General features: G+C 44.7%; 1 protein-coding gene across 1 annotated transcript; it reads right to left on the reverse strand.

The window, feature by feature from the left end:
- Positions 1 to 546,142: 546,142 nt before the first annotated feature.
- Positions 546,143 to 550,100, reverse strand: CEBPB (CCAAT enhancer binding protein beta). The gene has a single exon (XM_085619151.1). It carries the CDS (start codon positions 549,238 to 549,240, stop codon positions 548,353 to 548,355), a length of 888 nt encoding a protein of 295 aa, XP_085475277.1. The 5' UTR covers positions 549,241 to 550,100; the 3' UTR covers positions 546,143 to 548,352.
- Between the last annotated feature and the right edge of the window lie 26,616 nt (positions 550,101 to 576,716).

Genomic DNA, 576,716 nt, shown 5'->3' on the forward strand with positions numbered 1-576,716 from the left:
CCACGTTGAGACTATTCCAGTTATACTCTCAATTGCCATATGCTTGTGCTGACTTTCAGCACTTCCTGTTGCCACAACCGCTGGTTGCCTCCTTGATCTACGCTGAGACCCCTTCTGTTACATTCTTTAATGCCATGCACGAGCGCTGATGTACAGGATAACTGCTTGCGTCAACCATTGCTTCATTAGTACTTGCACGGGCGCTGATGTACAGGATTACTGATTGCGTCAACCATTGCTTCATTAGTACTTTATCATCCTTGGTATAAGCACACTCATTTTCCGGTTTGTGTGACCACTACAGCAAACTTCCGCCCTCGTGTGATTGGGTGTTATTTCTATTTTTTACATGCTGATGTATACCATGAGACATCCCACCACATGGGTTCTCCAACTTATATTGAGTGCACTTGACGCTTATTGACCTGATGTATCTGTTGTTTGTTTGTTTTTTTATCTACCTTCCTCCCTTTAGGACACTAGCATTTAGTGCCTTCCTACCCTGGCCCCATTTTCTCCACAGCCTAATAGGGTGAGTTTATGCTAGATTGTTTTCAATATTCAAAGCAACCATGCTGGGTGGAACTGTGGAGAAGGTTTTCAATTGAGATTCTGCTGTTTGCCTTTATAAAGTTCTATCAATATCTGCTCACAATCGACGCATGCCACGGTTTTATGTCTGACACCACTTGCTGTCTCAAGTAAACCTGATGCCTCGAATTGTTTTTAATGTCAATGGTTTTAATTTTGTGTGTGTTTTTTTCACAGGTTGTGTGTACTTGGTATACACGGTACAACACGTTTTTAGGGTGCTGTATGTGTGGCCACCACTGACACCTCTTTGAGGCTGTGGCCACCACCAAAAAGGTGCAGGTAGCCGTATATATTGGTCCTGAAGAATTGCCATTTAATATAACCCTAGGCAAGAAACATGTTGACCTCTTTTTAGCACATATTACTCACACACCTAATGGTGAGAGATGTGCGGATTGTTTTTAATCAGGGTGTTGACCACACTTTATTAAAATTGTTTGAAGTGGATCACCTCCCCTGTTTTAGTACACTTACCCCTCACTTCACTAGCACCTACACCATTCATCATAATTAACTGCTTTCCCCACACACCTCACTCATCGGCGTTTGGAAATAAAGATCTCCGACAGGAAGGCCCCCTCGGGGTGCCTGATCGGGCATTGCACTGCCGGCCCGATAAGGAGTAAAGACCCGGTGATGAAGCAAGACACCCGCTTGTTGGGTGTGTGAGGGTCTTCTTTTCCAGAAGGAGTACCTTTTACTCCGTTCAAATCAGATTGTTTGCACACCATCACCTTGGGACCTAGTGATTCTAACACTCACTGCGCTAATATTAGGAACTGCATACCTCTTTGTTAACATTGATTGTTGGGCATGTATGCTGGACCTGCAATAATATTAAGCTAGTTTATTATTGTAAAAGCCCCTCCCTTCCCTTTTTCTTGTTTGAGACAAATGGATTAGGCCCATCTTCCAACGGATGAACATCAGTAGATGCATAGAGGCATTGTGGGCCCTAAGAACTAACACCTCAGAATTGGTTGTAATTGGGGTAGCAAAGTACTTAGGGTGGGCTTGGGTTATTAGAGCCAGACACTCTTAATTATCCTGGTTTTTCAATTTTAACATTGGGTTTTACTCCACTTTATACTGCGTCTTTAAATACTGTTTAATTCTTTCTTAAATCGTGCATTGCTATGCACTAATATGGTGTTTTAAATAATTTGCATGTATGATTGATTGATCTTAATATCTTTTTATGCAATTGTCTTTTATGATATAACAATCGAAATAAAGACGTATGAAACCTGAAACTAAAAAGTGTACATTTATTCAAAGATGTAAGCTACCTTTGTGAATCAGGCCCTCAGTGCCTTTACCATCACTTTGGCCAACACTCACAGTAACCTCCAGAGCCTGTAGGCTAATGCCACTGGCTCTTGGAACCCCCATGTCAGCCCACGGCCCCTAAGCCAATGCCACTGGCTCTTGGGATCCCTTTGTCCCCCCACACTGGCCCTAAGGACCCTCCAAACCTCTCCTTTGCCAGCTATAAAAGCTAATTTTACCACAGCAGCTGTACCCCATTTTACAGTCACTTGCTGTCCATCTCAGGACGCTTGTTTCTGGTCCAGGGAAGACTTGGCTTGGCAGTTCAGGCTGGACTATTCCCATGAGGAACAGGGTCAAGACTGATTTGCATATGACTAGGTCTGAACTGGGGTGGCGCAGTGAGCTAAAGAACGATGATGGATTCAATCCAGATCTCTGAGTGGGGGTTAGCATCTGAAAAGTTTCAGCGCTTTGTGCATCATCTCCTTGTGTTTTCCTTGTTCTTCATAAGTCGGCAGGGTATGCCCAGACATCGGTTACTTGCTCACTATGCCTCTGGATTCAAGCTAGCCTTGCTGGAGAGGGGTGTTACCCCAAAACCGGTCCCAGGATGCTTGTTTCTGATCAAGGGAAGACCTGGCTTGGCAGTTCAGGCCTTGACTGTTCCCATGAGGAACAGGGCCATGACTGATTTGATTATAGCTGCGCCTGAACTGGGGTGGCGAAGTGAGCTAAAGAAGGATGATTCAACCCAGATATGTGACTGGGGTGAGTGTCTGAAAAGTTTCATTGCTCTATCTATCTTCTCCTTGTGTTTGCTTAGTTCACCCTAAGTTGGCAGGTAATGCCCAGACGTGGGTCCCTTGCTCACTTTGCCACTGGATCCAAACTAGCCTGGTTGATGAGGGGTGTTACCACGAAACCAGTCCAAGGATGCTTGTTTTTGATCCAGGAAAGACCCAGGTTAGCAGTTCGGGCCCTGACTGTTCCCATGAGGAATAGGGTCAAGACTGATTTGCATATGGCTGGGTATGAACTGGGGTGGCGAAGTGAGCTAAAGAACGATGATTGATTAAACCCAGATCTGTGACTGGGGGTGAGTGTCTGAAAAGTTTCAGCGCTCCCTCCATAATCTCCTTGTGCGTGCTTTGTTAGCCCTAAGTTGGCAGGCTATTCCCAGACGTGGGTCCTTTGCTCACTTTGCCACTGGATTCAAGCTAGCCTGGCTGATGAGGGGGTGTTACCCCGAAAACAGTCCCAGGAAGTTTGTTTCCAGTCCAGGAAAGACCTGGATTGGCAGTTCGACTGGCCTGTTCCCATGAGGAACAGGGTCAAGACTGATTTGCATATGGCTGGGTCTGAACTGCTAAAAAACAATGATGGATTCAACCCAGATCTGTAAAGGGGAGTGAGTGTCTGAAACGTTTCAGTGCCCCATCCATCATCTCCTTGTGTTTGCTTTCTCCGTCAGAGAGTGTCAGACTGTTTTTGCAACTGCATATTCAGTTTGAACTTCAGTCAATATCAAAAGTCACCCAGCCCTCTCTTTCCTTTTTACAAGCCTGCAGCTGGCACTCAAATAATCAGGCACCTTTGTTTTGTTAGCACTAAGAGTCTCTATGCCAGTCTTCAGTCCGCCTCACACATTGTTACATTTCAGCAGCACAGCTTCAAGCCCTCTGAGCACCTCAGGTGAATCTCTGAAACAATCTGCTGCACTCTTTGGACCATTCTTAGCTGGACCTCGCAGTCACTTAGCTAGCCCTTGATTCCTTGTGCCTTCAGCTCCCTGTTAGCTGACTTAATTTTATTTATTTATTTTATTTTTTATTTTAGAGTGTTTTATAAAGCGCGCACATGACCAATGGGTATCAGAGCATTGTACATAGGGTTGAAATAGCAAGATGAAAGGTATTGACAGATAAATTAAATTAAAGAGTCACAATGAGCTGCTGCAACATATAGCACAATTATACAACAGTCGGTCCATTAATGTTCCATTAGTCTTCATTGTTCTAGCAACTTCGTGGTGGGTTTTTGCTGCTGCTCTGAAACTCTTCAGATCCAGGTACCCTGAGGAGCAGACCCTTTGAGGGTTCTCCTGTAAACGACATATCTATGATCTATCTAAAAGTTGCTGTCCTTGATACCATCCTTGTGTCCTAGGACTTCGAAGACTATGCAAGGAATCTATTTATTAGTATCTTTTTTACCTCTTTTTTTAACAAGAGGGTCGATGGGTTAGAGCGTATCTTGGGTGGTAAGGAGTTCCAGATCCTTGGGGCTCCCCAGAGAAGGATCGTGTGTAAGTTTTTTGTTTTCGGAATCTAGGAGGTTCAAGCCTCCAAGGGGAGAGGAGTTGGCCTAAAGGCTAGGACGGTCGACCTCGAATCTGGTAAACTGGGTTCGAGTCTCGGCAATGATGCTTAACATCCTGTGATTCTGGCAAATTACTGAAACTCCCTGTGCCTAACAAAAATGAATGTGTATTCATGTAATGCAACTGGTGCTATGTAAAGCCCTCTGATACCCGATTCGGGTCAAGCTCGCACTATATAAAACTCTGTAAAAAAAAAAAGCCTGAGGGAGTTACCAGATCTTCGGTAGTGGCTGCCACCGGAGATTCTAATCTTTTCTGCCAGGTAACTTGGTTCTTTGAAATGTAATGCTTTGTGTGTGAGGCAGGCAATTTTCAGTTGAGTTCTTGCCTCAAGGGGAAGCAAGTTTGGATACCTCAGCGTTGGGATGATGTGGTTGAAGTGGCTAGTTCCTGTTACCAGTCTTGCTGCCACATTAAAAGTTGTTTTGTGTGGAGCCATTTTCGCTTTGGGTAGCCCTGACAGGGTCGCCGAGCCGAATTCTAGTCTGGAGACCACCAGTGCTTGTACTGCTTGTTTGAAGTCTGAATGTGGTAGAAACGATTTCAATGTCTTCAGTGTTCTGAGTTGGAATGTCGTACTGCGTGTGGTCGCACTGATGTGAGCTTTCATATTTAGATTCTTGTCCAGTGTTATTACAAATATTTCGTATGGTCAATGATGGTAGGTTTGCAATTGAGTGCGTCTAGGTGCTCAAGCCAATCTTGGATGAGTGAGGAGCTGTTTTGTGGGGAGAAAAGAAGGAATTCGGTTTTCAGAGAGTTCAGCTTGAGGTTGTTTTGAGAGAGCGAGGACTGGGTTTTGACTAAAGTGTTGTTTAGTTGAATGACGTCGTCTGTGGAGGACAACTTTAAGTATAGTTGTGTGTAGGGGTGGGCGGAATTTGCGAAATTCACTTTCGCAAATTATCGCGAAAATGTTAAAAATCTCCGCAAACACGCGAAAATATTGCGAAGATGCTGAAGTTTTTTTCCCGCCCGTGTGCGGTATTTTCTGCGTGGTTGCGGCTCGCCAACTTACCCATGCGGTTGCTCGCGGGCACGGCCATCTTGTTTTCACTTGTCTCGCGGTGCATGATCGCGAGAAGAAAGACGTGATCGCGCGACGGATGACGTTACTGCGGACGCGAACTGTCGCGAGACAGCGCAAATGGCTACCAACAATCCAACATCTCGTGGAGAACGCGACCGGATCGGGAAAACTTGTCGGCAAACGCGGGGATTCAGGTAAGGCGATCGCGCGCACGCGAGAATGTATTATTTTACAGTGCGAGCAAGCAAAAAATTTCCGGTAAAATGCGGATTGCGGAAATTTGGACATTTTCGCGCGGAACGCGGAAATATCAAATTATTGCTATTTCCGCGAGCGGAACGGAATTTTAGCCCAGGCCTAGTTGTGTGTCGTCTGCATACATGTGGTATGCAATGTTCGATTGGTTGAGAATTTCAGTTAGTGGTTCCATATGTGGGTTACAGAGTGTAGGGAGATGGCTGACTCCACACCTCATTGGTGAGGAGTCAGAGAGTGAGTTGCCAAGTTAAGTTTGATGCGTAGTGAGCGATTTTGTAGGAAGGAAGCAAACCAAGCAAGCACTTTCCCAGATAGCCCCATTCTTCTTTTTGGTACTATTTGTAGGGTATTGTGGTAGACCATGTCAAACGCCGATGAGAGGTCTAGGAGGATGAGTAAACACGAGTCGTTGTTGTCTATCATCTTCATGGTGTCATCCATTATATTTTATACTTATTCCCTGCCTGCTGTTTTAGAGCACAATTTTGTCAGCTTGCACTCCCCACTGTCTTCCTTGACCCCAGCTGCCCTGCATCTTAAGAATATGTGGAGCTCTTGCCAGCTCTCACAGACCACAGAACCTCTCTGTTGCCCCTCAATGAGCATATAACCCCTATTCTGGCACTTACAACCCCACAATTGTCTTGGTAATATGCCATTTGGCTTTTTTATTGGCAATAGCACACACACTTTTTTGCATGATTTCTGCTGGTCTTACAGCCCTTTCAACCTTTTCTTCAGCCTTAACACTCCTCTATCCACATTCAGATTCTTCAGCCAGCTTCCTCTGCAAGACAAGGGTCTTGCAAACTGCTTTATCATGTTTGAAACTGTCTGTCCACTCTTCAACTTGCCCTCAGAGCTATTCATACCTCTCTTCTTATGTTCAGGCCACCTTAGCTAGCCTTGATTCTCAGTACTAATAGAGCTGACAATCTGAGCCCTTTGCTAATCAGAATTCCTCTGTTGGTCTTCTGAGTCCATCTACCTGTGGCTTCCTGAACTTCCTCTTGCCCTCATCATAACTTTATTCTGATCATGAGTTCCCATTTGCTGACCACAGCACCCCTTTGACACCTTAGTTAGGCATTAACCATTTTTCCTGACTTCTTTCCTCATTACACAAACCCATTCTGTCATACTTCACAGGAACAATAGTTTTCACCCATTTATCTTTAGACCCCCCTGTCAAGTTTCAGTTCCATTTCAACAAAATTCCCCTCAGACTACTGTGTCACCATCACATAGCATCTACTGTCACTCGAAACTCCTTTTCCATCCCTCAGAATTCTTCTTATGTTGGCTTTAAGGGCCCATCTTCTGGCTGGCAACTGCACTATGCTATGTGTGCTAGTCCTGGCCCTTAAGCCTCTTCACATGCTGTAATGTTTGAGCCAATAATACCATCAGTGCCTTAAGGGGGCTTGAAATGGTATACCTGTAGGAAGGGACAACCTAAGAAGCATGACTAAGAAATCTTTTCAAGAGGAATATTCCTATATGTGGCCTAGAATTACACAGGCCCCCTCCTGCTGGTTTTCTTCCTTCTACTCTTGTTTTTCTATGCATCCTGGTGTTGTTCCTCCTCGTGGTACTGTTCCAAGCCCCCCTCTTCCACGTTGCTTAATGCTTCTAGTCCTCTGTTTACTCCTGCTCCCCCAGCACTGGTTATCCAGGTACTGGCTTCCTGGATTATGTGCTTCTTATCCTTCCTGTCACAGGTCTTCCTGGCAATGCTCCTATCTTTTACGTCTTGGTCGCTGCCCTTCCTTGTCCTCATGGCCTGGTTCTCCTTGTCCTGGCCTTACCAATCCTACTCACTGTGGTCCTGTTGGTCTGCTGGGTCCATCTTCACATGCCCCTTCTAGTCCTCGTCCTCCTGGCCTGACACGTCTAGTCCTTCTTGTTCGGGTCATCCTGCTCCTCCTGTTCCTCTTTGTACTGCGTCCACTGGCCCTAGTCCTCCTTACTTGGGCCCTATTGGGCCTGGTCATCTTGGTTATAGTTAGGACCTCTTGGTCCTCAAGTGTTGGGGGTTGTTCTGGTCCACTTGAGCCTTGACACCCTGGTCCTGCTACTCCAGGTCCTGGTATTCTGGCCCCAGCTGGTACTCCTGATTCTTATCCCCTTCATTTTAGTCTAGCCATTGTTTCCCTGGTCCTGATCCTTCTATTCCAGCTAATCCTCTTTACCATGCTCTTGCTGTCCCTAGTCTTGTATGGTCCTTCTCCATCTGGTCATGATATTCCTTTTGCTTCTGGGGATCCTTGTTTGAGTTTTTGTATGCCTAGTTTGTCTGGCCCTCCAGGTACTTCCAAGCCCCCTTTATTTCTGACCCTTCCTGGTTCTGTTCCTTTCTGCTCCTCTTGAATATGTTTCCTTTGTCCTTGTCTTCCTGATCATTCTAAGCCCTGTACATCGAATTCCTGCTATAGCGGTCCTGGTGCTACCAGTCCTATTGGGTCATCTGGCCTCTAATGTCCCAGTCCTCCTGAGCCTGATGGTCAGACTTCTTGTACTCCAGGCTGGTGTGGGTCATTCTGATTCTTCTGTGCCTGATCCTTGTCTTTTTGGTCATTTTGGTATTACACCCATTGGTCCTGGCCCCTTTGGTTCTGGTTCTTTTTGTTCAAATCTTCTTGAGTCTCGGCATTTTGGCCCTTGGCTTCTTCACCATCCAGATCCAGTCCCTTTGGTCCTCTTGGCTCTATTTGTCCTGATGCTCCTCATTCTCCGCACCCAGTTGCTGCTACCATAGGTCCTGGTCATTGTGTTCGACTTTGTATTGCGGGTCCTCGACCAGAGACCCTTTTTCCCTAGTACTTCTAGCAATGTCCTTGTTTCCCTTGGTATTGGTGCTTCATGTTCTCCTTTCTCTAGTCATGATTCTCTTGGTTCTGGTCCTCCTGGCAGCTTCAGTCGTGGCTCCTGTTGTTGTCCTTGCTTATTCTGGTCCATTAATCCCATTAGACATAGTCTTGGCCTTGATCTTCCTAGTCATCCTCGATCTAGTCCTGACCCTTCCTACTGCTACTTGTCCCCATGGTTCTACACTAATATGTGATGGTCCTCCTTGATCTTGTCCTCCTGGACCTGGCCATCTAGAGCCTCATCCTATCTGTAATCTAGATCCTAGTCCGCAAGCCAGGTCCTCCTGGCTGTGGTCATCCTGGTCACAATCTCCCTTATCCTCATGTTTCTTTTCCACCCCACCCTCGTCTTCCTGCCCATGTTACACCAGGTCCAGGGTCTCTGTACCCTGATTTTCCTGGTCCTCTTGGTATTGGCTCCGCTGACCCTCCCCCCCCCCCCCCCCCCATGTCAGGCACTCTTAGGCCTTGTCTAGCTGGCTGTAATTATAAGGGTTCCTTGTTTGGTCCTGCTCCTCCTATTCTTGTTATTCTTAGTCCTTGTCCTAATGATGATGATTCTACTAGGCATAGCTCTCCGGGATCGGATCCTCCTAGCCATTCTAGTGTTGATCTTCTTGGTCCTCCTGGACCTGTCACTACTTGTTTTTGTCATCTTGTATTGATCATACTAAACCTTGTCTTCTGCCCATCCTGAATTCTCCTGGTTCTGTTCCTTCCTGATCCTCTTGGTACTAGTAACCATGTCTGCAACCTCCTCAATCTTCTACTACTGGTACTGCAGGTCCTGGTCCTCACCATCTTCGCCCATCTGGCCTCTCATGTACACTTCTCTCAGGGCTGGCCTTCCTCGTCCTTTCCTTTGGTCTTTCTAGCTCTGCTACTTGTCTCCTTGATCCCTCTTTCATTGCTTCCTCTAGTCCTGGACCTCTTTTACCTGGCATTCCAGGTTCAGGTCACCCAGAGCATGGTAATTTTGTTACAGATACTCCCGGTCATTCTTATCCATACCCTTTGGTCTTTCTGGCTCTGGTTAACCTTGTTCCATCTGATCCGTTTCATGCTAGTCCTGCTACCAGTTCTGGTTGATCTGCTACAATTGATACAATTGTTACTGTGAATCTTGGTCCCCTAGGTCTTGTCATCATTGCTCCCCTGGCAATCTTGATCATTTTAGTTAATCTAGTTCTCATTTCTCTGGTCATGTTCAGTTTGGCCCTGGACCTAATGGTGCCATTGGTTCTAGTCCGCCAGCTCCTTGTACTGATTGTACTGCCATAATTAGTCCTGGCCCACAACTGATTATCCTGCCCATACCTAGTTCTAATGGTCTAGGACCTTCTGTCCATGCTAACCTTACTCCTTCCTGGCGGTCCTGGACATTCTAGTGATCATCCCCACGTACTCCTACCCCTGGTCCCCTGGTCCCTTGGATCCTGCTGCTCCAGTTTCATAGGCTCTCAATCCTGGCCTTCAACTGATTATCTTGCTTATACCTTGATCCTTCTTATCCTAATTCTGATGCCTAGGCCTGCGGTCCTGTTTCCTTGATTTACCCAGTCCCCTGGTTTGTCTGTTCCTAATCCTTCTGATCATGGTCCTCATGCCTCATGGAGTCCTGGCCATCCTACTTCATCCTATCCTCTTAGTCCTTCTGGTCCACCTTTGTATTGTCCCTCTGACATTGGTTCCCTGAGTTCTGGATCTGCTGATAGTGGCCTCTATTGTCTGGTGTTCCTGGTCCTTGTTATTCTGGCCTGGTCTTTCTAGCCAACCTGGTCTAACCCTCATGAAACTTCATATCCTTGTTCGACTGGGCCAGGTCCTTCTGGCCTTCCTATTCCTCCAGGTCTTGCTTATCCAGGGACTCCTGGTTCTGTGAACCCTAGCCCTTTCTGGATGTAGTCTTCCCCATCATGATCCTTCAGCTCCTGGCCCCCTGAAACTCCTTAATCTAATCTCTATGATTCTAGTCCTCCGGCACAGAGGCTACTTGTCTCTCAGTGTTTCCTGTTTGCTGTTGCTTGTTGTCTGCTGCTCAGTTGCCATGGCTGAAATGCTAAATAAGCACAACCCGCTTCCATTGGAAGTCCACGAGTCCAGTCCTCAAAAATCATCAAAAGGAGTCTTGCACATTAAAAAGATTTATACACTTGAGTAAAGAAAGAATTATTTTAATTGTTTATCAACATAATGCAATTTTTCTAAAAAATGTTTTTTTAAATCTCTAAACAATTTAGCTTCATTCATGCACTTACTTTTATAAATTCAATTATACAGTTGGCATACACTTGGGGTATATTCACAAGAACGTGTGATAACTACCGCAAGAGTAGCGTAACGCAACTTTCAATATCGCAGCACATCACAGGAAAATAACCCCATGACAATGTGGGATTCACAACAAGGCGGTACCATGCGATAGTCTGCCGAAACCGCGGACAATGTCTGCGATGAAACCAGCTCGATGGAGTTAACAACACAAACCACAACACCAAAAAACCTGCGATGGGCCAAAGCGCGATGAGGAAATCAGCGATAAGCAGCGCCAGGCATGCAACACACACCTGGCGGGTGGCAAAAATCTCCATAAAAGCAGAAAAAAACACACACACACAAACTGACCTACACCCAAGCGAACAGGATCATAGTCAAGGAGGTGATGGAACACCCTCAACAACTCTTCGTCACCTCCAAAGTGTCACTGGGCACTAAACCGCAATATGGCGGGACATCGTCAACAAGGTGAATGCCGTCGGAGAGCACAAGCGGAAAATGGACGAGGTCAAGAGGCGATGGAACGACATCAAGCGGAAGACCAAGGAGAAACTCTCCGCCAACCAGAAGGCAGCAACGCAGACCAGATGTGAGGGCCAGAGCCACAGCTGGAGCAGGATGACATGGATGAGCTGGTGTTGACAGTCATTAGTGTGGAGACTGTGGCTGGAGTCAGGGGACCGGACACTGCTCGAGAGGACACAACACAACCGCAACAGGGTGAGTGACCACCAGGTACGGGGATGGGTGGAGATGGGCACAATGGCACACATGCACAATCAAGCAGAGCACAGTACACACTCACAATGACTCTGGGTCATCGCCCAGATCTACAGACTGTCACAATGTAAAATGCCATGCTGTCAGAATGTCAACCTGTACCATGCGTCTACACACATGTGGACACATTGTAATATTGTAATACACCCTCTCCCCTTCACATCGCAGGGGCACCGTCAACACCTCCTGCAGAGCAGTCCCAGCCACTCTTCATGGATGACGAGTAGGACAACGCCTGCATCGACATCCAAACCATCCAAGACATCATTGACCTCATCTGCCACTCACCTCCAGCCTCAGGGCAGCTCAGCTACATCGATGAGACCCGACTCACCACCCAAACCACCCAGCAGGAGGCACCCACAGCCCCAGTACCCTCCCAAGACCTCCGGGAACAACACATGGCCTTCCAACGCCGTGTGCTGGAGTGACAGATGGAGACGGCTGAGCAGGTGTGGGTGGGCTTCGGCATCATGGCTGCCAAACTGGATGCCATCCTTGGGTGTCTATATCCGCCCCATGGTCTCCTACGAGCCCTGACTGACATTGCTGGAGTCATGACATGGAGAGAAGAACACCTGTCCGCTCAGAGTGGCTCCAGCGATGCCAGCCATGAGCTGGCACACATACAGAGGCTCATGGAGGACATGGTGCGGATGGAGGCGGAAAGGATGGCAGCCACTGCTGCACATCATCGAAATGTAGCTGGGATCTATCATGACCTACTGACCTCCACCATGGCATTGCTGCCGCAAGGCATGGCGCAGATGAATGCTGCTGCCCCCACACCATCCACATCCCCGCACCCTGATGTGTCAGGGGCACACAGTGCGACCGCCGGATCCACTCAGGTCCCTGATGTGTCAGTGGCACCCACAGGTGGGACCAGGCACACACCCGGGGACGAGGACATGGATGGGACTGTGGTCAGAAGGACCAGGCACTAGTATTCATTACCGCCACCTGGCCTGTTTCTGCTTGGTTCCGCACATGGCCTCATGACCTTACACTGACCCACAATACAGTCTGATGCACTCACCTTGGACCACGACATGGACTGCCACTTCCGGATTGGTGACCAGTGACACGGCGACCAGGCTGCGGATTGTACCCTTCCCTTCAGCAGGACTTGTCATTTATGGATGGATTCTGGCTGGCCCTCCACGGGCCCATATTGTGTAGTGTGCTGGGCATTACCCTGAACCGCTCCAGCTGCATAACAGCACTGGATGTGCAATAAACATCCATTTACGCACTGCTGTGTCACGTCTTTCAGCAGTAATGTATGCATGTGTGGATGGATGTAGGGGCAGTGATGACCCTTGCGTCAATGATGCTCATCCTGTGGGATGCCAGTCAGAGGGTGCGACATTGCATTTTGTGTACTGGGTCCCATGGACACTACAACAGGGACACAGGCATCACTCACTTCCATGTCCAGACATGTACTGAACCACACCCAGAGCCCACGTGTCATTGTGGCAAGCCCTGCACTGGTCGGCGTACTGCAGGCCAGACCACACCACTTACGCTCAGAGGGGAGCACACATAGCTACCTGTCGCAGGCGTACTCGCTGGTGGTGTGCAGGTCACTAGTCTAGTTGTCAGCATGTCACAGCCACTCCCTGAGGGCAGGTTTGCGTGCATACCACACCCATCCGGCACAGACGTCACAGGCCATGTGACTCAGCCAACAAAAGGGGCAGACAACGTCACATTCTCCTCTGACCATGGCGACTGGATGAGGGACGCCATGGTTCACAATCATGAAGAGCCCAAGAGTTTTATTGCGCACAGGGTTAGTGGCGACCCAGGCCTGCGTATGGCATGGGCTGACCACCACGTGGCGCTGACTGGGGTTGCACAGGGTTAGTCGCACCGGGCGCATTGCGGCAGGCACAGGCACCCCACCACGCGACGGTGACTTTGGGTGCACTGAGTCAGTTGCACCGTAAGCTGCTGGGCGGGTGGGCACCCTGCAATGATGCCCTGTCCCGGCAGTCCAGGCAACTCAGGTTTCGTGTGCCCTGCTGGACCGCAGTGTAGGCCAGAGGCAGCGCGGGCCTACCGCCTCGTGGCCTCGCTTCCGGGTCACAGACTTTGTGGCACCCATTGGGCTGGTCGTGTGTGCAAAAGACACACAATTGATAATGCTGAACAAATCAAAACTGAGCGGGTGTGCAGCCTGCAATGTTATCGGGTGCACTGGTATGTCGTCTGCCATGGAGTATTCATGACCCAGCACCGAACGTGAGACCTGTTGGCCTGCGTAGCGTGACTGCATGGTGTGGGAGGTGCCATGTTCGCGGGCCCCGGGCTTGTGGCTTGTGGCTTGCAGCGGCACGTGGTGGGACATCCAGTCTACACGCCGGTAGCGGAAGGTGAGCAGTGAGGCCAGGGTGTGCATAGGCGAGCATGCTCCGTGGGCGGCGGGTGCCTTTGTGATACCTCTGCCTGGGTGTGCATGGGCGGGCAGGCGCTGCTGTCTTGTGCAAGTGTGTGTACTGTGCCAGTCATGTATCTGGACTTTGTTTCAGATGACGGCTCTGACTCAGATGTGTGTCCTGGTGAACTGCTCTACACGTGGTTGGAGACACACCGGTGGCAGCAGGTGAGCAGTGTGGCCTGGGTGCACAGGGGCGGCTCTCTCTCTTTCTCTCTTTCTCTTTCTTATTCTCTCTCTCTCTCTCTCCCTCTCTTCTTCTCTCTCCATCTCTCTCTCCCTCTCTCATCTCTCTCTCTCTCTCTCTCTCTCTATCTCTCCCTCTCTTCACTCTCTCTCTCTCCTTCGCTCTCTCTCTGTCCTTTGATGTGCGCAGGACACACCTTCTCATCATGTTTTTTGACTTGCAGGCTGTGACCTACGGACGGTCCCGCAGGGAGCAGCCATGTGTCTTCATTTAATTTCGGTGTTCATGTTATTAAAGTTTTATTTGTTTCTTCGAAAGAGAATGTGTGATGCTCATTTCTGTGACGACACATGCATTTCAACTGTTGTGATTGTGCGACAACATGCAGAATATATTGTACATGTTTTTGTGTAGCTGATGTGGCATGTCTATGTTAGGGAGAGGGGCCAGGGAGGGGCGGTCCAGGGGTTGGTGTAGGTGGGTGTTGTGGCCCTCTTGGGTGTATGGGCCGCATGATGTGTGGCTCTATGGCATCTGTTGCCCTTCCGATGTGGCCCTGGGCTGGTCTCCCTTTTGTGGTGCTGGCTGCCGTCCGACTTAACACCAGGTCAGAGCAGGTGTAGATTTCCTGGTGCTGACGCGCCTTATCGCCGGTTTATTGTTTTTATCGCCGGTCTGTATGGTCGTTGAGAATGTTGAGGTGTGGTGTGGTCGCGGCTTTTGGCATGGGACCGCCTACTCTGCATCTTATTAGCGATAGTTGTGGTGAACCTCTGTGGTGATGTTTTTTGCGGCTGCTATTGCAGGTAAATTGGTGCTGTGGGCTGTTAGCACCAGCTTGTGAATGGGGAGGTAAATTTATCGCCACTTTGGCTGCGATAAAGTGCCGATGAATCGGCGATAAATCCTTGTGAATATGCCTCTTAGTCTCAAACGTTTAACACACTTACCAGCACCTACAATTTAAACTCAACACCACATTGCCATTTCCTGGAGTACCAGCTTGTTCGTGTCCAGCAAAATTAAGGCCTCCTTTGCAGACCTGTTTACTTACACCTCTATCATGATGCACTATTTGGAGCATGTAAATCTTCCATGTCTTGTTTGAGCTAACAATCTACACTTAAGGCCCGATTCCAATCTCGCTAGGCAAGCCCTCCATACGACTCTGATCTAGAGGGCTTTCCGAGCGAGACGTGCTCCGGGAGTCCGAACGAGTGAGTACGATGCTGCCGTATGCTTACGGACTCGGTTCGCTGGGACTCCTATTGAACTCAATGGGAGACCATGTACAGATGGGTAAATAGGCTCCCAGAACAGAAAATGGGTGGGTGGGGAAAAGTGTACACCCTGTGGGGGGCACACGATGGTGCCCACCACAGGATTGGAGAGACCCATGGGCACACCCCCATAGCAGATTCGGAGAGCCCTGGGTGTAGGGGGTCCTTACTGTCCCCCGAAGAATGCTTCCAATAGCCGTTTTGTCTCGCTGAGACCGAGGCGAAGCGGCTGTCCAAATCGTGCATCGTACTCGCTCGGGATTCGGCGCCATAGTGCGGCACGACTCGGCTACGAACGAGTCGTACTGACAGGTTTGGGTCCCGGAAATGATTCGGTCGGCGCATACACGATCTTTGCATCGTACTTGGTCGTTCGTACCTGCGTACGATTCAGTCGTAAACAAGAGCTAAGAATCGAATCTGGAAAACCAAATCCAAATCGGAGGCCTTCCGAACGCCATCGGAATAGGGCCCTTAGAATCGAAATCAGGGAATTCATAATCTGTGTACCAAATGACCATTTTCCTATAGAAATACAAGCCCTGTTGGGGTATATCATATAATCCTATTTCCTTAGTCAATGTTGATGCAAACATTATGCCAAACTGTTGGTCATGCTTCCCCTTTCTTCATTAGTCTATGCACTATGTATGGAGCTCCTAAAGGCGATGTCCCACATCCGAGAGTATATTTCCTATTATAAATGAGAAAATAATGTATTATAGTTATAGCTTCCACAACATAGAAACTTGTACTGTTAACCTGCTCAGGCTACACCTTTGGTTGAAGCAGTTGTGAAAGATATTGGTCATCATGTACATTATTAATGAAATGCCGATAAGCTACATATCCTTTTGGGGGTTTGAGAATACAGCTGAAGGATGCTGTGGCAACAGAGAGAGTTGCATTCTGAAGGTTACTTTTATGCAGAAGTAACAGATTTCCCTGTTGCTAAATCACAATTCCCTCCTCACAGTGAAATAACCTCCCTACCTCACTAATGAACTATGGTAACATCATCAAAATGACGTTCCACCATACATTTTTATATATTTTCCAAGCTCTCTCAATACATATGCCTGCTACATTCTTTAAACCACTGGATGCCGCTATGTACAGTTTTATCTGCTGCAATAATTAGCACATAAGGGCTAACTGTTTTCTTCAGCCTCCATTGATGAGAGGGAAGAGGATGCTCCTGAATGTTTCACTTGATCTTCAGGCAGCAATTGGTAAAAGCATATCTGCATTATACGCATTGTACCTTCTTTGTAACCTCGAAAGGAGATCCTGACAAATTCAAGAAGAATGGTTTTAAATACTATTATAATTTCCTCTTTTTTTTTGCTGGTGTCTTGAAAAGTTTGCAGATACCTCCTTTTCGTGAGGCCTTGTCTATCTAGCACAGCCTGTTCTCTGGCATCTATTGTGGAGTGTAAAATTTGCAAGGAAGCATCTCTATGCAACTGCAACTACTTTCTGGTTTGGTGGTACCAAAATGTAAACATTTTCACAATTATCAAAAGAATTTGGCATACCTGGTAAGGAATTGTTCAAGAATGTACCGATAAGAAATGAATTAGCTATCTAAATGTGTATATGCACTCCAGAATTCTCCACATAATACCACTCAGTTTCTCAGAGCCTGAAATCCATCTGGGGATGGGGGAGTGCCCAGGATAGCACCCAGTAAGCTGATCAGAGGGAACTATGAAGGGGGAATTGCATTACCGGATATGCTGAAGTATTACTGGGCCACACAACTAGCCATGATAAATGACTGGATATTCATGCAGCTGGATGAGCCAGCGGTCAGGATAGACAGGCATGAGATGTGGGAGAGAGGCTATATGGCGGCACTCTATAGACAAAGCGTAGTGGCAGCCTTGCCGGTGCACATCAAATGTGGCCATAGTGTAGAGGGAAGCTGCAAACGGGAATGGAACGGGAAGCATGACAGACGAACTAGACACCCCTATGGGAAAGCAACTTCCTGCCTGTTGTTGGAACAGTCTCTCTCCTAACACTTTAAAAAAGTTTTTAAAAGAGTTTACACTCTTGGCATTGTAAATGACATTGCCTTTTATTTATCTGTTTAAAAACAACACATGAATAAAAGGCATTGTCATTTGCAATGCCAATAGCTCGAACTCTTGTAAATGCCAGACCTATTGCATTCCAAATTCTTCTTTGGATATGTAAGGAGACATCCTGCTACATTTGGTCACTGTGGTCACTCCGGACCTCTACACATATAACCCCAGAAAATAAACCTTACTCTGTATCTGATTTGCACTCTGTACCCTTTGATTCCTTATTCAAACTTCAGCTATACAAATCATTCTATGACTTGTTCTATACCTCAGCAAATGCTGCCAAGTGGAGAGACGGGAAAAGAGAACAGACCTTACATTTTTTCATTGATGGGATTGGAGTTAAAATATTGAAGTTAGAATGTCAACCTGAATTTATTTTAATTCCACAATGTCATTGTACAGACATATCGTAGTTAAAGTAAGTTGATGTGAACTTAACAGTAGTAATCTGTAGTTCCCTAAACTTCCATAACGGCTTACCTCGATCATATGTTTGTAGTCAATACTTTTGAGTTGATAGATGTGTAAGTCAATATTCTTGACAATCATATTGTGCCATTGGTACCGATCGATTGCGTATGTTTGTTTCCCGCACATAGAATTTGGAAATATTGTCAGAATAACTTCAAATGTCGGACACAGATTTTGGACTAGAAGCCCACACCAAATGCCTGAAATGTTCTTGTTTGTTTCCAGTCCAGCCGGTTGTGGCAAGGTGTTGGCATTGTTCACATTCTGTCAATGTTCCAACAATGCCTTATGTGTTTTTTGCTAATTGTTCTTCTGTATTTCTTCTGCTCTGCCTGGACTTCTTGCTGTTCTCTTATCCCCTTTACTATCCTTCCCTCTCTTGGCACTGCTCATAAACAACTTCTCTCCTGGTCTTTCTCCCTCTACTTCCATTCTTTCATCATCTTTAACAACTAAACACTTTTCTTGCTGTCCCACTCTAGAACATTTACCCTTACTTACCCTTTCCAAGCGCCTTTGCCCTTCCATGCCAGGTCTCTCTGTCCCCATCTTTTCCCCTTAATTTCCTGTTTTAAATCAATTTCTGCCTGTATATTCTTTCACTAATAGTTCTGAAATGAAACTCCTTTGTACTAATGTAACTTACTTTCACATTTTGAATCCTGACTTGTGTATTATTTCTGTTTTGACACAGTATGTTGGATGAAAAGTATACTTTTCTTGTTCTCTTTTTTGTGACGATTGATTATTCTGGTTCTTTGTAATGGGTATTTGTTTCTCTATAGTTAGTTCTACGTACAGCGATGACAACTTTATCCCTTGTAGGGCAGCACTCTTTAAACATGCAAACTTAATTAACTAAAATAAAAACATACATCGCAAACTGGTGTATTTAAACATGGCTCTAGAGTATAAAGCAGCAATCTGGCACTGGATAATAATATACAGTATGATGTGTGTTTAAAATAAAAAATAATAACACGTCAGGAGGCGTTTTATGGAAAAAGAGAGAAAAACACAGAAAATAGACATTTGTCATTTCAACCAACGAGAGCTCTCATCCAAAAATAATGCTACAATACATGAAATTTGATACAGTTTAGATGTTTTCTCTCAATTCAAGTCTATACAACCTAATTATTTGACACAAACTTGTTACTTTCAACAAAAACTTAACTAATGAGCAGGCGGCAGGATCTTCTTCTAAAGGAAGCCACAGATGTGTTTTGAGGAGACTATATAGTTAATAATGCATTACAGAGTTAATTATTCTCCTAAAATCCAGCTTGAGTTGCCAATACTGTAAATGAGGTTATGCTTTGCAGAAATGTGCAATTGTACTTTGTGAATAAAATGGTTTCTGGGCCTACTACAGCCATGAAACTTAGCAAGCATAATCAAAGCTAAAATACTTCTAATCAATAAGAGACTACATCCAAGATCCGTACAGCTTCCCCATCATTTTTTCTTTAAGTATTTTTTCTTTAAGTATTTACAACTGACAATTTACAATTGAGGGAATATATCCAGTCGGGATGTCAAACTACTCACCCACGCCTACAAATCCCTCAACAACTTCGGGCACAAATACCTCAATGAGAGAGTATCCTTCTACGTACCCAAGAGGGACATCCGCTCCTCCGAACTTGCCCTGGCAGAGGTCCCATGCATCTGCAGGAAAAGAACTGGGGGAAGAGCTTTCTCCTACATTGCGACCAAGACCTGGAACGATCTACCTGTGAACATCAGACGCGCCTCGACCCTGCACATGTTCAGAAAGGACCTCAAGACCTGGCTCTTCGACTGATTCGGAGCTGCAGCCCCCCCCCCCCCAAGCGCCTTGAGACCCTCACGTGTGAGTAGTGCACTATATAAACCCCTGATTGATTGATTGATTGATTGATTGATTGATTGATTGAATATTCGCTCAACATGGAAGGCTCAGAGCTTACGTCGTATTATTAGAAATCAAGCAGGAAAGTATCGATCTGTATGGTCTACTAAGGCCTTTCTCTATATGTCATGGATTACACTATGTTATTGGCAGCAAAGTGAAGTCAGCTGGTCTCATCTGAGATCCTAATCTCCAAGATCCAGACGGAGTTAGAGACACTGGATAATTGCGTACACTCTATTACTTTAAAGCTAAAACAGCTGCAGACAATCTGCTTTTTGTATTACACTCAGGAAGAAATCTCTAGATGAGGAGTGACGACTGTCTCAGATAAAACCAGATGCCCTAAGTGTAACTCTCCAGCTGCGGATATTGTACATATGTCCAGTTTTTTTAAAGAATTTTGGGCTGGGGTGATTACGTTTATGTCTTTTAGCTTAGGAAATCAAGTTTTATTATCTACTAAAGATATAATGCTGGGAGTTAAATTTGAGAATGAGGGAGGTATCCAGTGCCCAATTACGATAATGTTAGTCTGTGCCCAGCTATGTATTGCAAGGCCATGGGTCTCTGTGACTCCCCCAAAAGCAGTTGCATGGTGTGCCCTCATCCATCAGATCTTTGAGTCTGAATTAGCCTTGGCTAAAGTCAGAGGTCCTTCCTCGCTGAAAAAGTTTGATAAGATCTGGATTAATCTCAGTTGGGATTTCTCAAGCATTAACAGTGAATACTTCTATCTCTCCAGCTGTAGATTAGGCTTGCAATCTTATATGACTACGGATTCTTTTACTGGTTTTTGTCTGTTTCTCCTTTCCTTTTTTGTTCTTATATGAATATTGTGATTATTGTATTTTGAACAAGTCTGACTTCAAAATAATACAAAAATGAAGAAAAAAAAAACGAAACTACATCCATATTTGATTAAACAAAATATTAGTACACATAGAGATAAGCAGATTTATATCTGTTAAAAAAAAAATAACAAGTACATAAGAATATATTATTATGTCTTGACCTTGTGCCAAGTTTCATTATGGGCTTGATTATATTACACCAACTGAATAGTTGCGTTGGTGGTGGATAAATTGGTGTGGTAATCTTTTGTATTTCATATAATGTCTAATGTCATATTAGTTATAGTACTTTTTCTCTTTGCTTGTTCACGTTCATGTTTGTATTCTATTTCCATCTAATAAAAAAGTGAAAAATTTCCATTCTGAAGGATTTATATTATGTATGAGGATGGGTTGTGGTTTTAACTCACATGCGGTTCTTCTGGCTAGAGATTGCTTGAGCTGGTCCTTTCACTTCCCTTTTCTCCTGCTTCGTGTCTATTCCTGGTCTTGAGTCATTCCTCTTCTACAATCTCAAACATGCTTACTCATGTAGTCAAAACAAAGTCATCTAAATTCGATCTCAGTTTCTTCAAGTAGATACAAAGTCATGCATTTGACCGTCTAGTGTTCATCAGAATATACACAGGAAATTGAAGGTGAAACACTGTAGGTTATGTCACTGGGGAAGGGCATGCAATAATCGACAGTGACAAATGGTATGGACCTTAAAAACAAAAGAATTACATATATGTAGCACTCCCCAGTCCGCAACTTAGGTAAATTTTTCGGGCCTTCTTTATGAGTCCTTGCTACAGTTTTGCACTTCCGTTGTGTCACTTTTTGTGACGCATCGGCGGCGTAAAACATGCCTCCTGTTGCGCCCTATTTACAAAGTGACGCATCTAAGCAGATGCTTCACTTTGTAAACCCCTGCGCTACATTATACCTGCGTCAGGTATAATGTATGCAGGGTGGGTGTTCCCACGTAAGTAAGCCTCATAGAAGTGACGCAGTGAAATCTACGAGATTTCAATGCGCCACTTCTAGGGTGCAAATACGTCAATATCTTACGCCTGCCTCACAGCAGGCCCTTTCACATGGGTCTTGCCCCATGTGAACGGACATATTGCTGGAGTTGAGTCACTTTTGTGACACACTCCAGCAATGCGTCACTTTTGCGCCTACAGATACGTTAGAAATACTGACGTATCTGTAACTCCTTGCGACATGATGCGTCATACAGTAAATATGACGCATCCATCATGCTGCAAGGAGGGCGCACTGAGAAGTGACGCATCACTGCTTTCACACAGCGATGTGTCACTTCTCATAAATGAGGCCCTTCCTGTCCAGCTTATTTCCTATCACAGTTTTGATGAATGAAGTATGTCGATACCTTTATTAGTGGTACAGACCTACAATGTTGCAGGGATTCTGCTCATGCACAGAACTATGCGCAGGAAACCAGGACCTCAGTGAATTGTGGTGTACCAAAAACTCACCTCATTACTCAGAACCCCTATCCGACTAACATCAGTGTCTCATTCATTCTCCGTATCATCTTGAAGCTACCAATGGTTAGACAACCCAGAACAAGCGACTTAGAGTACTCTCAGGAATGGTGGGAATCAGAAACACCTTTTCGTTATTATTCTCATATCAGTCCACAACAAGAGTAATCAGAGACATGGTAAAGTTTAAAATGTTTATTTTCAACTACGTGCCCTAAGGAGAAGTACTTTGGCTAACACAAGCAGACAAATTATTAAAAACAAAACCATCAGCATTGTTACAATACCATAGAAAATGAAGGGAGAAATCATATTACAAATGATAGTAGAATAAAGCCACCCTCCCCTCGCTAGTAAGCTAGTTTTATGAAACTAATAGAAGGTCTCTAGGCTTGAATGGGGAACCCCATACCGTAAATATCAGCTTAGGTGAATCACATCACAGGATCAGCTCTGCTCTGTGTCTGAAAAAGGTTGTCTCCAAAGTGTCTGGATCATGCATGCAAATGCAAATATTAAAGGCACCCGAGTTTCAGATATTTGCAGCTGTGTGTGTATTATGGCTAGAGCGTGGGACGATCAACCTGAATTCAAAAGCATACATTGTTATTTGACCTTGACGGCTTCTGCACAGTGTTCAGACTAAGGTCGCGGTGCACGTCTAGGGATGTGAACAACAGACCGTTCTCATGTGAAGAAAAAGCAAGCAAGCAGTTCTTCTTGTAATAACAGCTACCTTCAGTGTCGCGTGCAAAAGCAGCAAAAGTGGCAAGATGGCGTTTTACATCTAAGCCGCTTATGCTAACATAGCAATGTGTGTACATGGAACTCCGTCTCCACTACAACAACACCATACAAAGTCAAGATAAACTTTATTTGACTTTAAAACATCTTCATCCTAGGAAGTTGTCCAGTAGGACGGGTCGCAACTATAGTGGTTCCATGAGCTACAACTGTGTTTCCACATCCTGGATCATTCTCTGTTCTGACACCAGAGTTATCAAATTGTTCTTGTTTCTGAGCCTAGACTCAATAGCCCTGATATGGCAGCTGAAGTTGGGAGACAGATTTGGTTTTTGACACCTTAGTTGTGCAGTAGGTGTCTGGTACCAGAGTGTGATGGCCATCTTCGGGTCAAGCATGGTGGATTTCCTAACCCCACTGTAGTGGTAACTCTGTTTAGAGCTTGTTTTGGTAAGTCAAGTAAGTGGATGTTTACCCTCCACTTTCACGTTCCCACAGGCGGAGACCAATCAATACCACTGTGGTAATTGCAAACTGGGGAACGTACAGTCCTATCCCTACCAGTGTGGTTTCATTGACGTTAAACAGGAATCAGGACAGCAATTGTAGGTGGTAAGATAACATGGCACCCTTAATAAATGTGTGACTACAGGGGCATGTCACTGTCAATTCCTGAACTATTATGGCTATAAGAACATAGGGCACTATCAGATGCAAAAAGGTTTTCCAGACTAAGTAAGTCTGCATGTTTTACCATTATTCCCACAATTTAACTGGACTGGTAGGGCTAGGACTGTACAAAAGAAGCGCTCAGAGTAATCTGTTGTCCTGGTGAAAGCTGTGGACGCTCAGAGGCCTTAGATAATGACTGAAACATGTTGCTAAATGTTGGAATGTATTAAGAATTATATTTATAGGCATGCACATACTAATTTGTAATCATACCTGGGACATTCAAAATAAAGGGCTACTGGAGTAGCCCTTAGGTATAGTTATTTCTGAATTCCATAACTGCCAAGTTATTATCATGCTTATGTGTGACATTTCCATATTTTCAGTTTGCATATATGTGACACTGATATTCCTTTTGTGCAACACTTTGTGTGACACTTTATTATGGGTATAACTAAGCTATCATTTCCATGTACAAAGGGAATTGCAACTTTAGGGTCCAGAAACGACCTTAAAGCAGGGTAGAATGTCTGCTTCTACATTGATTGTATAGTTTTCCCTTATTTTCTTTGTTACAGTGTACAAATTAGGAAGGTAAAGTAGACCAGTGGGTAAATTAGCTGCTGCTGAGATCGTGTGCATACTTAAATGTACTCAGTCAGAATCCAGGACCATGGACATTGTGAGAGCTCATTTGATAGGAGTCATCAGTGAATTTCCCCAAAAGTGTAGGAAATGACCACAAGATTGCTTACTGTTTGCGTAGAACGTTGACTACTGAAGAAACAAAAAATAAATAAAAACACTACAGTGTACTAGGGTGTTCTCTCTCTTAGTGGCAAGCTGATTGTGCTGCTCTAGCTTGCACAATCACATCATGGAGGCTGTTAGATGAACCTCACCCTTCGGGCACTGGCCACGATGAGCTTTGAGATGAGACAAACTAATATCTCCATAATAAAATGGATCCATATCTGCTAGCAAAACACTTTTAGGAGTTACTAAATTTGAAAACATGATTTATTTACGTAATGTTATGAGAAGCCATCCTTAAAAATGAAGTAGTATTTAAAAATACAGCAATTGAGACCTCTCGAAGGCTGACTCAAGATCCATTCAGGGTGAGTATGGGTTTTTGGGTGGCAAGGGCATTTTTAGGGTTTAGGGTTGTCATAGGTTTATTGGTAGCAAGGGAATTTTTAGGGTTTAGGATGGGTAAATAGATTTTGAGTGGAGGGGCATTTTTATTGTTTAGGGTGGGTATGGGTTTTTGGGTGGGAAGTGATTTGTTTAGGGTGGGTATGGTATTACGGTTTGAGGGTTGTTAAGGGTACAAAAGATATATATATTGTTTTATTATTAAATATAAATTATACTCTATGTAACAAAAAGTATGTTTTTTAAATACATATATATATTTATGTGTATATGTAAAAATATATACTCACATACACACTTATATGTATGTGTGTATAAAAATACACACATATATATATATATATATTGTTTGTTTTCAGTGCGAGAGTGGAAAAGGAAGGTGGCGAACATGAAAATGGGACAGGGTAGAGAGTTCCTGACCCCCTAGCCTTGGTCAGGGGGTCCCTGAAGGACCCCGAAGGCAGAAAAAAACATGAAATTTTTTTTTTTAAATTGCAGGGGTGCGCGCACCGTGCGCGCACGGTGAAAAACCATAAAAAAAAAACATTTTAATACGTAGTTTATTGAAAAATAAATATATACAAAAAATTATAATACATACATAACTTAGCATTTAAAAAACCGTACAAATTCACTGAAAAAACCATAGGTTTCACACACGTTATAGTTAGGAATTAGCATTTAAAAAACCTTGCAAATTCACTTAAAAAAACATAGGTTTCACACATGTTATAGTTAGGTGGATATTTCACTCGTAAAAAACCAATGAAATTCCCCCGTTATATTAGTTGAGATAACTATAACTCGCGCGACCGCCACTCTATCACAAGGATGATGTCATCAGTGATGTCATGAGTGATGCCACTGAGCATGTCATGAGTGATGTAATATGTGACGTCATGAGCAGAGGATTGCGGGCGCGCGAGTTATAGCTATCTCAACTAACTATAACGGGGGAATTTCATTGTTTTTTTACGAGTGAAATATCCACCTAACTATAACATGTGTGAAACCTATGGTTTTTTAAGTGAATATATATATGTGTGTGTGTACGTTTTTCTATGGAGCCTTGAACCTTGGTCACAGGATATTTTTTCTCTCAAGGACAAATGATCCCGTGATCAAGGTTCGAGGCTCCAACCGAAACATGTTGGGCATGGCTACTGCCTCGTTCACTAAATAAAACAACTGTATCAAGAGATCCGGATTGAGTGCGTTTTTCAAAAAACTTCTGGGAACAGAGGTACCTTGTTGCGATATTGACCAGCTGCCCTGCAGGAAAAGGGACGCCACACCCCCTTGAGAAGCGCTGGAGTTCTAACAAAGGGCGTTGGAGGAGAGATGTTTTATATATATATATATTCACAGAAAAAACCATAGGTTTCAGGCACGTTATAGTTAGGAATTAGCATTTAAAAAACCTCAGAAATTCACTGAAAAAACCATAGGTTTCAGGGGTGTTATAGTTAGCTGGACTTTTCACTTGTACAAAACCATTTAAATTCCCCCGTTATAGTTAGTTCAGCTAACTATAACTCGCGCGCCCGCAATGCACTGCTGATGACGTCACATATTACATCACTCATGACATGGTCAGTGACATCACTCATGACATCACTGATGACATCTCAAATGACATCACTGATGACATCACTGATGACATCATCCTTGTGATGGAGTGGCAGACCTCCTCTCACCCTAATATAACCTTTGATACACACATTCAAAAATAGAGACTACAATGGTCTATTACATTGCCACAGCCTCTCTTGCAAGTCCTGTATTGTTGGTTTGTTGCCCCTGTCCCCCTTTCCACTGCCCTCCATAGTCTGTTGTGCTGCCACGGCCCTTTCTGCCTGCTCAGTGTGGTTAAATTGTTGCCTTTGCACCCTCCTACCTGCCTTCAATTTTCAGAGTCCGTGCCCCTGGCCTCTGCCTCTCAACAGTATCCTAATGAACAACTAGATTGCTAACATTCTATATTTATTACAAAAGTGTGGAACGCCTGACGTCATCTTGATGTAATCAAAACTGCAATACCTAGAGCATTTCCTTTAGAAATTACATATATGAGAGCGTCTTATTGGCATCAAAATTATGGTTAGTGCTCTAAAAGACTAAAATAAGGACATATTTTCTGAGTTTTCAAATAGCGACAAAGCACTTTTAAATTATTTGTTATCTTTATGTTTTTTTATCCAGTTGACCAGTTGATTAAATGTTGCACTTAGGGGAGAGGATGTGGTGTTACTTCCAGAACTGCAGACTTTGCAACTGGGGAACCAGGTTGGAGTTTCTGCTTCAGCTCGACATTCTGTGATTCTGGTCAAATCACTTAGTCTCCCCATGTCTACAACCAAAATGAATTTGTTCTTGTGTGATGTAACCAATGCTCATGTAAAGCACTCCAATACCTGACAAGTCTGCACTATATAACACTGCAAAAACACAAAGTAATAAGTGTTTTGCACACTTCTGTTATTGGGCTATATTTGGGCTACATCTGGGTGATTTTGGGCTACATTTGGGCTCTTTTGTCTCCGGTGGCCATCTTGGGAGATTGATTTGTTATGAAGTTTCCTAATTTCCTCATGTACTGCAGTCTCCTCAGTAGGAAATGCTTTCAGTTTTTTACTTTGATTCCATCATGAAGGTATTCAGATATGTCACACATTTGCCATAAATTCTGAAAGTTGGCACTCTAGTTGCTCATTAGATCACTGTAGTAAAACTACTGTTCACCATGGAAGTCTGCTCCTGGTATTAAAAGTGCATGATTCAGTCTGCATGTCAGAATTTTTTAATGAAATAGAAGAGGATTTGAGAAGTCACTCAAAATGTGCCCTCATTTTCTTTCTGCAGCATTAATCATAATTTCTATGGCAAAATGAACCCCCTCATTGTGTTCCTTTTTAAATTAAATGTTTTAAGTGTTACCAGTTTATTCCAATCAAGATGGCTTCAGGTGTGCCATACTTTTGTCATAATGAAGACAGTAAGCGCTCTAGTTGTTTTTAAGAACACTCTGGGACATTCTGTCATTGGGCTATACTTGGGCTACATCTGGGTGATATTTGGGCTACATTTGGGCACTTTTGTCTCTGGTGGCCATCTTGGGAGACTTATTTGTTATGAAGTTTCCTAATTTTCTCATTTACTGCAGTCTCCTCAGTAGGAAATACTTTCCGTTTTTTACTTTGATTCCATCAAGAAGGCATTCAGATGTGTCACACATTTGCCATAAATTCAGAATGTTAGCACTCTTTTTGCTCATTAGATCACTGTAGTAAAGCTACTGCTCACCAGGGAAAACTGCTGCTGGTATTGAAAGTGCATGTTTCAGTCTGCATGTCAGAACTTTTTAATGAAATAAAAGAAGATTTCAGAAGTCAAAATGTGCCCTAGTTTTTCTTTCTGCAGCACTAATCATACTTGTTATGGAAAAATGAACCCCCTCATTTTGTTCCTTTTTAAATTAAATGTTTTAAGAGTTACCACTTTAATCCAAGCAAAATGGCTTCAGGTGTGCCATACGTTTATCATAAGTAGGACTGTTAGCGCTCTAGTTGTTCTTTGGAACACTCTGGGAAGCTGCAGTAGAACACAAAGGAATCAACTGACAGTCTCTGCCACGGGGCGCATTTGCACAGTGGTGAAGGGAGGGGGTGGGGCCTGAGTTCACATGTGTGCAAACACGCCCTCTGGCGCGTTTTAAGTTAGAGAATTAATTCCTCCTCAATCCTGTGGGTCCCTGTGGGCCAACTAGCCCACCAGGTACCTCCAGTATGCACTAAGAGGCTGCGTTGCAGACAGGTGTTCAGAGGCCACGCCCCTTTTTACAGCACTCTGCAAATCAGCTCCGTGGCGCTTACTGGAGGTACCTGGTGGGTTAGTTGGCCCCCAGGGACCCTCAGTATTGACAAGGAATTAATTCCCCAACTTAAACTGCACCACAGGGTGTGTTTGCACACATGTGAACTCAGGCCCCACCCCCTCCCGTCACCACTGTGCAAACGCGCCCCGTGGCACATTTTAAGTTGGGGGATTAACTCCCCTTGAATACTGAGGGTCCCTGGGTTGCAACTAGCCCACCAGCTACCTCCAGTAAGCGCAACAGAGCTGCGTTGCAGAGAGGTGTAAAAAGGAGCGTGGCCTCAGAACACCTCTCTGCAACGCAGCTCCCTGGCGCATACTGGAGGTATCTGGTGGGCTAGTTGGCCCCCAGGGACCCCCAGTATTCAAGGGGAATTAGTTCCCCCTCTACAAACGCGCCAGGGGGCGCGTTTGCAGAGTGGTGCAATGAGGGGGTGTAGCCTCCGTCCGCGATCCCGTTTTTTAAAAATGTTTTTCTTTTTTTTAGCCCCCCTTCTTTTTCTAATTTTTTGGCCATGGGGACCCCATCCCCCAGGGCCTGCCCCCAATTTATTTTACAAAACTGTAAAAATCGGGAAAGGGGCCGCGTGGCCCCCCTCCCGAGGCCATAATCTGCCCCGGGGACCCCATCCCCCGAGGCATGGGCCTTTTTTAATTTATTTTTTTATTTGGAGGGGGGCTGCCTTGCCCCCCTCCTGTGGCCACTTATGGCCCCGGGGCCGGACCTTTTTCATTTTAAAAAGAAAAAAATCATTTTCGCATTTTGCGCATTTGTTTTTTAGGTTTCTTGTGCCTCGGTTCTACCGAGGCACAGGATGGCTGCCAACACTTCCTGATTTAGAGTGTTGACAGCCAATTAGAATACAGCTCGTGCACGGCAGGGTGCGCGCTGGGTGCTCTTACGGTACGCGGATCCTCCAAGGCCATAGATATATATGTACTTTTAAATGTCATTTTCTCAGGAACTACTGAACGGATTTACACCATTTAAGCAAAGGGCACGAGTCTGAACTGAGGACTGCCTCTTTGCCAAATTTGGCGTAATTCGGTTCAGCAGTTCGGGCTGTAGCTGCGGCTAAAAGTTCTATGGGAAATTGCATGGGGAAAACACGTTTCAGGATAGGAGTGGATTGGAGCTGGCCAAAAGTTTTGAAAATTTCGTGAAGATTTGTCAATTGACGCCAAAGTTATTGGGAATAGAATGCTGCGGATTTCCTATGGAAAATAGGTCCTAACTATAACTACCTACTGGCGACCGCCAGTAGGTAATATATATATAGATAGATAGATAGATAGATAGATAGATAGATAGATAGATAGATAGATAGATAGATAGATAGATAGATAGATAGATAGACAGATAGACAGACAGACAGACAGACAGACAGACAGACAGACAGATAGATAGATAGACAGACAGACAGATAGATAGATAGATAGATAGATAGATAGATAGATAGATAGATAGATAGATAGATAGATAGATAGATAGATAGATAGATAGATAGATAGATAGATAGATAGATAGATAGATAGATAGATAGATAGATAGATAGATAGATAGATAGATAGATAGATAGATAGATAGATAGATAGATAGATAGATATATTTAAAACCGCATATGTCTTTACCATGCATGGCTTTTCAAAGAAAATGTAAGTATTTTATTCTTACCTGCTAAATACTTACTTTTTCATTCTAAAAGCATTCATGGGAAAGGCATACGTATGATAAAGGTATATGCATGGTAAAGGCATGTGTTGTAAAGGCATGCATGTTAAAAACGCGATAGTTGTAATGACCACATTGTCAAGGCATGCGTTCTAATGGCATGCGGCTTACTTTTATACAAACTGAAAAGAAATATCTAAGTGCTCCCTCCACTGAGGTTAGGCCCATCTTGGTTTATGATGACCAGGATGAGAACCGATGCTGACGCATGCCACTAGTAGTGAGGGTGAGGGTCTACATAGCAAAATAATAATTAGAAAATTGGAATGTTGGGAGCTCTGTTGAAGACAAGGAAGTGGCTCAGGGCTTATAGTGGTTGGTATACGACTTCTGCTCCAACATTCTAATGATTGTCTTTCAGTTGCTCCCTTTTTAATTTAAAACATTCTACCCTCAGTTGGTGGAATGTTCTAATAGCCATATAGCCCTTCTTCCTTGGGCTATACTGTTGTCAAAAGCCCTCTCCCTCAGTATAAACCGTCACTTGTGGCTCAGGCCTATAACTCGGTTAGAGAACTTTAACAACTGGTGTAGACTTTGGCAGTGGACCGTAATACATGCAAGAGTTCCAACATTATACTCGAGTCTGATCCAAGTATATATTAAATTAATGTACATTCAGAAGAGAGCAATTCAAGTTAACACTATAGCTTACAATTTGCTGTTCTCTAGTACTTTACTGAACATTGCTAAGTGTGCATCGATGCATATTCATGAGCAATACATAATCAAATAGGTGCTTGCCTTGGCTGTTAACTAATTATACTGTTTCTGGTTTGAAACCATTTCAAGAAAAGGCTTTCCATGTTATCTATTACCATTTTCCTAATTTGTAAAACGGTCAGTTTAATAGAGGGAAATAGTCAAATATGCCAAAGAAATAGGGTGCACCACCAGTTTCCTTCTTATTTCTGCAGCGTTCAATGGTATACACTTTGTAACACTGTAGATAGAATTTTACCTCATGTTGTTTCTCAATCTGTCCGTCATTAACACCAGGAAATGGAAACATTGCTTAGTAAAACAAACAGTAAACAAAAATAAATACACAATTTCTAAAGACAATAAACAGTGTTCCTGTGTGTCCTTAAATGGAAGAGCACAGTAGTTATATTTAATCAGATTAAAAACTCAGATTAAAACAATTTTTAAAGACTGAAAACACTTTAAATACATAAAAACCAACCATGGTATGTTACAGTTTGAATAACTACTTCTACAATTGTATTTAAGTTCAGTTTAATTTTATAGCAAATGTATAAATGTTCGTCATACACAAGTGAAAAATAATTATAAAAGTGATTTGTTGCAGGTATAGACAACATAATCTAAAAACATAGTCAATGTAATACACCGCAAAACACAATAAAAATGACAATTTGAAATTAAAAAATTTCAAATTCCAGTATTAAGACAGCAATCCTTAATCTGCAAGAGTAAAATATACCTTTAAGCTCAACTGCATTTCATCAAGATATGGTATGAAAAATCCAGAAATATAACAATGCTTGTACATATTTCGTTAGATGGCCCGCCCCAGCACTAAGCATACTTCCTTCGCCCTTTGGACTGTAGTTAATAATAAAGTCCTTCTTTAAGTAGGATTTGTTACAACAAATAAATATTTACATCAAATCTCTCCAGTCCCGTGCCCCCACAGCTCACCTAAACTATGAATAGTAGATGATTCTCATCTATTACACAATCTGTGTTTTGCTTTTTTGCTGTACTCTCATGCTCATATTATTCAATTTCAATGTGACTTCAGGTAACTAAATACTAAGAGGCCGATTACGATGCAGCTCGGAAGGCTCCGACCGACGGTCAGAGCCTTCCAAGCCGCATCGTAATGGGATCCTCGGTTTACTTTCCGACTGCCTCATTATGATGGAGGAGGTTGGAAAGTAAACCGGCCGTTCATTCCCGCTGGCTTCCGATTGGCCAGGAGATCCTGTCTGCCAGTCGGAAGCCAGCCCGTAATCTCAAGGGCGGGCCTTTCCGCCCTTGAGATTACAATGCACGGTTTCCTATATGGTTTCCATGCTGGCCTGTCCGACATGGAAACCATGTCGGAAAGCGTGTTTAGTGGCCCCCAGCAGTGCCCTCTTTGGTGAACAGCTTCCGGTTGGAGGCCGAGGGGGCACCGAAGGTGCCCTCCTGTTGATCCCTGCACCTTGTGGCAGGCCCCTTGAGGGGTCTGCCACGGGGTGCAGGGATGAACTGCACCTCCCATTTCACTATGGGAGAATGCATTACGGCCGGTTGCTCCACATTGTGAAATGTAGGAATGTGACCGAACAGTGTTCGGTCGCATCCTAATGAGGCGGTCGGGACTGCCGACCGGGTGGCGGTCGGTCCCTGGACCGAGTCGGTGTCAGGCAGAAGGAATTCCGCCCAACATCGAAATAAGGCCCTAAGACTTTCAACCAATTATACTCAAGAAGTTTAGCATAATCTTCTGCACTATTTACAGTTACAATATTTTCACAAACTAATTTCTTGAAGACAGTCTTTGTAATAGATCTGTCTGCCCATAACCCTATAACAATTTATTTTGTTCAAGGTTTTACCAAACGTAGAGATTGATGAGCATCATTACTCAATTCATCACGAATTTGTGACTTGATTGGAAATATTCCTACTAGCTTTACTTCTTTCAGATCATAATAGTAAATTATTTCTGTCATATTAATTGATTTTAATTTGGCAGTATAACTGAACTCAAATTTTATTGTGGCATGTGGTGTTTCTTTTCTGAGACCTTGAAATTGTTCTCAATGCATTTATCAAATTAATTTTCATTGTTAGCAGATACAAACGATGTAGGGGATGAGGGCCACCAATGACGGTTGCAGTCATAATCCCTCTCTCCATGGGCAAATTACAATATGAAATCAATCCTACCCTTTGGAAATGCGGGTAGAGGGTCAGGAGTGAATCAAATTCTCTTTTCCTTAGGCAAGAGCAGGGCGTTAAGAGTGTCACGCAGTACCAGGGAAGATATAACTTGCTGTTGTATTAATGTAATATTGCCACCCTTGGACAATGAGAATAGCATATAGAACTCCCACCAGAACTTAGACACAGCAAGGGAGGAAACAGAAGAGAACAACATGCCCTTTGCAAAGGTGCATGTTGAACATACAGATGGGTGGGAACAAGAGAATTCTCTTTGAGCACTCACCAAGAAGGATTATGCTTTACACCCCAATCACAGGTCAAGTGTGTTTCTACAGTCTTTGCACCAATCGCGGGAGCAAGTGAGTGAACAGCCTTTTCTTTTTGGTTCTCTCTGGTCTCTGATAGAGGCCAGAAAGAGATTTGCATAAGTGTGTGGGAACAAAGGCCACCCACTTATTTATGCATAGTGCAACCTCGAATCACCCCCTATTTGGCTTCTTTTTTCATAGCAATGTTCATGAATATTGGATGTTTTTGTTATGATTTTCTTTATTACAAATAGGGGCCTTTACTCTCATGAAAACAACTTGTTACACAATAGTAACTATTTTAAGTGGTGCAAAAAAGGATTTTCATGGTAAACAATTGTACGTATTTTTTTCACTGCTTGGATTTGCGATTATTTAAATGTCTGTAATCAAATGCGATCAAAACAAGACGGGTGCCTCTAAAAATGTTTCAGCAAATCATATTCTGTAATATTGGGGATCTCATGAAAATTCTGCCAATCAGAATGCTTCTTTCTAGTTTTAAAAATGTTCCTGGCTGATGTTCACAAACATTACAAGAAATATACATAACCAGAACAGACTCAGTTGGCACTTTGCTTTTTGCTTTGAACAAAAAAGTCTGAATGAAAATAAAAGAAACCAAGAAAAGGTATCAAATTGGATGCAACCATAATGGTCTTGCTAAATTTTGAGTATGTTTATTCAGCTGTTTTTTAACTCATGGTTAAAATTGCCTATGGGGATATGCTTCTTACACTCAAAAAGGACATGTTCTTTGAATAGACAGTGGTGAGCTGCTACTTTATTGTTAACCTGAACCCTAGACTTTAGGCTTACAAAACTGAAGGGCAGATTTGCAAGAAACTGACGCATCTCTGCGTTGGAGCAGAGATGCGTCAGTTTCCCTGCACCAGCTTGCAAAACCCTTGCGCAACCATGGATCCGTCGTATTTACAATACGGAGCACCATGGCGCAAGGCTTGACAGATGCGATGCGTCAGAAATTCTGATGCATCTGTTGGTGCAAAAGTCACGCATCGCTGGAGTTGTGTCGCAAGCACAACGCAACTCCAGCAATGCATGGGAAGGCCTATACTTACTGTGCTACGGCACTCCTTACGCCTGCTCCAAGCCTGCTCCAACCAGGCGTAAGGTTTTGGCGCAGTGTAGATCTCACTGCGTCACTTTTACGAGGCTTTTTTGCGTGGGAACGCCCACCTTGCATACATTATACCTGACGCTGGTATAATTTGGCACAGGGCTTTACAACGTGATGCATCTCCCTAGATGCGTCAGGTTGTAAATGGGCTGCAAAGTGGCACATTGTTTACGCCGCCGCTGAGTCACAAAAAGTGACGCAACGGTGACGCAAAAAGGACGTAAGGGGCTTGTAAATCTGCCCCTGAGTATATATCAGCATAAATATTCTCCTTGGGGACCCATATTTGAGTTTAATGTTTGCTCTAGTCCTCACTTTATTATTGGGTGATCCTTGGTGTACAAAGATCCTTAACTGGAAAGGTGCAATTACTTACTTTGTAGACTAAATATATATATATATATATATATATATATATATATATATATATATATATATATATATATATATATATATATATATATATATATATATATATATATATATCAAAGAAACTCCTACTCCCTCGAGAACAGGTAGAGGCCACACCAGGGGTAACGTTGGAAGATCTTTAATTGTTTACAGCTTGTGCATAATGCATTTCGGCCATACGGCCTTCCTCAGATGCTGCTGCTTTGCAAGCGGTAACTCCACCCCCACCTTTCATTGTCCAAAGTCACTGCCATTGGCGGAAATCCGCTGACCCACGGTCACATGTGTGCAACTCCACTGTAGTTCTGCCACAACTACAGCTCCCAGAATGCTGTAGGCTCTGGTGAGTGTTGCTGGGCAGTGGCTGAATAAATTAACCCCATGAATGTAGGTTTAATCTTGAATCGGTGCGGAATGTTCAAATCATGAGTCTTGCAAATAAAACAGAATTGCCGATCCTCCTCTGGTCCCCTTTAGCGCTCCAGCCTCGTTGCACGTTTGCCGTCCGGACCATGAATCGGAATTACAATGAACCCGTCTCCGTGTCAATGACAAGCTGCATCTCGCAGAAGTCCAGGGTTCGGGCATGTACTTCGGGGCGGGCCGGAGTCAATTCAATCCCTTGAAAACAAAACACAAACTGCAAGCAGCGGATGCCAGTAATGTCTCCAGCCTCTTGTCGGAACGGGGCCTCTCACGCGTCTCTGGCTGACGCGAAAACATCAAAGAAACTCCTACTCCCTCGAGAACAGGTAGAGGCCACACCAGGGGTAACGTTGGAAGATCTTTAATTGTTTACAGCTTGTGCATAATGCATTTCGGCCATACGGCCTTCCTCAGATGCTGCTGCTTTGCAAGCGGTAACTCCACCCCCACCTTTCATTGTCCAAAGTCACTGCCATTGGCGGAAATCCGCTGACCCACGGTCACATGTGTGCAACTCCACTGTAGTTCTGCCACAACTACAGCTCCCAGAATGCTGTAGGCTCTGGTGAGTGTTGCTGGGCAGTGGCTGAATAAATTAACCCCATGAATGTAGGTTTAATCTTGAATCGGTGCGGAATGTTCAAATCATGAGTCTTGCAAATAAAACAGAATTGCCGATCCTCCTCTGGTCCCCTTTAGCGCTCCAGCCTTGTTGCACGTTTGCCGTCCGGACCATGAATCGGAATTACAATGAACCCGTCTCCGTGTCAATGACAAGCTGCATCTCGCAGAAGTCCAGGGTTCGGGCATGTACTTGGGGGCGGGCCGGAGTCAATTCAATCCCTTGAAAACAAAACACAAACTGCAAGCAGCGGATGCCAGTAATGTCTCCAGCCTCTTGTCGGAACGGGGCCTCTCACGCGTCTCTGGCTGACGCGAAAACATCAAAGAAACTCCTACTCCCTCGAGAACAGGTAGAGGCCACACCAGGGGTAACGTTGGAAGATCTTTAATTGTTTACAGCTTGTGCATAATGCATTTCGGCCATACGGCCTTCCTCAGATGCTGCTGCTTTGCAAGCGGTAACTCCACCCCCACCTTTCATTGTCCAAAGTCACTGCCATTGGCGGAAATCCGCTGACCCACGGTCACATGTGTGCAACTCCACTGTAGTTCTGCCACAACTACAGCTCCCAGAATGCTGTAGGCTCTGGTGAGTGTTGCTGGGCAGTGGCTGAATAAATTAACCCCATGAATGTAGGTTTAATCTTGAATCGGTGCGGAATGTTCAAATCATGAGTCTTGCAAATAAAACAGAATTGCCGATCCTCCTCTGGTCCCCTTTAGCGCTCCAGCCTCGTTGCACGTTTGCCGTCCGGACCATGTATCGGAATTACAATGAACCCGTCTCCGTGTCAATGACAAGCTGCATCTCGCAGAAGTCCAGGGTTCGGGCATGTACTTCGGGGCGGGCCGGAGTCAATTCAATCCCTTGAAAACAAAACACAAACTGCAAGCAGCGGATGCCAGTAATGTCTCCAGCCTCTTGTCGGAACGGGGCCTCTCACGCGTCTCTGGCTGACGCGAAAACATCAAAGAAACTCCTACTCCCTCGAGAACAAGTAGAGGCCACACCAGGGGTAACGTTGGAAGATCTTTAATTGTTTACAGCTTGTGCATAATGCATTTCGGCCATACGGCCTTCCTCAGATGCTGCTGCTTTGCAAGCGGTAACTCCACCCCCACCTTTCATTGTCCAAAGTCACTGCCATTGGCGGAAATCCGCTGACCCACGGTCACATGTGTGCAACTCCACTGTAGTTCTGCCACAACTACAGCTCCCAGAATGCTGTAGGCTCTGGTGAGTGTTGCTGGGCAGTGGCTGAATAAATTAACCCCATGAATGTAGGTTAAATCTTGAATCGGTGCGGAATGTTCAAATCATGAGTCTTGCAAATAAAACAGAATTGCCGATCCTCCTCTGGTCCCCTTTAGCGCTCCAGCCTCGTTGCACGTTTGCCGTCCGGACCATGAATCGGAATTACAATGAACCCGTCTCCGTGTCAATGACAAGCTGCATCTCGCAGAAGTCCAGGGTTCGGGCATGTACTTCGGGGCGGGCCGGAGTCAATTCAATCCCTTGAAAACAAAACACAAACTGCAAGCAGCGGATGCCAGTAATGTCTCCAGCCTCTTGTCGGAACGGGGCCTCTCACGCGTCTCTGGCTGACGCGAAAACATCAAAGAAACTCCTACTCCCTCGAGAACAGGTAGAGGCCACACCAGGGGTAACGTTGGAAGATCTTTAATTGTTTACAGCTTGTGCATAATGCATTTAGGCCATACGGCCTTCCTCAGATGCTGCTGCTTTGCAAGCGGTAACTCCACCCCCACCTTTCATTGTCCAAAGTCACTGCCATTGGCGGAAATCCGCTGACCCACGGTCACATGTGTGCAACTCCACTGTAGTTCTGCCACAACTACAGCTCCCAGAATGCTGTAGGCTCTGGTGAGTGTTGCTGGGCAGTGGCTGAATAAATTAACCCCATGAATGTAGGTTATATATATTCACTGAAAAAACCATAGGTTTCAGAGACGTTATAGTTAGAAATTAGCATTTAAAAAAGCTTTGAAATTCACTGAAAAAACCATAGGTTTCAGAGAGGTTATAGTTAGAAATTAGCATTTAAAAAACCTTAGAAATTCACAGAAAAAACCATAGGTTTCAGGGGTGCTATAGTTAGCTGGGCATTTCATTCGTACAAAACCATAGAAATTCCTCCGCTATAATTAGTTCTGCTAACTATAACTCGCACTGCTGATGATGTCACATATTACATCATTCATGACATGGTCAGTGACATCACTGATGACATCACTGATGACATCTCAAATGACATCACTGATGACATCACTGCTGACATCATCCAGTGAATGTGGTTTAGTTTGAAATTTAAATATGTATTATATATATATACCAATCTGTATTGAAGATTGAGTGGATATATAACTGTCTGGATTGAGGATTTAGTAGCTGTCTGACTGTTTAAGTGAGTAATTAAAAGTGTCTCACTTAAAACATGGATTAGTAACCAAACTATGTGAATGTGTGCATCACTGTCTCTGTTGTTGTATAACATGCTGCATCAGTTGGTCACTAATTTTTTTGTACTGATCTTCTACAGTTTTTTAACTGTTTATTTATAAATATTTTATTCATTAAATAACATTACATATTTTTCTGTAGATTGCAAAAACAAATAACAAATAATATTAAACTGAAATATTGTTTAATTTTTTGTTTTATTTTGTTATTTTAATATATTTATATTATTGTCTTTTTTTAACAAAAAATCCCAAATTTTTTTCGGAGTTGCGCACCCAAAGCATACGCGGGTGCGCGGATTCTAGCCACCATTTTAGAGATGTCGTGAAGGATCCGCGTACGGTGTGCGACGGCTGCTTGTTTTTCAGTTACATCATATACATTTAATATTACGTGATGTGCGCGATTGGTATGCGACCAGTCCACGACTCCTGCTCCCGCGCAATCACAACACATGCGCATTACAGTACACGATGCTTGCGCGGTGGCGGTTCCCGCGTGACGTCATATACGTGCTGGGGCACGCTGGGTGCGCGACTCCCGCAAAATCTTTTTATGTACTAAAATGATATGTATGTGTGTAATATATATTATAGGGCAAGAGACTATCTAAGATATTCATTAAAATAATATTATTATTTTTAAATATATTTTCGCGAAGTCGCGTCAGGTGCGTGCTTCGTGAGCGCAGAGTGCGCGGATCCCATGTGACCTCAAAAAAAAAGATTTCATTGGTTCATAACATTTCCCACTGTAACTATTGAAGGACCCCACCCATTTTAATCATTCTTGTTGGAGCATCTTTAGAGAGACATCTCTTTTCCTACGAGAACCATTTTGCTTGATTTTTTTGGTGTTTTTCAAAAAATATAAAACAAAATGGCATCTGGACAGCAGCAGCAGCTGGAGGAAGTATGTTCTGAAGAAGAATTCTTGCAGGAGGCAGCACGTCCACAGAGGCCGGAATCTGTTTGTGGAAATTATTCACTTTTCCACCTGGAGAAAGGAAATGCGAGAAAGGTGACGTGCAAAATTTGTGACCGAATCCTGTCAAGAGGCAGTGAAAAAAAATACTCTTGTGGCACTGCTTCTATGTACAAGCATCTCCGGAACACACATCCTCTCAATCTTGCTCGGGAGAAAATGAGGCGAGCTGCTTTGAACCCCTCACTTGCTGTGGCAAGTACATATGTAGTGTCCTCAGGAACACCTGCAATGGACATTAGGCCAGAATTCGCCTTTCTCGAGCAACACTGAGTGAAGTGTAAGAAACTTATATGCTTCGATGAGCAGTCGGTGGGTGCAGTTTGTGCTGCACAATGATGGAGCGCAAAAACCCTGGTAACAGGGAAAACAAACCCGTACCGGTATCCTCCCTGCGTCAGACCCGACGTCACACTAACTCATTCACACGTGCAGTCATTGGTGGGGCCCATAACACCAACACTCACACTAACCATTTACCGGTCTGCACGCAGCAGGAGGGATGAGCGGTTCAAGCACTCAACATGTGAGGGGAACACCTTATAACCCGTAGGGATAGAAAAGTTATTTTACAAAATGTACATTAACACCCCTTCCACCTACAGATCTCAATCCTAAACATCAAGGCACTCCTCCCACATGGTCAATGGACCATTTAGTTGGATTGGTAGATGGTGATTTAGAACCAGCTAAAACACATTCAAGATTTAGATCTTACCTTTCTCAATAAACCACAAACTCATTTCTTGTTAATCAATATCTGTTTATCTAAAATTTCTTGATGAGTTAAGTTTGCATTTGCAAAGTTTGTATCAAATTTCAAGTAAATCGCAGAACATCATATTTACCTAATCTGGCTATTCGGAGTCCTCTAATTCATTGGCTCATATTTGCAGTCAGTCATCCAAAAGCTAACCAAAGTTCAAAGTTCTTTGCTCAGCACGCTACAGTCCCAGAGATCGGAAAAGGACCAGAGACGTGCAAGCACCTATCATTGTCCATAGACTTAAGAAGGGTTTGCAGTCATCAAAGGGTCGAACGGCATCCGGACCCTCTAAGATTCAGGAAAAACAACGGAGATCCCTCTCTATTCTACCACATATTTTTATAATAAAATGAAGCAAAGATGATACAAATTAAATATTTTAGGTCAGTCGTGATTGGCTGGTTGTGATCGTCCGATGCTAGGGTTTGGGATCTTAGTACAGTTCGAGGGGTGAGGTCATCAAGTTCATAGTAAAAGTCAGTCTGTTCCAGTTTACTGTAAAGTCAATTGTTTTCAGTCTTGGCAATTTTCCCACTGTGCCCTTGCTTGGGTACATGATGAGCACAGTTCATGATGGGGTCTGGAAGACTTTTGTCGCTTCTGCACAGTTCACTCCGTGCCTCAAGGGACAGCGGCCACTTCATCGTGTAGCATTAGCGGCCATCTTGTTTTAGGCCCAAACGCCAACTTAAGCGAAACAAACACAAAAGAGTAATTAATGCATAGAAATAATAAATCTAATGTTAACCCCTTACTAATCCCTCTATGTGCTTGTATTTATCTAGCATATAGCAACATTTAAAGCAATTATATTCACCCTTTTGGTCCTCCTCCTGGGCAACATTACAAGACATTACAAAAGCAACATATATCATGCAGTATTCTGATTACTAAATATACTACTGTTAATATGCGTACGGATTTTAGTCATAAAGGTTATTTAGCCATGCAATATGCAATCCCACGTGTAATTTGGTTATTAGTAATGTTGGTTTAATATACATGCAAACTCATTTAATAATATTATAATTAATAGATTATTCAATTAGTATTTTCATGCAGAATGAGGGAGGTATACAAAATGTTGTACTATCCGCTCCATCAATCCCCCCTTTGGTGATTTTATCACCACACCATTAAAATTTTGTATCAATTTGTCAAGAAAGTGAAATGAATTCTTTTAGATTAATTCACAATTCTGTTTCCCCAATTTCTTCTCTTCTTGCTGTTCTATACATGCTGTCTTTCATTTCTTCTAATTCTACTTCTTCAAACTCTCTCTCTTGTTTCTTATTCTGTCTTCTTTTAAAATGTTCTCTTTTTAACTTTTTCTGTATTTTCTTTCTTTTATAACATAAACATCCTAGTCTTAAAATTAATACTATAAAAATCACACAGGTTAATGGAAATAAGATCCTACCTATAAAAGTACCACCTAAGTTTAACAGGAAATCTTTAATAGAAGAACGTTTCTTCCCAATCTTTTCCCAAACACTTTCAACCTCCAGTGGTGTAATTTCCTCATGCAATTCAGTTATATTTTTAATGTAGATTTTCAGATCTTTACTTTCATCATGAATGTAAGTGCAACAATGTTGAACTTTCAGCATTCCACAGACTCCACCCTCTTTTGCCAATAATATATCAAGGGCAAGTCAATTTTGCATTACCATAGCACGCATGGCAACCATTTCCGTATTTACCAATAAAAATCCTCCAGCAGTGCTTGTTGGCAAGCGATCCACTACTGTTGATAGTTTTCTAATTTTGTGTGCATTCAGAGATATTCCCACTGCTGGTATTAATGCTCCAAAAATGTCTCCTACAATTTCTGACCAAGATTCTCTCTTTCTACGTGTTAGTAGACTACCTAACTTATGTACACCATCTTCTCCTCTTCCCATGTGGAATATCTTTGGGAAAACCAGACCGACATAACATGTGCCATACCAATGGTCTGGCAACCGATAATATGCCTTGTTCCCGCAGATAAAATATAACCCAGGAAAAACTGGATCATTTCCTCCTTTAAATCCCCATCCACCCATGATTCGGTATGTATCATGGCACTCACTGTTACCTACAAAGTAATTATCATAAGCAGTTTGATTTCTTCTAATGCACAACTTTCCTTTCTGAGGCCAATCTAAAGCCATAGTTGGACTAGCTTCTCCCTTCAAGTGTTTTTCCATTTCAACTGTCTTTTCCTCCTTTCTCTCAGATGCTTTCTTTTGCATTTTCAATCTCCTTTCTTCGACCATATCCAAGAACGTCTTTTCTTCTCTCTTTAAACTACAAGTCAAATTATTCCTAAATATGTATTCTAATGTTAGTTCCCTAGTTTCTAAGAAAAATTCACCTAACACCTTTGCAGGCTTTACCTTATTCAATTTGTTAATTGCAGGTACTTGTGAAAATATGTTATCTACATCTGAAAAATAATATTCTAATTTCCCTATTTTGTAAAACAGACTAGCTCACTCCCTCTGATACAGATGCAGGTAGCTGCATACAAACGTAGCAATCCCTCACATCCATTGTCTTTACATATTCGTACAAAAGTTTCAAAAACACATTGTTAGAGAAGTCATTTATAGACCTGTCTTTATGTAGATAATTTCTATCTATTTTAGTCGGATATACTTTCTGAATCTTTTCTATATTAGTTTTATTTTCACTATGTCCTTCTATTGTGTCTATGGTAATCTTAAATGAAATCATCAAAGCTAATACACTCCATAGAAGCATTAGTAATCCTGCACAACAACAACACATTTTAAACCATCGTTTTAAAAATAAACATTTAGCTTTTTCTACTTTCTGTGTTTGCCATTTCGCAAAATGATCAGTGTCTTTTGACTTAGCCTCTTCTACTTCACAACTAGTTTTGTCTAACCCAAGGCTCTAAGCACCTACTTGGCTCTATCAGTTATGTATTTTCCTATATTCTATTTTCTTTCCATTAGCAGTACTTTCGTCTTGTTCAGTTTGGCATTTGATCGTCTTTCACTTATCTCTCATAATCTTGATACAGAACTTCCTGAACACCCATCTCTTCTCCAATATCGGACAAGATAACTCTCAGGATTTCCGATTTTTCCTCAACTACTTCCGGTACAGTCACCTCTGGATTTTCTTGGCCTCTTCTTTTATTTCAGGCAGGGCCACATATGACCATTCTGGCGACTTATACTTCTGGTTGGGCTTTCTTGTTCTTTTGTTTTCGTCTGCTGTAGTTATTTTCGATTTTTCTTGACTTGATACTTCATTCACCTGCTCTGCTCTTGGTGAATTCACTCGTGTCAGTCAATATCTTAACCTTTTTATCTTGTTTGGCCAGATTTCATCTCTTGCTGGTCTTTTCGATTTATTTCCTTTATCATTCTTTTCAGCTCTCCATGCTCTTTTTCTCAAGACTCGACCTTCTGGTACTCCTTCATCACTTTCCTCTGATTCTGTTTCAACTTGCTTTTTGCTTTCAGCTGTTCTTCTTTCCACCACTTCTTTTATTTTCCCTACTTCTGTCCCTCCTCGTGGTTCTTGCACACAATCTTCCTGCTGACTAACTGTCCCTTCCTCTAACTGGATGTTGGAATTCCCTACAACTCCTCGGGGGTCGTCCGCAAGAATCTTTCCCTCTCTTTCTGTATCTGGCACCTGTTCATCTACTTTTGTTATTTCAGGTGGAATTTCTCTCAGTTTTCCATCAGGAACTTCCTTATCAACAATTTCTTTGATTGTCTCTTCACTGCTTTTCTCTTTTCTCCAATGTACCTGTGCTTGTTCAGTCTCTGAGTCTGAGCTGGTATCAGAAATCTGTAATTTTCTTCTCAAGGGAATATTTTCTGGGGGCAACGATCAAACTTGGTTCTGATTCCCCCCCTTTCAGGATTTTCTCTTGTTCTTGTTTCTTCAGCATCCGATTCAGAACTAGTCTCTGACTCTTCAAAATATTCTCCTTCTTTGATATCCACTGGATTTGGGATTCTCAATGTGTGACTAGCATGAATCCAGTTCTTGATTCCAGCACACTTCACAGCTTTTGTTGTAGTCAAAATCACTTGTCGTGGTTTTCCCCAATGTGGGACCAGACAGTTCCTTCTTCTGTGTACTTTAATTCTCACCCAGTCTCCTGGGCTCAGATCATGAGCTTGCTTCTTTTCAAGGGTGGTGGCATCCGATCCTTCCTGATGAAACACAGAATGAACTGCGTCAGCCAGCCCCTTACAGTAATCCAACACCAAGTCATCAGATATAGGCAACAGCTTGTTGACTGGTATAAATACATGGCACATTGCTCTTCCCATGATAATTTCATGAGATCTCTAACCTGTGTTCCTATCTGGAATAGATCTAATAGTCATGAGTACCAGAGGCAAGACATCAGGCCATTTCAAACCTGTGGCTAAACACATTTTTCCCAATCGGTTTTTAATGGTGCCATTCATTTGTTCCACCACACCAGAAGCCTCTGGGTGATAGGCACAATGTAGTTTCTGTTGTACATTCAATGCTTCACAAATCAACTTCATGATCTTATTATGGAAATGCTTTCCTCTATCTGATTCAATTGTAACTGGGACCCCAAATCTAGGAATGAATACCCTCAAAAGCAGTTTTGCTACTGTAATTCCATCACTCCTTCTTGTGGGATATGCTTCTACCCACCTAGAAAACAAGCAGACCATTACTAGAACATACCTCAACCTGTTACAGGGAGGCATTTCAATGAAATCAATCTGCATTCTGGTGAAAGGCCCTCCTTCTCGACCTATCGTTCCTAGACTTACCACTGTTTTCCTTCCAGGATTGAACTGCTGACATATAAGGCATCTTTGACAAAGGTTCTCAGCTGCAAGTCAAAATTTTGCATTGTACCACGTTTGCTTGAAGGACCGAATCATCGCGTCTCTTCATATGTGTCCCTGTCCATGATACATCCGTGCCATGGCAGACACCATGCTATCGAGCATGACTGGTCTTCCATCTCAATAAACCCACACATGATCTGTTTCTCTTGGTGCACATCCTGCTTTTACCCACTGTCTCATCTCCTCATCTCCTGCTTCTTCCTGCAATTGCCTCACTTCTTCCCAAGTACCCATAATGTTAGTAAACACTTCACAACGGTCAATTGCTTAGGCAGCTGTATCGCCTCAAGCAACTTCCCAACCACTTCAGCATTCTTTATAGGAGTTCCACTTGAAGTCAGAAATCCTCTCTGCAGCCATATCTGGCCGAAATCATGCACAACACCAAAACCATACTGACTATCAGTCATCACAGTCACTCTCACATTCTTTCCCAACATGCATGCTCTAGTTAAGGCTACAAGTTCAACAACCTGGGCTGATTTTACTCCCTTCAGGTAAGATGCTTCCATTACTGCTGCAACTGTGCATACTGCATATGCTGCACTCAGATTTCGTTCCTCTGTTCTCAAGCATGACCCATCTGCAAACATCACAAAGTTACTCTCAGACAAAGGTACATCCTTTAGTTCAGGACGGGGTTTGGTACAGAAATCCAATACATCCAAACAATCATGATCCACTTCGTCCCTGACTTCAACATTCTCAGCATCAGGCAATAGCGTTGAAGGATTCACATTCAGGCATCTCACAAGGTTCACATTCGTTGCACCTAATATGACCTTCTCATACTTAGTCAGCCGACTATGGGCCATATGTAGGGAGCATCACATTTACCGATTCATAAATACCGAATTTTACCGATTCGGTATTTATGAATCGGTAAATGTGATGTAGGTAATCATTCGGTAAATTTTACCGAATCGGAAAAATTTGGTAATTATGAATCGGTATTTACCGATTCGGTAATGAGGCATACCTTCCCATTGATTCCTATGGGCCTGGAGGCCCATAGGAATCAATGGGAAGGTATGCCTCATTACCGATTCGGTAAATACCGATTCGGTAATGGGGGGAGCATATTCAAGGGTGGCAGGGTGTCACATTGACACCCTGTTGCACCCCTGAATCTTGCATGTGTGCACATGTGGCGTTATTCGTTATTTATCACCAACCTGTATTTGGTGGTAAATAATGAATTTATAATACTAATTTCCACTCTTTAGAGTGCTCCCTACATCTGATTTCAGGATTCGGTATTTACCGAATCGGTATTTTACCGATTTCTTAATTTCCGATTCGGTAAATACCGAATCCAGAAATCAGCCCCCTACATCGCAAATGCCTAAATACCGGTCGGTAACGTGTCTCATTTGCTACTTCCTCTAGTCTCTCGTGTAGACTCTTTGCTCTCCAAGTTATACTTCTTCACAAAAAGAGTAATTCTTCATCCTGATAGATTTTAAATTTTTCTGTGGGGATAGTTCCTACTATTAATTTTCCCAAACCATCCTTAGTTTGGCCACATCTATAGATTGGGATTCTCTGTCTTTTCTCTGTAAGATCCCTAACCATTCACTTAACTCTTCTGGAGTAGGACCTACTGTTTATCCTCATTACCTCGTTCTGAGTCTCTTGGGGTTTCTGATATGGAATCTGTAGTCATTATCAGTCTTTCAACTAAACCTGGATTTGCTGTCAAATTTTTAGGCGTACTCTGTTCTGATGTACTTACTGTTTGTCTCCATGGGTTATCTTCTGAATTTATCCTTGGCCTCTCTGTCTGTTTATTACTGTTATAAGGGACCATTAAACAATGTTCATTATCCTTTTGTTTCTCAAAAAAAGGCATTACTGGACCTATGGTTACGGGAACAGTCACGTCTTCTAAGTTTTTAGTCAATTCCTTTTTGGTTAACTCTAAAGTGGTTTTTGCTAATTCTGCTGAATTTTCACTACTTACCTTACTATCCTGTTTTCTCTCTATTTCTCTGAAATAATTATTTCTCCCTATCTCCTGGGGTACTGGTTCAGTCTTAATGTTTCGCAAAGTCTCTCTCATTGAGGTACTTGGTGTTAACATGTCAGAATCTGGTTGATACAGGAGTGGATTTTTATAAAACATGTCGTCAAGAACATCATCCTCCGATTCATTCACTCCATACCCTCCCGATTCTATATTATGTCTCTTTTCTGTACATTTTCTTCCACTAACTTCTTCAGCATGTCTCACAGGAAACAAACCATCAGTCATATTTGCACTTCGCCATCTCCTCATTCTGTCATCATGATTCTCTTGTCCATGTTTTCTACCAAACATGTACCTATACCTTCCGCCACTCCTCTGTCTTTCTCTGTCATGCATCTCATCTTCCCATTCCGTCAATGCTTCAAACTGTGTTGGTCAAGGTCTCGGTTCTAGATTCATCATTCTCTCTCTCAAATTTCTCAAAACCGCTAAATTAAATGAACCATGTTCTGGAAATGCCAAAACTCAATCATCTTTTGTATACTTTGCCCAATTATCCAACCAAATACAAGTATGATATCCGTATTTCGCAACCATAAAGGATGCGGGCGATTTTGGTGGAGGAAGCAACTGTCCCTCTCTAGTCTTAATCGGTTTGTCTTTTTTAAATAAACTCTTTATTTTTCCAAACCAGGACTTTTTCTCCTTTTCTGGTGGTCGTAATACATCATTTTGTCTTTCGTGTATCGCTAATTTTTTCCCTACGACTATTCTATTGTCTTATCCAATCGTAGCGCGACTCACAATAACGCACCAATCAGGAGCGTCTATGTCACTTCTGTAATTCTCTAATCCCAGCGCGACTCACACTAACGCACCAATCCGGAGCGTCTACGTTACCCTGTAATTCTCCACTCCTAGCGTGGCGTACACTAACGCACCAATCAAGGGCGTTTACGTATCTTACTGACTAACCAATCCCAGCGCAGTCTTTCTGACGTCAGCTTTTCTCGCTGTCGCAGCTCCTGCTCTTGCTGACCCCTCCTTTACAAAATTTATCGGTAAATTTTTACTTACGTTCTTCTGACTTACAAATCTGTTAGCAACGACATAAAAAAGCCACCATTATCTGTTTCGCTAACCAAGAATAGTCAATGACCTTTCTTACAAGAATTCCGTCTTTCCCGAGAGCAGCGCTTACCTCTGCCCTACTACGGAATCGTTACTTGATAAAGTAGCACATCCCTCTACTTCACCCTTCTAGCAAGCATCAGCTAACCGTTTCTCCAGAATTAAGACACCTAGTTGGAGACCCAATGCTCCTGAGAAATAAAACCAGAGTTTCACAATTAACCTGAATGCTATTTCATTCACGCACTTTCATACGGAAAATGTAATTCATTCACACAGAATTCTGTCTTTCCCGAGAACAGCGAACAGTCTGTCCTACTACAGAATTATGACATACGTTAATAAAGTAGCACTTCCCTCTACTTTATCCTTCTAGCAAGCTTAGAGAACACCTATTACCTTTCCAGTGATAAGCGTAATCAGAGTGCCTTTTGGACTCCTGGTACTGAAGACCAAAATTTCACCGGTGACCTTCGCTACCATACACTTCTCTCATACAGAAAATATCTCTAATGGCAACACACAACGATGTTACCGAATCGAACCCAGACAATGCGTCGTGCAACTCCAATCGTCACACGTTTTCCCCGTGTACCTACAGGGCAACAACAATTCAGTTTTTCCCGAGAGCAGCGCTTACCTCTGCTCTACTACAGAACCATTACAAACTTCCGACTTCCTACATGACCAGAAGCCGTCAAACAACATAGAACTCGACGCGACTCAACATTGATTATTAATACATGAACCAATACTTTCCCACAATCAATAATCAATTAGCTATTTACAAGCAATAATCACCAAACCAAAACAATAAAAACCATAACTCTGCTACCAGAAAAACTGATGGAGCGCAAAAACCCTGGTAACAGGGAAAATAAACCCGTACCGGTATCCTCCCTGCGTCAGACCCAACGTCACACTAACTCATCCACACATGCAGTCATTGGTGGCGCCCATAACACCAACACTCACACTAACCATTTACCGGTCTGCACTTAGCAGGAGGGATGAGCATTTCAAGCGCTCGACATGTGCGGGGAACACCATATAACCTATAGGGAAAGAAAAGTTATTTTACAAAATGTACATTAACACCCCTTCCATCTACAGATCTCAATCCTAAACATCAAGGCACTCCTCCGACATGGTCAATGGACCATTTAGTTGGATTGGTTGATGGTGATTTAGAGCCAGCTAAAACACATTCAAGATTTAGATCTTACCTTTCTCAATAAACCACAAACTCATTTCTTGTTAATCAATATCTGTTTATCTAAAATTTCTTAATGAGTTAAGTTTGCATTTGCAAAGTTTGTATCAAATTTCAAGTAAATTGCAGAACATTATATTTACCTAATCTGGCTATTCGGAGTCCTCTAATTCATTGGCTCATATTTGCAGTCAGTCATCCGAAAGTTAACCAAAGTTCAAAGTTTTTTGCTCAGCACGCTACAGTCCCAAAGATCGGAAAAGGACCAGAGACGTGCAAGCATCTATCATTGTCCATAGACTTAAGAAGGGTTTGCAGTCATCAAATGGTCGAACGGCATCCGGACCCTCTAAGATTCAGGAAAAACAACGGAGATCCCTCTCTATTCTACCACGTATTTTTATAATGAAATGAAGCAAAGATGATACAAATTTAAATATTTTAGGTCAGTCGTGATTGTCTGGTTGTGATCGTCCGATGCTAGGGTTTGGGATCTTAGTACAGTTCGATGGGTGAGGTCATCAAGTTCATAGTAAAAGTCAGTCTGTTCCAGTTTACTGTAAAGTCAATTGTTTTCAGTCTTGGCCGTTTTCCCACTGTGTCCTTGCTTGGGTACATGATGAGCACAGTTCACGACGGGGTCTGGAAGACTTTAGTCGCTTCTGCGCAGTTCACTCCGTGCCTCATGGGACAGCGGCCACTTCGTCGTGTAGCGTTAGCGGCCATCTTGTTTTAGGCCCAAACGCCAACTTAAGGGAAACAAACACAAAAGAGTAATTAATGCATAGAAATAATAAATCTAATGTTAACCCCTTACTAATCCCTCTATGTGCTTGTATTTATCTAGCATATAGCAACATTTAAAGCAATTATATTCACCCTTTTGGTCCTCCTCCTGGGCAACATTACAAGACATTACAAAAGCAACATATATCATGCAGTATTCTCATTACTGCATATACTACTGTTAATATGCGTACTGATTTTAGCATTAAGGTTATTTAGCCATGCAATATGCAATCCCATGTGTAATTTGGTTATTAGTAATGTTGGTTTAATATACCTGCAAACTCATTTAATAATATTATAATTAATAGATTATTCAAGTAGTATTTTCATGCAGAATGGGGGAGGTATACAAAATGTTGTACTACCCGCTCCATCAACAACGCAACCATCGTTGTTAATTTTTTTGTTTTTGGAATGATAAGTAATTCCAAATGTTTCCTGTTTTATTTGGTTTTTTTTATAGTTTTTTGAAAAAAACACCATAAAAATACACAATTGGAAAAAAAAAAAGAAATACAAAAGAAAAAAGAAGAAAAAAAGTTCTTATCAGAACTACCTTATCTGGTTAAAGAAAGAACTATAATTGCAACGTAATGTGTGAGTAATTTCAGTGCTGCAAAGAGAGTGCATGCTAAATTTATTAGTGCTTAGTTATTGGCAGAGTGATAGGATACGTAGGTAGTGCTGGATGGTTGAATGGAGAAGTGTATGGGACAGACAGAAGGATTCCTAGACTGCATAGGTACTAACTGAGTATTTAAAAGACTGTATCAAAGCTATGTAGCTGATTAGAGGTCTGAATGCATAGTGCACAGAATATTGTTGCTGTACTAGTATTGGTCTGTCTATGGTTTCGAGAATGGTAATCTCTATTTTAGAGTGTGAGGAGGTGCATCAGATGATCACGTAGATGATGTCATCAGTGATGTCATTTTAGATGTCATCAGTGATGTCACTGACCATGTCATGAGTGTTGTAATATGTTACGTCATCAGCAGTGCATTACTTTACCCCAAAAAGCTGGTGGCCATATTGGCCTGGTCACAATGTGAACATTCAGGAACTGATACAATAAAGAAAAGAAAACAAGTGTTAATATGCACACCATGTCATTTCAGCATATCTTGCCCTGTGACCGCCATACCTGTATGTTCGTCAACGTGACTTATTCATAATAAACATACATAGAATTGCAAACATCAACATAAACAATGGACTACACATTACTTTAACCCCTTCAGCGCTGGGCGAATTCCGCCGCGGTGCTGAAGGGTTCGAGCGCGGGCGGGCTCATGACGGAACGGTTCCGTCATGAGCACAGCTCAACCGTGGCTCATGACGGAACCGTTCCGTCATGAGCATGGAAGGGGTTAAAGTGAAAGGCTATCGGTCATATTAATCTGGGCATGTTGTGTATTATAATGGTTCTTACATGAAAGAAAAGGAAAAAAAGGGGTGTTAATATACACACACTAGCCCTAAATAAAGTTCTAGCGATTATAGTTCCATTCCATTCACAGCTCATTTGAGATGTCATGAGTGATGTCATGAGTGATGTAACTGACCATGTCATGAATGATGTAATGTCTGAGGTCATCAGCGGTACATTGCTGGGGCATAAGTTATAGTTAGCTCAGGTAACTATAACTGCTGAATTTCACTGGTTGTGTATGAGTGAAATCTGAGTCTAACTATACCGTCCCTGTAATCTTTGTTTTTTTCAGCAAATTTCTAGGTTTTTTTAACGTTAAGTAAGATGCATATCACAATGGATGGTGGGGGTTTGGAAGCAGGGCCTGGCATTGTGCTGCCCCCACCCAAGCTTGCTGCTCCTGCCTTCCCTCCTCCTAGCCATCCATTGTCCAAGTCCATGTCCCTGCTCCCTTATTACAGCCCTGTGTGGCCGTTGTTCTGCCACTGGCCTTCCCGCCTTCTCTGAACAGTTAGCTTGCTGCCCCATCCACCTCCTCCCTATCCTCTGTTGTCTGAATCCATAGACTAGCCTCCTCCCTCCTGCCATGCATGGTCTGATGTGCTGCCACTACCCTTCATTTAGCATGATGTACCAGTCCACTCCTCCTGCCCTCCATTGCCCAATTCTATGCCCCATCAATGACCTCCTGCTTAGCCTCTGTGCTTAGCTCGCTGCCCCTATTCTCCATCCCCCTGCCCTCCAATGTCTTTGTGCATGCCCCTGCTCCATCCTTTTTGCCCACCATGTTCCATGGACCTGCCATTCCTATCTACTCTGAGTGTTCAGTTGAGCTGCCACTCCCCTCCCACCTGCCTAGCATTGTCAGATAACTGTAACCGGTCCCTGCCACCTCCACCCTGCCTGTCCACATTCCATGCCCCTATCCCCTTCCTACTGTCCTCCATGGTCCATTTTATTGCCACACCCTTCTGCCCTCCCTGGTCTGTTGTGCTGTAACTACTCCTCCTGCCTGTCCCGCGTGGTCTGTTGTGAGGCCCCTTCCCCTGAACTCTCTTGTCTGTGCCCAGGTCCTGACCCTCCCTTCTATCCTCCATGGTCCTTTGTGCATGCCCCTGCGCCCTCCTTCTTGCCGATCATAGCCATTGTGTTGCCACTAACCCTCCCGCTTGCCATGCATGGTCTTCTGTGCTGCCAAGGCCCCTCCCACCTGCCCTGTGTGGTCAACTAGCTGCCCCTGACCCCCTCCCACCTTCCCTCCATGGTCTGTGTGTATGCCATCATAGTCTCACTGATGCTCTACATGGTGTATCTTGCTTCTAGTGCCCATCCGGCCTGTCCTCCATGGTCATCTTGCTGCTCCTGCCCTGCCCCCTTGCCCCCAGCCCTCTGTTTCCATGTGCAGACCCTTATTCCCTCCCTCCTGGCTTGTCTGTTCCATTGTAATGCCCCTGATCCGTCCCTCCTGCCCTTTATGGTCTGTTATACTGCAGCTTTCTCTCCTGTCTGTCCATTATGGTCAGCTAGCTACCATTGCCTCTTTCCCTCTGTTCTCTGTTGTCCATGTGCATGGTCCTGTCCCCTCCCTATTGCTTTCTATGGGTTGTTATGCTGCACTCCCTTCCCGCATGCCCTGTGTGGTGTATAGTGCTGCTGCAAACTAAGCCTGGGCAAAGCACTACGCTACGCTTGCGTAGTCTGCGAAGTTTGCGCTACTTCGCACTACGCGAATTGCACATAGCACAGTGCAAACACGCGTAGCGTAGCGTTGCGTAGTGCAGCGGTCATTCTTTGCTTGCTCGCGGTCCTCAACGTCAAATTGGCGACCGCAAGCAAGCAAAATGACATCCCGTGAGACTTTTTCCTCGTTCGCGATCAGCAACATGAAGTTGGCGATCGTGAGCGTGGAAAATAAACCTCCCGACGGGATTCTCAACGCGGGGAGGTCAGGTTTCTCATTGCGAGTGGTCGCCTATGCTTGCGACTGCTTGGGATGAGAAACTAGCAGTCCACGTTGAGAAAGCTGCCGCTCAAGTAAAAATCTTCTCGAGCGGCAGAAAACGACAGCTCGCACTATGCAAGATGCCGTTTTCAATGATTGCACAGTGCCGGATGCTTGTCCGCAATGTGCAATCATTGAAAACTTCATCTTGCACAGTGCGAACAGGGTACTACGCAGTTCGCGAAGTGCTACGCGTAGCTCGCGTTGTGCGAAGTGCACTTTGCGTAGCTACGCGTAGCGCTACTTCTCGAACTACGCCAAGGGTTACTGCAAACCCTGATGCCTGCCCTGTAGGGTCAGTTTGGTGCACCTCTCCATGTCCCTGCTGTCCTCTGTTATCTGAGTCCATGTCCCTACCCCAATTCCTCCTGCCTTCCATGATCCAATGTACCATACTTGCTAACATTTTGCACTTGGTAAGAGGGAGATTTTGAAAAAAAAACTGGGGTATTGATTTTCTCCTTTGACTTACATTGAAAAACAGGAGATTGTAGACAGGAGACAGATCAAATAAACCCCATTTAGGCTTAAAAACATTGGACGTTTCCTGGCTGAAACGGGTCTGTTGGCATGTATGGTTGTGCTACCACTGACTCTTCCGTCTGCCCACAATGGTCTATTATATTGCCACAGCCTCTCTTGCCAGTCCTGTATTGTTGGTTTGTTGCCCCTGCCCCCCTTTCCACTGCCCTCCATAGTCTGTTGTGCTGCCACTGCCCTTCCTGCCTGCCCAGTGTGGTCAAACTGTTGCCTCTGCACCCTCCTACCTGCCTTCAATTTTCAGAGTCCGTGCCCCTGGCCTCTGCCTCTCAACAGTATCCTAATGAACAACTAGATTGCTAACATTCTATATTTATTACAAAAGTGTGGAACGCCTGACGTCATCTTGATGTAATCAAAACTGTAATACCTAGAGCATTTCCTTTAGAAATTACATATATGAGAGGGTCTTATTTGTATCAAAATTATGGTTAGTGCTCTAAAAAACAAAAATGAGGACATATTTTCTGAGTTTTCAAATAGCGACAAAGCTCTTTTGAATTATTTGTTATCTTTATGTTTTTTATCCAGTTGACCACTTGATTAAATGTTGCACTTAGGAGAGAGGATATGGTGTTACTTCCAGAGCTGCAGACTTTGCAACTGGGGTTGGAGTTTCTGCTTTAGCTCGACATTCTGTGATTCTGGTCAAATCACTTAATCTCCCCATGTCTACAATCAAAATTAATTTGTTCTTGTGTGATGTAACCAATGCTCATGTAAAGCACTCTAATACCTGACATGTCTGCACTATATAAAACTGCAAACAAACAAAAAATAAAAAGTGTTTTGCACACTTCTGTCATTGGGCTACATGTGGGCTACATCTGGGTGATACTTGTGCTACATTTGGGCTCTTTTGTCTCTGGTGGCCATCTTTGTAGATTTATTTGTTATGAAGTTTCCTAATTTCCTCAGTTACTGCAGTCTCCTCAGTAGGAAATAGCTTTCAGTTTTTTACTTTGGTTCCATCAAGAAGGCATTCAGATGTGTCACACATTTGTCATAAATTCTGAATGTTAGCACTCTAGTTGCTCATTAGATCACTGTAGTAAAGCTACTGCACACCAGGGAAGTCTTCTGCTGGTATACAAAGTGCATGTTTCAGTCTGCATGTCAGAATTTTTTTATGAAATAGAAGAGGATTTGAGAAGTCAAAATGTGCCCTAATTTTTCTTTCTGCAGCACTAATCATAATTTCTATGGCAAAATGAACCCCCTCATTTTGTTCCTTTGCAAATTAAATGTTTTAAGTGTTACCACTTTATTCCAATCAAGATGGCCTCAGGTGTGCCATACTTTTGTCATAAGTAAGACTGTTAGCGCTCTAGTTGTTCTTTAGAACACTCTGGGAGATTCTGTCGTTGGGCTATACTTGGGCTACATCTGGGTGATATTTGGGCTACATTTGGGCTCTTTTGTCTCTGGTGGCCATATTGGGAGATTTATTTGTTATGAAGTTTCCTAATTTCCTCATTTACTACAGTCTCCTCAGTAGGAAATACTTTCAGTTTTTTACTTTGATTCCATCAAGAAGGCATTCAGATGTGTCACACATATCACAGAATGTTGAGCTGAAGCAGAAACTCCAACCTGGTTCCCCAGTTGCAAAGTCTGCAGCTCTGGAAGTAACACCACATCCTCTCCCCTAAGTGCAACATTTAATCAAGTGGTCAACTGGATAGAAAAACATAAAGATTACAAATAATTTAAAAGTTCTTTGTCGCTATTTGAAAACTCAGAAAATATGTTCTCATTTTAGTTTTTTAGAGCACCAACCATAATTTTGATGCAAATAAGACCCTCTCATATATGTAATTTCTAAAGTAAATGCTCTAGGTATTACAGTTTTGATTACATCAAGATGACGGCAGGCGTTCCACACTTTTGTAATAAATATAGAATGTTAGCAATCTAGTTGTTCATTGGGATACTGTTGAGAGGCAGAGGCCAGGGGCACGGACTCTGAAAATTGAAGGCAGGTAGGAGAGTGCAGAGGCAGCAATTTGACCACACTGGGCAGGCAGGAAGGGCAGTGGCAGCACAACAGACTATGGAGGGTAGAGGAAAGGGGGGCAGGGGCAACAAACCAACAATACAGGACTGGCAAGAGAGGCTGTGGCAATATAATAGACCATTGTGGGCAGAAGGAAGAGGCAGTGGTAGTACAACCATCCATTCCAACAGACCCGTTTCAGCCAGGAAACGTCCAATCCTTTTAAGCTCAAATGGGCTTTATTTGATCTGTCTCCTGTCTACAATCTCCTATTTTTCAATGTAACTCACAGGGGAAAATCAATACCCCAGTTTTTTTTCAAAATCTCCCTCTTACCAAGTTCAAAATGTTCGCAAGTATGGTGGTACATTGGATCATGGTAGGCAGGAGGAATTGGGGTAGGGAGATGGATTCGGATAACAGAGGACAGGAGGGGCATGGAGAGGTGCACCAAACTGACCCTACAGGGCAGGCATCAGGGTTTGCAGCAGCACAATACACCACACAGGGCATGCGGGACGGGAGTGCAGCACAACAATCCATAGAAAGCAATAGGGAGGGGACAGGACCATGCACATGGACACAGAGAACAGAGGAGAAAGAGGCAATGGTAGCTAGCTGACCATAATGGACAGACAGGAGAGAAAGCTGCAGCATAACATACCATAAAGGGCAGGAGGGACGGATCAGGGGCATTACATTGGAACGGACAAGCCAGGAGGGAGGGAATAGGAGTCTGCACATGGAAACAGAGGGCTGGGGGCAAGGGGGCAGGGCAGGAGCAGCAAGATGACCATGGAGGTCAGGCAGGATGGGCACTAGAAACAAGACACACCATGGAGAGCAACAGTGAGACTATGATGGCATACACACAGACCATGGAGGGAAGGTGGGAGGGGTCAGGGGCAGCTAGCTGACCACACAGGGAAGGTGGGAGGGGCCATGGCAGCGCAGAAGACCATGCATGGCAAGCAGGAGGGTTAGTGGCAGCACAGTGGCTATGATGGGCAAGAAGGAGGGTGCAGGGGCATGCACAAAGGACCATGGAGGATAGAAGGGAGGGTCAGGACCTGGGCACAGACAAGAGAGTTCAGGGGAAGGGGCCTCACAACAGACCGCGACGGGCAGGCAGGAGGAGCAGTTGCAGCACAACAGACCAGGGAGGGCAGAAGGGTGTGGCAGTAAAATGGACCATGGAGGACAGGTGGAAGGGGATAGGGGCATGGAATGTGGACAGGCAGGGTGGAGGTGGCAGGGACAGATTACAGTCATCTGACAATGCTAGGCAGGTGGGAGGGGAGTGGCAGCTCAACAGAACACTCAGAGTAGATAGGAGTGGCAGGTCCATGGAACATGGTGGGCAAAAAGGATGGAGCAGGGGCATGCACAAAGACATCGGAGGTCAGGGGGAAGGAGAATAGGGGCAGCAAGCTAAGCACAGAGGCTAAGCAGGAGGTCAATGATGGGCCATAGAATTGGGCAATGGAGTGCAGGAGGAGTGGACTGGTACATCATGCTAAATGGAGGGCAGTGGCAGCACATCAGACCATGCATGGCAGGAGGGAGGAGATTAGTCCATGGATTCAGACAACAGAGGATAGGGAGGAGGTGGATGGGGCAGCAAGCTAACAGTTCAGAGAAGGTGGGTATTAGGGACTTTATTGTTTTTAAAATGTGTGTCTGTGCGAACTACCTAAAATATGAACAAGTATGCAGCATAATCTCACTTTTATTCAGGAAGAAGAGGACGTTTGTGACTGTGACTCTGGGCTCACTTGGCAGAAACACCGCCTGACCCTCCACCCCCATCGCAAAATGTAATGCCCGTGAAAAGGGTAGGTGGACGCAGTGTTATATAGAACATAGTCCTGAGAGCACGATTGAAAATGAAAACTAGATATAGTATATGGTATAAACTATGCACCAAAAAGTGTGATATAAGATGAACCGGGGCAAGAACTATAATATGCAATACATTGTGCGCAATGACAGATTCATTGGAGAGCGCGAGATAGCACAGGCACTAGCGCGTGCTATGCGATATGCTCCTTGGAGTGTAATGTGCACATGGCAGTGTTGTGTAACCTAACTAGTCTCTAAAGTTGTAATATAAAATATGTGCTGGGGAGTGTAACGTTGCATATGCACAGATATGGATCCCAGATTGTAATATGTATGGCATAGCGCTGTGCGTTATAACATAGGCATCGAGGAAGGCACGTTAGATGGGGCAATATAACCCGTGCGAAGGCAAGTGTGGCATGACATATTCACGGGGTGGTGTTACAGTGCACATGGGCTAGAGAGTGTCTTTGCATACGCACTAGCTGGTGGAATACAACACAGAGGTGTGTGGCACGCGGCGGGCACTGGTGGGTGTAACACAGCATTGGACTCAGCCAGGAGCACGCTGTGACTCTCAAGTGAGGTTCGTCTCAGTTCCAGAGAGTAAAATAAAAAGTATTACACATCCGGCGGTGGATGTGTGTTTTATTAACTGTGAGGGGGGTTTCTTGCATGGTTTGGTCGAATTTTTGTCGAATCCCCTTTGAATGGCTTGGTGTGCTTGTGTATTAAATGTGCCCGTCAATAGCTACCCATGTTTGTATAAACAAACAACAAGGGTGTCTACTTGGAGAGTACCCACCGGCGGGGGCGCCGGGATTAGGCACGGTAGGGTGTCAGACACGTCAGAGCTTCACTAGCGGTGTAAATACATTCCACGTGGATTTATTGTATGCATAGTCGCATTTTAATGAATATCACGCAAATCGTCATGGTGATAGGTACATACAGTTTGTCCAGCATGTCCTAGGTGTTTCTATAAATATATATTTTTTTAAAATAATAAAAAACAAAGGCCGGCCCTGGGGTATGGGGTCCCCGGGGCCATAAGTGGCCTGAGGAGGGGGGCAACGCAGCCCCATCCTAAAGAATTTAAATTAAAAAAAGGCTATGACCCGGGGGTTGGGGTCCCCGGGGCCGATTAAGGCCTTGGGAGGGCCAAATAAATTTTTTTCAACAAAAAAAATTAGGGTGCAGGCCCTGGGGATGGGGTCCCCAGGGCCAATAAATTAGAAAAAGAAGGGGGGCCACACAGCCCTCCTTCTTAAAAAAATAAAATAAATAAAAGACCGACATTGCGCCGGAGGCCACGCCCCCTCCTTGCAGCACTCTGCAAACGCGCCCCCTGGCCAGTTGTAAGTTGGGGAATTAATTCCCCTTCAATACTGAGGGTCCCTGAGGGCCAACTAGCCGAACAGGTATCTCCAGTATGCGCCAAGGAGCTGCGTTGCAGACAGGTGTTCTGAGGCCACGCCCCTTTTTACACCTCTATGCAACGCAGCTCTGTGGCGCTTACTGGCGGTACCTAGTGGGCTAGTTTGTCTCTAGGGACCCTTAGTATTCAAGGGGACTTAATCTCTCAACTTAGAATGGCCACAGGGCGCGTTTACAGAGTGGTGAAGGGAGGGCACGGGGCCTGAGGTGACTAGTGCAAACACGCCCTGCGGCGCGTTTTAAGTTGGGGAAATAATTCCCTTTCAATCCCGAGGGACCCTGGGGGCCAACTAACCCACCAGGTGCTTCCAGTAAGCGCCACTGCTCTGCGTTGTAGAGAGGTGGTGCAGGCCGTGCCCCTTTTTACACCTCTCTGCAATGGCGCTTACTGGACGTACCTAGTGGGCTATTTTGCCCCTAGGGCCCCTCAGGATTCAAGGGGACTTAATCTCCCAACTTAAAACGGCCACAGGGTGTGTTTACACAGTGGGGAAGGGAGGGGACGGGGCCTGAGGTGACGTGTGCAAACACGCCCTATGGCGCGTTTTAAATTGGGGAAATAATTCCCCTTCAATCCTGAGGGCCCCTGGGGGCTAACTAGCCCACCAGGTGCTTCCAGTAAGCGCCACTGAGCTGCATTGCAGAGAGGTGGTCCAGGCCGTGCCACTTTTTACACCTCTCTGCAACGCAGCTCTGTGGCGCTTACTGGAGGTACCTAGTGGGCTAGTTGGACCCTAGGGACTCTCAGGATTCAAATGAACTTAATCTCCTAACTAAAAATGGTCACAGGGCGTGTTTACACAGTGGTGAAGGGAGGGGACGGGGCCTGAGTTAACGTGTACAAACATGCCCTGTGGCGCGTTTTAAGTTGGGGAAATAATTCCCCTTCAATCGTGAGGGACCCTGGGGGCCAACTAGCCCACCAGGTGCTTCCAGTAAGCGCCACTGCACTGCGTTGCAGAGAGGTGGTCTAGGCCGTGCCCCTTTTTACATCTCTCTGCAACGCAGCTCTTTGACGCTTACTGGAGGTACCTAGTGGTCTAGTTGGACCCTAAGGACCCTCAGGATTCAAGGGGACTTAATCTCCCAACTTAAAACGGCCACAGGGCGTTTTTACACAGTGGGGAAGGGAGGGAACGGGGCCTGAGGTGATGTGTGCAAACATGCCCTGTTGCGCGTTTTAAGAGGTAGTTTTAATCCCCTGCCCTATTATATACTAGGGGCTTACAGAGGAGATCATGCTAATCACAGGGAGATCCCAACGCATAGTGTTCCCTAGTGTATGTAGGTGTTTTCACTTTATTCTGAGTGTCTTTTAACATAGCACTGGCTCTAGGACTGGTTAGTCAGACTCAGTTACCACCAGTATCCGTCTGAAAAAGTTGAGTGTACAGGATGATTTTGCAACAAGGCTTCTTTCTGCTCTTCTGTTTGTTCTTTCATCTCAAATGACATCACTGATGACATCACTGATGACATCATCCTTGTGATAGAGTGGCAGACCTCCTTTCCCCCTAATATAACCTTTGATACACAGATTCAAAAATAGAAACAATGGACATACCAATACCAGTTACAACAACCTATTCAGTAATTCTAAGATCCACATACACATCCACTCATTCACCAACAGTTCTATACAGTCACTCATACATGTACTCACTCATCATATGTACTCATACACCTATACATCCTGTTACACAACGCCACTCATCCATAGAGTTACTCACACACATAGTCACTCATGCTAATAAAGAATCAAACATCCATTTACTTGCATATACAGTTATACATACACCACCACACTTACTTCTACAGAAACGTACACATACTCAGTCTTTTAAACAATCACTTATAGAAACACATACTTATTCATACAGGAACTCTTCCATTCTCTCACTCTCACATATACTCACTTTTATACACCAATAGTCACATATACTAGTTTAAAACATATGTAGTTACTCATAAAGACACTATTCACTCACTAACACACCCATGCACACACTCATCCACCCATACAGTCCTGCACACATGCTGTCTTCAACACATACAAACAGTGAGTCACTCATTCATGCACCTATGCACTACGTAATACCCCCCACCAAACCATACAGACACTCAGACACTCATACTGATACTCAAAAAAACAACTAATAACCTATATAAACACTCATGTAGCTACTCACCAACCCATGATGCCACTTATACACAAAGTGAGAGACTGATACAGATATTTACATATTTAAACATTACTCACTAAGCCATGTATTGACTAAGATACACTTAATCAGTCAGTTATACAATCAATTTTTCAAAAACAAATCATCCATTTAGACACTTATATACCCATTTATTCTTCCATCGACCTTGAGATATACATATATAAAACATATGTAATTTTCAGAAAAACACACATTCACTGGATGATGTCATCAGTGATGTCATCAGTGATGTCATTTGAGATGTCATCAGTGATGTCATCAGTGATGTCACTGACCATGTCATGAGTGATGTAATAAGTGACGTCATCAGCAGTGCATTGCGGGCGCGCGAGTTATAGTTAGCTGAACTAACTATAACGGGGGAATTTCAATGGTTTTGTACGAGTGTAAAGTCCAGCTAACTATAACGCCCCTGAAACCTATGGGTTCTTCAGTGAATTTCTAAGGTTTTTTAAATGCTAATTCCTAACTATAACGTGCCTGAAACCTATGGTTTTTTCAGTGAATATATATATATATATATATATATATATATATATATATATATATATTACCTACTGGCGGTCGCCAGTAGGTAGTTATAGTTAGGACCCCTTTTCCATAGGAAAACCTCAACATTCTATTTTGAATAACTTTGGCGCCGGTCGACGAATCCTCGCGAATTTTTCAAAATAGGTGGGGCGCTACGCTCCGCTCCTACCCTGAAAGTCTCGGGGGGATTCGTCAAGCGGGGGCTGAGATAAAAGGGGGGTCCCAAAACGCGTTTTCCCCATGCATTTTTCCATAGGACCTTTAGACAGGGCTACAGCCCGAACGGCTGAACAGAATTACTAGAAATTTGGCAGAGAGGTAGTCCTCAGGTCAAGGAAGTGCCTTTTGTAGGTTTGGTGTAAATCTGTTCAGTAGATTCTGAGAAAATAGCCTTTAAATCAATATATAAATATCTAAGCGCGCTCCGTGCGCGCTGGGTGCGCGCACCTCGCCGTGCGCGAGCGCAATTCTGATTGGTTGTTAGATCTTAGTAAACATTCGAATCGGTGGAAATCAGGAAGCGGCGGCCGCCATTTTGTCTATCGCATAAAGAGGGGGTGATAAACAAAGGGGGAGAACTTGAAAAGGGGGCAGAGTGGGTAGAAATAGACCCAGTAGGCATTGTAAGGGGGTCAAAGTAGGACCTTGTAGGGCAAAAAAAAAGATTAATATTTTGTTAAAAAATATCGCCGAGTGCGCGCACCCAGCGCGCACCCGGAAAAAAACTTAATAAAACAAATTAAAAAAAAAACGCATTTAAGTGTTTAGACATGAAGTATATTTGCGCACGTAAATAACGTACGCCGGAATTCATAAAAAACTTACGAAATAGTACTAGTAGCGCGCTCAGAGCGCGCACCCCAAGAATTTATAAAAAAAAAAAAAAAAAAGTAGACATAAATAATTTAAAAAATTTAAAAAAAAAAAAATATCCTAATTGAATTTTTTTTAAAAATAATTTATAAAAAAATACAGATAATATATAAATGAATATATAGTAATTTTATTTTAATAAAAAAAAATATCTTTAATTAAAAATACATAACTTAGAATATAAAAAACCATACAAATTCACTGAAAAAACCAAAGGTTTCAAAAACGTTATAGTTAGGGATTAGCATTTAAAAAACCTTGCAAATTCACTGAAAAAACCATAGGTTTCACACACGTTATAGTTAGGAATTAGCATTTAAAAAACCTTGCAAATTCAATGAAAAAACCAAAGGTTTCACACATGTTATAGTTAGCTGGACATTTCACTCGTAAAAAACCAATGAAATTCCCCCGTTATAGTTAGTTCAGCTAACTATAACTCGCGCGCCCGCAATGCACTGCTGATGACGTCACATATTACATCACTCATGACATGGTCAGTGACATCACTCATGACATCACTGATGACATCTCAAATGACATCACTGATGACATCACTGATGACATCATCCTTGTGATAGAGTGACAGACCACCTCTTCCCCTAATATAACCTTTGATACAAACACTTAAAAAAAGAGAAATTTTAATTTTAAAAACAATGGACATACCAATACCGGTTAAAACAACCTATACAGTAATTCTAAGATCCACATACACATCCACTCATTCACCAACAGCCCTATACAGTCACTCATACATGTACTCACTCATCATATGTACTCATACACCTATACACCCTGTTACACAATGCCACTCATCCATAGAGTTACTCACACACAGTCACTCATGCTAATAAAGAATCAAACATCCATTTACTTGCATATACAGTTATACACACACCACCACACTTACTTCTACGGAAACTTACACATACTTAGTCTTTTAAACAATCACTTAACGAAACACATACTTATTAATACAGGAACTCTTTCAATCTCTCACTCTCACATATACTCGCTTATATACACCAATAGTCACATATACTACTTTAAAACATATGTAGTTACTCATAGAGACACTATTGAGACAGTCATTCACTCACTAACACACCCATGCACACACTCATGCACCCATAGAGTCCTGCACACATGCTGTCTTCAACACATACAAAGACTGAGTCATTCATTCATGCACCTATGCACTACGTAATACCCCCCACGAACCATGCAGACACTCAGACTGATACTCAAAAACCAACTAATAACCTATATAGACACCCATGTAGCTACTCACCAACCCATGCAGCCACTTATACACAAAGTGAGAGACTGATACAGATATTTACATATTTAAACATTACTCACTAAGCCATGAATTCACTATGATACACTTAATCAGTCAGTTACACAATCAATTTTTCAAAAACAAATCATCCATTTAGACACTTATATACCCATTTATTCTTCCATCGACCTTGAGATATACATATATAAAACATATTTAATTTTCAGAAAAACACACATTCACTGGATGATGTCATCAGTGATGTCATTTGAGATGTCATCAGTGATGTCATGAGTGATGTCACTGACCATGTCATGAGTGATGTAATATGTGACGTCATCAGCAGTGCATTGCGGGCGCGCGAGTTATAGTTAGCTGAACTAACTATAACGGGGGAATTTCATTGGTTTTTTACGAGTGAAATGTCCAGCTAACTATAACATGTGTGAAACCTTTGGTTTTTTCATTGAATATATATATATATATATATATATATATATGTTATGTTATGTTACATACATTTGTAATGCGCACTGCTGCCCCAGCAAAGGGGCGTCCAGGCGCACGGCAGGTAAAAATGCAACACCACAAGCAACACAACAGAAAAGAGGAAAGAGAATTTATTAAAACAAAAAGGTTTTTAAGGCCTTGCGAAAAACTAAAAGATCATCTAGCAGGCGCAACTCTACAGGAAGGGAGTTCCAGAGCTCGGCTGCTCTGACCCGGAAAGAACGGCCACCAACCCGACACAGCCTGTATCGGGGAATCACAGTGAGTGATATATATAATCATTCTGCTTTCTAAGAAGTATAAACCTACATCTCCAACTGCATATATGCCTTAATTTGGATGTTCAAGAGTTAAAGGCAATTGTAAATCTTCACAAAAGGTTCTGCAAAGAGCAATGCCAGAATTAGCGCTATTGCGATCACCTTGTACTTGGAATTCTAACATTGTCATTATATTCAATATGTCCATCCAAAATGCTTAGAAATAACACCAATACTCCATAAAATTCACACTTGGGATAAGTACTGCATACTATGCACATAAGATCTGGAGAGCAGGTTATTGTGGCATTTAATACTTTGTGTGGATGAATGAGTTTGCCTATGAATTCAATTAGCCCATTTATAGAGCCCATTGAAAGGATATAGAGGGTCACTCACTTACAGTGTGGTGAAGCAGAAGCATTGCCATTAAGTGCAGCGCTCCTGCCCTTCCAAATTTGTGGTTCCAAATTATATTTAGAGTCAGCAAATCCCTGAGTTTATGCTGGCGAAGCCTTCACTGGTTCCTCTATGGCACATCCCTGACATGAAAGTTATTTCACCACAGAGCCACCAGGTTGTTGTGTTGGTGTGCCACCCTTTTCTGCTGAGGATCACTATATGATTCACAGCGGTGCCGGTGAGGCAAATCATTCAGTGGCCTCTCTGCGCAGGGAGAAAGCTCACTGGATGGCAGGTCATTATTTTTTATTTTTCTCATAAAACATATAACTTTAGCAAGTGGACACTTCAAACATGGCACCCACTCAATAAAGCAACAGTGTACTTAGCATACCCACCACAGTCAGAGCTGAGGTGATGGTGCAGAAATCCCTGCAAGACTGGCAGTGATCTCTAAAGTTAGAGGGAGATCCACCACCAAGGAGTAAAAGCTACAGGTTCCCATTACCTAATATGTCTGCATGCTTCCTGCTATTCTCTATATCACTGCCCGAGGTTCGAGGTGGTGGTTGGGTTTCCCCTTTTGATCTTGTAAGTACATTCTCTAAATCAGGTTCATAGGTTTGTATCCAAGTCAGCAACTGGTCATAATGCCTAACAATGTAAAGACAGATTGGCAAATTTACAAATATTTTACACAACACAGCGAAGTAAGACACCATGCTGTGTTGTGTTGCATGACAGTGAGAGGGCAGGAATGCACCATATTTAACATTATATGGCACATTCTTGTCCTCTACTTGTGCTGGTGCACTATGTGCTGCCTAGAACCAACACATGCACCCTTGCACCATTTTGAAAGAGAGTCTGTGTTATAGGCAGGATAGTTTTTTGTAGGAAGGAAGAACTTCCTGCACAAAAACAATCATCTGAGGCATTTTCCTCATTCTATCTGTGCTGTAGAACTAAGAAAAATAACCATATTTCTCCTTGCTACACCTCCCCTTGGAAAGAGTACCATTTAGATGCATTCCTAGGCCCACTCATGGTAACTCTGGAAATGCACCAAAATCCATGGGTGGATGAGTGGGAATATCGAATCTTCAACCATGGAGCGCTGACCTGGGGCAGAGTAAAGCAAGGCAGCGACAAAAACTGCCTTGCGTTACCCCACATTTACCGGGCCACACAGTGCCACGCAAGGTTTTGTTTCCTCCTGCGTCCACTTGTGTGGCGCAAGGGTGCTGCAAAACCTTTGATAAATCTGCCCCGGAGTGTCTTCTTCGTCCTGTCTTTTAGTCTATAAGCATGATTGGCAGTTTGTAAGGAGTTCATGCTTTTCCAGTGTTTAAAGAGGCACCGGGCAGCATATTCAATTAAGGTATTGTGGTAGCATTTGTTCAATGTTATCAGGAATTGCTCTCAAATTGCCTGCACAGCCCAGAAGCAGACTTAAGACTGCTAAACAATTGACGTCTTTTTGTGAAATATCAAATTCATTTTATCTATCTTTCTTTTTACACTAAAGTGAGCCCACTGGAATTGACAGTGAATTACATCATCTGCTGCACTGTTCCAAAACACAGTCATTGGCTCAAAATCTGTGTGAAACCTTATCTTGTCTTGTTGAATGCTTAGTAATATACTGGCAGTGGGAAGGACAGATAACTATTTGCCTCTTTTACATATGATATCATTGGTAGTCTACTCACTCTAACAACCTATGAAAACAAAGGTGATACATTGAATATATATATACATGCTAGGCTCTTCTTGTGTTTATAAGCTGCTAATCATGACACCACATTTTTCTACTCAGAGTCCATTGTCCAAACTTAATTGATAATCTCTCCACAGATCATTCATTTGCTTCAGGTACACGACAGCCTTTCTCTATGTCACATTTGGTCCCCTATGACTTTCCGACTGCTCAACCATAGTCCCTGCCTTCATTAAGACCGAGGGAAGTGAAAGCTTGATGTGCTAATTGTGGTCGCTGGCGTTAAATCCATCCAACTACAGAAAGTACTGGCTATTCACTGCATTATCTATTATCCAATTTCAATTGCTGACCACAATTTTTCTGTACTTATTAACTATGCAAAAGATAGTTGGTCCTTTTTAGGTCGAGTCTATACAGAGCTTGTGCTGTAGGCAATCTGTTGTAGGTACTTTGTGGAGGTCTGACTCCTCCCATGCTTTGGATAGGCTTTTGTGTATCTTCTTAAAAAATCATAGCCTGCAAATGGCCAATGCTGGGTGTATGTCCCACCTTTCTTCAAAAGTTCACTCCCACTGAGTATTGCCGCAGGAGCGAGCTGGACGCACACTTTGCTCCGGTAGCAAACTTGCTAGCGGGAAACCGAGATGGGGCCAGAAGAGGGGACATCTGCCTCGTCACGCTGCAGCCCCCCGCTGTCTGAAATGATTCCCACACATAGGAAAAGCACCTCTCTCTCCGACCGTGTAGTAATTCACCTTTTCTTCTATGTGACCAGAGGCTGTTTCACCATAAATGGAGCTGCTTAGTCCTGTACAGTGCTGTGTGCAAGCCCCTGAGATGAAGAGAAGCTTGGAGGAGGCGGGAGAGCGCACACAGTGCGGTGCGCGAGAGAGGGAGTGTGGTGATGTCTGAGTGCAGGCACCAGAAGCCGCCTGGAGTTAATGCGGCCAAAAGCCCTTCTCTCTGACTTAGCATGCCTGCAAAGGTCTTGTTGAATGGACAAAGTGCAGCTGTCTGCCATCTCCATTTAGATGGGCTGGGGGGGTGCCCAGCTCCCTGGAGAGTAAAGTGCCCAATCATATGTTCCTAAGGCCGCCCCTGTTGTTGGCTGCCCTGGGGTCACCACTGGCTGACCTCAACGCTCTGAAGATCAATCTTAAACTAAATAAAACTGCAAAAAATAAAACACATAAAGAAAAGCACAGATTCTGTATGCAAACGTTATTCTACGAAACCCACAACTTTACAGTCAAATGCCAGGTTGGCGTAACAAGGCATCCTGGTCTTGAATTCACCCCACACTTTTCATCTCACTCTTTTGGGTTCTTCTTCATTCTTGCTTTCTCCCTTTGCTGCTGTTTTCTTGTCCTAAACTCCCTTTTCATCCTTTCTCTTCCATGCTCTGGGCCAAGTCTGATGTAGAAAAATTAATTATTCCTGGTACCCAAAATGAGTGCTGGTGCTTAGCACCTGTCCGCACTAGCACAAATCAAGCACTGGTTGCCAAATACGAAGGCTGCTTAGTCTTGATTTCATCTTTTGCCATGTTCTTCTTTCACCCTACACTTCCTGTCTCTTTATTTAAACTCTGGCAGGATCATTTTCATCCCTACTTCCTCCTTTGTCACAGTTTTCCTGTCTTTATTTTCAACCTTCTTTCTCGCTTTTCTTCCCTTCTCGCTCTAGCTCAAAATCGGATTCAAAAACATGGAAAATAAATTCTGTTCTCTAAAATGACTGCTGTTGTCCACCACTTGCAACAACCACCACAAATTAAGCACTGTTTTATGCTGTAAGTGTTGCTAATCTGCTTGAGCACAGTGAAGGCTTGAACCAACTTCTCTTTGCTTTTGCTTAATTTTAGGGAGTGGCATGGCTTCTATTTCTAGTTGGGCTGCGGCATTCCTTGTACATGTGGCTAGATGCTTTCGAGCTGCAACAGTTATTTGAGAGGCATCTGTCTGCATGGATGCATACTTATTTCTTTATGTTGTTGCACAGTGCGTTGCACAATCGGCATATGTTGGTGATACTCTTATCACATAATTTCAGAGACCATCTCTGATAGGTGCAGCCCAAGCATTGACCTTTGACTCCATTTCTAGCACTCATCAGGATTCTATGCTTTTCACAATAGTGTGGACTGGAGTTTTTTCTGCAGTGTTCAGAATGAGACATATGACCACGATCTCGACATTGTAATTTTGTTTGAGTGGGTACTCTGGTAGGTCTGGTTAGAAGATGTCTTATAGTGCCAGGTGTGGGTCTGGGTCTTAAGTTATCTTACTAAATGAATGAGATTTCAGACCTTTACTGAGGCAGAAAGAATGAATAACCTTATTCTGAAACACATAGAGTTCCTGATGATATGACCACGGATGGAGAAAGCTCTCTTACCTCTGAATTTGACCTTACATAGAAGAGCTTCACTTCACTCTCGCGACAGCAGCTGGAGGTGTAAGCCTGATTCTGTCCGCTGCTAAAGGAGAAGTCATATTATTGACACATTTAAACATTAATGTGTCCAACTTGAAACATACTACCACAGAAAGCCGGAGAATACATCTTCTGACATGGGACATGTTTTTTCTGTTTGTCAAATAGAATATAGATGCTAAAAATATTGCATGGACAGAATATCATGTCAAAAATATAGAGGGTCAAAATATCGAGAAGGTAAGTGCAAATAGGTAAGATATAGATTACTATTCTCAACTCCTTATCTACATACCTTGAAGATATATGTTGTCACATTACATATATGTGGAGTAATATATTGTAAAACTTTGCTTACCAATAGGAACTTACTGTCACAATATTTCTGTCCTCAATATTCTTTTAAGTTTAAAAGAGAGACTTTATTATTTAAATAATACAACAAGGTATACACAATCATCAAAATTGCAATGTACTTATTGACTATTAATAATAAAAGTTTAAAAAAACAACAATTATTTGCATACATGAAAAAGGTTATAACAACTAAAGATCAAAGGGAAATGATGTAATAATATATCTATAGATAATAATAAAGAAAACAGGGAGCTTAATATATATATATTTTTTTAAATAATCAACATGTTGAAAAGTAATGGCTGTGATGTAAACTTAGAAAAGAAGAGAAAGATACAAATAAACATTCTGCAAATACAACAGTTCATGGTGGGTTGGAGACTTCTTCCAAGAATGGGTGGTGGAGGGTGGATTTTCTAGCAGAAGCATCTAAGAAAATGGTTATAGGGGACCATATAAGTTCTCTTTTAATAAGTGAAGATAAAGGGAAGACATATGCACGATCAAGTCGATGGTTGTAGCAAACACTATACTACCAAACCTGAAAAGAAAGTTGTGTGGACTGCTTCCAGTTTTTTGTTATTTGCAGGAAAGCAAATGCTATTAGTAAATCCACAATGGCTGTGTTACATGTAAGGGTTAGCCAATGTTTAGAAAGTGTGCCTAGAAAAATGCTTAAAGGTGAAAAAGGAAACTGAGTGTGGAAAATTGTATTAATTTGAGACCATACTTTCATCAAAAACTGATGAGTGCAAGGGCAAGAAAAAAACATGTGAAATAGATCTGCGTTTGAACTATTACATTTAGCAATTTGGGGTGATTATAGAGAAGTTGGAGTAAACATAAGTTGATTATATAAAAAGAAAAACGTTTGAGTTCTTTTTTTTATTTTTATTTATTTATTAAAGTTCCACATGTACATAAATACATATCCGAAGAAGACATACAATACAATTAGCTTTTTCAGCAGCAGTGGTCCAAGAGAAAACAAAGAAAATATTACTCAGAGAGATAATCTGATAACGGTTGCCAAATGGCCTTGCCCAGTTTCTTCTTACGCATTTTTTTCAACAAATACATACTAATTTCTAAATTATAGATATTAAATAATTTAGCTCGCCATAAATAAAAACTTGGTGCCTCTGGTTGTAGCCAGGCAGTAGCAATAGAGAGTCGCGTTATAGCCGCAATAATGAACAGAAAGTAGCGAAATTTACAAAAAGGCTGACCAATAGATGAAGCACCATCGATTCCTAATAAAATCATACTTGAAGAAACTATGATTGATTTCCCTAGAATGTGAGACAAAAAGCTTTCGATTTGATTAAAAAAGGAGCGTAAGGAAGGGCAGGAAAAGAAGATATGGACTATATCAGCATTACAAGCTTGACACCGAAAGCATTCCCCAGACCTTGAAGCTTATGAAGAGTTACCCCATTTCATAATAACCGCAGGTGTGTAATATAAGTTAAACAAAGTTTTAAAGTGCTGAGTTTTTAAAGAAGCAGAATAAAAAATCTTATGAGCCAGATCGATAGAATCTTCGATATGAATAGAGGGCGAGGAGAGCCAAGTCCTCCACTTCTCATTAGTTTTATCGAGGTCATCTGACCTAGAATCCAGTAATATCTGATAGATAGAACCTATTCGTAGTTGCACTCTTAACAGCATCAATAATACGGATGGGAACAAGATGAGAAGTATATTTCTGAAGAAAATCCCGAATCTTTAGAAATTAAAAAAATTGGGTGTTGGCTAGATCAAATTTATTTTTAAGTTCATCAAAAGAACAATAATCGCCATCTAAGGAAACAAAAGCCCCTAATTGAGTGATCCCTTTAGAATGCCATTGGCGCGCTATAGAGTCAAAGAAAATTGGAGGTAACAAATGAGGTGCAACAAGAGGAGTATAAACTGTGTACTTAGAAATGTGGAGCATCTTGATAAGACTTTTCCAAACAGAAAAAGCAGAAGCAATAATTTTAAAGCGAGTACGTTTATAATAGCTGCCATCGACCTTAGTTAGCAAGCAATTCTTAGCACAGCAACCTAGAGCCATCTGATATATAGTAGGGGCTTCTGAGGAATTACTAGCTTCTTCACCTGTTATAAGGATACGCATCTTCAGAAGTAGGCATGAGATTTGGTATAGCCCGAAGTCTGGGATAGCCCAACCACCGCGAGCAAGAGGTAACGTGATCAGGCGGGAGGCTCTGCGGATCTTGCCAGGAGCCCACAGATATTTTTCACAAAGTGACTGAAGCTGCCGAATCTGTGGTTTTTGGACTAACAGAGGAACAGCGCGAAAAAAATAGAGTACTCTTGGTAAGATAACCATTTTTAGCAGATTAGATCGGCCTACGAGAGTAAGGTGGAGACTCTGCCAAGAATCCAGAGTGGACTTAGTTTTATCCAAAATATCATTCCAATTGGATGAAATCATATAATTTAAATTGGATTTAATCTTGATTCCAAGGTACACCACTTCCTCCACTACCCTGGGATCGCTTGCTGTAGCCGGATTTGCACAAAGACATTGAGTTTTGGCAGAGTTTAACTTATAGCCTGAATATCTACCAAAAGAATTAGCAAGCTGTTCAATGACCGGCAGGGCAGTGTCGAGGTTAGAGGTGACCACAGTAATATCATCCGCATAAGCGAAAACAATATAAGGCTGATTCTGAACAATAAAAGGGGGAATCTGCATATTTAATTCCAACATCTTCACAAAAGGATTGATATAAAAAGCAAAAAGAAGGGGAGAACAGGGACAGCCCTGACGGGTCCCCCTACAGATCTGAACCACCTCCGATTTAATTCCCATTGCGCAAATCTTCACAGTAGGAGCTTGATAGAAAACCCGAAGTTCACGGAGAAAACCATTCCCAAACCCCATGCGCGTCATTATCTCCCAAAGAAAGTTCCATGCAACCCGGTCAAAAGCCTTCTCGGCGTCGAGCAGGACGAGGCCCAGAGATCTGGACTCCACCTGCGCAACGTCGAGAAGAGCAACAACCCGGCTAACAAGGTCAACCGTACCCCGACCAGGAACAAACCCATGTTGCTGTGATGAGACTAGACCTGCAACAAATGGGGCCATTCGATTAGCAAGGAGTTTGGCATACAGCTTGCCATCACAATTAACCAGGGAGATGGGGCGGTAGGATCCGGGCTGATCAGGGGGCTTCCCGTTTTTAGGGAATATAACAATATGCGCATCATCCCAGGATTGAGGTGGGGATCCCTGCCTAGCCTCCTCAAAGGTCTTCAACATATCCTCTCGGAGTTCGTGAAAAAATGCCTTATAAACCTCCACAGGGAGAGTGTCTGGGCCAGCGGCCTTACCTGAAGGCATTTTAAATAATGCCAGACCAATTTCCTCAGAACTAAAAGGCATGTCCATTTCCTCTACTACAGACTGATCTAATGCAGGAAGCCCCAGATCCATAGGAAGATCCCCAACATTCGGTTGACTATATAATTCAGAATAAAACAGGTGAAACACCTTCATAATAGTCTGAGGATCATAAACCAATGAACCCTGAGCGTCTTGCATAGCTTTAATCTTTGAGACCTGGCTTTTGGCGCGTATTCTTTGAGCCAAGAATCTGCCTGAGGATTCACCAAACTCATAAAGCTGTCTCCGATAGAGATGATGTTTGAGAGCTATCTCCTGGGCCCATATGAGATTAATATTGGTTTTGCACTGGGCAAGCCTAGTTAGAGTTTCTTTGGTATCTGCTGCTGCTCGAAGCTGGGCAGCAAGGTCGAGTTCAGCATTCCGAAGAAGAGAGAAAAGCTCTGACATTTTGTGTTTGAGTGATTTTTGAGCAAATAATCCATAACTGAGGACTTCACCACGGAAACAAGCCTTAAAAGTATCCCATACACAGGCCGGAGAGGCAGAGCCACGATTGGAAAAAAAGAAATTGTGGATTCACTTTTTCATATGATCTACGAAAAGAGGATCATATAGCAAACGAAAAGGTCTTAATACCTCTCGAAATAGCAATATTATAAACGGAAATAACTAAAGGAGCATGGTCAGACATTAATCTAGGATAAATATGAGTTTGAGTGTTATGAGCCCAGAACCTGGGTACAAAAAAATAATCTAAACGAAATAGTTTGCTATGAGGTGAAGAAAAAAAAGTATACCCAGGATCCTGTGGGTATATTATATTCCAAACATCTGCCAGCCCGTGGTCATTTATTAAATTACATAGGGCTCGAAAAACTTTAGGTTTGCGACTCGTATAATCTTACAAGGGGGAACAAGCCCAGTCACCAGGTAGGTGAATGTTCAAATCACCACACAAAATTAGTGGGGTAGGCCACAGAGCAAGTTCCCCATTTAGGTAATTAAAAATATCGGGTTCATCCGCATTGGAACCATAAACCGTACAGAGAGTAAATTTAGTCTCTCCCACTAAACATTCGAGAATAGCCCACCGACCATAGTTATCCACCAAAGATCGCCCTGGAAGGACTAAAGAGGGTCTAGCTAAGATAGCCACCCCTCGCGTCGTATCAGCTTGTTTAGAGAAAGCAAGAATAGTATATCCCAAGTCCGCTAATCTCTGACCGTGGGTCAAGGAGATATGAGTCTCCTGCAAGCAGATGATATTTGGGTTAATAATTTTAAGTTCCGCCTGAATCTTCTTGCGTTTGTCATACTTATTAAGGCCACAGACATTGTATGTGACTATTCTTATCCCCTTACTAGCCATAGGCAAAAATGAAATTAGTTATCTCTGAGTAGAAACCTCTCCATGAGAAAAAGCTGAAACAAGGCAATAAAGAAAGCTGAAAATCTGAAAAAAGTACAGTGGAACACTTTTTTATTAAAGACCCCCTCCCCACCTACCCCCACCCCACACATCCTTCCCTCGAACACCCACCCCACGCACCCTCCCTTACCGGAGGCAATGAGACCTAAGCCTCTGTGATGGGAAGCTGGAGACGCTCCCTGTGGTGCCCCCCCAACCCGTCCATATCTTAGCAAAAAAAGAAAGAAACAAAAAAGAGGGAAGCATTATGGGAAGGACCTATTTATATACCCAACTGATGCAGCTGCTAACTCAGGGGCCAGGCTTAAGAGAGTGTAAATACTCTTTAGCCTGAATTTCAGAAAGAAAAAACTTACTCTGACCCTGATACACAATTTTGAGCTTTGCAGGGTTAAGAAGGAATGCTTGACCCCCCTTAGCTTGGAAGAGAGGTATCAGTTGACGGAGCTGCCACCTCCGAACAACTGTCTCATGGCAAAAATCAGGCCTAACAAAAAAATTAAACCCCTTGGCAGATCTCTTCTGGTTAGGTCTAGCGAGGTCATAAACTGCTTCCCGTGCCAGAAAATTATTTATAGAAATTAAAATAGCACGGGAGTGAGGAGTCTCTAGTCCTGGACGGACAGCTTGTGGTTTACTGTGGAAAGGAAAGCGATGGGCTCTCTGAATCTCGACCGCCCAATCCCAGTGAGTGAGTTCAGGAAAGGCTTCACCAAAGAGTTGAATAACAAATTGTCTCGTATCGGCCCCTTCCGCACCTTCCGGAATGCCAAAGACCCTTAGGTTATTGCGTCTTAGGCGGTTTTCCAACTCAGTTAACTTCCATGAGACATCATCTTTTTGACTCTTTAAATCATTGACCACTCCTTTCTGAGTTGCCACTTCGTCCTCAAGAACCGAAATACGAGATTCAGTCTCCCCTACTCTAGTGCTGATCTCAGAGCATGTCTTATTTATGCGCCTGATTGCGTTTTGAAGCTTGCAGCAGGCCCCCTGCATTCTAGCATTCTCAAGTCTGGACTCAGCCCTGTGAGAAAGCATTGTATCATAAATTATTTCAAGAGTAATCGGCTTATCAAGATCAGCAGCGCCAGCCACGGCTGAGGGCCCTTCACAACCGACATGGCCAACTGTAGGTGGATGCGTAGTTGAAAACGAGTAGTCCCAGGCCAGATTCTCCAGCGGAGGGTCAGAGATAATATCAGTTAACGTGGAAGTTTCGGACAGGACCTGTGAGCAGGAAGGCTTAGTTTTCCGAACTGTGCCATCGAGTGGAGGCATGTCCCTATAGCCATCCGTCGGACAGTCATCAATCTCTCCCTGGCTAATAGATCCAGCGTCAAACTCTGCCCAGTCTCCGCCAGTAACATCATCGTCCTCTGAAGTAGATGACCCATCGGAGAGAGAGAAGAATTTGTCCAGCACATCGTTGTCGTGGGTGAGCTCAGCCCCTCCTATAGCCTTGATCTTAACCACTGAATCCCTCCCACTGGTAAGCAGAGGCTCGATCTCAAGAGTATCACATACGCCAGTCTTATCGGTAGGAGGAGGATTAACTGGAATAGTAGGGACTACAAGTCCCATAATGCACCCTGCCGGTTGGCTAACGATCTTATGCTCAGAAGCTGTGATGTCCCGGGGGTTTTGGACTCCCCCACACTCTTGGCCCAAGGAGTCGCTCGGCTGGGAGCTGAGGGGGGGCTCATTACTAACGTCTTTTAATATATTTTGTTTCTGGGAGCGTTTAGTAAACAAAGGGGCAGTGGCCTTGACAGGAGCAGGTGCAGTAGCAGAGGCAGGAGGCGTCTTACCTGCAGATGTCTTTACTGAATCCTGCTGCCCATTTGCGGTAGGAGGGTTCTGGATCTTCAAAAAACCACCGGAGTTTCCTGGAGTTACCGTGCCGGTAACAGGCTGTACGCCGTGGGGCTTGTTGCTCCTAGCAGAGGACTTGTTGATCGATTTAGATGGCATCTCTTCACAAGCCCTCTTGGAGCCGCCAAACGCCGCAATAGCAGGAGCGGTAGAAGGGTTGCGATCAAACAAGCGAAAAACGCTGAAAGTTCCAAAAAATCGGCTACCTCCATACAGAGCCCGCCAGGAAGCAGCTGCCAGCCAAATCATCGTCGGGAAACCGCAGAGATCATCATTTCTTTAAGCGTAAGTAAACGGGCACACAAGCCTCTCGCGCCGGGGTTTCAGAACTGCGAGCCTTTCGGTGACGGCATCAGTGGGGGAGCACCAGCGGGAGGGAGAGTTAAACCAGCTTACTCGGCCGAGGAACGGCCGCCATCATGCCTATGAGTTCTAATAGCCAATCTTGAGGTCTTATGAATTTTTAACCATAATTTATCTCAAAATGCAGTGGACCACGAAGTATTAAAAGTCTTGTTCCCACTGTAATTCAATATTGGTCTTATTTCTATGTTCTGGTGGCTTATTAAGAAACTTGTAAATAGATGAGGCACTTGGTTGGGCACTTAAAATAGGAAGAATATTACAACTAAATAGTAAATGTGGCAGAATCGAAGATAGTGTGGTCAAAGAGGAAGACACAATTTGAACCAAAGTCCTAAATTTGTTAGAGTAGGACTTTGGTAGATTACAAATTGATTGTGCTTGAAGAAAGTTAAGAAAAGTTCCATTCGTATAACGTTGATAAACTCAAAGCAGGCCCTTATCCCGTCTTCCAGGATATAGATTTATTATTAATTTTTATAAGGCAATTATGCCAGATGGAAGAGTTAAGTAATCGATCAGTGTCTGAGAGGTGTGAAATGAGCATAGATTGAAAAGTTTATGGGCAATTTTATGAATAGGTGAAGATGAAAAATGTGTTTTATGAGTAAAAGTAAGAGATTCTTGGAGTGAAAAAGGTGAGAGAAAAGAGAGTTCAAATTTTTCCCACAATGGAGATGAATCCAAGACTGACTGATTCACGCGGTTACAGACCTGCTAGTGGTTGCTTGGTGCTCTGGAAGACTCCTGTCACAACGTTGCCGTGAGTGGAACGGCTGTTCTGTCCTCTGCAGCGCCGTGAGGTGAACGACATACTCCCACTCTGAGAACTACATTACCCAGAAGTCCCGGTATCGCGCACAGTACCAGGGTCATAGAGACGGCGCCTGGAGCCCTTTTCTCGTCTCGGTTTGAGGCCATATTGGCTAACGTTGCTAAAAATGTTATTGACACTATGAACATGTGTGTTGCGGATCTGAGGAGAAAATGTGACCGTTTGAACTCTATGATTGACTCATTTAGATCTAATGCAAAATGTATTTTACAGGATAATGTGCGGTTAAACTCATCTTTGTGCCCCTGTCCTAAGGCTGATCTCGTTGATGTAGTTCCTCAAGGGAATTGTTATTTGGGACATCAGCCAACATCTTTGGTTAAGCCAAATCTCAAGGTTGCAGTTAGTCAATTAGAATCTAATGTTCGAGGTGCTGGTGAAGGTCTTTTATTAACTGGTGACAAGAATTGTATTGACCGTGCTGTGGGTAGCAGGAATGACACATGTAATAGGATTGTAGAGCAGCAGGGGAAAATACCGTGTCCTAACACATGCATAATTAATCTACCGCCAGAGGCTACTCCTTTGGTTGCAGTTCTAGTTGGGGTCTCACCTTTATCAGCTGATGATACTGAATCTACAGCGGCTTTATTGCGAAAGACTAAGCATTGGTGCGAGCATCACTCTTCTGGCTCCGCTGGGATTTCCGCCAATATTATCATGGCCAGATGAGTTGGATGGGTGGGTAATGGCCCCAAATGTGTCTCTGGGGACTGTATTATAGTCAATTTTAATAACCAGAAAATAGCCGGCAGAATGTTTTGGAATGCAACTGATCCCTTTGGTGGGGATATTAGAGCTGTTCCCTTGGGGTTTTTCTATCCCCCCCCCTAGGAGACCGCATGATCACATTAGCCTTCCTCAATTGGGCCGGTTTGTTCCCCATGATTGCGCTAGTAGACCATTCAATGGTAGGGATGGTAAAGCAGAAATATTACCAGTAAAAAAGCCATCTTTATTACCCACACCCAGGGATAAAGGGCCGTTGGCCTCTAATAGATTTTTTCCCCTTACCCTGATGGATCAGAATGATTGACCACTGGGGTCAGGGGTGCCCAGAGTAGACTCGATTCCTACGGCCCAAGAACTAGTTGATAGTAGAGTAGATTCCAGCCCAAGCTGCAAAATCATTACCTGGAACATCGCTGGCCTTAATTCCAAAAGAGATGATCCTTTATGGCTGAATGCTATAAAACAATATGATATAATCGCCCTCCAAGAAACATGGGATAAGGGGGACGGTTTTTGGATAGATGGGTATAGATCTTTTTCCCTACCGGCATGCCCATCGATGGCTGGTAGAGCTAAGGGCGGATTGATGTTCCTTCTATCCCATAATCTAAAAGGCTCGTTAAGAAGAATAGAGGTCGATTCTGCCAACTTATTGATATTAGAAGTAAGCCGTCCAAACAATTTTAAATTGTTACTTATTAATTTTTATAATTCAAGTGATAGTGAAGTAATCAATCAGCATTTGAATAAATTGAACTTTTTTTTAGTTGATTATAGGAGAAATCAATCCACATTTTATCATATATTACTCTTAGGTGATTTTAATATACATTTATGTGACCATTATTGTTATATCTCTGACCACTTGGTTCATACTAATTCAGAGACCCCTCATTTTGAGCACTCCTCTCGGGGTGCTGCCCTGGAGAGCTTCCTGGCTGAAACTGATCTTATTGAACGCTCTTTTGTAAATTTTGCTGATCGTTATCATACATTTAAGAATAGCGAGACTATCATTGATTATATTTTTCTGTCTCCTAATCTGCTTGACAAGGTAATTTATTATAATGCTATATTTTCACCTTTTATCGATCATAATCCTGTCCTACTGGAATTGGCTTACAACTGTGGGATTTTAGGAAATGGAGGGGGAACACTAGGTCCTAACAACATGGTAACCCGTGATCAAGATAGGAGGCTCAAGTGGACCAAAGTGTTACCTACCACATTTTTTTATGATTTATGCATGAATACCAGGGATCTCATAACATTATGTAACGATCCTACATATCCGGAGGTCATTACACTGGGGGCTTTTGTGGGTATCTGCTCTCAGATTGCTGCAGATCTGATTACTAAGTCTAAAGGGAAAGTCCAATCGAAAGAAAAATGGTTCGATGAAAATTGCTCGCAAGCGCATCGTGCCTTAATTCTAGCCCTGAAAACTTCTCCACAAGATAGGCCCTTGATAGTGAGTCGAAGGAAACTTTATAAGCTAGCGATCCATAGGCGGAAGCCAGAAATTATATCAGAAACCTGGGATGCCCTTCTATCTGTCAACATCTTAAAAGATAGTGCCAAGTTTTGGTCCATTGTTAATACTCCACTTTTTTCAGATCTGGATAACAACTGCCAGTATAATAATGTTACAGAAACCCAATGGTTGACCCACTTTGAAGGGATTTATGGCTCTGACGATTCTTGTGACTCCTTGTCTAATAACTTTTCTCAGCAAGGTTTACTCCCTCTTACTTTTGAAGTCGAGGATATAGAAAAAGCCATAAAAAATACCTCAAGCAATAAAGCGCCTGGCCCAGATCATGTCCCAGCTGATATCTATAAGCATAATCCCAGTTTCTGGGCAAAGATTCTGGTTAATGTCTTTAATGCTGTGGCCTTGATCGGGCCTCCTGCATCATGGTGTCACTCAACAATTATACCGGTTTTTAAAAAGGGTCAGCGGAGTGAACCAAGGTGCTATAGACCCATATCCTTCATTGACTCGGTCGTCAAAGTATTAGGTAAAGTCATATTAGGTAAGATCACAGATTGGGCTGATGAAAATAAAATTATAAGTAACCTACAATATGGCTTCCGTAAAGGCCGAGGTACCATGGATCAATGCTTGAACCTTTTCCTGTTAATAGGAAAATATACTATGGCGGAGGAGGGCACGCTGAAGCTGGCATTTATGGACCTGACTTCAGCTTTCGACCTGGTTAACAGGTCGAAACTGTGGACTATTTTGTTAGAAATGGGTCTGGATCCGGCTTTGGTTTATTTTTTAGTAGATCTCCACCGTGATCTTACTGCGTCAATCAGGTTGTCCCAGGACGGTAGGTGCTCTAAATCTTTTAAATCCAGGAGAGGGGTACGACAGGGGTGCATCATGGCACCCCTGCTTTTTACCTTATACATTAATGCCCTGGATAAAACTCTGGTTAAAGCGAGCTTGGACATTCCGCGTGTAGGTGATACTTTAATTCCAGTTCTCCTATACGCGGATGACGCTGTACTACTGGCTAGAACGACGGTAGGTTTACAGCGTCTCTTAGACGCATTCGGAGATTTTATGTTGTCCCTGGATTTGGTTGTAAATATTGGTAAATCGCATGTATTGTCTACAGGTCGTAGAGCTACAAAACCAAAATCTTTTTATTGTAATGGAGGTCTAGTGTCTTCTGTCCCCTCTTTTACTTATTTAGGGGTAGTTTTTGATGAAAGGAGTACTTGGGCCCCACAGCAAAAATCGAAAAAGAATGCAGTAATCAGATCAACTTCTGCTGTATTAGGCTTTGTTAAACGTCTGGGGGCAAGACCAATGGAGGCCATTATTAAAATATACAAATCTAAGTGTCTGGCCACAGCAGGATACGGTTCCGCTATTTGGGGTTACAAACCCCAGTTAGAACTACAGATAGCGGAAAACAGATTTTTGCGGAATCTCCTCTCAGTACCGCAATCTACCCCTAATTTTTCCTTACATCAGGAACTGGGGTTGGGTTTTTTATCTGACACTCTGAGCTTGGCGCCGTTACTTTGCTGGCTCAGAGTGTGGCTTAATCCGGAGTTAACCCTGAATCAAGAGATACTCCGGGATTGTGCTAAGTTGGATAAAGTGAGTAATATTAAGTGGCTAGTTTATGTCGAATCCATGCTCTCTAAATTAGGTCGTCAGGAACTACATGATCACCCAGAAAATATTAGGAAGGATGATCTGAAATGGGTTAAAAATAATTTCATAAAAATGATGATGGCAGAAAGGGAAGGGAATGAGTTGCAAAAACCTTTAGTTAGGGCTCATTCTCTAATAAAAACAACATTGTTAATAGAACCCTATCTGCTAATAGTTACTAAACCGTTTCATCGTTGGCTCCTGACCAGATTTCGATTTAATTTGATACATCTGTCCTTGGGGGACTTTGTGAGGTGGTCTAAACCTGAGGAAGCAGGATTATGTTCCTGTGATAATTACTCTATCCAAGATACCCTACATTTCTTACTGTTTTGTAAACATTACACTGCTATTCGGAAGAAGTTTTTGGTTCCCTTACTTCGTAAGAGGGGCTTCTTACAGGCCAAACCTGCCTTACTTTATTTACAAATGCTAACCAACACGTGGGAAATTTTTAACATTGCTTCTTTTTTAGTGGCCGCAGTCAGGCTGAGGGGAAGAATTATAGTCAGTTGACATTTTTGATATCTATATTAGATAGAATATATAGCGATCTCTGGTCCCCTATGTATTTTTGCGATTTGTTTTAATTCCTATTGATCAATTTGATCAATGACTTAGTTAAGTAACTTTCAAAATTTGATGGACTCTGACGGTTCGGTATTCTATCAGACCATGTTTTTGTATGCACTTTAGCTTTGAGGGTTATGAAATAATTTTTATGAATGTATTTATGATGAGCATAATATTGTTATTTATTGTATTTGTATTTGTTTATGAATGTAAATGTTGTCTTGTACTTTTATGATTTTAACTAATCGATTAAAGTGGATTGATTGATTGACTGATTCAAACGTTTAGAAATTTGTTTATGGAGGAAGGCATTATGATAAGATTGGAAATCAGGGAAGTTTACACCACCAAACGATTTATTGTGTTTAAGAATGACTAGGGACATACATTGTTTCTTTTTATTCCATAAAAAGGTAGATAAAAGGAGAAAATATGAGGGAATATTAAAAGGAATAGCAAAAATAGTATAGAAGACAACAGGAGCAAGCATCATTTTGATAGTGTTGAGTCTGCCCCACCAAGATAGGAATAAAGGATGCCATTTAGAAACGGAATTAGATAGCGTGGAAAGTACTTGAGTCATATTTCATGATAATGTCTGATTTATAGAAGGAGCAAACCATAGCCCTTAATATTAAATTAAAACATAAAACATTTAGAGGAAGGATTTCGCATTTATTATGATTTAATTTATAACCACAAAGTAAAGGAAAAGTATTAACTTCTGCAATTAAAGCTGGGATAGAATATTCTATCTTAGATAAATATAATAAATCATCATCTGCATAGGCACTCATTTTAATATGAGTTTTACCAAGTTAAAAACCGAAAATATTTGGATTTTGTTTAATTTTTGCAAGAAAAGATTCAAATGCAAGGATGAAGAGTAGCGGAGATAGAGGACTACCCAGATAGACACCTCTGTGTAAAAGGGTGGAGTGGGAAATAGAACCATTAGCAAAAATAAAAGCTTTGGTCGATGTTTATAAAAAAGAAATATAAGAAATAAATTTAAGTCCAAAGGCAAACCAGGAAAGCGTGTGAAAAATAAAAGACCAATCCATGAGGTCAAATGCTTTTTCTGCATCTAGAGAGATAGCCACCAGTGATGGGAATATTTGTTAGATTTATGTAATATGTTAAAGAAAATTCTAGTATTATCAGAGATAGTCCTACCCTTGATGAAGCCAGATTGTTTTTTGGAAATAATGAAAGGTAAAAACGGTTCTAATCGAAGTGCAATTATTTTCGCAAATAATTTATAATCGGAGTTGACTAAAGAGATAGGTCTGTCATTTTTACAAAAATGGGGATCCTTGCCCTCCTTAGGGATCAGACTAATAAGAGCCTCCTGAAAGGTAGCACTGCTAGCTTTAGATGAAATACAATACATAAATAAAGAGTGGAGATGTGGAGAGATTTAGAAAACTGAGAGTAAAATTCGATAGAAAGACCATCTGGTCCTGGTGCCTTTTTTGTTTTGATGAGCTTTAATGCATGAGAGATATCTTTTACCGAAATATCCTCCTCCAATGATGAGAAATCAATATCGGCAGGAAATTGTTTTTGTAATGAAGCAAGGTCACTTTGAATGTCAATAGAGTTCAGAATTATTTCAGGAGTATAAAGGGAAGTATAATATTTCTTGAATTCCTCTAAAATATCCAATTTTTTAACCATTGGGGATGAGTTAGAATTTAAAATATAGTCAATATTCATGTGATCTTTTTTGATTTTAAGGTATGAAGCAAGAATTTTGTCTGCTCTCTTTGGACCTCTAAGAAGGTAGGAGTTAGCGTTTTCTGTAGATAATTTGTTGTCTTTAAATATTTCTACAATAAGATTTTTCAGATCAGATTTAGAATTAGTAGTAGTATAGAGTGACTCTAATAATTTAATCTTTTTAAGAATATCAAGTGCTTTCTGGGAGTTGCATCTTTTCTTTTTAGCAACTTAGGATATGATAAAGTCTCTGGCTGAAGCTTTAAAAGAATCCCACATGAGAGGAAAAGAGAGCACAAAGGATATGTTGCGATTAAAGAATTCAGTTATGAAAGTTTCAAAAGAAGTGGTAAAAGTCTGGTCAATTAATTAAGAAGTATTGAAACACCACCTTTTATTGGTCATAGTAATAGGGAGTAACTCTAAATCTACATTTAGAGGGGCATGGCTAGAAATCAATATAGAGCCAATCTCAGCCTGTAATTTGTGTTGCGGTAGTGATTTGGATAAAAATAAATAATCTATATGTGATTGAGAGAGGTGAGTAGGTGAGAAAAAGTATGTTCATGTAATTGTGGGTTACATAGACTCCACGAATCAACACGAGATCTATGAGTAATTAATGTGGTAAAGTGTTGATGCATAGGGGAAGTGACAAAAGGAGCCTTGGTGGAGTGATCGATCTAACGGTCAACAACTAAATTACAATCGCCACCAAAAATAACATAATGTGTAGAAATAGACATTAATAAGGTAGATATGTGCGGCCAAAAATTACAGTCAGGTTTAGTGGGAGCATACATGCTAAACAAGGAAATAGGTATATTGTTAACCTAAAGATGGACCATCAACCAACGTCCCTCATCATCTGAATTCTAGGATACATGGGATACCTTAAGTTTTTTATGACATAAGATCAATACCCCATTCCTTTTACCCCTACCTGGGGAGGAAAAAATGTTCCCTACCTATTGGCATTTAAGCTTTAAAACTTCTGAAGCAACTATATGAGATCCATGCAAAAATACAACATCTGATTTAAGGTTAGCTAAGTGGGTTAGAACTCTTTGCCTTTTAATAGGTGTTCCCAAACCTTTAATATTTCAGGAAACAACCTGCAGCTGCATTTATCAGAAGATACAAGAGAGAGTAGATAAAATCACAGCATAAGTAATAGAAATACTTGTAATTAATAGAACGACAAAAAGTAAAATGTTCAAGTAGAAAAAAGATACGATAATAAATTAAAGATGTGAGAAAGAGAGGGGAGAAAAGACAGAAAAGAAGGAAAAGAGTGATAGAAGAAAAAGGAAGAGAGGAAATAGAAACAATAATTAAAAAGAACAATGAAACATACCAAAGACTCAAAAATTAATGGAGGGAGTTGAGGCCACAAAGAGAAGATGGGACGGCCAGTCAAAAGACTCTGCAAGAAACCATGAGGTGGGAAATATTCCAGACGAGTCATACAACACTGGGCGAAAAACAGAGAAACAGCACCTGATAGGAAGAGACATCAGGAGAAAAGAAAGACAATTATTATAGACAACAAAATGATACAAAGAACATTATAAAGTTGCAATTACCATAATAAAAGAAAATTGTTATCAAGTAGAAGAGGATTTTGCAAACTCCATGGATTATTCTTTACAGCTGTTGAGGAAACGTTGAAGTAGAACTGGGTCTTTGCATGTGGTTGTTTTATTCTTGTAAGTTACTTTCAAAAGGCAAGGATGGATTAAATCAAATCTGGCATTCAAGTCTCGCAATGCTGATCGCATGGCTAGGCAGCATTTCTGCCTGTCTGCTGTGACTTTTGCATAGTCTTGTGAGAAGAATAACTGGGAACCTTGTCAGGATATGCGACGTTTGAATTTTACTGCCTGTAAAACTTTCAGCAAATCAGTGTACTCTAGAAAGTAAAATATCACGCCTCTTGGTTTGCGCTGGGACGATAAAGTATGAGGAATGTGACCAAGCCTGTGTGCTCTTTGCATATTTTAATGCGGGGATGCAGGAATCTCAAGGACCGCCAGAAGGAAGGTTTGAAATAAGGAGATGGGATTGGAGTCTGCTTTTTGAGGTTTTCCACCTGCTGTTGAAGTTGTGAGATTTCTGCTTTCATAGGATGAATCTGTTGAGAGGATGCTTGTAGATATTCTACTTGACGCTCTATTTAATTGATTTTACTGTCTAGGGTAGCCATTTATCTTCCTAGCCTTGTAAAGGTATGTTTGTTTCTTCCTTATAGGGCGTAAGAGCCCGTATCCCGTCCAGGAGTTACTCCAGAGATGCTGATGGTGGAGATTTAGCAGGCGAGTGAGGATCTTTTTTAACTTGCTTAGTGGATGACAGCACAGAAGAAGACATTAGCTTAGAAGTATTCTTTCCATTTGATAAATGGGAATGAGCAGAAGGAGCAGAAGTAAACGCAGGTGTACTGGTTGATAAGTCCATAAGAGAGGGCAATGTTACCTGCTACGAGTCCTCCGTGTTACTTTGTCGTACAGAAAAAGGTTTTGACGTCGACAATGCAGTGGATTTAGGACATAGAGTAGAAGCAGGTGCTGAGGTAGCACCTTCAACAGAATTGGTTGTACACATAGACATAAATAACACAGCAAAAGAAGCGCAGTTTGTGAGGAAAAACTTAGTGAAATTTGCGCCAAACAGGTCAACTGGAGAGTAGAATTGAGATAGTATATCCAGCTGTATTTATGGCAAATCTTGTGAGTAGAAAGTGCTCAAAAGTTATTATAATATGATAGTAAGATTTATTTCCAGCGATAACAATGCAGTCACATACCCATTATAGAAAAACTCCGCATTTGGTGTGGGATATAAAGTTAGGCGCCAAGAAACAGTCCAGAAGCATATTTTTCTATATTTTCCACTCAAGAAGATGTAAATTACAGGTGTTTATAGAACCAGCACCTTGAGGAGAATTGCAGGAAAAATAAAATGGCGGCCAGAATCCAGTCACGGAGACGCGCCGCCAACTTCAAAGAAGAATGCGCGGTATCCAGTTCTTACCGTGGGTAGTCATAGTCAATAAGCTTTATTCGATTTATCAATAAATCATAAAAGCATACAAATACAATTTATGCAGACAATTTAAGAACAGTTTTCATATGAACAAAGTTACAAAAATGGATAAAACATTTCTCCAAAAGTTAAAATCTACAGCAGTCATTTGGATGAGGGGCCTCGTTTTACACTAATCTGTCAATATTAACATGTGTTAGTTAACTGATTGAGTTTCTAAATTTCATCACTGACATTAAGAAGCGAGAAACAGCAAAGATGACATCCACATCTTCTAAAAGCAAAAATTTTAAATATGCAGGTTTACATGTTCTTATCCCCCAGCGTTTAAGTAAGGGTAGAAGAAATAATTTCCTCGGGCTGGTATACAGATTACAAAAGAACATGATGTGAATGTTACTTTGTGTTGAATGGTCGTCGCATGGACATATTAATTTCAATGAGGCCCAGTCATTCTGTTTCGGCAAAGTGACCAAGCGGAAGAAAATCCCTAGGCGCAGCCTAGTTAAAAGCATGCAAGCATAGGGTGCTTTTTCAATCCCAAGGTAAGATTGTAGGCCTTCAGTAGGGGTGATTTGCTGATAGCTCAGGGTTGTGCCTTTAAGTTTCTCAGTGTCCCATCTAGCACTCTCCAAGTGTATAGATAATAGTTTTTTAAGGGCCGGTCTAGTCAAGGTTTGTAGGGTCTCTGGTTCGTCGTAAAATTCAGAGTGTCCAATGTTAGAAAACATCGTTTGTACGTATCGCAGCCACTTGACTTTTGCTACACCGTCCAAAGCCATGCAGTCTTTTATGAGATTTCTATTCAATTTGCACTCCTCTGTGGTCCAAATCTTATGCCAGAGCAAACAAGGTGATATTTTTATGATGTCGCTAAGGTATTTGACGCCGGTCTCAATGTGAGTCATAAAAGTCGACGTGGTTTTGGACACACCTAGTAAGTAACAGATGAAAATATTCTCGCAAGTTTGTAATGAGGACACATTCTCGAAACCCCAGAGACCTGCGCCATATGTGGCCGTAGCTATACACTTTGCCAGGTAGATCTGTAACATTTCTTGAATGGGTTTACCCCCAATTTTGGCTGCAAAGGTTCTTAAAGCACCTATGGCACGGCTAAAGGCGAGTTTCCTAGCTGACACTGCGTGTTTCCACCTTCCCCACCTGTCAAACACAATGCCCAAATAGCAAAAAGTGTCTGTGATGGCAATCTTTTGCTGATCTAAATATATTGAGCATGATGGTCTGTTGTTCTTTTGGGAGCAGGGCATGGAGAAAGTTTTGGAAATGTTCACCTTTAAATTTCTTTTACCCATGTAGGATGAAAATTAATTTACTGCTCTCTGCAAACCTACTTTTGTCCTAGACATAATTGCCGCGTCATCGGCATATAAAAGAATGGGTACAGGCCTACCATTAACAGCCGGATAATCGCTTGACAGAGTTATTAAGCTTTCAGCGATAGAGTTTATGTAAAATGTGAAAAGCAAGGGCGCAAGTATGCAGCCTTGCCTCACCCCTCTGTTTATGGCAAATTTTTGTGAACATTGCCCCTGGGTCCCAAATCTTACTCTGGCCCCCGCTTCTCTATATAGTTCTTTGATAAATGTGAGGATAGCTGAGTCCACCCCGATGTCTTCCAGTGTCGACCAGAGCATCGCATGGTCCACGCAATCGAATGCGGAGCTGAGGTCGACAAAGGTAACAAATAGGTCCCCTTTTTTGGCCTGCGTATATTTAGAGACTAATAGGGACAAGTTTAGGGATTGCTCCAATGTCCCTAGTCCCTTTCGGAACCCATATTGGAACTCCGAGATAACCTTCTTCTCTTCTTCCCAGTGTTGTATCCTCTTAAGGACAATCCTGCCAGCAACTTTCATGAGTCCGTCCAATAGCGATATTGGACGGTAACAAGCCGGGTCGTCCCTATTCCCTTTTTTAAATATGGGGACTACGATTGCGTCCGACCAGGTGGTAATAAAACCGCATTTATTTCCCATATTTAATACATTGGTTAACAAGGGAACCCAGAAGTCCGGTTCTGATTTATAGAGATCCACTGGGGTGTGGTCAGGGCCGGGGGCTTTACCTAAAGGACTTTCTCTAAGGGCATCTTCCACTTCTAGTGTGGTAAATACCAGTTCAATAGGGTAAGGAGGTGCTGGGGAGACAGTTAGGCGGTTATCCTGAATTATGCTATCTGGGGGTGAATTCACCTTGCATGGGTTCGGGGCATTACCCTGTGTGTTGTTGGAATAAAGATTACCATAATGTTCTACCCAGAGCTCAGCCGTTATAGCCACTTCTACAGAATTATCTCTGTCTTTTGAGTTATAAACAGATCTTATGACTTTCCAGAAGGCATTGCTGTCCTTATTCCTGGCGGCTTCCCCCAAAGCTTCCCAGGCCTCCTGCTTCAGTTTCGCCCTCCGCTGTTTAATTTCCAGCTTATAATCGTATCTCGCTTGACGAATTTGAACTCTATCTTTTGGGTCGGCAGACAAAGCTTTCTTTAAGATTTTCAGTGTAGGTGTACATCTAGAGTCAAACCACCCACGAGTATGCCTCCCCTTGTCTTTGCAGTTCCTAGTCAGTGCATTTTTTATATGGCGCTGAATGTTAGAAAAAGCAACCATGATGCTCTTTGGGTCAGTATCTTCCTCTAAGCAGGCAAGTATGTCCGTGGAGCAAGAGGATAGGAAGTTTTGAAAGAAGGATGTTGGGTTCATTTTCTCCCATTTAATTACATACCCATTGGTCTTAGATAGGGTAACCTCAAATGGATATAGAACCCTACTAGGTTCCTTTACTTTGCCCTCCATGAGATTTACCCCGAAGGTGATGGGATAATGATCGCTCATGGGGTCATCCCCCGTTTCCCAGAAGGTTATAAAGTCAGGATAGGTGGGTGATATCAAGGCAAAATCGATTGTGGATTTACAACCTCTTCCATTGTACGTTGGGGCAAAGGGAACCGGGGGGGAGCATGACTGGGTAATAAAGGTGAGGTCAAAGGTAAATATGACATTGTTAAGAAGAGACCCCATGTTGGTGTGGGAGAAGTGCAGAGGACCGTCCTCCCCGAGATCTGACAGGCCGCACAAACCTAGCTCAGAAGACGGACAGACGGAACAATTGAAGTCACCCACCCACAACATTATGTGATCCCCCGAACCTTGATCTCTCAGTTTGTGAATATGATGGATCATAATATTCAAATTTGATTCCACCTCACTAATTGGCAAATTATTATAAAAATTCACAAGAATCACCTTTTGCGAAGTGCCCCATTTAAGTAGTATGATTTGGAAGTACTGATTGGATTGGAAATCGCAAACTTTTACATCCCCTACGTTAGATATGTATGTGCACAAGCCCCCCTTGTTGCGACCCTGGGCTGATGGCACAGCTGGGGAATGGAAGGTTCGGTAGCCCAACATGTGCACTTCCTCTATAAGCCAGGTTTCTTGTAGGCATAGGATGCCATACTTCTGCACAATCTCCAGCCAAGGTTTGTGGGTGATCTTACTACCGAGGCCTGCAACATTCCAAGAAAGGAGAGAGTGCATTGGGTTTCTAGTTTCCTGTGGATGTCGCCCTGCATTCCCCGTTGTGCCTATCCGAACTTGCAGGTGTGCAAGGTCTGCCTGTAGTTTGACCTGTGCAGTAAGAGGGTGCTGTTCAGGGGGGTTTAGGTCTATCCCAATGTGGCTTGGAACTTGGGGTATGGGCATTAATTTTTCACTCGAGACAGTTTCCGTTAGGGGATTTTGGGCATTGGTAAGGATTGGAGCGACACTAATTCCCAGTCAATCCACCTGATCCAGACATTCAAACCTGTTCATAGTGGGTGCTCCTTCCCACCAGTTGTCAAAGGGTTGCCAACCATCCCCATGTCCTTTCCATCTACGATTGTGGGCTATTGACCAAGCCCCAGGTGGCTCAACAGTCTGTTTTGGAGGATAGAAAAAGGTGAGGGGTCTGGTGACAATAGATTGGTCAGTATCCTGTGAATCCCATATAGTGATATGCTGGGCTGTATGAGGGTCTGCAAATGAGACCACTATGCAGTCTCCAGGGATGGATTTATGGGTACGACCCACCCATGGCACTCTCCTAACCATTAGAACCCTAGTCCTAACAGTATTGGGGAGCTGTCTATTGATGTTGAGCCAGTGAATCACCTTATTCTTTAGGGACCACTGGGTCTCCATAGAAAGCGGTTCAAGTGGTGGTACACCAGCCAGTATGACGACGTAGGGCCCGGCGTCAGGAGGAAGATCAATGTAGCCCCCACGAAAGTTCTGGCGGCCATGGTACTGGTTGGTTATGCGCGCAGTAGGGGGGATATTAGTCTTATTGGGCTTGTGGGCGGCCTTAGGGATAGGGTTGGGTACGGTCTGGTTCTCGGGGCCTTTTGCCACTGGTATTGGGATTTTTGGTATTAGGGGAAAGGGAACGATTGGCTTAGAGCGGGGTTTGGGTATTGGGGTTGGCTTTGATGGGGGTAGGGACAAGACCGGAGGTGGCATTTCAGGGGCAAGGGAACTAACGTTAGTTTCTGGAGCCGGGTGAATACCATCGTCATTCTCCTGAGCAGTACTCTCAGCAATATGAGGATAAGTTGCTTCCAGTTGTTTTAGGCTAAGGGTGGCCAGGGAGACTAAGGTCTTATCCATCTCGAGGAGATTATTCTCGATACGAGAGAGTCTGAGTTCCAGAGGTGACAGTAATTGTTTTAATGTACCCCAGACTATCTTAAGAAAATCTTCGTCATCACCCCCCTTGTCTCTATCCCTCCCTGGCTCACTTTGCCCTCCCTCTTTGGGTTTCTCACCATATGTGGGGAGAGGCCCTTGAATAGGGTCAAGGACTACGTTAAGATTGCTGTGTTCCTGTCCCCCCCTATTAGATGGTTAACCAATTTGGCGCTCGTATGGTCTCCCCAGTGGTGGGTAGTGTTCGCCTATTATTAAAGAACTGCAATTTTTTCTTTTTTGCGGGCATAAGCAGATCTTGCATTGTTTTTCTTTTTTAGAGTTGGGCCATCTTTGTTTTTATTTTTTGCTACTGGGGGAGAAAGGTCAGGGGGGTCAGGGCTATCCGACAAGACACTGGCAGTTCCAGGTCCAGTGGGCACGATTCCCTCGAAAGTTTTGGGGGGCGCAGTAGTTAAGGTGGGTATAGACTCTAATGGAAGGGAAAGAGGTGGGGGAGCATGGTGAACATCGGCATGGATTATCAGTGGGGGAGGGCAAGAAGCATGTTGTGGAGATGCAGCAGACGCGATTTTCCCTAGGGAAGATTTTTTAGAGTTAGCAAAGGTCTGGGAAAGCCTACGTGCCGCGTCAAGCTCAACTGACACCCTCTTCTGCATTTTAGTGATTTCAGCATCAATTGCTAGATTAGTCTTAACAAGGAAATCATCCAATGTCCCGCTGGGCTTACTCAGCCCCATTGCAGTTTTACTGCGACTGCCCCGTGTACTCATGATATATTTGAATTGCAGTACCCACAATGTACTTACTGGTGGAAAAGGGACGAGTCAGATAACAAAAACCAAGGGGGGTGGGCCAGGCCAGTCCTCTATGTCCTCGAACGGCCTCAAACGGCCCGCTCTTTGCCCGGTCTTCGCCCCGGCCCTTGCCCCGCGCGCGTCCCGCGTGCGCGTGGCTTTGGCAGATTATCAAGGGGAGTGACAGGAGGGGGCAGGAAGAGGACCAGCTGCGGCCGATCAGCGCCGCTCAGCAGGCTGGTCCTCGCAGTCCCGCCTCTGAGCTTGTGTGTTGCGAGGTGGTTGCAGTAGACGCGTTGGTGCTCCTATGCACAACAGGGGACCAAAAAAACCAGGACCCTGAAACAGTCTTGAGCCTGCGAGCGGCTCCCGCGGAGCGGGGGCCGCGAGGCGGTGAGTTAGCAGCTGGAAAAGAACAGGCAACCGGGACAGCACTCCCAACACAGCCAAAGGACGAACCCAAGCAGCACAGTCTCCGTGAGGTTTTAAACAGGTGGAGGGGGCGGGAAGAGGACCAGCTGCGGCCGATCAGCGCCGCTCAGCAGGCTGGTCCTCGCAGTCCCGCCTCTGAGCTTGTGTGTTGCGAGGTGGTTGCAGTAGACGCGTTGGTGCTCCTATGCACAACAGGGGACCAAAAAAACCAGGACCCTGACACAGTCTTGAGCCTGCGAGCGGCTCCCGCGGAGCGGGGGCCGCGAGGCGGTGAGTTAGCAGCTGGAAAAGAACAGGCAACCGGGACAGCACTCCCAACACAGCCAAAGGACGAACCGTGGGTAATGGAAGACATCATGAGAGGGAGAGAGAGTTCGCGAAAAGAACTCTTAGGTGCAGGAGAGTGCAGGGACGCTACCATCAGCCAAGAAAGCGATCCCTCTCGGGTTCCGATGCTGAGCTCAATCAGTCCGCCGTCATCCTCTTCGACGTCAAGCCACGCCCCCTCCGTCCTCGATATTCTTGACACAATATTTTGTCTACTGATATTTTGGAAACGATATTCTGTCAAACACAATTTTTTCTTCATGGCTGCTTTAACTATAGTGGTCGCGCGTATTTATTTATTTAATTCACAGCACGGTCTGCTTTCACTATAGCGGCAACGCTTATTTATTTATTTAGTTTACAGCATGTTCCGCTTTCAGTTTAGCCATCGCGATACAGAACCTTTCTTTCTTTTTTTGGGTGAAAGCACCCCATACCGCGCTTTCACTTTAATGTTGGCCTCGCTCTTTCTTTAGATGCTGCTCACTGTAACCTGAATACGGCGAGCAGCGTCTAAAGAAAGGGGCACGGCCACCATTAAAGTGGTCTCGCATTTGTAAGAGTTTGAGCTATCGGCATTATAAATAACAATGCCTGTTATATTTGTGTTGGTTTTAAAAACACATAACTAAAAAGCATTGTCGTTTACAAAGCCAATATCTTAAATTCGCGAAATGCGAGACCTATTGCATTGAAAATGCTTGTTGAATTCAGTTGGTCCAAAAGCTTTGTCCAGGGATCTGTCTGAAAAGGGAGTTTATAACCCAATAGTCCAATATCGGCTACAATTTACAGATTACTAAACATATTAATGTAGTTTGCTGCTAACTGGTAAGTTCCTGTGTCGCCCATGTGGCTGCTGTTAAGGTGAATTAGATCGCAGTGCCGCAAAGCATAGTAGATAACTCGCCTTTCGTGAGGACATGACATGAAGACAATGCAGAGGAGTAACAGTACTTCTACTGCTGCTTATGAACCTCCTTTAGGGTAGAGGGTACCTCCTTTGGGCTACATGTGACATCATAGATACTCATCTGTCAGTCCAAGCTTTATTAGGAGGACCACTCTGAAGGCACTGGGCAATGGACGGTGCTAGTTAATCCCCGTTTACAGGCCAGAGGGGCTTACGATCATAAGCTTTAACATGAAAAAGTGATTGAAAGATGAGGTTACTGGTCGTTATTTGCGGCCAACTGAAAATAGAATCACATTGCAGTGCGAGCATTAATATCTGCATTAATATCTGCATGAACACTCGAAATAGACAGGAAATCAAACCCAACCTCATACGAATCAAACAAGTCTGGTGGCGCCAGCTGCAATAATCCTTTTTCGTGCCTCCCCCCATGGCCTACTCCTCAGATTCCCTCACTACCACCCCGCAAAAGGGTCCCTCCTCTCCCGTAGCCCTTGTTTCGCATGCATTTTTTTTTTTTAAGCGCTAGTAAAGGTTGGTTTTACTAATCCAATCAGCTATCCACTTTAAATAATGATCTGTTATTTGCAGCAGCCTTATTAACCCTCTGCGCTACTTTATGGTGAGTCAACATTAACACTAGACAAAACTCCAATCTCCCTCTCTAGCGTGACATTTTTATTGCTGCCTGAAATCTGGACGCATATGGAACTCTGCGTCAGCTGCTTTTAAATTGTAGGTTATTGCTAAACACAGTGCCTCCACCTGAGCTCAGTGCCACCCCTCCAGGCCAGCGCCCAGTGCGGCCGCACCAGACGCACTGCCCTAAAGCAGGCCCGGAAACTCCTGTGCCTCCCTGCTTACTAACATCACAGGCAGCGGGCCATTTTCCTTTGAGAGCAAAAGTCAACTGCTGGCTAAAGTTAACTGAGAATTTTCTTCTCGATAATATGGGAGTTTTTTTCTCACTTTGTTGCTGATGAGGTTTCCTCTCAAGAGCGCAGCCCTTTACGATCTGCTCCTGAGGCGCCAAGCTGGTTAGTCATGTAGATGTCACTTTCCACTTTCTGTTCAACATGGTTTCAGTTACATTTCTCCTGACCCCAGAAATGTGTTCAGCTTTTCTTTGCAGCAAGTTCCGGTTTTGTTTCACGTTCTTTTCACGCGCACGTTGGGTTCCATTTAGCGCTGTTTATACATAATTACTGCATGAGAACGATAAAACTTGTTATCAATTGAGAAAAAGTCACCTTCCCCAAAGTCCATGCACTCCTAACTGTTCTGTGCCACTATAGAGACGGGAGAGGAGACCGAGGGGACCGACAGGGGCTAAAACAATTCCTTTTTTCGAGTTTTCCTTTAAGTACCGAACATTGTGAAAAGAAACCATTTTTCCAAGATGCTCGTGAAAAAGAAAACTGCAAAAGGAAACTACTAGCATATTAACTTTAAATTGACTTTTTTTTCTAATTTAAGTTTATATGGACCCCATCTACCACACTAAAATATAAAAACATATAACACACAACACGTGCTACAATTTGTCAACATTAAGATAAACCAACACTAAATATAATTTAGCATTTAACCAAAGCACTCGTAGTTGGTATATCATTTACATCTGAGCTGATTTTATTTTACTTGGTGCTTAACAAATGCTTTTAAGTTTTATTGTACGTTCAAGAGGATATACATACTTGGCTCACTATATCTCACTTGAAATTAATTGGCCCCATTGGGAAATGATCCCTGACGTCTATGTGTATTTGGAATTTGTCTGATTTTACTATTGTACTCGAAGGCAATTTTAAATTGTGCACAATGAAGTTTTCAGTTGACCAATTATAGAATGTAAAAGCATCTATATAGCTTCTAAGACGTCCTGATTAGCCAGCCCAAAATATATATATATATATATATATATATTCACTGAAAAAAAAACATAGGTTTCAGAGACGTTATAGTTAGAAATTAGCATTTAAAAAACCTTAGAAATTCACAGAAAAAAACATAGGTTTCAGGGGTGTTAGAGTTAGCTGGCCATTTCACTCGTACAAAACCATAGAAATTCCTCCGTTATAGTTAGTTCTGCTAACTATAACTCGCGCGCCCGCAATGCACTGCTGATGATGTCACATATTGCATCATTCATGACATGGTCAGTGACATCCCTGATGACATATGCTCTAGAGCCAGAGAACCAGGTCAGCAGAGCTGCTTTAGAGCCATAGAACCAGGTCAGCAGAGCTGCTCTGGAGACAGATAACCAGGTCAACAGAGCTGATTTAGAGGGAGAGAACCAGGTCAGCAGAGCTGCTTTAGAGCCAGAGAACCAGGTCAGCAGAGCTGCTCTAGAGCCAGAGAACCAGGTCAGCAGAGCTGCTTTAGAGCCAAAGAACCAGGTCTGCAGAGCTGCTTTAGAGCCAGAGAACCAGGTCAGCAGAGCTGCTCTAGAGCCTAAGAACCAGGTCAGGAGAGCTGCTCTAGAGCCATAGAACCAGGTCAGCAGAGCTGCTGTAGAGCCAGAGAAACCAGGTCAGTAGAGCTGCTTTAGAGCATGAGAACCAGGCCAGCAGAGCTGCTTTAGAGCCAAGGGACCAGGTCAGCAGAGCTGCTCTAGAGCCAGAGAACCAGGTCAGCAGAGCTGCTCTAGAGCCTAAGAACCACTTCAACAGAGCTCCTCTGGAACCAGAGACCCAGGTCAGCAGAGCTGCTTTAGAGCCAGAGAACCAGGCCAGCAGAGCTGTTGTAGAGCCAGAGAACCAAGTCAGCAGAGCTGCTCTAGAGCCTAAGAACTAGGTCAGCAGAGCAGCGCTAGAGCCAGAGAACCAGGTCAGCAGAGCTGCTGTAGAGCCAGAGAAACCAGATCAGCAGAGCTGCTTTAGAGGGAGAGAACCAGGTCAGCAGAGCTGCTTTAGAGCCAGAGAACCAGGCCAGCAGAGCTGCTTTAGAGCTAGAGAATCAGGTCAGCAGAGCTGCTTTAGTGCCAGAGAACCAGGTCAGCAGAGCTTCTCTAGAGCCAGCGAACCAAGTCAGCAGAGCTCCTTTAGAGCCATAGAACCAGGTCAGCAGAGCTGCTCTAGAGTCTAAGAACCAGGTGAGCAGAGCTGCTCTAGAGCCAGAGAACCAGGTCAGCAGAGCTGCTGTAGAGCCAGAGAAACCAGGTCAGCAGAGCTGCTTTAGAGGGAGAGAACCAGGTCAGCAGAGCTGCTTTAGAACCAGAGAACCAGGCCAGCAGAGCTGTTTTAGAGCCAGAGAATCAGGTCAGCAGAGCTGCTTTAGAGCCTGAGAATCAGGTCAGCAGAGCTGCTCTAGAGCCAGAGAACCAAGTCAGCAGATCTGCTTTAGAGCCATCAAACCAGGTAAGCAGAGCTGCTTTAGAGCCAGAGAACCAGGTCAGCAGAGCTGCTCTAGAGCCTAAGAACCAGGTAGGCAGAGCTGCTCTAGAGCCTAAGAACCAGGTAGGCAGAGCTGCTCTAGAGCCAGAGAACCAGGTCAGCAGAGCTGCTCTAGAGCCTAAGAACCAGGTAGGCAGAGCTGCTCTAGAGCCAGAGAACCAGGTCAGCAGAGCTGCTTTAGAGCCAGAGAAACCAGGTCAGTAGAGCTGCTTTAGAGGGAGAGGACCAGGTCAGCAGAGCTGCTCTAGAGGGAGAGAACCAGGTCAGCAGAGCTGCTCTAGAGCCTAAGAACTAGGTCAGCAGAGCAGCTCTAGAGCCAGAGAACCAGGTCAGCAGAGCTGCTGTAGAGCCAGAGAAACCAGATCAGCAGAGCTGCTTTAGAGGGAGAGAACCAGGTCAGCAGAGCTGCTTTAGAGCCAGAGAACCAGGCCAGCAGAGCTGCTTTAGAGCTAGAGAACCAGGTCAGCAGAGCTGCTTTAGAGCCAGAGAACCAGGTCAGCAGAGCTGCTCCAGAGTCAAAGAACCAGGTCAGCAGAGCTGCTCTAGAGCCAGAGAACCAGGTCAGCAGAGCTGCTGTAGAGCCAGAGAAACCAGGTCAGCAGAGCTGCTTTAGAGGGAGAGAACCAGGCCAGCAGAGCTGCTTTAGAACCAGAGAACCAGGCCAGCAGAGCTGTTTTAGAGCCAGAGAATCAGGTCAGCAGAGCTGCTTTAGAGCCTGAGAACCAGGTCAACAGAGCTGCTCTAGAGCCAGAGAACCAAGTCAGCAAATCTGCTTTAGAGCCATCAAACCAGGTAAGCAGAGCTGCTTTAGAGCCAGAGAACCAGGTCAGCCGAGCTGCTCTAGAGCCTTAGAACCAGGTAGGCAGAGCTGCTCTAGAGCCAGAGAACCAGGTCAGCAGAGCTGCTCTAGAGCCAGAGAAACCAGGTCAGTAGAGCTGCTTTAGAGGGAGAGGGCCAGGTCAGCAGAGCTGCTCTAGAGGGAGAGAACCAGGTCAGCAGAGCTGCTCTAGAGCTAGGGAACCATCTCAGCAGAACTGCTTTAGAGCCATAGAACCGGGTCAGCAGAGCTGCTTTAGAGCCAGAGAACCAGGTCAGCAGACCTGCTGTAGAGCCAGAGAAACCAGGTCAGCAGAGCTGCTTTACAGGGAGAGAACTAGGTCAGCAGAGCTGCTTTAGAGCCAGAGAACCAGGCCAGCAGAGCTGCTCTAGATGACACTGACTGATTGACACTGACTGACACTGATTGACTGACACTGACACTGACTGACACTGACTGACACTGGTTGACTGACACTGACTGACTGACACTGACTGACACTGATTGACTGACACTGACTGAAACAGATTGACTGACTCTGACTGACACTGATTGAGTGACACTGACTGACTGACACTGACTGACACTGATTGACTGACACTGACTGACTGACACTGATTTACTGACACTGACTGACTGACTGACTGACACTGACTGACTGACTGACTGACACTGACTGACTGACACTGACTGACTAACACTGACTGACACTGACTGACTGACACTGACTGACTGACTGACACTGATTGACACAGACTGACACTGACTGACTACTCTCTACTACTCTCTCTCTACTACTCTCTACTACTCTCTCTCTACTACTCACTCTCTACTACTCTCTACTGCTCTCTCTCTACTACTCACTCTCTCCTACTCACTCTCTACTCTCTACTACTCTCTACTACTCACTCTCTACTACTCTCTACTACTCTCTACTACTCACTCTCTACTATTCTCTACTACTCACTCTCTACTACTCACTCTCTACTGCTCTCTCTCTACTACTCACTCTCTACTACTCACTCGCTACTACTCCTCTACTCACTCTCTACTACTCACTCTACTACTCACTCTCTACTACTCACTCTGCTACTCTCTACCACTCCTTATCTACTACTCTACTACTCTCTACTACACTCTCTCTACTACTCACTCTCTACTACTCACTCTACTACTCTCTACTACTCACTCTCTACTACTCTCTCTACTACTCACTCTCTACTACTCGCTCTCTACTACTAACTCTCTACTACTCACTCTCTACTGCTCTATTACTCTCTACTACTCTCTACTACTCACTCTCTACTACTCTACTACTCTCTCTATTACTCACTCTCTTCTACTCTCTACTACTCACTTTACTACTCTCTACTACTCTCTACTACTCACTCTACTACTCTCTACTTCTCTCTACCACTCACACTCTACTACTCTACTACTCTCTCTCTATTACTATCTCTCTAATACTCACTCTACTACTCTCTACTACTCACACTCTACTGCTCTCTCTCTACTACTCTCTACTACTCACTCTCTACTACTTACTCTCTAGTACTCACTCTCTACTACTCACTCTCTTCTACTCATGCTCTACTACTCACTCTCTACTACTCGCTCTCTACTACTCGCTCTCAACTACTCTCTACTACTCGCACTACTACTCACTCTCTACTACTCTCTACTACTCACTCTACTACTCACTCTCTACTACTCTACTACTCACTCTCTACTACTCCACTTCTCTCTACTACTCACTCTACTACTCTACTACTCTCTACAACTCTCTCTCTACTGCTCATTCTCTACTACTTACTCTCTACTACTCTCTACTACTCACTCTCTACTTCTCTCTCTACTACTCACACTCTACAACTCACTCTCCACAACTCTCTACTACTCACTTTCTACTACTCTCTCTCTACTACTCTCTACTACTATCTACTACTCACTACTGCTCTCTACTACTCACTCTCTGCTACTCACTCACTACTACTCACTCTCTACTGCTCACTCTCTACTACTCTCTACTACTCACTCTCTACTACTCTCTCTCTACTACTCTCTACTACTCACTCTACTACTCACTCTCTACTACTCTCTACTAGTCACTCTCTGCTACTCACTCACTACTTCTCACTCTCTACTGCTCACTCTCTACTACTCTCTACTACTCACTCTCTACTACTCTCTACTACTCACTCTACTACTCACTCTCTACTACTCTCTACTACTCACTCTCTACTACTCACTCTACTACTCTCTACTACTCACTCTCTGCTACTCTCTCTACTACTCACTCTCTACCTCTCTCTCTACTACTCTCTACCTCGCTACACCTCTACCTCTCTACCTCTCTACACCTGTACCTCTCTACATCTACCTCTCTACCTCTACCTCTCTACCTCTACACCTCTACCTCTACACCTCTACCCCTCTACCTCTCTCTACTTCTCTCTACACGCACACATATGCACATATATATATGCATATATATGCATATGCAATTATATATATGTATGTGTATTTATATATATATTCACTTAAAAAACCATAGGTTTCACACATGTTATAGTTAGCTGGACATTTCACTCGTAAAAAACCAATGAAATTCCCCCGTTATAGTTAGTGCAGGCAATTATAACTCACGCGACCGCAATCCTCTGCTGATGACGTCAGATATTACATCACTGTATTTAGACACTTATTTACCCATGTCTTCTTCCATTAATCTTTAGCTATACATATATTACAAATATTTATTTTTCATAAAGACACATATGTCATCAGTGATGTAATATCTGACGTCATCAGCAGAGGATTGCGGTCGCGTGAGTTATAGTTGCCTGCACTAACTATAACGGGGGAATTTCATTGGTTTTTTACGAGTGAAATGTCCAGCTAACTATAACATGTGGGAAACCTATGGTTTTTTAAGTGAATTTGCAAGGTTTTTTAAATGCTAATTCGTAACTATAACGTGTGTGAAACCTATGTTTTTTTCAGTGAATTTGTACATTTTTTTAAATGCTAAGTTATGTATTCATTAATTATTTTTCTTTCAGGTTTTTCACCGTGCGCGCACCGTGATTTTTTATTTTTTTTTAAATCACGAGGTGCGCGCACCCTGCGCGCACGGTGGGCTTCACCTGCACGCGCTGTGGGCGCTTGGTAGGCTGCGCGCACCGAGCACCCCCGGTTCGCAGTGCGTGCCGTGCACGCGCGGTGTGCGCACCTCGCGATTTAAAAAAAAATAATTTATTTTCTCCCTTGGGGGTCCTCCTGTGACCCCCTCACCAAGGCTAGGGGGTCAGGAACTGTCCACTCTGCCCCCTTTTCACGTTCTCCACCTTTTTTTTTCACCCCCTTAGACTGCGAGAGACAAAATGGCGGCCGACACTTCCTGGTTTCGACCGATTCGAATGTTTACCGACATCTAACAACCAATCAGAATTGCGCTCGCGCACGGCAGGGTGCGCACGCAGTGCGCGCACGGTGCGCGCATATAGATATTGATATGTTTTTAAATGCTATTTTCTCAGGAAATACTGAACAGATTTACACCAGACCTGCAAAAGGCACTTCCTTGACCTTATGGCTACCTCTCTGCCAAATTTCACGTAATTCTGTTCAGCCGTTCGGGCTGTAGCTGCGACTAAAGGTCCTATGGAAAAATGCATGGGGAAAACGCGTTTTGGGACCCCCCCTTTTTCTCGGCCCCCGCTTGATGAATCACCCCGAGACTTTCAGGGTAGGGGCTGAGCGGAGCGCCCCATTAGTTTTGAAGATTTTGCGAGGATTCGTCAACCGGTGCCAAAGTTATTCAAAATAGAATTTTGAGATTTCATATGGAAACTAGGTTGTAACTATAACTATCTACTGGCGACCGCCAGTAGATAATATATATATACATACAGATATAAAGATATATATAATCTGCATATCTATATAAATACAAATATAAATGCATGCATACATATACATATATGCATACATATGCATGTTATGTACATGAAAGTTTGAAAAACACTAATAAAAGCAAAGCTAAAAAGCCACCTAATTACAAACAGAATTGCTTTAACTTAAACGAGGGCGAGACCTATTGCATTTTCAATGCTTGTTTACTTTGGTTCCATCAAGAAGGAATTCAGATGTGTCACACATTTGCCATAAATTCTGAATGTTAGCACTCTAGTTGCTCATTAGATTACTGTAGTAAAGCTACTGCTCACCAGGGAAGTCTGCTGCTGGTATTCAAAGTGCATGTTTCAGTCTGCATGTCAGAATTTTTTTAATGAAATAGAAGAGGATTTGAGAAGTCGAAATGTGCCCTAATTTTTCTTTCTGCAGCACTAATCATAATTTCTATGACAAAATGAACCCCCTCATTTTGTTTCTTTGCAAATGAAATGTTTTAAGTGTTACCACTTTATTCCAATCAAGATGGCTGCAGGTGTGCCATACGTTTGTCATAAGTAAGACTGTTAGCGCTCTAGTTGTTCTTTAGAACACTCTGGGAAGCTGCAGTAGAGCACAAAGGAATCAACTGACAGTCTCTGCCCTTGTTGGATGTACATGTTTTACTGAGAATGTCAGACTTCATTCTCACATGACTGAGAAAGATAATGTGAATTTACAGAAAATATGCTCTCAGTTTAGCTTATAGATCACCTTCCAAACCTCTGTGGGAAAAGCATGAGAAAATAGTTTTCTCTCAAACATGATTCGTGATATCCCAGCAGAAGGCTTTTTCACATGGTAAAATCACCTTAGAACACACCACAATTCCTAAAATGAGTATGGTAACATCAACAAATGATTTATAATGTAACTAAAGTCTTAAAACCTTCTATTACCAAGATGGCTGCCAACACTTCTTGGATGAAGTGCTGACAGCCAATCAGATCTCATGATGAGAAGTGTGGTTAGGCTCCGCCCAGATATATCTATGATTTTACTTTTGATTTTCTCAGCAACTACTGAACGGATTTACACCATTTAACCAAAAGGCACAAGTGTGAACCAAGGACTACCTCTTTGCCAAATTTTGTGTAATTCCGTTCAGCAGTTCGGGCTGCAGCTGCGATTAACGGTTCCTACGGAAAAGTGCATGGGGAAAACACGTTTTGGGACCCCCCTTTTTTCTCGGCCCCCACTTCACGAATCACCCAGAGACTTTTTAGGATAGGAGCGGACCGGAGCGCCCCACCAGATTTAAAAATTGGAAATATACGGAATTCGGTGCTTTTCACAAAAATGATATTTGAAAGCTGCATACCATATAGCACGCAAAGGCTTTACGGCCAATTCAACTCGGAAATGAGAGTGCCATCACACACAAGTTGTTTAAATGGTTGCCATTGCAAAACAATGCTGTAAGCAGTTCCCCAGGTTTGAATTACAAATAGCACATTTTCAAACCAATCAACAGTGTGCTAACAGCATTCCAAATCATGTCCGTCCAATCATCCGAGGTGTAAGGAAAAGTGTCACATAAAGCAAGCACTGCAAGGGATTATTTAATACACAATGAGCCATACCACCTAAAGTGAACACTTGGAGCGCTAAATTAAGGCACCGTGAGCTGTATCACATAATGTGAGCACCAGGATCACTGAGTTAAGACACTGAGCTTTGTCACATAATGTGAGCACTGTGAGCCCTGAGTTAGGACGCTGTGAGCTGTATCACATAATGTGAGCACTGTGACCGCTGAGTTAAGACACTGTGAGCTGTATCACATAATGTGAGCACTGTGACCGCTGAGTTAAGACACTGTGAGCTGTATCAGATAATGTGAGTACTGACTTAAGACACTGGGGTGTGTCACATAATGTAAGCACTGTGAGCACTGAGTTAAGACATTGTGAGCTGCATCAGATAATGTGAGAACTGTGAGCACTGAGTTAAGACACTGTGAGCTGTATCACGTAATGGGAGCACTGTGAGTGCTGAGTTAAGACACTGCGAGCTGTATCACATAATGTGAGCACTGTGACTGCTGAGTTAAGACACTGTGAGCTGTATCACATAATGTGAGCACTGTGAGCACTGAGTTAAGACACTGAGCTTTGTCACATAATGTGAGCACTGTGAGCACTGAGTTAAGACTGAGTTAAGATACTGTGCGCTGTATCACATAATGTGAGCACTGTGACCGCTGAGTTAAGACACTGTGAGCTGTATCAAATAATGTGAGCACTGTGAGCACTGAGTTAAGACACTGTGCTGTGTCACTTAATGTGAGCACTGTGAGCACTGAGTTAAGACACTGTGAGCTGTATCACACAATGTGAGCACTGAGCTAAGACACTGAGCTGTATCACATAATGTGAGCACTGTGAGCACTGAGTTAAGACACTGAGCTGTGTCACATAATGTGAGCACTGTGGCCGCTGAGTTAAGACACTGTGAGCTGTATCACATAATGTGAGCACTGTGAGCACTGAGTTAAGACACTGAGCTGTGTCACCTAATGTGAGCACTGTGAGCACTGAGGTAAGACTGAGTTAAGACACTATGAGCTGTATCACATTATGTGAGCACTGTGAGCACTGAGTTAAGACACTGAGCTGTGTCACATAATGTGAGCACTGTGAGCACTGAGTTAAGACACTGAGCTGTGTCACATAATGTGAGCACTGTGACCGCTGAGTTAAGACACTGTGAGCTGCATCACATAATGGGAGCATTGTGAGCGCTGAGTTAAGACACTGTGAGCTGTATCACATAATTTGAACACCGTGACCACTGAGGTAAGGTACTGAGCTGAATCGCATAATGTGAGCACTGAGTTAAGACACTGTGGGACATATTTACAAGCCCCTATCACCACAGGAACATCACTTACGACGTTCCTGTGGCGCTATGGGCTTCGCCTTATTTACAATGCAGCGTTAATGCCACCTTGCACATCTTTTGTTCCTGCCGTAGGGTGCAGTGGGGGTGAGGGGCCTAGTAGGTGTAGATGTAGGGGACAGTGATTAAAACAGGTCAGTTAGTCCTAACAGTTATTTATTCAAAAGGTAAACCACCTGATTAAAATATAGAGAGTGGCAGTGAACTAGAGGCTATGTATCTAGCTGTATGTGCCCTACTCTCGATCCCCGCTAAAGAGCCCCGTACTGGGTGCCTGTCAGGTTTTGCAGCGCCAACCTGACGAGAGGCAGGCTCATATGATGAAGCATGACACCTAGCTTGCTAGGTGTGTGAGAGCTCTAGTTCCGAAAAGGCGAATTCCCCTTTTCTCCCCTTTTTTCCCTAAACCCCACTTCTTATTTCTTCCTGCTCTCACCCTTGTCTCCAGACGAACTCCATACCCTTCTTGCACACTACCTTATGGGGGCGCGTATGCTGGACCTCGTTAAACTAGCCCCATTGTCCCTCCTTTTGGAATCACTGAGAGCTGTATCACATAATGTGAACACTGTGAGCGCTGAGTTAGGACACTGAGCTGTATCACATAATGTGAGCACTATGTTAAGATTCTGTGAGCTATATCACATAACGTGAACACTGAGTTCAGACACTCTGAGCTGTATCACATAATGTGAGCACTGTGAGCACTGAGGTAAGACTCTGTGAGCTGTATCACATACATTTAGCACTGAGAATGCTAAATTAAGCCAGAGTGAGATATATCACATAATGTGAGCTCTTTGTCTACTAACTTCAGACCAATGGCCATTTTATATACAGTGAGCCTGGGAGCACTGACTAAGGGCCCAAGACTATATCACATAAAGTGTGCACTGGGGGCGCTAGTAAGACGGTTGACCACCATGTTTGGTGCCATAAAGCACAGGACCTACACAACAGTCCTCCAGATATTTCCAAGCATTTGCCGGAAGCAGAAAATCACATGAATGGTAGGTAGGTAAATCATATCACATACAAGAATGAAGGCAGAACAGAACCAAGAGTGATAAATGTTACTGGTAGGCAATCATTGCGGAGTAAGACATTTACAAGTCCTAACTTTTTCCTTTCTTGAGCAAAACGGTATCATAACTTTAATAATCCATGAATCTACACGATAAAGAAACAGATAAAGTAAACGTTGATTTTCCAAGGTCAGACTAGGCAATGTTCAACATATATAGTTTGAAAAATCATAAATTTGAAGAACTATTTGACTTTTTTAAATGTATTTTGCAATTACAAATAACTTCATAACTACAAAAATAAAAATCGTTGTTTAGCATTTCACGCAGGTTGGAGATCTACCATTGAAAGAGTTCTTTAACTGGTGTATGTTCAGCACCACCCTAACTCCAAAGTGCAATGGCTACACTCGGACCATCATTAAAAACTTTACTTTGACAGATAGTATGGTCAATCATCTACCAGCACTGTGTCAGACACTGAGTCTATACCCTCCATAAAATGTGAATAGAGCCACCTCAATTAGCTCAATTTTACAATGTCGTTCCCTGGTCATCTGGCTTGTAAGTCTTGGAAAGGGACTATGCACTTTGTAGCGAGATAGGGAATTACTCATTAACTCCATCAAAGGTTGTTTGCAGTGGTGCCAGTAGAGGCCCAGCAGTATATTAAAGTGGCATTAGCAAGCTGCCAATGTGGCCACCTTCAGTGGGGCACCAGATTTCTCCAGTAACCAGCACATATGGTTGGTTTATTGATTCAACACATTATTAACTGGTTCATTGACAAGGAAGGGGAGTTTAAATGTTATTTGGCATAAAGTGTCAAAATCCCTAATGAAGCCTCATTTCAAAGCCAGGTACAATGTGAGGTGTAGCTTTGAGTATTTCATTGCAGAGGAGAGTGCAATATGAGCTCCTACTCCCGTATGAGTTAAAATTGTAGATCTATGCCATATTCCTATGCAGCCTATTGATGCAATACACCGGAACACTTCATTATGTAGCATATGGTAGTAGTAGAAGGAGGAGGAAAATATATAGGGGCAGATTTATGTTTCCTGGCGCATCCCTGCAAATCAGCAGTGATGCGCCAGGAAAGATGCGTCACGAAAGTTTACCCTTGCGCCACAATAGATGCGCCGCATTTACAATGCAGCGCATCGTGGCGCAAGGATAAACAGATGCGTGACGCATCTGATGGCAGAAGGTTGGCGCATTGCTGGAGTTGCGTCGCAAGTGCGACGCAGCTCCAGCAAGGCTCGGGGGTGCCCTATTGTTACAATGCTGCGTCAATCCTTACGCCTGCTTCAAGCAGGCGCAGGGTTTTGACGCAGCATGGCCGGAAAAGTGACTGAGTAAAATCTTGTAGATTTCACTCAGCCACTTTTCGGAGGTGTTCCTGCGCCGGAACGCCCCCCCCTGCGCAGGTACGCCCACATGTGGCGCAAGCTTTACAATGTGACGCATCTCCCTAGATGCGTCACGTTGTAAATGGGGCGCAACATGGCGCAGGGTTTACGCCGCCGCTGCGTCGCAACGTCGGCGTAAAAGTGGCGCAAGTCCGTTATAAATCTGCCCCATAGTAGTCATACTACTTGAAGAAAAAGAAAAGAAAAGATAGACATATAATTAACACAATTACTTTAAAGTGATACTAATGTAAAGCCAGGTTTGTGATTAATCAAGTATTATTTTACACAAGTAAAATGATTTACTCACACAGGTATTTTCATGTGAGTAATTCTTTTAGCAGGGCTAAGGAGTAGGTGTTCCAGGTCATGTACACCTTGAATGTTTTGGAACACCCACACACAGCTTTGTGGGTATTCACAAACTCCTACCTGGTCAATGTCACCATGAAAAATGCCAGTAACTTAACCATGTCAAGAGCAAAAGTAAATCAGTCTCTAGCATGGGGATGGGAAGGAAAAATATTTTCTAAATGTAAAAAAAAGTTACAAAGTGCAATTGCACTGGTGCCAGAAATTTCCCTATGGATACTTCTACTGAGTATATATTTACAAACAGTATCGGACTGGAATATAGGGCAATCTGGCTGTACCAGACGGGCTGGTCTGACAGATCATGTGTGTTTTGTTTTTTAAAAACTTTTTGTGGCTCTAGTTCATGGATGGAAGGGCTGTTTCTCACTTTTTTTTTCTTTGATATTACCACAATCATTGCCTGCAGTAAGCACAAATGCATGCCATCTCCCATACCTTGTAAAACACCTACAGAGCTTGTCTTTACAAGAAAAAAACGACCCCAATTTGCAAATGTGTTGCCGTTTACTGTCTATCGTATTTGCTACAGGGGGCCTCGTGTGTTTTAGGGCCTATTTTCTGTTACAGTCTTAACCTGATAAAAAATGTAGCAATGCCTTCACATTGACATTTCAGTCTGGTGCCCAAAGAAAGAGATCACCAAACAACAGAGACTTCGAAACTTAGCAGGAAGACTAAATCTTAAACCGAATCACACGGGCACGTAGACTATCCTTTGGCGACCCACGGCTCAAAGATTAACTTTGAAAATGCTCTGCATCGTTTTTAAAGCATGAAAAGGCCACGGTACAAAGGGCCAGATTTACTTGCATCACACAAAGCACGGCAAGGGAAGGCAAGGGCTTAAGAGAGACTTACTAAACTCAGGGGCGTAACACAGGCCCCCGCATCCCCCACGGTGCGGTGGAGCCCCCGAGCTGCAGTGGGGCCCCTCAGCCCAGTAATAAGGCCTTAGAGCTCCGGATTAAATCCGGAGTGGGGCCCCTCCATGTACCTTGCAGGGGGGCTCCCTGAGCTTTCGTTACGCCACTGACTAAGCTACTCAAAGTCACCTTGCGTGGCTCTGCGTGGCTTGTTAATTCCAGAGTAACGCAAGGTAGCGCAAATCAATATCTTTCATTACTCTGCATTGTGGAGGAGTTCCATAGGCATTCCCAAGCATCTACCCATGGACTTTGATGCAATAACAGAGGCTTAATGAGGAGAAATACCTTAATTTCTCCTCGCTATCTCCTCTTTCTACGTGTGGTACATTCTGCAGCATACATAGGAAGAAGATAATGGCATATCAGCAACACCCGGCGATAATTATCGCTCAGCGCTCTTAGCGTGAGGATAATTATCGCCGGGTAACGTGGATTTTTATCGCTGAGATAGCGTGATATTAGCAACGCTTATTTCCTCAGCGATAAAAATCCTCACGCTAACTGCCTAACGTGAGATTATCGCTGAAAACCCAGCGATAATCTCATGCAATGTGGCGTTAGCTTGCTGATAGAGACTCACAAACTTTAGCCATGATATCCACCCTCCATAGGATATCATGGCTAAGTCAGTCCTGAAGCAGGCGTAAGGAAAGTAGCGATAACAGGGGTTATCGCTACTTTTCCTGACGCTATGCTTTATAGCGTGGGGCTTGATGATAGGAGAAATGTCGCTTAGCGACATTTCTCCTGTCATGTTAGGTCAGGAACGCTCACTTTGCATCTCATTAGAGATGCAAAGCTGGGCGTAAAGAATCCCCACGCCACAGCAAGGTTTCACGCGTTAGCGTGGCCTTACTAATTAGGCGATAAAATTATCGCCGCTTTTCGGCCGAAAACGGCCGCAAAAGCGGCGATAATTTTTTATCGCCGGCTTGTAAATATGCCCCATAATGCCTCTTAAAAACTGCATTTGTACTGGAAGGTGTCTGTAACCCGGGCACTCTGGCACCATGGTACAAGGGTGTCTGGGTTGCCTCGCCAGCACGGGTACAGAGTAAAAGGAATGAATCATATCTCAAGCTGTCTTGCTGCGTTACGTTCCATGGCATTTTGATAAATCGACTTCTTAGACTCTGTTCCCGAAATAGAACCCAAGTCAAACCACGATATCTAAGCAAGCCAAGTAGGACCTCTCGGGTCAGAATGAACTGCGGGTCTCGCAGAGGTTGATGGATGCCAGTGATGGATGCCCAGCTCTAGAATAGACTGAACCGCTTCATTCGAAAACAACCAAGTCTAGAGACAATAAAGAAATAACTGAAAACAAGCCTATTCGAAGAGGTGTCTTTCACTCTCCCCCAGAGGCCACTGGAACTTCCCACCCCACCCTAACATGGGACAGGGGGTATGCAGAATCCAGTTAAAGTTCTCCCAAATCCAGGAGCTGGATGCCTACACCAGCTCCTGAAATCATTTCCAATGGCTTTACCAGGTATGAAGGTATTCTGATTTACTAAAGAGCTTGTTGGATTCTATATAGCTAGTGCTTCGAAGTGCCTCCACATCACAAACTGACTCCTTACAAAATATTAAATAAATACATAATTGAATGAAGTAATTGAAATTCACAAACATTTTCCCAGTGTACTCATGGGAGCCTGTCGCAGCTTTCCAGGAGTACTTTTGGTAATGTTTCTCAAATAAAAAAACGGAAAAACAGAAATTCTCTCCAAATTATTGATTAAATCAACAGAAGTAAATTTCTAGTCTATACTATGACTTTTTTTTATTGGGCCCAATGAAACAGTCTCAATGTCATTCAGTTGCAAACAGTGAACTACATAAAATATATCATTATAAGCATTATAAATCCTCAATCAAAACTAAACCTTACAAACACAATATAAATAAACTTAAAAACGAAACACACTAAAATAGAGAAGTCACACCCTCTGGGCATGTACAATAGAAGGAACACATACAAAACTAAAATATAGAATATGTAAGGTAGCGTGTGCATTTCTTCCAGTTTTTTGCAATGTCAGGAACTGCTCCAAGGTCATCTGTGAAACAGTTTCCCAATTGTGCAACAGTTGAAGCTGTAATGTCTGCCACGAACCCTAGTACTGTTAAAAAGGGAGGAAATGGATAACTGACAGCAAAAGCTGGGTCAAATAGCCCTCCTTTCACACCCTGACTACTCCAAGACATTAGTTCACCTGGCTCTTAGGGGCCATGTGACCCAAGCAACAAATGGAATAAAACAATTCTCACAATCCTACAAACTACCCACATGCCCTGTCATGGGATAAATAGACTACTGCTAAATAAAGTGGATAAAAATATATTAGCCAGACTTGAATCAAGCTGCCACATGCATGCCTGAAGTTAGGAAAGTATGATCAAGCTAAACCAGCTCTGAAAGCACTCCTCTGGCTCCCAGTGGATATTGGGATCAAATGCAAGTTTTTCTGTATGAGCTGTAAGGCCTACAGGAACAGAGGCCAGACATATATGCAAATGGAGCCATCACGCGCCATCCCTACCTGAACCTTTGGCCAGCATCAAGGCATCTGCAGCTACAATGTGAGCTGGCAGAAAAAGGAGGTCTGGTCTCTGGGAGTGATGGCTCCCAGTTTGTGGAACATCTTAAATACCCAACTCAGAGCAGAGCTGAACCACCTCCGATTAACAACCTTCTCCTCCCTCCTGTTGGACGCCAAGGACGTGCTTACTACCTTTTCACGGATATGCTATGTTCTTCTCTCTCACTATGTAATCTGCTTTTCAGATTTGTTGCCAAAATGCCAACCAGTTCTTTAAAAACATCAAGATACATAAATGCATCCCCAGAAGTGAAGGAACAAGTACTAAACAAGGCTCAATGCCCATTCATTTCTACATAATTGGCTACTTGCTAACTCCTGGCTGCCATTACACACACATTCGGCATGCTTTGGGCTGCAAATAGTTCTTTATTTTCTGGCAGGCGTCTTTGCCCACCGAAACGGACATCCTGAGGATTTAACCACGTATTAGTCTCTCAATATAAACATCCAGGTCATGGTAATACCACCATCTGTTGAGTGCACCACCGATGGTGCATGTTTAACTGTGCCTCTCTATTGCACACACTCTGAAGTGACCATGTTCTTAACCCCTTCGCTGCTGCGGACATTCCGCTGCAGCGCTGGGGGGGGCAGGGGGGCAGCGCGGCGGGCCTGTGCTCATGACGGAGCCGCTCCGTCATGAGCCACAGTTGAGCTGTGCTCATGACGGAACGGTTCCGTCATGACTCCGCCCATTTGCGTTGTCCCCTCGCACAGGCGGGGAAACAGCGCCGCGCAGGCGGAGCGGCCGCCAACAGGATTGTCATGACGGAACCGTTCCGTCATGAGCACACGCCAACCGTGGCTCATGACGGAACGGTTCCGTCATGAGCAGGGAAGGGGTTAATACTTGTATTTTGAAAGCAAGAGGTGTGCTGCTACTGCAAGAGAGAGGGAGGGAGGTAAAGTCCTAACCAAGGGGAGTGCTCCTATAAGGAGCAAGGTCCCTCAAACACCCCGAAGGATGTCATGCTTCATCATCTGGCAGCTCCTCGTTGGGCCGGCGCTGCAATGCCCAGTGGGCCCCACAGGGGAGCTCTTTGCCGGAGATCTTTTATCTGTGATCTTGGCCGATGATGAATCGTGTGTGTGTGGTATGTGAGGTGTATATACAGAAGTGAGCAGAGTGTGGGGTTGTTGTGACTAAAAATGACTACGGGAACCAACTGAACCAACTATAAATAGCGGGTTCCATGTCATGATTAAAAATATACTATACTTGCAAGAGGAGGATCTAGTAATCTCATCAAGTATTTAAGTAAGGATGTTGGTCAACATGTTTCATGCCCTCTAGTGTGTCCAAGATCATGGCATTTTCAGGACGTAAAAACAACTCACTGAGGGGCAGTTCATATTGGTGTCTTGAAGTAAATAACCATATCCTCACCAAATTACACCAACCGTAACTGGGTTCCTCTGAAAAGGGACCAGAAAAAGATGGTCGGAATGGAACCAAACACTCCCGAAAGCCGGGATGCTCAGTGGCGTCGCGTCCGACTTAACCTCCTGTAGCGCAAGTTGCGGCGGACCGACACTCCGTCTGATCCTGTACTTGTATATCACACACAGGGCATCTGGAATTATTCAGCTCTGTGTCTGCTGTTTTCCATACAATTATGGGATCATCCCACTTGTCACATAAACTGCCATCTTTTGCACGATTGGTTATATTATTGGTAGAAGCAGATTTCAACCAAAAAAATATCTATAACTCAGACAGATCTGAATATTACCCTATAAAGCCACCACATGTAATCCTGGGATTTGGAACTAAATGTTACTAAAAAAAACACCACATGTAGTCCTGGGGTTTGCGAACTGGTCATCTTGTAGGTGTTGATTGCTGTATTCAGGCGCTAAACCGGGGCTAATAAAGTGAAACCTTTCACCCAAATGTTTAGGGTGTGCAAAAATGACAAAATAGGAAATACGACTGCCACAAAATATTATGTAGTTTTTAACTATGCATCACCTGTCATTTAAAAGGGCATGGAAAGCATTAGCAAAGCAAATACGTTTGTCTGTACCTATGCTAGCTGAGCTGCACAATTGGGAGGAAATGCTAATACCACCTACTTCTTTTTGAGTGCAGAAAGCTGCTTTCTTTACAACTGGCAAGCAGGCTACCTAGCCCATCGGATGAGCTGCACAAGCTATCATGTCAACTGGGCTAACAAAAGGAACTAAACCAACCAGCCTCCCCTAAGTAACTCCCACCCCCCAACACCTCATCTCCCAAACACTTTTGAACTGAACACAACCTTTGAGATCCCATGAGTTCTTGTGGTCCTTGCACTAGAACCCTCAATAACCATCTTGTTGAGATTCGACTAAGCCATCCTCCTTGCCCCAAATCTTGCCTTATTTGTTCTTTGCTTGTTCTTGCACCTCCCCACATCTTTCCCCCCCATCAGCTGAAAAGATTGCCTCGCTCTGTGACCAGAAAGACCTTATGCCTGAGGTGTAATTTCTGTCCTCTAACCCAGAGCTTCTTTCAGTCTTTCATAACCCCTTCCAGTGACCCTGTTACCCCTTCTAAATACAGATTACTGCCCTTCTTAGACAAGAGCACTCAGACATGCCTGCGTGCATGAACAAAAGCTGGGACTCAAAAAGAATGCTCTGATGCACTATCACTAGCACCTCTTTCACCATGCAGAACCCAGTCATGTGTCTATTCAGCTCCTTCCTGGCTCTTTTTATTGCAGTTGGCCATTGCACGTCTCACCACGCCCTCATAGGGAACTTCCTAGTTCAGAAAATATCTTTGGAAACCCAGCTGAACATCAGCATTTTCATGTCCCACTTCAGCAAATACAGCCCAGTGAATTGTACCCTAAAATACTCCCCGAGATGAATGACCAAAACTTCAGTCTTGCCCCATTTTGCCTTGTACTCCCACAAGGCTGGCATCAGTAGTTCCAACACATTCCACCAACGCCAAATCAATGCAACTTGGCACCATCTTTGTCCAGCCCCAGCTGGGTGTCTCCAAATTGCCTATCGGCCTGCCCCATGCCTACTTCTCCACGGAGTGCCCACATATTCATATATCCCATCGGTGAGACTCTGCACGAGGAGCACCTTCCAATGAAGCAACAACCGTTAGTTCATTGCTTGCCGAACATACCGCCACGAACAACTGCCTGCTCCTCCACCTACCCAAACCCTTCAGGCTGTCTTCCCGCTTCCCCAGCCAGAAATCCTCCATAGCTGCCCTTAACCAAAATGAGTCCAGTGCCTCAAACCCAATGCCCATTAGCATCTTCTCAACACTCCCAGCACTTGTGCAATCTTACTGCAGAACCGTTCTCATGCAAGAAAATGGGGCCCTCACCCCAGCCCTTTCACTCCAAAAAAGGTATGCAACTTCAACCAAAGGCAAATCCATTCTTCACCCTAACGTTTTAAGTACACCACTGCCCCCTTAACCTTCTGGTCAGTCTTAGACCTACTGAAACGCACTTCACAATCCCTTGTTTGTCAAACCAGTTTGCCAACACAAACCCCAAACTACTTTTCCCACTTACAAACTCTGAACCCCTAAAGATGCAGAAGAACATCAATCTGAAGAGCGCTCTGAATTGACTGTTTCCCTTTGACTCCCAATCAAAATGGAATGCCTTACATTGGGCACCCTGCATTGTAATGGGGAACAGCCATCTGACACCCTTCCACCCAGCTCAACTCTGCATGGGTCATACCCCCATTGCATCATCCTACAGAAAGTAATACCAGCCAACTAGCTTCCATGGTAATCGCATAAACCCCTCTCTATTTGAACCAAAGTAAATTCTAGCATGTCCTCGCATCTCAACCTCTCCCTGTCACAGCCATGCCTACTGGCAGCCAATGCTTTGAACTCTGTGCAACCCAGTAGGTACATGTTCCTTTTGGGCTCCTACAGTGAATATATCACAAGTATATAAGCTTTTACATCCCGATGTCTCACAAGTCTTCTGGAACATGAAGACCTTTCCTCACAGCACTCTGGCCAAAGCACAGAACCTCTCCCACTGTAAACGAGAAACTGCACCAGCTACTCCTTTGTCCGGACCTACAATGTGCTTAGCTTGAAATAATATGCTCTTCTCCAAGCATAGCTAGATCAATTCTCACAGTTTTCAACACCTGATCATAAAATGCATTCATTCTATTCACCACCTGCACTATTGCTGTAATGTCAGACACAAACGCCACCCATCTCTTCCTCCACTCATAACCGCACAGACGTACTGCCAATAGCAACAGAAAAAATTCCAAAGAAGCAATACCATGGCCCTTGCCTTCCAAGATTGTGGACGGCTCTTTGTACACCAATGCCCATTCAAGAATATCCAAAAGCACACCATTCTGTGGCATCAACAAAATCTCCACGGTCCACGTCATTGGAAAATTTTGCAGTCACATGGCCACTTTGTTAAGACCCATAAAAACAATACCACACCAAACTTGTTATTCTTCACTTGGCTGGACAAACTAATCCAGTGTAGTGGCTTTACAGCCCTGTATCACAAATGCACTGTTACTGCAACATGCATGCCTCAGGGCCAACAACCTACATGCAAAATTCAAAGTACTCAACACCTTTTGCACCAGTCACAGCTCACACTTCCATCGCTGCAATAGCTGATCTTTTAAACCATTCGTCAACTCCAGCTCTTCACTTCGGCTGTCAGTGACATACTAAAATGATCTGCGACCACCGCCAATGTCTTCATCAATCTGGTACACTCTCCCATTACCTCTGCTCTCCCTACTAGCGAAAATGTGTCCACGTAATGAATAGCCTTTTCTGGTGCTGCAACTCGGCAAACCACCTACTCCAGGAAGTTGCTAAGTTTTTCAAACACAGCACACACATCTGAACATCCCGTAGGAATTGCAGTTGGCAACAGTGTTCACTTGAAAACAGTATTCCCAACAAATGGAACTCATCTGGGGACAATGTCAGTAATTGAAAAGCCAATTTGAGATCTGCCTTGCCCCTTTTCTCATTGGCCTGCACCTCCACATTAAATGAATGGCAGTGCCCATGCAGGCATATTGCACTGTACAGGCCGCCTAGTCAATAAACTCATTCACAGAATTCCCTTCAGGCCATGACAGATGTTGTATCAGTATGAGCTTAACTGTAGCTTTCTTTTTCACCACACCTTGCAGGGACCCCAAAAGTTTCCTCAACAGATGGATTAGGAATGGCTCTGCCATCCTACCCTGACTCACTTCTTTCCACAGCTTCGCCTGGGCTGCCTCCTCCATCACTTAGCAAGACTACAGATTGTCTGCTTTTTGACCAGCCCAGGCATCCATGTAAGGTATGCAAAAACCAAAACGAAAACCCTCCCACAAGAAAGCTGCATGTGCACTGCCAGGATATCTTTTCAACAATGATAGCATTTCTGCTGGGTTAACTGGAGTATCCGACCTTTGCTGCCACTCCTTTGCCATCCACTCTGCCCCATCCTGTACGACAGGATGCCACCTGCTGTGGCCTGCAGCAGGGAGTGCATGCTGCCGCACATGGAACCATCAGGACAAACCTTACAGGGTACCTATATCCTGCTCCTTGCCCATTCCCCTATCCCACTCTGGGTGGGGTGGTTCAGAAAGGGCTGCTAAAGAATAGGTAGTGCACTAAATGTATGCACTATTTTCAAAGGTCTTGTAGATGCCATGTTCTGTAGCCAAAGTTCTTGATCAATATCCCCCCATGATTTAGCTGGCATGGTGCTCCTCTGTGCCCTGAACTTGTTATTGTATCTTAACCATGCCAAGCCATCAAACTGATGCTAGCTACCTTAAGGACATCCATGTACTTTCATAATGCCTCATCCCACTCGAAGGCCTTTCTACATAAGATGCTGGCATAAATAGTGAAAGCCTTCATCCAGGTATCAAGGGCAGCAGGCACATTGGGCCTCTTAGCTAGCACCCTTTACTCTACTTTTGAGCCGTCTTTGCTCACTGTCTCTCAATGTCTAATTTAAACAAATCCATTTACTAATTTACCCAAAACTTATCCTTAGTCGTCTGCATTAAATGATCCCAAAAGTGGTCACCTATGCTCATATACGACAATATAACATCACTCGCCTTCGCTGTGGTTTCAGCCTCTGCAGAGACCCCACCGGGGTGTCCTTCACCTTGTTAATCCCCTTCTGCTCCATCTGTGCTTTCGTCAGGGCGCTTCTCCCCTGCTGTATCAAACACCGCAGTCTGTTCAACAGTCCCCCTGCCATTGAGACCTGCCACTGCACCGTATCACCGATTATCACAGCTGCATGTTGATCCCACATAGGCCGTTCCAACGTGTATCTCTTGACCTGATGTCCACCTCTCCTGCTTGGGCTACTCTCCCACAATCATAAGCTTCCCCCTCCAACTGTCCTGCTTCTGGACTATGGTCAGTGTTATCCTGAGCTCCTTCCGGGCCAGTATCAGAACCTTATCCCACTGAAGAGGAGACCTCTGCACCTGGCTGTCACATGTGCCCAAACATAGCCAAAGCATCTCATGGTCCTTCACCACCCCCCCCCCCTCCCCCCCGGCACCACTTTTTACAGGAGAGCAGCTCTGTGCTGCACCACCTGTAACATACTTAATTGCCTCATTACTAACCTGTAGCCTTCCCAGGACCACCCACACTACTCATAGCCACATTTGTCTCCTCCTGCTGCCTCAGACCCTATTTGAATTCTGAATTATTGCAAGAATGCCAGAACAGCCCTCCGGGGAAGTGAAACCACAACAGGGTCCCTATCCTGTGGTGAAGAGCTCTTTGCCATGGAAAGATCTCTGGGGGCACTCCCAAGCTCTTTCAGGGGGGGCCCATTCTGTGGCCAATAATTCTTTGGAAAAAATGACACAGCGAAATCCTTAGCACACAACCTCAGCTTACGTATGTAGGCTATAAGTAGGTCCCGAGGGATTTCGAGCCCTTGGAGGGGTGGGTGGTTGGTACCTGCAGTGCCCGCACCTTCCTTGCCCGCCAAGAAACGGTACCATGATGGCCTGGACTTCCATCAAGACACTCTCACTGGTTCACCCATCTCGCATGGCTCCCCAGCCCCCTCTGCCTACTGTCGGCCTCACACCAGAATTCTTTCCCTGGTCATGGCCTGCACCAGGGCCAACTAGATCTGCTCAACAACGTTCTTCTGACTGGACACTGGTTCCTCCAGAACTCCTTGTCTAAGACCTGTCCACCCCTGGACTGGCATTGCTGTTCTATTGGCAAGCACCAAAGGCAGGCGCTGTAGCAACCCCCATCCTTATGAGGGTCGGGTCACCCATACATCTCCCATGCCTGGGGCAATCCACATGCCCAGACGTGGGTCCCGTGCTCACTAAACCACTGGATTCAAGCTAGCCTGGCTGATGAAGGGTGATGCCCCGAAACCGGTCCCAGTATGCTTGTTTCCTGTCCAGGGAGGACCTGGCTTGGCAGTTCGGGCTGGACTGTTCCCATGAGGCACAGGGTCAAGACTGAGTTGTATGTTGCCAGGTCTAAACTGGGGTGGCATGGTGAGCAAAAGAATGATGGATTTAACCCAGCTTTCTTGACTGGGGGTGAATGTTATGATTTGTTCTGCATTCCGTCCATCAATTGTATGTCTTTTGCTTTCTCACCCTAAGTGCGCCGGGTATGTCCAGACCCGGGCTCACTGTGCCATTGGATTCAAGCTAGCCTGGCTTATGAAGGGTGATGCCCCGAAACCGGTCCCAGGATACTTGTTTCCGGTCCAGGGAGGACCTAGCTTGGCGGTTCTGGCTGGACTGTTCCCACAAGGAACAGGGTCAAGATTATTTGCATATGGCTGGGTCCAAACTGGGGTGGCGTGGTGAGCAAAAGAATGATGAATTTAACCCACATCCTTGTGACTGGGGGTGAATGTTTGCAGTGTCCAGCATTCCGTCCATCAATTGTTCCTTTTGCATATGTCGCAGTAAGTGGGAAGGGTATGCCCAGACAGGGGTCCTGTGCTCACTATACCACTGGGTTCAAGCTAGCCTGGCTGATGAAGGGTGATGTCCCAAAACCGGTCCCAGGATGTGTATTTCCAGTCCAGGGAGGACCTGGCTTAGTGGTTCGGGCTGGACTGTTCCCACCAGGAACAGGGTCAAGACTGATTTGCATATGGCTGGGTCCAAACTGGAGTGGTATGGTGAGCAAAAGAATGATGGATTTAACCCAGATCCTTGTGTCTGGTTGTGAATGTTTGCAATGTCCAGCATTCCATCCATCAATTGTTTCTTTTGCATGTATTCACTCTGTGGGTTTACAGTCCGCTCATTGCATTTTAATTTGTTCCTTCAATTGTCGCTCAAAATGGCTTGCTTGTGGTTAATCGTTTCTTTTTGTCCCTCCATTTTGTGTTTGGTGTCCTCCCACAGATCATCACCCATTTACTGTTAGCATTACTCTTCTGAGTTTATGTGTTCATTTGGGGAACTATTTCTTTGATTCCTGCTCACGTCACTGTTTGCCCGTCTTCGGTGGTTCAGCATCAGTGCACATCACTTAATTTCCTCGTCCCATCCAAAGATCTAGATGAGATGTCAGACGCTTTATATGCTGTTTTTGAGGGTGCCCCTTTAATTTTCTCTGATTTGAAAGTGTGAGGATTTCCCTCAAGCCCATCCTGCTTCTCTGCTTATTGCTTTAGCAAGCCAAGGTCACCTGACCTTCAGCAGTCCAACCTTGCAGCACAGTTAACGGCAAGGCTTGGGTAACTCCTTTCGCATTTTCTCTGACACTTGTTTATATAATGTAAACTCGAGTGACCCAAAGGTGTTGAAGCACTGTACATGAGTGCTAGTTATATTACACAAAGTCAGAATAATTTTTGGGGGCATTTTTAAAGAGGGTTAACTCGACTGACCCAAAGGTATCGAAGTGCTCTACAAAAGTGCCAGTTACATGGCACAAGGTCCGGTTAGTATTTTTGTTTTTAGGTATGTAGAGATTAAGTAATGCTGACACTGTCCCTGTTTATTCATTATTTCCTCTCTACCCAACAAATGAGAGCAGCATTTGTCCCTCCAACATCCTTCCATATCGCTGCATGCCCACCCGCTGCCTCTTCACGTAACCCTCCTTCCCTCAGAGCTCTAATTTCAAAGCACATTCACGGCAGCTCCCCAGGGACTGTGTGGTATTTTTTATTATATGCAACACACTAAACCCTGGGGTTTCCCTGGGGAAGGAACTAGAGGCTACGGGGTATTCAGGGTGAGCTGGCCTCCAACCTAAACATGTATACACAAAAAAAGCTACCCTGAAGGAAAATGACCGGGAATTTATAAGGTACTTGGGGGAGTATCAGGCATCTCATAAAAAAGTGAAGGACTGTCCTCACACACCACCAGGTCTCATGCTTCATCATTGGCAGTCCTCGCTCTCTAGAAACTCTGTTTGGTAGAGAGCGAGCCTACATCTGGAGACAGGGAGGCACTTTTAAATCTAAGTGGGGGCTTGTGAAAGTGAGTGGTTTTAAAAACCAATGTAAAATCTACAGTACATTTATTAAACGGGCAATTACTTGATATTACAATTAAGTGTGGGGAATGGGAGAGTTAGTACACCATTACCACCGTGATTGTGATCGTTGACATGTTTCTACCTAAATAAAAAATGAGATTGCCATCAGAGAGATAGCAGAATCTATCTAAGTTGTATCTGGTCAGAGCACAATTAACATTACAAATCATGCATGATGCATGTATCTATATTGTGGCCATTGAGTGTGAGATATGTGTCACTGCAAACATGAGACACAGTACTTTTTACACAATAGTGTGAAACCAGCTTATAGTTATATGCATGATTTGGAATGTTTATTGTGCTCTGACCGGATACTACTCAGATAGATTCTGATATCTCTCTGATGGCAATCTCATTTTGTATTACTGGTTTAAAGAAACTCATACAGGTAGAGGTCGACATAGGTCACCCTACCCAGTGATAATTTCGAACCAACCTTGGTAAGATAGGAGCTCATTTTTTCCCGTCCTGATGAATGCCGCTAACCCTTAGGGCGATTTAGGCAGAAACATGTCGACGATCACAATCACAGTGGTAATGGGGTACTAACTCCCCCATTCCCCATACTTTATTTTGAAGGTGAAGGTGAAGGAGTGAGCACAGATCTGGAGAAATGGAAAGAAAAGAAGGAGAGGGGCAAATACTAATCAGAAGACAATGGTACAAGTGGGGATCCGGAGCAACAGGATGAAAGACAAAAGATTGACTGCAGTGGAAAATACTATGCAGATGAAGGAGCGTATATGTATATGGAGCAACAGGAAAAAAGAAAAAAACCAGCACAAATCTGAAGCATTTGGAAGGAAGAAATGAAAGGAAAAAAGGATCAGAAGAGAAGGGCAACTCCCATGGAGAACTAAAATACGAATGATAAGTAAAGCTGTAGGGGGAAAAAATTTACCCCAGACATCAGCTATGTAGGTACAAGTCCAATAAAAAAAACATGGTGGTAGAGCCATGCTCCAAGGATTGGAGAAACACAGAATTTTGAAGAGAAGCAGCAAATTCAAAATAGAACATTGAACTGGACATGAAAGTCATCAAATGAAAGAACCTAAATTAGACGGGTCAGTATGGGACACCATGCTACATGCAACAACAGTAAATGCCTGCAGTGAGAGTGCAGAAATTCAGTGTGCAGGAAATAATATCAGTGAATCACGCAGTGGTCCCTTGCACCACTTTCTGCTCACCCCAAGGCCGCCATGATTGAAAAGGTGAAATCTGTCCCACAGGTACATATACTAGTTAAGGCTGAGAAAGACAGGACCGAAACAAGAGTTTGGCATGGGGTGAGGGAGTGATGTGGTATGACCTCTTAACTTTGTGGTGTCTCACTCTCTGGAGAGAAAGTCTGCCACAGTGCTTTATTCTTTATTTACCCCTATTTAATGAGGTTTAGCTTGTCTGTTTATTTATTTCCTTCTTTTGGCACTATACTCCCTATGTGTTAGCAAGGCGGGCATGTGACTTAATGCAAGCCAGAAATATTTGTGTTCGAGCTTGAGGGAATAGAGATAGATAGAGAGAGCAGGTATCATAGGATGGATAGAAAAGTGTGTTCTGAAAAATGTGAGAGAGAACAGTATGTCAGAGAACAAAAGACAGCTGAAGGGGTGAGAAGGGAAAGTGTAAGATTCATGTTCTTAAGAAGATGAAGAAGGATGAATGACGACAAGTTAGAGAGCACAGTGTGAGATACAGGAGAGATTGGGGCAATTTTGGGGCAAAGAATAGTAGGTGGATGTCTAGGCTGCTACACAAATAAGGGACATTGTGACAGAAGCTCTGTATAATAGATTACGGGCCTGATTTGGCTGGGTCAAAACAGAGGTGGTATGGTGGGCAAAGGAACGATGAGTTCAGTGGCGGCTGTCATTAACAAAGGGTGGTGCTGCACGAGGGGGGGCGTGGGGGTGAGTGTACAGGGGCGTGTTAGTAATAATTTTTAAAAAGAACTTACCTGAAGCACCCTGCCGCCTCCTGCATTGCGTCGCTCCTGCTGTTCTCTTCCTGGTCCCAGCAGCTCCTGGGATGGACTCCCATCAAATCCCTGTGCTACAGAGCAGCACGGGGATTAGTCTGAGCGATCTGGCTAGACGCTCCGCTCTGCTTCGCTCAGATCAGGCTGTCTGTGGAGTTTCTCCATCCCAGCTGCTGCATTCACTGGAGACACTTAAGTGTATATGTGTGTTTTGGTCAGCCTGAGACGGCTGGCCAAACACATATGTGCAAGTAGGGAGTGTATCAGCACTCCTCCTCCCCCTCCCATACCCCACCCCTCCCTGCACAAGCTGATTCCGAGTCAACAAACAAAAAATAAAACGATGCTAGAACATCCTTTTATTTTTCATTTTCTGGCTCTACGCCAGGCAGTGGGGCGACGCTCCTCCACCATTGCAGAGGAGCCGCTGCTGGATGAGTTGAATATTCGTGTTGGAGCAGGGTCAAGACTCATTTGCATATGGTTGGATTCAAACTGAGGTGTAATAGTGGGCAGAGGAACAATGAGTAGGAATGCTGCCCAAAGGATTGCCAGAGGTTTGACTACTTGCAAGGGTTCCTCCTGTCACCTTTTGTGTATTTGCTGTAACAAGTTAAGTAGCAAGGGTATGCCTAGAAGTGGCTCCCATACTTGCTGTGCTACTGGAAACAAGCTCCACATACTGATGAGTCCCAATCAGGGCAAAACTGGTCTTGGGTTGCTTGTGTTCCGATTCCCAAAAGGACCTCTTCTGGCTGTTTGGGCTTGGCTGTTCCTAATGGAGCAGGGCCAAGAGTGATTTGCAGATAGCTGGGTCTATACTGAGGTGGCATAGTGAGCTAAAGAACAATGGGTTGAAATATTTCCCCAAGTGATTGCCAGTGGTTAGACTTTTTGCAAACATTCCTTCCATCCTCTTCCGTGTGTTTGATGTAGCGTTATAAATGGGAAGTGCATTCCCAGATGAGAGTCCCGTGCTCACTGTCCCACTGGAACCAAACTACCCCAAACCGATGAGCCCCAATCAGTTTGAAACAGGTCTTGTGTCCCGGTTCAGGAAGAACCTGGCCTAGTGGTTCGGACTGGGCTGTTTTAATTGGAGCAGGGTAAAGACTTGGTTGCATATGGCTGAGTCCAAACTGAGGTGACATAGTGGGCAAACGAACAATAGTTTGGAATGCTAGCCCAAACGATTACCAGTGGTTTCACTACTTGCAAGGGTTACTCCTGTCGCCTTTTGTGTGTTTGCTGTAACAGCCTAAAATGGCAAGATGTATGCCTAGAAGTGGTTCCCTTTCTCATTGTGCCACAGGAAACAAGCTACACCTACTGATGAGCCCCAGTCAGGGCGAAACTGGCCTTGGGGGGCTTGTGTTCCAGTTCCCCAAAGGACCTGGCCTGGCAGTTTGAGCCTGACTGTTCCTAATGGAGCAGGGCCAAAACTGATTTGCATATGGCTGAGTTCAAAGTGAGGAGGCATGGTGGGCAAAAGAACAATGGCTTGAAATGCTACCCAAGCGATAGCCAGGGTTAGACTTGTTGTAAGCATTCCTTCCATCACCTTTTGTGCATTTTATATAACATTCTAAGTGGCAAGGACATGCCCAGATGTGGGTCCCTTGCTCACTGTGCCACTGGAACCAAATTACACCAGATAGATGAGTCCCAATCAGGGCTAAACTGGTCTTCAGTTGCATTGTAATTCAGTGTGGACCTGCCCTTTCATTTTAACAGCATCAAGACTGATTTGCATACAACTGTGTCTAACCTGATGTAGCATGGAGGGCAAAAAAATGATGGGTTGGTTTGCTACCCTGAGCAATTGCCAGTGACTTCACTTGTTGCAAGCATTCCTCCAATCAGCTTTTGTGTGTTTGGTGTAAGGCCCTAAGTGGCAAAGTATGCCCAGGCATGGGTCTTTGGCACAATGTGCTACTGGAACCAAGCTACACCCAACTAATGAGCCCCACACAGGGAGAAGCCAGTCTTGGGTTCCCTGTGTTCTGATTCATGGAGTTCCTGCCAGTTCTTGCTGGACGGTACTTTTTGGAGTTGGGTGAAAACTGATTTTCCTACTGCTGGGCCAAACTGAGTTGGCATGGTGGGCATCAGAATGATGGATTGGAGCGCTACCCAGAGCAATTGCCAGTGATAAGACTTGCTGCAAGCATTCCTCCCATCACCTTTTCTGTATTCAATGTAATGTCGTAAGTGGCAAAGTATGTTCAGACGTAGGTCCTTTGGATACTGTGCCACTGGAACCAAGCTGCACCCAAATGATGAACCACAAACAGGGCGAGACGGTCTTGGGTTGCTTGTGTTCTGGTTCAGGGAGGGCATGGCAGTTCGGGCTGCACTGCTATTTGAGCAGGTGTTAAGACTGACTTGCCTACGGCTGGGTCCTAACTGAGACCAATGGGTTGGAATGTTACTTCGAGTAATTTTCAGTGGTTAGACTTGTTGCTTACATTTCTCTAATCACCCTTTGTGCATTTATTAGTATCATACGTCATAGTGCCACTTGGCAGACTTGCGAAATGCAAAATAAAATGTAGTTCTTGACTTTCTGCCTTTTTTGCTTGGAGACAATCAAGGGTTGAACAGCCCAGTGTGTGAGCATTCAGCAATATCTTTTTAAATACAGATGCGAGCATCTCACTACTAATTATCACTGTGTCACAGGAAGAGTTTCCCAAAAGGAAGAATCCTCCATGGCTCTGCCAGATGTTGGCCTCATTCCAGGGATCCATTTTTGCTCCGTTTTTGTTTTTAGATATGGTCCTTTGGAGACAATGGATGCAGGCTGTAGATGGTTGTCAAGATCCTGCTTCTGACATTGCTCCTCTGTCACATGAGTAATTCTTGTGCAAGCTCACCCAGGAGGGGCATGCTGGTCACATCCACCAGGTCAGCAGGGACATCATGGACAATATGGTCTCCAGCAAACTTAAAATCTCTCTGCTCACAGTGCACATGCTAAAGTTTAGGCTATGTCTTGGACTACACACTCATTGTACACCATAGAAATAAGCTTGGGGTGCACCGCAAAACAGTATTGTATCAGCATCACTACTCCAAATTATTTGGTGTATCACGTGGAAAACCTAAATTGGACCCCTTAATAGTGTAGCAAAATTGTTTTCATTCATCTGTGCAAATACCTCAAAGTTCTCAGGTGTTCCTCCACAATGCAGCCCCTGTTTACATTTTGCTGACACCCACCCACATAATGAGGTGCATCACTCTGTGGGTGTCTTGTGTGACTGGCACATGAGTGAGTTCACTTTCTGATAAATACTGATGGGAGAAAGAAAGCGGAGGTGGGGCGTGTGTGTGCGTGCATATGTGTACATGTGTATATGTGAAAAAAGACAGACTCACCAAATAGACAACATGCTTATTAAAGGGTATCCTACAGGCTTATATGGAATTAATAATTCCAAGCATATTACCGACATGGCTGTTAGACCTGTCTTCTTTTGGCGTGTTTCCCCTGTCTTTTTGCTTTCTGGCTCCTGGTTTTCATGGTGTGCCGGAATTCGTTTTTGCTAGTTTAGTGTCTCTGCGCACTTTCTCATTGCTATTCAGTACTAAAGTGCAAATGCTCCAACTGTAAATTGTGTTATGATTGGTTTTCTATGATTGGGACATTTGGTTTACTAGTAAGTCCCTAGTACAGTGCACTGTGTGTGCCCAGGGCCTGTAAATCAAATGCTACTAGTGGGCTTTCAGCACTGGGTGTGCCACCCACGCAAGTAACCTTTCAAAGGTGTCTCAGACCTGCCACTACAGTGTCTGCATGCAGATTTACTGCCATGTCGGCATGGCCAGTGCACCCACTTGCCAGGCCCTAGCCTTCCTTTTTCTTACATTTCAGGCACCCCTCAGGTAGGCCCAAGGTACCCCCATGGTCAGGGTGTAGTGTATGAGAAAGGTAAGTTATGTACTGGTGTGTCTTACATGTCCTGATAGTGAAATACTGCCAATTTCGTTTCCACTATTGAAAGGCTATCTCTCCCATAGGCTAACAATGGAGTTGCTTTGTAGCATCTTACACGTACAAAATTCCATTGGGACAAGATAGAGAAATGGTGTTTGGACTTCCTGAACTCAGAATTTAAAGATACATATTTTAGTAAAGATGATTTTTATATTGTGTGTTTGAAAGTGTCACTTTTAGAAAGTGTGCATTATTTTGCTTAACCATCCTGTGTGCCTCTGCCATTTTTGTATTCCCTGTCTGGGTTCAGAGTGACAGGAGCACGGGATGTGCATTCACACCAGACAGACACAAGCAGGTGGGGGGTTGAGGTATGTCCTGCCTTTCCTGGGTGACTCATAGCCAGGATTAAAAGACCTGGCTTCATTTAGAGTAGTGGGAGATGTTGTTGCTTGCACCTGAATGGACTGTGGCTGCCTTCCACAAAGCTGTCTCCCCCTCCTGGAGTGAGCCTAGCCAGAGCCCCGCAGCACTGGTTTATGTATGCCAGTGGAACTTTGTTTGTGCCAACTTCAAAGGGAAATGTGGAATAAATATTGGGGCTCTGACCCCAGGACTTTGGAACGCTTTGGGATCAAGAAATCCGCCAAGAAGAAGAGCCAGAGAAGCTGTGAAGAGGGGCTACCACTTTGGTATGTGCTTTGCTGTGTTGGCCTACAGTGGCTACTTTTGTCTTGGGCAGTGAAAGGACTTGTCTGAACTTTCTACAACTTCTTCTTCTGAGTATCTCCAAAGGCTTGAAGTAGTACTTGCCCCCTGTTCAAAAGGTCTCAGGAACAGCAAAGACTTTACCTTCCTCTCGGTACTCCCTCTGAGACAATGTGTTCCAGTTTCCACAGAGGGAAAGAGCAATCCAACGCCGTTACCAAGATCAATGGCAGCTCCGTAACCTGAAGACACCACAGAGGGCACCACTGCACTTTGCACCAATACCGTGGTCTCACCGATGGCGCCATCTGCTGCCATCACTGAGCCACTGCTTGTACAGGAACTGTGGGCACCGCACTCCGCACTGCCTCGCTTCACTCCACCGCCATGGTCTCACCGACGATGACGATGCAAGATGACTTTGCAGCCGCTACCTGCACCGCGGTTTGGGGACACCGCTCATAAGTTGCATGATGCACCCCCCATTCCACACCGCGGGCTTGGTCCACCGATGCCAGCCCCATCAATCCCAGATCATCAACAGACACTGTGGCTTGTATCATAACTGTCAGCACTGCGATGAGCACCCCCCCACCTTGCACAGCAGCCCTTGTCTCAACGATGCTGCTGGACAACCGCCACCGAGCTGCTGCCTGCACCGCGATTTGAGGACACAGCATGCCTCACCGCTCCGTTCAGACGGCAGCCTTGACTCCCGCCGCAGCCGGCCCGCAGTGCTGCGGTCAGCCAGAACAAAAGGAACTGCTTAAGGTCTTCCAACACCACAACTGGCCTGCACCACCATGGTTTGCCGTAACCATTGGATTGGATGGTTCACACCACTGTGGTAGCCCCGGATGGAGCTATCCATTTCTGTCTTTCTTCGCCCTCAGCCAGATAATATAGAACACCACTCCCACACGGTGGCTCAATCATGACGAAGCAATAGACAAAACCCCACACCCTCGGACAGGGATATATATATGTTACTGACCATGTCATGAGTGATGTAATATGTGATGTCATCAGCAGTGCATTTCGGGGGCGCGAGTTATAGTTAGCTGAACTAACTATAACGTGGGAATTTCTCTGGTTTTGTACGAGTGAAATGTCCAACTAACTATAACTTTCCCTAAAACCTATGGTTTTTTCAGTGAATTTCTAAGGTTTTTTAAATGCTAATTTCTAACTATAACGTGCCTGAAACCTATGGTTTTTTCAGTGAATTGCAAAGGTTTTTTAAATGCTAATTTTTAACTATGCCTACAGAGGTAGGACGTGAAAAAAGAAGAAAAAACGCACAGAAAGAAGCAAAAGAAATGCAGAAAAAAGCAACAGAAGTCCACAAAGACGAATAAAAGTGCAGGAAAAAGCAAGACATGTGCAGAAAGAACCAACAGAGGAGCAGAAAGAGGCCTTGTTGCAAAATCATCCTGTGCCCACAACTATTTCAGACGGGTACTGGTGGTAACTGACTAACCAGGCCTAGAGCCAGTGCTATGCTAAAAGACACTTACAATACAGTGAAAACACCTACATACACTAGGGAACACTATGCGTTGGGGTACCCCTGTGATTAGCATGACCTCCTCTGTAAGGCCCTAGTACATAATAGGGCAGGGGGATTAAAACTACCTCTTAAAAAATGCTACGGGCGTGTTTGCACAGTGGTGAAGGGAGGGGGGCCTGAGGTGACATGTGTGCAAACACGCCCTGCGGCCGTTTTAAGTTGGGAGATTAAGTCCCCTTGATTCCTGATGGTCCCTGGGGTACAACTAGCCCACAAGGTACCTCCAGTAAGTGCCACAGAGGCCATTTTCGGACCCAGGGATCCCATCCCCTGGGGTATGGCCACTATATATTTATTTCGTTAAAATATTTACCAAGGAGGGGGCTGTGTGGCCCCCCCTCCTGATGCTTCTTTTAGTCCCGGGGACCCCATCCCCCAGGGCTCTGCCTCGTTTTTTGGGGGGTTTTTTACTGGCCATTGCTTTTTTAAATATTTCTCAGAGGGGGGCCGCGCGGCCCCCCTCCTCAGGCCACTTCTAGCCCCGGGGACCCCATCCCCCGGGGCTGGCCTTCTCCATTGGGGACCGTGTGGGGGAGCCTCAATGCCCCCACGGTCCCACCTGCTCCCCGCGTCCTGCGGGAGCCGGCATTGCTTTTCCACATGGGGAGCTGCTGAAATGCAGCTCCCCATGTGGAAAAGCAATCTGCTTTGCTCCATTGAAGCAAGAGCAGGTTTCCCTGCTCTCGCTTCAATGAAGCAAAGCAGGTTGCTATGACAGGGTCATTGCAAACAGCAGTGTCCCGGGGGTGGGCACCCTGGAACACTGCATGAGCCGGCCCTGGGGGGTAGCGGTCCCCAGGGCCATCACAGGCACCAGAAGGGGGCCGCGTGGCCCCCCTTCCACCATTGGCAAAGCCCCGGGGAGGTGGTGGTCCTCTGGGTGTGTATTTTTTTATTTCGGCAGGATTCGTGGACCCTGCGCAAATTTTGCCAAAATTAAAAAAAGAAAAAGCTTTTTTTGGCCCTGGGGGTCCTTGTGGGACCCCCTGAGCAGGCCTAGGGGGTCAGGGTGTTTCTACCCTGCCCTCTTTTCTTGTTTTTTGCTCTAGATTTACTGTTTTCTTGTGCCTCGGTTCTACCGAGGCACAAGATGGCTTCCAACACTTCCTGGTTTGGAGTGTTGACAGCAATTAGAATGCAGCTTGTGATCGACAGGGTGCGCGGATCCACTGCGGCAATAGATATCAAAACTATTATGTTTTGATTTTCTCAGCAACTACTGAACGGATTTACACCATTTTAAAAAAAGGTCTCTTTCTGACCCAAGGGCTGCCTTTTTTTATTTTTGTAGGGGAGGGGGGTTGCGTGGCCCCCCTCCCGGGCCACTTCTAGCCCCGGGAACCCCATCCCGCGGGGCTGGCCCTCTCTGTTGGGGACCGTGGGGGGAGCCCCAATGCCCCCACGGTCCCGCCTTCTGCCCTCGTCCTGCGGGAGCCGGCATTGCTTTTCCACATGGGGAGATGCTGACATGCAGCTCCCTGTGTGGAAAAGCAATCTGCTTTGCTTCATTGAAGAGAGAGCAGGTTTCCCTGCTCTCGCTTCAATGAAGCAAAGCAGTTTGCAGTGACAGGGCGGGAGGCGCAAGGCTCCCGCCCTGTCATTGCAAACAGCAGTGTCCCGGGGGTCTGCACCCCGGGATACTGCAGGAGTCGGCCCTGGGGGGTGGCAGTCCCCTGGGCCTTCGCAGGCTCCAGGAGGGGGGCCGCACGGCCCCCCTCCCACCATAGGCAAAGCCCCGGGGAGGTGGTGATCCTCGGGGCGTGTGGGGGGCTCGAGCCCCCCTTCAGGTCTTTTTTGTTTTTTGAAAGCCCCGGGGGTGGCGGTCCCCGGGGATGCGGGGAGGCCATGTGCCCCCCCACAAATGATTAATGAAAGCCCCAGGGGGAGTCAGTCCATTTTAAAATTAGCCCTGGGGGTGTGGGGGGTTGTAAATATGTTGCATTCCTGTGCTTTGGAAGTGCCACAGCGTGGCGCAGCCATAGGGCTTGTGTTGCCGCACTGCGGCACTTCCTAGTAAATCTGCCTCCCAGTATCTGAGTCAACAACCCTCAGCTTTATAGTCTCAAAACAAACTAGAAGGTTCGAGAGGCCTTCCTTCCACGCCAAGGAAACGTACTGGAATCGGCCACCTTACATGCAAGCATTCCAGGGCAAAAGGAGTTCCCACGTTCCCTCCATCCTTGAACGTGATTAACCCAAACAACTTGAGCACTCTGGGGGCCTGTCTGTGCGTGCAAAAAGCTCTAGCAAGACAGAGTCAGAATTCAAAATGACATGAGGGCATGTCAAAGCCAATAGTAAGAACTACATAATACTTCCCAATGTACAACACAATGCGCATTTGTACACCACTGCCTATAGCATCACACACTTCATCTGCCAATGTTCAACACAATGCACATTTGAGCATCACTGCCCATAACACTGCACTTCGAGACCAAAAAGTACATTCCAGATCGCTCTCTCTCGCATGCTTTCAATTGCACATCCCACACGTTCTGTTCTTGGCAAGCTGCTCTACTCTGTGACAGCTCCCACTTTAAAACTACGAGATTACATGGGAGAAATCTTCAAGGAAAACAAGGTATATGCAGGACATACATTCATGCTAGTGTAAAATAAAAAAACAAAAGTCAATTAAAATCATGTTAGTCAAAGGTCATCACACAGTGTCAAACCATAGGCGTGCCTCTAGCACTACAACTTCACAGAGCTATTTCTAAAGTCCATTTATGCTTTCTGATATTCCTGAATGATGGATTCCTATTGTGTTGGTCTTGTTTTGCACAGATAAATATTGGCTATTTTTCTAAAACTAGTGTGTTGTACTTTTGTAGTGTTTTACCGTATTACTGTGAGTTGTGTGCAAATGCTTTACACATTGCCTCTGAGATAAGCCTTCCTGCTAGTGCCAAGCTACCAAGGGGGTGAGCAGGGGATATTTTAGAAGTGTATCCCCCTTACCCTGACTAGAAGGAAGGGTCCCGTCTTGTTGAAGGTGCAAACCATTGCCAACTAAAGATCCCCATTTCTAACATTGGTTGTCAGCGGTGAGGATAGGACTTGCATTTGCACTTGACCTACAGTGATTGGTGTATACTACTACCAGATCGCAGACCACTATATACTACATACTGTTTTCTTCTTAGTCTATTTTTGATCTTGCTATTTACTTTGAGCTTGGATTTTCTAGTGCATCATGCCTCAGTCAATAACATCATCAGTTGCATTCCTAGAAGTGGCCTTTGAGAATGAAAGGTTGGAAACCTAAAACGTGAAGGAGTTGAAGGATATTTGCAAAAACCTGAAAGTTCAAATCAGAGGCCTCACCAGGAAAGAGGAGCTACAAAAGGCACTAAGGGCCTGCGTAGCAGCTAGACAGGCCAGTTGACAGTCTGGCGATCTTAGTGTGCAGGCTCTGGAGCCCATTCAAAGGGTTGATGCAGCAGTGGCTTGTCCCCAGAGGAGCTGGAGGACATGCAGGAACAAGAAGAGATGCAGTGGAGCTGAAGAGGCTCAAGCTGACAATGGAAGAGCAAAGAATCATATTAGACCAGGAGCTTAAAGTAAAGGAGCTGGATCAAAGGCGTAGGTCCAGCACAGATGGTGGCAGCAATACCTCAGTGAACTCACATAGAGTAGTACACATTCCCAAGAATGCAGGAAGAGAGTACAGGAATGGAGATAACATACAGAGGTGGGTTCAGGCCTATGAGAATGGCCATCAAGATAGACAGATCACACAGAAAGGGTTATCATTTAGGACATCCAGGCTCAAGGTGACGCCCCTTCACCTCCAGTCCATCTTAGGCTGCAAAAATGGTTAGAGGCACAGACAGACTAAGGGAAACTTCCCCAGCATCAAATTTTGAATTGTCTCTAGTTCTCCTAGTATGGCTCTGTCAATGATCCAAAACTCCAATACAAAATGTTACTTTCCATGAAGGTTGCTATGATGCGTCTTCCATTTATTGTAGCTTGTTCTTTGTGATGTGGAAACAAGCTACTTCCAGAGTCCGGTTCACTATCAGATCTCCCTCTGTCCTGGTGCAGCTGAGGTTCTCCAGACCACACAGGGCTAACGGAATAGACACTTATGCTGCCTTGTGGATAAAGGGAATAAGAAAACAATAGAAAAGCAGAGACAAAGAACTTTAACATGGTCTCATCGGCAGGCAAGAACGTTGCCTTGTAAATAATTTATTCCTGTATTATTTAACAGTTTGTACAATCTTGTGGCAGAGATTACAATGTTAATATGGGCAAAGTCTTACACATTGGTCCTCGGGTAGGTTGGATGTCAACTATACCTTAATTATGAGGACTAACAAAGCTGAAATGATCTGGGGTTGTTTGTGTTCCCTTCTGTAGGGACCCACACAAGGCTGGTCGGGAGGGACTGTTCCATGAGCAGCATGGTCAGTACTGATTTCTATATGCAGGCTCTGTCTAGAGTGGCATGGTGGGTGAAAAATGGTGGGTTGGTATGCTACCTAGAACAATTGCCAGAATATTGGACTATTTGCAAGCATTCCTCCCATCACATTTTGTGTGTTTAGAGTAAATAAAAATAGACTAGATCAGGCTCCTGGCAACATAATGCAAGTTCTTTCATGTGAGGTGCTCTTTGAATTACTTTTTTTCTTTACGAAGTTTTATATAGCGCGAACTTGAACCGAAGGTATCAGGTTTCAGAGCACTTTACATAGCACAAGTTGCGTTACATGAGGACACATTCATTTTTGTTAGGCACGGGAGATTAAGTAATTTGCCCAGAATCACAGGATGTTCAGTGTCATTGCCGAGACTCGTACCCGGTTGCCCAGATTTGAAGTCGACCGCCCTAGCCGTTAGGCCAACTCCTGAACAAGCCATTGAGCCAACTCCTCAACTACTTGAGATTGTTCTCCATTCTGTGTATGATATGGTAAAAAGCAATAAGAAACTCTGAAAGGACTGTGTTCCAAATTCTGAGGGTGGATCCTGAGAAACATTGGTTAAAGTCTGTTTTTTTATTAGTTTACCATATTTGTTTACTTTACGTTAATCAGATTGCGCCATTCATTAATCCTACTGGGCCTGATTTACAAAGTTAACTTACATTTTTTAGTAAGTTTACACTTTGAAGTAAGTATACTGTTTTCCTTATTCGCAAATTCTGAGTGTACTCTCACTAAAAGGTGTAAATTATATATCTCCACCCCCAGAGTATTGCAATTGACTTAATCTTGTGTGAGTGGGTGAAGTTGCTCCCTAAACCACTCCCTGACCTTGTCAAAACCCCTCTTACTCCCACATACTCCCATTCCCTTTGCAATGCTGCAAAATGTGGTAATTATAAAAGGTACTTAGGGGAGCAGGCAGCTGTCCAAGAGCCCAGTGTCTGGTCCGTCCAAAGTTGCTCTTTCAGCATTGTGCATTGCCTTCTGAGTCACAATCAGAAGGAATACCCATTTGCCATCTCCTTCACCTTGTGGCTTGGACAGTGTCCATTAATGATTGCAATGACAATTTGTAATTGCAATGCACATTTATGAAATTATAAATTCAATGTACACAACAGCTCAGGCACTGGATCTTTACATAACAAACCTCAAACCATAACTTTAGCTAATACATTGCATAGTTTCCAAACATTGTAAGAAGCATTTGTACAGTGAGAGTTATAATTAGCAACTTTTTTTTGCCAATAGAGCTGTCATCATTATGTATGTTTATAATTCCATACATTATTCATCATTCCTACAACTAATCAGAAAACCATACAATATCTTGATGTGTAATATATATGTTCATATATGCCCGAACAACTCCTTCTATTTCTGTAAACCCCTCCTATTTAACAGTAAGTAGCTTCCATTTTTTATCACTCCCCCCTGGTACAGCCCACATTTACTACAAATACAGATATGTACATGTGCGGAGATCTCTGTACACATGCTACAGATCTTTCCAAAGAACAGACAGGCGAGGCAGAAGTCTCCAGCAATAGGTGTGTGAATAGCATTTTGCTGGAGAGTAATAATAATCTAAGCACTATTTTATGTACTACAAAATGCATTTTGTGAATTAGGCCCATTGAATCTAGCAACAAAGACCAAAGCATCCTACATGACTTTGTAACCTTATATTGTGGCACAAATAACACAATTTAGCACAGCTCTTGTTCCAGACCTTACTTCTCCTAGAAAGGTCAGTATGAACAACTGAAGCAAAATGCTTTCACGCACCTGCCAAAAGTAGCATCGGCAGACCCGAAGATCTTTGGCAACTTTTCTTTACCCGCAAACTCCTATAAAAAAACAGGTCACAAAAGCACTGCAAAATTATATATAAACAAATCCACCTTCTATCTGACCACCATTTAGGGTGCATAGCATCAAAATGCACTGAAACCACGTTTGTCAAAATTAGACAGAAACTCTTTGCAGCAATAGGTGAAGATCTGCAATAGGCTGTATTTTTGCTCTACCTTGCTGCTGAATCCAGCACAACCGACAACACAATACCATCGGCCAGATCTAGGATTGCGCATGCATGTCTTGGAGAGCTCTAGATGGGATCTCCTACTTCCTCAGTAAAACAAGGCTCATCACTCTCACCATTATTGTTCAATGTATATGTGTGTCCCCTTACCCACACTGCAATGTATGCCTATGAGAGCCACATACACACCGGATAGAAGGAGTCTGAGAAAGGTTGCAATATAATCACAATCAATAAATCAATCACTTTATTTCGGCTGTAAGCCATAAAAGAACAGAAGCTAAAAGACAACAATAAAACCAATTCAATATAAATAATGTAAAAGTGCTACAATGTGAACATTGGGATAACTCATAACTCTTTGCTTCTAGGTGGGCTCCAGCAACAGGCGGGCTTCGTGCAAAACATAAAAATAAATAAATAAATAAAATAACCGATGACTCCCACTCTGAACTGTTTTCTTGATTGAGTGGCCAGCTAATCACAAACCTGGGCAAAGAACTATAAATAGGTTATACACAATAAAAAGAATGTTCAGGCAATAAAGGTTAAGATATATGAATACCTACAAGTAAGTATTGCACATCCTATTCTCCATCTGAAATTATACACAATTTACAGATTAACGCTTTTCAGGTTTTCCTGGAAAATACTGATCCTGTGCCTGGCTTACCAACACACATCAGATAACAAGAGAGAACAAAAACTATCAATCTGTTTGTATTGTGTCTCAGAATCCTGAGTGCCTCTTTATGTTCCCTTACTCCTATATTTAAACAGAGTGAGAATATCCAACACCTCCAGTAGTTCAAATAGGTTGGACAAAAAGCGATAATGTGATCAATAGTTTATTTTTGGTCCGCACATGATGGGCACTGTAACTCATTAAACCGCGACGTCTGCTCCCACTTAGCAATAAATGTCTGGAGAGGCATGATTTCATACCGGAATTGCAAGTACAGTCTCCTGGCTGGGAGGGGTTCTATTTCGTCCAGAAAGTCCTTCTGTAAGAAAGGCATCTGTTAATGGACCAGCTTTGTGTGAAGACAATTGTCTCTATGTTGCCAACATGTGGTCTTGATGAGTGAGTTGGGAGTACCCTCTGCCTGGTCTGGGGCACTCCATAGACCATCAAGACCAGTCTCTGACAATATGCTCATCACATGCTTTAGCCAAGGAATACTGCTAGGACCCCCATGTGTTAGAATTTCCTCTAACCCCTGTTGGTTAGTCTGATAACTCCAGGGTAGCCCATATTCTCCTCCAGTAAAGTCTGAGACACAATGCAAGTCTGTCAGAGAGTACTCTAACCCTAAAGTCTAGACTGAGTGTAAGGAGAGCAGTGCTTACAGGTACACTCACCAACTGGAGCATAAAGCGATTTTCCACCACTACCAGTGGGGTTGTGCACAGATGCCCCCAGAGCTCGTCACCATAGGCTGCTGCCCACAAGCCTTTAAGTTTATAAATCAGTATCGCTGGCAGGATGGGTCAATACTGAAAGCTACATGCCATCTTTTGGATACCACCCACTACTTGCTATGCTTTTAATCGTCGCTGTATTATTTGAGCTTGCCAACCCATGTGCTCAGCCAGAGAGAAGCCTAAATACACAAATGTGCGCACTTGTTCAAATGGAGTCCCTGGTAGAGTGAGATTAGTCCTTGTTGAGAACCCAGGGTTCAGGACTATGTACTTTGTTTTGCTCAAATTGATCTCCAGTCCCCTCTATTGGCGGAAACTATCAAACTGGTCCAGCAGCTTCTGGAGTCCCATGGGTGTTTTGGAGATCAATAAGGTGTCCTCAGCAAACATGAGGGCAAGAACCCTCATGTTTGCAAGTCTAGGCGCATCATTGTCATACTGATCCAAGAATTTGACAAGGTCATTGATGTAAAGAGTAAAGAGGGTGGGGGCCAGCACACACCCCTGTCTGACTCTTCTAGATACGTGGAAGGGATCGGTTAGCTCGCCTGCGCAACCATGTCTAACCTGTGCATAGTTGATATAATGCATCCTAGCTAGGATGTTTAACAGATAACTTGGAACCTCCATCTCGGAGAGGACCAGCCAAAGCATTGGTCTTGGTACCAAGTCAAAGGCAGAGTGTAAGTCCACAAACACAATATAGAGTCACCCCCCTCCCATTGTGACTATCTTCCAAATGTCCAGGTGATCAGCCAGGCTGAGGCAAGTAATGTTGGGGGAGTTCACTGTAACTTCCTTCAACATGCCTAAAATGGTGGTTTTTACCCACAGCGTTAGGCCCCATGAGGACCTACCCACCCCTATAGATGTGCCTACCTTGTAAAAATTCACATAACCTGTTTGGTAGAGAGGCTGCAGGAGCCAAGTCTCTTGGAATAGACAGACATCAAATTGATCAATAAAATCATACCACTCTAGAATGTCTATTTTAGATGCCAATCCAGCTGCATTTCAAGAAATTAGCCTTATTGGTGGAATAACCTCTTCAGGGACAGCCCTGGGTGTGCCAACAAGGAATAAGGATACGGGTGTCAGTAGATTCTGAAATAGGTCGGTGTGTGGCTATGGCCCTTTGGATCACCCCTATAGAAAGGCCACTATGATTTACTTTACTGGCGGTTGTATGACATAATTTCAACAGACAGAAAATCGACCTACAAATATATAGCAACAAAAATATCGATGTCAAGTATATCGACATCCTATCTACAACATGGTAAGTACAAAAATATCGAAAATTAAATATCGATGTCAAAAATATCGTTATTAAAAATATCGTTTTTTTTTAACTTTAAAAATATATGTAAAATAAACCAAATTATACTTAGAAATTAAATAAACATAATTAAATATATTGTATAGTATTTAAAATGTATAATTAATATATATAATTTAATAAAACTTTAATTAAACATATACATATAATATATAATATATATACTTACTTAATAATTAATTTTACTAATAATTTCTGTAACGTATAAATTATTAAATGTTTTTAAAAATTACCAATACATCTATACACATAAAATAATAACATTAATAAATATTTAATAATTACATATAGCAAATAATAATCAATATTTTTAATGTGAATAATTTTTATTATTAATGATATATTACAATAGCAAAAATAATACAAAACATATGAAATATCAGACACAATAAAACTACTAGTCCAACTCCAACAAAAACAACAGAAAGTAAAATGTTGGATACCGTAGGGGTAAAAATTACTATTCCAACTCCAAAGAGTGCAACAGTAGGGAAAGCGTTGGATAGCGTAGGGTTAAAATTACTATTCCAACTCCAGAGAGTGCAATAGTAGGGAAAGCGTTGGATAGCGTAAAGGTAAAAATTACTATTCCAACTCCAGAGAGTGCAACAGTAAGAAAAGCGCTGGATAGCGTAGGGGTAAAAATTACTATTCCAACTCCAAAGAGTGCAACAGTAGGGAAAGCGTTGGATAGCGTAGGGTTAAAATTACTATTCCAACTCCAGAGAGTGCAATAGTAGGGAAAGCGTTGGATAGCGTAAAGGTAAAAATTACTATTCCAACTCCAGAGAGTGCAACAGTAGGAAAAGCGCTGGATAGCGTAGGGGTAAAAATTACTATTCCAACTCCAGAGAGTGCAACAGTAGGGAAAGCGTTGGATAGCGTAGGGGTACAAATTACTATTCCCACTCCAGTAAGTGAAACAGTAGGTAAAGCGCTGGATAGCGTAGGGGTAAAAATTACTATTCCCACTCCAGTAAGTGAAACAGTAGGGAAAGCGCTGGATAGCGTAGGGGTAAAAATTACTATTCCAACTCCAAAGAGTGCAACAGTAGGGAAAGCGTTGGATAGCGTAGGGGTAAAAATTACTATTCCAACTCCAGAGAGTGCAATAGTAGGGAAAGCGTTAGATAGCGTAAGGGTAAAAATTACTATTCCCACTCCAGAGAGTGCAACAGTAGGGAAAGTGTTGGATAGCGTAGGGAAAATAATTACTATTCCAACTCCAGAGAGTGCAACAGTAGGAAAAGCGCTGGATAGCGTAGGGGTAAAAATTACTATTCCAACTCCAGAGAGTGCAACAGTAGGGAAAGCGTTGGATAGCGTAGGGGTACAAATTACTATTCCCACTCCAGTAAGTGAAACAGTAGGTAAAGCGCTGGATAGCGTAGGGGTAAAAATTACTATTCCAACTCCAAAGAGTGCAACAGTAGGGAAAGCGTTGGATAGCGTAGGGGTAAAAATTACTATTCCAACTCCAAAGAGTGCAACAGTAGGGAAAGCGTTGGATAGCGTAGGGGTAAAAATTACTATTCCAACTCCAGAGAGTGCAACAGTAGGGAAAGCGTTGGATAGCGTAGGGGTACAAATTACTATTCCCACTCCAGTAAGTGAAACAGTAGGGAAAGCGCTGGATAGCGTAGGGGTAAAAATTACTATTCCAACTCCAAAGAGTGCAACAGTAGGGAAAGCGTTGGATAGCGTAGGGGTAAAAAGGACTATTCCAACTCCAGAGAGTGCAATAGTAGGGAAAGCGTTGGATAGCGTAAGGGTAAAAATTACTATTCCCACTCCAGAGAGTGCAACAGTAGGGAAAGTGTTGGATAGCGTAGGGAAAAGAGTTACTATTCCAACTCCAGAGAGTGCAATAGTAGGGAAAGCGTTGGATAGCGTAGGAGTAAAAATTACTATTCCCACTCCAGTGAGTCCAACAGTAGGGAAAGCGTTGGATAGCGTAGGGGTAAAAATGACTATTCCCACTCCAGAGAGTGCAACAGTAGTGAAAACGCTGGATAGCGTAGGGGTACAAATTACTATTCCCACTCCAGTAAGTGAAACAGTAGGAAAAGCGCTGGATAGCATAGGGGTAAAATTACTATTCCCACTCCAGTAAGTGAAACAGTAGGGAAAGCGCTGGATAGCGTAGGGGTAAAAATTACTATTCCAACTCCAAAGAGTGCAACAGTAGGAAAAGCGCTGGATAGCGTAGGGGTAAAAATTACTATTCCAACTCCAGAGAGTACAACAGTAGGGAAAGCGTTGGATAGCGTAGGGGTACAAATTACTATTCCCACTCCAGTAAGTGAAACAGTAGGGAAAGCGCTGGATAGCGTAGGGGTAAAAATTACTATTCCAACTCCAAAGAGTGCAACAGTAGGGAAAGCGTTGGATAGCGTAGGGGTAAAAATTACTATTCCAACTCCAGAGAGTGCAATAGTAGGGAAAGCGTTGGATAGCGTAAGGGTAAAAATTACTATTCCCACTCCAGTGAGTCCAACAGAAGGGAAAGCGTTGGATAGCGTAGGGTTAAAAACTTACTATTCCAACTCCAGATAGTAAAACAGTTGGGAAAGCACTGGATAGCATAGGGATTCTATAAACATAATAATCAATTAAATAATTAGTTATAAAAAAATAGCATATTAATAATTAATTTACAAAATATGTATTATTAAATACCAATTATTTAAAATAAATATTTATATAAATAACTTCAAATTACATCCCACACTATTCCCCCTTTAACACACAACACACTACACATACAAAATACACAATACATTTAAAGATCAGTTTATCTATTATTTACAATTCATAATACATTCTTTATAATTAATATACTTATTATTTACAAATGTATACATATTAACTACCAAATTACAATTATTCACAAATTAATTATTAATTAACAATACATTAATTAGCAATAACAACAAATAACATGGAATAATAAATTATTTATATTTACTATATTTAACGTACTAATAACAATTAAATACCAATTAATAATTAATTAACAATAATTATTATTAATTACAAATAAATAAAAATTATCAGTAATTATTTGAATTTAATTACATCCCACCCTATTCCCCTATAAACCCACAACCCACTACACATAAAAATTCACATCATTAATTTAATCATCAATTAATCACTTAATAAAATTAAATCACCAATTAATTAGTAATTAACAATTAATTAATTAACAATACCAATAAAAATTTAATATTAAACTAATTATAACTTATATAATTAACCAATTAATAAAATTAATTTACAATTAATAATTAATTAACAATTAATTAATCAATTAATATATTTAATTAACAATTAGTAATTAATTAACAATTAATTAATCATAAATACCAATTAAACAATACATATTAATTAATTAATTAATTATAATTAAATTACTTCCCACCCTATTCCCCTATAAACCCACAACCCGCTCTGATACTAAAACGCTAAATTATATTTTACATAATTATTAATCTCTAAACATTTATTTTTAAATGTATTAAAATACATTACAATAGTCTTTAACATACAAATAAAATACATATTAAAATACATTACACTAATAAAATATCGATATTCTTGACATCGAAATTTTTGATTACGATATTACTTACATCTATATTAATGACTTCGATATTATTAACTTCGATAATACTTACCTTGGGGTCGATATTCTGTCCATCGATATTCTTGACTTCGATATTCTTTACCTACGATATTTACAACTCGATATACTTGTAGTTCGAAATTTAAAACTCGATATTTAGACTGCTCACCCTTTACTGGCATCAGGGCAATCACAATCGGATTTAACCATGAAAACAGTGGATGGAAGAAAATGTCCTGTGAAGCAAAGACTGAGATCCTTGTGTTTGTTGTCAGGGAATCCAAATCCATGCCTTTTCAATGGCCAGAAAACCTCGAAAGCCCACCCTTCACAACTACAATTAGTTCTAGTTGATTTTGATATGTCTTTTTTCAACTCAAATCAACATTATTGTCAAGGATGTTATTCACCAACTATCCTTGCTTTCTTTAGAGCTTGTCCTTACTCTACTGCATCCATTAGGTGGAAGTGATAAGGTCCTATAATAACAAGGTTGAAGCAGTGCAATGCGGTACACACAGGACTTCCAAAGAAACTGACTGAAAAAATGCAGCACCAGCCAATTCATGTGACAAGACGATGGGCCTTATTTACAGTTTAGCAGATAGGATACTCCGTCTATACCATGGCATATTACAAGTGCATTGTAACCTATAGCATTTTTAATATGGCCGATGGGATATCCACATGTTTGTGTTTGTGTTGAGTATCACATCCGCCTAACTAAATCAAACCCAATGTCTAAACCTCACAAATTGTGAGAATGTGAAGCCAGTATTGAAAACACTTCAATAGCTGCGATTAGAAAAGAGAATCAAAATTAGGCTTCTCCTTATGGTATATAAACCCAGCCAATCACAAATCCACTTACTTTCTGTTGAAAATCACTACCTAATTTGTATCTACCTGCATATTTACACCCTCCACTGAAATGTTATTTTTTTAAATTAGCTGCTGCCCTATATTTTAACTGCCATTCATTTTGAAAACTACATCATTCTGCTCCAGTATTCTCCTGTGTGCTACTGCTCCTTGCCTTCAAAATTGTTAGAGTGTGGATTGTGGGTCATATCTTTGTATTTTGGCCCAGACAGTGTGCTATAAAGTGTGACAGGGTTTTGGGTTTTCCTAATGTAGACATTACACGGGTTGGCCAGAGAGGGTCAAAGGTCAAAGTGGCATAAATTACGGCCTTTGGTTGAAAGCACTGTGGATTGCCAACATCCAGACCTCATGATTGTGCACTATGGGGGAAATTACCTAGGCACACTTACTGGGGTAGGACTGGAAATCCTAATGAAGGATTCCTTTGGTCAATTAATGGCACTCTTCCCTCACAATTCCTTGTTTTTTTCCAATATTTGTCAAAGGTAGAAAGGGAAATCGTTGAATTAATTCTGTCTATGGATAGACAAAACCATAAAACATGCCAATAAAACTGTTTCTGCATTCCTCGGAGACCCTTACATTGGCTCTATGTGCCACAACAATTTACAGTTTGATATGGACAGTATATATATTTAGAAGTGATGGAGTTCATTTCACAGAGAAAGGCAGCCAGGTGTTCCTCAACAGCTTGAAACACTGCCTCTTGTTTTATGTGTAGCAATCATCTACACATAATAAACACAAAGGCTCTTCAAAGAGCCACCCCTTTTCTTAAATACTGGTTAATTTTGTTTTTAATTCCCTTTTTAAATTTCTGATTCAAATCTGCGAATCAGTCATGAATCCTCAAAACAAAAGCACTCATTCAATACACAGCAGCACATTTAAGATTTGTAAATGTGTGAGTGACTCTGTGCATCTGACTGGGTGTGTGACTGTCTTTGTGGGTCAGAAAGTGGGTACATGAGTGTCTGAGTGGTACTGTCAGTGGCTGTGTGAGAGTGCCTAAGTGGGTCTGTAAGTGGGTGCATGAGTGTCTGAGTGGGACTGTGAGTGAGTGTGAGAGTGTCTCAGTGGGTCAGTAAGAGGGTACGTGAGAGTCTGAGTGAATCTGTGAGTGAGTGTGAGAGTCTCTGAGTGGGTATGTGATTGGCTGAATGAGTGTCTGATGGGTCTGTGAGTGGGTGTGTGAGTGTCAGAGTGGGTCTCTGACTGGGTGTTTGAGTGGATCAGTGAGTGGGTCTGTGAGTAGGTAGATCAGTGTGTGAGTGGGTCTGTGAGTCAATGCATGAATGTCTGAGTGGGTCTCTGAGTGGGTGTGAGAATCTCTGAGTAGGTCTTAAGTGGGTGTGACAGTGTCTGAGTAGGTGTGTGAGTGAGTGTGACAGTATCTGAGTGGGTCTGTGAGTGGGGATATGTGAGTGTCTGAGTGGGTCAGTGAGTAGGTGTGACTGCATTAGAGTGAGTCTGTGAGTGGGTGTGGCAGTGTCTGAGTGGGTCTGTGAGTGGGTGTGTGAGTGTCTGAGTGGCTTTGTGAGCAGGTGTGACAATATCTGAGTGGGTGTGCGAGTGGGTGTATGCTTGTCTGAGTAGGTACCCCTTTTTCCACAACTCTGCAAACGTGCTTTCTGGCGTACTGCTGGTTGGGGAATGAAGCACCCTTGGGTCAAAGGGTCCTTGAGGGCCAACTAGTACTCCTGTTACCTCCAGCAGGTTCTACACGTGGGATTGCTGAGAGGTCTTCAGAGGCCATGCCCCCTTTCTCCAGCACTCTGCAAACCAAACATGCCTCCTGGTGCATTGCTGGTTTAGGGATGAATTCCCATTGGCTGCTGCGGGTCCTTGGGGGCCAACTGCCCCTCCTGTTACCTCCATGAAGACCCACAAAGCTGGATTGCTGAGAGGTGTCAGAGGCCACACTTTCATCCTCCACCACTGCAAACTCATCTCCTGGCACACTGCTGGTTGGCGGATGAAGTCCCCTTGGCTCCAGAGGGTCCTTGGGGGCCAACTACCCCTACTGTTACCTCCAGTACATCCCTTACAGGGGAATTCCTGGGAGTTTGTCAAAGGCCCGCCCCCTTTCCCCAACTTTCTGCAAATGCGACTACTAGTAAAAACACATAGAAATTCACTTTAAAAAAAACAAAGGGTACAGGGACGTTATAATTAGGAAATAGATTTTGAAAAACCTTAGAAATTCACTAAAAAAACAAAGGTTACAGGGGCGTTATAGTTAGGCTGAGATTTCACTCGTACAAAACCAGTGAAGTTCAGATATTATAGTTACCTGAGCTGACTATAACTTAAGCCTTTGCAATGCACTGCTTATAACCTCACATATTACATCACTCATGACATGGTCTGTGACAGCACTGATGACATTTCAAATTACATCACTGATGACACCATCCACAGAATCACTCACATACCCATTCACACCCTCATAGAACTTCGAGTATGCCTACTGACACACACACACAAAACCACTCACATGACGCTTCACAGACCCATACCAGTCCTCATATACCCACTTACTCCTCCATAGAAGCACTCACATACCCACTCACTTACTCGTACAGCTACTCACATAACCATTCACTCACCCATACATTTACTCATACAATCAGTCACTCACCCGTACAGTGACTCACATAGTCACAAACTAACCCATACAGCTACTGACACACCTACTTAATTACCTACACAGTTACTCACACACTCACTCACCCATACAGCCTCTCAACACAGCCACTCACTCACCCATACAAACACTCACACACTGACTCACACATCCACACAATCACTTACATACCCATTTTCATGTTCATACAAGCACTCGCATGTGCTCACTCACTCATACAGCCATTCACTCAGACACTCTCCAACACAGCCACTCACACAACCAACTCACTTAACCAAACAGCCACTCACTCACCCACACAGCCACTCACACAATGAGTCACTCACTCATACAGCCACTGACACACCCACTCATTCACCATTACTGCCACCCACACAGCATATCACTCATCCACACATATACTCAGACACACACTTATACACCCATACTGCCACTTACACATCCATTCACACAAGGATACACACAGTCACACAGCTACTCACTTAATATATGTCAGAAGTAATATCACTCAGTATTAGTGCACATAGTATATTAATTTTACTTTTGTAGAAGGTTAGTATAACTGTTTAACACCCATAAACTCTTAAAACACTTGCACTCACTTGATGATGTCACCCATGATGTCATCAGTGATGTCATTTGAGATGGCATCAGTGTTGTCATCAGTGATGTCACTGACCATGTCATGAGTGATGTCATATGTGAGGTCATAAGCAGTGCATTGCGGGGGACATAACTTATAGTTAGCTCAGGTAACTATAACTGGTAAATTTCACTGGTTTTGTATGAGTGAAATCTGAGTCAAACTATATCGTCCCCGTAACCTTTTTTTGTGTGTGTATCTATCTATCTATCTATCTATCTATCTATCTATCTATCTATCTATCTATCTATCTATCTATCTATCTATCTATCTATCTATCTATCTATCTATCTATCTATCTATCTATCTATCTATCTATCTATCTATCTATCTATCTATCTATCTATCTATCTATCTATCTATCTATCTATCTATCTATCTATCTATCTATCTATCTATCTATCTATCTATCTATCTATCTATCTCTCTATCTATCTATCTATCTATCTATCTATCTATCTATCTATCTATCTATCTACCTATCTATCTATCTATCTATCTATCTATCTATCTATCTATCTATCTATCTATCTCTCTATCTATCTATCTATCTATCTATCTCTCTCAATAACACAACAACGCGTATATATAGATATAGATATGTGATCAAGGCCTCCTTAAGGCCAAAATGCATCATGGCGGTGGTGCAGGGCGTTCAGTAAAACTAATGCACCGAATATTGGGTCTGCATTTGTCTATTCCAGCGTTATTGGATTGTTTTGGGGAAGTATGCATCTTTAAATTTATATTATAGACTTTCACAAAAAGGTTTAGATTTTTGGTAATACAATGTACGTTATTTTCGTATTATTTTCATTAAAAAACTATTAAAGTGTTGGATTTAGATTTTCATATCAATGATAATTCCAATTAAATATTAGAACTAAAAACAATTTAGATACATTTTAATAAATGCATAACAATCACAATTCAAACTCATTTTCCTAAATATGCTAGGAAGAGCAAGCCACACAGGAATATCTGAAAATAATGAGAAAGGCGAAAATATTTTTTTTCCAACTTCCATATTATTACTCATCCAGTTGGACACTAAGGAAAGTAATGTTGAGCAATCCAAAGTTTGCTATAGATATATATAGATATAGATATTATTCACCATGGGTAGCTTACAGTTCCTTTGTTCAAACAACAGAGTCCCATGATGCGTTTCGACCTTGTGTCTTTCTCAAGTGGGTGTTAACTGCTTGTCATGCTAATTACCATCATTTATATTCACTCAGGCATTGTGGTAGTTGCAGTTTTTATACTTTTTAATTCATTTTGATTCTGCTTAGTGCTTTATCTGCTTAGTGCTTTAATTTATCATGTCCCATCACAATGCAACGTTATTCACTTTATATATTTTCAGCACAGAAATGCCGATCAGCCTCTGAGCCCTTCCTCCCAACCAGCAAGAACGGGCCATATTGGTGATATACGGGCAATGAATTCTTACTCTAGCGTGACTTCATCACTGTAGCAGAGACTCTCCAAGCAATATTGAGAGTAAGAATTGTAAGTATTCTGTTTGGGTCAAGAGCTGGATACATTTTCATACCCTGAATTGACCAAGTGAGAACCTACTGGGTAAACAGAATCTAGAGTTACTCATGCCTTACGAAGAAGAAATATCTCCTGTGTGGTAACGGTAAGAAATAAACATCAAGATTTATCAAAGAAGTATTGGCAGGAATTTAGAAGAGTCTAAATTTTAGATATTGGGTTTCTGGTTGGCAGAGTATATACCCTGTCCAAGCAGGAACCACAGTCCTAGTCAGAGTAAGTCAGATACACAGCAAAAGTTTATGAATATGACTTTTTATTTCGCCTACCATTACTTCGCAGCTTTTTACTTCGATGTTTTTACTTAGCAAATACCGTTACTACGCAAGTTTTTAGTTTGCATACCTTTACATTGCAAGTGTTAAAGTATGCGAACTAAAAACTTGCCTAGCAATAAAAACGGACATTTACCCCGCTTATTTTTCCTAACCCCTTTTTTGAATGTCAAAAAAAAAACAACACTACACTAAATACAAAATACAAATACACTACCCTACACATCACAAACTCTAAAACACTACCCAAACCCTCAAACACTACACTACCCTACACTACTCAAACACCACTACACTACCCTAAACCCTAAATCACTACCCCCTGGACGACCCTCCCCCTTCCCCCAGCCCACTCCCTACACTCAAACACTACCCTGCATGCACCCCGAGATTACCCTAAACCCTAAAACACTACCCTACACTACACAAACACCACAACACTACCCTAAATCCTAAATCACTACCCCAGCACGACACTACCCTTACCCCCATTCCAGTCCCTACTCCCAAACACTATCCTGCATGCACCCCTGACACTACCCTAAATCCTAAAACACTACTCCAGCACGACCCTGCCCCTACCCCCAAGACGGTCCCTACACTGCAATACTACCCTGCACGACCTCCCGACACTACCCTAAACCCTAAAGCACTACCCTAAACTACACTAACACCACAACACTATCTAAACCCTAAAACACTACCCCAGCACGACACTGCCCCACCCCCATTCCTGTCCCTACTCCCAAACACTACCCTTCATGACCCAAGACACTCCCGTAAACCCTAAAGCACTACCCTACACTACACTAACACCACTACACTACCCTAAACCCTAAAACACTACTCTACACTAACACCACAACACTACCCTAAACCCTAAAACACTACCCCCATCATGACCCTGCCTCTACCCCCAAGATGGTCCCTAAACTGAAGCACCCCCAAGACTACCCCTACCCCATTCCTATCCCTAGTCCCAAACACTACCCTTCAATACCCCAGACACTACTCTAAACCCTAAAGCACTACCCTACACTACACTACACTAACACCACAACACTACCCTAAACCCTAAAACACTGCTCTACACTAACACCACAACACTACCCTAAACTCTAAATCACTACCCCCATCATGACCCTGCCCCTACCCCCAAGACGGTCCCTACACTGAAACACTACCCTGCACAACCCCTCGACACTACCCTAAACCCTAAAACACTACCCTACACTTCACTAACACCACAACACTTCCCTAAACCCTAAAACACTACCCCCAGCACTACACTGCTCCTACCCCATTCCTGTCCCTACTCCCAAACACTACCCTTCAAGGCCCCAGACACTACCCTAAACCCAAATACACTACTCTACACTACACAAACACAACTACACTACCCTTAAATGAAAAAGACTACCCCCTGCACGACCCTTCCCTACCCTAAACCCTTAAATACTACACAGCCCCTCTTACCTCTCTCTCCTCAGTTCCTCGGTCCCTGTCTTCTCCTGCTTCCTGCGTCGTCAGTGTTGCATGTCGTTGTGATGAAACAGAAGCGTGTCCGTTTCCACACAACGATGTGGATAGCCTTTACTTCACAAGCGTTACAACGCATGCGATGTATCAACTTGCGTAGTAAAGGCTACTCATTGTAATATCGCATGCGTTGTAACGCTTGCGAAGTAATGGTACGCAGTGTAAAAGCCGCGTACTAATGGATGTTTACCAAAATTAACCTGTACTCACCCTCAGGTAGCTTGGCACAGAGCAGGCGGCTTAACTTAAGAGGCAATGTGTAAAGTATTTCTAAACACAACACACAGTAACACAGTGAAAACACCACAAAAGGACTTCACACACGTTTTGAAAAATAGAGAATATATTAATGAGTAAAACAAGACCAAAATGACAAACATCCAATAAGTATAAGTCGAAATATTAAATGTAAAAATAGTGCTTGGACGCAAATAGCATTCAAAGAGTTAATTGGTCACACTGGACCAGAACAAAGTCAAAATTTCAGGTCATCAGCAATGAAGCACATGCTGGCTACAGGACCCACACAGGGCCCACTGAGCAAAAGTACCTTAATCCTTGTCTCAGCACTAGATGTGCAGATGATCCCCATACAGTTGAGGCTTTGCATCAGATTTCTCCACGCAACAATGGCAATGCATTAGTTCAGTCGAGTGCAGCGCCACTTCCGAGTGCAGCGGTTCCGAAGGCAATGCTCCAGAGTAATCCATACTGGAGGGACGATGCATTGATCTTTTCCACGCAGTGACAGCAATGTGTTGGTTTTGAAGCGGTGGTTCCGAATGCATTGCACCGATCCGGCCACTGCAACAGCAGTGATGCGTCAAACCCAGTCTCACAGCAGGTTATGTGTCAGTTCTGCTCTGCCCAGCGGTGTTGATTCACAGGTTCTCGAAGATGCAGCACTTTAACACTCACTTCCAGGGTCCTGCACTGGGTTGGCACCACTTGGTAGAGCAGTACTCACAACAAGGAAATCTAGGTGCTGTTTGAAGATGGAAGTGAAGTCTGTGTTATCCCTGAGACTTCAGCAAAGGGTGGCAAGCCAACATGCCCTTGGAGAAATTTAGATTCTGGGATGTAGAGATGAAGGTCCAGTCCTTCTCACCTCCAGGCAAGAAGCAGCAGGTCAACACAGCAAAGCAGTTTAGCAAAGTGGCAGTCCCTCCTGGCAGCACTGCAGTCCGTCTTCCTGATAGAATGTCCTCAGTTCCAGAAGTGTTAATATATGTGGTCTCACAGTACTTATACCCAGGTAGGCCTTCGAAGTAGGGAGACTCCAAAGAGATGCTTATGAAGTGCGCAAGACCCTGCCTTTCCTGCTCTGGCTCCAAACTCACTACAGGGGGGTATTTGTGTGGGGACAGGACACAGTCCTTTCAGGTGTAAATGTTATCTCCTCCCTCCCATCCTGCTCAGGATGACCCATCAGCATGCAGAAGGCCACTCAGTCACACCTACCCTTCCTTTTTGTGGGCTGTCTGGAAGAAATGAAGGAAATCAGCTGTCACCCACCCCAGGAGTGTATTCCACAGACAGGCAGAAGGCACCAAATGTTCACAGTAAGAAAATGCCAGCTTTCTAAAAGTGTCATTTTCAGAATTGTAATTTAAAACCTAACTTTGCCATAAGTTGTGTTTTTAAATTGTGATTCCAGAGACACCAAATTAAGGTGTCCTATCTTTCCCAATTGGAAATAACACTTATAAATTGTGATAAGGCAATCCCAATGTTATTTCATGGGAGAGATAGGTCTTGAAGAAGTGAAAAACAAATGTAAGAGTTTCACTACCAGGATATGTAAAACTTAAAAGTACATTTCCTACTTTTTAAACGCAGTGCATCAGGCCACGGGCTGTTCAGGGCCTACTGAGGGGTGACCTATATGTAATAAAATGGAAGGTTTTTACCTGGCAAGTAGGTTAAGTTAGAAGACAAAAGAGGTACGGTGTTCCTGGGTGGCAAGTTAGCCACCTGGTGAGTACTCAGAGTGGTGGGGAGGTGGGAAATACCGCAGCATCCATATACTCCGCAGCGGTCTGATGAAGCCGCACTTGAATCCTTAAGAGGTTGGCTGCTTTTCTCCAGGGGAACATCCTACAGAGAGAAGAAGTGGTATGTAGAACCACACCACACACTGTAGATAGTTTTCATTTAGTCACTAGGTCCTGAGGAATCGCCAACTGATCTATTTGAGACATTTTATAGGCGAGAAACATGTTGACCACTAAGGGGTTGAGCGTAATTTTTGTCATATTAAAACCAAATAGTCACCCTCCTTCTTCTTTTTACTTTTTAATCAGGTTGTGACCTCTCCAGAATAAAAATAATTATAGAGGATTCCCTTACCTGTTTTAACCCACACACCACATCTACATCTTACCAGGCCCCTCACACCCACGGCACCTATACGACAAGGAACAAAAGATCTCCGATAAAGAGCCCCTTTATGGGTGCCCGTCGAGCATTGCAGCGCCGGCTCGACGAGGAGCAGACCCATATGATGAAGCATGACACCTAGCTTGCTGGGTGTGTGAGGGTCCTAGTTCCGAATGGAGGTATTTCCCACCTCCCCACCACTCTGAGTACTCACCAGGTGGCCAACTAGCCACCCAGGAACACCGTACCTCTTTTGTCTTCTAGTTATACCCAGGGCAAGCCCTCATTGTCCCCCTTGTTGTTTACTAAGTAGGTTAAGTTGCCAGGTCGAAATGGCAGTTCAAAACTGCACACACAGGCTCCACAGTGGTAGGCCTGAAACATGTTTAAAGAGCTACTTAAATGGGTGGCACAGTCAGTGCTTCAGGCCCATTGGTAACATTTGATTTACAGGCCCTGGGCACATGTAGTGGCCTGTACTAGGGACTTACAAGTAAATCAAAAATTCCAAATGTAGATAAACCAATGTTACCATGTTTTATGTAAAGAGCACATTCCGTTTAGCACTGGTTAGCAGTGTTAAAGTGCCCAGAGTCCTAAAGCCAACAAAAACAAGGTCGGAAAAAGAGGAAGGCAAAAGATTTGGGGTGACCCTTCAGAAAGGGCCATTTCCAACCCTGAGGGACTATTTTTGCAATCCCATATTGAAGCTGGATAGAAGAAAGAATATTTCAGAATTATTAAGAAATGTTCTCACGTAAGCTTTTAACGACTCTGTGAGGACCTCTTAAGTGTTGTAGGTACACCTTTCTCAGTTTTTATTGTTTGAATATCCACAACGTGGGATGAAATAGCGCCTGAAATTGAAGGTTTTACCAATGTTTTTAGAATCTGACAATCAAATGATGTTTACAAACTTTTACCCATTAAAGGAGATGTGACTCTCATTACTGGACCCATGAGCTCTGCAGCTTATCCCAACCCCACCAGCACTCAGTGTTATCATCAAACAAACACATGAAATGCAGTGAAGTCAGTAAACAGCTGCAGTATGGAATGCATATTGAGACAAGGAATGGTTTAGAGGGCCACTGGCAACACTCCTGCCATCCAAGGCGACCCTGTCTCACACAGACGAATTTAACCTCACACTTGCCAAAAGAAGCGTGGTGACCAAGGATAATTGGCCTGGTTACTGTTTTATTCTGCATACTTTCCAATTCACATCATAATGCAATTTTGTCCTTCACACAGCAATGAACCCTTCTTTAGCCATGACTGAGTGATGTGAATGCCAGAAATGAGGTTGCATGTAACTTTCATATCTGGGATTTGAGACTTACAGGAAGGTAGACATATGTTGGGCACAGCTCCCTGGTGGATCCCTACAGCAAACCCAAACACGAGCTACAAATGACAAGATTCCACCAGATCTCATGTGCATGACCATACATTCCACCTTAGATGACATGCTTCAGTCCAAAGTAGCTGGAGAAACAGTCTCAGCACAGGTCCTGTCTTCTCTCCCAGCCAATCAGACCTCCATCAAAGAGCTGGAGTGACATCCACAGTGAAAGTGAGAAAGCGCAAGAAAGGCTCTTTGGTGATCAAATCTTAGCCCAAACCCTGACCTATAAGAGGTCCCAACAGCTTAGTATAATGAAAAAGGTCCTCGTAATCATGACGGAAAGTTTAAATTCTATTAAGGACGCGGAGGCGAGGATTATGCTGTAACTTTCTTTATTCCTTACAGCCAGCAGTGTTCAACTTAAACATTTACACAAAAAACTAGCACTCCCATGGTGCTTTAGACAGTCCACAGAAGCCACCAATCAGCGTCCGCCCTCATCCCCGAGGGCGTGTGCTTCCTGTGGCAACTCCTCTTTTGAGACTTCGGCCAGAACAACCTCGCATCAACTCATTCGTTTTTGGCACCCTCGGAACCTGAAACAGATCAACCAGAAGGACCATGACTTTATTCTCCGTGACTCTGACAGTCGACTACAAGGCATAAATAAGGCACAAGCACGTGATAACCAAAAGAGAACACATTTTTGTAGATATCAAATGAGGTAACGCAGACAAGGAGATCGCTAGAGCCCTAGGAGGGAATAATCCTCGCCTCCGCATCCTTAATAGACTTGAAACTTTATGTCATGATTACTAGGAAATCTTTCATTCTATGTCAGGACTGGAGGCGAGGATTATGCTTGTTCAAAGCTTATCCACCACTAGCGAGGCCATATCCATGACTGGTTTGAAATAGACCCTTTTGAACATCGAATCCGATGACCAGTTGGCTGCGTTCAAAATGTCTTCCAGCCTGGCTCCCAGGGAGAAAGCTTTTGACGCCATGGCTCCTCGCACTGAATGGGTGTCAAACTGTGAGACGTTTATGCCCGCTTCTTGCATCACCCATCGGATCCATCGTGCTATAGTTGGTGGAGTAACCGCTTTGAAGGTCTTTCGTAAGGAAATCAACAGTTGCCGTTCTCCCGGAGGACGCATCTCCTCCATCATGTTATCGTATTCCTTAAGGCATCTGACCACGCACAGCTTGGGAGAACTATCAAAGACTGGAAACGATATCACTCTAGAGTCTGACTTAGTTCTGCGGACAATGTGGAAGGTAACCCCCTGCGGGGTGTAGACTCATCCTGATATGTCCTACGCCCGAACATCGGACACTCTGCGACAAGAGATGAGGCACAGATGCATCGTCAGCTTTGCCGAAAGATCTTTTCAGGACAAATATCTATTGGCCTACCTGGACTGGAACAACTGAAGAACCTTATTAACATCCCAAAGAGATGAATATCTAGGTTCCGGGGGAAGTGTTAAACGTATACCCCTCAGCAGTTTGCAAACCATAGGATGTTCTCCGACTGGGTGGCCTTGGAGCGGCATATGGCCCGCTGAAATCACTGAGCGATAGGAATTAATCATCTGATAAGCTAAACCCTGAGAACCTAGGGATGCCAAGAAGTTTAGGATAGCGACCACCTCGCATCCCATGGGATCGTGACCATTCCGAACACACCAACCGACCCATCGAGACCGGGCCGATCTGTACCTCTTGTTGGCGCTGTCCGCCCACGCTGCTCCCAGCAATCGCTGAGCCTCTTGCGATAATCCGGTGACTCTCCAGCGATGTCTGAAATCCGCCAGGCCACTAGAGGCATTCTCCCTTGCTGGAGGAGGGGGTGAGGGAGACCTTGCGAATCCCTCAGAAGAAAAGGATCGCGGGGTAGAAGGATTAGAGAATCCCAGGAAAGTTCCAGAAGAACTGGAAACCACACTTGCGACCTCCAATAAGGAGTGATCAGAACCACCTTTGTTTGCTGCCTGCGAATATGAGTTGTGAGCCTCATATTCATCGCGAAGGGGGAAAAGGCATAAACTGTGTCCCCAGAACAGTCTTGGAGGAACGCGTCTGTCGCGGTCCCCAGAGGGTCCGGCTTCCAACTGTAGAATTTCAGAAGCTGGTGATCCAACCTGGATGCAAAGAGGTCCACCGTGAAGGGGCCCCATGTCTCGTTTAACCTCTGGAAAACCCGCGGATGAAGCTGCCACAAGCTCATGTATAGCCAACTTCTGGAACATCTGTCCGCCACTATGTTGGACACTCCCGGGAGGTAGTCCGCCGTCCCCAAGATGTTGTGGGAGAGACAAAAGGTCCACAGGTCCTTGGTCAAATCCGCCAACACCATGGACTTTGTACCCCCAAGGTGGTTTATATAACGCATCGCTGAGATATTGTCCATTTTCAACAGGACATTGCAGGATATTCTGTCCTTGGTCCAGCACAATATCACGAAGGAGACCGCCATCAATTCTAGACAATTGATGTGCAGCTGACCTTCTGCGGCAGACCACTTTCTGCCGGTAAAGGAGTCCCTGCACCGAGCCCCCCAGCCCGATTTGCTGGTGTCGGGCTCTCACGAAATCCAGGTCGCAGCCAAAAAATGGCTCTGCCATTCCAGGCCTCCATAAGGTCGAGCCATCATCTAATCTCCAGACGAACGTCCTCCGTGAGGGGAACCTAATCCGCATATCGCAGGCCCTTGCGGAGATGGGAGGCTTTGAGACGTTGAAGCACTCTGTAGTGGAGCGGGCCCGGAAAGATAGCCTGGATTGATGGGGCTAAGAGACCCACCAGATGTGCTATCTGTCTCAGCGAGGTAGAAGAGCAAGCAAGAGTGTGCCTGAGCTCCCTGCGAATCTTGACAATCTTCCGCCAGGGAAGGCTCAGTGTGCGGGTCACTGAATCGTTAGTAAACCCCTGGAAGGTCACCTGCCTGGATGGGATCAGAAGGGATTTCTTGCCTTTGATGAAAAACCCCAGGCTCTGCAGTAGATCCGTCGTTTCCCTGAGACGTGCGACGAGACGTAAGGGGCACCGCTCAAGAAGCAGGATATCGTCTAGATAGACGATGAGGCGCAGCCCCTTCGCCCGAAGTGTCTCCACAACCGGTTTGAGAACCTTCGTGAAGCACCACGGGGCTGATGAAAGGCCAAAGGGAAGGGTTGCAAACTCGTAGACCACGCCCTTCCAGAGAAACTGAAGGAACCATCTCTGCGTAGGGTAAAATGCTACTATCAAGTACGCATCTTTTAAATCCAAGCGCGCCATCCAATCGTTGGGTTGCAGGAGGTTGCCCAAAAGATGGAAGCCACTGATTGAACTCTTTGAGATTTATGACGGGACGTTGACCACCGTCCGTCTTGTCCACGAGGAATATGTTGCTGAGGAAACCCCTCGGGTGCAGGCAAGAGGTAACTATTTGCAGAAGCTCGACCACCTCTTTGTCGATAAGTGGGACCTTGTCTTGTGCAAAAAACAGCGGTTTGGGGTAAGTGTCTTGGACGGGAGTACCATAGAACTCTATTTGGAAACCCTTTACTGTTTGTAACACCCAGGCGTCTGAGGTAATGGTTCTCCAAGTGTGCTTGAAAAGTACCAACCTGCCCCCCACCCTTAGGTGTTGTAGAGGTAAAAGGCTCACCTGCTGCGGCCAGAGGTTGGCCACGTCCTCTGCCTCCCCAGCCTCTGTATCCACAACGGGACTGAAAGAACTCCTGTCTGCCGGTGTCCGTGGTCTTCTTGCTGCCCCATTGAGGGCCTTGGATGTAGAACTTGCCGGCCGTGCACCCCCTGCCACGACCGGCGCTGACAAAAACACGAGGATGAAAAACTAGTTTGATGGAGGTCTGCGCTTTGTCGAGCGAGGTAAAGGTCGAGGCGAACTTTGTCAGTTCCTTTATAAAGGGGTTCACCGAACAGGCCACCCTGAGGTATCGCTCCCTCCTCCGAAGAGGCCAAGTACCCAAGCTTGGGGTCGACTTTTAAAAGGAAGGAGCGTCGCCTTTCTGTAGACAGTGCGCAATTTGCGTTCCCCAAAAAGACTATGGCTCTCTGGACCCAGATGGAAATACCGTCTGGAGACAAGGGGGAACCTGTCGCTTTAGCCTCCTCAGCCAACTCCAGGATTTTGGTAAGTGGTCCAGTCAGGTCCAGGTGTTTATCCTGACAGTTCTTCCAGGACCGGTCGATACCTTTCGACTGGTCCTGGAAGGAAGGTCGCCATTCAAGGATCGACCTCCGGCGTTGTCGCAACTTTGACCGGAAGGGTTGGTCACGGACACACTGCCCTAAGGCAGGCCCTAACTTCCTTCTCACAAGGTTTGCGTAGGCGTCCAGCGACAAAAGCCAAAACTTTAGGGGATGGTGTCCAGGCTGAGGAACGGGGATGGATTAGGTCCTCAGGGACCAACATGTCAGAGGGTACTTCGCTCTGCTTAGAGGCATCATAAGGGGACATCCTAGGGCACTTCCTGGGAGTCCCCCACTGAGTCGTCATCCTCATCATCTTGGTCAAAGTCTGGGTTCTCTAGAGCTTCTGGGATCCTGTTCTGTCCTGATGCTCGAATGCCCCCAAACTGGGTGGATGGCGCTTTTGCGCTTCTCTGCGCACTGGGGTCACTCTGCATGTATGGCATAGGCTGCCTCCACTGCTTGATGGATGGACGCGTCAACGGCGTCACAAAACTCAATTTCCATCCTTATTCAGTGCAGCGCAAGGAAAGGCACTCTACAAGCTCACACGTGAACAGACAAACCTGAGTACAGTGGCAGAAGAAATATTTGTAGTGGAAAACACTTTACTTTTGTGCCGCTGAGTGGCTGTCAGGCAAAAAAAGACTGCCCGGGGTGACTCACCCTATAATACACCCAAGGGGTATCATGAGGTCTGGGCCCGCCCCCACCACAGCCAGTAAGCGCTCCAAATATCACCAAGGAAAACACGCGCCTTACTTGAAACTGCCTCACAGTGGCACTCTGACCCGCAACAGCCGGTGTCAACGCTTTGGGCAATATCAACTAATCAACCCGCGACAGCGGGTGTCAGGGTTCCCAGCCGACAGGCAGGGGTTTGCATCGGCAGAAGAAATGCGGGTTGCGCACTTGAACTCGCCGCTCCCAAGTGCCGGGTGCGTCTCAGACCAGCGAGTTCAAGCGGCGAACCCCTGTGAGCCGAGGCACATCGCATCACTGAGCCTGTGTATGAGGGCCGCTAGCGGAGCTTCAGACCCTCCCATGGCCCCGCCAAGAAAACAAAGAACCTGTAAAAGGAAAGGACCGGCAAATACAGGCAATTACAGAAAAAGCGTTACGCCGCACACAGAGCGGAACACAACGCTAGGCACAATTTAATTTTCTCACTAAAGGAACCCGTTTGCCTCCACCGCTGAAGCGCGAGAGGTGAAGGGCACCACAGCGCGAGTATCAAACGCAGCGCGCAATAAATTACGATCAATCAATAAAATACATGAAATACAACAAACATTCTTTAGCAAAACGCTGAGAAAGGAAGAAAAATGTGACTTAACTGTTGGCAGCAGGAAAGAAAGAGGAGTTGCCACAGGAAGCACACGCCCTCGGGGATGACGGAGGGTGCTGATTGGTGGCTGCTATGGACTGTCTAAAGCACCATGGGAGTACTAGTTTTTTGTTTAAATGTTAAAGCTGAACACTGTTGGCTGTAAGGAATAAAGAAAGTTACAGCATAATCCTCGCCTCCGGTCCTGACATAGAAACCTGTTTTCTTCATGCAAATAATATTAAATTTTTGTTGATGTAATTTTGTGCCAGCACTACGGATAAAAGTGTGATATAAAATAAAATAACGAAATGAATGATCCGCTGCTAGGCTCCCTGCAATTACCACGTTCGAAACACACGTATTAAAGTTGGAGATAGTGACTAAACATGACAGGTGCTGCAGGTTATGTATGATGGTGCATGGGGTGTCTTTTCAACGCCTGTCATTTAAGTAATCGGACAACAGGTAGTTTAAAAGGAATAAATACATTAGCCTTTTCTAATTTTGTAGCTGACATATTTGTGCTTGGTACTACCACTGTCAGGATCAAAGGTCAAAGGATCAAAGGTCAAGTGTTGCCACTTCCTTTGAATTTGAAATTACCAGTGGTGAAGAGGCGTCTAAATGTCACATTTGTTACTCTTTTGATTTTAGTTTCATGAACTCACAGCAGACTGGAGTGCTAAAGGCAAAGGCCTTTCTAAGGAGGTGGATAGAAAGATTGAGACGTGCTCAGAGTCGATAGACCAGAAATTGTCGGTAATTGCGGAAGTAAGAGCATGGAACTGAATTAGGGCCTTATTTCTAGTTTGGCAGATAGAACTCAAGTCAAAACTTGGCAGATGTCCCGTCTGCCACACTACGGGGCATATTGTCAAGGTGTGTGTGTGATAATCAATGAGGGGGGAAAGAGAAGCTGTGATCCATTCGGCTTCCAATGGTTAGCACAAAAAATCAAGGGAGAATGGACCACTTGTCCTGTGTAACCAGGGTCTTGTTTGTGTTGATTCCATCATAAAAAACCCTCATATATGTACACAGGTAGGGGTGGTGGTATATCTTGAATCTCCACTTAAGTGCACTGTAACAGCACCATCTTTGTTTTTTTTTTTGGTAGTATGGATGCTGACCTCCACCTGGAGGAAGACCAACTGGTTTTTCAGTAGCGTCCAGAAATAAAAATCAAGATAAAAAGAGGGTGTGACTGTGCTCAAGTGTAGTGAGGTTAAAAATTCTCTATATCATTTTTCCCAAAGAATATCTTTATTGGAGGAATGTTGATGTGAGAAATTAAAAGTAAGAGTGCGGATATAGATCAAGTTACTAGTCTACCGTACTTTCATGGGTCAACATGTTTCAGCCTTCTGTTGTAGTCTAAAGGCTTTCGTCAGGACCGGATTTAATTGTAGGAACGCGTTGTGGCTCCTAGTCTTGTGGTTATTTTCCACTTTTATTAAAGGAAGTCAGATCTGTAGTATCTGTACCTATGGGAGAAGGGAAAAAGAAATATGCAATAGTGATCCTTACCCTTCAATCTTCCTGCATATATAACATTGTGACCTAAATTTTTTACACATAGGACTCCTGTAATAATTAACACGTGGTAGTGTAAATGACTATGTGACCTAATTAAGTCAAACAGGTTGTGCATTTCTTGGAAAATGTCGAGAATTAAAAGGACTGGCTTCAATAGGAGGGAAGAGAAATGCAAATTTCATCTTAATGTATCTATTAAAATAATGGCACTCTATTCTGTTCTCTACAGTGCCTTCATGTTATGAGCTTGAGCATTTCTCCTAATGGCTCTGTTATGTAGTTGAGAGTATTAGGAAAATAGTACAGAATACATCTTGTGTCGCCCTTGTGACGAAGTTTGTTCGGAAAAAACTATGAGTATTCCGCATCTCTTGTCTTATGTGCAGAGGTTCATTTTATTTTATTCATCTTGTCTTCTTGTCTTCTAAAGTTGAGCAAAAAAGACAAGCATGCGTACCCATCCATGTGTTATTAGTAATGAGCTACGATTTAAATGAGAGATAAGCATTTGCTGGATTAAAAATGTAAATCGGCGTCGTTTGTCGGCGCTCTCATGTAGTGTTAGTATTTGAATATCGGTTACTATGGACGTTATTCTCTCAGGGCTAGTAACGGAAAAAAGGATGTATTAATATCGTTACGTAGTTAAGCCATTTTTGCTTCCTCGGGATACCAAACAGCACGTTCGGAAGCTCAATTCTGTAACAATCAACAGCAAGACAAAAGAGGGGTTAGTCACTTCTCACTTTGTCGGATCGTCCGTGGTCTCGATGGCGGCTATCGTGGCTTACCGATTCCATCAAGTCATTGACTTGTTCGGGCTCTGTTCGCGGTACCCCGGATGATGCGGGCCCGCTTAGAGCTCTCATTTACATAGTTACCGGGAAACACGTGCAGAAATAGTTGAAGGACTTGTGTATTATGGGTGGTTGGCAATAGTGGTTGGCATCAGTAATGGGCCAAATTCATAACAAAACAAATTTGAAAATAATTAGGGAAAGAATGTTAAATCTTAATCACAATATGAATTATTAGGCGCAAGTTCAGTATCAAAGTGCCTGTGATAGATGTTGAACTGCTACATTGATTGTTTCAATGAACGTAAAAAGTAGTTGCTTGTTTTCAAAACTATGAAGAAGAGGTTGTTGTTGGTCAGGCTTAGTGTAGTTATTCTCCTGAGAACTCTCATATGCGTGGTGCTTATAGATACAGTTAGTCTTGCTCCTTGATGAATGTAGTGGCTGACAACGTGTCATGTGTCCTCATGTTCTAGAGACACTGATAACAGTTCGGTTAGTTTCTTATGACAGTGTGTGCCACGGGATATTATCGTTCAACCCTATTTTTTCAGTTTTAAGACAATGGATCCAACGTTGTTCCTTTTCAAAAAGGACTCGTTCGGCATTGTTAGTTTTTATATGTATATTTTCCAGGATTACCCAGTTGAGGTCGCAAACATTCTGGCTGTTTTCTATATAATGTCTGCTCATCTTTGTGGTTACTCTCTTACAATTCACATTGCCTTTTGTTCACTTATGCTCTGTTTTATTTTGCGGTACAAAAGGGGGTGATGATGGATGGAGCATCAGAACCAATCAAACACTCACTCCCAATCAACAGATCTGGGTTTGATCCAGCACCGTTCTTTAGCCCACTCTGCCACCCCAGTTCAGACATGGCCATATGCAAATCAGTCTGACCCTGTGCCTCATGGGAACAGTCCAGCCTGAACTGTCAAGCCATGCCTTCCCTGGACCGGAAACAAGCTTCCTAGGACCGGTTTGTGGCATTTCAGCCGTCTTCAGCCAGGCTTGCTTGAATCCAGTGGCAAAGTGAGCAAGGGACTCACGTCTGAGCATACCCTGCCAACTTATGGCGAACAAATCGGTACTATAGGGGGTGGTGATGGACGGAGCATCAGAACCAATCAAACACTCACACCCAGTCAACAGATCTGGGTTTGATCCATCACCGTTCTTTAGCCCACTCTGCCACCCCAGTTCAGACATGGCCATATGCAAATCAGTCTGACCCTGTGCCTCATGGGAACAGTCCAGCCCGAACCGCCAAGCCATGCCTTCCCTGGACCGGAAACAAGCTTCCTAGGACCGGTTTCTGGCATTTCAGCTGTCTTCAGCCAGGCTTGCTTGAATCCAGTGGCAAAGTGAGCAAGGGACTCACGTCTGAGCATACCCTGCCAACTTATGGCGAACAAAGCGGTACAAAAGGGGGTGGTGATGGACGGAGCATCAGAACCAATCAAACACTCACACCCAGTCAACAGATCTGGGTTTGATCCATCACCGTTCTTTAGCCCACTCTGCCACCCCAGTTCAGACATGGCCATATGCAAATCAGTCTGACCTGTGCCTCATGGGAACAGTCCAACCCGAACTGCCAAGTCATGCCTTCCCTGGACCGGAAACAAGCTTCCTAGGACCGGTTTCTGGCATTTCAGCCGTCTTCAGCCAGGCTTGCTTGAATCCAGTGGCAAAGTGAGCAAGGGACTCACGTCTGAGCATACCCTGCCAACTTATGGCGAACAAAGCAGTACAAAAGGGGGTGGTGATGGACGGAGCATCAGAACCAATCAAACACTCACACCCAGTCAACAGATCTGGGTTTGATCCATCACCGTTCTTTAGCCCACTCTGCCACCCCAGTTCAGACCTGGCCATATGCAAATCAGTCTGACCCTGTGCCTCATGGGAACAGTCCAGCCCGAACTGCCAAGCCATGCCTTCTCTAGTCCGAAAACAAGCTTCCTAGGACAGGGTTCTGGAATTTCAGCCGCCTTCAGCCAGGCTTGCTTGAATCCAGTGGCAAAGTGAGCAAGGGACTCACGTCTGAGCATACCCTGCCAACTTATGGTGAACAAAGCGGTACAAAAGGGGGTGGTGATGGACGGAGCATCAGAACCAATCAAACACTCACACCCAGTCAACAGATCTGGGTTTGATCCATCACCGTTCTTTAGCCCACTCTGCCACCCCAGTTCAGACATGGCCATATGCAAATCAGTCTGACCCTGTGCCTCATGGGAACAGTCCAGCCCGAACTGCCAAGCCATGCCTTCCCTGGACCGGAAACAAGCTTCCTAGGACCGGTTTCTGGCATTTCAGCCGTCTTCAGCCAGGCTTGCTTGAATCCAGTGGCAAAGTGAGCAAGGGACTCACGTCTGAGCATACCCTGCCACCTTATGGCGAACAAAGCGGTACAAAAGGGGGTGGTGATGGACGGAGCATCAGAACCAATCAAACACTCACACCCAGTCAACAGATCTGGGTTTGATCCATCACCGTTCTTTAGCCCACTCTGCCACCCCAGTTCAGACATGGCCATATGCAAATCAGTCTGACCCTGTGCCTCATGGGAACAGTCCAGCCCGAACTGCCAAGCCATGCCTTCCCTGGACCGGAAACAAGCTTCCTAGGACCGGTTTCTGGCATTTCAGCCGTCTTCAGCCAGGCTTGCTTGAATCCAGTGGCAAAGTGAGCAAGGGACTCACGTCTGAGCATACCCTGCCACCTTATGGCAAACAAAGCGGTACAAAATGGGGTGGTGATGGACGGAGCATCAGAACCAATCAAACACTTACACCCAGTCAACAGATCTGGGTTTGATCCATCACCGTTCTTTAGCCCACTCTGCCACCCCAGTTCAGACATGGCCATATGCAAATCAGTCTGACCCTGTGCCTCATGGGAACAGTCCAGCCCGAACTGCAAAGCCATGCCTTCGTTGGACCGGAAACAAGCTTCCTAGGACCGGTTTCTGGCATTTCAGCCGTCTTCAGCCAGGCTTGCTTGAATCCAGTGGCAAAGTGAGCAAGGGACTCACTTCTGATCATACCCTGCCAACTTATGGTGAACAAAGCGGTACAAAAGGGGGTGGTGATGGACAGAGCATCAGAACCAATCAAACACTCACACCCAGTCAACAGCTCTGGGTTTGATCCATCACCGTTCTTTAGCCCACTCTGCCACCCCAGTTCAGACATATGCATATGCAAATCAGTCTGACCCTGTGCCTCATGGGAACAGTCTAGCCCGAACTGCCAAGCCATGCCTTCCCTGGACCGGAAACAAGCTTCCTAGGACCGGTTTCTGGCATTTCAGCCGTCTTCAGCCAGGCTTGCTTGAATCCAGTGGCAAAGTGAGCAAGGGACTCACGTCTGAGCATACCCTGCCAACTTATGGAGAACAAAGCGGTACAAAAGGGGGTGGTGATGGACGGAGCATCAGAACCAATCAAACACTCACACCGAGTTAACAGATCTGGGTTTAATCCATCACCGTTCTTTAGCCCACTCTGCCACCCCAGTTCAGACATGGCCATATGCAAATCAGTCTGACCCTGTGCCTCATGGGAACAGTCCAGCCCGAACTGCCAAGCCATGCCTTCCCTGGACCGGAAAGAAGCTTCCTAGGACCAGTTTCTGGCATTTCAGCTGTCTTCAGCCAGGCTTGCTTGAATCCAGTGGCAAAGTGAGCAAGGGACTCACGTCTGAGCATACCCTGCCAACTTATGGCGAACAAAGCGGTACAAAAGGGGGTGGTGATGGACGGAGCATCAGAACCAATCAAACACTCACACCCAGTCAACAGATCTGGGTTTGATCCATCACCGTTCTTTAGCCCACTCTGCCACCCCAGTTCAGACATGGCCATATGCAAATCAGTCTGACCTGTGCCTCATGGGAACAGTCCAACCCGAACTGCCAAGTCATGCCTTCCCTGGACCGGAAACAAGCTTCCTAGGACCGGTTTCTGGCATTTCAGCCGTCTTCAGCCAGGCTTGCTTGAATCCAGTGGCAAAGTGAGCAAGGGACTCACGTCTGAGCATACCCTGCCAACTTATGGCGAACAAAGCAGTACAAAAGGGGATGGTGATGGACGGAGCATCAGAACCAATCAAACACTCACACCCAGTCAACAGATCTGGGTTTGATCCATCACCGTTCTTTAGCCCACTCTGCCACCCCAGTTCAGACCTGGCCATATGCAAATCAGTCTGACCCTGTGCCTCATGGGAACAGTCCAGCCCGAACTGCCAAGCCATGCCTTCTCTAGTCCGAAAACAAGCTTCCTAGGACAGGGTTCTGGAATTTCAGCCGCCTTCAGCCAGGCTTGCTTGAATCCAGTGGCAAAGTGAGCAAGGGACTCACGTCTGAGCATACCCTGCCAACTTATGGTGAACAAAGCGGTACAAAAGGGGGTGGTGATGGACGGAGCATCAGAACCAATCAAACACTCACACCCAGTCAACAGATCTGGGTTTGATCCATCACCGTTCTTTAGCCCACTCTGCCACCCCAGTTCAGACATGGCCATATGCAAATCAGTCTGACCCTGTGCCTCATGGGAACAGTCCAGCCCGAACTGCCAAGCCATGCCTTCCCTGGACCGGAAACAAGCTTCCTAGGACCGGTTTCTGGCATTTCAGCCGTCTTCAGCCAGGCTTGCTTGAATCCAGTGGCAAAGTGAGCAAGGGACTCACGTCTGAGCATACCCTGCCACCTTATGGCGAACAAAGCGGTACAAAAGGGGGTGGTGATGGACGGAGCATCAGAACCAATCAAACACTCACACCCAGTCAACAGATCTGGGTTTGATCCATCACCGTTCTTTAGCCCACTCTGCCACCCCAGTTCAGACATGGCCATATGCAAATCAGTCTGACCCTGTGCCTCATGGGAACAGTCCAGCCCGAACTGCCAAGCCATGCCTTCCCTGGACCGGAAACAAGCTTCCTAGGACCGGTTTCTGGCATTTCAGCCGTCTTCAGCCAGGCTTGCTTGAATCCAGTGGCAAAGTGAGCAAGGGACTCACGTCTGAGCATACCCTGCCACCTTATGGCAAACAAAGCGGTACAAAATGGGGTGGTGATGGACGGAGCATCAGAACCAATCAAACACTTACACCCAGTCAACAGATCTGGGTTTGATCCATCACCGTTCTTTAGCCCACTCTGCCACCCCAGTTCAGACATGGCCATATGCAAATCAGTCTGACCTTGTGCCTCATGGGAACAGTCCAGCCCGAACTGCAAAGCCATGCCTTCCCTGGACCGGAAACAAGCTTCCTAGGACCGGTTTCTGGCATTTCAGCCGTCTTCAGCCAGGCTTGCTTGAATCCAGTGGCAAAGTGAGCAAGGGACTCACTTCTGATCATACCCTGCCAACTTATGGTGAACAAAGCGGTACAAAAGGGGGTGGTGATGGACAGAGCATCAGAACCAATCAAACACTCACACCCAGTCAACAGCTCTGGGTTTGATCCATCACCGTTCTTTAGCCCACTCTGCCACCCCAGTTCAGACATATGCATATGCAAATCAGTCTGACCCTGTGCCTCATGGGAACAGTCCAGCCCGAACTGCCAAGCCATGCCTTCCCTGGACCGGAAACAAGCTTCCTAGGACCGGTTTCTGGCATTTCAGCCGTCTTCAGCCAGGCTTGCTTGAATCCAGTGGCAAAGTGAGCAAGGGACTCACGTCTGAGCATACCCTGCCAACTTATGGAGAACAAAGCGGTACAAAAGGGGGTGGTGATGGACGGAGCATCAGAACCAATCAAACACTCACACCGAGTTAACAGATCTGGGTTTAATCCATCACCGTTCTTTAGCCCACTCTGCCACCCCAGTTCAGACATGGCCATATGCAAATCAGTCTGACCCTGTGCCTCATGGGAACAGTCCAGCCCGAACTGCCAAGCCATGCCTTCCCTGGACCGGAAAGAAGCTTCCTAGGACCAGTTTCTGGCATTTCAGCCGTCTTCAGCCAGGCTTGCTTGAATCCAGTGGCAAAGTGAGCAAGGGACTCACTTCTGAGCATACCCTGCCAACTTATGGCGAACAAAGCGGTACAAAAGGGGGTGGTGATGGACGGAGCATCAGAACCAATCAAACACTCACACCCAGTCAACAGATCTGGGTTTAATCCATCACCGTTCCTTCGCCCACTCTGCCACCCCAGTTCAGACATGGCCATATGCAAATCAGTCTTACCCTGTGCCTCATGGGGACAGTCCAGCCCGAACTGCCAAGCCATGCCTTCCCTGGACCGGAAACAAGCTTCCTAGGACCGGTTTGTGGCATTTCAGCCGTCTTCAGCCAGGCTTGCTTGAATCCAGTGGCAAATTGAGCAAGGGACTCACGTCTGAGCATACCCTGCCAACTTATGGCGAACAAAGCGGTACAAAAGGGGGTGGTGATGGACGGAGCATCAGAACCAATCAAACACTCACACCCAGTCAACAAATCTGGGTTTAATCCATCACCGTTCTTTAGCCCACTCTGCCACCCCAGTTCAGACATGGCCATATGCAAATCAGTCTGACCCTGTGCCTCATGGGAACAGTCCAGCCCGAACTGCCAAGCCATGCCTTCCCTGGACCGGAAACAAGCTTCCTAGGACCGGTTTCTGGTATTTCAGCCGTCTTCAGCCAGGCTTGCTTGAATCCAGTGGCAAAGTGAGCAAGGGACTCACTTCTGAGCATACCCTGCCAACTTATGGCGAACAAAGCGGTACAAAAGGGGGTGGTGATGGACGGAGCATCAGAACCAATCAAACACTCACACCCAGTCAACAGATCTGGGTTTAATCCATCACCGTTCCTTCGCCCACTCTGCCACCCCAGTTCAGACATGGCCATATGCAAATCAGTCTGACCCTGTGCCTCATGGGGACAGTCCAGCCCGAACTGCCAAGCCATGCCTTCCCTGGACCGGAAACAAGCTTCCTAGGACCGGTTTGTGGCATTTCAGCCGTCTTCAGCCAGGCTTGCTTGAATCCAGTGGCAAATTGAGCAAGGGACTCACGTCTGAGCATACCCTGCCAACTTATGGCGAACAAAGCGGTACAAAAGGGGGTGGTGATGGACGGAGCATCAGAACCAATCAAACACTCACACCCAGTCAACAAATCTGGGTTTAATCCATCACCGTTCTTTAGCCCACTCTGCCACCCCAGTTCAGACATGGCCATATGCAAATCAGTCTGACCCTGTGCCTCATGGGAACAGTCCAGCCCGAACTGCCAAGCCATGCCTTCCCTGGACCGGAAACAAGCTTCCTAGGACCGGTTTCTGGTATTTCAGCCGTCTTCAGCCAGGCTTGCTTGAATCCAGTGGCAAAGTGAGCAAGGGACTCACGTCTGAGCATGCCCTGCCAACTTATGGCGAACAAAGCGGTAAAAAAGGGGGTGGTGATGGACGGAGCATCAGAACCAATCAAACACTCACACCCAGTCAACAGATCTGGGTTTGATCCATCACCGTTCTTTAGCCCACTCTGCCACCCCAGTTCAGACATGGCCATATGCAAATCAGTCTGACCCTGTGCCTCATGGGAACAGTCATGGCCATGTCTGAACTGGGGCGGCAGAGTGGGCTAAAGCACGGTGATGGATTAAACCCAGATCTGTTGACTGGGTGTGAGTGTTTGATTGGTTCTGATGCTCCGTCCATCACCACCCTCTTTTGTACCGCCTTGTTCGCCATAAGTTGGCAGGGCATGCTCGGACGTGAGTCCCTTGCTCACTTTGCCACTGGATTCAAGCAAGCCTGGCTGAAGACGGCTGAAATACCAGAAACCGGTCCTAGGAAGCTTGTTTCCGGTCCAGGGAAGGCATGGCTTGGCAGTTCGGGCTGGACTGTTCCCATGAGGCACAGGGTCAGACTGATTTGCATATGGCCATGTCTGAACTGGGGTGGCAGAGTGGGCTAAAGAACGGTGATGGAGTAAACCCAGATCTGTTGACTGGGTGTGAGTGTTTGATTGGTTCTGATGCTCCGTCCATCACCACCCCCTTTTGTACCGCTTTGTTCGCCATAAGTTGGCAGGGTATGTTCAGACGCGAGTCCCTTGCTCACTTTGCCACTAGATTCAAGCAAGCCTGGCTGAAGACGGCTTAAATGCCAGAAACCGGTCCTAGGAAGCTTGTTTTCCGGTCCAGGGAAGGCATGGCTTGGCAGTTCGGGCTGGACTGTCCCCATGAGGCACAGGGTCAGACTGATTTGCATATGGCCATGTCTGAACTGGGGTGGCAGAGTGGGCGAAAGAAAGGTGATGGATTAAACCCAGATCTGTTGACTGGGTGTGAGTGTTTGATTGGTTCTGATGGTCCGTCCATCACCACCCCCTTTTGTACCGCTTTGTTCGCCATAAGTTGGCAGGGTATGCTCAGACGTGAGTCCCTTGCTCACTTTGCCACTGGATTCAAGCAAGCCTGGCTGAAGACGGCTGAAATGCCAGAAACCGGTCCTAGGCAGCTTGTTTCCGGTCCAGGGAAGGCATGGCTTGGCAGTTCAGGCTGGAATGTCCCCATGAGGCACAGGGTCAGACTGATTTGCATACGGCCATGTCTGAACTGGGGTGGCAGAGTGGGCTAAAGCACGGTGATGGATTAAACCCAGATCTGTTGACTGGGTGTGAGTGTTTGATTGGTTCTGATGCTCCGTCCATCACCACCCCCTTTTGTACCGCTTTGTTCGCCATAAGTTGGCAGGGTATGCTCAGACGTGAGTCCCTTGCTCACTTTGCCACTGGATTCAAGCAAGCCTGGCTGAAGACGGCTGAAATACCAGAAACCGGTCCTAGGAAGCTTGTTTCCGGTCCAGGGAAGGCATGGCTTGGCAGTTCGGGCTGGACTGTTCCCATGAGGCACAGGGTCAGACTGATTTGCATATGGCCATGTCTGAACTGGGGTGGCAGAGTGGGCTAAAGAACGGTGATGAATTAAACCCAGATCTGTTGACTGGGTGTGAGTGTTTGATTGGTTCTGATGGTCCGTCCATCACCACCCCCTTTTGTACCCCTTTGTTCGCCATAAGTTGGCAGGGTATGCTCAGACGTGAGTCCCTTGCTCACTTTGCCACTGGATTCAAGCAAGCCTGGCTGAAGACGGCTGAAATGCCAGAAACCGGTCCTAGGAAGCTTGTTTCCGGTCCAGGGAAGGCATGGCTTGGCAGTTCGGGCTGGACTGTTCCCATGAGGCACAGGGTCAGACTGATTTGCATATGGCCATGTCTGAACTGGGGTGGCAGAGTGGGCTAAAGAATGGTGATGGATCAAACCCAGATCTGTTGACTGGGTGTGAGTGCTTGATTGGTTCTGATGCTCCGTCCATAACCACCCCCATTTATACCGCTTTGTTCGCTATAAGTTGGCAGGGTATGCTCAGACGTGAGTCCCTTGCTCACTTTGCCACTGGATTCAAGCAAGCCTGGCTGAAGACGGCTGAAATGCCAGAAACCGGTCCTAGGAAGCTTGTTTCCGGTCCAGGGAAGGCATGGCTTGGCAGTTCGGGCTGGACTGTTCCCATGAGGCACAGGGTCAGACTGATTTGCATATGGCCATGTCTGAACTGGGGTGGCAGAGTGGGCTAAAGAACGGTGATGGATCAAACCCAGATCTGTTGACTGGGTGTGAGTGTTTGATTGGTTCTGATGCTCCGTCCATCACCACCCCCTTTTGTACCGCTTTGTTCACCATAAGTTGGCAGGGTATGCTCAGACATGAGTCCCTTGCTCACTTTGCCACTGGATTCAAGCAAGCCTGGCTCAAGACGGCTGTAATGCCAGAAACCGGTCCTAGGAAGCTTGTTTCCGGTCCAGGGAAGGCATGGCTTGGCAGTTCGGGCTGGACTGTTCCCATGAGGCACAGGGTCAGACTGATTTGCATATGGCCATGTCTGAACTGGGGTGCCAGAGTGGGCTAAAGAACGGTGATGAATTAAACCCAGATCTGTTGACTGGGTGTGAGTGTTTGATTGGTTCTGATGCTCCGTCCATCACCACCCCCTTTTGTACCGCTTTGTTCGCCATAAGTTGGCAGGGTATGCTCAGACGTGAGTCCCTTGCTCACTTTGCCACTGGATTCAAGCAAGCCTGGCTCAAGACGGCTGTAATGCCAGAAACCGGTCCTAGGAAGCTTGTTTCCGGTCCAGGGAAGGCATGGCTTGGCAGTTCGGGCTGGACTGTTCCCATGAGGCACAGGGTCAGACTGATTTGCATATGGCCATGTGTGAACTGGGGTGGCAGAGTGGGCTAAAGAACGGTGATGGATCAAACCCAGATCTGTTGACTGGGTGTGAGTGTTTGATTGGTTCTGATGCTCCGTCCATCACCACCCCCTTTTGTACCGCTTTGTTCGCCATAAGTTGGCAGGGTATGCTCAGACGTGAGTCCGTTGCTCACTTTGCCACTGGATTCAAGCAAGCCTGGCTCAAGACAGCTGTAATGCCAGAAACCGGTCCTAGGAAGCTTATTTTCGGTCCAGGGAAGGCATGGCTTGGCAGTTCGGGCTGGACTGTTCCCATGAGGCACAGGGTCAGACTGATTTGCATATGGCCATGTCTGAACTGGGGTGCCAGAGTGGGCTAAAGAACGGTGATGAATTAAACCCAGATCTGTTGACTGGGTGTGAGTGTTTGATTGGTTCTGATGCTCCGTCCATCACCACCCCCTTTTGTACCGCTTTGTTCACCATAAGTTGGCAGGGTATGCTCAGATGTGAGTCCCTTGCTCACTTTGCCACTGGATTCAAGCAAGCCTGGCTGAAGACGGCTGAAATGCCAGAAACCGGTCCTAGGAAGCTTGTTTCCGGTCCAGGGAAGACATGGCTTAGCAGTTCGGGCTGGACTGTTCCCATGAGGCAGAGGGTCAGACTGATTTGAATATGGCCATGTCTGAACTGGGGTGGCAGAGTGGGCTAAAGAACGGTGATGGATTAAACCCAGATCTGTTGACTGGGTGTGAGTGTTTGATTGGTTCTGATGCTCCGTCCATCACCACCCCCTTTTGTACCGCTTTGTTCGCCATAAGTTGGCAGGGTATGCTCAGACGTGAGTCCCTTGCTCACTTTGCCACTGGATTCAAGCAAGCCTGGCTGAAGACGGCTGAAATGCCAAAAACCGGTCCTAGGATGCTTGTTTCCGGTTCAGGGAAGGCATGGCTTGGCAGTTCGGGCTGGACTGTTCCCATGAGGCACAGGGTCAGACTGATTTGCATATGGCCATGTCTGAACTGGGGTGGCAGAGTGGGCTAAAGAACGGTGATGGATTAAACCCAGATCTGTTGACTGTGTGTGAGTGTTTGATTGGTTCTGATGCTCCGTCCATCCCCACCCCCTTTTGTACCGCTGTTTTATTTTGCGACATGTCATCCCTATGTATCTCAGGTCACAGGGACAGACAATCATGCAAATCACATGTGTGGTGTTACAGTTCGTGTGTTGACGTAATGTCCAGGTGAAGTTCGGTAGGAGTTGTAGGGTCTTAGTGATTCTGGTCAGATTACATACCGAACAGGAGCCGCATGGATAATGTCCTAGGATTGGATTGAGGTTCCATGCTAAGGTTATGGTTTCTCTTCTTGTGTTAGGTGCCGGTCTTGTGTGCACTAGATAGTCTTTTATATTCCGAGTTCTTCTGTTTGCGAATCTGGGTTTAGGCCATTGTAGTGTGTTTGATGTTAGGATTCTCCAGTTTTTATTTATAATTTTTTTCACTGTATTTGTCGCTGTGCTGTATGTAGTCACACAAGTTAGTAGATCCTCTGGTTCATCTCGTACAGTCATTTCAAGGAGGCTTTCCCTGGGTTGATTGCGGGCTCTTTTCTGACACTTTCCTTTGGTGTTTAAGGGGTAGTCTCTCATGTCCAGTTTATCTCCCAGTTCTTTCACTTGTGTTTTGTAATCCTTTAGACTACTGCAGTTTCTTTTCAAGCGTAAAAATTGACTGTATGGTAAGTTGTCTCTTAAAGGACGGGGATGAAAACTGTTGTAGGATAGTGCACTGTTATTTGCTGTAGGTTTATAATATGTCTTAGTCTGAAGAGCATTGTTCTCCGTGTAAATGGTGACATCCAGAAAATCAAGTTGTTTTCTGTCAGACGTGCATGTAAACTTCAGACATTCAGCTCTGGTGTTTATCCATTCTAGGAATTCTTGTAGTGCTTCTTGGGAGTCCTCCCATATCATCAAGGGCCATCACTCCGCTTTTTTGGCTTTAAAAGCCAAAAAAGCGGTGATAATATTACCTCCCTATCAACAACGCGGCGCTAACATGCATTAGCGCATGTTAGCTGCCGTTTTTGTAACGCCACACATCTTAGCGATATACATCGCTAATGAGATGCAAAGAAGGCTTCCTGACCATTACTCCATGTAAATAATCGCTAACAAGGCTTTGCGATATTTACAAGCATGGAGCAGATCCGCGAAGCGATGAAAAAAGCTGCGCTAACTGCGGTTTTTGCCGGAATCTAACGCCTGGTAAAATCCTGACTAAGCTATCTGTAATATGGGAGGTGGATTTACAGGTTAAGTCCACACTCCCATATTATCAAGCATTCCCTTAGCGCTGTGAAATCATCGCTTGATTTCACGCGCTATTGATGATTATCACCGTCTATCGCTGGTTTTCACATCGCCATTTAGCAAAGCGTTGCTAATACTCCGCTAAGACGGCGATGTGAATCAGCAATAGACGGCGATAATGGTAAACGCGCTAAGCGCGATTTGCGATGTTTATCGCATTACCTTAATAATATGCCCCTACAAGTGCTGTAGGCTTGTAATATGGCTGAAAGGGCATGAGCCACGTTTGTGAGGGCGTACCCTGTCTGCCAATCTCTAAATGAGGCCCTTAATCTGCAAACTCTTCACAAGTGCTGGTGTTTATTATTTTTCTTAAGGCAGTTGAGTGTAACATAAGACTCTTGACTGAACGGTTATGCCCAATGCTACTTTTGTTTAAGTTTTTGTAACTTGATGCATTCTCGTCACATGGATTTTCAGATACCTCTCCTTAGTCAAATATAAAATGATCATTAAACAAAGTGCTTGGTTACAAAGCGTTGCCTTTGTTCCCCTTAATGTTGAAAGTAGCCATCGTGTTTTCTTAGGCAAACCTGAAATGCTACTCTAGGCTTTACAGCCACTCCTGCCCTGTGCCATCATTCGATCAGGACTTTGAAACAAAGAAAGGAACTCCTTGTAGGCGATAACGTCATGGTCTGTTTTTATTTACCAGACACTTTGGAAAGCTTGAACAAATATGGTTAAGGAAGGTGAGTGAGCCCCAGTCAGTCAATAGGCAGCCAGGCGTGGCGAAAAAGTAAACAAGTTCCAGTTGGCGGCAGTCCTGAGGGGTGCCTGTTGGAGAACAAAGAAAAGAATTACATTAAAAAACATGTCAATGTGAATTTCAAAGGAACTTGTATACCCAGCACTATGCTTCCAGAAACTTCTTAAAGATTGCGTCACCTTTTAGGATTGCTCACTGTGTGAGAGATTCAATTGATAAAAATACAGCACATAGTGGAAGAAAACGTATAATCTGTTCAAAGGCTTATTGGTGAGTTTCAAATGGCGGGATCAGAATGAGAAACTTTGTTATTGCAAGACAAGAAAATATCATAAAATGTAATGATGCAAGGTAAAATTTGACAGAAATATTTGCACAATATTTCATGTGACCACAACCTCCACAAAATGAGTCATTCTCATCAAATAATCAATAATCTGTCCTGTAATGATTTATGCCAGCTGCACTCAAGAACTGTATTAGTGTATGCTGTGACCATATTTCATTGTGCATCCTTTAGGCAAGGCTCATCAATTAGACCAGATGTTAACTATTTCCAGAACAAAGCTAATAAGCAGAAAGCCATAGTTGGGTCCACATCAGCCGCTGAAGACCTTTTCTTCCTCCAAGACAATCTAAACATGGTAAGTAACATCATGGAATAAATTATCACACTGACAAAATTGAGTCACAGATGCTGGTCAAGCACTGTGTGCCCGCAAAGCTTGACCTACTACTATTAGCCCACATCAGATGAATGTGGTAGGAGGATATAATGTAGGTGCATGCGCCTGACCACAAGTGATCAGCTGGGGATAAGGCAACAGCCATGAAACAATCCTCTACTACTGCTCATTGAAAAAAGGGTTTGAGTGTGTGTTGCAAACAATCTTATCAAACTGTAGTTAATGTCTTGAAATAATGGTGCTTGCGTGAAAAAAAGCATTTTCAGGAATTAAGCCATATTAAGAGAAAAAGCTACAGATACGATAATTGTATGATAACTGTGATAGAGCTCTGAGTCATATGAAATTGACCGCTAGTTCTATGGGTAGAGAAGATCTAAGGCCTGGAGAAACACGCTGAAAGTAGAGAAATCACACCAGATGGGAGAAAGACAATAAAGAAAAGGATGCCATTATAGAGCCATTTATCTAGATAATGTGCATCTCTTTGTTGATGTTAGGGATGTAACTAAAACTGAAGAAGAATAGTGGTCTCACTAGTCTAGGGACTGACCCAAATGTTCACTGTAGTGCTACACCAAAATGGGCATGGTACATATACCACTAGAGATAGCAACGTGAGCAGTGACACTTCCATTTGTATAAAATCCCACAATCCCATAAGAAGCAGGGTCAGTACTTAGGCAGGCCTTTGTCTAGAGTGTGACAGTGGGAATCTGTTGGGCTGGAATGCTAACTTGATGGATTGCCAGTGGTTAGACTATTTGCAAGCATTCCTCCCATCACTGTTTGTGTGATTGATGTAACACTCTAAGTGGCCTTGGGAATGCCCAGACTTGGGTCTTTGCTTACTGTCCCATAGAATCCAAGCTATACCACACTGATGAGGCCTAACAAAGTTGAAACTGGTCTGAGATTACTTGTGTTCCCTTATGGAGAGGGCAGTGCGCAATGGACTGTTCCCATGAGAAGAAGGGTCAATATGATTTGCTTAAGGTCCGTGTTAGACCCGTCCGCCTTAGGGTGGTCTTCTCCCAAACCTTTTACTTACTTACATCCTTCTTTTGATGGATTTTTGCTTTAGTTGACCGTACAACATTACCACACGAACAAGTGCTAACATGATTGTGTGAACTCCCCTAAACATGGTTTGATCTGCATATACCTAATTGGCATAGTTAATTTACCTAAAGTCCCTTGTAGAGTGATATACCATATACCCATCGCCAGTACATTAAATGCTACAAGTAGGCCTGCAGTACTTACTGCGGCATCCACTTAAGTAGCACCTTAAAGCTTTCCCAGGGCTGCCATTGCAGACTGAATGTCAGCTTGGCATTTAAACACCCTTGCCAAGCCTTAAACTCGTCTTTTAATATCTATAAGTCACCCCTAAGGCAGGCCCAAGGTAGCCCAAAGGGCAGGGTGCTGTCTAATTAAAACGTTGGACATGTACTTTAAGTTTTATATGTCCTGGTCATAAAAACTCCCAAATTTGTTGTTCAGTACTGTTAGGCCAACCCCTTCCATGGGATAACATTGGAGATTCCTTATTCCATTTAATGTGCTGTAATTTTCAATGGGCAGCTGGTGGCTATGTCATGTTCGGTGTTTATGAAATTGTAATGACAAACCCTCTTCAAAGGTAAAGTCGGATTTTTCATTACAATTTTGAAAATGCCACTGTTGGTAATTTGGCATGTTCCTGCCATTAGCCCTTTGTGCTTTCAGCCTTTCTTGGGTCACATGACTGGATGTAAAACAGTTAGACTTTGTATATTTCTCCTAGACAATCACACAATAGAGGGATTAGGTGTGCCTGAATGGGCCATCCGCTAGCAGGGTGGGATGAGGAGCTGAGCACAGTCCGATTTTCACCTGAATACCCCATGCTCCGCCTTCACACAAACGGCCTAATAACCTGTATTGTCAATGCAGCCAGCTTGGAGCCAGGACAGGGGAGTCAGGAAATTCCAAGCACTTCAAAGAACCTTTCCTGAAGCTTTTCCCACCTTCCAGTAGAAGGGCACAGGGTATAACAATAGGACCTTCAGATTCACTTTTGAGTCACTACTGGACCTGCGAAGGAATCTCAAACGACTGCCTGCTGTGCATGCTACCAGGCTACTGCTGTACCTGGAAGGACTGCTTTGCTGCTGGAAGCCTGCCTTGAACCCTCAGAGGCCTGCCCTGCATCTACACCTGCACCCAGGACTACCAGAAGTTACTCCAAGGGCTAGTTTGCTGGCCTCCTGTTCAAAGGCACAAAGACATACCAGGCTCCCACCATGTTGAAACCGCACCTGGGCCCAGCCTGAGTGACTCCTGAACCCCAAGGAAGTGTCCCATCAGTCTTGGACCCGTGGTTGTGGTGCTAAAGGTGCCCATATTGCAAATTTCCAAAACTGAGGTTGTCTGCAACAGTTGTCCCAAAAGTGTTCTGACATCCGGGAGGAGACTGAGAGCAATATGCTCGCCTATCAACCTGAGGTGCATTGCCGGTCGGGTTGACTTCACGGCTTCTCCCGCTAAGTTCTTCTCTGTAGAGGCAAATCTGTTTCAATGGTCCTTCACCAAACGGGTATCCAATCTGTGGAACAGGCTTCAGCTACAGCCCTCTGCTTCACCCCGCTGGAGTTTTTTTACTTCCTTTTCAGAGGCTAAGTCCGAACGTAGAAATATTCACTGCGGCTTAGACACAAGGCCATTCAACGAGAACACTTCTTCCTCAAACACCTCTTGCAGCCTTGCCACGCTGAACTTTACCATCACAGATATTTTTCTTTAAGAATTTTTCTGAGTCCAAAGGGAAGCGCTTACCTGGCGAATCCACTTCTTGCATCAGAACTGCACTCTTTCGTGGTGGACCATAACTTTCAACTTTGACCCGGTCTTGTGCAACTAGATGTCCACGTTTGGCGCGTTAAACTTTTAGGTACTATTTTGAACCTAAACTTAAAAAATTCATGACCCTGGTTCTACTAATTGGATTATTGTTGTTCTGGTGTCAACTAATTTATTATAATTTACTCTGTTTCTCTAAATTGGTTTGGGATATTCTTGCTTTGTGTTTTTACTTTATTGCTCTTTATGTGCTGCATAAGTATTTTACACATTGGCTCTAAGTTAAGCCTGACTGCTTTTTGTGCCAAGCTATCCAGGGTCAAGCACAGGTTGATTCAGTGACTTTCTGTGGTTCACCCTGCAAGGGATTGTGGCTGTGCTTGACCAGGGATCACACCCCAGTCAACCAACAATCCCATTTCTCAAAGGGTCTTTTGTCTATAGTGGCACAGGGTGAAAAACAGTTGCATTGGAATGCTTCCCCCAGGTGATTGCCTATTTTTAAATATTCCTACCATCAACGTTTGTGTTATTTAGGAGGACTAGAAGGTATGCCTGGCCACGGTCCAAGAAAGTCTGCAGTTCTTCGGTGAGATTCATAAGGTAGACTACCTTCTCCACTGAGGGCAGATGTGGTCTAGAAATCATTGAGAAAGTTGTTCTGCTCAAGGTCAGTGCCAATTCATGTGTGGATCAGTATTTCGAGTAGCTTTTGTCTGGGTAAGTCAATCAAAAGGTTGTCTGGTAGTTACCAATGGTATTTGGATCAGCCTTGAAATCTTTAAGGCATGCTTGGGCTCATAATGGATGGATTTATCTTCAAGGGAGGTAATAATGAACGCCTGTATGATTGGCTTAAGCACCGGCCAGCAATTGGATGATTTGGTGTTACATGTTTTGTACTTGGGCAGTGTGATCTAGCAAACAGATACTCTTCACTGATGATGTCTTTTAGACAGAAGTATACTTGTTTGGAATATCAGGGTAATAGACCTCACCTCCAGAGGCTACTGAGTAGGAGGTGCTGGTGGAGAGAATCTTTGCCCAAATTATTTCAGTCTTGTCTTGGAGGGATGACACAATGGCATCACACAAAATGTAAGGCAGACCCAACTTAGATGGTTTACAGCCAGCTGATAGTAGGCAATGACATCATGAAATCAGACCTCTGCTTTTTTGTGTGGCATTCACTCAAGCGTTTTTGTTTTTTTTGCTTGACAGATGGGTTGTATCTAGTCACTACAGTCATTACTCAGTTTGTAAAAGAATAACTTCCGAGGCCCAAAGTTTGGCTCAGAAACCTGTTCCGGTGCTATTGAAGGTTGGGTGGTAAATACCGAGGCTGTGGAGTCTTCATTCTATTTAACTCATCACCTGACACTCCCTGCCTCTTTAGCTCCTTCTTGCAGGTTCTTTTTAATTGGTGCTTTCTCAACCATTATCTTTTTACTCCTTCTTCTTCATCCTCCTTCTTTCCCGCTATTATGTTTTTCTCTCTTTTGCTCTGAATCGATGTCTGTTAAGGAAAAATAACTGCTCAACAATGAATGCCGATGGGCTAAAACTGCAACCACCGACTCAAATTTAGCACTGACAATAGTTTGTATAAAAAATAAATCACAAAGGTATCCTAAGACCTTTAATCTCCAAATGTGTGGAGTGGAAATATGCCAACATATATTTCTATTCATCAGTAAGACCCTCACCAACTCTGTTATTGCTGACTCTTCCCTGTTGTCAAGTTTCATCAAGGGTGCCATGTTACCTGAGTCCCACAAATGCCACTCTGGCTCCCAGCAGTGGGAAGCTGGACAGGCATTTATAGGGATAAGGTGACCTGATAATCTTGATGAAAGTTTGAATACAGGGGATAGAAATCTATGAGATTTAGGCATAAGGCACCAGCAGGTGTTGAATATGCCCAGGATAGGTAAGCCCGCCCCCTACACACACATCAGACTTTATGGGATAGGACAGCAATAACACAGTGAAAGAGTACATTTACATGTCCTGATGAAAGCTGTAAACCCATAAAGGCTTTAGTTGTATGGCTGAAACATATTGTTGACAAAAAAGATGCCAGGAGAATTTTATTTGGCTGGGAGGCAATATCCATTGATGTATCTGAATCCTCTCGTCCCCTCTGATACTTGTGTAGTTGGTATAAGCCAATAGGCAGTGCTTGGGGAGTAATGGAACCAGGAGCGGCCACTGCAGGACTACCTTATGTTACTGGAGCTGGGTTTTAATCGGTGTACCAGTCACTGCTCACTGCTTTAGAAGATTTGGCTGAAGGTTGGGAAACGTGTCCATTAATATACCAATACCAACATAATGCCATTATAATTTCTTGTAATTCATCCGAATAGAATCATTTAGCATTATTATCGGTATCTGTATCGGTACTTAGGGAAGGCCTAGAAAATGGAAAATGGCTGAACCTCTCACAGGCCAGACTCCACTCTGAGGAAAATGAGGCACCTCATGGCCCCTGCAAGGATATTTTGTTATCAGTGAATGCACGTTTCCTCAACAGCTTTCGATATCATCAGGAGACTGGAAGAGGTTGGTATAGTTAGTAATGCACATAAATGATTAACCTCTTTCCTGAAATTCAGGTGTGGGAGGACACATTTGGCTCCAAAATGCTGGCCTTGGACCGTGGGATGCCACAGGGCTCATCTCTAAGTCCTACCCTGTTTAATGTCTGTGTTCAACCACTGGCAAACATCATAATGGTACATGGTTTCTCAATGGTATCATAAGCTGATGATGGCCAGATCACCATCTCCTTAACACCTGACACTATATCTCTCTCCACTCAGCTTAACGCTAGTCTCAGAGATGTCACAGACTGGGTGTCCAGTAACAGTCCTAAACTTAATGGAGATAAGACTGAGGTGCTGGTGGTTGGTAATAACTCCTCCCTTTGGGATGAACTGCACTGGCCTAACTAGCTAGGGAATTTACCTCCCCCAAAAAGTGAAATAAAAAGTCCGGTCTTTCAGATTGATTGCAATCTGACCATTGAGGTCCAAGTTAAGAACTTAGGGCCAGATGTATCAAATGGTTTTACCCATTCCGTGTCTATGGGAGAATGTGTTCATACATATGGCCCTTAGCTGCTTGCTGCTTTGGCCTATTCCGTACCATACAGAAGGTTCTGAGTTGGCTCCCTGTAGCCACTCCAAGAACATTGGTTCAAGGCTTTGTGCTTTCTCCACTTGATTATGCCAATTCAGTCCATCTGGGAAGCCCTCAGTATGTGATCAAGTGCCTACAAATTGTCCTAAAGATTCCCAAGCATCACCCGGTCTCATCATCCTTGGCAGGGTTACATTGGCTGCCGGGTCTCAAGAGAATTACATTGAAATTTCTCTGTCTGGCCCATTGAGTGATTTATAATAAAAGTTCTCCTCTGATTCATTAGTTGCTAACCCCCTACAACCCTAAAAGTTTGCTACTCTCCACAGATCAGAAATGCCCTACTGTTCTAATGCTAAAGGAATCCAGAAGTGGTGAGCGGGTGTTTGCTTATCTGGCAACACAACTCTGGAACTCGCTGCCTCTAACCCTAACGATAACCAAGGAAGAAACACAATTTAGGAAATTACTCAAAACCCATCTTTTTGAATGAGTGGCTGCCTGAACCTCTATGTGTCAGACTTCATTTTAGCGCTGGGAGGTCCGCTGGACAGCAATGCGCTTTACAAATCCTTAGCAAAACATAGCCTAACATACAGTTTACTGCTGATTTTTTCTTTTTATTTATGTTGTTTTTTTGTGAATGCAAAATCTGGTTGACTAACAATTTTGGCTCTATAAAGAGTTATTCACTGAGCCATTACCTTAGGTTATTTATTTTGTTCTACTGACTATTCACTTCTGTGACTAATGGCATTAATATTCATGCATAAATGATAAAATAAAATACCCCTTAAAATATTAATCAGAAAAAAAGCAAAGTTAACGGTGTAAAAGGGCAGTCAGTCTGCCAGCACTATGACACCAGTGAATACACTCTTGGTCGCAGTTGGCTAACTAATTTATACGCTCTAGTTTATAAACCGTAGAACCAAGCTTCATAAAGAATTAGGCCTTTTTAAATTTGTCCACACTGCAAAACTTGAGTATGGTCATGGGACTGTTGTGTTACATCCAACACACAAAATTTGATGGGAGGAATGCTTGAAATACGTCTAACCACTGGCAATCACACCGAGCAGCATGCCAACTCATCTTTCTTTTGTCCACAATGCCACCTCAGTTTTTAACCAGCCATATGCAAATCAGTCTTGACCCTGCTCCAATGGGAGCAGTCCTATACAAATGCAAGGCTAGATCCTCCGTGAACCAGAACACAAGCAAGGCAAGATTGGTTTCGCCGTGCTTGGGGCTCATCAGTCAGGTTTAGCTTGTTTTCAGTGGCACAGTTCAGGTGGGACTGCTCCTATTGGGGCAGGGTCAAGACTGATTTGCATATGGCTTTGTCCAAACTGAGATGGCATGGTGAACAAAAGATTGATGGGTTTGGATGATTCCACAAGTGATTGCCAGTGGTTAGACAAATAGCAAACATTCCTTGCATCACCTTTTGTGTGTTTCATGTGACTATTGTGACCAGATGCCCTTTGTCACTGATGTGCCTGATTAACAGCTATTGGCCTGCACTCGCCAGACCAAGGCATTTTAGGATTCGTATTCTTGAAGCATTTTCAGTCGAATCAATTGAACTACATTGCTACAGCGATAATCTCACGTTAGCTTGTTGATAGGGACAGACAAACTTAGCCATGATATCCTCCTTCATAGGATATCATGGCTAAGTCAGAAAAATTCCAGACGTAAAAAAGCAGCGTTAACCACAGTTAGCGCTGCTTTTTTTGTCTCTAACATGGTTAGCGATATTCTTGATAATAGGAGAAATGTCGCTTAGCGACATTTCTCCTAATATTTTACTCTGGAACGCCCCCTTTGCATCTCATTAGAGATGCAAGGGGAAGCGTAGAGTAAATGGGTGCTAACATGCAAATTTGCATGTTAGCACCCTGTTGTTGATAGGGTGCTAGTTTTATCTCTGCTTTTTTGGCTTTTAAAGCCAAAAAAGCAGAGATAAAGCCCTTTTTGATATGCCCCTTAATGACTTCTAATGTTTATTGTCTCACACTCCAGTACAAAGCCCAGTTCAGTGACACTTATGAGTAGCAGCCCTGAACCTCAGGTTGACAGGCATGCACAGATAAATGTAAGTATGAAGAAATTAATGAATAGGTGAATGAATGAAATTTGTAATGCACAACTGACAACATGTTAAGTATTCCTAGCATTGCTACTAAAGCCTGACTGAACTACCCACGACAGTTACTGAAAGATGTTAGACCGGGCTGGAAGAGAATTTACGTCGCTACACCAGTCTTTATGCACGTCAGCCTAGCCGTACACCACAGATAGAATTCATGACGAGCAGGAGAGGGGCGCAGAGGGAGGAGAGGAGTGACGCAGAGGCCAGAGCAGCTGACTCCGGAGCACGGGGCACGTGGTTCGTTGCCGGCACTGGCGGCAGCTCAGCATTGTGTGAGTCTCGGCTCACTCAATCTCCCATCTGCCCCCAGCGCCTTGAGACCCTTATCCTTAGGGGTGATTAGTTCGCGCTTTACTAATACCGGATTTATTTATTTTTTTACAAGCAGATTGACTGAGGAGGAGCTCATAGAGGTGGAAAGTGGCGTTTTGCGACGGGGTTAGAGGACAGAGTGTGGATGAAGTGAAGACAGTGGCATAGTTCTTACTTGGCAAGAGGTAATGCATGCAGGTGCACAAGACAGAGTATTTCGGCGACTATAGGAAAATGACTTGTCTATATTATTCCCCTGAAATAATCAAATAAAAGTTAAAGATATAGGAAAATCCTTTGCAATTAATTTAAATTTAGTGGTGTTCAAAAGAGGGACATGAGTCCAGGCAGTGGTTTGCGTGGGACTTGCCAGCTATTTATTCCTGTAAGTTGATGTCACTTATTTCAAAGGACTCGCTTCGGAGCAGTGGAAACGTGTATGAACAGTGTTGTAATGCAGCTCTGGAAACCTCCCTGACAGTTTCACTGGAATACAGTTTCCATAGAAAGTGTCTTCTGTCAAACGGTGTCTCATCCGGCAATGCTGCGCTGTGACTAACGCGCAGGCAGGCTTCCGGTCCACCAGCAGTGAGACAGTACCTACCAGCAAGGCCATGACGAGCTAGGAATATTTTCCCACCTAACCCCTAAGCTTTTGCATTAAGGTCTTTAGATTGTCGCTGCGCAGGTATCCGATCCCAAGGGCGAACGAAGTTAAGGGTTGCACGTTTTAGGGCTTAGAAGTGGTGAAACCATGCATCTAAACATACGGCGCTACAACACTGTAGGCAACCACCCCATAGCTACAGTGGCACAGTGAGAAAAAAACAACAAAAGGACTGGATTGCGGCCTTTAGTAATTAACGATGAGACCCAATATGGTTATACATATTTAGTGTTGATTGTGTTCCTATTTAGAGGGTATGTAGCCTAGAAGTTTTCGTGTGACTACTTCTTTTTAAGTTTTAAAGAAAGTTTTATTAAACATAAGCAGAAGTTACAATCAATAATACAGCATAGTATATAGAAGCAATACAAATAGAAAATAGATTATATATAATAAAGAAAGAGGAAATGAAGAAACAGGGGAAGAAGGGGGAGAGGGAGAGAAAGAGGAAATTATAGGTATATCCTATAATAATACCATAAAAAAAAAAAAGGTATTATACACAATATAAAACAAGGCACATCATAGTGAACCCACTGCCACAAATTCACCTATATACTGAGAGCATATATAAAATAGAATAATATTTAAGATATCTTAATCTAAATAACCTTAATTTAAGGAGGTTTGGAAACTTCTTCTATGGCTGGAACATGAGAAAGTAATGATTGAGCAGATAAATCTAAAAAATTGGTAACAGGAAGCCACAAAAGATCATGTTTAATAGCCAAAGTGATCGGGTAAACATAAGCTCTATCTAACCTATGATTATAGCAAACACCATACCACCAGGCCTGAAAAGAGACATTAGAAGCATTTTTCCAGGACTTAGTGATTTGTTGAAAGGCAACAGCAATGAGTAAGTCAATAATGAGGGGATTAAGGGAAGTGGGTGAAGACCAAACTTCCGCAGCACTACCTAGAAAAATATGAGAAAAGGAAAAGGGGATATGCATGTGAAATATTTTGTTAATTTGCTGCCAAACTTTAATCCAAAATTGATGAATAACCGGGCAAGTAAACAACATATGATTAAGGTCTGCAACAGGGGCTGGACATGACCAACAAGTGGAGGGAGAGAGAAGATTAATCTGATGTAATTTGGCTGGAGTAATTAAAAGTCTATTATATATGAAAAATAATGTTTGTGTAGTATTTGCCGCCCTAGAAGATTTCCTTATCTTAGTCCAAATGTTATCCCATATTGACGTGGAAAAGGAAGTGTTTAAATCGGATTCCCAATTAGTTTCAACTGCAAATTTGTCCCGAGTTTGACCAATGTGTCTCAATTTATTGTAAATTTGAGAAGCTGAGGGGTTCTATTTCAAGAATGAAATCGTAACAGGAGAAGAAATGGTCTGTAAGGAGGGAGTCGCGAGTTTATCATAAGAACTTTGGGCAGCTAAAGTCAATAATTTATACTTAGAAGGAAATGAGGAGGGAAGAAGGAAGCTCCGTTGCAGTATAGGAGAAGGTATGCAAGTATCCCCTGTGAAAAGTTGATGAGTCCATTTAAGACCAAGATCGAACCATTCTTTCCAAAAAAGAGTGTGATTATTGATCTTAATACGAGTATTATACCAAATCGGTGATTGCAAGAAATGAGTACGGTCATCTAAACCGTCTAGCTTAACAGGATGAAGAGTTTTACGAGTATGTTTAAGAATGGGAAGGGAGAACTTCTGGGGAGTATTCGATATAGATAAAAAGTCATCAAATGAGAAAGGGTAAATGAAAGAGGCTTCAATATCTACCCACAGAGGTAATGATAACAAATCAGTCGTATTTTGAGATAATAATGAAGAGGAATTTTTAAGAAAGAAGGAAGTATGATATAATGCAAAATCAGGGAAATTAACCCCACCCAGGTTTTTAGGATTTTTAAGTTTGGAAAAAGACATCCTAGATTTTTTGTTCTGCCACAAACATTTTGATAAAATAGTATATATTTGTTTGTAACAAGATTTAGGGATGTTAACAGGCAGATTAGATAAGAAAAATAGGATGATAGGAACCAACATCATCTTTACAGAATCTAATCTACCCCACCAAGATAAAAATAAGGGATGCCATTGTGTTGTGGAGCTAATTGAAGTGGACTGGAGGTTCTTAAGATTAAGCGATACAGTTTCTTTAATAGAAGGGGTGAACCATAAACCTAAGTATTTAATTTTGGTAGGGCTCCAGTGGAAAGAAGAAGATACAAAATCAGCATGGAAACAATATTTATTTAATGGAAGAATTTCACATTTATCCACATTATGTTTGTATCCTGAAACAGAAGAAAAAGAAGAAACTTCTGAAAGAAAAGCCGGTAGAGAGGTCTGAGGATTAGATAGAAATAAAAGAATATCATCAGCATACGCTGAAAGTTTTAAGTGTTTATCGCCATACGGGAAACCAGTAATACTGTCATTCAACCGGATTTTAGATAAAAAGGGTTCTAGAGTCAGAATAAATAAAAGAGGAGAAAGGGGACAACCTTGTCTGACACCGCGGAGAAGTGGGAAAGAAGGAGAAACAAGACCATTAGCTAAAATAAACGACCTCGGAAAAGAGTAAAGAAGAGAAATATAAGAAAGAAATCTAGGGCCAAAACCAAACCAAGTAAGAGTCGAAAACATAAACTGCCAATTAACCCTGTCGAAAGCTTTTTCAGCATCCAAAGCTACAGCTGCTAACGAAGATTTACGGGAGTGAGATTTACTAAGAACATTAAAAAAGAGGCGAGTATTATCTGAGAGATGACGACCTTTAATGAAACCACATTGTTCTCTGCCAATTAAATGAGGTAAAATATTATCCAAACGGAGCGCAAGAATCTTTGCAAAAATTTTATAATCCAGATTGATTAAAGAAATAGGCCTGTAGTTTTTACATAGTGTATGGTCTTTACCCTCTTTTGGAAGAAGACAAATCAAAGCCTCTTGAAAAGAACCTTCAGATTTTCGGGAAGATATAAAAAACAAGAACAAATTAAGTAATTTAGGGATAAGTAATTTGGAAAAATGGCTACAAAATTCTATGGTAAAACCATCAGGACCTGGAGCTTTCCCTTTTTTAAGTGACTGGATAGCAGTAAGAATATCTTCAGTCTGGATATCAGACTCTAAAGAAGAGAAGTCTACATCTAAAGAAGGAGGTGGAGGGATAGAAGCTAAATACTGATCGATGTCAGATAAGAGAGGAGTAGATTCAGGAGTATAAAGGGATTTATAAAAATTAGAAAACTCCAAAAGAATGTCTTCATCTGTATGAAGCACGGCATTGGTAGAGGATACGATAGAATCAATTTTAGTACGTTCCTTTTTTATCTTGAGATATTTAGCAAGAAGATTGCCAGATTTGTTCTGCGCACTATAAAATTTAGCACTAGACTTGAGTAAATATAAATTTGCAGAGTCAGTAGAAAGCTTATTAAAAGAGAGTTTAGCACTAATTAATTCTTTCAAGGTAGATTGACTTTTCGAAAAATAATAAAGATGTTCCAGTTTTTTAATTTGTAAAGTGAGTGCATGAGAGGAAAGAGAAGCTGCACGTCATTTTCGGGCAACAAAGGATATAACAAAATCTCTAGAAGCAGCTTTAAAGGAATCCCATACAAGTTGAGGGGATAACTGAGGGGATTCATTTTCCTCAAAGAATAAGGAAGCAAATTCGAGAAAGGCTGGTGTGAACATAGGATCTAAAAGAAGAGAGTTATTGAATCTCCAGCGTCTAGTACCCTTAATGGGAGGAAGTAAATCTAAACTCAAGGAAACTGGGGCATGATCTGAGAGTAGAATAGAACCTATGTCCGAATGAGAAATGTGCTGAAGTAGGGCCTTAGAAATAAAAAGGTAATCTAATCGGGATTGGGAGGAGTGAGCTGGTGAATAATAAGTATACTCTTGCAGTGTGGGATGGCAAAGTCTCCAAGAGTCTACAAGGGCTCTTTGAGAAATAGTGGACATGAATTGAGAATGCATAAAAGATGGGACAAATCTGGAGCCGGAATTCCTGTCAATAAAGGGATCCACAATCATATTGCAATCCCCCCCAAAAATTAAGTAGTCATCAGTACATTGCATTAAACGGGAGAGAATTTGAGGCCAAAACAACTTATCCGGCGAAGTGGGAGCATAAACATTAAAAATAGTAAGGGGAATCTTGTTAATTAGTAAGGAGATCACCACCCATCTACCCTCAGAATCATTATCTTGACTTATGAGTTGAACATCTAAGCGTTTGTGACAGAGAATAGCAACGCCATTGCGTTTTCCGGAACCTGGTGATGCGAAAACATGGCCCACCCAACATCGTCTCAATTTAGTTATTTCACAGTCTGGTATATGAATTTCTTGTAAAAGAGCAATATCTCCTTTTAAGTTTGCAATATGAGACAAAACTCGTTGACGTTTAATAGGAGAACCCAAACCTTTAACATTCCAAGATATAATATTCAACGACATGTTAGAACTTATTTAAACATTTTTAAAACTGTTCGTAAAGGAAAATATTGTGCATAAAGGCAGAGGCAATCAAAGGACACAGCAAAACATGAGGACAATTTCTTATAATGAAAAAACAGCAGTGAGAAACTGAGAAGATCAAGAAACAATATAGGAAAATGAAAATGAGGATAAAAGAAAAGTTTTAGATAAGTGAGAAATATAAAGTAAAAACCAGAAATATATAAGAACAGAAGAATGAGGAAAAGATAAGGAAGGAGAGAAAGAAAAAAGGGACAGAAGGACAAATTAAAGCTATCAATTGATAAAACAGTACAATAACAGAAAAACATACCACAAAAGAACAAGAAAAACGGGGTAGGTGGAGCCATATGGGGAAGGCCACACGACAGATGGGAGGTCGCAGAACGTGAAATACACAGAAGAACACCATCCAGGCGAAACAAAGAACATTAAGTAGGGGAGTACGGAAACCACGACCTGGGAAAAAAGAGATAAAATAAGATAACAATTAATGTGAGAAATGATAATGACACCAAAAACTTACAAATATGACTGACACACACGAATTGCACAATTATGGTAAATACGCCACAGGCACTACACGACATATCATGGTTTAGAGATATCCATAGAAATTCCTTTACAAGAGTCCAAAAATTGTTGCAGGACAGCTGGGTCTTCATAGTTGGTGGTTCTGTTGTTGTAAGTCACTTTAAAAAGGCTGGGGTGGTATAAGCCATAACGTGCGTTCAAACTGCGTAGAGCTGGTCTCATATCTAAAAACCTTTTTCGACGGTCAGCAGTTATTTTGGCATAGTCCTGAGCGAAGTAAAGATTGGAACCGTTCCAGGAAATTTTTCCTCTTTGTTTGGCTGCCTGTAAGACCTTAAGCAGATCTGTATATTCCAGAAAATACAAAATTACTCCTCTGGGCTTTGTGGATGAAGATGAAGAACGGGGACTCTGGCCCAAACGATGTGCACGCTGGATATTTAATGGAGGAGATTCCGGAAGACCAAGAAGATTCGGAAGAAATGACTGAAAATAGGATATGGCGTTAGACCCTTCAAGACCTTCAGCCAAGCCATAAATGCGTAAGTTATTACGCCTATTTTGATTTTCCAACTGTTCAACCTGTTGCTGAAGACGTTCAACATCTTTATGGATAAGAGGAACCTTGTCAGCGAACTCCTGAACAGAGTCAACACGTTTCTCCAGAACATCAACCCGCTGCACAGTGTGAGACCAGTTATCCTCTAAGCTCAGCAAACGGGTGTTGGTTTCCTCCATATATGGTTTGAGGGCATGAATCTCCTCAAGAAGAAGTTCCATTGAAAGAGGTGTAGCGGAGTTAGTGGGAGATGGAGGATTCGCTTTCCCTCTTTTTCTAGGTGTGAAGGGAGCTGAAGACGGAATTTTAGATCCCTGCTTGGAGCCTAAACGAGTCGTAGAAGAAGAGGAGCCTTTTATGGGCATAGAATCACTAAGAGCTTCGTCTGTATTTTCTTGTAAAATAGTGAACGGATTGAAGTCCTCTAAAGGGGCACCAGCGGATTGCGGCACTTCTTTACGGTTGATCCGAGATGTCGCCATAGTGTAGAATTGAAAGAGGGAGATTCTCAACAAAGCTCCAGAGAAAAAAGTCACTGTAGAAAGTTTCCAAATTAAGAACAAACACAGTACCACTCTAGACGCAGATATGCTGGCGACGGTTCCAAAAGATTCTGACCCGGAGAGTCTTGTTACACAAAGTAGGCTGGTAGAAATATGGAGCCTTGACAATCGGTTTTTGACCCCCAAAGCTAGAACCAAACGTGAAGCCACATAACTTGAAGTAAATAATAACGCAGCTGTAATGCCCAAAACTGAAGACCCAAGCGTCTCTTCACACAGGAAATCAATGAGGACATAGAAAAATAGAAGGTTTCTGAGTATGCAGGCATTTCAGGCGAAAATACGCATCCTCTGAGGTAGAATAGCAAGGAATATGAAAAATGCCTGAAAAATGAAAACAAAATGGCGGCCGTGAGTGCATTTCGGCCGTTTTGAGAAGAAAAAACTGTCAGAAGCTCACCAAACGGTGGGAAAGATATTGCATTGCGTCAGGAGACACTTCCGACGTCAATAAATGTACTTTCCGCACTCCAAAAAGGGGTAGAAATAACCTGGATAGGGTGCACTGTGTCACGGCACCACGGAGCTCCCGAAATCGGCGGCCATCTCCGAAGACGCCGAAGCCACGCCCCCCTTGTGTGACTACTTCTATTGGAGTAGGATCATGGCTGATTTGCATATGGCTGCTCCCTTTTTATAGTGTCTCTAACAAAGTAGGGGGACTCGAGGGCTTAGTATGGGGTCCAGCATACGTGCCCAAACAATACTGAACAAGAAAGGTATGCTGTTCCCAAGGGCGGACAACAAGATAAGGGAATAAAAGGAGGGAAGTCCTCCTTGTTGGAACTAGAGTCCTCACACACCCAGCAAGCTAGGTGTCATGCTTCATCATATGGACTTGCTCCTCGTCGGGCCGGCGCTGCAATGCCCGATGGGCGCCCTAAAAGGGACTCTTTATCGGAAATCTTTTGATCCTGCGTTTGGTGCTGTGGGTGTGAGGGCCCTAAAAAACAACAGTGTAGATGTGGTGCAGGTGGGTGACGTTAAAAAAGGTTGGATAGTCCACATAAACTCTTTAGTAAACTGATAATCCACCTTCTTAAAAACAACTTGAGTGGCTGCTCTCTGGCTCTATGGTCCAGTGAAGCTCAGCTCATCTCATGTGGGGTGGTCGACATGTTTCATGCGTAGCGGTCGATACTGATCCATCGCATTTCATCAGGACCTATTGTATAAATACTATCTACACTAGGTGGTGGTGGGCTATGCAAGCACGAAGTCCCGTCAATCCCAGTGGTAACCTACACAGGGAGGATGACATAAAGAGACAGTCCACAGTCACTAGATAGAACAGTCTAGCACACTGGTCTAGAAATCCCCTTAAACCCTCATCTCAGGTGTCCATTCCGTGAGCAAACGTGGATCGTAATCTGATCCCTAGTAAAAAGGCATACTTTACAAAATAGTGAGTTTAAAAAGGGTAATATATAATATAGTCGTGAGACCGGACTAAAAACAACGCCAGCAAGGTGAAAGGTATCACTAGCCCGAGCGGCTTGGGTGCGACTAGCCGCCCGGGCTAGTGATTGTTTGTGTGGCTCCTTGGTCGGTCCCATGTCTGGCGGCCACCTGGGGGGGTCCTTCGCTTTCTCGACCCAGGCCGGGTCATGGGCAGTGGGTCCTCTCTGGTGCAGCCCCCCGCGGGGACGCTCCTGGGGGCGACCGCACCTCACGGCCTCACGGGCAGGGGAGGGGATGGATTGTGTTCCTTCCCTCTGCCTTCACGGACACCTCTTGCAGCCGTGCCCTGAGGCACAGATGGGGCAATTGAGCAGAATTAGCTGTGCTCCAATATGCGTGTCTAATCCTAGTTACTCCCTTACTTCTGGATCCACAGGATACCATGACTCGGGTGCCTAAATCCCCCATTAATACCGAATGGAGTGAGTTATTTCCTGTAGCTAGGTGAGTCGCCTCGTGCATGTTTGTACTCCCTGGCTAGGGATTGCTCTAGAGTGATTTACCACGTTGCAAACTACCTTTGTCCTTGCTGGCGTTGTTTTTAGTCCGGTCTCACGACTATATTATATATTAGCTTTTTTAAACTCACTATTTTGTAAAGTATGCCTTTTTACTAGGGATCAGATTACGATCCACGTTTGATCACGGAATGGACACCTGAGATGAGGGTTTAAGGGGATTTCTAGACCAGTGTGCTAGACTTTTCTATCTAGTGACTGTGTACTGTCTCTTTATGTCATCCTCTCTGTGTACGTTACCACTGGGATTGACAGGACTTCGTGCTCGCACCAAGGAGTGTGGTAGGTAGGAGCAGCATAGCCCACCACTACCTAGTGTAGATAGTATTTATACAATAGGTCCTGATGAAATGCAATGGATCAGTATGGACCGCTACGCATGAAACATGTTGACCACCCCACATGAGATGAGCTGAGCTTCACTGGACCATAGAGCCAGAGAGCAGCCACTTAAGCTGTTTTTAAGAAGGTGGATTACCAGTTTAATAAAGAGTTTATGTGGACTGTCCAACCTTTTTTTATGTCACCCACTTGCACCACATCTACACTGCTGTTTTTAGGGCCCTCACACCCACGCACCATACAGCAGGAACAAAAGATCTCCGATAAAGAGCACCTTTTAGGGTGCCGGTCGGGCATTGCAGCGCCGGCCCGACCAGGAGCAAGTCCATATGATGAAGCATGACACCTAGCTTGCTGGGTGTGTGAGGACTCTAGTTCCGACAAGGAGGACTTCCATCCTTTTATCCCCTTATCTCGTTGTCCGCCCTTGGGAACAGCATACCTTTCTTGTTGAGTACCCTTTCTAAAGTGGGCATGGTGCACACAAAAATGATCAAGTGGAATGTCACCAAGAACAACCATTGGCTAAAGTCACCAGCAAGATTAATTCAAGTATCCAACCAGAGGAGTTGGCCTAACGGTTAGGGCGCTCGACCTCGGACCTGGGCAAACTGGGTTCAAGTCTCGGTAATGACGCCAAACATCCTGTGATTCTGGGCAAATCACTTCATCTCCCCATGCATAACAAAAAATGAATGTGTGTCCTCATGTAGTGTAACTGGCGCTATGTAAAGCGCTCTGATACCTGATTGGATTCGGGTCAAGTTCGCACTATATAAAACTCTGCAAAAAAAAAAAAAAACTAGCACATTTTTGTTTTTCCCCGTGCCATACACTAAGGGACAAATTATGACTTTGGCGGTGCCGCACCGGGTCCGCCCAGCTGCTGCACCACCATAGCTGCAGTCGGGCCGCCACCAGATTATGTGATTCTCCTGTCTGGTGGGCTTTTTTTTGGCATTCCCACGGCGGTGCCTCTTAAAACAAGCACCACAATGGGAATGCCAAAAACAGTTACTGCACAGCATGGAGTGAAAAGTCCATTCCGTGTAGGAACTCGTGTGAATGCACACGCAGAGACACATGTTGTGCCCCCCCCTGTGTGCATCCAGAGGACGCAGAGGAACCAGGGGGCCCTGCAGGCCCCCTTTTGTTTCCTCTCCGCCAGGGTTTTCATGGAGAAGGAACCGCATGAAAACCCTGGTGAAGAGGAAACTCCTAACATGCTTGGTGGTACCACTGCCTCTACACCGCCCCAACACCACCAGGGAATGGGGGTTCCTTGGCATCTGTGGCGGGCTGTGGTGGTCCGACTGTCCGCCTCCTAATAATGTGGTCGAGAGGTCGCCACGGCCACACCGCCACAAGTCTGGCGGCCTGTGGACTGGCAGACTCGTAATCGGGGCATAAGTGTTTGATTTTGAGTCTAAGTGTTATATATCGTCCCTGATAATAACGATACCAAGGGATACATTCTTATTGGGTGCAATAAATAACACTTATTACAAGTTATTCGGAAATAATATGCAGATTTTGGTGTTTAACACACCAAAATCCTCATGATACAGTAAATACTGTATGTTTTTTCCCCCGGTAAATTTCGGCAGGTTTGATTTGGTCTACTCACATTTAGTGAAGGTTGAGTTACTTAATGCATCCGATAATTATCGGCTGTGTTACATACCTTTGAACTCATAAATCGACCCATGCATAAATAGAGGTTTATACATGGGTCAGTGTTAGGCATTTGGTTACTGGTTGACTGGGGTGTGGTCCCTGATCAATCAGTAACCACAATCCTAGTCAGGGTAAGGCAGAAGCAAACCCCAGATTAACATATGCTCACCCCCTTGTAGCTTGGTACAGAGCAGTCAGGCTTAACTTAGAGAGAATGTATAAAGAATTTGTGCAATAATTCAAATAGTAAAACAGTGAAAACACCACCCAAAAATATCCCATTCCAGGTTTGAAAAATAGAGCTAAATGTAATCAATATAACAAGACCAAAACAATACAAATCAATCAGTAGAACAGGAGTTATGCATTTTTATGGTTCAAATCTCTTTATTAGACCTCAAAATACTATAAGCATGGCATTGTTGTGAGTGCACATCGCTCAGTTTAAGTTTATTGTATAATTTGTTAAAATTATTACAAAACCCACATGTATAAATAAAAAAAATAAAAGTTGACTACCATTAAACATCTAGTCATTGTCTCCAAGGCCCATAAAACTTATTAGATACAATTGTAAAAATTTGATTCAAGCATGGGACAATTTGTCTCTATAAAATCTAAGTTGTCTATTTCCACAGTATATTTTCTTCTATTGCTTTTTCTTGAGGGTTCCGATGTTACGAACTTCCTGCTCTTGCTGCTTCAAGCGAGACCTTATTGCCCCCATAAATTGGATTCCCCTGCATGCCAGGATTATGGAGGATCCTCCCAGCCAACTTGTTACTGCTTGTCTACAAGTGCGAATTTTTAGGACATTAAAAATTTGTTTTAAATACCGTCGTCTCAAATCTAATACAGCTGGGCATACACAAAAGATATGAGCTAGGGATTCGGATTTGTAGCCGCATAAACGGCATTTTTCTGTTTGGTAGCTCTGTTTCCAGGAGGGGAGTAGGTCTTTTGACAGGTGATCACCCATCCGATAGTCCATGTAAAATTTCTTTAGGAACCCGCTAAAATGAGAAGATAGGTATGCTTGTGGTTTTAATGATTTGTAAGATGCAAGAACTGTCCACCCATGCCTACGTTTGGCCAATGAATTTTGATCTTCCAATAAGGATTTCATTTTGGCTGCCTTGTTGGTTAAGCTACTTAGCCCAGCTTTATACATCCTTAATTCCCATGATGATTCTATTTCGAGTTCTATCAAGCAATTTTGCAAATGCTTTCCCCAGGCACTCAGGATTTTGTTATCCGCCTGATGCTTAATTTCTTCCCAGCATAGATGGTCCAGGGATTGCTGATTTGCGGAACGAAATTTATTACAAAGCTTCACAAAGCCGCTCATGCTCCGGAAGATTTGATTTTGCAGGCCGAATTCTAGCCGTATCTGTGAAGGAGAGGAAGATTTTGGCAGATTAAAAACGGCTTTATAAATCTTGGTCTGCATTGCGTTTAATAAATCAGCCTCCTTGCCTTGCCAAGTGACCAGTCCGTAGGACAAGGTGGGCAAAATTTGCGCGGCCATGACCTTCAATAAATGATTGTGGTTGGGACAGTCCAGTTTGGATTTCAGTAGCCGATATGCGAAGATTAATGACTGAGCTTTTGCTTTTATTACTGCTTTTTGCTCTTTATGTTTCAGTCCTTGCTCTATTAAAGTACCCAGATATTTATATGAAGGTTGTTCTTCTACCGTTTCACCATTTGCCATCCATTTAAAGTTGAGTTTACTTGATTCCACTAGTCGGACAACCTTCGTTTTTCCTTTGTTTAGTTCCAGCTTTTCCTGTTTTAAATATTCCGCTAATTTGTTGATTGCTCTTTGAAGACCGATTGGTGATTTGCTCAGTACTACTATGTCATCCGCATATTGTAAAAAGTTGATTGGATTGTTGGCCAGTCTCGGCGGATGACATTCTGCTGTAACCAAAACTTTACTAACATCCGAGAGAAAAAGGTTAAAGAGGCTTGGCGCCAACACGCAGCCTTGCTTTAAACCTTGATACGTCGGAATCTTTGAGGAAATACTACCACTGTTGCCAAGCTTAACCCTTACCCATGTATTGTTATACAAGGTGACTATTGCAGTTAACATGGAATTCGGGAATCCCCAGGTTATCAACTTTGCCCATAGGCGCTCTCTGCATACCCGGTCGAATGCTGACCTTATATCAATGAAGCAGGCGTATAGTCTCGAACCCTCAGTTAATGCTTTTTCCATTAAAAGTGACAGACAGGCCAGGTTTGTGATGGTGCCCATTCCTTGCCTGAACCCTGTTTGAAACTTGGGGATAATATTGGTATCTTCTATCCAATCTTGTAACTGAGTTAGGATGCAGGAGGCATAGAGCTTGGCTTCCACATCTATTAGGGATATCAGCCTGGAGTTGGTGGGGTTGCGACGGTCTCCCTGTTTGAAAATGGGGTGAATGATGTTCCCATGCCAAGATGCGGGGACTTTGTTTTGAGAATATATATAGTTGAATAGGGGAGTTAAGGACTCTGACCAGAAATCCGGATCCGTTTTAAAGAGCATATTTGGCAGCCCATTTGGACCTGCAGCTCCTTCTGTCTTCAATCTTTTTATTATTCTACTCAGTTGTTTTTTAGAGGTTAGGGGAGTTTCCGCGATCACGTTTACTTCTTCCTGGTCCTCGTGGTCTTTATTCGCCTGAGTCTCTTTTTTTCTGTTTTTCCCGCTTTCCAACTCACTCCCCCGTTGCATTTTGGTACTGCTTGACACTGTGTTTCCATACAGTGATTGTACATGATGGGACCAGCATTCCTCTCCTACCCCTGCTTCCTGATGAAGGCTTGCTCCTTTGTTTAGGTCGTTGATGATTTCCCAAAAATCCCTGCTATTTGGCCGTTTTCCTGCACTCAATAGCTTGTTCCAAATGGTTTCCTTGTATGTTCTCTTTGCAACCCTTAACGACTTCCTATAGATGCTTCTTGCTTCTTTTAGTTTGCAGTTGTTTGTACTGGTTCCCATTTTTTTTCCATAGGCGACTGCTCGGACCTCCCGTGCAACGCTTCTCTTTTTTTCTCTTAGGTCCTGGTTGAACCAAGGCTCCTTCCTTGCCTTAATGCATCCCAAGTTCGCTGATGGTGCTGGGAATTTGTGCAAGAGGACCTGAATTAGTTGCTCCCAGTTCTTTATGCGATCTTCGTCGTGCTGGGTGCTTGAGTTGGACATATGTTGTTTTACTGTGACCAATATACTTTCCAGGCCACCCCCACGCCATTTTAACTTCTTTAGGTTGAACTTCTCGGCATGTTGTAGTAAGGACGGCAGAGTATACAATGCAGTGAGTGGAATATTCATTTTAGTTATTTGAGGGAAATGGTCACTTTCCAAACGCTTGACTATTTGGAATGATTCTATACTAGAAGATAGAACCTTACTTATTATTGTGTAATCGATTATTGAGTGGACTTTGCCGCTCAAGTAAGTAATGCCTGCCGGAATGTCGCCCCTTGTTTTTCCGTTCAATATTGATAAACCTAAATCTTCCAGGTCGCGTAGTATTTTTTTGATTTTTACTACCTGATTTTTCCCTAAGAGATTGCTGTTAAAATCTCCTGAAATAAACATCGGGCATTGCGCATAGGATCTCTGTAATACTTTTATCAAAGATGATGAATTTGCATATTTCTCCTTCTGGGTTTTCCTCTCCGGGTGGATATAGGTGTTACACACCAATAGGTGCCATTTCTTATTTCCGGTGGGTGAATGAACGGTAATTTTAATCACTTGTACCCAAGAGAGACCCACATCCAGCTCTTCTGTTACCCAGTCGTATTTTTGTGTTACGTATATTGACAGTCCGCCGCGTGGATGCCCGAAGGGTGATAATCTTTCTGCCAAAATATGATGTTCTTTAAACCCTACGATTGGCGAGGGGGAGAGTTTCCATGATTCCTGGATCAGGATTACGTCTTGTTGCTGGAAAAAGGTGAGAGTATCATTTTCAAGGGCCATTTCATGAAAACCATGAAAATTCCAGGAACAGAGGGGCATATGCATCAACCAAACTAATACCGATTCCTTAATAGCGAAAAATAAGGAATCGCCATTAAGGAATCGGTAATTGGCATGCATCAACAGATTCGGTAAAATTTAGCGATTCCTTAAAAATCGCTAAATTTACCGATTCCTTAATAGCGGGGCACGCAAACGGCCCCACTAGCAAATAGCGAGTTCGGTAATACCGATTTGGCTAATAGCGAGTTCGGTAATACCGAATTAGCAATTACCGAATCGGTAATAGCGAAATCGCAAATTGCCGCGTCGCTCCGGGAACAGGCTGATGACATCACCAACCAGGAAATACTGCTGCCCCACCCACATAGCCTCGACAGAGGAGCAGACAGGAGCTGGAAAGAAGGACAGGCTGTGCAGAGTGAGGCCACACAGATTCTGCCAGTCACAGCACACATCCATCATGTCGCAGGAAGTGCCATCCAGCGCTGAATCTGCACGCAAGCGCAAGAAGAAGTTTTCAGACAGGGAGCTGGAGTACCTCATCGAGGGAGTGGCCAGCAAACACGACCGCCTCTTTGGCAAGCTGTCCCTCAAGGTGCCTGAGACCGAGAAGCGGCGCATCTGGCAGCGCATCCGTGAGAGGATCAATGCGGTTGGCGTCACTAGCCGCAGCATCGACGATCTCAAAAAACGGTGGTATGACCTCCGGAAGCGCGCAAAAGAGAGGATTGCTGAGAGGCTCCGGGAGGCAAGAAGGACTGGAGGCGGAACAAGCACTGCACCATCCAACACAGCCCTGGAGGACCTTGTGGAAGGGACGATAGAGCGGGAAGCCGTCGTGGGGGTGATCCAGATGGACACGTCCGGCGCAGCCACAAGTGCCCAAGGTAAGATGCATGCCTGTGCCACACCCAGCATAGCGTAAATCCATACCCATGCCCCCAGCCCAATCTCACTGTGTCTGCAGCTCTGCCACAGACAGTTCCACACATGACACTACTGCATCTTGGGAGTTGTAGTCTAGTCAGCCCAGAGTGCAGGCACAGGCGTAAATCCTCACACAACACATATGTTGTACATGGCTGTAGACTGTTCATTTGTTGGACCACAGAGGGACATTGATGGGTACAACACTATGTAGGTGTAATCATCCCACTAATCATGCACTGTTTCACACACAGATGCATCACCTGGGGACTCTGACGACAGCGACCAGCTGATCATCTCTGAGACACCCGTGGAGTCAGACCAGGAGACTGTGCAGGATGCGCACGCACCGCCAACACCTGCCACCCCACCAGCACCACCTCCACCAGCGCCACAATCATCGGCACCAGCACCAGTGCCACAAGCCAAGGCACCTGCGCCACAAGCCAAGGCACCACCACCTGCGCCACAAGCAACGGCACCAGCAAGCCAGCCTGCAGCCAGTGCAGCCACAATACCGCAGAGGCACAGGCACCAAGTTGCGCCCTTGCAGGAGATGGCAACCCCCCCCCCTCAATTGGCACCCACGCAGCGCACATCCACACCACCTGCTGCACCACATGGAGGCTCAAGACACGCACGGCGTCACAGGGCCCGTCGCAGTTCCGTCTCCTCAGCTGACCAGGATGTCCCAACAACCTCTGCAATTGAGGAGAGGATGCTGCGCACACAGAACCTGCAGGGAAGACATGTGGCTAGCATCAGCTGCAACATCGTGCGCCTAGCGAGGGAGATGCGCGCCATGACTGCAGCAGTCACCGACATGGGCTCCGCGGTCAGGGACATGGGCACGGCGGTCAGGGACCAGACCACTGCGGTTGCTGATGGCAATGCTCAGCTCAGGGAGGAGGTACGTGAGCTCACCCGTGCCATCAGGGAGGGCCATGAGTCCCAGAGGAGGAGTAACCGGCAGCTAATGTTGCGTTCTGCCGCCGCTACCAAGGCCATACAACGGCACAGCAACTGCACCGCTGTGTTGGCACGCCGCACAGTCTCCCTGCAGGTGGACCTTGGGCACTTCTGCGGTGATGTTGCCAAGTCACTGAGACACATCACCACTGCTGTGGAACAACTTCAGAGCAGCACATGCAGTGCTGCAGCATTGGGAGGGGATGACACCAGTGAGGCTGCCTCCAGTGTCAGCAGCGTGTCACTGGCAGAGGCCAGCACCAGGCGCCGAAGTTCGCGTGCCTCCACGGGGACAGGCCGTGGTGAGGGTATGGATGCACCTGAGCGGAGGCTTGGTGTACGTGGCAAGCGGCACTAGAAAATTGGACATGCTGCAGGTCCATGGTGGAGCAACCATGGCCATCCAATTATCCTGTTTGCACAGGCCTGACTTTAAGGAACCTTTTATTTACATTTATGCAATCGGAGCATGATTCACAATGCTAGTTCTGTTGCACAATCCTCAGTGCTACTGTGCATTAAACAGTTGCACCCAACACCAACTTGTAATGTCTCATTTTACCCAGGGTCAAAAATGATTTTGCGTTATGTCTGTCCGCCTCCTATGGCCCTCTGCTGTGTTTGGGATGTGTGCCGGTCGTCGTTGGGCGGGTGGTTGGTCAGCCTGGGGGTCGTCATCCCTGTCCACCTCCATGGGTATCCCCCTTCTGGTGGCAATGTTGTGCAGCATTGCACATACAGCAATTATTCGACAGCATGTGTCTGGTTGGTATAGCATTGCGCCGCCAGTCTTGTGGAGGATACGGAAGCGGCTCTTGAGAATCCCAAAAGTCCGCTCTATCACATTCCTCGTGCTGATGTGTGCAGCGTTGTAGCGATGTTCCTGCGGGGTTGCTGGATTTAGGTATGGGGTTAGTATGTATTCCCGCAGGGCGTAAGCACTGTCACCTAGAAGATAGAAGCATAGACTTAGCATTGGTGATGTACATACATGTGTGGTGTTGGTGTGGGGAAGCGTAGTTCTACTTACCTAACAGGAGTCCCTCTCCAAATTCGCCATTGAGTAGTCGCCTGTGCATTCCACTGTTGCGGAAGATGTATGAGTCGTGTGTGCTCCCTGGGAATTGTGCCACTAGGTCCGTTATGATGTTGTTGGCATCGCACACAACCTGCACGTTGATCGAGTGGTATGACTTGCGGTTCCTGAAAAGGTACTCATTTGCTGACGGAGGGCATATGGGGATATGCGTGCAGTCGATGCATCCAATCACATGTGGAAATTGTGCCACCTGGTAGAATGCCTGTTTTGTGCGGTCCAACTGCTGTGGGGTTGTGGGGAAGCTGATGTGTCTGTGGAGCATTGTCAGCATGGCATCTAGGAATTTTTGGAAGAAGCGTGACAGTGCGCTTTGCGAAACACCTCCGGCAACCGCAATTACCCCCTGGAAACTCCCAGAGGCCAGTAAGTGCAGGCTGCATAGTACCTGAACGTGCGCAGGGATTGCATTTGTCCGGTGGGTCTGGTGCTGCAGTAATGGTTCCAGGTCTGCAATCAGGCGCATGATCATAGCGTGATTGAGGCGATATTTCTGGTACACCTCGTCCTCATTCTGGCCGAGCAGGGTTATGCGCAGTCTGAACACTCTCTCCTGTACCCTTCTCCTGCGCTGTCCTGCTGCATTGATCCGCATCCTCCTTGCAAGCACGTAGAGGGCAGCCATTTTGGGGGAGCCAACAGGGTCTCCTGGGCCAAATTTAAGGGTTTAGTGATTGCCTCAATCATTTGCACATGTAGGAATATTTTTTTTATTTATTTATTTTTTTTTTTGTGACTTTACCTCCAGGTTTTGATTCCCCTTATTTAGCTCTGGCAAAATAGCGATTTTTGGGATTTTCGGTATTAGCGAGTTTTCTTGCATTGGGGTGCGATTCGTTATTTGCTATTGGCAATTTCCGGGAGCTAATAGTGATTTCGGTAATTGCGAATTCGGTATTTAGCGATTCGGTAAATTAGCATTTTTGGTATTAGCGATTCGGTATGTTCGAGGTTATTTATTTAGCGATTCGTTATTTGCTCGGGTTTTGGGTTGATGCATTGGGATTGGGTATTTTTAACACAATACCGGGAGCTATTACCGAATCGGTATTTTACCGACTGGATTTTGGCTTGATGCATAAGGGTGAGAATGAAATACTTTGCGGCATTAATTTCTTTGGAGTTTGTTTCTGCCTTGGCAAACGGATTGAGTTATTATGCACGATGTTAGGAATTTTGATTATTCAGGATCCTGGGCAACCATGACCAGTCCAACTGTACTGCTGATTGCTGGCTGATATTTTGATTGCCTTCTAGTGATGTAACACTACGACCTGTTATAATAGTTGTTGGCGTTTGACCTCTGGCTCCACGTAAGCAAGTAAATTGTCTTTCCTTCTCACATATTCCTTTTTTTAGGTTGTAAGGTTTTTCCAGTAAGGGGTAGGGGTATCTTGGACGCTTGTGCTGCAACAGGATTATACCCCATACACCAAACTGGGTTCTTGCAGAATAAATCTTGTCGGCCAGGTCCTTTGTAGCCCAAGTTGTTACAGTTTCCTCGATGTCCATGTTGTGGGCACTCGGTTGGAATTCCACGGATATTAGATCATGGGTAGTGATCTCTTTGAGATCTGCTATTTCCTTGAACAGTTTTAGGAGGTTGCCTCGATTAAGGGTGTCTTGGAGCCCCTTTGTTGGAAAATCAGGCACAAATGTCACCTTGGATTCAAACGCCTCTGAATGGTCAGGAGAGTCTTTAGGATGTTTTAAAGAACCTGATCTTTGGGGGAGGGCGTCATAAGTTGCCAGATTATTACCACACTTGGAGCTGATTGTTGCTCTTGTTCATCCGTCCTCTCCACAGAATTACCGTTGGTTGTTTGTTCTGATCCTTTCTTTAATACCCTTTTTGGAACGCGGGGGAAACCCCATGAGAAAGTGTACATTTGCGTTTGTTTCCCATAATGGTAACACTCAAGGGGTTTGGCCCGATATTGCTTCGTGGGATTATATCCTCCTCATGTATTATGGTTATTATATTCTCCGATTGTTTTGGGGATTGCTGCAAGTTACTAGCTTCCTCTCCCTGTCGGGGCTTCTCGCAAGTTGCGCTGGCTTTTCTCGTGTTGCCTACCAAATGCGATGTAGGTGTTGATTGGGAAGGACCTGCATGACCAGGCTCCATTTTGCGGTCATGTTTGACTTGTTGTTTTCCATGAGTGCACATCGCTCAATCTTCATAGCATAGATATGAATAAACACAACAATTCCCGAATTCCCCCCACCCTATCCTTTGGAACCACAGTGCTAAGAGATGTTGTGGGTAGCAGGGCCTAAAATGGCATGGCTCAGCTTTCCAGTGAATGTTCTTTTGGTGGGAGTCAATATGAGTATCTGTCAAACGAAGAAGACGAAGATGTTTGGGACAGGTTAGTTCACAGAATTCCATAGATAGTAAAGCAAGAAAGAGGCACCAGAGTTCAGCGTACGAGGGGTCCTGTGTTGTTTGATACAGGGTCAGCCTCTCCATCCCCAACATGTACCAGAGGCAGTGAAGCCATCCCAGGTGTGTGGGAATCTAAGCCATGCCCCCGTGTGTCAGGATATACTGTAGAGCTGCCCCTAGGGCCAATCGGATTGGACGTCCTCTATGTGATTTAAGGGGGAAGGTAAGCTCATTGGGCAGTCCCAGAACTGTGTAGGTAGGTAAACGGGGTAGCTGGGTGTTGAGGTGAGGGTCTATGTCATCCAGCAGTTGTGTCCAGTAGTCAGTTAGCATCGGACATTCCCATAGGAAGTGCAGGAAGGCACCAGGGGATCCTCATCCATACCAGCAGTCAGCGCGGCATCTGGGATTGCCCCTATGTAGGCACACAGGCATGAGATACCAATAAGTGGCTATTTTAGTGGCCGCTTCAATGCTCGCCGTATTGCGAGCTGTGTGCCATGCATGGTGATATACTGCTTTCCACACCTTTTGGGTCAGTGAGCGTCCTAGCTCTAGTTACCAATGCCTCTGGCCTGTCAACTTAGTCTGGGGGGTGGGCATAAAAGGCCATATAGTTAGGTGATTAGGCGTCTATCTGACGTATTCATCACTAACCATTTTTAATAAGCAGTAAGGGGGCAATGCACTCCAGAACGGACCAAAGGCTGCATTAAACAGTGCTGAATTTGGAGTTAGTGTAGCCTCTCCGATTTGGGTATCGCAGAATCAGAATGAAGCTGATCAAAGGGCAGGGGGCCTTCTTTATCGAATAAATGGCTTATAGATCGGCAGCCAGCTCGCTGCCAGTGCTTGAACTATGACTAGTTCAGCCCTGGGTTGAAATCCACATTACCCACTATCGGTGTCAACGGGGATGGAAATTATGCAATGGTCTTCCATTGTCTCACTGGGTCCCAAACGTCTAAGGCGGATTTGGTAATTGGCAATAGATAAAGGCTTCATGTCAAGCATGCTTATGTAGAAAGGGGATTCTCCAAAAGTGTTGCCCCCCAACTGCTCTATCCATGAAAAGCCAGTGCTTTCCGATTCCTCTCGAGACCGTTCAAGTAGGAACCGGAGCTGCGCTGCTTGGTAATAATGGAGACGGTTCGTAATACCCAGCCCTTCCTCCTCCAAGGATCTGTAGCTCTGCTCTTTCCGCATTTGGGAGCAACCGTCAGCCCATACAAAGCAATGTATTTCCTGTTGCAAAGCCTGAATAGTCCCATCGGGTGGTTGAACCAGCAAGGCCTGAAAGAGTAATAAAATCCTAGGCAGGATCAACCTTTTCAGGGCGGCTATAGGACCATAATCTGATAGCGCAGGCACTTATAATTAAGGCTTGCAGTTGTTTTAACCATATGGGCAAGCTGAACACCCAAGTAAGAGATTGAGGGGTTCATCCACAGTATAGAATAGCTACAAGTTAGGGTTGTCGCAGTGAGAGATTCAGGGCCAGGGATTTGTGAACATTTACTTCAAATCCTGCTGCCTGGTCAAAGGTCTCTAATTCCTCAAGAAAAGCCGGGAGTTAATTAGATGGCTCCTCCAGAGCCACAATACATCATCTATATAAAGGCTGATAGCATGCTTTTTTCCTCTGAAAGGAATCCCTTTATTGCCAGGGTAGTCCCGGATCCGCTGGTCTAATGGTTCCAAATAGAGTGCAAAAAGCAGGGATGAGACGGGACACCCCTGGCTTGTGCCTCTACAGATGGGGAATGGATCTGAGGCCTGCCCCTTCATGTGAACAGTCAAGCATGGCTGGCCGTAATTGCTGAGAACCTATGAACAGAATCTCCCACCAAGTCCAAAGTGTTGGAGTGTGGGTTATGGGTTAGGCCAATGACCCGATCAAATGCTTTCTCAGCATTGACGGCCAAGAGCATCCATTCCTAATCCGAAAGAGGGGCTTTGTCATTTAGGTTCAAAAAGAGTTTTGTATTATCACAGCATTGGCGGTGTGGTACGAAACCCGCTTGGTCCGGGTTGATGAGGCTTAGTAGGAGGGAGCTGAAGAGTGCTGCCAATATGCCAGAGATAGCTTTATATCCTCATTGAGGAGGGATATCGGACGGTGGGAGGCACATTCACGTTTATCCTTGCCTGGTTTTGGGACAACGACAACAGAGGTCTCTAGCATGGAGGGTGGTATCGAGCCTGGGCTTTCGATGGAATTGAACAGTTGGGTTAGGAGAAGAGCAAGAGTTGCGCAGAATGTTTTGTAAAATGACACAGGGAATCCATCTGGGCCTGGGGATTTTAAGAGTTTCTGTTGGCGGAGGACATAAATAACCTCTTCAATCAGAATTAAGCAGTCGAGGTTAGTTGCTTGTTCCAGCGTAAGTCTTGGGGTATGGACACCTTGAAGATAGAGGTCTGGGACCTCCGCTGGTAGATTTTGCTCCACATAGAGCTCCTTAAGTCGCCGCCGATAAGTTCAGAGCCGTCGGCCCCTAAGATAGAGTGGACTCCTGTTGCTTGTCTCTGCGGCCGTAGTCTATTGGCCAGAAGGCGCCTGCATCTGTCTCCTCTGATATAAAAGGAGTGTCGCAGCCTACGAGCAGCTTATTCTACTCTATCAAGATCAATGCCTGCTAGCTATGTCCGAGTAGTCTCCAGTTGGCAGCAGATTCTGGAGGACTTTTAAGCTTTTTGATACGTTTGAGTTCCCGTACCTAATGGGTCAGCTGTTCTCTCTTGTCACAGCAAAGTTTTTTTCCCACCTTTGATATAACAATCAGTTCCCCTCTAATTACAGCATTGAGAGTTTCCTACAGTGTGGAGATGGTGACATCTGCAGTGTCATTTATCACTAAAAAGCCCATCTGCGCCTTATTAATTTGCTTGACCACGGCAGCTCTTTGGATGAGGGTTTTCCACATTCTCCAGTTTTTGATTGAAGGCAGTATTGGTGGAAATGTCAAAGTAAGGGATACCACTGCATGGTCAGATAGGGAGTGGGCCTCTATCTCTGAACTTGCGACCATAGGCTGGAGGTCTTTTGTACCCAGAAAGTGATCTATATGAGCATACGTCTTATGAGCAAGTGAGTAGAATGTATAATTGTGTGTGTGTAGGTGCAATATATGCCTGATATCCCCTTGACCTATCATGCATTCAAAGTGCCCCCTCTGTAGAAGGAGCCCCAATCTGAACTTGACGCTGCGCTGATCTATCCAAATTGTTGTTAAATACTAGGTTGAGATCCCCTCCACGGTCCCGTGTGGACATCACCTCAGCCACTGCACGGCACAGGAAATGTTCTCACCCCTCTTTAGGAGTGTATATAGTCCCCAAAGTGAAGGTGTAACCACCCAGGGTCGCCGAGTGGACCAGTAACCCACCCGCTGAATTCAGACTGTTTGGGACCTAACTTGCCTAGGAAGGAACAGGACAATAAAATCGCTACTTCCACAGTCTTCGAAGGGTTGGAGGAGAAGAATTGGTGCAGGAAAGCCCGGAAGCACATCCCATGCCAGGTGTGTTTATTAGAGATGAAGAAACTTTAGAGTCATCTTTATCAATTTTCAAATGTGTTAATCAATCTCTTATTTAGAGATGGTGAAGTATGATGACGGAAAATTCGTGTGGTGGTTTTTGCCAACAGTTAGAAAATGTAGGATGAGTTTAAAAATAGGGGTAAAGAATTGTTTAAATACAGAGAACTCACAGTGTGTGCAGTGTATCCTCCCGCTACTGATGTCTACGGCGGATGCATGGTGAGGAATTGCATCATGTCTCTGTGTCGGTACTTGTCATCTACTATCATATAATATAGACAGCTATTGTCTCTCCTATTGTATTGTGAATACTGTGTCTCGAAACCCCGGCTGTGATCATAGGCAGTGGCTTCCTGTGTCATTTCAGAATTAAACTAGGAAATGGTAAGGGGTGGTTGGTAGTTGCTGGCAGCACGAAATTGTTATAGAAATTTTACACCAATATTCACAATGCACATTCAGACTGCCGTGGCAGGCCTGGGACTTGTTTGAAGGGGCTACTTAAGTGGGTGGCACAGTCAATGCTGCAGGCCCATTGGTAGCATTTAATTTCCAGGTCCTGGGTATATGATATACCACTCTACAAGGGACTTACAAGTACATTAAATAAGCCAATTCGGTATAAACCAGTTCAACCATGTTTTGAGGGAGAGCACAATCACTTTAGCACTGGTTACAGTGGTAAAGTGTACAGAGCTCTAAAGCCGACAAAAACAATTCTGCAAAAAGTGGAGGGTAAAAGGCTAAATGTTTGGGGGTGACCCTGCAGAGAGAGCCAGATCCAACAGTCGGAATATAATGAGCAACTGTGTAAGACCTCTTGCTCATTGCTCCTAGGACTCAACCTGCACCTCACTGAGAAGGTCCAATAAGGCTGAAATTACTCTGTGGTTGTTTGTGTTCATAATCAGCATGGCGCCAAGCAGAACGCAAAGGTTTGTTCCTATTAGATCAGAACCAGGCTGATTTACGCATTTTTTGTATGATTGGTCCCTGTCTGTGGTAGTAAAGTGACAAAAATAATGCACTGAAATGGAGCCTAGAATTATTACCACTGGCTCAAATTACCTTAAACATTCAGCCCACTGTTTTTGTTTTTCTCCTCCCTTTCATGAAATACCTCAAACATTTCACAAATGTGCATTCATTGGAACCCTGCAAGTAGGCCCACTACCTAACACATCACACCCACACAACCTTATATTCACCATCTAACAAGGCAAACATACTGAATATACCTGGTAAGTAATGCTAGTCAATATATACCACCACAAATATCCTTAACGCCATTTTTCGAAATGACATCTGGTTCATGCAAGCCACTCCAAGCTAGATCCGAGCTGCCTTAGTCCTAAAACCAATACAGTAAACCAGCATCCAACACATCATCCAAATGAACAGAAGAGGGCATTAGATTTACAGATGCAAAGTAGAGGCGCACTGTTAATTAGACTAGTAGTTCCATTCAACGCCAGTCACTCATGTCCCTATATTCCCACCTCTATAAATGAGGAAACTTAAGATTTAAAGAAACCTTTTGTGAATGTCGAACATTTTAGATCATAAAGAGACTAGGTGTCCTGTATGTTCTTTCTGTATTTTCTGTTCTATTTCTTAATTTCTTTCCACATACAAAACATCAGAAACTACAGCCAACGTGTTTCATCCCACAATCTGGGGACTTCTTCAGGGCAGCTAATTAGACATGTTGACCATATTTCAATCATACAGTATTGCTAGCAATGAGGTCCTTAATTAGATAAATAGTGTCAAAAGTGTCTCTTCTCAGAAACAGTCATGCAAAAAAACAGGGCTTTAAGTGGGCCGGGTCTCACCGGTGCTGAGCACCGGCAGTTTTTTAAAGGGGGCCTCGAAACGGGACTCTATCGAGCTCCGTGTTGTGCCCTGGCACAGGCGGTCTGTTTTCTTTCCGGACTGCAGTGACAGCAGGCACATCATGTGCGTGTGCTCACACTGCTCACTTCTCACTAGAGGAGAAGTTACGGCATGACGTCCTGCCAGGTGAGCTTTGATGGGGAAGGGAGATCCTTTAAAGAGAATCATTTTCTCTCTGGATTTCCCTTCTCTTTTTGAACCTCAGGAGCAGCAACATTGTTGTGGTGTCACCGGGAATTTAAGTGGAAGCTTTTTCAATATTATATACAAGCCATAGTTGCTGCTTATTTATCTTATGCAACTAACAACCATTGACAAAGCCAATAGTCCTGACTTGTAGGTATGATATCACTTGTTGTATCATATATCAAGATGCAATGACAAAAACAGCAAAATACAAGTCCAGCGGCCCACTATGCTAAGCATAGATGTTTAGCTTACGCGTTTTAAGTCACGCCCTAATTACATTGACCACGCCCCTTTGAAGACCCCCCAGTTTTTTCATCCCACCTAAAGCCCTGCAAAAAACCATCACTCGTGTAATTGTAACATAATTCATACAAGTGCTCGTGAACGTAGGACATCTTGCCCTCACTGCCTTAAATTAACCCCAACAGGGAGTAGTCTTAATTTCTGGGTGCATCCGACCATAACATTCTTCAATGCTCAAGCTCTCCTCCACTTCCGCAAGCAGCTGAAAACCCTTCTTTATTTAGCAACTGCCATTGGCTGACCACCTGAATGCTAAACCACCTTCAAAGAGTTCCCACTTACATCTTTTGCCCAAGCACCACCACCACCTGTAGTTCTGCCTCTCGACTCGCTGCTCAACCCTCCCTATAAACCACATCACAGCACTCATACCACTGTCAATCTAATAATGATGTAATTCTATCCACCCTTTTATCCTTTCTTCTGCACTAGCAAAAGTAATCCAGGGCCAATGGAATTATGCAGCAGGGCAGAACAAAATTATGTGGCAGGATTGACTCAATTATGTGTCAAGAAAAGACAAATTATGTGGCATAAGGCAAAGCATTATTTGATAGTTTTACTTCTTCATTTTGTCATTTGTATGCATGGTTATACTGCCTGGGCAAAGATTTCACTTCACCTCACCAGTACTAGCTTAACAACCAAATGCAAAGGTAAGCAACTGAAAGATGACCAGTTAATCATTGCCAAGGGCCTCCCACTACATGGGGGGGCACTAAACTTGCCCCCACGTTTTAGTAACTTTTGATCTGTTTGAGCTAGACACTTAATTTTTTTGTTAAGATATGTATATTATGCAGTAGATGGTGGTTTATGTGGCAAATGAGTCAAATCCATAATTATGCAAAGGAAACTGTGACTGCAGAATCACATAATTCTTATGGCACTGCGGTAATACCCCCAACACGTATAACAGCTAGCTTTGCACTATATTTCTCTTAAATACATATGTGCGTACATGAGGCACATCTGGGGAGAATCATTTTGTTGCAAAAATGTGCAAACGGTGGAATTCACACATTTCCTCACTTTTGAAAATCCTCAAGTTACACAACATGAGTACATTTAGACTTGGGCTAGCACACATTGGTGAATTCTTTTGAATGAATAAACACTTTAGTTTTTTTAGTTGCCAAAAAAAGAGCTTTTTCATAGACATAAACCACTGTTTGACTGTGTATACACACTTAAGATCTCGCTGTAATTCTTAGATGACCTCCTAGCCTTTTTTACATCAAAGATTTCTAGGATCCGGGGGCTACTGCCAAGGACTCTCAACATTGCCTTTTCTTCCCCTGATGTCACCTACCTTCACCTGGATCGGTGCTTTTGAACCAATGAAAATAAAGCAAGTTTTAGACACAGAAAAAGTTTTAAAAAAAAAGACTCAAGTGATTCAGGCTTGCTCAGTACGTTGGATCCGGCAATATTTCCCCTGCTGGTCTCTGATACTACAAGCCTGATCAATACCTCCTTATTACAGGGTCACTACTAGACTAGCGGGAGGAGACAGCAGCCACTCTGCTGCTCAGGAACCATTGAGCAGCTCCTGCTGTTCTACCCAATGAAAGGTTAATCATGAACCCCGATCCATCGACGACTGGAGGCGGACTTCGGGATCAAAGCAATATTAATGAATGTATGGGAGAAAATGTAATAGTTGAAGGCATGTTTTTCTCTCCCCTAGGCCTGGGGGTCCTTCTTGTGTTCATGTCCTTCTCGTCTCTCAGATCAGCATGTATTTTTCCTTGTGTGTCTACCAGTGTTGTCTCACCACCAATACCCACCCCACTCCTCATTGACCAGGCCTGATTCACAAAGGTACATTTACACGTTTGTCTAAGTTTAAGTTTGTTTGCAACTCACAAATGTTTTTTACGAGTAGTATCTTTACGACTGCAGAGTCTCCACCTATAAAAAGATACGCCAGTCCTATCCTTTTATGTCGGGAGATCTTCGCGGTTGTAAAGATATTACTCATACAATAATACCTTTGTGAACTGCAAGCAAAGGCAAACTTACACAAAAGTTTACGTTTACCTTTGTGAATCAAGCCCACTATGTCTAAGCCTCTCCATAATGTTGCTATCTAACCTGAGTGTCCTTGTCCCTCCTCAGTGTCTCTGTTTCTTGTGCATTTGTGTCTCCTCTAGTGCCAGTGACTGTGGGAGCAGTGACAGTGCCTACAGGTGTCACTCAGGGCATGTGCCTTGCTACTCATGGAGGCCTACCACAGGGTTGCTGACATCATGGTATCTTCAGTGGAAGAGGTGTGGCGCCGCGGCCAGGGCGACTGACTCCGGAAACTGGCGATCACGGTTCGATCCCCAGTGCCGGCAGCAGATAAGCCCAGCACCATGTGACTCTGGGCAATAGCTTGCTTAATCTTCCCGACAGCGCCTAGAGACCCTTACGGGTGATTGTTTGCGCTTTACAAATGTGGATTGTTATTATTATTTGCTGGGAAGTAAATATTGGGCCCTTGTGGGTGAATATACTTGTTATTTAACCCCTTCTGTGCCACGCCCTTTCCCCCTCCTGTGCCGGGCGTTTTATTAGTGGGTGGGGTTCATGACGAGATAGTCTCGTCATGGGCACAGCGCGACCGTGCTCCATGACGAGACTATCTCGTCATGGGCACTGAAGAGGTTAACAATAGAAATGCAAATCCTGGATGTGCAACAGAGTAAAGAATGTATATCATAATGCACATCAGGTCTATCCTTTGTCCGTGATATTGGAAAGGAATTTATAAAACTGTACGAGATGTTATCAAGTTGCAATTTGTCAGTGATGACTATCTTACATCTTATCGAATATGTGTCATATTCAACCAAATAACTGACTAACCTATCCACCACTTTAATTACTTTTATATTTCACTATACTAATTCAACACTAATCCTTTATGGCTCCTGGAGTAGCGTGCTACTCGCCGAAAAAGCACTTTGACGCCTCGTCAGGGGTAGTAAGCGCTATATAAATGCAATTACAATACAATATTGTTTGCAGCGAAGTTATCATGATCATGTTAAAGTGACAAAGGTTTCGCCTGAAATTACCTGATATAGTAAAATAGACTATGGGAACTCTAAACAAACGGTGGTCCCGTCCTCTTATGTGTGCCTACCTGTTCTAGTGTAATGCACGTTACCGTTGACCCCACATATGCAATTTGGAGTGGGATTTATTTTATATTATTATTTCAGAATCTTCATTTTAAGTCCAACAGTCCACTCCCCTCCAATGAAAAGAAGAAGTTGTATGGACTCTTGAAGATTTTTTTTTTACTGGGTTCCTTGAGACAAAACAGACCTATCAAGAATAAGATCTGTATTCAGAATCTGTATTCCTGCTGAACAATAAGTCTGGCGATCATTTCTCTGTACGTTTTGACCCCCATTAGCTCACAGGCTGAATTAAAGATTAGAACATTTCTGTAGGTCGTCGGCTTGGAGAGGAGAAACATGTTTATTAAATAAAAACTAAATGACTCAGAGGGAGGAGCCTAGCGCGCAACCAAGATGGCCGCGTAGGTGCGAGGCTCCCGAGGACCTCCGTGACCTCCTACATAAATCCTGAAAATATCCTGTCCTAGATGAGGGGACTGTGTTGGTGAGCCCGAGCTGAGGTGTCACCCGTTTTCCGTTTCCAAATTGGACCTCGGACACCGGCGGGAGCACCGATTGAGATTTGCGGCCTTCTCCACGCCGGCCCCCCGGATTGGAGTTGCGGGGTGATCCGGAGACAAAGTGATCAACAGCGGCGGGCAGGGCTGGGCGACTCGCGTACCCCGCACTTTCACTTTCGCTTTTGCACCCTCCTTGCTGCGTAGGCGAGGTTGGGTTGCGGGGCGGTGTGCGGTGGTGTGGCCTCGTTGGGGTGCCCTGCTGGCCCGCCGGCTGTGATCCGTCCTGCGGACCTGTGGTGGCCCACCCCCCCGGAGCCCGTGAACTGGTTTGTCGGCCTTTTCCGAGGTGATCGGCACGATTTGGGGACTGGAACCATGTCCACAAAGCAAGATGGCGACCGGGCAAAGGTGAAATCGACCCGCCGTGGCGCAGCCCATCAGTCCAACAGCATGGACCGCTACACCCTCCAGAAGGGATCTCCCGAGGTGCCGCATAGGTCCCCTGAGGGCCCGACTGATGCTCCTGCGCTGCCCGCGGATCTGACCCTGCGAGATGTCATGGGCGCTATCGCCGAGATGAAGGCCTCGGTGGACCAGCGCTTTGACACACTGGCGCAAAAGATTGACTCGGTCCACGTGGATGTTGGCCTGGTGAGGGCCGATTTATCCAAGACCAATGACCGGGTCGATTCTTTGGCCCACACCACCTCGGGCCTTACAGCGGACGTGGCGGCCCTCCAAAAGGAGGTGCGCCGGCTTGGCCAGGCGAGCGCCCTGATGGATCGTCGACTGGAGGATTCCGAGGGTCGGGCCCGGAGGAACAATGTCCGCATTGTCGGGGTGCCGGAGGGACGTGAGGAGGCGGCGGCGGACCTGTTTGTGGAGGACCTGATTCTCACCCATCTCCAGCCCCGGGGGCTGAGTAAATTCTTTGCGGTGGAACGTGCCCACAGGGTTCCCGGAGGAAGACCTAAGGCCGGAGCCCCTCCGAGGCCTCTCATTGCCCGGATTTTCAACTTTCGGGACAGAGACGCTATTCTTCAGACTACTAGGCAACAAGGACCGGTCAGACTTGACAATATGGATGTAAACTTCTATCCTGATTTCACCCCAGCGGTCCAGAAGCAGAGACTGAGCTTTCTCGGAGTCAAACGTCGTCTACGGGACCTGAACCTCAAGTATGCGATGCTTTTTCCAGCTAAGTTGCGGGTGGAGGTGGATGGCCGCACGCACTTTTTTGATCGTCCCGAGGCAGCCGGGGACTGGTTGGACTCCTTGCCCGGGGATCGGGGCCGGGGGGGTGGGGGGGGCGCGGTTGGAGGGGAGGGCTCGCCGGATCAGGACTGAGGGACTAATAGTAGGCCTCGCTCTGGACAACATTGTCGTCATTTTTGACTGTTCGTTAAGTCTCCCTCCTGTGGAGGTGGTACGGGTCTCTTGGGGGCTCTCCCTCCTCCTCTGGGGGACTAGTTAGTTTAATCATTCATGGGGCGACAGGCACACTGCACTTTGGGGGGGCTGTTTGGGCTCATGCAGGGGTGCAGGGAGGGGGGAGTTCTGTTGGGATGGGTGGGTTGGGGTGGGGTGTTGTTTGTTTTTACCGCAAGGCAAACCCTTTATTGTATTGGTATTTTTAAGGTGCTCTCCGGGGGACGAATGATGGCTTCTGTATGTGATGGGGGTAGGGACCTGACTTTATTGTCCTGGAACGTTAACGGACTGGGGGATAGGATTAAGCGAGGTGTGGTCCTGCAGTATTTGAAACGACTTTCGCCAGATGTGGTCTTTCTGCAGGAGACACACCTTATTGGTAATTCCTTTTGTGCCATGAATCGGCGTGGCTATCGCTTGGTGGCCCACTCGGGCTTCACGTCGGGCTCACGGGGGGTGGGCATCATGGTGAAGAACTCGCTCCCGTTGGAAATAGACGAGGTGCGCCATGATGAGAGGGGACGCTACACTGTCTTAGTGGGGAGAATGGAGGGTAAAGTAGTTGTCTTTGTCTCAGTGTACGTCCCACCGGGGTTACAGTCTACGACTTTTGCAGACCTAGGGCGCCTCCTCCTTGACCTTCCGGGGGGGCTTCTGGTGGTTGGGGGGGACTTCAATGCGGTGGTTTCTGGGACCGTGGATCGTCACCCCCCTAGGGACCTCCCCCGGGCGCAGGCGTGGCTGTCCGGCTTCTTAGATACACTGGGATTGGTGGACTGCTGGCGCTTAAAACATCCCACGCAGCTGCAGTACACTTTCCACTCGGGTGCCCATGGTAGCCTCTCACGGCTTGATTATGTCCTTGTCCCGGCGGCCTATGTTGGGAGGGTAGGAGAGGTGCGCCATTTGGCGCGGGGTATTTCAGATCACTCCCCGCTCCTGTTGCAAATTGATGTCTTCCCGAGGGGGGAGGGCAGAGTAGCTCCAATCAATGCCTGGTACCTGCGCGACCCCACCATTCGCGCTGATTTGATTAAATCCTTGCAGCGGTATTTCGATGAGAATGCGGGGTCCGTCCCTTCGGCTATCTCCCTGTGGGAAGCCTTCAAAACAGTTCTTAGAGGGGAGGCCCTCTCCTTTATTTCCCATGCCCGGAGGCGCGAGCGGGAGGAGGTGACCCGGGTGGAGGCCGAAATCGCTGAATTGGAGGGTGATCTAGAGGGTGGGGTGACGGATGCTGCACTACATGTCCTACAACTTAAGCAGGCGGCCTACAGGGCCCTCGTCACGGAGGCGGCCAGGGGCCTCTATAGAGAGCAACAGGGGCGACTGTATGATGTGGGTGATAAGGCTGGTAAATTGCTTGCATGGTTGGATAAAAAGGAGAGAGCGAGTCGTGTGGTCCCGCTGATTGAGTGGACGGATGGTGTGCGTGTCACCGAGCCAGAAGACATTGTCTCTTGCTTCGCGGATTATTTCCGCGAGGTGTATTCCCCGGTTTCTCCCTGCTCGGAGGAGGATTCCCATGCCCTGCTTAGGGATATCGCGCTGCCTTCCCTTTCGGTGGAGGACAGGGTGTCGTTAGATGCCGCTCCTACCTCCGACGAAATTGCCCTCGCCATACGCTCGGTCGCATCCGGCAAGGCCATGGGCCCGAACGGCATCCCTATCGAGCTGTATAAGCTGCGACCGGATGTACTGGCACCCCACCTCCGTGCGATGTTCCTGGCGGCCCACTCGCTGGGCTCCCTCCCGCCGGACCAACGTCTGGCTACAATTGTGGTGATCCACAAGGAAGGGAGACCTCGAGACCGGGTTACATCCTACCGGCCTATCTCGCTCTTGAATGCGGAGCCCAAAATCCTCGCCAAGGTGCTAGCCAACCGGCTGGTCGGCGTGGTGGGCGATCTGGTCCACCAAGACCAGTCCGGCTTTATTCCCCATCGCAACACGGCCCTTAATCTGCGGCGCTTGCACGGGGTGCTCGCGCGTGTCCCGTTTGTGCGGGAGCCGGCCATATTGGCGTCCTTAGACGCCACCATGGCGTTTGACACGCTCGAGTGGCCATACATCTGGGCTATGCTGGCGAAGTTTGGATTTGGCCCGGGGTTCATTAGCTGGGTCAAATTGTTGTATTCGGGCCCATTGGCGCAGGTGGTGGTGAATGGAAGAGTATCGGTCCCATTCGAGCTGGGACGGGGCACGCGACAGGGCTGTCCCTTGTCGCCGCTCCTGTTCGCGCTGGCCTTGGAACCCCTGGCGGAGTGGCTGCGGTGGTACCCTTCCATCCGTGGTCTCCGTTGGACCCCCGAGTATGAGGACCGCGTGTCCCTATACGCTGACGATATCCTTTTGTACCTAGCCTCCCCGCGTAAATCACTGATTGTCCTGGTTGATGTTTTGCGCTCATTCGGCCGCAACTCAGGCCTTGTCATCAACTGGGCTAAATCATGTGTGTATGTGCTTTCCGGGGAGGCTCCCGTCCTCCCGCGGGGCTGTCCGATCCAGATTGCCTCACAGGGGTTTCGGTACCTGGGGGTTTACATTACTCTGGACCCGGAGGCCCGCTACGAGCGGAATTTGCTTCCCCCCCTCCAGCGCTTGAAGGAGGACGTCGCGCGCTGGCGGCGCCTGCCGCTTTCGCCGCTCGGCCGGGCGGCATTGTTTAAGATGATGTCGTTGCCACGCTTCCTGTACGCTCTCCAGAACACTATGGATTTAGTCCCGGCGCGCTACTTCCGTGAGGTGGAGAGTCTACAGCGCCGCCTGTTCTGGGACGGGAGGCCGCGTATTGCCCTGGCGAAGTTGACGCTCCCATGGTACGACGGGGGGATTGCCCTCCCGGATATTAAACGGTATTACTGGGCCTCCAAGCTAGCTGCAATTAATCATGGCCTTTACGGGCCCGCCTTAAACCCGGCATTTGAAATGGACAAGATGCTCCTGCCTGGTGGCGACTATAATCGAGCGCTCTACTCTGGCGCGCCCGGCCCCCGCCTGACGGGACCTACGCGTGTCATGGTACGAGTATGGCACGCGGCTAACGCAGCTATGGGGTGGAAGGACCGTTTGACCCGGGCATCACCGTTGTACGCGTCTGAGAGATTGGGCTCCCTGTGGACCTCGAAGGGCTTCGAGAAGTGGGACACGATCGGCATCAGTAAAGTGGGGGACCTCTGGACGAGAGGGGGATTTAAAACATTCGAGGCGCTGCAGACGGAGTTTCAGCTGCAGGGCAGTGAATACTTTCGGTACTTGCAGGTCCGTCACGCACTGGGCTCAGTCTTCCCGGACGTCGCCTCCATCCCGGAGTCTTCCCCCCTGGAGGATAGAGTGCTGGATGGCCACGTTCCGGACAGCACGATCTCCCTTATTTACAAAAAATTGATTAATGACCGCTCGGGCCTGCTGACTGGCCTCCGCGAGGCTTGGGTTGCCGACGGGCTGGAGTTGGACGACGAAGACTGGATTTCCGCGGTGGCCTCTCCGAAGGAGGTGGCCATACCGGCTCGCCTTCGCTTCGTCCAGCTTAAGATACTCCATCGGGTTTACATGACCGGGCCAAGGCTTCTGCGTATGGGCTATGCTGAGGATGGGTTGTGTAAGCGTGGGTGTGGTGCTTTGGCGACTTTTTTGCATATTTTGTGGGAATGCCCGAAGGTGGAGCGATTCTGGCGTGGTGTGCATGAGGTCCTGCGAGTGGTTACGCATGTCGAGCTGCTGCCTGAAGCAAGGAGATGCCTGCTGAATGTGTGGGAACCAACTGACTACTCGGTTCCGCAGACGCGATGGGTGACTCTGGGATATATGATAGCTAAGCGTGACATTGCTCAACTGTGGGGATCCCAGAGGCCCCCGGCAGTGTCGGCCTGGAAAGAACACATGGATTGGTGCATGTTCCGAGAAAAGGTGGTGTATGTTGCGAGGGGTAAGCCTGGGGCATGGGTGAAAGTATGGGGCCCTTGGAACGCCTACCGCGGGGGTATCTGCGCGCCACCACTGCTGCCTGTGGCCTCACCAGCCCCGTCCCCTTAGTTGACTCCTTTCCCTAGCCCTGAGCACGGAATTCCCCCAGTCCTCGATTTGTTCCCCTTCCCCTCTTTAGACTCCTGTGGATGGCTGGGGTCCCCCATTCGGGGAGCACGTGCTGTTACTTTCGATTGCAGGTTGCCTTGCGGGTGTGGTTTTTGTGTTGTTTGTATAAAATGAAACCGTATTGTGGGGTCAGAGTGATGTGGCCCACGACGCTGGTACCTCCTATTTTGCTCCTTTGCAACGCCAAGTGTTTTTGTACGTATGTCATATGCTCCTGTCATTCTAGCGGCCGGCCGAAAGGTTGTAGGCCCATACTTGTATATTCTTGAGATTGCAATAAACGGTTTCAAAAAAAATAAAAAAATAAAAATAAAATAAAACTAAATGACTACTACAACATGAGTGTCTTGTGACAAGATGGCCCAGAAACAAACCATAAGCATAATTCTCTGCTTCATGATGTTGACAATGTGGCACAATTTAAAATTGTGATAAACATCATTGTGTGAGCTGGCACAAAAGGGATGAGTGTGAGTCAGACTGGAAATGCCAGTTTTGTGAGAACCCAGCGGGCGCTTTGAAGCAGTGGAAGGCAATGACACAGGATTTGCTTGACGACTGCTGGGTGTTTTTATTCTTTCTGGAAGGAACTATGGGCGCTGAGATGGTTTATCCTACTGCCTGTCCCTTTGCAGGTTACTCCTCAAGAGGGCACAGAGCTCTCTACGGCCAAACATAATTTAACCTGAGATTTTGAAAAGTAGGGTCTGATTTACTTTTAAAATGGGCATCACCTCGCTCACAGACCAAGGGCCAGATTTACTAACCTTTCACGCTAGCAGTGTAGCACCACAGTGCAAGGGTGCCTGGTTTACAGGAAGAATTGTTGTTGTGCAGGAAGGGATACCTTCCTGCACAAAAATAATGTCTCAAGGCATTTACCTTTCTATGTGTGCTGCAGATTGCAGATTGCAGCACACATAAAACGAGGAAGAAACAAGGAGTAACAACTTATTTTTCTCCTCGTTACTTCTTCCTCTGGGAAGCGTAGCAATTTCACTCAATCCTTGGTTTACAAACCTTTGTAAATCTGGGATTGCCTGAAATCCATGAGTGGAGGCATATGAACGCCCATGATCAACCCATTGAATGCCTCTCAGAATGGAATGCAATGCAGCACAAGCTGCTGCATTGTGTTTAATATTTTTTACATAGTAGGTGGAGCAAATTGCCCCTTTCATGGATTTGTAAATATTTACTAGCATTTTGTGTCATAGATGTGCCACAAAAGTGATGCAACCATGACGTAAAATGTTAGTAAATCTGGCCCCAAGTCACTCTGATGGATGAGCTTTTTGCATATTCACCTACATATATGTATTGCCTGAATTAGTGACCTCAGACGTTTTGGAAAAGGTATTTTGTTTTGTCATGTTATCCCTTATAAAGACTGTACAGTTTACGTCCAGGTTATTCAAAAAGCATTGTTTTTAATTATTTTCTTAAAGTCAGATGACGGGTCATCTCCCTCAAGGCACGAGGTCGACATTTCCAAGATATGGCCACTAAATCACTTAAATCTTGACCTCTGCTTGGAGATCTATTGAACCTGGGAAGAACCAGATTTTGGGGCATATTATCACCAATTTAGCGGCGGAAAACTGCAGCTAAAACGGCGATAATGGGCTTGATAATATGCTCTATGGAATTCCAATTGAAGCCCATGTTAGATGTGAAGGACATCTAACCTGAGCTTCAATTGGAATTCCATAGAGCATATTATCAAACCCATTATCGCCGTTTTAGCGGCAGTTTTCTGCCGCTAAAGCGGCGATAATTTTATCACCTGTCTTGATAATATGCCCCTTTGTTCGAAAGATGAATGAACCAAGCGGTGAGTTGGGATTCTCAAGTACCAGCACCTATTGTAGCAATCATTTTAGTGTTTTTGATTAAGTCTCGCCAGGTGCTCGTTTTTCTGTGCTCTAGGATTATGCCACGACCGAACATGATCCTTGTGGTCAATGTTGAACTCCACCACATCCATCTGAAGCTCAGCCTCTTCCAGGGATGTACACATTCAACTGTTCATGACTGACGTCTGTGTTCCAAAAACCAAAATCCTCTGCGCTCTTCCCTTAAAGAATCTCACATCTTGCAACCTGCATTTTTAGCCTTCCCGCAGTTGCAATGCAGGCACTTGAAGCAGCCCCCGACACTATTGTCCATAACTGACTACATCAGAGTCTTGATAGCGCAGAGTAGGGGCAAAATGCAAATAAATATGGTTCAACCTTTTCTTACCATCACTCACAAGGTTTAGCCCCGTTCCCATGCTGGCTTTCAAGTATAACTTGCTTCAGGTGACAGATCTCTGCCACCGTATTTTGAATCAGAGCTATTTCATCATAATAATTTAAATTCCAATTGCAGTTCTAAATTGAGTCAATGATGAGTTTGAAATAGATTTCAAAGTGCATTTCTCATTAAGAGATTAGTGAAATTTGTATTATTCTTTTTATTCAGATTACTCAATAAAGTGAAGTTAATTTACAGAAATCTCATAAAAGTATGGTTAGAACAAATCATCAAATACTGCATCAAGCACGTTCCATATAGGAAAAATACACTTTTCTAAAGAACAGGACAATAATGTAAAGTTAGTAGAACTCATAACAAGTTCTTGTTCAAATGAAAAGAGTGAGATAAAGAGAGCATACAGCTCAAAAATCAAATCAAGGCAGCAGAACTTCCTAGTAAGAGTAGTTCATGAAACTCATACAAGTCTCAGTAATTCAAGCAAATTAGCATACAGTTGCAGTAGCAATCTCTAAAAATCATGTAACTATAGTAAGGTATAGGATGAACAGCAGCAGCAGTAGGCACAGCTGTCAAGGGAATTTGGCTGGAAAAAAAGATGTGCAGAGAAGTCTCAAAGCATTGATCAATCAATCAATCAATCAAAGCATTTGTAAAGCCCACTACTTACCCGTGAGGGTCTCAAGGCGCTAAGGGGTGGGGGAATGCTGCTACTGTTGGAAGAGCCAGGTCTTGGGGAGTATTCTGAAGGTCAGTAGGTCTTGGGTCAGCCGTAGGTGGAGGGGGAGGGTGTTCCATGTCTTGGCGGTGAGGTGGGAGAATGATCTGCCGCCGGTGGTCACTCTTCCGATGCGGGGGACAGTGTCAAGGGCGTGGTCGGCGGAGCGGAGCTGATGGGTGGGGGTGTAGAAGCTGAGTAGGCTGTTGGGGTACGCTGGTCCGGTGTTGTTTAGTGCTTTGTGTGCGTGGGTGAGAAGCTTGAATGTTATCCTTTTGTTGACGGGGAGCCAGTGCAGGTCTCTCAGGTGGGGTGTGATGTGGCTGCGGCAAGGGATGTCGAGGATAAGACGTTCAGAGGTGTTCTGGATGCGTTGGAGTAGTTTCAGGAGTTTGGCCGAGGCTCCTGCGTAGAGGCCGTTTCCGTAGTCCAGTCTGCTGCTGACGAGGGCCTGGATGACCATCCTTCTCGTTTTGGTGGGGATCCACTTGTAGATCCTGCGGAGCATACCGAGGGTGGTGAAGCAGGAGGAAGAGACGGCGTTGACCTGCTTCGTCATGGAGAGGGTGGAGTCGAGAGTGACCCCTAGGTTGCGTGCATGGTCGGTGGGCGTTGGAGCTGTTCCTAGTGCGGTCGGCCACCAGGAGTCATCCCAGGCCAAGGGGGTGGATCCGAGGATGAGGACCTCCATCTTGTCAGAGTTCAGCTTCAGTCGGCTGTTTCTCATCCAGTCGGCGACGGCCTTCATTTCCTCGTGGAGGTTGGTTCTGGCGGTGTGGGGGTCTTTGGTGAGGGAGAGGAACAGCTGGGTGTCATTGGCGTAAGAGATGATGTTGAGGTCGTGCAGTCAGACGACGTGGGCGAGCGGTGCCATGTAGATGTTGAACAGCGTTGGGCTGAGGGATGAGCCCTGGGGTACGCCGCAGATGATCTTGGTGGCTTCGGAGCAGAAGGGCGGGAGGCGGATGCTCTGTGATCGGCCGGAGAGGAAGGAGGTGGTCCAGTTCAGGGCCTTCTCTTGGATCCTGGCGTCGTATAGGCATGTTCGTAGTGTGCGGTGGCAGACTGTGTCAAAGGCGGCTGACAGGTCCAGGAGGATGAGGGCAGCGGTTTCTCCATTAACAAGCATGGTCCTGATGTCGTCGGTGGTGGCGATGAGGGCAGTTTCGGTGCTGTGGTTGCTGTGGAACCAGGTCCAGGAGGTCAGGCGGTTGGTGCGGGTGGTGGTCATGGGGGTGGAGGTGGAGGTCTCGGTGGTTGCAGGGGTGGTCGCGGTGTTGAAGCTGTTGTGGATGTCTGCGATCTTGTGGTGGAAGAAGGTGGCCAGCGAGTCACACAGGTCTTGCGAAGGTGGGATGTCGTTGGTGCTGGAGCTGGGGTTGGAGAGTTCCTTCACGATGTTGAAGAGCTCTTTGCTGTTGTGTGCGTTGTTGTCTAGGTGGTCTTTGAAGGAGGCTCTTTTGGCGGATCGGATGAGGTGGTGGTGTCTGCGGGTGGCGTTCTTGTGGGCTGCGTATCTTTCTGGTGTTCGTTCACGGATCCAGTTCTTCTCTAGCTTTCGGCAGGTTTGCTTGGGGGCCTGGAGGTCTTCAGAGAACCAGCTCGCTTTCTTTCTGGTGTGACTGTTGGAGGGTTTCTTGAGCAGGGCAAGTGTGTTGGTGCAGTCGTCGATCCACTGTCTGAGGTTGCGGGCTGCGGCGTCGGGGTCAGTCGAGTCTGCGGGTGGGCTTCGGGCGAGGGTGGTGGTTAGCTGGTCTTTGGTGACTTTGCGCCAGCAGCGGCGAGGCATCTGCTGGGTGCGGTGGTGTGTGGTGGGTTTTCGGAAGGTGAAGTGGATGCAACGTTGGTCGGTCCAGTGGAGTTCGGTGGTGTGGTTGTAGAAGACGTGGGAGCTTGCTGAGAAGATGGGGTCAAGCATGTGGCCGGTGGAGTGGGTGGGTGTTGTGATGAGTTGTCTGAGTTTGAGATTGGCGAGGTTGTCGATCAGGGTGGAAGAGTCGTTGTTGTTCTCGAGGTGAAAGTTCAGGTCCCCGAGGAGGATGTAGTCCGTGGAGGCGAGGGCGTGTGTGCTGACAAAGTCGGCGATGGAGTCGCTGAACTGTTGTCGCGGTCCGGGCGTCTGTAGACAAGTGTTCCTCTGAGGGTGGTGATGGGGTCGGTGTGGATCTGGAAGTGTAGATGTTCGGTGGTGCTGAGGGTGTCATTGGTGTTTGTCGAGATTTTTAGAGTGTACCTGTGGACGATGGCAATTCCTCCTCCTACTCCCTTGGTGAGGTCTTTGCGGGTGATCTTGTAGCCTTCCGGGATGGCTATGGCGATGTCGGGTGCCAAGGAGGGGTTCAGCCAGGTCTCCGTCAGGAAGGCGACGTCTGGGGTGTTGGTGTCGAGTAGGTCCCAGGGTTCAATGGCATGTTTGCGGGCGGAGCAGGTGTTGAGAAGGATGCATCTGAGGTAGTTGGGTTCTTTGGCAGGTGGGTTGGCGGGCCGGATGCTGGTGTAGCTGCAGTTCCTGCAGGAGAAGGGTCCTTGGGTGTGCTTCGGGGCGGCCAGGCAGCAGGTGCGTGATCATCCGATGTTGAGTGTGTGGAGGGTGTTGGCATCGTAGCGGAGACGGGTGTCGTAGCGGTAGCGGGGGCCAGGGGTTCTGGCGCTGGGCGCGGTCCAGGCATGGACAGGCGCAGACGGGCTTGCCTTAAGCGCGCCGTCGACGCGCCAGTGGCGCGGCCGCTGTGCGGCCACCATATGAGGGGAGGTGGGAGGGAGCAGTGGCTGGGAGGTGGGAGCATGGTGGCGAATGGGAGAGCAGGGGGCAGGGCCGCAGGGATGCAGCGGTGGGAAACACGGGTGAGGGACGGCGGGGGAAGCGAGGGAGAAACTGGGCACAGAAGAAGGCAAAAGTTAGGCACACAAGGAGGGGAGAAGCAAAGTTAGGCACACAAGTGATTCTGGTAAAAAAAAAAAACAGTACAGGCAGCAGGCAAAGTCTGGCAGAGCCGTGCAGCAGTGTGGGGAGCGACCTGCCTGCGAGCAGGGTCAGATGTCGCTCCTTTCACCGCTGCGCGGCCTCCATATGAGGGGAGGTGGGAGGGAGGAGAAGCTGGGAGGCGGCAGCGGGGTGGCGAATGGGAGAGCAGGTGGGCGGGGCCACAGGGATGCAGCGGCGGGAAAAACGGGTGAGGGACGGCGGGGGGAAGCAGGGAGAAACCGGGCACAGAAGAAGGCAAAAGTTAGGCACACAAGGAAGAGAGAAGCAAAGTTAGGCACACAAGTGAGTCTGGTAAAAGAAACTAAATACAGTACTGGCAGCAGGCAAAGTCTGGCAGAGCCGTGCAGCAACGTGGGGAGCGACCTGCCTGCGAGCTAACTAGAAGCACACACTAATATAAAAGGCATAAATGATGTTGCTAAATGTGTAGCAAGCTTCTCCCCTTTGGATCCAATCATACAGCAGCATTATTCTGAGAGCAAGTTCAGCTGTTCCTTTCCCATTAAATAACAAGCAACATGCAACGTTTTATCACAAGGTTTTTTACAGACGCCTTACCTATGTGGCTTCTTATTCATGAACCTCCATTCCCATAGGCATTGAACAGAGTTTAACCATCTACTTTACTATAAAGTTAAATTATCATGATAAATGTTTGTTAGCAAATCTAATACATTTGTTAAACAGGAATCATTCTGCAGTTATGACTAATTTTTAAGAAGCGCAGACAGATATCTGTAAGAAGAACTTTATTGCAAGTTCACATGTACAACCCCTAGACAGATAGGGCCTCTCTCTGCAACTGCCAGCTCTTCTCTCCCAGCCAACTCAGAACAAAGCATCCTGGTTGCTATGGAAGGAATGTTGACATGTTGCCTGGCTACATACTAAGACACAACACATCTTTCCTCCTTAAAGAACAAAAAAAAGAAAATATATATTACAATTTAAGGAATAACAAATTCATAAGTTAACAATATGTGAAATTCATTATATACATAAAATAAAATACAACATCTGGACGGTTAATAAGTCACATAATCATTATGCCAATTGGGTATTTTCCTGACACGTTTATCATTGTTTACAGTGTCACAACCTTTGTTTAGTTGATTGTTGCCATCCCCATCCAACCAGGTATCAATTTCCACTTTGTTGCATAAGGTTACACATCGTGTGTTCCACACTTTACCATCACTCAGCCAAACATTGTTGCCACTAACCTTCTTTATGCATTTTGGAGCAGACCATTTTGATAAACCTCTTTTTTTTTTTACCCCTACACTAGTTGTCCTTACCCAGTCTCCAACTGTGAATTTGCGATTGTTTCTTTTCAATTTATCATTGTGTCTGTGCACATACTTGTCTTGCTATTGCTTTACCCTACTTTTTAGCCCCTTCTTACAAACTGGACGTGAAAAGTCCTTGAACATCCACACAGGAGTAGCCTTAGTACCCGGTTGCCTACCTTTGAGAAGTTTGAATGGAGATTCCCTAGTGACTGAATGAGGTGTAGTGCGATAACTCCATAACATTTCCTTTACTGCCTCTTTACAATCTTCAACAGATTGTTCAGATAACTGTATACATTCTTTTAAGGCTCTATTAAATCTCTCCACAAGACCACTTTCCCTAGGATTATAGACAGCAGTGGTATGGTGAGTGATACCCATGTTGGCTAGATAAGTTTTAAACTCACTGGAAATGAACTGTGGACCATTGTCTGTGATTAAGGTGCTAGGACATCCTTCCCTGTGGAATATTTGGTCACAAAATTCTATGACATGACGTGCTTTGATGTCCCCCATGAATGCTACTTCCGGCCATTTGGAATAATAATCCATTAACACTAATGCGTACTTGTTGACAATTCCCTTGGCTAAGAATGGACCACAAATATCCATGGCTACTTTTTCCCATGATCTGCTAGGAAAAGTGGTTGATGTTATGGGTGATTCCTCTACTCTATGAGATTTGTCACAACACATGCAATCTATGCATCCACGTACATGTTCTTCTATATTTTTGTCCATTCCTGGCCACCAAAATGTTTCTCTGGCTTTCCTCTTCATGGCTGACATGCCACCATGTCCTTCATGTAATAGTTTGAGTAATCTATCTTTCAAGCTATCTGGAACTACTAATCTGCCATTCCTCCGTAATACACCATCTAGCAGCGATAATTCAGACCATACAGTCCAAAATTCTCCAAATTTCTTTTTGAGTGTGATGTTGGATACAGATGGATTAGATAACTCAATTATTAAATCCTTGAAGATAGAGTCATTTGTTACAGCCTCTTTCCACTCATCACAAGATATGGCACCTTTACACACTTGTTATATTTGCTACAACACAATCATCATTGATGTCAACTTCATCCTCATTGCATTCCAATGGCAAACGTGACAAGCAATCAGCATTAACATTTCGAATGCCTGGAACATATTGTAAGGAGAAGTCGAAACCTTGAAGTCTGAATAACCATTTGGAAATTCTGGGAGTAGCCTTTGCCGCTCCCTTGGTTGTAAATAATTCGATAAGAGGTCTGTGGTCAGTTCTAACCTCAAAGCGTGTGCCCCATATGCAATTCTTAAAATAGGTCACACCCCACCAGCATGCCAGTGCTTCTTTTTCTATGACCCAGTATGTAGCCTCCGCACCCTTGAGGGTACGAGATGCAAATGCTACAACCCGTTCATGTCCCAAATTCTTTTGCATCAACACAGCCCCCAGTCCATAAGCACTGGCATCCACTACTATTTTACTTTGATGAGAAGGATTAAATGGTTTAAGGGAAACTGCTTTAACGATTGTTCCTTGATGGAGAGAAAATCCTTTTGACATTCATCAGTCCATTCTAATTTGACTCCTTTTTTCATTAAAATTCTGAGATTGTGAACTTTGTCAGCAAAGTGCTGTACACATTTGGAATAGAATTCCGTAAGACCCAGAAATTAGTGCAATTGTTCTTAATCTTTAGGCGCCGGAGCATTTGTGATTGCATCAAGTAATGTTTTTGGGGGTTCGACACCATTTTTAGACAATGTATGTCCTAAATAATCAATCTGTTTTACACCAAATTTGCATTTTTTTAATTCCCACTGTTAGTCCTGCACTCTGTAGTTTTTCTAATGCTTCCATTAATCTGGAGTCGTGCTCAGCACGGGTAGACCCCCATACCAATATGTCATCCTGTAATACTAGCACATTGTGTAGATTCGCCAATATTCTACTCAATACTCTTTGGAAAACCGCGGAGGCGGATGCCAGGCCAAATGGCATTCTGATAAATTGAAAAGATCCTTCCGGAGTAATAAAGGAGGTGAGATGTCTAGAGGATGCATGTAGTTTGATTTGGTGGTATGCATTTGAGAGATCAATTAATGAGAAGTATTCTGCATTATTTACTGAAGATACCATTTCATTTATGTGAGGTAGTGGATACCTATCAAGAAGAATGTTACAGTTGAGATTCACATGCGTAAATTTCCGTCCGGTTTTTGTGCCAAAACTACCGGACTGAGCCATTCAGATGACTCAATGGGTTCTATGACTTGAGCCTCACATAATCTTTGCAGTTCAGCTTTCAATTTCTCTCTGAGAGTAAAAGGTACACTTCTTGCTTTGTGCACACATGGTATGTTATTTCGTTTGAGCACAATGCAGTGTTCAAACTTTTCTAAGCAACCTAATTTTTCATCAAATAGTTTGGGAAATGTAGTGCTCCATTTAGCTATTTCTGCATCCTCAGTCACTAACACTTGTTGAGGATGATTGGGGTCTAGTTTCATGCCTAGCATTCTTTGTTCACACCATCCAAGTAGTGCCCTTCCGTTTTCTACTACATATACTTTGCTGGTGGCCACATGTCCTTTATGGGATAGAGTACATACAAAAAAAATAAAATGGGAAGTTTTACTCCACAGTACCCCACAGGTTCTACATCGGGTGTGCTCAACTTGTGACTTCCTATTCTCTCCCAAACGTTTTTATCTATAATAGTATAAGGCGAACATGAATCTGCCCATACTGTTATCTTGGTGCAATTTATTCCTACATCACATTTGGGAGGATTGTAACTTTCTGATATTTTATTTATGGAATTGTCACAAATCACCATTACTTCAACTTCTCGCTCATTGTCAGAGTAATCTTCCTCAATATTTTCTCTTATGGCATTTACAGGTGGTTTCCATTTTGCATTAGGCAAGAACCCTGCTTTGCACATGCGTGCTAAATGGCCAATCTTTTTACATTTATACCATTTTTCCTTGATAGCAAAACATCTATCAGAATCAGCTGTATGTCTTATACTACCACATCTATAACATACTTTATTGTTTTTCGTAATGAAACCACTTTTACCTTTGTTTTCCTTCTTTTTGACTGAATCTTTTTCTGCCACACACACTTTATTCGATACAGGTTTCTCTGCACTCAGTTCTTTAACATATTTGGAAGTGATTTCAATGCGCCTTGCTACTTGAATGGTTTTTGACAAAGAAGGATCCTTCATGTCTAGTAATCTTTCTTGTATTTTGATGTTGTTTGTTCTATTGATGAAATGATCTCTTATGATCTCCTCATGAAGGTCTCTAAATTTACAAGTGACGGCTAATGTTCTTAATACAGAAATATATTGTTCTACAGATTCTCCTGGCAACTGTGACCGAGAAAAAAACGTATGTCTTTCTACTACAATACTAACTTTTTTGCCATAGTTTTCTTCTAATGCTTTTATTACTTCAATGTATTCGTCAGTGCCATATTTTGTGTCCTGCTGAAATTCTACCACTTCTTCCTCTTCACTGTCGTTGGTTTTATCACTAGTTATTATGGGTTTCTTTTCTGTGCTAATAGGTAGTGTTTTTAATACTTTTCTACCTTCAATGCCTAAATTGTGTTTAAGTATGGCCACTTTGCACGAAGCTACAAAATCCTCCCCACCAATAGCCTCTAAATATGTGTCAAATGATTCTATCCAATCTTCCCATGGTAAGGGAGGTTCTCCTGGATTTTGTAAAAATTTGAGTGGAGCAGTTATGGATGACATACATATCCATTTGGAACCTTTCTTAAATTATACACTAGGAAAATGACACGTAATGAAAATATATGTATACTAAACAACAGTATTGAATATTCATTAAAGTAATAAACTAAGACAATAAAAGTAGTCACCGTTGTCAAATTGTTATCAAGTACCTAAAAAAAATTAGATTATTTGGTAAAATATTAAACTAACAAAATAAAAGTAGTCACCGTGGTATGGTTATTATTGTGGTCCTTAATTTGCATGCAATGACACTTTAGCATTTATTATTCGTTGTATCTAAAATAAAGGACCAGTGTATTCTGTTTTCTTTGTGGGGATACAGCTTGTAAGGGTTCTTTTGTTACCACGTGTACAGGTAGCCACACCAGCCAAACTTGAGTCAGTTGATTGGAACCTCAGAGTGACAATTCAGGTAAGAGCCGCAGAGCTGCTGTGAGTTTGCTTTGGTTGCAGGAGCCACAAACGCACGCTGTGTCCACCCCTGATCAATGCGCAATGCAAGGGAGGCTTAGCCCACACTCCCAATTATGGCAGAAGATACAAACACACGTTTCTCTTTGGTGTGTTTATTTTTAATTAAATTCACACGCGCAAAGCCAGGAAGTCTTCGTTCAATGCGCACAGTGAATCAGAGGCATACACGCTGGCAATCTTCTTTGTCAAGTCAGGGTTTCCACTCACTTCACGCGGAGCACTCTTTTTTCTCCTTTTATTTAAAATGACATGAGGGAAAAGACTTCCTTTCATGCGCATAAGGTCACACATATCAACAGCTTGATTCCAGCAACAATGCTTTTCAATTCCTCAACTGCAGAATAATTCAGCAATGTATGTAATTCGGTGCCAGCCGTTCAATAACATTGTTGCGCAGATATAGGAGCCTTTTTTAAAAAATAAGCTTCCACATGTCTTCTCAGCACTAGTGACACCAACAGTCATTAGTCAGTTTCAAAGCATAAAATATGCTTTCATTTGTCTTCTTCACGTTTGCAGCACCAGCAGTCATCAATCAGTTCCACGCTTATAATGTTAATAATAAAAATAATGCTGGTCTCAATAGTTTTGATTGGATTTCACTGACCTTCTGCTGTATTCAGGCAGTCCATTTTTGCTGGTCTCAATAATTTGATGATTATCACTCGTCTAGAGGTTGATGACTCCAAGCTTAAATTTCATCTGCTTTTATCAACCCACCCTCGTCGCCACTTTTAAGAAGCGCAGACAGATATCTGTAAGAAGAACTTTATTGCAAGTTCACATGTACAACCCCTAGACAGACAGGTCCTCTCTCTGCAACTGCCAGCTCTTCTCTCCCAGCCAACTCAGAACAAAGCATCCTGGTTGCTATGGAAGGAATGTTGACATGTTGCCTGGCTACATACTAAGACACAACACTAATATTTCTAACCATGTCAATTTTTGGTCAAGTTTCTAGAATCCATTGTGCACATTTTCCAGCATATCAAGTTCATTTTTAGTTAAAAGAAGACTTGTATTTTGAGTATTTCTGCGGCCTATGCTGATAGATATGACTACATAGTGCAGTCTGCACATTGAAAGTGTGTGCCATTTTATCAATAAATTGCACTTTAATCGGTGCACATATAGCTGTTAGTTTTTGAAAATTGCACCTTGGTTAGTTTTCTTGCCTCATCTGATGGTTATCTTAATCATCACACTATCTTGATTTCACATGAGAGTTCTGCTCAAAGTGCTCTTACATCATCAGTTGAATCCTGTTGTTTTCAATTTAAACTTTTAAATTTAATGACTTTAGGGAATCATCATTAACGAGATTATTTGATTCTAATTCTTTTTCTAATTTCTTATTCCTTTCTCTGCCCTTTGATTTGTGAAAGTAATATCTAAAGCCTTTGAATAACGCAAATAAGAATAATACCATAGGGCCACAACCAAAGGGCCAGGAGTGAAGGGGGCCCTGCTAGGAACCCCCAAAGACACTTTCTGACAGCAGTTCCATGCCTGAAAGGCTGACATGGAACTGCTGTCGGAAAGTGCCATCATAATCCGGCCGGCGGAAACACCATCCATTAGGAATTATGAGGCCCTTCCAACTGGCTGACGGGCTCCTTGATCCCTTGGCCGGTTTAAACTCCGACCTCCGACATTGTAATACAGCAGTCAGAGTTTAACCTAAGATGGCGGTCGGAAAGCCTCTGACCAGCGGTTGGAGGCTGTCCGATTGACATCGAAATCAGGCCCTAGGTGTTTTCAATTCTTCTTATTCAGGTTTTAAGCCTGTAATGTTCCTTGCAAATTCTTCTATTTTCTTACTATCATCAGGTATGTACGAACAAAAGTGGGTCAATCTGCGTATTTTGCAGACTCAACCTTTTTCTGCGTGTAAAATGTCTAATGCTAATCAATTCTGCAAAACCATGGATCTAATTGTTACAAACTCAGTGATTACTGTTAATAAAGCTCCATAGCTTTTGGTTGCCCGCTTGCCGACAACAGTTGAGAGTTTACTAATATTTTTGTCATTTATAATGATTCCTACAAGTGGAATGATTGCACCAAATATGTCTCCTTCTAATTAAACTCCATTTTCTGTACTACAGGTGTGTCTGTGTGCTGGTGTAATTGTTAATGCTTCTATACTACATGCATGGTACATTTTAGGAAATAATACAGCTAAATAACAAACACCCTCCCAATTTGCAGGCAACTAAAAGTAAGCATCCTGTTCACAGTCAAAATAATCTCCTGGAATTGCAAATTCTGCTTGTAAAATTTGCCACGTTCCTCCCATTAATTCAAATTTATGTTCACAACTACTAATACCTACTTGTCTAGTTAGTTCGTTTAGATGTTCTTCCTTTGTATATGCAAATTATTCATTATGTGTACTGTCAAATCTCAATTTTGGATAAACCATTTTCTTTCTAAATTCATCTTCTTCTTTCTTCCAAACATTTTTCAAAACATCATATGCTAGGCTTTACTACGTAATATGTTAGTGTTTCTTTCCTCTAAAGGCCATAATGAAAACTTTCTCTAGTGGTCTTATTAAGCATGTTAAATAGTTTTGATATGCCTTAACACTATCTAAAGGTTTCAGTGGCATAAGGTAGGGCCAAGCTGAGTCCATTTCTTTTGTTTGCAGGTGTAAATTCATCCTTTCCATTAGAGGGACTCTAGAAAGTATTAGATCATAATTAAAATAGACATATTCAAAATGTTCTTGTCTATATGCAAGTGAAAGCAGTATGGTACAGGTCATTGCATTTAATAAAGGTATGCAATAATATGTAGCCTCCTGGGTTGCTGGTGATGGTAAATGAGCATAGACATAACACTCCTTTGCTCCCATGGCGTGTGTATATTGGTGTACTAATCTAGAATAAACGTTAGTTGTGTAATCATCTCTCTTGTAGTCTGCAAATGAAGTTTTCAATTGCTCTTCATCATTCATTTATGTGTGTGTTAGTTATATTTGCAGACAATGTCTTTCTCGGGTGTCAAATAAAACACTATTAGCACTATTACTATAATTATTACTGTTATTACGAAAATTGAACACAATATATTTACACTTATTTCTAAGGCAACACATGTTTATCTAGAATCATATTATATATAGCTAAGTTCGAAAAAATTCAAAGCAAAATTCTGTCAGTAGTTTCTTAATGTGGTTAGTTTTCAGCAAAGCAATTTTTATATAGACAATCCTTGACCCTACTCCGTGTTCTTCTAGCAATGTTATCCTTCCTCTTTTACTGCAGACTCGAGCATAGGTAAATCTTCTTTAAAATAAAAAATGAGAATTAGTGGCAGTCTCTTTTATACCTTTCAAACAACATTTAGGCTTTTCAACATCTCTTTGTAATTACATAGTTTTTTCTTGTTACCTAACTTAATCCTAAAATGCTTATTATGGTGATGTTATGGCGGTTCAAATAGTCCGGATTTTACATCACACAACTCGTCTACTGTGACATTCAGTACTTTGTACACATAGTAAGCCCTCTCAGGTGCTGAATATCTTCAACAAAGTACAGTTGCTCTTTTCGATCTCTCAGTTTTTGTTGGTCTCCTGTATCACTTTCATCACTTGACTCTGTCTCTTAATAGACAGTTGATGTAATTCGATCAACTGATGTGTTCTTTCTCAGCCTTCCTTGATTACAATTCTGTGGCCATTCAACTGTACGGGTGACTCTTCTAGTTTTAGTGCTTGTTTCTTCACGCAGATCTTTTGGCTGTACTGATGCTGTCTCAGTAACCATTTCAGCTTGAGAGTCAGTCTCTGCTTCTCCTTTGTTAGAGTCTACAATGCCACTTTGTGAGACAACAGGCACGTGAATTGGTGTTGCAGTCTGCAAATCTTCACCCCTTTCTTCTCATTGCTGCTGTCGTTATCTTGGTTTCACTGCTCTCTGCTGAGTCTCAGCTTTCAGTGGTGCAGTCAAGTCAAGTCAAGAAAACTTTATTCGATTGCTACATAAGACAATCATAACAGCACATAGGAAAAAACACATCGATACATGATTTACAATGTTAAAAATATCATACCAGTATAAAAAACACATCGATACATAGCCTTGAATAATAAGAGTATCGTCTCAATATGAATGCATTATGAAGTTAAAACATTATTAAACTCACATGTACTTTATCCCCAAAAAAAGGATTAAATAGACAAACAATTCCTATGTCGCAAGACTTTCTTCAAGTAAATTACTATTCTAAAAGTGGTGTGCGCATTTTCAAGCTGTTGTGTAATGCGAGTAAAGCAGGCCGACATTGGCGAAGCCCAAACAGGTGCCAAATACAATCTCTTTAAGTAGGTTTAAAATTTACAAAACAACATTACATGGATCATAGATTGATTGGCATTATTGTCACAAGGGCAAAGAGGGAGATGTTGAGACCAATCGTTCATTTTAGGGAGACTAACTAGTCTATAAAATACCCCGAGACTGAATCTAGTTAATAAAAATCTATCATAAACTCCGGGTACAAAAATGAAATGGGATTGAATGTTAAAAGTAGTTAAAAGCAACAGATTGAGAAGTACAGTAGGTTTTAAAATCTCAGGTGACTTTCTGATGGAATCCAACAACAAAAGACCCTCTTTTCTCAATTCTTTCCTTGGTATTTGTTGAATAGATAGAGGGTAAGTAAAGTACTCTAGATGACCAAGATCTTTTAAAGTGTTACGGACATATTTTATTTGTGGGATTTTCAAAGCCCCTTCCAATTTTAACACGTCTAATAATATATCCCTGTTTAACTTGGTCTCTTCTTTGGTCCATAGCCTATGCCAAAGAAGTACAGGCTCTAGCTTCATTAAATCAGAGATGAAGGGGAGTCCCAACTCCGCGTGGCATATACATGATGAAGTGCTTTTCGGGACTGATAAAATATATCTTAGGAAGGAGTTTTGTATGCGTAGGATTGAAAGCAGATCAGTGAACCCCCAAACTCCTGCCCCATATAGTGCAGATGAAACACACGTTGCCTTATAGATCTTAATAAGCTCCTCTGGTGGTCTTTGTCCCAGATTTTTTGCAAAGGTAGTTAGGGCTGCTGTTGTTCTTAGGAGTACCAACTTTTATGCTGTGACTGCTTCTACCCAGGTGTCGTTATGGGCTAAAAGAATTCCCAAATATGGGAACTTTTTAGTTGCCCCGATCTTCTGCCCTGCAACAAACATATCTTTAGGTTTCTTGATACCAGGGCCGCAGCGCATGATAAAAGTCTTAGAGGAGTTTACTCTCAGGCCAAGATTTTTCATAAATTGAGAGAAGCTGTCTTACACCCCCTGAAGGCCAACCTGTGTGCGGGACATCAACACCGCGTCATCTGCATATAGGAGCGCTGGTATTGGACATCCTCCCACTTGTGGAAAGTCTTTATTGTCTTTAAGAAGGGCGTTCCCCAGCCCATTAATATAAAAATTAAAGTAACGGAGCCAGAACACAGCCTTGTCTGACTCCGCTCTTGATCGGGAATGCAGACGAACCTTCACCCTTCAATCCACAGCGCACACGTGCCTTGGCATCACTATAAAAACGCTTAAGAAAATAAATAATCTGAACCTCAACCCCCATATCCTCTAAAATAGACCAGAGTTTACTGTGAATCACACAGTCAAATGCGGCTGTGAGATCCACAAAAGCTAAAAATAGATTCCCCTGCTTTGCCCTCGTGTATTTACCCACCAGGGTTGATAGATTTAAGCCCTGCTCTGTCGTTCCAAGACCAGCACGGAAACTGTACTGCAGGTCAGACAGGACAGAGTTTTCCTCCGTCCAATTCTCGAGGCGTTCCAAAATTATTCTACCTGTTACTTTTGTAATGGCATCAAGTAAAGAAATAGGCCTGTAACATCCCGGATCCTGCCTATCCCCTTTTTAAAAAATGGGTACGATAGTGGATTCTACCCGGGTAGGTACAAAAGAGGTGCTACAGCTGGCTGTGATTACCTGGGCTACGATGGGCCCCCACAGAGAAATTTTTGATTTAAACAAATCTACGGGGACCTCATCTGGTCCAGGGGCCTTCCCGCCCTGGCTTCTGGATAGTGCCCGCTCCACTTCATCTAGAGTAAACGACAAGCCAGAGTAAAGATGAGTTAAATTCAAGTTATGGTCCTCCTGACCATTACTACCCATCATGTCAGGAGTTCCCTCGCCATTATATACTCTTGAAAAGTGCTCAATCCATTGATCCTCACTGATTGCTATTTCAATGGTTGGGCCAGCCTCAGATGAGAGAAAAGGTGTTTTGACAGCCTTCCAAAATGCCAAACTATCATTCGCCACTGAGGCCGTATGTAATGCCTCCCATGCCTTCTTCTTCTTTAAGGTGTTTTTCCTTGCCTTAATTGCTTATTTTTAATCCCATCTAGCAGTCCTCAGATCGACCAGGTTTCTAGGGGATTTATGTAACTCCCTTTTTAGGTGAGAATGTGCTTGCGTACACCTGGAGTCAAACCATCCACTCATTGTTTACTGCTTTTACGTCTAAGGAGGGATTCTTTTATAGTTTGGGATATCACCAGGAATGAGGCTAAAATATTATCTGGGGCGGGTGTTTCGGACAAACATGTCTCAATGGCAAATTTACATCTATCCACCACTGTCTTAATTATTGCTGCCTGATCTACCATGGACCAGCGCAGAGAAAAACCGTTTACACATAATTGAAAAGCACAAAGGAAAGTGATCGCTAAGGGAGATGTCTGAGACATAGAATGAGTGGAGACTATGTGCATAGTTACTTGACATTAAAACATAGTCTATGGTAGAAAATAGGCCCCTACCACTAAAGGTCCTGGGCATGGAGATAGGTAATGGGCACACATCATTGACAAAACCCAAGTCAAGGGAAAAAATCAGTTCATTTAATTGTACCCCATAGGCAGAATGCCGAAAATGTGATGAACATACCCCCTCTTCAATTGAGATCCCGCAAAAATTATCCTCAGCGTTGGCACATAGCGCACAGTTAAAATCACCCGCCAATAATAATGTTTGTGTCTTTCGCCTTACTTTTGCCAATAGATTTCAATAGTTTTGTAGTGTTCTTTATAACAGTTCCTACTTCGGTTTGGGGGATGTTATTACAAAAGTTAGTTAGAACTATACAATATTTTACATCTAGATCCAGTATAAGTGTTTGATAATATGGATCATTAGCACACATCGTTATTTCCTTTATCTTCAAAGCACTCGATATATAAGTGCAAAGACCACCCTTGGCACTCCCACTCAAACCGTCTATTGCTGGGGTGTGATAAGTCCTATACCCATTCATATGGACCGCCTCTTTCGACCATTTTTCTTGAAAACAAAATATCAACTTGTGAAACAAAGTCCCACCACAAATGATTGCTTAGCTTGGACCGAATGCCTGCAATGTTCCACGAAGCAATATGACAAAGGGCTGATTTGAAACTGTCTAAGGCAATAGAAGGAATTGCTACCCCTAGTGGATCCTCAGCTACATCGTAGTGTAACTGAGATACGTTTGGACAACCCACAGGGTTAGGAAGTATTTCCGCAAATACAGCTCTCGTACCTGAGTCCTCATCCTTGTGGCAACCATTAATGGAGCTAAAAGGGCGGTCATTTCCTACCCTGGTCATTCCGGGCTTACTCTTACTTTCAGAGGAACCAGGTTCGGAATTGGGTTGGGCATATGGCCCCGAAGCCAGACAGTCAACATCTTCCAGCAGGTTCAAAGCATCAAAGCGATTACTCACTGGAATCCAAAATCTAGTCTCCCTGTTCCCTATAAAATCACCTCCTTCAAGTGGTGGCCAACAGAATTTAAAGTATGTTGTTGGTTGGTAGAAGTAACCAAGAGGGAGAATATTGATGTCATTAGGATTGACAGATCCAGTGCTTCCCCTGTCCAGGATTGCACGCACCAGAGATGGCGAACCAAAGGTTAACACAACACAATCAGAGTCATCAATGCTCTTTGTTTAGGTTCAAAGAGCACAATTTCTTAATCCGGATGTCTCACTTCCCTGATGTGCGATGCATGCACCGATTTTGGAACTACGGCACCTTTAACTGCAGTGTTGGTTATTAAAATAACGTAGAAGGGGCCTTTGATTCTCGGTTCCAGAAAGGTCTTCTGCATATACTTCTTGATCACAACCCATTCACCAAGATTGAGGTTGTGGCACTGAACTTGATGTGGATCTTTAGAGAAAGCTACAACTTGGTAAGAAACAGAACACACCACATCAGCCAATCCTTTGCAGTAATCAAATATCATGTGATCTATGATGTTTACAAGTGCATTTTTAGGTGCAGTAGGCAATCTCAAGGCATGTTCCAAGAGAATCTCATGAGGTGATAGACCAGTTTTTCAATCAGGGATTCTTCAAATTATCATCAGCACCAAAGATAAAACCTCTGGCCATTTCAGTGATGTTGTTAATCGAGACTTAATGGTCCCATTAAGTTGTCAATCTGTAAGGCTGTGCAAATATCTTCAGGACTCCATTGTTAAATTGGGTCCCTCTTTCTGATTCTAGAGAAACTGGCTTTGGTATTTGGTATTTGGTAGGGGTATTTGTATAGCGCAGCGTTCGCTCCGGAAGGAGCATCTTGGCGCTGAGAATCCTTGATGACCGGTCCGGAGACAGAAAGGGGTTAGATGGCTGCTTTAGTGAGGTCATCGGGGAGGCTGAAGATCCAAGTCTTCAGAAACTTTCTGAATGGTTTTTCTTGGGTTTGTATCCATATCTGTGTATAAATTCTCGCAATAACAGTTTTGCTACAGTGAAACTGTCATTTCTCCTGGTTGGGTAGACTTCCACCCATCTTGAAAAGACACACACTATAACCAGGACATAAATCAGCCCGTTATAAACAGGCATCACAATGAAGTCCATTTGTATTCTGTTGAAAAGACCACCTTATGTTTTTTATCCTGAACTTGGGATTGAACCACTTTTACCTAAAGAGATGTATCATGGCATCCCTACCTGAATGTCTGTATCATGGAAGTATTGTGTCATTGGGAACAGCAAACTTCCTGGTAGGTCGCTCCCCCCCGCTGCAGCTCCGCCATCACCCCCGCTGTCTTCTGCAGCCGCCGGTGATTTCGAGGCCCTCCACCACCCGCAGGCTCCCACCTGCGCCTCATCCCTGGTGGCCAGTGGTGGCCTAAGGTTAGTTTCGGCTGTGCCTGTTGCTTGCGTTGCCTGTCTGCCCGCTCCTTCTTCTGTGCCTCCCTGCCCCCCACTCGCACCTGCTTCCGTGCCCCCTCTGATTCCATACCCCTCGCCAGTGGGCCCCCTTTTATTCTGTACCACTGACTTCTGTGCCCCTCTGATTGTGTGCTTTTTCATATTCTGTGCCCCCTCCTCGAGTCCGTGCCCCGCCCGGTCTCTACTCCCCCGCCGCTGCCTCCCCTGCAGCCCCACCCCCTCCACGCCCATTTGCTCCACCCGTCCCTTGCCTCCCGCCTCCCAGCTGCTCCTCCCTTCCACCACCCCATACATGGCGGCTGCTGCAATGTGAGGAGAGCGACCCTTGACCTTCCTGGTAGGTCGCTCCCCCCTGCAGCTCTGCCGCCACCCCCGCTGTTTTCTGCAACCGCCGGTGATTTTGAGGCACTCCATCACCCGCAGGCTCCCACCTGCGCCTCATCCCTGGTGGCCAGTGGTGGCCAAAGGTTCGTTTCCGCTGTGCCTGTTGCTTGCGTTGCCTGTTTGCCCGCTCCTTCTTCTGTGCCCCCCTGCCCCCTGCTCGCTGCCTGCTTCCGTGCCCCCTCTGATTCAGTACCCCTCGCCAGTGTGCCCCCTTTTATTCTGTACCACTGACTTCTGTGCCCCTCTGATTTTGTGCTTATTTCGTATTTCTGTGCCCCTCTGATTTTGTGCTTATTTTGTATTTCTGTGCCCCTCTGATTTTGTGCTTTTTTGTATTCTGTGCCCCCTCCTTGAGTCCGTGCCCCGTGCCGGTCTCCTCTCCCCACCGCTGCCTCCCCTGCGGCCCGCCCCCTCCGCGCCCATTCGCTCCACCCATCTCTCGCCTCCTGCCTCCCAGCTGCTCCTCCCTCCCCATGTCCCCATATATGGTGGCCGCGCGCAGCGGGTGTGCCGCTGGAGCGCTGAAGGTGTGCCTAAGGCAAGCCCGTCTGCGCACGTCTGCACCTGTACCGCGCCCAGTACCAGAACCCCTGGCTGCCGCAGCAGCCACAAGGACCGCCGCCACTACGACGCCAACACACTCGTCGCTCTCAACCCAGGAAGGACCCACACCTGCTGCAAGGCCACCCCGAGACGCACCCACAGCCCCTTCACCTGCCGGAACTGCAACTTCTCCTGCCGCGAAAGCACCAAGACACCTGTCACGACGGAACCCAACCAGCTTAGATGCATCCTGATCAACACCCGCTCCGCACACAAACACGCCGTCGAACTCTGGGACCTACTCCACGCCACATCACCGGACGTCGCCTTCCTGACCGAGACCTGGATGAACGAAACCTCCTCACCCGATATCGCCATAGCCATCCCAGACGGGTACCAGATCACCCGCAGAGACTGCACCAACAGGGCCGGAGGAGGAATCGTCATCGTCCACAAAAACACCATCAGGGTCTCAAAAAACACCAACGACACCATCAACACCACTGAACACATGCACATCCAGATCCACACGGACCCCAAGACCACCCTAAGAGGTACCCTCGTCTACAGACCGCCAGGACCCCGGCCTCAATTCTGCGACTCCATCGCTGACCTCATCAGCACGCACGCGCTGACCTCCACCGACTACATCCTCCTCGGAGGCCTGAACTATCACCTGGAGAACAACAACGACAGCAACTCCTCCACCCTGATCGACAACCTCGCCAACCTCGGACTGAAACATCTCATCACGACGCCGACCCACATCGCCGAACACAAGCTAGATGCCATCTTCTCCACAAGCCCCCACGTCAGTTTCAGCCACGCCTCCGAACTCACCTGGACAGACCACCACTGCATCCACTTCTCCTTCCAAAAACCCCTCACACACCACCGCACACTACAGTCCCCCTGCTGCTGCTGGAGCAAAGTCACTGAAGAACAACTACAGACAAGCCTCGCACTCAACCCTCCGGCGAACCCCACCAACCCCGATGAGGGTGCACTCACCCTCGAACGCTGGATGAACGACTGTGCCAACACCGTAGCCCCGCTGAAAAATCCCACAAGCAGAGACACCAGCAGAAGAGTCAGCTGGTTCACCCCGAAACTCCTCGACTCCAAATGCACCTGCCGGAAACTGGAAAACATATGGCACAGCAACAAGACGCCAGACAGCCGCACTGCCCACAAAGACGCCATCCACAACCACCACCACCTCATCAGGACCGCCAAAAGGACCTCCTTCACAGACCGCCTTGACAACACACACAACAGCAAGGAGCTCTTCACCATCGTGAAGGAACTCTCCAACCCTAGCTCCAACGCCAATGACATCCCACCATCGCAAGCCCTGTGCGACTCCCTCACCACCTTCTTTCATCGGAAAATCACCGACATCCATAACAGTTTCAGACCCCGGACGACCCCTGCCGACCGCGCTGCGCCGAACCCACCACACCCCACCGCCCACAACACCCTGACTACCTGGGCCAACGTGAGCATCGAGGACACAATCAAGACCATGGGAACAATCCACTCCGGATCCCCATCCGACCCTCTCCCGCACCACATCTTCAACAAAGCCAGCAATTCCATCGCACCCCACCTGCACAAAATCATCAACCTCTCCTTCAAGACCGCCACCTTCTCTGAGAACTGGAAGCACGCAGAGATCAACGCCCTACTGAAGAAACCCAAGGCTGATCCGAGCGACCTCAAGAACTTCCGACCCATCTCCGGGCTTCCGTTCCCAGCAAAGGTCATCGAGAAGATAGTTAACACCCAGCTCACCTGTCACCTCGAAGGCAACAACATCCTGGACCCGTCCCAATCAGGATTCCGCAGTAACCACAGCACCGAGACCGCCCTCATCGCCGCCACAGACGACATCAGGATCCTGCTAGACAACGGCAAGATGGCGGCCCTCATCCTCCTGGACCTCTCCGCCGCCTTCGACACTGTCTGCCACCGCACACTATGCACGCGCCTCCACGATACAGGAATCCGAGACAAGGCCCTGGACTGGACCACCTCCTTCCTCTCCAGCAGAACTCAGAGAGTCCGCCTCCCCCCGTTCCGATCCGGTGCCTCCGAGATCATCTGCAGCGTCCCTCAAGGATCTTCCCTCAGCCCGACGCTGTTCAACGTCTACATGGCACAACTAGCATGCATTGCCCGACAGCACGACCTCAACATAATCTCCTACGCCGACGACACTCAGCTGATCCTCTCCCTCACCAAGGACCCCCTCACCGCCAAATCCAACCTCCACCAGGGAATGAAGGCCGTCGCAGACTGGATGGAGGATAGCCGCCTCAAACTGAACACAGACAAGACGGAAATCCTCATCCTCGGGTCCAACCCCTCCGCATGCGATGACTCCTGGTGGCCCACGTCACTGGGGTTCCCCCCCGGCCCCCACCGACCACGCACGCAACCCGGGAGTCATCCTCGACTCAAAACTCTCCATGACCAAACAAGTCAACGCAGTCTCCTCCACCTGTTTCAACACCCTCTGCATGCTCCGCAAGAAATACAGATGGATCCCGACAAACACGAGGAAAACAGTCACCCAGGCCCTAGTCAGCACCAGACTAGACTACGGTAACACCCTCTACGCCCGAGCCCCGCTCAAACTCATCAACAGACTACAGAGAATCCAGAACACCTCTGCACGCCTGATCCTCGACATCCCACCCCGCGACCACATCACCCCCCACCTGAGGAACCTGCACTGGCTCCCCATCAACAAAAGAATCTCCTTCAAGCTCCTGATCCACGCACACAAGGCATTCCACAAAACCGGCCCAGCCTATCTCAACAGTGTACTCTCCTTCTACGTACCCAACAGGAAACTCCGCTCCGCTGACCACACCCTGGCCACGGTCCCACACATCCGGAGAACAACTTCCGGAGGCAGATACTTCTCCCATCGCGCCGCCAGGACCTGGAACACCCTGCCCCTCTACCTGCGACAAACCGAAGACCTGCTGACCTTCAGGAGACATCTCAAGACCTGGCTCTTCGACCAATAGCGGCAGCACCCACCCCACCCCTCACCCCCCCAGCGCCTTGAAACCGTCACGGGTATGTAGTGTGCTTTACAAATTATTGATTGATTGATTGATTGAAACTTTCAGGTAACACTGGCCTCCCATTAGCTGACACCCTACACTTATCCAATTTTTTGTCCTGCCTCTAAAACATATTCTTGCACTTTTTTCAATCCATCCCAAGTATCTGTTACTGCCTTTAGATATAAAATGAAGTGTGTTCTTCACACGCACATGTGAAAGATCCATGAAATATGCCTGCCAGGAAAGCACAATACAGTGCAGTTAGATCAAATTACCTATTTCCCTTTGCAATGTAGCCGTTACCATTTTGATGTGATGCACATTTAACAACTGCAATTTCTGCAGGCAAGTGGAGAGCTTCCAATAAATCTCTCACCTGTACCTCATTTTAAATGGGGGTTCCTGAAGATGTCATGATACCTCTTTGTGACCATAATTACCAAAATCATGGACACGCCAAAGCCGTACTGACTAACTGTAAATATAGCACTCTCAGTGAGCAGTTAAACTGCATGCTCTGATAAGGGCAATCAATCCTGCAACTTGTGCTGAGGCAACCCCTCGAAGCCTTGAAGCTTCGATGACGTAATGTATTGTACACTCAGAGTAAGCTGATTTCAGGGTACCCTCATTCTTTCACAGACAGGAGCATCCACAAAAACAACATGATCGGGCTTATTCAGGGGTTCATCTTTAATATCTGATATAGGTTCTGCATAAATCCGGCATCTAGACAATCATGTTCAACTTTATCACAAACAGTGTCATTCACTGATAACAGTGTGAATGGATTCAAAACTTGACATCTCTTGAAAACAATATTTTTTGCAGACAAAATCTTCGGTTCGTACTTGGTAAGTCTATTATGGGTCATGTATTGAGTCTTGATTCATGTTAATGATAGTTCCACAGAGTGAGACTCCATTATGGTTAAATGATATCCCATCACTATGCTCTCACTCATTTCCAGCCTAGTGCTCACTGCGACAACTGCTTTAAAACAGAGAGGCAGTCCTGAGGCAACAGGGTCAATAGTTGTCGAGAAGTATGCCACAGGATTTCAAGCATCACCATGCATGTGAGCAAGCACTGAGAGACCACCACCATTCCTCTCAATCAAAACAATGCAAACTCTTTACTGTAGTCAGGAATTCCTAGTGCTGGGGCATGTCAAAGTTCATATTTCAGCTCTCGGAAGGCTTTCAAGCAATCATTGTCCCAGGGAAGCAGATCAGACACATCCTTGTGTTTCAGCCTCAGTAAAGGCTTTGCTACTAGGGAAAAGTTTGGTATCCACTATCAACATCAGCCAACGATTCCCAAAAACCTCCTGACTTCTTTCTGAGCGCGAGGTGAATTCATCTAAAGAATTGCTTCTACACTCTCTGGTGACACTTTCCTAGCTCCTTTTTAGGTCTCGCGAGCCAAAGGCTCGAAAGAGACATTTTATAACTGGGTTTTTCAAAGTGCTGCCGTGGCCTAAAGCTACAGTGCACGTGAACGTGCACGCGTGCAGCCGCCAATCACTGCTGCGCGCGCACCACTCGCGTGCTTGCCACACAGCGCTCCCGTCCAAGCGATCGCGATCACTTTCGCTTTGATCGCGATCGCTATTACTTTCGTTTTCGGCCGCGCGGCCGAATGCTTGTTTGTTAATATCTTCAGCTCTCTCTTTCTCTCTGTGCACTTAGCACCAGAGCAAGAAAGATATTATTTTCTTAGTTGTAAGGGTCACTACATGGAAACACCAAAGAGGGATAGCTACTGTTATTAGACAGCCTCCTGCGATCATTGGTGTGCAGTCAATGCGCAATGGCGTAAATAATTGTCACTCTACTGTTGGCACCTACCGCTTACCATGTGTAACGTAACTAGTGCACACGTAAAGCGCTCCAATGCCTTCGGGAAGAATTCATGCTATATAAATTTACACACAAATAAACGAGCCAGCCTGCATGCCTTGATGGTGGCATGTAAAAGTCCTCCTCTTGGGAGCCACCGAGCCTCACAAAAGCCTGCGCGAGGCTCCAAACGCTGCACCATTCAGAATGTGTAGAGTAATAGGAGCCGACGTTAGGACTAGTGTTACAGCCTTTCCTGTCACTTGACGTACGACGAAATTTACATACCCTGAATTCCTTGTCACTGGTGCGTCCTGCTGTGGTTTCGTTTGTGGCAACACGTATTTTGTCAATTTTCCGGATTACAGGGCTTATTACGAGTTGGTTGTATTTTGAAGGGTTATCAATGATGAACTTAGTAAAGTAAATCGCCCTTACATTCCGCTGAAAGTTGTTTCCTTGGCTGACAGTCAGCGCTATATCTGGCTATACTCTACACTCTCCTGAAACTGAATAAATCTATCAGTCTGACTATTTTAATAATTGAGGTATGCGCAAGTACCTCTACAGTATTCGGCGAAAGTATTTTACTGCGACATGAGGCTTTTTGAAAAGATTTTATTTACTTATTTTTGGGTAGGTTGGAGGAAGAAAAGGCAGTAAATTACATGCCAGCCCTCCCTACTTTAAAAAAAAAAAATAGATCCTTTTTGGATCAGTGAATAAAAAAATGGTGCCTGCCTCATTATTCATTTGCGCATGCATGCGCGGACTTTTAAAAATACCCACGTAATTGCTCCCTTTTTTTTCCTTTTGCCCATGCTGCACAGCATCCTGCCGATGCTACACAACATTGCCGAAAAGCATTGGCAAAGCCGTTAGTCAGCATTTTGCCTCTCTGCCAGTGCTTGTTTTTCTACAGCAGCAGTAGAAAACACACTTTGCCCGAGTCGGCAAATTAACTGAGAGAGCCAAGCCAGAGCCAAGCCAAGGGCAGCTCCGGCTCCCAAGAGCTGTGCACGAGCCGAGTCCCAGAAAATATTTGCCATGTACAACATGCAAAAAACGTCCTCTAAAAAAATTCCAAAGTCTCTTCAACACTCAAATTTATTTAACACATTTTTTTCAACAGATCATAAAAGCGCATTGAGGAGTACTTATTGAAAGTGATAGTTTTTAAATATGATTTTAGAAAATGTCTTCACCAGCGCTGAATTGTTGACAATGCCCTTAGTTAACCAAGAGGCAAGTCAGTTGTCATACACACTCTAAATGTAGCCTATGTTCCTATTGTAGGTGGTGCAGAATTGTGGGCTTTTAAATAAAACAAGTTTTTGTTCAGCTTACCCCCTACCCTGGACGTACATATCTGTCAGTGCTCTCAGATGTGATAATGAAGAATAAGCATTTGCAATGCAATAGGTCTCGCATTTACGCAAGTTTGAGCTGTTGGCATTGTAAATGACAATGCCTTTTATTTATGTTTTTTGGTTTTTAAAAACTAAATAAAAGGCAATGTCATTTACAATGCCAATAGCATAAACTTGCGTAAATGCGAGACCTATTGCATTGCAAATGCTTGTTCAATGATGTGTCCCAGATAGCGAACTTCTTTTTGACAGTACAGCAGTTTTATCCGTTCTCAGTCAGGTGATTCAATTATGCAATGGTATCTTGTTTACACGCTTCTCATGTCTCTGATGCCACAAGTAGGTCATCAATGCATTGCACGAGTACTGATCTGTCTGGCAGCTATAGCATCTCCAGATTCTTTTTCAAGATCTGGTTGAAAATAGTTTGCCTCTCTGGATACCCTTGTGGGACTCGGCACCATGCCAAAACTCTTTGCTGTAACATAAAAGAAAAAACTAACTGGCTATCTTTGTGCAATGGCACTGAGAAGAAAGCCTGGCAAAGATCAATTAAAGTGAAGCATTCTGCAGTACACAGAATTTGGAATAGCATTGTGGCTGGATTCGGTACCACAGGACAACATGGAACAACAATTCATTGATTTTCCTAAGGTCTTGCACTATCCTATATTTACCATTGGGTTTCTGCAAACCCATAATTGAGAGTTACGTGGACTCCTAATCAACTCCCCCATAATTCCTTTCCTGTATCATGTCTTCTATGTTTTTCCTGCAATTGTCTCTGGGGCCAAATGATAAGTGGAGTTTGTGATATACAGCACTTGCCTTTAAGGTGAATCAGACTGGTTCTACACCTTTAATCAGTCCAATATCTTTCCCAGTGAGATCCCACATTCTGGGTTCAAAGTTTATTTCAAATCAGAGGGTAATTCTTTAATTGTCGTTGCTGGAAACAATCCTACAGCTGTCTCTTGTCAAGCCATTATAAACTCTACATCCTCATCATGAGTGTGAAATTCAACACCAGTCAGTGTACAGTATATGGTGCAGTTTAACTTGCACAACAAATCTATTTCTAGCAGGTTTACAGGACTTGAGTCACAAATAACAAATTGGTGATTTTCCTCAAATGAACTTTTTTTACAGGAACTTTTTCATAAACTGGATTTTTCATCTGCTTGTTCGAAACGCCTACAACTTGGATCTTCTTTCCTGAGATGAGTAGGTCTGGGACTTCTGCTGTTCTCACAGTGAGTATGATAGCACCAGAATCAATCAAAAATGATACAGGGTTGCCATTCAATTCACTTTCCACAAAGGACCACTCTGGATAACCTCTAAGACTGCACCGAGAACATAATCTGCCTCCCCCCCAGGCACTGTCATTGTGAAATGTCAGAGCCAAAACTGTCATTATCAAATACAGTAAACTGTTGAAAGGGAATCTAAATTTGGTTCTGAAAATAATTCAAATTTGCTTTGGGTAACTGATCTAAATTAAATTTAGGATTTCCCATATTTTATGGGAGCTTCTGGGCTTGTGGAACTTGCATCAGTGGCACCTGTTTCTGCATAGGCATTTGCAATTGATGAGTTGGCAGATTTTGCATCTGCATTCCTCTCTGCATTTACACATCTCAATTTACCACATCAGGAATAAGCCTACACCCCCTCTCCAATGCTCAGTTCTGCTATAAAGATGGCAAGGGGTCATTTTCTTCAGCATTGCGACAACCATACCTGAATTTGGATCAACTGGAACACCTCTACCTTGTGAAACACCAAATCCTCCTTGAGAACCACGGACTCCTGCTTGTGGAACAACACCTTGCATACCTCCTTGATTCCCTGCAAATGACTGATTCTCAAATACTCTCTGTGCAAATTTTGTCTAATCCAACATATATTTCTCCTTAAGCTTTTTTTGTTTCATTTCTTGTTCATCTCTACGTTACTTTGCAAACCTCAGGGTCTCATCTAATGACTTTATCTGCCAACAAATCACACTTTGCTGCATATGCACACTGATCTCTGATCTTCACCCAATAACAAACTGAAACAAAACGAATCCCAAGTCACTGGCATCAGGATATTCTCTCTGACTGTGTTGTTGGAACTCCTGAAACAATCACTCATAATAATCATGCAATGCTTGTTTTGGTTCTTGTGAGGTTCTTTTAATCTTCACCAATCAAGATATTTTGGAGGCACTTGACCTTTCAAGAAAGTAATCAATGCTTCATATTGCTCCATAACTACAGGAGATGGTGCATTAGTGCAAGTAAATCTCGTTGGCTCTTCACGTGGCCATTGCACAACAACTTCACATTCAGCCCATAAATAATTTGGCACTGCAATGTCAAAGAAAGCATTAAAATCAATCCACATCAGCTTTGAAAAATTAAATTGGTTATAATAAAAATCTATAAAAGCATACATAACATATAGAAAATACACACTGAAATGAAAACCATGCAAATAGTCAAAACCATAAAAATGCATAGATGATCAACAGTTCATACAGCTGTGAAGGACTACATTCAATCCATCATCGAGTTCTTTGATGTCACAACCGCTTTTTAAAAGCTAGCAACATAAAAAACAATATCCACAGAGAGCATCTGTAGAAACAAGAGAGCAGGTTGCGCTTGTTTAAAATATCACACCTCAAATAGAGGGATTAAATAGGCCTTTCTTGGGATCTATGTTACTATCTTGAAGGTTGCGTGCTTGTATTTCATGGGCCAATTTCCATCACATGAGACTTGCTGATGTTGGTACTGAGATCTAGCTCTTCCATAAAACCCATGAATACATTTATGACGGCTTGAAAACCCCTGGACATTTTAGCCATAAGTACAGTGTCACCTGAGTAAAGGAGAACAATCAGAGGCTGACCTTTTACTTGCCGACCATCTAACCCCTCCACCAGAACTTGTTCTAGTTTGCTTATATATAAGGTGAATGGAATGGGGGCCTTGGTGCACCCCTGCCTGACACCACACTTAGTTTTAAAGCTATCAATGCAGTGGGAAACAGAAGTATATCTGACTGATGCCACAGTGTGGGCATGGAGGTCCCTCAAGAAGTAAACTATGTCCTGGTCAACCTCAATTCCAAGATGATTCTCCAAAGTTTGTCACAATTAACCTGTTCAAAAGCTGAGGTTAAATCCATGAAGGCCAACTGAATAGATGCCTTTCGAGCCACTATGTAGTTATTCATAATTAGATAGAGATTCAAACACTGCAATAGTTGATCTTCCAGGTCTGAAGCCATATTAGAGATCATATAATATGTTATGATCCCAAGATGAGGATGTTATTCTGTCCAACAAGACCCCCTCCAAGACTTTAACAATAGGATTAAGCATTAAGCAATGAGACAGGTCTATAACACAGTGTACTATCCCTGTCCCCGTTTTTGAATACAGGAACAATAACTGCGTAAGCCCAGGAGGAGGGGGGAGTTATTTCTACAGAGGCATTCAAAATGTAAGACGGGGGCCTAGGTGTCAATGTCATTTAAGTATAGATCAGGAGAGATCCCCTCAGGTCCTGCCACCTTGTTTTTAGCTAGGCCCAAAATTCCCTTTATGACTTCAGCCAGGGTAAATGCAAGGTGGGACCACTATCTGTTTCAGGCTTTTTGTCATCCTCAATTTACTTATCCTGTTTCTTATTCTTTTTCTGCTTCTCAGTTTTCTCAGTAGTAATGGCTGTATATAATTTAGTTCCCTCAATTATAGCTTTTCTCCATCTTTGTCGTGCTTCATGCTATTGAGAATCTGCATAATTACGCACTGCACTTCTCTTTTTATGCTGGCATTTCTATCTCTCTTTGTCTCATGCAGTCTTTTCCCACATACCTAAGGCTTCAAATTCTGTGGGTCTAGGCGGTGGCTTCATTGCACATAACAGTTCTGAATATTAAGGTTTTTACACCCTCCGACTTTTATCACACATAAAGAATTTCACATTTGCAAGCGAAATCTCGAACAGCGTGAAATCACCCTAATCAATGAGCATCACCCTTTGGGCAATCAGGTTCTGCTAACATCAATCAATATTAGCACAATCACAACAGTTTATTAACGTCCCTATCTCAATTGTGTAGGTGACGGTACCTCACACTCTACACCACATAATCTGCAGACAAAATCAGAGTCTTCTAGACTTTTCTCAACTATTAAGTGTCTCCTACACTTAATTTAATATCTATCCCAGGATCTTGGACTACTTCTTAGTCTGACAACCTCATCAACTCATCATCAATTTTATTAAAATATACTTCAAAACTTCATAATATAACATCAGCAATAACTAATAAACACAATCTACAAATAAACCCATCAACGTTAATCACTAATCAAAACCACAAATAAAACACATTAACAGTAATTAATATCACAATTGACAATATATATACCTAATAATGCTCACACCTCCAAAACAGCAACCGCCTTAGAAATCACAACTTGTCAGTCTTCAAGTTCTGAACATTGGGCTTTGTGACTCGAGCATTACTCTAACTTGTGCAGGTATTTTATAGCTCCATGTCTCAGGAAGTCTAAACTTAACCTCTGCTACCAGAAAACTGATAGAGCAGATTTAGAGCAACATTTAAATAAATATGGTTCAGCTTTTTCTTACCATTACGTACATGGTTAAGCCCTGTTCTCGCGCTGGCTTCCGAGTATAACTGGCTTTAGGTGACAGATGTTTGCCAACGTGTTTTGAGTCAGGAGCTATTCCATCATAGTAAGCTAAATCACAATTACAGTTCTAAATTGAGTCAATGATGAGAGTTTGAATTAGATTTTAAAGTTTATTTATCATTAAGAGATTAGTAAAATAATTGCTATTCTTATTATTCAGATTATCCAATAAAGTCAGGTAAGTTTACAGAAATCTCATAAAGTATGGTTAGAACAAATCATCAGATAATGCATCAAGCATGTTACATAAAGGATCAATATCCTATTCTAAAAAACAGGACCAGAATTTAGAGTTAGTAGAACTCATCAAGAGTTAAAGTTCAAATAAAAAGAGTGAGATAAAGAGAGGATAACGCACAAAAATGAAATCAAGGCAGCAGAACTTCCTATTAAGAGTAGTTCATGAAACCCAGCCAAGTCTCAGTAATTCGAGCAAATCAGCATACAGTTGCAATCTGTCAAAATCAAGCATCAATAGTAAGGCAAAGGATGAACGGCAGCAGTGGTAGCCACAGCCGATAAGGGAATGAGTCTGGGAAAAAGATGTGCAGAGAAATCTCAAAGCATTGATAATCTAACTGGAAACACACACTAATGTAAAAGGCTTTTACTCTTCGGATCCAATCAGACAGCAGCATTCTTCAGAGAGAGAAATAACATGCAGCTTGCAAAGTTTTATCCCAAAGTTTGTTACAGACATCTTATTTATGTGGCTTCTTATTCCAAAACCTACTTCCTATAGGCATCTAACACAGTTTATCCTTCTACTGTCAAATGTTTAATTGTGTAAACAATGAACAATGCTAAGTAAGAGAAACATCAGTTTGCAAAATACTGTTTAGCAATGCATTTCATTTACATGAAGAAATACTGTTTCACAATGAAAAACTATTCTATTCAAACGTTATGTGAAATATGTGGAAAAATACAAAGTTTAGTTATCACGATAAATGTTTCTTAGCAAATGAAATACATTTGTTGAACAGGAAACATACTGCAGTTATGGCGAATATTTCTAAACATGTCAACTAGGGGTGGGCGGAATTTGCGAAATACACTTCCGCAAATGATCGCGAAAATGTTTTAAATTATCGCAAACAAGCGGAAATATCGCGAAGATGCAGAAGTTTTTTTCCAGCATGTTCGCGAGATTTTCTGCATGGTTGCGGGTCGCCAACTTACCCATGTGGATGCTCGCCGGCGCGGCCATCTTGTTTTGAGTTGTCTCGACTTGATCGCGCGACGCATGACGTCACTGCGGGCGCGAACTGTCGCGAGACAGCGCAAATGGCTAAAAACAATACAACATCTCATGGAGAACGCGACCGGATCAAGAAAACTTGTCGGCGAACGCAGGGATTCAGGTAAGGCGATCGCGCGCGCTCGAGAATGTATTATTTTACATCGCGAGCAAGAAACAAATTATCGCCAAGCTGCGGAAAGCAGAAATTTTGACATTTTCGCGCTCTCCGCGGAACGCGAAAATGTCAAATTTTCGCAATTTCCGCGAACGGAACAAAATTTTCGCCCAGGCCTAATGTCAACTTGAGGGCAAGCTTCTAATATCCATTGTGCACATATTCTACAATATCTAGTTCATTATTAGTTACAAGAAGAAGTGCATTTTTAGCAGTTCTGTGACCTATACTAATAGCTAAGACTGCATAGTGCAGTCTGCACATTTAAAATGTGTGTAATGTTATATTTAAATTGCAAGTTAATAATTGCAAATATGGCTGTTCATTTTTGAAAATTGCACCTTAATTAATTCTCTTCTTTAGACTTAAAAGGCTACAAATAGCCAATGACTAAGACAAATGGTGTAGTAACTGATTTAGAGAACTAGCGCATCTCATCCTTAAAATATATCTTGGAATGTGTGTTTTAAAGAATGTTGCGGTAAAATGTTCTGGTGTTGTATTGTGAGTACTAGAAAAGATAGATTTCAAGGGTGTCATTTGATGGCTTGAGTGGTTTGTGTTATCAGTAAGGCTGAATAAAATACTTACAATATGTAAAGATCCCGACATATTTAGATGAAGATATTGTTTAGCAAAAGATTTGTGTTTTTTTAAGAGGAGTTGTGAGATAATGCCTTTGGTGCACTATGTGCCTATGTGTGGGTTATATCAGAGTATTTGTGCATGTGTGTGTGCACTGACATGCACTTTTGGTTTAGGTGTACCTTCGGTGACAGTTTATAGAATAAATAATCAATAAAGATCCGATTTCTAGGTTGCCAGACAGGGTACTCTGTGGCTAATGTGCTGGAGTACCCTTCCACCTCATTCACTGACACCTCCAAATGTTTAGTACATTGAAAGGAAGTGCCATGATGGAGTTCCTTTCAATGTACAGCGATGACTGCTGGGTTGGTGGTCATCTCTAAATTTGGCAGACAGTAGTCCATCAGAGTGGTAGAGGTAATATCCACCGTGACAGCATGTACTCCATCCACTAAATATTAAATCAGGCCCTGAGTGTAGGCTGCTTCATTCAAGTTACAGAATGGCACAATGTTGTGGCCTAAATAATGTGGATGTAGAATATTGGGGCTGCTCCTTTCTGAGTTCTGTAAGAGGGAGAGCACAAGGGTGATAGTTGATGGCCTCACCAGACTTTGACTGGATAGTTTCCATACAGTTAAAAAAGGTATTGATTGCACTTGGTATGGATGTCGTAATTAAACAACAGCATTAGACTTTTATACTCTGCCAACATCTCCTAGGATGGTGCCCACCTCACAAAATCTAGAGAGTTCAGCAGTTATGAATAAAATCATACACACCATCTTCTCCCTAAATGGCATCCTAAACTATGCCACAGAAGCACATATAGTTCATCCTTAATGGGTTTTTGCTGAGCTTCAGACCACTGCGATAAAACATATAATAAGATAACGCATGCCCATTTTTCACTTCTAAACACCTAATATCATTCAACACAAAATGGTTTTCACAAGGACGTCCACAATGGCCTTACGCACAAGAATACTTCAAGACCAGACAATGACCACAATGGTAACCTTCTGCATCAGACCACAGCAAGGCTGCCCCCACCAAGGAGATGCCTACAACAGTGTTTGGACAAATATCATGTTTTTAATATAATGATACCAGAATAGCATGGTAAAAATATTGCAGGAAATATCTTCAACAGGAATATCGCATGTAAGAATATAATTGTTTGGGTATGTTTCTAATGTCCTTGTTAAATATATCTTTGTAAAAGATATCATTGGTAATATTTTTTATCAATGTTATTCTTTATTTTTAATTATTATGCTAATATAATTTTGTTTTGTACCTAGATGTAAGATTTAGGGGGAAAGACTGGGGGAAAATATATATATTTTTTTTAAATGAACGTGCTTTTTTCATTTTTAGTCACAATTTAAGAACTCTGTTTTAAGTTTTATACGTGTTACTATTTATTGTTTTAATGTTATGTTTTACAGATTTAATAATGTTTTTGTAAAATATAGAAGTATTATGTTTTTTCAATATTTTTTAATGTCATTTTCACAATACAAATAATGCTCACAATAATACCAAAATTCATATTTTGTATGGGTTTTTAAAGAAAATGGTATAAAACAATTTTAATGTTATTTATATTTTGAATAGGAAGTCTAAAATGTTTTTTAATAATTATTTTTTTTGCTTATCACATAAATATATATTTTTTGTTACTTCTTAATTTGTATAGGTAATTTACAAATAATTATGTTCTATTTAATTTTTCTTATAGTACTACAAAGTATAAATATGTAATACATACAGTGCATTTTACTTTTGAACATGTAAGCAATATTAGTAAAATATTAATTATTATTTCTTCAAATATTAAATTATTTTTTGATTTAATGACAAAACATTCATATTTTTCAAGTTTGTACATTTTTTTATTGGTATTAAAAAGATATTTGGCATTGTGTTTTAGGGTTTTAAATGTGCATTATGTTAAATAATTTGTACGTTTGTGAATTGGTTACAGATATTAATATAGATTATAATGATTTTGCAGTGTTATGTATTATGTAAAAAATAATTGGGAAGTAGGAATAATAAATGTGACTCCTTCAGTGTTCAACTCCTTTCCCAAAATAGTTTTGTTTGGAGAGGTAATAGTATATGTGAAACCTTCAGTATCCAGCACCTACTCCAAGATGGTTTCGGTTAGAGTGTGAATAGTATGTCTAACCCCCTTATGGTCCAACACCTTCCTTAAAATGTTTTATATTGGAGTGAGAATAGCAAATCTGACCCCTTTAGAATCAAGCAGCTAATTAAAGATAGTTTAGTTTGGAGTGAAAATAGTAAACATTACCACTTTAGTGCTCAACAACTTAAACAAGATTTTGGGTCTGAATATGATCTTATGTGTACATTTTGACTAAATAAGTGTAAAATGTACACTTATGCATGAAACATGTGAAAAAATACCTTCTACAAGTACTTTTCCATTGCTGGAGTCAAGACCATAAGTGCCCAGTCCTGCAATGGGAGAAAAGTGCAAAACAGACTTACCTGGATTTCGTACCTACTGGGTCGTTTTCTTTGGGGTCCAGTTGCTGCTGTGAAGGGGGTCCCTAGACAAAGGGATCCACGGTGGTGACTGAAAGGGAAAGACAGAAATAGGTGAGTTTGCACACCAGTTCCTTCCATTGCACGGCTCGAAGCAGGTGGACTCCCCACTACAGTCGGCTCAATGAGATGTCACTTCCTAATACGGACGGTGGGAACCTTGTCTGTACCGCCCTCTGACAGCTGATTTTCCCCATGTCGCCATTGAGGCAGTCAGCGAATAGCGGGCAGAGTCGGCAGGACTCTGGCGGTCTTTCATTCAGCAACTCGACAACATCCTAATACAACGTGCAGACCGCCAACCAGGCAGGCAGTGTCAACGGCAGAACCCTTTCCGCCAAGATCGGAATCAAGTCCTTAGTTTGGTGTTAGGAATAGTATATCTGAACCCTTTAGCACCCAACACCTTCCCCAATATGTTTTAGCTTGGGTTGGGAATAGTAAATCTGACCCCTTTGGTGTACAGCACCTTTCCCAAGATGGTTTAAATTTGGAGTGGGAATAGTAAATCTGACCGATTTAGTGTTGAATGCCTTCTCCAAGATGGTTTAGTTTGGAGTGTTAATAGTAAATTTGCCCCCTTCAGTGTCCCACACCTTCACCTAGATGGTTTGGTTTGGAGAATGAATAGTAAATCAGATCCCTTTGGTGTCCAAAATCTTCCAAAAGATAGTTTAGTTTGGAGTGGGAATAGTAAATCTGACCAATTTAATGTCCAACACCTTCCCCAAGATGGTTTACTTTGGAGTGGGAATAGTAAATCTAACCCCTTTAGCGTCCAACACCTTCCCCATGATGGTTTAGTTTTGGGTGGGAATAGTAAACATAACCCCCTTTATTCTGCCGAACCTTTCCAAAGAGAGCTTAAGTTGCACTTACAGGGATATTCCTATTTTTTATGTGTTTTTTGGAAAAGAAAGTTTTTTAGTGTTATTTTTTAACCAATGTTATTTTTAAATTTCCTTTCATTTTTGAGTTTTTTATGGAGCGGTTCTTTATTTTATTTCTCAAATTCTTTAATACATTGTAGGATTATGGACTATTTCTGTGGATTTTTATTGTGATTATCATTTTTACATTTTTTGTTGGTGTGTTTTTGCCAATTTTTCTGTATTGATTTTTTGTGTTCACATGGAGGATCAAGGACATTAGCAATAAAACAGTGAGTTTAATTGGATTATATGTCTTGAGGTTGGTAATGTTATTTTTTAAACTGTTTTTGTTTATAATTAAAATGTAATGTTAGTTTTCTTTGTATGTGATGTGGATGTTTCAGTGGATTGTGATTGAATGTGATTTTGTAGTAATGTGTTTTAAGAAAAATTTCTAAAATAATTTTTATGGTATGATATTTTTCTTTATTAGTCTTGTTCTATCTTTTTCTATTTATGTCTGTTATAAACTAGTGATTTGTTTGTAATATTTATTGAAAAATATTTATGTTTGAGATAGGTGCTTTGTGTCGAGTTCTATTGTTAGTGATATGCTTATTCTACAGTACTGTTTTTGTAGTGTAGTCCTTTTTTATTTACAAAGAATTGTACTTTCATATATCTCTTTGGTCAATTTACATTTTTTAGGTTTGATTTGGCTTAGTGACTGTTCTATTCTTAGTTGTTGACAGCGTTGTACTTTTTTTTAGGATTTGTAGGATGTTGTTCAGGGTAGGGTGACTTTGGCCTAACATGGCTTGGAAGAAGTTGTGCCATTCTTCCACTGTACTGCTTGCTTCGGATTGGTGGGCCATTGCAATGTGGTATACATTCCACAATGAGATTTGGAACTTGGGGTGGTGTCTGTGGCCAGAATGGCGCAGTCTGCAAACACAAATGCCTTTAAAGCAGTCCTAGAAGAGACTTAGGTCCTGATACTAGCTTAGAGGATGGAATACTCTGTCATAAATGTGAAGGATATCCCGTCCACTGTTTTACAAGTTCAATAGGATATAATGGAATTGTAATACAGTGGACGGGATATCCGTTACATTTGTGACGGATTATCCCATCCGCAAGATCATAATCAGACCCTTAGTTATCGATAATTTCCTTGTTAGTATAGGTATTGTTTTCTTATGCTTTAGCATTAGCTACTTGTGCTACTGGTACATAGGCCAGAGAGCTATTAATTGTTTTAGTTTAGAAGGCAAACTCATTGCTTGTTACATGGGTCGATTTGGATCCGGGTCAGACAGCTCTCCGAGAGCTGTCCATAGCCTTACCGTGCAACCAACACGTACCCGTAGCCGGTCTGTCCTGTAGATGAAGTATGATGCGCATAACTGCCAAAAACACGACCGACACATAGGCTGTGATTCAAGCTTCATTCTCTGTCCGAGCCGTAACTCTGAACGCCGAACCGAATCGCCCAGAAGCAGTATCCACGGCAGTTTCCAACCTGACAAGTACGATGCGTACTTTCTACGCGCCGGCCGGGTCGCCACATACGGCACGCCACAGCATCCGGAAAACAAGCATATCAGCTACGATTCACGTCACAACTCAATCCACGGCTACGAGACGGACCAGCTTGCAACGGATATGAGACGGAGCAACAAGCAGCGTGTACGAGACGAACACATCATGAATCCCATCGCGCAGGTCATACCAGTACTCTACATCTATGAGCGGATCAGGAACCGACGCCGACGGTGCAGACGGTAAGTGAGATACCTACCACACAAACAAACGACACGTACCCGCAAAATGGCACACACACACAGGGGATCCACATCCTGGCCACTAACAACAGGCCACCATAGGGGTTGCATGGCCATCACCGCTACCACCCCCACTCATAGGGCTTATGTTGCCCATCACCCCTGCCACCCCCACTCATAGCGGACCTGTTGCCCAGCACTACTGCCACCCCCACCCATAGGGCTCATGTTGCCCATCACTACTGCCACCCCCACTCATAGGGCTTATGTTGCCCAGCACTACTGCCACCCCCACCCATAGGGCTCATGTTGCCCATCACTACTGCCACCCCCACACATAGGCGACCTGTTGCCCATCACCCCTGCCACCCCCACTCATAGCGGACCTGTTGCCCAGCACTACTGCCACCCCCACCCATAGGGCTCATGTTGCCCAGCACTACTGCCACCCCACCCATAGGGCTCATGTTGCCCATCACTACTGCCACACCCACACATAGAGGAGATGGTGCCCAGCACTACTGCCACCCCCACCCATAGGGGACCTGTTGCCCATTACCCCTGCAACCCCCACCCATAGGGGACCTGTTGCCCATCACCATGCCTTCCCCAACCATAGGTGACCTGTTGCCCATCGCCCCTGCCACCCCCACTCATAGGGGACCTGTTGCCCATCACTACTGCCACCCCCACTCATAGGGCTTATGTTGCCCTGCACTACTGCCACCCCCACCCATGGGGTTCATGTTGACCATCACTGCTGCCACCCCCACACATAGGGCTTATGTTGCCCATCACCCCTGCCACCCCCACTCATAGGGCATATGTTGCCCAGCACTACTGCCAGCCCCACCCATAGGGGATCTGTTGCCCAGCACTACAGCCACCCCCACACATAGGGGACCTGTTGCCCATCACCCCTGCCACCCCCACTCATAGGGCATATGTTGCCCAACACTACTGCCACCCCCACCCATAGGGCTCATGTTGCCCATCACTACTGCCACCCCCACCCATAGGGGACCTGTTGCCCAGCACTACTGCCACCCCCATACATAGGGACCTGTTGCCCAGCACTACTGCCACCCCCACCCATAGGGGACCTGTTGCCAATCACCCCTGCCACCCCCACCCATAGGGGACCTGTTGCCCATCACCCCTGCCACCCCCACCCATAGGTGACCTGTTGCCCATTGCCCCTGCCACCCCCACTCATAGGGGACCTGTTGCCCAGCACTACTGCCACCCCCACCCATAGGGCTCATGTTGACCATCACTACTGCCACCCCCACCCATAGGGGACCTGTTGCCCATCACCCCTGCTACCCCCACCCATAGGGGACCTGTTGCCCATCACCACTGCCACCCCCACTCATAGAGGACCTGTTGCCAAGCACTACTGCCACCCCACCCATAGGGGACCTGTTGCCCATCATTACTGCCACCCCCACACATAGGGGACATGTTGCCCATCACCACTGCCACCCCCACACATAGGGGACCTGTTGCCCATCACCCCTGCCACCCCACCCATAGGGCTTATGTTGCCCGTCACCCCTGCCACCCCCACCCATAGGATGGGTGACGCGCTACACATCCATCATACTCCATGTGAGAGGGATGGGCGGAAAATAAAGCGAGGAGGCCTTAAAGAGGGTTGAATGATGGCTTCATTTATTTCGCCAGGTCAATAGGAAAAGTGGGACAGTATATATTATGGTAGGTGACGATGATAAATGGCGTTTTGAGTTGGTGTCCAGGACGTTTGGCGGAGTGACTTGGCTCGTGGTCTTCTTCAGACGTGATGGTACAACCCCGGTGACAGGAAACCACAAAAGAAAAGAGAACAAAAGGCGGTCACTGCATTTGTCCTGTACGCGGTACTTTCTTATCCCCTTATAAAAAGGTGCCGTCACCATTTTATTGCCTCCAAACTTGTGTGAAGGGTGTTTCCCCTCTGGTGCCCAGATAGCGGTGTAGGACACGTGAGGAGTGTTGGTTTCAATATGTGAACTAAGCCCCACAAGAGAGTTCCCCTCGCTTTCAATGCTGGTTCAGGTAAGTGAGGGTATACGACGTAAGTGACCAAGCAACAGAAAAGTAGTGAGGGATTGTGAGGGTAGTGAGGGGAGATAAAGAACACACTCGTGAGTTTCCCTCCGTTCCCTCCCCTTCTGCGATAGCTTCGCAAACTCCCACCCCCACCCTCTCTATGTTTATGGCCCTTGCCCCGACCCACGTACCGCGGGGGCCGCAACTCTCCAGAGCTACGGCGGCGTTGTAGCATCTTCCGGGGGTGTCCACCAGTCTTCCGTCCACACCTCCCACTCGGTGGCTTCTGTCTCTGTTCCGTGAGGGCACGTCTCGTCTGCTTCTCGTCCTCGACCCTCGATTCCTTAATCTGCTTCTTGTCCTCGTTCCTCGATTCCTTCGTCTGCTTCTCGTCCTCGTTCCTCGATTCTTTCGTCTGCTTCTCGTCCTCGTTCCTCGATTGCTTCGTCTGCTTCTCGTCCTCGTTCCTCGATTCTTTCGTCTGCTTCTCGTCCTCGCTCCTCCTGGGTGCTTTGATCTGTTCCTTCCACCTCCAGTCTCTCGAACACGCACACCCCGGCGTCTTCCGGGATTACTATTTCTGGTGTAGGCTCCACCCCTGGTCTCTGCGTTGCGGTCTCCCATTGGTTCCGGCCTTGAAGGGACAGTTCCTCATCCTGCAGAGGAGAAGTACCGAAGGGAATTAACTCCTTCAGTGCCTCTACTTCACTAGCCCCGGTATCTCTCTCACATTCCAACATTAGGTATGCCAGCAAAATACATCCCCCCTAACATCATGACAACAGTGTGTAGTCTGTGACAAATGCCCACAACAGTGACTATGACTTCGAACATAACAATGTAACTACCAGCACATGTGTGACCAAAAAATGAGTGTGGCCTACACAAGGCAAGCATCACTATTGCACTGTGTCAATGTAAAAATAACACCCCCTCACTGTGTAGAACAAAAGTTAAGTGTGGGGTTCCAAACTGCAGCAAATGTCGAGCACTGTGGTGATGGGGTCTAAACCCCCCCTGAGGGGAAGTGACCAAAAGGTAAGTGTCATCATGGTTAAACCTGCAAATTCCAAACCGCATGTATGATCCCCGCCCCCAACACATTAAACACTTCTCGGGCAAACTAGTGGTTGTGTCCCATACCCACAGAGATGTGGTGAGGCTAACAGTGCAGTGAAAACAAAACATACTCTCGGCCATGTGCAAACAAGCACCACACATGGGGGCTGACAATGCATACAGTGTACAATGACACAAGAGCAGAAGTGACCATCACAAAGCATACACACATCTTGAAAATAGACACACTAATCAAAACAACCTGTGTAGACTGTAGGTGTCAGGTCACAAACTCACATTTCATGCCAGCAATGGCACCTAACAACCAGGATGAATGTGCAGAATGATGTGATATGACTCACAGGGACAGCAGGGCAAATCACAGAAACAGCATCCAGACAATGACCCACAACAGCAATACCAATGCACTGATGCAGATGCACAAACACAAACAGGCAACCTCACACTGCACATCTGACACAACATGTGTGTGTGTGTCTCAGTATCCCCAGGCAACTACACAACACATGAGGGGGGCTGAACCACAGTGACACAGATGTGGACACAGTGCCATACAAAAGTAAACCATCATTGGGACCCCCTTAGTGGGCAATCAGGCATTGTGAGATGAGAGGGAGCACAACAGACACATGTGACACAAGCTGGAATGAACACCAACTAACACAGCAAGAGACTGACACACAACAGCACTACCCCCAGGGACCAGCCATTGGGGTGACACAAGCATGCATGACACCTCCACTGTGATGACAAAGGTAGATGTTGTACAAACTGTGAAACCCAGACATGTGTCCTGTGCCACAAACGTACATCACACCTACACAAACACAAATCACTCAGCATGGCCCGTCATCCATGGACAAACGGGAGCTAGGGGCCCATACATGCAAACATTTACATTAGTCCACCTTCAACACCACACACTCTGAACTGCAACAATGTGCATCTGTGAAGCCCACATGGACATTTGACATTGCACATGCACCCATGACAAACATAGGAATGTTGGGAGGAACTAAGATGCACAGACTCATCACACAAGGACAGTTTACAACCCTGGTGAATGACAGACATACTGCACAGTATGCGGTACTTGGCCATGACGTCAAAGCTCACGTAACCCTCCGAATACCTGCCACAGTCCCAGGGCAATGCAGAACCCAAGGAGAACCACAAGGCACACATGCTGACACCTGCAAACATTGCAGCCCTGAACCCGACAAGTGGGAGCACACACACACACATACACATGTCTCAATCACTGAAAGGTACCACCTTGGGACAACTACATGATATTGCGAACAAACAAGTGCCTTGGGGACCCCTGACTGTGTCCCATCTGCGTCTGACCACATCATCACCACTCAGAACTGACAAATCCCAATGATGAAACACCAATTAACAGTAGTGTGTCATGCACCCACACATCTGGTAGCCCATGGCAAAGTTGTGGGATGAACACAGTACCACTCAGCAAGCATCAACAACAGGAACATATCAAGGGAACACTGCCTGTGTATGAAAAGGGATGTGGACACACACACACATGCTCACACAACACACACCATGGGCCCAGGCTATGTCACGGGACAATACATCCGTGACATAGCCTGAGGGGACCCAACTCCTGTGTAAGTACTGCTGTGCCAAACATAGTCACAGCACGTCCCACTCATGTCAACAGAACACTTGGTCAGTCAGGCATCAGTTACCACACAATGAAGGCTCTGGTCACAACAGCCTGGGTACGTGAGTCTCCCCTAAGTCATCTGCACATACTCAACACATATATACACCAAGTTGCACAGAGGACCTAGTTGCTCCTATACCAATAATGCCAACTCCTGTATGTCCAGTGGAGATGCGCCCAAAGTCAGGGAAATAGACAAATTGGACAATGGGAAGCACATCATATGTGCATGGGTGCAAGCCACAGATGTGACTATGCAAATGAAATGTTCACAGAGATGTCTACAAATCGTTGATCATGACACACTCAGTTAGCTGCAGAGGATGGCATGGATGCCGACCAGAATAGGATACATATCTCAAGGACCACATGGAGTACCTCACATAAACACCTCAGTATTCAACATTGGAAACCAAGCATTACAGGTGTAAGGGCATGCTAAACATAATCAACCTAATGTACAGCTAAATCAAGTTCACAAGGATAAAGAAAAAAGCTTTATTCAGCATATGAAATTTTAAACGTCCGTTCAAACAAAAGGCCAATGGCCAGTCAATCATCAAATTTGTAAACTAGTAATTGCAACATTGTTGTAGGTATCCAACTGAATTTCCAGCGCACAACTTGTACAAGTTTTGAATCTGCATCCGTCTCCATGACAGTCCAGAGCCAATGGGTGCGTCCGGCTCGGTCAACTGACTGTACAACGCATATTTTGAAAATACACATGCACCCGTCTCCATACGATTCAATGGCCAAGGCGTTCACCTGTCTCGGACCATGCCTGCCCGATGTGTATGCATGATTGTCACCCGCGTCGGACCTCATTGTAGTCAATGGCAAAGCGTACGTACGGCTCAGTCATGAACCGTGCATTCTACCCGGTGAGTTGTGTGGAGTTTGTATTGAGGGGGGGGGGGTGTCTCCACATGCTGGTAAGTATGGTCAGAGCTGTCAGTCCTCCTTCCCACCCGGCCAGACATCCCACCATGAAACGGTCTTCCATTGGAGGGTGTGCAAGTTGTCTTTCAGGATGTCAGTCAGTGGTGTATCGCTTCTGATTTGCGCACATGCCCTACCAGGGCCTTGTGCTCCCCACAGCAGGACCCAGTGTCAGCCATCTTGTAATTTTCCACTGCCTGTGATGTGCACATGCTTCAGAGAGGTCTTGATGGGTCAATTTGGAAGGGGAGCATTATCTGTGACTACAAACCCCATCATGCTTTTGATACACTCACTTCACCTGCATCCCCACAATTCCTTCCTGTCAGTCAGCTGCACTGTGAGGTAGTGTGTTTGTGGTGGCAAACTGTCTGGCAGTGTCTATTTAGCTTTGTGCCACTGCCTTGTTCTATTTGTTTGTAGGTTGGTGCATGCCATGACACAGTTCCAAGTCACTATGAGATGGCAGGTATTGTGTTTGTCTGACTGGCATACACATCTTGGGATGATTATCTTTTGGTTACTGTAGTTTTGCTTGCGGTGAATGGTTTCACTGTCCCCTTGCCACACAATCTTGGGTATGTTGTTTGTGTACTCACCAGGCTCTGGTTTGTCTGTTAGCCCATGGACACTCTCTGGTGGTAGGATATCCCGCACCTTCTCCTCCCAGGTCCTGAAGTAGACTGGTTTGGCAGGAGGGCCACCGCCGGTGCACTGACTCAGGGCGTGATCTTTTTCGATGAGTTTCTTGACCCTCCTGTGCACGTTATACCACCTGTTCTGGATATCGTCCTTTGTGCGCCTTGCTGTTGCTTGAGCGTTCACCTTGTCCACAATCCTCGCACTTCTAACTCACTATCTGTGAACTTTGGATTCTTCTTTGGAGGCATGGTGATGGGTGGTGGTGGTGAGGGATGTGTGTGTGAGGGTTCAAGTGAGGGTGTGTTGGTGTTGGTTTTGCTGGCTGTATGGTTGTGTGCTTTTGGATGAGGTGCTGATGGTGTGTGAGTTGTGTGATGGGTGAGTTGTGAGTGTGTGTGGGGTTGCTGTGTAATGGTGTTTGCTGCTGGCTGTGTCTCCTGTTTGCAAGGGATCATGGTAGTGATTGTGATTGTAGTCCTTTATATATTTGGAGTTGTGGGTGTGTCTTTGTCCCAGGTTTTTTTATTTGATATTTATTGGCTTTGTCATTGCTTGTATGGTCCTTTTTTGTCTTTTTCCTTTGGGTTTTGTAGGCATGAAGGAGACGTTCATCTGACGGAAACGGACGCTGATGTTGTCTCGTGCGTGCTTCTCTGCCTCATTCACGCTGCTTATCTTCTGTTTCATACGCGTCGGTTGCGGAGATCTCTATAACTTGTGGGCCCGGTTTTCTGTGCATGTCGGTCGTGCGGCTTGGTCTCTGTGCGAGTCAGTCTGGGTTTCCACTCATTGCATCGTACTGTGCGGATCGGACATCACGGGTTGGTCGGGTTCATTCCGGGTTCATTCCGGGTTCGTGTCGGTCGATGAAAATCGCGTCGGTTTTCCGGCCGGTTCACTATTTTCCCTACGGCTCGGTCGTACGGCTTGTATTCCATACAAGTCGGTTGTAATTCACATGCGTTGCATCCTACTGCACGGGTCGTACAGCGCTGGTCCGTGTCGGTCGGTATCCGGTCTGGGTCCGTGTCGGTCGGTACGATTTGCGACCAGAATCAGAATCGGCCCCTTAGTGCAGATTTTTGGAGGTTTCTCCAATTTTTTTTAATAAAATGGTGATAACAGCCTTGTGTGGCTGTGTGGGTAGATTTTAACAATTGTTTGTATCATTGCGTGCTAAAAATGTATAATTATTTTTTGAGGATGGTAGTTTTTAGTTTGAATTGTAACTTTATTTAGTAATTCATAATATGTTGCACTTTGCTTGTTAGGCAGCAGTTGGTAAATTTGGGGCATGTTACTATTATGATATTCTCCATGTATGGTGAATATTTGTGTTAATGGTGAAGGGCACTATTTAAGGTGCCATCCATCATCCACTTTGTACATTGGGTTAGTTTGAGTAAAATTGTCATGTGTTGCATATGATTATTCTCATGTTGTTATTTCTATTATTGTGCAGGAGAAAGGGTTCTTCATTATGTGATATAATTAGATGGTCTGGAATGTTTATGCCTTTGTGTCTTCTAGGAGTAGCAGAAGTATGGGCCGTGGCTTTTCTTGTGCATGCTATGAATCATTTTAGAAAGGGAATTAATGGTAGTTGCCCTGTAATGTGCTCAGGAACTTTAGGCAGTATATCTCTTTTCTTGCTCCTCTGACATCTTGAAGAATATGCTTTACTTTAGTCTCTATTACATTTGAATGGTGGTTGTGTTCTCTTACATTGATTGCAATTTAGTTTTTTGCTGTGGCTCTCTTATAACAAGCATTCATGTAATATTTGGTACATTTCCAGTTAACATTTTTGCTGCTTGTGCTTTTCTTAGTGTATGTGTATCCCATGTGAGGTAACGATTGTTTGCCTTTTGTCAGGGTGATCATGTAGCTCTTTGTGCCAATTTATCTGAAAATGGTAAAAGTATATATTTATTACTTTGTGTTAAATATTATATTCTACTTATTACTAACATTGGGAAATGCATTTTTTATTTATTACATTTCCTACTTACATATTTGCTGTCCTTTTAACTTGCTGTTTTCTCTTTTCTATTTCTTTTTAATTCAGTTGAGATGTGGGTCAGGTGGGTCATCTTTTTTCTGTTAGGTAAAAAGTTTCTCTCTAACATTGAGTTTAAAATAATGCTATTTTAGTTTTGGGATTTCTTAGGGCTTAGTTGCAATTTTTAATTTTAGTTGAGTTTGGATTATGGAGTACTTTTTATGACTTTTACTTATTAATAATTTGTGTTTGTTGAGTTTCCCTTCTAGGAATTTGGAGTTGTCGATCTGGATGATGGCTTTTTCTTTTGCAATGTTGATGCGAAACCAAGAGTTTGGAGATATAAATGAAAAAGTAGGTATTGGATATTTATTTTAAATGAAGGTGGAAGCAATGTTTGTAAGTATATTACTGTTTTAGGTTACTATACCTACTTTTAGTGATTTGTATTCATTTTTATGAAGAGGAGGAAGTCTGCCAGAGCTTCATCTTCTTCCAGTTGTAGCATTACTGGTTCATAATGTAGCTAATTCTTGTGCTATATATACGTCCATCAAACACGCTTACTATAAACTTCCATCATACACTAATATGACATTGAGGCATGCCAATACTTTATGAGATCTAGACCACTAGCATAAGCTCAACACACCACTATGCTTTTAACCATGCTATCCTTTTGCCTTACCAATAACATATTTCTCTTTCATAAGAAGATTTATCTCCAGAAACGGCATGACAATGGGGGCATCTTTTGCTCCCATGTAAACCAACATCTATATGGGTTGGTGGGAGAAAGAGGTGGCATGGGCTTATTGTAACATACATTATATGAATAGAATCATACTTTGGGTGTGCTTCATCGATGATCATTTTATTCTAATGCATGGAGATGAGGCACCTCTATGAGAATATATTGATGTTCTGAACAACAATCCATTCAATATACAATTGACAACCAAATGCAGTTCACAATAAATTGTATTTTTCGATGTCACACTACAGGTGTCTGATGACTCTATTCAACTTACCTTCTTCTGCAAAAAGACATCTTGCGACCTCATCCTACATGGAAATATTGGTCATCCATCATCATTGAAGTGGAGCATACCTTAAAGCCAGTTCCATAGAGCATGCAGAATTTGTTCCACAGATGTCCTGCTAGAGCCATGATTTTGAGATTTGCAGAAAGGACTCAGAGAAGCCCAACAAAATGTAATGGAAAACGGAGAGATGAATTGCTTTTTAATCAGAAACCGAGAAGTAATAAGGTTCAGTCAAATGATCACACTAATGAGGAGACCACTACAAGATTTTTAATGAAATACAACACTGAACATGGTTCAATTAACTCCCTATTAATGTGTAATTGGCACATATTACAACATGATGATCATCTCAAAGATACACTTCGTCAGCATATCAACATTATATATCGAAAGGCACTGTCACTTAGAGACAATTTAACAAAATCCATGTTCTTTCAAACTGAGGAAACACATTGGTAAACCAACCTGGAACTTGGCTTTCAAAAAAATTATTAATTGCAAAGCCTGTAAATTTGGAGTTAATAGCACCACTTTTTGACACTTTTGAAGGAATAACTTGCATGAAGGAAAGAATCACATGTGAAAATAATTTTGTTGTGTACATTCGTGAATGTGGTTGCAAAATGTGTTATGTTGGGAGCACACAGTGAATAAGGTCAAGATTCGGTTTCTACAACATTTAAGGGCCATTAAACATCAAGATAGAACTTATCTAATGGGCAAACATTTTTGGTAGGTGCATCAAGGAAATGTAAACAGCTTGGAATATTATGGTATAAGACATATTAAAGCTGACCCCCAAAAAGGTAATAGAGAGTTGGAATTGTGGTGCTGTGAATCTAAGATGTTACAACAAACAAATGATGAACGGAATGCTGACAATGCAGACATTCTCCCCCAGTCAAGAGATCTGGGTTAAATCCATCGTTCTTTTGCCCACTACACCACCCCAGTTTAGACATGGCCATATGCAAATCAGTCTTGACCCTGTGCCTCATGAGAACAGTCCAGCCCGAACTGCCAAGCCATGTCTTCCCTGGACCGGAATCAAGCATCCTAGGACCGGTTTCTGGCTATCAGCCGTCATCAGCCAGGATAGCTTGACTCCAGTGGCGTAGTGAGCACGGGTCCCACGTCTGGGAATACCCATCCCACTTAGGGCGAAAAGCGTTACAACAAACAAATGATGAACGGAATGCTGACAATGCAGACATTCTCCCCCAGTCAAGAGTTCTGGGTTAAATCCATTGTTCTTTTGCCCACTACACCACCCCAGTTTAGACATGGCCATATGTAAATCAATCTTGACCCTGTGCCTCATGGGAATAGTCTAACCCGAACTGCCAAGCCATGTCTTCCCTGGACCGGAATCAAGCATCCTAGGACCGGTTTCTGGCTATCAGCCGTCATCAGCCAGGATAGCTTGACTCCAGTGACGTAGTGAGCACGGGTCCCACGTCTGGGAATACCCATCCCACTTAGGGCAAAAAGCGTTACAACAAACAAATGATGAACGGAATGCTGACAATGCAGACATTCTCCCCCAGTCAAGGGATCTGGGTTAAATCCATCGTTCATTTGCCCACTACACCACCCCAGTTTAGACATGGCCATATGCAAATCAGTCTTGATCCTGTGCCTCATGAGAACAGTCCTGCCCGAACTGCCAAGCCATGTCTTCCCTGGACCGGAATCAAGCATCCTAGGACCGGTTTCTGGCTATCAGCCGTCATCAGCCAGGATAGCTTGACTCCAGTGACGTAGTGAGCACGGGTCCCACATCTGGGAATACCCATCCCACTTAGGGCGAAAAGCGTTACAACAAACAAATGATGAACGGAATGCTGACAATGCAGACATTCACCCCCAGTCAAGAGATCTGGGTTAAATCCATCGTTCTTTTGCCCACTACACCACCCCAGTTTAGACATGGCCATATGCAAATCAGTCTTGACCCTGTGCCTCATGGGAACAGTCCAGCCCGAACTGCCAAGCCATGTCTTCCCTGGACCGGAATCAAGCATCCTAGGACCGGTTTCTGGCTATCAGCCGTCATCAGCCAGGACAGCTTGACTCCAGTGGCGTAGTGAGCACGGGTCCCACGTCTGGGAATACCCATCCCACTTAGGGCGAAAAGCGTTACAACAAACAAATGATGAACGGAATGCTGACAATGCAGACATTCTCCCCCAGTCAAGAGATCTGGGTTAAATCCATCGTTCTTTTGCCCACTACACCACCCCAGTTTAGACATGGCCATATGCAAATCAGTCTTGACCCTGTGCCTCATGGGAACAGTCCAGCCCAAACTGCCAAGCCATGTCTTCCCTGGACCGGAATCAAGCATCCTAGGACCGGTTTCTGGCTATCAGCCATCATCAGCCAGGATAGCTTGACTCCAGTGGCGTAGTGAGCACGGGTCTCACATCTGTGAATACCCATCCCACTTAGGGCGAAAAGCGTTACAACAAACAAATGATGAACGGAATGCTGACAATGCAGACATTCTCCCCCAGTCAAGAGATCTGGGTTAAATCCATCGTTCTTTTGCCCGCTTCACCACCCCAGTTTAGACATGGCCATATGCAAATCAGTCTTGACCCTGTGCCTCATGGGAACAGTCCAGCCCGAACTGCCAAGCCATGTCTTCCCTGGACCGGAATCATGCATCCTAGGACCGGTTTCTGGCTATCAGCCGTCATCAGCCAGGATAGCTTGACTCCAGTGGCGTAGTGAGCACGGGTCCCACGTCTGGGAATACCCATCCCACTTAGGGCGAAAAGCGTTACAACAAACAAATGATGAACGGAATGCTGACAATGCAGACATTCTCCCCCAGTCAAGAGATCTGGGTTAAATCCATCGTTCTTTTGCCCACTACACCACCCCAGTTTAGACACGGCCATATGCAAATCAGTCTTGACCCTGTGCCTCATGGGAACAATCCAGCCCGAACTGCCAAGCCATGTCTTCCCTGGACCGGAATCAAGCATCCTAGGACCGGTTTCTGGCTATCAGCCGTCATCAGCCAGGATAGCTTGACTCCAGTGGCGTAGTGAGCACGGGTCCCACGTCTGGGAATACCCATCCCACTTGGGCGAAAAGCGTTACAACAAACAAATGATGAACGGAATGCTGACAATGCAGACATTCTCCCCCAGTCAAGAGATCTGGGTTAAATCCATCGTTCTTTTGCCCGCTTCACCACCCCAGTTTAGACATGGCCATATGCAAATCAGTCTTGACCCTGTGCCTCATGGGAACAGTCCAGCCCGAACTGCCAAGCCATGTCTTCCCTGGACCGGAATCATGCATCCTAGGACCGGTTTCTGGCTATCAGCCGTCATCAGCCAGGATAGCTTGACTCCAGTGGCGTAGTGAGCACGGGTCCCACGTCTGGGAATACCCATCCCACTTAGGGCGAAAAGCGTTACAACAAACAAATGATGAACGGAATGCTGACAATGCAGACATTCTCCCCCAGTCAAGAGATCTGGGTTAAATCCATCGTTCTTTTGCCCACTACACCACCCCAGTTTAGACACGGCCATATGCAAATCAGTCTTGACCCTGTGCCTCATGGGAACAATCCAGCCCGAACTGCCAAGCCATGTCTTCCCTGGACCGGAATCAAGCATCCTAGGACCGGTTTCTGGCTATCAGCCGTCATCAGCCAGGATAGCTTGACTCCAGTGGCGTAGTGAGCACGGGTCCCACGTCTGGGAATACCCATCCCACTTGGGCGAAAAGCGTTACAACAAACAAATGATGAACGGAATGCTGACAATGCAGACATTCTCCCTCAGTCAAGAGATCTGGGTTAAATCCATCATTCTTTTGCCCACTACACCACCCCAGTTTAGACATGGCCATATGCAAATCAGTCTTGACCCTGTGCCTCATGCGAACAGTCCAGCCCGAACTGCCAAGCCATGTCTTCCCTGGACCGGAATCAAGCATCCTAGGACCGGTTTCTGGCTATCAGCCGTCATCAGCCAGGATAGCTTGACTCCAGTAGCGTAGTGAGCACGGGTCCCACGTCTGGGAATACCCATCCCACTTAGGGCAAAAAGCGTTACAACAAACAAATGATGAACGGAATGCTGACAATGCAGACATTCTCCCCCAGTCAAGAGATCTGGGTTAAATCCATCGTTCTTTTGCCCACTACACCACCCCAGTTTAGACATGGCCATATGCAAATCAGTCTTGACCCAGTGCCTCATGGGAACAGTCCAGCCCGAACTGCCAAGCCATGTCTTCCCTGGACCGGAATCAAGCATCCTAGGACCGGTTTCTGGCTATCAGCCATCATCAGCCAGGATAGCTTGACTCCAGTGGCGTAGTGAGCACGGGTTCCATATCTGTGAATACCCATCCCACTTAGGGCGAAAAGCGTTACAACAAACAAATGATGAACGGAATGCTGACAATGCAGACATTCTCCCCCAGTCAAGAGATCTGGGTTAAATCCATCGTTCTTTTGCCTGCTTCACCACCCCAGTTTAGACATGGCCATATGCAAATCAGTCTTGACCCTGTGCCTCATCGGAACAGTCCAGCCCGAACTGCCAAGCCATGTCTTCCCTGGACCGGAATCACGCATCCTAGGACCGGTTTCTGGCTATCAGCCGTCATCAGCCAGGATAGCTTGACTCCAGTGGCGTAGTGAGCACGGGTCCCACGTCTGGGAATACCCATCCCACTTAGGGCGAAAAGCGTTACAACAAACAAATGATGAACGGAATGCTGACAATGCAGACATTCTCCCCCAGTCAAGAGATCTGGGTTAAATCCATCGTTCTTTTGCCCACTACACCACCCCAGTTTAGACACGGCCATATGCAAATCTGTCTTGACCCTGTGCCTCATGGGAACAATCCAGCCCGAACTGCCAAGCCATGTCTTCCCTGGACCGGAATCAAGCATCCTAGGACCGGTTTCTGGCTATCAGCCGTCATCAGCCAGGATAGCTTGACTCCAGTGGCGTAGTGAGCACGGGTCCCACGTCTGGGAATACCCATCCCACTTAGGGCGAAAAGCGTTAAAAACAAACAAATGATGAACGGAATGCTGACAATGCAGACATTCTTCCCCAGTCAAGAGATCTGGGTTAAATCCATCGTTCTTTTGCCCACTACACCACCCCAGTTTAGACATGGCCATATGCAAATCAGTCTTGACCCTGTGCCTCATGGGAACAGTCCAGCCCGAACTGCCAAGCCATGTCTTCCCTGGACCGGAATCAAGCATCCTAGGACCGGTTTCTGGCTATCAGCCGTCATCAGCCAGGATAGCTTGACTCCAGTGGCGTAGTGAGCACGGGTCCCACGTCTGGGAATACCCATCCCACTTAGGGCGAAAAGCGTTACAACAAACAAATGATGAACGGAATGCTGACAATGCAGACATTCTCCCTCAGTCAAGAGATCTGGGTTAAATCCATCATTCTTTTGCCCACTACACCACCCCAGTTTAGACATGGCCATATGCAAATCAGTCTTGACCCTGTGCCTCATGCGAACAGTCCAGCCCGAACTGCCAAGCCATGTCTTCCCTGGACCGGAATCAAGCATCCTAGGACCGGTTTCTGGCTATCAGCCGTCATCAGCCAGAATAGCTTGACTCCAGTAGCGTAGTGAGCACGGGTCCCACTTCTGGGAATACCCATCCCACTTAGGGCAAAAAGCGTTACAACAAACAAATGATGAACGGAATGCTGACAATGCAGACATTCTCCCCCAGTCAAGAGATCTGGGTTAAATCCATCGTTCTTTTGCCCACTACACCACCCCAGCTTAGACATGGCCATATGCAAATCAGTCTTGACCCAGTGCCTCATGGGAACAGTCCAGCCCGAACTGCCAAGCCATGTCTTCCCTGGACCGGAATCAAGCATCCTAGGACCGGTTTCTGGCTATCAGCCGTCATCAGCCAGGATAGCTTGACTCCAGTGGCGTAGTGAGCACGGGTCCCACGTCTGGGAATACCCATCCCACTTAGGGCGAAAAGCGTTACAACAAACAAATGATGAACGGAATGCTGACAATGCAGACATTCTCCCCCAGTCAAGAGATCTGGGTTAAATCCATCGTTCTTTTGCCCACTACACCACCCCAGTGTAGATATGGCCATATGCAAATCAGTCTTGACCCTGTGCCTCATGGGAACAGTCCATGTGGCAGAGAGGGCTAAAGAACGGTGATGGATCAAACCCAGATCTGTTGACTGGGTGTGAGTGTTTGATTGGTTCTGATGCTCCGTCCATCACCACCCCCTTTTGTACCGCTTTGTTCGCCATAAGTTGGCAGGGCATGCTCAGACGTGAGTCCCTTGCTCACTTTGCCACTGGATTCAAGCAAGCCTGGCTGAAGACGGCTGAAATGCCAGAAACCGGTCCTAGGAATCTTGTTTCCGGTCCAGGGAAGGCATGGCTTGGCAGTTCGGGCTGGACTGTTCCCATGAGGCACAGGGTCAGACTGATTTGCATATGGCCATGTCTGAACTGGGGTGGCAGAGTGGGCTAAAGAACGGTGATGGATCAAACCCAGATCTGTTGACTGGGTGTGAGTGTTTGATTGGTTCTGATGCTCCGTCCATCACCACCCCCTTTTGTACCGCTTTGTTCGCCATAAGTTGGCAGGGTATGCTCAGACGTGAGTCCCTGGCTCACTTTGCCACTGGATTCAAGCAAGCCTGGCTGAAGACGGCTGAAATGCCAGAAACCGGTCCTAGGAAGCTTGTTTCCGGTCCAGGGAAGGCATGGCTTGGCAGTTCGGACTGGACTGTTCCCATGAGGCACAGGGTCAGACTGATTTGCATATGGCCATGTCTGAACTGGGGTGGCAGAGTGGGCTAAAGAACGGTGATGGATCAAACCCAGATCTGTTGACTGGGTGTGAGTGTTTGATTGGTTCTGATGCTCCGTCCATCACCACCCCCTTTTGTACCGCTTTGTTCGCCATAAGTTGGCAGGGTATGCTCAGACGTGAGTTCCTTGCTCACTTTGCCACTGGATTCAAGCAAGCCTGGCTGAAGACGGCTGAAATGCCAGAAACCGGTCCTAGGAAGCTTGTTTCCGGTCCAGGGAAGGCATGGCTTGGCAGTTCGGGCTGGACTGTTCCCATGAGGCACAGGGTCAGACTGATTTGCATATGGCCATGTCTGAACTGGGGTGGCAGAGTGGGCTAAAGAACGGTGATGGATCAAACCCAGATCTGTTGACTGGGTGTGAGTGTTTGATTGGTTTTGATGCTCCGTCCATCACCACCCCCTTTTGTACCGCTTTGTTCGCCATAAGTTGGCAGGGTCTGCTCAGACGTGAGTCCCTTGCTCACTTTGCCACTGGATTCAAGCAAGCCTGGCTGAAGACGGCTGAAATGCCAGAAACCGGTCCTAGGAAGCTTGTTTCCGGTCCAGGGAAGGCATGGCTTGGCAGTTCGGGCTGGACTGTTCCCATGAGACACAGGGTCAGACTGATTTGCATATGGCCATGTCTGAACTGGGGTGGCAGAGTGGGCTAAAGAACGGTGATGGATCAAACCCAGATCTGTTGACTGGGTGTGAGTTTTTGATTGGTTCTGATGCTCCGTCCATCACCACCCCCTTTTGTACCGCTTTGTTCACCATAAGTTGGCAGGGTATGCTCAGACGTGAGTCCCTTGCTCACTTTGCCACTGGATTCAAGCAAGCCTGGCTGAAGACGGCTGAAATGCCAGAAACCGGTCCTAGGAAGCTTGTTTCCGGTCCAGGGAAGGCATGGCTTGGCAGTTCGGGCTGGACTGTTCCCATGAGGCACAGGGTCAGACTGATTTGCATATGGCCATGTCTGAACTGGGGTGGCAGAGTGGGCTAAAGAACGGTGATGGATCAAACCCAGATCTGTTGACTGGGTGTGAGTGTTTGATTGGTTCTGATGCTCCGTCCATCACCACCCCCTTTTGTACCGCTTTGTTCGCCATAAGTTGGCAGGGTATGCTCAGACGTGAGTCCCTGGCTCACTTTGCCGCTGGATTCAAGCAAGCCTGGCTGAAGACGGCTGAAATGCTAGAAACCGGTCCTAGGAAGCTTGTTTCCGGTCCAGGGAAGGCATGGCTTGGCAGTTCGGGCTGGACTGTTCCCATGAGGCACAGGGTCAGACTGATTTGCATATGGCCATGTCTGAACTGGGGTGGCAGAGTGGGCTGAAGAACGGTGATGGATCAAACCCAGATCTGTTGACTGGGTGTGAGTGTTTGATTGGTTCTGATGCTCTGTCCATCACCACCCCCTTTTGTACCGCTGTGAATCTAAGATGGTCATCTTATTAGGAACTGAATAACCATGGGGGCATAATTTGGCTGCAGAATTCCATGTACATCTGTAGTGAGTATTGGATTTTATGGACAGAACTTTATGGATTGATGACCACATAGCAGCTGTTCAGTATTGAGCCTTCACAATGCATTGATATAATACTGATGTCAATGTGAGTTACTCTGGGGTTCAAGTGCTGTCACCCACTGAATTAGGTTTTGATTTGGTATGATGTTTATTTTTAACTATTATAGTTTTTAAATCTAAAACGTGTTTGTTTTATACATGCCTGTCCATATATATCTCACATTCATTGCGCATGGTCACTTGCACTTTATTTTTTTATTTTTTTTATCCATCCGCATCAGAACTTTACATCTTCATTGACATGGTGAGTCTACGATGGCCGTCAATCTGATCGATTTTAGGGGATAAGTATATTTGCACTTTAATATGCAGTGAAATTTGAAATTTTGTGAGAGGGTGAATAGACTATAGTTGTCAATATGATTGATTCTGGAGAGGAATGCATTGGCACTTTAATATGCAGTAGCACTTTATTGACATATTGAGATACTAGCGATAAGCACGTCAATGGAAGTGAATTAGCAGTGATGAAAGGTGGTACATCACCCAAATGGTTCTGTGACTAAATATCGAGGGACAAAATATCGAGTACACAAAAAATCGACACCAAAATATAGAGGGACAGAATATCGACTCCCTATCTACAAACAGGTAAGTACTAAAATATCGATTCCAAAATATAGACTGTCAAAATATAGTTTGCCAAAATATCGAATTTTTAAAATATATTAAAATTAATATAAAATTAATTAAATATTAAAAATAATTAAATAAAACATACATAATATAATATAAAAATGCTTAAAATGTAAACATAATATAAGTAATTTAAAAAAGTTTAGATTTTGTTGGATAGTGAGAGCGTAAAAATTACTATTCCCACTCCAGTGAGTGCAACAGTAGGGAAAGCGTTGGATAGCGTAGAGGTAAAAATTACTATTCCCACTCCAGTGAGTGAAACAGTAGGGAAAGCGTTGGATAGCGTAGGGGTAAAAATTACTATTCCCACTCCAGTGAGTGCAACAGTAGGGAAAACGTTGGATAGCGTAGGGGTAAAAATTACTATTCCAACTCCAAACAGTGCAACAGTAGGGAAAGCGTTGAATAGCGTAGAGGTAAAAATTACTATTCCCACTCCAGAGAGTGCAACAGTAGGGAAAGCGTTGGATAGCGGGAGGGTAACAATTACTATTCCCACTCCACAGAGTGCAACACTATGGAAAGCGTTGGATAGCGCAGGGGTAAAAATTACTATTCCCACTCCAGTGAGTGCAACAGTAGGGAAAGCGTTGGATAGCGGGAGGGTAACAATTACTATTCCCACTCCAGAGAGTGCAACAGTAGGGAAAGTGTTGGATAGCGGGAGGGTAACAATTACTATTCCCACTCCAGAGAGTGCAACAGTAGGGAAAGAGTTGGATAGCGTAGAGGTAAAAATTACTATTCCCACTGCAGAGAGTGCAACAGTAGGGAAAGCGTTGGATAGCGGGAGTGTAACAATTACTATTCCCACTCCAGTAAGTGCAACAGTAGGGAAAGCGTTGGATAGCGGGAGGGTAAAAATTGCTATTCCCACTCCAAAGAGTGCAACAGTAGGGAAAGCGTTGGATAGCAGGAGGGTAAAAATTACCATTCCCACTCCAATGAGTGCACCAGTAGGGAAAGAGTTGGATAGCAGAGGGTAAAACATACTATTCCCACTCCTGAGAGTGCAAAAGTAGGGAAAGTAATGATTTAAATTTAAAATAAGATTACATTAATTATCAATACCGATAAAAAGTTAATTAAAAATAATCACCAATTAATAACAATTAATTACCATTTAAAAATATTAAGTATCAATTGATAAAAATGTATTACCAATTAATAATAATTCATGCCCAAATAAAAATTAATTATAAATTATCAATACACATAAATAAAAATATTAATATTTACTTTATTACAATTAATTTACTTCCCACCCAATTCCCCTATAAACCCACAACCCACTCCCAATAATAAAAAATACAATTAACATTATTATCAATTAATCAATTAATAAAAATAATTTACAATTAATAAAAATTCATTAGCAATTCGTACAAATTAATTACCCATTAACACAAATTAATTACCAATTAATAATTAATTATCAATTAATTATCAATACACATAAATTAAATAATTATTATTTACTTTATTACAATTAAATTACTTCCCACCCAATTCCCCTATAAACCCACAACCCGCTGCTAATAATCAAAATTAAAATTAACATAATGATCAATTAATCAATTAATATAAATTAATTATCAATTAATACAAATTAATGACCAATTAATAATTAATTTAAATATTAAACATAATTAATATTTAATTTACCATAATTAAATTACTTCCTACCCTATTCCCCTATAAACCCACAACCCGCTACGGAATTAAATTACGCAAAAATTTAATTACATAACATTCATTAGTTTAAAAAATTTAAACATACATTACAAACATAATACATAATTTTAACACATATACTACCATACATAACACTAAAAAAAAATCGATATTATGGGATTCTATATTTTTAAAGTCGATATTATGGAATTCTATATTTTTACATTCTATATTATGGAAATCGATATTTTGTACCCCAATTTCGATATTCTGACCTATCTATATTTTGATTTTCGATATTCTGTCCATTCTATATTTTGGAGTCGATATTCTGTCCATTCTATATTTTGGAATCGATATTTTGGGTGTTCACCCACCCAAATAGCCACAGTGGCCCTATCTCATTTTTGGATATGTCACGGTCTCCACATTAAGAATGGAGGTTTAAATGCTCATGTTTATTACATCAGGATGTGGTTAGATATAGATGTGTAATTGATGAATTAACTAGGCATAATTATTATTAATTACATACATGTGTCTCACAATATGAGATACCAGAGCAGCTATGTGATCAACTGGACTTTAGGATACTTTGCACTATTTCTGAATATGCGGGACAGAATATATTTACAGGTGTGCATATATATTGGTTTATTTGACAGCATAAAGACTGTGCAAATAAGTCAAAATGCCCTTATCCATGTTTCATTTTATCACATGCACTTGAGCACTTTCGTCTACATTGATGTGTACTAAATGTATTTGATATTTATTTTGCCTATTTATAATAATTGGAAAAAACATGCACCTCAAGTCGTAAAATATTTTACCATCGTGATAATAAGTTATACATATATAAATATGTTGATTGACAATTCTCTGTTTTTTCAGACCATTTGCACTATAAAATTGTATTAAAAAAATTAACGTGGCATCTTCAAACAGCTTTGATGATTTAAATGCTATCTTTATTCTAAAAACACTAGTGGTGTATCAACATGGCTGCCGTATTGAGTCCCAAATAAATACTTACTGTTGATTAGTTGTTGTTTGAACAGGAAGCGTGAAACAGGAAGGACTGCCTTATGATCATGCTGGTTGTGGGAATCAGGGTTGCCCACTTGAAGGCATAAGCCAAAACCTGTTGGCATCCCATGTCGGGTGTTTCTTTGAAATAAAAATAAAGCAACATTGAGCAGCTTGATGGTGTCGTACTGGCTTGTGGGATATGGTGATGAAGCGCGGCTGACTTTTGGAGGAACAAAAGTGTGGTTGGAGATATAGATAGACATAGATAGATAGATAGATAGATAGATAGATAGATAGATAGACGTTATAGTTAGGCTCAGATTTTACTCCTACAAAACCATAGAAAGTCAGCAGTTATAGTTACCTGAGCTAACTATAACTTACATCCCCGCAATGCACTGCTTTTGACCTCATATATTACATCACTCATGACATGGTCAGTGACATTACTGATAACATCACTCATAACACCATCCAGTGCGTGTAAGGGCTATATTACGATGTCGGTCGAACCGAACTGACAGGCTGGCCATTGGTCCAACAGCTGCATTAGAATGCAGACATCGGACTGGAGTGGTCAGAGGGAAAGACCGCCATCTCTGAAAGGATCAAGGATCATGTTGGGGAGGCAGTCGGAATCCTTCCTATTCAATAGAGACCGTACCTGTGCAGGCACCACTGTAGGGATTAGTATGTCCCTTTCCGACTGCGTTTTCATGGTGGTCCGACTGTCATGAAAAGGCAGACGGAAACAGAGTTAGGGGGCCCCAAGCAGGGCCCAGTCCCCTGTGGGCCACTGCCAAGTGGCCGGGGGGCACATGAAGTGCCCCCACACATCCATACACCAGGCATGTGCCAGGTTTTTTCTACTACGGCTTGCGCTGCGGCCCTTTTCCTAGGCCGCAGCACATGCCACAGTAGTAAAAAGCACTTTTCATCCGCTTTGCTGGCAGTCTCATCATAATTAGGTGGGTGAAACCACCGACTCATTGTCAGACGGTCTCCTGCCCGATATGATGGAGCTCAGCGATCTGACCGACCATAACCATAATAAGGCCCTAACTGTTCTGTAAACGTTTCTTAGACTTAAATATATATACTAAGCTACCGCATATGTTAAATTACTTTTCATTCTGTACTAGTAATTCGTTATTTCTGATATATCTCATCTGAGTGGCTGTGTGACGGTATGAGAGTGTGAGTGGGTGACTTAGTGGCTGCATGGGTGTGTGAGTGGCTGTATGGATGTGTTAGTGGGTATGTGAGTAGCTGCATGGGGGAGTGAGTGACTGTATTGGAGAGTGAGTGGGTGTGTGAGTGGCTGTATGGGTGAGCAAGTGGCTGCATAGGTGTGTGTGTATGTATGTGTGTGAGTAGCTTTATGGGTGACTGAATGGCTGTGTGAGAGGCTGTTTGGGTGAGAGAGTGGTTGTGTGAGTTGTTTATCGGTGAGCAGGTAGTTGTTTCAGTGTGTGTTAAGGTAAGTGAGTGGGTGTTAGTGGCTGTAGTGGAGAAGAATGGATGTGTGATTGGCTATAAGGGTGAGTGAGTGATTGTGTAAGTGGTTATATGAATATGTGAATTGGTATGTGAGTGGTTCTGGTGGTATGCAAGTGGGTGGGTGGGTGAGTGGTTGTATGGGTGAGTGAGTGGGTGTGTCAGTGGCTGTATGGGTAAGTGAGTGGGTGTGTGAGTAGCTGTATTGGTGAGTGAGTGGCTGTATGGATGAGTGTGTGGGTGCATAAGTACCTGTATGGGTGAGTGAGTGGCAGTGTGAGTTTCTGTATGGGTGATTGAGTGGGTGTGCGAGAGGCTGTAAGGGTGTTTGAGTGGGTGTGTAAATGTCTGTATGACTGGATGTGTGAGGGGCTGTATTGGTGGGTGAGTGAGTGAGTGAGTGAGTGAGTGAGTGAGTGAGTGAGTGAGTGAGTGAGTGAGTGAGTGAGTGAGTGAGTGAGTGAGTGAGTGAGTGAGTGAATGGGTGTATGGGTGAGTTAGTGGGTGTGTGTGTGCCTGTATGAGTGAGTGGGTGTGTGAGTGGCTCTCTGGATGAATGATTGGTTGTGTGAGTGCTGCAATGGGGAGTGGGTGCTTGAGAGGTTCTATGAAGATGCAAGTGGTTCTGAAGATGATGTCATCAGTGATGTCATTTGAGATGTCAACAGTGATATCATCAGTGATGCCACTGACCATGTCATGAGTGATGTAATATGCAGCTGTGGTCCAGCTGTGGGGTGGTGGGGCCATGTAAGGGGGATTCCGAGAGACGATGCAGAGGGAAAATTAAATCAATAATTAATTTTCCCTTGGCATCGTCCCTCGGCATCTCCCCTTACAAGGCCCCACTGCTGTTACCTGTACGGACCGCAGCTGGTAATATGTGAGGTAATAAGCAGTGCATTGCAGGGGCATAAGCTATAGTTAGCCCAGGTAACTATAACTGCTGAATTTCTATGGTTTGGTATGAGTGAAATCTGAGCTTAACCATAACATCCATGTAACCTTTGCCTTTTACATTGAATGTCTAAGGTTTTTTAATTCTATTTCCTATCTATAACATCCCTGTAACCTTTGTTTTATTCAGTGAATTTCTACCGTTTTTAATTCTATTTCCTAACTATAACATCCCTGTAACCTTTCGTTTTTTAAGTGACTTTCTAAGTTTTTTAAATTTTGTTTCCTAACTGTAACCTGTAACCTTTGAGAATGAGTGTGTGAACGAGTGCATGAGCGTCTCAATGGGTGTGTAATTGGCTGCATAAGTGTCTCCCTGGGTGTGTGAGTGGGTGGGTGAGTGTCTCACTGGGTGCATGAGTGTTTGAGTGAGTGTCTGAGTAGGTGCATAAGTGTCTGGGTGGGTAAGTGAGTGTGAGTGAGAGTCTCTGAGCGGGTCTGTGAGAGGATGTGTGAGTCTCCAAGTGGGTCTGTGAGTCAGTAAGTGAGCCTCTGAGTAGGTCTTTGAGTGGGTATGAGTGGGTTTGCAAGTGGGTGTGTGAGTCTCCGAGTGGGTCTGTGAGTCAGTAAGTGAGCCTCTGAGTAGGTCTTTGAGTGGGTATGAGTGGGTTTGTAAGTGGGTGCATGGTTGTCTGAATGGGTCTGTGAGTGGCTGTGAGAGTGTCTTAGAGGTTCTGTGAGTAGGTGCATGAGTGCCTGAGTGAGATTGTGAGTGGGTGTGAGAGTGTCTGAGTGGGTCTATGAGTACATGTGTGAGTGTTTGAGTGGGTCTGTGAGTGGGTGTATCAGTGTTTGATTGGGTCTGTCAGTGGGTGTGTGAGTGCTTGAATGTGTGAGTGGGTGTCTAAGTGTCTGTGTGTGTGTGCCAGTAGCTGTGTCAGTGACTCAGCTACAATGCAGCTGCACCTGCCCCTTTATCCAAAAACAATCCACAGTTTTGCCCAAAATATCTACTCAACTGTAATTACTAAGTGCTACCTCCTTGGGTAAATGTCCAGTAGCTATTCTGTACTGTAGCTGCATAATGGAGCACAAAGAAATGTCACCAGTGACCTTGTGTACATTTTAGCAATGTGAGTGTTTCTCGTGAGGCTGTATCCAGAAATTTATGACATGAATCTTCCTATAGACAATACGACAAGAGTGCAAAGAGATAAATCTACACCAAACGAGGGTCCTTCCTCTTAAATATATGAAACGCTTCCTTGTTTGGTGGAGATGTCCTCATATTCCTCAGTATCAAGAACTCCTCACGAAAATCATCAGGAAACATGCTCAGGGCTGCTTGTGAAGCTGTCCATCATCCTGGCAAAAGGCAGGAAGACCTTTCAATACTACTAAGGTGGCCAGGACCAAACAGGTGAAGCTTTCAATTGATTCGCACATTTGTAAACTCGTAGTAATTTAAAGGGTGAACCATGGACTCTGCTCTCACCAGGAGATGGCATGAAAGAACCCATTCGTCACAGTCACATACAGATTGAACTTCAGTAGATCAATGATGCAGTCACCTCCATGAAGGTTTGCAGAGAAAACACACTTGCTTTGCCTTTGCTAAGCCCAAGAGTTAGGATCATTTGTTTTTTACAGAAATGGAGCTTCAACGGGGGCACCTGCTATGTTTATATTTGTAAATACCTCACTTTGAGGTTTAACCCCTTTGCTGCAGCGGGAATTCCGCCGCAGCGCTGGGGGGTGCGGGGGGGCAGCGCGGTGGCGCTGTGCTCATGACGGAGCCACTCCGTCATGAGCCACGGTTGAGCTGTGCTCATGACGGAGTGGTTCCGTCATGACTCCGCCCAGTTGCGTTGTCCCCCCGCACAGGTGGGGAAACAGCGCCGCGTGGGCGGAGCGGCCGCCAACGGTCGTGGCATGACGGAACCGCTCCATCATGAGCACACGGCAACCGTGGCTCATGACGGAGCGGTTCCGTCATGAGCGGGGAAGGGGTTAATTACTGATAATGAACATTAGGGCCAAAGCAAAACTTAGTGGGGGATTTCAGCCCCGGGAACCCCATTCCCCAGATCTTAGCCTTAGTTCAATGGGGAAGGTGGGCTGCGCGGTCCACCTCCCTGAGTCGATTTCGGTCCCGGGGACCCCATCCCCCTGGCGCTGGCCATGTCTCCCTGGGTGCCCTGGTCTGGCTCAGAGCACCCAATGTGCTATAGGACCACGGGGAGTCTCAAGACCAGCCCAATCCCAGCCAGCTCCCCACTTCTTGTGTGAGCTAGCATTGCTTGCACAGGCAGGGAGTTGCTGGAAATGCAGCTCCCTGCGTGCAAGAGCAATGGTTGCATCTCTTTCCCTGACCTGTAATATTTTTTTTCATGTTTGTAATAGTTTTTGTGTATTGTAAACTATTTTTAGGTTGTATTCAAAGGTATGTGTTTTTTTATATAATTATGATTGTTTTCAAGAATATAGGTTTAATACAATGTATATTACTGTTATTTTTAGAGAGTTTAACTTGTTTAAGTTATTAAAAATAATTATTTGTGCTCCATTACTCCTTCTTTTAGGCAATATTATTGTTAATGATTTTGGTTTTCAGCAGTTAACTTATTTTGACTGTATTTAATGAGATAACAATATTTTGTTTAGAAATATTTTTGTTATCAAGATTACTTATTTTAGATATTTTTATAGCAATATTTTTTAAATGGATATTTGTGTATGTCTTTGTTTGGTATGAATTGACGACATTTTGGAAATTGATATTTTTTCAGATATGTTGGCGAATTGATTTTGCTTTTGTCAGTATTATTTCATATAACCACCTACAACTACATCAGTGTTAGCAACCTCTATCTCACAATAAGATCATCATTGGGGGTTCCAAGATAAATGAGTCAGCAAAGAACTGTTGTTTATTGCCATCCACTCAGTCTCACCCATGGCAATCGCAAAGGTAATCTAACGATGTTCATTCAATGCTGAAGAATTTCAGCATGCTGAGGTGGAATTTTTTTTTTTTTTTTTTTTTTTTATAAAACCTTTATTCATCAAAAATAAGGACACAGCTATTCAGCCGACAACCCGGAGGTTCGGCAGCTTCAAGAGAGCAATACAAAGAAGCATCCACAGTGCATAGAAAGGAGAAACAAAAAGGTTCTATTTTAAATAAACAAAACACAATCCAAACCCAAGCAAGGCGAAGTACACTGAATACACCTGGTGATTGCCCCTCAGGGGAGACCGGACCCCCTTCGTCTATCAGTCACAGCGCTGTGATAAGAGGAAAAAGGGGAAAAGCAGAGGCCCAAGAAGTCAATTAACAATCAAAACATATGTACAGAGCTGGAAAGAATGCTAAGGAGAGAGCTGCTCCTCGGGGGGATCCAGATCAGGGGCAAGACATATGCCCCCCCTATATTGGTTCCACCGCCCCCAAATGGCATGCCACTTCCGAGGGCGCCCTCTAGCGCAATATACCGTCTTTTCCCTGAACATATTCCAGTCCATGTTTTCCTTCCACGCAGCTAATGTGGGGGGTCCCGCGGAGCCCCACAGGCGCGCGATGGCTCGCTTAGCCACCATGTTACCCAGAGTCACCCACTGGGTCTGTGCCTCATCGTGATCAGCAGGCCCCCAAACGTTCAGGAGACAACACCGCGCCTCCGGCTGCATAACAATGCCCATCACCTCCCCCATTACCGCATGGACTCTCCTCCAAAATTCCATGATGACGCCACATTCCCAAATGATATGCAGGAAGGTACCCACCATACCACAGCCCCTCCTACATAAGCCCTCCTCAGAAAATCCCATATGAACCAGCCTTGGCCCCGTAACATAGACTCTGTGGAGTATTTTGAGCTGCACCAGCCGCAGACGCGACGGGATCGCAACCTCCTTAGGAGAGGAAGCCGCAGACTGCCAGTCCTCGTCATCCAGCTCAAGTCCGTCCCTAATCCATTGATCCCGCAGCCCCAATAGCAGGTCAGCCCGAACATTAATCAATTTCTTATAGATAAGAGAGATCGTACTCTCCGGCATATGGCCATCGAGGATCCGGTCCTCCAATGGAGAGGATTCAGGCACCTTCTCACCTTCTACGAGAACTGACCGCAGGGCATGACGCACCTGAACATAGCGGAAAAACTCAGATTTCCCCAACTCATACTCCTTCTGCAGCTCTTCAAAGGACTTCACCCTCCCCTTGATCAGCAAATCTCCAACCCTGGAGATACCGATCAAGTCCCATTTCTCAAAACCTTTTGTATGCCAAAGCTTCCCCAATTTGTCAGACTCAAACAACGGGGTAGCAAGGGTGAGCCTATCCTTCCAGCCCAGCGAGTCAATCGCCAACTTCCACACCCGCACCGCCACCCCCGTGGGCCCTGTGAGGGACGAGTCCAGCGATCTCGAGTACAACGCTCGGTGATAATTACCGCCGCGCAACAACCATCGGTCCATGGCGTAGCCGGGGCTTAGAGCCGGACCATAGAAACCATGATTAATCGCGCTCAACTGGGTGGCCCAGTAATAGCGTCGAATGTCCGGAAGCGCAATACCCCCGTCGTACCACGGAAGCGTCAACTTAGCAATCGCAATGCGCGGCCGCCCATCCCACAACAACGATCGTTGGAGGCTCTCAACCTCCCGAAAGTAACTGGCCGGTACCCAGTCAAGAGTATTCTGCAAGGCGTAGAGGAACCGGGGAAGAGACATCATTTTGAACAAAGCGGCGCTTCCGAGGAGGGAGATCGGCATCCTCCGCCAGCCCGCAACATCCCGCCGCAAACGCGCCAGGGGAGGGAGCAGGTTCCTCTCATACCGCAAAGTGGAGTCAGTGGAGATAAAAAATCCCCAGGTACACGAAGCCCTGCTGGGCGATCTGGATCGAACAAGTTCGCGGGACAGGTGGGACGTCGCCGCTCAGAACATACAGATATGATTTACTCCAATTGATGACGAGACCAGAGTTCTTACCAAAAGATGTCAGAACGTCACAAACCACTATAAGCGAGTTCTTGGGCGAGGCGAGATATAACAGGATGTCATCGGCATAGAGCGAAATACGGTCCTCGTGATCAGGCGACCATCTAAGTCCACGTATATCCGGGTGCCAGCGTATCCACGCTGCCAGCGGCTCGAGGGCAAGGGCGAACAACAAAGGCGACAGGGGGCAACCCTGCCGGGTGCCCCTCCCAAGCTGGAACGGAGTCGACGCTCGCCCATTTACCACAACACTCGCAAGAGGACCCTCATAAAGCAACCTCACCCAGCTCACAAAACCAGGGCCAAAGCCGAACTTGGCAAGCACAGCCCACAGGTATGCCCATTCCACCGTATCAAACGCCATCGTGGCATCAAGAGACGCCACAATAGCTGGTTCACGCAGCGTGCTCGCCCTGGCAATCACTCCATGAAGTCGCCTAAGGTTTAACGCAGTGTTACGGTGTGGGATAAAACCAGATTGATCCGGGTGGATCAGGTCTCCAAGTACCCTGACCGCTGAGGTGGAAATTTGACCGACCTCAGGCATAACATAGTCCTGGTTCACTATCATTACATTGCCACCTTCAGAGAACTCCTACTTAATTGGTAATTACACAATCCAGTGGCAATAATCCACTTGGATGTCTTAACTTGTACTGCAATAACCAACTCCAACTATACCTCCTTAGTTCATCGAGATTAAATGATGCTCCAACTCCTCAAATACATCTTTCATCCTGTTTATTACAGATAATAAGTCAGAATATTATGACTGATAATCTTGAGGAAATCCCTGATGTAGCCGCACCCAAGCAATCCTTAACTCTCAAGATCATGCCAACAAAAGGCTGCTACTTCTAGTTAGTTGTACCCACACCAAGAAAGCATCTAAAGTATTGAACAATGTGGACCCATCAGCATTCCACTCACTCATCTTCACGGCATCTCACAGCGAGTCAGACCATGCAACTCGTTTTTACCTGGAGCACAGAAACTTCAGATCTGGCGGTCCATCTCAAATTCTGGTCATATCCCTCTCTCATCAAACTATCCAGAGAGACCTGCAAGAGACCTGTCTTTTGAATAGGTTCCTTGGAAATAGTCAAGGAAAGTTATTTATTCTCTAATCTTTGAATCCTTCCAGAAGTCTCTGCTAGCCCTTGGCAAAGTGTAATGTATGCCGCCATAATTCATGTAAGTTCAGGAACTTTGTGTAAAGCTTGCCTTTTCCCTTATTGAAACAGGGTCGGAAGATGACAGAAAATGTGGCCCCATTAGTGAATTAGATGGCTAAGAAAAAGAGTAGCACTTTGCAAATCGGAGCAGTTTTGTACTTATAAAGGCATGCAATATAAGTGTTTTGGAAGGTGTGGGAGACAGCATGAATTTGAGCTTGGTGCAGCTAGAGTTTGTTTTAATATCAGGGAAATCAACAGTAGAAACTGGAGCAGCACAGTGGCATAACGAAAGTTCAAGGGCCCCCCCCTGCAATATACACGGAGGGGCCCCCCTCCCGATTTATTCTGGAGCGCACAGGCAGAAGTACTGTGCCGGGGGCCCCCTGCAGCTCGGGGGCCACCCCGCACCGCGGGGGATGCGGGGGCCTGTGTTACGCCCCTGTAGCAGCACATGATAAAACAGGCCCATAAAGAACCAAAAATCAGTCCCATACACAGACCACTTAGACCTGCTCTACAGGCATGGCCTGATTGCTTGATAAGTCAGCCTTACCATGTATGAAAAATATATTATCTTAAGTAGTTTGAGTGCCAACCCAGCTCTATTCACCCCATCATCCTTTATGAATGAGCTAAAGTAGTACAATGCCAAGGAGACTCCATTCTAAATAAACAATAAAGGATCTTTGAGTATCGCCCTGATTACAAGTATAGGTGCTATTTATCACACCTGATAAATAACAATGCAAAACCAAAGGGGATGATGGACGGAGTGTTGAACATTCACCCCCAGTCAACTGATCTGGCTTTAATCCATCATCATTCTTTTGCTCACTCCGCCACCCCAGTTCAGCCATGGCCATATGCAAATCAGTCTGACCCTGTGCCTCATGGGAACAGTCCATGCCACTGGATTCAAGCTATCCTGGCTGAAGAGGGGTGAAACCACGAAACCGGTCCTAGGATGCTTGTTTCCAGTCCAGGGAGGACCTGGCTTGGCAGTTCGGGCTGGACTGTTCCCATGAGGGACAGGGTCAAGACTGATTTGCATATGGCTGGGTTCAAACTGGAATGGCATGGTGAGCAAAAAAACATGGATTTAGGCCCAGATCTCTGTACTGGGGTGAATGTATGACATTGTTCTACATTCTGTCCATAAACTGTTGTTTTTGAAAATAAATAACAATACCATGCGATATGTTATTTGTCGGGTTTGATAAATAGCACCTATTATGAGTCTGTGGGGAATAGCATGAGAAATTTGGTGTTTAGCACACCAAAATCTTCATGATACAGTAAATCCTGTATGCCTTTCCCAGGTTAAATTTCGGCAGGTTTGGACTGCCGATATTTACCAATGGTTGAGGTATTTAACATATCCAGTAATTATCGGGTATGTTAAACACCTTCCAACTTGTAATTGCGACCCAGTAGAAAAAGGGGTCAGAATACACCGACCAAGTCGTAATCAGACCCTTTGTGTTTTTGTTGGTTAATGAGCCAGGAACTGAACAGATCTTTTTCTGACATCCAAATATTAAAGGCCAGTTCAGGGGACAACGACAACCATTTTTGGGGACCCAGACTTTTTTTTTTCTTATCAACAGACCTTGACCCAGAGCAAAAGAAAGAAATGGCAAGGGAAGAAGGAGCAGGGCGACATGAAAACAATGACAAAGGGAGAAGACAGAGTGAGTGATCAAAAGCAACAGGCAGAGTATGGTGATGGAAAAAAGTGTTATGAGATATACTAAGAACTAGCCAATTGCAGCATTTGGCAACCCCAGCATTCAGGAATGCCAGCAGTAGGGTTTTAAGAATAACCTTAGACCTCTGCACTTATTTTTCATTTTTACAAATTACGTATTGGTGATAAGTAACATATGCAGCATAGTGCCAATGTGATCCCATCCACATCCATGCTGCCTTTCTTCCCATAGAAATGTAACTAATATCAATAGGAAAAATGCTAGGGAACAGAAATATCGGAGGAAAGAATATCTGCCTTAAATATCCTAAAACATCCAAGTAGCAGCAAGTTTTTGATACCATAATTGGAATGGTGAGGCAAAACTACAAGTCCCAGCATGCAATGCGCTCCTGGCCAAAAAAAAAAAAAAGGAATCACACGCTCCATTTGTCATTGCAGACTCTATAGAGTAACTTGTTAATCCAGTGGAACAATTTTCCCACTCCCTAGCATCCACCATTGTGATTTTCCAGGTCCATCTCCCCTCCATTCCTTCAACGGTCTGCATTGTCAGACACAACCCAAGGAAATAAGCAGAAAGGCTTGGCAGAAAAACACCAGGGCCTCATTTATGAGGTTTTGCCATATGGCAGCGCTGTGGCCTTCTTGCTGCGCTGCCCTATAGTAAAAGAAAAGGGCAGGAATGCACTGTATCTATCAGATACGGCACATTCCTGTCCTTTTCCCTTGCGCTGGCGTACAATGGGCTGCCGTGCGCCAACACAGGAACCTTTGCACCATACGGGAATCTTGTTTTTATGCAGGAAGGTAAACCTTCCTGCAAAAAAACAATCATAAGAAGCTTTCCCTCTTTCTATGTGTGCTGCATTCTGCAGCAAACATAGAAAAATGAAAAACAAGGTGAAATAAAGGTATTTGTCCTCGGTGTGCCTCCTTTACGCCTCCCCTGGGAGACGTAAGGTTTTGGAGATGCCTCAGATTTATGATTTCTGGTAAATCTGGGGCAGTGTCAAAAAGCCAAGGATGTTGCTGGGAACACCCCCAGCAACACCCATTACACGCACCTTTAACGCAGAAATCTGCGTTAAAGGGAGCCATATTTAAGAAGCAGCATTAAGCCAAAAAAAGTGGCTTAGTGCTGCCTCGTAAATATGGAGCAGGCTCCTGCGCCACGGAACGTCACAAAAAATGACGTTCCGGCGGCGCAAGGGGGCTCATAAATGAGGCCCACCAGTTTTTATTTCTTGCTACCCAAAGTGATTGGCGCACTCTACATGAGGAACAGCTCCATTATTTTTTAGGCGGGGGGGGATTACGTGATTTTGCCCCAATTAATGAATGTCAAGAAAACACGAAATTAGAACTTGCTTCCCCAGGCCCATAGCCGGCAGATCTGGTCGTAAGGCCACATACTCCACTGGTTTGTCAGCTACTTCAAAGCAGTACGAACAAATAAAGATTAGCAACGCTTTGCGATAACTATTGCAAAGCGTGATTAGCGCTCCTTTTCCTAACGTCCGCTATCGCAGGTTTTTATCGCAGAGATATCGCGTTATTAGCAACGCTTATCTCCAAGGCGATAAAGATTCCTGCGATAGCGAGGAAATCGTCGTTTTGCAGGGAATATCGCTGGTTTTCCAGCGATGTTCCCTGCAAAACGGCGATAACCTTGCTGATACGGTCGTATCAGCAGAATCCACCCCCTATGTTAGGGGTGGCTAAGTCAGGATTTTAGCAGACGTTAGTTTTTGGAGAAAACAGCAGTTTTCTCCAAAAACTAACGTCTGCTAAAATGCTAGGGCATTCTTGCTGATAGCGCAAAGCCGCGTTATAGATGTTCTTACGTGTAGTGAATGTCAGGAACGCCCACTTTGCATCTCATTAGGGATGCAAAGGTGGGCGTAGTGAAAAAGGGTGCTAACATGCTACTATGCATGTTAGCACCTTCTTGCTGATAGGGCGATGGTTTTATCTCCGCTTTTCTGGCTTTTAAAGCCAAAAAAGCAGAGATAAAGCCCTTGCTGATATGCCCCTAAGTTTGCCTAGTAGAGTGAAAAAGCCATAAAAGTGCATTATTTACTATTTCCGTTTACCTGTTTTTGCTTTTTACCTATATCTCCTGCTTTCTGCCATTCACTGCTTGTTTTGCATGGACACCCTCCTGCCCCAGCTTCTGCAGCCCATCTTTGAGCACACGCCACACACCCCACACTTAGAAAGACCCTCTCCCAACACGCAGCACAAAAAGCACGCTTTGCACATCCCAAATACAGCAAATATCTGTTGACCTCAATGTTACCTTGACTACATTTTCTCATTTGACTTCATTGCGGATTTTCCTATGATGCACTGCGCGGGCACAACGGCGCTCCACCGTGACCTTGACAGTAACCATATGATATCCGTGACCTTTCCCGCGTGCAGCAGACCTCCCGCGCGTGCCTATTACCATATTTGACTCTTGCGTGTTTGCACAACCCGCACAGGGACACAATTACAGCCCTTGTTACAGATACTAGTCCGTGTGTGTGCCTCGGTAAGGTGTGGCTTTGTGTTTCGTGCTAACGAGAGGTGCAGCCCCAGCCCCAGGCACTGTACAGGGAGACGCTCTGTTCCCAAATACTATAATACAGGCTTTGTGCAAAATACGCTACAGGAGTCTCATGGAAAATTAACAACAAACATAGTTCAAGTTGACGCGTTCCCAAATAATGCTTTCAGCCTCTGTGTGAGCCATTGTAAGACGAGTCTGCAGTCGTTTTTTGCACATTAGATGGAATAATGTCCTTCCAGTGCCCTCCTAAGAAGTCTACCTGTGTTATATTTACGTTTATGGTCCCTTCAGGAAGGAGCACTGCATTATACAGGATTGTGATACTCTGAAATATGAAGTAATTTGAGTGGTGGATATGTTATTCAGTTATTTGGATAGAGTAGAGTAGGTGGCCGGGATAGAAGAGGGAAAGAGGTTTGTATTTTATATGGCGCTTGCTACCCTTGATGGGGTTTTGAAGAGCTGTTTTGGTGAGTAGCACGCTACTCTGGAACCCATAAGGATTAGTGTTGAATTAGTATGGTGAAACATGAAATTCATTTGAGTGGTGGATATGTTTGTCAGTTATTTGTATTGGGAAGGGTTGGGGAGGGGTGGAAAAGGGAAAAAGTTTTGCATTTATATAGCGCTTGTAACCCTGATGGGGTGTTGAAACGACTTATTGGCGAGTAGTACGCTACTCTGGAACCCATAAAGGATTAGTGGTGAATTAGTATAGTGGAATATGGAATTTGAGAAGTGAACATGTTTGCCTGTTATTTTGATTGGAAAGGATCGTGGAGGGACATATTTCACTATACTAATTTTCAACACTAATCTTTTATGGGTTCCGGAGTAGCATGCTACTCACCAGAAAAGCGCTTTAACACCCCATCAGGGGTAACAAGCGCTATATAAATACAAACCTTTTTCCTCTTCTATCCTTCTGCTATCCTTCAAAATCCAAATAACTGACTAACCTATCCACCACTTAAAATGTACTTGCATGTTTACTATACTAATTCAACACTAATCCTCTATGGGTCCCGGAGTAGCGTGCTACGCACCGAAAAAGCGTTTTGATGCCTCGTCAAGGGTAGTCAGCGCTATGCAATTACAATACAATACAATTACAACACAACTGGCTGCCCCTTTCTCACTCAAAGGATTATAATAGTGTAACTCTTAAAGACCCTTGAAATGCAAAGTTGGGGCTGATGGAAAAGTGGCCACAATCTAGGGTCCAGATGTGAATGAATGAATGAATGAAAAGATATTTATAATGCGCAACTAAGCCCAAAGGCATCAAGGCGCCTAACAGCAAGTAAATCAAAACAGACCAGGAGCCAGAACTACGAATCTTTTTTGCAGTCACATATGCCCCGATTCGCAGAATCGGGCTGTTTGCCACTACAAAAAAGCTTTTTGCAATGTACAAAAGACAAATTGCAATTCGGTAACTTGACCGAATCGTAGTTTGCGTTTGCTACAAAATACCGATTCAGTATTTGGAAGGGGCGTCCCAACCAAAAACCGAATCAGTATAATATGCATTAATGTTTTGAGACGAAATTCCGATCGCAAAACAGTGATTCTTTACCACCAGTTCAAAAGTGGTGGTAAGCCATTCGCAAAAGGGAAGGGGTACCATTGGCCCCCCTTTGAGAATGTTAAAAAATGACCCTGCGAAGTTTCATTTTTTTCTTTTTAAATGCATCCTGTTTTCCTTTAAAGAAAGTGGGATGTATTTAAAAAAAGAAAACAGTGCTTTATTAAAACACAATCACAGACATGATGGTCTGCCGACCTCAGCATGCCACCATTCCTGTGATGGCTGCAATTCCTAAAGGGTTGCAAATTGCGTGAGGCAGGTCTATGTGCGACCCACTAGGAATCGCTAATGAACTCGTAAGAGTTTCATACATTAGGATTTCCTAATTGCAATTCAGAGAGAATGACAATTAGGAAATTGTCATTCCTAATGTTTGTACATCTGGCCCTAGGCACCATTTCCAGATTTTCATTCTTGCCTATTCATTGGTATCTTCTGGCTCTCCTATATAAGGAGAGCACATGTCATCAGCTACTAATATATGAGCAATATATTGCACGTGCTGTATCACATGACAATAATATTTTAGCCACTACTTCGACCTCACCAGTACATTGCAACATAAATATAGGTGGAGCTAAGAATAGTTATTATATACTTACATGACGATGTTGCATTAGGCGATGTAGCATGTGCGACATTATACTAGATCGCAGTCAATATGGCGTTGTACAAGCATATTTTTTTTGCAGATTTATATAGCGCAAACTCGACCCGAAGGTATTGGAGTGCTTTACATGAGCACCAGTTCCGTTACATAAGGACACATTCATTTTTTGGGTGGGCACAGGGAGATTAAGGGCCATATGTATGAACAAATTTTTCCATAGACACAGAATGGGTAAAACTCTTTGATACATCTGGCCCTAAGTGATTTGCCCAGAATCACAGGATGTGGAGTCGACCCCGAGGATCGAACCTTGGTTTCCCAGCTCCAAAGTCGGCAGTCTAGCCGTGAGACCACACCCTCTCCCCATATTCATGCATGATTAGAAGGTGAACTCCCCACCAACAAAAAATAAATCATCCTTTGGATCTTTCTTTGAAAGCACCCTTTTCACTTTTTTGATTCTGAGGGACGTTACATGTTTCAGCTGTAGACAATGGCCATCAGCAATTAAACATAATTTTCTCCCACTCAGTCCTTTCCCTAGCTCATAGGATCAAGCCTCAGCCTGGTGCCTTAGTAAGAGTTGTGTTGCCACCTAGACATTAACCTATACAGCCAGCGGAGCCCGAGGAAGCCATGCCGGTAGATGACTGTCTGGTGAGTTCAGAGGCAGGATATTGTATGAGGGTGTCTCTCTATAAGCACTATAATGAGTTTTATCAATTGCATCAAAGATGTTGTATGTCATTTGTCATCTCTCAAGGTAGAAACTTCCAAGCTGTAAGTATCCCTAACAACTAACATCCCTATCCCTAACAGTAGCTGTTCAGAGAAGAATATACGGTGCTGCATGGGATTCTGGTGGCTTCTCGCTCTCTCTGGATTAATGAATAACAGGGTGAAAAAAGGGTCTGCAGCATCCCAGAAACTAACAAGAAATTGAACAAAATATGGAAGAAGATATTGAATACAGATAGAATCTCCCACCAGTACAAGCTGATTAAATCACACAGAGAGATACAGAAAAAGCACAATCATTGGCTTGTATTTAGAGTCCTGCATAAAATATAAAAATGCCTGCTGCAGTGAAAAAAGACAAAACAAAGAAAGAATTGCTTTCTGCCCACAAGTAGTCAATTAGAGCCATGATTTTATTTGTTATTTATAATGCCGTATTGGGATGTGAAATAGTCCTTCATTTATGGCAGTGTAAGCACTTGATAGGAGGTGGAGGATGCACCAAACAGCCATTAGTATGAGGTGAGAGAAAATTACTCTACTCAGAAGAAACCAAGCAAACTCTGTGCACAATACAGCGCAGCACAGAATCGGGATTATTGTCAGTGGTTGAGGGAATCAAAATGTCCCTGGACCAGGGTAGGGCTGCAGTACTAATACTGTTGGAATTGAGCACGGCGTTCGATACGGTGGACCACAACATCTTACAAAATAGACTAATGGCCATCGGTGTCCAAGGTAACATCCTCAAGTGGCTGGCTTCGTTTCTGGAAGGAAGAACCTTCCAAGTCATGGAAAGTGATCTCCTTTCCCGGACGATGCCTTTGTCTTGTGGGGTGCCTCAGGGCTCCTCACTGAGTTCCACACTATTTAATGTCTTCATGAAGCCATTGGCACAGATAGCCCTAATGCGATGCAGCGTGCACAATGAAATTCGTTTTATTTATTCAATTGTATACTTACCTACGTTCGGCCATAATCCGGAGTTTACTACCCCCCGCCCTGCCCCTCCCCCACCCTGTGTCACAGCCCGGCAGCACTCCCTCCAGGAGCCGCTACTGATAGGAGGTGGTCCAGCATTGGATTTTCCTCACTCACGCTCTCCAACTATGGCGAGCGAGAAAAAGACTCCCCTCCATAAAGCACAGTTTTTCAAAACTCTGCGTGCTCCGCGGAGTACAGAAAACTCTGCAAGCTGAGTGAAGCTCACTGTATTAGTATTTTACGAGTATTTGAATTTTGTGTTTTCTTTATAATGTGTGGCACATTTCTTTAGCCAAACTAGCTCTAATTGCCCATAAAATAAATAGCATGACCTAACTTTTAAAATAAACCAATCAAATAAAACTATACAAGTAACATGCAACCTAAACTAACACCCAATAAATGCAATGTACACTGTCCAGTGTATAAGGTAAATATTAAACAGATAGGAGGCATATTAACCCAAATGGCGTCCCCACTTGCTGTATTGTTGGCAGCTCACTTGCTTGTAATGAAGGTGCTTAGTACATAAATACCAAGTGTATAATATGTAAGGTTTCAATGATTCAATTACACGTCTTTTCATTTCAGTCACACTGGAGTTAGGAACCTTAAACAAAATCATGGTTGAAGATTGTGCATATATCCAGAAATAACTCTTGTGTGTGTAGAAAACTGAAAAAAAAAATAAAGGAATAATGCTTAACCTCATTTTATTAGCCAATCCCGGCCGCCAATTCCGACTGCTAATCTCGATTTGGCAGGTAGCTGGAGTTACCACACAAATAAAAATTGCAAATCCCACTGGAACACTGTTTATTGAAAATCTTGCATTTGGGCTTTTCACTTGCTGAACCCAGGCAAAATGTTCAGATGAAATTCCTAGCAAAAATGGGGACTAACATGCAGAACTGGGCCTTGAAATACAAATTCCCATGTGATATCCCTGATTCTAGATGCGAAAATTGAAATGGCTCAGAGCAGGAATATTAGTGTTAACTGTGAGACCACACCAGCTATTATCATGCCTCATGGACCAGTCAACTTGTGATTGGGTCTCCAATATTATATTCAATGTCTTGCATATCTCACTATGGAGTAACATCCTTGCAGAGTCAAATTGTCCCAAATTCAGCAGATTTAGGTTTCAACTAAGACTAAGACCACAGAATGTTTGACAAATTGATAGAAGAATTTATAGATGTGCGGCTTGGGTGTAGCGTGATGCACAACTTGTTTCAACTTCACTGGATATCTTTTGGCAAGGATTGGCAACTGCTGAATTAGTTTGGACACATTGCTTGTGTTCATATATGATGATGAACCAGTAATTTTCAACAAGACCCCAACAGGCATTCAACAGATTAACATAGCAGCCATGTACAGAGATCAAACAATTTTTCAAAATGGTTTTTGAAAGCTTTATATTTTCATATATAATTTATGATGGTCCCCTGCATATTGGCTGGGACTCCATGTAAGTTTTGGTGTACCCGCATTTGTGTTTTTTCATGGAGTGAGGCATGTTATCACTTTTACCTCACTATTTACTCTACGTAATAGGGACAACGTTTGTTATTCTCCACATGCGCCTTGCTTCTTGAACACGTTGTCTGCAACACCACTCTCTTCCTTTTTATATTGGTAAAACATTACTTAGTTTGTGCCTGGGTTCACAAGTGGGGAGTCAGACTAGTTTTTCATCATCATACTTTGACCCAGAGAAAGAAAAATGCAGAATATGGAGAAACAAGGAGAAAGAGATAGATTAGAAAAAAGGGAGAAAGAAAGGATCCACACAGATTAGCAAAGCCAATAGGTATGGCTTTATTGTGGACACTGGCATTTACACTATTGAAAGCTGCACATGAAAGCTAAACTCTAACGTCTTTGCCAATACTGAGGAAAAAGTAGTATTGCTCAAGGAATCCTGATTCCTTCCGGTTAAGACTGTGAGTCTTTTGGAGAAGAGCATATTCTATCATGTATTATTATGCTGAGATATTGAAAGCGGATACAGATCAGCTGATCACAAATTCAAAAGATATCATAGTAGAACCTCCATCTTCACTACTATGGTCAGACCATGACCTATTAAAATTTGCTATTCCAGTCCACACTACCAAAATTGAATACAGGCATGAATCCATATGGCAAAGGTCATGTCGAAAAGTCACCTCTTCCTCCTTCACAACCTATTTCAGCCCCCTACAAAATAGCCTAGAAGTCAACATTGATCAGGCAGCAATCTCCTTTGAGAGAGCAATAACAGATGCGCTAAACAATATCGCCCCTCTTACCAGGGCAAAAATCAAATCTAGAGCTGCTCCCTGGTTCACGGAGCAACTGAAGATAGCAAAGCTCTCCTGCAGGGCAGCGGAGAGGTAATGGAGAAAAAGTAAAGATCCAACGGACCACGAAAAATACAGATGTATCCACCGCAGTTATCTGGAGAACATTAGGTAACAAAAAAAAGTGTTTCTCCTAAATCGGATCGAAATGGGGGCTAACTCTAATAAGGAGCTCTATAAAATCCTAAAAGAATTTACGACGCCTCCGGCTAAGACACACGCTCATATCTCACAGGACTGGACGGATTCTCTTTCCAGATTCTATGACTATAAAATTGTTGCAATTCATAACTCCTTTCCGCCTCAAGACAATATAAACCTCTTAGGTAACGAAGAGCCAGGTGGGGTGGTAGGGCTTTCTCCACTCTGGCTCCTAAGTGGTGGAATGATCTTCCATTGGACCTCAGGTCGTTACCTTCCCTACAGAGATTCCGAAGTGCCCTTAAAACTCGCCTCTTCCTGCGAGCCTACGTGTAAGGCTGTACATTTATATCTCTATTTTCTTTATGTTAGGCGCCTTGATACCTGCGGGTTATTGTCTTGCGCAGTATAAATCTTTTATCATCATCATCATAACTATTCCCCTATATCTACGGGCTTTCCTCATATTTTGGAGGAATTGTCCCATTGTAATTCAGAGGAAGTGGCTAGAGCCGTGCTAAAAATCAAATTGGGTTTACCTGTGGACCTGGTGCCATCGCGATTCCTCTCAATCATCACTGCGGTACTGCTCGACAGTCTCACTGACCTATTTAATAGGTCACTGTCGCAATCAGAGGTCCCACAGATATGGAAAGCAACCAGAACTAGGCCAATCCTCAAAAAAACTTACCACAGACCCTATCGTCCTATCTCGTTGCTCCCTCACTTCAGGAAGATGCTCGAGTCACTGGTCAACCAACAGCTCATTATCCATCTCGAGAGCCATGGACTACTGGACCCGTCACAATCAGGCTTCAGGGCCGCCCATAGCACATAAACAGCGCTGGTAGAAGTAACCGATAACATCAGGTTAGCATTGGACAGAGGGCAGTCATCTATTCTCGTCCTGCTAGATCTATCAGCAGCTTTTGACACCATCCCCCACAGCATTCTCAAACTGTGGCTCTGGGAGATTCGTGTCAGAGGGTAGGCCCTGAAGTGGCTCAGAAGCTATATAATGGACCGAGCTACCACAGTACAGATAGGTGATACCGTCTCATGTAGTAGGCCAGTTAGGATGGGTGTGCCGCAGGGCTCTATACGTGACTCCGCTGGCCAGGGTGATCAGATCTTTTGGCTTTGATGTTGTGTCATATGCTGATGATACTCAGAACCTGATCACCCTTGGTCCAGATCCAACTGAAACAAAATCAAGTTTTAAAGACTGCATGTCCCATGTTGACTGTTGGATGAGCACAAATCATCTACAACTAAACGGAGGCAAAACAGAGATTGTACTGTTTGGCAAGGCTCACGAACATTGGTCTAGTGACTGGTGGCCTTTAAATCTCGGCCCCTGCCCAGTCCCAAGACAGACAGTTTGGAACTTAGCAATCCAAATAGATAACCAATTATCAATGAAAAATCAGGTCAACAATATAATTGGCACATGTTTTGGCATCATGCATAACTTACGCAAAGTCTTCAAATGGATTCCGATAGAAGCCAGGAAGCCACTAGTCCAGGGACTGATCATCAACCATATGGATTACAGAAATGCCCTACTGTCTTCAATAAATGAAGATCTTCTCTCCAGGCTTCAGGTTCTGCAGAACACCGCAGCCAGGCATGTTCTCAACCTCCCGTCAAGATCCCCCTCGGCCCCTAATCTGAGATTCCTCCACTGGCTCCCTGTCAGGAAGCGCATTCATTTTAAGACCCTTTGTTTAACACATAAAAATATGTGCGGTAGAGGTCCGGGTTATTGGGCCAAAAAGCTAAGCTGGTACCAGCCTCTCAGGACTCTGAGATCCAGCAATCGATCACTTCTTACACCTCTCCGAATCCGTACTATTAGAAATAGAGGAAGGTCATTCTCCTTTCTCGCACCCGCTCTCTGGAACAAACTGCCACTGCATCTCCACAACATCACTGATCATAACTGTTTTCGCAGAGAGCTGAAGACATGGCTGTTCGACAACTAACTAGTCCTCCCCTTCCAAGCTGACCCCTGAGCTGTCCGCAAGCGCCATGAGACTTTCGGGTGATTTGTGCGCTTTATAAATGCCCCTTGATTTGATTTGATTTGATATTCTCTTTGATAATTGTTAATATTTATGTACACCCTTCTCACAAGGAGAAATGCAAGTAGATGACTTACCAATTTACCATCAGTTACAATGGAGTTAAAGCACGAGCACAAAATGTCACACATAATGTGTACTGGTGATTATAATATGAGCTTGTTCTGTAATACGAGCGGCAAGGAATTAACATTAGAGCAGGACTTTATATGGAATATACCATATGCTTCTAAGTTAAACGGTAATGACAATGTTGTAAAAGCCCTATCCTCTATTAAAGGACTATGAGTTCTCAATGACAGATCAAGGGAAGACACAGCCCCGGCTTGGACCCATACTACCGCCACAACAAAGTCTATCTTAGACTATACAATTATAAATCTAGATCTTTGGCAATCCATTCAGAATTTTAAGATTATACGACACACTGAAAGAAAACATTTTCCACAGTCCATTGAAATAGACATTGTTCTACCTTCCCTACAACTGACCAACTGCCTAAAAGCTTTTGTGCCTACAGATAACAATAAGAAATTAAAATGGAATGATCAAACCACCAAGAGCATCAAATTGTATTGCTCGGAGCAAATAAATTCTAGGAAAATGAGGAAGGCAGCCTTATACCAGACTGGGAAGTTTTTATCAAAGGGTTTCTTGCTAAATTCCCAAATTCTCACTCCAACAAAACCAAACGCATTAGCCCACCAAAAAGCATTAAATATTTGCCAACAAGTAAAATCAAATCATGCAATAGAGAAAATTTAATCAAGTGTTGAGAAGTTTAAGGAAGAACCCGGGAAATGACACCCCACTGCAAAATAGGAAAGAAGCCAGAAAACACCTTAAAAGGCGCTCTGTAAAGCAAGCAAACAACTAGAAGAAACATTTTGCGCCAAACTATTATACGCTTGTGAAGATAAAAACCCAAACTTCTTCTGGAAGCTGGTTGACCAGATAGAGAAAGGTACAATGACTGCAAGTAACGCAAACATTTCTGAATCCACGTGGGTGTATTATTTGAGCGCTCAATATGTATCAGAAAAGGAAGAAGTCGCAACTCTGGGTTGCCTACAGGATTGTAGTCAGCTAAGGATTACAGACAGCATTCACGGAAGAGAGTCAGGCAAGTCATATAAAGCAAAACCAGAAGCAAGTGTATCCTCCTGGCCTATGGAGGGCAAAAATAGTAAACACATGTCGCAGAGATGGCACTCCGGGCCCAAATGGCCTGCCCAAAGCATTATTTAACAGTAACGTCAAGTTCTGACGAAGAAAACTGGCACGACTGTACAAGCAAACTCTTGTAAATTAGATGATCTCAGACTCGTGGAGAGAAGCCAATGTGCATCCCACCTTTAAAGGGGGAAACAGGGTGAACCCTAAAATGACTGCCTTATCACTCTCCTGGACAATGTTGCTAAACACTTTGAATCACTCCTATTGAAAGATCTAAACGACTGGGCTAGATCATCACAATTAATTCCCTTGAATCAAACAGGTACAGGCATTTTAAATAATCTACTACAGATCTAATTTATTATTGACAAAACCTTGTTGATAAATTCTTCCCTAAATTTTAGTTTGGGGATTTAAAATCTGCCTTTGATAGTGCACCCAGGAATTCACTATGGGCAAAGCTAGCAAATTGGGGAATCGCAGCAGCCCTACCCAGAGCCTACAATTATTGTACAATAACACCCGGATCAGAGAGATGATCGGAGAAGGAAAGCATGTTTCGCACAGAATTCCAATATCTATTGGACTGAAATAGGGCTGTGTGCTCACCCCACAATTATTCCATTGATAGCTATCTCACCTCTCCTACAGTCTGGAGCACACACACTCTCACCCCCCAAAACTGGGCGGCAAACAAATTTCCCATTTGCTGTACGCCCATGATGTGGTCCTTGTAAATAAAACACAAATAGGTCTTCAAAGGCTAAAACTAAACCAATGATAATAGATAAAATACAAAGGAAGGGGGCTTGGTTTTTAAACAACAGACCAGTCGATAGGGTCACAGAGTACAAGGATGTGGGTGTTATCATTGACTCCCTTTGGTCATTTCTTGCACACCTACAGCAGATATCTGCAAAGGTCTTTTTCTCGCTCTACAAAAGCTTAAGGGGTTCGCAACGATGAACCTATTCTGAAAATTATAGAGATCAAGAAGTTACCAGCACAAAGTTATGCCTGGGAAGCTCTCTGCAGGAGGGAAGCAAGTACCCTTGATAAAATAGTTATAAAAACTCACAAAATCTTATTCCACATAACAAGATCTGTGTAACTGGCACAGGTTCGCTTGGAGTTCTGGATCACTACCATAGCAAGGCAAGGGATATTTTTAAAATGCTGCTTTAAACTTAAATCAACAGAAGAAGAGTCTCTAAATAAATGATATGGACTGAACTATCTAGTGGCGCTGTAAATCTGTCTGCACTCAGTTCCATGGAAGAAGCCCGGATACACCTACAGGCACAGGAGCTTTGGAGCATACCAGTCACTTTACATGTTTTTAAAAAACTTGTTAAGAAAAGCATGCGGAAACTGTCAGGCTGCCAGGACCGACAGGTACTGACACAAGATAGCACGCCTGGTTTGTCCTAAAAGTAGTCACACCTCTTTGCGCTATCAATCTTATTTTTCGATGGGATACTTTAGTTTTATAAAACAAAAATGTATGTCTTATCGCTTCTGCTGTTTGCCGTCCATTCCGAGGTGGGTCTCAGCAGGGGAAGCAACCAGCACAGACAGGAAACAAATATCTTAGGAACTTGGTTAACATAAGATCTTGTCGCCAGGCGGGTATTTGTTGCTTTAGTCCTAAGAGCCCATTTTTAAACACCAGGGGGGCAGATTTATGAGCCCCTTGCGCCACTTTTGCGTCACTTTTCCCATGTTAAAAGTGACGCAAAAGTGGCGCAAGGGGCTCATAAATCTGCCCCCAGTTTTGTGAACATTTCTGTCGTTGGCAGAAGGGAAACTAACGGAATAAACAGAAAGTCTCGTCAAAGTATTTTTTTTATAGAATAACCAGTTTGTGTGAAGTAGATTTATAATTTAGCTTGATGGCAATCTGTATTTTATTGTTAATTATTTTACCATGTAATGACTTTAAATAATCGATCATGAATAAAATGTACTATTATTACCATTGAGACTTGTAGTAAAAAAATATATTGCCCTATGTACAAAATGTATGTATTAGACAAAGAATTGAACGCGCCAACGGATGCAAAATAGTCTCTCATGCATTCCAGGGGGTGTCACTTCCTAGAAGGTGGAATTATACAGCAAACTGCCAATAGCATGAAGTGAGAGTGGAATACTCCTATGGGTGAAGCCAAAGCAAGAATTGGTAACGACAGGTCTGCATACAGCTTTACTGTCAAATCAAACCTATAAAGAACAGGCAAAAGTCAGAAAAAGTGTCACAATAAGTTTATTGTGGTGGAAGAAAGAGGCATGAGATATAAATAATCAAGCCTAGGCAACCTTGAAATTTCAGAACAGGTTCCTAAGAAAAGCTTTCGCCCCTGCACTTATTTTTTTAAATGATTATTTACAAATTTAGCACATGGTAAAAAATAAAAAACCTACCACCATCCAAGTGTCTGTGACACAGTTATGTCTTGTACGATAAATGTTTTGTTTTTTAATACATAAAATATATAGCTTTTGTGGTTTAGTTGTTGATTATAAATATTTCTGTTTTTCATGGGGCCTTCCTAAAAGCCTTCGTAAAATGTTGATGAATTTTCATTAAAGTCTCCTGTGTCCTTTTCATGTTTGTGCATATTTTACACTGTCACTGTTGTAGAATCGTTTTACACAAGAATTTTGCTTTAGGCACAGTCAAAAAGTTGATGTCACAATCTTTTCTCTCCTTGTAGCATTCTTTGTCTTCAGATGTCTGATGGGGAAACATCCTTTTGGACGGAGCCTGAATCACGCTGTGCCAACACAGCGCCGGCAAAAGAAAAGGAACGAATGCGGCATTAGCACTCACTCGTTCAGCACGCAAGTCTTAACAGCAACTTGCTTTTAGGACGGCACATTGGTGGAATGGTGTTGGATTCAAAGTCCAACACCTTCCCTACTGTTGCGCAGACTGGAGTTGGAATAGTAAATTAAACTATTCAACATCCAGCACCCCCCCTAAGGCAAGTCGTTAAAACAATTTGCTTGCTGAACAGATGCGTCCTGAAGACTTGTTTGTTCAAAAGACGGCGTTCAGAATGCATGCGTCCTAAATGCATGCAGAATACTGTCATACATACGTCTGATGATGTGAGTATTTATCTGCGTGAGTACGGTGAACCTGCTAATTTCCTGTCTAAAATCTTTCAAGTAGCACTAACAATAATATTACAACTACTAATATTAATTGCATTAATAATCAGGGGCGTGTCTTTAGGGGGTGTTTGGAGTGTTACCCCCCTAATAATGTATTATTTAGTAAATGATTGGGTACAGGAGCTTTCAGTCGGGTACGGTAAGGTGTCTGTCAGATTTTACTCTGAAAAAACAAACACACACACACTCTTCTCTGTTTTGAAGGTCTTAAAACATGATTATTTTACAAAATACTTTGTCTTACGTACCCCCCTCAATTTGTACTCCTTTTCCTGGCCTCTAAACCCCCCTCATGTGCTGTTTCTCATATCATAAATAACATTACATGCCAGCGTGATTGTCGGGAAATCTGAAGCTCACCCCCCCCATAGCTGCAGAGGTTTCAGATTGCTTATGTGTGACATTTTCATACTTTCAGTGAACTTATGAGTGACATTCAATGACCATGAGTGACACTTTCTTGCGAGCAAAATCAAGCAATGAAGTCCATGGAAACAGTCAATTATCAGAAATTGCACCCATTTGAGCAAAGAGAAGCTCTAAATTCTCGAAACTGAAGCTGAAATGGAAGGGCACTAACATTGTGCCCTTGTTGTAAGCTCATTGTACTCTAAAACAATTGTGTAACCATGATGTAACCATGATATTGAACAATAAACACGTCTTACGAGGCAGTACTTTATTAACTCTCTTTGCAGATATGCAAAGACACACACAGTTAAATACAAAAGCAAATAATACTGGATGTAAGAGATTGCCACTTCCATTATGCAACATGCAATGAACTTTTAAAATCCATATAAACATACAGCCAAGACCGAGTATAACACCATCCCAAACTGACAACTCTATCAATGTCAAACAGCACAAGGACAGACATCCCTCGCTCACTCTCTCAGAGCCGGCATTTGGTGCCCCGATCAACAATCTATTTTGGCTCCCCCAAGACCGTCTTCTCCCAGATTCCCTTACTACCAGCCTCCATTAATGCCCCTCATCTCTTCATAGCCCCTCTCGCACATGCATTTCATTTGTTTTATAGCGCTGCTCATACCAGTGCAGTGTCAGAGCACTTTAAAAAAATCTCACACCTTATACAGAGGCAATGGATCATTCATATGTAATTCATTCTATGAAATGTTATATAAAACAATGAGGATTACAAGGTGCAGGAATGAGTATCATGTCATTCATACTAGGAGGCAGTATATTTTAAGAGTGTCTGGTCCAGAGAAGGACAAACCCCAGATTTAAAACGTACCACAGTGGTTGTTTTTACTAATAATATTGCATTTCTACCCAAACTAACCCCTTTTAGCAAAATTAGGATAATGAATGACTGGGGGGTGGGGGAGCATAATGTTATGGCCTATAAAGCTGCTCAGCCTTGCCCCTTTTAATTTATTTCAGGAATGCTCCCCTGTGTGTTGCTACAGCGAGCAAAATAAATTAAAAGAGTGAAGTCTGAGAAGCTTTAAAGAGGGCTTTTCTCCAAACCTTGGGGGCCTCTACAGCCAACAGACACACACAAGCAAAGATATCCTTGTTCAGTGTGTTGTGTCTGGTGCGGAGGTGGTACAGCACAATGACTTGTTTAGATCTGGTCTGCACACATTTTTTTATGTTTGCAATTAAAATAAATGGTAAAAAGAAGCAACTTTAGATTTCATTTGTTGGGTATGCACCGGAGTCGCGCCACAGTGTCTGGCTGCGATAATGATGCACTAGAGTTCCAGCCAGGCAGAAAACAAAACAAGGGGCATATCAACAACAACCGGCGATAATTATCGCTCAGCGCTATTAGCGTGAGGATAATTATCGCCGGCTAGCGTGAATTTTTATCGCTGAGATAGCGTGCTATTAGCAACGCTTATCTCAATAGCGATAAAAATCTACACGCTAACAGGCTAACGTGAGATTATCGCTGGAAACCCAGTGATAATCACACGCTACCTTGTTGATAGGGACAGGCAAACTTAGCCATGATATCCTCCTTCCATAGGATATCATGGCTAAGTCTGAAAATTAGCAGACGTAAAAAAGCAGCGTTAACCGCGGTTAGCGCTGCTTTTTTTGTCTCTAACAGGGTTAGCGACATTCTTGATAATAGGAGAAATGTCGCTTAGCGACATTTCTCCTATTATTTTACTCTGGAACGCCCCCTTTGCATCTCATTAGAGATGCAAGGGGAAGCGTAGAGTAAAAGGGTGCTAACATGAAAATTTGCGTGTTAGCACCCTGTTGTTGATAGGGCGCTAGTTTTAGCTCTGCTTTTTTGGCTTTTAAAGCCAAAAAAGCAGAGATAAAGCCCTTGTTGATATGCCCCCAAGTGAGTACGCGGACAACAAGTTTTTTTTAATTTACTAATATTTATGGTTACACTACCTTTTCAAAAGGATGAGCAGCTGCAGAATGCAGAGGATGGCTGCTGATGTATTCCTCAATGTACACACAGAGGCGCACAAGTGTGTCACACTTTTCAGGCCCTGAAAATGATAAGCAAGCCACAGCTCTAAACACACAAGCCCTCAGAACGAATAACCAAAACTGTAAACCAACTCTGCGGCCTCCGAGCTGCACACGCAGGTGCAATCAGATGCATTGTGCATGCAATGCGCTCAGTCCACATGTCCCACCCTAGCCGAATGCCATCAGCCAATAGGAAGTGGGAATAGATATCTGACGGTAGGGACGACCTCTCAGGTTTGGAATTCAAAAGTGAGCACAGCCATCTGATTGGCTTATTGCATCACTGGCCTTGCAGCCCGAGCTCCACTGCAATCAGCCAATCAAAACACATGTAATTCAACAGCAGTAAAAAGACTTACAGTTTGCTGCTGCGGTATATGCAGTGAACCGCTCAGTACTCACTGCCATGTTTCTGATGAGTAAACGGTTCCAACTGTACCAGGGCGGCACTCACTCTGCCAGAGCGCGCTGCTTGCCTGAGTGATTCTATAGAGGGCGGCGTTCCCGTCTCGCTTGTGCCTGCCTCTGCGTGGATTGTGTCAGGAGGCACTATAAATGCATGATTTATTCATTTTAGTGCGGTGATGCGGACCACTACACTAAAATGTGTTAGTCTAACCCCTGATGCATGGTACTTGGAAGGGCTGTACTGACCAATCTATGCCCCTTTTAATGCAAATCGATGTATTACGCACTCTCAGCTTGCAAAGGGCCTCTTGTGCCATAGCATAGAAGAAAATATCAAATAGAAATTATAATGACAAGAGAATGTTTATAAAAACTGATGCAATCAGTCAAGCAAACGCTGAGACGAGTGACAGCAGAAGTGTAGAATGAAAAGTCTTGTGAGACGCCTACGAGAGTGCACAGTGCATTCCTTGCAGCCGTCATAGTGGGTAAGTGAGGTCTTTTTTCCACCCACTCAACTCAGTTATCTGTGCTTCTTTTAAGCTTTTGCATTCTTTGACCCGTAAACTCCCTTCCTACGCAGTCCCCCCAGGTGCCGTGTTCTCAGTTAACTGTCATTCAGGTTAATGTCGGTCACTCAGAAGTCTACACCACAGACGGTTCATGATGACTGCTTCCAGTGTTCTCTCAAAGATGAGAGTTTGCTTGTAATGTTTTTATACCAGTTTTTTTTTATTATTTGAGAATAATAGGGATACGGTATAAATGTGGAGTTCAGTGCCTTTTTGAGAAGGCGTAAACAGCCCTGGCTGAATCTCCACCACAAGCATGACTGCACACTGTGAACATGAGTTGTGCAGAACTGCCTGTGAGTGATTAAGGTTTACTTGCAAGATAAATTGGAGGGGTAAACTACAACAAACAAGCAGTGGCAATGTAATCGCTCTGGGTTTATCTGCTAATGCACTAGCATACACATTAGAGTGACATAAAAGGGGGGAGCTAGCTGGGGCTGACAGAAAGAGCTATAGTTGCAAAGTATTGCCTCATGCAGCTAAATGCAAGCACCTGTGTGGATGCGGAAGGAGACACTCAAACAGCCATTAGATGAGAGAAGAATACTCCAGCGGTTGGGCCACGACGTGATTGCCAAAGTCAGGAGCCAATGGCTGAAAGAGCGAGGTTGAAGAAAGGACCAAAGCCCACTCTAAATTGTTACCAATAGGTCAGTTTCACAGCAGTCAAAACCCACACCATAAAGAAGTCCAACTACACACGGCTGTAGAAATAGGTATTTACCTTCAGTGGTGCTAACAAAGAGGAATGAGACAGCTTGCAGTGTAGCGGTTCAGAACCAGTAGGGCACAACCATAAAGTCTGTAATGCAACCTGCCCATTCTGGCAATCTCCATATTTAGTTAATAGTGAGTGTTCTTCTGTGTATGAGTGATTACTTCATATTCATGATGTGCATGCTTGAATTCATGCTTACAGCAGATTGTTACTCTCATTTTTGCTGTGATAATTCCATCCGACTAAGCAGCTATTTTCCTGACCAAGGGCCAGATGTACAAATCATTTTTCTGCTCACAAACGGCCCAATTCATAGAATCGGGCTACTTGAGACCAGTACATGCTTTTCCTGATGTAAAAATGCAAAATGTGAAATAGGTAACTTGTTACCGAATCACAATTTACATATGCGATTTGGTATTTTTTTTTAAACATATTTTATTGAGTTTTTATAGAACCACTGGGCCGATTGCCCAACATAATCCAATTCGAGACAAGATACTGACAAGTTACCAAACATGAAAATATCATCTGGTACAGTTTGTATATATATATAATGAAAATGAAACCCTAAACTTTACGCAGACTTTCCCACCCCATCCACATAGGCAAGCAAATTTAGATACAAATGCATATTCAAAGAAAGAAAACAATATATCATACATTATGACCCATGACATCCAATGGAAACCGTTTTGCGAAGGAAGAGGAGGAAGGTCCATGCCCTGGTATGAAGCCCATCGAGACCATATTTTCCTGTGTTTTTGAGGGCAACCCCGTGCCAGAAATACTGCTATCTCTGCACCCATGAATGTGTCTAGTTCATTTCGCCATTTCTCTATTGTCATGCGATTTGTTATTTCGAAGGGATGTGTTTTTGGCGTCCCTTCCGAATACCAATATGGACCAAAGTCCGGTCACAAAACAGTAATACTTTACCACCATTTTAAAAGTGGTGGTAGGGAAGGGGTTCCTTACGGACCCTTTCCCATTTGAGAATGTTGAACATTTATATTTTTAAGAGCAGGCAGTGGTCCCACAGACCAATCATTCAATCAGGGTTTTGTAAAGTGCGGCTACTCACCCATGAGGGTCTCAAGGAGCTGAGTGGGGGGTGAGGGCTGCTGATCAGTCTGAGTGTGGAGGTTCAGTCGAAGAGCCAGGGCTTGAGGTCCTACCTGAAATGGGTCAATGACGCAGATTGCTTGAGGTGGAGGATGTTCCAGGTCTTGGTGGCGAGGTAGGCGAAGGATCTTCCTCCGGTTCTGGTCTTGTGGATCTGTGGTACGGAGGCCAGGGCGAGTTGGGCGGAGTGGTCTGGGGGGTGTGGGGAAAGCGAGGCGGTGGTTCAGATATTCTGTTCCTGTGTCACGGAGGGCCTTGTAGGCATGTGTGAGGAGCTTGTTGATAGGGAGCCAGTGGAGTTGTCGGAGGTGTTGTGTCATGTGGCTGTGCCGGGGATGTTGAGGACCAGTGTGGCTGTGGCGTTCTAGACACTACAGTTTCTTGAGCTGTTTCTGGGTGACGCCAGCATAGAGTGCGTTGCTGTAGTCAAGTCTACTGGTGATGAGTGTGTGGCTAACCGTCTTTCTGGATTCTGTGGGGAGCCATCTGAATGTCTTTCAAAGCAGGCGGAGAGAATGGAAACACGATGAGGATACTGCGGTGAATTGGCGGTTCATTGAGAGCGAGGAGTTCAGTATGATGCTGAGGTTGCCTGCACGGTCTGTAGGAGTGGGAGGGGGCCCTAGTGCGGCAGGCCACCAGGAGTTATCCCAGGCTGAGAGGGGGGGTTCCCAGGATGAGTACTTCGGTCTTGTCCAAGTTAAACTTGAGCCAGCTGTCCATCCAGGTAGCAACTGCCAACTCTTAAAAAATGAAACTTGAATCATTCATTCTTTCATTTTAAATGCATTCCGCTTTCCTATAAGGAAAATGGGATGCATTTAAAAAAACGTGCTTTATTTAAAAGCAGTCACAGACGTGGTGGTCTACTGACCCCAGCCGGCCACCATCCCTGTGACCTACCTCGATAATATGTATGAGACAGGTCTATTTGCAACCCATTAGGAATCACTAATGAAACTCAAGAGCGTTTCATACATTAGGAATAGCGAGTTCCTAATTGCGATTCACAGGAAATCACAATTAGGAAAATGCTATTTCTAATCTTCGTACATCTGGCCCCATGTTCTTTACACAGCTCTGTATCCTCTTTGTTGCCACTTGAGCCTGTCTGAGCCTTTCATAAATGTTAGATTTCTAGCTTTAATTGACTCAAGTTTGATGCCTAAATACGGAAATGCCTTTCTCTTTTCTTTGTTAGTTTCCCATAATACAAATGTTCGTTGATACTTACCGGTAAAATATAGACCCCCTTACCATCAACTTTGGTTTGCAGCTCCTGAGTTTCAACTTATTTTTGGTGCAGTATGAATGAGCTGCATCCAAAGCCCTGCAAAGCTTTCAGGGTGTGTGCTAGTAAACTGAAATTGTCCTGATAGTAGAGCATTGGTGCTCGTTGTACAGCTTAGGGTTGTGATTGTGGAATACGCAATTGTCATAGAGAATGTAGAGGTTGCATAAGATATGGAATAAGGGATAGAATATGCACTAAGGCAGAAGGGTCTTGTACTGGAGAGAAGTGGATGAGACACTTTCAGGAATAAACTTGCACTTTATCTCATGATCTATTCTTTGTCAGTGACTTTTTCACATTGGGCATGAGTAGAAATGAAGAACCAAAGACATTCTGATCCTTCAAGCCAAGCATATCACAGAATTGTGTGTTCACCCCAATGGTAAGTTTTGTCTTGAGATTTCTTGGAGTACCAGTATATAGGTACCTCGATAGCCTCAATTAAAATACTTTGCCACTTATTTTCAAGACATATTCATAGTTAATGATATTGGATAAAATATTTCAAAGATTTGGCTCCACCAGAACTAGAAGATAATTGTGTGCCACTGGAGTCCTTCTGAGACTTTGTCGAGTGTGACGTATACTTTGGTGACGTGTAAACCACAGCAAATTACCATTTACCACATACCTACTTCAATGGTACTGGAAATCTCTGCTTGCTCTGGGACATGCTCTAACGCGCAAGCTTTGTGGAGGTGAGATGAGCAACCAGCCATATGGGAAAATTTGATGGTATGAGAGCGGGAAGAGGGAGCTGGTGGTGTGTGGGCATGCACGTGTTCTGTACGTGTGTGCTGTGAGTTAAAGCACATGGCAACACGCGACATGGCATGAGATGCAAGGGAGAGTCAGAACGGTAACTGGTCTGCACAGAAGTGGATGTGCAGGGGAAGAGTGCTTTGACTAGTCTTAATAAAGTGGAAACATCATGAAGAACTTCATGGTGATCACTGCAGGTCATTCAATCCATTCAGGGACAATACATCAATATAAGAAAAAATTGTTATTGACAATTCTTTGAAGAAATGTGGGTTTCACCTAGAAACAACCAATCCCAGTGATTATTGGAAGAGACATTAGGGAGACAAATTGGTTCAGGAACATCACTACGTAAGAACCGCTCTGCTTTGCCAAATATCGGACTGGTTAAATGATTATGCGATAAGTGTGTGCTTGAAAAAGTTCAAGTTTACAATAACTTTACATTTTGTGAATTGGATATTGAATTGAGGAGGTCAACTATCAGGTCACGCATTCAGGGACAATACATCAATATAAGAAAACATAGTTATTGACAATTCTTTGACTGGAAGATGACCCAGGACAAAGTGAAATGCTACACCTTGTGAAGAAAACAGAACACATTTTATTGTGTGTGGAATAAATAAAGAAAGAACATGGACATAACGATTTGGTACAGCCTGTAATTCACAAGTCAAAATATGCTCATGTGATGGCATTTAACAGAAAAGACTCCAGATGTGGAGCGGTGGGACATCTGGCCAATAGCAAGGACTGTCCAGCACTAAAGGCAGTGTTTAAAAGTTGTGGGGAAAAGAGGCACTTTTCAATAGCATGCAGAACACCCAAAGCATTCAGGCATGGCAATAAAGTAAGTGAGGAATGTGATGCGATAGTGTTCCAAGTTGTTGGTGTGAAAGATGATAGACCAATGGATAAAGTAATAAGTCAAGGACATGTGATGAAATGTTGTACAACTCAGGAGTCAAGATGACAATTGAAAAAGACTATGAAGAAAACATCTAAGGGAAAATTAAATTGCACAAACCAGGCGTAAAGCCAGAGGGATATGGAGGGGAGCCAATCAAAGTGTTTGAATATTTCATAGGTCAAATAGGGTACAAATGGAAACTGCATAATAAATTAGAGGCCATGTATTGATATTGTACCCCTAGGCATAGAAAATCTACACACACTTACTTGTCAATATTTTGATCCTTAATATTTTGGTCATGATATTGTAGTCACTCAATATTCAATTCAATACAATTCAATATTTATTAAAGATTTGAATCTCCAATGAGGTCTACATAAAATATACATACAATTATTACATAATAAATCTAATAAAACATAAGGACAATTCATTTCTCAGTCCATTATTAAATATCTAAACCTTTCATAGCTGGTCTTAGATTTTCCCTTACATAGCATAAATGGATATTGTCAATTACCCTAATAACCGAGATACAAATAGGGGTTCTCAGCATTAAGACCAATAATCAGCAACAAAGTCCTAATTAAAAACCTCCACCAAAACAAGTGGCACAAGTGTACATCCATACTAAATAATAGTAACTTTGTGATAGATTCAGTTTAGAATAATGTACATAACATCAGTTGCTTGGTAAAAAACAGAAAGGTGTTCGGAAACAATCAGAGTATTTGGATAAACAATACAAAACCTAAAAACGAAATATAATTTAATTTTGTGAAAAAACGCATTAAATAGCAGCAGCTACATGTGCAAATTTCTAAAACATTGTACAACAATGTATAATAACAGCTTCTTTAGAAAATCAACTTTCAAAATAGCAGCAAGAGTGTGGGAGTACAACATATCCCAATTGTGCAAAGAACAGTTGAGTAGCAGCCAAAACAAGTGCAAAATATAATCCAAAAACGTTAAAAGTACTCAATGTGCGTTCTAGGATATTCCAGATCTACACTGTGTTTACCCCGTTTGTAGGAGCAGCATGGCTTTCGTTTTACTCTGTCACATTCTTCTATCAGTGGAAAACTAGCTGCATGATTTGATGTGAATTGATTCCATTTGTTAATCTATTCAGCGATAGCCGTAAACCTATGCAAAATCACTTCCTTGCCATTGACTTTCCAGCTCTCACAACCACCCTGGGTCTGTTGTCCACCAAAGCCAGGAGTGAAATCAGTGCAGTGCCTCGTGCATAGCACTGCAGGATGGGTTTAAGGAGAGATTATCTTGGCAACAAGCCAAAGCTGCTTCCACTGGACACCTTAGCTACAGTCACCCTAGGCATACTGACTCCTGGAGTGCATGGGAACGCCACAATCAGCCCCGGCATTTTAAAGCTGCAGTCCTACAGTGAATCTCATCCCACTTTCGGCACTATGACTACCACTATGAAAAGAGGGGTTGGTGCAGAGAATAAATGGGCTTAGACCTATTGCTTGAAAGAGCAGCATCCCTATATGATTATTAATTGCATTAGTTTGCATTTTTTAACCTCTTTAGCAAGGTTATTCAAATATAAGTGATTCCCTTATGGACAACTTGTTCTTGAGATGTGAAGAAGTTCCCGGGGAGCGGTCACTATTTGGGTGACTGCATGCACAACTTGGCTTTAGCAAACTGGTGTCTTCAAGATTGGTAATTAAGTACAGATTGTCTGTCTCTGCTGAAGGTGCTACAGGCTTAATATGGGAGGAGGGATGTGATCACATGCAATGAGGTGACCCTAAATCAGCAGGGGCCAACCTTCATGCTCTGATGCAGTCTGGTGAGGTTAATGGTCAGTTCACCCTGTTGCTTTTAGGGGAAACAATACACTTGCTCACAGTCTCTGAAAGCTAGAGATGGATGGACTAGGGTCTGATACATGTCAGACATAATCCTTGCATGTGATTGGCTCTGCCGTAACTCAGAAATGGTCACCTATCAGCCCACCTCTGACACAGCAGGCCAGGATACCCAATCACCCAATCATACGTTTCCTCTAGCTCTCCAGAGCTCAACCATCACAACCGTGATTTATTGTTCACTAACTCTACAAGTGCAGTTCTGCACAGACGTTTCTTGGGTAGGAAACTTTGATGTTGGATTGATCATTGCATTTCACTCCTCCACCTGCAGCGACCTCTCTGTAATCTATGATCATGCTTGGTTGCGGCCTGACTTTTATACTTTAAGGAGAATAAAAATATCCCTATATTTTGGTCCCAAACTGACATATTTATTAGGAAACAAGGGACGACGTAGATTTATGCTAAATAGGTAGTCAATATTTTTAGACAAATTCCTAGTCAATACTTCCTCAGGAGCTCGAAGGTCATCTGACACATGTTGCAAAAACTGTGAAGAACGCACGAGGTAGAAAGAAAAGTGAGTTAAAGACAGGGCCGGACTGGCCGTAGCGGGCACCGGGCAATCCCCCGGTGCGCTGCACGGGTGGGGGCCGGTTTTGGGCCCCTGGGGGCCGTTTTCGTTACAGGGCTGTTTTTTTGCAAAATCGGCCCTGTAACAAAATCGGCCGAAAACCTGCCCTGGCAAAAAGCTTGGCGGCCCCCCCCCCCTCTCCCCCTCGGAGGGGGGCCGGCCGAGCACTTTGCCAGGGCCGGTTGTGGTTCCCAGTCCGGCCTGGTTAAAGACAAGTGCCAGTGCTGACATCTTCTGTTGAAGCATATCCAGGGGCACAGTGTAATGATGATTCTTCAAAGCACGCTTCATTTAAGGTAAATCTATTTATTTATGCGGAGCATCATCAATTATGTCTTACAGACAAACCTGGGTCAAACCGTCTCTCTCGGAATCCCGAACACGCTAAGCGCTCTAGATTCCAGAAAACACAGCAAGACACCACACATTCCCCTCCTTCAGAAACACAAAGAACAGAACAGAACAAAACCAAAAAAAAACATTTCTTTTAAAAGAATGGCATATTAACTACATAACCTGTATGCTCACACTTTGAACATCACTTATGTTGTACAAGATAATCCTTATACCAAACAGGTATATGTCGTGACCTTTTACACGGTACTTACTCAGACTACTGTCTTTTGTAGGAACAAACTTTCTCCAATTTGTTTTATTGTTCGAAATTTTGGGTAATGATATATCGGTAGAGACGGATACCTCTTTATCAGGCCACAACCACTGAGGAACCTTCACAACCTTTGAAAGATTCCAAACATTACCATCAGATAATTCCACCACCTGACGACCCACACAAACCACTCTCAAAGGATGAGAATAACGAGATTCTCCAGCTTTAACAAACCTCCCTTTCTTCACACGAACCCAGTCATTGACTTTAACCGGAGAAATAACACCTTTATCAACTCCACCTTGATCCGACACACCACTGTCACTCTTACTGATAAATATATCTCTCATCCATCCTTGGCTTAAATTAGATATACTCTTCCTTCCCCTCATTTTCTCAAAAGGCGAAAGATCACCGATGCTCCTAGGAGTATTCCTGTAACTCCAAAGAACTTCACTAATAGCTTGACTACAATTCTTACCATTAGAAATAGCCAATTGTAAGCCTTCCTTAAAGACTTTAATCCACCTCTCTACAATTCCATTACTCTGAGGATAATAGACAGAAGAGCGTTCATGACTGATACCATGCCTTTCGAAAAAACTTTTCATTTCAATAGAAGTCAACTGTACTCCATTGTCAGTTACAAGAGATTCTGGGAAACTCTCCCTCTCAAACACTTCATTTAAAAATGTAATAACAACATTAGAAGTTACATGAGGAACAATATTGACTTCTGGCCATTGAGATAACTGATCATTGAGTATAATTGCATACACAGGATTCTGACCAAGACATATGGGACCAGCAATATCTAAAGAAACGCATTGCCAAACACGAGATGGCCTGGACACAGGAAGATGATCATATGTAATAACTTTCTGAGATTTATCACTTATGCAACATTCAATACAATCCCTAACCTTACGTTCAATAGCTTTGTCCATGCCTGGCCACCAAAATTCACTTCTAATTCTGCGTTTCATGCTTGTCATACCAGGATGGCCTTCATGAGCGATATCTAAAACTGTTTGTTGTAAATCCATGGAAACCACCAGCTGTAGACTTCTCATTAAAATATCATCTTTTAAAGACAATTCATGAGAAACTTGCAAAAATGGACGCACCAACTCCGAAACATCAGCCTTCTTTGGCCATGAAGATTTGATTTATTCAATTACTTCCCTAAGTACGACATCGTTCTTACACGCAAGTTTCCATTCCTTCTCTTGTATACACCCATTAGACACTTCACAAATGGAAATCACCTTTTCAAGATCATTATCATCTTCTACCACATTGTCATCAACTATAGGTAATCTCGATAGGCAATCTGCCAAAATATTCCTCACACCCGGATTATATTCAACTTGGAAGTGAAAATCCTGTAATTTATATTGCCATCTAGCGATTCTTGAAGTGGCTCTACCACAACCTTTTGTTGTAAAGAGATCCACTAAAGGACGATGATCAGATCTGACTTTAAATGCCGTACCATATACATATTTACGAAAATATTCTATTCCCCACCAACAAGCAAGAGTTTCCTTTTCTAACGCTGAATATTTGCATTCTGCACTCTTCAATGGTCTTGATGCAAAACCAATAGTGACTAAATGACCATCCTGATTTTGCATCAAAACTGCACCTAACCCAACATTACTGGCATCGGAAACAATTATTGAATCATGAGCAGTGTTGAACGTGGCCAAGGCAGGTGCAGACGAAATACACATTTTCAATTGCTTAAATTCATTTCTACAATTGTCATCCCATAAAAAAAACATTTTTTTTTAGTAGGTTTCTCATATGCACAGTTTTGTCAGCAAACAATGGTATAAATTTTGCATAGTATTCAGCAAGACCTAAAAAAGATCTTAACTGGTCTTTGTTTTGTGGATCAGGAGCTTGATCAATGGTCCTGATTAGATTCTGCTTGGGAGAAACTCCATGTTTGTCAATTGAATGGCCTAAGTAATCAACAGATGATACACTAAATGTACATTTATCTTTAGTCAAAGTTAAACCATTATCTTGTAGAATGCACAAAACTTGATGTAAAATGTCAGTATGTTCAGTAGGATTGGAGGCAAAAATCAAAATATCATCTTGGAAATACAGCACATTATCCATGTTTTAAAAAAATATTTATGCATTAACCTTTGAAACACAGAGGATGCAGAAATTAATCCAAAAGGCTTTCTCTTGTATCTAAAAGCGCCTTCAGATGTTATGAAGGAAGTAAGATGTTTACTTTCCTCGTGAAGAGCGATCTGATGATAAGCGTTAGATAAATCAAGAGTAGAGAATATCGATGCACACTTCAGTTTCATGAACATCTCACCTATATTTGGTAACGGATGTCTGTCAACCCACACACTATTATTGAGATCCCTCAAGTCAACACATAATCTGACTTTTCCATTAGATTTGTGCGCGACTACAACTGGACTTAACCATATAGATGATTCTATTCCCTCTATAATGTCAAGGTCACAGAGCCTCTTAAGCTCATCCTTTACATCTTCTCTTAAATGTAGAGGAACATTCCTAACTTTATGAACCTTTGGTATAGCGTCATGTTTTAAAATTATCTTGTGTACAAAATTTTTTAGAAACCCCAACTTTGTGGTTGAAAATACACTCGGAAATCTTTTTTCCCACTCAGATGCAGGATCAACGTCAATCTGACAAATAAAATCCGAATATCCTAGAACTTGATCAGGATGATTAGGGTCTAAAGTGATCATAAGATCTCTTTGTTGCGGCCACCCCAGCAGACACAAGCCTTCTTTAGCAACATAGTTTTTTGAAGTGATGGTTTTACCTTTAAAACTAAGAGTGGATGTAAAAATTCCAATTATATCAATGGGTTTCCTACCATACCCAACCAATTTAATATCCGGAGGTGATAAATTCACATGAGGAAATTCTTTTAACCATTCATCACCAATGAGTGTGTGTCTGGCACCAGAATCAGCCATTACCCTCACATCTTTGTCACCAATAGTAATAGTACATAATGGGGCATCCTTCAAATTGCTATTAATTTCATAAACCACTAAAAGAAATTCATCATCATTAATGTCATCTTTAACTTCTCTTACATGCTCATCATTATGAATCTTTTGTTCAAAATTTTTGTTTCTTATCCTATTTTTGTTTCTACACATCCTAGTATAGTGACCTTTCAATTTACAATATTTGCACACTTGGCCAACAGCAGGACACCTTTTGTCGTTGGCCAAATGACCTGGAATACCACATTTAAAACAAATGTACTCTTTTTTTTCTTGAGTAACCTGAGTTTTAAGTTTCTCTTTGCTGGACGTGGCTTCTGCAGAATTCGAAGCCTTAACAGAATTGATTTCTGATACTTTTTGCTCAGCAAGCTCTTTCAAGCCCAATTGCATATCTTCAAAACGATGAGCAATATCAAGAGCTTTGTCCAAAGTTAAATCTTCTGCAGCAAGTAATTTTTCCTGAAGTTTTACATTGGCAACTTTATGTACCATTTGATCACAAATCATTTGATCATGGAAAGTAGAATAATTACATTTGGATGCCAAAATTCTTAAATCATTTACAGATGTGTCTATGGATTCATTTACCAGTTGACCTCTGCTGAGAAATTTGTGACGTGACACCACTTCGTTGACCTTTTTTATATAACGTTTATCCAATTTTGTAATAGCCTCTTCGAATACATAAATATCTTCTTCTGATGACGAAATGCGATTGGTAGTGGGTGGAAGATGGCTTAAAATGTGTCTGCCTTCTGCACCAAGACAATGCTTTAACATGGCAAGTTTCCTTTTGTCAGTATAGTCTTCGCCACCTATGGCTTCAATATATGCTTCAAAGCCCTCTTTCCAGTGTTTCCATTCCAACACAGGTTCACCAGGAGATGGTAAAAATGGAGTAGGGGCATTGAAACCCTCCATTTTTATATATAAACAAAAATCAAAAATAATAATAATAATAATAGAGTTATGTGAAAATAGTGCTTTAATCATTTATTATTATTTTATATATATATATCTATATTTTTATATATATATTTGCAGATCAGCAGTGTGTGACTAAACTGTGTGCCTTCGTTTTCTTCCTCCTTTGTCACTGTCACTGTTTATCAACAATATAACCAATAATGTTAATGCTGTGCACATCAGCGATGTAAAGTTTACTTGTGCACTTGATCTCAAATGAAATTCAGTTGCTGTGCACATCAGCGATGTGCATCTTAACACCTTGCTCGTTGCGTGGCAACCGTGCTATCCAGTTCAATGGTTGAACTTAGCACTTAAAATGGCCGTCACGTTGCGTAGGAGCATCCCAAAGTATGGCCGCCGATGTTATGATGTCATCGCGCTCGAACGCGCTCCTGCGCATTGAGCAATACAAGCGTTGAGATAGCGAAATTGGTTTAAAATGGTTAAAAGTCTCATCGGAGGTCCAGGGAATGCTGGATTTTCACCGATTGGCTTGCGTGATGCAGCGTTAATATCGGAACACTGAAAGGCACCGTAAAAGCGGAGGATGGCGGTCGCTTGATCTGCTCGGGGCTGGACTCCAGGCTTGATTCTTCAATGTTTTGCGATCGTCGCCAATGTAATGATGATTCTTCAAAGCACACTTCATTTAAGGTAAATCTATTTATTTATGCGGAGCATCATCAATTATGTCTTACAGACAAACCTGGGTCAAACCGTCTCTCTCGGAATCCCGAACACGCTAAGCGTTCTAGATTCCAGAAGACACAGCAAGACACCACACACAGCAATTATGCTATTCTGCAGCTTTGATGTTTTCAGCATGATTACTGATTTACCGCACTTGCCGCATGGTCCATCCATCAACTGCATAATGTGCAGAGATTGCAACAAAAAGGTGTTCCTACCTTTAGGCGTTTGAAATTACTAAAAAAGAAAAAAAAGCACAACAGGTGGTGCCCCAGAGTGGTGGACCCTTGGCCTTTCAATTGCTGATTGCTGCATTCAGGTGTTAATTGATACCAATGGATTGAAATGTATACTCAGCAAGCATTAACTGGCCTTAACATGACATAATAGCCAAATGACACTGTCGCAGAATGTGAACAATGCTTTGCATAATTTATCGTTTTCTGCTACATAATTTAGTCAGTCATACTGTATAACTACTTCATCCACAGACGCATATTCCGAGTGGCCTGACCTAAGCACATGAACAACCAGAGAACACATACAGGTGTTATTATTGGACTCCAATATTCGTCAATCGACCGTTCTGGTGTATGCACACCCTACTCATAAAAGCAGTGAGCTTTGATTTTCATAGACCAGCTGCATGGGTTGGTAAATGCCATCAAATCCTGACAAAGCCTCAGGATTTGATGCCTATGCTAGACCATAACTCCTAAATGGGGTCAGAATAAGGGGTCTCAATCAATTACTTTAACATCAGGCAAACCTGTGGAGTGCAGTGACCAGGTCATGGCTTCTTTACCAATATGGGAAAAGACAAATCTGTGCTAATATCTTAATACTCTTATTTGGCATAGAACACAATTTCACAATCTGCTCATTGCCCATTCACGGATTTACAGCATTACAAAGGGCCTAATTACGAGTCCGGCGGTCCGAGGACCGCCAGACTCGTCGTGGCGCAGAGGTGGCAGTCCAGGCGGTCGGACCGCCATGGGTCAGCCGACACTGGCAGAAAACCGCATTCCCTGGAGGTGGTGTTGCGTTCCAGAGGCCGCATTATGCTTGACGAGACTGCTGTGGTCCTGCCAAGCATATTTCGAGTTTTCTCTCCACAGCGTTTTCATGGCGGTTCCACCGCCATGAAAACCGTGGCGGAGAGGAAGCTGGTGCCTCACGCCCTGTAAATGAACACAGGGAGGCACATCCTGTGCCAAGATGGAGGGGCCGGAGCCTGTGAGGATTTTATGGGAGATACATAGGACCTTAAAGTGAATTATTTTCTCCACTGGGAGCCAGTGCAGGTGGCAAATAAAAACCAGAGACAGAAGAGCGAAGAGAAGCCGAGCCGCAGCGTTCTGTATTATTAAATTATTATTTTTTTTAAATGATAATATAAATGAAAATCATTATTTTAATAATAGTTTTACATTTTATGTGTTCAGAAACATTCACACATATGTTTAAATAGGTATATATATATATATTTTACATATTATTTAAATATATTTAATTTACATCATATTCCTTTTACATATTAATATGTTTAGTATTTACTATGTTTAACTATCTATATCTTAAAAGGCGATATTTTTGTATATATTTTTCAATATTAGTGTAAAATAATATTTTTTTCCGATATTTGTGTACTTACCATTATATGTATAGGAAAACTATATTTTTGAGATCAATATTTTTGACGCAATATTTCTGTAGCACGATGTTTAGGTCTTCGATATTTTGTCAGTGAACCAGTTGGATTGACACAGATAGCACCAAGGGCAAGACATGCTATGCCTGTGGCTATGAGCATCTTATTTTAAAGGCTGGCACAAGAGACAGACTGCTGGGGCACCACTTTAATACCACACCACTCAAACATGAGTTGTATAAAATACACTGCCACCGTTTAGAGAAATTGTCACAAGGACATGGGCTTGTCCGTCCAACCTCCTTGACATAGAAAGATTTTCAAGGACTATCTTTTTGAGATTTTTGTCTCTTTGGCCTTGATCTTTGTATTGGGGCCGTTTTTTATCAATTGATGTATTACGACTGGAATTATTGAATATATGTACACTGTAAAGGGATGTGATCTGTATTTATTAAGCTTTTATGTATTTATAATGTCTTTGCATTGTGCAATTTTATGGTTCATCAAACCGAATTAAAGTTAATATGACTGACCGACTGCCACTGCCACTGGTCTATAGTATAAGCACACAAATACATTCTAATAATACCTGCTCCATTGACACAATGTAAGGTTGCTATTGACAAAACATAGATATTGAGAATGCCTAAATCATCTAATTTTGACATGATTTGAGTCTTGTTATCCTTATTAGTGCAAAGAACATGTCTCTGCTGATAACAATAAAAGATTCTGTGGTGATTCACGTTGTGCTGATTGCTCAATAGAGCTTTGAGCTGTGGGATTTTCTTCCAATTTTTCCAGACACTATTTGGAGAGATTAGGTTTAGATCCAGGGAAAATACCGTTGTGGTATTAAAGGCCTTATGCCTATTTTTGTGGTGTTCATCTAAAGCCCCTGCTACTCAGTGGATTCTCCACTTTGTGTTACTGACAACACCCATGTCTCGTTCCAGGCAACGCCCATCAACAGAGGCATGGCTGCGTCATCCCTGGCAGTTCCTATCATAATTTACTCCCCTTGCCAGTAAGCTCTTTCAGAGTGACTCAGCTCTGCTGGAACATGCCTATCCTGAGTGCTGTGGTTCCTCTCCACTTGCAAACTAATGCACCCACTCCACAGCAACCACCTGACCTACATTTACCTTTCAATCCTCAGGAGAGTTCTGCAATTCTAACCAGATGTCGTGGATATCCCTTAAAATCACTTCTTAAGCCCCTGTATCCATTAACAATGTTAAAGTTCTTTTAGTATTGAAATACGCACACTGCCAGGTGGGTCCCCCACATCTTTGCCTAAGTGTTCAATCTGCTTTCTGGGTTACTCCTCAGACAATTACCACTTTGATTTCCATTGATTACCTTCTAAAATGTAAATTTAATCTTTGCTAGTCACATATTTGACCTCAGACTCTTTCACTTTCCTCTGCACGCCCTCTACAAATCTTTACTACCATCAGTGTGCGCCCTTCTCTGAAAACTCAGTTAATGGCACAAAATATTTGTCACTCGTCCGATTTTGAACTTTCCGATTTCAAACTTTTCTATAATAATCCCTAAATATCTTATCTGATGTGCCCATCTTCAGGTGGTAACTATTTCTCCAAACCGAAGAACGCATTCACTGAGGTTCCATAATTTGTAAATTGCTTCCAGCAATTTCAAGTAGCTTTAATTACATGTGGCACAATTACTGTAATTCCACCAGGGGATCCACCTGCTTTCTGGAAGAATCGTCAGAGTGTTTTGACATTTAAACGGTGAATCCATGAAGGAGTGCAGTTTCCCATCAGGTTTCCCGTAGGTGATTATAATACTCGCATAGCTGTCTCTGTAGCACCGATATGGGATTTCCTGAAATTATATGAAAGCTTCTGAGATGTTGATCTGTATTCTGTACACAACCAGGTCTGAGATTTGATGATCTATCTGGACTCATATGTTCACCAGCATAGTTACCCTGGGGCCTACTTTCCTTTTCTGAGTTATTTAAAGTTTTTGCAACTGATATAAATTTCTTTGTTGTGGGAGCTCATCTGTAAGCATATACAATCCTTGGGTAAAATGTTCAAATAAATCATCTTAAATTTGTTGATTGCCACGAAACAGGTAAATTATGTCTTATAAATGGTACTAATATGAGTAGATGATTTGAAATGAGTGCTTGCATATTAGTAATATAGTTGTGTTTAGTTACTGCCAATCAATATTTAATTTTTTCGAAAGTTCAAAGTGCAGGACTCTTAATGGTGCATTACCTTGCCGACAGCTAACACAGTAACAGCAAAATAGATTGGGTGGTGCACCACCAGTCACTGTGTAGGCAAAGAGAATGATATAAAACAGACCTTATGGATTTGTTAGGATAGACGTATGGGATCATTATTCATCACTTCCAAGTTTTGTGTATATTGTTTTGTATGTCCTGTGTTATGGACATACCAATAATTGAGAATTGACAAATTCTTTATTGACCGTACGATTACTTAAAATCTTTACAGTAAAACACAATAAATAGCTAAAATACAATAAAATGCACAATGCCAGCATGGGCGCAGTTTTTAGCAATATGCTCCTGAACAAAACTGTGTTACCATAAGCTTAAAATTATATCTGTGCTCCAATTCACCCCAGCTTTTGCTTGGACCTGTAAAACGAGAAAAAACCCTATTTACAATAATTGGAAGTCCCACATGCTGCACACTTTCTTTATGTAGAGCTGCTGATAGAGAGAGACAATACTTTTAGATCAAGTCTTCAATCATAAATGTTTAGTGGGGATATTAGCCCATGATACGGGGTATGTCTGAGTTTGTACCTTTACTCTTACCTATTTTCCAGCTTTGTGAACCTGAGTTTGTTCATCTTTACTAATGCAAAATGTGCATAGATTGTCATAGTATCAAACCTGCAAACAGATGACATCAGTGCATTCGAATGTGATGAACAAATGGCATGGTTTTGTGTATTGTGGAGCTGTCTTACTTAACGCATTGTGGGAAATCGTTTCCTTCTTGGTAATCTATTTCTTTCCAAAAGGATGACATGTCTATTCAAATAACAAGTAAGACAGAATAAGCACCTTAGGCAGCTAACACATGCTATGTAGGCAGCTATCACAGGCCAGCAACAACACTTTACACTTGTCAGCCAACAGAGAAAATTAGTCTGACTGGTGAGGAAACATACATACATCGCTGAACTCAACTGGACATGGTAGACACAACATCCTTGCTCTTTCATGCACTCACTGCGGCACCCAGTATGGGGCCAAAGTAGGACAAGTTTTGCTTAGTCAACAGCACTTTCTTCCATAAACAATTTTCCTTCACAGAAACAAGAGAACTTTTTAATTAGGATACAGCTCAACCTTACGGCATAATGTGGCACCAAAGCATATTTTTGGTTAAGCATTGCCATCTCAATAAGATACCCCCTCATTCCTCCCACAACCATATCCACAGAACCCTCAGAATGTTTTGGCTCAACTTTACAAGACCCAGGTGTGCACCATAGGTCCTCGGCCATGTAGCTGGAAAACAATGAATTAGACTAACTACTAAGATCAGGCTATGGAAACTTTACAATCGTTTTGTAACATCGTTGGGCAGGGGAGTCCAGGGACAAAAGTCACCTTCAGCCTTATAGCCCGCCATAGTGTGCTATACCAGCCATTAAAGGCCCGCTCCATCAGAGATAGCCTGGCTACGGAGGGCTATAAGGCTATTAGAACTTTCTGCCACTAGAAGGCAGAATGTTATAACACATAAAACAAAGGCCTCATGGTACCAGAGAGGATTGAAATCCCCTCGAGCTTCATGAGGACTTTGTTCACAGCAAAAGCTGTGAAGGACAACTTTGGAATGTTGGCGCTGCGGGCATCTACCGGCCATTAGAATACCAGGGCACTCCATTGTTTTCAATGGAGCTCACAACATTCCAATGTTCTAATAGACAATATATCAAACAGTCTATCCTACACTTCTCTTGCTAAATATTATAACCACAGACCACCTAGCACCTGGCAACTAGCAATCAAAATAAAACATCTACACCACCCAGAGCTGTATGTTCACACGTTTAATAATCACAGCTCAATAAACTGGCACGTTAATCGACACTCAACGTGGGCACAACCAGCAATACAGCAAGAATGTTCACCTGGGCACGTTTTAATAAAGTTACCCGGTGTGTCACTCGTCTAGGGCATCATTCACTAGATTGAGACTATTTAGTCAGACAAGACTCTTGTTTGTTATGCGGTGTGTTAACCAAACAACCCCCCCCCCGTCCCCTGTCCCTAACGATTACCACAACACCTAAGTAGAGTGTGGTAAAACTAAATATAACCTATGACTCACATAAAACTTAGGTATGATGTGTGTTGCAGAGTGTGCACAGAACACAGGTGTCCCGGCAAGCACATCACGAATGGGAAGCAGTGACAAACGTCCAGTGACCTAAACACAATGATGTATTTTTGGTTTGTTTCTTCTTTCTCTTTTTTCCACAGATAGAGTGATAAAGGAAAATTAAAATAAAAAAAGATAATTGTCTTGAACAAACCGATAAGGAGCAGCTTTCTGCCCTTAAATAATTTGCAGCATAGGGAATATCCTTCTGCCCCTTCCAGGGAGGGTATCATGTTGCCCTGAAGAAAGTCCAGGACCTAACGAGGCCCAACCAGGACTGAAACATGTTGGCTTTAGGGTCATAGGACCATAAATACTCCAATTGACCATATTTTTATATTTTAATAACCACAACAGATCCAAGAATAAAGGGATACTGGGATCTGCTTATGATTTGTTTTAATCTTTAATGCCCCCTGGTCATTTTCTCACTAAGAGCTCCCTGCAATACGGTTGAGCCCACCCTAACTTACAGAGGTCAGGGTGACCAGAGGATGAAGCGTGACATCACTAGGGTGTGTGAGGGTAATTAAAACAAAAGGAATTATTTCCTTCCCCACTCCCTAGGATTTCTTTTCACGACAGGACTTCCCTCCTATGCCCCACTAGGGCCTTCCATATAGAAATACCTGATTTTTGCTTAGGAACCCCAGGAGTACTTGTTGTGTTTCAGCATGAGATACTGTCTGCAGACAGCACCCATAGTACAGACTCCTGTGCCCAACAGCATGAATATATAAACAAGGCCGGGTGTTGCAGTTGACCCCAAACACTATTGTCCTCATTCCACTGACCCCAACTCAGCAGGGTCAGGTTAGCTCAGTATTGTGTTGGATGGCGGAAGCCTATGAAACATTGAGGAAGAGCTTCATAAAAAGATGTGTGCTGTGGGAAGGAAGTTGGAAGAAGAGAAGTGGAGGAGAAGTGAGGAGAACAATAGCTTCAGGTCACTCGTCTAGGGCATCATTCACTAGATTGAGACTATTTAGTCAGACAAGACTCTTGTTTGTTATGCGGTGTGTTAACCAAACAACCCCCCCCCCGTCCCCTGTCCCTAACGATTACCACAACACCTAAGTAGAGTGTGGTAAAACTAAATATAACCTATGACTCACATAAAACTTAGGTATGATGTGTGTTGCAGAGTGTGCACAGAACACAGGTGTCCCGGCAAGCACATCACGAATGGGAAGCAGTGACAAACGTCCAGTGACCTAAACACAATGATGTATTTTTGGTTTGTTTCTTCTTTCTCTTTTTTCCACAGATAGAGTGATAAAGGAAAATTAAAATAAAAAAAGATAATTGTCTTGAACAAACCGATAAGGAGCAGCTTTCTGCCCTTAAATAATTTGCAGCATAGGGAATATCCTTCTGCCCCTTCCAGGGAGGGTATCATGTTGCCCTGAAGAAAGTCCAGGACCTAACGAGGCCCAACCAGGACTGAAACATGTTGGCTTTAGGGTCATAGGACCATAAATACTCCAATTGACCATATTTTTATATTTTAATAACCACAACAGATCCAAGAATAAAGGGATACTGGGATCTGCTTATGATTTGTTTTAATCTTTAATGCCCCCTGGTCATTTTCTCACTAAGAGCTCCCTGCAATACGGTTGAGCCCACCCTGACTTACAGAGGTCAGGGTGACCAGAGGATGAAGCGTGACATCACTAGGGTGTGTGAGGGTAATTAAAACAAAAGGAATTATTTCCTTCCCCACTCCCTAGGATTTCTTTTCACGACAGGACTTCCCTCCTATGCCCCACTAGGGCCTTCCATATAGAAATACCTGATTTTCGCTTAGGAACCCCAGGAGTACTTGTTGTGTTTCAGCATGAGATACTGTCTGCAGACAGCACCCATAGTACAGACTCCTGTGCCCAACAGCATGAATATATAAACAAGGCCGGGTGTTGCAGTTGACCCCAAACACTATTGTCCTCATTCCACTGACCCCAACTCAGCAGGGTCAGGTTAGCTCAGTATTGTGTTGGATGGCGGAAGCCTATGAAACATTGAGGAAGAGCTTCATAAAAAGATGTGTGCTGTGGGAAGGAAGTTGGAAGAAGAGAAGTGGAGGAGAAGTGAGGAGAACAATAGCTTCAGGTGGAGGGAAAAAGAATTGTTGTAGCTGTAGCTCAAAAGGGTGGATGGTAAAAGGAGTTGTAATTACAGCGGATAAAAGGGGAGAGAACATTTCAGTGGGACTGGAAAAGGATAGCGAGAAGGGAAAATGGTGAAGAAGTTAGAGGTTGGTGGGAAAGCAGCAGGAATAGACTGAACTGGTGCAATAGAAGCTGCAGATGAGAGGGCTATGGAAAGCTGCTGGAGAAGAAGTCTCAGGACTGCCAAACCCACATGCACACTGAAGCTCTCTAGCTGCGTTGTCGGGTTGGAGACATCAGGCACAGACTTCCAGTCTCCCTATGAGCGCAAATCAAGGGCTCTCAGGACAATCCTGACGCTGCTCTCATGCTGTGAGAGCAGGGTAACGATTGGCCACAGGGGATTCTGGGAGCTTGTCTGCAGAGGAGTAAAAAAGCGCGATGCGGCTGAAGGTAAGTTCTAATTAATATTTTTTTTGCCCTAGTCCGTCTGGCCCCCCTTTTTACCCCCTCCCGTCACCCTGCCCTAACACCAGCCACCATTGGAAAAGGGGTGTGGAAGGAAAAGCTGAATGGAGAGAGTGAATGGAGAAAGAAGGTTGCAAGAGGTGAAATAAACTGTAGGAGATTACATATCAGGGAGAAGGGAGACCTGTGAAACAGAAGTGATGGAGGAGAACTCTTAAACAGAAGAGACAGGAGCAATGGAGATCTGCACCTGGAGAGGAGATATTGAGAGGTTAGGGAGCGAGGTGAAAGGTAGATAGGTAGATGGTGTAGGGAGCAACTAGTGGTGGCAGAGCTGCAATGCAAGAGAATGTGACATAAAGAAAGAGATGTGGTAGGAAGAGGGGGCTTAGGGAGAAGAGGTGATAAAGATAGCTGGTTGTGTGGAAGTAGGTATAGCTAGAAGAGAGGTGAGCAGGGGAAGGAATGTAATAAAAAGAGGTGGGATCTGAGGGATTGGAGGGGGATTGCTACAGGAGGAGTTATGAATTAGTGAATCACAGGAGGGGTGAGAAGAAGGTAGAGCTGGAGAGGGAGAGGCAAAGGGGGTGCAGTAGGGAATGAGACGAAAGGAAAAAGAGAGCTGCAGGACGAGAGGAATGAATATATAGGGGGTTAAGGTGAAAGGAGAAAGTAAAAGATTCTGAAGGACTGTGACAGACTATGGGAAGGTGGACACTGTGCCGAAGGTAAAGAGCTGAGAGGGAGGGAACAGAATGCTACAGGAGGAGAAGAAAAGGGAAAGGTAGGTCATACCCTGGAAGAGTCACTTGAGGTGCCAAAAGTCCAGGCATTGTTTGATGTGGCCATGGGGGTCAGAGGTAGTATGGGGGACAGCATGGAATAGCAGGCCGGGTGTTACTGTTAACTTTATTAGGATGAATTACTGTGACATGTCAGGGGCGGCAGCAGGCTGTGCAGGTAAGTGCGGTAAGGCCGGGTGGGGGGATTTCAACAGACGATGATGTGGGAAAATTAATTATTTATTTAATTTTTCCTCATTGTCGTCTGTCGAATCCCCCCACCAATCCGACCCCAACGCCTCACCGCTCTTACCTTCACGGGCCGCTCCTGGTCAGGGTTTTTTTTGTGAGAGGCATTATGTTATTACTGCTAGTAGTAGTGGTGGAGTGGCTGTTGTGGACGTTGTTTCGGATCTTCTAATATGAAACGTGTTAGAAGTTTTTATTGTGACGGGTCCTGGGAGATGTTGCACAACACAGCACACAAGGAAACATCAAAAACAAGGAAAAATAAAGCATTTCTCCTTGTTTCGCCAGGGTAAGACCAGGTTTTCTCTGGTCTTAATTTTGGCGCTGCCCCATACTTACGCCACCCTTGTAAATACGGGGCAGTGTCAAAATCAATGGGTGTTGCCCACCACAACACCCATTTCCTGCCCCTTTCACACTAAGTATAGCGTGAAAGGGTGTCTCATTTACAAGGCAGCGTTAAGCCACGTTAAGCCAACACTGCCTTGTAAATAAGGCAAGGGCCATGTCGCCACAGAAACATTACTAAAAGTGATGTTCCTGTGGCGATAGGGGCTTGTAAATATGCCCCATCGTTTTATATCTGCGTGTGCTTCAGGTACCACCTTGTGCTGCAGAACAAAATAGTCCACTGTCATCATATACAATATGGACCTCAACTGCTCATGTAATCTCGACACCTCCGGTACTTTGTCAATCTTCCAGATAAAGTTATAAGAAGGTGAAAATGTTTAATACCGAAACTTAGTTATTATGTTTTTTGTTAAACTTTCCATGCTTCAAAAATTTCACGGAGGTTGCAAAGTTAAAAGAAAAAACAATATGTGGAAAAAATGCCAGTGGAGGAGGTTTTGTTAGAAAATACCCAGTAAATACAATTTATAGCAGTAAAATGGTGTCGGCCAAACTTTTTGCACAAAGTATTCTCATCAAAGATTTTTTGCTGTAATTTTCAGGCTACAATGAAGTTTTGTGGAGGTGGCAAACTTTTCAAGTTAATTAGTCACCTTTGGAAACCTTTGCTGGCGAGATTAGTGCCAAGCCTTGCAAATTTAAAAATGTGTTTTCACCATTGCAAACCTTTGATGGCGAAGTTATGATTTCTCCACCTTCTACTTCAAGATACACTTGAGGCTTTTTTGTGCGTTTCATATGCAACTCACCATCCAAACAATTTCTCTGGCAAGTGCAAATTTTGTCTCCTGCACCACTTTGTAAAGAGGAGCCAATGCTGTGTATCTGTGCAACAAAAGGTGTTATTTTTATATTGTATTGACGATCCATATATGATCTTTATCAAATGATATAGTCATCGTATTCAGCAAAATAATCTGTATTCACATGTATGATATATGTACGTTTTTTAATAAAATGAATGAAAATATGTGGAACCTATATTTCATTTTAGAGGGGGGGAGTGCTTCTGGGGTAGACACGCGGTAGGATGATTGGAAGTGAGGAGCTGGCACAGAATGTGGGTCTCAATTCTGTTGCCTTTAGTATTTAAATTTATGAGTGACTGTAAGATGTTAGAATCCACCCTGCAGGGTCATGGTCATTGCTGAATTCGTTAATGGGCTGTTTTAGTGCTATGGATAATGTAAACATATTTTCCAGCACTTATTTAATGGCAGTACAACTGTAGTGCTCTAATTGATTACAATGTAATTTGACTTAATGCCCTATGTAAAGATGGAATGTTGTACACAAGAATGTTGTCCTGGAAGGTTTCATCACTTGGTGCCTGTTTTAATGATTGGCTGCTGGACCGTCCATTCACCTGCACGGGCAAGGACTTTAATCATCTACACTAACAAAGGAAGGGTTGTCACATCTAAAAGTTTCCACTAGGAAGGGCGGGCCCCTGACAAGCCAGGATCCACCTTGGAGAAAAACCTCTAATGGTAATTCAATCAGCCGTCTGTCGCATGGTGGCATTGCTGTCACCTAAAGTGGATACTGTGAATGTACCCTCAGAAGAGGGCATAGTTCCAGTATCGACCTAAGAAATATCTTTGACATGTTGAGTGTTTTTTCCCAGCATCTCAAGGTCGCTTATTCCATAGATAAGTGAAATACTGGCATGGCTTACATGGCAATCTTAAACAGAGGTGGTAGCACCCGATGTTGTGGTGGACAAAAACTGGACAGCTGATCCAAGGCCATGTGGAACAGCATCATGCCCAATGGGAAGGCTGCCATTTTCCATGAGCAGCTGCACGCAGATGTAAAGTCCCTCAGAAAGTCTGCATTGTGTCTCTGGAAGCCTTCATATCGTTGATCAGTTGTTGCCTGTTCTTCCCTTCCTTTGTAAATGCGAGAGATATAGTCTGCAGTGATGCCTCTCATTTTGACTAAGATTATGTTTTTTTAACCCAAGCTTGGTTGGCCCTAGCTTTCTGCCAGCGCCCACCGTTTTAGATAATCATTAGCTCCTCCATTAGATGTACCTTCCGGAGTGGCCCTGCGACATCAGCATAGAAGGATGCCTCTCTGACAGGACTTGAGGTTGCTAGTTAGCACGAGGTTTGGGAGTAACCTTAGGACTTTGGAGGAGGCCCTGCAGCTATGACCAGTCCTGCACAATGAGAAAGCTCCACTGCACAGAGAGATGCTGAGCTCTGAACATGAGAACAAGGATAATATGCCACAGGTCTCAGTCCTGGATAAAGGTTGACTCTATCAACCCACTAACTATAAGCATTTGCAATCCCATCTGGCCATCGCCAAGCATGCACTAAGAAGCTAGAATCAGGCCAAAAGGAGGAAATACACCAGGTCTCCTGATCCAAAAGTCCACAACGTAACTGTTTAATGGCATGGGTTGTATGTCTTAATATTGTAAATGTATGCATCCACACAGCAATATAGATTTACTATTATCAACTTCACAAATGCACAACCTTGTTTCTCACCTTAAACCTTTCTCAATATATCCTCTACCTCCACTCTCTGACTCATCCCAAACCCGATTCTACTACTATGATCCCCAAAATAACCGTATCCAAACTCTTCCCTCCTATACCCCTTATTGCATCATCTCAAGCCCATTTTAGAAATTCTGATCTCCCAAATAAACCTCCTAAACCTCTGTCTCCTCCCCCTTTCCCTTTACTCATCCCAAACCTCCTCCTGCTGCTATGATCTCCAAACAAACCCTTTCTAGACCACCACTCAAATTAATTTCATATCTCCCTGTAATAATTCACCACTAATCCTGTATGGGTTCTGAAGTAGCGTGGTACTCGCTGAAAAGCACTTGTATGCATCTTCAGGGGTACCAAGTGCTATATAAATACAAACCCTTCTCTCTCCTATCTCTCCACTATCCTTTTTCAATCCAAATAACAGACTGACATGTCCACTGCTCAAATTAAGTTCAAATTTCCCTAAACTGATTCACCACTAATCCTTTTAAGGTTCTGGAGTAGCGTGCTAAGCGCCGAAAAGCGCTTTAAAGCCTCGTCAGGGGTAGTAAGCGCTATATAAATGCAATTACAATATGTATTTAGTTGATACTGTGGAGTCAAGATAAGTGTAGATCATTATTAAAGCGTTGCTATTGTGGTAGAACTCAAGAACCTTAAAGGTTCTAATCATAAAGATGGTGTGGAAAAAGATGTTAAATCCAAAGCTCCTTCTCGTTGCTGTTAGAAGGGCAATCCTATTGAAATTGTAAAATACCCCTCACACACTGATACCTGATTCAGTGTCATGCTTCATCATTGGAGTCTTCCCGTCCCTCTACGGGGCGGGGCATGCTACGACCTACGTAGACGCGGGAGCACTTATGTTCGTGGTGGGAGTTATGTGTAGTGCATGGGAAAGTAGGGTCGTGAAAAAATAGTGATTTTTGTTTTTTTAAATCCCTGGCTTGTGGAAAAAATAACTTTAGCGCCTTCCCTAGCTGTTTTTTTCACAACCCTACTTCCCCATGCACCACACATAACTCGCATTATGAACATAAGTGCTCCGGCGTCTACGTAGGTCGTAGTACGCCCTGCCCCGCCCCGCCACGTAGAGGGACGGGAAGACCCCAATGATGAAGCATGACACTGAATCAGGTTTCAGTGTGTGAGGGGTATTTTACAATTTCAATAGGATTGCCCTTCTAACAGCAACGAGAAGGAGCTTTGGATTTAACATCTTTTTCCACACCATCGTTATGATTAGAACCTTTAAGGTTCTTGAGGCATCAAGCAATATAACGGTAGAATCTTTGTGTTGAGAAACAGTATTGAGAGGAGGACAATTCTACCATTTTCCTCTTCACTCCCGATTTTGATCTCTTGAGTATTGTGGTAGAACAACATGACATACTCTACTGACAATATTCACATACCATGTTTGAGAAAGCTCTTTGACAATGTGACTTTCAAAGAAATATTGCACGAAGGTGGTGCCCTTCTTCCTAACTGTTCCTTGCAATCATTAATTGCCCCCAATTAAGGCCTGATATGCCATCTCACACAGTGTCACTGTGTGTCACATTGATAAAGGCTCTCTTGACATGGTCTCCTAGTGAAGAGCTGATATCACACAGTGGCACAAAATGAGTTGGAAACCATGGCAGAGAGCAGGTTTCCAGCACGTGGTTGGGGGTTCTGGGCTGCCGAAGTCCATCAGTGGTTTCACAGTCTCTCCAGAAACAACAGCATTTGCCTCAAAAGTCTTTGTTTTTTCTTTTTTTAGGGAGTATAGACTGGGGCAGCGCTGGGCTCTAAGCCCTGTCCCCAATCATGGTTGACCAGGTGTTGATGGGCTCAAAGCCCCACTGCCACATTATATACACAGCCCCTTCAATGCCCCACCGCCTCTCATAAAGTAAAATGCCGGCATGCCTGAAAGGGGCGCATTAAGCCAGAATGGTGTTTTGATTATCATGGCAAATTTTATTTATTGAATTCCTTTTTCTATTTTGAAGCTCCTTCCTTACATTTCAGGACACACAATACCTGCTGAGCACCAAACCTACAAATTGGAATTGAGATGAAATTAGAAAGGCTTACTGCGTTTTATCGTACTGTTAATTGCTTCTGTGAAAAACTTTGCAAAGTATATATTTCAAAATATGTATTTTAAAAAAAGTTTGAATAGGCGAAATCAAACAAGAATGCACCTTCAATTTAAAATTTCTTAGACTACCTGGTCCGCCAAAAGTGAATACTGTTTCAAAAACAGTAAGTGTGGAGACCATTAATGAGTAATAAATAGTTATAACAACTTGCACTCAATAATTCTAAACAAATTGAGCAAATATTTTGACTTGGTTATTCTGCTCTAAGCATGTGAAGCAGCTAGACTGGATTCTACAGCAGTTGTGAAGTGGAGGTCTCTCTTCTTTTCATTTATGACTATGGAAAGACCACTAGACTAGGCAATTTAACAAGCACAATGTTTTAACAGCAGAGACGAGCAGGGATATTATTGCTCTGTGTGACCTTCAGCAACATATTTAAAATGTGTCTGGTTGTCAAATATCCTAAGGACCACTCCTCTGGTCACCATTTTATCCAGGGTAGCTTGGATTGGAGAAATGATTTTATCCTCCTCTATAACATTAACCCTTCTCTCGCAGCTCTGTAACCAATGGCTTTGCTCCGGCATCTACCCTCAGCTTCACTTTTTTTCTACAAAACTCTAAAATGACTGGGGTCAAACCAATTCACTCGCTTCTGCCCTACACATAGCCTCCGAGCACTGCTCCAATCAGATTTGTCTCTGTACTCTCAGCTGAATCAGTCCTTATCAAGATGTTTAACCTCGTAAACTCTGCATGTGATGCGCACCTGACCTTAGCCTCATTCTTCTCCACATGCCAGAAATATTTGACACATTCAGTCACACTATACTGCCAGACATACTCTGCTTGCTAGGGACAGCCAGAGCTGCTCTGATACATTCACTGTGCTCTACTGACTCCCCTACCCTCCCATCCCGTATCTTTGGGATGTCTCGGATGGCTTTCTTCATGATCCCCTGTTCTTTTCCTCTTACACAACTACGCCTAGCAATGTCATTTAGATTTTCTTACCAGCTCTTATCTGCCGATGAACAAATCTTCATCTCTTTCTTCTCTTCAAACTCAAGAAAAAAATCCCAAACTGCTTGACAATCTCCCACCTTTGGTTTTCAATCCACCTCTGCATGGTGAACTTTGCCAAAATGAATGTTGACTGCTTTCCCTCATCCACTTCCACATAGTCAAACATTTCTTCCATCCTTTTGCTCTTGACACCCAGAACCCATCGGCTTGACACTTTGGCTTATATTTTGAATCCTTTTTAAAGATGGTCACCTTCATCACATCACGAGCGACACCAGCCCACTTCCAACTCCTCAGGTTTAACTCACTCTGCACACCGCTTCTTCCAGTCAGGCAAAACATGTAGCACCTCACTAGACCTACACACAGAAAGCATAACTACAGTTAAAATGTCCTCATCGGGCTTCAACTTTGAGCTATTGCCACCTTAAACCAAGTCATCAACTGTGACATTTTGGACCTGCCTTGATCTGTCGCCTCCTAGAAATATCAGCACCAACCCCGTCAGGACCCGGTAAAATATTTAAATTCTGTTAGTTTGGTCTCCAAATTGATTCATGGCCTGAAAAGTCCCTATCCCTATATCAAGATTGACATCTAGACCATCATAGCCACCACGAGCGATCAACATGCTGAGTTTCGAATCCAAGCCATCTTACTCCATGACACTCTACAGTGGCACACTCCTGTCAACATTAGTGTACTTAACGTCCTTGCTGGCACTCAAAAAGGGCATTTAGAGTGACCTCAAGAGAGCACACTACAAGGACTCGTAACCACACGATGAACTTCAAAGACCTTCACCAGTGTGAGCTCCTATCCACCCCCCTTCCACATTAACATTGTTATTTGTGTGGGCTAAAGTTTACCCTTTCTCACCCTGGGCCAGTGGCAGCTCCTCCGTTAAGGAGGAGGAGTGTCGCCTCACTGCCTCCAAGCAGGGAAAGAAAGGAAAACATTAAATGGTAATAACTTCATTTTATTTTGTCCTCCTGCTGTGCCAGCATGTGTGAGGGTGCGGGCGGGGCTGTAGAGCAGGGGAGGAAGGTACGTACAACATTCCTAAGTGCGCAGTGACTGTTTGGTCAGCACTCTCAGGCAGTCCAAAACCGTCATGCGCACTTTCAGTGTTGTCCATGCAGACTGCATTATAGCCTGTGTGGAAAACATGTCCACCCCTCCAGCACCTGGCTGCAGAACAATCACAATGCTGCATTGTGAATGGTCAGGGGAGCCTGTGTGCTGGGTGCTTCCTGTTCCTGGAAGACGAGAGCAGGAGCAGAGAAGACGCGGGACCCGGTGGGAAGGTAAGTGTTTGTTTGTTTTTTAAGTTGTAACCCGCGTGCCCCCTAACAGCCCCCCCCCCCCCCCGCGCATGATCGTCTCACCACCCGCAAGCCGTGCCGGCCGCAGCTGCCCTGAGCTCCTCTCCCTCCCACAAGTATATGGAAACATAAACTGCTACGTTCTTATGCACCATCTTTGCAGCATATATTTATGGAGTCCGGTGTCATGATGCAGTGTTTTAGGGGGGAATGCACCTCTGAAGATGTTAGTTAGCATTGCTGATAGGACACCTAGAAAGACGCTATTCATTTAGAGGACACTGAATTTTACACACATCTCTCGAATCTGAGAAATTGTACCCATGCTTTAATGATCACAAAACAAATGTTCATATGGATGATTGCCTCTTAAGGCCTGAGAATTGCCCTTCAATTTCCACTTACAATGGGCACTAATTAGCTAGCAAGTATTGGCCCTCTTCTTCTATTATTAAAAAATGCTTATTAAGCTTGACAGGCCAATAAATTGCAGAATTACTTATTTTTACCTCTAAAGCTTCGAGGGGCCTCATTGTAGCAAAAATCACTGTACACTTATCTAATATTAAATTATCTTATTGGGGATTTTTAGGTCTCCGCAAGAGCTATTATTTCCAATATATTATGTGTACATAGGGTGAGCTTTGGGGCAACTTCTTGCTTATGAGTTAATGGCTATGTTGTCAAGCTCAAGTACCTGCTCCTGATTCAATGGCTTTCCTCCCTGTTCTTGTGTCTGTCCCACATTTTGATTGTTTCATGTGTCCTTTTCTGCTAATGTCAGTCCAGTGCATGTGAGGGATTCTTTTGTGCCCTCGTCTCTCTGCTCTTCCTTCCGCCTGCCCTTTAACCCCTTCCCTTTGTTTTTTAAACCCCTTGCTCACCCTATCCCCTATCCCCAACCCACTGTCCTCTTGCTCCCACAGCCCCATCGGTAAATTTAGCCTGGCCACCATGCTATTATGGCTGCCATCTTAAAATAGCCTTTTGACCATTTCAAGATGGCTGTCATTGTGTGTGCATGTCACGCCTGATGTAAATCGTTTTGTGCTCCTCAAAGATGTCACTTATGATGCGTGTGCATCCACAGCAGCCACCTTAGAATGTAGTTTATAAAAATATACTAAGATGCATTCAATGATGGTCGCCATGGCTATGTGTATATGCATGGCAGCCAATTTTGAACAGCACTTGTTAAAACATTACAAAATGCATTTAAAGATGTCTACAGTGAACCCATGCTCATCCACAGCAGCCATCTTGTAACCTATGTGTAATACTTTAAAGCCCATTCCATGACGACATGTACATGTGCGCACATTTGCGGTGACTAAGCAACAAAAAAAACACTGCCACAACAGTTTGACTTTGCCAATGCTAACTTGTTGCCTGCAAAGTTGTCGGAAGCTCCGGATTTTCATTCTTAACAAAGATTTGCGTTTTATCTTTGCCTTCACCCAAGTAAAGCTTAACTGCACATCACGAGGTGTTTTTTTCCAGCTCGTGAGATAATTTTCCCTGTTCTCAAACTCCAAACTCGAAAAAGTATGCGGACTCTTTATCTGCAAGTTTACCTCTAAAAGAGTTTTTTTTACGGACAATGTTAATCCGGGGTCAAGCGACACTGTTTTCTACTAAGCATACCTTAAGTAGAATGTTTTTTAGGGTTACATAATAACATATATGTAATCGTCACACCATTCACGCTTTCGGGCCAATGTAGCAAAAGAAAAATTGAGCGTCATTGCTAAGTTTTCATGGAACTTGAGGAAGGTTGCAAATGAACAAAAATCTTACTAACTCCACACACACCACAATCTAACTCACCATAACATGACCTAGCATAGGAAAAAAATCACATAAAGTAACATTAAATTTAGTCTTTTTAATTGTTGATTAAAGAATCGACCTGACATTTTTTGTGATGCATTTATTTATTTAGTTAATAATGTATTTATTTATTTGGTAACAAAAACAGTTCGACAAGAAGTGCATTACGTAGCAACAAATTTCGCTGAACATAGTACGAACAAATAACCAGGATATTGTGAGAAGATGCTATACATTCCTTATATTATATTACAATAAATAGGTTAATACACCTTCCAGTATGTAGCTTTGCATGGGTCATTGCTGGGGGTGGCTGGATGCAAGATGGGGGTGTGAAAAATAATTGGTTGATCCTTCTTCCTTGGGTTTAAGGTATTTTTGGAGTGGGTTTGAAACTGGAGAAAGAGGAGGTGAAGATTAAACCAGTGTGGATTTCCAGTGATGAGGTACAAGCGCAGGGCTTCAAGTGGGATGAAAAAACTAGGGGGTCTCTCCAAGGGGCGTGGCCGATGTAATTAAGGGCGTGGCTTAAAACACCTAAGCCAGAAATCTCTGCTTAGCATAGTGTGCCATCCAACTTGTATTTTTCTGTTTCTGTCATTACATCCACAATTATGAGACAACAAGTAACATCATAGTGACCTCAACGACAGAATCAACTTCCACGTACCCAAAAGAAACCTCCGATCTTCCAACCTTGCACTGGCCGAAACCACGCGCATCCATAGAGCCAGAGCAGGCGGAAGATCCTTCTCTCACATTGCAGCCATGACCTGGAACGAGCTAGCGGAAGACATCAGACGCTCACCCTCCCTGAACACCTTCAGGAAGACCCTCAAGACCTGGCTCTTCGGCTAAACAGATCTGCGGATCCCCCGCCCCTCGGCACCTTGAGACCATCACGGGTGAGTAGCGCGCTTACAATTCCCTGATTGATTGATTGATGTGCAACTCAGGAAGATTAAGCGATTTGCCTAGAACCACAAAATGCGACTCGAACCTGGCCCCCCATTTCCAAAGTTGGCAGCTCCAACCACTATGCCACATCTCCTCTTCACTGTTGAATTCGGGTCAAAATAAAAAGGACTAGGGGTCACATCAAAAAAAGCTTGAAAAATCCCCACACTGAAATGTAGGGGGCACAATATCTATTCCAATTACATTTGGCATGGTCAAAATACCACGCCGCCTCTATTTGTCTATTATCTACAAATATTGCAGAAAAGCCATATAAACGAAAGAGGGGCACACCTTCAACTTTATTCTGGTAAATTGGGGACGTGGCCAAGCCGCAGGCTGTGATGGCTGCGTGGTGTTGAAGCTCCGCCGCCGGCCCAGCAAAATCACGGATGTCCCCGGCCCCCTGAACGGAGTAACGGACAGCGGGCGATGCCGCTTCAACCCCCAGTCCCCAGGTTGAAGATTTGACGTCGGCTGGCCCGCGGAACCTTCAGCGGCGTTCCCGAGGGCGGCTGGCTCGGAGGACAGGCGGAGACAAAATGGCGGCTTGAATCGGCGCATCGGAGGAGTCGAGGGGACGGCGGAGGCCGGCTCGGACGCAGGTACCGCGGGGAGGCTGGGGGGGGTGTGGAGTGTGGACGCCTGGGAGCGGGCTGGACGGGGTCTGCCTCGCCCCCCCACTGCTGCTCGTGCGGGGCTGGATGAGTGGTCGGCGGCTGTCCGGCGCCGCTTGGCGGCTCCGCTAGCCTAGCTTCCCCGAGTCCCTCGCTGAATTCAGTGGGTGAGGTCGGAGGGAGCGGACGGCGGCTGGTTTGCGGTGGTGGGGGGGCGGGGAGGCTTACCGTTCTGTGCCGGGCGCCTGGGTCGCTCCTGCCCCCTTCATTGGGTCGTCTCTGTTGGTGGCGTGTGCTCTGGGTGCTGGGCTTTCCTGCCTGCTTGACCGGACGCCCGGGCCTCCCGCCCTTACGGCCTGTCTCCTGTGTTCAGCGCTGCTGGGGCCGGCATGGTTTCTGTTTCCTCGTCCTAAGGAAGTCCTGGAGGCCCGTACAACGCTCTGTGGCCTGAATTGCCTGGTTTGAGCTGGTGCCGCTCTGACACGCTGCCCTCACCGGGTTCCTGAGAGGGCTGATTGGTGTCCAGTCGTGCCTGCTTAGGCATGGGTCGCAGGGACCCGAAACAGAAAACGCTGCCATTTGAAAAGCTTGCTGAGCATTCGTCGGAGAGGGCCCCTGACATGGCGGCGCAGAGCAAAAGCACGAGTGGTGGGTCAGCGGCCGGCGCCCCTTCACCCGACTGGCTACAGGAGATGAGGGCTGGGTTTCGGTCCATAGACAGTCGCTTTGACTCCTTAGATAAAACGCTGGAAACCATGGGTGCCAAGATACAGGCCCATGATCGTCGCTTAGACGGGGCTGAGGACAGAATGGAGCGCATATTAAAAGACGTGGCCATTAAGAACGAGGACCTAGAATCGCGAAGTCGCCGCAATAATGTGCGTATTATTGGGGTTCCGGAGTCCACAGCGACGGGCCGGCTGGATGTCTTTGTGGAAAAACTGTTGGCTGACATCTTTGGGAGAGACTCTTTCACGGCTAGCTTTGTGGTGGAGAGGGCACATCGCTCCCTGGGGCCACATCCTAATCCGGGACTCCCGCCTCGCCCACTGATAGCCCGCATCATGAACTTTCGAGGCCGGGACACTGCTTTACGACTCACTAGAGAGAAGGGAGATATTCATTGGCAAGGCTCAAAACTTGCTTTCTACCCGGACTTCACTGCTGTGGTTCAGGAGGCCCGGCGTATTTCCGCCGGGGCGAAGGCTGCGCTCCGCAATCTTGGCCTCAAGTACGGCATGCTCTACCCGGCGCGGTTGCGGGTGGAGATTGATGGCCGGGTGCGGCTCTTTGAAAATCCTACGGAGGTGCAGGACTTTGTCGTTCATACAAGCCGAATAAAAGCCCTCCCCGCGGCGGCGGGGGTGGGCAGTCTACCCCACACAGTGGATCGATGGCCAGCCAGGACCTGTTTCCGGGCTCTGGGGTGGGATGAGGTGGTGCCTATGTTTGATCCTTGCTTGTTCCATTTATTGCTGGCTGGGGACTCAGGACAATTTATGAACGATTGCTGCGTATTGCTGGGTTGATGCCGGGTCGTTGCCACCCCCACTTGGTGGAAACCGATGGGAGTTATGTTGGAAATGGTGCTCCGTTTGTTAATGTCTGACAGCGCATGGTGCATCTGTTTGGAGCCTTTTATTTTGTTGTTTACTACTTTGGGATTGCCGCCAGTTTTTTTGGTACGGCTGGGTGGGGGCAGGGGGGTTGGGGCAGGTTGTTTTGATCTCAGAAGCATTCATTGGTGTGCGACGAATTTGCTGTTATCTGGTGGAACTGATGGCTCCTGTTCACGATTGCTTTGTCAGATGTTTAGATGGCTCGTATAGGTCTGAATGACAGTCCCATAAACTTGTCATTAATGTCTTGGAACGTCAGGGGCCTTAACAATCAACGTAAGTGCAGGCAGGTGATGCATTATCTAAATCGGCATCGGGTGGATGTCGCCTTTATCCAAGAGACGCACTTACACTCCACAAACACCTCTCGCTTTGCTGCTTCCTGGGGAACACACAGGTACTTTGCCAATTTTAGCAACTATGCCAGAGGCGCTGCTGTGCTGATTCACAAAAGAGTCCCATTTCATTGCCATCAGGTCATTGGGGATAGAGAGGGACGCTATTGCATAGTGAGAGGGGTGCTGATGGGACACGGGATCATCTTGGTGTGCGTGTATGCCCCCAATACTGACTCCCCAGAATTTTTTCACGCGCTAAACGCGCAACTTATGACCCTGGAGCCCGCTATGCTCCTGCTCGGCGGTGACTTCAACCTATTACTAGGTGTGGGCTTGGACAGTACCTCGATGGCCGCTGACACTAAGCCCAGGGCTCGACGCGCTCTCAGAGACCTCTGTCATCAATTCTCCCTTATTGACATTTGGCGCAAGCGCAACCCAGCCACCACTAGTTACACACATTTTTCTGGCCAACACAATACCTGGACTAGGATTGACTACTGGTTGCTCACCCCCGGTCTGTCCCCCTGGTTTCGGACGTTAAAGACTCTCCCCAGAACATATTCGGACCACTCGCCGGTCCTGCTTTCCCTGAATGCGCCGCGCCCCGAAGGCTTTGAGCGCCAGTGGCGTTTCCCTGGAAAAGCGCTGTTGGACGACCTGTTTTATCATGAGGTCACTGAGGCAATTGAGGAATATTTCGCGATTAACACCGGCTCGGTTGACTCTTGGACCATGCTATGGGAGGGGTTTAAGGCCTACATTAGGGGGGTTTGCATAGCTAAGCATGCCGGGATCCTAAAAGCGTTGCGTACGACACTTACTCGGAAGCGCGATGGGCAGCGTCGGATGCCATGTTTGCCAGGAGGTTGCGTCTCCTCTCCGAATACAGGGAAACCACAGACAGAGAGATCCTATATCTCGGCAAATACCAAACTGCCCGTAGATACGGCGAGGGCGACCGGCCGGGTCGTACATTAGTGCAGGCTCTACGACCGCCGTACAGTAAGTCGTACATTACTGAAGATCGGGGTGAGGACGGAATGCTTCACACGACGCCCTCCGAGATTAGGGATGAGTTTCTGGCCTACTTTTCGGCATTATATACGACCAGACAGAGTGATGACGCCTCTGCACGGTAGGATTATTTATCCGAAATCGCGCTAGTATTTTTGGAAAAGGGCATGCAGGAATCCATGGCGGAGCCTATAACGGTGACTGAGGTTCGAGGGGCGATTAAAGTCCTACGGAGCTCCTCGGCCCCGGGCCTAGATGGCTTGTCGCGGGACTTTTACAAGGCATTTTCGGATCTGTTGGCGCCCAAGCTTATCGAGGTTTACGCCGAGGCCTTGGAACACTCTAAGCAAAGCGGTCATTGTTTTACTTCCAAAGCTGAATAAAGACCCGGCGTTATGTGAGTCATACAGACCCCTTTCGCTACTAAATATTGACTACAAAATTCTCGCCAAAATTGTGGCCAACAGACTTTCACAATTGATGGAGTTTATTATTGCCCCGGCTCAATCTGGCTTCATACCCCATCGCTCGACATCGCTGAACTTGCAAACTTTATTTACGGTACTGCACAGGATAAACCCTGACACACCCGCGGCCGCAATTCTTCTGGACACTGAAAAAGCCTTCGATTCTTTTGAATGCCCGTTTTTCTTATCCATAATGCAGCGCATGGGCATGCCGGCTGGCTTTATCGCCACCACGCGGCTCTTATTTAGCCGCCCCACGGCGAGGCTCCGAATTAATGGTACGTTATCGCGCCCGTTTGCTCTTACCCGCGGGAACCGTCAGGGCTGTCCACTGTCGCTGCTGCTGTTCATTCTCGGCATGGACCCACTAATCCGACATTTTCAGGAGCGACATCTCCACAGAGGGCCCCAATTCCGGACGGGTCCCCTATTGGTCTCACTCTATGCCGACGACACCATACTGTATGTTAGAGAGCCTCGGCTGAATCTGGCTCCTCTGATACGTGAAATACTTCGCTTTGGTCGTCATTCCGGGCTGGGTATCAATTGGCATAAGTCCATAATCTTCCCATTGACAAGCGGCACTTCTCCTTGGCAGTGCGAGTATCCGCTGGAGTGGTGCTCGGACTCTGTACGATATTTGGGCATACACATCCATCTGAACACAGAAGAGATTATTCGTCTTAAATATGGCTGCGCGATAGCGAAGCTTGAATCGCAGGTGGACAAATGGCTACGGCTTCCGCTATCTATGGCGGCCAGAATCGCCATTATAAAAATGATAGTACTCCCTAAATTTTTGTATCTTTTTAATAATATCCCCATCCCCCTCACTCTAAATGTCTTCGCCTCGCTGCGGGCTCAATTGATTAGATTGGTCTGGGGAGGGAAGCATCCGCGGGTCCGCTGGAAGACACTCATGCTCCCGCACGATAGAGGCGGACTTGGAATACCAGATTTGTATCTATATTATTTGGTTGCGCAGTGTGCCCACGCCTATGCATGGTACCACCCGGAAGTGCGGATTCCATTTCTTCGCCCGGAAGCTGATTTTGTGCTCCCAGGCCGATTGGCCGCGGTGTTGCCTAAGGGCGTGCCCAGAAGTCCAGTTGATATTCAAACGATGTCTACCACGAGCTGGGCTTGGAGTAGGCTATTGCGCTACATGGATCAGCCTATCTTATACTCAACTTCTCTCCCGTTACCTAATGAGGGATGGCTTCCGATCACTGGCCTGAAACTTGTGCAACGCACTTTGACGAAGTTTGACATCACCAAGATTGGTGATCTATACCCGGGTGGGCACGTGTTCTCGATGTCAGAGGAGGCGCGATTCAGTGATGCCACCTTCATGGACAGATTTATCCTTAATCGGCTGTATTGCACAGTCAGGTCGGGAATTAGGGGATTCCCCCTCGAGCCGGCTTCCTTAGAGCCACTTACTCTCCTCATCGACACAGCCACGGGGGCACATCTTATTTCTAAACTGTACAAGCTATGTATTGCGCAGGTTCCCTGCACGGACGACAAACTACGACTGGCATGGGAGACTGACCTGGGTAGGCCCATCACGGATGAACAGTGGTCCGCTTGCTGTAAGGTCACCAAAAAGATATCCCTCAATAGCCGCCACAAACTCTTACACTACAGGTTTTTCCGCAGAAGCTACATGACGCCGGCTAAACTTAATTCCATTGATCCCAAGCGGCCCCACACATGCTGGAAGTGTGCCTCCCCTCATGCTGACTTTGCCCATATGACCTGGACTTGTCCGAAAGTGCAACCATACTGGGCGCAGATACACAAAATCATGGGGGCCATGCTGGGGCTTTCCCTGGTTCCTACCCCGGAAGTGGCGTTGCTGGGATACACGGTTAACTTTCCCAAGTCCGTGAGGAGGCTGGCATCGCTGGGCTTTCTACTAGCAAAGCGAGAACTTGCTAAGCGCTGGGGTAGTGGGGCGGTTCCCGCAACTAATGCATGGCTTACTGATATGGCTTACTGTAGCACAAACAGCGAGATTTACTCCAGTCTTCTTTCTGCAACAGCTCGTCCCAAAGATATCTGGGGTCCCTACAGAACATATATCGCAAATATGCCAGGCGCCTCTCCCACACACTCTGACTCGGGAATTGTGCCCACAGGGGTTGGTTAGACTTGGCTGTGGTGCCTCTGTGTAAACATGCGGGCCTCGGGGTGGTTGTGGTGCGACGGGTCCCCCTTGCATAGGGTATGATTTCTGGGTGGCGCATGGGTTGGGCACTGCAGGATTTGAATGGAATGGCACTTATGCAGGAGAGGGGCATGGTGGGGGTCAGTGATACATTGCATGGCCACATGGGATCTGGCGGGCTGGGTTGCTGCAACAAAGAACAGGAAATGGCCGCCTGGAGCCGGGCTTATCTATTGTTAACGGACACAGGAGTATTGCCATCGCACTGTTTGATTCACGCACATGACAGTTGTAACCATTGCAGAGATCTCGTGTTGATTTGTTTACAAAAGATAAATAAAGTTTTTAAAAAAAGAAAAAAAAAATCTTTATTCTGGTAAATTCTGAATAATATTTGCGGGACGTGAAATGCCACTTTTCGACTAGTAAATGACCAAGGAGGGCACAATCCATTCTTCTTTAATTTTTTTAGAGAGCATATATGATAGCCTCTGTATGTATCCATTTTTTATGTCTTGGGTCAAATTCCCAAGGGCATTTATTGAGCACCTGAAATAGAACTCTTGTAGTGTTATTTCACTTACTTATACATGTATTTGTGAATTGGCCTCGAAATGTCCTACCCTGTATTAGTAAAAGTCCAAAGAGGGCACATTCCTTTCTATTTGTAATAATTTTATAGGAAAATACCTTGAATATTCTGATTTGTTTGGTGTGTTGGGGCAATTAACAAAGGAATTTAACAGCATTTAAAGTAGCATTACAGGAATACTACAGGAGGACTACAGGAGAACTACAGTAAAACTACAGGAGGCCTTCTTCCTGCGCTCAAGAATGCCTTTGTGACTTGGCCTCATAATGTCTTACACAAGATTCTTGCACATGAAAATGTACTGATCATTAGCCGACAATGGGTAAATATTTATTCCATTCAGCCCTGATGAGGTGCGATTTAAAATGTACACCCTTAGGAGATAATCTACAATGCACTTGAGCAGTAAAATGTCATTTAGGCCTGGCCAAATGCCAAACATAGTTGCACAGATGGCTATGTGGGTGGATGAGGCTGTTCCGTATGCAGGCCTTTTGTTGCATTTCAACCATGCCTAGGTGGCATTTGCAGTTACGCTGGTGTCATTTGTAGCATTTCGTGTTACACCTTTAATGTAAAAATCTGTGAAATTACGCTATTCTGACCCTTGGAGTAATTGGGTGTCACTCGGGTAAAAATACTTTTATGGGAGCACCAAACAATGCAGACATAAAATGATCCGCTCTTGGTGGTGGCACTTATGTTTTTTGCACTTTTTTAGCATGAAGTACGTCCTCATGTCCAAGACTGACACAAAGATGCATTTCAGTCTAAAATATAGCCAAAAGGTCCTGTAATTTTTCAGCAATTTACAGGTAATTACTCCGAAGGAAATTACTTAAATTTTGCACACCCCTAATTTCAAAATGCTTTCTTTATTTTGCTTAAAGTATTAGTTTAGTAAAGATGGACTGATAGACCTGACAGCCTTAGGGTTGTCTTTCCCTGCAGTTTTAGCCTTTCTCTTCCACTTTTCTGTCCTCGCTTTTGCTGGTATTAGGACTCAGTACACTTTACGAGTGCTATCCAGTGCTAAAGTGCTTGTGCTTTCTCCTCTAAAACATGGTAATAAAGGTTCATCCCCATTTGGCATATTTAATTTGATAATAAATCCCTAGTAAAGTGGTAATACATGTACCCATGGCCTGTAAATGTACTGCTACTAGAGGGTCTACATCACTAATTGTGCCACCCAGGTACTGGACCTAAGACACCACCACTTCAGTGCACTTCTAGACCTGTGGATATTCTGTTATAAAGAAGGACAGATTTGCTGCTGAAGGACTGCCACTCTGCTGGACTGTACTCTGCTGGACTGCTGATTTCTGTACTGATCTGCTGACTGCTGCCCTCTTACCTGGGTGAGAAGGACTGGATCTGCATCTCTTGACCACAGAACCCAGACTAACTACAAAGGCTAGCTGGCTTGCCTCCTGATCTGAAGCCTCAGGAACATAACAGACGTCCAGCCCCTGCACCTGAACTCTGCCACCCAAATCATGGACCCTTGGAAGTGGACCTAAGATTCTTGCCAGTGGAACTGCCACATTTTCTCTGCTGAGCAACGCATCCCCAAGCAGACCTGACGCATCTCCTCACTACGTGGCGCATCCCCAAGCAGAACTGACTCATCGCCTCTGCTGCGTAGATTGAACCCATCACAAAAGACTCACATCGCTGCCGCCACCCACATCTTGGGTCACCTCCGGAACCTCTGCTGTGCAACGCTTTTTCCAGAGCAAGCTCCTCGCATCTCGTGTCGACAGCAGCCTTGACGACAAAACTCTGCATTGTAGCTTCACCGCTCATTGACCCGACGCATCACCTCGTCTGTGCCTAACTTCCTCAAAATGGGCCTTCGCCTGTTGAGAGGATTATTAATGCATCAGGACATCACACCACAGCCTTGCCACATCGCGGATCTGACACATCTTTGACGCTGATCCACACAACGCACCGTAACCAGGATTTAAGATACTTTGTTTACTTTGTTTAGCGGGCCTAACCAGGTCGCTGTAGTAGGCTCACACCCCCTCACAGTTTGCCTCAATTAGTGACTTCGTCCCGGTGTGGCACAGCCAGATATCCCCAATGGCACTTTGTGCTTTTGGCACTATTTTTCACAACAAACTTTAAAGATCAATATCTCTGGTTCTAGTGATTAGATTTTTGTAGTTTTAGTCTTGTTTTTTAATTAAAAATTGGAGCTATTTTTCTAACCTGATGTGCCTCTAAATTTAAGCCTGACTGCTCTGGGCCAAGCTACCAGAGGGTGTGCATGGGTTATTAATTTAGAGTTTGCCTGCTCTTTACCCTGACTAGGCTTGTGGTTGCTGCTCCACCAGGGCTTACACCCCAGTCAACCGACAACCCCATTTCCAACAAGGAACAGCCATTGAAGTCTGCCCTCTGTTTGCTGAAACTTGTTTGGCCCAGCGAGGGGGACAGTTTTCTCTCTCAGAAATCTCCTGCTATGAAAAGCCCCTGATTGCGAGTTGCTGCATTATCTAAATGCTCAGTTTTAGTTATTGAGTACCATATGGCAGGTTCGCTATGGCAACAACAAGGATGTCATAAAACCAATGCAGAAACCAACATTGTAACTAATGGAGAGTATTAAAAAAGGACGTTTTGAACCAGTAGGTGGAGGAGTAAGGATTGTTCCCCCATTCCAGTTTGTGAGTACTAGTGCCCAGGCAAGAAAGAATAGTGGTGCAGTGCTATTTTGCACCAATAGTTTCACTGCACATTTAATGCAAAAATACATTTTCCGTGAGGGCTTGTGAAGAATATTCCTCGGAGGATGGAGGTGTCAGGTCCTTTTGCGATGCAGCGCGCGCCACGAAATTCGTTTTATTTATTTAATTGTTTACTTACCTGCAATTATCCATATTCCGGTTTTTAGAACCCCCCAACCTGCCACTCCCACGCTCCGCCTTACCGCCCCACGGAACTCCCTCCACGGGCCGCGGCTGCAAAAAACAATAATTGTGAGTACAACCCCCCCCCCCCACCCTTGCTGGCGCAGTTCGAGTTTGTGAATACTAGAGGCCAGGTTAGATACTATAAAAGTAGTGTCTTGCAATGTTCCTCTGATATGGGGTTCTTTGACGGATGGAATGACAATTTGCACTAGTGTAACAAATCAGTGCAAAGAAAGTATTGTACCGGTAGGTGCAGAAATCAAAATTATGAGTTGCCTCGTCCCGCTCTTATGGAGTTCCGGTCCGTGAACACAAGGAGTAAGATGATCGAAAGTCGCTTTAGTGCAAAAAAATTTTCACATTTACACTGCCGGACCAGTGCAAAAACAACATTTGCACTGATATTCTATAGCACAAACCCAAGTTCTGCACCAATGAACGCAGGTGTCCGTGTTGCCACTGCAAGATTAGATAGTGTGAAGCCGGTTTGGTTCACTTTTGCACTAATAATTCACCGCTTGACATCCTAAACTATATAATACCACCCTGTGAACAGCCAGCACGTGAAACGCGTACACTGCTCCGTGAGATACAGTGTGCATGGGCCGGACTGGCTACCGGGCTTTACTTAATAAACAATGCAAAACAAATGTTTTAACCCTTTCCGTGCTCATGACGGAACCACTCCGTCATGAGCCACGGGTGCGCTGTGCTCATGACGGAGTGGTTCCGTCATGCTGCGGCCGTTGGCGGCCGCTCCGCCCACGCGGCGCTAATTCCCCGCCTGTGCGGGCGATTAGCGCAGTGGGCGAAGACGTGACGGAACCACTCCGTCATGAGCACAGCTCACCCGTGACTCGTGACGGAGTGGTTCCGTCACGAGCACAGCGGACCCGCAACTGCCCCCAAACCCCCCCAGAGCCGCGGCGGAATTCCTGCCGCAGCGAAGGGGTTAAAAAGTATGCTTTAAAGCTATTTGTTTTGCATTGTTCATTCAAAAGCGCCTGCAGCTCCCCAGCAACAAAATCAGCCCCTCAGCAGTGAACCTGGACCCCACCCTCCCACCCCAGCAAAAAACGCCCGGTAGCCAGTTCGGCCCTGCAGTGTGCAATAGGTTTCACGTGGAAATATGCCATTTCGATAACACAGTGAGCTCAAAGGTCCTTTTCAGACTTTATTAAAACCTCACCACACACACCCGACCGAGCTCCATTTGCGGCTGAGGCGCGCTCTGTCCTTTACACAAGTATGAATCATGGCACGAGGCCACAGAGCGCCTGTTAATTTCAGTCTTTGCCCTGCCCATGAAACTCAACCGCCCACAACTTGTCTAAACTTCTCCAGCTGTTCCTGGCATCTGCCTAGCATTCATTAGGCAGTGCCAACCCTTCCCACACATGCACAACAAGAATTTAAAAACACAATAGCTAATTTACAGAAGGAACACACACTTGCAGTGCTTTGCACGCACAGAGTGTTTTTTATTTTCGGTGTTCCTCTGTGGCCTCCTGTTTCTACAGGATAAGAAGCTCGAACAGTAACAACATGGGATATTCTGTGAACTAAAATAAAAAACAATGAAACATCGAGTATTCACAAATATTGGAAAAGTCAATCGGTCGAGCTTAAGAAACTCAGTGCCAAGCGTTTTAATTTTTATTTCAAGCGTTTTATTTTTTATTTCACAGAAACCTAAAGGCAGAAGAAAATCATGCCCCTGTCTAATAGTGGCAGGCACGTCTTTTGCAATAAGAATGTTAAATTTAAAAAAAACTCAATTTAATAGAATAGGGCGTGTGTTTCTTGGCAAGCAGGTGTTACGAATATATGAACTTCTTGTAGTTTTAATGCACAGCACAGGACACTATGGGGCTTACTTACAAGCCTCTTGCGCAGCAAGTGCGTCACTTTTAACATGGGAAAAAGTGACACACCAGCGGCGCAAGGGGCTTGTAAATAAGCCCCTATGATTCTTATTGGCACGTAAAAACATGCTATGGGCTATGAATTATTGTCACCTGAAAACTTAGTAAACACATAATGATGGCAAAAAAATGTTGAAAAATGAAAAGAAAAAGCATTGGCTAAGCAAAGTATTAAGCAAAAGCAAAGGGGATGATGGACAGAGTGTTTAACATCGCAAGCCCTCACCCCCAGTCAACTGATCTGGGTTTAATCCATCATCATTCTTTAGCTCACTCCACCACCCCAGTTCAGACATGGCCATATGCGAATCAGTCTGACTCTGTCCCTCATGGGAACATTCCAGCCCGAACTGCCAAGCCATGTTTTCCCTGGACCGGAAACAAGCATCCTGGGACTGGTTTCTGGCTAATCAGCCGTCATCAGCCAGACTATCTTGAATCCAGTGGCAAAGTGAGCAAGGGACCTGGCTGAAGAGGGGTGAAACCCTGAAACCAGTCCTAGGATGCTTATTTCCAGTCCAGGGAGTACCTGGCTTGGCAGTTCGGGCTGGACTGTTCCCATGAGGCACAGGGTCAAGACTGATTTGCATATGGCTGGGTTCAAACTGGAATGGCATGGTGAGCAAAAAAACGATGGATTTAGGCCCAGATCTCTGTCCTGGGGTGAATGTATGACATTGTTCTGCATTCTGTCCATCAACTGTTGTTTTTGCATTTGTCACTCCGAGTGGGACGGGTATGCCCAGACGTGGATCCCGTGCTCTCCATGCCACTGGAATCAAGCTATCCTGGCTGAAGAGGGGTGAAAACCCGAAACTGGTCCTAGGATGCTTGTTTCCAGTCCAGGGAGGACCTGGCTTGGCAGTTCGGGCTAGACTGTTAAGCATAGCATGAAAGGGGGCCTTATTTACAAGGCAGCGGTGAGACACGCCAGCTCCTTTCTCCACAGGAACATCGTAAAGCATGACTTTCCAGTGGCGAGGGGGCTCGTACATTTGTCCCTACATGATGCCTAGTCATTCTAGGAACTCCATTCTAACAGATTATTTTACGTATCTTGGACTGAGGTGTATACACTGAACTGAATTATGTTGGTTTTGAGGTTTTGAAATTTTGAGGTTTTGTGGTTTTGAGTTTTAACATTTAACCGAGTTCATTACAAGTTTAACTGGTAATGGTCTATCACTCTTGGCTATATGTGAGAAGACAGATTGTAGCTGTGGTTGTGTTGGGCTCCAGGTACTCATAGGGTTGTTTCCACTTTCATTGGCTCGGGATGTGAATTCAACATGTCCTATCTTCTTCTCCACATGTGTAAACTATGCCTAGTGCTTAATTTGAGCTGGTGGTTGTGGGGCACCAGCACCTATTTGTGGGGGCCGGCACTTACTTTTCTGCATCAGGCATTCACTGTGAGCAAAAGGCACATATGGTAAAGATGGAGGTAGAGAAAGACGGAAAAGCGTCACAAAAGGAGAAAGCAGAAAGCTGTAAGAGTGAGCTGAAGGGTCGGGGAGGATTCCACTGCCTCAGTATTCTGTCCTTGCACATTTAATTGCAGCAGCCGCTTGTTTCAGAGGAGATCTTTGGGCACCGGCACATTTTTACTTACAAATTAAGCACTGGCTATGCCTACTCACTACAGGTTGATTCACCACTTGAATAGTATAGATACTCTGTCTAGTGCAGTAGGTGATTGTTGTGAGGCTATGATGTGGTTTGCACTTTTTCATATCGCTACCAACAATAGTGACAGGAACTCGCTTTTTGTAAGGTTCCACATCTTGTGCATTTTGCCCTCTAAGCAGATTCAGATAGAGTATACACTAGCTCAGCGAATCCTACTACCAACAGCCACTGTACTCTTTGGTCTGCAGCTCAGTGTCTAGTCGTCAAATCCAAAATGATGCCCACCCCCCTCAACCTGCTGCCCTCACATACGTATGGCTGCAATGACCGAATCCGACAATACCGCAGCAGATTATAGGTCAGATCATGATACATGCTTGACTGGTGCTATTTACTATCCTTGTTGGCAAGTTAAGGTAGTGTTTTGTGTAAACAACTTTTATCACCTTACTATGAAAGCTTGTTTCTGGAGGTAGTAACGTGTGACAAGAATGCACATATTTGATGTGTGTCCTTTTCTTGTTTTAGTTCTTTTGTTTTTGTTCTGCTGTGTTTTTGTGCTGGAATATTGCAATATAAAATTGTTTGTTGTACTGTGGTTGTTGACTTATGTTCTGTTTTGACTGTTCTGTTGTACCCTGTTATGTTTTAATTGCGTTGTTGTGTTAATTTGTGACTGTTGTTGTGTTCTGTGGTTTACTTTAGCTATGTCGACAAATGTTGCTATATTTCCAGCCAAACACAGCAAGTTCTTTTGAGGTCGATGTGCCAAGCACCCATTTACCACTGTGTAATGGGATGAAAAAGGACTGTTTCAGCTCTTCAACTATTTAAGCCTCCAGTTAGTCAGCCCAAAACTGTGACAGAGATTACAGGTGTCCCCCACTTTTGTCCATCTGTTCAGGTACGTGTCCGACACTCTCTTCTTCTTTTTGACTTTTTCTATTTGGGAAACACATTGGTTAGTGACAAAAATAGTTAATATAGCCTTATAGCCTGCTGCCAGGGGCTATACTGGTTGTTAAAGGCCCTGAACCCTAGTTATAGGCCAGAACCGCAGGTGAGGGCTGATACTGAGGGAGAGGGCCTTTAACAACCAGTATTGCCCGAGGCAGAAGGGCTACAAGGCTATTAGAACATTCCACCCCCTGAGGGTAGAATGTTCTAAATTAAGAAAGGGAGAAACAGAAAGGGTGTCATTGGAATGTTGGAGCAGAAGACTTATACCAGCCACTATAAGCCCTGAACTACTCCATTATCTTCAATGGAGGTCCCAACATTCCAATGTTTTAATTAAATTTTAAATGTTGCTTTTATCACGTCATGCATTCAAAGTTGATTTCATATCAACAACTGCGTCAGAACTGAATTTATATATGTCTACACTGAAATTGTTTATGATATAAATCCAAAGAGAAGAAATATTGTTTCTCCTTTAATGAATTTGTTGTCAACTTTAGGAAGGCTTTGGGTGGTTTGTTTGTGCAGGTTCTGCGGAGTTTGAAGTTGCTAACACATTGTAGGGAGCTGACAGCTTCAGGGAGACAGCTGGCCAACCAGGGACGCACCTGCAAATTTAGGTGGACTTGGTATGCCTAGTATTTCATGAGAATGAAGGATAATCACCTGTTTATAGTGCCATAAATATTCCAAATTACAGGTCTGCCACCCAGATCCATTTAATAGATCCAGTTAATGCATTTAGCCATGCAAACTATCGAGGGGAGGTGAGGCAAAAGGAAAATTATATTGTATTTTATTGTGTTGCAACGTTTATATCGCATTTAAAACCGTAATGTGGGGCCCTGAAGTGCTTGACTACATAGGCAGCATGCTCCACCAATCAGGTTGCGTAGTTGGTCAAGTAGTGTCTTCGTTTTGATCTTATGTGAGAAATGTTTTCATGTTGTGTGTAAGGACCACCGTGGTGTGTTTATCATGTTATGGCATGTAGCACTTACCATTGTGAACAAGTGAGAGAGATAGGCACAGTTTATGGTTTTCAGTAAGCTGGCAGCTCTGTAGATCCCTTTATGGTATTTCTTATGACCATAATCCACTTACCTGATTACTGTAATGAGTTGTCCATTTTGACATATTTTAGGATTATGATCCTGAGAAGGCATAGGTTGGAGGGAGAAAACTTGTTAAGATCTACTGGAATGGACTTTGTTACTATGATCCTATATCTCATTGCCATTGTTGAGATATCAAGAAGTGGCCATAGTATGTTGCTTGTTGGGTCCTGCAGTGGCGAACTAAAATAAAGTCCTTGGTTGACCAGCTACATGTGGGGGTCTCTTCTGTTATTACATGCTTCTTGAGTGTCTTATGGGTTGAGTATTGCTGTTGATTTGCACAATACTGGACATAACCAATAGTAGTTTTGTCTTATGTGAGCGTGAGAATGCATAGCTGTGTAAGGCAAATATTATGCAGCCTTTATGAACTACTATCAGCTGCCTGACAGCTGAGTGTTATGATTTTAGTATTAGGGTGGGCAGGAGGGCTATATATGGATTGTCATTACTATATACTACCCAGGCTAGATAGCTTCATAACTTACCTGACCTTAGAAAGTAGTGTGCTGATTGGGGTGTTCCATATCTGGGGACTGTAGATTGTACTTAAAGATGCAATTATTATTCTGGGTTCTATCCTAGGGTTCAGGCATGATGTAATGTTCAACTTTCTTCAAAAGTGAATATGATCCTGAATTAATCAAATCTTGGCTGGTTGTAGTAACCAGAGCTTGGAGGCTTCTACAGAGAAAGTGTTGCCTTCAAGCCTCGAGCACAGTGTTTTATTTTGTTTGTACTGCTTGAATTTAACTTGTAGGTATAGTAGTCTTTTTCATTGGGATGCTCTGCAGGTAAAGGAGAACCTCTTGAACTTTGCTCCTCTAGATGTAGGCAGCCAGAGTAGTGATGGGAGGGCTGGATTCATGCATACTCTTGGGTAAAGGATGTGAACACATCTTGAGGCAACGTTTTGGATTAGTTGAATTTTGACCAAAATGAATCTGAGTGCTCCAAGGTATAGGCTGTTGACATTTTAAAATTTGGAGATTACGAGTGTAGGATAGCTTGTAGTTTGTGTTGGTATCCCTGGTTTGGGAAGATGTAAAGCTGTAGTTTATTGAGTAGAAGGCACTCCTTGTGATGTTATTGATAAGTGGTATCAAGGATAGGTCTGAATCTATGTTTTTTGATTTCTCCTGATGTTGTTGGAAAGGCTTCGAGTACTTTGGGCCATATGGTGGTAGACTGGAGTGTTTTCCATTGTCTACAAGTCATGATCCTTGTCTTTGAGGTGTTGGGCTCACATGATTACTCACTTTAATGGAGCAAAGCAGTTGCTCAGGTTTGGGTTATATCGCCTTTGAGACCATCCCTTAGTATAATAATTTCTCTTCTGCATAGATGCAACAAGTTAGGTTGAATGATGTAATCACGTCTGATATGTGAGTTAGTTATATATAATAGAGGAGATGATGATGTATCCTTGAGGAATGCCACTGTGTGGCGTCAGGAGCTCATGTGAAAGGTGGTAGATATACTACACCTTGCAGTAGTGTGTGGAGGTGGACAGTGCCAAAAGTTGCAGATAGATTCAGAAGCAATAGGACTGGCATTCTGTTCTTATCCACTGCGGTCTTAGGTCAACACAAACATATATGATGGCTAACTCTTTGCCTCTGGCTACTCTGAAACCAGAGTGGCATTGAGTCATTTTCCTCCATAAACCTGGAGAGTTGAATAAATCTGCTCCTTCAAATAAGTTTCCTAGGAATCAGCGATTCGCTGTTGGTCTCTAGCTTGCTGGGTCAGACGAGGCGAGGTTCTTCTTTTTGGCAAGTGGTCTGATTTATAGAAGGTTTTCAGCTTGGGTGGGAAATAACTTAGTTCCAAAGACTTGTTCAGTAGGCTTCTAGATCCCTCACCTGCATAGGTTGTGCGAAAGATATCTTTAAAGGTATTTGGAGAAGCGAGATCTGAAGGTAAGCCTGATGATTTGCTTGGGATGATAATGTTGAGGCAGTCTTTTTCTGAAAGCCTATTGAAAGTATTTTGGTGTGTAAAATTGCTTTTGTCTCTTTCCATGGTGGCTGGGTGATGTGCTGGGATGGTTTTATCATGTTCTTCTTAAGGTAAGTTTCTACCTTTTTAATTTTTTTGCTCAATTCCATTGTGATTTTACCACACAAGGCTTGCAATCATGGTTTTTCTATGTTTTGGCACTCTGGATTGCACAACATTAAATACCAAATGGAGTCAGTATATCATTGTTTGGAACAATGTTTCACAATGGGGCCTTGCCTTCATGCTTATTTTTATTTAAGATAAATCTCCATTTCCAAAGCAATAGATACTCAGCCCTTCTAGTCTGAAATATGGATCTTAGTTGCTAATAACCTAATCATGGATGGTGCAGTTTGCAAAAATGTTTGAAGGGATTTTTTTATCGAGCATTATCCTGGCATGAGGTGCAACAGGAACATGGCGTAGGAATATATTACCCAAATACGGTGTCCCAGGATGCATGAGTTTACAAAGTATGGAGAAACTTTTTATGAGAAAGTACAGTGGGACAAGAAGTGTAGGAACATGAGATTGGTGATGTTATGTTATGTTAAAGTTATTTATTGAGCGCAAACAAATACCCAAAGGTGGTAAGTCGTTAACCCTGAGAGAGAGAGAGGACACGTGTATAATGAGTTACTTGGGAAAAGCCAGGTTTTTAGGTTCTTTCTAAACAGAAAGAGTTTGGAATTGACCTCATAGAAAAGGGAAGTGCCTTCCATTCTTTGGCAGTGGAGTTCACAAAACCCCTTCGTCCCCAATTGGTTAGTTTGAACCTATTGACAGTTAGTTTTCGGGTGCCCGTAGGTCTTGAGCAACTTCCTGGAACATCTATATGGGCAAGAAGAATGTATTGTGATCTTTCTTGACTGTAGAAGGAAAGTTATACTAATCTATATCTCAAAAGGAAGCATTACAAGTGAGGAAGGATTTTGGGGTCTGGCTTGCAATTACTCTAAAACAGAGTTTGAACAGTAAGCACTTCTAGCTCAAAACATGGGATAACACCCAGAGACCCTCATTCTGCAAGCTTCTTCCTTTCCCGGAGGCCTTTGTTTTCTTTGTTAGAGCATTTGCCTTCTAGTGGCAGAATGTTCAAATTGCCTTATAGCCTACCGTAGCTGGGCTATATCGGCCATTAAAGGCCCTCTCCTATGTTTTACGCTGGAGCAGGCTTTTAATGGCTAAAAAAACCTCCAACAGTGGGCTATAAGGCTATATTATAGGTATGATTCTGTAAAATAATTTGGTACTAGTTAGTACAGTTGTCCATAACACAGCACATATCTCTAAAAAACCTTACTTTTCCGCGTGGTCGCCACATATTTTTTGCCTTTTCCTAAACCAAATATTTTTACTGGTGTTACATCTCATGCTTTTAACCCTGATAACCAGTGATAAGATGTGTGTGCCCTTCCCTTAAAAATGGTCCAGTTGGCATATTGCTAACAGATATGTTTACCTTACCTATATGCCCCTAGTATACGGTGCCAAATGTACCCAGGGCCTATAAGTTAAATATGACTAATGGACTGCATCACCTATTGTGCCATTAACTATAGTGGCAGAGTAAAACATGGCTTCAGACCTACCATTGTAGTCTGACTGTGGCAGTTTAAACACTGCTCTTTGAGCTGTCAAAAATAAACTCTGGTGACAGGTCAAAGCCTGCTTTTTAAATATTAATGAGTCACCCTTATGTAGGCCTTGTACGTCACAAGGCAGGGTGCATGATATTTAAAAGTAAAACAAGTAGAAATTTAAGGTTAACATGTCCTTACAGTGACTAGCGCCAAACATTATTTTTCACTGTGGCAGGCCTTGAAGTTCTAGAAACTAGAGTACACATTCAAAACCCGGATATTGTATCTTGGGAATTGGACTAGCTAGCTAGATAATTGAACAACTATTTTAAATAGTTATTAAAATACTGGAGTCATATTTGAAATAAATATGAAGGAAAAGTAACTTTTAGAAAGTTACCTTTTCCCTGCCTGCCTGAAGTTCCATAAGGCTAAATTTGCATTCACACTCCCACTTCCACCACCCATTAATGAGCACTTGAACAGGTGTGAAAAAGTTGTGAAGTGCCTACCTGGGAAAAATAGTAGGCTGAGCTGCATGGGCAGAGATGACCACTCTGAACCTGACAGAATATACAGGGTGGGCTGTGAGCATCATTTTTGACATTGTAATATCAAATCCTGATTGAATGTCTAATCCAGCTTGATAGATCTGCTGGGCTTTACATATAACACTGGTGGCACACTTGAAAGGGAGGGAAACAGGATGCCATAAACAATTCTTTTGAATCCACTCTCTGGTTGCAGATATACCTGCTTTGTCCCATCAGACTTCTGTCTCTGGGTTTTACATATAACACTGGGGGTGCACTTCAAAGGATGGGAAACAAGGTGCCAAAACAGTTTTTGAGTGTTAACTGTCTGGTTGCTGAAAAGCCCTGCTTTGTTCTATCAGACGTGTTTCTCTGGATTTATTGGTGGTACAGCGACTGCCCCAAACCAGATATTACTGTCATATGTGGAAGGACATTAGGATTACCAAAATAAACTCCCAGCACACAACTAGCTTTCAGAGCCCAGATTTAGTGTAGCTGAAGACTTCTGCCATCTTGAAAAAGCCCAAAGTGGGAAGGGGTGGCCTCAGTAACTTTGACCCCATTGCCTAAGCTGTGACCAAAAGTCATTCACACCCACTATCTCGTGACAGGCATAAATGTGGGATCTTCTGACACCAACTTCAGATCAGTCCTGGATCTGAGGAAGATCAGAAAAGGACTGAACTTGCTATATGTAACCTGATAAGAGCCTTGGATGACTTGGCATGACCTCTCTTGTACCCAGGACTAAAAAGTGGACTCCAGGGGTCAGAAATCTGGCATCCTTTTAAAGCTATAGAGACACACTAGCTATAAATGTCCTTTTCCTGCAACTGCCCAGCTGACTAGACCTGGACTGGACCCTGCTGTTGGGCCTCTGCATGACACCCTGTGAATCTTAAAGTGCCGAAGTGCCTCCACTGATGGGGACTTTAAAAGTGTACTCCTATGTGGATTGGAACTTAAAGGACTAAAGTCAAAAGGTAAAACCTAGTTGGTGGATCCAGCCTTTACTCCATTGCAGTCAGGGACAGAGAGTCAGTTTTCAAGATTGGAGCGATGGCTTGACATCATGGGGAAGAGTGAAAGAGGCAGAGGAAACAGCCTGCTACTGAGGGCCGCACCTATCTTTAGTGCATCAGGAGCAGTTACAATAGATCCCAGAAGTTGTAGGGGATCAAAACATTTCAATTATGGGGAGGAGTGATTTTTTGTCGGATTCTGTGTGTTTTTGATGTATTTGCTCTTTTATAAGTCTCAAATTTAGTGTGGATTATGAGGTACAGAAAAAATACCCATGAATTGATCTCATAAGTCCCACCCTGCACTCAGCCCTGCCCCTTCTGCTCTCCCAAATGCTGCCATAAAGTTTGGATGGGAGGAGGACAAAAGAGTTTGAGGACCTCTGCCATAAGGTGCAACGATCTGATTCTTTGTAGCTTCACTTGGGGTCGATAATGCTGGCCTCCTCTTATTTTTCCTTTATATCTTCCTTCTAATCTCTTTTATTTCCTTTAATCTGCAATATATAATGAGGAGAAGATGCTGGTTAAGGTCTCACAGTATCTAATTGTTAACTTAAAGCCATACACTGCTGAGCAGTGCCTTCTACAGAACATTTAATTAACAGAGTAGCAATGCTTGTGTTTGCTTCACCATGCCATATGTTCAGCCATTTTCAGGTTGCTTGCAATGTGATGCTGGTAAGTACTTTTAACCCATCTATTTAATGCAGGCCTGATTGTTGGATCCACTCTTGAACCATACCTACTCCAAAAGGTCTCTTTCTAAGGCCTTGGTTATAGGTTTACGCAAGGACCCTTGCAATTTTACATTGATAATCTTCATCAGATATAGCCTACTAAAATTCCCCAGAGGACGAACGTGATTGATGAGGAGTAAGTAAGAAATTTATTGTACGATTATTTATTTTCATTACAATATAAAACAGCTTTAAAGTTATAGAAAACGCCAATTAGATTAATTCAGTTTTACAGCAATCTAGTTGTCAACCACCTCTGTCTATATGGTTTAAAAAACAATTGTCAGACATTTTTAAAAACATGCTGTTATTTGGGGTCGAATATAATTTAAACATGCTATAGTTACCTCTTATATTTTCATATGGCCAAATGTGCAAAAGTCGGCCTTAGCATGTGTCTCCTTATTGGAATTAGTGTTTTTTTCATATAAGCAGATTATTTGAATTATGCACTTTTTCACCAAAGTGCACACCTAGCAGGTTAAGACCATGTCCCCCATTAGCCTGCCATAATGATATCCTCTCAGCCAAATCGGACAGAACTTTACTCTTATTAATTATCTCTTTTGATTTATGATCAATTGCAGACCTAACTATTTTTGTTTTATCTTCAAATCATATGAGCTACTGACCATCCACGATTGACTCGATGTCCATGGCTCAGTTCAGTCTTATCTTCATTTATGAGTTTAGCTTGCGTACTTGATGATTTGCTGTTTTTGTGGATGGAAATAGAGTATTCCATATTTCGTTGAAATGCTAGTTTTTAATGTTGATGTTATGTAGGCTCCCCAAGGTTTCCCTTCTTCATAATTGATTGCCACACTGAAAATGTCAGCTTATTTGTGGAAGGGTTTCTTATTTTCACATAATAAACCAAAAAACAGGCTTGCAGCTAGGGGTGGGCGAAGAATTTTGCTCTGCCCGTGGGGTTCGCAGAGTTTTGCCCACTCTGCGCTTAGTTCTGAAGTGATGCATAGCGGAGTTTTTTTCTCTCTCACGGCTCACCAATGGTAAATTGGCAAGCACGAACAAGAAAAATGGCACGCTAGACCTTCTTCCAGTGAAATTTCTTAACACGGGCAGTCGCGGCAGGTCACGAATGCTCCAGTTTAGAAATCTGCTGAGCGAGTTGAGGAATTCCAATTGAAGCTTAGGTTAGATGTCCTTCACATCTAACATGGGCTTCAATTGGAATTCCATAGAGCATATTATCAAGCCCATTATCGCCATTTTAGCTGTAGTTTTCTGCCGCTAAAGCGGCGATAATTTTATCGCCTGTCTTAATAATATGCCCCATAGTTCGGCACCATGGCAAATGAAAACAGTGTTCTTAACTCTGTTTTTGTTTGTGCTATGTAAAACTGCCAAAAAATAAAATATCGAGGCCTGTCACATGCTCGAATATCACTCTCCAAGAATTAAAGAAAAGCGTTAGTCTTTGAAGTCGAGGTAATTCTTGGAGGGGGAGATAGGAGCATGCCTTACAGGCATAAACATTTTTTGGGGGGCAGTTTCACCAAACTCAGACCCGGGTTTCTGCATACAGGAATCGGGTGGTTGGAGGCTAGTCTTGAAATTCGTAAGTCTCCCACCTGAATCGGGAGGGTTGGCATGTATGCAAGTGGTAGCTTGGGCTGATCTGTTTTAGGGCTTTGAATTAACAACTGCATCTGTGCAACATCATCTTTTTGTTGACGCTTCACTTTTTCCAAATAAGAGACACATCCTGCTGTGCTGCCCCCAAAATGTTATCCTTTCCATAGGGACGTTTTGTCTGGTCCATGCATTCAGGCAGAGCTGCACAGCTGACAGGGAGCCCCAAGTCATGTGTGCCACTTTGAGTGCTGTGAATTATAAACCCCATACTTAAAATGCTCAAAAGTGAAACTACAAACCCCAGAATGCAACATGCTTTTCGATAAAGATACAGAACTGCTTGAAGGTGTCACACATGATATGAGGGCATCTGTCAATTGTGCTTGTGAAAATGAAACTTGCTCAGGTGCATCGCTCACTAAATGAGAACAGGAAATTGTGTTTTAGATTATTGTCACAATAACTAAAGGGAGTCCCTCGCCACTGCATTAAACCTACCGGCTTCTTAAAAACAGCAGCAAAAAGATGTCAACATTCACAAATAAACCTTGCCTTAGGTGTAACTTTGCATCCTGCCACTAGCTGTTGGCAGTCATTCACATGCCATCTGCCAAGGAGTTTGACTTATAGGTTTTCTTCCTGCACTACTGCAGGAAGAATATTTTGATGAGGCTGATGGTATTAGCCACATTGCTGCCAAGGATCTATTTGCAATACAGCAGATACCTGGGTAACTGACATGTGAAGTGCATATTTTTGGTCCTAGTTTGAAAAGGCAAGTGCAGACATTTACTTTTGGTAGAAGAATTTAGCACCGATGGCTCATTGAGTTGAAAATTCACTGCTTACATCTGGTGTGCCATGGTAGGTCATGGTCTGGAATCATCGCAAGGCCAAATTAGGATTTGATCATCCTTAGTTCGAAACGCATTGAGTACAATTTTATTTGGTATTAGTAACATCTATTTCAAATTCAGATTCAGACAGAAGTTTATTTGGACCAAATAGTCCTTAAACACATAAAATCTCCATAAATACGATCCAATATAAAACATTTCTTAATAAAATCCCACATAAAATTCATACATATAAAATTCATGAGTCATTCCACCTTTCTATTTAAAATACCATGTATCATATATGTATCTATGGGAGAAATTTAAATTCTTTTCACCTTTAAGGTTTGTTTTTTTACTTTTGGAATAAACTTTCCAATGGCACATGCTATATCCAAATTATGCATTTCAGCTAAAAGGTCTACTGCTTGTGATCGATTTTTAATATCAGACTTTTTAAACAACATCGGTATCCAGGAGAAGGCACTGGAATGGATCATCTCCTTCCTCGCTGGAAGAACACAGAGAGTCCGCCTACCCCCGTTCAGATCCGAGGCCACCAAAGTCATCTGCGGCGTACCACAAGGATAATCACTCAGTCCCACTCTCTTCAACGTCTACATGAGCCCCCTCGCAGCCATTGCACGCCAACACAACCTCAACATCATCTCCTACGCCGACGACACCCAGCTGATCCTCTCCCTCACCAACGACCCCGCCACCGCCAGAACCAACCTACACGAAGGGATGAAAGACGTAGCCGAGTGGATGACGAACAGCCGCCTGAAACTGAACTCAGATAAGACGGAAGTCCTCATCCTGGGATCATCACCCTCCGCCTGGGACGACTCCTGGTGGCCCCCTGCCCTTGGCAGCGCACCCAAACCAACAGACCACGCACGCAACCTGGGCTTCATCCTGGACTCCTCCCTCTCCATGACCAGACAAGTCAACGCCGTCTCCGCATCATGCTTCAACATCCTACGCATGCTACATAAGATCTTCCGGTGGATCCCCACCGAAACCAGGAAGACGGTCACCCAGGCCCTCGTCACCAGCCGACTGGACTACGGCAACTCCCTCTATGCCGGAACCACAGCCAAACTCCAGAAACGACTCCAGCGCATCCAGAACGCCTCAGCAAGCCTCATCCTAGACATTCCCCGACACAGCCACATCTCCGTACACCTGAGAAACCTGCACTGGCTCCCCGTCAGCAAGAGAATCACGTTCCGACTCCTCACCCACGCACACAAAGCTCTCCACAACCAAGGCCCAAGATACCTCAACGACCGCTTGACCTTCTACACTCCCACCCGCTTCGATCAACCAGCCACGCCCTCGCCGCCGTCCCCCGCATCCGAAGAGCCACAACAGGAGGAAGATCCTTCTCCTACCTGGCTGCCAAGACGTGGAACTCCCTCCCCATCCACCTCCGCCTGACCCAAGACCACCTCTCCTTCAGGAAGCAACTCAAGACCTGGCTGTTCGAGCAGTAGCGGACCCCCCTCCCCCAAGCGCCTTGAGACCCTCCGGGTGAGTAGCGCGCTATACAAATGCTTGGTTGATTGATTGATTGATTGATTAAATATTGAACATAAAAACATTTTCCTTATATCTAAGACCATATGGCAGTCCAGTAAGAAGTGAAATATGTTGCATGTGGTACCCAAACTACAAGTGCACTTCCCTTTAATATCAATCATAACTCTTCTTACCCCGTTGTTAGCATAGCAAGGATTAATACTAATTCTTAACCTTAATAGTTCTCTTCTAATCCAACGACAGGGGAGTTATGTTATGTTATGTTATGATCCATTTATAGTGCACACAGGTACTCAGGAGTGTCCCGGCGCGAAGTGCGATCGGTAGGAGCAGAAGAAGCTGAGCATAACTAGGCTTAGTTAAAAAGCAGGGTCGGAAGTTGTTTCTTGAACAGCCTGGTGTCTTGGATGTTGCGCAGTTCTAGAGGAAGGGAGTTCCAGGCTTCTGCTGCCTTAAAAGAAAGGGAGCTGCCCCCCATTCGAGTAAGGCGGAAGCGGGGTACCACTGCCAGACGCTGTACCTATCCGTGCAAAGCTCCATGAGCCAGAACGAGGGCTTTAAACTGGACACGGCGGGCCACGGGAAGCCAATGGAGATCCCGTAAATGCTGATTCATACTTGATCTTCCTAGAATACCAAGCAGAACCCTATCAGCAGCATTCTGTATAGTTTGCAATTTTTTTTAGCTGGTAGCCAGGCAGGCCATTGTACAATGCATTGGCATAATCAATGCGTGACAAGATAAGAGCACGAGTCACCATTTCCCTGGCTGGCCAACGTAGCAAAGGAAAAAACTTTCTGAGCGATTTCAGCATGCCAAAGCACACTCCCGCAAGTTTTCTTATCTGCATGGAGAACCTGAGGCCTTCACTGAACCAGACCCTCAAGTTCTTAGCAGGGTTACCATCAGAATTTGGAGGGGGGTACTCAGTGGGCCATAGAGCCTCCCTATATATGGGAAATGTTTTTCATTTTCCGAAGAATGAGCCATGAAGCGGTTGGATTTTTTCTTCATGAGATACTGTTGGTCAAGATCTCAAGAAATTTCTTTCCCTAATGCCCGAAGTTCCATCTTGTCTACCTGGATTTGTAATTTCTGTGGGCACAACTTAATCCTCATAACACTACAGGCTTTAATGATAGTTTCCCATGTCCCTCTTGCCCACTTCAGCTCACTCTGCAGTATCTCATTTCCAGACCACTGTGATATTTTGTACTCTTCCCTACAACCCAGGCGCAGCCAGAACCTTAATAGCGCCATACATGCCATTATATCCCATGATATCAGTCCAATTTCCAGTCTTACTGCCTGAACCATTTAGGATTTGGGCAATGATAATAGATTTTTCAAACATTTACCTTCTTCGGCATCCCACCTATTTTTGCCACTCAAATATAACACATATTGAATCTGTATGGCTGTATACGCTTTTAATGCCGGTCTGTCAGAACTATCTCCATAGTCCCTATTGAATGTTTTCAAGACACTGACGGAAGCAATGGCCCTTACTCTTAATGCCTCAAGGTGAGTATGCCAATTAAGATTTTTCTCAAATGACATCCCCAGGTACCTATATTCATTTACCTTTTCCAGCTCATGGGGCCCCTAACCCAAATGAACTTTATTACTCTTTTTCCAAAGCTCAATAACTTTATCTTACCAATATTTACTACAGGTCTTTTAAGGCTTCAGTATTCATTAAACGTATTCAGCTTTCTCTACAGACCTAGCTCTGTTTGATCTATAGTTACAAGATCGTCTGCATACAGTAAACATGCAATATGTTTACCATCTAGCTTTGGGCTGGCACCCCCCATAGCGGCCAAAACTGAAGGCAAATCTGCTATGAATAAAGAGAAAAGTAAGGCGGCCAAAACGCACCCCTGTCTCAGCCCATTTCCAATTAGGATTTTCTGTGATAAGTTCCCCTCTATATCCAGAATCACCTGCGCCCAATTACAGGTATGTAGCGTTTGAATTATCATCCACAGATCTTTAGGGATGTATCTAATCAACGTCTCTCACAGTATCTTTCGGTCCACTAAATCAAATGCTGCATGAACGTCTATGAAGCAGCAGAACAAACTGCCCCTCTGCTCCATAGACTTCTGCGCAATGGGCCAGAGCGCAAAACAGTGGTCGACTGTAGGATGGCCCTCCTTAAAACCCCACTGTTCCCGGGGCACAATCTGATTTAGTTCTACCCAATCCTTGAGTCTCTCCAGAATTATTTTAGCAAATACCTTTTCAGTAAGTTAACTAATCTATAGTTCTTCCCGGCTTTTATATCTCCTCATTTGTAGAATGGTCTGATAATTGCTCCTCTCCAATTTTCTGATATATGGCCTGTGTTAGGTATACCAAGAAACATCTATGAAAATAATTCTGCTCACCTGGTTTTTATAATTATTGCTGGGAGATTATCTGGGCCTGCGGCTCAAGTCAGGGTTAAATTTGCTATGATTTGTTTTACATTATTTGTTGTAAAAAGGTCCTTCATATCCTACTTCACACCTGGCCAGATTGAAGTTCTCAACCTTTCTATTTCCTCCCATCTAACATCTATTATTGACAGCGCTGAGAAATGACTAACATGAAGTGCTATATAAAAATATCCTGCACACCTGGGACTGTGAAAGTATAGAATAAAGGCTTGATTGAGGCATTGTTTCTCAGTTGGTTCTGCCCCACCACTTCAATATTTCACCATCCACCACTACTACTTACCAACTGGGAATCTGTCCAAAACCACTGTGTCAACAGGATATTGCAAGATACCACATTTTTGCCCAGGCAGTTTAGGGGAGAAATAATGTGAGGTTGAAATCAGCTCACCCAAGTCAGAGAGATGTAAATTAAACAACAATTGCACTAAATACATCCCCAATTCAGCCCTTTGTTAATATTTTCTCTGAGATGACCAGGCCAGAGAATAACTTAATATGTACCCATATGCATCAGTACAGGTTTTTAAATGCTCTCAACAGAAGAGGGGAATGCCCAACGTTTTTATTTTTGCATAGTTTCCCTCTGTCTATACAATTAATGGCTGTGACAAAATTTACAAATACAGCATAGCAGAGATTTCCCTTTATTGTAACTGTAGCATGTATCAAAAGCGCGAAAGCTAAAAAATATTTGTTATGGTGGTAGCTCCTCAGAAATCCTGTTTGGTAATAAGGAACGAGCCCTTTATTAGTGCCCATTCTTCCAATTCTACATGCAAGTTTGGCATAGCATTTGCCATCTACATCTAACAATGCATTAAGGTGGTATTTCACCAGAGAGGGGAACTGTCCCATTTTGTGTATTGAAACTAATAATGAGCCTCACTAACTATCCAGAACTGAATTGGTATCTATACAATTCTAGTACAACGGTAGGGGATACTAGACATGAACAGTGCTGCTCTTAGCCCATTTGATATAGACTACAATGTGTTTTGTCGGGTGTCGCAACCACTTTGCATTATCTTAATGGTGTCTGAAAAATCACCAATGTGTATAGATCAATATATGATCCAGTAAATTAAGTCATCAATACACATATCATTGATGGAGTTTGGTGTTATATCTGACCAATATTTTGTACTCCTATAAAACAATCAATGAAAGAGAACACACAACATGACATTGCTTATTTTGTATATTGAAGATCATATATCCACATATTATATGCGGTTTTCTTCAGATATGGCTGTAAAAAACAGAAATGGAAAAGCACAACGTGACACAAAAGTGACACAAAGTGCAAAAGTGCTTGACACAACACAATACAACAAATAAACATTAAGCAAATAAAAAGATATTCATCTTTTTTTATATGGACTGGTTCAACATACACCCCTATCTCATCATTATTATCCTTCAAGGGATGGTTGATCAAGAGCATTGATGAATACCATTTTCAATGACGATTTGACCCTTTGTGTATGTGCTAATTGATACATATCATGATTGCGACTCTCGACAGAACTCATTGTAGTTTACATCATTACATAAATCCACAAATAGTACTCCTCTGGTATGTAAATCGTATCTGTGACTCGTATCAAATGAACCCTGATATGACAGGGATGGGAAGTCCCTACATGAAGCTAAAGCTGGTAACCCACTAGAAGGTGGGGGAAGGAGACCAATTCTTTTGTTTTATTTACCCTCACACACCCTAGTGGTGTCATGCTTCATCATCGGGTCACCCTGACGCCTAAAAGTCAGGGTGGGCTCAACCATATTCCAGGGAGCTCTTAATGAAATTATAGGCCAGGGGAAGTTAGAGATTAAAAATCTGCAGGCAGATCCCAGTTTCCCTTTATTATTGGATCTGACAGGGATATTTAAGGCTTCAGAGTGAACTAGGGAGAGCTTGGACAATTAATTTCTTGCTATGGCTGCAGGTTTAATATATGTGTTATGAAATATCATGTTTTTACAACTCTGGCCATGAGTTAATAGGAACTCTATTGTCGCCAATAATACAAATTTCCTATCTGGTAACAGTTTTATAGCATCATAGGACATATTCTTATGCACAGATTGATAAACACCCTCAAGGCTTTCCCACTCATCAAAGTTTTATGGATGGGCTAAATATTTCACAGAAATCTGACAGCAGGGTGGGTGCCATAGCCAAGGTCTCTTGGATGGTGTCATAAGCTTCTATGTGCATCAACACAGCAGGATTAGAATTAAAGTGTATCAATTCCTCTAATGTTGAAAGAACAAATTGGTAATTGTTCACTACTCAGAGCTGATCTCCTTTCAGTAGTATCAATTTAATGTTGCAGATAACTATGACCAGCCATCACCCTTATCACATTTGATTTTGTGGACTTTTCTTTTTTTTTTTTGCTTTGTTGTAATTAATTGTTTTTTGGGTATCTCTGATGTTATTCACCCTTTCAGTGCCCTTCGCCCCATTTAAGATTTATTGTACTTTCTTTAGTTGTTTTCAAATGTTGTTGCGGACTTGATAAAGAGTGTGTTGCCAACACATACAGATATCTTGTGTATATGGTTCTGGGGTGTAACTGTGATTGCCCAGGTCAAGAAGTGCGTTTGAATTTCAGATGAGCCTTCCTCTCCGTTTAATTGAGAAAGTTACATCCATTGATTTATTATTTATTTCCTAATTTCGGGGCTTTAAAGGCTATGATGATGACATCTTTGGATTCTAAGGGTGAAGGTCTGGTAGTGCTAAGAGGAGCTTAATAATGTTTCCGCATTCAAAATGTCACCTTCCCCTTGAATGATACTCGGGGTACAAGATTAGTTTAAGACCCTCAGCTGATTTATTATATACCAGCTGATGATGAGATCTGGTTTTTCATAGTTAAATTAGAGCTAGCAGTACTCGCCATGACTACATTAGCTGTGGAACCCTTTAACCTATGTAGGAGATTTTGAGGCTAAAACTTGGGGGCTGATTCAGAGTTCGGTTATCGAAGGCAAGTTTGTTGATATGGCGGAGTACTTTACTCCCGCCATACCAAGGGTCCTCCACATTTCAAATGTAGGGCTGTACGCCAGCCATGAGGACAACTCTAACAATTGGTGATAACTGCACAGCGGTTTCTGTCAATGTATTAAAAGTTTGACGGACGGTCATGCCGCAACTTTCATTTCTTCCCAGCCATTTCCTTGAGGGACATTTTAATACCAGAAGTAAGATTACCTTCCTGTCATATTGCAGATTGCTTCAGTTTTTTGTTTCAGATCTTTAGTCTGTTTTTGATTTTCATTGATGGGCGGAGAACTGGCATTTTTCTGGTTGAATAAGCTAATGGTATGGCTATCCAATTGACATTGTTCTCTATCGATTCCCCAGGATAAGTCCTCAGTGCTTTTCCTGTGCTCTTGTGGTGCTCATCCCATTAAGTCATAGCCTCTAAAGACCTTTTTTTAAGTTGTTCTCCGAAGCTTCATTGTGAAATTTTCTACTATCCTCTGCTATTCCACACTTCCTGCTTTATCATGAACAGGCGAGTCCATTACCTCTGGCAATGCAGATAGCTTATCGAGCTAGAAGGGCCTTTTGATTTCACCTTTGGCCCATTGTACAAGCTCATTTAGTTTTCCTAATTAGGTGTTCATTGCCTTCATGAAGGATGCTGACGTCATGAGGACTTTGGTCTGGACAAAAATAATTCCACATGTCGCAGATCATTTTCCAGAGGAAAAGGAAAGGATTTTCCACATCTGGTAAGCATTGCACCCTGCAGTATTTATATGTACTTTGTGCAGTAAATATATCAGGCTTCCCTGTACTGCATTTGTACAGGGCCTAACAGTGTCATGTTAAGGATTTTGGAGGCCCCAGGAGAGATATATTTTGGGGGCATTTGCTTTACTTGTAATGCCTTCCTCTCCCTTTCACCAAATCACTGGTTATTGTGTTTTGGGTAGTTTACAGATGCATATGCATTTAATTTGACATATGAGTTATCCCGATAGAAATAAGAATCAATACAAGATAAAACAGTTCTCGAAAATACGAGTTAAAAAAAACTCCAACCGTGGACAACACGGAATGGGTAACATTTTCACCATATTTCCTATGTGTTGTTTAGTGTTTGCGAAGTAGAGTAGCCGGTGTGTCATAAATCCTGGTGCATGAAAGGAAAGTAGCCCCCTTGGCTGCTGTTTTAATAATAAAATACGGCAATATTAAGAGTGCGGTGGGCCCTTCAGGTCACTGTACTCCGGTGGCTCTACACCTGCTGCACCAATCAAAGCAACACCCCCTGTGTACTTAACAACATCTGGTGTCCGACACAGAGGCATGTGATAAAATCGGGGATGCTCACATGGTGTCACACAATGCTTATGTTTTAAAAAGTTGTTCAAGGGCACAAAAAATGTACAATTGTCCTATAAAGATGTTTATGTTGTATGTTCAAAGAGCACATTGCTTTGTGATCCGTCATATCCTCTGCATTGTAGGATCTGATCCATCTTGGCTTCTCTGATGACCTGGCAGTTGGGCAAGCAGAGGATTCAACCGGTGGTGTAGCAAGCCAGCCATGGCTCTTACACAGACGAGGTGAATGGGCCCCATCCCCTGGCATGGCAATACAAACAGCTATAATTGGGGTGCAATGGCCACTGTGACATCTGGGCCCAGGGCTCCTGCACCATTGATAGCCGAACTCCTTAATTCTACCTAAAATCCACACCCTAGTCTGCAAGGCCCTGCCCAGAAGCCAGGGCCAGACTCAGTGGCGTAGGAAGGGGGGTGCCTTGGGTGCGGGCCGCCCCGGGTGTCATCACTGAGGATGGTGACAAAATGGCAAAAATATGTGTTTTAAACACATATTTTTGCCATTTTGTCAAGACGGGGGTGACAAGAAATTTTCCGCACCAGGTACCACCTGACCTTGCTACATTACTGGCCGGACTGGGAACTTAAAACAGTCCTGAAAAAAAGAATAAATGTAGCCCTCCATGTGCAGACGTGCTAATGCGCGCTAGAAGCAGTAACGTGCACCATCACTCTAGGAGGCCGAAACTGGCCTCCAAGTGTCAAAACAAGCCTCCTGGGACTCCAGCCTCCTGGGGGATTGCCTGCTTGCCTGGCTTGCCAGTCTGATCATGCCAGAAGCACTTCACATTACTGGCCAAACAACTATTCTGATACCATCCAATTACACGTCCAAGGTTGGTCATTCGAAACTGCCTCTCACTATATCTCTTGAAATATAAACAGTGTGGGCCTATGCTCATTTACTGACAAGTCTCATTCCTTTGGCATTTTTTAGCTCTGCCATTTTGCCCCCAGGCTTCAAAAAAGTGCCCTACGCGATTGACAAATTCCCTCTTATGTCGTTCTTATTGGAGCAGCAGCCTATATATGTCTGTTTGTTGTCCCGCCTCCTACTTTCCCCTCAGCTGCTCCATAAAATAACGGAAGAAGCCATCTAAATGCTCTAAAAAACACAAAACCAATAAACAATATAAAGTCAAATCAGAGGCAGCTGGCATGTCCCAAAATAAAAGCCACTTACCTTTTCCACCAGCGCAATGTCCTCCTCAAACCTTCTCTCCTCGAGGCAGGCAGGCTACCGACTCCCAAGTCAATTCTGGCATTGCTCTCATCCAGCATGAGAGAAGCACTAGTATTGGTGGGAGCGGCCTCTATCAGCGCTCACAAGAGCACTGGAGGACTTTGCTTTTTCTAACCCAGCTGTCTTAAGACAGCTAGGTTAGAGAGGTTTTAAATGTGCATGCCTGGCTGGCCATCACAAGACGGTCGCCCAAAGAGAAATGTGCACTTTAAACTCGAGAACTACCGGCCTATCTCGCTCCTTTCTTTTCCTGCCAAAGTCATCGAGAAGACCGTCAACAGACAGCTCGCTGCCTTCCTCGAGACGAACAGATCCCTCGACCTCTCGTAGTCCGGGTTCCGGGCCAACCACAGCACCGAGACCGCCCTGATCGCAGCAACCGACGACATCAGATCCCTGATCGACAACGGGGAAACAGCGGCCCTCATCCTCCTGGACCTCTCTGCTGCGTTCGACACTGTCTGCCACCGCACCCTAGTGCGGCACCTCAGCAACATCGGAATCCAAGAGAAGGCACTGGAGTGGATCATCTCGTTCCTCGCCGGAAGAACCCAGAGAATCCGCCTCCCCCCGTTCAGATCCGAGGCCACCGAAGTCATCTGCGGCGTACCACAAGGATCATCACTCAGCCCAACCCTCTTCAACGTCTACATGAGCCCCCTCGCAGCCATCGCACGCCAACACAACCTCAACATCATCTCCTACGCCGACGACACCCAACTGATCCTCTCCCTCACCAACGACCCCGCTACCGCCAGAGCCAACCTACACGAAGGGATGAAAGACGTCGCCGAGTGGATGAAGCACAGCCGCATGAAACTGAACTCAGACAAGACGGAAGTCCTCATCCTGGGATCATCCCCCTCCGCCTGGGACGATTCCTGGTGGCCCCCTGCCCTGGGCACCACTCCCAAACCAACGGACCACGCGCGCAACCTGGGCTTCATCCTGGACTCCTCCCTCTCGATGACCAGACAAGTCAACGCCGTCTCCTCATCATGCTTCAACACCCTGCGCATGCTCCGCAAGATCTTCAGATGGATCCCCACAGAAACCAGGAAGACCGTTACCCAGGCACTCGTCACCAGCCGACTGGACTATGGGAACACCCTCTACGCCGGTACCACAGCCAAACTTCAAAAAAGACTCCAACGCATCCAGAACGCCTCCGCACGACTCATCCTGGACATCCCCCGACAAAACCACATCACCGGACACCTGAGAGACCTGCACTGGCTCCCCGTCAGCAAGAGAATCACCGTCAGACTCCTCACCCACGCACACAAGGCTCTCCACGACCTGGTCCCCAAGTACCTCAACGACCGCATGACCTTCTACACGCCCACCCGCCAGCTACGATCGACCAGCCACGCCCTCGCCACCGTACCACGCATCCGCAGAGCCACCGCCGGAGGAAGATCCTTCTCCTACCTGGCAGCCAAGACTTGGAACTCCCTCCCCATCCACCTTCGGCTAACCGAAGACCATCTCTCCTTCAGGAAGCAGCTCAAGACCTGGCTGTTCGAGCAGTAACGTACCCCTCCCCCCCAGCGCCTTGAGACCCTTCCGGGTGAGTAGCGCGCTTTACAAATGTCGTGATTGATTGATTGATTGATTGAGAGCACAAAGCTCCGTGCTGCCACTCAGCAGCAATGGCCTGTCCTGACGCCCAGTTCGGGATGGGTCGGTTGCTGAAAAATGAAAATGGTAATAAATAAACTTTACCATTTTATTTTTCAGCTCTGACCTGGGGGTCTTGTTTGTGGGACGAAGCTCCTGGGCTCAAACGGAGGAGCCCCCCCTCCACCCCCCCCTCAGAGTAAAATAAATAAATGTTTGCAACAAGCGTCTGAATTCATAGCCACGACTGTCTTAGGTTCCCGTGCCTAGTCAGAGATACATGCATTAATGACATTACACTTAAGAAAACATTTCTTTAAGAAAGCAGCTCCTCCAATGTAAAGAACGATATGGTATTGCAGTACTGGTTGAAAATGAAAATGTTAATAAAAAGAGTATTAAAAAAAAAAAGAAAGCAGCTCCTCCAGCGTATTTAAAGTAAAAGGCCTAGCGCATAAAGCCCCTGATAAACCTATATTAATTGAATGCTAGAGTAGTGGTTGCACACAGCTTGCAATTCTTAATAGCACCCTCTTTTTTACAGTGGTGGCTCCTCTCTAAGGCGGAGGAGTGTCGCCCCACTGCTCAAAAGGAAAAATAAAATGATAATAACGTATCGTCATTATAATTTTAGTTTTCCTATTGCAGTCAGCGGCTTTCAGGTGGGGCGGCCTGGCCAGAACTGGGGGAGGAGAGGTATGCACCCCCTAAGTGCACACAACTGCTTGGCCAGCCCTGTTGGGCCTGCCAAACAGTCATGTGCACTTTGCATCTTCCCCACCAGGCTGTAATGCACAGCCTGGTGAGGAACTTGCCCAGCCTACTATTCCCCGTCACAGAACCAGGCGCTCCGACCAATCACAATGTTGCACTGCAGCATAGTGATTGGCTCAGGGGATCCAGGGAGCCCAGTGCTTCCTGCTGCTTCCTGCTGCCAGGCCGGTGACAGAAGGAAGAGTACGGAGGAGAGGCAGCAGCTTGTCGTTTTTTGGTACTTTATTTTTCTTTTTTCGTACCCCCGCTCCATCATCCAGGTCCTGTAGCAGCCGCTACTGCTTTTATAGTAATCATATGTTTTTACTCAGTTTAAAAAATAAAAGCATTCCTTTTGCAGAATTTTGACAAGCAGTTTTGAATTTAGTGAAACGTGTGCTGTACTGCACAAAAAGGCACTCAGTTAATTGGTTATCGATGGCCAAAGGCATTGCAGAGTTTTGCCATAAAATACATGCATTTTTCGATGAGCAAGTTCAAATCATGTGCTTTTACAACCGGATGAAATTCTTCTTTCGCCTTGTACAACGTGTTTAGAAAGAATGTAATCCCCCACCATTTAGCTAGAATGTTTTTATTATATGACAGACTCCGCCCGATATGCCCACTTTCAGCCATCTTGTGCCAGATACAGCACCACTTGAGCAGCTACAACCATTAAAGGGTCTGAAACAACCATGATGTGGCAGGCACAACCTGATTTGCCCATCTTCTACAAATATATGGTAAGTACAGTCTCAATCACCTAGACACTTGTATCATATGACAAGTATTCTGTATGCACACCCACATCACACTACACCTCAGGAAGCTTCACTCGCTCCCCATTCACAAGTGAAGCCAAAATAAACTTATCACGCACATGTACAAAGCCGTACACAACACAGGACCAGAATACCTTAACAGCAGAATGCACTTTCACCAACCCACCAGACACCTACACTCTGCCTCCCTCACTCGCACACATTTGTCGCATCTGCAAAAAAAAACTGGAGATTACTAATTCTCCTACATCGCACCCAAGACATGGAACTAACTCCCTCAACATATCAGAGTTCCTCAAGAAGCTGAAGACCTTAGCTCTTCCAATAAGCACCTTGGGGACCACAAACCTACACACCTGCCCAAGGTCTTGGATACCCTCACGGGTGATTAGTGTGCTATACAAATCAATATTACATAACATAATGTACCTGCCATCAAGGGTGGTCTAACCATTAACTCAATGGGGCCTGCATTAAAGAATTTGTGGCCCACTCCCCTGCTAGTTTGTGGCTGCTTCACTGTAATTGTTTACATTCCTCTTATTAGCAGCTTCAAAGGTAAAAATGTATTGCTAAAGCTGCATTCAGCAAGACACCTCTTGCTCTGCATTGGCTCCAATCACATTGTAAACAAATGCTGACCCCTTAACCCCTTCAGCGCAGCGCGGATTACCGCGCCGTGCTGAAGGTTCGTTGCGCGGGCGGGGCCGAGACGGAGCGGTTTCGTCATCCGCACAGCGCGACCGTTGCGCATGACGGAACCGCTCCGTCATGCACATCGAAAGGGTTAAAGGAACCTTGTCACACTTCATCTTCAAAGCGTAAGGACTGCTTAAGGGACATCCAGGAACAGTAACGCGAGGAATAGCCATGTAGGTTGCTTGAGGTGTCGTAAAGACCCAAAGGCCAGACTCCATTTTGGGCTCGATGTTAAGTTAGTCTGCCTACATTTGACCCAGATACAGTCTGTCCCCTTTTGAGGAACTTGTGAAAGTGTTAAATCATCAAGACAACGACCTTGACAAACACGTAAGGCGATATAGGTCTTGGACAAGTTCACTGTTTTCTATGCTTCAAGTTCAGACAGTGAGTGTATTTTTGTACACAATGTAGTCAGAATTGGCATATATTGTTTTCTCACAAGTTTATACCGGTTTGTCATGAACCATCATACTGGTTTATACCGGTTATGTCCATAATAAAGTGGAATTTCCCCAATGTAGGTTAAAGGTCTGTGGCCAATACTATAATAAAAACTCGATGAAGTGTCCACTAATTCAGGGAGGACTTCAACCCAGATTATCACACAAGGTCCAGCCAGGAATCCTGCTAGGGACTGCCATACTGCTGTAGCATCCATTCCTGTGCTGAGCGCTAACACCTAGAAAATTCCGAGCAGAGAGAAGTTGAGCCCAGGTGATGTGTGTTTTCCTTTCGAGGAAACACTCTCTCCCAGTCTGATAATCACAGCTTCCTCGCTGTGAATAGGTATGCAGTGCACTGAATCCCAAGAATCTCTAGATGTAAGTTATCTATGCTCTCGTAGTGTAGCACATACAAGTAGTCGTTAGGGGGTTTGGTTGGTAATGAAATTCCAGCCATGCTAGAAATGTTCATATTATTCTCGCTGTTAGTGATATGCATTAGTGCTGTTTTAATTATATTTTGTGTGGTCAGCGCTCATGTGCTAAGCAACAGGATAAGACTGTTGAAATGAACACTTTAAAATAGAAAGTGTCTTTTCTAAGTGCAGTATTTGTATGTGATATTCTAAAAAATGAAATTGGGTTTGAAACACCACTGTGTCACTGACCTCTATTAATGGACTGTTAGTAACCCAGAAAACATGGACACAACATCAACAAGCATATCGAATGGGGTTGTGTTGAGCTACACCAACTTGGAAATGCATGCTCAAGTATTGATGCGCTGAACCAAGTCCGAGCACCCGTGGGTGGGAAAGTCAGACCTTGCAGAACTAAGCCAAAGGCTTAGTTTACACAACAGAGGAGCATCCATTCAGGGCCTTTAGAGGTTTCTATGTGGGACCGTCCTTTTCATGGCTTTGGATGTCAAGTCTCGCTGCTAAACAGCTTGCTATTCTCAGGAATGACACCAGGTTGCCAGGTAAAGTGATCTTGTTCTCAAAGTACCCTTATGTGCTGCACAACAGCTATTAGTTGAGAGATGGAGTCTTCTACACCAGTGGCGGCTGGTAATTTTAGGAGGGAGAGGCGGATTGGACGCACATATACACTCACTTCCACCCAAGTATTCACACACAAGCACACACATGCACATCCATTTCACTCCCAAACACTCACTCTCAAAAATTCATACATACACGCACTCACCAAACATACATTGGTTTTTTTTTACTCACACTTACCTGCAGATCTGCCTTGGCTGTACCAGGAGGGTTGGGATTGCTGCCTTCTCTCATTGGCTGACCGAAGGTCAGCCAGTGGGGGAAGGTAGCAAACCCTACTCATCACAGACTGGGATGGGGTCAGTGAGAGTTACAGACCCCCTGCCCCACTCTGTAATGAGGTGTCACTGATTGACACTCGGCACTGGGCACTTAAGAGCTTAAATCTGGAGCGTTCAAGTCCGAGGCAATGAGTGATGCTCCCCCTCATCATGAGGGGGAGGCCCTCGAGGACCTCCGCTGAGCTGAAGAGGTCACACCCACAGGATTTGTGACATCCTCCTCCTAGCAAAGTTCATCTCAGGCAGCCAGGAGCCTGCATATTTAGCGCATGTCTAGCTTCAGGCTGCCTGACCTGAAAATAAAAGAGTGTTTGTCAGGCTGACCTTTGTTCATCCTGACAGTCACTCTTCTTGATGGGCTAGAGGTGAGGAGGTGTGCCGCTGAGCCCATATGGACGGGCTGCGACCATTCTACACCAAGGTGCAACCTACTATGCCCAGGTACTGCGATTGTATAGCAAACGAAGGATCCGATACCCAAGCACAGTCATCCTTGATGCCAACCTTATATGCCCAGCTACAATCACCTCATGCCCTGGCACGGTGCTTATATTTTATTGCAGATGGAGTATTATAGCTAGTAATACAGCTCTTTGAGTAAAGCACTTGCTTTTGAGATGTATTACCTGCAGGTCACAGGTTAGAACCATAGCAGTGAACAGCACCGTTGTGGTAACAAGCACTATATGAAAGAAGCAGTTACTATCATTATTTTTTTTAGATTTTTCCCATATGCCCATGTAAACCCCCATTGTCTTGTGTCCTGTTGCCTTTTTTTGAAGTGGCAGGAGGCTACACAAGCAGCCTGATGAGACAACAGGGAAGCAAGGGCATGCTTAGAGAGAGTGCTTTTTCCAAGCACAAGACCCTTCTTCATGTATAGTGGTGTGGCACACTTCTTAGGTAATAGAGCATCTGCATTTATAGTTTGTGGGGGGACACACCAAGCATTAGATGGACTAGAGCATTCTGCTTGCCAGTGGGAGGAAGAGCGAGGAACATCTCCTGTGCAAGAGTACGGAGAAGTGGAACAGTGTTTAACTAGCCACGCATAGACCGCTTGGAAAACCCTAAAGCAGAGAGTATCAGTAAAGAAGTAAAATTTACATCTTAAATATAGAGCAAGATGAATAATATTTAAAAGTTAGCCTTAAATAAGGTTGTTCTTTAAAGGCTGAGCTAAACTTTCCTATTTTTTTAAGGATCATAACTCACAAAAAGATATAGGAGTATATTCGCAAGAACGTGTGATAACTACTGCATGAGTAGCTTATCGCAACTCACCACATCGCAGTCCGTCGCGGGAAAATAACTCTGTGTCAACATGGTATTTCCAAGCCGGCGGCAACATGCGATAGTCCCACGACTACGCGTCAATCCAACGCGTAAAAACCAATGTGACGCCGTAAAAATGCGAAACCCCAGCGCCAAAAAAGCAGCGATAATGCCAATCAGAGAAAACCAGCCACAGGCCTGCAACCCCCACGCGACATGCAGGAAAATGCACTACAAAAGGTGAAAAAAGCACATACAAAAGCCAAACAACAGCAAAGCACAATGGAGTCAGCCGGAGCAAGTGCAGAGGACAACAAGAACCCCACAAGCCCCCGGAGAACGAGCCTGGGACTTCGGGGTCGGGGAAGGGCAAGGAGAAGAAGAGTAGGAAGAAAAAGTTCAGTCCGCAGGAAAACAGGATCCTGATAACGGAGGTTATAGAACACCATCAACTACTGTTCATCACCTCCATTGTGTCACTGGCAACTAAAAATGGAATATGGCAGACCACCGTGGACAAGGTGAATGCAGTCGTAGTGCTGAAGAGGCGCTGGAATGATGTCAAGCGCCAAACCAAGCAGAAGCTCGCAAACAACCGGAAGGCAGCAATGCAGACTAGAGGTGGCAGTCCAGCGCCACAGGAGGAGCTAGACGAGATGGAGGAAATGGTGTCCACAGTCATCAGTGGGGAGATGGTGGCAGGAGTTGGGGGCCGGGACACTGCTTAACAGGACCGGACACAACAGCAACAGGGTGAGTAACGAATAGGGACTGGGGGGACGGGGGAGATGGGCACAATGGCACACATGCACAAGTAAGCACAGCACATCATCAGACAAACCATGCCCCAGACCCCCAACTTCCACCAAGATACCAATGCACCCACGAATGCCACATACAAGCACTGTACCAACAAGTTCTTGCTTTCAGTTCCCCGGATACGTAAAGCTAAGTGGGGAGGCAGAGCCTTTTCAACTCTCGCCCCTAAGCTGTGGAACACTCTGCCTTTGGAGATCAAATCTCTTCCCTCTGTGCAGACTTTTAGGAAGGCCCTCAAGACATGGTTATTCGCCAATGCCTACGCTTAGACTTGATTTGCCTTTCTTTTGAATTGTTTTGGTTAGGCGCCTTGATGCCTTCGGGCTAAGTAGCGCGTTTACAAGTCTCCTTTCATTCTGTATAAGCACAGAAGGCAGAGGCACACCGCATATAAGGGATCAGGGGCAGCCAACTCAGAGCTGCAGGGGCGACTCCCCCAAAATGCAGCACACACATCACATGCAGAGCACAACAACACTGACAACGATGTGGCACAATCCGCAACACGTCCACAACAGAACAGGGCACACAACTGGTCCCGCTTTTGTGCATTTACTGGCCGATCATATATGGCATAGCAGGGAAATGTGAGTTGACAATGTACAAGTACAAACACACATCCGTGAAGTGGTCGAAATCTCCACTGTCCCACATCACATAGGCAGCTCCCTACAAACAGTCACAATGTACACTGTCATTCAGTCTGCATGTAAACATGTTCAATGGCTCAACATACATGTGAGCACAATGTTAAACTGCATCTCCCCTTCACATTGCAGAGGGAAATACAACACCTCCTGCAGAGCAGTCCCAACCTCTGTTCTACGAGGAGAGCCCACCCCCTGCACAGTACACACAGCAGGCAGCACCCACCACCACGGCTGACTCCCAGGACCCCCACGACCAACACATGGCCTTCCAACTCCCTGTGTTGGGGTGCCAGGAGAAGCTGGCCGAACAGGTGCAGGTGGGGTTCAACCACATGGCAGCCAAACTAGACGCCATACTTGGGTGTCTAAGTCCCATCAGGGTCCACTCATAGTCTCTAACGGACACCGACAGTCCGCTCCATGCCCTCCAATGAACCATGGCTGAAATCGCCAGCATCCTGACTCAGGGCAAGAACGACTGACCAGTCAGAGTGGCTCCAGCGAGCTCGCCCGGGAGTTGGGACTCATGCGGAGGCTCATGGAGGACAGGGAGCGTAACCGTGCGGAGACAGCGGCTGACACAGCTGCACACCAGCGAGAGTTGGCTGGGTCCCTCAATGCCATAAAGACCATCCTCATGGGATTGCTGCCACAAGGCCTGGCGCCAATGCATGCTGCTGTTACCACTCCATCCACATCTCCGGCCACTGATGTGTCAGTGCCACGCAGTGCAGCAGTCATTCTACTTCCAGCCCCTGCGGTGTCACTGCCACACAGTGCTGGAGATAGAACACCACCACCCACATGTGAGACACCTGCAACGGCAGAGGACGAAGATGCGTATGAATCTGGCCTCTTGGTCATAAGAAAGCTCAGCATCCATGTCTGCCATATGGCCTGTTAATGCTTGGTTATGCCCTCAGCATCATCCCCTTCCAGTGTCCCCCAATGCATTCTGCCACACTCACCTTCGACCTCGACATGGACTGCCATATTCTGTTTGGTCACCCATGACACAGATATCAGACTGCGGACTAAACTCCTCCACTACTGAGGAACATGTCATTCACAGAAGGACTCTGGATGGCCCGCCACGGGCCGACGCTGCAAGGTTGGCTTTGCATGGCCCTGTACTGCTCCGCATACAACACTCCATTGAATGTGCATTACACATTCATTTTCACAACGATGTGTCTTGTCTATGATCTTGAATGCATGTAGGGTAATTGATTGCACCTTACGTCCATGTTGCTTATGCTGTGAGACTTGGGTCACAGGGTGACACATTGCCGATTGCGTGCCGGGTGGTGCCAACACTCGAGCGGGGAAACACGCATTCGTTACTTCCTTGTCCCGGCCAGAACGGAAGCACGCACACAGCCTCGGGGTCATTGTTCACACACCTACGCTGGACTGGCATTCGCCAGGCCAGTCCACTCCGCTCACAGCGGGGGGACGACAACGCTACATGTCCCAGGTCTTCCCTGTAGGGATCTGCTGTTCACAGGTCTGGTTGTCCGCATGCCACGGCCACTCCCTCACGGCTGGTTCACACCCACACCACACCCATTTGGCACCGGCATCACAGGGCATGTGACCGTGCCAATAAAAAGGGCCTGGCGTACGTGCTGGATGCCATTTCCACTCTCCAAATGGGTGTCTCCATGTGGGTATCCCTTATGCATGAGGGCCTAGGGCCCGGGCACAGCGCATTGCCCGGTGCTGGGGAGGACTTGATGGCGTCCGCACCACGGGACTCAATCATAAAGGGTCCATGGCTAGCGGTGCACAGACTTGGTAGCACAGGATGCACTGCGGCAGGCACAGGCACACCGCCACAGGACGGTGTCATTCGGTACACTGAGATAGGGGCACTTCTGTGCAGAGTGGGTTTGCAGCCTGAGATGATGCGCAGTCCGGGCATTCCGGAATGGTGGCATTGGTGTGAGCCCTGCTGGACCGCAGTGTAGGCCTGAGCCAGCAGGCAGTGCGTGCCTCCTGCCACGTGGCATCGCGTCACAGTTCACAGAGTTAGTGGCACCTATTGGGCTGAGCGGGTGTGCAGCCTGCGGTGATGCCCTGTGCACTGATGTGTTCCCTGCCATTGCGAAACCAAGACCCAGAATCATGTGTGTGACCTGGTGGCCCCTGGTGCATGGCTGCATGATGTGGAGGGTGCCATGGTTGTGGGCCACGGGCTTGGAGATCCAACCGGCACGTGGTGAGCCCTCTTGCACACACGCCGGTGGCGGAAGGTGAGCAGTGAGGCCTGGGTCCACAGTGTCTGCACTCTCTCTATCTCTCTCTCTCCCTCTCTCCCTCTTTCTTTCTCTTTCTCTCTTTTCTCTCTCCTTCTCTCTTTCTCTCTTTTCTCTCTCCCTCTCTCTTTCTCATCCTCTCTCCCTCTCTCTCCCTATCTCTGTCGCTCTCCCTCTCTGTCCTTTGATGGGTGCATGACACACCTTTTTATCTGTCTTTCTGTCTTGCAGGCTGTGACTTATGGAAGGCCCGGAGAAGACACGCAGTGCCTCTTCATGATTGTTTTGATTTGTTTCATCTGTAAAAAAGGTTTTGTTTTGGTTATATGATGTGGATGTGTGTTTCAATTTTTGTGGCCACACCTCTCTGTTAGGTGTTGTGCGACTTCAGGGGATTTGTTAGGGTCATGGTTTTGTGGGGTTGATGTGCATTCTCTTTGTCAGGAGGGGGGGTGGGGTCCGGGGTGGGGGTATGTGTTGTTGCCCTCTTGGTGCTCCGGGCTGCATGTTCAGTTGCTCGGGGGCATCTGTGGTTCTTCATGCTTGGCTATGGGCTGTGCTCCCTTGGCTGTAGCCATTTGTCGTCCGACTTTGCACCAGGTCAGAGCAGGTGTTAATTTTTATGCTGCTAACGCACCTTATCACCTGTATTGTGTTCTTATCGCAGATCAGGCAGGTCGTTGAGAATGTTGTGGAGTGGTATTGTCGTGGCTTTTTGCTCGGGAACGCCTACTCTGCATCTCATTAGCAATAGTTGCCAGGGTCATACGTGGCGATGTTTTTTGAGGATGCTATCACAGGAAAACTGGTGGTATCGGCAGTTTGCACCGGCTTGTGAATGGGGTGATGGATTTATCGCGACTTTGGCTGTGCTAAAGTGCCGTTAATTCGGCTATAGCTCCTTGAGAATATGGCCCTCCATTTTTCATCTCCTTGAACTCTTGAGATACGAAAAACAAGTAGGTAGCTGAGATGCAAGGATAATGGTTGTAATCTAGAGTTTCTAGGAGAAATCTTGTTGAGTGGGCAGCCAGTACCATTATACTTGTGCTCATATCAGTTCCTTAGGAAACCTGTCTCCCATGGTGAAGGAGTAGATTCATGGGCGGTGCTATTCCGGCTTTTGAATGGAGGACAGTAGCGGAAGTAATACTGCTATGGATATATGAAGTGGAAATTAGGCAGGAGGCACAGGAAGTTTCAAAAAATGAATTTACATTCAACTAAATAAATTGGGGTGAGGGGGACAAGACAATATTTAGAGGGGCCTGAATTGATAGTGGGATTGTTGCCATAATATCAGCAACATCATGATACAAAATGTCATTGCCTAAATATCTACCCCAAAAATATTGACATTTGGCAAACTCGATGTAAAACACAAAACAACAATATTACAAATATTGAATAAAAGATGTCATTTAAACAAAAATACTGACGACAGCAATAAAGCAACAACAAAAATATAATGTTTACAAACATAAATAAATCTACAGCCCAGCAATGTAAACATATCAGTATCAAAATTTAAAAGTAAACTTTAAAACAGATATAAATTTAAATGCAATGTTCTTAGACACATGTTAAAACATATTAAACATAATAAAAAACGCATACCTTAGACATCTATTTTAACATAACAAAAAGCATAACTATATCTAATTAAAAGAAAATTAAAAAAATACAGCACATACTCTATGAAGTAAATATCTACATGTCTTAAAATATTGCAGAAACCGTTTACTGTTTAGTTAAAAGCACAACACCCATACACAGACCCAACTTGAAAACAAGGGGCCCTATCCACAAACTGCATTTTGCAGTATGTAAATTAGCACTACAGTGGTACTACTCGCATACCACACAAAGCTATTCACAATTCTTCAGGCACAGACATCCACCTTTACAGAGAGAGTTTGAGCGTATTCTCCTCCTTGATTGATACGTATATTTAAATCTCTCAGGAAATACCCTTTTAGATTCTAGTGTTTTTTAGAAAAGAGACAATTTTCTTGTGTTATCTTGAAAAGATTCTTTATTGGTTACATCCTTGTTTCTATATTATTTTGTACTGTGAAGGTGCACCAGCCGACACGTGTTTCGCCCTACTTGGTCAATTAAACCAGGGCCTTCTCAAGGTTTATTGAATCATCAGAGTAGCAAAGAACAGTTTCCTTAGGTTTAATATATAGTAAAATACATCAGACTTCAAGCCAATATAATACAAGCTGAAATTATATTTAGAGCGGAGCAGCTGTCTCGGGAAATCCCTCGCTCCGAACGTCGTGGCGATCTAGCACAAGAAAATTTCCTCTTTTCTAAAAAAAACACTCAAATCTAAAAGGGTATTTTTCTGAGAGATTTAAATATACGTAACAATCAAGAAGGAGAATAAGCTCAAACTTTCTCTGTACAGTTAAAGAAACGAGGCTGGAAAGGTTCAGTACCTCGAGCCAATCTCCTCCACCTTCAATGATAGATGCTGTCAATACCATCCAGGATCAGGACCCCTGGACCTTTCTTGTACTTACAGATAGACATCCACCTCTCCTATTTATTCTGTGTGGCGAACGTCACCACTGTGTCAGAAATCTCTGCAAATATAGGGATATATTTCAACAGTAAATGTGGAAAGGAAATGGGAAGTGGTTGGAAAATGGTGAATACTGACTACTAAATGGAAAGGGTTTAGGGGAATTTAAGGAAGGGTTTACGGAGGGACATGCTAAATCAAACATACAGCCACAAATGCGTAAGACCATTGCTATTTTACAAAGTAGACTTCTAAAGTTACTACAGCCCTGAAGTGGTCAAAACTGGTTGAAACTCGAGCCCAGCCTTGGAGTAAGTCAAGCAATACACATGACCCTCACAGGTCCTAGAACACGGTACCATATAAAACAATGGGGGCAGAAAAATAAAATAATTCCCATTAAGAACTAATGCTAAAATAATTAGACTAGTCTGACATTTAAAACATATATTTATTTTAATATTAAAAATTATATATAATTATGTTTATTATAAATGTTAATAATAGACTGAATTTAAAAAATAAAATAAACTTTTAATTTCTTTTTAAAAAATTAAAAATAGTTAAAGATGCTTTGGAAAATGTAAACAGGCTGTTCCTCCGTAGCAGATAATTCAAAAGGTGTAACCACTACTTAAAAAAATGCAAAACCTCTTTAAAAAAAATCAAAGTAGAAGATTAGATTTTTCCTGGTATGTCCCAGTCCAACAAAGGCAAAGTGGTTATCACAATTGAAAGGCTCTGCAACTTTTATTGTTGCTTTTTGTTTCTCTTCCCAACTCACTCACAAGACCACCATCCAGTGGACCAGTGACACTACACATACTCTTCACAGTCTACAAGAGACGTCTAGAAATACCACAGGAATAAGTCACCATGATCCTACATAATCAGCGAGTTCAAGGTTAATAATTTCCTTATCATTTCCATGCATTCAATTGAGCCATTTTGAGGCATGTTAACAACACAATTATTTGCACAACACATTCCTTTTAAAACACTGGAGAGTGGCAAAACTATTGGACCCGTTGTTCTCTTCACCCTTTCTCACTCTTTCTCTCTCTCGGTCCCTGATACATCTCTCTTGATAATTCTTCTTCTTTCTACAATCTCATGAAGACTCCATCCTTTCCACTCAAAGTTACATGTTTTCCTTCATTACCTTAACAGTATTGCTGCCTTTACCTTGCATTTTGCTGTCACCGACTCCAAAATGGCCACCGCTGTATCCAACCAACTTAAGATTTCCGAGGACTATGGGAATTGTACTTTATACTTGGGCTTTGATACATACTGCATCTCTAGAGATGCAAAACCCTTTGCCAAGAAGTGCCAATGTTCCAGGATCACGGCACAATCAATCAATCAATCAAGCAGTACTTATATAGCGCAGCTTGTCACCCGAGAGGGTCCAGGTGCTGTGCTGCAGGTATCAGTCGAAGAGACAGGTCTTGATTCCCTTCCTGAGTGGGTCAGCGAGGGTGAAGTGTGGAGGTGGAGGGGAAGGAAGTTCCAGGACTTAGTGGCGAGGTGGGAGAAGGAGTGTCCTCCAGAGCAGCAGATGTGTGGTATCTGTGCGAGGGCGAGGTGAGCAAAGCAGAGGCTCCTGGGGGTTGGTGCAAATTCAGGCAGTGGTTCATATAAGCAGGTCCTCCGTCAACTGAGGGCTTTGTAGGCGTGGGTTCAGGAACTTGAATTAGCTTCTCTTCTAGATTGGGAGCCAGTGGAGGTACTTCAAATGCTGGGTGATGTGGGACCTATTGGGCAGGTTGAGTATCAATATGGCTGCTGCATTCTCGATTGTCTGGAATATTTTCATTAGGTCGCTGGTGGTGCCTGCATAAAGTGTGCTGCCATAGTCCAGCCGGCTAGTGATGAGAGCCTGCATCACTGTTTTCCTGGTACTGATGGGTAGCCATTTGAAAACGTTGCAGCGTAGGCGGAGAGTGTGGAAGCAGGCAGAGGAGAGGGCGCTGACCTGGCGTTTCATGGAGAGTTCGCTGTCCAGGATGGTGCTGAGGTTGTGGGTGTGGTCTTTCAGAGTGGGGTTGGGTCCGAGATTTGATGGCCACTAGGAGTCATTCCACAGGGTGTGCCTGCTGAAGATCAGAACTTCAGTTTTGTCCATGTTGAGCTTCAGGCAGTTGTTCTTCTTCCAAACTGAGATGTTCTTCTTACAGTTGTGGAAGTTGGCCTTTGCCGAGGTAGGGTCCGCTGCGAGCGAGAGGACAAGCTGGGTATCGTTGGCATAGAAGAGGATGTTGATGTCATGGGTCTGGCGATATCTGCAAGTGGTGGTATGAACATGTTGAAGAGGGTTGGACTGAAGTATGAGCCTTGAGTGATGCCTCAGAGGGTCTGCTTGGGTTGTGAGGTGAAGGGAGGGAGACGGATTATCTGGGTGCACCCAGTGAGAAAGGATGCCATCCTTCTGAGCACGTTGAATGTGATTCCAATCTGATTCAGTTGATGGACGAGTGTGTGGAGGGAGATGGTGTTGAAGGCTGTGGGGAGGTTGAGCAGGCTCAGAGCGGCTGGCCTTTCTATCTTCTGCATACACTAAAGTGATGGAGTTTGGAGTAATGTACAAGCGCTCACCATGAACTTGAATGTAAGTAGAGGATCATGGCACTCAATTGCTATTGATTGCACAGTGTGCTGACATTTCTTGTTAGATTGGCACTTTGTAGCAGTGCAGAAATAAACAAAATAAAGAATAAATGTTTTCACTGTCAACAAAATGCTTGCCAATTTCCTATCACCTCGGTCCAGCACCACCAGTGAATACCCTTCTCCGCTGAATGCCAGCCTGACTGGTGCATCTCATTGTAAGTATTTCTTATTGCTTTAAGATCTCAATTGTAGGTCATCCTTTCTGCTCAGGTCTGCTAAGCTTCTCCACTCCACCTACATCTCCTGGAATATTAACCCTGTTGGTGTTCACTGAGATTATGCGTATATGGTCTTACACACGTCATTACATATAGGAAATTGAGGACTTAGTCACCAGTTCAATTGTTGACAGGCAAAAACACCTGTGCATTATTCTTTAAGTTTGTGAAAGGGCAGTTCCCAATACCTACTGCACACTGTTTTGATACAAAATAAAAGCTTCCTGGTCGCTTGCCTCTTTGATTTAGTTATTCAAAAAGATTTTTGTGGGTATTTAAATAACTACATTGCATTTGACATCAAGCATCTCAGGTCATGTGAGCTATAAATGCCAAGTCAGTGATTGATTCAAGGGGCTGATGTGTACCTTGCTTTGTAAATGTAGTGTTCCACCCATACCAGGAAGCAGTGTGAAATCTTTTGAGATGTTTTTGTAACACTGCTATCAGACATTCATGGCCAAACTTCTATTGTTTTTCTCATAGCAATTTTGTTTCTTCGCCCATATACATTTGCATGCTTTCTGGCTTGTTGAAACAAAGTCAGGTAGCTATTGCCACAGTAATGTCTATCAAAGTGGCAGGTAATGGAAACTACAGCACTACACTGCTAGTGGGACAGCCGCTGCAGAGATGGTGGATCTCTGCATTCTCAACAACCTTGAAATATTCAAGCCATACAGGCAGTATCACATGCAGTGCACTGAAGTACTAATTTAGGACAGCTCTGTTTTGGGCTGATGGGTGACTGAAATGATTGAAAAGCTGGAGCAATGCTGTTTTATCGCCTTTAGCAGCAATAAATGGCTGTTTGTCATGGAACTTAAAAGGAAAGTGATGCTTTTGGCTGGAAATATTGCAGCATTTTTTTACATCGCTAAAGTAATTGCACAGCACAACAGAACATGATACAACAACATAACATATCAAAATTAAAACATAACAGGCTAAAACACAACAAACGGTGAAAGCAGAATGCAACACAATGACCATGGTACAACTCAACAATACCACAATGTAATAATGTAATAATACAGCACACAAAACTAGAGAGCAAAATGACAACATATTGCCACCACAACAAAATGCAACCGAACACATATGCATATATTTTCAGGTCTCACATTGCCACCTCAACAAATCTGATTTCATAATACTATGGTAAATGGGGTGTAACTTACCGCCAAGGACATGAAATGACACCAGCCAAAATGTTTATCACCTGGTTCAGCTGGTTTAAACTCTACCTCTGACTTATTAGAATCGCGTGTAAGGTGTCTTATTCCTTTTTATTTGCACCAACACAAAGTCTTAGTACAAGGTGCAGAGTAGAAGTGTAGATTTGTTCTGAACGGTGTAATCAGACAAAGAACATCGGGGCATATCAGCAAGGGCCGGCGATAATTATCGCTAAGCGCACCTAGCACGAGGATAATTATCGCCGGCCAATTCTGAATTTTATCGCGGAGACAGCATGCTATCAGCAACGCTTACCTCCAAAGCGATAAAATTCAGAGCGCAAGCTGCCAACTGTGCGATTATCGCTGGAAATGCAGCGATAATCGCATAAACTTTTGGCGATAGCTTGCTGATAGGGCCACACATACTTAGACATGATATCCACCTTCCATAGGATAGCATGGCTAAGTCAGTTTCAAAGCAGGCGTAAGGAAAGTAGCGATAACAGAGGTTATCGCTACTTTTCTTGTCGCTATGCTTCTTAGCGTGAGGCCTGATAATAGGAGAAATGTCGCTTAGCGACATTTCTCCCGTTATTCTTGTGAGGAACGCCCACTTTGCATCTCATTAGAGATGCAAAGCTGGGCGTTAAGGGAAAGGGCGAAGAAGCATGGATTCTTGCTTATAGGGCGTTACAATTATCGTCCGAAAACGGACGCAAAAGCAGCGATAATTTTTTATCGCCTTGTTGATAATATGCCCCATCCTTCTTCAGGCTTGAAAAAATCGGTTGCTGTTCATCAGGAGGAAGGTCTTTCAATTCCTGAATTTTAGACTTCACCTTTTCAATCACATCGGGAGGTTCAACCTCTACACTCATGGTTTCATCCAGCAGGGCCTTCGCGAAGATTTGAATCAGTGATGTCTCCACCTTCTCCTAGTGATGGAGAGCGAGAAAATCCGAGGGGCCAAACTTCATGTCTCCAGTGAACCCAGAGGCTGAAGAAGAAGCAACATTGATTCAAACAATATTTATGCCTCATCAGCTTGCACATCTGCCCTTAAACAGTTAAAGGAGTCGCTAAAGTTGCATCCCTGTAATAGTGAGGCAATAAGACAGTGTAGATCCTCATATAAAACTAGGAGTAAGAAAACAGGTCATAAGAAAGCAAGCATGGGAACACCTTAAGGCTGCTGTATTGAGAGACTCCAGGACATTTTGGGAATTAATAAAAAGACCATATTTTATAGATGATAATCAACCCAAAATCGAATGATACATCTCACCCGGTAAAGTGGGTCGGTCACATCTCAGAATCCCTGGAATCATTTTATTTTAGAGCCAATAACCCCACAGATGCGGAGACCCTGGCCTTAAGCAACTCTATAGACATTAAGGCTGTAGCTAGGGCCATATCGTAATCATCCGTAGGGAAGGCACCTGGCCCAGACAGGGTCCCGGTTCATATGTGTAGACAGGACCCAGGCTTATAGGCACCACTCTTGACAAACGTCTTTCGGGCAGCAGTCAAAGGTGTTATTCCCCATTCTTGGGAGGAGTCCACCATTGTCCCTATATAAAGGAAATAGAAGCTCACTCTCATGTTATCAGCCCATTTCTCTCTTTGACTCATTGGAAAAGACATTAGGCCGGGTCCATTTACAGATTTTGAAGGAGTGGGATTTTGATAGTACATTTTTTTCAGAATTTCAATATGGTTTCCAATTGGGCGTAGGGACAGTTGAGCAGACTTAAACCTCCTTCTGATTTCAGAGAAATATGTCCAGACCCGGGAGTGGGGGGAGGCCTTCATATGGCCTTCATGGATCTTTCCACCCCTTTCATATGGTGCATAGGGGCAAGCCATGGTGCATGATGTGCACAGCAGAAATTGAACCTGCTCTAGTATACTTTTTAGCATGCCTTCACAACGATACAATGGTACAAGTTCGTTATAACATAAATGGAGACTGCATTTCATCTTTTTATTCAGCCAAGGATGTAAGACAAGGTTGCATTTTATCACCTTTTTTATTTCTTTTTTATATTAACGGCTCTCGATACTGCAAAGAAACAGACCTCCCTAGGGTTGGTGACCATTCGGTAGCCGTCCTATTATATGCGAATGATGCTGTTTTGATAGCCCATACCACCAAAGGCTTGCAATTGCTCCTTGACAAATTTAACACTTTAATGGGTGATGTTAACCTGAAAATTAACCACAAGAAATCGCACATCATTACTTGCGGCACCAAAAAAAAACAAATCTGCTCTTTTTATATCAATTGTAACCCTATCACAAAAATCCAGAGTTTTAATTACCTCGCTATAACTTTTTCTAATAAATTGAGGTGGGAAGGACTTTTAATGCAGAGGGTTTGCAAATTTGCAGGGGCCATTGATGGTATTTTCAGGTTCTCAAAATAACCAGGCCAAAACCAATAAAATAAATTATCATCCTTTATGAAAGTAATTGCTTTTCATTGGGGTTTTACAGGACTGGTGTGTGGGGTTGATTTTACCTGGTAATCTCCAGAAAATTGAAAAAACTTTTTACACAGGCTGCTAGCGACCCCCACAAGTACAAATAGCCTTATTGTTCACCTTGAGGTCAGACTTTCTTTCTTAGAGGTTTTAGTTCGGGTTGCACCACTCCTTATTTGGCTTAAGATCTGGCATTCAAGGCATACTAGCATTTCTTGTTCAGTCATTGAAGACTGCTTGAGACAGGACGAGCCATTTTCCATTCTTTGGCTTTTCCATGTTAAAAAAGGTTTGTCAACATAGGTTTTCAAACCTTTTCCATTCTCCAAACGAAATTGTTAGAAGCTCAAAGTGGCTGAGCATAGTCCAGAATGTGTGAAGCAGGAATGGAACGATAGTTAACATGAGTCTCAAATAGCGAACTCGGGGGCATATCAGCAACAACTGGCGATAATTATCGCTAAGCGCACTTAGCGCTAGGATAATTATCGCCGGCTAGCGTGGATTTTCATCGCTGAGATAGCGTGCTATTAGCAACGCTTATCTCAAAAGCGATAAAAATCCTAGCGCTAACTGCCTAACGTGAGAATATCGCTGGAAACCCAGCGATAATCTCACAAAATGTGGCGTTAGCTTGTTGATAGGGCCCCACAAACTTAGCCATGATATCCACCTTCCATAGGATATCATGGCTGTCCTGAAGCAGGCGTAAGGAAAGTAGCGATAACAGGGGTTATCGCTACTTTTCTTGCCGCTATGCTTCATAGCGTGGGGCTTGATGATAGGAGAAATGTCGCTTAGCGACATTTCTCCAGTCATGTCAGGTTAGGAACGCCCACTTTGCATCTCATTAGAGATGCAAAGCTGGGCGCTAAGAATTTGTGCGCTAATGCAAGGTTTCACGCGTTAGCGTGACCTTGCTAATTAGGCGATAAAATTATCGCCGCTTTTCAGCCGAAAACGGACGCAAAAGCGGCAATAATTTTCTATCGCCGCCTTGTAAATATGCCCCATAGATTTTATCTAGCCCACTTTAGACTCAGCACTTTGCACTTTATTGTAGCCTTTCTTCATGGTTTTAATCATCCCTACCCCCTAGTCCTTGTTACAATACCTCTAAGCAAACACCAGCACATTTTATGTTTTTCTGTAGTTTTTCTGTACGCCCGAGAAAACAATATTTAATATCCTTTTAATGTACCCTGGAGTGGACTGTAAACACAAAATATGTCAAGTTGTTTAAATAATTGTCTTACCATCAAAAGAGGATGTATAAGATATGTGTTTTATCAGTTTGTTATGTGTATTTGGAAGAGAGCCTCTATCATTTATTTCACTTTCTAAATGTCACAACTCACTGTTAATAGCAACAATTGATAACAAACTTGGTTACCCACAGTTGTGATGTCATAAAGGCCTTCCTGGCCAAGCTGACAGGGCTCTCTGAGAGCCTGTCAACACTACACTGATTGTCTGCTTTATCTGAAAGCAGAAAGCACAGCTGCAGGAGGAGGAAGGAAGGCAGGGATGCTGGTGGCGGCTGGTCAAAGATGGCAAGTAAGGATTTTTTTTTTTAACATCTTTTTATTAACAGAAATAAAAGGTTTCCATGTAATGAGACTGTTGGACTTGGCCCTTTTTCCCGAATTTTTCGCTTTTCGGGGAAACTAAATGTGTAAATGCAGACTGAGTTTCCCCATTTTAAAAATGTAATTTAAGATGGATGCCAAAGCTGTGTGGTTGCGCCGTTTGACTGAGCTGGGTTGACAGTCTAGGCGATATTTCCCAGCAGCCCCAGCTTTTGGAGGGAAGCCTGGCACCCAGGGTGCTCTACCCCTCCCCCTAGGCCAGTTAGAGCCAGTTTCCCCAGACGCTTCTAGAAGCTTCTGGCACTGTCTGGAAGGTGGGGTGAGGGGCGTCTAAAGGGAGGAGCTGGGTTGCCATGCAGTCAGTCAGAGGGTGGACCTGGGAGAGAGGGGACCTGCTGCCAGGGGTTACCGCCACATAGGCCTGTGTGCTGGGCCCTGAGCCTACCTACCCCCCCCCCTACTGTCCACAGGGCGAGGGAAAGATATAGTTGGGGCAACGCAAACCTGGAGAAGCCCTCGCAGGAGTTTAGGCGGTAGGATCAGTCAGGGACCTATGCCTCTGAAGGTGACAGGGTTTAGGCACTGCCCTTTAAGTGAGTGAGGGATCCTGAACTACCCACTGATCTGGCCCGGCGAGATGAGAATCCAGGGACGACAGGCAGAGACTGAGTAGTCCGCCTGCAGCCACCAACGCAACTTCCCCCCCCTCAAGAAACCCTCAATCAAGGGGCAGGGACCAGAGAACGCTATCTACAAGCTCCCTGGAAGGAGAGCGCTATTTACAGGTCCCTGGAAGGAGAGCGCTATTTACAAGCCCCTGGAAGGAGAGCGCTATTTACAAGCCCCTGGAAGGAGAGCGCTAGGTTTGGTGAGCGCTATCTGGGGACGGACTGCAGTCCCTGCAGTGAGAGAGAGCGCTATGTATAAGCCGCCTGCAGGGAGAGAGCGCTATATTCTAGCTGCCCGTGGAAGGAGAGCGCGATAGCTGGTGAGCGCTACCTTCCTAGTTGACTGTGCCCGGCTGGTGAGTGTGGGAGAACTGCCTTGGTCAAAGCGGGTGCCCACCCCGCATTTGTGGCGCCGCCGCGTATTTACAACATCGGGAGCCCACCCCGTGTGTGTGCCGCCACGCGGTGTTGCTTATTTATACTAGCGGGTGCCCACCCCGCACTTTGTCACCGCCGAAATCACCGCCGCGGCCCCCGGAGCGAGGGAAGGACTGACGCGGCTGGAATCAAGGCCGCGCGGGCCTCAAGAACGCTTCGAGGCATTGCCCGGCAACAGGAGCCCCGGCCGCGTCATCGGCCGCGCCCCCGCGACAGCCGCGCACGGATTGGCTGCCGGACGGCAGGAAGCCAAGAAGCAGCCCGGAGGTCGACGGAGACTTCGCTCCGTGGTGGGGGCCCTCCGGAGCCGGAGGAGAGCCCCGAGTGCTGCGTCGAAGTCCCGGGTCCCAGGAGGGGGCCCCGGGGGAAGTCCTTCAAGAGTGCCGGTGAGTGGAGCCTTGGTCCGCGCTTGCTGGGGGAGGCATCGGGGCATTGTCGGTGCTCGCCTTCCCCCCCGGGACCGCCTGAGTGTGGGTGGTCCTCAGCTGCCCCACTTGACAGCGGGCAGCTGCATCGGAATCGATTTAAAGCACCTGGAGGGCAGGCTCCCCCCACGAAAGGGCCTTTTTGAGGAGCGGGGGATGGTGGGCGTGACGGGGCACATTGTCGGTGCCCGCCCTTCCCCCTGCACCAGTGTGACTCCAGAAAGGCTCCGAGCAAGTGCCAGGGGTAGGGGCTAGCAATGTTTAATGCCTCCACCTCTTGCTTCGTTTAGGGCTCCAAGAGCTTGCTACTGTTTGGGACCTTGGGGGGCCGCATTTGAAGCGACTCCCGGAGTGGGGCCCCAGGGTCCCTCCCTCATCATGACCGTGGATGCCCTGACCTACTGTAATGCTGAGGAACATGATTAAATGCCAGGGTTGGCGCCATATTTACAGGCCATGTTTAAGCGCTATGTTACAGGACATGTTTTAACGCGCTAGTGCATCGCCCTGTGCAGCGCTATGTTGAAGGGTATGATCTAAAGTGCTATTCAGATGCCAGGGTTTAATGTATTGATGCCTGTTTTCCCGCGCTATGTTTATTTGCCATGCCCTGCGCGCTAAGGCTTGTTTTAACGCGCTATCGCCGTGAAAGGTGCGGCGCTATATTCAAATGTTATGTTCTCAAGTGCTATGTTAATGGCTATGTCTAGATGCCAGGTTAAGGTGGTGATGCTCTGCCTACCCTAATTTCCTGCCTAAGGGGATGCCCAGGACGGTCAGGTATATTGTGATGCTGTGAGGTTTCCTTTACAGGTGTGCCGACCTAATGTTCAACGTCATGCCCTGATGTATTTTATTGCAGGTTGCAGCTAATGGACTTACGTTTAGTATCCGCTAAATTGCAATGATTCCGGCAGGGGCCCGATTGGCCCGGCCCTGTATATAATTCCCCCCTGTAAATTTGACCCAGCGCCAGTTGGCGCAGTGTAGAGATTACCTGACACCTTGTGGTTTTGGACAATACAATAGTTCTTTTACCTAAACTGGTGTAGTGTCTCTTTTTGGAGTGTGCCTGGTGTGTCGCCTGTGTGTACTGCGTGGATGCTTTGCACATTTCCTCCGGAGTTTGGCCCGCCCGCTCTGCACCACGCTACCCGTTTCCAACATTGGTGTTCAGCGGTGGGATAGGACTTGTGTTTGCGCAGTACCACAGCGACCGCGGGTTACACTGCAAATTGAGCGTTTAAAGTAATCTCAGGTTTTGGGGAATTATTGTTTTTTCCTTAATTGTGATTTCCTCCTGGAAGTGTGTTTTTAAATTGTGTCCCCTTGTTGCACTGTGGGTGGTGTGTCCCGGGTGTACCGTGCCAGGATGGGGTCAACCTACAACGAGGATGATCTTATGGAATACACGGAGCAGGAAGTAGTGGATTTCTGCAGGGAGAGAGGGATACCCCCAGTAGGCAACACACGCAGGAAGCTCTTTCTCTATGAGGCCCTCAAGAGGGGGGAACCCTTAGAGATCGGTGGGGACCTGTCAGATTACCCCTCCGCATATTTAAAGGGTGGATTTAGTGGAGACCCGGAGGAGGACCTCCAGTGTAGGGAGGACTCCGAGAGTGAGGGGGTCCAGTCCATAACCCAGGAGGGGGGTGACACTGACGAGGAGGAGGAAGATTACCGGGGGGAGACGCCAGTAGCGAGTAAGGACACCAGAGTTAGGGAGTCCCGCGCTGGGTCCAGTCCCGGGGGCACTGCCCTGTCCCTTTCCCTGTCCCCAGAAGAGTGGGTAGATAGGAGGGAAGAGAGGGAGCATCAGCTGGCGCTGGGAAGGCTCAAGGTGGAGCTAGCGCGGCTGAGTGTGCAGGAGAAGAGGCTAGAGACGGAGAAGGTCCTAGCGCAGGAGAGGATGGCGGAGGCAGAGAGGGCCTTTGCCAGGGAGAGACCAGCTCGGGAGGGTAAGTTGTCCCCTGAGAGTGGTTTTTGTGGTCTGGATTCACCAGTAAGGGTGGGATCCAGTGGTGGCAGCGAGAGTGGATCCAATGTAGGGTGTCCCACTCCCAGAGCCCAGGAGACGGTGCCTGATTCCCAGAAAGAGGGGGACAGGTTAGAGTTCAGGGGCAGGGGAAAACTGTCCCACCAGTCCTGGGGGGAGTTTGCGGAGGTGTGTGGGACTGCATTGGAGGATTGGTTGGTGAGGAGTGCAGTGAATGAGTGGGAAGGGCTGTGCCAGGTAGTCATCCTGGAGCACATGCTGAGGAATTGTTCCCCAAGGTTGCGTCACCACCTAGTACAGTGTGGGTTCTCCGACCCCAGGGAGCTTGCACAGGAGGCAGACCTCTGGGTGAGGGCCAGGGTGTCTGAGGAGGCATTGGGGAGTGACCCTGAAGGGGGTGGTGCAGGGATCTTCCAACCCAGCGAGGTGGGAGAGGTGGCGAATAGCCCAGCTAGGTCCCCGGGAAGAGAGAGGGTTGTAGGGCCTCACGACCTATCCATAAGAAGGAGTGAGACGGGGAGGTGTCCCGAGGTGCCCCAACCGCAGTCTTAGGGCCTGGAGAGTTCCGTAAGGGAGCCCCAGGTTGGGAGCCTAGGCTGTCCTGATGTGCCGCCCGGTGAGGGGGAGCCCCTAGTGTCAGGAGGACCCGGGGCATCTGTAATCAGAGCTCCTGAGGTCCTGGGGTTGGCCCAGTTGCAGGGTTTAGATCCTGGGCTGGGATGCCAGGTTCAGGGGTTGCCTGACCTGGCGGGTGGGACATCTGTTAACAGTGTCCCCCCAGAATTGACTTCCAGGGGTACTTCTCCAGGTGGGAGGGTGCGGAACTCTGGAAGGGGGTGCAGAGGGAGGAAGGTCTCACCTCGGGCACCGGCTCAGCCACAGGGCTTAGATCCTGGGTTGGGAGGCCAGGGATGGGTACTGCCTGACCTGGCGGGTGGGACATCTGTGAGCAGTGTCCCCCCAGAATTGTCTTCCAGGGGTGCTACTCCCGTTGGGAGGGTGCAGAACTCTGGGAGGGGGTGGAGGGGGAGAGAGGTCTCGCCCCTGGCACCGGTGCAGCCTAAGGGTTTAGACCCTAGGCTGGGGAACCAGTTGAAGGGTCAAGGCCCTGGACTGGGGAGAGAGTGGTGGTCTGAGGGTGCCTCGCAGGGTAGGGTGAGGAACCCCAGAAGGAGAGGTAGGGGGAGGAGAGCCTCGCCCCTGAGGGCTGGTCAGCCTGAGGGTGCGGACCCCAGGTGGGAGGACCAGTGGCAGTTCGGAACTGCAAGGAGGAGGAGGAGAGTGGTCAACGGGTACTACGGGCCTGGGGTTACTGCCCCCCACTCTGTGAGACCGCAAGGGCCAGAGACATCTGGGTGGCCTAGGGGCCAGTCCTGGCCACAACCAGCTAGGGGACCCCCGGGTGGTGGCTCAGTCGGTCGAGGAAGGTTTGAGAGAGGGAACCTTCGGGTTCCAGAGTGGAGGAGAACCTGCGGGTGCTCCTGCGGTTGCGGGCCTGCGTCCACCTTTTCTCGCCCTAAGCAGGGAAGCCCATCAAGGCATTGATCGGTCTACCCTGGCTTTTGGCTGGAAGGGGGTTGTGTTGGACTTGGCCCTTTTTCCCGAATTTTTCGCTTTTCGGGGAAACTAAATGTGTAAATGCAGACTGAGTTTCCCCATTTTAAAAATGTAATTTAAGATGGATGCCAAAGCTGTGTGGTTGCGCCGTTTGACTGAGCTGGGTTGACAGTCTAGGCGATATTTCCCAGCAGCCCCAGCTTTTGGAGGGAAGCCTGGCACCCAGGGTGCTCTACCCCTCCCCCTAGGCCAGTTAGAGCCAGTTTCCCCAGACGCTTCTAGAAGCTTCTGGCACTGTCTGGAAGGTGGGGTGAGGGGCGTCTAAAGGGAGGAGCTGGGTTGCCATGCAGTCAGTCAGAGGGTGGACCTGGGAGAGAGGGGACCTGCTGCCAGGGGTTACCGCCACATAGGCCTGTGTGCTGGGCCCTGAGCCTACCTACCCCCCCCCCCCCCTACTGTCCACAGGGCGAGGGAAAGATATAGTTGGGGCAACGCAAACCTGGAGAAGCCCTCGCAGGAGTTTAGGCGGTAGGATCAGTCAGGGACCTATGCCTCTGAAGGTGACAGGGTTTAGGCACTGCCCTTTAAGTGAGTGAGGGATCCTGAACTACCCACTGATCTGGCCCGGTGAGATGAGAATCCAGGGACGACAGGCAGAGACTGAGTAGTCCGCCTGCAGCCACCAACGCAACTTCCCCCCCCTCAAGAAACCCTCAATCAAGGGGCAGGGACCAGAGAACGCTATCTACAAGCTCCCTGGAAGGAGAGCGCTATTTACAGGTCCCTGGAAGGAGAGCGCTATTTACAAGCCCCTGGAAGGAGAGCGCTATTTACAAGCCCCTGGAAGGAGAGCGCTAGGTTTGGTGAGCGCTATCTGGGGACGGACTGCAGTCCCTGCAGTGAGAGAGAGCGCTATGTATAAGCCGCCTGCAGGGAGAGAGCGCTATATTCTAGCTGCCCGTGGAAGGAGAGCGCGATAGCTGGTGAGCGCTACCTTCCTAGTTGACTGTGCCCGGCTGGTGAGTGTGGGAGAACTGCCTTGGTCAAAGCGGGTGCCCACCCCGCATTTGTGGCGCCGCCGCGTATTTACAACATCGGGAGCCCACCCCGTGTGTGTGCCGCCACGCGGTGTTGCTTATTTATACTAGCGGGTGCCCACCCCGCACTTTGTCACCGCCGAAATCACCGCCGCGGCCCCCGGAGCGAGGGAAGGACTGACGCGGCTGGAATCAAGGCCGCGCGGGCCTCAAGAACGCTTCGAGGCATTGCCTGGCAACAGGAGCCCCGGCCGCGTCATCGGCCGCGCCCCCGCGACAGCCGCGCACGGATTGGCTGCCGGACGGCAGGAAGCCAAGAAGCAGCCCGGAGGTCGACGGAGACTTCGCTCCGTGGTGGGGGCCCTCCGGAGCCGGAGGAGAGCCCCGAGTGCTGCGTCGAAGTCCCAGGTCCCAGGAGGGGGCCCCGGGGGAAGCCGAGGGAAGCCCCGTGTGGAGCCGCGAAGCGGGAGCATCGTCGGAGTCCCGGGTCCCCGGCGGGAACCCGGGCGAAGTCCTTCAAGAGTGCCGGTGAGTGGTGCCTTGGTCCGCGCTTGCTGGGGGAGGCATCGGGGCATTGTCGGTGCTCGCCTTCCCCCCCGGGACCGCCTGAGTGTGGGTGGTCCTCAGCTGCCCCACTTGACAGCGGGCAGCTGCATCGGAATCGATTTAAAGCACCTGGAGGGCAGGCTCCCCCCACGAAAGGGCCTTTTTGAGGAGCGGGGGATGGTGGGCGTGACGGGGCACATTGTCGGTGCCCGCCCTTCCCCCTGCAGCAGTGTGACTCCAGAAAGGCTCCGAGCAAGTGCCAGGGGTAGGGGCTAGCAATGTTTAATGCCTCCACCTCTTGCTTCGTTTAGGGCTCCAAGAGCTTGCTACTGTTTGGGACCTTGGGGGGCCGCATTTGAAGCGACTCCCGGAGTGGGGCCCCAGGGTCCCTCCCTCATCACGACCGTGGATGCCCTGACCTACTGTAATGCTGAGGAACATGATTAAATGCCAGGGTTGGCGCCATATTTACAGGCCATGTTTAAGCGCTATGTTACAGGACATGTTTTAACGCGCTAGTGCATCGCCCTGTGCAGCGCTATGTTGAAGGGTATGATCTAAAGTGCTATTCAGATGCCAGGGTTTAATGTATTGATGCCTGTTTTCCCGCGCTATGTTTATTTGCCATGCCCTGCGCGCTAAGGCTTATTTTAACGCGCTATCGCCGTGAAAGGTGCGGCGCTATATTCAAATGTTATGTTCTCAAGCGCTATGTTAATGGCTATGTCTAGATGCCAGGTTAAGCTGGTGATGCTCTGCCTACCCTAATTTCCTGCCTAAGGGGATGCCCAGGACGGTCAGGTATATTGTGATGCTGTGAGGTTTCCTTTACAGGTGTGCCGACCTAATGTTCAACGTCATGCCCTGATGTATTTTATTGCAGGTTGCAGCTAATGGACTTACGTTTAGTATCTGCTAAATTGCAATGATTCCGTCAGGGGCCCGATTGGCCCGGCCCTGTATATAATTCCCCCCTGTAAATTTGACCCAGCGCCAGTTGGCGCAGTGTAGAGATTACCTGACACCTTGTGGTTTTGGACAATACAATAGTTCTTTTACCTAAACTGGTGTAGTGTCTCTTTTTGGAGTGTGCCTGGTGTGTCGCCTGTGTGTACTGCGTGGATGCTTTGCACATTTCCTCCGGAGTTTGGCCCGCCCGCTCTGCACCACGCTACCCGTTTCCAAACAATTATAGGACAATATTCATCATGGGCAATACCCTTAGTTCGCAAATAGTCAGTGGCACTTCAAGTTAACCCCTAAACCCCCCCGGCACCCTTGTGAACCATACCCCTCAATCAGTTTGTTTTTATCTTTAGGACGAGGATCAATAACAGAGCAAATGTTATGTATTTTTAATTTTATTTATTGAGTTTTATATAGCGCTGGCTAGACCCGGAGGTATCCGAGCGTTTTACATGAGGAACGTAGCAATAAAGTTTCACAGTTACATCAATAAAAAAAAGGGCATAGTAACGAAACACAAAGAACAAGTCCAAAGAGAAAAAAGAGGAAAAGGGGGGAGAGTCAGTGGCAGGAGAAGAAAAGCGATTAGGTCAAATAAATCGGCAACGGAAGGTAGAAGTTCAGGGTAACAACTGACCGGCTGGAGATCAACAATCATAACTCCCCAGGCTCTCGGAGGCTGGAACAAAATGAGAAGGGGTAAAGGGGACTTAGGGGAGGAAATAGGGGGAAAAGGTCTGACAGGCGAATCAAGGGCGGCCAGAGAATCAGACAGAGACTGTCAAGATGGAGGACCCATGACTCATTATGTATGGCTTCCCCATTACTCCACTGCCACTGTGTAGCACTTTAAAGGAGAAGCAGATGCTTTCGGGGACCATACATAACATAACATTATAGATGGGTAAAAAAGTAGAGGGGATGTTTTTCACCTCGGTATTCTGAGTGACATCATAGACAACTCTAGCTTAGCTCTTGTTGTCTGTTTGACGTCACTCAGAACCCCTTGGTGAAAAACATCTTCGTAATTCACTGTTACCCATCTATAATTCTGTATGTTCTAAAATGAATTCCTAATGTTTTCACTTTGACAAAGAGCTTTACCATAAGCAGAGTTATGGCGAAGTTTGCTCTAGCACAATTGGAAACCATTTAAGTAGCCTATATTATATAGAAATGTTGGCCTACAATTAAAAGCAAATAAAGTAACCCTATTCCAACTGCAACAATGATATGGCATGATCCCACATCACTCAAGTCTCTTTAAATTGGATCACATACCTCAGACATGGAAATTGTCAATCTTCAGAGATAGATTCATGAGGGTGCACATTAATTTGCTGTTTTGGTGCAACAACTTGCTTCAAATGGAACAATCTGGTGCCAGCTTCTTCAAGGCATGTCAAAACAAAACAAAAATGATCTTTGTACGATGATGTAAATATACAAGTCAATTCACTAGAAGACATTTTGCACATTTATGTAAGTGTAGAGCATGATATAGTGTAACTCTACACGTACAAAGCAACGAAGCCCCGTTTAAGGATTAGATCTCCTCAGGACCCCAAAAAAAATCTTGGCAAAAAAGGGAAGATTGATAAACTATCCTGGTTTAACTACTGATGAAAATATAAAGAAATAACATTTTTCAGCACTTCAAGTTTAAGAAAGAAATTTCACAGCGAAGACAAGCACATAATCCAGGTATGTTATTCACCTTAACAGAGAAATGAGCACCCACTGAAGTGCTTCTTATTTTTAATTTTCAAGAAACAGCCTGGTGCACAGCTTTGGTGAACCAGAGACACCGTCTGAAACTGGCACCACCGCTGACTCCTTGCACAACAATAAACATTGGGTCCCATTTAAAACATTGCCATCTCTTGTTCTACCATCACCATGGCGAATTGGAATGAAAATGTGCACTAGGATATGATCAACATTACGTGGCTTAGGGCCACATGTATATACCTTTTCTAAGGTCGCAAACGGCCCGATTCTCAAAATCGGGCTATTTGCCACTGGAAAAAAGGCTTTCCCAGTGTACCAAACACTATTACCAAATCGCAAAATGGGTTAGCAATTCGCTATTAGGAAGAGGTGTGTTTAGGACATCCCTTCCTAATACCGAATCGCATAAGGATGTAGGAATGTTTTGTGACTGAAAGGCGGTTGCAAAACATTTGCATTTTACCACCTACTTCAAGTAGGTGGTAACCCATTCACAAAGGGGGACCCCTTGCCCTTTGTGAATGTTTGTTAAAGCATTTTTAAGAGCCCACGGACAACTGTCTTCTCTTAAAAAACGAAAAGAAAACTTTTCATTTCTTTTTTTTTTTAAAACAACACGTTTTCCTTTAAGGATAATGTGCTGCATTAAAAAGAAATTGCTTTATTTAAAAGCAATCACGGACATGGTGGGCTGCTGACCCCAGCAGGCCACCATCCCCATGATTTTAGCGATTCCTAGGGGGTCACCAATCGCGATCTTCCTCATTAATATTAATGAGGTAGGTCGATTTGCGACCCCCTAGGAATCGCTAAATGAAACTCTATGAGTTTCATACATTTGTAATAGCGATTACCATATTGCAATTCGCAGAAAATCGTAATTAGGTAATCGCTAATACCAATGTTGATACATGTGGCCCATAGTCTCTTTAAAATGTGAAGTTAATATCGTCCTGGAAGAATATCCTAGCCAAACTATCGACTACACACAAATTGAAGCCTTCACATTTCATTAAACGAAAGACTTACAAAGAATATAGTATAAGACTCAAGGTTCGTAGGATATCTAAACAGAGAGGACATTCCTCAGATGCCTGTAGCATCTCCCGGCAGGAGCTGTTATGTACTCATCGATTGAATGCAAAGCCTGACCTCACGTGATTGAATGGCCAGTCCAGTATTCTGGGTAATCCCCTGAAACACAGTAATTATATTCATGAGATCTATCACAGAAGGCCATACCAGCCTCCGATCAGACATTTGTTATCAATGACTCTCCATCCTTGGGGATTCTCTGTGAATAATTAACTCACTCCCCAAGCCTGGATTTATCATTTCCGATAGCGCTGCTCATCAATTTCCGCTCCCATCAGAGCGCTACAATTGAGCAAAAATCTGGGAGTTGTGCTGATTGGAGAGATCCAATCAACATAAGGTGGGTCTCAACCCTATATTTTAGGATCACTCCGACCCATCGTGCGGAGTTCAATTAGAGGTGTCCCTGGACATTTCGGAACATCTACAACTGAATTCCACACCTGAGGGTTTTATATATTGTAGACCTGTTGTGACAGAATTCTAGTCTAAGGCGCAGTGTGTACTACAGAAGCAATGCACCTGAGACCCAGCAGGTGGGACAGCCAAGCCTCCATACATGTGCAGCTATTTTGTTAAGTCATGAACAGGACACCTAGAACATGTCGAAAGGAGTCCTCCCAGGTACACAGACAAGGACACTGGACATCACTTCCTGTTGCATGAACTGAACAGGAAGTGTAGGAAGGAGCAGGGCATTCATAGGGAGTTAATGAGAGAAGACAAATTCCCTCATAACAAATACAGCACACAGGGCAATAGTCGTTAAAAAAAAAGGAGAAATTAGAGGAGAGGATGTGGTCAGACGGCTATAGCTGCCAACTTTGGTGCTGGAAACCAAGGTTCGAGCCTCGGGTTGCGTCCACATCCTGTGATACTGGGCAAATCACTTAATCTCACCGTGCCTACCCAAAAAAATAAATTAATGTGTCCTCGTGTAACGTAACCGGTGCTCATGTAAGGCGCTCCAATACCTTCGGGGCGAGTTCGCGCTATATAAATCTACAAAAGAAAAAAAAAACACGTTCTAGGCACACAGGGCCTGATTCACAAAGGGCATCCACACTCGTGGCGGGGTCCCACAGTCATGGGGATCATAGAGAATTCTCATTGCGGAGATTCCACCACAAAAGCGGCGACTCCACGACTGCAGGAACGCGGAGGCCTTTCGTGAACCATGCCCATAGTCTTTAGGACGATATCTTGCTAGAAGACTAACAGACTGAAAAGTACGAATATTTCAAATTTATATAATCCAATTTTAACATAATTCAATGGGAGTTCAAATTGGATTTTCCCGGTTGGGAACAAAGGGAAGAGCCGACTTTAAAGCTACTGAACCGGGTTCGAATCTGGCAGGAGGCTCACTCAGCCTGTGATCACTTAAGCTCCCCATGCCTAGAAATGAATATGTCGGTCTGTAATGCAACTGGTGCTCATGCGAAGCTCTCTGACACTTCCGGGTCGAGCTCGCGCTCGCGCTATATAAGACTGCAAAAAAAAAACGGTCGATGGCAGTGATATGAAACAGCAGCAGATGACGCAGATAGGAGACAGATATATAAAACACACTTATTACAACCTAAATGAAAACACAAAGTCTCACATTCAGCATTTCCTTTCAGTTTGTGTAATATCTTTCTCCAAAACTGCCATTTTTTGAGGGGTTCAGAAAAATGCGCAATGTAATTATTTGTAAAAGGAATGTTGTTGTTAGAGATATCGTAAACAAGAATTCACTCGAAGTACTGCGGGTTCGTCGAGTTGCCAATGCAGCCGAGAACACGCCTCAATTACTGCGCTTCTTGGCTCTAGGCACGTTATCGCACCGTCTCGCTTGCCAAGAGCTCTGGACAAGCAACATTTTCGACATGACAAATAAACATTGACAAAAACAAGTGGTGTCTTCGAAAAGGATGACAGTTAACAGGAAACAGAGCGCCGATGAGTGCATCCAACTGGGGTTCATCACCGCAAATGTTTATTTTTGTGTTTCAGAAAAATTGCCACGTTATTCACAAATATGTCAGTGGCCATCAATAAGGAAGACACAATGGGGCATGATTCTACTAATGAATCGAGATTGATAACGTTATGATGGGTAATACATTTGTTCATTTGTCTGTCTATACTTATTTATTTATATTTCCATTTATTTATTTAACAGTTTTGACATAGAACTGCGCAACCTCGAAGGGTGAGAGCGCGATTTAAAACAAAGCTTCAACGACAGGATACGGAGAGCTGCTAAACGTTTGTCAGTGTTATAGATATACCTAGAACACACAACAACACTCAAGCGAGCAACAAATGTGTTTGTGGTGAGCCGTAGGGCAACAGCGTGATGCATACAAATATATACATTTGTGGATTGCAATAGTGAGGCGTGGAAAGATATATACATTTGCTGTTTGTTTAACTTTTCATTTACCGATCTAACATGGCCATCAACTGATTTGATTTTATAATTTATAAAGCGCAAACGTTTGCCCAGGGCGTCTTGGCGCTGCCCATGGCTAGGTGATGAACAGAAGGGCTGCAAGGGTTCAGGAATAACTAGTCAGATCCAGAGTGAAAAGCCAGATCTTTAACTGTGCTAAAATGGTGAATTAAAAATGGTTGCTTTCTATCACCGCAGCGCAAAGCTTTAATTGTAGCGGGTATGCCCAGACATCGATCGCGTGCTCACTATGCCATAGGATCTACTCCACCCTACTGACAAAGCCAAAAGGCTGAAACATGTTGGTGATTGGTTGTGTCCCCGATCAGAGGGGACCTGACCTTGCAGTTCAGGCTGGACAGCTCCTACTGGAGCAAAACTAAAGCTGAGGTGCATATGGCTGGTTCCTGTTTCGGTGGCATGGTGGGGAAAAAAGATGGACTCAGTGGCGGCTCCTCTGCAATGGCGGAGGAGCGTCACCCCACTGCCTGGCTCAGAGCCAGCAAATGTAAAATAAAACTGTGTTCCTGCTTTAATTTACGTTTGCTGGCTCTAAGCCAATGGTGTTGGGAGGGGCGGGGGAGGAGTGTTAGTAGTGCACTCCACTCCCTTGTTGCTCATGTGTGTTTGGCTGGCCATCTCAGGCCGAGCAAACGCACATGCGCACTTAGGTTTTCTCCAGCCCAGTTGCATTGAGCAGCCAGGCTGGCGAAACCCCACAGACTCCCTGGCCTGAGCAGGGTGTCTTTCCTGCTTGCTCAGACCAATCCCATGCTGGTCTGCAGAGAGGGGATTGGACAGGGGGTCTGTCCCAGCGGCTGCTGGGGCAAGGCAGGAAGCGGAGAGGCGGTGCGAGGAGACGCATCGCTGGAGGAGGTAGCAAAAGGTACGCTTTAAAAAAAATATTGCATTTTCCACTGCCCACCGCGCCTCCTGCGTAACCCCACCCGCCCCACCACCCTTTATTTATGGCGGCCATCGCTGGATGGACTATATAACTAAACAGGGTAATTATCAATGGCTGATGTTAATTTAATCAATCCACCCATCACCTTTAAATTCTCCTCTGTGTGATGCCCTATGTGCACTGGGCCCCGTCCTCAAATTGCCACAGGACTGAAGCTGTACCGCGCTGATGAGGTTCAAACAGCAAGAAACCAGCCTATGTTTGCTTGCATTACCATTCGGGGGCAAACTTACCTGGCAGTCAGGCTGGGTTGCTCGTAATGGGGAAGGTCCAGTGCTGACTTGCTTATGGTTTGGTTCCTGTCTGAGGTGGCATGGCGGGCAACAAACAATAGATCGGTTGCGGCCCATACTAATTATGAGTGGCAGAGATTAATTCAAGCAGACCATCCATCTCTTTTGTCAATACATCACTACGGATCTGCACATTTGAATCAAAAAACATGTGCGCACATGTGGGCAAAATGCACCCATGTACAAGTGTCGCAATGCTTGCGTGCACATAGTTGGCCTTCTTGGAATACGATTCCTTCAGCGTAAAATCCGCTAAAAACTGCTGACCATGCATCCACATGTATGTGCACATGTCATGCACATGCGTATGCATGCATCTGACAGTAAACAAACATTGGCAAAGTCAATAACTATGCCTTTCAGAGCAGAGAGCTACTGGCATTGCCATAGCTTATTTAAAATACCAACCTAACTTACCTCTCCTTTGTTTAAAAATGTTGTCATTTGGAGTTATTTATTTAATTGTTGAAAACATACATGTGATTTACAGTTTGCAAACTTGTAGCTGTTCCTTTCAGTTTCCATTTGTGATAACGTGGTTTACTGCTGTTCTCATAAAGTGCTCACATGATAACAAACCTCTGAGTTCCCTGAATGCACATTACTGATAATACCTTGATGAAGGGCAGGAGCAGGGCACACCTTCTTAGACTTTGGTATTCCTCATATATTTTGCCTGGCAGCTATGACTCAATGTTTACAGACACATGCATGCAGGCGTGTATAAAAATTCAGTCATTTTCTGGTTTGTAGTGACAAGTAAATGGACGTGAATGTGTGATATACTATTAAAATATTTTTATTGAGATTTTATAGAAAGAAGAAAAAAAGTCAGCAATACAGACACAGAGATAAACACAACGATTCAACCACATCATTTATGAAGGCTTTTGACGTTTCAAAACTATACATTTGGGGGCATATTCACAAGGATCTATCGCAAAGTTAACAGCACTTTATCGCAGCCAAAGTTGCGATAAACTTATCGCCCCAATCACGAGCTGGTGTTAACAGCCCACAGCACCAGTTTACCCGCGATAGCAGCTTAAAAAAATATCACCACAGATGACACCGAAAATATCGCTAGTGAGATGCAGAGTAGGCGTTCCCGTGCCAAAAGCCACAACAACACCACTCCACAACATTCTCAACGACCAGCCAGATCTGCGATAAGAACACAAAACAGGCGATGAGTCGCGTTAGCAGCAGGAAAATAACACCTGCTCAGACCTGGTGTAAAGGCGGACCACAGTCTGCACCCCAAAAGGGAGCCCATCCCACAGCCACATCGGAAGGGCAACAGATGCCATGGAGCCACTGGTCATGCGGCCCGGACACCCAAGGGGGCCAAAACACCCACCGCCACCACCCCAGGACCCCAACCCCCAACCGGAACCCCCCAGACCACCACAGAGGCAGCGCTGCTAAAGACAGCGGACCCCCAGGAAACGCAGCAGCCTCACAGACCCAACACCTGACAATGTCATTGCCGACTACAGGCTCAAAAGGACAACCATCGTACGCATACTGACCAACATCGCCCAACAGGCCGACGACACCAACACAGCGAACAACCAACATCCCACCCCACACAAAGCTGCTGGCTGTGCTGCACCTGTTGACCCCTGGTAACCCCCAACTAACACCCGCCAGAGTCGGAGGAGTCTCACAGCCAGCCACATCCAAGTCCCTCACACCTGTCCTGGACATCACCATCAGCCTGGTACCCCAGTCCCTATACGTCCAACACAATGCGCAGGATCCGCTGGAGGCCAAGCAAGGACCATACACCATAAGCTGGATGCACGCACGTGTTGGGGTCAATCCACAGCACACATGTCCTACCTGTGCCTCCTGGTGACACAACACACAATCACCGCAACAGACAGCTCACGTCTCACATCAATGTGCAGGCAACATCCGAACTCCATGGGACCTCCACCAATGTCGCCTCCAAATACACCGCCAGTGTGCATGATTCCTTCATCCTCCGACAGTCCATCAGCAACCAGCATTCCCAGGATGGCACCAAGGGAAATGCACAGCCCCTTGGCAAGTTCCAAATGAACACCCCACTCACCTCACCTCTACACACTCTACAACCATGCAACTCACAACCCTGGCAATGCACACATCACAAAATCACAACCAACAGGCAAAACAACATGCCCACCCACCAGACACGACAGAACAACTCACAATGGTAACCTGGGCAAGCCGTGAACATGAGCCATCAACGGCATGGCACCTCAGCCACACACTAGCCGAATGTGGGGAGAGGTGGCAACCAGGCATGTGTGAAGGATGCAGGAGAACCATGATTGGGAAAGTACACAATGCCAAGAGTGGCGGAGATGCGCTGAAGAGACCGCGGTATGCCGAACACACCCATATCTATGGCGACATACACCTCTGGTGTATGGAGTGTAGTGGACGCAACCATGTCACCCCAGCCAGTGGGGGAGTTCGCAGAAATGTTGCCTGTTACATCCCCCCCGTAAGTGTGAGCAGAGTGGGATGGCCCGGTGTAGGGGTGTGAATAAAAAGCACGTAGCCCTGGGCGTGGTCCTCTTCCGGAAAGCCCAAGGTCTCTGCCAGTGCGGCGCCTCTCACCACACCACAAGGCCGATGCCGTCCTCGTGAGCGGAGTTGCCTGCGATCCAGTACGCCTGCCGTACTCCGGCCCGCTGGACCCTTAACCCGTCAGGCCCGCCCCTGTGCAACCAGGCCACACTGATCACCTTCTGACACCGGCGTGTGTCAAGGAGGGCCCACGTGCCTGCGCAAGCTCCAAGCCCGAGGCCTGCGACCTTGGCACCCTCTCCGACCATCATGGCCTCCATGACACAGGCCCACTTTACTCCTTTCTCGTTGACATACTCTACTGCCGACTCCCGCCCACACCACGGTCAAGTAGGTCACACATTTGGAACTGAGTCTTGATTACACCGTGGCAGTGAACATTATTTACGGCAGAGTTCATGTCACTATACACCCTTCGATGTGGTGCTACCAAGTCTGTGCATAGCATTCCAACCACACCTGTCTGTGGGCCTACGCGGACTGCTGCCCGTGGCCTACGCTGCGCATGAGTAGATCACAGAATTAGAACTGAACATTGATTATTCAAAGGCAGAATACATATCATCGCACGCAAGGAGAGGCGTAAGAGGATGACATGTTGCAGTCCGGAGGGAATAGGAAAATCGTTACAGAGGTGATCGAACACTACCGACAACTGCCCTGGTGTCACTAACTCTGTGCATCGTGAGCCAATGACAGGTGGGTGTGGGCCACAGCTGACCGCTGCCTCCGGGCTACTCTGTGGTCCAGTAGGTCACAGAGACTTGATATAGCGATGGCGGAGTTCATATCAGTGTACCGGCATCATCGCAGACTGCATCCCCTCTCAGCCCCGGCGCCACAAAGTCTGTATCCCGACATTCATGGACACTCTCTGGTCGTACATTGGTGGCATCTGAGTCTATGGACTAGGGGCTAGTTTTCATCCTCATGTAGCTGATACCGAATTGGTGGTGAAAATGAGGCTGTCGCTTTCTACTCCACCATTTGCTGCTTTCGGATAACATCAGACATTCCGCATCATGCCCTGGAGGACATCTTCCTCTGTCCCCCGCAAGCCTCCGCCACATTCACCTTCGACATCGATGAGGACCTGCTCACTGCGCGTGGACCTACCTCAGTGCACCGCAAGTCACCATCCCGTGGCAGGGTGCCTGTGCTGGCCGCTGTGCATCCGGGGCCACTAACTCTGTGCTGGTCAGATCTGGGACCCCTTCTTCTGAGATATTGGATAGCCTCTGAGGCGATGGCCTTAGGGTCATCAAAGCCATGTGTCTGTGGCCCTGTGCTGTCCGCTCCCTCCCGCCTCAACTGCGGTCCACCAGGGCTCACACAACAAATCGAGTTCTGACAGGCCCGGACGTCACATCACCGCAGGAGGCACACGCCACCACCGCCAGGACCACCTCCAACGGCCATCTGCCAGAGTCGAAACGGTGGTCCTAACAGACTTACGGAGTTGCTCACACCTGTCGTGGATGCCATCATTAGACTGATACCCTGCTCGGCACTCCAGGTGCCACTGACTCAGTGCACCGCAAGCCATCGTCCGTTACTGATTGAGTTTTGTTCTGTGGAGAGGTTGTCCAGCGATGTCACCTCAAGCAGTGTGGGAGACCTGGGACGTTGATGAGGAAGATGATGCAGGTGTAACACACCCCACTGCATCTGCATCAGGAATATCTCGAAGGGAGACAATACGATACTTTTTCTTCACTTGGGCGCGCTCAGCTGTAGTGCCCCAACCTGATTGCACTGCAACTCAAGGACACTTCTGTTTGCTCATTGTGTGCCCTCTGGACTTGCTCAGGCTACCTCCATGATGCTCCGCAGTTGTCCCTGTGATATTTGTGTTGTCTGTTTATGTATTCATTGTGTTAACTGTTGTATTTGTTGCCAGCACCAACTTGCACCCACCCCACACACATCCAGTACAGGCGTCACTGTATATGTGACCCTGCCAATAAAGGTGCCGGGTGCACGTGCCCGTAGCCAGTTCAACATAATATCTGCATGTGTCCCTGTGGTCTTGTATGCATGAGGGCCCAGGGCCCTACAACATTACATTGCGTTGTGTACACTGGATGCAGGCATGTCACCGCAGGCATCGGGTTTGAGCTTGGGCATGTAGCTTTGTCGTCACCCACTCAGTTCGTAAGGGGAGTGGCCTGGGCCATCGTACGCAGGGCCAACGTGAGTGTGTGACTGACATGTGCCGGCCCTTGGGGCGTGGTTGTGTCCTGGGAATGTGCATCTGCATGTGCCTCTATGGCAGTGTGGGTCTCCTTTGTGGGGTGTAGATGGTCCCTGAAGGGTAATAGACACCAACGTATGTGATCTAGTTCACCTTCCATGGGTTTGTAGCCCACCTACACCAGTTCAGCCACCTCCTTTTGGCATGCTGACACATGGCATTGGGGTGCCATGTGTGGGTGGGTGAAGTGTTGTGAGCCAGCTGTGCTTGCGGGTGCTTCCTGCTGTGTGGTCTGTTTCAGGCTCTGTGTTCTCCTTTAAGTAGCTTGGCTCCCCGGGTCCTGGTGGTGGGTTGCGTGGGATGTCCATGGGCTGTTGTAGGGCGTCGGTGTTGAAGGTGTGGTGGTCCTCTCTGGCATCACAGATGTGTTGTCTTCTGTGCTCTGCTGGAGGTGTTGTGTGCCCCTCTGCAATGTGAAGGGGAGATGCTTGTTGACATTGTGTTGACATGTATGTTGGTGCATTGTTCTGGGTTACATGCAGACTGTATGACAATGTACATTGTGACTGTTTGGGAGGTGCTGAATAGTGCTGCGGGACAGTGTACATTTGGACTACATGACAGATGTGAGGTCGTATGCGTACATTTCCATTTCACAGTTTCCTGCTCTGTCAGATGTAGTAGGCATGTTTCTGTGCATGTGCGGAGCCAGTTGTGTCCTCTGTTCTGCAGTGTCGACTTTGCGTATTGTACCATGTTGTCGTCAATGTGGGTGTGCTGTCCTTGCTATGTGTGTGTGCTGCAGTGTGCCAAGGGGATGAGGGACATGATCCAGAGTTATAATGGGTGTGCAGTGTGCTACACCTCCTTGTGCATGTTTCCCATTGTGCCCATCTACCCCCGTCCCCCCAGTCCCTGGTCGTTACTCACCCTGTTGAGGTTGTGCCAGGTCCTCTCGAGTTGTGTCCATACTCCCTACTCCTTGCACCATCTCCACACTGATGACTGTGGCCTCGGTTTCCTCCAGCTCCTCCTGTGGCGCAGGACTGCCACCTCTTGTCACCGTTGCAGCCTTCCTGTTGGCAGCGGGTTTGTGCCTGGTTTAGGTTGTCACATCATGCCAGCGCCTCTTGGCCTCCTCGATCGGCCTCCTCGGCACTCCGACTGCATTCCCGGTGGTCTATTTGTGGGTCAGTTGCTGGTAGTGTTCTGTCACCTCCGTGACGCTGATCTGGTTTTGCTGCGGACTGCACCCCGTCTTCCTCTCCCTCTTCTCCTCGGCCGTCCCCATTGTTTCTTGCTGGTGGTCTGTGGGGGTTGTGGGGTTCGCGTTGGCCTCTGCGCTCGGTCAGGGTGCATCCATGTTGCTACGTGCTTTGGCTTGTTTCTGGTGTGTTGTTTCTGTGGTTTTTATGGTGCATTTTCCCACCAGACGCATGGGATTTGCAAGCCTGTGGCTGGTTTTTGCAACTTTTTGTACCGCGATTGGCCTCGTCGCATGATTTTTTGCGTTCGCGTATCGCTGTTTTGCAGCGTGGCGTTGATTTTTGCGTGGCCATTTGACGCATTATCTGGTGACTATCGCATGCTACCGCCGCGTTGTGAATACTTGGTTGGCATGGGGTAATTTTCCCACGATAGGCTGCGATGTTGAGAGTTGCGTTAAGCTACTCTTGCGGTAGTTATCACACGTTCTTGTGAATATACCCCTTGGAGTTATAACATAATGATAGAGAGAAGAGCAGCATCTGAATCATAAAATGAGCCAGTGTCATTCTGAGGGTCAGATATCTAAGGTAATCTAATAAGTAATTAGATAATAATTTGTATTACTGTGTGTCCATAAATCACTCTGTTCTAAAGACTAAATATATCAACCTAGTCTATTATTGCAATGTGTCTTCATTTGTGAACAGTACATAAGGTAGATGCTAAAAACGAACATAATGCAGTAGTTAGGAACCGAAAACCTATATTCAAGAATGTAGGAGAAAGAAGGAAACAGTCATTGCTTGGAGTGCATTCATTTTTGGTAAAAAAACAATAGGGATAAGCGATAACTCCTGTGAACCGCTTTTAAGATGATAAGGCGTTCAGATTTAGCTATCTTACCAGACTATTGTTTTTCAAAATAATCATATGTAATATAGATACATAGAGGGAGTTTTGGTCAGTGGCCTTCATCCATTAGTGTGGGAAGTTGTCCTTAACATTTTGCTTCTGACCACCTCAGAATACCGCATGAACCAGTGGGTCAGTCCACTTTATCGATTGACCTCCTTCATTTTGAGTGACTGCACCGAGCTTGTGCAGATTGTTCACATCCACCCAGTGGCATAGCAAGAGGGGGGGCCAGGGGAGGGCAGATCCCCCCAGGCGGCATGAGTTAGCATACCCCTAACCCCCTCATGCCCCCGCTCCTCCATGCATTTGTCATGGGTGGCAAATGCAGAAATATCGTCAGCACCCCCTGCACGACCCTCTTACAGCTGCCGCGGGGCCACACAGGTATGGACCACCACAGGCGGCATAGTGGCTAGCTACGCCACTGCATCTACCTGAAACAGTTCCTTTCTCTTCAGTGACAAATCTGGGTATAAGTGTGTTTTACTGTACTTATTTTTAATATTACCTTTAATTATCAGCGATTTGCCTGCTGGCCAAATAGAATGTCGTTTATTTTCAGTCTCCTTTTTAAAGTTGCTGGTATAAAGTCTTAAGTGAAATTATAATAATTTAGTTGCCTGCAATCTGGGTGCTTGCATAGGCGGTGATTTATTCTTGTCTCCTACGCAAATAATAAAATACCAAAATGTATGGCGCCACTGAAAGGCTTCAACACTTTTAACTGCTGCATTGGTGAATTTTATTTTAATTTGAGAAGTTTTATTGCAAGCATATAACGTCTGCATTGAAATGACTTTATTTATTTCTATCATTTTGTGGTAAATGATTGAAATAGAGAATTTTTTAAAAAATGACCATCACTCCAGCTTGTGACGGTCAACCTATTAATGTTGCCAATGTTTGTTCCAAATTAAGATATGCTTCACTGTAAATTATTTAATCCTGGTTTAACATTCCATGGTGCCAGAAGAGGTGTTAAAATCTTCTAATGCCACAAAAGAAAACAGTGCTGCCTAGACCTTCCTCAGGTAGGTCAATAAAGCCAAGTAAGCCTTCTGGTAGGCTAATTGAACGCACTGTTAGCAGCCACCACAATTGTTTAGAAAAAATCTGTTACCCAATTGAGTAAACACCCAAGGAGACCACCTTCACCTTTTAACAATGCCGCTTCTCCTGCAGTGTTAGTTCGCCCTCATACCGGCCCCTGCCCACCACCACAGAGCCAGGAGAAATCCGTCTCCTGATCAACACATGATCAATCCACAAACACACCACATAGATCTGGGACTCTATCAATTCCCTAACTACTAATGTCATCTTCCTCACCAAGACCTGGCTTAACCCCACATTAACACAGGACTTCGCCACCGCCACACCTAACGGATAAAAGATCGTACACAGGGACCGCATCAACAAACATGCAGATGGAATAGCCATCATCCACAAAGAATCCCGCCACTGCACAGCCACCGTCCGACACTGCTCCATCATGGATTACCTCAACTTCCAACTCAACACAGACAGTAAGACCACCATTAGAGACACCCTGGCTTACAGAGCACCAGGACCACACCCGCCTTCTGTGAGGCAATCTGTAACTTCATTGCCCCCTTGGCCATCAGCTCCAAGAACTTCATCCTCCTTGGGGACCTCAACTTCCACATCAACAGAGCCAACAGAGCCAACCTAATCGAAAGCATGAACAACCTCAGCCTCACGCAACTTGTAACTGTCCCCACGCACATCTTCAGGCACACACTGGACACTGTGTTCACAGCCAGCAACAGACTCAGGTTCAGCCATGCCTCCAAAATTACCGGGTCCGACCATTCGATTATCCACTTATTCATCACAGCCACCCTCGGCACCCCCACCAAACAGACCAGCCTCTCCAACATGAGCAAGGTTACTGAAAACCTATGGACCAAAACCCTAGCACCTCCCTGCCGGACACCATCTTCAACCTTGAGGTGGCCATCAAACATTTCAACACATGGATCACCAACTGTGCTAACATAGTCATCCCCATCAAACCCTCTAAAACTGGCAGCCCCTCTAAACACACCAGCTGGGTAACCCCAGAACTTAAATCCACCAAACGCAACTGCAAACAACTGGCAATGATCTGGTGTACCAGCAAAGTGCCTAACACCCGAGCCAACTTCAAACTGTCTCTCAAAACATACCACCAACTCCTAAAAAACACTAAGAAGGACTCACTTACCACAGGCCTTGAATCCAGCTCCAACCACAGCAAGGAACTCTTCAGCAACATCAAAGAGTTTTTCAACCTCTCTGCAACAAAGAACACCATCACCCTCGCCCAGGACCTCTGTGACACACACGCAGACTTCTTCCACAGCAAAATCTCCACCATCTACGAACACTTTGACATCCAACAACCCATCGCCAGCATCCACAGCCTCTTCAACATCACCAAATCCAACTCAAATGCAAGAATTACTATGTGAGACCAACTCACTATGCAAACCAACACCACTATCATAAGCTCTATCCACTCAGGAGCAACCAGGGACCCATGCCCCCCACCACATGTTCAGCATGAGAGCAGCACCATCAGCAAGGAACTCACCTCAATCATCAACTCATCTATCACCTCTGCCTCCTTCCCAGAAGGATGGAAACGCGCGAACGTGAAACCGCTCCTCAAAAAAGAACCGCAAATCCAGAAGAGCACAAGAACTTTTGGCCCATCTCCCTGCTCCTGTTCCCTGTAAAATTACTGGAAAAAGCAATCAACCACCACCTCACTAGCCACCCAGAGAACAACGGCCTTCTAAACACATCTAAATTTGGTTTCTGCTCAAATTACATCATATAAGCCACCCTAATTGCAGCCACCGAAGACATCAGATCTCTCCAAGTCCAGGGAGAAACTGCAGCCCTGAACCTCCTCGACCTCTCAGCGGCCTTTGATAGCATGTCTTACCACACCCTCCAACAAGGACTCCACGAGATGGGGATCCAAGGTAATGTCCTCAAATGGATCACTTCCTTCCTCACCGGAAGAACACATAGCGTCCGCTTTCACCCTACACCTCAGGCTCAAAAGACATAATCTGCGGTGTTCCCCAAGGGTCCTTACTAAGCCCCACCCTGTTCAAAATATATGTAGCCCCTTGGACCTCTCTGGTCAGATCCTATGGAATGAACATTATATCACACCAACGACACTCAGCTCACCCTCTCCCTATCCTCAGACCTCACAAACCCCAAATCCTTCTTCCACATGTCTGACCAGTGTAGCCAGATGGATGCAAAATAACTGCCTCAAACTCAATACTGACAAAACAGAGGTACTCATCTTCAGGAGCAACACATCCCGGTGGGACGACTCCTGGTGGCCAGCAGAACTGGGACCCACACCCACAGAACATACAAGGAATTTCAGCATCATAATTAACAGCAAGCACAACATGAAAAAACAGATAAACACAGTATACTCAGCCTGCTTCCTCACTCTCCACATGCTCCAGAAAATCTTCAAGTGGCTCCCAATCAGCACCAGGCTCACTGTCACCCAGGCCCTCATCACCAACCGCCTGGACTACAGCAACCCCCTATACGTGGGTATTACCTTCCAGCTGATAAACTGACTTCAGACCATTCAGAACGCAGCAGCAAGGCTCGTCCTCAACCTCCCAAAGAGGACCTACATCACCACTCCCCCCGGAACACTTCACTTGCTCTCCGTCCACAAAAGGTGCTAGCTCAAAATGCTAACCTACGCCTACAAGGCCCTGCATAATAAAGGACCGACCTAACATTACCACAGGGTGAACTTCCACCAACCCATCAGACAACTGCGCTCTGCCTCCCTCTCCCTTGCCCACAATCTCTGCTTCCACCAAAGCCGGAGTGGTGGCCGTGCCTTCTTCTACTAGTCCGCCAAAATCTGGAGCGTCCTCCACAATCCAGACCACCCCCACCCTGCAGGAATTCAGAAGTGGCTTAAAGACCTGGTTGTTTGACTGACTACACCCAGCAACAGCAACCCGACAGAGCCTGGATATCCTTACGGGTGATAAGCAGCGCTCTACAAATCTGACTTGATTGATTGATTGACAGATTAACTTTATAGTTAGTTTAGTAATCCTTAAAATCTATGATTTACCTAAATCAACTCCTCCAGTGACCCAATCCTTTTGGCAGTGTGGAAGTGACGAAAGCACTTGGTGAAGGGGCATCAGGAAAAAAACTCATGACTGATGTGCTAGGTTGTTGACATTGAAATCAGGAAACCTTGGTTCTAAACCTAGCTAAATCATTTGATTCATGGCCAATTGTTTTTTCTTCTGCTGCCACAGTTTTTAATTACGTGTAACGTAAATATGTAATAATAAGTGTTAACTGTACTGTCTATTGTATATTATAGTAACAAGTACACAGGATTCTATAATACAGTGTTATTTAGGATACAAACCTCTTTTAAGCAGTATGCAGTGGTGGCTCCTCCACTAAGGCGGAGGAGCGTCGTCCCACTGCTATTTAAGCACTGCAAAAAAGAGGAAAAAAATGATAATAACAGGAAATTATTATCATTTTATTTTTCTATGTGGGAGTCGGGGCAGAGCTGGGCTCTGTGACGCCAGAGCAGGTTAGAAGTGACTTGCACTTATCCAAGTGCACAGCCCCGTGGAGAACATGCCCAGGCTCCCAGGCACTGCCTGAGCATCCAAACAGGACGTTTAGCCCAATCACGACGCTGCTCCTGCAGTGTCGTGATTGGCTGGGGAGTCTGGAAGCCTGGGTGCTCTCGGTGCTTCCAGCAGACCGAGGAGAGGTGTGCGGCAGTGGGAGAGGTATGCGGCGGCGCGGCATAGAAGGTAAGCTAATTTATTTAGACATCAAAGGTCAGACCCAGCTACAAGCATTCCTTGGGAATGGCTGGCACAGCAGATGCTCCCACACCTTTGTCCCCTGTTGTCATGTCCCCGCTACCTGCAAGGGTCAGTCAGAAGTGGCTTGTGGGAAGGTCTGACACAGAAGAGATTCCTGACTGCACTTTCACACCAAACACATAAGTTACTACAAGTTCAACAGCAGTGTGCTGGATGGAGAAGACCTGACCAGAAGTGCAAGTCCTCATGCACCTCCCTCCAGAAATGGAGCAACTGGAGAGTTACATGTAGCTACATGTGAAAGGCCCAGTCTAAGTCATAAGCACATCACTCCTGCCCTTTAAGTTCTATATTGACTACTTCTGGAAAGGCCTGACTCATTCAAACTTCTCAGCAACTCGCATCAGGCCATGACCAGCACTGGACTGATTTTTATTCAACTCAAACTACACACCAACTCATAAAGGAGGACAATCTGCCACAAGTTGATGCTGTCCCTAACCAGATACTCTGTACAGACAGCCAAGCACTGGAATTAGCTGCCAGAGAAAATAAGTAAGCTGCACAGCCATCATGACTTCCAAAGAGCTGTAATGACCTAATGTTTCCTAAACACTTAACCCACTCAACTAGGGCAAGATATGATACATATCTGCCAACACAACTCTGTGTTGCACCTTTCTGCTTCACATTCATGTCTAAGCAAAGTTACGAGTTCTATAAAACACTGTTAAAGCACCCCTCTGAACCACAGAACCACACCTAACACGTGATGCTTCCCACACAGGCTACACTATAAACCGACACTATACCAACCATGCACAAATAATAGGGGAATCTTGTCCCTGACACTGTAGAAAAGGCCTTGGAGCTCTGAAAGATGAATGAAGTGCTATAAAAAGACATAATACAATTAAGGCTCCCTGTTTTCCGTTTTTACTGATTTTTACAGCTAAATACAATCAGAAAACAATTTATTTTCCTGTCTAAATTTATTTTTAAATGTGGATAATAACGGAAATATGGGTTGTTTTTGAGTGATTCTAAATGCTGTCAATCATGACAGACAGGCTAATAGCTGTGCAGATTGACAAGCAAGGGGATTAAACAATGTAAATGTAAATTGATACTTGTATAGCGCACTACTCACCCGCAAGGGTCTCAAGGCGCTTGTACAAATACCGCTGTGGAACCCATCCTGGCTTTCCCTGTGAGGCGTCCACTCCTGGGAACCCCCAAGGTGGAGGCCAGGCATCCTTAGCGTTGTGGGGGCCATTGTGGAGATTAAGCAAGCTATTGCCCAGAGTTGCACTCCATGATTGGAATGGCACCGAGGCAAGAATTATCAGGTCCGTGGAATTTTTGAGCCCAAGACCCGGCAAGGCAGGGAATTGAACCCTGGTCCCGGGCTAGACCTCTGCATCAGGGTCTGCCACTCTAATCATTGAGCCACACTTCTCCACCAAACAATATATAAGGATTTTAGTAAAGAGCCTTAAACAGCAGTAGATTTGCACAACCTTCAGACTAAAATCTACATATTTTTTTACAAGTGCATATTTTACCATCTGAGTGTGTAGATATCATTGAAACCTGTCAGGCGTTGAGGCACAAGTGCACATTAACTGGTTAAATAAATGCAGAAATGTACACATTTCAGCTTAATTCTTTCACAAAATTTAAAATAAATATGGATCTATACAGGTAAAATTAGCACCAAAAAAAATATGGATAAATACAGACGGATATGAAAAAATATAAATACCATGAAACTGGGAGTCCTAAATAAAATACAATCCGTACATGACAAATTGCAGCATTTTCTACGGCATGTGTAAAACTGAAGATATTTGTGGTGAACTCGTGGAACCTGCAACTGTAATGTCTTTTCTAGCTGGTACTTGCTGGTCCTCACCTGTGAGTGCATTTGGATTGCAAGTGAATTGGTGGTGTGGCAGATAAATAATGTGAATGGTCCTTACATCACAAGGTAGATGCATTCTGGAATGGGGCACCCTACTGTGCACTTGTGTATGGACATGACTACATTCACAAAAGTGTGAACTAAGCCTTTCACGGTTTATTTGTGTAGTGTGTTTTGGGTTTCTGCTTATAAATTGCCGTGGCTTTAGAAACACCCAAGAGCATACTGGAGCACAAAGGTTGTGTGACTATCTCAGGCGAAGCTTTGTGCTTTTTGCGCTTTGGTGACACCTTGGATGGTCACTCTTCTTGTGTACATCACCACACAACCTAGAATACATAACGTTTCTATTTTTCCTTAAGACTCACTTCAAGTGATACTCGTGCCATATGGCTACATAGAAGTGAGCTTTGTCTTTTGTGTGGTGATGTGGCCTTTCGTGTGTTGTGAAAATCTCCTGCGATTCCATACATGTACAGGTAAATTGCTGGCATTTGTTGAATGACCACTATAACTATGCCAGCAAAAATACACTTTTGGCATGTGCTACAAATTCATGCCTCACAGTGCATTACAATAGGCAGTTGTTGTCCATAAACATGACTTACTGTGTTGAAGATGGCAGTGTGACCTCGCACACAAATGGTTGTCTTATATCAATGGGCCCCGAGGGCACTGTAATTTGTTTTTCCACTTTCCACTGTTAGACTGTCTCTTCTTTGATGTCCATAGAAACTGCATTTTGTGATACTCAATGGGTGATTGACACCAGGAATGTGATGAATGTCTCTCTCTGCTCTTGGTCCTATCCCATTGTGCAGCAGGTCTGCCTTGAGCATGCATTTTTTGTGCCTGTGAAATTAGAGGGACAAGCTACCTGCTGATACTGTGTTGTGCAACAACTGTGGTCTTTGCCAATGTAAAAACAAAATGGCAGTGTACTCAAAGGCCTTGCAGGCAGCATATCCTTCAGTGTGGTTGACACAATCATGGCCAGCAGCTGTGGTAAGGGTGAGGATGTAGCATTACGGCCAGAGTTACTGAGTCTGGAACTGGGGTACCAAGGTTGAGTCTCGGCATCAGTTCAACATCCTGTGTTTTTGTGCATATCACTTTTTCTCTCATGTGGAAAAAAATAATTGTGCCTTTGTATACGTAACTGGTAGTCATATAAAGCACTCCAATAACTTCGGGTTGAGTTTGTACTATCTACAATACAAACAATAAATAAATAAGTTCACCAACTTCTAAAGCTGCCATTATGTGAGGGTTGGTGGTTGGTGTTGATGACCTCCTATTATGGGGCCATTCCTGGGTCTGCAGGAGGTCACCTCATTGTTATGTTATATTGATTGAGACAGCGCACTAATCACCCACGAGGGCATCCAGGCACTTGCACAGGCAGTGTGGGATCACCCAGTAACCCTTGTCACGTAATGACCTCATTGATGTAGGAGGGGGTAGAAGAGGCTGCTCTGCCTCTTCTACCGCTTTGACTGCAAGAGTATTTAGTTCTTCGCCCACATTTACTACAACGAGGGAGGATAACATCACAATCCTGGGCGCACAGTATTTTTATGCGGCAAAGAAACCGTACTCAGACTGGTTCAATCACTGAGGGGCATGCACCTGGCTACTCAGAGGTAGCATTCACTATCTGATGCAGTGCTTCTCAAACATTTTAGAACCACAGCCCAATATTTAAAATGAGGAATTTCGTGACCCATCTAGCTTTAATGGACATGAGGCAGGAGAATTTTTAATGCAACTGAAACACGGTGTGGTAGGTCCCTGTCATTTACAGAGAGGACATTTTCCATTGAAATGGCACAGACCTCCAGTCCTATTGAAAAAATATATGGCACACATGTGATAATGTGTGGAAATCAGGTTTCAGTGAACATTTATCATTTGTGCATCACCAAGTCAAGTGTCTTGATTTGTTTTGATCCTATTAAAATCTTTGTTTCCATCTCAATTCAGAATTATCAAAAAATGCGCTTAATTTTTAATATCCTAGTTACTGAATGCGTACAGTTCGTTTACAGGTATTTACATTTTGTTGTTGTGTTACAAAAAATTACATCCTACAATCTTTCTTTTCACACTCCCTGTACTCCATCAAGATTATGTCTTAATTCACTTTACTTTTCTGACTGCAAAGCGAGAGGGGGTTGTGTAACACCAATCCCCATGTTAAAACATAAGCAGCAATTTGTCAGAAGACATAGCCTGACATTTGTCCTCTACCTTTGAAGCGCAGCAAATGTGATAAGACAAATACAATGCAACTGATGACTGTTCTGGTAGGTTCTGGGCAATACTATACAAGTCTGCTGATAAACCAGCAATTCTGCTTTCCACTTAGCTCTTTTTTAGACATTGTTGCACTGTGAATTTTCAATGGCCTATGTTGGTAGGGATTGTTAATAGTGAATCTAACTCTTCTCGCCAAGTGTAGCACTTACGTTGGCTGGAAGACCAAACATTTGCTTCTCATTGGATTCTTTGTTTCAGATGGTGCAATGCCTTCTGCTTGTTGGCCTCATGAAACAGGAATCTAGCATAAGCCAAATATTATCCCCAACTCTACATTTAATGTTTATACTGCGAGGGCTTCTTTTCTGAAAAGAACACTGAATTAAGGAGTATATGAAGAATCACATGCGACAAAAAAATGTAATAATTACTATTGAAAAATTTCTGTTTATTAAACGCTTTTAATTAAAAGTTTAAAATCTAATGTTATAAATGTACTAGTGGAAGAAATACAACATTTTGTTTCTTCTGCTGAAATATAGCAGAAGAACTGGGAAGAGTTGAGTTTGAATTGAAATCTCAAACAAAACAAGCACTGGCAATACCAAAATGCCTTGCTTTGACAAGCTGGTTCAATGATTAATTTTATTTATTTTTTGGCAAGCATAGGCGACAAAGAGAAAAAGAAAAAATATGTTCCAACTAAATATGGCCACCATATGCTTGGAATACAAATTTGAAATTTGAAAAACATTAACTGGTGTGTAGTGATATTTTTAACCACCTAAGCTTTCAGTTGTGCCACTCATATTATTAGCATTATTTTTGAAGGAGACAAGACTAATTAAAGACTAAACCAAGCACTGAAATTGAAGGCAGCTTCAATGTTACAATGTTACTTAGCAACTTTCTAATAGTTACTTTAAAAAGGTGATTAAAAATACATCTCCATCGAATCGGGCACCAAATGAATAACAGTTACTCGAAGAAAGTCAAGGCAAATAACTAAATATATAAAAATGTCATTTTGAACCAGCTTCATCATTAAAGAGACAGGAGCATTTTGTAGGTGGATAGGAACAATGTGCACAGACTTTGTGCAGTCATTCAAAGTGAATAAAACGAATGGCTAAAGTAGGCTGGACCACTGCCCCATGCTGTAGGCTGTGGTGAGCAAAAGCAATAGATATAGTCTGCTGATCGAAAACGACTATATATATATATATATATATTCCCCCGTTATAGTTAGTGCAGGCAACTATAACTCACGCGACCGCAATCCTCTGCTGATGCTAATACTGTATTTAGACACTTATTTGCCCATGTCTTCTTCCATTAAATTTTAGCTATACATATAGTACAAATATTTTTTTTTCATAAAGACACATATGTCATCAGCAGAGGATTGCGGTCGCGTGAGTTATAGTTGCCTGCACTAACTATAACAGGGGAATTTCATAGGTTTTTTATCAGTAAAATGTCCAGCTAACTATAACATGTGTGAAACCTATGGTTTTTTCAGTGAATTTGCAAGGTTTTTTAAATGCTAATTCCTAACTATAACGTGTGTGAAACCTATGGTTTTTTCAGTGAATTTGTACGGTTTTTTAAATGCTAAGTTACTTTACGCCATTCGTGGCGTGCGCGCCCACTTAACGCAGTTCGTTCCGTGCGCGCACGGTGCGCTTCGCGCACCGTGCGCGCACAGTGAGCACGTGGTGCGCTTTGCGCACCGCGCGCCCACTTTACGCAGTGGCGTGGCGTGGGCACGCGGTGCGCTTCGCGCACCGCGTGCCCACGTTACGCTGGATGGGCCATGAACGCATGATGCGCTTTGCGCACCGTGCGCACATGGAGGGCATATTATGCGCTTCGTTGTGCAAGGTAAACCTTTACATTTTCATTACTATGATATGGCGTGCACAAATGGTGCCCTTCGGGCACCATTTGCACACGGGGTGGGGAGAGTATGGTTAATTTTTTTTTTATATATATTTTTTACCGTACGCGTACGGTAAGCGTAATCGGCGATTTTTCGAAAAAAAAAATTTGGGACTTTTGGGCCTTGGGGGTTCTTTGGGGACACCTTCATCAAGGCTAGGTGGTTTCGAGCTGTCTAAACAGCACCTTTAAATGTTTTTTGCCTTTGTTTTTCCTCCCCCCCTCAGAGTGCGAGAGAGAAAATGGCGGCCGCCGCTTCCTGGTTTCGACCGATTCGAATGTTTACTAAGATCTAACAGCCAATCAGAATCGCGCTCGCGCACGTCACCGTACGCGTACGGTAAGCTTACGGTGCGCGCTCGGAGCGCGCTTACAGATATATATATTGATTTAAATGCTATTTTCTCAGGAACTACTGAACAGATTTACACCAGACCTACAAAAGGCACTTCCTTGACCTGAGGACTACCTCTCTGCCAAATTTCAAGTAACTCTGTTCAGCCGTTCGGGCTGTAGCTGTGTCTAAAGGTCCTATGGAAAAATGCATGGGAAAAACGTGTTTTGGGACCCCCCTTTTTTCTCAGCCCCCGCTTGACGAATCCCCCCGAGACTTTCAGGGTAGGAGCGGAGCGTAGCGCCCCACCTATTTTGAAAATTTCGCGAGGATTCGTCGACCGGCGCCAAAGTTATTCCAAATAGAATGTTGCGGATTTCCTATGGAAACAGGGTCCTAACTATAACTACCTACTGGCGACCGCCAGAAGGTAATATATATATATATATATATATATATATATATATATATATATATATATATATATTCACTGAAAAAACCATAGGTTTCACACACGTTATAGTTAGGAATTATCATTTACAAAACCTTGCAAATTCACTTAAAAAACCATAGGTTTCACACATGTTATAGTTAGCTGTACATTTCACTCGTAAAAAACCAATGAAATTCCACGTTATAGTTAGATCAGGTAACTATAACTTGCGCGCCCACAATAAACTGCTGATGACGTCACATATTACATCACTCATGACATGGTCAGTGACATCACTCATGACATCAATGATGACATCTGAAATTACACATTGTGGATTGCGGTCGCGCAAGTTATAGTTACCTGATCTAACTATAATGTGGAATTTCATTGGTTTTTTACGAGTGAAATGTACAGCTAACTATAACATGTGTGAAACCTATGGTTTTTTAAGTGAATTTGCAAGGTTTTGTAAATGATAATTCCTAACTATAACGTGTGTGAAACCTATGGTTTTTTCAGTGAATTTGTACGTTTTTTTAAATGCTAAGTTATGTATTTATTTTTTATTTTTTTTTCTGGTTTTTCACTGTGCGCACACCCTGCGCGCACGGTGCGCTTCGCGCACCGAGCGCCCACGTTGCGCAGTCCATGCCGAGCGCGTCTCACCTTTTTTTACACAGTAACATTTGCTTGTTTCTCCCTTGTGGCTCCTTTAATTTATTTACTAAATGTGATTGTTACTTCTTTATTTTATTTTTTTATTTTTTTTTCCCGTGCGCGTACGGTAAGCTTACCGTACGCGCACTCCGCGATTTTTTAAAAAAATTATTAAATGTATTTTTCGTACTTTTGGGTCCTTCTTGGACCCCCTGACAAATACTAGGGGGTCTGCAACTCTCTTCGTTGCCCCCTTTTCACGTTCCCCACCTTTGTTTCTCAGTGCGAGAGACAGAAAATGGCGGCCGACACTTCCTGATTTCGACCGATTCGAATGTTTACAGTCATGTAACCACCAATCAGAATTGAGCTCGCGCACGGCACCGTACGCGTACGGTAAGCTTACGGTAAGCGCACGGAGCGCGCTTACAGATATATATATTGATTTAAATGCTATTTTCTCAGGACCTACTGAACAGATTTACACCAGACCTACAAAAGGCACATCCTTGACCTGAGGACTACCTCTCTGCCAAATTTCAAGTAATTCTGTTCAGCCGTTCGGGCTGTAGCTCGGACTAAAGGTCCTATGGGAAAATGCATGGGGAAAACGTGTTTTGGGACCCCCCTTTTTTCTCAGCCCCCGCTTGACGAATCCCCCCGAGACTTTCAGGGTAGGAGCGGAGCATAGCGCCCCATTAGTTTTGAAAATTTCGCGAGGATTCGTCGACCGGCGCCAAAGTTATTCCAAATAGAATGTTGCGGATTTCCTATGGAAACACGGTCCTAACTATAACTATCTACTGGCGACCGCCAGTAGATAATATATATATATATATATATGGGAAGAAGTTTTCCGTACAGAACCTCAGCAATAACCACCAAGTCCCAGAGGGTCACGAAAAGGCATCACACCAAACAGCAAATCCAGGTAAGTTCAAGTTGCTCACTTCATGTTTATTTGCTTTTTTTCTTTTTCATTTCTCCTTAAGTTTCAACAATGCAAAGTGCAAAGTGTGTCAGGTAACAATAGACGACCTACGCGTTTCGGCCAGAGGCCTATATCCAAACGAAGTTACACCCAAAAAGCGAAGAGCCACACAGGTAGGTTTCTATTCCTTTATTCTGTTTGGGGCTGCAATCCACACGGGCAGGAACCAGAAACCCAACAGTTGTTTCGCCGACGCGTTTCAGGATACACTTTCCCTTCTTCATGGCGATAGTGGGGTATTAGAGCGAGACTGTCTGATTTCAAGTGTTTATCATTAATTGTTCCCGCCTTTATGGGCGTTGCCTGTGAGGCATTATGGTTCAGGGAGTCCAGTTTTTTCGCGCTGCACTGAGCGTGTCTTGTCAAATTTCTTAAATTCAAATTAAACAAGCATTGGCATCGCCGATAGGTCTCGCCTTTGGGACCTTATAAGTGTTTAGCCATGCAACACTTGATGTTGTTGCACCAAGGATATTGTGCTGGATAACTAAACACTTATAAGGTCCCAAAGGCGAGACCTATTGGCTATGCCAATGCTTGTTTTTAAATGCATTCCATTTTCCTTTAAGGAAAACGGGCTTAATTTAAAAACAATAAACTGCTTTATTAAAAAAGCAGTCACAGACACGGTGGTCTGCTGACCCCAGCAGGCCTACCATCCCTGTGAGTGCTAGCCATTCCTAATGGGGTCGCAAATAGCACCTGCCTCATGAATATTAATGAGGCAGGCAATTTGCAACCCCATTAGGAATCGCTAACAGTGTCTGAGACACTATTGAAAATTGCATTTTGCGTGTCACAAATTGTGAGTTGCAAAGCGATGCAATTTGCGACTCGCAAAATTTAGGGGTCGTACATCTGGCCTTAATACGTATTGTGTCAAAAAAGCGCTCTTCTTAAAGTATATGTATATACACATTCATGTATTGGTGGAGGTATTCTAGACAACAGACCCACAGAGCAGAATTAAAGCTCACTTTCACTTATTCTGATTTCTACATTCCCTTTTCGAGATGTTCCTACAAGGCGGACATTAGCATGTGGATGCCAAAGAAAAACATACATTCCACAAAAGTCCATTAGCTTTCCTTTCTAGTGGAGGTGTTTTCCATAAAACTAAAAAAGTGGGTACTGCAATTTAAAACGAAGTGTGTTTTCCGGTTCCTGAACTCTATATGTGTGGGTCAAATTATACTACATTACTAAAAAGAAAATAATAATCCAGTCGGGATTTAGGAAAAATTGCAGGAAAGCATTACCGAGAAAGAGGGTAATGCTATTTATCCTGCACCCCTTCCCAAAAGAAGAACATCTGGCATTTGTGGAGTTTATAACACACAACATACAAACTCGGTTGCTCTTTCTGCAGATCAGCAAATGGCCGAGGAGACCAGGGCCGTCTGACTCTAAGGAGATCAAGTGAAGAGTTTTTTTTTTTTGCATATTTATATAGCGCGAACTCGAAGGTATTGGAGCGCCTTACATAGCACCGTATTTACATTACACATTCAGGCACGGGGAGATTAAGTGATTTGCCCAGAATCACAGGATGTGGACGCGACCTCGAGGCTCGAACCCTGGTTTCCTGCACCAGAGGCGGCAGCGCAGCCGACGGAAAAGTGGTCTTAACCTTTGGTCCCGGGACCCCTGAAAGTCCACAAAGACTCCACAGGCGGTCCGTGACTGCTTAGAAAATTAAAAAAATATGAACAGATTAAAATGGTGTATATAAATAAAGAAGAAGGCCAGACTCCCCTACTTCCCTTTTGGGCAGTAAAAGTCAGTCATAACTGGTAAATACAGGTAATCATTGGCCCCCTTCCTTGCACCACACCAAGACACCCAAGGAAAGGACTGTCATCGTGTGCCACTAAATTGAACAAGCATTGAAAATGCAATAGGTCTCGCCTTTGATTAAGTTAAAGCCATTTGCTTTGGTAATAGTATTGAATAGCAAAGCAAATGGCTTTAACTTAATAAAAGGCGAGACCTATTGCATTTTCAATGCTTGTTGGATCCTTGAAATCATATTACGCTTGCACGTGCATCTCTGAAACATCTGTCTTGCAAAACTGTACAACTTATTTTCCTAGCACAATCGAAAACGCCCTCTACAATACACAGAGCCACAAATACAGCAAAAACGGTGTAGATGCACGAGCCACGAGTCAATAATAATGAGAGGTCTGCACCCTGAGCAACAGAAAGCTTTTTAACAACACACTCTCCCCACAGACACACGTCCAATTGTCCCTTTGGTCTGTCATATGACACTCAGCCATTGCGCCTCCTCGCCCTCTAATCACCAAAGCTTTGAAATTGTAATTATTTAGGTATATCAAAGAACTGGAGCGGAGGAGAAGGCTGGGGAGCAAAATGAGATAAAGTAAATTGGCCAGGATCACTCAGTGTGTTTGAGTGGGAAGCCGGGATTACAACTCTAGTTTCCATGTTGCACAGTAAACAATTTAGGGGCATATCGGCAACAACCGGCGATAATTATCGCTAAGCGCACTTAGCGCTAGGATAATTATCGCCGGCTAGCGTGGATTTTTATCACTGAGAAAGCGTGCTAAAAATCAAAAAGCAATAAAAATCCTAGCGCTAACTGCCAAAAGTGAGATTATCGCTGGAAACCCAGCGATAATCTCACGAAGTTTGGCGATAGCTTGCTGATAGGGCCTCACATACTTAGCCATGATATCCACCTTACATAGGATATCATGGCTGTCAGTTTAAAATCAGGCGTGAGGAACGCCCACTTTGCATCTCATTAGAGATGCAAAGATGGGCGTTAGGAATTCAGGTGCTAAGGCAAGGTTTCATGCGATAGCTTGACCTTGCTAATATAGCGATAAAATTATCTCCACTTTTCAGCCGAAAACGGCCGCAAAAGCGGCGATAATTTTATATCGCCGCCTTGTAGATATGCCCCTTAATCATTGAAGCGCAACTCCTCCCACACAGGGCATGGTTTCCGTCTGCCCTTTCTTTATTGTTGTCTAGGGTGGTAGGTGGCAGGTTAGACTTTTTTTTTTTTTTTTTAAATGAACCCCGGTCAAACGTGCTGCAGTGTGCGCCGGGAATGCAGAACCAAGTGGTTTCACCTGTGTGAGTTTTGTAACATTGCACACAAGTGAAACTCTAAGGGTGATTGTGAAACCCGTTCCCTGTCATACAAACTGTTTCTCCCGGTGAAATCTGCCATTTCCTCCTATTTTCCACATTCAAAATGAAACCACTGCCTGAACATTATGATTTTAGCCTGATATTTTACTTGGAATCACCAGGGCTTACAAGTGAGCATCCCTCCGAGACAAATTTGCGCTCACCTACACTGCGCGCCTGTCTGTGCCTACACTCTGGCAAAAATCACTGAATAAACACCTGCAGAAAGCATAAGGAAGCGCAGAGTGCAGTCTACTAGTATTTCTTGAATGGCTGATTTCTCCCCTTGGAGACCACATACACGGAGTTCCTCAGCAAACCACCTGTCTGACGCTCCACTGTTTAGGAAAACAATGCAGTTGATAAGTTGCTCATCCATAACAAGAATATGTGGTTATTAAAAATATAAACAAACATATGTATCTAAACGCAGAACGGTCCCAGAAAGTGAGGTAGCGAGATGGATAGAGACGCAGATAGAGAGCGATACAGAAGGAGTGAGAGAGAGAGAAAAGGGAGGGAAGGATATTTTGACGTTGAGATTATACACATTGGTCTGCGTAGCCATGAAGTCGGTATAAACATTTAAAAAAAAAAAAAAACATTGACTTTTGAACATTTTTCTACGAATGTGGAGCGTTTTATTAGAACTAAAACATGTCCAAAACATGAAATCATTATGCACGCAGTAGCAATAATATCTGGACAATGTTGGCATATTGTAGTCACTTGGTGGTCCAATATAACGTATCAAATCATTTCATGTTAGGGCTGTGCGTCAAAAATGCTTAGAGGTCTCCTGCAGAAAACGGAACGCACGTTTTTAGTGACAAAGTAGCAACCATTTCAAACAAGTGCTCAGTGGTGGAGCACTGCGTTCTAGGTGAGATGGGGTGAGGAGATGTGGAGATTCAAGTCGCAGCGTCGGCTCCAACGTCCTGTGATTCTAGGCAAATCACGTAATCTACCCGTGCCTAGCAAAAACAAGCTATCGGCGTTGGGCAAAATATAGTGCATAGCAGATAATGAGTGTGTAACGCAACAAGTGAGAGATCCAATCCCGGTGGGCGGGGCAAAAAAGGAGACTCGGCGGCAACAAGGAGGGACTAAGAAGCCTCCTTTTCAAAGGTGATCCTGCGTTTTGCATGCAGGATGACGCAAACCAATTAAAAAGATGGGCGGGGCTTGAACTCCGCCTCCGAGAGCTTTGGAATCTGTATTGATTCCAAGAAGCTCTCGAATGCCGAGAGCAGCGTATGCGCTGCTTTGGACAGCCGAGACCTAAAAACAAAGGGAAGTGGCGAAGCTTAAAATATCAATTAAAAATATCAGCATGTATTTAGCCTGAAACATTGCTGGCTGTGTTTTTTCGCAAATGGATCCCAAAGCTGTCAGCCCATTGTAAGCTAACCACGAGCTCACAGAGTGCACACCTTGCACGAAATGATGCAATCTGATTTTGACCTAAGTTGAACAATGCCTTAACCCCAAGAGAAACGGTCTGTCCTAAATTACTTACAACAAAGGGATTTTCTCTAGGGTAACGAAGGAATGCATTATGTCACTTATCCTGAAATCATATGGTTACCTGGGGCATGCTGAAAGAAAACCATCAGTTCTAAAATAAACCTTCCATTTTTCTGGTTGTCTAGGGAGCTTGACAAACACTCACGAGTTATCTGAGCTTCAACTTTGTAGACCGCTGTGATACCAACAAAAAGACACAACGCATCATTAACTAAGAAACGAGCCAAAATGGAGTGAAACATCTGCTTAATATTCATGATGAACTTAATCCCCATTACCCCGAATATAACACCTGCCTCTCGTCCCTCCTACTGCCACGATTTTGAAAATATACTCCGTACAGATCAATGCACGAGCAAAAGCTATGGAGAAGCATGGTTAAGTATGCACCATATACAGTGCAAGTGGGCAACATGCAGAAAAGACTGGAATTCTGTTTGGTAGTGCAGCATAAAGGTCTGCAAAAAGGTGTGTTTTTTATTTTTACAAATTACCTGCTTTGTAACAAAGACCTCTTGCAAGCTGCAAATCAGCACAGATACGTGGCACATTTCTTAACACTAATTCAAGCAGAGACCGCACAACAGACAAGCACACTGCTCTTCTGAAGCACAACGCACTCACTTATATCCCACTGCTTTAAAGAAAGTGATCCTTTGAGTCTTTTGAGATGTAAATCATGTGCTGGCTGCAGCCCCTCATCTCTGAGATGTGTTGCATAACAACCATGTAATTAAAGCAAAGAGATATGTTGTGTTTACAGTAATCACAAGTCAGGTATGTAGCCACTGAACGCCTGCTGCCTCGGAGCCATCTCTGCTCATGGTGAAGTGAAGGAAACCTGTCTGGCTTTGTACAAAGCTTCTCTGGTCCTCAGGCACAAAGGAAGTGCTGTCAATTACCAATGTGCAGTTTACGCTGCATCTCCCATGTGGGATGGTCCCAGGGTAAAGAGACAAAGTAGCTGACCACAAAAAAAAAAAGCAACAAAGACAAGCATTGGCCGCGCAGCCGTAAAAGTAACGGCCGCGCGGCCGTGAAAGTGAAAGTGCTCGCGATCGCAGTGAAAGCGAAGGCATAGCGAGCATTGGAGAGGCGGAGCGAGGCGCACGTGCGCTTGTGTGCGTAACCGCAAGCTCTAGGCCGCCACAAGCAAAAGCGCGTGGTAGCATCTTCTGGAGCCACACACTAAATGTCTCACAGAGCAGCGCATGCGCTGGCTCAGCGAGACCTAAAACCCACAGTGGGTAAGGTGTACAGTCCTGCTCCTGCAGATGGCCAATGAATACCCCAAGCAAGGACTACCTTCCAATTACTGGAGACCACGATTCCCGTCTCCTTGGATCCGCTGTTGTGCGGCTGGGCACTCCAACGGCTGGGGCGCCAGCCGCTAATAAATCCAAACGAAGTTGCACCCCAAGAGCGAAGAGCCACACAGGTAGATTTCTATTCCTTTATTCTGTTTGAAGCTGCAATCCACACGGGCAGGAACCAGACAACTTTGTTTGGATTTACTAGCGGCTGGCGCCCCAGCCGCTGGAGAGCCCCGCCGCACAACAGCGGATCCAAGGAGGCGGGAATCACGGTCTCCAGTAATTGGAAGGTAGTCCTTGCTTGAGGTATTCATTGGCCATCTGCAGGAGCAGGACAGTACACCTTACCCACTGTGGTTTTTTAATTTGAATTTAATAAATTTGACGAGACACGCTCAGTGCATTGTTAAAAATGGACTCCCTGAACCAGAATGCCTCACAGGCAACACCCATAAAGGCGGGAACAATTAATGTAAAACACTTGAAAACAGACAGTCTCGCTATAATACCACACTATCGCCATGAAGAAGGGAAAGTGTATTCCGAAACGCGTCGGCGAAACAATTGTTGGTTGTCTGGTTTCTGCCCGTGTGGATTGCAGCCCCAAACAGAATAAAGGAATAGAAGTCTACCTGTGTGGCTCTTCGCTCTTTGGATGCAACTTCGTTTGGATTTATTAGCGGCTGGCGCCAAAGCCGCTGGAGAGCCATCCCGCACAACAGCGTATCCAAGGAGACGGGAATCGTTGTCTCCAGTAATTGGAAGGTAGTCCTTGCTTGGGGTATTCATTGGCCATCTGCAGGAGCAGGACTGTACACCTTACCCACTGTGGTCTTTTCATTTAAATTTAAGAAATTTGACGAGACACGCTCAATGCAGCGTTAAAAACGGACTCCCTGAACCAGAATGCCTCGCAGGCAACGCCCATAAAGGCGGGAACAATTAATGAAAAAACACTTGAAAACAGACAGTCTCGCTATAATACCACACTATCGCCATGAAGTGTATCCTGAAACTCGTCGGCGAAACAACTGTTGGTTGTCTGGTTCCTGCCCGTGTGGATTGCAACCCCAAACAGAATATAGGAATCACACGTAGGTCAGGTAGTGCCGGGCTTTGCCATGCGACGACCAGAGCTGAACCTGGCGTTCCTTAATTTAAACACCACTTTCTCTCCTTTGGAAGAAAAAACTCTGGACACTCCAAAATGCTGGATTCTGTTATTGTATAACAGACAGCCTTCTGCCGACGCATTTCGCCATTATGGCTTGTTCACGGTTCTGTGCATGGCTTTTCTGGAAAAACAATAGTATGGCGAGACTGCTATAGCTGTCTCAAAAGCCAGACCTAAAAATAACAATATACTAAAGTAAGACAAAGACAGATGATGGTGGTTGCCACCAGATTGTTTAAAAACTCAAGTACTAGTATAAATAAAAACAGATTGTCAGATCTCTAACACTAAAAAAGGATTTCAGGAGAAAGCGCTTAAAATAAAACAATTTAATAATGTCAGAAATCGGTATTGACCATTTAATCCATTGAACGGTTGTCACTGTCATCCTCAAAGAATTCTGTATGACAAGTTGCGAGTCGAGGCTGAAAAGGTCATTCACTGCATGTTGGTTTCTCTGCTAACACATTCTCTAGATGAAATATAACTCTTAGTTCAGCATGAGCCTTTCACTTAGTCCATCTAGAGGAATTTCAAGCATTCCTCAAACAGTTGGATGTCTGACTCTGCATCCTTTTGTCATGCCAGTGAGAGAAGAGAAACAGCTGTTTGTGTTACTTGCCTTTTTATTCTTTGCATGGTTTTCATAGAAAACCAATGAAGCAGAGGCTTCATGGGCAGATGAAGTACACTGCCTGGAGGAATACAAGAACAGCACATTACAAATACAGACTGCCAGTGAGAGAAGATGAGAAGCTGCTTGTACTTTAAACATTTCGGGGAATATGTACAAGCCCCTATCGCTACGGGAACGACACTTTTTGTGACGTTCCCGTGGTGATAGGGGTCTTGCCTTATGTACAAGGCAGCATTAAGCCACTTAACGTAGCTTAACGCTGCCTTGTACATAAGACACCATTTCATGCTATGTTTAGCGTGGAAGGGGCGTGCAGTGGGTGTTGTGGGCGTTCCACCGCAACACCCATTGTATTTGACGCTGCCCCCTATGTACAAGGGTGGTGTACATAGGAGGCAGCGCCAACATTAAGACCAGGAAAACCCTGGTCTTAAGTTATCGAAACAAGAAGAAATGCATTATTTCTCTTCGTTTTTGCTTTTTCCATGTGTGCTGCCTTGTGCAGCACACATGGAAAAAGCTAAATGCCATGATTTGCTTTTGCACAGGAAGGTGTCCCTTCCTGTACATAAACAAACCTTTGGAAAAAATGCAATTCTGTCACTTTCATGTGTGCTGCATACGGCAGCACACATGAAAGTGACAGAATTGAATTTTAGGATTGTTTATGTGCAGGAAGAGACCCCTTCCTACACATAACCAATCCTCCCCTGCACACAGACACCCTTGCACTTTGGTGCAAGGGTGCCTGCGTTGGTGCTAAGTTGTTAAACTTAGCACCATCGCAGGGGGAAACGCAAGGCTGTACCACATTCTTGTAATTATGGTGCAGCCTTGCGTTTCCAAAGTGGCGGAGCGTGTCGTTAATCCCAGGAGGCTAACGACTCGCTCCGCCACTTCTATTGTACATATCCCGCTTCATTTCTTGATGCAGGCACATTTTTGTGCCTATGTACATGTATGGGCACAAAGGAAATACTTACACTGCGGGGTTATGCTTTTTCAACCGGTAGGCATTACCCGCCTAATTTGAGCTCTTAAGATTGGAATGGGGCATAACATCTTAGTACTGCATGCTTTCCCAATGGCTAGCTGCAAGACTCCGAGTGTTGCAGTTTGTTCTAATTCCGTTTATTTGTTTTGCAACCAAACAGATATACATAAAAATAAATTGCAGTTTTTGCTTGCACATTTTCATTTTTTTATCTGCCAAAATGGTTCCATGGAAAAACACCTAATTTGCAGACAAGTTGTAATCCTGATTTAGCTGCATGTACCTGTTTGCGCCAGAGTCAGAATTATATGGCACTTGTAATGAGGGCTGTAATCTTTACAGTTTAGAGGCATCAATTGGCTGTAATCTTTAGAGTTTAGAGGCATCAATAGTCTCACGTGTCACCAAATTATAATCATAGAATCTCACATGAAGTTATTCTAGATAATCTCCATTCTGTCCTATATTTGCAACATCCTTAGGTCCTTGCTAAATGGATGGCTGTGTTTGTGGGATAACATAGGTTCCTGTTGTCAATAATTGAAAGGAATTTACCTATTGTTTACCCCACACAGCTTTTACTCAAGAAGTTGGACTGACTGAAAGTCAGAAGTGCTTACATAATGTGGTTTACTACTTCCCTTCCTATCCTTTAGATCATCCAATAGTTTTAGTTCTTGTGGAGCAGTTCTCCTACCAGGTTCCCCACCATTTGTAATGTCATATTGCTCTTTTTTGCATGGTCAATGACGTATTCATGGGTCTGCCTAAACAAATAATGCACAATACCAAGAAAATTGATAATAGAAAACATTTTGTTTTGATGTCCAGATTTGCAACAAGACAATTGGAGAAAGACATTGTGGATTGTGGAATTAACATGCAACAATAATGAACCGCCTGCTACTGACATGGCACTCTTCTTTTCTGCATATCGACATCATCCCACAGTATACCACTTGACATGTCCTAATTTACGTCAACTCCTTAGATACAAGAACATTTAGCTGAACTGAAGAGAGTTCAAATATCAGCACAGGAAGCTGTAGAAAAGCTAAAGCTAGTTGTAAGACAGCACCCAAAGTATACTGTGGGTAAAAATGTATAGTTATTCATTAACAATTTACAAATGAAAACCAATTTTAGGCTGCAATCAAAATATATTTATCAATTTCGTCTTGAACAGATTGTGAACCCGGTTACTGCAGGACTAATTTGATCCAATCAATGAAATGTCATCCTGTATTCATATATATATGTGGAACCCCTTTTCTCCACAAACATGTCTTGCTCCAAATCCTGTACCATTTTAGCTTAATGTCGAAATAGAATAGGAAGCATGTAAACATATAGATACAAGGATACAAGCTAGATTCGAAAGGGTTCTGCCCTAAGAAGCCATCTTGGAAACTGGTGTTCAATCGCCATGCTTGTGAAGGAATTTTATGCCAAGATTTCTTTTTTATTGCAGCTTTCTTTGCTCCTGAAACTTCTCCTTCACCTCCAAAGGAATGGCCACGCTGCATTGCTCAGAGGCTTGGTGATTTTGCTCCTTGAATATTGCAATTTATTCTACAATGGACCTCTGAAAAAACTCACTAAAGGGTTGCAAAAGCACCAATTTTAGAAGCCGTAGGGGCAGATTTACAATAACTGGCACATCCCTGTATATTAGCTGGGATGCGCCAGTCATTTTGCGTGACTCAAAAACCTCCTTGTGCCACCATGGATGCGCTGCATTTACAATTCGGCGCACCATGGCGCAAGGATAGACAGATGCGTGATGCATCTGTTGGCATAAGGGTGACGCAGTGCTGGAGTTGTGTCGCAAGCGCGACACAACTCCAGGACTGCTCAAGGGTGCCCTATACCTAATATGCTGCGTCACTCCTTACGCCTGCTTCAAGCAGGCGTAAGGATTTGACGCAGCAGGGACGTAAAAGTGACTCCGTGAAATCTTATAGATTTCACTGCGTCACTTTGACGGGGCTTCCTTGCGATGGAATGCCAACCCTGCATACATTATACCTGATGCAGGTATAATGTAGCGCAGGGCTTTACAACGTGACGCATCTCACTAGATGCGTCACGTTTTAAATATGTCGCATAGTGGCGCATTGTTTACGCCGCCGCTGCGTCACAAAAGTGATGCAACTGCAGCGTAAAAGTGTCGCAAGGGGCTTGTAAATCTGCCCCATAATCTGCAAGAGCCTTCAGAGAGACTGTGTCAGGCGTACCCTGGAAGCGTTTCATGAGCTCACAGAGTAGGAGACATTCAAATTTAAGATTCTCTGCACCTTGCACAATACCAACTAGGGAAAGGGCTCTGTGCACATAAAGAAACCTAGTCCTGACTATGACCCATGCAGAACTCTGTTCTCCACGACTATACACTTGGTCAGCCAAAGAATCATCAAATGGAACGAACATTGAGGGAAGACCCCTGTAATCCAAGTGTCTAAGTTGTGGAAAACCCCTAGTCTAAGGCAAAGGTACAAAACAAACTTAATGCACTTCAAGATGAATTAGGATGCACAGCCGTTACACCTCACCTGGAAAATTCCGAGACTTAGTGAGATACACTCTCTTCCAAATACCCAGTCACAAGCTCTGCTTTGACAATATATAGATGCCCTCAGGACTGGGTGGGTTGGTTTACTATAGATTAGGAATTATAATTCCTATTTGTACAATTTTCCTGGTTAATTTGGGTGCAAGTGTGATATAATTCCCTTTCACATTACACAGGACCTCAAGACCTGGCTTTTCAACTGATCAGGAGCCGCACTCCCTCCCTGGCGCCTTGAGACCCTCACGGGTGAGCAGCGCGCTATACAAACCCCTGATTGATTGATGGATTTTTTTTTTATTTGTTGGTTTTAGTCAGTAGCTACTTGCCAATGACATCAGAATAAGTTTGCCTTGTTGGGTGAAGACGGAGGATTTATAAGTGAGTTAACAAGTTGCACTCAAAGACCATGTGCAGCCAAAAATGATGGTCTACCAGTACTTCATAGCAAGTGCTTGGGTACACAGATAGGGAACCCTGGTAGATGAGAATTGTATAAAAATTGCAGTGGGTGATTGGCAAGTATTAGGAGCTGGATTTACAGGATTAAGGGATGAGAGGGCGAACTGAAATTGTCAGTGAGTTTGATATTGGAAAACTCATGTAGATCATACATAGAATGTTTGGAATAGATGGCACTTAACTGCTTTGCGGAACATGAGGAACGCACTTTTGATTCCAAGATATACATGGGTGGCGTTCCAGAGAACTGACTCATTTGCGTGGCAAGATCTTCTACCAATTTTTATATGTTGCTAGGCAGGTGACAATGAGATTTTGAAAAGTTGGCCTCAGAACAAGTCAACTTGCTTTTTGTCCTTCTCCTACATTGCAGCTATTCTACGCCCTTTACACTGCAGCCACTGTTGACTGCCTTGACTATTTGACAAAGCCCTCAGCAAACCGAAACCTCAACAGTCTAAGACTAGCGTACCGTAGTCACTGTTACTACCTAGTTATACCAAGGAGAGTATATAGAGCATAGATAGTCTCCCAGCACTTGTACGAAGGGCCCAAATGTGTCTGTCCCTTACCCAGACCCTAAGCGCATCATCACTTTACAAGTACAAAACTATGTCATTTATATTATTAGCTAGTATTTGTAGAAATCCTAATACTGCAGATTTGCTCATTCTGAGCACTGTAAATAACATGTGTTACTAGTACCAAATTTAATGGTGTTAAATGTATTCACCTTAGAAGCATCAAAGGCAGAGTTAGACTTTTAAAAATGATTCCCTGAACTCTCCCTAACTGAATATCAGAATGAAGGAAACCATTTGTTTTTGAAGCATCTTAAAGTATGTTGGCTTTTGACAGGTACTGTCATATATGCATATTCTATACATTTCATAGTACTCGGATAATAGCATAAGGAGGGTTATACTAAAACCCTGCTAAGTACCAAGCAATATTTTAAATAGTATGGTAGTTCCCTGGGTTCATGCACATGCTGCACAGACCCCAAAAGCTCAAAGGGAGGGAAAATACCACAAAATACAGCTGAATTCCTGAAATATAACATTGATTGTATAATAATTTATGCAAATGTCTAAAATTAAGGCAATGGATCTGCCATAATGTCACAAAATATGATGCCACAACATACACTGATTTATTGATCAGTGATTGTCATTGGTCAGACACAAGGAAATGCCAGAAAGATCCAATATGAAACCAGCCTGGTTTTAAGCTGTTATACACTGCACAAAATATAAATATATACCTTGACTATTTTTTACCTTACTAAAATGGTTGTTGCTGTTGTATTTTTCCAATAAGTGGTAACATGTCTTATCTGTGCTTTCAAAAATGGTCATGCTTTTTAAAATATTTGTCTATGTACAGATTTAATGAAGAAGCAACCGGTATGAGCATCTGTGTGTTTTAAGAATCCTGTGTTTATTTCTTGAGGAGTTTTTTGAAAGCGCTAAATTTGATGTTTACTTCCGATTGCTTAGCAGAGGACATATAGCTGATGGGTTTAGCTAGTGCTATATAAAACTCTCAAATAAATAAATAAATACATAATAAACACGAGTAGAAGTTGAAGTCCAATCAGGCAAAGATAACAATGACCAATTTCATAGCTCACAAATCGCTTTTCATTTTACAGTTCAAATAAAAGTACAGTTTGAATACTTTCCTATTCAAAGGTTTCCCATATTGACTGTGGTTGGGTTCTGGTCTCAGATGTGGGCTGAATGTGTTCCAGAGTCTGTTCCTGCACACAACCAGTGATGTGCCACTGTGTGTCATTCTCTTCAATGATCATTGATTATCAAGAGGGGTAGACCTTTCCCTCGGCTCTGAGTGGACGTAGTGAGGGGACAGTGTCTGTAGGTATATGTGGTCTTTGCATCAAAAAGATTTTTGATGGTGCAAACCACTACCTCAAATTCATTCCTGCCATCCACTGGGAGCCAGTGGAGTGCTTGAAGGATGGATTTAATGTGGACTTAATTACAAAGGTAAAGGCACATTTCAGGTTGTTCAGTTAAAACATCTTTAGAGCCTGATAATGGGTTTATCGGGAGGCCAGAGGAGATGATATTGTAGTAGTCGAGGCCAGCCAGGACAAGAGTTCATGCTGTTGCAACTCCGCTGTTAGTTAAAAAAGATGATTGTTTGAAGACCAGGGAGCTGGATGTTCAAGCCATTGGTTAATGTGATGTCTTGGATACAAAGACTAGAGGTCCACTATAAGAGCAGTGGGTCAAATCAGCATCTCTCGCTGCTAGAATTTCGACTTTGGTACCATACATGTAGAAGGAACTCTACTAATGCATAGAAAGACATGATCCAGGCACAACGTAATGTTAGTTGGATTATCTGGGTCATTTCCAAGCGAATGCAGATTTGTGTTTCATCAGTGTACCTGGTAGTCTGTAACTATGCCATACACAGATACTGAAAAGAAGGTAGAAGTTGGAAGATCATTGGGAAAAGCCACAAGATATTACACATGTGGAAGATTTGAGTGATCCTATTCTGGCTTTTTGGCTGTGGTTGACAATAAATCTTCTGTTGCTCAGAAAGAGCTGTATTGGTTTCTTGGAACAAAATGCTCACATTTTGTTTTCAGACTTTCACGCAGAAAATAGCAGTAGTTTGTTAGAAAATGTGTTCTTTGTTTACAGGTTAACTACACCTGTCAATTAACTTTCCAACATAGCACTGTGAACAGATGTGTTGCAAAGCAAATGCTTGAAAAGATAATGTTATGTTCTGCTGATTTTCTGCCTTGATATCAAGGGGTGCTGCAGCACCTTCTCCCACCTGCACCCCAGGTTTCAGGACCACTGTGTCCCAGGACTTCCTTATGATCAAAAGGAGGGACGCGGAGCCGAGTTTATTAGGTCCTGCTCGTAGGCCCCAATGAAGTAGTAAATAAGGAGTGAGCAGTTCCTAGGGGTACTGTCTAAGACAGGGGGAAAGGGGGGAGGGGGAAGCACAGGTCTTTCTTCGAAAGAAAGACCTGTCGGGCTCCCGAAACCGGGGCTCTTTATCGGGGATCTTTTGAAGAAGCTTCTTCAAAAGATCCCCGATAAAGAGCCCCGGTTTCGGGAGCCCGTCGGGCATTGCAGCGCCGGCCAGACGAGGGGCAAATGCCCAAATGATGAAGCATGACATCCTTTGGGGTGTGTGAGGGCATTTCGAAGAAAGACCTGTGCTTCCCCCTCCCCCCTTTCCCCCTGTCCCAGGACTTCCTGTCTTAGAACTTACCACTTTCCATATTTTCTAAATTCATTAAAATGAACTAGAACATTGGAATGAGGAGCACTCTATTAAATACACTAGAGTGATCCAGGCTTCTACGGGCCGGTAGAAGCCCACAGAGCAACATTCCAATGTTGTTTTGTTCCCAGATGCTGTTGTGAACAAAGGCCTCTTGGAGCCCAAGGGGATTTAAACCCCCTCGGGCTCCGAGAGGTCTTTGTTTTTAGTAATTAGAACATTCTGTCCTCTAGGGGCGGAATGTCCTAATAGCCTTAGAGCCCCGCTAGCAGGCTCTACCGGCCATTAAAGGCCCGCTGCCTTGTTAGAGGCCCTTGCCTTCGGCTCGGCCCTTTAACGCAGGAGCGGGCCTTTAATGGCTGGAAGAGCCCGCTAGGTCAGGTTCTAAGGCTATGTTAGAATATTGGAAATTTGAGAGCTCCATTGAAGACAATAGAATAACTCGGGCTTATAATGGCTGGTATAAGCGCGGAGCTCCAACATTCCAATGTTTGACTTCATGTTTCTCCCTTTTCAATTTAGAACATTTTACCCTTAGTAAGTGAAATGTTGTAACAACCTTATAGTCCTACTGCCTCGGGCTATCCTGGTTGTTAAAGGCCATCCACCCCGCTACCCCCCTACCCTCCCCCCCATTATAGGCCCTCGCCTGTGGCTCGGGCCTAAAACTTGGGTTCAGGACTTTAAACAACCAGTATAGCCCACGGAACCGGGCTAGAAGGCTATATCAGAATACTATATACACATAACAATCAGGATTTGCCTACATCTTGGATAGCTTCAATTGGATTTGCAATATTGTTACCTGTAAAACAATGTTGCATATCTTACAATCTTTAATTCACTGTACTGTAATATGTTGATCCTTATAGGCACTGAAACATGTTGATGACGAACTCTCAGCCTCAGCATAAAAAGATGTCTGTTGTTCTTCAGTTTTGTAAAGTGGCAAAACTCCACTGGTAGATATTTGCTTTCTTTTCAGCTATTACCTCACACTTTTTCAACAGCACTTGAACAGTCTTCCTCTCACAAATTCATAAGCTCTGTGAAAAAAATCTTCCCATCTCTTTTTTTCAATGCAACACATTTGAAACGCATTTTACTGTATGGATTCATCTATTTTTGTTCTTTTGAGAGACTCCATTTTAAAGGACTGTTAACACATATTCATGATGTGAAGCTGAACCTTGGAGTGTTTCACACAAAAAGGAAGCAGAAAATACAGGTCCACACATCGATTGGTGCTATTCCAATTAATTCATTGATTGTGAGCATGGCCTCTCTTAGAATGTATCAGCTAGAAATCTATACTGTCATCTTTATGCACCAATTCTGCATTTAAAACACATCTACCTTCGTTTCATATGGTCCCATCTTTTAAAGGGTGGCTAGAGGGAGGGTAGTAATGTCAATGCACAGTTCAGAGGCAGGAAGGAAAAGGGAGAGAGTAACCTTGACAAGAGTTTGAAACACAGTTTGAATTGTTGCTGCGAATAAGAAAACGACTTCTATTTTTTGGTAATAATCCTCTCATACAATTAGACAGATTCTTGTTACTAGATAATTTGCACCTGTAACTGGATTTCAGGAGCCAAAACCCATATTGTTTTTAAAAATTTGGGTCGAATTAAGTGAACAGACCCTAAAAAAGCCTGGATTATATCTATAACACTGTTGACCGGTTTGCGACAATGCATTATTATACTCAATACTTGTTTGGTGGCTACATTGTTGTCTATGAAACTAGGCTAATTTGTGTGATTCTGGGGATATTATGTTAACTCCATGTATCACTAGTGAGACAAAGAAGGTTTTCGCCCCCAGTCTTGGCTAACTGAATATCCAGGGGGCTACCAGCTTGTTATGGTGGTGGCACTTTTTGGACCATCTACCAAACTTTGTTTTCTGGTACATATTTGTATAATGTTTCTTAACAATGCTAAACTTGGCAACACTTCTTCAGCGCCATGAGTAATGCTGGCTTCTGGTTTGTGTTTTTGAGTGGAACAGGTAGGAAGTCATTTCCTCATTCCAGTGCCCTCCGCCTCTGCCGGAGCCATTGTCAGGAGTTGTGGGTTGGGAGAGGTTGGGTTCTGTGGACGGGCACCTCTTCATGTCAAGCTGAGTCACACAGGTAAGATGCTTTCGCCTCTATCCGCTGTCTGGGTTTCCATACCTCATGTAAAGCCGGGGAGGCTGCTCCGAAAGAAGAGAAGCCAGTAGACCATAGGCAAAAAAATTGAAATTTGCAAGTTTTGCACAAGATACTGCCTTTTTAGGACCATGAAAAGGGGAGTGGCATTTGTAACAGTCCACATGCTTTTTTAGGGTCCTATGCTTGTGTTGTAAAATGAATTTCTAGAGTATGATCTATACATTTGATCTTCCTTGTTTTTTAAAGACGAGGCAACTAACACAACAAAAGGATGAGATGGTGTCAGATGCTGGAGCGTCAGTGTTTTTTCTTTCCTTGGCAGGGGGATTTTTTTTTAACATAGAAACAAGTGCTCGTGCTATGGCAGTCTCCAGCGGTGGCTGGCATAGGTAAGTGAGGTGGGGTGGGTTAGTGCGCAGCAGGGGGAAGCAGACAGATGACGGAATAGGTATTATTTATTTAATTATACCTATTCTGTCAACTGTCGACTTCTCCCCGCTTACCCACCCCGCCGCACCACGTTTACCTGTGCATTAAATGTTTTACCCTGGGCCCGCAAAACAATCTGACATGACCAGACCTTTGTCTATAGACTCCCCTGCCGACACTCGGAAGTGTGAACCTTGAGTCATACAACAATGAGTGCCTGATGTGGGGTTGCAGAAGCTGCAAGCCTCTAAACAGCCACCATTCACCTTTCCTCCCCCAATACCCCTATGCTCCCAAATGCACCTAGGACTTGGTGCCAATACAGTTTTCTTCACCCAGAATCCATATCAGCCATATTCGAAATCTACTGTTTAACCAGGATCCAACCTCATACATAATAACTTGTATTATTTGTATATAATACTTCATACCCCTCTTCTACAGTTTCTAACAGTGTGAAGAACACCTAGTTTAATGAAACTTAATTCACTAATATTGGAAGGATGAGTAAGCCTTTCCAGGGCTTGACCTGTAGAGCTCAGTGGTGAACTTCTACCTCACTGAGCCAGCCTCCACATTTATATGACCGTGGTTTCAGGAACAATCTTTAATCCACCTGTTTCAGGCATGTTTTAGGGGAGTTTTCGGAGTGAATGGCACTAGCCCTTTCCTTGGATATCAGGTCCATGCACACAACAAACGATAGGCCAAATCAGACTTCCCCCGTAATAGTGAGACCTCCCCAAACTGGGCGAAGCCATTTCCCTGTCGTCACCCTCTAAACCTGCACTGGAAGGTACAAAGGGACCATGCCGAGCTGACAATATTCACAAGGAGAATGGCTTGCAAAAGTGGAGGCTCCTTAACTTGTAATACTGTTAACTATCCAACATCCTGAAGTGGCCATGAGATAAACTGCTCAGATGCTATACAAAACTCATAAACGAATATCCAAAGCTAATTATCTTTTAGACAATTTCTCATTCACCTGCCCTTTGTTGCATGTCCATGCGATGTAACACTTCAGCATGCCTCACTGTGTTCACTGTCAAGGGAGACAATTTATTTTGCTTGGTGTGCTACATATGATTGTCCAAGTGTAATGGTGTTTTCCCTCACTGAGCTTCGGGCCGGGTTCCCAGGCCTGGCAAGTTCCACATCCCGAACCGGCCTCTCCTGAGCCTTAATCTCTCCTATGAGGGTGCGCCGTACTCCCACCACCTCCACAATGCAATGCCCCCTAATAACAGCCTTCATGCATCCCATTCAACCAAGGGTGAGGGAGCAGTATCAGCATTGTCCTCAACATAATTGCTAATGGCCTCTCCAATGGATTGGGGGAATACTGGGTCCTCTGGGTCTTCAACGCACAGGCGCCAGTCCGGTATACAAGGGCGCTCCTAATGCCTGTCTAAGGACAGTCTACTACATAATGGAATATGTTCCTGGAGGAATTGTTTTTATTAAATTCAGATTTCTGCTGGTCATAAATATGTTCCAATTACATGGCATCAATAAATCACTCAAAAGCTCTACTAATGAAGTGTTGTTATGAACTTAAAAATATTTATAAAGAATACATCATCATGACATCAGATCCATTGCACAGATTTATGATACAAATATAAATATTATATACAGCAGTACAGAAATATAACAAAACTGACACCACCTTACGATCACCTTAGTTATATCACATTCAATCAATCTAGGGATTTTTTAAGGGAGTGCAACAGACTTTACAGCAACATAATTACACAGTTCATATGATGTCAATCATTCTTTTTCAAATTTAAAAGAAGAACTGCAAAACCATGTAATGTCGCTAACGTTTCGGTCTCAGATGGCGCAACAGATCCACAAGACCATCATCAAGACTTAGTGTTGAAAAGAGAAGCTTGCAAGTACTTGCTTAATTGAAAATCAGAATATTTCTGCCACAAGGTTTAGCACATGCCTTAAATATCAGAATGATTGCACTCGGCACAATTGCAAATTGGGAAATCAAATGTGAATCTGAGGGAGACGGGTCATGTGTCCTCTCTAACATCATTAATGACACTACACTGTGTTGCAGTCCTTCTTTTAAAGTTTTAAGAGAATGATTCACATCTATGCATTCTGGTAGACCTATGATCCGTATATTATGCCTTATGGCCCTGTTTTCAATGGCTTCGCCCCTAAATTCCAAAGTTTTCACCCTGCCCTCCATATGGGACAGTCGTTCAAACATAGTGGCGAACATGTGAGTGACGTCCTCCAAAGTACGTTCCATTGTGGTGACCCTTTCCCCCAGTCTTTGCTGATCATCTCTCAGAAGCCCCATGTCAGTTACCATTGTGTTGATTTTCAGTTCCAGTGTCTCCTGTGAGGTGGCGATAGCCTGAAGTATAGTGCCCAGATGTTGCCTCGGGACGACTTCTCCCCGCATCATGCCCATCACTCAGAGCTATTTGTGCCCCGGCCAGAAGGTTCAACTCCTGGGAGGAGCAGGATTCATGCACCTCCTTACTTTTGAAGTATTTGCCTATTGTCATGTTCTGATGCAAAGGCCAATGGGGGGCAACAACTACTTTATTTTACAGGGCCAATATATAGGGCCGAGTTCTAGCCCATTGCTCCACCATCCGCAGAGAGTCGTAAGAACAGAGCCTACCACAGGGCTAGATCCCACCATGTCAATACTATAGGCCCAGAAGGAGTGTCGGGAAAGGCCCCTCATCAAAGCTTAACCCGCTATTCAGAGCATCATTCGAGGGAAGCCTCCCAAGTAGCGAAGCACAGTGTTGCAAGTCCCCTCTTGCAGTCAAACAGTGCTAGCATCAGCGCATTTGCAGAAGGCAAGGCAAGCGCGCACCAAGGGCCTACCAGGCGCACTCACCTCGCTGATCCAGCCCCAGTACTTCAAAAGGCTAGAGCCCAGTCACTCGACCACCGTAGTTGGTGACAGCCCAGGTCAGCAGCGCAGAGCTCAGTTCATGCAGTTCCCTCCAGGCCCAGGCTGCGGTCCAGCGTAGCACACAGGCACACAGTTGGCAAAGGAGAGGGGCAGATGAGGAGGTAAGGGGGTGCCACATCTCCAGCCCCCAGCAATACTCCGTTATGGCAGTAATATAGCACAACCAGTGGTACAAATGAAGAGGGGATGCCTTGAGAGAAGGGGGAAGGGTGCTGGTAGCTCTCCCAGCCTACCTCATGCTGCCCTGCACTGCCAGATATATCTGCTGCTTGAGTCCTCAAGCGGGCATCCAGCACCTCCCACTACTCAGGTCAATGTCTCCAGTCTCGCCACTGGTCCTTTGTCAGGTGGCATGGCAGGCTCGGGTTCGGTAGTCATCCTCCATACCTCCGGCACTACCATCTCCCTTTGAGAGCTGAAGAGCAGCCCGCTGCAGGCCAAAGGGCCCACCCTCAGTACCGCTGCTCCTGGGGCCCTGTACCGCCAAGGCAGGAGTCCCTGAGCACAAGCAAGGGCCACTAATCGCTTCGCTTCAACTCTGAGAAGAGTCCCGCTGGGCAACTGCTCACTCAACAGGCCCCAGCTGCCTGCTGTTAGGGCCTTCGCTGCAGCCAGAGCTCTTCATAGGGCCCTCGCTGTCCAGGCATCCCCAGCGAGTGATGCAGTGCTCTCCAGCTGCCTCGGCTGACCAGATGAAGCAGCATGGCGGATCATGGCTGTCATCTTCTGGCTGGGCCACCATTATGAAGCGCGGTCATGAGGCTGCCCCTAATCAAATCAGGCAATCCATGCTCTGCCGCACTGTAATGCAGCCAATGTAGGGATGCATTCAGGAAAGGTGCCACTGCCCCTCGGGTTACTTGAGCTATGTGGGCAATATTGAAGTCGGATGCCCCTGGATGGTAGAGTTTGGCCGGGAGCATCGCCTCTAACAACCTATTCCTCCGGTGCTTAGCCACGCCCACCCCACTTAATGCACATTTAGGGTGATTATATAATTATTTTACTACAATTGCAATGTGCCATTACAGCATTAAAATATAGTAATACTGCATAACAATTTAGAAATAAGAAGCCCACTTAGCACCAGCATGGTAACTCCATCCAAAAATATATGAAAAAAAGTGGGGGGCAGTTTTTTAGCTTGCTCGCTCATTTTGTGTGTGGAAAATATATACCTGCTCTAGTGGGGCACATCCAGCCTTTAATAATGTAATTACCACAGAAAAAGTAATATGTAAACTCAAAATGCAGACCTTTGTGTCAGATAGACGCCACCTGATTCACACCCTAATGTAACCCTAATTTACGGCCATTATAGGCCCTGCCTCTGACTACATTGAATTCACAGAAAGCAACAAGTGAAGTAGGTAGATTGCTGTTAAAGAGTGGACCCAGCTGGATATGGATCTAGCAGCTACTCTTATGATGAAACCAGGTTCCGGTTCTTACCACTGCTATTTCTCCTTACAATTTCCAGTGCAGTCTGCCAACACCAGGACACATAGTGGCAAGCGCCCGGCGCGTCCATGAACATTCAGCTAGTCCACTTCAGGCCTGAACTTTGCACCTATAGATCACTGTTTTCAGGTGTGCTAGTCTGAATAGTTCAATGGAACCAAAGCAAGACTACATCGACCAGAATGCACTAGTACATCATACAAAAGTCCAGTATTGACTTTGAAGGACACAGTCAACCTACCTGTGGCCTGTGGGGGAGGTGGAGGATTGAACGTCCTGTCAGTGCGCCCAGATCTAACTGACTAGCCTAGCTAATTCCTTTTGTGCAAGTTATTCACCTGTGGGCAGGTGTCAGAAGAAGAAAGCAGCACAGTGGAAGGGGCCACAACCTACTTTCAGACTCAGCAACCCATCAGGGGTAACAGGGACACATAGAGCTCTACTGTAGTTTATTATACCATAAGCAACCGCACAACATGGTCTGATTATTATCATGTTTCTCATTGATATAATTTTTTGGGAGATGGAATTTGAAAATATAGTACATATGTTCGACTGACTATTGACTGACTGTCAGCGGCAGCTCCTCTGTTAAGGCAGAGGAGCATAGCCCCACTGCTCTCACAGCAGTGAAAATATGAGGAATAAAATGATAATAACAGGGGTTATTATCATTTTATTTTAACTCACTTACTTGATCGGGGCGGGACGGGACGGATTATCCTGATGGACAGCTACAGTAAGGAGGAGGATTGGTGGCAAGGCTGCAAGTGCGCATGTCGGTTTGACCAGCCATCTTAGGACTGCCAAACCGACATCTGCACTTAGATATCTCCACCAGAGCTGGGCTGTCCAGCCGGGTGGAGACCAGGCTCAGGGTAGTAGTCCCTTAGTGAGTGCCGAACCAGGAAGCTCAGACCGATCCTGGAGTTGCTGTCATGCTGGGTAATACCAGCATGAAAGCAGCATCTGCATTGGCATAGGGGAGTCTGTGGACTACGGGGAGATGAGACGCAAAAGAGCACCAAGGCGGCAAACAGCAGGTAAGCAAATTTTTTTTATTTTCTTCTCTATGCGCTGCCCCATCACTTTAATGCCATAGAAGCCGCCACTGCTGACTGTGCCCCTCATGACTCTATTCTGCAATCCAGTTCCAATGACACCTTCTCTTCACCAATTTTCCTGTTCTTGTAGTAAATTCTTCCCATTTTGACCCCTGGGCTGGTACCTCTTCCATATTGCATGAGTTGCTTACAAAAAAAAATGGAACAGATTTCTCTGGAGGCCTTTCCCTTCCTTCATAGCGTCATTTCCATATAAGGATACAGATGATGGTACAGAAGTATCTCAATGAAAACATTTCTACTAATGCAACCTTGGAGGAAATACATTCTGCTCACATTTTATAATGCAGCTTTGAGATTAAAATGCGACTCAAGTTTCTCAGTCCAGAAGAATGAATTTCATTGCAAAAAACCTTAGCTAAAATGACAGCGAGATGATAGCTCACATATGCCACGGAATGTCTGTCCTTGAGGTAGTGACCCATACTCCCGATCTTCAAACACAGCATGCTGATGGCATTTGAAGGGTAAACGTCATATATATGAAGTCGTCTGTCATCATCAAATGTGATGTTCTGGTTGATTTAGTGAAACGTCGCAACACTAAATAGCCTACCTCCATCTCAGGACCCCCCATCCCTGCATGTTCACTCTCTGATTGTACCACTGCCTTCCATCCTGGGAAAAGCCACTCAGCTAGGTTCAGGCTATACAAATACCACTTACACACAAACATAAAGACAAATTGAAGGTTATTCAGAAATATGTCTTAACTTCAAGAGCTCCCTCTTGAAAAATGTCAAAGCTCCCTCTGTGCCCTTTAAAACGTGTCCTCCATGTCCAGGACCTGTGGTAGAAGGTGCTTCATATTGACTGACTGAGCAATGAAGACTGAACGGATCCTTCACATGATCTTGCTTACCACAAATTTTGAACCATACGCAAATCTGTAATTTTCTGTCTGGTTAATAAATAAAAACTTCTGAACAATTCTTGAATGACCTCAAGGGATAGACCTTGGGTCGCTAAAGTAACATGAGTAGCAAAAGTGACATTGAGTACATTTCGGCTTCTGGTGACATCACATGTATGGACGTTGAGTAATCAAAATGGCAGGAGTAGGTGAAGTGACATCACACACTCTTTGACCCATGATGACATCACACAGTTGACCCCATGTCGCATCCTTCATCCTCCAACATTTTCCTGTCGGTGGCCAACGTGATGGGCAAGCAGTGAAGCTACAGTAAATAAATGCAACTTTTAACCCCTTGTGTGCCCCGCCCTGTGCCGGGCGTTGAATTAGCGGGCGGGGTTCATGACGAGATAGTCTCGTCATGGGCACAGCGCAACCGCGGCCCATGACGAGACCATCTCGTCATGGGCACTCAAGGGGTTAAGAGCTTGTTTTATCTTGTGTCATCAGAACTTGGGTAGCAGGGGCAGTGCCGGTGTACCAAAGAACAAGCCAATTACAGAAACTGATTCCCCTGGCTACTATAGTTGGATTCCAGGATGGTATGGTTGAGCCCATGCCTCACCCTTATCCCTCAGTATCTTCCTATTTGCTGCTCAGGGTCTTTATGAAGGAATAATGAGTGCAAACTACAGAATGTAAACAGAACTTTCGGCCCCTTTACTCTGAGACCAGGGGTAGCAACAGCAGCTGCTACCCCTGGAAACCCCCAATGACGTCAATGCCTGGGGCACTGAAACAGATGAATAAATCTGGATTCTGCACTTCCTTCATGAGTCATATATCAAAAGGTGTTTCCACTCCAAGCAGCTTTTCTGCTTATGTGTTTGGTTGTCTCAAAGGTGATTGCCTGGGTGGAGACTGCACATAGCCAAAAACAAGCGAGTGATGTAAGCTTGACTAATTGTAATTAAAGGCAGAACACTAGGTCAGGTTAGTACATTGTGTCTGTGTCACTGGATTATATAATCACATGGCACACACTCAGCCCATTAGATGAATAAGCAGTTGCGGCCTGTTTTCATGAGGGCGCTCCTTGTTGTGACAGATAAATATAGCACTGGACAGAGAGGGTTTTAACACTATTCAGTTGTAACCAATTTCCCACACATCCATTGCCCTGCCTCGGATTAGCGAGCCTAGGTTAGAATGTAAAGTACATTTTAGATGAAAATCTCCACATGGGAATTCATTTTTTAAAATAAGTTTTTAAAAAGGTACGTTCCTTTTTCAGTTTTTTTGTGCAGCTTTTTAAGCTTTCACCCCAAAAATAAGATATAACTCTTAAGAATAGGACACTTTACAACACGTGCCATTACCCAGTGATTTTACTCTGCAAAAACTTTTACAACGCAGGACTTTACAAGGCAACCCATTACAACACATTGTCCATTACAACGCAATTTACTATTCTAACTCCACCGGGCGTTGTAATGGGGAATACGTTGTAATGTTCTGCAGAGTAAAGCCCCGCCTTGTAAAAGTTTTTGCGGAGTAAAAAAAGCAGCGTAATGACATGCATTGTAATGCATGCGTTGTAAAGGATGTTTCCCAAGTATTAACTCCAAACAAGTGAGATGGATTCTGAATTAAAGATGTGTGGTAACAAGAAAACCTCCAACCTCTGTTAGAAGTGCTAAATCCAGTGGACAATCCAATGGTGGTATTTCCCACACCATATTATTAAAATGGTGGAAGAAATTGCATAGCAGCGAATCCACACTATGATAGAGTCAACCCAACTTAAAATGGCCTCTACTTACACCTTCAAAAGCAGGGCTCTTCAGCCTTTCAGACATGTTCAACACGGTGATGACCAGACTAGCTCAGTTTGGAATATTACAAAATTGAGCCCAATTTCTAGTCTTTTCATTGGGTCACAGCAAACCACTTCTCCCAGTCTTCTACATAGCCAGTTTTCAAAGACATTTCCATTCATATTTATTATAAAAAATAACCACAGAAGAATATCGGATAATATAGTAAATCAATCATATGCAACTTTTTAAAAGGTGGTAGTTTGTTTTGATTTGAATGCAGTGGGATGGCATTGTTGATTTATGGGTGATGAGGGCGTGTGACTGTTGCTGTGCTACCTTAAATGGGTTCTATTTTGAACTGGAGTGCTGTAACCGGTCTTAATACTCTTGTTGAAAAGGAGCTGTAGATACAGATGGCTGGACCAGGGGTGTTAGTATTCTGAATATGCAGAAGTTCATTAGATTAATTATTTTTGTGGCCTTGCCCGAAACCCACGCTTTTTGTTCTCTGCATCACAAAAACTTAAAGCCTCTATTATGAACATTGGCGATTCTGATGTCGCTGATGATTTTTTTAATTTCTGTCCACGTTCGTTCAGTAAAAGGAAAATAAAAATTAATTTTCACTGAAGGCTCCTTATGTCCTTCGTACTATGGACAGTGGGACATATTCAACAACAGTTCCATAGGCGTGAAGAAAGAGAGCAAATCTGTGGAGCAGCATTTTTGCTCTTTGAGTAACAGGAAATAAATCAGGGCCGGACAGGCCGTTTATTCCACTGGGCATTTCCCCGGTGAAAGCCCAGGTCTGCTAATGGTGACGAGGCCACTTTCCGCAGCGCCCCGAAGTTAATTGAAGCAGCCATGGAGAGGCTTCAAGAGAGAGAGAGAAAGAGAGGGAGGTAAAAGGTGGAGAGAAAGCGTTCAGAGAGAGGGAGAAGAGAGGGTGTGCACAAGGGAGCAAAGGGAGTGGCTCTGTTTGAACATTTGTGCCACGGCTGTTTTTGCTTCACCATTCTGGCAGGTTTAGTTGTAGTCCATGCTGCATGAAGATGTTTGCACTAGATCAAAAATTGGGGAAAAATGATTGGAACCATTTTATGATTCCTGAATAATAGGGATTTGGAAAATCGTTCCTTTTCCAAATGTAGAATGGGCCTTATACCACAGATTTTAACACCTGGCAAGTAGGCGCAACTGATTCTGCAGTATTTTAGCTTAACAGGGAGTGGACAAATATGAAAATAGGGCTAACTTTTAACCAAAAATCAGAGTGCTCCATGTCGTTTTTTATGAACCGCAAACTTGGCGCAAGTCTTACCTGGTTGCTCATTTTTGTGCCCGGGGCGCACAAATCTTGTTACATTATGGATTATAACAAAACCTCTTTGCCCCATTTCCCATTCACAAAGCAGAAAATAGTGCGAAATTGTTTGCTCCATTGGTGTGCACCAATGCAAATCTTACATAAAATGACCACCTATCTCTCCTGAACACAGTTGGAACTCTACATTGAATGTGACATCATCAACAATAAACCTTTAGGCATTTCTTTGCACCATATGAAATAAGGGATACCAACTTTCAAACTTGGTGTAACAAGATTTCCAGTGGCAGCCATAAAATATCAGGACATGAACATATTAAGGTCACCCCGGGTGTGCTCTAGTTAACCCGGGATGTTTAAACGTCCCACAACCTTCATATCTTCACGTGAAACAGGGAGATGTAGCTTAATGGCCAGAGCTGCTGCCCCTCGAATTGAGGAAAACAGGTTAGAGTCCTAGACTTTGCTAAAAAAATCCTGTGATTCTGAGCAAATCACTTAATCTCACCGGCCATCTTGCGTAATGTAATCTGGTGCACATGCAAATCACTTCAATGCCCTGGGGTCAAGGTTGCGCCACGTAACATTGCAAAAATAAGTAAACTGAATTATGAAACCAGTATCAATCACACAGAGTCGATTATAGGTTAAGTTGCACAGAAGACATAGGAGCCAAGCAAATTAGCTAATATAAAGCGTCATATAGATATTCCCGTTCTACTGTAATCACTAATTGCCACTAAAAAGAGGCCCATCCAGTACAAATTGAGGGAATAATGGTTTGCTGGTAAAATTGGATATTTTTCCCGAATTAGAGAATCACAAGTCATTTTCCTTTCCTGACATATTTACCGCATGGTAAAAACATGCATAGCAATGTGATAGGGGCTGACCAGCATGCTAATAGTTGTGTAAGGAAAGGTGCAAAAAATCTATAAAAACGCAAAAGTAGTATGGTGGAACTCTGTAGGAATTTGGGGACCATACATTGTAAAGTTGCCTACAGAATTCTGAAGACAGACACAGCATTACCTATAGTTTTTTCGCTATCACGCTTCTGGTATGCTGTGTGGCGAAGGAGAAGCTCCCTTTTATTGTCGAATTTGCCGGTATAATGTATTGTTTTTATGATATCTTAACCTTTTAATCTTTTACCTATTGTTTTAATGAAATAACTTGCAATCAATCTAATCTTTATTGTACTCACTTTTTATGTAATTTAATAATTTCTTGTTTTTATGGACTGCTTATCTTTTATGGTCTATGACCGAAATAAAGATTATTTTGAATTGAATTGGAATGTTTGCCAATCATCTGGTCAAAATAGTTCGAAGCCAGCCTATCTCCTGCTCATGCTGTGAAGAACGTAGGTGTCTAGTTCTGACTGATCATAAAATCTCCGAAAAAGTTAAAAATACCAACTTGTGCCTGTGCTAATGAGAAGGAGCAAACCGCCACCCCAATGACTACAATGCTTTGAAGTGGATTGGCCTTGGTTTTGTTATGTTTCTGCCTGTTGCAACTTTCACTATGCCTGAGACAAATTTTGCAGAAATACAGAATCGACAACATCAAACAGCATGGCGCTGATTCACCATAAGGATATGACATCACCTCTGTGGGTCTGCGGCCCTCAAAGATCATCCTTGGCTTCCAGTAGAACAGATGGTAAAATGCAACCCTCTTTGCTTTCCCTTCTAACGACAGAAAGACCCTGATCCCATATATACAAGGCTTTAGTTCCTTCTTACATACCCATCGCTCTGTAACATCAAGTAGGGTACACTAGAGCCCATGGGCATGTTTTAACCACAGGAATCAAGAAGACAGAATGCTGCCCATATAGGAAGAGCGGGAGCTAATAATGACTTCATCATCCAACCTGGAACAAAGTACTAGAGTAGTCAGCGTCAATCTAGTCCCATAAAACTTAATCTGGGGAGTAGGCTGCATTTGCGAGCTCCAGCAAACCTTGTGCATAATAGCATAAAGTGCATAGTGCTATATTTCGCACCAATGGAACAATCACAGTTTTCTCTTCCTTTTTCAAGCCTGCCACATCTCTCTAGATACTTCCTAGTAGGGAAAGTCCCCACCCTAAACTTAATATATAGGGTATGTTTCAATTTGGGATATATTAAATCCAAATACTTCTGAAACCCAGATTCTGCTTTACATGCAGAGTAGTCTGCCCGCAGGATGCCTTGTCATATCCTGGAATTCTGTATCTCCAACTTTAGGGACTGATACCGTTTTTGTTCACAATTCCTACTGTATCTGGACTGACTAGGTTTGTCTCTTCCCAGAGGTACCCTAACTCTAGAGCAATTAAAGATTTATAAATATATGCCAACCAATTGCTTTGACCCATACCACCATCATTTACCATCTCTAGCACCGATTTTAAATATATTGCTATGTTTAGATTTCTATGCCATCCAATCCAATACGTACTAACCAAAACTGGGTCCTGGCTCAAAAAAACTCAGTAGGACTGAGCCCAATTAACCGAAAAAACAAAACATATTGTCCAAACTGAGAATGACTACACATTTCACTTTGTAACTCCTATCATAAAAAATGAAACATGAGAGGAGGGCTTTATAAATTTCCTTATTACTCAGGAGAATATTTATTATTTATTTCTCATTTCTCTCATATTGTGCGCTTAACGATAATTCATTGCGCGTTTATCTTTTATACAGAAACAACATAGTACAAATCGAAATACATTTCACAACAAAACATAATAATCTTAATCCCCTGAATGAAAAATACATACTACATTCACTCTTCAAGCATTCATGGCCAATATACTCTTACATACAATACACATGCACTGAACAAAAGAGGTCCTAATGACACCTTTCCTTTTTTTTTTTTTTTTTTGATAGATTGACTCCCAATAACTATATAAGTCAAAGTACTTTCTCTCTTTTTGATACAATAAAGGTACAGAAGAACGTTGTTAATAGGAAAATCACAAATGGGTGCAAAAAGGACCAAACTGGTCGACGCGTTTCGAACCACTATCTTTTTGGGTTCTCTTCAGGACCAACCAATTTCTGTAACAAAAAGACAACAAGTCCGTTTTAGATATTTTAACACAACTCAGAATTTCTAAAGAACCGCCAGTAACTAAGCAAACCCACCTTAAATAAGTGCGTCAAAAATGGAATCTTAACTGTCTGTAACCGATCCAACTTGCCCCGGGGCTGTGGAACACAAATGAAGACCACTTATATTGTCGTTTTTTTCATCCACAGAACAGAAGAGACATACACACAAGACAAACAAAAAGGCTGTTGTACGCGTCCGTTTAACTCACCATTCGAAATCGATCTGTTATCTGTATGGGGCGGCCCAAACACTGAAATGGAAGTTGATTGAAATCAATCGGGGGATGGATGGGTGCTACCAACCACTCAAATTAAAAATGAATCCTATATTGGCTTACCGAATTCGGGGAAGGCTGCCTTCTTCACCGGCTATCACAATCAAATGATTAATTTTTCTTTCTAAGAGCGAAAGGAAACACTGATCGGTAACCTCCTAATGATCTCGAAGGGCTACAGTGAAACACTATTACAACCCGGGGAAAGGTGCTTACCTATGTGAGTTCGCTTGCTCGTCTCACGTTGGAATCCCGTGCCAGCATCTGAAAATCAAAGGCGTTAGAAGTCGCCGTTAGTACTGCTCGGCTGGCCAAAACTAAGTTGAAAAAGACTGTGCGAAACTTCCTGAAGGGGGAGACGGCTTACCGAGATTCCTCCTCCAGCTTCTCGTGGCTGCATCAGTCCATTGGTAATACTCCTAGGGAGTCTGGGGCGAGTAACGACTAAATGCTCCCGGGTCAAGAAATCCCGTTGGCTAATGGGAAATGTAATTTTTTGTGCCGATAGTTGAGCGAATGGTGGGATATGGAGTTTTTTGGATAGAATGCTAGTCAATCGCCTTGTTGGTGTCTCTATGCTTTGTCTGCATTTAAAATACGAACGACAAAAGAAGAAGAAGGGCACCCTTAATGGAACATCTTTAAACTGATGTGATCTAGTCAAACAGAAAGACCACCACGAGGTCTTATGCTGTGACCATCGGAGTTTACACCAATGGTCTGAAGATCTCCGCTATTTCATTTAGACCATTAATTGCCGTATTAAATTTCATGATAAGCAATGCTTCACGTTGACTTAAATGGCCTTTCAAATCGCCCCCGCGGGGGTCTCTCTCAATTTTGGACAGTACTGTCCATTTAAAGTCTTCCTCACTATGTGTCATTGTGACCCAGTGGCTGACTAGTGGGGCATTTTCCACTCGTCGTCGAATCCTCGACTTATGCTGGGTAATGCGCTGCCGCGCCTCCTGGGTGGTCTTCCCGATGTAAAGCTTTGGACATGGGCAGGTAACTGCATAAACAACATTCCTCGTTTTACAATTTGTGAACGTATTATGTCTCCAATGAATATTGTTAAACGTGAAGACATCTCCTTCTGTAGTTTGCTCACAGCATGTGCAGGTTCCGCATTTGTGGTGTCCTACAATTGGTGGCATATCAAACATACTTCTCAAAGTCGGAGGTTGCTGTTTCGGTAAAGCCGCTCTCACAATATAGTTGGCTATACTTTTCTCTTTTTTGTATGCAAACAAAGGAGGGATGGAAAATTCCTCATGAAGGTCCTTGATCAAATGCCAGTTAGCGAGGATGAGTTTTCGGAGTTGGTGTGTATTAGGGCAAAATGTTGTGACACAGACTGGTCTACTGCCCATTTTCTTTGTTCTTTGCTCCAACAGTGTTTCCCTTGGTGTCCACCATGCTCTCTTGAGGGAATGTTTGAGTAATCTTTTGGGGTATCCCCTCGCCAATAGACGATCTCTTAGTTTGTTCGCATGCACAAAATACTCCTCTTTTTTTGTGCAGTTCCTGCGAATCCGCAGGAACTGGCCATGCGGTAGGTTTTGTCTCAGACTTCGAGGATGGTTGCTAGTATAATGTAGCGCCTTATTCCTATCCGTCGGTTTCCTAAAAAGTGTAGTTTCTAGATGTCCATCTGATTCCTCCACTTTAACATCCAAAAATGTGATCGATTCATTTGATGACGAACAGCTGAACTTAATGTCATTTGACCGTTCATTGAGCCAACCAACAAACTCATCAAGTGATCGCTGTGTGTCTGTCCAGATTAAAAAAATGTCGTCAATGTAACGCATGTAACTGGAGCTCTAGCAAACCTTGTGCATAATAGCATAAAGTGCATAGTGCTATATTTCGCACCAATTGGAACAATCAGTGTTCTCTTCCTTTTTCAAGCCTGCCACATCTCTCTAGATACTTCATAGTAGGGAAAGTCCCCACCCTAAACTTAATATATAGGGTATGTTTCAATTTGGGATATATTAAATCCAAATACTTCTCAAACCCAGACTCTACATAACATGCAGAGTAGTCTGCCCGCAGGATGCCGTGTCATATCCTGGAATTCTGTATCTCCAACTTTAGGGACTGATACCGTTTTTGTTCACAATTCCTACTGTATCTGGACTGACTAGGTTTGTCTCTTCCCAGAGGTACCCTAACTCTAGAGCAATTAAAGATTTATAAATATATGCCAACCAATTGCTTTGACCCATACCACCATCATTTACCATCTCTAGCACCGATTTTAAATATATTGCTATGTTTAGATTTCTATGCCATCCAATCCAATACAGCACAGGCCTTAAAGCAAACAATTCTGAAATGTTGGTGATACCTAACCCCAAATATAAAGCCAATAATGGGGTGCCTGTAAGCTTTCTTAGAAGGGACTTCAGAAAGCTGTTTTCTATCATTTGCAACCTATTCAGATTGACATACCCCCATAATTCGTCTCTATATAATTCAGCAGCCACTGCTTTCTGTTTGTAAATTTGTAGGATTATAGTAATAGACTGGCAACCTGCCTTTTTCTTAATCAAAGCACAGCTCTTGGGGTTTGGAGTGAGGTGGTACTTACCTTGCGTATCTATTCTTTCCACCGGAGTTTTCTATCAAATCTTATTTCTAAGTACTGTGTTACACGGTCTATTCGCTCTCCATATACCTTGGTTTTCTCTTTAAAATAGGGGACAAATTTATTATATTGACCATTTTAAGGTCGAGCCTAGCAGCGTGCATGCGCTGCTCTGCGAGGCTTCTTGTAGCTACTATGTGTGGGTCTGACTCCTCCCACACATTGTATTGGCTTTGGCGTGTGTCTTTCAAGAATGAAAGCACCCAAAAGGCTAAAGGTAGGTGCATGTCTCACCTCTTTTGAAATGATCTGTCCCACTGCATTTTGCCTGCGGGAGCGAGCAGCTGCGTGCAGGGAGGCAGCTGCAGTGCCCTCTGGATCATGTTACTATGTACACAACGCGCTATGTACAGCTGCACAGTGAGTGAGTGAGTAGAGGGCCGTGCACGGGAGCCCTTCAGCACACACAAGGTGCTGTCTGCGCGTATTGGACACCGCTTTCATTGTATTGCAGCGAGTCACGACTCCTTCCGGCAGTGCTCGAGCGGGCAAGAGCCCTAGACTCACTCCGGGGCGCCCCACTTGTTCCGAACACTCTCTTTTCTGGGTTCAATGCCACATACAGGCATTTCTGCAGTATTCTGAATAATGCATGCGTGTTTTAGGACTGCCGACTTGAAACACTGCCTCTGTGGAACATTTCTGCAAATCACCTTCAGACGATAAAACTTGCAGGCACTTCAAAAAATTAGTGCGCGGTGTTACCGCAAGGATGTCGGTTCACCCCTAGTGTCGCAGCATCCGCTGCCAGAAATGACCAGAACATTACTAGAATATTTTACATGTAGGTCCACGGCCTCCATTTTACAACGTGGAATTGGCGGGATAGCAACAGGAATTTCTCCAATATTTTGGCATTGGCCTCGAGTTTAGGTGAATGATACTGCTCCCACTAGTGATTTCTTCAAGACTTCTCCACAGGAAAAAATCCATACGCGCTCCCCACTGTTTCTGGAAGGTGCGAGGTATTACCGTTACTCTTCGTGGTATTACCGCATCAGGAAGTGACATTACAGGAGCTGTTTGTAATGCTTTGGAGAAGAAGAAATGCCCGGTCTGGTCATCTTAACCTCTCTAGAGCATTACCAGCAACGTTAGAAAGAGGAGGCACGTCTCTTCAAGACTTTAAAGAAGGTACTTTTATGTATGTATAAAAAAAAAAACACTCCCTCATAGAGCTGTACAAAACCCTTAAGTCACCTTGAATAATCACCAAAACGCCGCAGGACATCACACGACCTCGCCCAGTTCATCATTCAGGGTGAGGTAAGGTTTTGTGTACCGCTGGATACTCAATTATTTTACACGTTGTGCAGCTCTACATTAATAAACGGGGGTTATATGCGCACACTCGGGAGGTAGTAAATCTACCTTGCATTCTTTTAAGGGGGTTGATTGATGCCAGCTTTTCAATTAATACGAAATTCCTTGAGAACATTATTAAAGCGCGCGCAGCAGACAAAATGCAAGCCCCCCTGAAATTCTCTCATGCCTCTCTTAGCATTTTACACCATTTCACGTCACACTGTTGTTATTTTTGCATAATGCTTAAGCCACATTAATAGCGCGATCCTGAGACAATTTCTTTTCTTCTTCCTCCGAGTGAATTCTTCCTTGTATTTAAGTTGTTTTCTTTCTTCTATGTTTTCATTTATTTCATGCTCCCCTTCCATCTTTTCGTTTCACTTCCTTTCACACAGCGCAGACCGGTGCGGCTGAAAGGTCCAGTGGGATCGGGGGTGGTACGTTATTTCTCCACTGCACATCATGCTCCCCTAACACTATATCCATTTACATGCGGAGCACAGTGGGATTGTGACGCACCCATGTGAAGGATGTGTTGTGTCTGAAGGGCCACAAGGGTTCTAACCGAATTATGGGCGCTAGTTTTCATGTATTTTCTACTCATTTCCCCTTTCATATATATTAATTTATCTCCCTTTTGCACTTCCTCTGTCGCCCTTTCTCTGCTCCTCTGTTTATCTCTTTTCACTCTTCCTCTCACTATTTCCCCTTATCTCTTTACTGCTCTTTTTTTTATCTCTGTATCTAGACTTCTGCCGTCTTTCTTTCTCTGTCTAGCCATCACCCAGGCACTCATCCTCTATTTCTTTTCATCCCTCCTGTGGTCACTCTCTTTGTGCCATGCACTATCTGTTCCCCTCTCTCAGTTTCACTACTTCTCTCTCTCGCTTCCTCTATCTCTCGCTCAAGCACACACACACACAATTTTTTTCCAGATATCTCTGGCTAAACATTTATAAGATCCCAAAGGCAAGACCTATTGGCTGTTCCAATGCTTGTTAATTATTTTTGATGGTTGACTTTTTTCTGTTGCGATAGCCTACAAATAGCTCCAGAGCTTTGTGAATTGCATTTCCATTTTTAGGAAATAGAACCTCGTCATCTGCAAACAAGAGATTCATAACTTTGTGACCAGCAGTAATAGGAACATGGAGGGCGACCTCTGGTTGGTGGTCCATCGCATCATTTAAAAATAAGCTAAGAAGAAGTTGAGCTAATACACAACCCTGTCTTACTCTCTTCTCAATCAGCGACGTGTTGCTGCATTCAACAAGGGACCCCAAGCGGACTCTAGCCATGTTATTAGTATGGAGCTCTATAATTGGTCCTAGACTGAGTTTTCGACTCCTAGTTCTTTGGAGAAAGTATCATCATTTCTCAAGGTCAACAAGGTCAAATGCTGACTTCAGGTCAATGATAATTAAGTAGAACAAGGATGAATTCCCAGTCTAGTCCATTTCAAACTAAGTGTGCAGGCAGGTCCCTAATTTTTAGTTGGCCACCTGGATATACTTTTAACAATGAAACCAATATTGTGCCACAAGTCACAAGTCATATCATTCTCAGATTGTTTCTCTCACATTTGTAGTTGTGGGCTAAATGGAAAGTCATATTTATAACACCTTTGCATTCATTGAATCCATTCCAATTATTTCACCTTCGAGTTCTCAAATAAAGTGCCAATGCCTATTTTGAAAAATAAAGTACTCAGTCAATTATTTATTTTAAATTACCCAATATTTTTGATAATTTAGGTCTATTGACTCTAGTTTGAATAGAGGTATTACTCTAACTATCCTTGCCATCGATTTTAACGTGAGAATGGGTGAATTGTCTTCCTATTAATTTATTGTGAATGTCTCCTGGTTTTCCAGTACGCATGCCTATCATGTGTTGTTGACCCTCAGCGGGATGCGCTCCTTGAATTACTTATTAAAGGGAACTTATGTAATGTCAGTTTCCTCCTATCCGATTGACTCTGGGCCTGATTTTAAGTTTGACAGATGGTACTCTGTCCGCCAGGGTGGTGGTGGCACTTCTTTGAAATCCTGATGGAATACTGTCCGTCAAATTTAAAGATGAGCGCCACCCCAGTGGCCATTTCTGTACCATAAAGGCAACCACTATTATAGTGGTTTCCTTCAAGGTACAAAATGTTTGGTGGCCAGCTGTCATTCGTTTTGAGCTTTTGACGGCCGTCCACTAAACTTTTAACATTTTTTTGTATTTCAAAATAATCTCCCAAAATGAGAGGTTTTTTTTTAATAGCAAAAAAATGACCCTCACACCATGGGAGAATTCTCATGAGGTGTGGGGATCATTATTGTTTTCACTGTTCCTCTCTGCCAGGTTGTTCCTGGCAGTGACAAATAAAACAAGCATTGGCAAATTCAATAGGTCTTGCCTTTGCAAGGGCTATTGGCTTTGCCAAAATGTTTTAGCAATGTTGTACACCAGAGTGGTTGCTATTCAGCATGGCTAAAAGTTAGTAGGGTAAAAGAGAGTGGTGTGGAGTGTCATAAAGTGGAGTAGAGTGGAGTGTTATGTAGTGATGTAGAGTGACGTTGGGTGGCATACAGTAGACTTGAGTGGCGTAGAGAGGAGTAAAGTGCTGTGGATTCGCGTACACTGGTGTGGAGTGTTGTGGAGGGAGTAGAGTGGAAGGACACAGAGGTGAGTGGCATAGAGTGGAGCACAGGGCCAGACAAATAGAGTGTCGTAGAGTGTCATAGAGTTTTGGGAGTGATGTAGAGCAGAGTGGAGTGGCATATAGGGTGTTGCATAGAGTGGAGTAGAGTGTTGTGGAGTAGAGTTGCGTACAGCAGAGTAGCTTGTCATAAAGTGGAGTGGCATAGAGTTGGGTAGAGTAGAATGGAGTAGTCTGTTATAGAATACAGTGGAGTAAAATGGCAGGGAGTGGCATAGAGGGAGTTGTGTAGAGCGTTGCAGAGGTGTAGCGTGCATTGGTTTTGAGTAAAGTGGTGTAGAATAAATGGGCATTAACTGGCGTAGAATGCAGTGACTTAGAGTAGAGTGGCATAGCATAGACTACAGCGGCATAATGTGGCACAGTCTAGAGTGCAGGGGTGTAGAGTGGAGTGATGCAGAGTAGCATAGAGTGCAGAGGTGTAAAGTGCAGTAGTTTAGAGTAGATTGTTTCAGAGTAGAGTGAAGTGGAGTGAAGTGGTGCAGGATAGAGTAAGGTGGTGCAGGGTAGAGTACAATGTCATAGAGTAGTGGCATAAAGTGCAGTTAGGTAGAGTAGATTGACGTTGAGTAGAGTGGTGCAGCATTGATTGCAGTGGTGTACAGTGGAGTGGCGCAGAGTGGAGTAAAGTAACATAAAGTGCAGTGGCATAGAGTGCAGTGGTGTAGAGTAGATTATTGCAGAGTAGAGTGAAGTGGCATAGAGTGGAGTCGTGCAGGGTACAGTGGAGTGGTATAGAGTAGTGGCGTAGAATGCATTGGCATAGAGTGCACTCTTGCAAAGTGGAGTTGCATGGACTGGTGTAGAGTGCAGTGGTGAAGAGTCCAGTGGTGCATAGTAGAGTAGGGTAGAGTGCACTGGTATAGAGTAGGATATTGAGGGGTAGAGTAGAGAGGCGTGGAGTGAAGTGGCGTAGAGTGCATTGTCAGAGTGCAGTGTTGCACAGTAGATTAGAGTGGCATAGAGTGCATTGTCGGAGAGTGCAGTAGAGTGGCGTAGAGTTGTGCACAGTAGAGTGCAGAGGCATACAGTAAAGTGTAGCAGAGCAGAGTAGAGTGGCACAGAGTAGAGTGGCAGAGGGTTCAGTGGTGGAGATTGCAGTGCTGCAGAGTAGAGTGTCAAAGAGTGCAAGTGTGTAGAGGAGGGTGGCAGAGAATGCATTGGTGAGAAGTGCAATGGCATACAGTGGTGCAGAGTACAGAGATGTGAGTGCAATGGCATAGAATATAGTGGTGTTAAGGTGCAGTGGAACAGAGTTGACTGGCATGAAGTCCAGAGGCGTAGAGTGTTTTGGTTTTGAGTAAAGTGGTGTAGAGTGCATTGGTGTAGTGTGCAGTGGTGTGGAGTGGCTGGGTGTGAAGTGACACAGAGTGCAATAGAGTGGCATAGACTGCAGTGGCAGAGTAGGTTATTTCAGAGTAGAGTGAAGTGGCATAGAGTGCATTAGTATAGACTTGAGTCTCAAAGAGTGCAGTGGTGCAGAGTAGATTGGAGTGGCTTAGAGTGGATTGGCATAGGGTGCAGTGGGATACAGTTCAGTGGCTTAGAGTGCCATGGATTACAGCAGATGACAGTGCAGTGTTACAGAAGAGTGCAGTGGTGTATAGTAGAGTGGCCTGAAGTGCACTGGTGTAGAGTGCAGTTGTGCAGAGAAGAATAGTGCTGAAAGCAGTAGTGTAGAGAACAGTGGTGCAGATTAGAATAGAGTAGCATAGAGTGCAGTGATGCAAAGTAGAATAGTGTGGCGTTGAGTGCAGTGCAAGCACAGTGGTGCAGAGTAGATTGGGGAGAGTACATTTGTTTTGAGTAAAGTGGTGTAGAGTGCATTGGCATGGAGTGCAGTGGCATAGAGTGCAGTGTTACAGAGTAGGGGGCATAGAGTGGAGTGAGGCGGAGTGTTGTAGAGTGCAGTGGTGAAGAGTGCATTGGGATAGAGTAAAGTGTAATTGTGTAATGTAGAGAGGTGAGAGTGGAGTGGTGCAGAGAACAGTGCGCTGACACAGTGTGGAATGTTGTAGTGTAGCGTTGTGCAAAGTAGAGTGCATTGGCATTGAGTGGTGCAGAGCAGAGTGGCGCGGTGTAATGTAAACTATTCAAGCATACTGCCATTACAGACAACTCATCTTCATTTGAAATTACCATTACATTTGCAAAAACTGACAGTTTTACTGATAAAAGTATACACCACACAAACAATAATGTGTGGAAATGTATTCACCTAAAGTAATGATTTGTTCATCAGCACAGTTCATTTACAGACATTAAAATCTTGTTGTGTGCTAAGAAAAATAAATGACATCTGTACAGCCTTCCTCAAGCAACCCCCCACTACCCAGCATGATTGTCACATAAATTCCCTCACTTTGAAGTCAGAGAAAGAAAAAGAAAAATCAAGCTCTCTGGAAGGCACGGCCTAACATTTGACATCTGTCTTGGAATGTACAGCAAATGTGACAGGTTAAGAACAAGATTTAAAGGTCTGTTTACAGAAAGCAAGTTTGCGGAGAAAAACAGTAAACAAGGTTTCAGAAAAGGGAGTGTTAAACTTGAGTTGGAAAGCCTAAAGTAAATAAAGCCAGCAAATAAAAAGCCAGAAAATGTGAATTACAAACCACAAAGCCAATGGTAAGAAAGAGGCGGAATGCATTCCTAGGTCAACTTGCTGAATGCCCCCAAGATGTCTTTAGCAAGCCATAGAGCTCCGCTGTGTGATAGGGTGTGACCTAAAGAGGACATTACATCGTACACCATAAATAGGGCATAATGCCCTTATTTTAATGGCTCTTAATCCATTGAGCCATCCTGGGAAACTTTCCGGTGATGGACCCAACTCTGTCGACGGAAATCTTACAGTCTGCACATCTCTAAATGGGGCGGGTGGACTGAGAGATTGGCGGATGGCGGACAGGGTACCTGTCTGCTAAACTCTACATCAGGCCTGTGTATTTGTCCCTTGTTGTGTTCTGGAGCAAATCGCTAATTATAATGTAAATCTTCTATTTTTCATTTGCAACATTCAACATGGAAAATTATAACACGTAATTAAAAAATTGGGGCACAAGACAGTGCTCAGAACTACTAGACTAATGTGCTGTATCAAAGAAGGTAGTCTTTACTTTGTTATACAATATCTTTTTTTTAAGTTCCAAAAGATAAGTTTATTGAGCATACAAAGGAGAAGAAAACATCACTACATTACATATAGCAAAAATCTGAGAACGCACAGAATTAAAATAACAATGATAACACCATAGAAAGCATATTGTGGCAAAGAAAAACTTTGAGATTATATTGGGAAGCAAAGCTAAAATACAGGGCTGGAAACAACAATTAATACAAGGCTAGAACATATTAGGCAAAAGGAGATAAGGCAATATATGGCAAATTAAGAATAGAAAGAGGTTCAAGGAGGCTGGGTAACTTCCTGTGTAAAAGGGGAGGGAGCATAAGACTTTTTTGCACTATCATCCAAAAATTGCGTGATGGGGGACCATAGTAGTAAACGTTTCTTAGCAAGGGATATAGGAAACACTAAAGTTGTGTCCAATCTATGGTTGTGGCAAACAGAATATCACCAAGCTAGGTATGAAAGTTTGGAAGCATCTTTCCAATTTTTCGTTATCTGTTTAAAGGCCGCTGCAAGCAATAGGTCAATAATTTGGGTGTGTGCAATCTTTGTGTTCCAACCAGTGGAGAGACTGCCAAGAAAGATATTAGCAGGTGAAAGGGGAATTCCAGTATGAAATATAGTGTTGATTTGGGACCAAACTTGTTGCCAAAAATGGATTACATAAGGACAAGTGAAAAGTAAATGTTTTAAATCAGCATGGTCCATCTGGCAGGTCCAGTAAGTGTCTGGAGTTTCAGTGTGAAACTTATGTAATTGAGTTGGTGTTAAAAGAAGTCTATTGTATATCAAGAATAGGGTTTGGATGGCACTTGCCGCTATGGAAGATTTCCTGATTTTCAGCCAAATCTTATTACAGAGGGGGATAGACCACTGAGTATGCAAGTCAGATTCCCAAGAGAGTTCTGTGTTTGTTTTTTCTCTTTCAGTGGAGGAGGATGATAGGTGAGAATAAATAGTGGAGGCTTTTGGTGAGGTTCATAATAAAGTATGCCATAATTAATCAGATGAGGAAGGCGAAGAGCCTGGAGAGCAAAAGTGGGAATGAGACTCCAAAATTGAGGAGCGTAATGTTATGAACTTGCGCTGAAATGAGAATGGCAAGTGGAAAAGGGACTGCGCTTTTGAAAAAGTAATAAAGGAGCCCTTGTCAAATAATAGGTGTACCCATAATACCCCCTTATTTCTCCACGGTTTCTAATCAATGGGTTTGTTTTTGATGCATATACATTTGTTGTGCCAAATGGATGAGAAAAGAAATGTATCTACATCATGTGGAGTCAGGTGAAGGAGATTATTCAAAATTTTATAAGAGTGAGTAATGATTGGTGTGGAAAACTCCCTGCGGTTTTCATGAAAAAGACAGAAACTCCTGAAAGGAGAATGGTGAGAGAAAGGATTTTTCCAGATCAATCCATGATGGAGATTCTGCAGGTGATTCAGAGAGCCATTTAGATGATTGTTTCAATAAAAAGGCTTTGTGGTATTGTAGAAAATTAGGGAAATTAACACCCCCTTCTGATTTGGGATGTGACAATTTTCATAGTGACATTCCAGACTTTTTGTTAAGCCAAAGGAAAGACGTCAGAATGGAGTTTATTCTATGAAAAAATGTCGAGGATATGGACATTGGAATATAAGAAATAATATATAGGACGATGGGAGTCAACATCATTTTAATGGTTTTGAGTCGACCCCACCAGGAAAGATACAGGGGATGTCATTCAATTGTAAGGGTAGTAAGTTTTCCAGAACATTTATCAAAATTAATGTGTAAAGATGTCTTATTCAACGGAGTAAACCATATACCAAGATACTTAACTTGTTTAGGATTCCAGGTAAAACCAGAGATCGAAAAGTCCTCTCTAAAGGTGTATTTGGTGAGGGGCAAAATTTCACATTTGTCATTGCTTAATTTATAGCCGGAAACCGATGAATAGGATTGGACCTCTTGTAGAAAAGCCGGGAGTGACAAATGAGGTTGAGAAATGAATAAAAGTACATCATCCACGTAAGCCGCTAGTTTAATGTGTTGAGAATTTGACGGAAAACCCGTGATAAGTTGATTGTGTCGAATTCTGGATAGGAAGGGTTCTAAAGCACTGTTAAAAAGGAATGGAGATACAGGGCAACCTTGCCTCACTCCTCTATGTACAGAAAAATATGGAGAAGTAAGACCATTAGCAAAGATTGCCGCTCTGGGATCTGAGTAGAGCAAAGAAATCAAAAAATGATTTTCGGACCAAACCCAAACCATGTTAATGCGTGAAAAATAAAAGGCCAGTGCACTCTGTCAAAGGCTTTTTCAGCATCTAGAGCTATAGCGGCAAGAGGCTCTGCGCATTTGGGTGATTTGGATATGATATCAAAAAACAAGCGAGTGTTGTCGGTAATAGAGCGGCCTTTGACAAAACCCGTTTGTTCCTTCCCTAATAATAGTGGGAGAAGAGGTTCAAGTCGAAGGGCCAAAGTTTTAGAAAATATTTTGTAGTCTATATTAACTAATGAGATCGGCCTATAATTTCTACAATAACATAAGTCTTTGACATCTTTTGGGATAAGACAAATCAGGACGAACAGAAAGGTTCCTGAGGATTTGCCAGAATGAATGAAAGAGGAGATGAGGTGAAGTAGTTTGGGAAGGAGTATTTGGGCAAAGTGCAAGTAAAATTCAACGGTGAAGCCATCTGGGCCTGGGCCCTTGTCCTTTTTTAGGGATTTAAGTGCCGCAGGCATTTCCGCCTGTGTGACATCAAATTCTAGGGGATCAAGATCAATGAGGGGGTTTGTAGATTTTGAAATAGAGGAAAAATATGCAGAAATATCAGTATCCATGGGCGTAATGTATATAAACGTTCATAGAAATGAGTAAATTTGTGGAGAATATCAGTATCTTTGTGTTTGGAAATATTATTATCATCTATTATAGAATCTATGTGGAGCTTATTCTGTTTGGATTTGAGATAGTTAGCTAATAGTTTTCCTGATTTATTTTGTCCTCCATAAAATTTCGCAGTAGTCTTGAGCAAATATAAAGAATCATTGTCAGTAGTTTCTTTATTGTACTTAATCTTGGCTTTAAGTAGGTCTGCAAGGCAATCTTTTGATTTGGAAGTGTAGAATAAGTGTTCTAATTTTTTTATGTTAGAAAGGGTTTCCGCGTTTGATAGTCGGGCTGCCTTCCTCTTATTGGAAATGTATCTGAGGATAAAATCCCGTGCAGATGCTTTGAAAGCATCCCAAATCGTATCAAAAGGAATGTTGTCTGTGTCATTAAATAGAAAATATTCATTAATAAAAGACAAGAAAGAGTTGTTAAAATTTGGATCTAGAAGAAGGGAGTTATTGAAACGCCACCTTTTGGGATAGTCTGAGTGGGATAAAAAATCTAATTGAATGGAAACAAGAGCATGATCTGAAATGAGAATGGGACCTATTTCTGCTGAGAGTAGAGATTGGGAGACATTGTGAGAAATAAAAAAAAATCAATTCTTGACTGTGTGTGGTGGGGAGGAGAGTAAAAAGAGTATTCCTGTAAATCCGCATTACAAAGTCACCAAGCATTGATTAGTCTACGTTGTTTGATGGAATGTAAAAAAGCTTTATGTGCTTTATTCAGTATAAAGGATACTTTGGATTTCCGATCGAGGAAGGGATCAACTATTTGGTTACAATCACCAGCAAGGATGACATTTTTTTCAGGATGTTGTGTTAAACAGATGGGAAATTTGGGACCAAAAGGTGACGTCACCATTTGTGGGAGCATATACATTAGGGATAGAGATCGGGGTACTATCAATCAGCATGTTGGTGAACAATCATCTACAATTATCATCAGCAATCTGTGAAACGAGTGGGGCATGTAAAGCCTAATGGCACAAGGTAACAACTCCATTTCTTTTACCATCACCAGGTGAATAAAAGACTTCACCCACCCAACATTTCTTAAGTTTCAAGGATTCAACTGAGGTAAGGTGTGTTTCTTGTAACAGAACAATACCAGCATCAAGCTTAGATAGGTAGGATAAAACTCTTTGCCTTTTGATGGAGGAATTCAAGCCTTTAACATTCCAGATTACAATCTTTAAAACCACAGAAAAAAAAGCAAAATAGCAGATAAAAAAACAAGCAGTTCCAGCCATAATGTAAGTGATTAGAAAGGAAACGTTTGCTACAAAAATCAGTGCATTGATGATATAAAATACAAGAGAATAAGGAAAGAAGAAAGGGAGACAAGGAGAGAGAAATCTCGTGGGTATAGGAAAGCAATGCAGTGGAAGGGAGTAGAAAGAAATTGAAAAAAAGGAGAGCAAAAAGCAAATACAATGAGGGAAAGTATCAAGGGGACAGATAACATACCTACGAAAACTCCGAGACAAATGAAAGGTGGGGGAGGATGAGGCCACATGGAAGGATGACAGGCCCAGACTCCATGAGGGCAGGCAGGGAGGGAAGCGGAACAAACAACAGTAACAACGGGTGAGTCACATGACAAAAGTCAAACCTGTAAGGAAAGAAAAAAAAGGTTAATATCAATCAATGAAGTTAATGTAAACAACAATGTCTACAGTTAATGTACATAAAAACGTTCTCAAATGAGCACATAGAGTTTGAAACCTGAGGCACAACATAACAAACTTCTTAGTATGTGGTGAGGAAGTGTCCATAGTCTCAGCGCTGCAAGAATTGAGAAAACTTTTCAGTCTTGTAGGATCTTCATAGGTGATGGTATTGTTGTTGTAGGATACTCTAAAAAGACACGGAAGAAAGAGTCCAAAACAGGCACCAATAGAGCGGAGACGTGGTCACAATGCAAGCAATCCTTTGCATCGGTCTGCAGTAGACTTTGCATAGTCCTGTGAGAAAAATAAGGGGTTACCAGACCATGAAATGTATTTCAGAGACCTAGCAGCTTCCAGGATCTTGAGCAAATCGGTATATTCCAAAAAATACAAGATTACTGCTCTTGGTCACCTCATGGTGGAAGATGACGAAGCAGATGCAGATGCAGGACCCAGTCTATGGGCACGTTGAATGTTGAGAGGAGAGCCTTCTGGTATATTGAGGAGTTTCGGAAGGAAAGCTTTAAAAAAGGCGATAGGATCAGAACCTTCTGAGCCCTCCGGTAAACCATATATGCGAAGATTGTTCCGCCTATTTTTATTTTCTAAATTTTGAACCGGTTGCTTTAGAGATGTTACTTGTGATTGAAGAGCGTCAACTTGGATTTTGGTGGAACTTAAAGACTGAATATTCTGTTCTGCATTAGTAAGTCTTTCCTCCATCCGGGACCAACTATCAGTCATTTTGTATTTTGGAGTTTGTTTATTCCACGAAAGGGCGGAGAGCCCTGATTTCTTCTAACAAGAGGTACATGGAGACCGATGAGGGCTGCTTAGGAGGAGAAGGGGGAACCTTGTTCAATCTTTTGCTGGGCACCTTGTTGGTACCAGAGGGCGTACCGGTAGTTGATGTCAGAGTGCCATTGGACGATAAGTTCATTAAGTCATCCATTTAAAGAGACTGTGGAAGAGGAGCGCAACGAGTGAACTTATTATGTGGTAAAGGTAGCAAATGGCGGGTGAATAACTTAGGCAAAATACGTAGCTGATAAAGAGGTAGGTAACCAATTCAGCACAAGACTCTCTGTATTTAAATAAAGCACCACTAAACGTAGGTGACGTGCCAAAGCGTAGTGGTAAAAAGGGGGTGGTGAGGCAGCCATCAACACAAAGATAAGCACAATGTGAGGAAGAGCAAGAGGACACCTGCCCAAATGTGTGCAGCTGCAGGAGGGCTACACAAAATTAATGCCTCAGAGACACATGTAGGAACGCAGGTGACCTTTAGAAATATAATCAGTGCTTGATAAATAGTGATAGAGCTGTTGTGAAGAGGGCTGCAGGAGGGCTATACAAAATTATTGCCTAAGTAACTCTAGCAATATTGTAGGTGAGTCATGAAAAAAAATGCTTAGTTCTCAATAAATAGCAATGTAATAATTATTGCAGCTGAAAAAGACATGCCATAAAGGCATGAAGAGCAAGGGACTGCAAGCAGCACTCTGGCAGTTAAACGGTAGCAGTAATCCTGGCTTTTCTACCTTGTAAAAAGATGTGGAAAATGCCAAAAAAGATAAAAAAGGCAGAAAAAGACCAAGAAGGAATGAAAACAGAGCACATGGAGGCAGTAAACAGGATGAAAGGAGCTGTCGGGTTACCGTTTGGGAGCGTTGAGGCGCCACCTGTTGCCGCGTTTGAGGAGAAGTTCACCGGGTTAAATATGGCGGGTGTCACAGTGACCGACCCACGGAAGGACGCTCATCGCGAACACAGGGCGAAGACGCTGCAATACTGAAGAAACGCTCACAGCGGCGTGAGCACCATCAGGAGCGAAGGTAATAGAGGCATAAATAAGGCCCTCACAGGTCCTCAGTGAGTTGCCTGAGCCGCCACTCCAGCCGCCATTCCGGGAGAACTAGGGAACTGCCGCCATCTTCCGTGGGCGCTAGCCACGCCCCCGTTATACAATATCTTGATATGTTTCGATGATACAATGAATGTCTCTGATATCTTGAGCATGTTTAATTTCAATTACAAATATTATTTATTGTGTGTTTGGAGTTCCTCTGTATCACCATCATTCTCGCAGACGTGGAAAATGGCGGATAAGTCCTGAATAATTCCGTCAGTTCCAGGCTGAAAGCTCACGTCACATTTGAATGGTTGGTTGACAATTTAAATCCACCTATAGTTCAAGTGCCAACAACAGTGTGACTAAGGATACCCTGAAAGGCAAAGACATTGCACTTTGGTCTTACAGAAGTTGTTAATGCTTTAAAATGTAGTCCTTCAGGTAAAACCCCTGGAACCATTGGGCAGCCAATGGATCTATTGAAACATCACATTGATTATTTACTCAGCATAACGATGTTTGGTGGAGTGTGTGTGAAATTTTATTTTAGTTTAATGCTTCGAAAGCTGCAACAAACAAATATTTTATTTCCTTTGTCTAAAAAGTCCAGCGTGTGCATCTAACCTTTCACCTCTTGTGACGCTGTGTGGAGGTTGGTGAGAGACAGGTGAATGGTTTCCGTGTCAGAGACAGTGATTGGGTCCTGCCCAAAACACCACTGAAGTGACTTTTACATCCCTCTTTAGCAGCAAAAAACAAATAAAGGGCCGAGAGGTGAGAATGCAGGTAGATCCTTTTGTTTATGTTTTTATAAAATGAGAAAGGACTTACATAGTTAATCTCTCTTTTGTAGAGCCCCAGAGAAATGCCCCATAGCTAAGGGTGCTATCTCCGAATGCTGTGAAATGTGCGTACAGGACTAGGAGAAACTTTGTAAAATGGCTAACAATGGGATAATTTACGTCAAATATTCATCCACTCATTTAGTACAAATGTTTCAAATTCTAATTATAAGAAAATGTATAATCCATCAACTCTTGGTAGGGAACAGTCCATAGAATTTCAAGGATGGGTTTGTTTCCATGTTCATGATCACGTTGAGAGTGATCCAAACCACTGCGCCAAAACACATTGCTGAGGATATATATATAAGGAAGAAAAATTGCACCTATATCTACTTTCAGCGTGCTGTGTTCTGTAGCTGTGTTCCTCTACAGTCTGGATCTTTGGGAAACCTGTTTTCTTCATATATATATATATATATAGATATATATATATATATATAGTAAGTGTAATCCACCTGTGAAGTCACGGTCCAATTCCGGCGTCGGTACAGTCTTTGATCTGCGGCGGTCCGGCATTACCCCAGTTCATGAGGATACAACACTTACTAAAGTGGAGATTTCAGGGTGCAGCAGTGTTTCTGCGGTGGGGTGAGGGTCCAGGACTGCTGCTTTGTTTATCCCACTTAACATCGCAGGTGAAGGAGAAGAGGAAGCAGTCACCGCCCACTTGGGGAGTACTTAAACTGATGGACTGCTTCAAAAGGGAACTCGGAGTGCCGGGTTTTCATGATATCCCCCTTGCCTGCCAGAGCGCCTCAACCAATCGTAGAGAGGCAAACTGTTTAAATATGTGGACAAGTAAGAACACTGCACCTAGCGGCATTTGAAAAAGTCGATCCTGACGAAACGCGTCATGCCTGTGGTGTTCTAATAAAGCAAGTGCTCCTGGTACCCGCGTGGGCTCAATATATATATATATATATATATATATATATATATATACTTTTGAACTGCGATGGACGTATGAAGTGACTGAAACATTGGATATACGTTCCTGAAATATAAGAGGTAGGCTCCGGCACATTCCAGGTTATTCAAGGTGCACACTCGGATTTGGAAATGAGTTGACCTTGGTCCCATACAGGATCCCTTCTCTTCCCATTTAGACTGACGTCTGCATGCTGTGAAGATAATCTCAAATGGTCACTACCAACCTCATCTTTTGCCTTCTGTGAAAATTGAATGGTAGGACACCACCTTCTAATTTATGCACTGTTTGATCTAGTGGTACTTTTCACCTCTTTTGGGTCATTGGATATTGTTCAGGTAGTTGGTGTCCTTATGGTGTGAAATTACACTATATGTTCCTATTCTCTTCATGTTTTCAAGATGAGGACAGGTCTGGAGATCAAGTCACATTTGTTTTTTATTTATAATGCATTGAGGTACATTATCAACTGATGGTGTGACCCTTCATTATGAGGTCAATGGGGACCCACAGTTTGGAGGGGTATCAGTGTTGATTACCAATGGAAGACTTTATCTGTGGTGCCTTTTCATTATTATTATTATGTTACCTGTCTCCAGCAACAACCCTCTCTGTTGCTTCTCTCCTTCGTACTTATCACGTTTCTTATTCCTTCTCCTCTGCTGCTTTATGTATATTGCCACATGTATATATGGCTTGGTCATCCAGCCCCTTGTAGAGGTTGTGATTTATGAATTTCTCTATTTTGGTACACATGGCTCAGCTTTTTGAGGTGTCTTTTTTCTATGCTATATGTATATGTCACAGTGTTTTTATTGATTGTTTACTTTGTGGTGCTTAGGAATTGTGATGATGTTTGTATTGTTTGGTTCTTATATATATGTATTATATATGTTTTTATATGTATATATATATATATTTATGATGTCATGTACATTTCAATGTAGTGTACACGTTATTTTTATTTAAGTTTCTAATTGGCATTGGCTGTGGCTTTTAAAGAACAAAATTATAAAGAAGAAAAAAAATTGATTAAGAATTATATGCAATGATTTGTTTGTTTGGAGTGGTGCAAATATATATATATATATATATATATATATACACACACATATATATATATATATATATATATATATATATATATATATATATATATATATATTCACTGAAAAAACCACAGGTTTCAGGCACGTTATAGCTAGGAATTAGCATTTAAAAAACCTTAGAAATTCACTGAAAAAACCATAGGTTTCAGGGGCGATATAGTTAGCTGGACTTTTCACTCGTACAAAACCATAGAAATTCCCCCGTTATAGTTAGTTCAGCTAACTATAACTCGCGCGCCCGCAATGCACTGCTGATGACGTCACATATTACATCACTCATGACATGGTCAGTGACATCACTCATGACATCACTGATGACATCTCAAATGACATCACTGATGACATCATCCAGTGAATGTGTGTTTTTCTGAAAATTATATACGTTTTATATATGTATATCTCAAGGTCGATGGAAGAATAAATGGGTATATAAATGTCTAAATGGATGATTTGTTTTGAAAAATTGATTGTATTACTGACTGATTAAGTGTATCTTAGTGAGTAATGTTTAAATATGTAAATATCTGTATCAGTCTCTCACTTTGTGTATAAGTGGCTGCATGGGTTGGTGAGTAGCTACATGAGTGTCTATATAGGTTATTAGTTGATTTTTTGAGTATCAGTATGAGTGTCTGATGTCTGTATGGTTCGGTGGGGGGTATTACGTAGTGCATAGGTGCATGAATGAGTGACTCACTGTTTGTATGTGTTAAAGACAGCATGTGTGCAGGACTGTATGGGTAGATGAGTGTGTGCATGGGTGTGTTAGTGAGTGAATGACTGTCTCAATAGTGTCTCTATGAGTAACTGCATATGTTTTAAACTAGTATATGTGACTATTGGTGTATATAAGTGAGTATATGTGAGAGTGAGAGATTGAAAGAGTTCCTGTATGAATAAGTATGTGTTTCTATAAGTGATTGTTTAAAAGACTAAGTATGTGTAAGTTTCTGTAGAAGTAAGTGTGGTGGTGTGTGTATAACTGAATATGCAGGTAAACGGATGTTTGATTCTTTATTAGCATGAGTGACTACGTGTGTGAGTAACTTTATGGATGAGTGGCGTTGTGTAACAGAATGTATAGGTGTATGAATACATATGATGAGTGAGTGCATGTATGAGTGACTGTATAGGACTGTTGGTGAATGAGTGGATGTGTATGTGGATCTTACAATCACTGAATAGGTTGTTGTAACTGGTATTGGTATGTACATTGTTTTGAAAATTTTAATTTCTATTTTTGAATGTGTGTATGAAAGGTTATATTAGGGGGAGAGGAGGTCTGCCACTCTATCACAAGGATGATGTCATCAGTGATGTCATGAGTGATGTCACTGACCATGTCATGAGTGATGTAATATGTGACGTCATCAGCAGTGCATTGCGGGCGCGCGAGTTATAGTTAGCTGAACTAACTATAACGGAGGAATTTCTATGGTTTTGTACGAGTGAAAAGTCCAGCTAACTATATCGCCCCTGAAACCTATGGGTTTTTTCAGTGAATTTCTAAGGTTTTTTAAATGCTAATTCCTAGCTATAACGTGCCTGAAACCTATGGTTTTTTCAGTGAATTTCAAAGGTTTTTTAAATGCTAATTTCTAACTATGCCTACAGAGATAGGACATGTGAAGAAAGAAGGAAAAACGCACAGAAAGAAAAAAAACAAATGCAGAAAGAAGCAACAGAAGTCCTCAAAGACGAAGAAAAGTGCAGGAAGAAATATAACGTGCAGAAAGAACAAACAGAAGAGCAGAAAGAAGCCTTGTTGCAAAATCATCCTGTACCCTCAACTTTTTCAGACGGATACTGGTGGTAACTGAGTCTGCCTAAGCAGTCCTAGAGCCAGTGCTATGTTAAAAGACACTCAGAATACAGTGAAAACACCTACATACACTAGGGCACACTATGCGTTGGGGTCCCCCTGTGATTAGCATGACCTCCTCTGTAAGCCCCGAGTATATAATAGGGCAGGGGATTAAAACTACCTCTTAAAACGCACCACAGGGCGTGTTTGAACACGTCACCTCATGCCCCGTCCCCTCCCTTCCCCACTGTGTAAAAACACACTGTAGCCATTTTAAGTTGGGAGATTGGGTTCCTGTGGCCAAGATCTCTCTTGGCACCTCGCTTAGGACCGCGCTGGTCGCGCGCTTGTTTGCTCTGTATTTTTAAAAAAAACCTTCGTTTTTTGGATTTTGTTTCTTTTACTTTTTAGCCTGCTTCCCTGCCTCTAAACCATTTCTGGCCCTTACTTGCACTCTAACTTTGGTGAACTCCACCGCTGTTGGGCGGATCCGGGTTACCGGGAGGGTTTGGGCTGAGCGCCATCTTGGAGTGGGGAGTAGTGCGAGCGCCATCTTTGAGCGTCCAGGTCACCTGGGACGCCGAGACGACGCTATTTAAAGCTCGCCAGACTAGCGCAGCGGTGACGCGCAGCGGTTGCGCCATCCCTGCGCCTGAGTCGTGCCAGAGTCCTGCCCGTCTGCGCTCGTCAGCGTCTCGGAGGCGGCCGAGGCGGGACTCTGGCATCTAGGGTAGGTGTGTAGGATGATTAGGTATAGTGCGGCCGCTTTATGTGCGCTCCGTCCCCCCAAGAGCGGTTGTATTTGTCTTTTCCCTGGTGGTCGACACCTGGCTAAAGGGTGCCCTGGATGTTCTTGGCGTCCCATATCATCTCCATCTCGCGCTCCCCTCTCCCTCCCCTTGGAATGTCAGTGTGCCTTGTTAAATACCAGATCCTTGGCGCGTCATTCCATGGAAATTTGGGACCTCCTTACGCTCTCGAAAATCTCCTGTCTTTTTTTGACAGAGACTTGGTTGGGGGCTGGCTCGGAACCTGACATCGCTAGTGCCCTTCCCCCCAACTTCACCATCTTAAGGAGGGATAGAACTGGAGGCAGAGGTGGTGGGGTGGCCTTAGTTGTTGACAAGTCCCTTGTCTGCACCTCTTATCCTGTAGATAATATCGCTGGTTGTGAAGCTCTGGGCTTTATTCTCCAGCTGTCGGCTTCACATACCTGCACAGGAATTTTGATCTATAGACCTCCAGGGCCTTTAGGCTCGTTTTTCGAGGATTTACAGGTGGCACTGTCAGTACCCTGTGTGCGCTCGGCACACTGTGTACTGCTGGGCGACTTAAATCTGCACATGGACTCGACAACTGACGCCGATGCATCTAAATTACGGGACATTACCGAGATGCTCGGACTGACCTCTTTCATCGATAGTCCAACGCACGTGAAAGGGCATACGTTGGATTTAATCTTTTCCACTGTGCCAATTAAGGTGTCCTCCCCTTTGCCGGTTCTATGGTCCGACCATTATTTAATTAATTTCGTGTTGTTAGCTGAGCACCAGACGAGTCAAAGAGCTCATAAGGACGGGTCTCGTCAAGCTAGAGCCTTTCACCTGGTGTCAGCTGATATGCTCGCTGACACACTCCATGCACATCCTTGCATTACGACTGGGAACTTAGAAGTCGACCTGCCGCTAGTCCAGGACTGGCTTCGGACAAGATTCGAGGAGCTTGCCCCTCGGAAACCGGTCAGGACAGCCCCCTGCCAGGATTCCGCTCCTTGGTTCACCGCTACTCTGCGAAAAGCGCGCCAGGACTGCAAAAGATCTGAAAGGCTCTGGCGGCGCAGATATGCGCCTGAGGAGAAACTGAAGTACAGGGGTGCGATAAAATCCTATCACAGACAGATTGCCGAAGCTAAAAAGATCTACTTCGAGCATAGAATAGACCAGGCTGATAACACGAGCCGGGAACTATTCTGAATTGTGAAGGAATTCGTAGAGCCGGTGGCGGCCGCTAGGGTTCACTCCCATACTGAGGAGTGGATCAAGCAGCTTGCTGACTTCTTTGTGGACAAGATCCGTAGGATTCAGGACTCTTTCGATCGGGTGGGGTCCCTGGAAGTGGCTGCAGCTGTGGAAAGTGATCTGAAGGTCCTTCCATCCGCTGCAGCCGAGCTGGCGCCCACTCTTTCGACGTTCCCCCCGCTATCCTGCGAGTCCTCTCTGGAGCTGCTTTCCCGGTTGAAATCTGGATCCCCCTTGGATGCGTGTCCGGCTAAATGCCTGAGCTCGGTGGCACCAGCTATTAACAACTTGCTGAACCCCTTGCTCAACATGTCTCTGAGTTCTGGAGTGGTCCCTAAAGAATGGAAGCATGCTCTTATTCTCCCGCTCATTAAGAAACCTCTGCTCGACCCTTTACAGTGGGCCAACTATAGACCAATCTCCCTCCTCCCTGCTCTGGCGAAGGTGGCGGAGAAACATGTTCAGCATACTCTTACCACCTTTATAGAGAATAACAAACTGCTGCATGACTCCCAATCTGGTTTCCGTGCCAATTACAGTACGGAGACAGCTCTTGTGGAGGTGACCGACGCCATCAGGGAAACGCTTGATCTTGGGGGAAAGGCTATGTTGGTCTTGCTGGACCTGTCGGCGGCATTCGACACCGTCCCACACGCCGGCCTCCTCCTAAGACTCAGGGAGGTAGGTCTGCGGGGGACGGTGTTGGACTGGTTTCAATCCTTCTTAACCGACCGTCGGCAGGTGATCTGGGCTCCTCCGTTCTCCGCGGAAATGCCTTCGCTAGAGGTGGGGGTGCCTCAAGGATCCATCCTGAGCCCCACCATATTTAACATTTATGTGGCCCCTTTGGCGAAGGTCGCTGAGGCATTTGGAGCCCGGGTCATCTCATACGCTGATGACACCCAGCTCCTGTTTACCTGCAGGAAGGGAGAGGTTTTTAATGGCGACAGAATCAGAGACTGCCTGAGTGCTGTTTTTGCATGGTTTCAGCACCAGAACCTGAAATGTAACTCGGATAAGTCCGAGTTGCTCTTTTTTGGCTGCGCTGAGGACCCTGGCTGGAAATCGTGGTGGCCTTCCGACATGTTCCCCCCTGAGAAACCATCTGCCCAAGTAAAAAATCTGGGTGTGGTATTTGACGACAGTCTTTCTTTTCGTCCCCACATCACGGGCCTGGCGGGGAAATGTTTCGGTATCTTGAAGATGGTGAGGAAATTTCTCCCACTGCTTTCCCTTCAATATCGCAAGAACATCGTGCAAGCACTTGTGGGCTCGCGTTTAGACTACGCTAACGCACTTTTCTCTGGTCTGCCTAAATATCTGGTATCCAGATTGCAAGTTGTCCAAAACTCGGCGGCCAGAGCCATCTTTGGCCTTCCACGGAGAGCCAGTGCCTCTCTACTGCGCGGTAGGCTGCATTGGCTGTCTATCCCTAGCAGAATTAGTTTCAAGGTCCTCACGTTGGCGTTTAAAGCCCTCCACTGCATTGGCCCAGCTTACCTCAGGAAGCGGATTGCTCTCTACGTTCCCCGGAGGAGTTTGAGATCTGCTGACCTGGCTAAAGTGGAGGTACCAGTGATCAAACGCGTGCGGATGGGAGGCCGGTCTTTCCAGTTTATGGCGGCCAGTTTGTGGAATGAGCTCCCTCTGTCACTCCGCAAGGCTAACAATCTTCTGGCCTTTAGAAAGGAGCTCAAGACGCTCCTCTTCTCCGCCTAACCAGTGGGCCTACAGTGTTTCTGCCGCTGGGTTTTTCTTGGTTGTGTTCAGGACTCTCGGCCAAAGCGCCGGGACACCCGTTCTGGGTAGCCGTGCGCTCAAGAAATATAGTTCTAACATAACATAACAACAAGTCCCCTTGAATCCTGAGGGTCCCTAGGGTCCAACTAGACCACTAGGTACCTCCAGTAAGCGCCACAGAGCTGCGTTACAGAGAGGTGTAAAAAGTGGCACGGCCTGCACCACCTCTCTGCAACGCAGAGCAGTGGTGCTTACTGGAAGCACCTGGTGGGCTAGTTGGACCCCAGGGTACCTCAGGATTGAAAGGGAATTATTTCCCCAACTTAAAAAAGGCGCCACAGGGCGTGTTTGCACACGTCACCTCAGGCCCCGTTCCCTCCCTTCACCACTGTGTAAACGCGCTCTGTGGCCGTTCTGAGTTGAGAGATTAAGTCCCCTTGAATCCTAAGGGTCCCTAGGGTCAAACTAGCCCACTAGGTACCTCCAGTAAGCGCCACAGAGCTGCGTTGCATGGAGGTGTAAAAAGTGGCGTGGCCTCAGAACACCTGTCTGCAACGCAGCTCCCTGGCGCATACTGGAGATACCTGTTGGGCTAGTTGGCCCTCAGGGACCCTCGGTATTGAAGGGGAATTAATTCCTCAACTTACAACTGGCCAGGGGGCGCGTTTGCAGAGTGCTGCAAGGAGGGGGCACAGCCTCCGGCGCGATGCCGGTCTTTTATTTATTTATTTTTAAGAAGGAGGGCTGTGTGGCCCCCTTTCTTTTTCTAATTTATTAGCCCTGGGGACCCCATCCCCCAGGGCCTGCACCCTAATTTTTTTTGTTGAAAAAAATTAATTTGGCCCTCCCAAGGCCTTAATCGGCCCCGGGGACCCCAACCCCCGGGTCACGGCCTTTCTTTTTTTTTTTTTATTCTTTAGGAGGGGGGCTGTGTTGCTGGACAAACCGTATGTACCTATCACCATGACGATTTGCGTGATATTCATTAAAAGGCGACTATGCATACAATGAATCCACGTAGAATGTATTCACACCGCTAGTGAAGCTCTGACATGTCTGACACCCTACCGTGCCTAATCCTGGCGCACCCGCTGGTGGGTACTCTCCAAGTAGACATCCTTGTCATTTATTTATACAAACATGGGTAGCTATTGACGGGCACATTTAATACACATGCACACCAAGCCATTCAAAGGGGATTCGACAAAAATTCGACCAAACTATGCAAGAAACCCCCTCACGGTTAATAAAACACACATCCACCGCCGGATGTGTAATACTTTTTATTTTACTCTCTGGAAAGGAGACAAACCTCACTTGAGAGTCACAGCGTACTCCTGGCTGAGCCCAATGCTGTGTTACACCCACCATTGCCTGCCGAGTGCCTCACACCTCTGTGTTGTATTCCACCATCTAGTGCTTATGCTATGACACTCTCTAGCCCATGTGCACTGTAACACCACCCCATGAATATGTCATGCCACACTTGCCTTCGCACGGGTTATATTGCCCCATCTAACGTGCCTTCCTCGATGCTTATGTTATAAAGCACAGCGCTATGACATACTTATTACAATCTGGGATCCATATCTTTGTCACAGTGCATATGCAATGTTACACTACCCAGCACATATTTTATATTACAACTTTAGAGACTACTTAGGTTACACAACACTGCCCTGTGCATATTACACTCCAAGGCGCATATCGCATAGCAAGCGCTAGTGCCTGTGCTATCTCGCGCTCTCCAATTAATCTGTCATTGCGCACAATGTATTGCATATTATATTTCACGCCCCGGTTCATCTTATATCACACTTTTTGGTGCATAGTTTATACCATATACTATATATAGTTTTCATTTTCAATCGTGCTCTCAGGACTATGTTCTATATAACACTGCGTCCACCTACCCTTTTCACGGGCATTACATTTTGCGATGGGGGGGAGGAAGGTCAGGGGATGTTTCTGCCAAGTGAGCCCGGAGTCACAGTCCCAAACGTTCTCTTCTTCCTGAATAAAAGTGAGATTATGCTGCATACTTGTTCATATTTTAAGTAGTTCGCACAGACACACATTTTAAAAACAATAAAGTTCCTAATACCCACCTTCTATGAACAGTTAGCTTGCTGCCCCATCCACCTCCTCCCTATCCTCTGTTGTCTGAATCCATGGACTAGCCTCCTCCCTCCTGCCATGCATGGTCTGATGTGCTGCCACTGCCCTCCATTTAGCATGATGTACCAGTCCACTCCTCCTGCCCGCCATTGCCCAATTCTATGGCCCATCATTGACCTCCTGCTTAGCCTCTGTGCTTAGTTTGCGACCCCTATTCTCCTTCCCCCTGCCCTCCGATGTCTTTGTGCATGCCCCTGCTCCATCCTTTTTGACCACCATGTTCCATGGACCTGCCACTCCTATCTACTCTGAGTGTTCTGTTGAGCTGCCACTCCCCTCCCACCTGCCTAGCATTGTCAGATGACTGTAACCTGTCCCTGCCACCTCCACCCTGCCTGTCCACATGCCATGCCCCTATCCCCTTCCTCCTGTCCTTCATGGTCCATTTTACTGCCACACCCTTCTGCCCTCCCTGGTCTGTTGTGCTGCAACTGCTCCTCCTGCCTGCCCCGCGCGGTCTGTTGTGAGGCCCCTTCCCCTGAACTCTCTTGTCTGTGCCTAGGTCTTGACCCTCCCTTCTATCCTCCATGGTCCTTTGTGCATGCCCCTGCACCCTCCTTCTTGCCCATCATAGCCATTGTGCTGCCACTAACCCTCCCGCTTGCCATGCATGGTCTTCTGTGCTGCCATGGCCCCTCCCACCTTCCCTGTGTGGTCAGCTAGCTGCTCCTGACCCCCTCCCACCTTCCCTCCATGGTCTGTGTGTATGCCATCATAGTCTCACTGTTGCTCTCCATGGTGTGTCTTGTTTCTAGTGCCCATCCTGCCTGACCTCCATGGTCATCTTGCTGCTCCTGCCCTGCCCCCTTGCCCCCAGCCCTCTGTTTCCATGTGCAGACCCCTATTCCCTCCTTCCTGGCTTGTCGGTTCCATTGTAATGCCCCTGATCCGTCCCTCCTGCCCTTTATGGTCTGTTATGCTGCAGCTTTCTCTCCTGTCTGTCCATTATGGTCAGCTAGCTACCATTGCCTCTTTCCCCTCTGTTGTCTGTTGTCCATGTGCATGGTCCTGTCCCCTCCCTATTGCTTTCTATGGATTGTTGTGCTGCACTCCCGTCCCGCATGCCCTGTGTGGTGTATTGTGCTGCTGCAAACCCTGAGGCCTGCCCTGTAGGGTCAGTTTGGTGCACCTCTCAATGTCCCTCCTGTCCTCTGTTATCCGAGTCCATGTCCCTACCCCAATTCCTCCTGCCTACCATGATCCAATGTACCATACTTGCGAACATTTTGAACTTGGTAAGAGGGAGATTTTGAAATAAAACTGGGGTATTGATTTTCCCCTTTGAGTTACATTGAAAAAGAGAAGATTGTAGACAGGAACCAGATCAAGTAAAGCCCATTTGAGCTTAAAAACATTGGACGTTTCCTGGCTGAAACGGGTCTGTTGGCATGTATGGTTGTATGACCACTGCCTCTTCCTTCTGCCCACAATGGTCTATTACATCACCACAGCCTCTCTTGCCAGTCCTGTATTGTTGGTTTGTAGCCCCTGCCCCCCTTTCCACTGCCCTCCATAGTCTGTTGTGCTGCCACTGCCCTTCCTGCCTGCCTAGTGTGGTCAAATTGTTGCCTCTGCACTCTCCTACCTGCCTTCAATTTTCAGAGTCCGTGCCCCTGGCCTCTGCCTCTCAACAGTATCCCAATTAACAACTAGATTGCTAACATTCTGTATTTATTACAAAAGTGTGGACTGCCTGACGTCATCTTGATGTAATCAAAACTGTAATGCCTAGAGCATTTCCTTTAGAAATTACATATATGAGATGGTCTTATTTGCATCAAAATTATGGTTAGTGCTCTAAAAAACTAAAATGAGGACATATTTTCTGAGTTTTCAAATAGCGACAAAGAACTTTTAAATTATTTGCAATCTTAGTTTTTTTATCCAGTTGACCACTTGATTAAATGTTGCATCCAAGGGGAGAGGGTGTGGTGTTACTTCCAGACCTGCAGACTTTGCAACTGGGGAACCAGGTTGGAGTTTCTGCTTCAGCAGAACATTCTGTGATTCTGGTCAAATCACTTAATCTCCCCATGTCTACAACCAAAATGAATTTGATCTTGTGTGATGTAACCAATGCTCATGTAAAGCACTCCAATACCTGACAAGTCTGCACAATATAAAACTGCAAATACACAACAAATAAGTGTTTTGCACACTTCTGTCATTGGGCTACATTTGGGCTACATTTGGGTGATATTTGGGCTACATTTGGGCTACATTTGGGCTCTTTTGTCTCTGGTGGCCATTTTAGGAGATTTATTTGTTATGAAGTTTCCTAATTTCCTCATTTACTGCAGTCTCCTCAGTCGGAAATGCTTTCAGTTTTTTACTTTGATTCCATCAAGTAGGTATTCAGATATGTCACACATTTGCCATAAATTCTGAATGTTAGCACTCTAGTTGCTCATTAGATCACTGTAGTAAAGCTACTGCTCACCGCGGAAGTCTGCTGCTAGTATTAGAAGTGCATGTTTCAGTCTGCATATCAGAATTTTTTAATGAAATAGAAGAGGATTTGAGAAGTCACTCAAAATATGCCCTAATTTTTCTTTCTTCAGCACTAATCATAATTTCTATGGCAAAATGAACCCCCTCATTGTGTTCCTTTTTAAATTAAATGTTTTAAGAGTTACCAGTTTATTCCAATCAAGATGGCTTCAGGTATGCCATACTTTTGTCATAAGTAAGACAGTAAGCGCTCTAGTTGATCTTAAGAACACTCTGGGACGTTCTGTCATTGGGCTACATTTGGCTACATTTGGGCTACATTTGGGCTCTTTTGTCTCTGGTGGCCATCTTGGGAGATTTATTTGTTATGAAGGTTCCTAATTTCCTCATTTACTGCAGTCTCCTCAGTAGGAAATACTTTCAGTTTTTTACTTTTATTCCATCAAAAAGGCATTCAGATGTGTCACACATTTTCCATAAATTCTGAATGTTAGCACTCTAGTTGCTCATTAGATCACTGTAGTAAAGCTACTGCTCACCAGGCAAATCTGCTGCTGGTATTGAAAGTGCATGTTTCAGTCTGCATGTCAGAATTGTTTTATGAAATAAAAGAGGATTTCAGAAGTCAAAATGTGTTTTTCTTTCTGCAGCACTAATCATAATTTATATGGCAAAATGAACCCCCTCATTTTGTTCCTTTGTAAATTAAATGTTTTAAGTGTTACCACCTTATTCCAATCAAGAAGGCTTCAGGCGTGCCATACTTTTGTCATAAGTAAGACTGTTAGCGCTCTAGTTGTTCTTTAGAACACTCTGGGAAGCTGCAGTAGAACACAAAGGAATCAACTGACAGTCTCTGCCCTTGTTGGATGTACATGTTTTACTGAGAATGTCAGACTTCATTCTCACATGACTGAGAAAGATAATGTGAATTTACAGAAAATATGCTCTCAGTTTAGCTTATAGACCACCTTCCAAACCTCTGTGGGAAAAGCAATGCTTTTTAATGAGGTGCTATCATGTATATTGGTCCCAAGATGGCTGTCAACACTTCTTGGATGAAGTGCTGACAGCCAATCAGATCTCAGGATGAGATGTGTGGTTAGGCTCCGCCCAGATATATATATGATTTTACTTTTGATTTTCTCAGGAACTACTGAACAGATTGACTCCATATATGCAAAAGGCACATCCCTGAGCTGAGGACTACCTCTTTGCCAAATTTCAAGTAATTCTGTTCAGCCGTTCGGGCTGTACCTTGGACTAAAGGTTCCTATGGAAAATTGCATGGGGAAAACGCGTTTTGGGACCCCCCTTTTTTCTCAGCCCCCGCTTGACGAATCCCCCCGAGACTTTCAGGGTAAGAGCGGAGCAGAGCGCCCCACCTATTTTGAAAATTTCGCGAGGATTCGTCAACCGGCGCCAAAGTTATTCCAAATAGAATGTTGTGGATTTCCTATGGAAACACGGTCCTAACTATAACTATCTACTGGCGACCGCCAGTAGATAATATATATATATATATATATAACCTTCTGGCAGTCGCCAGTGGGTAGTTATAGTTAGGACCTATTTTCCATAGGAAATCCGCAACATTCTATTTGGAATAACGTTGGCGCCGATTGACGAATCTTCACGAAATTCTCCAAACGTTTGGCCAGCTCCGGTCCGCTCCTATCCTGAAAATTTCACGGTGATCCGTCAAGCGGGGGCCGAGAAAAAAGGGGGTCCCAAAACGCGTTTTCCCCCTTTTCATTTTCCCATAGGACCTGTTGATGCAGCTACAGCCCGAACTGCTGAATGGAATTACACCAAGTTTGGCAAAGAGGTAGTCCTCAGTTCAGACTCGTGCCTTTTGCTTAAATGGTGTAAATCCGTTCAGTAGTTCCTGAGAAAATTAGAGTTAAAAAGATAGATATATCTGGGCGGAGCCTAACCACACATCTCATCGTGAGAGCTGATTGGCTGTCAGTACTTAATCCAAGAAATGTTGGCAGCCATCTTGGGACCAAAATACATGATAGCACCTCATTAAAAAGCATTGCAGTTAATAGAAGGTTTTAAGACTTTAGTTACATTATAAATCATTTGTTGATGGTACCATACTCATTTTAGGAATTGTGGTGTGTTCTAAGGTGATTTTACCATGTGAAAAAGCCTTCTCCTGTGATATCATGAATCATGTTTGACAGAAAACTATTTTCTCATGCTTTTCCCACAGAGGTTTGGAAGGTGGTCTATAAGCTAAACTGAGAGCATATGTTCTGTAAATTCACATTATCTTTCTCAGTCATGTGAGAATGAAGTCTGACATTCTCAGTAAAACATGTACATCCAACAAGGGCAGAGACTGTCAGTTGATTCCTTTGTGCTCTACTGCAGCTTCCCAGAGTGTTCTAAAGAACAACTAGAGCGCCAACAGTCCTACTTATGACAAACGTATTGCACACCTGAAGCCATCTTGATTGGAATAAAGTGGTAACACTTAAAACATTTAATTTAAAAAGGAACAAAATTAGGGGGTTCATTTTGCCATAGAAAGTATGACTAGTGCTGCAGAAAGAAAAAATAGGGCACATTTTGAGTGACTTCTCAAATCCTCTTCTATTTCATTAACAAATTCTGACATGGAGACTGAAACATGCACTTTCAATACCAGCAGCAGACTTCCCTGGTGAGCAGTGGCTTTACAGTGATCTAATAAGCATCTAGAGAGCTAACATTCTGAATTTATGGCAAATGTGTGACACATCTGAATTACTTCTTGATGGAATCAAAGCAAAAAACTGAAAGTATTTCCTACTGAGGGGAATATAGTAAATGAGGAAATTAGGAAACTTCATAACAAATAAGTCTCCCAAAATGGCCACCAGAGACAAAAGAGCCCAAATGTAGCACAAATATCACCCAGATGTAGCCCAAGTATAACCCAATGACAGAATGTCCCAGAGTGTTCTAACGAACAACTAGAGCGCTAACAGTTTTACTTATGACAATAGTATGGCACACCTGAAGCCATCTTAATTGGAATAAAGTGGTAACACTTAAAACATTTAATTTACAAAGGAACAAAATGAGGGGGTTCATTTTGCCATAGAAATTATGATTAGTGTTGCAGAAAGAAAAATAAATTAGGGCACATTTTGACTTCTCATATCCTCTTCTATTTCATAAACAAATTCTGACATGCATACTGAAACATGCACTTTGAATACCAGCAGCAGACTTCCCTGGTGAGCAGTAGCTTTACTACAGTGATCTAATGAGGAACTAGAGTGCTAACATTCAGAATTTATGGAAAATGTGTGACACATCTGAATATCTTCTTGATGGAACCAAAGTAAAAAACTGAAAGTATTTCCTACTGAGGAGACTGCAGTAAATGAGGATATTAGGAAACTTCATAACAAATAAATCTCCCAAGATGGCCACCAGAGACAAAAGAGCCCAAATGTAGCCCAAATATCACCCAGATGTAGCCCAAGTATAGTCCAATGACAGAATGTCCCAGAGTGTTCTAACGAACAACTAGAGCGCTAACAGTCTTACTTATGACAAAAGTATGGCACACCTGAAGCCATCTTGATTGGAATAAAGTGGTAACACTTAAAACATTTAATTTACAAAGGAACAAAATGAGGGGGTTCATTTTGCCATAGAAATTATGGTTAGTGCTGCAGAAAGAAAAATAAATTAGGGCACATTTTGACTTCTCAAATCCTCTTCTATTTCGAAAAACAATTCTGACATGCAGACTGAAACATGCAATTTGAATACCAGCAGCAGACTTCCCTGGTGAGCAGTAGCTTTACTACAGTGATCTAATGAGCAACTAGAGCGCTAACATTCAGAATTTATGGCAAATGTGTGACACATCTGAATGCCTTCTTGATGGAACCAAAGTAAAAAACTGAAAGTGTTTCCTACTGAGGAGACTGCAGTAAATGAGGAAATTAGGAAACTTCATAACACATAAATCTCCCAAGATAGCCACCAGAGACAAAAGAGCCCAAATGTAGCCCAAATATCACCCAGATGTAGCCCAAGTATAGCCCAATGACAGAATGTCCCAGAGTGTTCTAACGAACAACTAGAGCGCTAACAGTCTTACTTATGACAAAAGTATGGCACACCTGAAGCCATCTTGATTGGAATAAAGTGGTAACACTTAAAACATTTAATTTACAAAGGAACAAAACGAGGGGGTTCGGTTTGCCATAGAAATTATGATTAGAGCTGCAGAAAGAAAAATTAGGGCACATTTTGAGTTCTCAAATCCTCTTCTATTTCATAAAAAAAATTCCAACATGCAGACTGAAACATGCACTTTGAATACCAGCAGCAGACTTCCCTGGTAGCAGTAGGTACAGTGATCTAATGAGCAACTAGAGTGCTAACATTCAGAATTTATGGCTAATGTGTGACATATCTGAACACCTTCTTGATGGAATCAAAGTAAAAAACTGAAAGCATTTCCTACTGAGGAGACGGCAGTAAATGAGGAAATTAGGAAACTTCATAACAAATAAATCTCCCAAGATGGCCACCAGAGACAAAAGAGCCCAAATGCAGCACAAATATCACCCAGATGTAGCACACATGTAGCCCAATGACAGAAGTGTGCAAAACACTTATTTTTTGTGTATTTGCAGTTTTATATAGTGCAGACTTGTCAGGTATTGGAGTGCTTTACATGAGCATTGGTTACATCACACAAGATCAAATTCATTTTGGTTGTAGACATGGGGAGATTAAGTGATTTGACCAGAATCACAGAATGTTGAGCTGAAGCAGAAACTCCAACCTGGTTCCCCAGTTGCAAAGTCTGCAGCTCTGGAAGTAACACCACATCCTCTCCCCTAAGTGCAACATTTAATAAAGTGGTCAACCGGATAAAACAACATAAAGATTACAAATAATTTTAAAGTTCTTTGTCGCTATTTGAAAAATCAGAAAATATGTCCTCATTTTAGTTTTTTTAGAGCACTAACCATAATTTTGATGCAAATAAGACCCTCTCATATATGTAATTTCTAAAGGAAATGCTCTAGGCATTACAGTTTTAATTACATCAAGATGACACTTTTGTAATAAATATAGAATGTTAGCAATCTAGTTGTTCATTGGGATACTGTTGAGAGGCAGAGGCCAGGGGCACGGACTCTGAAAATTGAAGGCAGGTAGGAGAGTGCAGAGGCAACAATTTGACCACACTGGGCAGGCAGGAAGGGCAGTGGCAGCACAACAGACTATGGAGGTCAGTGGAAAGGGGGGCAGGGGCAACAAACCAACAATACAGGACTGGCAAGAGAGGCTGTGGCAATATAATAGACCATTGTGGGCAGAAGGAAGAGGCAGTGGTAGTACAACCATACTTGCCAACAGACCCATTTCAGCCCGGAAACGTCCAATGTTTTTAAAGCTCAAATGGGCTTTATTTGATCTGTCTCCTGTCTACAATCTCCTCTTTTTCAATGTAACTCAAAGGGGAAATTCCATACCCCAGTTTCTTTTCAAAATCTCCCTCTTACCAAGTTCAAAATGTTCGTCAGTATGGTACATTGGATCATGGTAGGCAGGAGGAATTGGGGTAGGGACATGGACTCGGATAACAGAGGACAGGAGGGACATGGAGTGGTGCACCAAACTGACCCTACGGGCAGGCATCAGGGTTTGCAGCTGCACAATACACCACACAGGGCATGCGGGACGGGAGTGCAGCACAACAATCCATAGAAAGCAATAGGGAGGGGACAGGACCATGCACATGGACAACAGAGAACAGAGGGGAAAGATGCAATGGTAGCTAGCTGACCATAATGGACAGTCAGGAGAGAAAGCTTCAGCATAACAGACCATAAAGGGCAGGAGGGACGGATCAGGGGCATTACAATAGAACAGACAAGCCAGGAGGGAGGGAATATGGGTCTGCACATGGAAACAGAGGGCTGGGGGCAAGGGGGCAGGGCAGGAGCAGCAAGATGACCATGGAGGTCAGGCAGGATGGGCACTAGAAACAAGACACACCATGGAGAGCAACAGTGAGACTATGATGGCATACACACAGACCATGGAGGTCAGGCAGGATGGGCACTAGAAACAAGACACACCATGGAGAGCAACAGTGAGACTATGATGGCATACACACAGACCATGGAGGGAAGGTGGGAGGGGGTCAGGGGCAGCTAGCTGACCACACAGGGAAGGTGGGAGGGGCCATGGCAGCACAGAAGACCATGCATGGCAAGCGGGAGGGTTAGTGGCAGCACAATGGCTATGATGGGCAAGGAGTGTGCAGGGGCATGCACAAAGGACCATGGGGGATAGAAGGGAGGGTCAGGACCTGGGCACAGAAAAGAGACTTCAGGGGAAGGGGCCTCACAACAGACAGCGCAGGGCAGGCAGGGAGGGCAGAAGGGTGTGGCAGTAAAATGGACCATGGAGGACAGGAGGAAGGGGATAGGGGCATGGCATGTGGACAGGCAGGGTGGAGGTGGCAGGGACAGGTTACAGTCATCTGACAATGCTAGGCAGGTGGGAGGGGATTGGCAGCTCAACAGAACACTCAGAGTAGATAGGAGTGGCAGGTCCATGGAACATGGTGGGCAAAAAGGATGGAGCAGGGGCATGTACAAAGACATCGGAGAGCAGGGGGAAGGAGAATAGGGGCAGCAAGCTAAGCACAGAGGCTAAGCAGGAGTTCAATGATGGGCCATAGAATTGGGCAATGGAGGGCAGGAGGAGTGGACTCGTACATCATGCTAAATGGAGGGCAGTGGCAGCACATCAGACCATGCATGGCAGGAGGGAGGAGGCTAGTCCATGGATTCAGACAACAGAGGATAGGGAGGAGGTGGATGGGGCAGCAAGCTAACTGTTCAGAGAAGGTGGGTATTAGGAACTTTATTGTTTTTAAAGTGTGTGTCTGTGCGAACTACTTAAAATATGAACAAGTATGCAGCATAATCTCACTTTTATTCAGGAAGAAGAGGACGTTTGTGACTGTGACTCCGGGCTCACTTGGCAGAAAGACCCCCTGACCCTCCACCCCCCATCGCAAAATGTAATGCCTGTGAAAAGGGTAGGTGGATACAGTGTTATGTGGAACATTATATAGAACATAGTCCTGAGAGCACGATTGAAAATGAAAACTAGATATAGTATATGGTATAAACTATGCACCAAAAAGTGTGATATAAGATGAACCGGGGCGTGAAATATAATATGCAATACATAGTGCGCAATGACAGATTCATTGGAGAGCGTGAGATTGCACAGGCACTAGCGCGTGCTATGCGATATGAGCCTTGGAGTGTAATATGCACAGGGCAGTGTTGTGTAACCTAACTAGTCTCTAAAGTTGTAATATAAAATATGTGCTGGGGAGTGTAATGTTGCATATGCACTGTGACAAAGATATGGATCCCAGATTGTAATATGTATGGCACAGCGCTGTGCGTTATAACATAGGCATCGAGGAAGGCACGTTAGATGGGGCAATATAACCTGTGCGAAGGCAAGTGTGGCATAACATATTCACGGGGTGGTGTTACAGTGCACATGGGCTAGAGAGTGTCATAGCATACGCACTAGCTGGTGGAATACAACACAGAGGTGTGTGGCACTCGGCGGGCACTGGTGGGTGTAACACAGCATTGGGCTCAGTCAGGAGCACGCTGTGACTCTCAAGTGAGGTTCGTCTCTTTTCCAGAGAGTAAAATAAAAAGTATTACACATCCGGTGGTGGATGTGTGTGTTTATTAACCGTGAGGGGGGTTCTTGCATAGTTTGGTTGAATTTTTGGCGAATCCCCTTTGAATGGCTTGGTGTGCGTGTGAATTAAATGTGCCCGTCAATAGCTACCCATGTTTGTATAAATAAACGACAAGGGTGTCTACTTGGAGAGTACCCACCAGCGGGGGCGCCGGGATTAGGCACGGTAGGGCGTCAGACACGTCAGAGCTTCACTAGCGGTGTAAATACATTCCACGTGGATTCATTGTATGCATAGTCGCCTTTTAATGAATATCACGCAAATCGTCATGGTGATAAGTACATACGGTTTGTCCAGCATGTCCTAGGTGTTTCTATAAATATATATTTTTTGAAAATAATAAAAAACAAAGGCCAGCCCCGGGGGATGGGGTCCCTGGGGCCATAAGTGGCCTGAGGAGGGGGGCAACGCAGCCCCCTCCTAAAGAATTTTTTTTTAAAAAGGCCATGACCCGTGGCTTGGGGTCCCCGTGGCCGAATAAGACCTTGGGAGGGGGGCCACGCGGCCCCCTTCCAAATTAATTTTTTTCAACAAAACAAAATTAGGGTGCAGGCCCTGGGGGATGGGGTCCCCAGGACCAATAAATTAGAAAAAGAAGGGGGCCACGCAGCCCTCCTTCTTAAAAAAATAAAATAAATAAAAGACCGGCATCGCGCCGGAGGCCACGCCCCCTCCTTGCAGCACTCTGCAAACGCACTGCCGGCCAGTTGTAAGTTGGGGAATTAATTCCCCTTCAATACTGAGGGTCCCTGAGGGCCAACTAGCCCAACAGGTATCTCCAGTATGCGCCAGGGAGCTGCGTTGCAGACAGGTGTACTGAGGCCACGCCCATTTTTACACCTCTATGCAACGCAGCTCTGTGGCGCTTACTGGAGGTACCTAGTGGGCTAGTTTGACCCTAGGGACCCTTAGGATTCAAGGGGACTTAATCTCTCAACTTAGAACGGCCACAGGGCGCGTTTACACAGTGGTGAAGGGAGGGGACGGGGCCTGAGGTGACGTGTACAAACACGCCCTATGGCGTGTTTTAAGTTGGGGAAATCATTCCCTTTCAATCCTGAGGGACCCTGGGGGCCAACTAGCCCACCAGGTGCTTCCAGTAAGCGCCACTGCTCTGCGTTGCAGAGAGGTGGTGCAGGCCGTGCCCCTTTTTACACCTCTCTGCAATGGCGCTTACTGGACGTACCTAGTGGGCTATTTTGCCCCTAGGGACCCTCAGGATTCAAGGGGACTTAATCTCCTAACTTAAAACGGCCACAGGGCGTGTTTAAACAGTGGGGAAGGGAGGGGACGGGGCCTGAGGTGACTTGTGCAAACACGCCCTATGGCGCGTTATAAGTTGGGGAAATCATTCCCCTTCAATCCTGAGGGCCCCTGGGGGCTAACTAGCCCACCAGGTGCTTCCAGTAAGCACCACTGAGCTGCATTGCAGAGAGGTGGTCCAGGCCGTGCCACTTTTTACACCTCTCTGCAACGCAGCTCTGTGGTGCTTACTGGAGGTACCTAGTGGGCTAGTTGGACCCTAGGGACCCTCAGGATTCAAATGGACTTAATCTCCCAACTAAAAATGGCCACAGGGCGTGTTTACACAGTGGTGAAGGGATGGGACAGGGCCTGAGGTAACGTGTGCAAACACGCCCTGTGGCGCATTTTAAGTTGGGGAAATAATTCCCCTTCAATCCTGAGGGACCCTGGGGGCCAACTAGCCCACCAGGTGCTTCCAGTAAGCGCCACTGCGCTGCGTTGCAGAGAGGTGGTCTAGGCCGTGCCCCTTTTTACATCTCTCTGCAATGCAGCTCTGTGGCGCTTATTGGAGGTACCTAGTGGTCTAGTTGGACCCAAGGGACCCTCAGGATTCAAGGGGACTTAATCTCCCAACTTAAAACGGCCACAGGGCGTGTTTACACACTGGGGAAGGGAGGGGACGGTGCCTGAGGTGACGTGTGCAAACACGCCCTGTGGCACGTTTTAAGAGGTAGTTTTAATCCCCTGCCCTATTATATACTAGGGGCTTACAGAGGAGGTCATGCTAATCACAGGGGGGCCCCAACGCATAGTGTTCCCTAGTGTATGTAGGTGTTTTCACTGTATTCTGAGTGTCTTTTAACATAGCACTGGCTCTAGGACTGGTTAGTCAGACTCAGTTACCACCAGTATCCATCTGAAAAAGTTGAGGGTACAGGATGATTTTGCAACAAGGCTTCTTTCTGCTCTTCTGTTTGTTCTTTCTGCACGTTAACCTTCTTCCTGCACTTTTCTTCGTCTTTGAGGACTTCTGTTGCTTCTTCCTGCATTTCTTTTTTTTCTTACTGTGCGTTTTTTCTTCTTTCTTCACATGTCCTATCTCTGTAGGCATAGTTAGAAATTAGCATTTAAAAAACCTTTGAAATTCACTGAAAAAACCATAGGTTTCAGGCACGTTATAGTTAGGAATTAGTATTTAAAAAACCTTAAAAATTCACTGAAAAAAACATAGGTCAAGAGTGATGTAATATGTGACGTCATCAGCAGTGCATTGCGGGCGCGCGAGTTATAGTTAGCTGAACTAACTATAACGGGGGAATTTGAATGGTTTTATACGAGTGAAAAGTCCAGCTAACTATAACGCCCCTGAAACCTATGGTTTTTTCAGTGAATATATATATATATATATATATATATATATATATATATATATATATATATATATATATATATATATATATATATATATTCACTGAAAAAACCATAGGTTTCACACATGTTATAGTTAGCTGGACATTTTACTGATAAAAAACCTATGAAATTCCCCCGTTATAGTTAGTGCAGGCAACTATAACTCACGCGACCGCAATCCTCTGCTGATGCTAATACTGTATTTAGACACTTATTTGCCCATGTCTTCTTCCATTAAATTTTTAGCTATACATATATTACAAATATTTTTTTTTCATAAAGACACATATGTCATCAGCAGAGGATTGCGGTCGCGTGAGTTATAGTTGCCTGCACTAACTATAACGGGGGAATTTCATAGGTTTTTTATCAGTAAAATGTCCAGCTAACTATAACATGTGTGAAACCTATGGTTTTTTTCAGTGAATTTGCAAGGTTTTTTAAATGCTAATTCCTAACTATAACGTGTGTGAAACCTATGGTTTTTTCAGTGAATTTGTACGGTTTTTTAAATGCTAAGTTACTTTACGCCATTCGTGGCGTGCGCGCCCACTTAACGCAGTTCGTTCCGTGCGCGCACGGTGCGCGCACAGTGAGCACGCGGTGCGCTTCGCGCACCGCGCGCCCACTTTACACAGTTAGTGCCGTGCACGCACGGTGGGCACGCGGTGCGCTACGCGCACCGCGTGCCCACATTACGCTGGATGGGCCATGTACGCACGATGCGCTTCGCGCACCGTGCGCACATGGAGGGCATATTATGCGCTTCGTTGTGCAAGGTAAACTTTTACATTTTAATTGCATACATATACAATGCACAAATGGTGCCCTTCGTGCACCATTTGCACACGGGGTGGGGAGAGTATGGTTAATTTTTTTTTTTTACCGTACGCGTACGGTAAGCGTAATCGGCGATTTTTCGAAATAAAAAATTATTGAGTTTTTGGCCTTGGGGGTTCGTTGGGGAACCATTCAACAAGGTAAGGTGGTTAAGAGCTGTCTAAACAGCCCCTTTACATGTTTTTTGCCTTTGTTTTTCGTCCCCCCCTCAGAGTGCGAGTGAGAAAATGGCGGCCGACACTTCCTGGTTTCGACCGATTCGAATGTTTACTAAGATCTAACAGCCAATCAGAATCGCGCTCGCGCACGTCACCGTACACGTACGGTAAGCTTACCGTAAGCGCACGGTAAGCGCACCGTAAGCTGCCACAGATATATATATTGATTTAAATGCTATTTTCTCAGGAACTACTGAACAGATTTACACCAGACCTACAAAAGGCACTTCCTTGACCTGAGGACTACCTCTCTGCCAAATTTCAAGTAACTCTGTTCAGCCATTCGGGCTGTAGCTGTGTCTAAAGGTCCTATGGAAAAATGCATGGGAAAAACGTGTTTTGGGACCCCCCTTTTTTCTCAGCCCCCGCTTGACGAATCCCCCCGAGACTTTCAGGGTAGGAGCGGACCGTAGCGCCCCACCTATTTTGAAAATTTCGCGAGGATTCGTCGACCGGCGCCAAAGTTATTCAAAATAGAATGTTGCGGATTTCCTATGGTAAGAGGGTCCTAACTATAACTACCTACTGGCGACCACCAGTAGGTAATATACACATACATATACATACCATTCTACACTTTGCACTACACATATTACTATATACATGCTTTTTAAAAAAAAGTTTCAACTCACGTTTTGTACTAAGTTTCTTTAAAAACCAACTTTAAGACCGATTTTCCGTTTTCACGGTTATTTAGAGAAACGTGACAATGCCGTTAACTACGATGATTGCGCCTTTTCCATAAAATGTAAAACACATATATGCACACATATTACAGTATTTTACACACTAGGGGTGTTGGACTTGGCCTTTTCTCCCTGAATTTTTTCGTTTTTGTAGTGTTAAGGTGCAGGTGCTCCCTTCTCCCAAGATGGCTGCCACAGGCCCCTGCTACTGCAGAGTGGTCTTTCATAGTAGCACCCTAGCTGCCAGGAGCTGGCTGGAACCCCACAACAATGTTGCGACTCCAGCCCGCCTTTTTGTCCCATAGGTAGAGTGGGGAAGCTCCTGGAATGTGCTGGAACCTTCTAGAAGGGAGGTGTGGTTTTTCTTTTGCCGCCTTGGCCAGAGGTCACCTGACCTAGGGCTACTTAAGAGAGGGAGGGAAACTTTTGTGGGGAGTTGGCCATTGGGGTGAAGCAGAGCTGGAAGAATCCACCAGGAGTGTAGGCGGTAGGGCCTAGCCAGGGACTTATGCCTCTGAGAGTGACAGGATTTAGGTGCTGCCTCTTAAGTGAGTGAGGGACCCTGTGAAACCCACTGATCTTGCCCAGCAGTAGGAGGACCCAGAGACTCTCTGCCCAGCCTGACTAGGAAGGATCTAGTCGCCCTCTCCATTCCTAACCCCCTGTAACAGAACCCCTTAAGGGCGCCAGATACATCTGCGCCAATAAGACTTCATCTAACAGCTGAAGACCTATTCACCAAGCACTGAGACTGCGTGTCCAGACTGAACTCTAAAACCTATTCACCAAGCACTGAGACTGCGTGTCCAGACTGAACTCTAAAACCTATTCACCAAGCACTGAGACTGCGTGTCCAGACTGACCCCTGAACCCTGATGCAAAGCTGGAGAGCCACCGGGGATCGACCAGGTATTAGCGCTGTGACCCCTGCGCTCCCTGCCCTGGTCTGGGGCCCCCGGCAGCGTGCTCCGCTGAGCACAGAACCCCATCCTTAATTTGAGCCCCCCCTGGTGACGACGAGGCCAGCGCACTCACCGCCGTGGCCTGGAGGCCTGGAGAAGTGCCCTGCCGTGTCACGAGTCCCGCGGAGAAGCCCGGGGCCCCGTCGCTGCCGTCGCAGCTGCGTGAGGAGGTGTGCGAGGCCGGGGCCGAGTTCCCCCATCATCGTGGGAGCGGACGCCTACTGACGCCGAGACCGAGGTAAGCCCGGAGGCTGAGATCGCCCCCGCTGCGCCCCCTGCGGGTTGGAAGCCACACCGCACCCTTAGCCGGGTTTCCTCTCCGTGGGATCCCCCCCCCCTGTCTTCGCGCCAGAAGAGACCCCGCCGAGGGATCCTTTCCGTGTGCCCCCTCGAGCGGTACTGAAGCGCGGTGCCCGACGAACTGCACCGGAGCCCAGAGACTTGCTCCTCAGGTCCCGTGGCGCTCCCCGCTGGAAGCGCTCCAAAATACTGAGAGTCATTGATTACGAGTGGCGCTTTATGTTATATGCTCCGCTCCAAAGTACTGAGAGGCATCGATTAGGAGTGGCGCTTTGTTTTTACATGCCTTGCTTTAGAGTCTTACGTGCAATTGATTCCGAATAGCGCACTGTGATTCCTATGCCATGTTGAAGTGTTACGTGCTATCAAGTCCGAGTAGCGCGCTGTTATTCATGTGCCAGGTTGAAGTGTTACGTGCTATCAAGTCCGAGTAGCGCGCTATTATTCATGTGCCATATTGAAGTGTTAAATGCTATTGATTACGAGTAGCGCTCTGTTATTTATATTCCCTATTACAGTGCTATGTGCCAGAGATCACGAGTAGCTCTCCATGCTAGGTGCCCCGTTCAGAGGTCGTCACCGGTTAGCGCGCCCAACGCGCGTGTGCAGCTACGTGAGTGGTAGTTGTGCCCCAGGCAGTACTGTTATTTCATGAATTGCATATGTGGTAGAAACAGCCTTTATAGCTCCTGACTGATATGTACATCGCTAGCTATTGTATTATCAGCATATGAAATGTACTGCTCCCTCATGAACTGCATTTAACGTGATCTACTTGGATAAACTTGAGTATTTACATAACTCCTACAGTGTGGCGTCACTTATTGTGTGTGTTCCTCGTCGCATGTGAGGTGCGTGTTGTATGGTTGCTTTACACACAGACCTTTGGTGGCCCGACCGCTCGTGTCACATTACCGTCCCATAGGGCCTGGAGACCCCAGGTCTTACATTGGTGGCAGCGGTGGGATCCTTAGGACCTGTGACCATACAGCACCCTTCCGTGAGGCGAAGGGCGCCACAATTAAACGCCTAATTGTTCCAGAGCTTGAAAACCATTGATTGCTACATTGTTATTTCCACTGTCCAGGTTGAGAGTACAAGAGTCCTGGTTAGCTGATAACTGTTACCTATACCCTAGGAAATTTTCTCCTTAGTGTCTAGTTCCCCACCTGCCAGAATGGAATTCCGGTTAGCTGACCTCGAGGGGTACACTGTGAAGCAACTAAGGGAGTTCGGGCAGGGGATGGGGGTGCCTGGGATGCGGAAGGCCAAAGGACCGGAACTCCGCACCGCCATTAGGGCATGGGTAGGAGCCCACCCAGAAGGGAGAGGGGATGAGGGACAGGAGGCACCAGATGCACCTCAGGAGGAGAGCGCCCAAGAAGTGATCGACATATTGAATGTAGAGGTGTCTGAAAATGTGCCCCCAGGGAGACGTTCTGGGGCCAGTAGTAGGACAGGGTCGAGGAGGAGCGTGTCTCCAGAGGAGTACGAGGACAGGAGGGAAGAGAGGCAGTTAAGGTGGGAGCTGGCCAAGTTAGAACAAGAGAAAGAAAGGGAATTGGCCAGAGTGGAACAGGAAAGAGAAAATAGGAGATGGGCAATGGAGGAAATGAAGATGGCGCACGAGCTTCGGCTAAAAGAGCTGGAGTTGCGTGCCCTCCAGATGAATGTGTCCAGTGAGGACACTGGTGGCAGCATACCGAAAGCTCCACAGGAGCTAGAATTTAATTTACCCCAGGATGACATCACCAGGGTGTCTGAGGAGGCATTGGTGGGTGACCCTGAAGGGGGTGGTGCAGGGCTCTTCCAACCCAGCGAGGTGGGGGAGGTGGCAGATAGCCCAGCTAGGTCCCAGGGAGAGAGGGTTGTAGGGCCTCACGACCTATCCATAGGAAGGAGTGAGACGGGGAGGTGTCCCGAGGTGCCCCAACCGCAGTCTCAGGGCCTGGAGAGTTCCGCAAGGGAGCCCCAGGTTGGGAGCCTAGGCTGTCCCGATGTGCCGCCCGAGGAAAGGGAGCCCCTAGTGTCAGGAGGACCCCGGGCGACTGTAACCAGCGAGCCTGAGGTTCTGGGGTTGGCCCAGTTGCAGGATTTAGATCCTGGGCTGGGGTGCCAGGCTCAGGGGTTGCCTGACCTGGCGGGTGGGGCCTCTGTTAACCGGGTCCCCCTGAAATTGACTTCCAGGGGTACTTTTCCCGTTAGGAGGGTGCTGAAATCTGGAAGGGGGTGCAGAGGGAGGAAGGCCTCGCCTCGGGCACCGGCTCAGCCTAAGGGTTTAGACCCTAGGTTGAGAAATCAGTTGAAGGGTCAAGGCCCTGTACTGAGGAGACAGTGGTGGTCTGAGGGTGCCTCGCAGGGTAGGGTGAGGAACCCCAGAAGGAGAGTTAGGGGGAGGAGAGCCTCGCCCCTGAAGGCTGGTCAGCCTAAGGGTGTGGACCCCAGGTGGAAGGACCAGAGGCAGTTTAGGACTGCAAGGAAGAGTAGGAGAGTGGTCATCGGGCACTATGGGCCTGGGGCTACTGGCCCCCACTCTGCGAGACCACGAGGGCCAGAGACATCTGGATGGCCCAGGGGCCGGTCCTGGCCACAACTAGCTAGGGAGCCCCAGTGCGGTGGTTTCTTTGGTCCAGGAAGGATTGAGAGGGAACCATCGGGTTCCAGAGCGGAGGAGAACCGGCGGGTGCTCCTACCGTTGCGGGCCTGCGTCCACCTTTTCTCGCCCCAAGCAGGGAAGACCATCAAAGGCATTGATCGGTCTACCCTGGCTTTTGGCTGGAAGGGGGTTATGTTGGACTTGGCCTTTTCTCCCTGAATTTTTTCGTTTTTGTAGTGTTAAGGTGCAGGTGCTCCCTTCTCCCAAGATGGCTGCCACAGGCCCCTGCTACTGCAGAGTGGTCTTTCATAGTAGCACCCTAGCTGCCAGGAGCTGGCTGGAACCCCACAACAATGTTGCGACTCCAGCCCGCCTTTTTGTCCCATAGGTAGAGTGGGGAAGCTCCTGGAATGTGCTGGAACCTTCTAGAAGGGAGGTGTGGTTTTTCTTTTGCCGCCTTGGCCAGAGGTCACCTGACCTAGGGCTACTTAAGAGAGGGAGGGAAACTTTTGTGGGGAGTTGGCCATTGAGGTGAAGCAGAGCTGGATGAATCCAGCAGGAGTGTAGGCGGTAGGGCCTATCCAGGGACTTATGCCTCTGAGAGTGATAGGATTTAGGTGCTGCCTCTTAAGTGAGTGAGGGACCCTGTGAAACCCACTGATCTTGCCCAGCAGTAGGAGGACCCAGAGACTCTCTGCCCAGCCTGACTAGGAAGGATCTAGTCGCCCTCTCCATTCCTAACCCCCTGTAACAGAACGCCGGATACATCTGCGCCAATAAGACTTCATCTAACAGCTGAAGACCTATTCACCAAGCACTGAGACTGCGTGTCCAGACTGAACTCTAAAACCTATTCACCAAGCACTGAGACTGCGTGTCCAGACTGAACTCTAAAACCTATTCACCAAGCACTGAGACTGCGTGTCCAGACTGACCCCTGAACCCTGATGCAAAGCTGACTGGAGAGCCACCGGGGATCGACCAGGTATTAGCGCTGTGACCCCTGCGCTCCCTGCCCTGGTCTGGGACCCCCGGCAGCGTGCTCCGCTGAGCACAGAACCCCATCCTTAATTTGAGCCCCCCTGGTGACGACGAGGCCAGCGCGCTCACCGCCGTGGCCTGGAGGCCTGGAGAAGTGCCCTGCCGTGTCACGAGGCCCGCGGAGAAGCCCGGGGCCCCGTCGCTGCTGTCGCAGCTGCGTGAGGAGGTGTGCGAGGCCGGGGCCGAGTTCCCCCATCATCGTGGGAGCGGACGCCTGCTGACGCCGAGACCGAGGTAAGCCCGGAGGCTGAGATCGCCCCCGGTGCGCCCCCTGCAGGTTGGGAGCCACACCGCACCCTTAGCCGGGTTTACTCTCCGTGGGATCCCCCCCCCTGTCTTCGCGCCGGAAGAGACCCCGCCGAGGGATCCTTTCCGTGTGCCCCCTCGAGCGGTACTGAAGCGCGGTGCCCGACGAACTGCACCGGAGCCCAGAGACTTGCTCCTCAGGTCCCGTGGCACTCCCCGCTGGAAGCTCCGCTCCAAAATACTGAGAGTCATTGATTACGAGTGGCGCTTTATGTTATATGCTCCGCTCCAAAGTACTGAGAGGCATCGATTATGAGTGGCGCTTTGTTTTTACATGCCCTGCTTTAGAGTCTTACGTGCGATTGATTCCGAATAGCGCACTGTGATTCCTATGCCATGTTGAAGTGTTACGTGCTATCAAGTCCGAGTAGCGCGCTGTTATTCATGTGCCAGGTTGAAGTGTTACGTGCGATCAAGTCCGAGTAGCGCGCTATTATTCATGTGCCATATTGAAGTGTTAAACGCTATTGATTACGAGTAGCGCTCTGTTATTTATATTCCCTATTACAGTGCTATGTGCCAGAGATCACGAGTAGCTCTCCATGCTAGGTGCCCCGTTCTGAGGTCGTCACCGGTTAGCGCGCCCAACGCGCGTGTGCAGCTACGTGAGTGGTAGTTGTGCCCCAGGCAGTACTGTTATTTCATGAATTGCATATGTGGTAGAAACAGCCTTTATAGCTCCTGACTGATATGTACATCGCTAGCTATTGTATTATCAGCATATGAAATGTACTGCTCCCTCATGAACTGCATTTAACGTGATCTACTTGGATAAACTTGAGTATTTACATAACTCCTACAGTGTGGCGTCACTTATTGTGTGTGTTCCTCGTCGCATGTGAGGTGCGTGTTGTATGGTTGCTTTACACACAGACCTTTGGTGGCCCGACCGCTCGTGTCACGTTACCGCCCCATAGGGCCTGGAGACCCCAGGTCTTACAAGGGGTTTATATCTGTATTGTCTAAACCAGTGATACTCAAAGTACGGCCCAAGTTTTAAATATACAGCTAGCACTTATTTAAAGGTTTATTGCAGTAAGGGAAAGGAAGTAACTAGGCCCTTAACTTTAGGAACACCTTCATTTTTAAGAACAGCAAACGTGTAAAAATACGATAGTCTTTTCAAAATTCAAAAAGTGTATTTCATTGACCTGTAGAACCATTTCACCTTAGTAAATCAAGTTATAGCAAGGCCTTCAGAAGTATTTTTCTTAAAGTGATGGCTTTCAAACATGAATTTAGAAACTTTCATGCTTCCCCCCCTGAAAACAATGCCATTAGTGATTACATACAAGCACAGGAGATGGTTTTGAACCACACGCATCCTGAAGTCATGTATTTTGCGTTCTTCTTATATGTGATAATGAAGAAAAAGAAAGAAAATTGAAATAAAACAATTGCCCCGGGTCACACAATTTGGTCAAGTGGAGAAACTGGGATTCATCCCAGGTTTTCTGGTTTCACATTGCGCAATTGAGTTCAGCCACTAAATATAAATCCTTTGCTTCCCCTACACCAACTTTACACCCCTGCTGGCATCAGTGTGGCCCTCGGTCACACCAAAGACCAAACTTTGCGGCCCCCTGGAAAATGTTTGTGAGTACCCATAGTCTAAACTCATGTTTGTCTAGTGAGTTTCTATAAAAACCATCTCGAAAACCTATTTTCTGTTTTCGTGGTGACGCAGGGAGTTGTGATGACATCGGTCCCCGCGATCACCGTGAATACATCGTGGAAATGCAATGCAAAAGCAGGAATTCAATAGCCAACACCACATTCAAAATTGATAACTATATAATTGATTCTGACTGGGTATGTGAGTGGGTGTGTGAGTGTCTGAGTGTGTATGTGAATAAGTATGTGATTCTGTGAGTGAATCTATGAGTGGGTGCATAAGTGTTTGATTGGGTCTCTCTATCAATGAGTGTGTGAGTGGAAGCACAAGTGCCCTAGTGCATCTGTGAGTCAGTGCATGAGTATCTGAGTGGGTCTGTGGCTAGGAGCATAAGTCTCCGAGTGGGTATGTGAGTGGGTGCATGAGTATCTTAGTGGGTATACGACTGATCACATGAGTTTTTTGTGTTGGTTAGTGAGTCGGTGTATGAGTCTTTGAGTAGATATGTGAGTGGGCGCACAAGTCTGTGAGTGGATCTGGGAAGAGCTGCATGAGTCCTTCAGTAGGTCTATAAGTGAGTGCATAAGTCACTGGGTAGGTATATGAATGGGTGCATGAGTCTTTGAGTGAGTTTCTGAGTGGGCGTATAAGTCTCTGACTGGGTATGTGAGTGGGTGTGTGAATATCTGAGTGGGCATGTGAATGGGTACAAGTCTGTGTCTGGATCTATGAGTGGGTGAATAAGTGTCTGAATGGATCTGTCTATCAGTGGGTGTGTGAGTGGAAGCATAAGTCTATGAGTGGGTCTGTGAGCCAGTCTGTGAGTGTCTGAGTGGATTAGTGACTGCGTGTACGAGTCTTTGAGTGGGCCTGTGACTGGTTGTATAAGTCTCTGACTATGTATGTGAGTGGGTGCATGAGTCTCTGAGTGCATCTGTGAGTGGGTGCATGAGCCTCTGAATGCTTATGTGAGCACACACATGGGTCTCTGAGTCAGTGAGTGGGTGCATTAGTGTCTGAGTGGGTGTGACTGGGTGTATGAGTGTCTGAGTGGATATGTGAGTAGGTACATGAGTCTGTGACAGTGACCACCGAGGGTGTGTATATAGCTATACATTTTGTTTTATATACACCAATATTCGCGAAAACATTGCAAATGCTTGTGACGTCCCTATGATGGTACATGGGGGGGGTGGCGCTTGTGGTCACGGCGTCGTCACGAATATCACACGTTATTAAAAAAATTCATTTTGGATACATAACTTGTGTCACTAATACCCCCATTTCTCAAACATGGGGTCAGAGTATCGCCACCCTGACCCCTTATGTTAGCTTTGACACAAATGTTATGCCCCGGGAACCATTCCCGAATGATAAAATGGCAGCTGCAACTTTCTGTTCAGGTTGAACCCAGCAAATCACAGCATTCCTGTTGGCGCGTGCATTCGCAATCTACCGCGATGTCACCGTGAAATATCCGCGATCACGGTGAAATAGCCACAAAATATCTGCCGGCAGAGATATCACTATATAGTTCCGTTTTATTTTCTCAAAAACTACTGAACAGATTTGCACAAAATAACAAAAAGTACAATCTGCGTAACAAAATCTACCTTTCTGCAAAATTTGGTGTCATTCTGTCCAGCTGTTCGGGCTGTATTTTCGACAGCACGTTCCTACGGGAATTAACATCACAAATGTACCCTTATTTTGTGCCCCTATTTCTGGGTCCCCACTACCACAGATCACCCCCAAACTTTCTATGGCACACAAAATATATATACATATCCTATTGGCGGTCGTCAGTAAGTGGTTACAGCTAGGACCTAGTTTCCATAGGAAAAGTGTTTTTTGACTTGCCGATAACTTAGGTGCCGTTTGATGAATCTTCACAAAATTTCCCAAAATGGTGTGTGACACTGATTCTAGTTGTGCATGGAAAGTTTTGGGGTGATCCGTCAAGCAGGGGCTGAGAAAAGGGGGGGTCAAAAAAAGTGAGTTTACCATGTTAATTCCAATAGGGATTTTAGATATGACTACAGCCCGAACCAATCAATCAATCAATCAAAGTCATTTGTATAGCATGCAGCTACCTCAGCAGAGGCGTCCCGGCGCTAAAGCAAGACTGAAGAATAGACTGGCCAGCTTAATCTATGCCTGACTGAAGAGCGATGCTTTTAGATTTTTCCTGAATCCCTGTTCTGTCTTGGCCAAACGTAAGATTGTGGGCAGAGCATTCCAGAGCTTAGCCGTCCATACCGAGACGAGAATGACCTGCCATCTCTTTGGCATACCTTGGAAGAAGTCACAGGTGATTCGATCTCAGGGCTCGCTCCTGATGGTACAAGCTAAGCCTGTTCCTAAAATAGTGTTGCCCTAGTACCCCTTAAGGCTCTGAAGGCCAATGTCAGGGCTTTAAACTTGACCCTCTTAGCAACCAGGAGCCGATGAATATGTCTAAGATGGGAGCGATGTGATGGTGAGAAGGGACCTGACGAATGATCCTAGCCATCACATTCTGAATTTTTTGCAATCTAAGCATCAGAAGGGCTGTAAGCTCCAGGTATAAGCTATTGGCATAATCCAAATGCGAGGTCACCAATGCATGGACAATGATCTTTCAGCTCTCCTCTGGGAGAAAATGCAATAGCTTTCTGACAGATCTTAGTTTAACAAAACAGGATGTGGAATTATGCCGGATTTGAGCCGTAAAAGAGAGATTGGCATCAAACCTAATTCCTAGATTTCTAGCAGACGAGACGGGACCTAGTGGAGTATTGAATTCTGAAGGCCGCCAAAAGCTCAGTCTTGTCCACTGGAAGGAATTACACCAAATTTTTGCAGAAAGTTAGTGTTTGCTCCAGAAAGAGTGCTTTTTGTTATTTGGTGTAAATCTGTTCAGCAGTTTTTGAGATATAAAAGGGAAAACAAATTTGTATATTTAGAGGCCTCTGCGAACCCTGCCGATCTCGTGCAGAGATCTGATTGGCTGCCAAAACTTCAAATAGGAGGTGTTGTCAGCCAATTTGTGACTCTGCTTCATCCGAGTCCAAACAAAATAAAGAAAGAAAGAAAAGGGGGCAGGGTAGGAATACCCTGACCCCCTAGCTTTGGAGCTGGGGTCCATTTACATATATTCACTGAAAAACCTATCGGTTACAGGGACGTTATAGTTAGCTCAAATTTCATTCATACAAAACTGGAGAAATTTAGCAGTTATAGTTACCTAAGCTAACTATAATTTACGCCCCTGTAATGTACTGCTTTTGACCTCACAGATTACATCACTCATTACATGGTTAGTGACATCACTGATGACATCTCAAATGACATAACTGATGACATCTCAAATGACATCACTGATGACATAATCCAGTGATTGTAAGTGTTTTCTAAAAGTTACTGAGTGTTAAACATATATACTAAGATACGTGGCTGTAGGAGTGCCTCTATGGGTTAATGAGTGGGTGTGTAAATGGGATATAGAAGAGTGAGTGGGTATGTGAGAGACTGTATGCATGAGTGAGTGGGTGTGGGTGTTTTTGCATGGGTGAGCGAATGAGTGTCAGTGGGTATATGAGTCAGTGGCTGTGTGAGTATCTGTATGATTGAGTGAGTGGGTGTATAAGTGAGTGCAATGGTAAATGAGGTGCTGAATGAGTGACTGTATGGGTGAATGATTGGGTGTGTCAGTGGCTGTAAATGGTGAATGAGAGGGTGCATGAGTTGGTGTAAGGGTGACTGAGTAGATTAATAAGTGTCTGTATGGGTGAGTGAGAGGGTATATGAGTGGCTGTATGGGTGCATGAATGGGTGGGTCAGTGAGTATATGGGTGAGTGAGTAGGTGTGTCAGTGGCTGTATGGGTGAGTAAATGGGTGTGTGCGTGGTTGTATGGGTGAGTAAGTGAGTATGAGAGGTTGTATGGGAGAGTGTGTGCTTGTCCTAGTGATCGTATAGGTGACTGAGTATATGTGTTACTGTATGTATGAGTGCGTGGGTGTATGAGTATCTGTATGAGTGATTGAGTGGGTGTATGAGTGACTGTGGGTGAGTGAGTAGGTGTGAGTAGCTGTATGGGTGGTTGATTCACTGTGTGAGTAGTTGTATGGGTATATGAGTGGATGTGTACATTCAGTGTGTCTGTATAACTGGATATGTGAGTGCCTGTAATGGTTAGTGAGTAGGTACATTGTATATGTGAGTTAGTGGTTGTGTTAGGGCCTCTATGGGTGAGTTGATGTGTGAGTGGCTCTATGGATCAGTAAGTAGACATTCAAGTGTTTGTATAGGTCTGTGAATGGGCATGTCAGTAGTTCTGAGGGAGTGGGTGTATGAGATATTCTATAGAGTTTAAAGTGGGTGTATGTGTGGTTCTGTAGCTGATTTCAGCAGTATTGTCATTTGAGATGTCATGAGTGATGTAGTATGTGAGCTCATAAGCAGTGCATTGCGGGCGGAAGGTATAGTTAGCTCAGGTAACTATAACTGCTGAATTTCTCTGGTTTTGTATGAGTAAATCTGAGCCTAACTATAACATTAATATGATTTTTCAGTGACTTTATAAGGTTTATTAATTTTATTTCCTAACTGTAATGTCCCTGTAACCTTTTGTTTTTTCACTAAATGTCTATGCTTTTTTAATTCTATTTCCTAACTATAATATCCCTAAAACCTTTGTTTTTTTAAGTGGATTTCTAAGGTTGTTTTAATTGTATTTTCTAACTGAAACTTCTAACCTTTGAGAGTGAGTGAGTGTGTGTGTGTGTGCATGAGTGTCTCAGTGGATTCCCCTGTGCTACACCCAGTAGGTAACTGACGTCATCCTGAGTTTGGGTAGCGGATACACCGCATCACTTCCCTACTGTATCACACACTACTTGTACAAACGGGCTAATACAAAGTATGGATAGGGGGAGAGGCAGTTAGTAGTCTCCGGTAGTGCGAAAACAACACACAACTTCCAACGGGACGTTGAGGGCTGAACAACAGTTACTAAGGTTTTAATATGTTCTTCTTGTTGTAAGTTAATGCAATCTTTTAATTACTCACTCTAAATTTATGATACTGCCTAGCACAGTGCAAACAATTATGTTATTATCTGTGTAGTATGTTACCTTGTGTGAAGGCACGCAGCAGCAGTTTAAAATATGCGTAATCTTTTGGAAAACTGAAGCCAAATGTTCACAATCTTTGCCCTGCTTTTTCTTTTTCTCCACAGCTTCTCCCCACTTTTTTAAACTGATTGATGGACAAAAAATGGGACTGTATTCTCTAACTTGAGGCTACTGTTCTCTTCTTTTCTCGATGAATATTGAGTCCTTGATCCTCATAGTGTGATTATGCAATGCTACTGTATCTGTACCTTACCCATGTTACGTGTTATAACGTCCACTACTGCTTGCACGTAGGTGTCATTGCTATTGTAACATCTTCAAAACAAGAAAACAATAAAACAGATTTTTTTTAAAAATGAGTGTCTCAGTGGATGTGTGAGTGTCTCAATAGGTGTGTGACTGGGTGTGAGATTGTCTGAGTGGGCCTGGGGGGACCTGCATAAATGTCTCACTGGGTCTGTGAGTAAGTGCGTGAGTGTCTGAGTGGGTCTTTGAGTGGGTAAGTGAGTCTCTGAGAGGGTCTGTGAGTGGGTGCATCAGCCTCTGAGTGGGCCTGTGAGTGGGTGCATGAGCGTCTGAGTGGGTCTATGAGTGGGTATGTGAGCTTCTGTGTGGGCTTGTGAGTGGGTCCATGATTGGCTAAGTGGGTCTGTGAGTGGGTGTGTGAGTGGCCAGGTCACATTTGAATGGGGTGCGGAGCTGCATGGCCCCCTTCTCCGGGTTGATTTTGACCCTGGGGAGCCCAGGACCCAGCCACAATTCAATAGGGGAAGGGGGTTACGTAGCCCTCCTCCATGGGCCAATTTTGGCTCCGGGGACCCCATCCCCAGCCATATACAAATGGGGGAGGCGGACTGCACAGTCCTCATCTGTAGGCTGATTTCAGCCCCAGGGACCCCATCCCCTGGGGCCCGGCCTTAACTCAATGGGGGACAGTAGCCTTGAGGCCCTCCTCCGGGAACTATTTCAGCCCCAGGGACCCAACCCACAGGGCCTGGCTTTTAAAATATTGTATTTTTTAATTGTGAAAGGAGACCATACAGCCCCCCTCCCTGGGCTTCTTTTGACCCTGGGCCCCCATCCTTACGGCCCAGCTTATGTCTAATGGTGGAGGGCTCAGTGGTGTCTCTTAATTACCCCATATAAATAGGTCTCTTGCCTGCCATTTCAGCCTGAGTGTACCATTTTAAACTGTCATTTTGACTAAGCAAAATAATCCTTTTGCCTGGCTTAAACCTTCATTTTCTTACATATAATTCATCCGTAGGATTGACCCTAACTAGCACATAGGGAAGAGTGCAGCATATTTAAAAAGATGGACATGGACCTTTCACTTTTACATGTCCTGGTAGTGAAAAGATCTTTATTTTTCACTACTGCAAGACCTATCTCTCCCATAGAATATCACTGAATTACCTTATTGCATTTAATAACTGCTAACGTTCAATTGGGAACAAGTAGGAATCTGAAGTTTGGTGTTGAATGAATTGTAATTTAAACCCCTCTTTAATGGTAAAGTTGGATGTTAAGTCACAATTCTGAAAATGCAACTTTTAGAACATTGTTTATCATAACGGGGAGTGATCCGATTTTGGACCTAGGAGGCTGAGATTAAGATTTTTTTTTCAAGAGTAAAAAGGTACCCCCGGTACCATAGATAAAGAAAACTTCCGAAGAAGAAAGTTGACATTTTCTTGTCCTAACCATTTTGTGCCTGCATCCTGCATCCTGGGTCACATAAGCAGGTGTAGCTGGCAGTTGGACTTTGTGTATTGCTCCCAGAAAGTGAGACAAAGGGGTATAGCTGTTGGCAAGATGGGCCATCTCTGACTTGATAAAGGGAGGAATTGTCCCCTACCACACTTGCCCACCACAGAGGCTATGCCTGAGCACACTCACAAAAGGTTTGACACTAGTCTTTTGTGACCTCAGACAAGCAGGGGCCAGGGCAGGGAGGCAGGGAATTCCACTCCCCTCTGGGGGTTTAAACCTCCAGAAACCTTCTCCTACTTCAAAGTGAACACCACGTATATATAATGGACCCTCAGACCCAACCCGGCAGTACACCTCTGGGCCTCTGGGAGACTCGGAAGGACTGCTGTGCGGCTGTGAATTATTTACCCCAAGTAGTGCCACCCCAGTCCTGTACCCTTGTAAGTGGCCATGATGCTCTGAAAGCCCAGCTGTTGCCCACTGGGCAGAGCCAACATAGTGTAATGCATTTCCTAGCAGCTGAGCTTCAGAACCACTGCAACATGAAGCATCCTGATTCCATACATTGCATCGCAGCCCACAATCTCCTCGAACCGCTGCTGTGTGATGCATCCTCAATGCAGGCATTCACATCGCAATCGCCTCGTCGATGGCATCTTCGACGACGACGATGCAGGACTTCACATTGCATCCCCGCAGCTTTTTCTGAATCATCGTTGCTGGAACCATCTCCAACATAAGACTTCACATCGAAAGCCCCTCGTTGGCTGTGCCCTCGACAACACAGGACTCCTTCTCACAGCCCCACTGCTTACTCGGAACTGCTGCTGAACAACACATCCTCGAAGTGGGATCGCGCAATGCTCCACAAACAGCAGACCTAACTTGGTCCATGTATCTAGCTTGTACTCCAATGTGGTTGGCTGAACTTGTGACTTTGTACTGGACCGGCATGACCAGATAACCACGGTTGGAACTTTGTGCTTATCAACACTATTTTTACCTAAAAACTTGAATTTGCATATCTACGGTTCTACTGATTGGACGTTTGTTGTTTTGGTCTCAAATGACTCATTACATTTCACTCCGTTTTTTCTAAACTAGTATAGGGTTTTTCTTGTGTTGTGCTTTCACTTTCTTTCTGCTAGAAGTGCTAAATACTTCACACATTACCTCTAAGTTAAGCCTGACTGCTTGTGTCAAGCTATCAGAGGGTTAAGCACAGGGATTTGCTTGTGACTTCAATGTGACAGAAAGTGTGATTGCCATTTAAGAAGAGTTTCAACCCTATTTGGGTGTCATCAGTAAGGATGACCTTGGGTCCTATTTCATAGTGGGAACGGGACCCATGTTGGGGTATACCTGTCGCACTTAGGTCATTAATTACAACAATCAACAAGGTGATGGTTGAATTATCTCAGCATCTGGCATCTTTGGACTGCATTCTAGTCCATCATTCATCACCCACCTTGTCACTCTAGTCAAAGGCCTGCCTTCCGCAAATTAGCACTGACCCTGTCCTCATGGGAACAGTCCATGATGAACTGCCAAACAAGATCTCCACCAGAAGGAACAATAAGTATCCTAAAACAGGTTTCAACCAATGTGGATCTAGTCAGTAGGTTGTAGCTTGAGCCCTCTGGCACAGTAAGTACAGGACACACATCTGAGCATATGAGTCACACTTAGGGCATCAACTACAACAAGGTGATAAATGCCTAAAATAATCTCAGCCAGTGGTGATTGCTCAGGTCGCATTGTAGTTCATCTGTTTTTTTCACCATGCCAATCTAGAGAAGTATCTACTGTATGCTAATCAGTACTGACCCTGCTTTGAATATATGTTCTTATCCCGCATTCCAACACCACCAATACCATCACAGCGCATTTGTAACAACGCAAGTGCTGTTACAACGTGTTACCATTACAACGCATACTTTTACACCGCATATGCTATTACCATGCATACCATTACAACGCAAAGGCATGCGTGGTAAAGGCATATGTTTTGTAAAAGTGTTTAAGGTAAGTCTGTATTATTTCTATATATATTTTTTTTTATATATATACCCCCTTAAACCCCCAAATTACCCTTTGTACCCCAATATCTATACACCCCAAAAATTCTAAAATTACCCTTACCACCCCAATACCCATAACCCCTAAATCCTCAAATTACCCTGGGCACCCCAAAACCCAAACCCACCCTGAACCCTAAAAATACCCTTGCACCCCAAAACCCAAACCCACCCTGAATACTAATATTACCATGGGCACCCCTAAAAACAAACCCATGCTTAACCCTAAAAATACCCCTTTACCCCTAAACCCAAACCCAACCCCAACCTGCACCCTAACATTATCCTTGGTAACCCAAAACCCAAATAAACCCTGAACCCTAAATATACCCCTACAACCCAAACAAACCCTAAAATTACCCTGGGCACCCCAAAACCCAAACTCACCTTGAACCCTAAAAATACCACTACACCCCAAAACACAAACCCTGATCCCTAAAATTACCCTTGGCACCCCAAAACCCAAACAAATCCTTAACCCTAAAAATACCCTTGCACCCCAAAACCCAAACCCACCCTGAACCCTAAAATTACCCTTAGCACCCCAAACCCAAACCCACCCTGAACCCTAAAATTACCCTGGGCACCCCAAAAAACAAACCCACCCTTAACCCTAAAAAATACCCTTGCACCCCCAAACCCACCCTGAACCCTAAAATTACCCTGGGCACCCCAAAACCCGAAACCACCCGGAACTCTAAAATTACCCTTGGCACCGCAAAACCCAAACAAACCCAGGACCCTAAAATTACTCTGGGCACCCCAAAACCCAAATCCACTCAACCTTAAAAATACCCTTGCACCCCAAAACCAAAACCCTAAAAATACCCTAAGCACCCCAATAAACAAACCGATCCTGAACCCTAAAATTACCCTGTGTGCCCCAAAGCCACCCTCAACCCTAAAAATACCCCTAAAACCTATACCCCTATACTCCAAACCCCCCTACACCCTATACTTACCTTATACTTACATGTAAAATACATATGCCTTTATCATTCATGCCTTTACAACGAAATTTGTTGTAAAGGCATGCGTGGTAACTGCATATGCATTGTAATGCCATGCGTTGTAATGGCATTGCGGAGTTATGGTATTTGCGTTGTGATGAAATGCAGGGTAATGGTATTCGTTGTGAAAATTTCGCTGTTATGGATGTTTACCCCCTGCTCCTTATGTTAACAGTCCATCCGAACTGCCAGGCGAGTCCTCCTTCTGCAGTGACCTCTGCCTCACCTAGCACTTTGGAATGAACTGTTCCCATGCGGAGCACAGTCAGTTCTGAACTGCATAAGTCAGACCTCTGACTAAAGTGGTACTGTGGGTAAAATATGATGGGTTGGAATGCTATCCCTAGAGATTAGGAGTGGTTAGACTATTTGCAAGCATTCCTCCACTTACCTTTTGTAGTCTTGACCTAAAGTCGTAAGTGGTTAAGGGTATGCCCAGACGTGGGTCCTATGCTTGTGTGCCATATGATCCAAGCTATGGGTCACTGGTGGGATCTAAATAAGCCACAACCAGTCTGGTGTTGCATGTGTTCCCTTGCCTGACAGTTTGGGAAAGACGCTTCCCATGAGGCCCAGTGCCAGTACTGTTTTGCAAACAGCAGACCTCTTCCTGGAGTGGTAGAATGGGCGAAAGATGATGGCTTGGACTGCTACCGTGAGCGATCGCCAGTTTTTAGACTATTTGCAAGTATTCCCTCAATCACGTTTTGTGTACCCCTACTATATCTGCCATATCTGAGTTGCACTGCCTCCTAAGTGCCAATAGACATTCCAACAGGCCTCTCAACAAGCACTCAACCAGTTCTTTGTTTTTGTCTCTGTGTCTTTTGAGCCAACCCTTCTTTCATTAATGCATATGGTGCAGGTGTGCACTTGCTTGCACTTGTATTTCTATCCAGCTCTCCAGACTCCTTTCAGTCAACAGAGTCACTAGTGCCACTGGAGCTACTGGAAAATGAGGAAGTCACTGGAAGCCTCCTACAGCTAATTAGATACACTATAGCTTCTATGGTCACTCCAGCCAGCAACTAAACCGGGCATTACAGCGCCTAGAGTTCCGGAATATGGATTTAGGAATCACCACCTGTGCCCAGGTCTAAGCAAAGCTCCCCACGATCCTGATGAGTATAAGGAGCTACAAAGGGGTACCTCGAGACATATGCAACCCTTAAAAGAACTCCAACAACTTAAAAATAAAAAAATGTCATGGCTGTAGGAGTCAATACATTCTGTCAGAATTAGGAGTGAATCCATCTCAGACAAGCAGAACAGCAGGCCATTAGGCAAAGAAGGTGAAAAAGTGACAGAGAAGAAAACAAAGAAAGGGCCCAAAGAAGTATTCACAGAAAGGTCTAAAAGGGCTGCTATTGCCATCCCAGAAGATCTAGCTAGGGAGAAGCCCCGCTCCAGTCCGCCATCATGAATAATATCTACCTGCATCTACGGGAAATGGAAAACGTCCACCACAAAAACCTAACTACCTTTAAGTAGCTAAAGAGACCCAGGACATCAATAAATGCAATGCCCTCAATTGTGAGCCATTGTCCACACTCCCGTTGTGCAGCCCCGTGCAGGGAGGGAGAGAAACTAAAAAGAAGAACACAAGATCTACAACAACCATTAAAAGAGCACCATGCCAACAGAAGGAGGATTTACACCAACTTCATTATTCGATTTCACGAGAAAAGAAGACACAGCACTTGACACTGAAACACCAGCTGGCCTCAGAGTCCATAGTACTGCCAGACAGATCAGATACAATACATCTATTAGATCTGTGACGAGGGAATCCCAATCAGGGCAATGCTCTATCACCATGTCCTGCAAAGTGCAAGATGGAGATGGAAGGTGTGTATCAAGACTGGCCCAGAAGGTCCAATAGTAATCTCTACCAGATTTCACAAAAGAAAATTGGGCACCACTCAGGGGCGGCTCCTCCGCTAGGCGGAGGAGCATCGCCCCACTGCCTGCAGAGGCAAACAAACAATAGAATGATCTTAATGCCGATCATTTTATTTTTCATCCTGCGGCTGAGTCTTGGGGGGCGGGGCCACATCAGTGCAGCAGCTGAGGAGGAGTGGTGGGCCCTGCTGTCAGTGCACATGAAGGTTTGACCGGCCATCTCAGGCTGGCCAAAACGCTGTGCGCACTGACGTCTCTCCAACCTAGCTGTATTGCTGGGCGGACAGATCAGCAGGCACGGGCTCCAATCTCCTGATGGAGCGCAAAACCAGTGCGCTCTGCCCAATGCCTATGCAGCTCTCATGGTGAAAGCAGCGTAGGGATTGGCCGCAGGGGAAGCTGGGAGCCTCAGCGTGCGCCAAGAGGAGAAGCCCGGTAGCAGGCTAGCGAGCAGAAGATTGGCAAGTAAGTTTTCTTTTATCATTTTAGACCCCTCTCCCCGTGCTCCCTCTCCCCCGTGATTCCCGCCCCCTCCGCGCTGCTCACCTCGCTCCACAACATCTACTGGCACCACTCCATCCTGAGGCCTGCCTCAATTAAAGGGAACTTACCCTCGGCTCCTCGGATTATGCTGTCACAAGCTCCATCCTAAGACACGATGCTGACATAGTCAAAATCAATAAGATAGTGCAAATCCTCTCCAGAAATCTGGCAAAGTTGAGGTCCTCTGATGGAGCGGGTAGTACAACATTTTGTATACCCCCCCATTCTGCATGTTTATACTAATTGGAATAATCTATTAATTGTAATATTATTAATGTGTTTGCATGAAGTTTAGTCAACATTACTAATATACGAAATACACGTGAGATTTGCACTTTGCATGGCTAAAATAATTTGTAATTAACATACGTACGCATACTAATACTAGAAAATAGAACATCGCACGATATATGTTGCTTTTGTGACGTTATCATATGTTGCACCAGATGACATCAATGGGTGAATATGAACGCTTTAAATGTCGCCATACGCTAGATAATTACAAGCACATAGGGGAATTAGTGAGGGTTTAACATCTTATTTGTTATTTCTATGTATTAATTATTCTTTTGTGTTTGTTTCGCTTAAGTTGTCCTTTGGGCCTAAAACCAAGATGGCCGACAAATTGACTCGACGCGATGGCCACCTTTCCACGAGGTTTCGGGCGAAGTGCGCCTGCGCCACCACATGTACCAGTGGCCTCGACATGACCCTAGACTTGCTGTGCCCAAGCAAGGTCACGATGGGACGCTCGCCAAGTACTCTAACAAAGGACTAATGCAAGGAACCGGATGGATCATGTCTAATGACATAACCTCCTGAACTGTGTGAAACCTCACCGGATGATCCCAACCAACCAATGGGATGAGCCCAAATTTTGCAACATGTAACTTTTGTCCTTACTTTCATTATAAAAGTGACGTTAGAATAGAGAGGTCATCTCTCTACTGCTCCCGTACTTTACTTTGCTGACGGAGACGGCGGTGACGCTACGTGACGGCTGCGTTCCTGAATCTTTGACAGACTTAATTGCTGCCCAATTTCTTGATGAACTGAGGACTTCCTAAAATGTATGGGCACTGATTGATGCTTGCACGTTTCTGGTCCTTGACCCAATCTTTGGGACTGTAGCGTGCTGCATGAAGAACTTTCGAATTCTGACCAATTGGCAACCAAATTTGAGGACTTAGAGGACGACTGATAGCCAGATTAGGTAAATATGGTGTTCTGTGATTTGCGTAATAATTAATAAATTTACTAGATGGAATTGAATTCTTGCATTAATTAGATAAACAAAAATATTGATTAACAAGAAAATGTGTTTGGTCGTTTATTGAGAAAGGTTAGATCAGGATCTTTGAGCGTGGCTTAGCGAGGATTAAATCATCACTCCAATCCAACTAAATGATCCATTGATTACGTGGGAGGAGTATCTTGATGTTTAGGTTTAAGATGTGTAGAGATAAGGATATTAGTGTATAGATATGTAAATATTTTTCTCTTTATAGGTTATAAGGTATTCCTTTCATGTCAGCGCTTGGAACAGTCATCTCTCCTGTAAGTGCAGACCAGTGAGAAGTGAAGCGTGAGTGTTGGTGTTATGGGCCCCACCAATGAATGCATGAGTGAATGTGTTAGTGTGGTATTTGGTCTGTGACGAAGGGAGGATTTTGGTACGGGTTTTGCCTTGATTCCCGTTACCCAGGTTTCCGCGCTGCAACAATTTTTCTGGTAGCAAGATGATGGTTTTTATTGTTTTGGTTTGGTGATTATTGCTTGTACATTGCTTATCGATTATTGATTATTATTGGTTTATGTATTAACACTCTATGTTGAGTCGCATTGAGTTCTATGTTGTTTGCACGACTTCTGGGATGTAGGAAGTCGGAAGTTTGTAACAGTTCCGTAGTAGAGCAGAGGTAAGCGCTGCTCTCGGGAAAGACGGAATTGTTGTTGGCCGTAGGTACATGGGGAAAACGTGTGACGATTGAAGTTGCACGACGCATTGTCTGGGTTCGATTCGGTAGGATCGTCGTGTGTTGCCATTAGAGATATTTTATGTATGAGAGAAGTGCATGGTAGCGAAGGTCACCTGTGAAATTTTGATCTTAAGTAACAGGAGTCCAGAAGGTACTCTGATAACGCTTATCACTGAAAAGGTAGTAGGTGTTCCCTTAGCTTGCTGGAAGGATAAAGTAGAGGGAAGTGCTACTTTGTTAACGAGTGTTATAATTCTGTAGTAGGGCAGACTGTTCGCTGCTCTCGGGAAAGACAGAATTCTGTGTGAATGTACTACATTTTCTGTGTGAAAGTGCATGAATGAAATAGCATTCAGGATAATTGCGAAACTCTGGTTTTATTTCTCAGGAGCATTGCGTCTCCAACTAGGTGTCTTAATTCTGGAGAATCGGTTAGCCGATGTTTGTTAGAAGGGTAAGGTAGAGGGATGTGCTACTTTATCAACAGAAGTAACGATTCCGTAGTAGGGCAGAGGTAAGCACTGCTCTCGGGAAAGACGGAATTCTTGTGAGAAAGGTCTTTGACTATCCTTGGTTAGCGAAACAGATGATGGTGGCGTTTTTATGTCGTTACGAACAGATTTGTGAATTTGAAGAATGTAAAAAGCTTACCGAGGGAATTTTGTAAAGGAGCAGGAGCAGAAGCTGCGACGGCGAGAAAGCTGACATCAGAAAAGCCGCGCTGGGATTGGCTAGTCAGTAAGACACGTAGACGCCCTTGAGTGATGCACTAGTGTATGCCGCGCTAGGAGTGGAGAATTACAGGGTGACGTAGACGTTGCTGATTGGTGCGTTAGTGTGAGTCGCGCTGGGATTGGAGAATTGCCGAAGTGACGTAGACGCTCCGGATTGGTGCGTTAGTGTGAGTCGCGCTACGAATGGTTAAAACAACAGAATAGTTGGAAGGGGAAGACTAGCGATTCACGGAAGACAAGAAAGATGTATTACGATTAGGGCTCCCGGTTTTCCGTTTAAACGGATTTTTACATATAAATACAGACTGAAAACAATGTTTCCTTTGTCTGTATTTATATGTAAAAACGGCAAAATACTACAAAATGTTGCCGCTCTGCCCTGCTGCAATCCAGAGTTCTCGCCACCCCCCACTTGCTGCTGCTGGAAATTCCTTCCCGGGCGCACACAGCCGCACCTGAGTAGTTCACAGGTCTTTTGAAGATCATTTACTTGTAACGATGCTTTATTGTTCTTTCTGATGTCACCTGTGGCGCAAGCGGGGTGGCTGCGTAGGCAGATGAGTGGAACTGTGGCAAATGGCAGTGCTGCTTGCACTGCCATGGTGAAATTGTTTTAACGCACATCATTATTTCGTGAAAATGGGAACCAACACACGGACCACGGCGGCTGCTTGAAAATATTCTATAAAGAACTGCACTGTCTGAATGTTTAAATTAAGTTTTTAGTTTGGCATGAGATTATACCATGCCATGCACTCCCATATTTATGGTCCCTTGCTCTTTATTTAAATGTAGAAAGGCCCACAATAAATATCCCCCATAAAGACTGAAAGAAAAAACGAGGACAAAAACAACTGACACAATGCCTCGGAGAATTACACAATCTAAAGGTGGTCACTGGGAAAGTAATGAACAACGCAAGAGAAAGTAATCAAGCGGCTATTGTGCTTCTTCTACTTTGTAGCTTAACAGTACAGGACTATTAACAAGGATTGGCAAAGCCAATATCTCTCAACGTTGGCTGAGCTACAAGACTGACTGACGTGAACCCATGCTTCAAGAAGCATGAGCAGGCTCGTCCGGCAATCTTGGAAGGAGTTTCCCTTTAAAAATCAACAAGTACTGTGCTACACTGGATGACATTTGTCTTTATTATAAATAAACAATTCCAGCAATGGGTAGGTGAGGAGTGATAGTTATTCCATGCCTCTCTCAGGCAGTTGTTGCAAAAGCAGGAAGAATGGGAGCAGGAAAAGAAGGCAGGAAGAGAGGAAGGAAAGCAGGAAGAGAGGAAGGAAAGCAGGAATTCAGTAAAGAAGAGAGGGAGAGAGGGAAGAAGAGAGAGAGGGATAAATTGGAGGGAGGAAGAAAATAATTTAGGAAGGAAGTAAGACAGATAGAAATAAAGAAAGAGAGAAAGATAGAAACAATGAAAGAAAAGTGTAGGTGAAGGAAAAATGTGGAAAAATACTAGCTGTAGCATCGTCTTTTGCTTGTGGCAAAAATAAATGTGGATAAATACAGAAAAAATGCCCCAAAAATAAATATGGATAAATACAGACGGAAATGGCAAAAAAATAAATACCATAAAACCGGGAGCCCTAATTACGATCCACCAGAAAAAGAGAAGAAGTCCTGGTTTGGGAAAATTAAGAAGTGGTTAAAGAAGGACAAACCGATTGTGACTAGGGAAGGACAATTACTTCCCCCACCGAAAACCCCCGCATCCTTTATGGTTGCGAAATACGGATATGATACTTGTATCTGGTTAGTCAATTGGGTAAAATACACCAAAAATGACGGAGTCTTGGCATTTCCAGAGCATGGTTCATTTAATTTTGCTGTTTTGAGAAATTTGAGAGAGAAAATGATGAATCTAGAACCAAGACCTAGACCAACACAGTTTGAAGCACTGACAGAATGGGAAGATGAGATGCATGACAGAGAATGACAGAGGAGTGGCGGAAGGTATAAGTACATGTTTGGTAGATATGGGCATGACACTCATGATGAGAGAATGAGAAGGTGGCGGAATGCAAGTATGACTGAAGGTCTGTTTCCTGTGAGAACTGCTGAAGAAGTTGGAGGTAGAAAATGTATGGAAAAGAGACATAATGTAGAATCAGGAGGGTATTGAGTGCATGAATCGGAAGATGATGTTCTTGATGATGTTTTATAAAAATCCACCTCCGTATCAACCAGAATCTGAAATGCTGACACCAAGTGCCCGAATGAGAGAAACTTTATGAATCATTAAGACAGAACCAGTGTACCAAGAAATAGGGAAAAATTATTCCATTAGACAAGTAGAGAGAAAATCGGATAATAAAATAAATGGCGAAAATTCGGCAGATTTAGCCGAAACAACTTTAGAATTAACTGAAAAAATAAGAGAATTGACCAAAAATTTAGAAGCTGTAATTGTTCCAGTGATTATAGGCCCTGTGATGCCTATTTTTGATAAAAAGAAAGATAGTGAACATTGTTTAACAGTTCCTTATAACAGTAATAAACAGACTGAAAAGCCAAAGCAGAGCCAAAATGAAAATCCATGGAGACAGACAATAAGTATAATTGAACCAAACGTTTCAAGTAACCCCTTTATAGGTCCAAATATGGCAGAAAGACATACAATGACAATGGAATCAGTATTAGAGACTCAAAGGGACTCAGAACGAAGTAATGTAGAGAAACCAGTAGGTCCAACTTCAGAAGAATTGAGCGAATGGTTGAGAAGTTTGCAGAGAAAAGACAAAGAATCCCAATCAATAGACGTGGCCACATTACGAATGGTACTAGAAGAGTTAATAGTAGGAACTATTCCCACAGAGAAGTTAAAAACTTATCAGGATGAGGAATTACTGTTTCTGTGCAAAAGTGTAACATGGAGAGCAAAAAATTTGCATGTAAGACTAGAAGAAGTAGCAAATGAAATGGGTATAGATATTGAAAAGGTGAAGGCTTTACAAAAACCATATCGAATAGATTTTACTGAAAAAGATATCGAAAATTTGAATACCACAGGACGAATCAGTCAGATTAAGGAGATAATCATTTTGTTAAGGAAATGGGGAGATGTAGATAAATGGAGAAGCAGGTGGTACAAAAAAAGAGATGTTGCCCCAGATAAAACATTTGCAGCGTTCCCTGTGAGAGAAAAGGAAAAGGTAGTAACAGAATGCCGCATGAGAGAGATTCCAGGAGGAGGATATGTACATGTTCCATGGACTAGACAAGATATTTTGTCATTTACAAAGGATTTCCCTCGACTACGCGAAAAGCCGGTCGAGTGGTATAGGCAAGTGGACAGATTTGTGAAATTATCTAAAGTATTATGGGTTGAGCTAAACAGTCTATTTGACATAATAGTACCAGCAGATTTATGGACAGAGTGCAAACTTATGATAAATTGGCCAACACAGGAATACCCTAGGGATCAAAAGACAGGAGCACCTGATCCAGAAGTCATGAAGAAATATGAACAGGTTATTGCCTTTCTGAAAAATAAAGTACCTCCCAAAGAGACAGATTGGGTGAAAATTGACAGATCTCATCAGGAAAGTAAGGAGTCGGTACATGCATATTACGAAAGGTTGATATTGGCATTTAAACAGTTCAGTGGTGATGAGAATTTGAGTGAAAAGGATTTGAGTCATTTTGTATACAGATTTGTATATGGTCTACGTCCAGAAATTAGTGAAATGAGCAAACAACATACTGTAGATTGGCAAAACAAGAAAATAGATGAAAAGTATTGAGACATGCAAAATATTTCAGTGATGATATTGAAGCCAAACAGCGTAAATTAAAAGAGGAAGCTAAGTGGGCACAAGTAAAAGTAGCAGAAAGACAGGAAGCTCAGTTAGCGGAACAATCGAATAATACAGGACCCAGATCAAAATTCACTCCTGGGAAAGGTACGGGAAATTTTAATATAGAAGAAGCTAAAAAGAAATTCCCATGTCATAATTGCGGTAGAGTAGGGCATTGGTAATCCGAGTGTACATTTCCCCCAACTACTAATAATGAAAATGCATCATTGAATCCCCAGGTGCAGAATGAGGTGTGTGGTCAACCGCAGCGACAGCAGCAGGTTATTACCCAACAGAATCAGGTGCCAAAACCGCCTTTTCCACAAAGCAAAAACTCACAGAAATACAGTAATGAGACAGGATTCTACAACGAAGAACAGGTAACTAAGCCGCCGCGCGCTAGCGCTGTTTCGCAGTATTGGCTACAACGCGATGAGAGCGATTCAGAAGAAGGTTATTGACGGTGCCGAAGGGAGGAAGAGGAGTGCGTACTTGACGCAACTCGAGAAGTAGACCAGACAGGCCCATTTGTAGATGGAAAACTAAATGATGAAAGTATTACTTTCCTAGTCGATACTGGTGCTACTCGATCAACTGTTAGGTCAGCTGATGTTAAGAATCTTCCTCTCTCGGATGAAACGATCCAAGTAGTTGGTGTATCCAACAGACAGATTAAAACTTATCTTACAGAACCAGTGAAAGTTAGCATAGGGAAATTCTCTGAAATCCACCACTTTGTTGTGTGCGATACAAGTCCTGTGAATTTGTTAGGTAGGGATTTGTTGTGCAAAATGAATTGCATTATATTCTGTACCCCTGATGGGATAGCATTTGAAACCCCTGATGAAGATGTGCTGTATAAGATGACTATGGCAAACAGGGAAACTGAGGTTACTGAAGCCTATGCTGTATTTAACCCTGATGAATTACCTAAAGAATTGAAACAGACCGTAAAAGCAGAAGTCTGGGATTTTACAGGAGAAGATGTGGGACTAGTGAGAAATGTAGACCCAGTAAAAATAACAGTGAAGGAAGGAATAAGCTATCCAAATGTTCCTCAATATAAACTGACACCTGAGATAATCGAAGGAGTTACTCCTGTGATTGAAAAGATGATAAAACAAGGCATTTTGAGAGAAATAATGAGTAGTCCATGTAATTCCCCGATTATGGGACGGAAAAAGCCTAATGGAAAGTTCAGGATAGTGCAAGATTTGAGAAAGATAAACAAAATTGTTGTATTGTGTTGTCCCATTGTGCCAAATCCATCTGTGATTTTGTATCAGATTCCCCATGATGCAGAATGGTATACTGTGAATGATTTATGCCATGCTTTCTTTTCTATTATATTGCACCATGTCAGCCAGCAAATGTTTGCGTTTCGTTTTGGCGAACGTATTTTGGCTTGGTGCCGAATTCCACAGGGGTATACAGAAAGCCCCTCAATATTTAATCAGATATTGAAGAAATCCTTAGAAAGTCTAGAGATGCCCGAGAATTCAGTATTAGTCCAGTATATCGACGACCTTCTTGTGGCGTCGAAAACTCGCGAAGCTTGTGAAATAGACACTATAGCCTTGCTGAATCATTTGACTGATGGAGGACTTAAAGTGTCACCATCAAAGTTACAATTTTGCAAGAAAGAAGTACATTATTTAGGCCATAACATTGAAAAAGTACTAAGAAAGATAAGAATAGACAGAATCAGGATCATAAAAGGGATGAGAGCTCCCATGACTCAAAGAGAGGTGAGAATGTTTCTTGGAATGGTTGGATACTGTTGCCAGTGGATAAGCAATTTCTCCCTGATTGCAAAGCCTTTCGTACGACTGACAAGAAGTGATGTGAGAGATCCAATTGATTTGAACAAAGAGGAATTGGCAGCTTTTAAACGATTGAAAGATGGTCTGTGTGAAGCACCAGCGTTAGGAATGCCTGATTATGAAAAGGAGTTCGAGTTGTATTGCAGTGAGAGGAATGGATGTGCACTTTCTGTTCTAATACAGAAGCATGGAAAACTGAGGAGACCAATTGCATATTTCTCTTCGATGCTAGACCCAGTAGCTGTAGCCTTACCTGGGTGCTTGAAAGCAGTGGCTGCTACTTGTCGGAGTTTGGAACAGAGTGAAGGAATCGTGATGGGATATCCTGTGAAAGTATTTGTACCTCATGACGTGGCAATCCTTTTAACAAGGAGTCGCACTCAATACATGACACATAGTCGGCTGACTAAGTATCAGAAAGTCATATTAGGTGCAACGAATGTAAGTCTTGTGAGATGCTTGAACGTGAATCCCTCAACGTTATTGCCTGATGCTGAGAATGTGGAAGTCAGAGATGAAGCGGATCATGATTGTCTGGATGTACTTGATTTCTGTACCAAACCACGTCCTGACATAAAAAGATGTACCATTGCCAGAAAGTGATTTTGTGATGTTTGTAGATGGTTCTTGCTTGAGAACAGATGATGGAATGTTGAGTGCAGCATATGCAGTTTGCACGGTTGCAGCAGTGATGGAAGCATCCTACCTGAAAGGAGTAAGATCAGCCCAAGTAGCTGAACTGGTTGCTTTAACTAGAGCATGTAAGATTGGGAAGAGTGTGAGGGTGACTGTGATAACTGACAGTCAGTACGGATTTGGTGTGGTGCATGATTTTGGCCAAATATGGCTACAGAGAGGATTTTTGACATCAAGTGGAACTCCCATTAAGAATGCTGAGGTGGTTGGAAAATTGCTTGAGGCGATACAGCTGCCTAGACACTTGGCTGTTGTGAAGTGTGCTGCACACAGTCAGTCTGGCGATTACATCGCCATCGGCAACAAATATGCCAATGATATGGCCCAATACTGTGCACGAAATCAGAATTCAATTAATAGGGCGAAGGAGAAGGAAGTGACTTCTTGCACCTTAATGTTTACTAACATTGTGGGTACATGGGAGGAAGTGAGGCAATTGCAGTAAGAAGCAGGAGATGAGGAAATGAAGCAGTGGGTAAAAGTAGGATGTGCACCAAGGGAAAAGGATCACGTGTGGGTCTATCGGGATGGAAGACCAGTTATGCCTGATAGCATGATGTCTGCCATGGCACTGATGTATCATGGTCAGGGACACATAGGGAGAGATGCCATGATCAGGTCATTTAAGCAGACCTGGTACAATGCAAAATTTAGACTTGTAGCTGAGAGTCTTTGTCAGAGATGCCTTATATGTCAGCAATACAACCCTGGAAAAAAGACAGTGGTGAGTCTAGGAACAATAGGTCGAGAAGGAGGGCCTTTTACCAGAATGCAAGTAGATTTCATTGAAATGCCTCCCTGTAACAGATTGAGATATGTTTTAGTTATGGTCTGTTTGTTTTCAAGATAGGTAGAAGCATACCCAACCAGAAGAAATGATGGAATCACAGTGGCAAAATTGCTTTTGAGGGAATTCATTCCCAGATTCGGGTTCCCAGTAACAATTGAATCAGATCGAGGAAGACATTTTCATAATGACATCATAAAATTGATTTGTGAAGCATTGAATGTACGACAAAAACTACATTGTGCTTATCGCCCAGAGGCTTCTGGTGTGGTGGAGCAAATGAATGGTACTATCAAAAACAGGATAGGAAAAATGTGTTTAGCCACAGGTATGAAATGGCCTGATGTCTTGCCTCTGGCACTCATGACTATTAGATCAATTCCCGACAGAACTACATGGTTGAGCCCCCATGAAATTCTCATGGGTAGAGCAATGCGTCATGTGTTCATACCAGTCAACAAGCTTTTGCCTATAACTGATGACATGGTGTTGGATTACTGTAAAAGCCTGGCTGACGCAGTTCATTTTGTGTTTCATCACGTTGGAGCGGATGCCACCACCCTTGAAAGGAAGCAAACTCATGATCTGAGCCCAGGGGACTGGGTAAGAATCAAAGTACACAGAAGAAGAAACGGTTTGGTTCCAAGGTGGGGAAAACCACGACAAGTGATTTTGACCATGACAACAGCTGTGAAGTGTGCTGGACTGAAGAACTGGATACATGCAAGCCACACATTGAGAATTCCAAATCCAGTGGATAGCACAGAAAAAGAATATGTTGATGAATCAAATCAGAATCTAGTACTGAATCAGATGATGAGGAGACAAGAACAAAAGAAAACCCTGAAAGGGGGGGAATCAGAGTTGAATCTAACTTCTGTCCCCAGAAGTATTTCCTTGAGGAGAAGGCTACAGATTTCTGATAGCAGCTCAGATTCAGAGACTGAACAAGGAACTCTACGTTTGAGAAAAGGAAAAGACAGTGAAAAGACAATCAAGGAAATTGCTGAGAGAGAAGTTCCAGATGAAAAATTGAGAGAAATTCCACCTGAAATAACAAATTTAGATGAACAGGTGCCAGATACAGAGAGAGAGGGAAAGATTTCTGCGGAAGACCCCCGAGGAGGTGTAGGGAACTCCAACATCCAGTTAGGAGAAGGAACAAGTAGTCAGCAGGAAGATTGCGTGCCGGAGATTCGAGGAGGGACAGAAGTAGGGAAATCAAAAGAAGTGGTGGAAAGAAAAGCTGTTGAAAGTAAAAAGCAAGCTGAAACAGAGTCCGAGGAAAGCAAAGACGAAGTACCAGAAGGTCGAGTTCTAAGAAAGAGAGCTTGGAGAACTGAAAAGAATGATAAAGGAAGTAAACTGAAAAGAGCAGCAAAAGACGAAGTTTGGCCGAATAAAATAAAAAGGCTGAGATATCGACTGACACAAGTAAATTCACCAAGAGCTGAACAGGTGAATTAAGTAACAAGTCAAGAGAAATCAAAAGACGAAGAAATAGTTGTACTTGGAGAAAGCAAAAGAACGAGGAAACCTAACCAGAAGTATAAGTCGCCGGAATGGACGTATGTGGCCCTGCCTGAAATAAAGGAAGAGGCGGATAGCCAAGGAAACCCAGAGGTGACTGTACCGGAAGTGGTTGAGGAAGACGAGGAATCGGAAATCCTGAGAGTTATCTTGTCCGATATTGGAGAAGAAGCGGATGTTCAGGACATTCTGCATTCAGATCACGAAGGAGAGGTGAAAGATGATGAAATGCCAAACTGAATGAGACAAGAAAGCTGCTAATGGAAAGACAATAAAATACGAGAAAAAGACAAAAACTGGTAGAACCAAGTAGGTGCTTAGAACCTTGGCTTAGACAAACTAGTTGTGTAGTAGAAGAGGCTAAGTCAAAAGACACTGTTCCTTTTTACAAAAATGGCAAACACAGATAGTAGAAAAAGTAGATGTATATTTTTGAAGAGATGGTGTAAAATGTGTTGTTGTTGTACAGGATTACTAATGCTTCTGTGGAGTATACTAACCCTAATGATTTCATTTAAGGTTACTATAGATACAATAGAAGGACATAGTGAAAATAAAACTAATATAGAAAAGATTCAGAAAGTAGTTCCAACTAGAATAGATAGAAATTATTTGCATAAAGATAGGTCTATAACTGATTTCTCTAACAATGTATTTTCGAAATTATTGTATGAATATGTAAAGACAATGGACGTAAGGGACTGCTACGTTTGTATACAGTTACCTGCATCTGTATCAGAGGGAGTGACCTATCACCACCTTCCAGTAACTTATGGAATAACATGTAGTGTAATAGCTAGTTTATTTTACCAAACAGGGAAGTTAGAGTATTATTTTTCAGACGTAGATAACATATTTTCACAAGTACCATCAATTAACAAGCTAAATAAGGTAAAACCTGCTAAAGTATTAGGTGAATTTTTCTTAGAGACTAAAGAACTAACATTAGAATATATTTTTAGAAATAATTTGACTTGCAGTTTAAAGAAAGAAGAAAAGACATTTTTGGATATGGTTGAAGAAAGGAGATTGAAAATGCAAAGGAAGGCATCTGAAGGAAAGGTGGAAAAGACAGTCTGGGATGTAGAAATGGAAAAACACTTGAAAGGAGAAGCTAGCCCAACTATGCCTTTAGATTGGCCTCAGAAGGGAAAATTGTGTATTAGAAGGAATCAAACTGCATATGATAATTACTTTGTAGGGAATAGTGAGTGCCATGATACATACCGAATCATGGGTGGATGGGGATTCAAAGGAGGAAATGATCCAGTTTTTCCTGGATTATACTTTATTTGCGAAAGCAAGGCGTATTATCGTTTGCCAGACAATTGGTATGGCACATGTTATGTAGGCCTGGTTTTCCCAAAGATTTTTCATATGGGAAGAGGAGAAGATGGTGTACATAAGTTAGGTAGTTATTTAGCACGTAGAAAGAGAGAATCTTGGTCAGAAATTGTAGGTGACATCTTTGGAGCATTGATACCAGCAGTGGGAATATCTCTGAATGCAAACAAAATTAGAAGACTATCAACAATAGTGGATCGCTTGTCAACAAGCACCGCTGGAGGATTCTTATTGGTAAATACTGAAATGGTTGCCATGCGTGCCATGGTAATGCAAAATCGACTTGCTCTTGATATTTTATTTGGCAAAAGAGGGTGGAGTCTGTGGAATGCTGAAAGTTCAACACGCAAGTTCGCGCCGGGACACTCTTCTTAGTATCTGTACGCGCTACAAGTGCATATAACATAACATAACATTGCTGTACTTACATTCCAGACGAAAATAAAGATTTGAAAACTTTTATTAAAAATATAACTGATCTGCATGACGAAATGGCACCACTGGAGGTTGAAGGTGTTTGGGAAAAGATTGGAAAGAAAATATCTTCTATTAAGAATTTCTTAGTAAACTTGGGTAGTACCTTTTTAGGTAAAATCTTATTTTCATTAACATGTGTGATTTTCCAAGTATTAATAATAAGATTAGGATGCCTTTGTCATAAAGAGAAGAAAATTCAGAAAAAGTTAAAAAGAGAAGATTTAAGGAGAAAAGATAAGAAACAGGAGAGGGAATTTGAAGAAATAGAATTAGAAGAATTTTAGGAAAATATGTATAAGAGAGCAAAAAGAGAAGAGACTGGGGAGACTGAGATATAAATAAAGCAAGAACTCATTTCGAACTCCATGAAAAATGATACAAAATGTTAATGGTGTGGTGATAAAATCACCAAAGGGGGGATTGATGGAGAGGGTAGTACAACATTTTGTATACCCCCCATTCTGCATGTTTATACTAATTAGAATAATCTATTAATTGTAATATTATTAATGTGTTTGCATGAAGTTTAATCAACATTACTAATATACGAAATACACGTGGGATTTGCACTTTGCATGGCTAAAATAATTTCTAATTAACATACGTACGCATACTAATACTAGAAAATAGAATACCGCATGATATATGTTGCTTTTGTGATGTTATCGTATGTTGCACCAGATGACATCAATGGGTGAATATGAACGCTTTAAATGTCGCCAAACGCTAGATAATTACAAGCACATATTGGAATTAGTGGGGGTTTAACATGTTATTCGTTATTTCTATGTATTAATTATTATTTTGTGTTTGTTTCGCTTAAGTTGTCCTTTGGGCCTAAAACCAAGATGGCCGACAAATTGACTCGACACGATGGCCACCATTCCACGAGGTTTCAGGCGAAGTGCGCCTGCGCCACCGCATGTACCAGTGGCCTCGACATGACCCTAGACTTGCTGTGCCCAAGCACGGTCACGATGGGACGCTCGCCAAGTACTCTAACAAAGGACTAATACAAGGAACCGGATGGATCATGTCTAATGACATAACCTCCTGAACTGTGTGAAACCTCACCGGACGATCCCAACCAACCAATGGAATGAGATGAGCCCAAATTTTGCAACATGTAACTTTTGTCCTTACTTTCCTTATAAAAGTGACGTTAGAATAGAGAGGTCATCTCTCTACTGCTCCCGTACTTTACTTTGCTGACGGAGACGATGGTGACGCTACGCGACGGCTGCGTTCCTGAATCTTTGACAGACTGAATTGCTGCCCAATTTCTTGATGAACTGAGGACTTACTAAAATTTATGGGCACTGATCGATGCTTGCACGTTTCTGGTCCTTGACCCAATCTTTGGGACTGTAGCGTGCTGCATGAAGAACTTTCTAATTCTGACTAATTGACGACCAAATTTGATGACTTAGAGGACGACTGATAGCCAGATTATGTAAATATGGTGTTCTGTGATTTGCGTAATAATTAATAAATTTACTAGATGGAATTGAATTCTTGCATTAATTAGATAAACAAAAATATTGGTTAACAAGAAAATGTGTTTGGTCGTTTATTGAGAAAGGTTAGATCAGGATCTTTGAGTGTGTCTTAGCGAGGATTAAATCATCACTCCAATCCAACTAAATGATCCATTGGTTACGTGAGAGGAGTATCTTGATGTTTAGGTTTAAGATGTGTAGAGATAAGGATATTAGTGTATGGATATGTAAATATTTTTCTCTTTATAGGTTATAAGGTATTCCTTTCATGTCAGCTCTTGGAACATTCATCTCTCCTGTAAGTACAGACCAGTGAGAAGTGAAGCGTGTGTGTTGGTGTTATGGGCCCCACCAATGAATGCATGAGTGAATGTGTTAGTGTGGTATTTGGTCTGTGACGAAGGGAGGATTTTGGTGCGGGTTTTGCATTGATTCCCGTTACCCAGGTTTCCGCGCTGCAACACCTCAATCAGGGAAACAAAAGAAATTGTAGAAAAGGAGATGAAAAAATTCTCCATATTACAACCTCCAAGTCTATCCCACTCACAGCCTGCAAACCTTGCAGGTGCCAAAAACCACAGAAGAGCCCACTAGGAACTCTTGGAGGATGGAGGTACAACATCACCAAGCAGAAGTAAACTGTGGAACTAAAAGCATGTGCAAAATGGGTGGAGAGATGCTATGACTCAGAGTTATGTTAGGCATGTTTATCATTCCGCATCTGCTGCACACCATGTCATCTAGCTGCCCAAATGATCATGCCTTGTATCTGGAAAACCTGCACTGACTTTGTATCCATGAGGGATGGCCCAGGTATAGGGCCTCTGTAAAATCAGTGCTCCTGCTGCTGGAAGAAAGACTGGTGCGTGGCAGTGGTGAAGCGTGGGTTGCCAGCACCAGGGGCAAGGCAAGTATTGCGCCCCCTAATTCATGGACCATTAGCACTTCCTGGTGCAAAATTGTAAAAGAAAAGGAATTCGTAGTACGATTTTTTCTTTTCGATAGTCGTGCCTCCTAAGACTTTGGCGCCCTGGGGCAACCGCCCCTCTGGCACCACCCCACACTACGCCACTGGTGTTTGGTGAGGCCAGTGAGAGTTTGCATAGCTTAGAAACGTGACCTTCCTGCATCCATGCATCCCAGAAGAAGAGTTCACGGGACAGGGTAAAGCGGGACAAAGTCAAGGTCTGCAGCTTACCACCCAGCACACCGGGCTGAAGCAAGGCGAGCCCTTTCCTGATACACCGATCAATGGCATAGACACAATAGCACACAGGCGTTAGGGTTTGTATATACAGATCCATTACATTTTTAAAAAAATTAAAAAACTTGAAAGGACCATACCATGAATGCTACTTAGGTGAGGGGAGCTGTACCACTTTTCTACTATCTCTCCTTAGAAAGCTGAAATAACTTCAAAGATTATTTCTAGCTATCAACGTAAAATAAGATTGTGTTGGAGATTGAGAGCAGCAGAAAAGGGGTCTATCAGCTATTTATGCTGGAAAGAAATAGAGAATCAACTGTCTAGTACTACAGAGGGACCGTGGGGAAGTCATTTAATTTTATCTATTAAGGATTTAGGCATACATGAAGCCTAGAAAACGCAAATTGGAAAGGCATCTTTCAAGCAAGTATTAAGATCTGCAGTGTGAAGGTCATCAAATGTAACACATAAAAATGCTTTTGCACTAAGGAGACATGCTTGGACAGTGATAAATTTGTATTCCAGCAGACGTCCTCAACAGTATCTGGCAGGACATTTCTCATTAAGATTGAAACATCAATTTATGTTATTCTGGTTTGGTATTATGGAAACTAAAGACCTCCTTCCATCCTGGAAAAAAACAGCCAGAGAACCTTTCTGGAAGGCTACGTGGATATAAGAGTGAATCATTAATTCATCTATTATGAGTTTGTCCCGTTCCCTTACTGCAAAGGAAAACTCTTCTGAAATCATTTTTCAGAAATATGGGAATTCGTACATGCCGGCAAGCCATTATCACCTGGCTAAGTGGATGCTCAGCGGCACTTGCGTGTAGGGGAGTGAAGTTTATAACCCCTTTATTTAAGGAAATTTCAAATATATAGGACTAAGAATATTGGTTATACTTTGTTTTACAACACTACAGCCCTAGAGTAATGAATCATTGTAGGTATTTAAAATGTGTTGTTTTTAGTTATATTATGTTTTTCTGAAAACTAGCACTTGAAAATGTTTTTCGCTCTTTTATTTTAGATAATTTGTGACAATCAATATGTACTATTGTAATGGTTTTAAATAACTAAATACAATAAAGATTCAATAATTTAAAAAAAGTGTACAGTAAAATAGAAAAGGGCGTCTCCCTGAAACCGATTGGATTATATCACATCCCTCGAAAGTCACTCCTGTAAGTCTAAAGCTTAATAATATGAATAAAGGTGCACCCAAAAATTGATATTAAGAACATATAGCTTCTCTGTCAGGCCTATATTTTTAAAATATTATTTAGAAATAATTTTCTATCTCTGGCATGCTAGTTCTGTTCCTCTTCAGGGTATTCCCTGTTCACACAGGACTTTGCCTGCTTGTGTTCCCTGTATTGTTTACTCAACCGCTCTTGGCTGGTGTGCATGTTCCCAATAAATCCAGAGCCCGTCCGTGCTGGCCTCACTCCAGAACCCTGCACTGGCTAGCGCGTGTCCTTTCTTGTTGTCGCTGCAGCTCGCTACAATGGCGGCGACAGAGATACTGCCCACTGTTACCTCCTCAGGGCAGTGCGGGAGGCTAGCAGCTGATAAGACGAAGCTGAACCATAGCAGCGGCTGGGACATTTTAAGGCCTGTGTCTGTAAAAAGTGAGGGAGTCCGATACAAGTTCACCCAGCCAGACCCTCACCCTACACCCTTGTCATTTCACTTGTCACACCACTCAGCAAGCGCTGAAAGAAGCTTTTTTGGGGGGCTGGCACCAAAAAATTATATATTTAATATATACTTACTTATGGCAGCATTCAGTGAGCCCTGGCCTCTGCATCTATAATTTTGTAGTTGTGTTATTCGCACAATTTTTCTGCCACTGCACCATTATGCAATAAATCAGCTCAGTGTATATATAAATATATACATATGAATCAGCTCAAATATTCCACATGGGTGGTCTTGTTGCGTCCGCAAGCAATAAATTGCACATCAGAAATGTCCAATTAGTGTTTTTTTTATTATTCCTAGCACGCTTAAAACACCAGACAGGCGCGTTTCGGCACGTTCGCCTTTCTCAATGTCGGTGTGGCTCAATTTATAAAAATAATTATATAATATATATATATTTAGAGAGAGAGAGAGAGATATAAAGGCCTAGCATCTCCACACACAAAGTTTTACGAAAACAAAACAACCAGTGCAAAGCCAAAAGGCTACCAGCCAATCAAACTAAACCTTTCGACTTAGCCAGTGCTTGTTTAATAGTGAAAGATTAAAGTGATCCATACGACTCAACTCGCTGACAAGTATAGTAAAACCAACAAAAGCTGCGCGTGTCTTCCTCACACCATTACCTTTGTGTCAGGGCAGTATAGTTAGTAGTACTGCGTTACAGGACCACTGACTGTCATCCATGTCGATGTTTTTTTCCACCCAAAAAACATCTGGGGCTTATTTACAAGCCCCCAGTGCGTCACTTCTTTCCATGTTAAAAGTGACGCAAGGGGCTTGTAAATAAGCCCCTCTGTATTTGCTTCGGCGTTGAACATATATATATTTTTTTAAAGTTAGAAGCGGGCATGTCTCCGCTTTGTTAGATGCGCTTACAGGCCTTATACACCGCGATCTGTGCCCGATTTCACTTTCGGTCAGACTGTTAAATGTTGCCTGGCCATTGAGGGGAGGGGTGGGCGATAAAACCGCCACGCAAGCCCTTTAACTTGGTTATGAACTTCTGCATTTAGAAACTGCAAGTAAAACAAAATACAACGTGCTGCTGAGCTAGAAGAAAACACAGCTCTTGACTGTAAATCCCAGCTGACATGGCTAGCCGTGTGGGCCGGAAGTGGAGGCGGTGCCCAGGGGATACTGGGCTGATTTATGAAGATGAAAATACGGAGCTTTACAGTACCTGGAAGGGAGTGTGCAAACGGCAAACTGTCCACAGTTCAGAACACTAGCGCGTATCCCCAGAAACGGGTGCCCTCTGGAGGTATAACACCTACTCTGGATATTAAGGAGAGATGAACCTGTTACGTATACCCTGAAATCTGGAAGACTCCACAACAAAAATCACCTGGGATTTGGGGGGTGGGACAGTGGTCTCCTCTCATCACCAAGCCCAGAAACGAAAGATGCCCCATGGGGCACAGCCCGTTTACCTAGTGGCAAAGACACCCTCACCGAAGACAGCTTTAAGCAGGTGTCTGGCCAACAGCTCCGTTTGATAGCGCCAGATCAATGCTCAGCTGGTTAAAGCACGCACAGAGCTGGTTAGTAGTTTACCTGTTTAGTATGCAGGTGAATCCAGTCTGGGACGATGCAAACAGGTCCCGAGGAGGGTGGGGGTACAAATAAGTGTCTGAGATATGCGATAATACGTAAACAAGCATTGTAGCGATGCAGAAACATAACGTACCCCAAATGAAAATTCGATTTTTGTGTTAAATATGAACAACTAATATTGCTTGTTAGCAAATATATTTTAGGCGATATGACATTAGGGAAAATCGTATAAGAACTAATATCAGGACCAATGCATGGTGGAGGATAAAGGTTATGGGGTTTTCATGAATGGGCATTATTCTAGGAATCTTTCCCAGGTGTACTTGTGTAGTTGGGGGGGCAACGAGGGGAGAGTGAGAGAATGGACGAGGCAAGGAATGAAAGGAATGGTGGATTCATTTACCGTTAGAGGAGATCCAAGATGTACTTTCAGAGCGCTTTGTGGCGCTATGAAGAAGGGAAAGCTGTCTATGGATGTTAAGAAGGAGATTTGGCGATGAAAGATGGGCACATAAGAGGAGCTTCGGATGGGGCGGGGGCTGGATGCAAAGATGTGCCGATTTCTCTTATGTGTTGTATCGCGCCAATACGTTGCCTGGCTGCCACGTCTCAGCAGTACATAGCCGTGAAGCAGGCATTTATTCATTTTGTGTTGATGTAGTCAGCCCCACTGTCACCCGGTATCCGCAGAAGTCATAAATGCATAGCAGTAACAAAGTTTAAAAAAAGAATCCACTTTAAATACCTGAACCGTGATTGCATAGCAACGAGTTGTTACTCCCATGGAAATCGCCGTTTACTGACTTAAATACGATAAACTGACTGTTTGGTTCGCCAGCACCGAATTGTATAACACTCATTGCAGAGGGCTCAGTTGGTATTAATCAACAAGCCTTTGACCTCACCCCCTAAAACAGGACTTCCGTCTCTGATGCTCTTAATGCTCTAGCACGGCTGAAATATCAGCTGTTCGAGTTAAACATATCCTGATCTATAACAACACAAACAGACTGGTTTTTGCAATACCGCCTATATCCTACCTGGTATGGGATGCAGTAGAGAAACAAGCACTGGCTAAGCCAATAGGTCTGAAGTCAGCTCACCGCCTTTTGGCTTTACAATGCTTGCTTTGCTGTGGCTTTTGCAAACCTTGGCTGTAGGGAATGCTGTCGAACCCCAGAAAGTGTGGGTCCTTTCTTAATTCTGCACAAATGTATTTTGCCTCCTCTTTCATCTTCCTCAGGATGTATCCTCATCCAAGATTCGGCTGGAATTCGGCCTGAGAAACCAAGAATTGGCACAAAAAGGCTCCATACTCAAGTACATTTCACTGTTCGGCTGGTTCTGAGCCTCCCCAGAAGAACATCCTCCTCTAAAGCTCTGGCTAGCCTCTACTGGCTGCCAGTGGAAGACAGGATCCCCTACAAAGCCATGTGCTACTGTCACAGAACTCTCTGGACTAAAGGCCCAAGTTATCTCCTTCCAATGATAACCTCCTACTCTCCTGTCCGCCATCTTGGATCAACGAGAGCTCACTTGGTCAGAGTTCCAGACCTCCATAGGGCTAGAATGGGAGCACGATCCTTCAGCTATCTGGCACCCAAAAAGTGGAATACTTTACCACTGACTCGGAGCGCCGAACCCACTGAGAGCATCTTCCGCAAAGGCCTAAAAACTTGGTTATTTCCTCCCTAAATTGGACTCGCTGTTCGCCTCTACTTCAATAACCCTTGTTTCTAGATGCTCCCTTTCTTTTCCTCTGGGGTGTTGATCTTAGTGCGGGGACAAACTGTGTGGTGTAACCAGGCGCTTTACAAATGGAATGATTATTAATAAGATTCTCAGAACAAGCCACAATATGGTGCCTGCTATGGGAAGAAATTTAAACTGGCCTATTGAAAAAAGCAAAGAGCTGGGCTCTGGCCTTTGAGCAGCACGTAGTGATTTGAATACAAATGAGTGATAGGAGATGTCACTACCTCACAACACTTTTGAACTTTCCTTAAATAAACAAATAAAGAGGTTATCCTTGAACAAAGATAAAGAGGAGTTTAGCAAAAGAAGACATGCATGGCCCATCACTGACTCCTATAAGCAGCCCTGTTCGAAGCCATATCTAACAACCCTACTTAGGTACTTTTATAATTAAAAAAAAATAAGCTGCACCACTTGCGTCAATCAATTGACTGTTGTAAATGGCTGCCGAAACCATCTACAACTAAGTGCAGACTTTGTCCTTTACAAGAAGAACGCTTGATTAACATTTCGATCTGCCCCATGCTGCTAACTGAACGCAAGGGTTTGTTGGCAGAGAATTTTTACCCAGCATAGTATTCGGTCATGTCAACATGCACTCAATTTTTGTTTGAAGGGCATATTCCCTCAAGCAATTGCAGCCTTCATAAAATGTATCACAATAGAGGACAGGTTAATGGCACCGAAAGGCTAAATGACCATTTTGCAACAGGCACAATAGACATTGCGAGCTACATTTAAGAGGCTGTATCATTGTTCCCTCTATAAGGAACATATGGATGTGCCGATACTCTCTTACAACGTACAATTTTAATGCCATTCACTTTTAGTGAAATTTGCACTATTATCTTCATCCTTACCTTAGTTGACTAAGGAAACAAGAAAATATTGACGCAGAGATTTTATTTGTATTATGTTTACAGCTTTACTGCACTTTCAGCGAGATTTGCACTAACAGCTTTGCACTTTAATTCGAGAACGTGGCTGTAATAACAAGAGACAATGATATTATCTCCATTAGTATATAATTTTATGAGTTTTGCACTCTACCAAAATTTGCACAAATATTTTTAGCTTTACTGCTGCTGACCAAGCAAACAAGACTATATGGATGTGAAGATCCTGCTTGTACTAGTTTACAATTTTACTGTATTGCACTTCTTAGCGAGATTTGCACTAATACCTTGCACTTCACTCTAGAAATATGGCTTAAATAACATGATGTTCCTTTATCAGTATGTGTTAATGAGGTTTAAAATTTCAACGCCAGTTTCCATAAAGAAAATGTAATGGTTTTTAACTGAAATAAATATACTTTGACTCTCGGATTCTTGTCAATCTTTAAAAAAAAAATGGCTAAAATGTTTTTGGTCTGAAAACGTACACTTTCCCATTGCAGTCACTGGCCCTTAAGGAAATGATGCATGCATTCCTTATAAGAAGGCAGAATGCGGTCACTTACATTGAAGTTAGCCTGGGGCTCAAAAGGGCTGATGCAGTGCCCCATACTGTAGTAGGCAGAAGAAAATGTGAATAACAACCCGTCAACGAACGAAGTGGTCTGACTGAAAGCCATTGTAATTAGAATTACATTTCAGTAAAATCCAGGCTTTTCCTAATGCCACACCTGGGGGGAAAAAAAACATACATCGGATGCCTAATTCTGGTGAACATTGCAGGGATGTTTTTGAGGGGAAAATATAATTGTCCGGAAAATTAAACATGACCCCAGTACAAGAAAAACAAACTTGGAGAACTCGAAACAGAAAAGGAATGTGTGCGAGATATATTCTGTAACTCCAAGCAATGGTTCTTGAAGACAGGAGGCCTTGCAGTAACCCGATTGTGAACTAGAATTAAAATGCTAATGTAACTCTTCTTAACGTGGAAGGTAACAATGCCACGCTAAGAACTCGTGCTATAAAATCAAGTCGAATATAGTGGCTTGTGCTGCCAAGGCTCGTGCAGATGGGCGCAAACCCGGCTGTAATGGGGGCGGGAAATGTCATGTTTATACGGAAAACTTACTTTCGGTGCTTTAACATAGGAATACATGCCCAACCAATGGCTGCAAGGGAGTGAGGTTGCCGAGGGCAGGTGTTTACCGGACCCCGGAAAATGATGCCCAGTAGCGTGCACCAGAGCTCAGCAGCCAGCTATCCGCATACAGCGGGACGGGTCCTCGCTTTTCGTGGAGTCGGAGGGTCGCCATCGGTCACAGGCTCTTTAAGTATCTTGAAGGCCTATGAGCCGGACAACAGACGACGCTGCGGCCTCAGCGTGTTGTGCTGAGTCACTGTGAGCAGAAACAAGGCCCTAATGGAGAGCGCAGCACCCCCTTCCGGATCCCAGCGGTTACTGCCTGAACACCACACAGGCAGAACTGTTCGTAAACAGATTTATAAATAAAAAGGGAAAAAAAAAAAAAAATCACAAGCTCTCTTAACACAAGCCTACATCACACACTGCTCGAGGACGCCCCTCTTAAAAAAATATATACATACACACGTTAAATGTATTAAAGGTGATTAAATTACGTTTATACGTCACAGACGAGAGCAATATCAAAATGTATGTAGTCAAAAATGTAGTCACACAGAACATGCCACTCTTACAATAAAACACTTCAGCACAAAAATCTAACGTACACACTAATAGGAAATCATTCATAACGCTCAACTTTCCTCGACATCAGGACCATCTTTAAAAACATGCCAAGAAAGCTTTTCTGTTTTTGGTTTCGCTTTTCTTCAGCCATTTAAGTTTTATTACAATTGTTCAATAATGCTTCAAAACGTAGCAACAATGCGACCATACCAACAAAATATACATATTTTTGTTTCCGCTTACAGAAATAGAAATATTCTTTATAATAAAAAAACGTAGACATCTTTAAAAGATTACACAGTTCATGGCAGACAGTTGCACATGGTTGCATCACTTGTGTACACACATTCGTACCAGACATGTTTAAAGTATTGCATCACGTTGCGTTCTTTTTTCCACCTCTTTTTAAATAACGATGTTTTTCGGCGTGTGCTCTGCCACAAAGGAACCGAATAACATACATATAAAAATTAAAAATGTATTTTTTTTGTTAAGACAAGGTGCAAGTTTGCCAACAATGACAGGCGCTTCCCCTGCTGCAAGTGATATTGTCTTCCAAAGGCGCTATTCCTTTAAGGGGCTACCCTATTCCTAGATCGCGTGTATTTTTGTGTGAAGGGTAGGGTGACGGGAAGGGGAACGGGTTCACCTGGCAGGATTTTCACATAAGAAATCTCGTCGAGATATTTGCAATTCAAAGAAACAGGTAAACCTACCTATAACAGCCTCTGGGCTAATGATGACATGTAAATGTCGATATACATCCTATATCATGGCTGATCTTATAAGTGGGAAAGGAGCCAATGAAAATATATACTGGTGTTTCATCAAACTACCCGACCACAAATCCCCAAATCTAAAATTCTGGGGGGCTTATTTACTAGCCCCTTACGCCACCAGTGCATCATTTTTTCTCCATGTTAAAAGTGACGCACTGGCGGCGCAAGCGGCTTGTAAATAAGCCTCTGGGTTCCCATCATACTGGCTAAGTGTTGTTTTGCTGCATCGCCCATCCCCTTACAAAAAAATAAATACTAGCAGAAATAGTGCCCGGCCAAATCACTAGTGCTTGGGCAGTAGAAACCTCAAAGACAAGAGTAGTTCCCCAGTCAGTGCCCTCGAATCTGCACCAAGGCACACGCTCTATACAGCCTGCATTCCACCCTCTATTGTAGCTCTAAGTCACTGCCTCAAACTAGTGGGGCAAAGCAGACGACTCAACCACAGACAGTACCGTAAGCCTCTCTCAATAGAAAGGAGGTTAATGTGCTCAGCCTTCCAAAACCCCGATGTTTCAGTCTACCCAGGTGAGGCAGCTCATCCAGTACAGGGTTTTCCACTGTAATTTCGTTTTTACCACCACAAATGAGAACTGCACGCCCTCAGAGTGCACCTTGGGCTCTAGATAAGTTACTCACATAAGAACTTGGGAAACTTTAAAGTTCTGAAAACCCCCAACTCTGGTTACAGACAATGTGTCCATCATCCCAAAACTGCCCCCCCCCCCCTTCCCCCCGGAAGTGTTTTGCAAAAGGACGGACCCCAGCCATGACAGGGATGGACAGTAGGATGTTTGCCGCCTTCCAGCCCTGAGATACAGGTGTACTGCAGCACTTAATCACAATATGATAACTTCCTTGACAACACGTAGAAGAAGTAGGACGTTTCTAAGAGTCCTTGCCGCCCCCTTTACCTCCCTCCTCCCCGCCAAACCAATTTAACTCTCGTCTACTGCCATGAGAGACCCCAGTCTGGACAGTGGCTGCATGAAATGCACAGTTTAAAAAAAAATGTCACACTCGTCAGTCACATGGCGGGGTGAATAGTGGTGTCGCCCGTGGGCGAGGTGTAGGAGGCACATAATGGTGAGTACAGTGTTTCTTAGGTGCACAGCGTCTCTTGTCTGCGCAGTTCCCTGGGCATATATTCATCGTCTGGATAAGTGCATAGCGCCTCGTATGCACGCACAGTGTTCTGGATAAATAACAGTTCTGTAGTAAAGTGTCACTATAGAGTTCCTGGTCTGTGCAGTCACGTCCCTGGTAGAGAACACACTCAACAAGTGAGGAACACAATCCTATCTGCTTTAAGGACACTCCGAATGAATGCACAGAATCCCGGCTAAGTGCCAAGTACCCCGTTAGAGTGCACGTTGGATGCCCCGGGTTGGCACCATGATGCTCTCGGTTGAGTGCACTTTGAACGCGTTGAGTGCACTGCCCGATCCTCAGCTGCAGGGGGCTGGAAGCGTCCAGTCTCTGGGCTCCCCACAGCCTCTCCCGGGCTCACTCAGTGCCAGCACAGTCTCAGGCCGCACAGTCTCTGTCCTAGCACTGCCCCTGCGCGTGCCCCTGTAACAGGGGCTCGGGCAGCTGCTTGAAGAGGGTCCTGAGGGTGCCCAGCTCCCGGGACAGCTGCTCCACCTTACGCTGTAGCCTCTCGTTCTCGGCCGTCAGCTCCAGCACCTTGTGTTGCGTCTCCATGTTGCGCATCTTGGCCTTGTCGCGGCTCTTGCGCACGGCGATGTTATTGCGCTCCCGGCGCATCCTGTACTCGTCGCTCATTTTGTCCAGGCTCTTCTTGCTCTTGCTCTTTCCGCCCCCGGAGTGCTGCGGGGTGGCAGGGGAGTAGCCCGACCGGGAGCTCTCGGAGCCGGGCGTGGGTGTTCCTGGCGGGCTGGAGCACGACGAGGCGCTGGACATGTTGCCGCTGGAGCCGCGGCTGGGCGCCGACGGGTAGGGGAGGTAGCCCCGCGGGGGGTACGGGGAGTCGGTCATGCCGCGCTCGTCCTTGGCCGCCTTGGGCCGGTAGGGCTCCAGGTGCTCGAAGACGGGCTCCACCTTGGTCTCTGACAGCGGCGGGTAGGCCAGCAGAGCGCGCCCGGCCTGGCGATAGTCTGCTCGGCTGCGCGCCTTGTACTCGTCGGAGCCCAGCAGGTCGGACAGGAAGTCTGTGCCGGCTGAAGGCTCCACAGCGACCCCTGCCGGCCCCTGAGGGAAGGCCTCCAGGTAGGGGCTGAAGTCGATGGCTCGCTCGTGCTCGCCCAGCGCCAGCTCTGCTGTCATTGGCCTTGCCCGGACCGAGTGGGGCAGCAGCTTCGCAAAAGGCGGCGAGAAGCTCTCAGGCTCCTGGTAGAAGGCGCTAGCCACATCCATGGGTTTATAGGCCGGGCCGAGGGACAGGCATTCTGGGCCCCAGCCCAGGAGGCGTTGCATGAAAGCAGGGGGCGCGCTGGAGGGTGCTGTTGGAGGGCGCAGGTGGGCACCGGCAGTGCAGGCTTATCCTAGGAGCGGGCAGCGGGTGGGTCTTGCCTGCCCCGCGGAGCAGCAGGCAGGAGGATCTCAGAATGTAGGAGTTTAGGCTTCAGGTAGAAAGTTGCAATATATCCTGGAACTTGGTGCAAGCAGGAACACTCAGCAGTGTATTGCAGAGCAGGCGTGCACCTGTCCTGCACGTTGATCCTCAAGGCAGACTGTTGATTTACCCGTATCCTCAGCCAGGCAGGTGGACTCCAAATTAAGCAGGTTTTTATGCTGTTTTCCCAGGTCGGCAGGCAGAGGAAAACTCCCACACAGCACTTCGCTACAGGGAGTGGTGCAACAGGTGGATAGGTTGCTTCGGTGTGCCCCAAAGTACAGGAGTGCAATGCACTTCTCTCTGTCCGTGTTCAGGCACGCAGGACTCCGTATTGTACCTCACTTGCGGCAGGCACTGTAGCCCAGTGTGGGTCGAAGACGCCTGTGTGCTCCCGTTCAGTTCTGCTGGGCAGGGCTCGGCACTATACACCAGGGAGGTAGGGTTTCTTTCAACTGCCAGGGCACAAGAGAGGCAGGACGGTGCAATGTTTCCCAGAACTGTCACGCAGGGCTCGTCACTGTACCCCCGGGCAGGCAGAACTCCTCGGTGTGCCCTGGCTGAGGCAGGCTGTAGCCCAGAGTGCACGCCAGGGCAGGCAGGACTTTGCACCGGCGGGCAGGGCACTGCGCTGTACTCCAAGGCGGACTCTGCTCCCCCTGACCCCGTGCTGCGCTCACGAGATCCCTTCCTGTTTCTCAATCCTAAGGTCTGTAGTAAATGCTGCAGAGATTTCCCCAGCCTTAGTTTTTATAGGGCTGCTGGCAGTCATAGTAACCTGCTGACGTCAGAGGCAGAGCCTCTGCCAAGAAACTACTGTAAACTACAAGCACTACTAGAGGGGGGACGTAGCGGACCCGTGCCATGGCTAAGCACCTCACAGGACCCCGTGTGGGCACCCCAGCAGACCCGTGCCAGACATGGAGCACTTTCCATAATCCGTGCCAAACCCGAGTTAGACCCAACCCCCACAAACGCCAAGAGTACGCATCACACCAGATGCGTTCAAGGCGCGGGGCACATACCGTATTCCGTGGCAAATCAGGGTTACACTCAACACCCCCTAAAAAGTGCTCTCTGAATCAGTGCCAAACCCAGTTTAGATCCCACCCCTCAATGCGTGCTACCCCAGGTCAGTCTAAGCACAGGATTAGAGCCAGTCCCGGGTGTGAGCAGCTCTTCCAGGATCCGCTCCAAGCCCGGGTTAGGTTTGTGCCTGATCTGGATCAGAGGTTCAGGTCCCTCCCCTCTCTCGACCCGTGCTAGTCATAGCACCACTCCGGCACCGTTCCGAGCCCGGGTTAAACCAGTGCCAGACTCGGATCAGAATATAGTGCCAGACCCCCGGCTGCTCAGTCGGAGCAGCTCTCCTGGACTTTTTCTAAAGCCATATACCTAAGCACTGGGGGCATGGCAGTCAGGTAAATCCACAGAAGGGGGCACCGAGCAATGAAACGATATTGCTTAGCTTTGAAGGGCACCGGTGTGATACCCAGTAGGACCATTGCAAAGTCGAGGCTGCCCAGCCCAGTGCCGAAAAGTGCAACAGGCATGGACACCAGGTTCACAAAAGTATTGATGGGGCGGTGTCTCATGTCAGAATCTTGAATATAAATTGTGATGAATGGCAATTGGACGGGGCTGGGACTGACTTGGGGGCATATCAACAACAACCGGCGATAATTATCGCTCAGCGCTCTTAGCGTGAGGATAATTATCGCCGGCTAGCGTGAATTTTTATCGCTGAGATAGCGTGCTATTAGCAACGCTTATCTCAATAGCGATAAAAATCTACACGCTAACAGGCTAACGTGAGATTATCGCTGGAAACCCAGCGATAATCACACGTTACCTTGTTGATAGGGACAGGCAAACTTAGCCATGATATCCTCCTTCCATAGGATATCATGGCTAAGTCTGAAAATTAGCAGACGTAAAAAAGCAGCGTTAACCGCGGTTAGCGCTGCTTTTTTTGTCTCTAACAGGGTTAGCGACATTCTTGATAATAGGAGAAATGTCGCTTAGCGACATTTCTCCTATTATTTTACTCTGGAACGCCCCCTTTGCATCTCATTAGAGATGCAAGGGGAAGCGTAGAGTAAAAGGGTGCTAACATGCAAATTTGCGTGTTAGCACCCTGTTGTTGATAGGGCGCTAGTTTTATCTCTGCTTTTTTGGCTTTTAAAGCCAAAAAAGCAGAGATAAAGCCCTTGTTGATATGCCCCTTAGACCCTTGTGAAATGTAAGCTATTTTTTCTCATTTTAAAATGAGGCAATGTTCATTTCATCAACAAATCTGAGATGCTGCCCCATTACAAACACACTGCCCTCTCTGCATCCAAACACTGCCTTTCCTGCTCATACACCGCCCTCTGCTTCCTGCCACCTTTGCTCAAAAGTGGTGGTTTATAATCTTTAAAAGTGGTAGGGCATAAAACTTGGCCTGAATCCCGGAGAGCTAGTGAAGCAAGTGAAACAAACTTCTAGAAAGATTCGACATCCAAACGGATACCAATTCACCAAAATGCCAGGGATAGCGGAAGTGACATCACATGCCGTTTGACCTTTACTTTCACTCACACACACACTTACACATACATTCATTCATACACACACTCTTTCATAAACACAACCCCGCCCGCTTGTACGCACACAAAATACATCGGAAAGCATTTTTTAATTACCTCAGCTGTTAGATAGGGTCATATTCCAGCTAATTGTACTCCATTTTTTATCACACTAATAGTGAATAATATGATAATATTTACTATTAGTTTAATCAAAAAAACGAACTGAAAGAACAGGAATGCGGGGCCCCAACCGACATCCATAAGGACGAGCTGCACCTGTGTTCCTGGCACTCATTTTTACACCTCTGAGGCCAAGGGTCGATAAGGCAGTGCCATGGGTCGCAGAGTTAAGCCAGGGGCTGCAGCTGCAACCCCTGGTGACCTGACGTCCCCCTCTCCCAAGAAACATTTTTATAAAAGTGGGTGTAATAGTGCACTCTAAAACCCATACTCTCTGAAAGAGCTCTAGATGAATATTTCGGCACTTTTATTATGTGCGTAGGTGGACCGACCATGCCCAGTGGCATGGCGTTTTCCCCCCAGAATTTGTCATGTGTTCACTCCATATGTCAAGGATTACCTCCAGTTTGATAGGAACGATTTTTGCCATTGGACTCCTCCATTTGCCAAAAGTTCCCCCAGCATGCCAGAGGCAGCATATTGTTGTTGGTGGTCAGACCCCTTTATCCAAAGTCTTATCCACATTTAGCTAGAACTTTGCCGCAGAGGCCGCCACATACAACTGGTGCTTGATATGTCAAACATTATCTCTGGTGTGCAAGGGGCAGAATTGCCTTGGGTACCCCCTACACTGTTGGTGCCCGCACTCATGACAAGAATTTCCTTCATCATATCAGCACCAGCATTTTTCCGTGGCTGCCCATATCTGCCCGGATTTCCCTGCCTGACACTGCTGGCTGTGGATATTGTGCCCTGCTGGCCATCTTCAGATACTATGCCTGACTCTGCTGGCCATCTTCAGATACTATGCCTGACTCTGCTGGCCAACCCTGATCATTGTTGGCTGACTTTGGATATTTTACCCTGCTGGCCAGCTTCAGATCATATGCCTGACTCTGCTGACCAGCTTCGGATCATATTCCTGATTCTGCTGACTAGCTACAGATCCTATGCCTGACTCTGCTGAGCAGCTTTAAATCCGATGCCTGACTCAGTGGACCAGCTTCAGATTCTATGCCTGACTCTGCTGACCAAATTCAGATCCTATGCCTGACTCTGCTGGGCAGCTTCAGATCCTAAGCCCAACTCTGCTGACCAACTTCAGATCCTATGCCTGACTCTTCTGACCAAATCCAGATCTTTTTCCTGACTCTGCTGGCAAGTTTCAGATAATATGCCTTACTCTTCCGGCCAGCTTCAGATCCTGTGCCTGACTCTGTCATCAGATCCTACGTATGTCTCTTCTGGGCAGCTTCAGATCCTGTGCCTGACTCTGCTGGCAAGCTTCGGATCCTATGCCTGACTCTATCATCAGATCCTACGTCTCTCTCTTCTGGCCAGCTTCAGATCCTGTGCCTGACTCTGCTGGCCAGCTTCAGATCCTATGCCTGACTCTGCTGCCCAGCTTCAAGTCCGATGCCTGACTCTGCTGGCCAGCTTCAGATCCTATGCCTGACTCTGCTGCCCAGCTTAAAATCTGATGCCTGACTCTGCTGGCCAGCTTTAGATCCTATGCCTTACTCTTCTGTCCAGCTTCAGATTCTATGCCTGACTCTGTCTTCAGATCCTATGCCTAACTCTGCTGCCCAGCTTCAGATCATAAGCCCAACTCTGCTGGCAGGCTTCAGATCATATGCCTGACTCTTCTGACCAGCTTCAAATCCGATGCCTGACTCTGCTGGCCAGTTTCATATCCTATGGCTGACTCTACTGACCAGCTTCAGAGCCTATGCCTGACTTTGTCTTCAGATCCTATGCCTGACTGCAGATCTGATTCAGATCCTATGCCTGACTTTTCTAACCATCTCCAGATCCCATGCCTGACTCTGCTGACCAGCTTCACATCCTATGCCTGACTGCTAACCAGCTTCAGATGATATGACTGACTCTGCTGGCCAGCTTCAGATCCTATGCCTGACTCTTCTGGCCAGCTTCAGATCCTATGCCTCTCTTCTGGCCAGCTTCAGATTCTATGCCTGACTGCTGGACAGCTTCAGATCCTATGCCTGACTTCTGATCCCTTGTTCTGGCAGTGCTGGCTGGCTTTGGATAGCTGAATTGACCCAGCTGGCAGATCATTGTCTTGAGCCAGAGTGATCATCTTGACATCGGTTTCCAATCCGCCCTGACGTCAGAGCACATGCGTAGCCCTGGCAGCGCAGCGAACAATTTATGGTCTGATCACTTTCCTGACCCCTTCACGAGCAGTGGTTTGGCCCAGCAGCCGTTAATAGCTAGTAAGTATTTCCATTGGCAGGGAACAAAGCCTGCGTCAGTCCAAGGCAGAGGGGGGTTGGCCCCGTATACCGACCAGGGCGCTGCCCTAATCGGTCTCAAAAGTGCAAGTACAGAGAGAACATTGAAAAACGTCCAATGTAAAAACCTATAAACTCCCTGGTTGGACTGAGTGATGCGTCTCGTATACACCTACCTGTTTCCCAGCAGGTGATTCAGCACAAGGACCTCAATTAAACAATAACATGTAATTAAAAAAGTGGGAAGGTTCCTCGGCGCAAGGAAAGGCTTCGCAGCGGTGTAATAAAATGTGACTAACGTTTAGCTAATATGAAGCAATCCTGTGGTGTGGGAAATAACGTCCAACCAGAGGAACAGGTATTGCACTATCATCGGGGCCAAAGAAAAACTGCCAACGGCTTCCTCTTGTAAACGAACAAAAATGCCCGGCGAGATTTGAAGGGGTTCGGGACCTGTGTTAATTCTCGTAGAAACACACAGACAAATTGCTTTCTGCTCAAACTTGTATAGATTGTGAAAAAAAACGAAGGTCGCCCGTGTAGTAAATTGCAAATTGCATTTATGCCTTTATATTCTTGTATAAGAATGTTTAATTTGTGCACACGACACTGGTGGTTGGATATTCAGCTGGCTGTTCCAATAAAGGCAGGTATGGTCGGGCAGATTCCAAGCTCTGAAAAATTCGTAATGTCTGTGTTTTTATATCTAAAAGTTTCCTTGTGGGTGAATTTCGATTGGTTCAGATGCCTGCCAATGTAGGTGCCTGTAAATGCGTGCAGAAGTCTCCAAATGCCTCATACTCATCATGCTCACCGATGTGTAATCCTGTAGGATCCTGTAGACCATAGGTACTCGCAAACATTTTCCCAGGGGCCACAAACTTTGGTCTGTGATGTGACAGAGGGCCGCATTGACGGCAGCAGGGTAGTGGTCAGGAAGTGTGGGGGAAAATGGGAGGTGGCGGGGGTTTGGCAAGGGGTTAGCGAAACATATACATTCTGCATTGTGAAACCAAAAACTGGGGATTAATCCTGGCTTCTCCTCTTAACCAAATTGTGTGATCCTAGGCAGTTGTTTTATTTCACTTTACCTCATCTTTTTTCATTATCACATACATGATGACTTCAGGATGTGTTACAAAACGTTCAGTGTTTAATTTAATGAACTACAATGTGCATGTATAATACAAATCCAGGCCACCCAAAGAAGTCACGCAACTGACTTGCCTTTTAGGTCTCTATTAGCATTGTTGTAAGGGTGGAGGGAATAATGAATGTTTCTTAACCCCTTCGATGCGCATGACGGAGCGGTTCCGCCATGCGCATCGGTTATGCTGTGCGTATGATGGAACCGCTCCGTCATGGCCCCGCCCGCTCAATAGAACCTTCAGCACAGCGCGGTAATCCGCGCCGCGCTGAAGGGGTTAATTCATGTTTGAAAATTAATACTTTAAAAAATATATACTTTTTGTAATTTGAAAATACATTATTATATTTTTTCCCTTTAGCTGCAGGATGTCTTTAAAATGAAGAAGGTATTTCTATAGTTTAGCAGTACATGACCCCTAGTTACTTCCTTTCTCTAACTTCAATTATCATTCAAATAAATTATTGTCTGTTTATTTAGCTTTTTTTAAATGTTATTGTTGAGTCGAGTAAACAGCAGCCCAGTGCTGTTGTTGACCAGGGGGCTGCATATAAAGGTCAGGAGGACCGCATGTGGCCCCCGGGCCATACTTTGAGTATCACTGCTGTAGACAGAAAGTCTTCAAACTGTGGGGCGCATCCTCCTGGTGTTTCCTGGCTGCATTCCCAGCGGGGAGCAAATGCATCTGCAAATACTTGGAAATTAAGATGGCCTGGAAGTGTGCCTTTTGTTTATTTATCCCTTTTCCAGGCTATAGGCGCTCACAGCATAAAAGTTCATAAAAAGTATGGGAACTGTATCCTTAGTGCTGTGCAGGGCTTAATTTGTAAAATATTAAATGCCAGGGCCCTGACCAGGAGGCCATTGTAGCTTGCACCACCTATCGCCCCTGTCATCTCAGCCAAAACAGCTACTAACCATCTCTCTCGCCTGCAAGTGTGACAGTTCAGATTATTCCAGGTCTCCAAAGCTAAAGGAAAGGCTGGGGAGGCAGGTATTAGTTATTTTTAAAGTATATTGTATTCACAAACAACCATTGTTCTACTCATCTCTAAATTAGATGAGCAGTGCCACCATGTGGCAGAATGTCATAAGTGCGGTGTTGATACTTAAGTGCTGAGCATCAGAAACCAATTAAGTGCAGATGCTGAGCACCGGAAACCACTGGCTAAAAATAAGCCCTGGTGCCGTGGGGGCGGGGCATCAGCGAGAGTGATGGCCTGATTAACCTCTTCAGTGCCCATGACGAGATAGTCTCGTCATGGAGCACGGTTGCGCTGTGCCCATGACGAGACTATCTCGTCATGAACCCCACCCACTAGTGCAACGCCCGGCACAGGAGGGGGAAAGGGCGTGGCACTGAAGGGGTTAAAGACATGGCTGAACAGAACAAAATATTGTGTGAGTATTCTGTTATTTTTCCTCCTCCAGGTTACTACAGATAAAATAATGGCAAGTTAAACTAATCATTCAAAAACCTGTTCATTAACATAATGAAACTTCATTTCGGCAATGTGATCACTGCGGATGTCTGTGCGTGATTGGAGTCACAGAACTGAATTTGGGTTGGCCCATTGAGGAATAGTGACTTGTGTATTTATAGTGCTATGAGGGCTCAGCCTGTGACAGAAAGGAGTCGTTGTTCTAAAATTATATTACGCACACTATAAGATGGGCTGTTGCAAAATGAATGTTTAAGATGAAACAAGTACTTTCAAATGAAATATAATATTTTAGTAATAAGTAATAAAGCTTTTGCAAACCAGTTTGGAAGTGTCCATTTAAATGATGGATTGCAGAACTCAGCTGACAACCCCATTGTGTTATCTCTCAAAAATGATAAATCTTTGTCACCATGAAGATTCAAATGACTTCATCAGTTAAAGTCTATACAGGCTCCCAAGCTGCCTTTACATTTCTTTCAGGTAGCAGGAACCCTGAGAAGGCGTGTTTCTATAGCGCTCAGTCCCTCTCTTGGCTTCACAGCACAAGATACCCACACCTTCACTTTTAGCCAGTGGCACCTCAAAGTTGGCATTAAATGTCCAAGAGCGGGGTTTTTTTTTAATGCATTAATGGTGGCCCAATCATAGCACTTAAAAACAAAAAATTAGGCATGCTGCACAGCATACCTGCTGGTGTACAGCATGGCAACAAATCATTGCCAAGGCCAATAACTCAAAGGTGAGACCAATTGACTTTGCAAATGCCCATTTAATTTAAAAATGGAAAGAGACTGCATCCTCAGAGAGTTGCCCTGAGGAAGGGGGTAAGATATGGGGGCTTGCGTTTGTATTTTTTTGAGGGGCCATCATTACTACTGGTGCAGCTGGTGTGTTAGGGGCCACTGCATTTCATTTATGAGTGTCTTACTACCGAAAATGGAAACTGGGGCCCATTTTCCTTGCTAGCATTATGGCCCTCGTCACCCTTGCTTTGCATGGAACATGGCCCAAGATGTGGGGCTTTTATCCTTCTTTTTAAAAATAAAATCCACAACGGGGCAGACAGCCTGCTTTGGGTCTCAGGCCTAGGAGTGATGGGACAGTAGAGTCGGCAGAAGACACAAGGCTGTAGGTATCGTTGGTGGTGCAGGGGCACCAGTGCTCAGAGGTGTGGGGGTCCAACTACACCCCAATTAGGGCATTGTTATTATCATTGTTTGTATTAAGGCATTGTGCACCCTTGGTGTGTCAGTATTACTTTGGGCCTCAAAGCAATGGCTCAAGGGATGGGGAAAATGAGGCAGATATACCTCAGCTTGGGTACAGGAAGATGGTGGAGGGCGGGTGGGCCTATGTTTTTAACAAAGGCAAAGACAGCCTACTTTGCAAGGCAGTACCTATCATTAAGGAAGCAGGTGCAGGGCACTGGAGCTCAGGGATTGGAGGGGCCCATTGTATCACAGTTATGACTATCTTACTCCACAAAATGGGCATGGGGCTCATTTTCCTTACTAGCCAAGGGCACCCTTGCTGCAGTGACTGGGGCAACACATGGGAGCTATTGTTTTTTTCTGAAAATTTGAGAGAGAGCCTGTTTCAAGAATTGAGTGATGACCAGGCATGGTAGGAAAAGGGTAAAAGAGGCACAGGAGACAACCTGCTACGCAGAGCCCAACTATCATTCGTTCACCAGGTACAGTTGCATTGGGACCCTTGAGGGTAAGGCGCTTGCATCACCCCAATTAAGGGTTGCAGTGTTGTCCAGTAAGTTTCTGTTTTTGCCTGATGCATTTGCTCACTCATGAGTCTCATATTTAATATTGATGTTTGAGCCACAGACAAAGTACTCCTGAAATGGTCTCATAAGCCCCCTCCTGGTGCTCAACCATAACCCCTCACTCACCCAATCTGTGCCATAACGTTTTGGAAGGGGGCCCGGCTTCATAACATTTTGCTTTTGGGGTGGGGACTGAGAGCAAAAACATTTGAAGACTTTTGCTGCAGACACAGGCATCCCAGAGGTGTGGTATTTTCAGAAATAGAGCACTTTAGATATAAGAAGATAACCATTTACAGACAGTTTAAGTACACCATTTTCTATGTTTCTGGTAGGCGAGTTCCTATATAGTCCAGTGCCGCTCTAGGATCCCTACTTTCCAAAACCACCTCAGTGTCCTGGTCTGAGGTGCTGACCTGAACGGGAGCCATGTCACCTCCTGGCATACAGTGCTAAATAAGCACCATTGGTGGGCACCAGCAGTCATTTCTGAGGACCTACGCTTCTCTTTCATCATCATTCTTAGACACAGAGCAAGAGAGAGAAAGGTGGGGGGGGGGGGGGGAGAAAGAACGAGGAAGAGAAAGATAGGAAAACAGTGACAAAGGAAGAAAGCAGGGGCATGAAGGACCACACGAGAGTGATATAAACAGTCAAGAAGTTTCAAGTGGTGGAGGAAAGAGACATGAAGTTGAATCAGCAATTTCCCGGCATTCAACAGCATTGGCGGTGAAGTCCAATCAAAACATTTTGGCCCTTTAATTTACTATAATTATTATTTCAAAATACCAATGGCTATTAGTGCATGTGTACCTGCAGGAATCATGACCCATTTCTACAGCACATTGCTGGACACTTCAGTGCTTCCACCTCACCCAGTTCATCGTGTTCAGGAACCTTAAATACACAAGTGATTTAAGACTTTCTCGTGATAGGCTTAGTGTCACACTCCAGTCTTTATTGATACTTCAACAAGGGCCCTGCTGCAAAGAGGGCCAAGCACATGCCTTGTCACTTGCTCACAGGAAGGCAATTTAATCCAAACATCTTCATAAGGTGGCCACCATGGCCACCCGGTTATCAGGGCCACAGTAAGATAGGCAAGCAAATTGCCAATATCACCCCTGGCCGAAGCAACCCGCAACCAGTTTGGAATGAGGTACTACACTTGTTGAGGTCACCTCATATAGGGTTGGGGCATTTCAGCCATCCCTCATAGGGATAGAGGTTTTCTCTCCTCACTTTGTGCCATGGACGGTAAACTGATTTAAGGATGGAATCTTGAGCCGATGTGCGGAGCAAATGAAGATAGGCCCTTCCTGGGTCCACCAGAAATACAAGGAGGCTTTGGATTCATTCAGTGGGTTAAGGAAACACGCCTCCTGGCCTTGAGTTGATTGGGTAGCGAAAGAAGGTCATAAATCGGGTGTAGGGGACCTCCCACATTCCTTGGCTCCGCAGGCGTTGTACACGACACACCAATGTCTGAAACGACTCTGGATTCCTACCTGGGAAAGTTTGGTTATGTTATGGTTTATGGTTTTGTTCTTGGTTGTGTGCAGAGTCTGCTTTAGGATCCAGCCCCCAGGATATGGCAAAAGGTTCTGCCTACGCCCTCTTTCATTCGCTGGATTGCTAAATCTATAACCAAGACCGATCATGTTTTGACAGTTTATGGTCTCAAGAGTATAGCAGCGCCAAGTTTAATACTACCCCTAATAAACTATAACATTCAGACCGTGCTGCAGAGGAGGCAAGGAATCTGAGAGCACTATTACTATGGGCCTGATTCTCCTTGCGGAGGTTCTGCCCTAATCCGAAGACTCCCCGCGACTGCAGAGGCTCTTTGTGAATGAGGTCCTATTTGTCTAGCCTTGTGCTGGCCCTTCCGGCTTTTGCGTCGTGAAGTAGCCCGACTTACTTCTATGAAAGTTGTACCATCCAAGCAGAAATAAGCTGCATCTTTTATGATAGCAGAGAACCGGATCATCCATGAGACGGACAGGAGATGGTAGGTGGCGGAAGCAGGGGAAAGGGCTGATATCCGGGACAATGGCGCACTGCCATAGCACGAATCAGGACATATCTGTTCAATTCCAGATGACACACAGTAGCCACGACAACGAGCAGGGACATTTCTGGGTTGCAACGGGGAGAGCCAGGGTAATGAGGATCCTGAGTCAAGCATTACCAGTTGGTGGGCTCCTCCTTAAGGCGTTTGTGTGTTCACCCACTCCGCAGTGTGTCACACCGTAATTTTGTTTTTCCTATTCCGTTCGACTGTCAGGTGCCTTCCACATTCCGTAGAGAAATTTTCCATCCTTTGTGGTGACACAGTCTCTCCCCTTTTGAGCCTCCTCTGGTGGTCTGGACTATTTCCTTTTGAAATCCTTAGCTCATTCCTGGTAGTTGGAGGTCCATTTTACCACATTGCATCTGCAGACTACTGGAAATTTGAGGGACATTCTATTTGGGAGAGGGGTGCTATTTTGATCTTTTCAGGGTTCTGTACTGAATCTGATTGATGTTCTTACCAGACTTTTGATTGAGAAGGGGCTAGATTGAAGGTCCTCGGTAAATACACAATGTATCCTGTGTCCATTTAGTTTTTTCTCATTCCTTGCCCCTTCCCCTCCACTACATTTGTTATCAGTTTGTTCCTTATCTAAAACCTGGGTTCAACCAGGTCGCAGGTGTATTAGCATGGTGTTCTAGTGCCCACCACCAACAGTTTATTTCTTGACAGCATCGCAAGTCAACCCTGGTGGGTAGCAGCTCTTCAGGCTCACTCTCTGTTCTAGAATATTTCCAGAGTGCTTTCTCGAAGCACATGCATGTCTGTAAATCACCAGCTCACATACTGTCAAGCACATTCTTGCACTGGGGTGCAGTCTGGTGTCAGAGTGGAAGGGCCAATAGTTTTGGGATCCTTTATTGAGCAATTTAAGATACTGGCCACCCATTGTAGGCGTGGGGCCTCTACGGCCAATCTCTAGCAACATATATATGTCTTTGCATAAAGGGAATGATCACCCATGACTGTATGCTGCCCCTGGCATGCTGGAGGCACTTTATGGCAAATGGGGGAGTTCTATTGCATAATTCTCCCCCGGCATACTGGAGATAATCCTTGGCATATGGGGTGAACATGCAGCAAATTTTGGGGGGAAAATTGGAGTTTCCCCTGTACATAGTTGGCCCACCTTGAGATCCTATAAAGTAGGGGGTTTTCAAATATTACACTGCCTCTAGGGAAAGAGTTCACATACAGATCAAGGGGTGCCGAGTGCACATCCACAGCACATTTGGATTCCGCGCCAAGGGTACCCATGTTGAATGGTAGGTCTGGACTTCAGCCTGCTGCAAACAATTTGGAAAATACCAGCTGTCAGTGGTATCTCGACCTAGCAAACCCTATGTCTGGTGCAGAGTGGGCGGTCATTAGCTTCCTTCTCCTTTCCAGACAGTTGCAGGCATGAGAGCAATATGAACAAGGGGCATGGGCATATCTATCCTTTCAATAGAATATTAGGACAAAAGGCTAGGAAGACCTACGTCTAGACACAACCAATCCAGGAAAATGGAAGGGAGAAGGCGGGCCCTGAGTGGGCTCAAGGGCTACATAGGGGATGCCTGCTAGTCAGACAATGCGAAGTTGAGAAACTACCAGTGAGGGTATTGACTGAACCCATCTGTTTTGCAGGGAAGCCGGACCATAGCAACACCAGATAGGATACTGGGAAAGAAACCTCTCCATTAAAATCTATCCAGACTCCATGATGGAATCCAGACATTGGATGCCACAGTGTGAGCTTCCAAGAGATTGTGTTGCTGAATCAAAGGAGTAAAGAATTCTGAAACCTCAAGATTTGTGTGTATGGTGATGGTTAGAATATCCACCGATAGACAAACCTTAGTGTTAGTCTAATCTCGTCCGTGAAAATCCACAGGGGTATCACCACTGCACAGGAACTTCATGAAATGGTCATGTATGTGCATGCACAGTCACAGACATTCTTATTGATGCACTTGTGCATTCATGAGCCACATTGCATTTTTTTTAATTCCCCATTTCCTTGTGTAGCTCATAATCATGTCTGTATCTCAGCAGTTAGAAAATGTGCATTAGTTACTCGCTGTATATAAAAGTGCCCTCAGGAACTTGCAGTTCCTGAATGTTCAGCCTGCTTCTTGAACCAGCTATGAGCTACAAACAGTTCTGTCCGGTGAACAAAATCTCCTCAAGGTGAATTGTAAATAATATTTTTCATTAGACATTAAATACTGAAAGGCCCTATAAATGATCCCTCCAACAAGTGCGAAACCTCTGACTCAAAGCGCACAAATCTTTCAAGAAAATTAGATCTAAAAAACACTGACACAACACCACCATTAGCTTATAATTTAAATATATTATTTTTCACATATCAAAACATGCATATCTGTCTCTTTTCATTTTTCTCTTTTCAACAGCTGTCCAGAAAACATAAAGAAGAATACATCACATTAACATATACATAGTGAAAATCACAAATCTCCCGTTGATCAAATTCGCAAACATGAGACCTTGGAACCACGTATAATCAAAATGTCCCAAAAATGTTTTTGTTCAGTGTATCCTCATATCATCTTTACATATTCCAAGGATAGCTGACATAGGAAATAACGTAATGTCATTGTCATTTCGACCCTGTGTTCAAGTGCTATTGACTATATATCATGGCGGGTCTTCCTCAAGACTAAAACAGACCAATGGGCAGCCTTAGATGTATTTAAAGAAAAACACATATGGCGTGTCCAAAACGGTATCCATTCGTTGTGTACCATAACATCTCAGACCCCAGCCGGGGTTCACTCGATGTGGGGATGTTATGTTTTTTACCTTCCTTCAATTGTAGTCCTCTTGGCCCAATTGTGGCTTTATTTGTTTACAATTTACAATATGCACAGCAACAGCGCCTGTCTTGTCTGCTGTCCTCCTGCGTGGGGTGTTTTTTGGAAAGCCGTTGAAAGGAGAAATATGAAAAGAGATAGATATACATGTTTTGATATATGAAAAACAATATATTTAAAACATAAGTTAATGGTTGCGTTGTGACAATGGTTTTTAGACATCATTTTCTTGAAAGATTTGTGTGATTTGAGTCAGGAGAAATTTCACACATGTTGGCGGAATCATTTATAGGCCATTCGAGTAGTTAATGTCTAATGAAAAACATTATTTACAATTCTCTTTGAGAAGATTTCTGTCACCTGACAGAAATGTTTGTTTCTCATAAATGTATACCCAGGTTCTTAGGGATGCAGTGGAACCCCATTATATTTAATGATCCTTCGTGAACCAGGCATTTGTACTTTGTACACTGAAAGTGCATTCTATACTTGGCCTTTCTGAAAATCAGACCTACATTTTGGAGCACTTGAGGTTTTTTGGAGTCTCATCCACACTTTAGCTTAGATTTTGAGCAAGAACATGCTTTCTTCTCCTAACCTTCCAGTTGCACAGAAAATGCACAGTTGTATGGCAGAATACTGAGTACAAAAATATCATAGAGCCAAAATATTGAGGCTTAAGTAATAAGGACCAAACAAATCAAGATGGAAGGTTCCTATAGGTAAGTATAGATTTCCTATTGTTAATGCCACATCTGGATACCTAGGAGAGATCATTGTTGTCAAGTTGCATGCATACATGTGAAGTCAAGTACACTAATCCTATACTTACCTATTTATATTTACCTTCACAATATTTTGGGTCTCAGTATCTAGGCCTCAATATTTTGTACCCACAATATTTTCTACTCAATATTCTGGTTGAATACCAGAATGTACACATGCACGAGGAATCAAAGGAAGAGAATGATCACGCTTTTTTCTAGTTTTAGCCATTTACAGCCGGCTGAAGGCACAGATCATGACATTAAGCCATGGCTTGCACCCTGTTCCACTGACTCCTAGGGCCCAGCGTGCATGTTCTTCAGCTGTGGGTAGCCCAGTGTGGTTGCACTTGATGGTCTTCAGCCACACTGTGTGCTAAGACCATGACTTCCCCATACCGCCTGCTCAAGACCTTGGGCCATGAGCAGAGGATGTGATTGCAAAACACAAGCTTAAGACACAGCTTTTACCTCAGCTATAAGAACACCAGAAGCCACTGAGCTTAGCCTTTGGCCATGCACGGCAGTCTCCCGATGAAGGGTGCTGCCTTTGGCAATAAGGCGGCCGGCTCCTGATGAAGGGTGATGCATTTAGCCATGCGCGGCAGGCTCCTGATGAAGGGTGTGGACTTTGGCCATGCGCTGCGGGGTCCCGATAAAGGGTGCAGCGTTTGGCCATGCAGGGCAGGCTCCGTATGAAGGGTGTAGCCTTTGGCCATGCACTGCAGGCTCCTGATGAAGGGTGCAGCCTTTGGCCATGCACGGCAGGCTCCTGATGAAGGGTGCAGCCTTTGGCCATGCCCGGCAGGCTCCTTATGAAGGGTGCAGCCTTTGACCATGCACAGCAGGCTTCCGATGAAGGGTGCAGCCTTTGGCTATTCACGGCAGGCTCCCGATGAAGGGTGCAGCCTTTGGCCATGCACTGCAGGCTCCTTATGAAGGGTGCATCCTTTGGCCTTGAACTTTAGGCTTCTTATGAAGGGTGCAGTCTTTGGCCATGCATGGCAGGTTCCTGATGAAGGGTGCAGCCTTCGGCCATACACAGCGGGCTCCTTATGAAGGGTGCAGCCTGTGGCCATGCACGGCAGGCTCCTTATGAAGAGTGCAGCCGTTTGCCGTACATGGCAGGCTCTCGATGAAGGGTGCAGCCTTTGGCCATGCACGGCAGGCTTCCGATGAAGGGTGCAGCCTTTTGTCCAAGCACGGCAGGCTCCTGATGAAGGGTGCAGCCATTGGCCATGCACTGCAGGCTCTTTATGAAGGGTGCAGCCTTTGACCATGCACTGCAGGCTCATTATGAAGGGTGCATCCTTTGGCCATGCACAGCAGGCTTCCGATGAAGGGTGCCGCCTTTGTCCATGCACAGCAAGCTACCATGAAGGGTGCAGCCTTTGGCCATGCACGGCAAGCTCCTTATGAAGGGTGCAGCTTTTGGCCATGCACTGCAGGCTCCCAATGAAGGGTGCAGCCTTTGGCCGTGCACGGCAGGCTCCTTATGAAGTGTGTAGCCTTTATCCACCCACGGCAGGCTCCTTATGAAGGGTGCAGCCTTTGACTATGCACGGCAGGCTGCCAATTATGAGTGCACCGTTGGCAATGCACGCAGGCTCCCGCTGCAGGGTGCAGCCTTTGGCCATGCATAGCAGGTTGCTTATGAAGGGTGCATCCTTTGGCCATGCACTGCAGCTCCTTATGAAGGGTGCATCCTTTGGCCATGCACCGTTTGCTCCAGATGAAGAGTGCAGACTTTGGCCAGGCACAGCAGGCTGCTTATGAAGGGTACATCCTTTGGCCATGAACGGCATGCTCCTTATGAAGGGTGCAGCCGTTTGCCATTCATGGCAGGCTCTCAATGAAGGGTGCAGCCTTTGGCCATGCACGTCAGGCTCCTGAAGATGAATGCAGCCTTTGGCCATGCATAGCGGGGTCCTTATGAAGGGTGCAGCCTTTGGCCATGATCTGCAGGCTCTTTATGAAGGGTGCATACTTTGGCCATGCACCGCAGGCTTCCGATGAAGGGTGCATCCTTTGGCCATGCACTGCAGGCTTCCGATGAAGGATGCATCCTTTGGCCATGCACAGCAGGCTCCTTACGATGGGTGCAGGCTCTGGCCATGCACTGCAGGTCCTTATGACAGGTGCAGCCTTTGGCCGTGCACAGCAGGCTCCAGATGATGGGTGCAGCCTTTGGCCATGCACAGCAGGCTCCTTATGAAGTGTGCCTCCTTTGGTCATGGTTTGCTTGCTCCCGATGAAGAGCGCATACTTTGGCCATGCACAGCAGGCTGCTTATGAAGGGTACATCCTTGGGTCATGTAGTGCATGCTCCAGATGACGAGGGCAGCCTTTGGCCATGCATAGCAGGCTCCCAATGAAGGGTGCAGTCTTTGGCCATGCACAGCAGGCTCCTTACGATGGGTGCAGGCTCTGGCCATGCACTGCAGGTCCTTATGACAGGTGCAGCCTTTGGCCGTGCACAACAGGCTCCAGATGATGGGTGCAGCCTTTGGCCATGCACAGCAGGCTCCTTATGAAGCGTGCCTCCTTTGGCCATGGTCTGCTGGCTCCAGATGAAGGGTGCAGCCTTTGGCCATGCACTGCAGGCTGTAGATGAAGGATGCAGCCCTTGGGCATGCACAGCAAGCTCCCGATGAAGGATGCAGTCTTTGGCCATGCAAGGCAGGCTCCTAATGAAGGGTGCAGTCTTTGGCCATGCACGGCAGGCTCCTAATGAAGGGTGCAGCCTTCGGCCATGCACAGCAGGCTCCCGATGAAGGGGGCAGCCTTTGGCTATTCACAGCAGGCTTCCGATGAAGGGTGCAGCTTTCGGCCATGCACAGCAGGCTCCTTATGAAGGGTGCAGCCTTTGGCCATGCACGACAGACCCCTGATGAAGGGTGCAGCCTTTGGCCATGCACGGCAGGCTCCTTATGAAGGGTGCAGCCTTTGGCCATGCATGGCAGGCTCTCAATGAAGGTTGCAGCCTTTGGCCATGCACGGCAGGCTCCTTATGAGGAGTGCAGCCTTTGGCCATGCACGGCAGGCTCCTGATGAAGGGTGCGCCTTTGGTCGTGCACAGCAAGCTACCGATGAAGGGTGCAGCCTTTGGCCATGCACGGCAGGCTCCTTATGAAGGGTGCAGCTTTTGGCCATGCACTGCAGGCTCCAGATGAAGGGTGCAGCTTTTGGACATTGCACTGCAGGCTCCCGATGAAGGGTGCTGCCTTTGGCCATGCAAGGCAGGCTCCTTATGAAGGTGCAGTCTTTGGCAATCCACTGCAGGCTCCTTATGAAGGGTTCTTCCTTTGGCCATGCACGGCAGTCTCCCGATGAAGGGTGCAGCCTTTGGCCATGCGCAGCAGGCTCCTTATGAAGGGTGTAGCCTTTGGCCGTGCATGGCAGGCTCCTTATGAAGGGTGCAGCCTTTGTCCACGCACGGCAACCTTCTTATGAAGGGTGCAGCCTTTGACCATGCACAGCAGGCTGTCAATGATGAGTGCACCGTTGGCAATGCACGCAGGCTCCCAATGCAGGGTGCAGCCTTTGGCCATGCATGGCAGGTTGCTTATGAAGGGTTCATCCTTTGGCCATGCACTGCGGCTCCTTATAAAGGATGCATCCTTTGGGCATGCACCGCTTGCTCCCGATGAAGAGTGCAGACATTGGCCATGCACAGCAGGCTGCTTATGAAGGGTACATCCTTTGGCCATGCACTGCAGGCTCCAGATGATGAGAGCAGCCTTTGGCCATGCACAGCAGGCTCCCAATGAAGGGTGCAGCCTTTGACTATGCACGGCAGGCTGCCAATTATGAGTGCACCGTTGGCAATGCACGCAGGCTCCCGCTGCAGGGTGCAGCCTTTGGCCATGCATAGCAGGTTGCTTATGAAGGGTGCATCCTTTGGCCATGCACTGCAGCTCCTTATGAAGGGTGCATCCTTTGGCCATGCACCGTTTGCTCCAGATGAAGAGTGCAGACTTTGGCCAGGCACAGCAGGCTGCTTATGAAGGGTACATCCTTTGGCCATGAACGGCATGCTCCTTATGAAGGGTGCAGCCGTTTGCCATTCATGGCAGGCTCTCAATGAAGGGTGCAGCCTTTGGCCATGCACGGCAGGCTCCTGAAGATGAATGCAGCCTTTGGCCATGCATAGCGGGGTCCTTATGAAGGGTGCAGCCTTTGGCCATGATCTGCAGGCTCTTTATGAAGGGTGCACACTTTGGCCATGCACCGCAGGCTTCCGATGAAGGGTGCATCCTTTGGCCATGCACTGCAGGCTTCCGATGAAGGATGCATCCTTTGGCCATGCACAGCAGGCTCCTTACGATGGGTGCAGGCTCTGGCCATGCACTGCAGGTCCTTATGACAGGTGCAGCCTTTGGCCGTGCACAGCAGGCTCCAGATGATGGGTGCAGCCTTTGGCCATGCACAGCAGGCTCCTTATGAAGTGTGCCTCCTTTGGTCATGGTCTGCTTGCTCCCGATGAAGAGCGCATACTTTGGCCATGCACAGCAGGCTGCTTATGAAGGGTACATCCTTGGGTCATGTAGTGCATGCTCCAGATGACGAGGGCAGCCTTTGGCCATGCATAGCAGGCTCCCAATGAAGGGTGCAGTCTTTGGCCATGCACAGCAGGCTCCTTACGATGGGTGCAGGCTCTGGCCATGCACTGCAGGTCCTTATGACAGGTGCAGCCTTTGGCCGTGCACAACAGGCTCCAGATGATGGGTGCAGCCTTTGGCCATGCACAGCAGGCTCCTTATGAAGCGTGCCTCCTTTGGCCATGGTCTGCTGGCTCCAGATGAAGGGTGCAGCCTTTGGCCATGCACTGCAGGCTCTAGATGAAGGATGCAGCCCTTGGGCATGCACAGCAAGCTCCCGATGAAGGATGCAGTCTTTGGCCATGCAAGGCAGGCTCCTAATGAAGGGTGCAGTCTTTGGCCATGCACGGCAGGCTCCTAATGAAGGGTGCAGCCTTCGGCCATGCACAGCAGGCTCCCGATGAAGGGGGCAGCCTTTGGCTATTCACAGCAGGCTTCCGATGAAGGGTGCAGCTTTCGGCCATGCACAGCAGGCTCCTTATGAAGGGTGCAGCCTTTGGCCATGCACGACAGACCCCTGATGAAGGGTGCAGCCTTTGGCCATGCACGGCAGGCTCCTTATGAAGGGTGCAGCCTTTGGCCATGCATGGCAGGCTCTCAATGAAGGTTGCAGCCTTTGGCCATGCACGGCAGACTCCTTATGATGAGTGCAGCCTTTGGCCATGCACGGCAGGCTCCTGATGAAGGGTGCACCTTTGGTCGTGCACAGCAAGCTACCGATGAAGGGTGCAGCCTTTGGCCATGCACGGCAGGCTCCTTATGAAGGGTGCAGCTTTTGGCCATGCACTGCAGGCTCCAGATGAAGGGTGCAGCTTTTGGACATTGCACTGCAGGCTCCCGATGAAGGGTGCTGCCTTTGGCCATGCAAGGCAGGCTCCTTATGAAGGTGCAGTCTTTGGCAATCCACTGCAGGCTCCTTATGAAGGGTTCTTCCTTTGGCCATGCACGGCAGTCTCCCGATGAAGGGTGCAGCCTTTGGCCATGCGCAGCAGGCTCCTTATGAAGGGTGTAGCCTTTGGCCGTGCATGGCAGGCTCCTTATGAAGGGTGCAGCCTTTGTCCACGCACGGCAACCTTCTTATGAAGGGTGCAGCCTTTGACCATGCACAGCAGGCTGTCAATGATGAGTGCACCGTTGGCAATGCACGCAGGCTCCCAATGCAGGGTGCAGCCTTTGGCCATGCATGGCAGGTTGCTTATGAAGGGTTCATCCTTTGGCCATGCACTGCGGCTCCTTATAAAGGATGCATCCTTTGGGCATGCACCGCTTGCTCCCGATGAAGAGTGCAGACATTGGCCATGCACAGCAGGCTGCTTATGAAGGGTACATCCTTTGGCCATGCACTGCAGGCTCCAGATCATGAGAGCAGCCTTTGGCCATGCACAGCAGGCTCCCAATGAAGGGTGCAGTCTTTGGCCATGCACAACAGGCTCCTTATGAAGGGTGCAGCCTTTGGCCATGCATGGCAGGCTCCTAATGAAGGGTGTAGCCTTTGGCCATGCACTGTAGGCTCCCTATGAAGGGTGCAGCCTTTGGCCGTGCTCGGCAGGCTCCAGATGATGGATGCAGCCTTTGGCCATGCACTGCAGGCTCCTTATGAAGGGTGCAGTCTTTGGCCGTTAACGGCAGGCTCCCAAAGAAGGGTGCAGCCTTTGGCTATTCACGGCAGGCTCCTTATGAAGGGTGAAGCAGTTTGCCATGCATGGCAGGCTCTTGATGAAGGTTGCAGCCTTTGGCCATGCACAGCAGGCTCCTTATGAAGGGTGAAGCCTTTGGCCATGCATGGCAGGCTTCCGATGAAGCGTGCAACCTTTTGTCCAAGCACGGCAGGCTCCTTATGAAGAGTGTAGCCTTTGGCCATGCACTGCAGGTTCCCGATGAAGAGTGTAGCTTTTGGCCATGCACAACAGGCTCCCGATTAAGGGTGCAGCCTTTGACCATGCACTGCAGGCTCCTTATGAAGGGTGCATCCCTTGGCCATGCACGGCAGGCTCTCGATGAAGGGTGAAGCCTTTGGCCATGAACTGCATGCTACTTATGAAGGGTGCAGCCTTTGGCCAAGCGTGGCAGGCTACCAATGATGAGGGCACCTTTGGAAATGCATGCATGCTCCCGATGAAGGGTGCAGCCGTTTGCCATGCATGACATTCTCCTGATGAAGGGTGCAGCCTTTGGCCATTCTCGACAGGCTGCTTATGAAGTGTGCATCCTTTGGCCATGCACTGCAGGCTGCTTATGAAGGGTGCATCCTATGGCCATGCACTGCAGGCTGCGATTGAAGGGTGTAGCCTTTGGCCACGCCTAGCAGGCTCCTTCTGAAGGTTGCAGCCTTTGGCCATGCACTGCAGGCTCCCGATGAAGGATGCAGCCCTTGGCCATGTGCATTAGGCTCCCGCTAAAGGATGCAGTCTTTGGCCATGAACAGCAGGCTCCTAATGAAGGGTGCTGCCTTTGGCCATGCACTGCAAGCTCCAGATGAAGGATGCAGCCCTTGGCCATGCACTGCAGGCTCCAGATGAAGGATGCAGTCTTTGGCCATGCAAGGCAGGCTCCTAATGAAAGGTGCAGCATTTGGCCATGCACGGCAGGCTCCTAATGAAGGGTGCAGCCTTAGGCCATGCACTACAGGCTCCTTATGAAGGGTGCAGCCCTTGGACGTCCACGGCAGGCTCCCGATGAAGGGTGCAGCGTTTGGCCATGCACTGCAGGCTCCAGATGATGAGGGCAGCCTTTGGCCATGCACAGCAGGCTCCCGATGAAGGGTGCAGCGTTTGGCCATGCACGACAGGCTCCTTATGAAGGGTGCAGCCTTTGGCCATGCATGGCAGGCTCCTAATGAAGGGTTCAGCCTTTGGCCATGCACTGCAGGCTCCCTATGAAGGGTGCAGCCTTTGGCCGTGCTCGGCAGGCTCCAGATGATGGATGCAGCCTTTGGCCATGCACTGCAGGCTCCTTATAAAGGGTGTAGTCTTTGGCCGTTCACGGCAGGCTCCCAAAGAAGGGTTCAGCCTTTGGCCATTCACGGCAGGCTCCCGATGAAGGGTGTAGCCTTTGGCCATGCACGGCAGGATCTCGATGAAGGGTGCAGCCTCTGGCCATGCACGGCAGGCTCCTTATGAAGGGTGAAGCAGTTTGCCATGCATGGCAGGCCATTGATGAAGGTTGCAGCCTTTGGCCATGCACAGCAGGCTCCTTATGAAGGGTGCAGCCTTTGGCCATGCACGGCAGGCTTCCGATGAAGCGTGCAACCTTTTGTCCAAGCACGGCAGGCTCCTTATGAAGAGTGTAGCCTTTGGCCATGCACTGCAGGTTCCAGATGAAGAGTGTAGCTTTTGGCCATGCACAACAGGCTCCCGATGAAGGGTGCAGCCTTTGGCCATGCACTGCAGGCTCCTTATGAAGGGTGCATCCCTTGGCCATGCACGGCAGGCTCTCGATGAAGGGTGAAGCCTTTGGCCACGAACTGCAGGCTTCTTATGAAGGGTGCAGCCTTTGGCCAAGCGTGGCAGGCTACCAATGATGAGGGCACCTTTGGAAATGCATGCATGCTCCCGATGAAGGGTGCAGCCGTTTGCCATGCATGACATTCTCCCGATGAAGGGTGCAGCCTTTGGCCATGCTCAGCAGGCTGCTTATGAAGTGAGCATCCTTTGGCCATGCACTTCAGGCTGCTTATGAAGGGTGCATCCTATGGCCATGCACTGCAGGCTGCGATTGAAGGGTGTAGCCTTTGGCCACGCCCAGCAGGCTCCTTCTGAAGGTTGCAGCCTTTGGCCATGCACTGCAGGCTCCCGATGAAGGATGCAGTCTTTGGCCATGCATAGCAGGCTCCTAATGAATGGTGCTGCCTTTGGCTATGCACTACAAGCTCCAGATGAAGGATACAGCCCTTGGCCATGCACTGCAGGCTCCAGATGAAGGATGCAGTCTTTGGCCATGCACGGCAGGCTCCTAATGAAAGGTGCAGCATTTGGCCATGCACGGCAGGCTCCTAATGAAGGGTGCAGCCTTAGGCCATGCACTACAGGCTCCTTATGAAGGGTGCAGCGTTTGGACGTCCACGGCAGGCTCCCGATGAAGGGTGCAGCGTTTGGCCATGCACGGCAGGCTCCTGATGAAGAGGGCAGCCTTTGGCCATGCGGGGCAGGCTCTCTATGAAGGGCACAGCCTTTGGCCATGCACGGGAGGCTTCCAATGAAGGATGCTGCCGTAGGCAATGCACAGCAGGCTCCCGATGAAGGGTGCAGCCTTCTGCCATGTACTGCAGGCTCTTTATGAAGGGTGCATCCTTTGGCCTTGCACTGCAGGCTCCTTATGAAGGGTGCAGCCTTTGGCTATGCATGGCAGGCTCCTGATGAAGGGTGCTGCCTTCGGCCATGCACAGCAGCCTCCTTATGAAGGGTGCAGCCTTCGGCCGTGCACAGCAGGCTCCTTATGAAAGGTGCAGACTTTGGCCATGCACGGCAGGCTTCCGATGAAGGGTGCAGCCTTTGGCTATTCACGGCAGGCTCTTGATGAAGGGTGCAGCCTCAGCCCCTCCAACTGACCGTAACTCATTCTGACTCCAAATTGCTATCCAGTGTACCCGTCTCACGGATCCCGTGGGAACCGAGGCCTTGGATTTCCCACCTTACACCTCCACCTGGCCAACTGGACCCTCATCACGCCCATGCTGACAGCCCTCCTTGTGGTATTCATCAGGCAACCCTCATTAGTGCGGCGTGCCACCAGCCCTGGTTGGGGCATCGTTCCCTCCCGTGAACCCATAGCCTCACCACGTGCCTCAACTGCAACTTCCCAGACATTTTTGATTGCCTAGTCCTGATGATGATCCCATAACCCTTGTTGGGGATTGAAATGCCATCGACAACCCTGTCTTAAACTCTAAACTTCAATTGAGGTTTTTGTGGAGTATAAGATGATGTGTTATTGTGACTACTGTTATTTTGTATTTTCACCAAGAGTCACTTTTAAGTCACTTGCCTGTGGTAAGGAAATCTGCTGATTTGCTAAAACCCCGTCACGTCCTGCTCACTCAATGTTTTTGTTTTGTTTAGCTTTAAACATTTTTAAATAAATTCTAAATATCGTCCATTTGGACACGAGCAGACCTGATCCTGATTGCAATATTGTGGTTATCTGTATTGAATCTCCTTGAAAGGGACCACTGTCTCTAATAATGAACCCTGATGTAAAGCCTCTTTTATTTGTACCTACGGAAACTCCCACACTTGGGCTTCATCCCATGCACATGGCAGAAAATGAAAATTGTACTAACACCCTGTAATGCTATGGGGCCCTAGGCCCGCATGTATAGATAATCATGACACGGACACAGTATCATACTGGGTAGAACTGGCCCAGGGCTCATGCGCCCGGCCTGTTTTATTATCAAGGACACTTGTCCTGTGACGCCTGTGTTGGATGGGTGTGACGTGGAGTGTAAGCCAGCTCTCAGGGAGTGACTGGCACAGACAACAACTAGAACAGTGACCAGCAGGTCACTACACATCCCACTCTGATCGTTTTTTGTAGCCGAAAATAAGTCTCAGGGTTCAAATTCATAATTCTACTTAATTCTTCCTTTTTACGGCTGACGTTTGCAGACCCCTACATCCATTAGTAGGTAAAACCTCACGTGTGATGGTACCACCAAGCCCATCTCACTTTGGTACGTACTCACTTATGAATATTTCTGTTTCCTACCATCTATCAGATATTTTCTAGGAATCCAGGGGAGCCATTGGCCCTTCCCTTTACTGTTGATCCATGCCGCCACTTTGTCCCATTAGGAAGCACAAACATGTGCACATGTGTGATAGTACCTCTTTACACTCAGTGGATTTACCGATGTACTAATTGCCCTCATTAAGAGGTGGACCAATAAAGTCTAATAAGTGCAATCAATTCTGTTACCCTACATATCGGAAGTGTGGATTTGTGATAAATTGGAGTAGTTAAACCTTCCAATAGATATCAGGCTGAAAATGTCCTGTATTTACTGGAACATGCAGATTTTAGTGCGGTAAGGAGCAAAAATTCAAATTCTTTTTCAAAACTTGTGATTTTTGATAATTAGTGCACCCAATAAATACTGAACACCTCTGTGTCAGTTTTTATTCAACCCAATAATCATTGCATGCGACAGTGGCTAACACCTAATCAGTGCCTTATGTGGGTCGTATTCATATTTTTTGCAATTTAAGGAAAGTATTTAGCATTAATGTCATACATTTAATTAATAACATTAGTGTTATTCCACTAGTCATTAATATTCCCAATGTGTTTATTAATTACTATATCCTCTTCGTTTCTCACAGAATGGGGGCTTCGGGGGCAGCCGAGCACGGCGAGGTCTGCCCCCCTGGCAGATTGGGAGGGGGGGGAGTGGCTCGCGAGCGGCCATTTTGTATATTTTTGGGCTACATTTGGGACTAGCCCAATTGTAGCCCAATTTTTGAAAGTATAGCCCAAGGGGTATATATGGTTTTTTCGCGCTTCCCCAGCCACCATTATAGGTTTGGTGACCTGGTGGCTGGGGGCGCTGTCATAGCATAGGTTTTTTGTCAGGTTTTTTGTTGTGATTGTGCTGTATTTGCGACTTACCATGGCTTCAGGTGATTGTCGTGTGATGGAGGCTCTGCGGCTGCTGCGGGAGGCAGGGCGACTCGATTTGGTGGTTCCTGAGGCTCTGGCCCCGTGATTGCTCGCCCCCCAGAGGCATGGTCCGCGTTCGGTGAGTGTTCGGGGCCGCGCAGATGTCAGGAGCACGTCCCCGGAGTCTGGGGTGGGGGAAGGCGGTGTCGCGTGAGGTGTGGGGGTGGGGGCGCCTGTGGGCAGCAGTGAGCGAGGTAGTGGCTCGCAGCGAGGAAGCGCTTGGCGCGTCTCCCAGCCGAGTGGTTTCTCTGTTGGGGGCCGCTCTGCTGGCAGGGGAGCGGCCCCGGGGGACAACGCAGATGGCGGAGCAACACTGGAGAGGAATTTTGTTTGTCTCGAATTGTTCATTCTGCACCACCAGCGGGGGTCGCTGGGGGCGTGAGGCAGGAGGAGTTAGATTATGAGGAGGATAGTATGGAAGAGGGAGAGGTGTGAGATGTTGACACGGGGGCCGAGTAATGTTGTGCCTAGTATTTTCCAGGTGTCACGACACCCGGCGGTGCCCACGGGTCGAGATGGGAGGATGGCTCGGTCCCTCAGCCAGGTCGCAGGATGGAACAGAGGACAGAGTCATTGGCGCCAGATAAACGATCTTTGCTTGGGCGTCCTTTGATGGTGTCAGTGGGTGGGGCCGAAGGGGACGGGGGAGGGGGAGGGGGGAGGTTGAACAAAGGTGCTTAGGTGGTGGACGTTGGGATGTTGGGGTAGGAACCGAGGATGAAGGTAAGGGCACCGTTGACGGGGCAGGTAAGAAGGTCAGAGACGTGGAGAGCATGATGGACAAGAAGGTAACGGGGGAGGTTCAGACAAGGGAAGGAGAGACAAAGTTGGAGAGTAAGGAGGTGAAAATAAAACGGTTGCCATACATGGGGGTTACTAAACCTTTGGGTGCGCATCTGATGTTATCCACCAAAGAAAAGATTTGGAAAGGGGAATATGTTGAGATGCTCAAACTCCTCCATGGGGAGGTGAGGGCAAAGGAGGGTTCAAAAGAGAAGGAATTCGAGTTGGCTAAGAGGCCAACGGTGCCGTTGACGATAGAAAATTG

This window comes from Triturus cristatus, chromosome 7 (genome assembly GCF_964204655.1).
Source record: "Triturus cristatus chromosome 7, aTriCri1.1, whole genome shotgun sequence".
NCBI classification, from domain to species: domain Eukaryota; kingdom Metazoa; phylum Chordata; class Amphibia; order Caudata; family Salamandridae; genus Triturus; species Triturus cristatus.

Bases quoted from the DNA above. Each gene is read 5' to 3' on its own strand.
- CEBPB (XM_085619151.1), bottom strand. From the start codon at position 549,240: ATGCAACGCCTCCTGGGCTGGGGCCCAGAATGCCTGTCCCTCGGCCCG.